Genomic DNA, 576,716 nt, shown 5'->3' on the forward strand with positions numbered 1-576,716 from the left:
CCAACCTTGGAGACCCAGCTCTAGCTTGAACATAGTCTGAGATATGCTATAAAACACCTTTTCTTTGCATTAGACAGAATGGCTCTTTTTTATCATTGTGTCACCCCCTGCTTGCCACTAGGTTCCAACTATGAGACATGTCAACTGCATGTCACAACTACAATAGGCAACAACCCGGAATTGTTTTACTCAAATCCAAGGGGAACTTCTTGAACAAAGGGGAAATTTTATTGCACAGGTTTTACAGAGTCTGATGTAGAAATTTTTGAATGGATTGTGCAGACTTAATAGATGTTAATTATCCCTGCAGTTTTGTGTTGACTGTGTTAAAATCAATGTCTGTGAGGCATTCATATATCAATGGTTTATATGATGATCTCATCAGGTTAGAGAGGCCAGCAGTCTGAGAAAAACACAGCATTGCACTAACATGGTACCTGATAAACTATAGGAAAATAATACCTTTTGGATCACTATTTAATAATGAATCAGGATTACAGGATAGAAGCAGATGTGGTTTGCAGCACCTTTCACTCTGAGAGCTATGACTGAAACAGAGTGTACCTATACGACAGCCATTTAAGGGTAACATTATCTCTTCATTTTGCTGGTACAATTATCCTATGGCCTGTATGTGAAAAGTTAGTGTCATATTACTCATCAAAGCATATTGTGGATGAATAATAACTGTGTGGCATGACCCCTGACCTTAATAAGGACCTTTAAAGAATTTTAGAGCAATTTGTGCCTTTTACATAGTGGCCTTTTAGGTACTGCAGTTTTTGAATGGTAACTTGATCCCTCCATTCGAATCTGTTTAGTACAGTTTTTGTTTCACTGTGATGAGTGGGCAAATATTTAGATGATCCAAATATTGAGGAAGCAAGTTGTACTATAATTAAATATACTAGTTCAATACAGCAGGTGTTTGAAAGCTTGGCAACATATTTATATAATGAAAGATTTGAAAACAGGCAAGTTATTATGCTGATTACAGCTTAATGGAATCTGCAGACACAAGACATTTAATTTCCTTTGTAATTATCAGTCTGTTGTACCAAAATCTGCATGTATATGTTATAATGTGTTATGCTTCTAAGCACTTTTTATACAATATGTAAAATTCACAAGGTAATGCTGATAACAAATCTGATGCTGCTTTATTCAATTGATTGGCTATTTATTTAAAATATAATGGTGCTGTTATTACCAGTTAATCTGTCATTTAATATTTAAACTGTATGAAGTTACTGTTAATTTGGTATTAGGTTTATTTATTCATAATATTTTGTATTCTTTAATAAATTTAACATATTTCTTTAATCCCACTACCATTTTATATCCAGATTTTTTTTCATCTGAAATCAACTGTGATTTTCTGAATAAATTTGATATGAATAAATTCCTATTAATTAACTACACTAGTTGCATTGTTTTTCCGGTATTATTTCAGATAAAATTGCCAAGTTATTGCCTGAGCAAAAGTGTGCCCTGAATTTTGTTACCGCATCACAAAATTAACATTGCTTTTAAAGTTTCTAAAAACACTTAAGAATTCTGTAAGATTACTTTCTTTCAACCAATGAGTTCAGCTGTTTATTTAAAGCAACACTTACAGCATGATTTTTTTTTCTGTCTCATCCAATTTTCTATTCCCTTTGGTATAATCTTGTGTCCAAGAGGGTCAACTGAGGCCATGCTCTTTCTTATTTGCTTTATTTCAACAATGAGGTTGTGGTCGTCTGAAACAATGAATCTACTGCCACTAATACTAGGTCTATTTCCCCCTTTATGCCTCTTTTATCTTGCACCTGTGACAATTGCCCTGTGTTAGTGAAGGTAACAGGAGTCAGGTTAAAGGTCAAGGGACAGGGCACTGTCAAGAGGAAGTTATTTTTTCAGGCCACTGACTTAGTTATCGTTTTCTTCTAATGTGGCATACATCTGTCAATCAAGTACATCAGGGCAGCTCGCCAGTGCTAACTGCTGTTTTTGTCCCAAAGAGACAACTCTTACGATTTCGCTCACTGGATAGCTCTAATTATGTTAATATAACTAAGACGAATGTATAAAACACATACATTTTTCTGGCACCAAAGATTCAGTACTGCAGAGGTTAAAACTATTGGGCTTTTATTGAGCATAATGTTGAAAATGTTTGTAAGTCCACGATCTCAGGAAAATGTCTTAATTCCTGAAAACATGAGGAGATGAAGCTTTGCTTTAGAAAACAGCTCATTAATTTCACCATCTTGTGGAACTCAGTTGATTTTTTTTTAAAAGCTTTTACCTTTTATGACGAGTTCCTTCTGAACTAAAAAAAAAATCTTTATTTAGGGAACTGTGGACGTGCGTCGATTTGATATTTGCACAAATGCAACTAGACTGCTCAAATCATCCTGGAAACCTTTATTGGCCCTGTAAAGACTTGCACAGCGTTACAACTTTTGGCTGAGTAACAATGAAATTTGAAACATTTGGGCAAAATATTTGCAATCTATTTTCAATTATTGCAATTTTACCTGCAACTTATCCTGAGCAAAATCTATAAACTATTATTGTTTAACGATTTATACTATGGCCAAGTGCACAGTCATTTATGGACAGTTCTATACAGTAAATTACATGTTGAAGATTGATTTTAAATTATATTCTCAAATGATAATTATGTAACATTAGTGTCCCTTACTTTGAGGATGGATAAATGCATTTGATTTCTAATGGTATGTAGGCTGAATACCATCTCCTACTACTATAAATAGAAGGCACCATTTAGTGTGGTGGCTAACTATATAATTTGCCTATAACATGTGGGATATGATTGTCATGCCTGACTTTTAGGAGGCAACTTCTGGTTGTGAAGTTTTTATGCATAATATAGAGATTTATCAGAAGAGTCCCTTGAGAAAATGCCAATTTTCATTCAGTTTCAATTCCTAACAATATGAAATGGTCACTCTAGGAAAAGAATAAGATGGAGAACTAAATTGAATTGAGCAGTGTAAAATAAAACCAAGTGCCTTTTGGGCAGAAAATCACTTTACTCCTTAAACACAGAACAATATTAAAACCCAGTGCTAGAGGAACTCGTCAGGTCTTGCAGCGTCCCTAGGAGGTGAAGATATATAATTGACATTTCGGGCCTGAGCCCTTCTTCAAGGTATGAGAAGAGCTCAGGCCCTAAACGTCAGTGATATATCTTTACCATCCATGGATGCTGCAAGACCCGCTGAGTTCCACCAGCATTTCTGTGTTTTTACTCCAATCACAGTGTCTACAGACTTTCGTGTTCCACCACAATATTAAAACCTGCTGTTCAGCCCTCTAAATATTTGACCCTTTTTCATCAGGCCACTCCACACAATAGGCAGTCAAGACTAATAATTTAATTGGACGTAAGAAAAAAAATTAACAGGTACAAGGCAGAGGCGTGTGTTTTACGCGTGGCGGGGAAGGCAGATATATTGCAGGTAAATCATCAAGGAATACACTGAGACTCTGAGCCAGCTGGCACACTCCTTCCATTGTGTCAGTGATAGTACTACATGTTGTATTAGGACTGTGTTCAGACAGTCTGTTGCACAGCTGTTCCTATTTTGAAACAAACAGGCTTGTGTTGGGAAATCCAGTCTGTCACTGGTATAAAGCAAATTTTATTCAGACAGGAAAGGAGTGTCTGTTCTTTCAGACAACATCGAGCATATAAGGTTGATAATCACAGCTCCAGTTAATAATAATTCATAATTATACATGTAATGCCTTTTACTGCAGTTTTGCCATCTGCCATGAAGCAAGATAACAGTTGGAAAGACAAAATTACAATGAATTGAAAATTAAAGTCTGTAATCTTTTGTGTGGCCATTTGAATTTGTGGCAAGACTTTCTGGAGTTGGATGGCTGCTGTGAATATCTCAGGCATCCTTAGTGCTGAACAACTATTTTCCTTACAGATTTCTGTTTGATACTAACTCAAAGCATGTAATAGCAGTATGTAAGCAGCAGCGATAATGTTGATACTCATCAATATTGAATCAAATATTTAATTTACATTGAATCTTTACATTTGCAAATGAACCAGCATGTTAAACATCCTACTACAAATTTCTTCACCAATAAAGTCATTACTTCCTGCACCAGTTTTGCACAATTTAAATTTAAATCAAATTCTTTGGAGGCAATGAAATTATTGAATTCTGAAAAAAATTTGAGTAAATCGGAAGTCTATAATGATTCATCATCTGAGCAGTGTGTGACTCTAAAAATGAGCATAATCTTCACCTTGCCTCATATATAACATCGCTGGTTTAGAATCCTATTCTAATAAAAACTCACTTTGATATTATGCAGATGACAAAACATGAGTGCAGTTGGTTAAGTGGATGTAAATTTGGATTAATTTCCATTGAACCAAATGATCTATTTGCCCATTGGAGCAAAGATTCTTTTCCATTTTAGACCTCAAAACTGCAGAATAAATGGCAGGTAAGAATACAATTTCACTTTCATGAAAGAATAATTAAAGAACATTCCATGGATCATATACAGTTGGAATCTTTTCTAACTATTCCCATTAGATTGGCATGTATTTTGTCTGAGGTTGAATATGTCCCAAAATATGGGTTGCAAATATGAATGAAATTTTCTTATCTTGATTTTGAATGAAAAAGTATGATGCTTTCTTTCAGCAAATGTATATCACATACCCATGAGGATATTTTCTTGACAATTTTTACATTTTTTAAATATTAAATTATGTCCCACATGAATTAAAAACCTCCACAATTAATTTTCTTATTGAACAACAATATCATACCCAATTTAAAACATTTATTTAAACAGGCAAATAAGATTACATGTTCTGAAAACTATTCTGTATGATAGACATCTACAATTAGGAATGCTTCATACTGGTGTTACCGAGATTTTTTTTTCCATTTGTGCAAAGTTTACACTACAGAATTTGTATTCATGCTCGCAGGGCTTGAAGAATTTTATATGAGTGTTATAATATGCAGGCATCTTCTTTGATAATTCACCAAAATGTGATATTACAGTTGATAATTATTATCTGTTACATATAATATTAATTTAACTCCTTGTGTATAGATGGATGCGAAGACATTCAATAACATGACCAATCAAATAAAAACTCCTCATTACACATTAACCTCAAATTTCAGTCTCTGTCCTGAAATTGGAAAGCTGCATTTTCACTCAATTTCCTTGCCATGTTTACATTTTTATTCTTAAATTGAGAAATGATGCGATCACAATATAAATTATTTCCCCAGTAAGATAAACACATGCATCCGATGAACTGTAGTAGGCAATATTTTTCTACTTAAGATAGGTATTTAGTGGAAAGTAGCATTTTAAAACAAAATGGTGAAAGACTATTCTCGAATCTCTCAACAGACAGACAACCTAAACATTATTATTCAGCAGAGAGACAGACAATGTTCCTTCAATCATATCAAGCAGGTTGAAGCTGCTGGTGGAAATGTGTTTGTACTTTGAGAAGGATATTTGATATTATTTAGTGTTGATCAATGTGAATAATTTGCACTTTATGTCTGGATGTTTTTGGCATTTGCCATTTTTTTGTTGCCCACATTGTGAGATTGTGCGATGAGCAGGAAACCGAGCAGAAAAGGAGCAAGAGCCTTGAATGTGTCTTAACAGAGAGTGTTACTGAGGCAGGGTGGCCATTCCAAAGGAGGACATGGCCATAAGTTACCAGCGTATTTGCATTTGTTGTTTTTGCAATACTGTTTAAATTAATATATGACCATGTCCTCCTTTGGAATGGCCACCCTAAGTTCCAGAGGCGGTGCAAGTGACATGATTTGTTCTTCACCTTCAAGATTTATGGTCAGAATTTAATGGTGGGTAACCATGAACACTACATCTGTAATAAGTTGCAACTTATTACAGCTCAAAAGTTATTTTCTACGTGCTTATAATGATAACTAACTGCTAAGATTCATTCCAGAGGAACTAACAGGGGTTTCACTTTTCGAACATCATCACCAGTGCACTGTATGCAGTTCTTATCTTTACAAATGTTTAGATTTAAATAGAGCCATTGACTCGTTTATCACGGAACAGGACCTTTGGCCTAACTCACCCATGCTGACCAAGATGGCTTTCTGGGTTAGTCCCATTTACCTGCATTTGGTTAATATCCTTTGCCATCATCATATTAAAACCTAGAAATCTCAGTTAGGAATATTAACATGTGAGTACTTTGTATGCTTCTTTACCACACATTTGTCCACTATTTTAAAAGGTGTAAATATATATATCTTAAACAGATTAATGCTTTGGTGTAAATAGGAGACTGTGGGACTTGTTAGTGCCCATATGCTGCCATGACAAACAGTAATTTTCAAGCCCAAATACTTCACATCACACCTAAATCTGAAAATAAGGTAATGAAGAAGCTTATATTTGCATTTATATAACTTCTTTTCTAAATGGTTGTTAATTTCTGCATTATATTGTTTGTCATTATTTTCTAAGAATCAGTAATTTTATTCATTATTATAGTGCAAAAGAAAATAGCAAAGCTGGGTGTTAAAATCAATTTAGAAGGTTTTAAAACTGCATCTCATTTTGTGATGTGAGTTTACTTTAAAATTGTTAGTTAGCACATTGAACTAAACACACAGCACTCTAATTCTTAGTATCATTCAGATTTTGTACTTCTCCGTGTCATATACCATGAAAGAAGGCCCTTCAGCCCACCAAGACTGTGTAAACCATCAAGCACCCCTAGAACTACTCCCACCCCATTTGATCTCCCCCCACATTTCCAAATATTCCACCCAGATTCTGTAACTCAGCCACACACTGGGGGAAAATTGTGGTGATCAATGAACCAATCAACTCATACCCGTTTGGCATGTATTGGACCACCCAGAGGAAACCCATGAGAGTACATGCTAACTCTGCACAGTCTATGGCACAGATAGTATAGAGGTTATCACTACACTATTACAGCACCAGCCTGTCTGTAAGTAGTTTGTATGTCCTCCCCATATTGTGTGCATTGGTACACTATTCATACGTACACTACACTGCTCCGTCATTATCAAAAGAAATAAAACAAATATAAATTACATCAACAACGTCTGTAGACGCACAGTAAAATAAGTTAACTATTTACAATAATACACAGAATAAATTCATTCTCTCATTCACTAAGCAATTTGATGCATAGTGTTCACTATGTGTAGGCAGATTAAAATTCCAGAAAGATGTTTCAGACATGAAAGAGGAGGTAAAAAGAGGTACAGCAGTTGCAGTACTGATTGGGGAGAATGTAATGGCTGCACAAAGGGAGGATTATTATTTTTAAGATGATATGGATATGCTAGCCCTCAAGTGAACATGCTAAATTGGAGGAAGAGGTTAATGATAACAGTATTAGCCAGAAACAGGAGAAAGTAGATTTGGAGCTGCTGTTTGATGGCAAATACACATCTGAAGTGAGAGTTTCGTGAATGTCTGTTGATGGGAGTGCAGGGCCAGCTTGCTCCTATGAAGAGGAGCGTAGCAAGATTTGGGAACCATGGATGACAAGAGATATGGTCATATTTATCAAAGATTAAAGGAAGTGTATTTAAGGTTTAGGAAACTGAAATCGGTTAAGGTTCTTGAACAATGCAAAGGAAGCAAGAAAAGACCCAACAGGAAATGAGGAGGGTTGAGAGCGGGGCATCAAATTTCCTTGGATTAAATCCATAGCTTTTTATATGTGTTAGAAACAGAAGTGTAGCTGGGAAAGGGTAGATGCACTCCAGGATAAAGACCCACATGTAAACTCCCTCCAAACAAATGGAAGCTTGACTGGCAATAATCTTCTATCAGCGGCACTTTGTAGCTCCAGTAGTCCCAACTACAAAATGCATCCCATTATCTCACTGATGCTTTGGTACGAGCATTTCTTGAATCAAAAGGACTAGGGAGCAATCACACAAGACATCCACCACTTACAAGTTCTCCTTCAACTTACACACTGTCTTGACTTGAAAATGCATTACCGATCTTTCACCATGACTGAGTCCAAATGTAGGAACTGACTTATCCTTTCTATCTCTAAACATATTGGGGAGTTCCTTCTACAATAACTGTGGCACACATATGGCTCATCAACATTTACTCAGTTATTTGTAACAACCTCTCCTGTGATATTCACATTCCTCAAATCAAAGAAGGAAAAATGTGTATATTAATCTGGTTGTGGTTTAGGTCAGGTTTTTCTCAGTTTTATATGTGGTATCTTGTGAATCAGCACAACTTGTTCCATGGACGAGTATCAGGGTCTCTATCACTGCTCATCATCCGGGCTTGCCTGAGTAAACAAATGCAACATGAAAGTTTGCAAACACTGTGATTGTAGTAAAAACACAGAATGCTGGAGAAACTCAGCCGTCTGGCAGCATACAAAGGAGGTAAAGATATACTCTATTACCAATATTTCAGACATGAGCTTCTTTTCAAGGTATAAGCAAAAACCAGGCAGGTGTCTGAATTAATGGCTGCAGAGAGCATGGGGGAAGAGTGGGAAGGGGTGGGGGGGGGGGAGTACAGACCAATAGTCAAAAGGTTTAAACGGGATATGATAAGAAGAAAGGTGAGAATTGATTTTGGCTCTGTGAAAGGAAGCAGGGAAAAGGGAATAGAGAGAGAGAGCTGGGGGAAAGGAGACGGGTTTGGGGGGGGAGAAAATGAGGAGGAGGTGGCTTTAACAGAAATTTGAGAGAAGTCGATGTTAATGCCATCAGGTCGGAGGGTGGCAGATGGAAGATGAGGTGTTGCTTCGCCACTTTGTGGGTGGTCTCAGTCTAGCAGTGCATGAGACCATTGGCAGACATGTCAACAAGGAAGTGGGACAGGAAATTTAAATAGGTGGCCACTGGGAGATCTATGCTATTGCGGACAGACACCTAACACTAAGCATAACTATGATGTCTTGATCTCAAAAGATAGGTTTGTTTCCTGGAGAGGAGATTGGCACTCTGGGTTACATTGCCCGAAAAATCACCTCAGATAGGATCAGCTGAGGTCTGGGTTAGTAGCACTAGTCAAACAGAGGGCAGAGGAGGATTGTTCCAGTAACTAAATTCTCCCCCCGCCCCCCCCAACAGCAGCAGGAGTGACTTGGCAAGATTTTAATTTGGAGCCTGGAGCAGAACTCCTTCTCCTTTCAACTCTATGATTTGGCAAGTCATATACTGTTGGTCATTTCTAGGACCACTGACTGGGTTATGAGCAAACCAAATAATCTAAAGTGTAAAAAGTTTCTTATCTGTTGTTTATCTATTTATTTACTTACTTACACATACAGCACAGTAACAATGCCCTTCCAGCCCTCGTGCCAGTGCCATCCAATTATACCCAATTAATCTACAACCCTTGAATATTTTGAAGGTGGGAGAAAACCGGAGCACCTAGAAAAAACCCACGCAGATAAAGGGACAACGTACAAACTCCTTACAGTGACAGATTTGAACTCCAGTTGCTGGCCCTTTTACTGCATTGCACTAACCTCTATGCTAACAGTTAAAATCAGGGCAAACCTGTGGCTTCTTGTAAACTAATGTCATTGACAGCATGACTGTATCCAAACTAACACAGTTTTATGCAAATTGCTATTCATTGACTCTTGTTGGCGTGAGGAATAATTTCAAGAGGATCCTGATATCTGGCAGGGCACATCATCACACAGGCTAGTCAGCCAATCACATTAAAGATGAGAAGCCAGAAAGGAAATTGTTGTTTTTTCAAATAATTAACTAAAACCTAAATTATCATGAATCAAGATTCCTTTCTTATCATGTAATAGTACAAAACACGTAATGTTACATTAAATTGCTTTCTGCCTGCCACGAGGCAGACAAAGAGTCACCATTAGTGTCGCCTGATGCTCCTTACAGAAAAAGGGAAACAAAAGCAAGTCCCTTCAGAGACCCTGAGTGTCCATGGATATGCCTCTAGCACTCCCACAGACTCTGCAGCCACACAAACCCCTGTTCAATTCATTGGTAACTCAAGCTGCAGATCAAAATGCGATCGGGAAGCTTTCAGCATGAGACCATTAGGGAGCCCTGCTTGCCCCCAGTACCCTTTTGAATTCCAGCTCTGATACCTGGCTCCTGTGAGCCAGTCTCCGTGCAGATCCCCCGACTGCAAATCACCCACAGCCCGTGCGGGTCCCTCAGCCACTGCCATGGTTACCATCCCGTCGGGTCGTCTCCTCTGCCTCTCGTTAAAAAGTTTAAAATAAAATAAGATTCATGGGAGGAAATTGGGAAAAAAAAACATCAAATTTGATTTTTAAGGTTAGATATTAGTTATCTGGTTGTCTATCAAGGATTCTTTGTGGGAGCACATTTTTGATTAAATGTCCATGTTCATAAACGGGACAGAAACATTGTTATCAAGCTCCAAGATATTGGCGCGTTGTACTACAGAGAAAGCACAAGACTTTCTTCATTCTTGATTTAATACTTCTATATTTCCTTAAATGTTTTTGCTCCTGCTGATGACGGATGCCAGTAAATAGATAAATACCTATTACAATCACTTAATGCCAAATCACATAGCACCCAGGCCTGGAGTGGAAGACTCAGATAAGTCACCCCTGGAAACGTGCTGGTGATGGCTTAGCTAAAAGGGCACAAGGCCACTTCCTATTGGCCAACTGTCACATTTTATCGCATTCCCAAAAACAGAATATTTTTTGTCGATTAACCAAAATCAGACAGTGCATCCGATCTGTTGTCATTTACACAACTTCCCATTCCTACATCATCAATCCTCAAATTTGCTCTGTTCTTTTCTGAATGAGCTTGGCATTTAGTGACCTGGCCTATACTAAGAATTGCACTAACTTCAGGTGTTAGTTGAGGACAATATATGAGTCAACACTCCAAAGATAACTCCTTTATTCTTTGTCAAAATAGTGTCATGGGGGTCTTACAATGAACTGAGGGGACAGCTTAAAAAATTCCCTCCAGCAGTTTTGCATTGACTCTATACGAGTGAAGAGTTAGTCATGAGTTTTGGGCTCAAATGTCTGAAGTAGAACTTGATTTCACAGCCTTCTGACTTAGAGATAAGGATTCGGCCCACTGTGCCACAGCTAACATCATATAAATAAGACTCTTACAGTCAGTTCTCTATCCAATTTAATCTTTTCTGAAGACTGCTCTTAGGTCTCTCATGTGGCAAAGCAGCCTGCAACCTGGGCCATTTATTCCTGCAGTCACACCCTTACCTCCTGATTGGGAAAGTAATTGTTTCCAGGTGAATTTGGTTTGATGTCCCATTTTCTGATTGCCTTCTGTGATAATGTAACTATTTAATGGCCCAAGGTTTGGTCTTGATGCAGCAATGATTATTTCTACTGATCTGGGTAATTTAAATCCTCTTGAGTGCATCAGGCGGAATGCAGTTAACCCAGTGAGTACTGTATTCTACACTTGTAAAATCTTTACTGCTCATCAATACTAAACTTCAGGCATAACTCCAAAAGCAAGGTTTAACCTAATTTAGAATGAATCTGACTAAAGCCTCCTGCTGGGTTTAATCTCTCTCAAATTTGGTTTTGCAGTGGAAGATAAATCAGTACAGCATCAAATTTGACTTAAAAAGGATGTGGCAATGTATTATACTTTCTGCAACTGTTTAAAATAATGACTTGGTTTTTTTTTCAAAATAACTTACTTTCATAAAACAAACAAAATCTTAATACATTGTCTTCAGCTTCTTGCTCCCATGGCTTCAAATGCAAAAGTAGATACACATGCTCCCTCTTCAGAAATAATGGCCACAAGTCCAGGTTCAGTAGAGGGATGATAATAAGGAAAGGTGGATTCCTTGATGACCAGGTGCCTGGAGTTGTGAATGACCATCTTGGTAAAGCCAGAAACAGCCAGAAATGAGACCCTCATTAGCCTTGTTTTATTTTATCTCCTGCGTTTTAATGCATTGACACATTGTGCTGGTTTTTATTTGTTCAAGACATCCTTGGTTACTATACAAGGGATACTATACACATGAAATTTGTATGCTCATTGAAAAGATCTCATTCCCCTATATTTGGATGAGGACAATATGACATTTCCTCCTTCAAAGTAGACTGACAATACATCAGTTTATTTTTACCAAATGGGTAGGCTTTCCAAATTTGACACACAGACTGAAATAGTGTGTACGTTCAGATGTGGTTATTGTAATAGAAGAACGGGAGGTGTAACATGAGAACATGATTCATCTCAGGGCAGATCTTGAGATCAAGGATGTTTTCTTCCACTGTAATTCAGTGGGCTCTCAGTATAGTTGTAAATTGATCAGATGGAAAGTTTAATCCTGACAAGTGAGAGGATGCATGAATACAGTAAATGGTAGGGAACCAAGGAATGTTGATTAAACAGAGAGGCTTTAGAGTCCAAATCTATAGTACTCTAAAAATGGCAACACTGACAACATATGACATGCTTGTATACATAGGTCAGGGCATAGAATATCAGTCAAGATATTATGTTACAACTTTACAAAGCACTGGCAAGGCATCACTTGAAGTTTTACATACAGTTCTGGTCACCACTCTATAGGAAGGTTGGGATTGCATTGGAGAGAATGAAAATGACATTCACCAGGATACTGTCTGGATTGGAGATAAATTGGATAGGCTGAGCTTGTTTTCCTGAGAGTAGAGGAGACTGGGGAATGACCTGATAGAGGTTTTTAAGATTATGATACGCATATATAGATAGTCATAATCTTTTTTTTTCCATGGTAAGGCTATCAAAAGCTAAAGAAGATAGGTTTAAGGTGGAAGAAAAGAGTTTTAAATGGGATTTGAGGAACACGTCTTTTTGAAACAAAGAATGGCTGATATTTGAACTCGCTGCTACAGTCATTACATTTAAGAGGCATTTAGACATACCTTTAAATAGGCAAGACATAGAAGGGCATGGTCCAAATACAGAAAATAGGATTAATGTAGAAAGGCAAAAGGGTCATCATTGAAATGGTCCACTGAAGGGTGCACTGCTGTGCTGTATAACTTTGTGTTTCCATGACGAATGAGCCTAGCACAGAACCAATGAACTCAAGCACCAATGAGGCAGGAGGTGCTGGAAGACTGGAGGGTGGGTAGTTTCTGAGGTATTTCCTACCTGCTGTTTCCTACAGAGAATGAAAAACCCAGGCTTATTTGCTTTACTAAACCTTCTTTCTTAAGATGGTTTTCCAACAATGATCAATGGAAGTTGTACGATTATCACTAATTAGAGACCTCCTGCTTAACTGGCTTCCAAGCCTCACACTTTATTTCCCTCTGTTTTCTCTCCTCTCTCCCTCCACAGCTATTCTTATTTCTGCTCTCTAAATCTCAAAAATTAACTCATCACTCTCCACCTTCCATTCCTGACTGATACTGTCAATGGAAAGCATTCCCCCGCAAGCAAAGAACCATTTTCTTTCAAAACTGCCATCATGTCAAATAGTGCTTTAATTCAGCTGTTCATGCTAGTTTCCTCCCTTTTCACTCCAGATACCTTGCTCATTATGTTCCTTATCAAATTCTGCTTTGTCTCACAATATCTCTGCAAAGTTAGAAATAAAATAAAAGCAGGAACAACCTAATGGAGAAGATTTGTGGAACTGACATTCCAACTAGTGCAATTTCCCTTTTGTGAAGACAAAACTGAAATATTTATGTTGCTCTTTGAATTCTTGGATGTGACCAGAGGTTATTTTCTTGTATCCTGTGAAGAACACTGAGAAGGTTGAATGCCATTTAATGCTTGGTTGGCTGCATGTATTTGAATATCCGCTTAAATTCAAGATGCTTGAATTCCCTCAACAGCTTAGCTGTCAAAATATTTTTGCTGTAGAAGATATATTGAAAATGTCAGTTTTTTTATTACTTCAGAGCAATGTATATTACAAACTTTTTAATGGAATATGAAACTAATCATACCCATTCTGGATTAGCTTTCAGAAAAATGATTTGTGTAATTCTGTGATAATCTCATCTAGTCCGTCATGTTATTCACACCCACATGGAGTGACATAAAGGCACACATCTTTATAGTTCTTGGTATATCCATTCATGTTATTTGGCATTTATCTGATTGATAAAAAGTTGTTGTTTAGTTTCTGCAAATGCATAAGATTTGACTTGATCAAGTAATTCAGATTTTTCAGCAAGTCCATTAAAGGTGCATGTTTATTAGTTGTCAACAAATCTCTCTTTATCTTGTATTTTCATTCTACCATTACATCACCAGGGTCTCCCTTCCCGCATCAACATGATTAACTGAGATCATTCTCTAAAGAGGGCTCGAAAATTCAGTGAGGACCCATACCACCCCAAAGACAGCATATTCCAGCTTTCCCGTTGGAAAAGAGATACAGGAGTATCAGATCTAGAACCACCAGGCTGAGAAACAGCATCTTCCAATGGACAGTGAGACTGCTGAACGACTGATGAACTGCTCATAGAAACCCTCTGTGTCTCTATATTTTATTGAATAATATTTATTTGGAGAGCTCGCCATATAACACGATCTTGGGAAGGCGATGGTCCTCTATTCTGGAGACGTGACCTCCACTGGCCACCGAGACAGAGGTGCACCAAAGAAGAGGTACAAGGACTGCCTAAAGAAAGCTCTTGGTGCCTGCCACATTGACCACCGCCAGTGGGCTGATATCGCCTCCAACCGTGCATCTTGGCGCCTCACAGTTCGACGGGCAGCAACCTCCTTTGAAGAAGACCGCAGAGCCCACCTCACTGACAAAAGACAAAGGAGGAAAAACCCATCCCCAACCCACCAATTTTCCCTTGCAACCGCTGCAACCGTGTCTGCCTGTCCCGCATTGGACTTGTCAGCCACAAACAAGCCTGCAGCTGACGTGGACAATACCCCTCCATTAATCTTCGTCCGTGAAGCCAAGCCAAAGAAAGAAGAGAATATTTATTTATTTTAATATTTATATATGCGTTCTGTGCATACTATCATTTGTTCGTATGCATGTTTGCAGTGTTTTGCAGGACATTGTTTCATTAGGTTGCACATATACAATTGGATGAGAAATGAACTCGAACAATATGTATAAATGACTGTAAAGTTACCTTGTTCCAGAAATGTGTGCCAAAATTATTGTGTTATGAGTACAGTACATCACAATATGATTATTTCTGAAATACAATCATGGGAATCAAAAATCTCAAGCCATTTTTTGCCATGTTAAAATCTCTATCATTTTTGGTATCAGGCAGTCTGATGAAAGTACATTACAGATGTTCTTCGTGTCATGGAAATATTGAACCCCTTTTGTGAATATTTGAACCATGTCCCTATTTTCTTATCTTGAAGGGCTAAAGTAGGACATACAGCAGCAGATCTGAAAATATTGCGAGTGAAACAGTATTGTCAGACAGACATAATAATGCATTGGATATATGTTTCTGAGTCGTTCGAGATGAAGCATACATAAATTATGTAACTTTCTTTTCACTGAGCTTGATGTTAATTGTCTGAACTTAAAAGGAAATATCAGATTAGTACTCGTATTCATATGAATCAATGTTTTCATGAAAGTGTTTGCCTTTAAATACAGTTCTTGTTATTTTTGAGAAAAGGTATATGGGATTTAAATTCAATAGTCTGTGCAGGGATGGTGATGACTGTAGTGCCAGTGCCTGGTACTCACATTGCAAGTACCTGGCCAACTCTGCACTAGCTGTTCAGTTACATGACTGCTACATGCAGAGAGCATTATCCTCCCTCTTCATTGGTTCCACATTGTCTCTTCAGACACCTCAGAATTCACCAGCCTGAAATGGAACCTCCAGGGTTCACTGAAGAAGAAAAATACAAAATAAGGAAGTTTAGCAATGTTCAAACCATGCAGTGAAATCTAATGATCTTTTTAAAGCACCATTATGGCAATGCTCAATACTGTTCAAATGCCAAGAAAATAGGACACAGAAATTTTTCAGCCATTATCTCTCCCAAAGTAACTAGTGGACATCTGTATAAACTCCTTAAAGGCATCGGATGCAGAAACCTTTAGAACTCAATGCCTTGATGAAATCCAGCCTCACACACGTCAAAGTCAGTGAGTGCATCTTACAACCTGCAACATCAGCCCTCAGGCAGAATGAATGCATCACAGTCCTATCACCAATAATCTCCAGCAACTTGGAATTAGTGTTAACATTCATGGGTTTGACTAGCCTTTGGGCGATAAGCACACATGCCCACTTCTTATGGCTTGAACAAACTGCCCTCTTTGAGACTTTGGATCAATGTTTCACCCAAAATGCAAAATCTGTGATGGTTTAGTACAGCTTTGGTGCCATATCAGAATTCCAACCCAATGGACTCCAAAGTTCATCCTTCTGAAATACTCTGTGTATGACAAGGGACAGATAGGGTATCTGCCTGTCAAGTACTGCAACCTGACTAGGCAGTGGCACTGGACTAAGATGGCAACAGAAATTAAGTCATTCTGTCATTTATAGCTACACAACATTGTGTGTCATTTGAAATGTTAGTTTAGAGTCAGAATGTGTACATAAGTCACTGAAGAAATGTAGCCAAGAACTTTAGAAGCAGCCCCAAGGGGAGGTCACTCTGGAGATTTTCTATGAATCACCCAGGCGAAGAAAGTCTGCTGCGAAATCATATACTTTATATTAACAAGCTTGTGATAAAAGCTGCGTTAAGGAGTGTAGAGCTCGTCGAAAGAACCAAAAACTTGTTGATCCAAACCAAGGCTTTTATTAGCAAAAGACAGGAGCTCTTCACAGGTAGCCGACCAGTCTGGAATGATCCGACCTGGCTAGGGACACAATCCTTTAAGGCCCAGACAGTAGGTGTGGCTAAGCTCTCAGCCAATCACTGTAAGCACAGTCATTACATACTCTAGATACTGTAACTATATACATTGGTGATAGGTCTGTACTATCTCAAGGAGAATTGAGAGGGGGTGGGGTTCCATTGAAAGGGTTTTCAAGCAGATACTGAAGTAGAATTATGCAGGAGACATATCCACGAGGAGAAGAGGAGAAAAAAGTCTTATGTCTCAGCCTCCATTGGTGCAGATGCCACCAAATATCCATATACATGGATTGACACAACCTACCCATTCTGCATCCTTCTGGTAGGTATAAGCAGTTGCTGGTACCCTTACTAATGCGATTTCTGGAACAACCTGTTTGGAACCAATTCAGCATCCACTTTGACCAAAAGATTAATGTGACAACATTGCAATTTGTGACCCTTGTTTCCTGCTAGTGATACAATCACTAAGTGCTCTTCATTCCAACAGAAATGACAAATTTAACGTCTATATTACATTAGTGCAGACATTTCTAACTACTTAACTCCTATTGTAGCAGTGGAGTGTGGGTGTCTGTACAAGGGAAAAAGGGTACATTCAGAGATAAAAGTACATGTTACACAAGACTGCCAACAATTTTTCACCTGTCAAATGCTGAGAAATAGGGTGTGTGCTGTTCCAGAGTCAGTGGCTTGGTCCACAATGAAAATGAATGCTTGCAGAGATTTAGCATGACATTGGAAACCCTGGCAAATTTCTACACATGTGGTGGAAAGTGTACTTACTGGCTGCATCAAGGTCAGGTATGGGACACCAATACACCTGAACATAAATCCAGCCCAGGTCATCACAGGTAAAAACCCTCCCACCATTGAGAACATCTACAGGGAACATTGTCGTCAGAGAGCTGCAGCGATCATCAAGGGTCCACATCAACCAGCACATGCTCTATTCTCACTGCTAACCGTGAAGAAAGAGATATAGGTGCCACAAGACTCACACCATCAGGGTTCAGGAACAGCTGCTACCCCTCCACCATCAGACTCCTCAACAACAAACTCAATCAGGGACTCATTTAAGGACTCTCACTTTTGCACGATTGATTTTTTTTCTCTCTGTATTGCACAGTCAGTTTGTTTACATGTGTACATTGAGTACAGTTTTATTTGCATTGCCAATAAGTGACAATTCTGCCTCACCCGCAGGAAAAAGAATCTCAGGGTTGTATGAGATGTCATGTATGTACTCTGACAATAAATCTGAAACCTGATTGGAAGCCACAGGAAGGCCATCATATCTCAGTGATCTGTAGCAATGGCATGTCTTCATCCCTGTGCATATCTGTAATTTTTCACTAAATATTCATTTATCTTCTTGAAGATAAAGTGACCTCCCTGAAATACTAGTCTTTTTTATTTGGTCTTTCTTTTGCTATATTCATTTTGCCAGATATTTTTTGGCATATTTACTTTCATTTATTGTGTTAATTTATTGTCCTTTGTTCTCTGTTGCCATTCAGATTTTTTTTACACTGTGAGATGTGTTTCCATCATTAGACTTTCTCTCAAGCCTTGCACATTCCAAAGTGCTTTTTATATCCTTTATTTTGTGGGCTGCCTTTGGGGTCTTTTGGAAACAACACCTGCACTTAGATTCAAAAGCCTAACATTTCCAAACACCCTCTGAAGTGGTCAATCATTGTTCTGAGGTGGATAGGTTTTTACCTGACTAACAGAAACATTCCAGCACCATCAGAGCTCTGAACACCCCATTATGGGTAATGAGCCTGCTGTCTTTATTCTATTAGACATTGAAAACCAACAGGGAAAATGTGGTTGGATATAAAAAGAGGGTTGGGATTTTTAATAAGTTTCCTATCCACAGATGCCATCAACCTTTTATACTATTCAGTTTATTTCTGTGGTTTTTACAAAGACTCTGAAAGCTGTGGTCACCACTTCTACAGCTATAATGCATGTAATTAGGCTGAAATCTGCTCTTCAGCAAATTAAATTCAGTTGATTTGCTGGAATATATGTAAGTGAATGAACACCTTACACTTGAAAAATCTTTGTTTATCCCTTTTTTATTTAAACTAGCAGAGGCAATTCTTTGATTATAATCTGTCGAACAACATTCCTTCAATATAATGCTTTTTAACACCTTCTACTTCAAATCAGATTTGTCAATGAAGTGGAGTCTGCTTTTAAGTTTGATACTAAAAGCAAATGCAAGTCCATTCTTTTTTTTTCTCAGGGAAGTGCTAGCCTATTAATTCTATAAGGCTCTTGAACCTGTTGATGTGTTCATCAGGATGAAATGTAACTAGAAAGCATGGCAGATTTTTCAACTTTATACTTGAAAGGCTATTCTCATTTGAACATTTTTACATGGGCTTCAAGCCGGATATATGTGATAATCAAGATAGGAGGCTGAAAAAGTGTAAGTTTAATATCCAAGGAGAACATATGAACTTCTACTGCGCTCATTGTAATTTGAGTGCAATGTCACATATGTCAACCCAGAAAGGGAACTTAATCAACCACGAAAAATGAAGGATAGAAGCCAAAAATACATTTCATCATGTGTATATCTGAACTTACAATGTCCAAATTCCATTTATTTTGCTCTCTTCAGTGTTGTCAAATATTTACACTTAAAATAAAGTCAAGGATATTCTTGCATTTCATCCCAATGCGTCCACTCAATGCATTTTTTGGGGGTCTAATTAATCAATAATTCCATGAAATTAAGTTCTTAATACTTAATCTTATTTGTATTGCACACACTTCTTTAACGTATTCTTGTCCTTTCAGCTTACTGAGTGGACATTGAATGGCAATCCCACGGTTAATTGATCCTGAGATTTCCAGCTGAGTCCACATCCCTCTTTTGGGTACCAAGTCTCCTCCAGCTGTTTCACAGAGAATAGGAAGATTAAGCCCAAATGGCAACCTTAAGCAGAAACTTCCTGCTCTGTAGTTTACATGAGGTCATTGATATGTCACTTCTAAAACCAATGTTGGACAAATACAGGCATCGCTTGTGAATGGGTTAATGAAGAACCACAGTTAGTGTGATATTTAAGAAATGTTGATGATTTTAACTGTAAACTTTAATGAAGGAAGGAACACAACCTTCACATTAAAACCTTTTAATTCATTTTTGTCTTTTTTCTAAGTATTGTCTAGACCAGATAATAAGATATAGAAAATCATACTCCTTCAAAGCAAATCACATATGATGTTCCTTTTCCCTTTAGGTAAAGGTACAATTATTATGTTTACATAAGACAGTTCAATTTGAGCATTAGTTTACAAAGGGTTTTCCACAAAATTCCCAGTGAATGGGGTTTCACCATTAGCAGAGTGAAAAAAACGTCTTAAATTCATTTCCAAATTAAATCTCAGCATCCAAACTGTGAGTTAATGATTTTAATATGCTGTTAACATCAACCAAATGCAAACTAAGCTGGTTCTTCTGCATTGCAAGGTTGTTTTATCAATAGAATTTGAGAATTGCTTGCATTTATTTCAAAGATGTTTACTCTATGTATGAATCTTGATATTTAATGCTGAGAGATGGGAAGTATTACATTTGTCAGGAAATATGAGAAGAGGCAATATATACTTTAGAGTAGAAATTTAAAGGGGGGGGTGGGGGACATGAACTGTGAAATCTCAGGAAATATGTTCATAGATTGTTGAAAGTGGTCAGGCTGGTTGAAAACATTATTTTAAACACTTTATAAATAGAGGCTTGGAGTATAAAAGCAAGGAAGTCATGATGAACATTTTAACCATATTGGTTTGGCCATATCTTAGGTATTTTGGGTCACTAAACTAAAGGAGAGATGTGAAGTTATTGGAAAGAGTGTACAAAACATTTAACAAATGATTCCATCACATGGGTCTATAGTTGGGTGGATAGAGAAGAGAATCTAAGGCTGTTCTTGCAACATTGGAAGTTGTAAGGCAGTCTGATTGCCGGATTTAAAACGGCAAAGTGAAGGGAGAGAATTGCTCGACATGAACTGAAGGAGAGATAAGAAATTAATTTCACTGGTAAATTGCATTGGGGAATAATATTTATGCTGCAAGTGGTTTGGGTCTTGAATGCACTGTGCTGGGCAGTAGTAGAGGAAGATTCAGTTGTTGCATTCCAAGACGATTTGAATAAGTATTGAAAAGGAACTAATTTGTAGGGCTAATCTGTGAGGCTTGAAGGGTTGCTGTAAAGTTGAGCAAGCACAGACTTAATGGACTGTATACCCCTTATCCATATTGTATGTACTCTCCTAACCCATCTATTGCAGGTTAGAGAGGAAGAGGTAGAGCTGGGTTCAGTGATGGGGAACAGATACAGACTGGCAAAATATTGCATTCTTCTCATCTTTCCTAACCATTACTGGCAGTAAGAACAAATGTGACACCGAAAGAGCCCTGGAAATGGAAGTGAAAAGACAAGCAGCAAAGTAACTGGGGGAAGGTTTACAGTCCCCTTCTGATTCTGCTCAAAGTTCATGGGTCCCTTCCAAACTTTTCTTCTACCACTACATAAAAACATTTAAAAAATTATTTCCGTGGCCCACGTTGAGAATGACTGGCACAAAAGGAATATTGAGAAGTGGAAACATTCATGCAACACTAATGCACGGGGGGGGGGGGGGGGGGAGATGGGGACGACTCCTTTAGAAAAGTTGAGGGGATAAAGCACATTCGAGTCGTCAAATATGAAGTAAAATGAAAGACGAGACAGTGAGTACCACTTCAGACAAGACTTCTAACCTACAGCATTGGAAAGCAGGTGGTGATCAGGGCAGAGCATTGTCCCTGAGAGTGTCTGCAGACCTTTCCTTAATAATCAGTGGGGAGGAAAATATCATGGTCATTGTGGCAAATAAAATGCAAACTTGGTTACACGAGCTCCGTACGGATCTGGCATTCTTATTTCACCCCAACCTCAGTGGACATGACGGGAAAGATGAACTGCCAAACTTGTAGCCAAGGTGCAGCGCTGACGGAGTGCGGGCGGGGAGCTGGGAGGGGGGGAGCTCGGGGGGGGGGAGGAGCTCGGGGGGGTGGGGAGCTCGGGGGGGGGAGCTCGGGGGGGGGAGCTCGGGGGGGGGAGCTCGGGGGGGGAGGAGCTCGGGGGGGGGAGCTCGGTGGGGGAGCTCGGGGGGAGAGCTCGGGAGGGGGAGAGCTCGGGAGGGGGGAGCTCGGGGGGGGGAGCTCGGGGGGGGAGCTCGGGAGGGGGGGAGCTCGGGAGGGGGGGGAGCTCGGGGGGGGAGCTCGGGGGGGGAGCTGTGGGGGCTGAGTGGGGGGGGGCTGAGCGGGGGGGGCTGAGCGGGGGGGGGCTGAGCGGGGGGGGCTGAGCGGGGGGGGCTGAGCGGGGGGGGCTGAGCGGGGGGGGGGGTTGAGCGGGGGCTGAGGCACCTGCTCGTTGAGGGGACCTGGCAGCGGCTCCTCCGACCATCACTGAGCACATCAAGGAGTTGGCGCTGCGAGGAAGGGGAGCAAAGGTCGGTTCCATTTCTGCTCAAGGTTTTAATTATTGCAACAACAAAAAAATCTTGTGGTTTTTTTCTTTATGGGGGTTTTCAATGAATCCGTTTTAAATTTCTAATAGTCTTTTACATATATGAAAAGACTTTGACGGTAAAGCTGGGACGGGGTGTCTGTGGGCGAGGTTGTGCTGACCCGGCCACATCATCCTCTCCTGCTGTGAGTGACCCGAGTTCCGCTCAAGGCTTCGGGACGGTCTGGCCAGAGACATGGACCTCTCAGCAAAGGTGAGGGCACGTTTCGGAGATCAGTGAGTGTGGGCAGCAAGTCCCCTTGGGAAAACCCATGCCCATCTCAGCAACCTGTGCTGGGAAAGAAATCACTGACCTTTGGTGGTTGCTGCCAGCTTGTGTGGAGCAGAGCTGTTTACTGGTCATTGGACAGAATGCCTTGGGTATCTGTCCTGACAACATTCTATATTTAAATCACATTGCCTCATTCAGATCAACCTCTCACTATGTGCAGGATGGAAATGTGTGATTTCTGCAGGGGGGGAGGGGAACTGCGATTTTTTAAAAAATGGATTGGGCCCTCTAGAATGAACAAATGGTAAATTGCAAATCATGTCTTCTCAATTTTAGCTACTGCACAATCATGACCTATACAAAGTGTATCAAGGAGTTAAGTGATGACAGCGTTTGACAAGTTAAATTTAGTTCTCTGTTGACAGCACAGTGTTTCAACCTCAAGATTCCAGTGGCCCAGGTTCTATCCTGATTTATGATGATATTTGTATGGAGTTTGCGTGTTCTCTCTGTGACCAGTTTCCTCAGGGTGTTCTGGTTTCTCTCACATCTCAAAAATGTGCAGATTTGTAGACTAATTAGCAGCTGTGAGTAGCTCGCAGTGTGTAGGTGAGCAGTTGAATCTGGGGTGTTAATAGAAATGCTGAGAGAATAAAGTGGAATGAGTGTCAGATTAGTGTAAAAGCGTGCTAGATAGTCATCGCAATCTTAAAGGCTTGAAGTGTCTATTTCCATGACTCAATGAGTATCATAATCTTAATGCTGAGGTGAGGTGGAAGATAATAAATTCAGGTGTAATGGAAATATGCAGGCTTGGAATTATCTGGTATCTGGAACATCTCAAAGTTTATCATTCTTCCTTTAAGGTTCTGTTTAGACTTAGTTAACCCAATATTATGTTTACTAAACTGAATCACATTTTCAAGTGGAAAATTTCCCTGAATAGAATACTCCTTGTGTTTTTTTATAATCGAACTGAACAAAACTGCAGCAGATATTAACCAGGACTTAAACATATGCAAAACTTACAAAAAAAAATGATCAGCTGGAAGACTATAAGCCAGCACATACAAAATTCATATTTGATTTGAACATCTTGGAGGATCACACCATTTAGTTCTCAAGCCATCATTCAGAGGTTCCAGCTCTTGCAAGAGTGGGATCCTGTGAGTGTGGTGGGGACCTTGCAGCGGACTGGCAGCACAAGGCTGGGCGGTTGCTTTTCCTTTCTCTGAGTTGTCGGGTTGGCTTGCGTTTTCGACCATGGATAATGACATCTAAATTGAACTGTTGAATTATTAAACTTAATGTTTGGAACAAATTGTTAAACAATTAAATTTAGCATTTGTACAACTCAAAAATGACTAACAATCCAAAACATCCTCTCTTGAATTGAAAAATGCTGGAAGAAGACAATTAATGTCCACAGAACGCAATTTCATTCAAACTGACTACTTTCTGGACATCACAACTGCAAGTATGGTTTGAAAAAGCCAAAGGCCAATTCCACATACGCCAAATAACTACTGATGCCACAAAGTGCTTCTACGTAGTTAGTGCGCTGGACCAGGAAGCTGCACATGGATGGCCTAGGCCACTGCAAACCATCCACACATGAACGAAATGCTTGCCCTGATGGATGAATGCAGGACCTGGCTCCCCTTCGAACAGGTTTTCCTTGAGCAAATGCCTCAGGACGTCTGCTTGCTCCTCTCCGATGATGACTTCACTGACCCCCAACGGCTGGCAGCACATACAGATGTACTTTGGCAAGCCAAAGAGCAGGGGGGAAGCAAGGTGATATGGATGGCCCCAGCCTCCATGGAAAGGGGGACAGCGACATCAGCCTCAAACAGCACCAGTAAGGACAAATAGTGCTATGACCACCAAAGATGGGGCTCCACAATCCACCATTCCTGACCACCCTGCACACATCTGGGAAATGTCTTGGCCAGCTGTCGGTAGTGGCAACAGTGGCTGATCAAAAAGATTGACTCCTCTACATCTGGGATGGTCATTTGGGGCAGCGATTTCTCACTGGCACAGGAGTGGAGGTCAGTGTGTGGCCTTCCCCCCCCCCCTCAAGCATCAACACTTGTTCAGGAAAGAAAGGCCCTTCCCTAACCACTGCCAACACCAGCAGCATTAGGAAATATGGGGTCTCTATGATCCCGCCAAACTTCAACTCCTACCATTTCAAGTGGACCTTTACCATCACCAACATGTCACAACCACTGCTGGGCACTGACTTTCTCCAGGTGCACTCCTCCTGGTTAATTTGAAAGGACAACACCTCATCAATTCCAAGATGTTCAAATCAATCGCCTTGAGCCACCTCGGCTCGGTGACCTTCTCTGACAACGAGTATGCCAGGATCATAGCCAATTTCCCAGACATCATAACTCCCCAGTTCACAACAGCCAGCCCCAAACATGGGGTGCAGCACCATATTCCCACCACTGGACCGCCACTCCATATATGTGCACCCAGGCTGCCCTGACAAGCTTCAACTGGCCAAAGATGAGTTCCACAGGATGGAGGAAATGGGCATAGTGCATCACTCAGACAGCCCATGAGCATCCCCACTTCACATGGTCCCCAAAATATCTGGGGGCTGATGACCCTGTGGGGACTACCACCATCTTAACAAGGTCACAACAGCTGACCGGTACCCTGTCCCTCACATTCAGGATTTCATGACAAACCTGGACGGTGGCGAGGTATTTTCCAAGATTGACCTGGTACGTCGCTATCATCAGATACAACTCCACCCAGACAATATCCCCAAGATGGCTCTCATCTCCCCATTTAGGCTCTTTGAGTTCCTGTGCATGATTTTTGGCCTCAAGAACACTGCCCTAGCTTTCGAAAGCCGTATGAACACGGCCGTGGGCTCGACTTCATGTTCGTCTGCATCAACGATATCCTCATCATGAACCACTCTCGCCAGGAACACCGCGCAACCTCCGACAGCTCTGCCAGAGGCTCGACGAGCATGGGCTGGTGATCAACTTTGCCATGGGTCAGTTTGGCCTCACTTCCATCAGATTCCTCAGACACCACTGTGATAGTACAGGTCTATCACCAATGTACATAGTGTATATAGTTACTGTATCTAGACTGTGCTTACAGCGATTGGCTGAGAGCTAAGCCACTCCTATTGTCTGGGCCTTAAAGGGTTGTGTCCCTAGCCAGGTCGGATCATTCCGGACTGGTCGGCCACCTGTGAAGAGCTCCGGTCTTTTGCTAATAAAAGCCTTGGTTTGGATCAACAAGTCTTTGGTTCTTTCGACGAGCTCTACAATTTTATTAGCAAAAGAATTTTTTTTGAAAGGGATGGAGCGTTTAACTCGGCCAGAAAAACTTGATATCGACCCACAGTCAGCTACAGCCTTCAAAGCCTTTAACTTCTGGCTGCCGAACTTTGAAAACTTCCTGAGATTCATTCAGGTAGAGGAGGATAACCAGCGTCTAACAGCATTGCTGTCTATGGTGTCCTTGAGAGTCTACGAGAACATCCAGGATGAGACCACTTACACCGCAGCCATAAAGGTACTGAAAGGACTGTATGATCAACCGGTGAACAGAGTTCATGCCCGGCTCTGAGTCCAGCAGGGCATATTTACAAGTATTAAAGGCATTGGGCAAGGACTGTAACTGTGTGGACAAAACTGCTGCCGAGATCACAAATGATCTCGTCCGGGATGCCTATGTGGCCGGGCTCCGATCGAATGAAGTGAGGCTGCGCTTGCTCGAACAAGGGGTAGAAAAACTAGAGGACGTGGCCCGGATTGCAATCACAATGGAGGATGCAGCCTTAAAGTCCACCGAGCTCTCTAGGGACTGGACCCCACGTTCTGATGTGAGTAGAGTGCCCTTCTACCCTACCCCTGACGGCCTGTCGGCTGCTGCTACCCTGCCCCGTGCGAACCCGAAATGTTATTTCTGCGGGAGGGACAAGCACAGCAGATCCCAGTGCCCAGCAAGAAAAGCCAGGTGCCAGAAGTGCCTTAAAAAGGGCCACTTTGCTGCAGTCTGTAGGTCTAAAATGGCCGCCAGCAAACACAGTGCCTCGTGTGAAGCCCAATCGCCGCTTTCCCATTCAAACTCTTCTTCCCCAGAGCTCTCGTCCAATGAGAGCGAGGGCTCCCCTGCACGGCAACGCCTGACGTCACGGAGACGCTGAACCCGGAAGGGGCAACCCACCGTCGCAACCATGGTGATGGCCCGCCTCTCGCCCCCGTGCGGAACACTTGACACTACCGCCGCTGCTGCCGCCGCCACCGCCACAGCCACCCCCGGGTCCGATGCTACCGCCGCTGCTGCCGCCGCCACAGCCACCCCCGGGGCCGACGCTACCGCCGCTGCTTCCGCCGCCACAGCCACCCCCGGGGCCGATGCTACCGCCGCTGCTGCCGCCGCCACAGACGCCCCCGGGGCCGACGCTGCTGCCGCCGCCACAGCCACCCCCGGGGCCGACGCTACCGCCGCTACTGCCTCCGCCACAGCCACCCCCGCGGCCAACCAGGTGCTCACCCTAGCGTCCATCGCTGACGACCGCCAGGGCCCGACCGCCGCGACCAACGACCTACCCACCGCCAATCGCGAGCAACTACAAACCCCAATACTTACTATTCACCCGCCAACGCCGCCACAACAGCACTTCCGGGAGGTCTTCCAACCTGCTCCTCGAGCGTTGACTACGTCATCCCGTTGCGTGACGTCATCCCGTTGCGTGACATCATCGCGCAAAACTCCCCTGTCAACTGCTTCAATAACACTGAACCAGCAATGCTCTCATCCCCTCACCAGAGCAATGGAACTGATTAAAGTGCATGGACACTACACCAATTGCTTATTTGACTCTGGTTCAACTGACAGTTTTATCCAGCCAGATCTGGCCCTCCGTTGGGGACTTGACATTATTCCCACTACCCAGAGGATTTCATTAGCGACGAGGTCGCACTCGACTGGGATAAAGGGGTATTGCATCGCCACGCTGGAAGTACAGGGTGTGACGGTCACCCACTTCAAATTATTCGTCCTTCCCCAATTGTGCGCCCCAGTGTTGCTGGGATTAGACTTCCAGTGTCAGTTCCAAACGGTGTCCCTACACTTTGGGGGACCCCACGCCCCCCCTCGGTCTGCCATCGCCCCACTCCCGAAGCACCCGAGCAACCCGCCCCCATGCCCCGGGGCCAATCCTGCGGCCTTTCCACACTCCGGATTGCCCCGCCAGCACTCTTCGCAAACCTCACCCCTGGCTGGAAGCCTGTGGCCACCAAAAGTCGGCAATATAGTTACAAAAACAGGCAATTCATTAGGAGTGAGGTGCGTAGATTGCTGGATGAGGGCATCATCGAACCCAGTTCAAGCCCCTGGAGAGCCCAGGTGGTGGTTGTCAAGAATGGGGAAAAACTACGGATGGTGGTCGACTATAGCCAGACCATTAACCGCTTCACGCTCCTGGATGCGTACCCCCTGCCACGCATCATGGATGTGGTGAACCAGATCGCCCAGTACCGCATTTTCTCCACTATTGACCTACGTTCGGCCTACCACCAGCTCCCGATCCGCTGCGAGGACCGACCATTCACGGCCTTTGAAGCGAATGGGCGGCTATACCAATTTCTCAGGGTACCATTCGGGGTCACGAATGGTGTCGCGGTCTTCCAGCGGGAAATGGACAGGATGGTGGACCAGAACGGGCTAACCGCGACCTTCCCGTATCTGGACAATATCACCATCTGCGGCCACGACGTGCAGGACCACGACGCCAACCTAGACAAATTTCTTCAAACTGCCCGTCAGCTAAACCTGACTTACACCTTGGACAAGTGTGTCTTCCGGACCACACGACTCGCTATTCTAGGTTGTGTGGTGGAGAACGGGATAGTCATGCCAGATCCTGACCGCATGCGTCCCCTAATGGACTTACCCACCCCACATACCCAGAAAGCTCTCAAACGTTGCCTGGGCCTTTTCTCGTATTACGCCCAATGGGTTCCAAACTACGCCGACAAGGCGCGTCCTCTTATCAAGACCACCTCTTTTCCCCTCTCGACCGAAGCCACAGCGGCTTTCGATCGAATCAAATCTGACATCGCTGCTGCGACGCTGCACGCGATCAATGAGACTGTCCCGTTTCAAGTCGAGAGCGATGCATCCGACTTCGCCCTGGCAGCCACCTTGAACCAGGCCGGTCGGCCTGTAGCCTTCTTCTCCAGAACCCTCCAGGGTCCGGAGAGTAGACACTCCTCGATCGAGAAGGAGGCCCAGGCCATAGTTGAAGCGGTGCGTCGTTGGAGACATTACCTCGCTGGGAGGCGCTTTACACTGTTGACTGATCAACGCGCGGTCTCCTTCATGTTCAGCAACACCCAGCGTGGTAAGATAAAAAAACGACAAAATCGCCAGATGGAGAATCGAACTCTCCACCTTTAACTATGACATCCTGTACCGGCCTGGTAAGCTCAACGACCCGCCTGACGCGCTCTCCAGGGGGACGTGCGCCAGCATACAGATGGACAGACTACGGAAACTCCATGAGGCGCTCTGTCATCCAGGGGTCACTAGGTTTGCTCACTTTGTCAAGGCGCGCAACTTACCCTACACAGTCGAGGAGATCCGCTCCATGACCCGAGCCTGTTCGGTGTGCGCTGAATGCAAGCCCCACTTCTTCCGTCCGGATAACTCCCACGTTATCAAAGCCACCCGCCCCTTCGAGCGTCTTAGTGTAGACTTTAAGGGGCCCCTACCGTCGACCAACCGTAATACCTACATCCTTACGGCCATCGACGAGTACTCCCGCTTCCCATTCGCTGTAGCCTGCCCAGACACCACTGCCACCTCAGTGATACAGGCCCTTCACATTATTTTCACCATCTTCGGGTACCCCAATTCCATCCACAGTGATAGGGGGTCCTCATTCATGAGTGCAGAGCTGCAACAGTACCTTCTGGAGTGTGGTATTGCTTCAAGCAGGACCACGAGCTATAACCCACGCGGTAATGGCCAGGTCGAGAGGGAGAATGCCACCATATGGAGAGCGGTTACACTGGCTCTCCGGTCTAAAGGTCTCCCCACCTCTCACTGGCAGGAGGTTCTCACTAGTGCTTTACACTCCATCCGCTCCCTCCTATGTACTGCAACAAATACCACCCCCCACGAAAGGGTGTTCCTTTTCCCGAGGAAATCCAAATCGGGAACCACTGTACCGGCATGGCTCACCGTCCCTGGCCCCGTCCTTTTGCGACGCCACGTCCGGCACTCAAAGAACGACCCCTTGGTCGACCGAGTGACTCTACTCCACGCGAACCCACATTACGCATACGTGGAGTTCCCAGACAGGCGGGAGGACACTGTTTTGGTGCGGGACCTAGCTCAGGACGCGGTAGACCCAGCAAACCCCCCAACTCCTTCTCCAGGCCCCGTGCCACAACAGAAGGACCAACAGCATCCCAATGACCCGGGCCACCCTGCCGACAAAACGACTGGGGAATTGAGCGACGGAGCAGTCGCTCCCGACGAGCCCGCTGGCAACACCACTCCAGTGACCCCAATCCCGGCACCACGGCGGTCACGCCGGATGGTCAGACCCCCTGACCGCTACAGTCCTTGACCTACCCCTTCCTTTCATTCTCTCCCTCGTTTTTGTTTTTTTTCCAGGGTCAATTCTCCAAGAAGGGGTGAATGTGATAGTACAGGTCTATCACCAATGTACATAGTGTATATAGTTACTGTATCTAGACTGTGCTTACAGCGATTGGCTGAGAGCTAAGCCACTCCTATTGTCTGGGCCTTAAAGGGTTGTGTCCCTAGCCAGGTCGGATCATTCCGGACTGGTCGGCCACCTGTGAAGAGCTCCGGTCTTTTGCTAATAAAAGCCTTGGTTTGGATCAACAAGTCTTTGGTTCTTTCGACGAGCTCTACAACCACATTAACCAGCACAGAGCGGTCTCGCTCTCATCCAAGGTCGAGGCCATTTGCAAGTTTTCCAAACCCTTTACTGTGAAGGGACTCCAAGAGTTTGTCGGCACGGTCAACTTCTATCACCGATCCGTGCCAGCAGCAGCCAGGGTAATGCAACCGCTTTTCATGGTCCTGACCAACAAGCATTTGGGATGATGCAGCCATGACTGTGTCCATTAATGCCAAAGGCAACAATCCTGGTACATCCACAGGTCAATGCACCATCCACTTTCATGATTGACACATCTGGCACAGCCGTGGGTGGGGTGTTGGAGCAACTGAACAATGGTAGATGGCAGCCCCTCACCTTTTACAGTCATTACCTGAGACTCCCCGAGCAGAAATACAGCGCTTTCGACCAGGAGCTCCTCGCTCTCTATCTCGCCATCCGGCATTTCCACTACTTTTACGGGGGAAGGGATTTCACAGCTTTCACAGACCAAAGTGACTGATTCTTGGTCAGCCCAACAGCAGCGCCACCTGACCTACATCTCGGAATACACAGGTCTGCAATTGGTCCAGAATCTGCTTCCTCTGTGAAACCTCCAAGATTCAGCAACACATCAGAATTTTTCCCCAACACATTGACGTTTCGACTACATCCATGTTGATATCAAGATGTCACCCATTGTGGACAGATCCACAAGATGGCCAGAGGCTGTGCCACTCTCAGACACCTCTACTGTGACCTGTGAATGTGCCCTCACTGCCCACTGGATAGCCCATTTTGGCTTGCCGGCAGACATCTTCTCCGACAATTCACCTCTACACTGTGGTCAGCAATGGTCTGGCTGCTTGGCACGAAGCTGCACCACACAAAGGCCTACACCCACAACGAAACAGCATAGTGGAACACTTTCACCGGCACTTGAAGGCATCCCTCAAGGCTCAGCTCACGGGCCCAGAATGGATGGAGAAATTGCCGTGGGTCATGCTAGGCATACGCACTTCCCCAAAGGAGGAACTGGTAATTTCCTCAGCCGAGCTGGTGTACGTTGCCCTGCTTACAGTCCCAGAGGACTTCACTCTGAAAGTGTGTGGACATCAAGAACTGCCTATGACTATGCTAATGTGGCTTTGTGCTTTCTCCAGTCCCAATGTCCCGACATGGTCTCACAACCATGCATGTCCCACCCAACCTCCAGGACTGCCAGTACATATTCCTTCACCAAGATTCCCACCATGCACCTCTGCAAAAGCCAGAGGAGGACCCTTTCAGAGTAGTTCAAAACAATGCCACGATTTTCATTATTGACATGGGCGGCAGACCCGAGATGGTCTCTGTGGACTCTCTCAAGCCAGCGCACTTGGACATTGACCAACCAGTGCAGGTGGCACAACCCCGCTGCAGAGGGCATCCACCATCATGACCAAAGCCCTCCATCAGCTCAACAACGTAACCACCTCCAGTTTTTGTGGGGGGGGTGGGGGGGAGTGTCATGTGGCAGATTGTGCCACAGTTCTTGAACCGTCGTTTGGAAGTTCGGGCTCTCGTGAGAGCAGGAGCCCATGAGCGTGATGGGGTCCTTGCAGCAGACTGGCAGCACGAGGCTGGTTGATTTATTTTCCTCTCTCTGAATCGGCGGGTTGGCTGACGTTTTTGACCGAGGATAACAACATCTGAACTGAACTGTTGAATAATTAAACTTGATGTTTGGACCGAATTGGTTAAACAATTAAACTTAGTGTTTGTACAACTCCCAAATGATTACACAACCTTCATTTCTATCCACAATGTGGTTCATGTACCATAATTAAGCCTCATACAATGAAATCCAACAACATCAGGAAGTTAAACCTACACTATTCTGTGTATCTTCCCTCCTTTGAGCTTGGCCCTTTGTCTCCTGGCACTGGCATTTTAATTGTGCAGCCACATAATGTTCCTGCTACAATATCCACTACTACATCTGAAGCAGTGCCAATGTGGTGTTAGTATCGCTTTATGGTTGCCCATGTAAAGGATTTGTAGTGCTTGCTTCACAAGAATTTTTAAACTAAAGAAAGTTCAGTCCTAAAGATTTGTTTACAACTATATCCATTGTTTGGATCTGCCTTGTTAGCCCTGCAGGTGTTCTGAGTAAATTAGTACTCATTCACCAATAAGCTGCTTAGCACCAAAAGTTAAAAGGCTGTGGTAAACATGTATTGTAGATAAACTATCTTTGAGATAGTAGGAAAGTGCAAGAGAAGACAAAAATGACCCTGTATGTGGCTGCTAGTGGATCCCCTTTCTATGTATGTGTTCACTTCTCAAGGACTGTCTGGGCTGAAAGTCTACATCTGTATGAAGATCAAAGAGACTACAGGTGCTGGTGTAACCTGCAGCACTCAGTGGGTCAAGCAGGAACCATGGAGGCAAAAGATGTAAGCAAATGTTTAGGAATGAGACTCTGCATCATGACTGAGAAGAATTTGCCAGTACACAGCAATAAGGGAAGAAGGCTAGTGCTATTGTGATGCCACCACCAGTCACATCTTTCCTTCTACTCCCCAACCACCCCGCACCATGCCCCCATTGTGTTCTTTCTCAGGGGACCACTCCCTGGTTTGCTCATGCTCCCCTCCCATCCTCCTCATCCCTTGGCAATTTTTTCCTGCAACCATATGAGATGTAATATTTGTTCTTTCACTTCTCTCACACCATTCAGGGACCTAAGCAGCCCTTCCCAGTCAGGCAGATTCACCTACACTTCTTCCTCTATAGCCTCCTCTACGTTGACAAAGCCAGGCATAATCCGGGCAATCGTTTTCTGGAGGTCCTGTGCAGTCTGCAATGACAATCTCAAGCTTCCAGGTGCATGTAATTTTTAATGCTCCTTTCCATTCCCACACCAATCTGATAGTACTCTGTTTCCACTGTTACTGCCAAACACATATTGGAAGAACAACCTATCATAATCTGCTGGGATAGCTTACAGCCCAATGGTATGGTATGAATATTGAATTGGAGAACTCCCCTACAGTGCTCCCCTACCCCACTCTCTCACCTCGCCACCTAATTTTTTCCCAGCTTTCATTTTTCATTTTTCCCATCTTCTTCCTCCACGTTTCCCCCCCCCCACCCCCCGCCCACCATCCACCTACCCACTCCAACCTAGCTCTATTTGATCATTTTCTCCACATCTAGCTCCACCTGTTACCTGCCAGCCTCTCCCCCCACCGCCCCCCCCCCCATCAATCCCATGTACTGCTATCTGCTATACACTGGCAATCTGTCCACTTCTCTCTATGGGTCTCGACCTGATATATTGACTCCTACCTTTTGCCTCCACAGGTGTCCTGTGACCTGCTGAGTTCTTCCAGGTTACTGCTTTTTTTAGTCCTATTTCTATTTAACGTGACTGTATGAAGACAGTGAAAGTTTGGTCATAAATACATTTTAGCACAAATATTTGGATTAATTTTATTCTGCATAAATGAGGAATGTTTGGCTGCTGAGAAGCTCCCATGCAAACCTATTCAGAAGGTTTTGATGGTGCTACAAGAGATGTGAACAAGGTCAGGAACCTGCTCCCATCCTTCAATTAATAAATTTGCAATAAGATTTTATTTCTATTGGATTGATTACAGAAAATTATATTTCCTGTTGGTATAATGAAAGGAGATTTCTACTAATATTGAAGCGTATGTCCAGTAATGAGAAATTATGACAAATAAGGGAATGGTGGTATTAAACACTTTGCTATTTATAGGAAATGATGTAGGATTTCAGTCACTCCTTTTCTCACAGGAACTGTTTTGGTAGTATGGATATCATTAAAATATGACATGTTTATGTAAAACTCTAAATCTGCTGATGTTTTATGGAAAAACTAGCCCTGCCAGTATTAACTGCTCTCATATAGCATTTTGCTTGGTAAAGGGAAAATGGCAGCACATGGAATTGAGTAGTGCAAATATTTTTAATATTTTTAGAAGTATCTCAAAACTGGCTTGGATATTGCTTGGTAAGCTTGTTCCACGTAATGGAGACTCTGTATTAGTTACTCCAGATTTGAATTTAACAAAGCCTTAAAAATAGGATTGGCATCTGGGCAGGAAGGGTGGTGGGGAAAGGGCAGGAAGGGTGGTGGAGTGGCCAGGATTGTGGTGGCAGCATCAGTGGTGATACTGGTGGATGAAGGGAGAGATGATGGTAGGGAAAGGATTGGCTTGGTGGAGGAGAAATGATGATGGTGGTGGTGGCGCTAGTGAAGTGACAAGGTTGGTGGTGCAAAAGTGGCAGTGATGCTAGTTGACAACTGAAGAGAATAGTGATGGAGAAGTTGTGGGCATGGTGATTAAGGCATGATGTTAGTGATGAACAAATGGAAGATGTTGGTGAAGGAATGATGGTGATCCTAGTGCAGGAGTGACATGGACATGTGTGGCAGAGTTATAGAGATAGAGTTTGAACTAGAATGAGAAAGAGAGGGTGATGGCGGAGGAGGGGTGAGGGGAATGGCGGAGGAGGGGTGGGAGGACGGCGGAGCAGGGGTGAGGGAGTTGGCAGAGGAGGAAGGGTGAGGGGGACGGCGGAGGTGGAAGGGTGAAGGGGACAGCAGAGGAGGAGGAGTGAGGGGGACAGTGGAGGAGGAAGGGTGAGGGGGACAGCAGAGGAGAGGTGAGGGGAATGGCAGAGGAAGAGGGATGAGAGGGACAACAGAGGAGGATGGGTGAGGGGGACGATGGAGGAGGAGGGGTAGTATGGTTAGCCAGTGATCTGGGTTCAAACCAGCATTGAATGTACATTCTCTCCATGTCTATGTGGGTTTCCTCCTGGTGCTCCAATTTCCTCCCACCCTTCAAAACATACTGGGGGTTGTAGTGTTATGAGCCCAGAGGACCCCAAAACAGAGCAGCAATAGATATTCACCAAGATAAATGGTTATTTAAACAAAACTTGCTTTTAATTATCTTTAAACATGAAAATAGAATCAAACTTTAACTTATCACTATTGACTTAACTAACCTAACTTAACCCCCTTCTAATTCTAAGTGTGTGTAAGTTCAGAAAAGTTATTTGGTTCACAGTCCAATCTTACTTCTCATTCCTCCAAGTTCACTGGTTGCAGGCAATTCCTATACTGTGCACAGAATTTAACATTTATAAAGTTCACCAGGCTTTGGTGCTTAAAAGGTAAATGGTTACCACTCAGGAAGGTTCTTGTTGGTTTTCAGAGAGAGATTTATTGTACGATGGATACCCAGCCACTTCAGTGTCTTGCTGACGAAATTTGCCCCTTCAGAGTTCTCCAAATGATAACCATTTTCTTTCAGGTCACCATAGAATTCTTTCTTGTTTCTCTTATTCCAAATGAAACATTAGGTAGCCAGTCCTCTCCTCTTGCATGAACCACAAGGGTTTTGACCAGGCTGAATTAAGAACCCATCTTCTAAATGGGGTTTTCCACAAGCTTGCCAGCTTGTCCTGTTCCAGTCCCAGCTACTGTTGCTGGCTGTAACACTGTAGAACTGATCTCTGTCTCTGTCTGTCTGTCTCTCTCTCTGAGAGAAAGTCTGTTTGATTCTCTCTGCTTGCAAAACGACATGACTCTCTTAGAACAGCACCAGACAATTTGTGGTTCCAACAAAGCTCTTGCAAAAGCTGTGGAGCCGATATGTCTAGCATTAGCAGAGCTCCAGTATTTCAAGTAAGATCTGTTTTAAAGTGTTTGTATGTAACCTACTCTAACAAACCTTTCCCATTTATCTCCCAAAAACATATCTCTATACTCTGTCACAGTCGGTTAATTGGATGTATTTGGGTGACATGGACTCATAGGCCAGAAGGGCCTGTTAGTGTGCTACAGTGCCCTCCATAATGTTTGGGGAAAAGACACATTTTTCCTTTATTTGCCCCTCTGCTCCACAATTTTAAATTTGTAATCAAACAATTACCATGTAATTAAAGTGCACATTCCAGGTTTTAGTCAAGGTTATTTGTATACATTTTGGTTTGACCATGTAGAAATTACAGCACTTTTTATACCTAGTTCCCTCATTTTGGGGCATCATAATGTTGGCAACATTTGGCTTCTTAGGTGTTTGTAATTACTCAGGTATGTTTAATTGCTTCATTGGTGCAGGTATAAGATAGCTAGAATTGCTTCTAAGCTTTTGATCACCTTTGGAGTCTGTAGTTGCCATTTTTCAACATGAGGACCAGAGTTGTGCCAATGAAAGTCAAAGAAGCCATTATGAGGCTGAAAAAGAAGAATAAAACAGTAAGGAACATTGCCAAACCTTGGGATTACTAAAATCAACAGTTTGAAATGTCATTAGGGTAGCATGGTTGACCTGGAGGGTGGCACAGTTGGCGCAGCAGTTAGCACAACGCCTTTACAGAACCAGCAATCAGGACTGGTGTTCGAATCCTGTGCAGTCTGTATGGAGTTTGTATGTTCTCCCCATGTCTGCATGGGTTTTCCCCGGGGGCTCTGATTTCCTCCCACTGTTTGAAACATTTCGGGGGTGTAGGTTAATTGGGTGTAAATTGGGTGGCATAAACTCATGGGCCAAAATGGTCTGTTACCGTGTTGTTGGTCTAATTTAAAAAAAATTAAATTAAGAAGAAAGAGTGTGATTTAAATATATCAATAGATCAGCAGACATGGCAAAATTTGTGTAAGGATATTATGATTAATACAATTAATGTAAGATACAGGTTGTTTCAATATATTTTTTACATTAATTAATTTGAGATGTAAATATTCTACTCTTTTACAGATTTTGTGCACTTATGCTCAAACATTAGAATTAAATTTATGAATAATTCCTTTCATTCTTCCGGATCCATGAATTTTCCCTCAATGAACTATGTTTTAATTTGTGAAAAGGTGTTTGAGTATTTCCAAGAACAATCTAATTCAATATATATATTTACTATTTTTTTTTCAATATATTAGTGTTTATTTTTGTAATTTCAGCTTTTTGGGGTAGGTAGGGGAGTTTGGGGAGGGGGTGGGGGTGTTAGAGGGTGTTTTTGTTAGTTTTTCTTTTTTTCTTTTCAAGTTTTTTCTTTCTCTATAAATTTAATCATTTATTTTACATAATAATTTGCAACATGAAAACTATTTATACATGTACTTATTATAAATAAGTCATCGACGTTGAAACTTTGGTTCCAACTTTGGCAAAAACAGTAAATGCTGGCAGGTGGCAGCAGGTCAAGGAAATGATTTTGGGCCTCAGGAGAATGAAGGTTGAGCACTCTCCACTGCACATCAATGAGAACACAGAGTTCCTTGGTGTGCAGATAATGGGTGGCTTATCCTGGACCCACAGAACTTTCTCATTAGTCAAAAAAGTGCCTACACTTCCAAAGGAGTTTGAGGAGGGCAAGGTAACAAACATAACAAAACACATTACTGAACCCAATCGTGAAAACATTTTATAGGAGCATTATTGACCCCAGCTTCTGCATCGTGGATTTTGGAGGCTCAGCTGCTGAGTATATTCAAGGAAGAGATAATTAGATATATGTGAATCAAAGAGTTGGTCCATAAAAGTGCCATTCAGGAAAACAACCAATCATTGAACAGCAGAAAAGACAATAGGGGTAGAATGACTTACCGTAAATTATTTGTGTATAATGCGACCCCCCCTCTTTTTTTAGGGGGAAAAAGGGAGAATAATTTTACTCCCTTGTATAATATGACCCCCCTTTTTATTGGCTCAAAATCATCATGGATGTGCCACTGACAGGTTGTTTCAAATGGCATCGTCATTACTGCGCTGCATTGTGGAAGAAAAGTGGTGTTGTGCTGAATGAAAATACAAAATCACCACAGTAAAACATAATCAATTTATTGTTCAAAATACATAGGTAAATAAAAAGAAAAACATTATTTATTTTAAAATCCATCAAAATCAGACTCATCGTCATCAGATGTTCCAAAAAGCACTTCCCCTTCTTCTCTGTTCATCTTCTCATCTGTGTCCCAGCCTGTTGTGTCTGTTATTTCATCTTCAGATTCATGTTCATAGTCTGAAGTAGTGATGTGTGGTGAATCTCTGCTAAGCTGCCTGTCTCCCCTCTGGAGAGCCTTGCTGTACTAACATTGGCTCTGCATTATCTCTACCATTAAAGACACTCCCCTTGGGTATAACTGTGTATGCACCCATTGTCTTTCATTATTTTACCATAAGTTTCTGCTAATAAAAGCCATGAATATTGTTTGACCGCATCGTCTTTATCTACTTCATCAACTGGCGCTACATGGTGGCACTTGCTTCGTCCCATAAAACATCATCTTCAGTCCCATCCATTTTGTTGCTGATTCCTGTCTTTTTTTCTGAGAGACCATATTACTTGGAAGTGAATCCCAGGCCTGTTTCACCCAGGAAGCAACAGTGGATAGGTCTGGTTTCTTGAGATTTCCCCCTGCTATTTTCTCCACTTTGTCTCAGGCAATCCAGGAAATCCAATTTTTTCAAACATGGTCCCTAAATGGCTTATTAAGCACGGCATCAAGGGGTTTCAGTACACTTGTCAAGCCACCAGGAATAACAGGTTGAATCGCTTGAGCTGCTTCTTTACCACTTCTGTCAGATGGGCTTGAAACTGGTCGCACACTAACATTGATGGTTTCTTTAAAAGAGATCCAGGTCTTCTATTCCACACTTTCTCTAACCACATTTTTATGCCCTCTTTGGGCATATCCATCCACCCTTTGGGATGGTAGTGTACAAGAACACCTGTGTGAACTTTCCTCCCTTTTCAATGGTCTTGCGCTTAAGATTACCATTGGCTGAAACTTGGACCCATCAGCTGAGCAGCACAAAACTATGGTGAAATGGATCCTTTCATGACCTGTCATCCTTACATAAACCATCTTACTATCCACTTTGTCAATAGTTCTGTTACCAGGCATAACAAAACACAAGGGAATTTCATCCATATTATTGATATTATTCATATTAAAGTCATGCTTTATCCTTAACTTAATCACAAGATCGTGAAAACTAATGATCTTGTCATCTAAGTCACTGGCAAGCTTCGGTGATACCTTGGTTCTCTATCGTGTGGCGAGGGAGAGCCTCTTCTTAAACCTCTGACACCAACCATTTGACACCTTCAATGTTGCACTCACTCCATATTTGCGATCTTTCTGCAGTTTCCTAGCTTGAAGCTGGATATGGAAACAGGTGACAAGGTAGCCATTCTATTCCGCCTTTCTACCCAGTCAACCAGTGCCTTCTCCAGATGTGGATACAGAGCCTGCTTTCCCCTACGAGCACATTTGGTCATGGGCAATTCGGCTATCTCTGATTTCTGCTTCCTCCAATACCTGACGTTACTCTCAGCAACGTCGAATTCTCTGGAGGCTGCACAGTCATTATTGCTTTCTGCATACCTGATCACTTTCAGCTTAAATGATGAATCATAAACATTGAGTTTTCTCTTCGTTCCAGGAGAAAACATTATGGATAGAAATTAGAACAGAAAAATACACATATCTAGAATAACTGTTATTTTCCTGTTTCTTTCTTTTCTTTGGCTTGGCTTCGTGGACGAAGATTTATGGAGGGGTAATGTCCACGTCAGCTGCAGGCTCGTTTGTGGCTGACAAGTCCGATGCGGGACAGGCAGACACGGTTGCAGTGGTTGCAAGGGAAAATTGGTTGGTTGGGGTTGGGTGTTGGGTTTTTCCTCCTTTGTCTTTTGTCAGTGAGGTGGGCTCTGCAGTCTTCTTCAAAGGAGGTTGCTGCCCACCGAACTGTGAGGCGCCAAGATGCACGGTTTTAGGTGATATCAGCCCACTGGCGGTGGTCAATGTGGCAGGCACCAAGAGCTTTCTTTAGGCAGTCCTTGAACCTCTTCTTTGGTGCAACTCTGTCTCGGTGGCCAGTGGAGAGCTCGCCATATAACACGATCTTGGGAAGGCGATGGTCCTCCATTCTGGAGATGTGACCTACCCAGCGCAGTTGGATCTTCAGCAGTGTGGATTCGATGCTGTCGGCCTCTGCCATCTTGAGTACTTCGATGTTGGAGATGAAGTCGCTCCAATGAATGTTGAGGATGGAGCGGAGACAACGCTGGTGGAAGCGTTCTAGGAGCCGTAGGTGATGCCGGTAGAGGACCCATGATTCGGAGCCGAACAGGAGTGTGGGTATGACAACGGCACTGTATACGCTAATCTTTGTGAGGTTTTTCAGTTGGTTGTTTTTCCACTCTTTTGTGTAGTCTTCCAAAGGCGCTATTGCCTTGGCGAGTCTGTTGTCTATCTCGTTGTCGATCCTTGCATCCGATGAAATGGTGCAGCTGAGATAGGTAAACTGGTTGACCGTTTTGAGTTTTGTATGCCCGATGGAGATGTGGGGGGTGCTGGTAGTCATGGTGGGGAGCTGGCTGATGGAGGACCTCAGTTTTCTTCAGGCTGACTTCCAGGCCAAACATTTTGGCATACTTTCCCATTTAACATCCGTTTATTTAAGCAAGTAATTGGTGTCTTTTTTTGAAAATCCTGGTTTCATGTGACCACCAATGTAAACAAAATCACGTGGCAAATCATTCAATGTATAGGCAACTGCTGATAATCTTACTGATTGTTAAACCTGGCAGAAATTTTTTTAAATTTTACGCCCGTGTATAATGTGACCCCCCCCCCCCCTACTTTGAGCTCAAATTTCGGTCCAAGATTTTTCGCGCTTTACTTGAATATTTGCGGTATTCCTTCTTATGTTTTTTGAGTGGTTATTCTCTCATCTTGGACAGTTATGAGAAGGATATTAACTGAGTTAGAAAGAGCCGAGACTAGAGAGGATGTAGAAACCAGAATGACAATTTTAAAACCGTCCTTTCTTAACTAGATATCACAGTAGTCAATAAGCTCAGGAGTAACGGATAAATGTACAGGGTAATAGTGAGGTCACAGGTAGGAAGGTTCTGGATGAACCTGAGTTAACAGATCTTTTCAGATGATTGCTTGAGATTAAGTGTAATTTCCTCCCACTCCTGGCTGTAGCTGATGAGGGTATCTATACTCTGCCACAGATGGAATAGGAGGTGCTTGACGGAACAAACATATTTGGTAGGTGGTGCACTGTAAATGCAGTTTATACTAGGCTTCTATGTCCTTCAGCCCTTCGGCCCACAATGTTGTTCCAAACTATATATATATCTACCAAACCCTCCTTATCTCATAAGCCTCTAATTTTTTTCCATCCATTTGCCTGTCAAAGAATCTCTTAAAGACCTCTAATGTTCCAACCTCCACCACCACCCCTAGCAGTACATTCCAGGTGTCAATAACTTTCTGTGTGGAAAAAAAAGCTACTCCCAATGCTTTCTTAAACTTTTCTCCCTTCATTTAGAACAGATGTTCTCTGGTGTTAGCTACCTCTGCCCTAGGGGAAAAAAAAGTGCTGCTGTACTTCAACTATTCCTCTTATAATCTTGTAGATCTCTATGAAGTCATCTCTTATCTTTTTTCACTCCAAAGAGTAAAGTCTCAGCTCTCCTAACCTTGCCTCAGAAGACATAAATTCCAATCCAGGCAACATTCTGGTAAATCTCCTCTGCACCCTCTCCATAGCTTCCACATCTGTCTTGTAATAAGGTGACCAGAACAGAACACAACATTCCAGGTGTGGTCTCACTAGAGATTTATAGAGCTGCAACATTACCTCATGGCTCCTGAACTCAATCCCCTGACTAATGAAGCCCAGCATATCATAGGCCTGAACTCTTCTTTCAACTTGTCTGGCAACCTTGAAAGATCTATGTCCTTGGACCCTAAGGTCCCTCTTCTTCCACATTGTTAAGGATCTGACCATTAACCATGTACTCTGCCTTCAGGTTTAACCTTCCAAAATGCATCATTTCACACTTATCTGGATTGAACACCATCTGCTACTTTTCTGCCCAACTCTGCATCCTGTCCATACCTTATTGTAACCTACAACAACCTTCAGCACCATCTACAGTACCTCCAACCTTCATATCATCTGTAAACTTACTGACCCATTGCTCTACTTATTTGTCCATGTCATTTATAAAAATTACAAAAAGCAGAGGTCCCAGAAAAGAATCTGCAGAACTTGACGATTGTCTATTGTCTATTGGGTGTCTGCCCACTTCTTCTCTGTTTTCTAGAGGTAAGATGATTCTGAATCCACACAGCCAAGGTTCCATGATTCCATGCCTTACGACTTTCTTTTAAAATATTTTTATTATTGGTTTATATTATGCAAAATTGAACAGTATAATTATATATTGTAATATACAATTCAAAAGATAAGAAAAATAAATGTAAAAACCTTAGAATTCAAATACCCGTCCACTAAGCAAGGTTAAAAGCTAACACGTTGGAATCAAGTGACAACCACCTGGAGATGGACAGGTTATGATAATAGTCCATAAATAGGCCCACGTCTTTTGAAAGTTAATATTTGTCTCTTTGATGGCATATCTTATTTCTTCTAAACTTAAACAAGACATAATATCACTTAACTATTGTGTGTGTGTGTGTGTGTGTGTGTGTGTGTAGGTGGAGTATTGTCTTTCCAGTAATCAGAATTGCGCGTTTGGATATGAATGAAGTAAAAGATAAAATTTGGTTTTGAGTTGGAGTGAGTAAAATGTCAACATCTTGAAATGGTCCAAATGGAGCAATTAAAGGGCAAGGTTCTAATTTGAACTTAAGAATCACTGATAATGTTTAAAAGACATCTTTCCAAAATTTTTCTAAATTAGGGCAAGTTGAAAACATGTGAAGTATCACCAATTTTACACTTGTTACCTAGAGGATTTTTATCCGGATAAAAACGCAACAATTTAACTTTGGACATATGTACTCTATGTACCACCTTAAAAGGCATCAGTGTCATGCACAAAAGAAGGTGGTATTAATCAAATTACAAACAGAGTCCCACACCTCATCTGAGAATGAAAGATTCAAATCCTGTTCCCAAACATTCTTGATTTTAACTAACCTTAAATTAAGCAAGTTATTATAAATAAGAGATATTAAACCTTTATGAGAAAGTTGCAAATCAAAAAATATATTTAGAATCTTTGCCTTGTCTTATGACTTTCTGAATGATTCTCCTGTGGGGGACCTTGTCAAATGGCTAACTAAAATCCATACACACCATATCTACAGCTGTACTTTCATCAATTTCTTTTGTTACCTCCTCAAAAAACTCAATAAGGCTTATGAGGCATCACCTTCCCCTCACAAAGCCATACAGACTATCCCTGAGAAGATTGTATTTCTCTAAATGCTCGTAAACCCTGTCCTTAAGAATCCTCTCCAAATGTTTGCACACAACTGATGTAGGACTCACTGCTCTATAAATCCCAGAATGCTCCTTATTACCTTTTTTAAACAGGAGGACCACATTTGCATTCTCCAATCCTCCGGCACCTCCCTGTGGCCAAGGAGGATGCAAATATAATTGCCAGTGCCCCAGAAATCTCTTGTCTCTTCTCCCATAGCAACCTGAGGTATATCTTGTCCAGTCCTGAAGACTTATCAATCCTAATGTTTTGAAGAAGATCCAGCACTTACTCTTTCTTAACCTCAATGTGGTCCAGCACATAAATTTGTTCTATTCTGACCTCACCTTGACCAAAGTCATTTTCTCTGGTGAATGCTAAAGCAAAGTATTCATTTAGAACCTCCCCAACCTCCTCCATCCCCAGGCACATATTGTTTCCTTTATCCTTAAGTGGCCCTATGTTCACTCTCATCATCCTTCTGTTCTTCATGTATGCCTAGAAAGCCTTAGGCTTTTCCTTAAATCCTATTTGCCATGCCCTTTTTCTAGCTCTCTTCACTACTTTTTTAAGTTCCTTCGTGGCTACCATCTAATTCTCATGAGCCTGTCCTGTTTTTTTGCTTTCTAAACCTAATGTATGCTTCCTTCTTCCTCTTAGCCAGCTGCCTCACCTGTTTTGTCAACCACAGTTCCCTTTTCCTATTATCTTTTCCCGCTCTCAGTGGGACAAATCTATCCAGAGACCCACACAAGTCCCATAACATCCTCCACATTGCATCTATGCTTTCTCCCAAGAACATCTGTTCCCAATTTATTCTCACTAGTTTTTGCCTCACCCCCTTCATAATTAGCTCTTTTCCAATTAAACACGTTACCATTTTGTCTGGTTTTATCCTTGTCCATAGCTAAAGCTCAAGCAGTTGTTGTCACTTCACTGAAATGCTCCCCCACCGAGCTGACCAGGTTCATTACCCAGTATTAGATCTAGTATAGCCTCTCCTCTAGTTGGCTGGCCCACATGCTGTGTTAAGAATTCTTCTTGGACATACCTGACAAATTCTGCCCCATCTTTTCCTCTTGCAGTAAGGAGGTACTAATCAGTATTTGAGAAGTTGAAGTCTCCCATAGTAACAGCCCTGTTATTTCTGCACCATTCCAAAATCTGCTCCTCTGTTCCTCAATGTCCCGAGAGCTATTCTGGGGCCTATAGACTACTCCCAATACAATGACTGATTCCTTCCTATTTCTGACTTCCATCCACACCAACTTAGTAGACACTCCCTCCACAGTGTCTTTCCTTTCTGCAGTTGCAATACTCTACCTGACCAATAATGCTATTCCCCACCCCTCTTTTACCTGCCATCCTAACCCTTTTAAAACATTTAAACCCTGGTAGCTACATCAGCTAATTCTGCCCTTCTGTCAGTCAAATCTCTGTAATGGCCGCAACATCATAATTCCATGTCCATTTTCTAAGTTCATCTCTTTTATTCCTAATACTCCTTGCATGAAAATAGACCAATTTCAAACCCTGCAACTGACTACATTTATGCTTTCTTCCCCCTGTCCTTCACAAACCCAAAACACATTGCATCATTCTTTCCACCTTCTGCTCTATTCTCTACGCTCCCATTCTGGTTTTCGTCCCCCTGCCAAACTAGTTTAAACTCTCTCCAACAGCTCTAATATATCTTCCTACTAAACCTGTCTTCCAAGATATTGGTCCCTCTCCAGTTCAGATGCCGCATCCTTTTTGTACAGGTCATACCTTCCCCAGAAGAGACCCCAATGATCCTCAAATCTGAACCCCTGCCCCCTACACCAACTCTTCAACCATGCATTCATCTATCACAAAGTCCTAATCTGACCATCTCTGGTGCGTGGCACAGGCAGTAGTCCTGAGATTACCACACAGAGGTCCTGCTTTTCAGCTTCCTTCCTAACTACTTGTATTTCCTCTTCAGGACCTCATCCCTACTCCTGTCTATGTCATTGGTACCAATGTGGACAACAACATCAAGCTGTTCACCCTCCCACTTCAGAATCTGTTTTTGGCATAGGCAGTGCCTCACAAATGCACTTTTTCATTGAGTCTTTGAAAACATTCTTGAAACTTTTCCCTCATCCATCAAGTTATCACTTGAGGGGCAGCGCTTGGAATAGAGCGCCTTTTTTTTTTCAGAAGTTTAATGATGAACATTCAAATGATGTGGATTGCTCTTTGGATCTAATTTGTGTAATGAGGGCTTCAGTGACGAGAAGAGGAAGACTCTGGTCAAGTGTGCATTGTATGACAAAGGCATGAATTAATTTCTCAACATTAATGTTTGTGATGTTCCACAGCTTTGAAACATGCTTTTTAAATTTTTTTTATTTTTCACACTATGAACCATACTGACCAAAATATTTCCCTCTTGAATATACACAGTGTCATTTTCTCCCCTTTCCCCCCTCCCTTCCCACTCTCCTTCACAACCCCCCCCCCCCTCTCACTCAACGTTCAACATATACAAGACATTAAACCCATTAAACAATGTCATCACACAATGAAAATAAACAAGAAATTTGTGTCTTCTACTTTTACATACTGGGTCAGTTCATTTCGTCTTCTCCTCCTTCTGTCATTTTAGGCGGTGGAGGTCCGCGGTAGGACTTCTCTGTTGTGTTCCATGTACGGTTCCCAAATTTGTTCGAATATTGTGATGTTATTTCTTAAATTATATGTTATTTCTTCCAATGGAATACATTTATTCATTTCTATGTACCATTGCTGTATTCTCAGGCATTCTTCTAATTTCCAGGTTGACATAATATATTTTTTTGCTACAACTAAGGCTATCATAATAAATCTATTTTGTGCTCCATCCAAATCGAGTCCAAGTTCTTTACTTCTTATATGACTTAGAAGAAAGATCTCTGGGTTTTTTTGGTATGTTGCTTTTTGTAATTTTATTTAATACCTGGTTTAGATCTTCCCAAAACTTTTCCACTTTCTTACATGCCCAAATTGCATGTATTGTTGTTCCCGTTTCCTTCTTACAGCAAAAACATCTGTCTGATACTGTTGGGTCCCATTTATTTAACTTTTGAGGCGTGGTGTATAGCCTATGTAACCAATTATATTGTATCATGCGTAACCTCGTGTTTATTGTATTTCTTATAGTTCCGGAGCATAGCTTTTCCCATGTAACATTCTTGATCTCTCTCTTGCTCCCTCTTTCTCCTCAATCTTTTGCCTTTACTCTTAATTTCCCACGTTTTCTTGCCTCTTACTCCAATTTCTATCCAGACATCTATAGTTTTATTGTTAAATGTACATCTTACAAATGATAAAATATGCTGGTCCATTCAACCTCCCTTTGTTATTTGATCAGACCATGCAACCCTCCATGGTCTAAGTTAAAACCACAAGGCTGGAGAAACTCAGCCGATCAAACAGTACTATATATAACAAAGATTAAGATACTTACCAACGTTTTGGGCTTAAGCCCTTAATCAAGCTATCTATGGCTCAACATCCTGTGGTATGGAATCCAAAGGACAAATTCAAAACGACCTCTCAAAATTTGCTTTTGAGCTCTCCTGTGCAAAAAATATTCCATTAATGTTTACTTTTTGTACCGTGAGGAGCTATCAACCAACCTCTGACAGATCTTGGAGAAAAGTATACAATTAGCCTAACTTCTTTGTACTTTGAAAGTCCGTTAAATGGTTCTTTCAAATGTACAGTATATTCAATTATTCACCAAGTTTTAGCTCCTTTCATGGCAAAGCATCACACTTATTTCCATGTGATGCATAGAATTGTTTCAAATTCATGAAATTAAGTTCAACCTTTTGAAGGAAAACTAATATATGTAATGGTTAATGTAGCAGTTAGTACAATCTTATTGCAGTACCATCAGCCTGGGTTCAAATCTGGGAGTTTGTACGTTTTCCCTTGACTGCATGGGTTTCCTCCGGGTGCTTTAGTTTCATCCCATAATCCAAAGATGTACAGGATTAGTAGGTTAAATGGTCACATGGGTGTATTTGGGCCTGTTACTGTGCTGTATCGCTAAATTAAAATGAAAAATTCAGCTAAATATGTGTATGGTCATGACTAATATGTTTGAAATGTTCTTGCATTGCTTCAATCAAACAATCCATCACCTTCTTTCATATCTAGCTGCATTCTTACGAATATTATCTCTTTTCACTGCCATTTGAGCCTCAACAAATAGAAAAACGTTAAAATTATTTTCCTTGAGGTTATTTCTCATAATCCACTCCCGATTAAAGCCACATTAAAGCTGCCATGGTAATTCAGTGGGAATGCTTCGTATTTAACTGCAACCAATTAACTGCAGGTAAATTAAAAAACAATTATAAAGTAAATGAGAACTCTGATGACTGTTGTTGCACATCTGCTTTCATTTATGTAGTTCACTGGAGTGTTTGCTTTGTAAATACTTACATTAAATCATTGTTGATAACTTTCAAGAGAAGTGCTCAAAATTCACAGCGAGACAGTGAAATTAATTATAACTATTGAAATGCGGAGCGATAATTCTCCAACATGTTGGAAGATGAAATGCATTTTACTTTTGGTACACTCCATTAAGTGATCTGATGAATGCATAATCATTCACAGATTTCAAAATGCTGAAAATTGATTACGTTTGATTAGCTTTGATCTAGGCAGAGTGCTGACAGAGTACATGTGAAACATTAGAACATTATAAAGTAACAAATGATTTAATTACCAGTGTGCTTGTTAATGTAAGATTCCCTACAGAGAGTCTGTCAAATCACGGTCCTGTAATAGACCTGTGGGTTTCACTTAATTCTGTTAAGGTTTAAATAATATTTCCCACTGTCCTCATGACTGTGGTGCAAAGTTCCATTATGCAACCTAATTGTTTTTAATGAGCATTGAATGGTTGTAAAATCTTCGCAAACGTTGAATTACACGCCTGCTGTTTGTAATTAAACTATGCATGATTCACTAAAATAATTACTTACATAAATGAAGTTTGAAGTATCATGGGCTGCAATATTTATTTGCATTGCACTGATTTTTGAGGATCAATATAGCATCCAATGTGCATGTAATCCTATTCATGCTTGCCACCATTTCCAGAAGAATACTAATGCGAGCAATGTTTCTTCAGGCCTGAAATGTACTGATTAGATTGATCATGGCACCAACCTGAATGGCATGTTGTTTTGATGTCTGTGATGGAAATCAACAGTGCTAAGGGTTCTGACACACGGCAACCAAATGTTCAGCAAAAGGAGGACTCCTGTACAATTTTTATTTAGACATACAGCATGGTAACAGCCCATTTCAGCCCGAGTCGATATCGTTCAATTTTCACCCAATTAACCGACGCCCCGGTTCATTTTGAATAGTGGGGGGAAACCTACACAGACAGGGGGAGAACGTACAAACTCCTTACAGACAGCATGGGATTTGAACACCAGTCCTGATCTCGAGGGCTGTAAAGGCACTGTGCTAACTGCTACACCAACCATGCTACCCATGGGTGATCTACTACTTGCAGATTAGTTCTGATTGCATCCTATGGAATTTTTATTTATTTATTTATACTTTGATGCTTCTAGAATTCTTGGATTTTTGTAAAGTTTAACAGGAGCTGATTGCTTTGTTTGATTTCAAAGCTTCTGTAATAAGCAGAGATCCCAGAAGTGAGTGTTTGATTTGTTATTACCCAGGATGTCAGCTTGTTGAGGAGCCCCTGGGGAAAACCCACACAGGGCAAAACAAGTTACTTCACCAGGGAGAATAACAAGAGTAAGAAAGAGAACTAGCAGGAAACCATGTCCAGGACATTTCTCCGTCATGCTCTGTTTCATGAAACAGCTCTGTCTCATCAGTGATGTCCTCACTGACATTTGTTACATGCAGTCGCATCCCATGTGCTTTGTTTGTGGTTGTGATGTCCGTGAACCTCCTTCAGGCTGGAGCAGCACTGGTGATCTTAGCTTTGAGGTATAAGTGAACAGGTTGGTTTAAAAAAAAGGAATAAACTGCAGATTGTGGAAAACTGAAATAAAGAAAATGCTGGGAATACTCAGCACCTCAGGCAACCCCCGTAGAGAGAGAAACAAGTAAATGTTTTGTCAATGACCATTCATCAGCTTGACCTGCTGCCACCTGCCAGCATTTAATGTTTTTGCTTTGGATAGTTTGAGGTAGTCTCCTATGGCACTCAGGAAACTGCGGCGAGAACGTAAGAAATAAAAGCAGGAGGAGGTCACCTGACTTGTTGAGCCTGCTCTGCCATTTAATAAGAACATTGCTGATCTGGTCACGGGCTCAGCTCCAGCTTCCTGCTTTATTCCCCTTAACCCCCAATTCCCCCACTTTTCAAAAATCTATCTAAGTGTGTTTTAAATATAGTATATTCAATGAGGTCACCTCCAATTCTTCCCTGGGCAAAGAATTCCACAGATTCATTACTTCTGGCAAAAGCAGTTCTTCCTCGTCTCTATCATAAATCTACTTCCTCACATCTTGATGGTCTTTCCCCTTATTTAAGTCTTAATTGAGGTGTATAAAATGGTAATGGAGCCCCCTACATGGTGAAGGTGTTTGCCAGTGGAGTCATAAAAATGTTGATGTACCTATTCGAGGAAAAACCTTTCATCCAGATGCTGGTAGGAATATGGAACTCACTGCCTGTAAGGTTTTTGTTAAGTTTTTTTATTTTTCACACTATGAACCATATTAACCAAAATACACACAAACATTTCCCTCTTGAATATGCACAGTGTCATTTTCTCCCCTTTTTCCCCCCTCCCTTCTTCCCACCCCCCTCCAAACCCATTAAACATTCAACATATACAATACATTAAACAATTTCATCACCCAATGAAAATAAACAAGGAAATGGTGTCATCTACTTTTACACAAGGGGTCAGTTCATTTCGTCTTCTTCTCGTTCTATCATTTTAGGGGGTGGAGGTCCACGGTAAGCCCTCTGTTGTGTTCCATGTACGGTTCCCAAATTTGTTCAAATAATGTGACTTTATTTTTTAAATTATATGTTATTTTTTCCAATGGAATACATTTATTCATTTCCATGTACCATTGATGTATTCTCAGGCTCTCTTCTGATTTCCAAGTTGACATTATACATTTTTTTGCTACAGCTAAGGCTATCATAATAAATCTTTTTTGTGCTTCATCCAGTTTGAGGCCCAATTCTTTACTACTTATGTTACTTAGAAGAAAGATCTCTGGATTTTTTGGTATGTTGCTTTTTGTGATTTTATTTAATACCTGATTTAGATCTTCCCAAAACTTTTTCACTTTCTCACATGCCCAAATTGCATGTACTGTTGTTCCCATTTCCTTCTTACAGCGAAAACATCTATCTGATAATGTTGGATCCCATTTATTTAACTTTTGGGGCGTGATACATAGCCTCTGTAACTAATTATATTGTATCATGCGTAACCTCGTGTTTATTATATTTCTCATTGTTCTGGAGCATAGCTTTTCCCCTATTTCATTTTTTATCTTTATGTTTAGATCTTGTTCCCACTTTTGTTTGGGTTTAAGGTTTATTTCATCATTTTCTTTCTCTTGCAGCTTGATGTACATGTTTGTTATAAATCTTTTGATTATCATTGTGTCTGTAATCACATATTCAAAGCTGCTGCTTTCTAATAATCTCAGTCTGCTTTCCAGTTTGTCCTTTAAGTAGGTTTTCAATTGGTGGTATGCAAACATTGTACCGTGAGTTATTCCATATTTGTACTTCATTTGTTCAAATGATAATAAATTATATCACAAAAAATAATTTTCTATTCTTTTAATCCTTTTTCTCTCCCCTTCTCTAAAGGAAAGGTTATCTATTGTGAAAGGGATTAGTTGATTTTGCATCAATAATAATTTTGATAGTTGGTAATTTGTTTTTTTCCTTTCTACGTGAATCTTCTTCCAAATGTTGAGCAGGTGGTGCAGTACTGGTGAACTTCTATATTGCACCAATTTTTCATCCCACTTATAAAGTATATGTTCTGGTACCTTCTTTCACTGATTCCGTATTTATTTCAAAGTACATTTTAATTTCGCGCTCAATAAATTCTCTAAAATCCTGTCTTTTAAATAGCATGAAGTTTAATCTCCATCTATATATTCTTGGTGGGATATCCTCCAGTTCTATTGCTAATAACAGGGGTGAATGATCAGATAACAATCTAGCTTTATGTTCCATATTCCTAACTTTTCCTTGGATATGGGCTGACAACAGGAACAGGACAATCCTTGAGTATGCTTTATGTCTACTTGAATAATATGAGTATTCCTTCTCCTTTGGATGTTGTCTCCTCCATATATCCAGAAGTTGCATTTCCTGCATTGATTTAACCATAAATTTGGCTACTTTGTTCTTTTTACTAGTCTTTTGTCCAGTTTTATCCATCTTTGAATCCAAATTAAGGTTAAAGTCCCCTCCTATCAATATATTCCCCTGCGTATGTACAATCTTCAAAATAATATCTTGCATAAACTTTTGATCCTCTTCATTAGATGCATATATATTGACTAAATTCCAGAGTTCTGAATATATCTGACATTTTAAAATTACATACCTCCCTGTTGGATCTATTATTTTCTCCTCTATTTTGATTGGTACATTTTTATTGATTAATATAGCTACACCTCTGGCTTTTGAGTTATATGATGCTGCCGTTACGTGCCCTACCCAGTCTCTCCTTAATTTATTATGTTCCACTTCAGTTAGATGCATTTCCTGCACGAATACTATCTCTATTTTTTTCTTTCTTCAGTAAATTTAATAGCCTCTTCCTTTTGATTTGGTTATGTATTCTGTTAATTTTATAGTCATAACATGGCCATCTCATACTTTGTTTACATGTCATTTCCGCTTCCTCACCATCACCTTTCCCCTTTTCCCCCATTTCCATTTCTCAGTTTTCTTTTTTTGAACGCACTGTATGACAACACTTCTAAAACAAAAATATTTCAACCATTTCCACATCTAAAATTCCCTTAGCCCCAAGAGTCTGTCCCCCCCCCCCCCCACTCAGAGTCGCCCCTTGTGCCGGGCAACCACAACTCCCCTCTCCATTCGGACTGCGAACACATTCGCAAGTGTCAACTGATTTTGGAGTGACTGTTATTCTCTCCCACCCAACCCCTCCAGAAAAGACTTTTATCTTCACATTACAAGAAAGCTTCCCCTCTTTTCTTCTCTTTTTCTTTTTTTTTAACCCCTCCTCTTTTTCCCCCCTTCTCCCTTACTTCCCTCCTTTAGTTCTTACTTATACATTATTTTTATTTCTTTATATGTAGTTTGTCATCGTTCTTTGTTCTTGTTACATCTCTTCATCTCTCTTTCTGTCTTACAGGTGTTCTGCAAATTCTCGTGCTTTCTCTGAATCCGAGAACAGTCTGTTTTGCTGCCCCGGGTAACTATTTTAAGCACCGCTGGATATATTAACATAAATTTATAGCCTTTCTTCCATAGGATCGATTTTGCTGCGTTAAAATCTTTCCTCTTCTTTAAGAACTCAAAACTTATGTGTGGGTAGAAAAAAAATTTTTGACCTTTGTATTCCAGTGGGTTTTTTTGTCTTCTCTAATTTTATTCATCGCCTTCTCCAATATATTTTCTCTTGTCGTATATCTCAGGAATTTTACTAAAATGAATCTTGGTTTTTGTTGTGACTGTTGTTTCTGGGCTAATATTCTGTGTGCCCTTTCTATTTCCATTCCTTCCTGCATTTCTGGCATTCCCAGGACTTTGGGATCCATTCTTTTATAAATTCTTTCATATTTTTGCCTTCTTCATCTTCCTTAAGGCCCACTATCTTCATAATGTTTTGCCTACTATAGTTTTCCATTATATCCATCTTCTGAGCTAACAACTCCTGTGTTTCTTTAACTTTTTTGTCACTTTCTTCCAATTTTCTTCTTAAGTCGTTCACTTCCATTTCTACAGCCATTACACGTTCTTCCACATTTTCTAATCCTTTCCCTACATCTGTTATGACCAGCTCTATTCTACTCACTTTTTCTTCTGTACTTTTCATTTTTCTTTTCATTTCACTGAATTCTAGTGTCAACCATTCTTTTAATGCTTTCATTTGTTCTTGAAATTTTTTTAAATCTATGTACTGTCCATTCATTTTACCTCCTATTCCTCTGTGCAGAGCTTGGTATTCTTCTTCTTCTTCTTCTGTGTCTGCTCTTGGGTTTGTGTCTTCTATTTATCTTCCTTGATTCTATGTCTCTTCTGACTTTCTTGCTGAGCTGCTTGTCTCAGTTTGTTGGGTTTTTTTTCCATGGTTTCTTGATGTTGGTCCTCTTCTTCTGGCTGGTTATCTGTTGTGTCTCTTGCTTCCTTTTTTCCTTCTCACCCCTCCCGATCCCGTTGCTTTCTTTATCTTTCAGCTGGGGGCCCTGCTGTTGGGCCTCTCTCAGCTGTTCATGCTGTGGAGTGAAACTCCACAGATGGTCCCCCCCTCCCGTCGGTGTTCTCCTTACCATGCGCAGTTGCGCACCCCTGTTTGGCTCCGTGAGCCATTTTTACAGTCCCGCGGTTGGTGGGTTGCAACCTTGCAGGGTCTCCACTAACCTCGGGGAGCGGGCTCCTCTTTCCACAGCAGGTCCCTGCTTTTTCATGCAGGTAAGGCCTTCACCTTTCTCTTCCGGCATCTTTCTTTCTTCTTTTCTTCCCGTTGTTTTTGGTTTTTCTTTCTTAGGTGCCATTTTCCCCATACCTTTATTTTTTATTTGTTGTGTCTGAGGCTTTGCTTTTTCTTCAATTTTTTCCTTCTTTTCTGGAGAGGGCTGGTATTCTCCTACCGGCCACTACTCCATTACGCGACTCTTCCCTGCCTGTAAGGTTAATGGCAGTGGAATCTCTCATTATATTTAGAAGGATTATGTTCTTTTTTTAATTTTTTTTATTTTTCACACAATAAACCATACTGACCTAAATACATACAGACATTTTTCTCTTGAATATATACAGTGTCATTTTCTCCCCTTTTTCCCCCTCCCTTCCCTCCCTCCTCCCCCTTCCCATTTATTCAAAGTTCAATCTATAAGATACATTAAATCCGTTAAACAATGTCGTCACTTAATAAAATAAACAAGAAATTTTTATCTTTTACTTTTATATACTGAGTCAGTTCATTTCGTTGTCTTCTCCTTCTGTCATTTTAGGTGGTGGAGGTTCATGGTAGGATTTCTCTATTGTATTTCATGTATGGTTCCCATATTTGTTCGAATATTGTGATGTTATTTCTTAAATTATATGTTATTCTTTTTAATAGAATACATTTATTTATTACTATGTACCATTGTTGTATTCTCAAGTTGTCTTCTAATTTCCAGGTTGACATAATACATTTTGTTTGCTATAGCCAGGGCTATCATAATAAATCTCTTTTGTGCTCCATCCAAATCGAGTCCAAATTCTTTTTTTCTTGTATTACTTAGAAGGAAGATCTCTGGGTTTTTTGGTATATTGCTTTTTGTGATTTTATTTAATATCTAGTTTAGATCTTTCCAAAATTTTTCCACTTTCTCACATATCCAAATTGCATGTACTGTTGTTCCCGTTTCCTTTATACAGTGATGGTGTTGGGTCCCATTTATTTAACTTTTGGGGTGTGATGTATAGCCTGTGTAACCAATTATATTATATCATGCGTAACCTCGTGTTTATTGTATTTCTCATAGTTCCGGAGCATAGCTTTTCCCATGTTTCAGTCTTTATCTTTATGTTTAGATCTTGTTCCCATTTTTGTTTAGGTTTACAATTTGTTTCCTCGTTCTCCTTTTCTTGCAGTTTGATGTATATGTTTGTTATAAATCTTTAAATTATCATTGTGTCTGAAATCACATATTCAAAATTGCTTCCTTCTGGTAACCTTAGACTGTTTCCCAATTTGTCCTTCAAGTAGGTTTTCAGTTGGTGGTATGCAAACCTTGTATCATGAGTTATATTATATTTGTCCTTCATTTGTTCAAAAGATAATAATTTATTTCCCGAAAAATAATTTTCTATTCTTTTGATCCCATTTCTCTCCCATTCTCTGAAGGAAAGGTTATTTATTGTGAAAGGGATTCGTTGATTTTGTGTCAATATTAATTTTGGTAGTTGATAATTTATTTTTTTCCTTTCTACGTGAATCTTTTTCCAAATGTTGAGCAGGTGGTGTAATACTGGTGAATTCCTACATTGCACCAATTTTTCATCCCACTTATAGAGTATATGCTCCAGGTATCTTCTCCCCTATTTTATCTAGCTCTAATCTGGTCCAATCTGGTTTTTCCCTTGTTTGATAAAAATCTGATAGGTATCTTAATTGTGCTGCTCAATAATAATTCTTAAAGTTTGGTAGTTGTAAGCCTCCTTGTTTGTTCCATTCTGTTAATTTATCTAGTGCTATCCTCAGTTTCCCCCCTTTCCATAAGAATTTCCTTATTATTTTCTTTAGCTCCTTGAAGAATTTCTCTGTTAGGTGAATTGGTAATGATTGAAATAGGTATTGTATCCTTGGGAAGATGTTCATTTTAATACAGTTTATCCTTCCTATCAGTGTTAGTGGTAAGTCTTTCCAGTGCTCTAAGTTGTCTTGTAATTTTTGCATTAATGGCTGATAATTTAGTTTTTTATAGATGGCCGAGATTATTATTTAGTTGTATACCTAGGTATCGAATTGCTTGTGTTTTCCATCTAAATGGTGATTCTTCCTTAAACTTTGTGAAATCCGCATTATTCATTGGTATTGCTTCACTTTTATTTGCATTGATCTTGTACCCCGATACTCCTCCATATTCCTTCAATTTCTTATGTAATTCTTTTATTGATATTTCTGGTTCTTTCTATTATAACGTCATCTGCAAATAGACTGATTTTATATTCTTTCTCTTTTATTTTTATCCCTCGTATTTTATTTTCTGTTCTTATCAGTTCTGCTAGTGGTTCTATAGCTAACGCGAACAGTGAGGGAGATAGTGGACATCCCTGCCTTGTTGATCTGCTTAATTTAAATTGGTTTGATATATATCCATTTACTGTCACTCTCGCCAATGGTCCCTTATATAATGCTTAAGGATTATGTTCTAGAGGAGCTATAACCTGCAGGGCTGTGGATAAAAATGCCAGTGGGTAAGATTAGGCTGGGAACCCTCTTTATTTTGACAAGTATAAACATGATGGCTTGACTGATCTCCCTTTGAGTTCTAAGTTTTTCATAGTTGTATGGGAAATATTTACTATGTACCCCACTACTGCACCAGTGCTCAATTTCAAGGGGATTTAAATTCTCCCTGCAAGAGAGTGGCCAGTGAACAATAGGTTTTGCAAGAATCACAGGCTTTCTGAAGGTGTAGGTCCCTTTGCTTCCAGGGCATAACATGTCAACTCAAAGATATATTGTAAATGGAAGAGATTTCACCTCCTCGATCTGGCTGATCTGACTGTATACAAAGTGTGACATTGGTCATTGTTTTGTAATCTGACTACAATCATTTTACTGTTACATGATAATAGTTTTCCACCCATTTATATTTGAACTTCTATAACAGACCTATTGTTGGCTTTTGGCATTTAAGTCTTATCATTCACCCTTGTGTCTCCTGAATGTGGTGGACAACCCATGCTTATATGGACAACATGTATACAGCAGTGACAGAAAAAACTAGGGCCATTCTGAAATAAAGATTCTGCTTTCTGTGCATCTTTGGAAGAGCTCAGCAGTATTCACCAGAGCACAGTGTGTGGTCTGCTTAACTTAACACCAAGAGATGCAGTACAGAAAAAGGTCATTTAGCCCATCCAAATCTGTGCCAATAATCAACTCTCTATTTATACTAATCCCACATCAATCCCAATTTTTTATTTTCACCATAATCTTACTAACATTCCCTTCCCCCACCCCATTCAGATCCAACTACTCACCTACACACTTGGAACAATTTATAGTAGTCCATTAGCCTGAGAACGCAGAGGTATTTGAGACGTAGAATAAACCTGTAATGCGAGTCGAAAGAACCAAAGACTTGTTGATCCAAATCAAGACTTTTATTATCTAAAAGACTGGAGCATATCGCAAGTAGGTCAACCAGTCCAGAATGACCTGGTCTGGCTAGAAGCAATCCTTTAAGCCCTGCCAGTAGGCTACAGTCTCAGCCAATCGCAGTCATCCTACACTACCATCTGGACATCTGTACATATACACATTGGTGATAGAATCTGTACTATCACAAAACCAATGCAACCCCATTCATTGGTGGGAAACAAGGAGTCTGCAGATTCTGGAAAACTGAAACGAAACAGAAAGTGCAGAATCCTGTCTGACCTGCTTGGTTCCTCCAGCACCTTGTGTCTTATTCTGGCTCTATTAGCTGTCCCACTGTGCTTGTTATATCATGAGGGCTCAGTCTGTATTGTTTGTCTGTATGTGTTACATCCAGCTGTGTGTCTGCATGTTTTGCATCGATGACCAGAGAACGCTGTTTTGTCAGGTTGTACTTGTACAATCAGAGGACAATAAACTTAACTCTATACCACAATTGAGGGGTAAGCAAAAGCAAGAGGATATCATTTTTCTTTATGGCTTGTGCATGACTAATAATCAACAACATTTTTTTCCAGAGAGGATCAGAGTTTAAAGTCTGAATGACTTCTGAGGGCTATTCATTTGAAATTCACTTTGTTTTAATTTTGCATAACCAAAAAAACTAATTTTTTTTCCATTACATTGACGCATTCAACATAATCATTACATTTCATCATATTATAGTTCATGGCTTACCTGTATCTATTGTCTGGGTGTCAGGAAATCCTCAAATGGCACTGTGGAAGCAAGGAATCTCTTGTGCTTTAAACTTTCACTGGATCGTTCAACGGAATGTTTGATAACAGTGGGGCCTCCTCTCTCTTGTATCGTGTCAGACTTGAAGGCTTCTTAAGTTGGTCTTGATTGCAGATTGCCTGCCAGCTCCTGCAGCAATCAGAATATGCTTTCTATTGTACAGGTTTCCTCCAAATGGTCCAGGCCTGTTTTATCTTATGCTAGCCATCCACAAAATTATGCCCACTGCTGAGTTGATAACAGCACATGTAGCACAGAGTTGGCTATGGTACATTCATCAGAATCAACCAATGAAGTTTAATTGTGCATCATGTTCACTCTTGCAGGCCAGTCAATTTAGCAGCAGGAATTAAATTTGTAATCTTTCTGAAGTGCAATGCCTCCATCAAATCATAATTTAAAGCTTTGAAAATGTCTATTGAGACAAGGTTAGGATGAGCACAGTCCACACATTCCATCTAATACTGGTCTTTCTACATACACGTTGCCTTTGTATTTGGCACAAATGTTCTCAAAAACCAAGTACCGTATAGTGGTGTTTTTTTTATTAAAATGGGAAATAGCAGAGGTTCTTTGCAACCATTTTTTTTTTACACTGGAAACAGACCAGATTCCTCTGTTTTGAGTTGACCGTGAACGGATTTTTTTTTCTCCGTTGTTTGACTCACAGACATTTGTATGATTGAGTTGTAGATGCAAAGGTGATGCAAGTGTACAGAAATTGCAAATGTATATTAAAATACTCAATTTGGGAAAGTAACTAAATTAATATTCAATGCGCGTCAAAAGAACCAAAGACTTGTTGATCCAAACCAAGGCTTTTATTAACTAAAAGACTGGAGCATATCACAAATAGGTCAACCAGTCCAGAATGACCTGGTCTGGCTCGGAGCAATCCTTTAAGACCTGTCAGTAGGTGTGGCTACACTCTCAGCCAATCACAGTCATCCTACTCTACCATCTGTACATATGTACATATACACATTGGTGATAGAATCTGTACTACCACACTATTTTCATGATGGCATAGAAGCATCACAATTGTAAAGAGTGAACTTCCTTTACTTTTATTGTACGGAAAGCAGATTTAAAACCCAAATCTTATTTTTTAGTGTCTTAATTTAAAAAAAAATTCATGTCCAATTAATTGCTGAGTACAAACATAAGAATTTAATTTCCAAATATAAAATTAATTACAGTCAGGCAGGCAATGGCAATAACAGATTTACTGGACTATGTGCTATCTGTCAGCATTGTATTAGAAGCCAGTGAGCCATTTGTAATATTGTGGCCCTGAATATAAAATCACCTGCAATGCAAAATTCATACATTTAAGGTACATCAGCATCTTTTCATATGTAGACATGTGGTATCATAGCAACGTAAATGATGGCCTAGGTGCTAGCAATGACAAATACCCAAGACATCAATGTGAATGTGTTAGTGCCATTTGGAGCACTGCCTATCAGTACAACTTGTCGATCTGTCGGTCTTATATTCCCTCTTGTCTCAAATGCAGCTTACTTTACACTTTTTCTATTGCTGCACTGTTTTAATGCCAGTCCTTAATAGGACCAAATAACATATTTTCTTCTGTTATGAGTTAAAAGGATGGGAATACAGAGAGAGGATACTGAGGTTAAAAGAACACTAATGAAGTATGAGAGATAGGAAATGCAGACAACTGAAAAAGTTTGGTGTTTTCCACATCAAGAAGATTTAAATCATATTGTTACCATGAAGAAAATCAACAAACATTTCAATTCTGGGCCACACTCCCAGATCCACACGTCTGTCCATTGCCTTATGTACGATCCCACCCTGACCACCCGCAGATTGAAGGAACAACACCTTATCTTCCATCTGGGATCTGGGCACTCTCCAGCCAGGTGGCATTAACATTGACTTCTCTATATAAACTTTCCAGTTCTCCCCTCCCTTTCCCCTTACCCACCCAGCCATCCCTCCTCCCCCTCGTTGCTGCTGTCCCCTCCCCCTTTCTTCACCTATCATCTCTTGCCTTTGCCAACCCCACCCCCCCCCCATATCTTTTTGTTCAGATACCTGCTGGCATTACCTTGATAAAGGGCTCAAGCCCGAAACATCAGTTACATATCTCTGCTTTTGCTACATAAAGGACCCTGATGGACGTGCGGACTCTCTCCAGCATTTTGTGTTTCCCTTCAACCACAGTATCTACAGATTTTCGTGACTTACTTCTGAGGAGAATCATGAAGGTTTGTCTTACTCGACATAAAGACTTGAACAAAGGCTGCAAACTATGAATGTAGGATAATAAGGTAGAGTTTCATAACTGAAAGGACTGAAATTAAGAAATTCCATGCAGAATTCAAACTCAAGGACAAGAAACAATGTCATGCAAGCAAAAACATTTGGAAATGTTTTAGAAAGGGTTCAATCTTAAAGTTGCAGTTCATATGATTTACTTCCAATTCACAATCAGTAAATAATCATTGACAAAAATGAATACTATTAGAAATATATCACAATCAAAATATGGCATCTTGTTTAACAGTGAAGCACGATGGTTTTGTACTAGAGGACTTGGGATGAAAACTGAAACTATAAATTATTACGTCAATGGGAGAAATAATTGTCACCAGCATTTACCTAAATCATAACATTTTTTTAGCACTTACAAAGTTAAGTCTTGACAATTTTTTTTCCTTCTAAAAATATTGCACATCGAGCAATAGAACTTTGTGGAATGTGTATGTTTATATCACCATATTGATATTCAGCATTTTCTTCCCATGGTAACATATAAAAGCTATGATGTTTCTGCATTAATTTGGCATCATTTTTTAGCCACCATGAAGAGAAAAAAATCCAGAAGGAAGCAAAGATTATTCGATCTAACTCATTATCACGATATCCTGCATTAGATATTTAACATGGTGTCTTCAGAATTATATATATATGCTTCCAAAAATGTAAAAAAATATTTGAACAGAGCTGTTTTTTCAAGATAATATTTTTATTTATGATTACAGTTTTTATTTATGAAACCTTTAACCTAATTTTAGGAAAGAGCTTGTCAGATACTATTTATTGTCATGTAATAAAACGGAAATGTAATTTTACACAAATGTGCTTTTAGTCCACCATAAGGCAGACAAAATTTCACCATTAGCATTGCCCAGATCCCCTTACAGTCAGAGAAGAAGAGAAAGATAAGCAAAAGAGAGTCTCCCCCGAGTCACAGAGTGTCTGCTATCGCATAAGACTCCAGTTCAAACCATTGGCAACCCGCGCCCAGATCCAAACCTCCACACAATGAGGGTCTTCAGAGTCCAGGGCCCTCTGCGAGCCCTCATTGCCCTCAGCAACCTCTTGAATCCTGGTTCTGATACCTGGTTCTCATGAGCCAGTCTCCAGCAGCCCACAGCCTGGTTTGAGTCTGTTAACCTCAAGTCGACAGCAGCCCGCCACCTGTATGGGTTACTCGCTCGCTAGTTGCCAACAGCTCTGCCCCTGTGATTGTCCTTCAGCCACAGAGCCCCTCGCTGGTCCACAATGGTGGAAATCATCCTTAGGGTTTGGGTTTTGTCAACCCTTCGCTTCCAACAATTTTTGTTTTGGAAGTGATATTAGCCAACTAATGTTCTGTTTGAATCCTGAGATCCCTGCTTAATGCCCTGATCTTGCCCTTCATTTAAAACTGCACAGACTCGCTCTACTTCAAAGATGTCTTAGACCACAGTTCAATTTTTTTGTTGTTGCATGAGAAGCTCTGATAAATGGCCTCCTTCATATTTTGATTGTGATATATTTCTAATAGTATTTATTTTTGTCAGTGATTATGTCTTGATTGTGAATTGGAAGTAAATCATATGAACTTCAACTGTTGCATGAGATGCTGCGATCAATGATATCTTTCAAGTGTCAAAGATTATGAACTTCATTAGCATTTGAACTTCAAATCCCATCTAACTTTTCACCTTTTCTCTCTCTGACCCCCATCCCTTACCTTGTTACTCACCTCCCATATTTTCCTCATCCTTTCTAATTTTCCACTCTCTGATTCCAAGCAATCACTCCTCAGCAGAGGGCTCTTCACACGGCATCCCCATCTCAATGTCTTCTAATCCTCACATCTTATTCAACTCTTCTGTTGCTTCTGTGTTTGTTCCTTTTGCCGAGAGTCATCATTTTAAGCTTTCTTTTTTTTCTTCCTTCTCTGGAATTGCGGGTCTGTCTGGCCTCTTCCCTTCATTTTTTATGCTCTTTAAATTTACTTATTGCTAATCACCATGACATTAACCATCTTGATTTTTCCATTCCATTTGTTCAGTCCAGTTTATCCTGCTGGACTCAGAACCAACTGTGATATCATCATTAAATCTGCTGACAAGGATGGTGCTGCTGTTGTCTGGCAAACACACAAGGCTCAATATCAGTTCTCAGACATATTCTCATATCTCTTGCTGGACGATGACCCATAGAGTTACAGACCTCATTTCAGTGGAAGTTCTTGCAACCTCACAACACTCACAGTGCACTTCCCCTTCTTGTCCCAGATCCACAAGTAGGACTGTTTGAGCAGATCCATTGTTTCAGCCTACTCCCGCACAGCCAAACTTGTTTCTTCTATATCGACTCCATCCTTTCTCACTGGTCTAGTCCCTTAATATGTGACATTATGAATGCCTTCTGCCAGTTTGAGTGTTTCCAATTCTCTGGTTTCAACCATTTCCTCTTGCACTCTATTTCACAGCGAGATGGTCCAAACGTGTTCTGCATTTTTCTTGAACGGGGGTCCAACCACTTACTTTCTGACAACATGCTCATTGTCTTGGCAAAACTCATTTTCTCATTGAATAACTTCTCCTTCAATCCCACTCATTTTCTTAAGATCAGCAATGGAGTTGCAGACATTTCATTGCCCCACTTAACGCATGTCTTTTTTGTGGGATTCATGAAACATTCTTTGTTCTAGTCCATTAGAAACCCCCTCCCTTAAGTCTTTTTTTTTCCAGTATGCAGTCCCAATGAAGGGTCTTTCGCTTGAAACTTTGTCTGTTTCTCTTTCTACAGATGCCACCTGACCTGTTGAGTATTCCCACCTTCTTCTGTTTTGACTTTGTCTTTACATTTTTTTGACCTTTGACATCTTTGGTATTCAGTTATCCAGCATGTACAATTCATACCAGTTTTTTTCAACAATGAATTTGCGATCTCCAAGATTTTAACAGCAACATCACTCACGTGATTGAAATTGAGGGCTGCTGCCAAAGGAAAATCACTCTGAAAATGGTGGAACGTGGAACGAAATAAACTACTTAAAGATTAAAGGATCACCTCTGCAACTAATCAACAGGTGCTTGTACTGTCTACATCTTATTCATGTTCTTATGCCTGGACATTGAAGGTCAACATCACATCATCTTTCATGTCTTTGCCATAGACTTTACCGAATGATTGAAGCAGATTTCGATCATCTTCCCCAATCTGTTGTTCACCACTACATCAGAGAGGTCACTTTGACATGGTGCTAATGAGCTAATCAATTCTGGTTTCAGTGAGGTGACACCTCAGGCATTGGAATTTGCCAGCATTGCTGGCTCCCCACAAGTTCCTGGCAGCCATTGGTTGCACATATGCTTAGTAGGGATCCAAGTAATAATCCAGAACTGACTCAACAAAAAAAGGTTTCCTCTTTCTGGGCATGTTGTTTAGGTGGACTATCCAAAGGTTTATCTGGTGGTAAATCCCACGAATCCCAGAACAACATGCACTCATGTTCTGGGAGACCAAAAGGCTGGGCATTTTCCACAACCAGTACTGCCTGAAGATTTGGACTTCTTTGGCTCCAGACATCAGTTCACAGTTCTGCCTTAGTTGCTGAAGGTTAGTTCAATAAAAGCACACAAGTATCAGAACAATTGGGGAAATTGCCATTGATCACCTGGAATTGAGAGCTTAATGCCTTTTCAATCCATAAGCAAACACTCCAAAGAAACAGCTCGAGTTTGAGGAGGAGCAGCAAGGTGACCTGGGGCTCGGAGGTGCAGGCTAGAGCAGGAAAAAAACAAAAATATTTTGGGAGATGTCTGAGAAGAACAATGGGGCAGCAAAACTGACTGCACAGACAATGATGGATTTGCTGATGGATACTTTTCATGTGTCCCCAGTCTGAACACAGTGGCCTTCTCCATACTCCAGTTCTTAACATCAGCATGCTAGTCAGTTATCAGCTAAAGTAGCTCAGATGATACATACTTTGAACAAATAGATCATGGATTCGTTCTCAGATGTGTGCAAAGTATTATCAGCAGATTGCATTTCACTATGCTAAGGACGAGAAATTTATTTTTGCATTCTTTGAAAGTGTGGAGATTCTTACCGCCTAAGGAGATGACAGGAACCAACTCCTACCAAGCACCTTCAATAGTGTTTGCAATGCACCCTTTGCCCTCATGATCCCAGTAAACGTTGCATCCCTCCAGTCATTTATCTCCAATGATGAGAATGTCCAAATCTCGTTTGCTAAATCTGGTGCTTGTCTCCTCTCCCCTGCAACCTCCCTCTCCTCCTCGAGTCAACAATGGCAAGGGAACCTCCAAAGAACGATGGCCTTCACAAATTGGTGAGCAGCAATGTGTCACATTCTAGCTGTAATGAGTGTGGCCCAATAATGAACTAACTGCACAAGTCTGATTTCAGCATGTGTTTCTGAGTGTTAAAAACCTGAATGCTGCTTCAAATAGGTTCTTTGACTATTTCACATTTTTGTTTCAGGGAAACCAAACACAGCATTAGCTTAATACACCAAAATTAAGTTATGGCAGTACAGTTAGCATTGCGGTTAGTGCCACACTTTTGCAGCACTGGCAATCAGGACCAAGGTTAAAATCCTATGCTATCTGTAAGGAGTTGGTATACTCTCTCCATGTCTGCCCAGGCTTCCTTTGGGGATTCTGCTTTCCTCCCACCATTCGAAATATATTGGGGAATGGCCTGTTACCATGCTGTATGTCTAAATTTAAATTCTAAAAATTAAAATTTAAAAATGCAGAGCAATCAAATTTCTGGGCAAACATTTTTTTTCAACTGTATGCTTGTCTTTACAAGCTACTGTGTGCTTCTGTTAATTAAATGTAGCCTATTTATTTTTGTAAGAAGCTTGCAAATTTCTCATTTATAATACAAATACATTGATCTTCTGTTTATTGCTGCTGCTCAGTGTGGAATATTGAAAATTATGGAACAAAAGTTAAATACAATTGTGGCAGTAAGTTTAAAAATATAGCTGAATTTAGTCCCACATGAAGATAAAAGTTTAAGGTGCCATCATCTTGATTCTTTTGTATTTAATTTTAAACACCTACCATCACTGTCACTCCTCAAAATAATGCAAGTTTTTAATCACATTTTGGTGATTATTGGGTTATTGAGAGTTAATCATAACTCTCATCAAATCATCTTTTCATATTTAGAGAATGGTGGTTACAGCCTCTTTTAGATGACTGAATAAACCAGTCTCTTTATTTCAGCTGGTTACAGAAGCCAAACAATGCTGTCATTGTTTAGTAAATAGCTTTTCATGAATCTTGCAAATAACCTTTCTTGGAGTGACAAATGAGTAACATTTGCCATGTTCTTGGCTCTGTGGTGGCCACAGTTGATTTTGCCCTCCTCAGAACATGCCTGGATGATCATGTTCCTGCAAAGTCTATCTGAGTGTATCCTAACCAAAAACCTATTGAAGGCCAGATCTGTGGTGATTCACAGACAAGCAGAAAGTGAAGGTATGAACTCTGGAAGGCTGTTAACAATGCAATTAAAAAAAACAATTCAGGACCAAGCTGGAGTCTCAGATGGATGATCGTCAGCTGAGGCGAGTCTTGCATGTCATCATGTCCTAGAAAGTGAAACAAAGTAGTATCATTAACTGCAAAACATCTCTTATGGGTAAGCTCGATGCTTTGTATGCTAACTTCCACAGGGAACGCAATAATATGACTTCATGAACCCCTGTAGTCCCCAGCTACTCTGTGCTCTCAGTTTCTGAGGAAGACATGAAAATAAGCTTCAGGAGGGTAAATCCTTGGAAAGCATCGAGCCCAAATGTTGTAGCCGTCCATATTCGTAAAACCAGGGTGGACCAGCAGTTTGGAGTTTTTCAAGACATATTTAACCTCTCACTGCTATGCTCTGAGATCCCTACTTGCATTAAGAGGACATCCATTACTGTATATTGGTGCCCAAGTAGAGCAAGGTGACCAGCCGGTGATACTGTCATTTACCATGATAAAATAATGTGAGAGGTTACTTACAAAGCAAATCAACTCCTCAGGAAGGAAGGAGCTGGACTCATTTCAATTTACCTTCTGCCACAGCAGATTTAAATCATCTGATGGTCCAAGTTCAACCTAATGAAACAACATTCTCTGGACCTCGGTGCAAAAACATGCAAGCATACAACCAAATAAATAATGCACATCCAAAGAAGTGATATAGATCCAGTACGTATGTACAAATAAATAAATATTGTTTAATCGATGATAGAGTCTCGGAGGGTTAGTATAAACAGATCTTTCAGTTATTCAGCAGTCTCACTGCCCATGGGATTCCCAACAGAAGTAGCTGAAAGATGCTGTGTAGTAGGGGTCCTCAATAATTTTGTGCACCTTCTTCAAACCACAATCCTGGTAGATCACATCGATGGGGGTGGGTAGGGTGCAGGGAGGGAGACCCCAGTGATACTCTGCAGCTCCAATGCTCTAGAGCAACCGTACCACACTGTAATGCAGTTGGCCAGGATGCTCTCTATAGAGCTCCTGTAGAAAGTTGACAGGATGGTGGCTGGTTGCCTTGTCTGCCTCAGTCTTCTCAGGAAGTGCAGTCAATGTTGCACCCTCTTGACAAATGAGATGATGTGTGTTCAGGATAGGTCACTTGTTAAGTGGACTCTGAGCAACTTGGTGCTCTCTGTTCTCTCCACTACCGAGTCATTGATATGTAGTGGAGGGTGGTCATTCCTGGTCCTCCTGAAGTCCATGATCATCTCCTTGGTTTTGCCCACGTTGTTCTTCTCACGTCATATTGTTAAAGTGGATCTGAGTATACTTGACAAATGAACACAAATACAGCTGCAAATTGCACCATGCTTTATTATTGCTTTGCAAAGTGAAAACCCATGATTTTCAATATCACAAGCTTTTCTATCTTTTCTCTGTAGTGCAATTATAATTTTTGTTAATGTGGTCATCTACTGTTGTGTCATCTGCAAACTTGATGTCTCTGTTGAAGGTGGATCTGGCATTGGATCTGGGTCAGCAGCGCATTTCATCTCACTGACCCTCCACTCTGCATTAGATCACCGGGACTCCTGATGTTTAACACCATGATACCAGCAAAACTAATAATCAGATTTGAGGATCTGGAACCCTGTTCATTTCTCTGCAATTCAGTCTTCTATTTTATCATTGAATCAGTGTGGATTGGCAATTTCACCTCCTCCTCACTAACCATGAGCACAGGGACACCTCAAGGCTGTATGCATCAGTTTCCTGCTCTTTTTCCTCTACAGTTATGATTATGTAACTAAGCTTTGCTGCAATGCAATCTATAAATTTGTCGATGATACCACCATTGTTGGTCAGATAACAGGAAATGACAGGTCAGAATACAATAAACAATTAAGATTTTGTTTCTTGAACACTTTGGGGTGTATTTTATAGACTTTAGGCTACTGGTCATAAAAATTTCCTGAAATTATTCCTTTCACGTACCATTTATTAGATATAACCTATTTTTGTGATTTCCTGCCATACAATGGCCTCCATAAGGACAAAGGCGCTTTTTTTTCCTTTATTTGCCCCTGTTCTTCACAGTTAGAATAATTAAACAATTCACATGTAATTAAAGTACACATTCCAGATTTCATTCAAGATTATTTGTACAGTATGCATTTTAGTTTGACCATGTAGAAATTACAGCACTTATTATATGTAGTATTCTCATTTCAGGGCACCATAATGTTTGGGACATTTGGCTCCACAGGTTTGGTGTGTACTCATGTCTGTTTAATTGCTTCATTGGTACAGGTATAAGAGAGCTAGTCTTGCTTTGAAGCTTTTGATCACTTTTGGAGTTTGCAGTTGCCCTTTTTTTAATATGAGGACCAAAGTTGTTCCAACAAAGGTCAAAGAAGCCACTATGAGGATAAAAAACAAGAATAAAACATTAAGAGACATTGCCCAAATGTTAGAATTACCAAAATCAATAGTTTGGAACATCATTGAGAAGAAAGAATTTACTGGTGAGCTCAGTAATCACAAAGGGACTAATATTCCAAAGAAGACTTCCACAGCTGATGACAGAAAAATTCTCATCTTAATAAAGAAAAATCCCTAAATGTATGTCCGTATTCATTGACATATCCACACCTACCTCCTGAAGAATGTTTCTGATCTGTCAGACATCAGTAGTGGGGTTCTTCCTTGAAGTACCAGTCTCTTTGCAATTACTCAGCTCACCAGTAAACTCTTTCTTCTCAATGATGTTCCAAACTGTTGATTTTCTTAACCCTAAGGTTTGGGTGAAATCTCTTATAGTTTTATTCTTGTTTTTCAGCCTCACAATGGCATCTTTGACTTTTGTTGGCTCAACTCTGGTCCTCATGTTGAAAAAATGGCAACCACAGATTCCAAAGGTGATTAAAAACTTAGAAGTAAGCCTAGCTCTCTTATTCCTGCACCAATGGAACATGCCTGAGTACTCACATACACCTGTTGAGCCAAATGTCCCAAACATTATGGTGCCCTGAAATGAGGGGAACATACATAAAAAGTGCTGAAATTTCTACATAGTCAAACCAAAATGTCTACAAATAACCTTGAATTAAAATCTGGAATGTGCATGTGAATTGTTTGATTACAATTTTAAAACTGTGGAACACAGGGGCAAATTTTAAAAAAAAAGTGTCTTTGTCCCAAACATTATGGAGGGCCTTGTATTTTAAGTCCATTTCAAGAATACAAAGCCATGAAATGCAACATGTCATTGAAAATTCATTTTCTGCATGAACATGGTGAAAGGTTTCACTAGAGCATCGCAACCATGGAAAAGCAGTATCAGGGCAAATGGAATCTCAATCCTGGCCGATTACTGCTGGACACTGACATGAGAGACATCAGATACTGAGACCATGTGAAAATCAGCTGCAAAACATTTCTAGGTCAGAACTAAAACATGAAAGTCTGCAGACACCGTGGTTGAAGTAAACCACATACAATACTGGAGAAACTCAGCAAGTCAAACAGTGTCCTTTATAGAGCAACGGTAAAAATGCATAACCGATGGTTCAGGCATGAGCCCTTCATGAAGCCTGAACCATTGGTTATATATTTTTACCATTGCTCTATAAAGGACACTGTTTGACTTGCTGAGTTTCTCCAGTATATGTATGTGTTTTTACTTCAACCATGCTGTCTCTTAAGCAGGTCAACGCGGCAGGGATGCCCACTATCACCGTTATTGTTTGCGCTAGCTATAGAACCACTAGCAGAATCGATAAGAATAGATAATAATATAAAAGGAATAAAAATAAAAGACAGGGAATATAAAATCAGTCTATTTGCAGATGATGTGATAGTGTACTTAACAGAACCAGAACTATCAATAAAAGAACTATATAAGAAATTGAAGGAATATGGAGAAGTGTCGGGATACAAGATAAACGTAAATAAAAGTGAAGCAATGCCTATGAATAACGCGGATTTCTCAAAATTTAAGAAGGAATCCCCATTCAGATGGCAAATGCAGGCAATAAGATACCTAGGTGTACAAATAAACAAAAATCTAGGCCAATTATATAAACTCAATTACAATCCACTAATGAAAAAATTACAGGACGATTTAGAGCATTGGAAAGAGCTACCACTAACACTGATAGGAAGGATAAACTGTATTAAAATGAACATTTTTCCAACGATACTATACTTATTTCAGGCATTGCCAATACAACTGACAGAAAAATTCTTCAAAGAGTTAAAGAAAATAATAAGGAAATTTTTATGGAGAGGGGGGAAACCGAGGATAGCACTAGATAAATTAACAGAATGGTATAAACAAGGAGGCTTACAATTTCCAAACTTCAAAAATTATTATAGAGCCGCACAATTAAGGTACCTATCAGATTTTTATCAAACAAGGGAAAAACCAGACTGGACGAGATTAGAATTAGATAAAATAGGGGAAAAGATACCTGAACACATATTATATAAATGGGACGAAAAATTGGTACAACATAGAACTTCTCCAGTATTACACCATCTCCTCAATATATGGAAGAAGAGTCATGTAGAAAGAAATAAAACAAATTATCAATTACCAAAACTAATATTGACGCAAAATAAGCTACTCCCTTTTACAATAGACAACCTTTCCTTTAGAAAATGGGAAAAAAAAGGGATTAAAAGAATAGAAAATTGTTTTTCAGGAAGTAGATTCTTATCCTTTGAACAAATGAGAGATAAGTACAATATAACTGGAGATACAGCGCTGGCATATTACCAACTGAGATCCTACTTGAAAGATAAATTAGGAAGCAATTTGAGTTTACCAGAGGGAAGTAACCTTGAATATGTGATTACAGATACAATGTTAATCAAAAGATTTATAACAAATATGTATATTAAACTGCAAGAAAAGGAGAATGAGGAAACAAATGGTAAAACTAAACAAAAATGGGAACAAGATTTAAATATAAAGATAAAAAAGGAAACATGGGAGAAATTATGTTCTGGAACGATGAGAAATACAATAAATACGAGGCTACGTATGATACAATATAATTGGTTACACAGACTATACATTACACCGCAAAAGTTAAATAAATGGGACCCAACAGTATCTGATAGATGTTTTCGATGTAAAAAAGAAAGGGGAACAACAATTCATGCAATCTGGACATGTGAGAGAGTAGAAAAATTTTGGGATGATCTCAATCAGATATTAAATAAAATAACAGAAAACAATATACCAAAGAATCCAGAGATCTTTCTCCTAAGTAACATAAAAAATAAAGAATTTGGAATTGACTTGGAAGATGCACAAAAAAGATTTGTTAAGATAGCCCTAGCCGTAGCAAAAAAATGTATTATGTCAACCTGGAAATTGGAAGATAATTTGAAAATACAACAATGGTATATAGAAATGAATAAATGTATTCCATTAGAAAAAATAACATATAGTTTAAGAAATAATATTGAAATATTCGAACAAGTATGGGAGCCTTACATTAAATACAATAGCGAAAACCTACCGGGAACAAACATTACCTAAGTTGATGGAAGGAGAAGAAAAGAAAAGAATGGACTCAGTAGAATTTCTGGTGTATTTTTGTTGAATGACAACATTGTCTGACTGGCTTAATGCAACCTAGATTGTATACCTAAAATGGATGAGAGGGGGGGGTGGGGGGGTGGCTTGGGAGGAGGGAGTGGGGGGGGGAGAAAAAGTCATTGTATATGTGTGAAAAAGAAAAAGTGTATATCATGGCTAACGTGATTTATGGTGTGAAAAATAAAAATTAAAAAAAAAAACAAAACCATGCTGTCTGCAGACTTTCATGTTTTACGATTACAGAACTGTAATCTGTTACTGCAAAATAACCGTGTTCAGAAAATGAGCAAATGTAAAAAGAATGACCCAGATCCATTTCATATTGTTAACACCTAAGGTGCAGATGCATTGAGGCTGAACTTCAGTAATTCCCCTGTTGTAAAGAGGGGAAGAAGGAGTGAGAGATGTTCTCAAGGATGTCTTCCTCCCTTGGAACAAGGCATACAGATTCCTTATTCAGAATATTCAGAGATTGCAGAAGGAAGAATTTCTTTTCAATGAAAGTACAGTGACAACATCATGGATAAATGGATGCTTTCATTTACACAATCCCTTAACCAAACTAGTAAATTTATGGACATGTTCCCAAACTGGCATGTGCAAATGAATCATAGAAGGTTAAAGGGTGAAAATGGTACTGAGAATTGTGAAAGAGCTTTGGAAACTTTGTTTGCTGTTATATTTGACATGTGTCGGCTGATGGCACCCTTTTCACTGAACTCATGTACCAGAATGTAAGGCATTTGGTTAATCCCTCCTTTGGAGAAAATAAGGCTACACAAAGCCTTTACTCCCTCATCCTCCCACAAGTAAGGGAAGCTGTTATGGATAAACATATTGAGGCAGCCGTAACCCAAATGCAGGCAGTTACTGAGCTTGGAAGAGTGATCCGAGACAGAAGACCCTTCCTGTTAAGTATCCTTTGAAAGAAGTTGTGGTTATTCACCAGGATTCAGGAGCATTGAAAGTAACCAGATCCCTGTAAAAATATATTCTGAAGAAATGTTTGTCAGCTGACATTATTCACAGACAAAAACAAGTATGGTATTTGGCTTAGAACCAGATCACATGGTGTTGGGAAAGGGCCTGAAAGGTGCTTTGAAGTCTGTTACCGCAGCTATCAAGGGACTTCAGAGTTTCCATTTCGAGGAGTTCCAAATGACAGGCACCATAGTTGTAGAGGGACATGAACTTTATGAGGAAGATCTGCATCTTATGTATAGATTTGATGCAAGTAGAAGCATAAATGCTCAATATGATGCCCATTCTGATGTCCAAGTTTTGGTTTTTTTAGATCTCATACCTGACCAATCAATGTTGGATGAAGGAGTTGCACAAGAGGAGATAAATTGTATCCAAAAGCTTAGAGAAAAGACCCATCTTGTGCCCTCAAATGAGATCACGATTTATTATAATTCCCAACCAACAGGTGCACATTTGGATAATGTTATTAAGAATCACACTGATTTTATCTTGGAGCAATAGAAGCCTCCCTGAAGCTCTATCTTGTAACAAATTCTGAAGTGATCATTCAAGAAAGAACAGAGTTGAAGGGCTTGGATCTCGATTTGACTCTTGTGAAAGGCAACTCAGATGCTGGTGGTTCACCCTTGGGCCCAATCTGTGCGTCTATCAATGTCAAGATTTCTGTGGATGGAAAAAGGTGTTTATATTATTAGAAAATCCAAAGGGACTTGTACATCATGTTGGGATCAAGACCAAAGTCGGCTTTCTGAACAGACCCACCAACAAAGTCTGCCTTCTACGGGAGACAGAAGAGCATTGGCAACCCCAAAACTGACTTTATTTTGTTGTTTGTTGGACTTTGCCCCTTGCCTACTACACAGACTACAGACTTTACTGGTCCAGAGTGGTGGTAAAGATAACTCTTTTCAAGGCTATGTGCTAGTAGCCTCTGACCTATGAAGAATGAAGAAATAAGATCTACATCATATTGGAATTTACAGTATTTGATTGTTATTTATAACTGTTTAATTATTATTTGAGAGATAGTAATTAAGAGCCAGTGTAAGAAACAAAGGCTCATTGTTTACTGTTGTCAGTTTGGCTGCAGGTGTCAGTGGTGTCCCGGGGTCCAGCGTTTGGTATCTTCCAGTGTGCATGCACTAAGGATTTGGGGGTTGGTGCATTTGCGGGAGTTTGGGTGGCCTTGGAGAGTCTTTCGCCTGCATTGAATGTAATGGAGGGAAAGACAGTGAGTGAGTGGAACTCTGAATAATTCTGTTTTCTGTTAGACATTAGGCATTGATTGTTATCGTTAGCAAGCACGTCACGATTTTATCAGGAATGTTACCGTTAACAAGTTCAAGAATGTTACCATGGATGTTACGAGTATTTTTGTATTAATTAATAAACCGTTTAAAACTCATCTGCACTTCGATATGAATTTGTTCTAACGCAGTAGAGTAAATAACCTACAGCCTCTGAGCAGCTTTTTTTTTATGGATGGTAGTGGCTATAGTATGTATATGTCAATAAACACACATTGGCATTAATATTGCAATAAGACCTCCAGTTCCGAAATGGCTTATGAAGCAGACTTGTGGATGAATTCACGGAAAGTCATCAACCCAAAGTATGAGCACTGATTTCCTCTGCACATATGCTGCCTGACGTGCTTCATGCTTCCAGCATTTATAGATTTTATTGTAAGTTTTCAGGATCTGCAGCTTTTCTGTTTTTGAGCTGCATACCCACTGGGTAGGATTTTAAATGAGATAAAACTGCTGTCCTATTTCTTAATTTAACATTTTGTAATGATGTTCATCAGTATGTGTTATCCTTTTCCACCTTGTTTAGAGTTAAATAAAATCCTATTTTTCCTTTCCTACTGAGATAAATAAAGAAACATTAACATCTGAGAGCTTCCATGGGGATGAAATCAAAAAGGCCAATTAGCTAAACTTCAAAAAATTCCTGCTTGCATAACTCTACCTGCTTGACTTCCAACCAACAATACACAGCAATAAACGGCATATGGCACTCATCAGATACTAAAACCACTCTCCACAAAATTACACCAGACCACACTAAAATAAAAAGACTCACGGATGGGTGTGCGACATTCCTTCCAGGCATATCTCCAAAGCCTGTAATTAGTCTATACATTGACAGACCCAAAAACATATTGTCTTCGCTGGTGTATGATTATGTGTTATAATGCCTTCTGATTCTGAGAGCTATTGTCTTTGGACCTGGACCTATATGTGGAGCAGTTGTCTGGCAGAGACCCAGGAGTGGACTTTACATTTCGACTCCACGGTTGAGTGATTTCTGCAGTCTCTTGCGGCTGGGTGAAATATAGAGTGTTTCTGCATGATTTCTTGAGTTGATGAGAAGCAATTATGCCTTAAATGAAGTCATTCATGTCTGCATTTTTGTTTGCATATTTTTCAATGTTCACCTGTTATTAAACCCGTCTTTAACTGTAAGCTACATTCAAACACATTTTGTCTCCAACACAGTTTTGCTATCAAAAGAAAACAATGTGCACTCACTGGATGTGGATGTTTTTGATAAAAGTTAGCCAACCAGAAATTTAAATATGAAAAAAAGTGTAATGTTTGTGCACAGGCTGATACAAGATGTTGCATGCCAAAAGAAAGCACCTTCTGAAGATGCAGGCATTAAAAAAAAATCTTTGTATTGACTGTCAATTTTGGAATATATTAACTCAACCTGTTTTGCTCTTTAAAGGAATACTTTCTCTTTAAGCATTTGATGAGGTGTTATACAATCTTTGATTCTCTGGTTATTTAATAACTTGAATTTATTGCCTCACATGCCAAAACCTGCCTAATTTTTATAAGCTTATAACTTGTGGCATTAAATGTGATAAGCAGGCTGTTGTTTAAAATGTCGATTTTTCATTGAAAAATACAAATGGCAACACAATACAGTAACTTAATTCAGTAGTATTTTAGTGAGGAGTGGTTTACCTCTAAAGCAATTTATTAAATAGAGACAGCAATTTATTTCCTTTAGAGTTTGGATGTTTAATAGGCTCTTTTATGACTGTGGTTTCCAAGGTGATGTTGAGCACATTGTACCTGGATAACATTGGTGACATGAAAATGGATAAAGAAGATTAAAGTGCACCAAGCCACTCAAATTTACATGCCATTAAGCCTAATATTTCTCATTAAATCCCCACATTCTGGTTGTAATCTCTTACAGACATAACTTTCTGAATATTGTTGTTCATACCATTCATAATAAATGTGATTTATTTGCCACCTCCAGGAAGAAATTAGTTTTTCTGTTTTAATAGAAAATTAGATTGGAACCTGATTTAGATGCTCTGAAGATTATCACTTCCAACATGTCATTAAATTTAAAAACTGTGACTTATTGAAATATATATGCTCCAATCTCCACAAAACTATCAAGTATTGAGTGCCCACAGCACCTGTGCACAAGAGAAGAAAATGAATCAAACGAAAGTTAAAGAAATAATTATTCTGATCGCTCTTGGTCAGGGAAGAAACAGCCCAAACTCTGAGCAATAATTTTGATTTGGCTCTTAAAGCTGCTGTTAAACATGAAAATAAATGAACTCTGAATGACAGATCATTGCATTATCTGCTACAGGTACCAGCAAGCAGGAGGTAGTGCATTAGAAGAGGACTGTGTTAAGGTGACCCCTGCTGTCCACTTAAGGAGCTGCAAACTGTGCAACAACATGATACAGCTAATACAGTACTGTCCTGCTATTGTTTTTTAAAAATATGCTCTTCTCCCCTGTGACACCAGGACCTCTAGCCCTCTGCATTCGGTGCTGTATTTTACTAAAGGCTTCTCTTGCTCTGCTGGTAATTTGCCTTGACATCCACTTACTGGAGGCAAGCTCCTCCACTTGCTCTGTGATGCCAAGCATGGATTTTTGTTACCCTCTCAACAAAGGTTTTCTTGTCTTCTTTCCTGCAAGGGCTTGAAAACAGCCCACATAGTCAAAATTGATTTCTGAATTCCTATGGCACGACTGGAAGAGTCAGGTTAAGCAGGATTATTTTTGACAGGTGATTCTTTGTTGTAGAATAAGACATCAATTAAAGCAATTGTTCTTTGCTGTAGGTCTAATAAATGAAATTCAAAATAATTGTCAAAGTTGCATTAATTTAAACATATGTGTCCACATTCCAATGAATAATTACTTTAAATCCTGTGTTGTAAGACTTTTTCTTATCCCGTTATTCCAGAAATTCTTCCAATCACATGTAAAAAAGGTTCCAGGCCCAAGTACCTCCTGATGACTTGAGATCATAGATCCCCTTTAGCTAACTCTCTGACATTTCCATGAACTACACGCCTGAAACGTTATACAGTAATTAATGTTGATCCTAGCACACATGCAGCCTGCAGTACAAATTAGGATGGAAAAGGTTATCATAATATTTTGCTAGTCCATTTGGCAGAGTTGAGCAGCTCCCTGTGGGAGATGAGTAGCAACTGCATTTTGAAATTTGTTTTGGGACTCTGCACTTTCAAGCTGACTGTTAGTTTTTGAAACACTTTAGCGAAAAAGAAACTTTAAGTGTAACTTTTGACATGGTCATCATTTTCAGGATATTGGGTTCCTCCAAGTTTGCTAGAATTGTAATGATGTTGACAGCAAATGTATCGTGTAATGGTCAGGTAAAGTGGCAGGAATTGGTTACTGCAAAACCGATTGAATTCCATCACTGTGGTTAAAAAAAAACACAACTCAAAAGAGTTCAATTCCAGGTACAACCAACAGCTGGAACCCCTCAGGCTATCAATGATGTCTGAGAAAACACTCAGAGACTAAATAATTTAGATTAAATATTTCTGACCTCTATAATTGTTTAAGAGTAGTATTCAGTCACTCGCTGAAAGAGGTCAACCAGCTGTAGAACAAAATTTAAGCCACAATTGTTTAGAAAGGTAATCCTGCAGTTTGAAAGTGGATGGATTATTTTGTGGCTGTTAAGGTCTTCTGTGATGACAAGAACATAAGAACCTTCCAATGAGGAGTGGTAGCTGTTCAGCCCTTCGTTCCTGCTTCACTGTTCAGCTAGATGAAGGCTGATCTTGTATATCACATTGTATCGCATTCCAGTACTGACCCCATTTCCATTCATTTCCTTAATATCTAACCATCCTGGTCATGAATAAACTCAGAGACTGAGCCGTCGCAGCCCTTTTTGGCAGAGAAATCCGAAGATTTACTTCCTTTTGGGTGAAAGAATTACTCCTCAAATCTCCCCTGCGTGCCTGACACTGTGACTGTCAGTTATAGATATCCCAGCCGGGGCAAACACCATCTCCGTGAGAATTTTGGATGATTCAATGAGATTGTATCACTCATTCTTCTAAATTCATGACAATGTAGGCCTCGTCTAGTTAAGCCTGATAAAAACATGGAGTCTAAGAACTCAAAATATAGTGGACATGATTAGAGCACATTATATGGTTGCAAGGTTTTCTTCTTATGTCTTATTTCTAAAGCCTCACTTTGAATTATAATAAAAGATGCCATTTAATAGGATGCCACAGTTCCAACTATGTTACCCAGCACAGGGCTTAAATGCACATAATATTCTTCAGAAATCAAATGAGAATGCTCTAAAAGTCTCCTCTCCGATTTCTATATTCTAAGTCTGATTGGCTTCATCTAAAACAAAAGTTTATAATGCTATCCAAGCAAGTCATTACACCTTTCAAAATCAGCATGTCGACAGCCAGAAGTGCCGTGCTTTAGTGTTCTCGACAATGCATATTTTGCTCAGGATAGCATTAATGGGCATACTTGTCAGAATGAAAATATACGGATGCAATAAAGTAGAAGAGCCCCTGCTGTTTCTCTTCAACAGTGATAGAAAGGTTTGACTTTACCCTAAAAATACCCACAATTCATCACTCTTCACTGGAAGAGTCACAACTTACAATCACAATAAAGAGAAAGCGAGTGATTCTGTTTGGAATATACTGAGATGGCCATCTTAGTCTCAAGTTACTGTTAATACGCATTCAGGATTTAATTTAATTTCTCTGAATTTTATAATAAATGCAAATTAATAAATAATACAAATTTGATATTACTTGTTTGATATTTCAAACATTCATTATCCCAAGGATGAGAATACTAATTGAATAGAATGACCTTGATCATGAAGCATTTCAGATGTTTTAGATTAATTGAATAAGACTTGGACTTTCATCTATATTGAGTTAATTCAGGTTCATCTATTCTGCTTCATAAACTGTTGACTTAACTAAACTTTCACAAGAAACACAGTATGAAAAATATCCCCTGACATCCAAAGGGCACATTTATTAGAGCAAAAAAAATGAAGTAAAATTTAGGACCAAAATCCAACCTGCTTCAAAACATTACACAATTGATTGGTTTAAATTATTACAAAATAAGAAAAAAATCTTTAATATCATCATATTTGTCACTACAGAATTTAGATTTTTAGATTTTAAATTAACAAAATGCAATTTTGGAAGCTGTGAACAATGTAGCGATCTAGAGAAACATAGCTTCTTTTTTATTGTGGATCTCAGCAAGGCGTTTCTTGAAGTCATTTAGAAAGTTAATACAATGCAGAGTTTCATCAATGGTAAAAGTAAATTTTGCATGTTTATTTAATCATTCCCTATAACTGAATTCACAGGGAAAAGCAGTTCCTTCTCAATGCCATCCTGAATATACTCCCTCAAATCTTGAGGCTTTGATCCCTGTTTCTCATCTCACCTACCAGAGGAAACAACCTCCATGCTCTATCATCATATTTCAGGATTTCCTGTGTTTCTATTACATCCCCTCATTGTTCTGTACTCCAACAACTATAGCTCCTCATAGACTAAACCCTCATCTCAGTCTCACCAATTGCAACAGAACCTCCCTACACTTAAATTCAACACCTGTAGCAATGAAGGCCAACCTTCTATTTTCTATGTAATCTACATGGTAGGGAATCTCCATTCATTTAAATGGGGTTACTTCTGCTGCTCCAAGCCTGGCCAGCATTGGAGGGTAGTGGAGGACTGGAGAGCAGAATGTTAGGAAAAGCAGGATTGGGCTCTGCCATTGGGTTCCGTGTCGAGACTGGCAATGTGGCAGAGCGGTAGCTGTGGTTATTCAGCACACTAAGACTTAAAGTTTGTAGTCACCAGGGAGCAGATGAATATCAACTGTTCCCTTCTGAACATTTGGCCAAGTCAGCTCACTTCAGTCCATAATTGTGCTGCACCAGGATGACCAATATTGAGCAATTCTTGTGGTTACAGGTTGTCAATGAATAATTAACATCTCCAGTTTTGTGATGGAAATAGTTAAGTGCTCAAATGGTTTATATGAAATGCTGGGCACTTAATTGTTGATTGACGAGCATCGATCTTCTTGGTCAGTGCCTGCCCCCTGGTGACTATATTAGAAAATGCAAGTGGTGAAAGTTCCCTCTGCTCTCCATTAATTCCTTTTTATTTTTCAAAGGCATTCATTAACCATAAATGGTTCTCCTATCTCTGCAATGCAGAGGATAATTTGATGTAAGATGTTAATAACAGCTGGAGCAATGTATTCAGTGTGTGTATATAATATGCACTTGCCATCTGTATTTTCCTGAACCTAAATCACTTCCCTGCAGATATTAAAATGGCATAGAAAAGAAATATCAATCACGCTATAGTAGACAAAGGAATTCTGTTAACAAAAGTCAAATGGTGGTACTGCAGTATTTGAAGGGCAATATTCAATTGTGTACTATTCCCCTCACTTTGTTTTTTGTCCCTGTTTCATTGATTGGGAAGAGTCATCGCTCAGATAAATAGATTGAATGAGGAAGATTATTACCTTTTAGATTTTTTTATAGATCTTTGCTACTTATTTACAGCCAATTGCTGGACTAAGATGGTATATTTCCAATGCTGTGACTTGATTTCTGCTCGCCTTTAACGTCTTTACATGGAAACTGGTTTGTACAATGTTGAGCCAGTGTGATTTTACTGGTCCAAATAACTACAAAAGATTTATTTGTATGAAACATAATATTATCTGCCTTTGAAACTAGTTTTTTTTTGCTTTTAATAAAAACTCATAAAGGGACAGTAAAAATCAATCACCGGATAAAGGAATTTCTTTGTCTGGAATTAACTTGCAACTCTGTACCAGAGACGATATAAAAAAGAACCATAACTACATTTTTATATAAAATATAAGAGTTCATATAGTTGCTGCATTTTTATTTTACATCTTATTCAATAGATTAATCAAAGTGTGTTTTGTAATTGTGTTAGTCAATTACGTGTATTCAGTTTTCATTGGAATGCACACAAACTGAGAAGCACTTGAAGGTTTCACAAACACCTTAAAATCACAAGGGAAGGGTCACTGCTCCTATTGGCTTAATGTTTGTTATTTAACGATAAAGAGATGGTTGGAATGCCATTTTTGTATACTTTGAGGACTATAGGTGTGTATCACAAATGTTAAATGTTTACTATGAAGAGCCCAGTGTTTGCAGGTGCGGAATTCCCTGAGGGCGAGCAGAAGTGATACCTCTGCAGGTGTCAGTTCCAATTTCAGGAACTTCCCTGTTCTCTAGACAAACATTTTGCTCTTTCATTGTGCTTTTGAATGAAGACCTTGAATTTCATTCCCATTTCTACCCTGATAAAAAAAAACATGGCAGATTTAAAATTGTGATTGCCAGTGATGTTTAATTGAAAATCCACTTGGTGTCGTTTTTTTGTTTCACTGGTTTTCTGTGCATATTGAATGAAAATATATCTTGCACCTTTGTTTTTAAGACAAGGAAAAGGAAAGATTTGCTAAATGTCACTGATAATGTCTCATTGAAACTCCATCCATTATTAAAAATGGCAAGAAAGAGATGTAATCTGAAGTTTGTTCCACTTTATATAAGTGATTTTATTTGGTACAAATACGGATGAATTAGAACCCTTGAAATACATAGAAAAAAATCTAGTTTGTAAACTTATGTGTGCTTGGCTAGAAGGTATATTTATATTTTAAATTAAAACCTTGTCCTGCTTTCAATTGGCAGGCGTGGGTTATGATGCACACCTCATCATTTCTCACTCAGATTCTCACATCCAGTGGACATTTAAAAGCAATCCATAGCACCCACCTGCTGCCAACGTAACTGTTCAAGCTGAAAGCAAATTTTTATTCCAAAATCACAAAAATCAATTGTTTTGTTAAAACCAACACATTAGCTGCCTCATGTCACATTTCACAATGGAACGGTCAGTCCGTTTACAATAGATTAACATCTAAATTAAAATAACAGAAGGAAGAGTTTGATTTAATACGTTGTTGTTGACAATTTCCCTGACATTTCTGTCTTTTGCATTGAAGTGAAAATGCAAGTTTCAAATCTTATTTTGCAAAAAGAAACTAAATCCAGGATTTTATCACCAAATGGAAGTTTGACCAAAACTTCTAAAATATCCATATGGAGCAGCTGATCAAATATTTCAGCTTATTTTTCTGCAGTCAACAAAATGCTGGACATGCTTGATTTGGTCCAAAGAATGTTCCAACATTACTGCTACCTTTATTAGAGCCAGCTGGAAATGTTATTACTCTGAGACAAGAGTTTTGAAATTAATTTAGTTGGCCTCAGCTGCTCAATGCTTTTCCTTGCCTTCTGTTTTACTTCAGGAAAAGTCTATCAATGTGCATAATTCCTTCAAGTTGATGATCGTAAAATCATTGAGCATAGCCTTTTTCATGAGCAGAATCCCATGAATGTGGGAAAAGTCCCTCAATATTTTCTGAAGGCCACTTAGGATATTTAGCTATCAGTGGTACCCAAATACCCAGAGTGAGGGGAAAAACGCTTAGTATTTCAGAGGTGCAGGTCAGTATTGATATATCGACCAATTAGATAGAGTGCAATCTTCATCTAGTCCTCCATAGTCTTTATTATTTAATTTATAAATATCCTCACTGCTGTGTTGGATTTCAAGACATGTTTCTTGAATAATGATCTGAAATGTTGGTGCTGGTCCATTGGCCTAACCACCATGCCCTCAAGTGGCCAAGTCCAAAAGGCTACTCATATTTTAAAATGTAAACTTGTGGTTTTGAGTTAAACACCATTCTATTACAGACAATTCACCCATGAAATATAAATCTAAATGGTGCCTTGGGATTTGCATAATGGATTCAAATATGTCACTTAACTAGATCACAAAAGATTTCCATAGCATGTTGTCACACGGGTATGTGATGAGAAAATGTAAAGTATATATGTTTTCATATATAACATAAATCAAGGTTTCTGCCCTAAAAGTAAACTGTGCAAAGTCTATTGACTAAATGTAGCCTGATAAAAATCTAATGCAGCAGACACTGAGATGAACACAATGGGATAATACTGTATCAACTTTGCACTGTAGAATTAGGTTGACATCCTGGAGCCCTGGTGTGTTCTGGCTTTTATTACCAATAGCGTGGTGACTATATCTCAGTTATCAGGCTCAGGGAAGAAAATAAAAATCTTGTTCTACTTGCTTCACTGAAATCTTATGTTCATACCAATTCAATTAAATAGGGATTTTTTTAAAGGCTGGTAAATGGAGATTAAGCCATGTTATGATGTCATGGCTTGTAACATTAAAACAATGAAAATGTGATTTGTTTTGCAACTGTTCTCTTCCATTATTCAAACAAATTTCAACCCCAATGAATGATATATTCTCATTTTGGCATGGTAATTATTATAATGGGAGACTAAAAAGTCAATCTGGAAAGAATTTGGAAGGTTTATGCATTGTTGTTGTTGTTGCTAGATCCAAAATGATAAACACTAAAATATTGGCCCAAAATTTATGATGGGAGAAAGGATGAAACTTTCAGCATTTACTGCGATAGCATGCCTAGTTGAGCAAAAATACAGCTGTTGTAGTTGATTCACCTCCATAAGATGAGCTATTACCACTTTCCCTGAGGCAGTTAGCATAGGAAATGAACCACCGTGCATATAACTTCTTCTCGTGCAGGTTTATACCTGCAAAAATCACTGGAAATCTTTTACATCAGTCTTCACTGTGGAAGACACCAGTGATGTGCCAGATATTCAAGAGAATCAGGGGCCTGAAGTGAGTTTTATTACTAGTGAGAGGGAAGCTCAGTGATTTGAATGTGAATAAGTCACCTGGACTGGATGGACTCCGCCCCAGGGTTTGATGATGAGATTGTGAAGGCATTACTTGTGATCTTTCAGGAATCATTAGGAGTCAGGAGGGTTCCAGAGGATGAAAAATATCGCAAATATGGCTGCACTCTTTGAGATGTGAGAGAGGTAAAAGACAGCAAACTATAATGTATTAGGTTGACTTTGGTGGTTGGCAAGATTTTAGAGTCCATAATTTAGGACGAGGTTTTGATGTTCTTGAAAGCACAAGGTAATATAGATTGAAGTCAGCATAGTTTCCCTCAGGGAAGATCCTACCTGACAAATCTGTTGGAATTCTTTGAGGAAGTAACAAGCAGTCAGATAAAGGAGAGTCATTAGATATTGTTTACTTGGATTTTCAGAAGGACTTGGGCAAGTTGTTTCACATAAGGCTGTTAAACATTTCAGGAACCCTTGATATTACAGGTTTGAATGGTAGAAAGCAAAGAATGGGAAATAAAGGTTTTTTTCTGCTAGGCTGTCAGTGACTGAGGCGTTCTGCAGAGGTTGTTGTTCAGTCCACGACTTTTTACCTTCTATGGGTGGGTGACAAAATCAATGGCTTTGCGGTCAGGTTTGCAGATGATGCAAAGATGAATGGAGGAGAAAAAAGTGTTGAGAAACATGGAGTCTGCAGAGGGGCTTGGACAAGTAGGGAGCAAGGGCAAAGAAGTGTCACATGGAGCCCAATGTAAGGAATGTATGCAATTGCACTTTGGTACAAAGAATAAAGAAGTAGACTATTTTCTAAATGGGGAGAATTCCCTGAAGGTTAACTTGCAGATTGAATCAGGAATAAGGAAGAAAAATGCAATGCTACTATCCATTTTGCATAAGGATGTAATGCTGAGGCTTTATAAGGCTGTGTTGGAGTATTATGAGCAATTTTGTGCTCATATCTAAGAAAGGATGTACTAGCATTAGAGGAGGTCCAGTGGAGGTTTATGACAAGGATGTCGGGAATGAGAGGGCTAACGAGTGAGGAGAGTTTGGTGGTTTTAGGCCTGTACTTTCTGGAGTTTTGGAGGATGTGGGAGATCTCTTCAAAACAAACCGAATATTGAAATGCCTTGATAGAGAGAAAGTGGAGAGGATGTTTCCAGTAGTGGGAGCGGTTTGGTCTAGAGGCCGCAGCCTCAGAATAAAAGGACGTCCCTCTAGAATAGAGATCAGGAGGAATTTCTTCCACCAGAGGGTGGTGAATCTGTGGAATTTGTGCCATAATAATTGGGTATATTGAAAGCAGAGATTGACATGTTCTTGATTGGGGGGGGGGGGGGGGGTGTCAAAGGTTACGAGGAAAAGGCAGAAGAATGGATTTGAGAGGGAAAAATAAATCAGCCATGATTGAATGGGAACACGGCCTGATTCTGCTCCTGTGTGTTATGGTCTTACAGACTTGTTGAATGAAAATTATTAGTAACTGAAACCTGCAGCTGGATAAGCATCTCTGCCTCTGGAAACTAAATTTATAATAGTGAATTTTGTTTTTAAATATATGATATTTCAAGTTCCATCTTAATCTATGCATTAAGATGTATCTATTAAACATTAAATATATTTTTTAAATCTATACATTTATTATGCTTTCCATAAAACATAGATAAATATTATTTTAAAATTAGAGTTTGCAGTCAGTGCAACTTTGTCAAGTTGTTAGGTGTTGTGTCAGCTTGAGTTCATTAGAGTTGCTGAATACCACAAACTACACTTTATCCCAACTTCTGGTTTCAACTCCTGATGGAAATGGAGAAAATGTACTGTAGATCCCTTTTAATCTTCACAGAGATTTTTTCAAGGTCAGATATTTCACTCCTAAATGGAAAATCAATGTATTTTAATACAAATATGAGAAATGAGAGTTTATTCTCATATATGTAAGTACAGATGTACTGAAATTCTTATCTGCTACAGGTATGGAGGGTGCACCAACCACAATAGTATACACTAAATCAGCCATTCTCAATGAGGGCCAGGAGTAGGGTGGGGGGGGGGGGGTGGTGTGCACACCAAATGTAAGGGGCCCATGGGCTGAAATCATAAAATCTTTTATGTTTTTTATGTAGTCGGTAGGAGAGAACTATGGAAGAAACCAAATGAACTTGACTGCTTCACAGGGAAGGGGGCCCATAAACTTTAAACAGAGTCCTAAGGTGGCCATAGCCAAAAAAGGTTGAGATTACCTGCACTAAACTACCACAATGTGCTAAGGGAGAACAAAATCATAACTATAAAAGCATAAATGGATAAATTATGATTTTGGTATGCCACACAAGAATAAAAACGAACAGAGCCGTGGACGATGAAAACACATCCAATCATCCAAGAGTATCTGTGACTTGTTATCAAGCTGATGGTTTATTTTTATCAGACCTGGTCCGTTGCGCTCTGTTATGGATATCTATTGGAGTCCACCGTTCAATGGAATATACTCATTCTTTGTTGATGAAGAGAACACTCTATTAAAACCCAATCTGCAGTCTAATATGTTAGTTATTTGCCTTCAAAGTATTTTAATCATACAACAAAGAACCTTATGTACATTTTGGTTTCAATAATTCAACAATGTCTGTTGTATTCATTATCATCTCAAGAAACCAACAACCGTGTGAATATTTAAAAGGGGAATGTTGCCATAGTAAAGTTTTCTTTTTAAAAGCAGAAAGAGTTCCAATGAAAGGATTGAAAATGCCACCTCGCAACTGATTCATGCTCAGAGCCACAACTGTTTCTAAACTGTAGCTTTTAGACATCCTGTGCAAATTCAATTTAACAAGTAGCTACGATTAATCTACAGATCTTTGAGTTTCATGTTATGAATAATCTTGAGTTTAATATTATTGGATAAGAAACTTTACAGAAGATTGAAAAGCACAGAAATTACAAAAAATTTCTAGATGAGATTTCAGGGATTTTCTTGACCCATTATAATGATATCATTTATGTCTCGATTTACATCACAAAGCAGGATGAAATTACAAAAAATTCCAGGGCCAAATATGTTTATTAGAGTGTGATCTTTTCACAGGCAATGATTCATGAAAATTCTCTCTTACATTTAAATAAACCTATCTGAATGTAATGAGAAGAACCAGCATCGAAATAACATTGTTACGTTCATTTTATTTTGGTTATAAAAACTTGACTAAACTCCTCAAACTGAATCTGCCCACTTAACCCTGATGATATAACCCTAAATCTACTTAAGAATTAATTATTGCCAAATACATCAATAAAGGTTTGTGTAATGATTACAGAATAAGTAGGAATAACTTGGTTCTGCTCCTGGACAAACACAGTGGGTCAGGCGGCATCTGTGGAAGCAAACTGAGAGTGGGCATTTCAGGATCTGAGAGTGTTGACTGAAAATAGCCTATAAAGAGATGGAAGAAGTTGGGTTGGGGGGGGAGGGGAAAGTTGCTGAGGCAGGAGCTGTCTGTATCCAGGAGAGGAGGGGTTGATGGACAGATGGAGACTCTATCGTTTTGCTTCCTCGGATGCTGCCTGACCTTTTGAGTTCCTCCAGCAATTTGTGTTTTTATCTCCAGATTTTACCATCTGTTGTCTCTTACTCTTTTTAACTCACTCTCCAGCTCTGGACATTTTTTTCTTGTAAATTTGCAAACACAGTTTCTCAGCATTTTGTTCAAACATTAATTCTGTGTTATCTGCTTTAACTCAAATTTAGAACTAATTCAATTCTGTGGTGTGATAGCAGGATTAACCACAAATCCTGCATGTGCAATCCTTTAAGATGCTCTAATCTTTAATCAGCTTCATTTCAACATTTTTATTTCATACAAGATTTTGTACACAATTGATGAGAACCTCTCACTGGTTGGAGCAAGTTGACCATTGTGATTTTAAGAAGCTTAATATAGGATGTTGCCCTGGAGAAAAAAAGTTGGCCGACCGAGAGAGCTTATTTCCTTATCATTTGATCATTTTTTGGACATAAGTGGTTCACACCTTTTTTTAACCAACAGCTTCCTTATACACCTGCTTGGTCACCTCATCAATTTCATTTTAGCAAAGTAGTTTCCTTTCAGTTTGTCTGCCAAAAGATTGCAATTGTGATAAGGAAGAGAAACAGATAAGTATTGCCAGTCTTTATCTTGGTGTCTCTGTTTGTTTTTGCATTGGTCTACGTAATGAAACAAAGAGGATTTAATCATGTTAAACAAAGGGCCATTGGTACCCAGGGGGATTTCATTTACTTTGCTCTTGGTATACTCGGTTCATATTGCACCTCTTCCCCCTTTGTGGATGCAGTACACTGAGTTTCCTACCTGAGGCTTAGAATTGGGAGGTGTGAAATTCAGCACTTGTTTTGACAGGTGCTCCTTCCCAAACAACCCAGGACAACCATTGCCTGTGCACATGAGCAATAACCTGTGATATGCTAATTACTGTATTTACCAAACTTTTCTCCTTAATGAGGTTTAGAAGCTCCAAACATCTTTGTGTCCATTGACATGATGTGATTTTCATGCTAAGATTTGAATTTAATCCACTATTCAGTGGTGCTCAATAAATTGACCCAGCAGTAATAAGGTCAAAATACCTGGAATGAGGAAGACAGCATTTGTCTCAAGTCAGATTACCTGCCACCTATGAGACTTTGGGTTAAACTATTTGTATTAGTTGAGTGTATTGGAATTGGGAAGGCTACTGGTGGTTCTTTCAAAATGACATTAACTTTTCTTCAGCTGAGGTTGGCTCACAGGTTGTGACTGAGGCTCTAAGTGGACTGTGAACACTGCAAATTGTTCGATTGTCAGGCAGTGTCCACAGAAAACTGGTAAGACTGTGACTGAACCATGGTTTAAAATTGAACAAATGTTCACCAGGGGGTGGAAATGGTTCAAGGTTCGTTCCAAAATGCAGATACTGTAAATAATGGCTTTAAATCACTGCTGGGATAATTACCACATCCATTTTGGACTAAGAAATGTGGAGCTGGCTCTTAAACAACATTGATAAACTTACTCATCATTGTTCAGTTCTGCGGCTCGAAATTGCTCCATTATCAGCTTCAGAATGAGTTCAGGTTTGCCACAGTCACATCTATTAAAGTGTCATTTGAATCTGTAATAGAATCTTAGGGTGGTGTTGGAATGAATGTATCGTGGCTTTGATATTATTCAAGAATAACAAAACTGCCCATGGGTGTTTTAGATCATGAATGTAAACATGATATTTTGAAGAACTCCAATTGTGATTTTTTAACTTGTTCCTGATGAGATTTGAATCTAAGGTGATATTTTAATTAATAACCATAAACACAATCCATCATATAAAGGTACATTAATAGTCATATTCAGTAAGGATTAGATGGGTTGAAGAGGTAAATTCAAGGAATAATTATATTATCTGAACTATCATCTTTCTCCCTGCACAAGCAATGCTCCTGCTTTTTAGCTGCAGGTCTTAAATGAATAGAAAATGTGTCAGCCACTACAGGTGTTCATTTAAACCTGAGGCATTTGGCAGGTATGAGAAACCTTAATTAACATTTTGTTTAATTACTGCCCTATGACCTCTTTACCTTTCCCATGTTGGTTCTCAGCTCCCCAAAACAAAAGCCAATCCCTGCAGCTATATTCCAATCAGAACCTTAACTTTGCTGTTTCAGGTTGCGTGGGCTCCTAACTCTGGCATTCCCATCAGCTAGATCTACTTCCTTTTCAGTTATCAGAGCAGCTTAAAGAAGTTTCACTCACAAGCTTTGTCTTTGTTTGTTATATTCTATTTCCTTCTTTCTCTACGATGACAAATTGCACTCTAAATGTTTACCAATGGCTACTTTAACATTCACTTCCAACCCAGCAATGACAGAGACTGGCTTTTCATATAAGTAATGTAACCAAGACACCCCGAAGGGCAATTGGCAGCTCTAGATGTTCTCGTTCGGTGAAAAGATTAAAATTAGGAGTATCACCTTTCATTAAGATAGCTTAAAAGAAAGGCTTTTGTAAGAAACTTGCAGTTTTGAAATGCACTCAGAAATCAGCTTCATCATACATATGGTGAATTGACATTTCTGTCACCATTCGTGATTATATTAAGTCAATGTGGGTGCTATAGTAACAGCTTTTGCCGTTGCCAGTATTGTCGTGTCTTCTCACTCTCCCTGCAGGATGGCTCAGTATCTGTGACATTTTATTCTCCTTACACATTACAGTTAATGATCATTGTACATAAGCATGTTTGGCACTTTTTTTAATGAACTAAAATGAACTTTGCAATATCCTTTAGATTCTGATTATCATTTTCACCTCCTTTGTTTGATTCAAAGATCATGTCAAAATGTCTGATTTCATTATTCGAAAGCAAAGGAAAACAGACAGTTTGATCTGTTTAGCACTTTGTGTGAGAGTCATTACTTGTACATGTTTTAATGTGCAACATTGTGTCTTTGTGGATGCCTCTAAATGAAGTATTTATCAATTAAAGAGGAACTGAAAGTAAGCTATGCATTTCCTTTCAAAAGAAATCTCTCATCTGCCTCATAATGAAAGACAATTATTCTGACAGGCAAATTCATTAGCTTCATTATGTCAGCGAACTAATGATTTTTGTCCTTGTTTCCAAATGACTTTCAGAGTGTAAATGTACATTTGTACCAATTTTCCAAGGATGCCAGCCTTATTGTTAAATACATTCAGTGAGAAGATAACGTAGGAAGAGACAAAGAAATTAACCTGACAAAAATGAAACTGCTGAAAATTGTTCAGGCGCAATTCCTTTTGTTCACACGTTCCATGAAATCACTGGCTATTACCAAGATTTAAATTATGTTCCTAAGTTGCTGAGAGAACAGAATTAAACTATTACTTGTCTGTCAATTTTGTTAACTCGCCTGTAATCTGTTCCACGTTTTTAGTGAACCACAGAGAGAGAGAAAAATCTTCCTCTAAACATGCATTTCCTGTGAATCAACATTTGAAATGTATGGTAAAGTGAGAGAGCTCTGAGAACACAGCTGTTAGTTTAGCAAAGACACTAAACAGGGAGCATTGGTTGAATCTTTCTTTTCTTTGGCTTGGCTTCGCGGATGAAGATTTATGGAGGGGGTAAAAGTCCACGTCAGCTGCAGGCTCGTTTGTGGCTGACCAGTCCGATGCGGGACAGGCAGACACGGTTGCAGCGGCTGCAGGGGAAAATTGGTGGGTTGGGGTTGGGTGTTGGGTTTTTCCTCCTTTGCCTTTTGTCAGTGAGGTGGGCTCTGCAGTCTTCTTCAAAGGAGGTTGCTGCCCGCCGAACTGTGAGGTGCCAAGATGCACGGTTTGAGGCGATATCAGCCCACTGGCGGTGGTCAATGTGGCAGGCACCAAGAGATTTCTTTAGGCAGTCCTTGTACCTTTTCTTTGGTGCACCTCTGTCACGGTGGCCAGTGGAGAGCTCGCCATAGAACACGATCTTGGGAAGGCGATGGTCCTCCATTCTGGAGACGTGACCCACCCAGCGCAGCTGGATCTTCAGCAGCGTGGACTCGATGCTGTCGGCCTCTGCCGTCTCGAGTACTTCGATGAACAACAATGAGCACCAGGCTTGAATGTAGGTGCAATTATTTCTATGTTGTCAGTACTGTGAGACTGCCCAGCGAACACAGAAATATTAATTTCAGCTCCTGGTTAGCTTTCTTTGCTCCAAGTGGAGATGGAAGGTGGTTGAAATGGTCTGTCGAAACAAATACTAAGATAATGATGCTGATCCATGGCACTTGTAAACCTACAATGCTTGGCGCTGTTCCTGTATTTGGTATGACTGTGGATGATGTGAATTGTTGGTGTTGAGCTTGTAATCTGTCAGCCTTGCTAAGCATACAAAATGAAGCAAAAACATTTTTAGCTTGCAATTAATATGCATCTACAATAGGTACTGTAAAGCAAAACTGATAGCCACGGCAAAACACTTCCACGTTCATTAAAAGATCTATATTTTGGCTCACACAAATGAGAACTGCAGTAAAATAGCATCTAATTATGTCTCATTAAAACTAGCAGAAATCAAAACAGCAGCTTAGTTTGCCTGCATGTACAACATCAGAGGATGATGTCTTTTAACTAAGCTTGCTGATTTATTTAGTTAATACAGAAGTAATTGGTTTTCGGACATAATGGTTTCAAATTCCCAAAGACACCGTCTGTCATCTGTGATCTCATGAGATGGAATGTTTAAATGCTCTGAGTGCCCTTAATCTACAAGCAGGATATGTCTGTCTTGCATGCTAATTTGTTATGTATTGCATAAGTGTTTTAATGCTGCATATCTCTGTAATGTTTTTGTCAAGGTTCCCGATTACACAATTTAAGCCAACTGTGACAACTTTAATTGGACAAGTTTATGGCAAATTAACTGATTTCCACTGTTCTCTAACAAGTTTTCATGGGTTTCATACACAGTGCCATGTCAGTCTGTATAGGGATTGGATTGGTTGCATTGTGTACGAAGCTGCCATGTAATACATCACTGTGTGTGTCCAGATTTCAGTTACACAACAACTTGTGATAATTACTAAATATCTAGTCTGGCTGACAAAAAAAACTGGCACAAAATGAAAAGTTAACAAATGAAAATCATGGCTGGGGAAAACAATGGTAAATTTTCTTCTGTAAATAAGAGTTTGAACTATGGCTCATTATAAAATGAACATGTTTAACTTCTTCAACAATTTATATTCCTGTGATCCTACATTCCTATAATTCTGACAGTTGAAACAATTTTCTTCAGAGGCTTAGAATAAAATCAGAGGCAGGAGAAAACAATGTTTGAATTTTTCAATGATATTCAGTTCATTTAATAATCGTATTTACATTTGGAAATTTTCAATAATTTAATTGTTATTGTTTAATATTTTATGAAACTTTCAGCATGAAGTACTCAGCAACAACAACTCACATTGAAAAGGATTTAAGAAACATGCCAAGATGCTTCATGGAGCGATAAATAGCCCAACATTTCATCCAGCCAAAGTACATTGACCTTCTTTCTTTTTCCCTGGACGCCACTCAACATGCAATGGGTTTTCAGCATCTTTTAGTATTTATTGCAGGTTTCCAGCACGTCGATAGCCTTAATTTGCATAAACAAGTTCTGAAACGTTGGTGGAATGTTGAAATCCATGCTTGTGAAAATTTTCTAGCTCTCGTACATACCCTGCACATATGAAATAGAAATGTGGTTTATCATCACCTGATTTAAGTTAATTATATTGAGGTTGATTGTTTCAGGTACAAAGAATCATGTAGATTTTAGAGGACACAATCTGCCCCACAAATTCATGTTGCTCAACACAGGGCCACATCCCATGCTTTTACAACTCAGCCCATAAGTATTCCTTCTTCCTGCTCACCCAACTCCTTCTAGGGTGTTCTTTGTAGTGACTAGTTCCATATTCTACCTAGCCTCCTGAACTAACCATTGGATTTGCTATTAACTTTAAAAAAAATCTTTGCAGCCTTCATTGAGCTTGCCCTGCTTCACTCGCAGTTCCACTCACTGAGTCTTAACACCTTCCCCCTTCTCGTCAACCACTTGCTTATCTCTTGCTATTCCATTAGCTGATCCACTCATAAGCCCTCTTGCCTCCTCATTGCTGCATTCACCATTTTGTTGCACTTGCTGCTGGAAAATTGTTCATTTTGCAGGGCCTTTTCTGTGGCCCCATCATCCCTCTGACTGTCCATTCATTATCCCCTTGTTGATCTCCTCACTGCCCTCTCCCCCTTCCATTCTATCTCAGGTCTATTTTGGTTGGAAGGGCTTCTGTTCCCAGGATGTCTTCACTTCTGCTCTAAGGGGTATCAAAGAATTTGCAGGGTGACATTGCCAAGCACGCTCATGACTGTCCACAGTTGGGTGGAACAGTCCAAACTTGGGGTTTGACCTACTTCATTAAAAATTGCTGAACCCTTCATATCCTGTGTGTTCAAAGCAAATATATGATGTTGTGCTGGGTAGTTAGTTGATGCTAAGGGCCTTAAACAAGCAGCATACCCTAGAGTAAAATGTAGGATTAGTTTCAGTGGGAATGTAGCTTTCAGAGGGTAAGGGAGTTAGTGGCACAACCACTTCTCCATGTCTGCAACCTGTCTTGGAAGCTGACCCACCACCCCCACCCCCCCCCCCCCACCCCCCCTCACCACCCTAGCACCATCTGTGCAGAGTTTGCTTGCGTTCCCTGTGACTGCATGGGTTCCCTCAAAGGTATGTGAGTTGGTGATCTTAACATCAGAAGGTGTTGTAGAATAGAGAGACCTAGGAGAAAAAGTAATTAGTTTCCTGGAAATGGCAATATAGGTAGAGAGTGTAGAGAAAAAGGTGATGGCATACTTACTTCACCAGCTGTGACATTGGGTATGAGTTGTGACATCTTGTAACAGGGTGACAAGATGGTTCGAATCCCATGTTGTCTGTAAGGAGTTGGTATGTTTTCCCCCTGCCTGTGTGGGATTTCATCTCATAATTCAAAATGTACGAGGGGTTGTAGGTTAATTGGATGTAATTTGGCATCACAGGCTCGTGAGCCGAAATGGCCTGTTACCATGCTGTATGTCTAAATTTAAATTAAAACTAAAAAAAATTAAATTTAAAAAGTTGTACCAAACATTGGTCAGACCACACTTGGAAGAATTGTATGTACATTATAAGAAGGATGTGATTAAACGAGAGAGATTGCAAAAAAGGATGATGATGTCTGGACTGAGGGTTTGAGTTATAAGGAGAGATTGGATAGACTGGGAATTTTTCTTGGAGAAAAGCTGGCCCAGGAGTGACCCACTGAAGGTTTATAAAATACTGAGGGGTCTAGACAGAGTGAATAGTCTTCCCAGAGTATAGGATGGGGCTCTTAAAGTCATTGGTTGAAGGTGAGATTTGAAGGGGATCTGAGGGGAAGGTTTTACACACAGCAGGTTGAGGTATGTTGAACAAACTGGCAGAATAGCTGGTAGAGGCAGATACAATTACAATGTATCTGCCTCTCTGGGAAAGCTACAGAGGGATATGCAACAGACGCAGGCAAATAGAATGAGCTGAGGTAGGCATTTTGGTCAACCTGGTCAAGTTGGGCCGAAGAGGCTTTATGCCTACTGAATAGCTTGATGGATATATAAAGAAACATGGCAAGTGTGCGTAATGTCAAGGTGGTCTGGAAAAGGACAGTTGTGACAATTTGCTACCCTCAAACTCATGTTTTGTGTCTTTCAAGGACAATGCCTGCAGATAGCACCCAGAAGTGTCCTGATCTCCGCAGATATTCTTATCTTAGAAATCAACCTTTCTCCGGAGCCAGAGTGAGCAGGGAATGTGTCCACAAAGTTGAGGGCCATCATCTCTGCCTTCCCTGACAGCTGGCTTATTGAAATACAGTATTAGTGCATAGCTGAAGGATCAAGGGGAGGAGGGCTCCAAGCAGCAGATTTTAAAGTAATGGTGCTCACTCTCAAACCTTTTCTGTCACAGATGAAATGGCTCGAGGAAGTCAAGCAGCCCTAAAAGCTCAATTTAATAAAATAATTTTGTAGCTTGAAATACTGCAGGGGAAGTTGGTTATTTCAGAATGCCACCCTCCAATAAAGGTCATTATTATGGCTTAGGGATGAATGAAGCAGAGATGGTGAAAGCAACGTCAGGTTTGGTGTAGGTCAAGGAGAAATCTATTTGTCTTGGAAAGGTTGCCGGGATAAGTGCTACCTCCATGTCGCTTCCTTTTGCAAATGTTGTTTTATACTCCATCTTAACAGCACTTTACTGTAAACTTGTTGCAGCATCACAGGGGATGATGCACAACACTCGCAAACGGTTTGTATGTTTTCCACAAGGAACAGTGCGCACATCCCTTTTGCAGGGATCCCTTCATTGTGGGTAGAGAGTGAAAAAAAAAACCCCTGCATGTAGATAATGCCATTCATGATCTTTCAGAATATCTCAATGGCTTTGAGAAATGAAATGTGGTCACTGTTATAATGTAGGAATTGTGGCGTTCACCGTGCTGAGACACTTGCACTCTACCCACTGTCAGGCAACGGCCGATTGCAAGCACACTGTCTGTCTCTGATGCGAAGTGGGGACTTTCTTGTATCAGTTGGCTTATGGCTAGTGTATTTTGATCAAGCATATCATTGTTATATTCCACAGAACTGCATGTGTTCCTGATCTGAAGATAAGGGGAGGTTTACTGAATTCCAATGTGGAAGTGGCATTGGAGACCACAGCATACCTAGACTTGGTGCTAAATCTCAGAATGAGATATGAATTCAGGGTCATACTTAAGAGTGAACAAAACCAACACCACAAATAACACTGGACAATGAAGATTTTGCTTCCTGAACATTTTTGGGTGTATTTTATGGATTTACCTTAGTTTTCCTATCACGTACCATTTTTAGATATAACCTATTTTTGTGATTTCCTGTCATATCTTAAGTTTACTTCTGTTGTGTTGGGAAGAATATCAGGTTCATTGGGTTCACAGAGAGATGAGACTTGACACAAGTGTTACAATCACTCGTCACTTTAATTCAGACCTAGGTTGGACTCTGACAATAGTCAACACGCTCACACACTGGAGAACACACACTACAATTAGGGACTCTTACACACTCCTGGTTCCCTTACCAACAGTAGTGACCCCTTAGCTCAGCTTCAGTGTAGTGCACGCCTTACCTGCGATACTTCCAACGATGTCAACAGTAACGACCTGATGTGGAACAATGTCCAGGACTTGGACAATAAGGCAGAGAGACAGATTGAGAGAGAGAGAGAGAGAGAGAGAGAGAGAGAGAGAGAATGTGCTGTATTATTTACAGTTCTAATCTGTGTTTCTAGCCAATAATGTCCCTAGGATATTTAAATTAGCCACTGGCAAGGTGTGCATTAATGGGTGGCTGAGGTCCAACTTGATTGACAGATAATGTGACTTTGGAATAAATTTCACAGAGAGGACACATGATCACTTACAATATACTCATTCCAGACAGGCAGGGAGGCCTCATTTCCTCCACACACAACTTCAAGCAGACAAAACCATGAATGCAACATACCATAGAAAATGCATTTTCTGCATTTGCACTTGTTCCCTGCTGATCTTGGTGCAGTCAGTATTGAACATTGCATGGTATTAGGACAGCTGGAATCCATTGATGCTGGCCATCTATTGTTGGACACTGACACAAAAGGCATCAGAAGCTGAGTACAAATGAAAATCAGCAGAAAAACATTTTAAAGTCAGTTTAACTAATACAATGTGTCAGCATCTTTAAGCAATTAAACATGCTAAATTCAATACTAATCTCTAATGTTTCTCCAACTTCCTACGTGATACAGCAAATCTGAAATTATCTGCATATTCAGCTTGAAGTTGTCTATCATAATCTCCAATATTTTTTCAGAAAGGAAACCATTTGAAAAAAATGTTGTCGAGTGTAAAGAATGTCATGATAAAGATGACTTTCTTGTCTTGATTCATTCTGTTGGTATGAGATATCTCTGGCCCCACATCTAATTTGAATCCCAGATTTCTCCTTTTGAATAAACCTGGCCTTGCAAAATGATGACAGAGCCTCCTGTGTGAAGATGGAATTTAATGCTGATAAGTGTGAGGTGCTTCATTTTGGTAAGAAGAATCAGAATAGGACATACGTGGTAAATGGGAGAGCATTGATGAATACAGAAGAGCAGAAAGATTTAGGAGTAACGGTACATCGTTCCCTGAAGGTAGAAACTCACGTGAATAGGGTGGTGAAGAAGGCTTTTAGTATGCTGGCCTTTATCAATCATTGCATGGAATATAGGAGTTGGGAGGTGATGTTGAGACTGTATAAGACATTGGTGCGGCCTAATTTGGAGTTCTGTGTGCAGTTCTGGTCGCCTAATTATAGGAAGGATATAAACAGAGTGGAGAGAGTGCAGAGAAGGTTTACCAGAATGTTACCTGGGTTTAAGCATCTAGAATATAGGGAGACACTGGACAGATTAGGTCTTTATTCTTTGGAGCGTAGAAGGTTGAGAGGGGATTTGATAGAAGTATTTAAGATTATGAAAGGGATAGACAGAGTGGATGTGGATAGACTATTTCCGTTAAAAGGAGGAAAGATTAAAACAAGAGGACATGAGTTAAGAATTAAGGGGCAGAGGTTCAGAGGTAACATGAGGGGGAACTTCATTACTCAGAGAGTGGTAGCCGTGTGGAATGAGCTTCCGGGAGAAATAGTGGCGGCGGAGTCAATTGTATTATTTAAGAAAAGGTTGGACAGGTCTATGGATGAGAAGAAGATGGAGGGTGATGGGCATTGTGCAGGGAGGTGGGACTAGAAAGGGGTGTTTGGTTCGGTGCGGACTAGAAGGGCCTAATGGCCTGTTTCCGTGCTGTAATTGTTATGTTATATATGTTAAGATTCCACATGCTTACCCATAAGCATACGATTTACATTTGCCAAGTCCTAAGAAGACTGCTGTAAACGCAATAGCAAGATAAATACTGCCTCTTGATTCATGTCAGGTAAGCACTGATCCCCTCCATTCCTTCCACCCAGCGATAATGGGAAGGAATATGTGAGATGGGGAAGGCTTGGACCAGAGAAAAGTGAACGCGACACATCATATGAAAAGTTTAGTTCGGATTGACTGTTACTCAAGCTCATTATAATAAATGGTTTGAACTTTTGCTTATTTCACCTGAGGCATGGATTAATCAACTACAAATATGTTCAAGCTCCCTACCACAGTCTGAAGACTTGACATGAGATGCATCCAGATAATTCCTTTTCACAGTGCAGGGCAGCACAGATCTTCTTTGGCTTGGCTTCGCGGACGAAGATTTATGGAGGGGGTAAAAAGTCCACGTCAGCTGCAGGCTCGTTTGTGGCTGACCAGTCCGATGCGGGACAGGCAGACACGATTGCAGTGGTTGCAAGGGAAAATTGGTTGGTTGGGGTTGGGTGTTGGGTTTTTCCTCCTTTGCCTTTTGTCAGTGAGGTGGGCTCTGCGGTCTTCTTCAAAGGAGGCTGCTGCCCGCCAAACTGTGAGGCGCCAAGATGCACGGTTTGAGGCGTTATCAGCCCACTGGCGGTGGTCAATGTGGCAGGCACCAAGAGATTTCTTTAGGCAGTCCTTGTACCTTTTCTTTGGTGCACCTCTGTCACGGTGGCCAGTGGAGAGCTCGCCATATAATACGGCCAGTGGAGAGCTCGCCATATAATACACAGATAGTGTAGTGGTTAACACAACACTATTACAGCAGCTGTCTATCAGGAGTTTGTACATTCTCCCCATGTCTGAGGGGGATTTTCCTGGGTGCTTCAGTTTCTTCCCACCTTCCATATAACCATATAACCGTTTACAGCACGGAAACAGGCCATGTCAGCCCTTCAAGTCCGTACCGGTTCACTTGAACAACTCCACTAACTCCTCCGCCCAAAAAACCTTTGGGCTTGAAGGTTAATTTCAGTGTAATTGGGTGCCCCAGGTTTAAATAGCCGGAATCGGCTTCGACCATGATGTAAATAAAATTTTTAAATTTAATTTAAATACAAGGTTGTATCAGGGATGACATGCTCCACCACAGCATTCAGCACAACATAAGGATGGACTTTATCTCCACCATCCACCTCCACTCTCACGTCTGAACTCCAACAGCTATCTTCAGCACATTCTCTCCAGGTCCATTTCCTGCAGAAACTTCATTCTGCTTCCCTTGCAGCCCTTCTCAGCTCATCTATTATCAATGGTTGCCCCATTATCTCCTTTTATCTCCCTAAAATGAACAGAATGCAACTCAAAGGTGAGCAATGGCAGGACCAGTACACTGAGAAAACATGAGCTTTAAAGAGAAGCGATGAAGACATCAGAAACTGATGGACTCAGAGGCTCGAAATCCATAGCGTGCTCAGTCCAGCTTCATTTGAGGTCCACCAGAACAATGTAGGAAGCAGGGAAGGGTAGAGACTGAACAAACAATGCCACAAGAGGGTCGGTGAGATGTTCCACAAGATGCTCACCTCATCTGCAATTGGTCTTCCCAGATGTGCAGCAGGAGAAAGCAATTTGGTGCAAGAGTGTGGTGGCAAAAGTATAGTAGCCTTTGTTGTGGACATGTCAAATGTAGGCATGTTAACACTTTTAGAACTATGATAGAAGCTGTAGACCTTGTGTCTCATACATTCTCCACTAGGGTCATTGGTTTGATGCATTAGGTTTGCTTTGTTTTGCAGTTGTTGTCTGAACTGCAGTATTTTCTCTTTCGATTTCAAATTTCCAGTAGTCACATTTTTAAAATTTTTAAGTAGTTAGGAAGATTGGAGTATTAATTTCCATTGTCTGCACTCTGTTGGCCAATTCAGGATTACGGGGACCTTTCTTCAGTTGATAAGGCACCACGGTCTTTTCAAGGTGGGGCGAGGGGTCAAAAATGACACAATAAGGTATATTGCAAGAAACATATTCCATTTGTCAGTGTGTGTTTAATGTGCAATAAGTGTTTGAATCCCAATCTTGACCTATGACAGATGGCCAAGCACAATGATCAATAATGAAATAATAACTAACCAATAATCAATGAGATCACTTTTGTACCATACATTCTTCTGGGTATCAATATGTAAATAATTATATTGTATAATCCACACATTATCGGTGGTAGACAGCGTAGAAATGTGTTTCTTCAGTCACCGATGGAAATCACTTTTACTTGGTATTGGTGGCATAATTTTTCAAAAGGAAAATATGCTTCTTTGCAGGTCTGGGACAAGTCTTGGCTTAGACTTGGTGAAAAATGTTAACCACTCTCCCCACCATCTCCCCCCCCCCCCCCCCTTCTGCAGTCTCATCTAACTGCAACATGCCCCGATGACTGGAACCTTTGTTCAGGCACTTGAACAGTGAGGAACAAATTTGAGGTGACAACTTCTTGCCCAGCATTATTGGTGCTGGATGTTCAAGGTGAAAGGTAGTAAATGTAGTGGGGTTAAAAAAATTTGAGGTAAGGAACAACATATAAACCATTCGAGAATCTTTGGTCAGCTTGTGCTCATCCAATTAATTAGGTAAGTGTGACTAATTAAATGTGAATTCATTCAAATGTACAGAACTGTAGAAACAAGTTTTAATGAGATTTCACAGAAGTATTTAATGTGCATTCAGTGACTGTTGTTATTGCTGCTTGATTTGTGTTTGTCATTGTTCATGTACTGCCCCAACTCTGTGGCTACCTGAACGACCCTGTGAGCTAGAAGTCAAAGGAGCACCAGTGCTGTTTTTTTTGTTCTGGTTTATTAAAAGTGTGATAAATATAAACTGCCTTAGCTGTTGTCAACAAATGTCTCCCAAGAGCATCAACAGTGTAGATTATATTTGGTCAGTAATTCTTCTCCTTCTGTGTAAACCTTCTCCTGAAATTGTGCAGAATGTTGTTGTGTGATTGGCTTGTTTGGATATATTTGTTTGTTAGTTTGCTTCACTTTGCTCTGGCACAGTTTGATGAACAGCATGTAACTTGTGTGCTCTCACCCAATAGCCATGCATAAATGTTGGGTAATTGACCATGGGGTAGGAAGTGACATTGGATAAAGACTGTTTTGTTCAATTCTCAGCTTCAATCTTGAAGTGCACATGCAAGAATGGTGGGTAGAGATCAGGGGTTCTGGCTCATTTTCTCACCCAATGATATTGAGGTTAATTGTACCACCCTTTGCTCCCTCAGCTGAGAGGCATTAAGGCCTGTGGTCCAGGGTTTATGAAACAATCTAGTTCAGTTGTGGCATTCAGACATCCTCTGGAAAAGTGCCCTGCCCCCTGGTGGAGTATGTTGCCTCTCCCCCCCCATGCAGCGCAGATTCCTGCTCAGTCACACTCGCACACGTGGTCCTGCACGATTCCAGCCTGCGGTCAAATGTGTCTCTATTCTGATGACATAATTTAAGCACACCCAGGGCCTTCACAAATGGTTGCATTCAACAACTAGAAGCCAAGGTCACATTATGTGATTGATTTAAAGTTTTTGGGGGGGGGGGGGAAGAATCAGTTAAAAGAAATGCATTAAAAAATGTGTGATATGACTGAATTTATGGGCACTTAATGTACCATTTCTCTGACCTTATTGTTCTCAGTTTATAAATATATTCTACTCCAAGAAATGCTCACATCCTAATCTGCAACGATGAACCGGCACTCTGAGGATAAACCTCTCTGTGGTGCCTGTTTTTAGGGTTGCCTGTGTTATAGCCCTGGAACCTTCAGATGACATTAACTCTGTGGATTTAGTTTATGCACTACTGAATCTTATTTTCTGAGACAGCTTTAGGGAACCAGTTTCCAAGCCTCTTGACCTGCCTGCTGATTGAAGTTATTAACACCAGTGACAGATATTCCAGTGTGCATCATTATGGCAGCAGATCTGCCTCCTTCATTTACCTTTATCTGTGACTTTGCACTTTCTGCATTACAATGTCCGCTCATTTCAGTTCTCTCTAAACACTGGCTGCTCGTTACTGTTGTTCTTCTGTCCTTATTGATGAGTAGCAAGGATATGCTGTTTGTACATAATTAGCCGCAGCAGTGCTTTGTGCTCCACACAGAATAATTACCTTCAATTCTTATCCATTTGACACAAGTAAACTGGCAATAATAACATTGCCTCGCAGATTTATCATCACTGATATTTATTGCAGCAATTAGTGGATTTGAGAAATGTATTGGAAATATTATTGAATAATTAAAAATGCCACATTTAAAAATTGTGATCTGGACTAAAGTCCATTCCGATATTAGATTCCTTTATTGTCATGCACATAAATACACAAAATTTGTCAACATTTGTTTGCTGTGAAAAAAAGCTCAAGAGGTGTCACTAGCTTGAAGCCCCCGCCAATAAGAGAAAGGGAATCAAAAGAGAGACCCTTCACAGACACCGAGTGTCCCTCGATTCGCTTCCTACGCTCCTGCAACCTCTGGAGCCACTTGGCCTCGTCCTCTCCATCTCCCAGTTCAGACCCAAGACAAAACCTAAGGCCCTTTGGGAGCCACTGGCTCCCTCACAAATCCAAGTCCAGGTAATTCCATATTTGGGAATCCTTGAGTTATGCAATATAAAAGAAAAAGGTTTATTATTTTTCCTGAATGATTAAAAACAGATAGCATTGATGCAACACTCAAATAAAAATGTAGCTGCAGATTGCTGTGATCTTGAACCTGGATGTTTTCAAAGTTCCTCTTTTTTGAATATGGTGAAGGATGGTCAGTAGCTTTTTTTTACGCTATAACTCATCAAATTTAGATTGTCTGGTATGATTTTTGACTTCTAAATTAATTATTTTATTTAATTCCACTCTGCAATTACAAAGACTCAATTATTCACTGAATTTCACTAACTTCAAAATATGTATTTTTTTTGTTGCAAACTTTGTTTATTAATCAAAATAAGTCATACAATAAAAATACAAGTAAATACTAGCTCCAAAATATGTAGTTAGTGTAATTGCCACAAGGTGGCAGCAGATGCTTGTTTTCCCAGATGTTTCTAGCAGGTGATCAGAAAGGAATGGCCTTTCACCTCATTTATATTGTGGAAAATTAAGTGGGATGAATTTATTTTAGTTGGTGCATAAAATACTGTTATCAAAATTCAAATAACCTTCTCATCGGTGACTTCTTTAATGGCGCAATTCAAAGCTTTTAGTGTACTTCTTATGCCTAGATAAGTCTTTAGACAAGAGAGGCAAAGTTGTTTGAGCTCAATATGTATTAACTCATGCATTGCTCATGTTTTCTAATATTTAGGGCCTTAACTAAATCATAAATGACGTCTCTGTTTTTGCCTGTATTGATGACCCAAGTTTGACGGCTCTGCGGAGAGTATTTTAAAGCTTGTTGTAGAAGTGCAAAAGGATCATGTGTGTTATAACATATTCTAGCAGAAAACTAAATGTTATTCTCATGTGACCTTTTAAGATAATGGTATCCATTACACCTACAATAATGTTGGCTCAATTGTTCAAGAAGGCTGATGTATTCCTGCAATGATGCATATAGCACCAGGGTTCGGATCGGAGTAAGTAAAGAGGCTGATGTTGGCAATATTATTGAAAACTGAAATTGTATTCAGTAGTATTATCTGGTAACTTGTCTGTTAGATTCTCCAGTAATGTACCTGCACTGTATTTCAGAAGTCACCTTTTAACAATTACAGGCTGTTGAAGCAGTCAATTTTGTTTTAAAGCAAAACCTTTCACAAAATTGACACTGGGATCATTCAAGCTATCTTCTGCACAAATCCCATCATCTCCATGTTATGTTGAGAAACAAATATCTTTGCGAGTGGCTCATTAAAGTGAGAAATATTTGTGCATGTAAATCAAACACTTTCCCCAAATCAGTCTCCAGAACTGAGATGAAGCAGTTTGAGGTCAAAATAGAAAATAGATTTTTGGCATTTGCTGCAAAGGCACATCTTGCTTCATTATGAGGGGAAAAAATCAACATTCCCTAAACAGGTAAAATTATTAAATTAGTTTTTGTCCATTTATGCCTCCTAGGATCCAAAGTAATTTAACCCAGATAATTTTAGAAAGGTTTTGTGTAAACAGAGAAAAGGTGTGGGGTTGAGTGGGGGAAGGGGGGGGGGGTGGTGGAATCTTCCACCCACCAGTGTAGATTGGATGGAAACACAAGTCCAAGAGGTAAAAGGGAAAGAGCTGATGAACTTTTGCATGTTGGACCTCAGAGGCCAGCCGGCAGCCAGTGGTCTAATGCATCAGCCAAGGGAAATAATACATTGTTCTAAGTCATAGAGGACACACTACAGTTGGATCCTGGTATTTCCTCAGATTCCTGAATTATACTGAATAGCATTATCAGTGGCTGCCACTTCCGTTGGCTTGAATGACTGAGGGATTTGGAGACACAGTTCCTTGTGCTTCTGTATAAAACCAGGACATGCATCACCTGTGCACTGACAAGGAACACTTCCCTTCCTCCCACAAAATAAATCTATTTTTCTCTGCAGTGTATGAACCATGTTCTTTCTCCCCAAGACTGCTGCATTATTTTAGTTTAGCCACACGTTAATGTGGTTGTAACTGGTATTATTAATGGTTTGGTTGTAGAAGATCGACAAAGCAATATTGCAAGAATAGAGGCTTGTCAATTTTCTTGATAACTGATGTTCATCCATCACAGCAACTAAGATATTTCTCTGCAATCCCTCTTTGTTATTTTCATTTATTGGTCTGTGTACCCATTTGACAGGCAAAACTCTGCAGTTACAATGACCATTTATATTTATAATTAGCTGGATTAATATGAGTGTGGTTTTTAAAAATGGACAATCTTTCTGTTACCATTTAGCATATTAATAGTGTGAATAGATCCAAGCAAGCAAGGTGCCTCATTAATCCCTGTTGTTTGGTCTTGGACAAGAGGATAGATGTTGGCCTGCACTTGGGCTCGGGACAGTGTTTATCTGGGAGCCTAATGCTGATTTTCCATCTGTATCCTTTGCTGGAAACATTTATGCATGTGTGACGAGGATAAGCCTGCTGTGATGTCTTAGTGATTTCAAGGCCTGTGCGTGCACTCATTGTCCATTTTCAGATGGTTATGGGAGTCTATTTTTAAAAAACATTTTCCTTCAAGGATGAAACTAATTGAGTTTCAGTGAACCAGCTTGAGATGTTTTAAAACTTTTTTAAAAAATTATGAAGAGAAGTTAACCCAAAAAATCAGCCAATTTGGGGGACGAGTGCAAAAAGAATAGTAGAAATATTTTTTTTAAGTATTTTGCATCTGATCCAAGGCTAGAGTTAAAAGATGCTCTCAAATGTAATGAGTATTTTTTATATACAATTCTTGAAACTAACACTGGTGATGTTGGATGTAGAAATATATTTTCCATCTTTTCTAAATATTTAAATAAAACCTTGATGATTTCCTGAGGCAATAAATTTGCATAACTGACATTTTATTGAAGTTAATTTTCAAGTATAGTTTTTGTTACTTTTGACTTGTGTAGTTGAGGCTAAGAATTTTTTTCTTCAGTTTGGGAAGAAAATTAGCTGCATGATGGCTCTGCCCACATTTCCTCTCTCACCAAGTGTAATTGTCTTATAAACACATCCAAGATCTCTTGTGGAGAACCATATTGTCCCTTGTGGCTCATCAATGCCAAATGAATCTGCGTACAGCAAAAGAATCCAAAGTTAGAGCTGGGAATTGGTGGAGGGGGGTGCATGGAATTAAGGGGAATGATGAGATGGGGGGGGGAGGGGAAGAAAGAATTTTAATACTTTAATTTGGGAACTATTTTGTTTTAAAATTGGTAAATATTTATTCTGACCCTCTTGAAATAAAGTCTGTTGGCAGTCAGATGGTGTTGCATAAGGGGAGGAGAAAATAAAACATATGTTTATTTTCATTAATTTTGCCTGAGAACTCGGTGAGGTGCAGTAAATGTTGGAGAGCAACTCTTCCGCTTCCTTTCCTGGCTGTCACATATAGCACACACATGCACACAGTTACATTGAAATCACACCCAACTGCACTGCCAGCAGGAATATTTGAATGAAATCAGTAGAAAATAAAATAAAAGTGTGTGTATATAATAATATTGCTGTTTGTTTTTCTTCAGGCTAACAGTAAACATTAAAGCGATCTTGTAATGCTGAAACACCCACATTTGTTCTGGCTTCGGGCTGTTTATTTTTAATCAAGATTGATCATATTTTCTGTTGACACTTAAAAAGTTTAAAAAAACAAAACAGACTTTCAACTTCCAAATTTTTAGAAGAGGGAAAAAAAAGCAACTGTGCAAATTCCTTTCTGATCTGAGATGACAAAGTAATCATAGCTGCAAATGTGAATGGGTCTGTAGTTCGCAGCATTTGAATTTGGCCACAATTTATAACTAGAGTATAGGGTTGCTATCCAGAAAAACGTATCTTCATTGTTGTCTGTTTAATTACACAAGTAAGGTTATCAAGGCTCAAGTCAAGTTTATTGCTCAAGTACAACCCGACAAACTGTGTTCTCGGGTCCTCCGTGCAAAACATACAGAAACTCAACCACACACATGGACAAACAATATATATGGTGTGCAGTATTCATGTATATAAATAAATATTGTTTCATAGATATGAGAGTCTCTGGTTATTATTGTGAGCAGTTCATTCAGTGATTCTGCATTCTCACTGCCTGTGGGAAGCTGTTCCTCAGCCTGGTGGCTCTGATACTCCTGTATCTCTTCCCGACATGAGCAGCTGAAAGATTCTGTGTGCAGGGTAGAAGGGGTCCTCACTGATTTAGGTGCCTGCTTTTGACAATGATCCAGGTAGATTTGGGGGATGAAGGACCACTACATTGATGCTGCCTCATGTATCCATGATGAGCTTGTTGACTTCACCCACTTTGCTGCCAACTTCCACCCCAACCTTAAATTCACTTGGTCCCTCTCTATCAATGCTCTCCCTTTCCTTGATCTTTCTGTCTCCATCTCTGGAGAAAGCTTTCAACAGACATCTTCTACAAACCCACCAACTCCCACAGCTATCTCGACTACAGCTTTACCCACCCTGTCCCCTGTAAAGATTCCATTCCATTCTCTCAATTTCTCTGACTCCATCATATTGGCACCCAGGATGAGGACTTCCATGCCAGAACATCAGAGATGTCCTCCTTCTTCAAACAACGTGGCTTTCACCATCGTCTCGATGTTCACCTGCATATTCTTCATTGCTCCAACCTGCAACAAGGATAGGATTCCTCTTGTCCTCACCTAGCACCCTACTGGTCTCTGCATCCAACATATCCTCCTCCGCCATTACCACCACCTGTTACATAATCCCACCTCAAGACACATATTTCCCTCTCCGTCTTCCACAGGGACTACTCCCTCCATGACTCTCTTGTCCATTCCTCCCTCCCCACCAATTGTCCCCTTGAGACCTACCCTTGTGACCACAGGAGATGCTCCCCTTGGCCCACACCTCCTCCCTCACCACTATTCGATGCCCCAAACAGTCCTTAAAAGTGAAGTAACATTTCACTTGTGAGTCTACAGAGGTCATCTGCTGCATCTGGTGCTCCTGTTGTGGTCTCCTCTACATCAGAGAGACTGATGCAGACTAGGAGATCACTTTGTTGAGCACCTCTGCCGGTTGTTATTCATTTCAGTTCCCCATCCCATTCCCTTGTTGACATGTCTGTCCATGGACTCATGCCAATCCAGACGGAGACCACCCGCAAATTGAAGGAAAAACACCTCATTTTCCAACTGGACACCCTCCAACTTTCATTAAACCTCCCCCTTCCCTGTCACCTCTCCATTCCCTTTCTTCTTTTGAACAGACAGACATAAATTCTTACCTGGTCCCTTTTGTTGGTCTGGATTCTTCCCCTCCCCCCACCCCCCAATTCTTAGAATTCTGAGAATTCCTGCATCTGGCTTATTCCGCTTATTCTTTGAAGAAGGGCTCAGGCCCGAAAAGTCAGCAATGTATCTTTGTCTCCTATAGATGCTGAAAAGACCGGCCGAGTTCCTCCAGCATTCTGGTGTGTTTTCCTGAACTTAATCCCCTGAATCACAAAGCCAGTGAACCATATCTTCTAAACTATTCTATTAAGCTATGCAGCACCCTTGAGATGTGTAAGAATTTGGACCTCGATGTCCCTCTTTTCCTCCACACTGTTAAGAATCCTGCCATTAACCATGTACTTCCCCTTTGTTTGTCCTCTAAAATGCATCACTTCACCCTTATTTGGATTGAACTCCATCTGCCACTCTTCCACCCAACTCTGCATCCTTTCTATATCCTGATGTAACCTATGACAACCTTCTACAATATCCCCAACAGCTCCAACTTTCATCTCATCTACAAACTTACCCATCCTTCGACTTCAGTTGTCATTTATAAAAATCACCAAGACCAGAGGTCCCAGAACAAATCCCTGCAGAATTCTACTAGTCACTGACCTCCAGGCAGAATTTGCTTGACCTATTACTGCCCTTTGCTTTCTGCAGAGAAAGGTAACTGCTCTGTTGTGTACCCTAGGAAATGTCGTCTTCAGCAGCAATCGCAAATCAGTGCTGCCAACTGGTCATTTTCAGAAATGATGCAACATGTATGCAGCTCAGAACCATTTCATGGCAACAAGGAGTGAGCTGATAAGAAATGTGAAATGTTTAAAATATTTTCTGAGTTCTAAAAAAAATTAAATTATTGAATATTCCATTGCTAACTGAGCATAATGCAGAACATATCATTTGGTGGGTAGAAGTAAACTATTAGCCCAGAATCACTGCTCAGCATCTTCCCATAGTCCCACTCATCTTGCCTTAGTGGGTGGCCATTCTTGTTGGCTGTCCCATCCCAGAGTCTAACAGAGTAGTCTTGATAATGATGAGGCCAGAAACATTTCAAACTTCTGGAAAAGCTGGGGTCAGCATTTGCCTGTCATTGATTTTAAGCATTTGGAATGTCTCTGATATTTAAATACATTTAAAGCAATTGCATTTGAAATAACTAAAAAGAAACCAAGTACTTTTGGAAAAATAAGTTGGCTGAAAGCATCCAAACTAAACAATCAATTAAAATGAAGCAAAATAATTTGGAAAAGTTTGCCCTGTTGACATTGATGCAGGTCTCCAATCCTATTGAGAGTCCAATCTGGCACAGGACTGACTTTGCAAAGTTAGGGATGCGGTGTCTCAGTAGAATGGGCTCTACTACTGAATGCCAGGGGTTGGTAGTAAACCAAACTTACAGGTGTACTGGAACTAGCTGCAGGAGCCAGAAAGGCCCAGCCCACAACGTGGTGTTACCTTTGGGATTGTATAAACAGCACTCCTCCAGTTTCAAAGGTTTTCTGATGCCCTGAATTTCCACTTGGAAACTTAAATATTTAGAAAATAGAAGTAGGTGTAGTCAAAGTTGCAGTCTCTCTTTGGCTTGGCTTCGTGGACAAAGATTAATGGAGGGGTAATGTCCACGTCAGCTGCAGGCTCGTTTGTGGCTGACAAGTCCAATGCGGGACAGGCAGACACGGTTGCAGCGGTTGCAAGGGAAAATTGGTGGGTTGGGGTTGGGTGTTGGGTTTTTCCTCCTTTGTCTTTTGTCAGTGAGGTGGGCTCTGCGGTCTTCTTCAAAGGAGGTTGCTGCCCGCCGAACTGTGAGGCACCAAGATGCACGGTTTGAGGCGATATCAGTAAGACATGACTAAATTGATCCAGGCCTCATTTTTCTTTCCTCAGTTCGCTGATCTTTCAAAAATTTACTTTTTCCACTTTACCTCCAGTGATTGAGCCTCCATGACTGCAGGTCAGAAAGTTTGAAAGATTCACCAATCTCCCAGAATCCAATGCAGTTCAATTTTAGAAGCCCACTCTCTAAGCTTGTAATCTCCTTTGAGATTTTCCCAAAAGTGGAAACATCTTCACATCTAATTGCAACATGCCCTATCACCTAGTTTTGGTCATTGGCAAAAATTCAATACATTATACTCTGCCCCCTCTTCTAGAATTTCAGAATAAACCATAACTAATTGAGGGCAGTGGACTGATGATTAGGGAACATTATATGATACATTCTTCCACCTGAGGAAAACCCCGTTTGTTTTTTTTAAATATAAAGACACAATAGGAATAATCTTCAGTCCACATTTCCCCCAGTATCATGAACTCTTTATCTTGTGCACCAGTCTTTAATGTGGCCTTTTGTCAAATGTCCTCTATAATCCAAACAAATTACACCAACAGGTTCTCCTCAATTGACTATGCTTGTTTACATCCTTGAAGAACTTTGACAAATTTAAAGTTGGAAATGATTCAAAAACTATTCACCAGAATGTTTCTGGAACTTGAGGGGTTTAATAATGGACAGATTTTGTATAACCTGAGTCTTCATAGGAGGGGTAAGCTTGTAGACATATATAAAATAATGAGGGCATGAATAAAGTGAATATTACATTTTTTATTCCCAGGAGAGACAATTCTAGAACTAGAATGCAGAGATTTAATGTGAGTGGGGAGAGATTTAAGAGGGGCCTCAGTGCAACATTTTCACTCCATTTTCACTCTGTATCTAGAATGAGCTGCCAGAAGAAATGGTAGAAATGGATACAATTACAATGTTCAAAAGACATGTGGACAGATGAATGGATAGGAGGGGTTTAGAAGGATATGGACCCAATGCAGAACCAGCCCAGAATGCTGTATGGCTCAATTACTCTAAATTTGTCAAACATAATTTCCCATTCATAAAAACCATATTGATTTAGTTTGGTGAAATAACATTCTCCACATGACCAGCTTCTTGCCAACGACAGAAAACAGGTCAATAGTTTTCCACTTTCATGTCTTTCTCCTATTTCAACTAATGGAATCACATCAATGGTTTTTCAGTCTGTTTGTACCTTCCCAGATCTCGGAGAATATTACAAAACTTCAATTTATAGCTCCACTATCTCTGTAGCTGCCTCCTTTAAGACTTCCCTTAAGATGTGCAGGTTGGCAGGTTAACTGACTACTGAGTTAGTGGAGAGTTGATGGTTGGTTGGTAAATACTCTCCACAGTTCCCACCCTCATCCATACTGAACGAAAATCATTTACCGAGGACAAAGTTAAGGGCCAAATCTCCTATGGAACAATTCTCTGATTTTTCTCCACTTGGCTCTACTGCTCTCACACTACTTTATCCTTGATAAAGTAAAATAAAAAAATAAAACAGTAAATGAAAGGGAAGTGACTACCTCTTGGAGCACCATATCCAGGTAAGGTTCCCCCTTCATAATGTCCTTTTTAAAAAATTTTATATTTTTCACACTGTGAACCACATCAACCAAAATATGTATAAACGTTTCTCATTAAATTTACACAGTGGTCTTTTCTCCCTTTTTTTCCCTCCCTCCCCTTTACCACCCCCCTCCAAAACCCATAAATATTCAACATATACAATACAATAAAACCATAAAGCAATATTTTCACACAAAGGAAAATAAACAAAAAAATACATCATCTATTGCACAAATACACAAATACATCATCAGTGAGGCTGTTTGGGTGGAATTGAGGGGTGTAGGAGGCATGAGGGTGCTAAAAGGGGTGTATTACAGACCACCAAATGGGCCAAGAAAATTAGAGGAACAAATTTATAGGGAGGTAACGTATATGTGTGAGAATCATAAGGTAGTGATCATGGGAGATTTTAACTTCCCTCACATTGATTGGGATACCCATACAGTTAGAGGGCTGGTTGGGCTAGAGTTCGTTAAATGTGTTCAAGATTGTTTTCTAAATCAATTAGTAGAAGAACCGACTCGGGATGATCTAGTATTAACTAGATCTCCTGTTAGGGAATGAGCTAGGTCAGGTATCGGACATTAATGTTGGAGAACAAATTGGGTCTAGTGATCATAACTCTGTTAGTTTTCGGGTAGTTTTAGGGAAGAGCAAGGAGGGGCCTAAAGTTGAGGTTCTGGATTGAAGAAGAGCAAATTTAGAAGGAATAAGAAGGGATTTGGGGAGTATTGAGTCGGACAGGATATTTTCAGGTAAGGATGTAAATGAAAAATGGAGGATATTCAAAAAAGAAATTTTGCAGGTACAGAGTAGATATGTCCCACTGAGGATCAAAGGAAAGGCTGGAAGTCATAGGGAGGCTTGGTTTCGAGGAATATTGGAAATTTGGTTTGGAGAAAAAGGGAGGTGTACAAGAGGTATAAAGAGCAGGGAGCTGAGAATTTGAAGGAGGATTACAAGGAGTGTAGAAGGAATCTTAAGAAAGAAATTAGAAAGGCCAAAAAAAGGCACGAAGAGGCTTTGGCAGACAGAGTAAAAATAAATCCAAAGGGTTTCTATAGGTACACTAAAAGTAAAAGATTAGTGAAGGATAAAATTGGACCCCTTGTAGATAGCGAGGGTAGGCTGAGTGAGAAGTCAGAGGAAATGGGGGAAATTTTGAATGATTTCACTAGGGAAAAAAAATATTGAACCAGTTGAAGTAAAAAAAAATAGTGGGGAGGTCATGAAGCATATAAGGATAACCGAGGAGGTAGTGATGAAAAAGATAAAGGTGGATAAATCTCCGGGACCAGACAAAATATTCCCAAGGACACTCAGGGAGGCTTGTGGACAGATAGTGGGGCCATTAACAGAGATATTTAGGATGTCACTAGTCACGGGGGTAGTGCCAAAGGATTGGAGGGTGGCGCATGTGGTTCCGCTGTTTAAGAAAGGGTCCAAATGTAAACCTGGGAATTATAGGCCCGTGAGTCTGACGTCTGTGGTGGGTAAGTTGATGGAAAGTGTTCTGAGGGATGGTATTTACAAATATTTGGAGGTACAGGGATTGATAGGGAGTAATCAGCATGGTTTAGTCAGGGGTAGATCATGCTTGACAAGCCTGATTGAGTTTTTCGAAGGGGTTACAAAAAAGGTTGATGAAGGGAAAGCTGTGGATGTTGTCTATTTAGACTTTAGTAGAGCTTTTGACAAAGTTCCCCACAGGAGGTTAGGAAAAAAGGTGGAGGCATTAGGTATAAATAAGGAGGTAGTGCAATGGATTCAGCAATGGTTGGATGGGAGGTGTCAGAGAGTAGTGGTAGAAAATTGTTTGTCCAATTGGAGGCCGGTGATTAGTGGAGTTCCTCAGGGATCGGTCCTCGGTCCACTATTGTTTGTTATATATATTAACGATCTGGAAGTAGGGGTGGAGAATTGGATAAGCAAGTTTGCGGATGATACAAAGATTGGTGCTGTTGTGGACAATGAGGAAGATTTCCATAGATTAAAAGGTGATTTAGGAAGGCTGGAGGTGTGGGCTGAGAAATGGCTGATGGAATTTAATACAGATAAGTGTGAGGTGTTACATTTTGAAAAGGCAAATCTAAATAGGTCATATGCATTAAATGGTATACCCACACTCCCGTTCGGCTCTGAATCATGGGTCCTCTACCGGCATCACCTACGGCTCCTAGAACGCTTCCACCAGCGTTGTCTCCGCTCCATCCTCAACATTCATTGGAGCGCTTTCATCCCTAACGTCGAAGTACTCGAGATGGCAGAGGTTGACAGCATCGAGTCCACGCTGCTGAAGATCTAGCTGCGCTGGGTGGGTCACGTCTCCAGAATGGAGGACCATCGCCTTCCCAAGATCGTGTTATATGGCGAGCTCTCCACTGGCCACCATGACAGAGTTGCACCAAAGAAAAGGTACAAGGACTGCCTAAAGAAATCTCTTGGTGCCTGCCACATTGACCACCGCCAGTGGGCTGATATCGCCTCAAACCGTGCATCTTGGCGCCTCACAGTTCGGCGGGCAGCAACCTCCTTTGAAGAAGACCGCAGAGCCCACCTCACTGACAAAAGGCAAAGGAGGAAAAACCCAACACCCAACCCCAACCAACCAATTTTCCCCTGCAACCGCTGCAACCGTGTCTGCCTGTCCCGCATCGGACTTGTCAGCCACAAATGAGCCTGTAGCTGACGTGGACATTTACCCCCTCCATAAATCTTTGTCCGCGAAGCCAAGCCAAAAGAAAGAAAGATTGTGATGTGCAGAGCAACAAAGGGATTTAGGAGTGATGGTAAATAGTACCCTCAAGGCTGATACTCAGGTAGATGGTGTGGTGAAGAAGGCATTTGGAATGTTGGCCTTCATAAATCGGAGTATTGAATTCAAGAGTAGGGAGGTTATGATGAAATTGTACAAGGCATTGGTGAGGCCAAATTTGGAGTACTGTGTACAGTTTTGGTCACCAAATTATAGGAAAGATATAAACAAAATAGAGAGAGTACAGAGAAGGTTCACAAGAATGTTGACAGGATTTCAAGGTTTGAGTTACAGGGAAAGGTTGTGCAGACTGGGGCTTTTTTCTCTGGAGTGTAGAAGATTGAGAGGGGACTTGATAGAGGTGTTTAAGATTTTAAAAGGGACAGACAGAGTAAACGTGGATAGGCTTTTTCAATTAAGAGTGGGGGAGATTCAAATTAGAGGGCATGGTTTAAGATTGAAGGGGGAAAATTATAAAGGGAACATGAGGGGAAATTTCTTTACGCAAAGGGTGGTAGGGATGTGGAATGAGCTTCCGGCAGACGTGGTCGAGGCGGGATCATTGGTTACATTTAAGGATAAACTGGATAGTTACATGGAGTGGAGAGGACTGGAGGGGTACGGACCGGGTGCTGGTCATTGGGACTAGGAGGGTGGGGATTTGTTACGGCATGGATTAGTAGGGCCGAACTGGCACTGGCCTGTTCTGTGCTGTAAGTGGTTATATGGTTATATATGGTTATTTATTACACACTGAATCTAGTCATTTTGTCTTCTTATCATTTTCATTCTCATTTTAGGGGATGGAGGTCGTAGGCAAGCTCTCTCTGATATGTTCCATGTATGGTTCCAAAATTTGTTCAAGCATTGTGACTTTATTTTTTAAATTATATGTTATTTTTTCCAATAGAATACATTTATTCATTTCCATGTACCATTGCTCGAGACTCATGCTCTCTTCCATTTTCCAAGTTGACATTATACATTTTTTTGCTATCGCTAAAGCTATCATAATAAATTTTTTTTGCACTTTATTCAATTTGAGGCCTAATTCTCTACTTCTTATGTTACTTAAAAGAAATATCTCTGGGTTTTTTGGTTTTTTTTTTTGTAATTTTATTTAGTATCTGATTTAATTCTTCCCAAAACGTATTTAATTTCGTACATGCCCAAATTGCATATAATGTTGTTCCCATTTCCTTCTTACAGCGAAAATATCTATCTGATAATGTTAGATCCCATTCTTTTAATTTTTGAGGAGTGATATATACCTTGTGTAACCAATTATACTGTATCATGTGTAACCTTGTGTTTATTGTATTCTTCATAGTTCCAGAACATAACTTTTCCCATGCTTCATTTTTTATCTTTATGTTTAGATCCTTTTCCCACTTCTGCTTAGGTTTATAGTTTATTTCATTTTCCTTATCTTGCAGCTTAATGTACATGTTGGTTATAAATCTTTTGATTAGCATTGTGTCTGTAATCACATATTCAAAGCTGCTTCCTTCAGATAATTTCAAGCTGTTTCCCAATTTATCCTTTAAATAAGCATTCAATTGATGATATGCAAACATTGTACCATGAGTTATTCCATATTTGTACTTCAACTGTTAATAAATTATTTCCCAAAAAACAGTTTTATATTCTTTTGATTCCTTTTCTCTCCCATTCTCTAAAGGAAAGGTTGTCTATTGTAAAAGGGATTAGCAGATTTTGCATCAATAGTAAATTTGGTATTTGGTAATTCATTGTTTTCCTTTCTAAGTGGATCTTCTTCCATGATTTAAGTAAATGATGCAGTACTGGTGAGTTTTTATATTGCACCAGCTTTTCATCCCACTTATAAAGTATATGTTCCGGTACCTTTTCCTCTATTTTATCTAGTTCTATCTTAGTCCGGTCTGGTTTTTCCCTTGTCTGGTAAAAATCTGATAAATACCTTAATTGTGCAGTTCTATAATAATTTCTAAAGTTTGGTAACTATAAAACACCTTGATTATACCTCTCTGCGAATTTATCTAACACTACCCTTGGATTCCTCCCTTTCCACAAGAATTTCCTTATTATTCTCTTTAGTTCCTTAAAGAATTTTTCTGTTAAGGGAATTGGTAATGTTTGAAATAAATATTGTATCCTTGGGAGCATGTACATTTTAATGCCGTTTACCCTCCCTGTCAATGTTAGTGGTAATTCTTTCCAATGTTCTAAGTCTTCCAGCAATTTCTTTATTAATGGCTGATAATTTAGTTTGTACAAGTGGCTTAAGTTATTATCTAACCTGATCCCTAGGTATCGGATTTAAATGTTGATTCTTTTTAAAATTCTGTATAGTCTGCTCTACTCATTAGCATCACTTCACTTTTATTTGCATTTATCTTGTACCCCGATATTTCTCCATCTTTCTTCAATTTTTTATGTAATTCTTTTACTGATTACTCTGGTTCTGTTGGGTATACTATGATGTCATCTGCAAATAAGCTGATTTTATACTCCTTCTCCTTTATTTTTATCCCTTTTATTTTATTTTCTATTCTTATCAGTTCTACCAAAGGTTCTATTGCTAAGGTGAACAATGAGGGGGATAGTGGACATCCCTATCTAGTTAACCTACTTAATTTAAAGTGACTCGATACATATCCATTTACTCTTACCTTCACCAACGGTCCATTATACAATGCTTTAATCCAATTTATATATTTTTCTGGTAGATTATGTAATACTTTAAATAAGTAATTCCACTCTACTCTGTCAAAGGCTTTTTCTGTGCTAAAGCAACAGCCACTGTTGGTTTCTTATTTCCTGAACTTCGTGGATTAGATTAATAAGTTGCAGACATTGTCCGCTGTTTGTCTTTTCTTATTAAATCCATTTTGATCTTGTTTTACTATTTTAGGTACACAATCGGCCAATCTGTTTGCTAATAATTTCGCTATTATCTTATAGTCTAACTTAAGTAGAGATATTGGTCTATATGATGCTGGTGTTAATGGATCCTTCCCCGTCTTTGGTATTACTGTAATTATTGCCATCTTACATGAATCTGGCAAGTTTTGTGTTTCTTCTATCTGGTTCATTACTTCCAGGAGAGGAGGAATTAATAACTCTTCAAATGTTTTATAAAATTCTATTGGAAATCCATCCTCTCCTGGTGTTTTATTGTTGGGCAGCTTTTTAAATATATCCTGTACTTCCTCTATTTCAAATGGTTATATTAATTTGTTTTGTTCCTCTTCTTGCAATTTCAGCATTCAATTTTAGCTAAAAATTCCTCTATTTTATCATCCTTCCCTCGTTCTCAGTTTGATACAATTGTTCATAAAATTCCTTAAAATTTTCATTAATCACTGTTGGATTATATGTAATTTGTTTGTCCTTTTTCCTTGATGCCAGTATCGTTCTTTTAGCTTGTTCTGTTTTAAGTTGCCAGGCTAATATTTTATGTGTTTTTTTTTTTCTCCCAGTTCGTAATACTTTTGCTTTGTTTTCATTATGTTCTTCTCCACCTTGTACGTTTGTAATGTTTCGTATTTTTTTTTGTCTGTCACTTCTCTCTTTTTCGTTATATCATCCCTTTTTACTAATTCCTTTTCTGTACTTACTATCTCCCTTTCCAACTGCTCTATTTCCCGATTGTAATCCTTTTTCATCTTCTTTGGCTTGGCTTCGCGGACGAAGATTTATGGAGGGGGTAAAAAGTCCACGTCAGCTGCAGGCTCGTTTGTGGCTGACAAGTCCGATGCGGGACAGGCAGACACGATTGCAGCGGTTGCAAGGGAAAATTTGTTGGTTGGGGTTGGGTGTTGGGTTTTTCCTCCTTTGCCTTTTGTCAGTGAGGTGGGCTCTGCGGTCTTCTTCAAAGGAGGTTGCAGCCCGCCAAACTGTGAGGCGCCAAGATGCACGGTTTGAGGCGTTATCAGCCCACTGGCGGTGGTCAATGTGGCAGGCACCAAGAGATTTCTTTAGGCAGTCCTTGTACCTTTTCTTTGGTGCACCTCTGTCACGGTGGCCAGTGGAGAGCTCGCCATATAACACGATCTTGGGAAGGCGATGGTCCTCCATTCTGGAGACGTGACCCATCCAGCGCAGCTGGATCTTCAGCAGCGTGGACTCGATGCTGTCGACCTCTGCCATCTCGAGAACTTCGACGTTAGGGGTGTAAGCGCTCCAATGGATGTTGAGGATGGAGCGGAGACAACGCTGGTGGAAGCGTTCTAGGAGCCGTAGGTGGTGCCGGTAGAGGACCCATGATTCGGAGCCGAACAGGAGTGTGGGTATGACAACGGCTCTGTATACGCTTATCTTTGTAAGGTTTTTCAGTTGGTTGTTTTTCCAGACTCTTTTGTGTAGTCTTCCAAAGGCGCTATTTGCCTTGGCGAGTCTGTTGTCTATCTCATTGTCGATCCTTGCATCTGATGAAATGGTGCAGCCGAGATAGGTAAACTGGTTGACCGTTTTGAGTTTTGTGTGCCCGATGGAGATGTGGGGGGGCTGGTAGTCATGGTGGGGAGCTGGCTGATGGAGGACCTCAGTTTTCTTCAGGCTGACTTCCAGGCCAAACATTTTGGCAGTTCTCCCTTTCCAACTGCTCTATTTCCCGATTGTAATCCTTTTTCATCTTAGTCACATAACTTATTACCTGCCCTCTAATGAAGGCTTTCATTTCGTCCCATAATATAAATTTGTCTTTCACTGATCCTGTGTTTATTTCAAAATATGTTTTAATTTGGCGTTCAATAAATTCCAAAAATTCCTGTATTTTAAGTAGCATGGAGCTCTTGGTGGGATGTCCTCCAGTTCTATTGCTAATAATAGGGGTGAATGATCTGATAGTAGTCTAGCTTTATACTCTGTTTTCCTATCTCTCCCTTGAATATGGGCTGACAACAAAAACATAACAATCTTTGAGTAAGTTTTGTGCCTAATAGAATAATATGAAAATTCCTTCTCTCTGGGGTGTTGCCTCCTCCATATATCCATAAATTTCATTTCCTCAATTGATTTAACCATAAATTTGGTTACTTTATTCTTTATACTTGTCTTTTGTCCAGTTTTATCCAACATTAGGTCCAAATTAAGGTTAAAAATCCCCTCCAATCAATATATTTCCTTGTGTGTCCGCAATCTTCAAAAAAATATCCTGCATAAACTTTTGATCCTCCTCGTTAGGTCCATATATATTGAGCAAATTCCAAAATTCTGAGTATATCTGACACTTTATCATTGCATACCTCCCTACTGGATCTATTATTTCCTCCTCTATTTTGATTGGTACATTTTTGTTAACTAGTATGGCTACACCTCTAGCTTTTGAAATATAGGATGCTGCTGTTACGTGTCCTACCCAGTCTCTCTTTAGTTTGTTATGTTCCGCTTGAGTTAGATGCGTTTCCTGCACAAATGGTATATCTATTTTTTCCTTCTTTAATCAATTTAGTAGCCTCTTCCTTTTAATTTGGTTATGTATTCCATTAATGTTTATAGTCCTATAGTTCAACATGGCCATCTTATATCTTGCATACACCTCTTTCCCGCCTCTTCGCCACCTCCATCCCCCTTTTCCCGATTTTTACCTCTTAGTTTTCTTATTACACTTAATGTACGACAACACATTTAAGACATAAAGTACCTCCGCAGTTCCCACATCCACTAATACCTTAACCCCAAAAGTCCCCCCGCCTCTGAGTTGCCCCATACCCCTTGCTGGGCAATCACAGCTCCCCTTTTCATTTGGATTGCGATCTTGTTCACAGCATCAACTGATTTTGCAGTGACTGTTTTTCCCCCTCCACCCAGCCCTCTCCAGAAAACATTTTTTTAACACATATAACAAAGCTCTCTCTTTTTCCCCCCTTACTCCCTTCCTTCCCTTCTCTTTTCCCTCTTTAGTTCTTTACATATACATTGTTTTTACATCTTTATAAATACTTTATCACCATTCTTCATTCTTGTTACATCTCTTCATATCTTCTCCTGTCCTGCAAACATTCTGTGAATTCTTGCGCTTTCTCTGGATCCGAGAACAGTCTGTTTTGCTCCCCGGGTTAAATATTTTAAGCACAGCTGGATGTCTTAATATGAATTTGTAACCTTTTTTTCCATAAAGTTGATTTTGCTGTATTAAATTCCTTCCTCCTCTTTAAGAGTTCAAAACTTATGTCTGGGTAAAAAAAAATACTTTTTGACCCATGTATTCCAATGGTTTATTATCTTCTCTAATTTTATTACTTGCCCGTTCCACTGTATTTTCTCTTGTCATGTATCTCAAAAATTTTACTAAGATGGATCTTGGTTTTTGATGTGTCTGTGGTTTCGGAGCTAATGCTTTGTGTGCCCTTTCTATTTCCATTTCTTCCTGCATTTCTGTCATTCCCAAGACCTTCGGGATCCATCCTTTTATAAATTCCTTCATATCTGCACCTTCTTCACCCTCCTTCAGGCCCACTATTTTGATGTTGTTTTGCCTACTATAATTTTCCAACTTATCAATTTTCTGAGATAACAACTCTTGTGTCTCTTTAATTTGTTTGTCACTTTCTTCCAATTTTTCTCTTAAGTCATTCACTTCCATTTCTACAGCCATTTCCTGCTCTTCCACATTCTCTACTCTTTTCCCTATTTCTATCATTACCAGTTCTAACCTTTGCATTTTATTTTATTTTCATTTTCCTTTTAATTGCATTAAACTCTATCATGGAAAAACATAATTGCTATGGATGCTGGAATCTCGAACAAACAAAGAATTGCTGGAGGCAGTCAGCAGGTTAGAGAGTATCCATGGGAAGATATGGTCAGTCAACATTTTAGGTGTAAATCTATTATCAAGACTAATAGAATAATGTAATACATATTCTCACATTTCAGATTTCAGATTTATTGAACAGGTGAGGCAGAATTACTGGTACACTATATACAGATCTGAGCTGGGTGTCTAGCCAATAACGATCTTAGGTAATTTAAACAAGCCAACAACACATGTACACATGTAAACAAATAAATAACTGTAAACAAACTGTAATACAGAATGAATAAGAAAATCAATAAAGTGCACAAGTAAGAGTCCTTGATTGAGTTTGTTGTTGAGAAGTCTGATGGTTCAGGAACAGCTGCTACCTTTTTTTCCTGATGGTAGCATTGAGAACAGAGCATGTGCTGGGTGGTGTGGATTGTTGATGACTACTGCTACTCTCCAATGGCAGCGTTCCCTGTAGATGTTTTCAACGGTGGGGAGGGACTTACCTGTGATGTTCTGGGCTATATTCACTAACTTTTGCAGGGATTTACACTGAAGGATATTGGTGTCCCCATACCAGACCTTGATGCAGCCGGTCAGCACACTTTCCACCATGCATCTGTAGAAATTTGCCAAGATTTCTGATATCGTACCAAACCTTTGCAAACTCCTCAGGAAGAAAAGGCACTGAAACACTCTCTTCATGATGCCATTAGTGTGTTGGGTCCAGGAAAGATTATCCAAGACAGTGACTCCCAAGAATTTAAATTAGCTTTCCGCCTCCGATCACCTCCAGTGATCATTGGATTGTATACTTCTGGTTTTCCCTTCCTGAAGTCAACAATCAGCTCCTTGACTTTGGTGACACAGTGCACGGTTGTTGTTGGTGCACCATTCCACCAAGTTTTCAATCTCCATCCTGTAGGCTGACTCATCCCCTTCCTTTATACAACCCACCACCATGGGATCATCAGTGCATTTGTAGATGCGATCCTTGTCATACTGAGCCACACAGTCATAGATAAAGCGAAAAGAGCAGGGGCTACGAACGCAGCCCTTTGGTGCTCCTGTACTGATGGAGATTGTGGAGGAGATATTCTTACCAGTCCTCACTGATTGTGGTCTGGAGCTGAAGAAATCCAGGATCCAATTACACAGCGGGGTGTTGAGTTCCACGACTTGGATCTTGCTGATCAGTTCTGAGTGGATGATGGTATTAAATGCCAAACTAGTTGATAAAGAGCATCCTGATAAATGCATCTTTACTGTCCAGGTGTTCTAAGACTTGGTGTAGAGGCAGTGAGATGGCAATCCCCACAGATCTGTTGCTATGACAGGCGAACTGGAACGTATTCATGTCACCGCTCAGTCAGGAGCTGATCTGCTTCAGCATCAGCCTTTCAAAACACTTCATCATAATTGATGCTTCTGTTGAGTGCTACTGATCGATAGTTTAGAATAAACTTCTCATGTTTAGAATGAAATTAGAAGATCTAGTTTCTAATTGATTTGAAAACTGGAACATGCTAAAATTTTTTGGCGTGGACATCAGCAGCAGGACCAGAGAATGGATATGGTACTGCAGGTTAATCAGAATTGTTGTACGAGTGAACAAGATGAATGCCTCTTTAACTACCATCTTATTCCAATTGCTCCTCCAACCTTAACCATGAACAATCCACCCACTTAACCACCATGTTTAGTGTAACAGTTAGTGTAACGATGTTACCGCAGCAGCGACCAGGGTTTGAATCTGGCACAGTCTGTAAGGAGTTTGTACCTTCTCCCATGTCTGTATGGGTTTCCTCCAGGTGCTCCAGTTTCTTCCCACCTTTCAATAAAAAAGACATAGGGGCCATGGGTAGTTTAGGTGGATTTGGTGACATGGCCTTGTGGGTAAGAAGGGCCTGTTACCATGCTGCATGTCTGTTTTATGTGGATTGTGGAGAAACGTGGGCTCCCTGCCTGTCTGGAATATTGTGGATGGTCATGTGTCCTCCCTGTCTGAAACTTACTCAGAAGTCATATCACTGTCAATCAAGGTTGGACTCCAGCCACCCATGAGTGCACACCATGCTGTTAGCTTGTTTAAATTACCTTGGATCATTATTGGCTAGATGCTCAGATCTGTATATAACATCACGCATAGCACATTCTTTCTCTCTCCCTCATGGTCCAAGCTCTGGACATCGCTCCATGCCAGGTCGCTACTGTGGACATTGCTGGAAGTGTTGGAGGTCAGGTGGGCACTACACTTAAGCTGAGCCATAGTGTACTGCGATAAATCAGTGCTTGCAGAGAGCCACATCTCTGTCGGTACAGGAACCAGGAGTGTATGAAAGTCCCTGTCTGAAGAGTTTTTACATGTGTGTGACCATGTAGGGTATAGGCAGCCACTGGTATCGGGTCCAATGTGAATATATATGTAATTGTTTAGTAATATAGTAATTGAGCATTGTTTGACATTTTCCTCTATTTGTGTCCTGTGTATTCATTAAAGTTACCTCTGATTGTAACACTTGTGTCCAGAAACGTCTCACTGAACCCGATACCTTCCAAACACAACAATGTTTAAATTTAAAATTTAAATATATTTAAAAACCAACCAACCTTTTGCACTTTGCAGGACCCATGCTTCCCATCCACATGGTCCATCACATCCTCATTCACATACCACTTCCCAATGCAGGAGAATATTGTCCATTGTTGGGTACTGTGGTATTGTGGTACTGCTATCCACTCTTCTATAAGACATTATTTGAGGTTGTGGTCACAGATGAGGTCCACACCATGAAGATATCAGTATCTTTGTATCATGTATTCCTCGTATTCCACCACCCTTTCAATCCTGATTCTAATACCCCTTCAGATTTTCCTTCCTGATTTGTCAGCCATATTTTGGTATAAGAATTCTCCTTCGACTTTGTCCCTTCCCCGCACTGCTAGCCTGAATTTGACTCCTTTTCATTTCAAATCGGGCAATAACATTTCCACCTTCTTGCTAAGCATTGGCAATAAAAGTAAATATTCCGATAGACTGTCAACATTTGAAAAACATCAGACTCATTGGATTGAAAGGGCTTAATTCCAGTTTTGCCTGTGAAAAGTATAAAATTCAAAATCGCAGTAATTGCCAGACAGATAATGTGGAGCTTTATTTCAGCCAAACTGGATTTTTACTGTGAGGGAGAATCCATTTGGATCTGTTGTCGGGTAGTATCTCCCTGGTAACTGTGGGTTTCTATTTTTTAATGTGCTGAATATGTCATTGCCTGAATATGTTCCCTAAAGTCAATAATGTCGATAGAAGAGAAAATCACACTCTAAATGTTATAATATTTTGATGTTTTAGAAGATATTACCACACAAATAATGTCCAACAATCAACTATTTGTGTTTTGAAGAATGATCTCAAGTTCATTATCATCCTATTATGTAAGTACAAAATGTTCTCTGGTCTTTAGTGCAAAAATATGCAGAGACTCAACTAGACATAATACACAGACAGACAAATGATGTGTGTAGTGTACATATATAAAAAATAATAAATATTGTTTCATGTAGTAGGTAAATTAATGGAGAAAGTTCTTAGAGATAGTACTTATAAATATCTGGATAGACAGGGTCTGATCAGGAGCACTCAACACGGATTTGTGGGCGGAAGGTCCTGTTTGACCAATCTGATTGAATTTTTTGAAGAGGTGACTAGGAATGTGGATGAGGGTAGCGTGGTGGATGTTGTCTATATGGACTTCAGTAAGGCCTTCGATAAGGTACCACATGGAAGGTTAGTTAGGAAGGTGCAGTCTTTAGGTATAAATTTTGAGATAGTCAAATGGATTGAACATTGGCTGAAGGGGAGAGGCCAGAGAGTGGTAGTGGATAATTGTCTGTCAGGTTGGAGGCCGGTGACCAGTGGTGTGCCTCAGGGATCTGTATTGGGCCCATTGTTGTTCGTTATATACATTAACGATCTAGATCAGGGGTGTCAAACTCAAATTCACGGAGGGCCAAAATTAAAAACTTGGACTAAGTCAAGGGCCGAACTAAATATTTATTGAAAATTTTCAGCAATATCTGCATGTTTTCTCTTCTTTCAACATATGTAATGTTAAACTTTTTCTTATTAAAATAAATGTTTAATAATAGTTTTGGATAAACTCTTTCCAGAAGCATTAACAAATGAGAAATAAAATATTCAATAAATAATATTTCTCTATAGAGGATTTGTCAAATGTTGCTAATGTGCTGTCGAATAGTAAAATCTAAGGGCTATTGAGAATGTGGGAGAATAACATGATTCCTGAAACAATCAAATGGGTGACTGATTGTGGGCATGGACTCTAGCAGGGTTATTTGCCATGCCCTTTTTCCATTGGTACAGATATCCTTTGATTTACACACTTTTCAAGTTTTATGCCTAATGAGCTTATATCCAGGTGCAGGACCATTTTTAACCAGGAATATATTTATCACTGTGACATGAAACTATTGGAAGATCGTTTTATCCTGAGATTAAAGTTCATAATACTTACTCAGGCCTGTGTGCGGGAGGGCAGGGTTTGCGGGCGATCGGGTTGGACAATGACAGTGCGGGGGCATCGGCTCTCGTTGCAGGGTGGCATCTTGGCGGATCAGCGGCCCCGTCACCGTGAGTCGCGGGTTGGCCTGTGGCAGGGAGGGGGAGTGGGCAACGGTCCTGGTGAGGTCAGGCCTGAGGCCTTCGGTTCCGGGCGCTGGGAAGCGACCTTGGCTTCCCATGACACCGGCCAGGCCCCAAAACCAGAGTCCACGGTGAGACCCTGCAACATAAACAGAGGAGGTGGGGGCGATTAGCAGGCTGACGCCAATGCATTCTGGGATTTGTTGTATTACTGTGCATGCGCTATACTGGCGCGGCGGCCAGCGGGCCAACTCTAATACATTTTTGAAATGATCTTGCGGGCCAAATATAATTATATCACGGGCCAAATTTGGCCCGCGGGCCAGAGTTTGACATGTGTGCCCTATGCCATCAGAACTCTGTAATTAGTAAGGGATTGCTTAAGGTGGATGTGAGTGGGAAGGAAAGGGTGAGAATCACTGCTCTAGACCCAATTGTCACTGAAATATTTTGCTTGAGAAAAATTGTCATTGGCCCATTTCCTTTAGCGTTCTGAAACCGTGCACATGACGAGTCAGTGAGGGATGATTAAAGCAGTGGTCTTCAAACTTTTTCTTCCCACCCACAGACCACCTTAAGCAATCCCTTACTAATCACAGAGCACCAATGGCACAGGGACGTGAGTGGAAAGAAAAAGGTTGAGAACTCTTGTATTGTGGTAACTCCACATCTGATTAGGTTAATTGTTAGGCAAGTGGTCAGAGAAGGACCCCCACCACCCCAAGAAAGGCTTAAATCACAGGAACAAAATAAGTTTCCGTCTCACTGCTCCCAATCTTACACACAGTCCTGATGTGGAATGTTGGGTCGCAGCTCCACGTTCACCCGAGTTCAGGTGCTGTCTGTGTGGAGTTTGTACGCTCTCCCCTTGTCTTGGACCAACAGGTCGGTCGCCTGACGAAGGCACCTGAACCCCCCGTTGAAATGCCGGCGTCCGGGGCGGTGGAGGAATTGGCTGAGAAGAGCGCGTTGCTCCCACCCCCCTCCCATGGTTGGAGAGGGATTAAACTGCGATCTCACGGCGCCGGGCTCGTCTCCAACAAAAGGAGTAGGAGGCAGGGTCCGCCGCACACGGAGTGAGGGGGAAGGCATCGCCAACAAGACGTTCGGTCTGGCGTCGCCGCTGAAGCGCAGACCCAGCGAGGATGGTCCCCAACTCCAGCCGCGTCTGTGTGTCCGGGAGCCGTGCGGGCTGAGTGCGGCGCTCCGTTCCCTGGGATCCAGGACTCTGAGATCCCTCCACACCTCCGGCGTCTTTATTTTCACCTTCAGTGTGCATGCGCTATACTGGCGCGGCGGCCAGCGGGCCAACTCTAATATATATTTAATATGATCTTGCGGGCCAAATATAATTATATCGCGGGCCAAATTTGGTCCACGGGCCAAAGTTTGACATGTGTGATCTACATGATGGGGTGGTGAATTGGATTAGTAAATATGCAGACGATACTAAGATAGGTGGAATAGTGGATAATGAAGAAGGTTTTCAAGGATTGCAGAGGGATTTCGGCTGCTTAGAAAAGTGGGCTGAAAAATGGCAGATGGAATTTAATGATGATAAGTGTGAGGTGCTTCATTTTGGTAAGAAGAATCAGAACAAGACATACGTAGTAAATGGGAGAGCATTAATGAATACAGAAGAACAGAAAGATTTAGGAGTAACGGTACATCGTTCCCCGAAGGTAGAAACTCATGTGAATAGGATGGTGAAGAAGGCTTTTAGTATGCTGGCCTTTATCAATCATTGCATGGAACATAGAAGTTGGGAAGTGATGTTGAGATTGTATAAGGCGTTGATGCGGCCTAATTTAGAGTTCTGTGTGCAGTTCTGGTTGCCTAATTATAGGAAGGATATAAACAGAGTGGAGAGAGTGCAGAGAAGGTTTACCAGAATGTTACCTGGGTTTAAGCATCTAAAGTACAGGGAGAGATTGGGCAGATTAGGTCTTTATTCTTTGGAGCGTAGAAGGTTGAGAGGGGATTTGATAGAGGTATTTAAGATTATGAAAGGGATAGACAGAGTGGATGTGGATAGACTATTTCCGTTAAGAGTTGGAGAGATTGAAACAAGAGGACATGAGTTAAGAGTTAAGGGGCAGAGGTTTAGAGGTAACATGAGGGGGAACTTCTTTACTCAGAGAGTGGTAGCGGTATGGAATGAGCTTCCAGGAGAAATAGTGGCAGCAGAGTCAATTTTATTATTTAAGAAAAAGTTAGACAGGTATATGGATGAGAAGAAGGTGGAGGGTTATGGTCATTGTGCAGGTAGGTGGGTCTAGAGAGGAGTGTTTGGTTCGGTGCGGACTAGAAGGGCCTAATGGCCTGTTTCCGTGCTGTAATTGTTATATATGTTATTATATATGTTATAAACATGGGATCCAAGGAGAGGTAACAAAATGGATAGATAGTTGGCTTCATGGAAGAAAGGAGAGGATGGCTGTGTAAGGTTTTTTGGACTGGAGACCTGTGACTAGTGGTGTGTCCCAAGGTCCAGGGCATTGCTGTTTGACAGCCTTATCGATGAGTTAAATGAAAACTTACTTGACATGATTAGGATGTTTGCGAATGACACTAAAGTATCTGGTGTTATAGACAGTGAAGAGTTGCCAAGGATTACAGCAGGATCTTGATCATTTTGCGGAGGAATACTTGATAGAATTTAATAAAGAGAAATGTGAGGTGTTGCATTTTGGGAGGTCAAACATGGGTAGGACCAGCAGACTGAATAATAGGAATCTGCTGGAGCAGTAGTATCTCGGAGTACAGATCCATAGGACCTTTGAAGGTGCAAGACGGTGATCAAAAAGGCTTTTGGCACATTGGCCTTAATCAATCAGTGTTGAGTATAGAAATTGGGAGGTCATGTTGCATGGGTGAGGGGCCATTTTGAGGATTGTGCTCAGTTTTGGTCACTGTGCTCTAGGAAAGAGGTCAAGCTGGAGAGTGTGAAGAGATGATTTACAAAAATTTTGTCAAGACTCAGAGGTGGGAGAGCTGATCTTATTGAGAGAGTTTGAGCAGGCTTTGGCTTTATTCCTTGGAGCACAGGAGGCATAGATTTAAGGTGGGGAGTGGGGGGAGAGATTTAACTGGAACCTGAGAGGTAACCTTATTTCCAGAGGGTGATGGGTCTATGGAATGGGCAGGTACTATTGCAAATTTTAAGAAAAAATTGGACTGTTATAGAAAGAATGTGTTGACAGGGGTATGGGCCAAATGCAGGCAGGTGGGACATTTTGGTCAGTTTGGGCAAGATGGACTGAAGAGTCTGTTTTGCTACTGCGTTGCTCAATGACTCTATCACATAAACTACTGGATAAAGGTTCAGGAATTTATGCAATCAATATCTTTAAGGTATTCTCTGTCACTTTGCAAGGAGGGAAGATTACATTAGGTTAGTAAACAGTGCAAATTCCTTATATAACAGGTATATCAGAATATTGTTCATTGAAAATTTCAGTTAATATTTCCTTTATTTAAGGTCAGCAGATAACTACAGGCCAATGAGCCTTATGTTGGTGGTAGAGGAATCATGAGAGAAAATTTCAAGGGACAGGATTAACCTTCCCTTGAAAAGGCAAGGACTTATTAGTGATCATCGGTTTGTCTCTGTGAGCTGGGCATCCTGAGTCATTTAATTTGAATTTAATTTAAATTACACAATCAGCCCATGTGCCTGTGCCACTCAAATACATCCATGTGACCTATTAATCTATTAACTCCATATGTCTTCACAACCTGAGAGGAAACGAACACCTGGGGAAATCCACATCGACATGGGGAGAACTTACAAACTTCATACAGACAGCGGTGCATTCCAACCTGTGTTGTTGGTGCTGTTATAGTGTGCAACTCATGCGTCATTAATTTGAGTTTTTTGAGGAGATAACAACAGAGATTGAAGAAGGTAGGGTGGTAGACATTATCTCCTGTATATACTCATGTAATTGTCAATACTGTTAATAATCAGACCCCCTCCCTCCTTTTTTTGCCCAAAATTCGGGAGTTTTTGTATATCCTGTGTAAAAGTTGACCATTCCCCCTATTTTTCGCCATGACCGCCAACCCACCCAAGCTCATGAGGCACTGGAAAAGTTAGGCAGAGCATTCACAGATGGAACTTCTCACTGACCGCTCGCACACTGGAGCTCCTGACGTCCCAACAGAGGACTCTCACTCAGCCGCCCACCCATCTCGCCTCCTGACTGTGGATCCTTGCCCTGGCCACCCACCCATCCAAATTCCTACTGCTCCCCCATTCAAACTCCCAATGCTTCGGCCACCACCACCTGAGCTCCTGACAGTGGATCCTCGCCCCGGCCACCTGCACATCTGAACTCATGACGGCATGAATGACACAAGGTCAAAAGTTCGACCCAAGTAAAAGTTAACGCCCATCCTCCTTTATTTGGACCAAAAAATTCAATGATAACGTGAGTATATATGGTATATTCACTTTGGGAATGTATTTGAGAAGGTCCTGCATGGTAGGTTGGTCCAGAAGGCAAATGGCATCCAGGGCAAGGTGGTGAATTGGAAGGAAAATTGGCTTGGTGATAGGGAAGTAATGGAGGAAGTTTTGCTGGTTGGAAGTTTGTGACTCGTGGTTTCTGCAGACAGTGGTGCTGGGACCTTTACTGTTTGCTATTACATAATAACAATCTGGATGTGAGTGCAGGAAGTATGATTAGTAAGTTTGGTGGTGTGCATAATGGGGAAGGTTATCTATGGCCGTAGCAGAACATCAATCAATTGAAAAGTTAGGCAGAGCATTCACAGATGGAACTTAATCAATACAAGATGATGCATTTCTGCGAATTGAGGTAGCAGTTGGACTTGTACACAGGGCAGCACTACCATTAGGCAGCCGCCTAAGGCACAGACTGCAGAGGGGCGCCATTGAAGAGAGATTCCAATTGGCATGGGAAAAAAATTAAAAGTTGCTGTTGCCTAGATGTACAACATGGCAATTCCATCTCCATCAGGTCAGAGATGCGCCCTCTTGCCGATCGGAAGCGTTTAGACAAAACCGCACATGGCTGCGTGAGGAAGTAAGTGTTGAGTGGTTCAGGCAGGGATCAGAGCAGCCAGAGCAGAGAGGAGGCTCACAGCAGCTGCTGGGTTTGAAATGAAATCCACCACATCAGAGGCAAACCATCTAACCATTTACGGAGCGGAAACAGGCCATGTTGGCCTTTCGAGTCCGCACCGGTTCACTGATTTTGTGCGCCCTCTTCAGGCATTGGTCCCAGTAGATCTTCATTCAATAACGATGGACGAATTCCATGCAGGTGGAATCAGTCGTAGAAATGTTTGAAGATTGTAGATGAAGGGCTTATTCCTGTAATGCATTTCCTGTAATTTTAAGCAATTCAATGCATAGCTGTAAACTCAAATTTGTATGACTTACTACAAAAGAAATGAATAAGTCTTCTATTCCTCATGACCCCTCCAAATGAGTTATAGCACCCAAGTTCAGTATTGCATAATTGATATCTTTGAGGAAGCAAAGACAAAATTCACGCACCAATGCCACTTTACATTTCCAAACAATACTCAAAAAAAGTGTGTTCTTTTCCATTAATTACCTAGGATAAACTGACTAAACCAGTTTTATTAAATTGGGCTGTCATGAAGTGAAATCTGGTAGATCAAGTGCAATGCAATTTTGTAAAATGTGCAGGCAGTGTTTCAGTCGAAATCTAGTTCCTCAGAAGCATGTGAGTTTCGTAAATATGTGCAGGCAGTATATGAAGTGAAGTCCAGCACATCAGTGACAAGCCAGTTTTGGTAAATTGCGCGGGCAGTGTTGGAAGTGAAATGCTGCACACTGGAGATGATCCAGTTTTGGAAAAATGCAAGCAGCCTTTAAAGTGAAATCCACCACGTCAGAGACAAGCAAGTTGTGTACAAAATATGCAGTCTGTGTTTGAAGTGAAATCCAGTACATCAAAGACAAGCCAGTTTTGTGAAAATGTGTGGGAAATATTTGAAGTGAGACCCAGAACTTCAGAGGCAATCCATTTCAGGAACAATGTTCGGGCAATGCTTGAAGTGAAGTCAAGCACATTAGAGCCAAGCCAGTTGTGTTTTAAGAAAAAAAATGTGGGCAGTGTTTGAAGTGAAATCCAATATATCAGAGCTGTGGCTGCCAATCTGAGAGGGAGAGAGAGAGAGAGAGACTGCATGTTGCAAAACGTCTGTGCAGGTGCACAGCTATGGTTGTGGTGCATTTTTTTAATGTGCTCTTGCTCCCCTAGCGTTAAAACCTCTTGCCCCGTGCTCAGCCTGGCCTAGGCCGCAAAATAGTCTGACAGCGGCCCTGCAGGTACAGTAAGTGGTAGGGCACTAAGGAATGTTGATAAGCAGAGAAGAAGAGATCTTATAGTTCTCTGAAAGTGACGACACAGGCCTTTGAGGTGGTATTTATACATCAAGGCATGGAATATAAAGGTTGTAAGATCACTGCTCAAAAGAAGAATGTAGAGGAGGTTAACAGGGATGTTAGCTGGTTTGGAGGATGTTGTGTATGGACTCACACAGTGATGCTTTCTCATCCTTCTATTGGACTAACATGGCTACTGAAGCACAGGGTTATATATATATATGGAAGGGTGACACCATGACGTGGGTGTCATGATGTCCAGCAGAGGGCAGACTTACACCTAACACTTCCCTCCCCCCCCACCCCTTCCCGTGCAGTAAATGTTGACTGGGCCCCTTCGAACTAATGAGATTATGTCAAGCCCAGGACTACAAGTGAGAATTAGAATACATCTCATGAGTAATTATAATTATAAAAGGGAAAGTATTTAATAATAATCAGGGCACATAGTCCTTAAAGCATTCAGGTGGTCTTCTTTCTCTTTTGGACTGCCTCGGCGTGGTTTGCTGTGTTGGTCTTTGCTCTGGACCCATAGATAGTCGAGTCAGCAGCGACTGCCAGTCTTCACTGCCCTCCTGGCTGCGTCTCAGTTACTGGGCTCCTCAATTGACTCCTTGGCTCTGCACCCATCTCTGCCCCCCCTCACTCAGCCTGAGAGGTAGGATGGTTGGTACAGGCCATGAAAGGCCTGGTTTCACCTCCTCCAGTTCAATGTGTCACCTCCACAATCTGTCCCTCACTAGAACAGAGTATGAGCAGGGGCTCAATTTTTATAAGATTACTCCGACTACCCATGGGTCTTTATATTGTCTACAATCTTGTACCAGAATTCTCCACTTCCAACGTTCTAGGTGAGGTTTGTGGCGATGCTGTCTTTTGCAATCGGAGACCCAGATCTGGACAGCCTGGTCCACAGTTGTGTTTTGTGGTAGAATGTGGTGTGTTTCTGTACCCCAATAGGAAATCTGCGATTTTGTGTGTCCAGAAGGCATTTAGAAATTTCATGGTTTTCTTTGCTTTTTTGAATGCTTGTACAACACGTTCTGCCTCCCCATTAGGTGATAAGGTACGGACAAAATATGTCTGATATTGTTGTCGCACGTAAATTAAAAAAAATGTTCTGATGTAAATTGAGGCATATTGTCCGTAACTAATTAATGAGGCAATCCATAAGTGACAAAGATATCTCATAGACAGTCAATCGTGGGATCTGCTTTTGTGTTTTTCACCTATGAAACTACTGGCCAATTGGAGTATGCGTTCACAGCTATTAGGAAAGTCTCACTCATGAATGGTCCAGTGAAGTCGACATGAATGTGATGCCAGGGTTTTGATGGCCATTTCCATGGGTTAGCTTTGGCTTTTGGCATTTTTAGCTGCATTAACTGACATACTTTGCATTGTCTCACTGTTGTTTCAATGTCTGTCTATAGAGGGCCACCAGACATGCCTCCGGGCCAGTGCCTTCATTCAAACCATTCCTGGATAGTTGTGGTGTAGTTCTGATAACATGGTAGTTTGCCATTTAGCTGGAATAATTGTACAAGCACTGCATAGTAAACATCCTTCTTCGACTGATAGTTCATGGCATCGTGTGTGGCAGGGTTTTAGATTTTCTGGAATGAATTCAGATTCTTGCCACCCATTAATGGTGAAGTATAGGATCTTGCTTAATGTTGCCTCTTTTCGGGTTTCCTTTCCGATCATCTGGGCTGAAATGGGCAGTTGTTGAAGTTGTTTTTTGGATGAAAGCTGCTGCCTCTGCTCTCCATTTAATAATTTATTCTCGTTGTTCTGTCTCAGTTAACAGTATGCGTGATAAGCCATCTGCATGGCTGTTGAGTGTTCCTGGTTTGTTTTATATCATAGTTATACACCACTAGTAGCATGGCCCATCTTTAAATTCTGGCCGCAGCCAATACTAGTAAACCTTTGTGTGGCCCCAGGATTAAACGAAGAGGCTTGTTGTTTGTAATCAGGGTGAATTTTCTTCCGTAAAGATATTAGTGGAATTTTTTTACACCAAATATTATTGCCAATCCTTCTTTTTCTAATTGGGTGTAATTGCGTTTGCTTGTGGTTAATGTTCGTGAAGCATTTGCTATTGGTTGCTCACCTTTTTCTGTAATTTGTACTGTTCCTAGTCCCACTGGTGAAGCATCCATGGCTAGTGTAACTTCTTTACTAGGGTCATAGTGGATCAGCACCTTATTTGCTGATGTTAGTATTTATTTTAGTTGATGGACTGTGCTTTTGGTGTCTGTGTTCCAATACCATGTTTGATCTTTCTTGAGTAATTGGTTCAGCGGGCTGCATAGTGTAGACATATTAGGGATATGTTTTCAGTCGTGATTAACAAGTCTGAGGAAGGACTGTAATTCCGCTTTGTTGGTTGGGTATGGGGCTTTGCAAACGGCTTCTGTTCCGTTTCATTTGCACCCCCTTGTCGATTGTAAACCCAAGATACATTACTGAGGGGCGTACGAAGACACATTTGTCCTTCCTTAATCATATTGTAGCCTGGTTAAAATCTTTTCAAGGTTTTATAAGTGTTCACTGTCGTTTCAGCCCGTGATGATGATGTCATCTAGGTGACCCCCCAACTGAGAGTCCATGTAGTAATTTGACCTTTGTTGCTTGAAAAATTACAGGAGCTGCTGAATTTCCATAAGGTGAACAGTCCCAGATGGGGATTGATTGTCACATATTCCCTTGTTTTTGTCCAATTCTATCTGTTGATATGCTTGTGAAAAATCTAGTTTTCTGAATTTTTGCCCTCCATTTACTGCTTGGAACAATTCTTCTGCCTTGGGCATTTTGAGTGATGGATTGATGGTGATTTTGTAATTGCCACAAATGTGAATTTCAGTGTTTGCTTTATGTATGATGGGCGCTGTATTGGTCTGTTTAATTCAGCCTCAATTTTCCCTTTCATAGTAACTGGGGCTGTTCTGACTTTGAAGAATTTTGATTCTGCATTATCTTTTAATTGCAGTTTGGCTTGAACACCTTGGATTTTCCACAGTTCTTGTTGAAAACCAACTGCATGGTTGCTGAGGATTCAGTCGAGTTCTGGCTGGGAGGTGTTTGTGCGGTTTACATTTAGTATCGAACTGATTTCCAGCCAGTCTAGGGGAATGTGTTCTGAAAAGTGCTGGTCCCTGGGTATCTATGATATAGAGAGAGTGTTTTTGGTTGCTGTTGTCTGGAAAATGTACGGTCCAAGTACAATACATACACTGATTCTGTCACAGATCTTAGAGTTGTTTTTACCGGGAGGCATGGTATTCCTTTACATGTAACGGTATTAGGGACACTCTGCCCCTGTATCTAACTCCATCTTCGCGGGGGGGGGGGGGGTGGTGTCCATTTATTTTTAGCTGTATAAAGATTGGATTGCTGTGTTTCCTCCATATATTCCTTGGATGTGTGATACCACACGAACCAATTCCCGCCAAAAGGGGAAAGTGCGTCAAGATGGCAGAGGGAAAGTTTGGGGAATTCAACGAAATAGAAGAAAGTTGGGATAACTACTGCGTAGTCCACAATATTGTGGAAAGTCCAGTAAACTGAAATGGTTCCTTTAGGGCTGTGCATAATTCGTTGAATGTTTTCATCCCTGGATCCTCCAGGGCCAGCAAGGTCTTAAGGAGGTCAAATGTTTTGCTGCCCATTATACTGAGGAAGAGGGCACGTTTTCAGTTTACTGGATTTATGTGGGCATCATGATGTCCAGCAGAAGGTGGGTTTATACCCAACTGAGGACTTTACTTAGGCTGTACTTGTTTTACATGGAGTGAAAGAGGCAGAGGAGTGAACTGTATGAAATATACAAGATTATAAAAGACTTTGATGGAGTAGGTAGCCAAAAATTTTTCCGTAGGGTAATCAAAAACAAGGCTGCATAGGTTTAAGGCAAGAAGTTTTAAAAGGAATCTAAGGAGCAAGTTTATTTAAATAGGAACACACTGTCAGGAGTTGGTGTGATCTGATACAATCATACAGCAAAAAGTAATGCCTCTTCCCACCTTATTGATCGTATCTGTACCAATACCATTTGCAACACCCAACCCCAACCAACCAATTTTCCCTTGCAACCGCTGCAATCGTGTCTGCCTGTCCCGCATCGGACTGGTCAGCCACAAACGAGCCTGCAGCTGACGTGGACTTTTTACCCCCTCCATAAATCTTCGTCCGCGAAGCCAAGCCAAAGAGAACTTGGCCAGTCTTGACGAAAATTCTGACCCAAAACATCAACAATTCTTTTTTCTTCCATTAATGCATCCGGCTGACTGATTTTTTTTTGCTCCAGATCCCAACATCTGCTGTCTGTTGTATTGGTAAATTTTTATAATTACAGGTTTTTCATATGAAATTTCATATTGATAAGTGTTAATGCCATATTTTAAAAGTGGATTTTGATCTCGACAAAATGCTTCTGAAGTTGCACCTGAAACATGAAGACTGGTCTTTTTTTTCCAAAAGAGTGAGCATGTGAGGCAAATTCTTCAGAAGAAAATTGGATGAATCATTGAATTAGCTGGTTCGGGGGAAGAGGAGAGTGTTTAGTTGGACAGCATGTGAAAATAAACAAATTGAAAGAGTTTTGAAATTAAGAGAGCCTACAGGTGGAAAGGACAAGTTTAAAAAAACATTCTACAACAAAAAAAGCTGAAGGAATTGGACTTCAAATGTTAATATATTGAGTCTTGACAGAGTTGTTCTAAGGTCAGGTCTTGGTGAGAAAGTCCATTGTTTCTGGCACTGGCTGGTTATGTGCATTTATTAACAGTGGCAGATGTTGCAAATCTTCCACATTAGAATATCATTTCAAAACTGAATATTGAAAACCAAAAATATTAGTTAGATTCATGGAAAGTAGGTGGTATGCTCAATTAAGAGAGAAGAATTTGCAGAAAACACCAGAAATGATACAAAGGTTTGAGCCCGTTTTCTCTCCAAGTTGTAGCTGACATTCTTAAGCCGTATTGCAATTTCCTGAAAGCCACATTTTGACATCAACTTCAATTTTATTCAAACATTTTAGACAGAAGCCACATCATATCAAGCATTTTTTTTTTGTTAAAATGCTCTGACATAAAGGTGAATTCAACCTGATCCATGCCTTTGTTACGGCATTTATTAGAGTACATTTGTACATGAGTGTTGACACTACAAATTTGGAATTTTGTTTCCTCATTCTAGCTTGTTGCAGATTAAGTTATACTTTTTGGTCATGGTTAGCCCAAAAACTCACGTTTTTAAAAAATCCCTTTGTTCTTTAAAACAAACCAAAAATTGTTCACAGAACAGCCAAAATGTTATACTCTTCCAAGAATTGCCATACATAACTGAAAGAGGTTAAAAATGTTATAAAGCGCAATTTACAAAAGTTCTCACCCATCTGGAGGTGTATTACAGATACAGTTCATCGAAATTTTCATCAGTAAAGGAATGCTGAAAACTTGCAATTCTATATTTAGTGCTTGCATTATCACATAGGATGTACAAGAACATAGTTGCACTCACAAAAATATATACACAAAGCTGTTTTAAATGCATTAAGTGAACATGTCCTTTTTGAAGTCTCTCAGCTACAATACCTATTGCCATCATCGGCATTTGAATGGCAATTGCTTTTGATGCTTGCATTTATTTGTAGAGATTAAGCTTTGACCTTTTTTCCCCCACCCCCTTCTTTTTGTGGTTGGGACAGAAATTGCAGTTATTTGATAGATTCTTTCCTCCCTTCCACCCTTTCAGAGAATACTGACCCGCTCATTCAAAGCTTTCAATTCTGCCTCTTCCTTCTCAGTGTTTCCACTGCAGTCAGATTTATGATCAACTAAATGCACTGGGTATTTCAAGCCACGCTGTCCAGCAAACTCTTCCCAACGAGAATCATCACTCTCGTGAGTGATGTAGCGTTCTCCAAATTTACACTCGAGCTCTCGTAAATTCAGCCATGTTTGGTAGTCCTTCAAAATCAGAGGGAAAAAGAGAGAATGATTAAGTTGCACTTTCAAATTCTAGCACAAACTCTTTCAGCCACAACCGCTTCTAGGAATTGTTTGACCATGGGTTTTGAAAGATTACATTTTAATGTTAATATATGCACTCATACAATAATATGAAGCAAACTATTCATGAGTTAGGGACTAATATTGGAATTAGTGTTACCCTGTCTCAGTCATTGATATAAACTTTGCAACCAATTTGTTGTGTTTGGAAGAATCTTGTTTTATATTTAACAGGGATTATCATAGCATGGGCTGCCTCTCCTTGCAAACAAATGGGTTCTAAAAAATTGAGGGAAACAGATACTATTCTTAAATAGTTTATTTTACTTAAAGCAGATGATCGTCAATGTTAGTAGGATTATAGGCATCTTGGTGAGATTAAGTGGGATAAATTGTAACCAATATTTATGTGTGTGCGAAAAGAGCTTGATGATCCATTCTGGCACTATCTCTTCAGCTACTGACTGGAAATGCACAGATGTTGGGGAGCGACAGCATCTTTTTTTTTGTCGGGCCCTAACATAAAATGAGCAGCAGCTTTGCCAGAAATGAATTATATCAGCCCAAATATTCTTTACTGTTGAAATCCAGTGAATTGTTATTTCACCACCTACTGATATGCCTTAAACTTGAGTTCTCAAATTTCAAAGAAATTTAAATTGCATGTAAGTAACTTACACAGTTAAAGTAAATTATTTGTAAAACCAGATTAGACTTGAGATTGCTAACAATGTACTTCCAATCCAAAAACAAGATTGTGGGCAGAATTTGGTATTGTGGGTGGCCCTTTTCTGTCTTGCTTCAAGGGTTGTTCCAGGCTATGTTTCAATGTGGGTAGTGTTCACTGAAAAACCTTTTAACTTGCTCTAAATCAGCCATTCTCAACAGGGGCCCAGACTACATAGAATGCTACAGCACAGAAAATAGGCCATTCGGACCTTCTAGTCTATGCCGACCATTATTCCCAATAACCTGCTCCCATTCCAGACCTCTCCCATCCATGTATCTATCCAATTTATTCTTAAAACTTAAAATCAAGCTCACATTTACCACGTCATACTACCGTGTAGCATGTTCCACACTCCCACCACTCTCTGAGTGAAGAATTTCTCCCTAAAGCCATGTCCTCTCATACTTGTCTACCCCAATCTAAGTGGAAAAACGCCTAGTCACATCTACTCTGTCTATACCTCTCATAACCTCCAACAAATCTCACCTCATTCTTCTTCGTTCCAAGGAATAAAGTCCTAACCTGTTTAGGAGTTGAGTTACAGGGAAAGATTAAAGACCTGGCATCATCTTAGTAAATCTTCTCGATATCCTTCCTGTAGCTAGGCGACCAGAACTGCACACAATACTCCAAATTTGGACTCAGTAATGTCTTTAACAACTTCAAGACAAGATCCCAACTCCTATAGTCAATACTTTGATTTATAAAGGCTAAGATGCCAAAAGTTTTCTTTACAACCCTGTCCACCTGCAGCGCCACCTTCAGGGAGCAATGTATCTGTATTCCCATATCTCTGACATGAGAACATTTCTATCATGTAGAAACCTCTGATTTCTGTCTATACATGCAGTCCTCGCTTGACCCTTACCCTCCCCCTCACTATCTGCATTAACACTCTGCACATTTAAGTAAAAGCCTTCATTTCTTTTTACCTCCTGTAATCATTTTTTTTAAACTTTTTTTATATATAGTTGGTAGGGGAAAAGTAGGGAAGGGGGGCCCATTGATCCAAAGCCCAAAAAAAAGGTTGCGAATGTTCCAGATCAACTAATTGGGTCTTGACCCTTCTACAACAGGTGTCCAGATTGTAAAATATATTTGGGCATCCCATCCTGTAAAGTAACTGTTGTAAAACCTTGCTACTTCCTCGGCACTCCAAGTAATGTAAAACCAAAGCTATTGTTTCCTTGTTGACAACACCACTATAATAACATGCCTGGAGTAAAGTATGTTATTCAAATATCTGTCCATTAGGGAGTATGCAAAAAAAATCACAAGAAAAACACCTGAACTACATGGGTGATAGATATCAAAAAGTCATGGAAAGAAAATGTCAAGGGATCTTTACAATGGGTTTTACTATTAGTGAAATCAAAACTGGACACTACCTATGTAAGAAAGTAGCCAAGAAATTAGGAGGCGTTGAAGAAAATTATGTACATGGGTTCTAAGGGGAGTTGAAGAAAATTATGTAGATGGGTTCTAAGGGGAAAGTGTAAGCAGAAAATTCCCATGTAAATTACTGGGAATCTAGTAACATGGAGAATGTCCCTTAACCTGTTCAAGTGTTAGGTACTTCCAACAACCTGTTTTTTAATCACCATGGAACTCCAGTCTGTTCTACATTGCAGAACAAATTTGATTTTATTCCCCAAGAGGTCACCTGTAACTTGAGCCAAGTGAAGCTGTTGTATAGATTCCATATTCAGTCAGGACGACAAAACCAAGCGAGTGTCCTTTTCAAAGAGCAAAGCCTGACAGTGTGGCGAATAAATGCCAACGAGTATTGTTGAGCCAAGTAGTCTGTTTCCGAGAAAATATTCAAGTAAATTATTCTGCTGGCAAAGCACAAGAGTTTTGCCTCCATCTTCTGTCACCATATGACTGCATGTCCTTGATCAAAAAAAAATCCCTGCGAAGTGTTATTGACAAGTTTGAAATAAAACTCTCACTTGTGAGTTCTCTGCCACTTTAAAAAAAAAAGTTGAACCAGCTTTAGCTGGCAAAATAACAAAGAGCCTAGTGGTACGTGCCATTTTATGTGGTGTTGCAACTTCAGGTGCGGGAGACATTCTGTTTGAGGTGAACATCTGAGAATCATAGATCTGCTCTCTGGTGGCTTTGCAAATGTACATTTTGTTGTCTGCTTTATAGCCAATGGCTGAGATGATATAGCAGTAGGTAAAAATAAAAATCGAATCCACCATTTATATTTATGAACCTGGAAAAGACTGGATTTGTCCAGTGGCCTAAAAAATAAATCATGTAAATTGCAGAAGAGTGATGATTTAAAAAAAAGTTTCTTCAACAACTGGGAGAAGAGTCACAACAGACTGGCATTTAAATCACTCTCTGGAGTGTCTCTCATGTCCCTCAACCTCCACTTTTACTTCTCCATTTTTGTTTTCTCTACTCTGAAACTATATTATAGCAGTTGCTAAATAATTATTTTAACCTGTGATTTATTTTTCAAAATAACTCAACATCTTGTGACAGAATTTTGACCCAGAATCTCAGCTTCCACAAAATATACACTGCTTTTCAATTATCCAAACTAACCTATGACTGAAAAAAAAGATAAAATTACCTTTTTCTTTAACACCTTTAATTTTAGTCAATTCAATAGATTGAAAATCTCAAATAATAATTTGGATCAGAAGCTTATTATTCCAGTTTGATCTCACTTTAATAGGGCAGTGTTTCAGAAGGAGTTCAACCAGATGATATGCTCTCTCCCTCCACTTGACGGAGATCTTTGTGCCCTCATTAACAACAAGGGTTGTCTTGGAGAATGGGAGAGTAGCCAATATTGTTCCTTTATTCAAGAATGGAAATGGGGATAATCAGGAATATTATAGGCTGCTGACCTTCCCATTAGTGGTCGGGAAAATATTGGAGAGGCTACTGAGGGATATTTGGAAAGACATGTTTGGGGTCAAGTCAACATGGCTTTGTGTGGGACATGTCTGAGGAGATGATAAAGGTGGTTGACAAGGGTAAGAAATTGTCCACATGGATTTTAGTCAGACATTTGACAGGTCCTGATCCGGAGGTAAAGTTGCATTGGATCCTTGGTGAATTAATAGTTTGGATTCCGAATTGGCTAGCCCTTAGAAGATGGAGGGTAGTGTTAGAAGGTTATTCTTCTGACTGGGACCCATGACCAGTGGTGTTCCACAGGGATTAGTGATAGGACTTCCATTTAGATTTATATCAATGACTTAGATGAAAAAGTAAATGGGTGGGTTTGTCAGTTCGCAAATGACATTCAGATTGGTGGAATTGTGGTCAGCATAAAGGGCTGTTAAAGACTACATTAGGATGTCAATTGGTTACAGATATGGGCAGAGAAAGTTTAATTGAACAAGTGTAAAATATTTCAATTTTGGGAGGTCAAATGCAAACAGAAGGTATACAGTTTATGGCTGGGCTGTTAAAAGTATTGATGTGCAGAGGGCTTTGGCAGTGGTGTCGGGTCCAAAGATTCATGAAAGTGGTCACACTGGGCGATTGTGTTGCAGAGGAGACATGGTCCAATTGCCTTCATTGGTGGGCTGTTGACTACAAAAGGAAGTCATGTTGCAGCTATATAAAACCTTGGTTAGAATATCATGTACAGTTCTAATTGCTCCTATACATAAATGATGTGGAGGATTTCAAAAGGGCACAGAAAATATTTAGAGAGCGGAAATGATCATAGAGCTTGAGAACAGCAGGGATTAAAGAAAAGATTTACTTGGATATTGCCTAGTTTAGAATGAAGGAATGAGCTAGAAGGAGAGGTTTGACAAATCTGAGTGTTTTTTTTTCCTCTGGAATGTTGGTGGCTGAGAAGTGACCTGATAGGTCAACACATTTAATTGGGTAGGTGGATTCTTTTATGCAAGTAATAATGTCATATACAAGAGGTTGCGAGTTAAGTAATAAGTAAGTTTACAGGAGACATGAATGTGAGGAGAATAATGGGCTGCATATTATGTGCAGGCAGCAGAATCTTGATATAACTTGGTGTCCTATTTGGTTCATACACGTAGTCCAAAGGACCTGTTCCTGTGCTGTATTGTTTTGCAGAGTCATTGAGTCTTGCAGCATGGAAACAGGCCCAGCTTGTCTGTGCTGAACCACGTTTACTTCTCCATATGACGGGGAGGGACAGGATGAGGCACAATTTACAGAAAAAAATGTGTCCTAGGTCTGGAGGTTAAAAGATCATGCAATAGGTACAGGAGGATTGATCTACAGATGCATTTAGAGGTCTCATTGCACATATGTTTCCTTTCGCCAATCACATAGAACATAATGAATCCACAGTCATGCTTTCCTTTAAGCAGCTAAATATAAAATGTGTTAGAACATGGTCTATTTAGTTCATTTCAAGACGATGATGTTTTACTGACTCCAACTCAAAACTGAATTTTTTTCTTTATTTCATTGATAGCTAGACGTGTAATTTTCATTGAATGGAAAGACAAAGGTTAAATGATATTGCGTCTTGGTTAAGTTTAGATATGCTATCAAAGACCAACTTTTAAAAGACATGGGGCCCTTTTATGGAGTATTCTAATCTTCAGAATTGGGGTTGTTCTGCAATTTTGGTGCTGTTCTGCCCATTTCCAAGTAGTTGTCACTTGATTCCTATATGTTAACGTTTAACCTTACTTAGTGGTAGGGGGTTTTGTGGAATTGTGATGAAAGACTTAGACGAAGGATGGTTACATGGGTTAAATGGCTACAATATTCTACATTACTGATACCACCTAACCAAAAAAAATTGTAACAATTCATGTAAATATTTTAAACAACCCATTTTATTACAAATACTAATGTAACAGGGTGATCAGTAGGCAAGAATGTTTTTGAGAGGACACTTGATTGGACTGACCAACATTGTATTTTCTATACGATACACTTGCTGTCAATTCCACAGCAGCTGGGTGTTGACGTCATTCTGAGTTTAATTTTCAAGAATGACACAAAACCTAGTAGAGTCGACAAGATCACATCGCCAGTTAAATACACGGTTGAATTTTAAAAGAATGCGTTGTTGAACTATATTTGATTCTTAAATCTTTGTTTTATGCCAGCAGATATTAATCTGGATTTAATATAGGACCATCTTCCAAGATTTGATAAAAAAACAACAAATTTTTAACTGAGTACTTTACAAAGAATCATGAATCTTACCTGCAACCAGGGATGACTTAGAGACTTGTCCACACTAAAACGCTTTCTCATTTTTACTTGCAAGAGGTTGTTGATGACATCAATAGCTGAAACACAAAGTGCACAAGATATTAGTGTTTTTAAATTGAGCACAATTTAGATTCTAAATCTAGGTTTCTTAATCTAAACAAGTGCATGCAGACAAGACTAAAGCTCATCAAACAGGTCAACTGCTGGCTCTCTGAACTCTGCCCCAGAGCTACAGATTTCAAAAGCTATCCATCAATATAATTTGGCTGAATGAACAATCACAAAAAATGTGTGCATGTTTGACATGAATTGTAAAGGCTTTTTACAAGTGCTTTGGCAGACATGAAAAGTTCTGTTCAGTGTTTGATTGCTACTTAAAGAAGTAGTTTGTTCTCAAGATTAACTGAAATACTATAAAACAAAAAATGCTGATCAGAAAGTTCAGAAGCTCTGGAAAAAAAAAGAAATATTAGGGCCCAGAGAATTAAACCCAGTTTTTTTTGGACTCTTCAGATAATATTTATACCTAAACAGTTTTTTTTTGGAACCTGGTGATTTATTTTTCAGCAAAAATAATTGAATTGTGTACCAGAATACTTCTTTGGCTTGGCTTCGCGGACGAAGATTTATGGAGGGGGTAAAAAGTCCACGTCAGCTGCAGGCTCGTTTGTGGCTGACAAGTCCGATGCGGGACAGGCAGACACGGTTGCAGTGGTTGCAGGGGAAAATTGGTTGGTTGGGGTTGGGTGTTGGGTTTTTCCTCCCTTGCCTTTTGTCAGTGAGGTGGGCTCTGCGGTCTTCTTCAAAGGAGGTTGCTGCCCGCCAAACTGTGAGGCGCCAAGATGCACGGTTTGAGGCGTTATCAGCCCACTGGCGGTGGTCAATGTGGCAGGCACCAAGAGATTTCCTTAGGCAGTCCCTGTACCTTCTCTTTGGTGCACCTCTGTCATGGTGGCCAGTGGAGAGCTCGCCATATAACACGATCTTGGGAAGGCGATGGTCCTCCATTCTGGAGACGTGACCCATCCAGCGCAGCTGGATCTTCAGCAGCGTGGACTCGACGCTGTCGACCTCTGCCATCTCGAGTACTTCGACGTTAGGGGTGTAAGCGCTCCAATGGATGTTGAGGATGGAGCGGAGACAACGCTGGTGGAAGCGTTCTAGGAGCTGTAGGTGGTGCCGGTAGAGGACCCATGACTCGGAGCCGAACAGGAGTGTGGGTATGACAACTGCTCTGTATACGCTTATCTCTGTGAGGCTTCCCAGCCGGCCGTTTCCCCAGACTCTTGGCTCTTCAGGCCACAATATCTGTGCCGACCATGATGTCAATTTAAATTGCACATCTGCTGAACATGGCCTATATCCTTTGATCCTGTTTATGTGCCTGCCTAATTGCTGCTATTTTATCATCTTTAAACTCTCCCCCCTCTCATTTTAAAGCTATGTCATCTAATATTTTATATTTCCACCACCTTTGGAAAAGACTCTATCTAACCCAGCTTTATCTCCCAAAATTTCAAATACTTCTATCAAGTCACCTTTCACAAAGCAGAACCACTCTTTTGTTTTTTAATCATCTAATCTAACTGAAAAAAAACCACGAAATTATATTTTTGCCCCACAGCATCTTTTATTATAAATTTTCAATATAACAAAACCTGCTCCAGATGAAGTCTAGCCATAGTAAATGTATAAAGACAAGTAACCACTGACTGAAATGCTCTGGAATTCTCCGCGTCCATCTCCTCCACCTCCTTTGGGTCACACTTCCTTGTATGGCTAGGTGTCCCGCTTTGCTTATGTAGTGCCCTACCAGTAACCACAAAGACTACGCTGAGGCTTTAATGTACAGAAGAACCTTGCTGGCCTGGATCCAGGTATAGGAATGGCGGGAAGGGAGAGGTGGCTTGACCTTTATGGCCCAGGACAACGGGGGGAGGAGTCATATGGGGTATGAGTCATCAGTAGGCGGGCCAGCTCCATATTTACAGTAGCCAACCACAACTATATACAATGGACGAAACATTTCACCACAGCTTGAAACTGATGTTTTGCTTCATTAAAGGCTCTGCATAATAAAAGTTCCTGTTTTTATTGATTAATATCCAGTAACTCCACTAGAAGTGGAGGTAAATAATGAGCCACCTATACAATTGAACAGCTTGCCAATGTTCACAATTTAAATTAGCAAACAAAAACAACTCTGTGTGTGTGTTCTTGAAAGGCTGAAAGGGAAAAAAATCTTATTATGAAGGAATAATATAATTTAAGATTAAAAATGTGATTAAGAAGAAAAAGGACGAGGAAGGTCAGTTTGTGACCGGCGTAACCCAAACTCCACACAGACTGCTTTGATACATAATCAGTGCTTAATTGACAACATAATATTTTTCTTTTGGAGTCTAATTCTCTTGCAAGACATCAGAAGAATTGGGAGAGCCAGCTCTCCTAATTCTATTTTGAAAATTTTGGGCATTGCTATTGCTGTGTTAACTATGTATTTTTGCTTCCTATGTGAAGGACCCCAAGCAAGAGGCTGCCTTGTCCTGGATGATGTCAAACCTATTGAGTCTTATTATGTCACTGCTGTCAAGGTAGGTGAAGAGTATTCTCTCTTACTCCTGCCTTTTGGCTTTTAGTTGTGGAAACTTATTGGGAAGTTAACCTCACCTGGTCCAGGCAGACATCTTGTCAAGGGAATCTTCCCAAAACATTGATGGGGCATAAATTGAAGCTTGTAAAGGGTATCAGCTCAAGCTAACTTCACGAATAACAAAGAAGAGGAACAGGAGGAGGCCATCTGGTCAATTTAACTGCCTGTTACCCATAATACTTAATTCCCCTACTATTCAAAAATCTACAAACTGTCCTTCCAAGTGAAGCGATAGCGTGGATCTCCCAGTAGCCACCCATTTCAGTTTCCCATCCCATTCCTTTACTGACATGTCTCCCCATGGTCTCAGTACACTGCCAAACTGAGACCACCCACAAATTGGAGGAACAACTGTCCGACTGGGCACCCTCCCACCAGATGGCATCAATATTGACCTCTCTGGCTTTCGTTTTGCCTTCCCACAGTTCTGTCTCTCTCCTTCTTCTCTGTCTCCTTTCACACAGACATAATCAATTCTCACCTCTCTCCTTATCATATCCAATTAACACCTTTATTGGTCTGCATTCATCCCCTCCAGCCAATTTACTGTTTATTTTTTGCTTATTCTGTTTATTCTTTGAAGACGGGCTCAGGCCCAAAACATTGGCAATACATCTTTGTCTCCTATGGACGTTGAAAGACCGGCTGACTTCCTCCAGCATATCAGTGTGTCTGCAGACTTTCATGTTTCACTCAATATATTTAATGAGTCTGTTTTGCCCACTGAGAATTCCAAATTCACTCTGATCTGGGAGAAGCCGTTCCTCCAACTATCTTGAGGCTGTGTCTTTCACCTGCCTTTGGAAACGAGCTCCCAAGTTCTCCGATGCATCACAATTTTATGGATTTGTATAAAATCCGCCCCCCGCCCCCATCTTTTGCAACTCCAAAAAGTAAAATCCCGGTCTACTCAATCTCTCTTCATAAGCTAACCTGCTTACTGACAGAATAAAACAGATGCACCTCCTCTGGACAGCCTCCAGTATATCCTTTCAGAAGTAAGGAGGCTAGAATTGTTCTCCAGGAATGATTTCACTAGCATTCTGGACAAGTGCAACAGCATCTCTCTGCTTTTAAATTCAATCCTTCGAGCAATGAAGCCTCACATCCCATTTGCCTTCTTTAATACCCACTACATCTGCAAACCAACCCTTTGTTAATCATTTACAACTACCCTGTCTCTTTGAACAAAAGCATGCTGCCATATTTCAAAATTTAAATACTCCGATTTACTTCCAATGGGGATGACCTTGCATTTACCAATATGTTACACTTGATCCTCTCCTCAATATGATTTCTGCATGTTGTAAACATTGTGGGTCAGCACCATCCAATTAACCACTGATTGCCATCCAGAGTAACACCCATTTGTCTCATAACTCTGCCTTCTTTTGGTAAATCAGTCCTCGATCCATGCTAATACATTACCATCAACTCCATGCATCCTTCTCTTGTATAGAAGCATTTTGTACAGTACCATTTTGTAAGCCTTTTGGAAATCCAAGTAAACCACATCCACTTGTTCCCTTCTATCTAAAGCACTAATTTTCTAGAATCATAGAATGTTACAGTATAGATACAGGCCAGTTTGACCCTTCTAGTCTGTGCCAAACCATTTTTATGCCTAGTCCCATCGACTTGCATCCAGTCATAGACCTTCATACCTTTCCCATCCATGTACCTGTCCACATTCACCACTTCAGCTGGTAGCTCGTTCCATACTCCCACCATTCTCTGTGTGAAGAAGTTCCACCTTGTTCCCTAAACTTTTCCCCTTTTGCCCTTAACACCTCCTCTGGTTTGTATCACACCTACCCTCAGTGGAAAAAAGCCTATCTATATTTAGAACACTGCAGCACAGAAAACAGGCCATTCAGCCCTTCTAGTTCCCCTCATTCTTCTACACCAGGGAATAAACTCTTAACCTGTTTAACCTTTCCCTGTAACTCAATTCCTGAATGGGAGGCAACATCCTAGTAAATCTTCCCTGCAATCTTTCTACCTTATTGATATAGTTAGGTTACCAAAAGTCCAATACTCCAAATTTGGCCTCAAATTTCTTCTCAGAGAGCCCCAATAAATTAATAAAACATAACCTGCTCTTCCTGAATATATGTTGTGTCTGCCTCTTGGAACAATTTCTATTTAGATGTCCCTCTATTTCTTCCTCAATTATAGCTTCCAGCATTTTCCTAACAAAACTAGCGAGTCCATCGTGTCCTCTCTCCCTCCTCCACCTATAACTTCTGGCCTGTGTTCCTCCTCCTGCCCCTCCCTCCCATCACCATTTTTTTCAAGCTCAAGTCTGCAATGTTGGCTATGTATATTTATCTTTGCTATATAAAGTACACTGATTGACCTGCTGAGTTTCTCCAGCATTGTGTTTTTACTTAACCTATAGTTACCTGCTTTTGTCTTCCTTTTTTAAACTGTTAGATAAGATCATAACTTCAGCTTTCCATTTTTATCAACAGTCAAAGACTTTTCTTCCACTGCCCTTTGAGTAAGAAAGTTCCAAAAACACACAAAAAATATTTAGCTTCATTTAACTTAAATGGCCACTTCTTTTTAAACAGTGACCTCTCATCCTGGCTCGCACATCCAACATGTTGACACCCTACAAAATCTTGAGGTTCAGTCTAGTGCCTTTGGGCTTTAAATTCCAGTGAATACAAGCCTAGTCTGTCCACCCTTTTCTCATAAGACTGCCTGCTTAAACTAGTAAACTTTATATCAGCTGCATCCAATGCACTAGCATGAAGGAGAATTACAGTAAGGACAGCACACAACAGAATCATGAATGGCCTATGTAACTGAAGTATCACCTCTGTTCTTCAATATTTAATTTCAGTAAGAAACAATAACATTATTCATTTTCTTAATTACTTACTGTACCTAAATACTTGCCTTTTACAAATCAAGTACTACGACATCCGGATCCCTCTGCAACTTTTAGCTCTACAGTCTCTCACCATTTGCTAGAACTTTGCCTCACTCTCCCTACCAATCCATACGGTTTTGTTGCCTCTTTATGTCCTTCCTCTTCACAACTAACTTTTCTACCTATCTTTGTGGCATTAGCACATTTAGTAACCAAATATTCGTAGCCTTCATCTATTTATATGACTTGCAAAAAACTGAGGGTCGTACTGATCCCTGGAGCACAATCAGGAGAAAAGGCTACTTCATGCCAAAGTGACTTCTTGTCTTAATTTCCCTCTTGCACTTCCTGATCTCTACCTGTTGTGCTGCAATGATTGCTAATTTCCAGCCCCCACGAGGTCAACTTTTTCTTGTTCAAGATCACACAGTGGACAGAGAGAAATCTAGAGTCTTACAGCACAGGAACAGTGTTCCCATGGCAACCATTAAGCACTCATCAATACTAATTCCACTTCCCAGTACTTGGACTGCAATTACCTTCTGGATGAAAGGAGTTCTTTCACGTAACCTTTAGCCTCTACTGTCTGGAGTAAAAAATAGTCACTATCCATTCGATACCTAACTCTAATCATTTTATGTACTTTGCCCGGATCCCCCTCAGTCTCCTCTGCTTCAAGTAAACCGCCCATCCACTAAAATATGCCATCCCAGGCAACATCATGGACAAACTCCACTGCATCTTCCATAGAACACTACATTACAGTACAGAAAACAGACCCTTCGGCCTTCTAGTTTGTGCCAAACTTTTATTCTGCATGTCCCACTAACCTGTACCCATATCCCTCCAGAGCCCTCTCATCCATGGACCTGTTCAAATATTTTTAATGTTAAAATTGAGCCCACATTAACCACGTCAACTTCCAGCTCATTCACATCCCTACCACTCTCTGTGTGAAGAAATTCCTCCCCCCTCCCCCCCCATGTTCCCCTTAAACTTCTCCCCTTTCATCCTTAATCCATGTCCTCTGGTTTGTATTTCACGTAATCTCAGTGGAAAAAGCCTATTTGCATTTTCCCTATCAAGATCCATCATAATTTTGTATACCTCTATCAAATCTCCCCTCATTCTTCTACCTTTCAGGGAATAATTTAACCTTACCCTGTAATTTGGTTCCTGAATGCCAGCCAACATCCTAGTAAATATTCTCTGCACTCTTTCAATTTTATTGATTTAACTTTTGTAGATAAGTGCCAAAACTGCACACAATACACCAAATTTGGACTCCCCAATGTCATACACAACTTGACCATAACATCCCAATTCCTGTACTCAATATATGAAAGCCAATAGGACAAAAGCTGTCTTTTCATCCCTATCTTCCTGTAATGACACTTTCATAGAAATATGTATGTAGAAACCAAAACCCCTCTATTCTACTGCACTTCTCGGGCCCTCACCCCCACCCCCCCAATTTACTGTGAATGTCCTACCTTGGTTTGTCCTTCCAAAATGCATCACCTCTCGCTTGTCTGCATTAAACTCCTTCTGCTATTTTGCAGCTCACTTTTCCAGCTGGCACCTCCAGTCTTTGCATCATCTGCAAACTTGTCCAATTTCCCATGTAATCATCTAGATCAGCTCTACCTCGAGGCCATGGACTGAAATCATAATTTTTTTAAATTATGTAGTCAGTAGGAGAGAAGCACAGAAGAAACCTACTAAACTTGACTGTTTCCCAGGGAAAATGGCCCATAAACTTTGAGCAGAGTCTTAAGGGGGTTAGCCAAAAATGTTGAGAATGGCTGATCTAGATCATTGATATAAATGAAAAACAACAATGAACCCAGCGCTGATCCGTGAGGCACACCACTAATCACAGGCTTCCAGTCAGACAGGCGAGAACCCACTACCACTCCCTCACTTCTCTCATAAATCCAATGTCGAATCCAGTTTACCACCTCACCATGAATCCCAAGTTACTGAACCTTCCTGACTAACCTCCCATGTGGGACTTTGTCCAAGGCCTCACTGACATCCTTGTAGGCAATATCCACAGCCTTTCCTTCATCAACATTCCTGCTTTCCTCCTCAGAAAATTCTAAGATTGATTAAACATGATCTACCACACAAAAAGCCATTGTTGATTATCCCTCATCAGTCCCTGCCTATCCAAATACTTGTATATATCCAGTCTCTTACAATACATTCCAATAACTTATCCATTACTGATGTCAGGCTCACAGGCCTAATATTTCCTAGGTATTTTTGGAGCCTTTTTTTAAACAATATTAGCTACCCTCCAATCCTCTGACACCTCACCTGTGGCTAAGGACGTTTTAAATATATTTGCCAGGGTCCCTTCAATTTCTTCACTTGCCTTCCTCAAGGTCAAAGGGGATACCTTGTCAGGCCCTGGGAATTTATCAACCTTTTATTCAATTTAAGTACCTCCTCCTCTTTAAACTGTAATAGGTTCCATGACCTCACTGCTTGTTTGCCTCATTTCCCTAGACTCTGTGTCAGTTTCCTGAGCAAATAAAGCCTATTTAATATTTTCCCCATCTTTTCTGGCTTCATGCAAAGCCGGCCATTCTGATCTTCAAGGGGACCAAGTTCGTCCCTTATTATCCTTTTTCTCTTAATGTTGAAACCCTTCGAACTTTTCTTCACATGAGGTCTGCTGAAGCAACCTTGTCTTCTTTCAGCCTTCCTGATTTCTTTTTTGATTTTTCTTGCATTTTTAAAATTCCCCTCAAGTACCTTATTTGTTCCACATTGCCTATACCTGTCATACACCTCTCACTTCGTCTAAACCAGATCCTCAATGTCCCTCAAAAACCAATGTTCCCTATGCCTGTTAACTTTGCCTTTAATCCTGACAGGAACATATAAACTCTGTACTCTCAAAATTTCACATTTGAAAGTCCTCCACTTACTTTGCACATCCTTGCCCGAAAACAACTTACCCCAATCGATGCATTCTAGATCCTTTCTCATTTCCTCAAAAATTGTTTTTTTTCCAATTTAGAATCCCAGCCCGAGGCCCAGACCTTTCCTTCTCCACAATTAACTTGAAACTCATGGCATTATTATCATTGAACTCAAAATGCTCCCCGATGAATACTTCTGTTACCTGTCCTGCCTAATTCCCTAATAGGATATCCAGTGTTGCACTCGCTCTAGTTGGTTCCTCAATATATTGATTTTCAAAATGTTGCTGAGCATATTGGACTAACTCCAAGCCATCCACCCCTTTTACAGTATGGGAGTCCCAATCAATATGTGGAAAGTTAAAATCTCCTATTATCACAACTTTGTTTCCTGCAGCAGTCTGCTGTCTCTCTACAGATTTGCTCCTCCAATTCTCGTTGACTATTGGACAGTCCATAATACAGCCTCATATCCCGTTCCTCAGCTCAGCTCTACCAATATAGTCTCAGTACAGGATCTCTCTGGTCCATCCTGCCTGAGCACAGCTGAGATAAATTCCATGACGAGCAATGCCTCTTATGCCCCTCCACTCTATTATGTCTGAAACAATGGAACCCCAGAACATTGAGCTGCCAGTCCTGTCCCTTCTGCATCTAAGCTTCACTAATGAAAACCATGTCTTAATTCCATGTGCCAATCCACACTCTTGTATCATCTCTCTTTCCTACTCCTTGCATTGAAATAGAGCAACCTGAGAATATTATTTTCACCACACGCAACCCTTTGTCTCCATCTTAAATCATCTTTTCCCTTTTCCACTCCTCTATCTACTCTAGTTCCGAGCCCTCAACAAATTAGTTTAAACCTCAGAGAGCACCACAAGCTAACCTTCCCACAAAGATGCTAGTCCTCTTCCAGTTCAGATGCAAACTGTCCCATTAGTACAGGTCCCACCTTCCCTGGAAGAGAGCCCAATGATCCAGAAATGTTAAGCCGTCCATCCTGCACCATCTCTTTAGCCACATGTTAAAATGCATTAACCTCCTAATTCTAACCTCACTAGCATGTGGAAGGGGTAGCAATCCTGAGGTCACAATCGTGGAGTGCAATCAGGCCATTCATGTACTCCATCTTTAATCTAGTGATTCACCTTCAATTTTGGAATGGTGACTCCTGGATTTTTGACAAAGGAAACAACCTCTGTGAATTGAATTTGTCAGAAAGAAATAGTCTCTTCAATGCAATCACCTCTCTTTGGAAGCTCCACAAAATTCAGGCTTGGCCTGCTTAATCCGTGCTCAAACCTGTCATCCCAGGAATCAACGAGATGAACCTTCACTGTACTTCTACAAGTATGTCATTGCTCGGGAGGTGGTCATTGGGTCTCACATTTTTGTTGAATGCACATTAATCTTGCTACCGGCATGCCAGGACTGTTTCATTCCTAAGCATTGGCGAGTTGGGTCAGGCCACAAGACAATGAAATGCATTGTGGTTTTTATATACATCTGTGATGGATGCTTATGCCAACACAGAGGTTCAATCATAACAATGCCTCCCCTTCCTCCACCCCCACCCACTAAACCCCCAGTCACATACCATATGCTGCAGTCCCAGGCTACAGCATGCTACCTTCAGCATGCAGAAGTTTCTCATATCTGGAGCACCAATCAAGGTCAGGCAAAAAGTGAGAGAATATTCATCCCAAGATAGAGCTCGGTGGCAGCAACACTGAGCAGGTTTCTTTTCGGCCCTCTTAGTAAAATGTCAAAACCCATTTCTTCCCCCTTAGACTCTTAATGGATTTTCCTTCTTAATCACTGCCACTCTTCCTTCCTTTGCTTGGTTACCCTGCATTTTGCTGGGGATTTGGTTTGGGAAGAAGGTGGGTACAGAGTGGCAAGCAGTTGCCCCATTTGTGTCAACCAGACAGCTGATGATCCCAAGCTCTGTAATAATCTCTCCACTTCAACCAAAACACACTTAGAACAAACTGAATACCAATTCAATCACTAACAAATCTGCATGGCCTTTTAAGACTTGACAAAACAAAGACTGGGTGGAATGAGTGGGGGTTGTGCTTCTTAATGCCAAAAAACAGGTTTTCTGTGTGTGATTAACACCTACTTTAGTTGGATAGATACAGGACAATTTGGCAGAGGTGACAGCAAATCAACATTGCACAGGGTTTGACATTGCCACCTGCCTACTCTACTTATCTCTGGCACGTACATGTGATGTAACCGACGCACACACTTCCGCGTTACCCAGTTTGCTGAGGAGCGTAAAAGTGCATATGTGAGATTCAGCGTTGTGACTAAAGTTGGAAGCAAATCGTTAGCCATAGCAGTGAAAAAAATGGTGGCATGCAGAATAACTTTACTGTAACTGTATTTATAATTGCTTTGGTAAAAACCTCAATGTAAATTTGATCAACAAACATTGCAGATTGGAAATTAGCTAGGCAAAAACAGTTAGAGGTTTTTTTTTTGCTTTCACGAAGACAGAAAAATAACAGTTACAGACCATCCATCCTCTCAAGCTTGCTCCACTATTTGGTATGAAGAAATAAAGGTGTCACATTAAACCATGTTAAAGTAGTTCAAATGTTTGTATTTAAAAAAAAGGTAAAAATATTAGTCTCTCCTTCAAACAAAAACAAAATCTGCTTTTGGATGGATTGAAAAATGTGAAACTGGAATGGGATTCCAATACCAACAGAGGCTCCAATAGCTCAGTGGTTAGAGCACTGGTCTGGCAAACCAGGGGTTGTGTGTTCATTTCTTGTTGAGGCTTCATTTCTGTGAGGGGCACTTGTCAAAGTGGTGACTCTCTGTCTTCCTTACAGAAGACAAAGTTAAAGAATTTCATGTTTTTTACATTCCAAATATAGTATAATGTGAACTTTTACCTTTACATTTCTTTGGTTTACAATCTACTTATTAGTTACCTTCCACTGAGATCTCCTTCCAAGGATTAGGAGGATACATGAAATCAGCATTCTGAATTTGATCATGAATGTCTTCATCCTCATTGAATGGAAAGGTACCACTAAGACTGACGTAGACAATAACGCCTACCGACCACATATCCAAAGATCGATTATATCCTTTGTTCCGAAGCACTTCTGGAGCCAAATATGCTGGTGTTCCCACCACAGAACGCCTGAAAGACTTTTCCCCAATTATACGTGCAAAACCAAAGTCACAAAGCTTGACCTACGTTTGGGGAAAAAAAGATATGATTACATGTAATAGGAATGTATATGAATGTAATGATATTATAAAATCTAAAGCAAATGTGTTCGCGTACTGATATATAATTGCTCTTACCTGTGGCAAGGGATCAGCTGAAGCTAGGAGGACATTTTCAGGTTTTAAGTCACAGTGAACTATGTTCTTAAAATGAAGATGTCGCAAGGCAACAAGTATCTGTTTTAAAGAAAATCATATCACCAAAAGAATTAAGCAAGAATTGTTATCTACTGTTTATTCGACATATGATTTGGAAATTAAGTGCATTTTGCTTACAGAATATGTCTGAGTGGGCAATAATAGAACAATCCCAGGCAAATAACATGAGAGGTAACATGAACCTGTGTTTTATGGTGTACTTTTTACAATTCTGAGCAAGTTGAGACAACAGTTCTGCGGAGTTCAGTTTCCTCAATGTAATAACTCATGAAAATCAACCGGATTGCATACATGACTAACCTCTATATAATGCAAGATTAATTTTGAAATTTTACAACTTCAAACCAATGTTTAAAGCTGAATTCTATTTAAAAAGAATTCTACTTCAAGCCAATTTTGGTATCATCAAACTATTGACTAGAAATCTTAAAGTCTCCAGAACTGTACAATGAGGAAAACTGCTACTGATAAAAATTTGTCCCTCGCACCTCAACTCTTTGTTGCTAAAGATTTAATTGAAAAAAATTCTAATTCTGTTTGTTATCTCATCCCTAATTTAATCTTCTCTATCTGAAATTCCATGCCCATTTATCTTGCCTTGATTGCTCTTTTATTTCACCATTAATATGTCGGGAACTACTTTCAAATAAGAGGCCAAGAGGTTTCCTGGAGGGGGCAGCTTTTCAGGGTCACTTCAGTGTTTGAACTAATTAGTTTAAACTCAAGAAACAGCAACACACAAGTATCCTTTTATATCACGTGAGAATTTTGACATATTTTAGAAAAATTAGTTTCATGGGTGAGTCCAGTTAAAATTGAAGTAAAAGGGCTGCAATACTGAGATAAACTTCCATCAGCTGAAAGGAATTGCAGATGAGACAACTAGAAATTACTATAAATACGCGTGGACAATCCTGCAGAGTAATTTATGCTTGACTGATAATCCAAGCAATACTTCTCATCATTCTGACTCTGGCCCAAAAGTCACACTGAAGGTCATTTCATTTCAATCATGGACAAGAAAACACAAACCCGCATGGACGGAAAGGGGATTTCATTAGTATTGCACTTCCTTTCAAGTTAGAGGAGATGCTTAATTTCAGTTGCATGTTATGCCAATGCCTGTAAGAAATATAGTTGAAGTACTCCTTTTGATGATCCTATTTACCTTCGATTGGAGAATTGTAATAACTGTCACATACCTGTGTAATAAGAAACTTGGTTATATGTTCTGGCAGACGTCCTTTCTCACTTGACAGGATCATTTCCAGCATGTCTCCATGGAGCTTTTCCATGACAACAAACACTCTTTCAGGAGTCTCAAACATGCATTCCAAGTTCACTACTCCAGGGTGATGCAGATTCTGGGCAAAGAAATGGTACCTATAAAAAGATGTTCTTCCCCATATCTCATCGAAGTTTTAAATGTGATAATATATGTAAACATTTTAGAGGAAAGCAATACATGGTGATAATTACATGACATGGGACTGTCCATTTAATGGTCATGGTCATAGTCTGTGCCTGGACGGCTCACTGAGGTAAACCTGACTTTTGCCAGACCTGCCCAAAGAGTCCAGATCTGATGAAGCAGCAGGATTGTCCAATGTACCCCATCAGACAAACCAAATTTGACTACCAATCCTGTCCAATATTTGAATATAGGTAGACCTCGATTTACGACTATAATTGGGACTGAAGGATTGGTCATAACTTGGATTGGTCGTCAATTGGATTCACATGTCTTAATGAGGTATTAAAGCAATTTTTCAAACTATTTTCAACAAATGAACCTTTAATGACAAATCTCAGCAAATGAACAGTTTTTAAGAAAAAATTCAGTTGTATGTGCGGGTGGACGTAACTCACGTAGGTCGTAAGTTGAGGACCACCTGATACTTAATAATTTTAAAATTTAAACTTTAAAAAAATCAAGTTTTGTTTTGTTAAAGTAAATGCCAATTAAAAAATTTAAATGAGTTTGTATGGGTTCTCCTGGGAAAATGTATCCAGTTCTTGGCCTGCTACTGAATATTGCACAAAATCCAACACTGGTGGCCAGTTAGCAAGCTGTTTGGGATCACAGCGTCTGGGTGTGAATCCCAAACTCAACACTACTCGGGCTGTGAAATGCCAGTGCTTTTTAGCAAGCTGGAGCCCATAAAAGAAGACTGTATCTTCAAAATTTGTCTTAATTTTTTTTCCATTCCAATTTAGGTTTGAAAAAATGACTGATACTTCTTCCAACCTGCCCCACATTATCAAACTGTCCTATTTATATTGGGAATAAACAGAGAGAGAGGTTTTTAACAATTCAGATCTAGATGTTGCCATTCAAAAGTGATACTGACGTTAATTGACTCCAACTCTCCTCCAAATGTTTAAAGTCGATAATCAGACGTTATGTCCTACTTACCTGTAAAATTGCAACTTCATTTCGCAGCTGACTTTCTTGTTTTGTTGGAAATCGTAGTTTATCAATCACCTTGATTGCTACGTCTCTTCCTGTCTTGCGATGCTTTCCTAGCAAACAAGCAAAACCGATGAGAGTTTTAGCCACTGACAGTACTGGTGGCACAGTTTATCTTGTGGAGTTTAAACTAATTAATTGCATTTCCTGTGTTCTCCAGATCTCTGCAGTTAGCATTCAGTAGTCACCCTGCTTCTTGGCCAAGTGGATGTCGGACTCTTGACAGAGCATGAAATGTGCTAATTGCTACTTAAATGAAATAAAACCATCACTGTTGCCTCTCCTTCAATGAGAATAGAAAGGAAAATAAGCAGTCACAATCAATAGCTGAACAGGGCAAGTACGTAACTCTCTGCATGGTGCATAGGGATTGCACAGCATTGTGGATATCATAGCAGCAATGTCAGTTTCATGCCACTAACCCCAACGACTTTGCTCGAGGCTAGATATTCTTAAAAGTGAAAGCTTCAAATTTAGAAAGATAGAATGGGTCCTGCGGTGAAACAATTCCATAGGTAAGTGTCCTGTATGACAAAGTGTATGGTGAAGAAATGATCACAAATAGAGGTATTAATAGTACTTTTCAGATATGAAATAAAAGCCAATTGTAAGATATTGTCTGCAACTATTCACAATTACTTCATGGTGAGCATGCTTTTTAAGCTGATCCAAGGATATATAAATTATACAATGATTTTTTTAATCCTCGAGCCAACCCATGTATTTCCTTAAATCCCATAACCCTCTATTTTTCTTGCATCCATGTGCATGTCTAAGAGTCTCTTACATTTCCCTATTGTTTCAGCCCCCATCACCATACCCGGCAAGGCATTCCAGGCACCCACAACTCTCCGTAAAATAAAAAAAACTCACCCCTAAAGTCTTGCCTAAACTTCCCCCTTCACTTTGTGTACATGTCCTCTGGTGTTTGCTATTGTGATAGAGATGTAGACACACACACACATACAGAATGCAGATTTTATATGGTGAATTGGTAATCTGAAATAAAGCAATTGATCACCCATTTGATTTTCTTGGCTTTCTGATATCAACAATGAAGATCAAAAAGAAAATTTTATCCAATTACTCTGCAAGGTCTGCCAGAATGATCAATTATTTGGCTGGAAAAAAAAGATGTAGCACAGCAAGAAAATTTAGAAGAGTTTTCTGATTTTGTGCTTTGCTGTAGGTAAATACTTAATTATAGTATTTAAATAAATTTACTTTAAATATAACTGATACTTCCAGTAAAAATTTCATGGTGTGAAAGGCAATGCCATCTGGCCAGCGTGTGAGACAGGAATCACTCACTTGCATGCTGCAGGCAACTTTAAAGCCTTTTCTCCCACACTTCTTGGATGATTTGGCACGGTTGTCAAGCTCTTCACACAAACAGAATTGGTACATCAAAGCAAGCAATTGTCCAGGTTAAAGATCTACTTGGTTGTTCTGTTTTTACTACCCCCCATATCTTAGAGACCATAAACTGTCATTTATTAAAATACTACCAATTATCTTTCACTATTTGCTCATAAAGATTATTTGTAAAAATTGATTCCTTTTACAAAATGACTACTTGCCGATCACTACATGTCAGAAATGTAGCAAGTTATCATCCACAGTAATATTTTGTTCCCTGAATGAAGAAATTCATCTTTACATTAATAATAATAGATAGGTAATTGATCAACATAAATTTGGATAAATTTCTTTAAGACAAATATACATTTATATATAGAGAGTTAGGTAGGGAGCTTCTTCACTCAGAGAGTGGAATGACCTTCTGGAAGAGGTGGTTGCAGCAGGGTCAATTTTGTCATTTAAGAGAAGGTTGGATACGAGCATGGATGGGAGGGGATTGGAGGGTTATGGACAGGGAGCTGGTAGGTGGGACTAGAGGAGATCACTTAAATCAATGCGGACTAGAGGGGCCGAGATGGCCTGTTTCCACACCGTAAATGTTATATGGTAATATACAATTACTGGAATCTACTTCTGACACTCACACTTGTTCCATCATTCTATGAGATTGTGGTAAATCTGACCCTGCATCACTTCGATTTTTGATGGCCGAGATGACAGTGGGAACATATTAAACAAGTGTAAGATATGTCAGTTAGCCCCTCAAGCTGGCTTTACTGAGTCGATCCTATCTTGCTCTTAACATCACTTTCCTATTCTCTTTCACCTTCTCCTTGAGTCCTCTATATTTTGCAGGTCCACCAATCTCCATCTTCAATGATTCCCCTCACCTGGGGTATTGAATACCAAAGATTTGCTTCACTACTCCATTTTTCTAAAACTCTATTCCTCATTCCAGATAACCACATGAAGATGAACATCCTATCAGTACCTCACAGAATCTTCTCCCAGTGAAGTATAGAAGAATGAGTATTGGCACAACTAACTCCATAATTGTTCATATGAAATCCTTTATTCAATGAATCCATCTTACTGGCGTTCTCTGTGCTGCCTCCAATGCAAATCTATAATCTGGGAGGTGGCTAATATCCTGGTGGGCAAGTATGCGCGAGCCGTTCGGGAAGGTTTAAATTGTTCTGCAGGGGGATGGGAATCTGAATAGGAAAGTGAATAGGGTAGAAGACACACAAGTAGATGCATTGTGCAGTGAGATTATGAAGAAGGATACGCAGTCAATAGGGCAAAATTGCAAGCATAAAATTATGGATCTAACCTGTGGTACTTTGGAAACAAAGTTGAAGAGCAGGTTGAAGTCAGCACTGAAGGCCTTGTATTTAAATACCAGAAGTATAAGAAATAAGGTTGTTGTGTAGCTGGAAGTTGGCAGGTTTGACATTGTGGCCGTAGCTGAGTCGTAGCTGAAAGAAGATCACAGCTGACAACTAAATATCCAGGACAGGAAGATAGGCAGAGGGAGTGGGGTGGTTCTGCTGGTTAAAAATTGAATTAAATCTTTGGAGAGAGGAGACAGTGGATCAGAAAATATAGAACTCCCTCATGGGAGTTGTATACAGGCCTCCAAAGGGAAACTAGGATCTGGCATTGTGTCTTGCAAACTCAAGGGAGATGGAGAAGGCATGCAATAAGGACAATGTTACAATATTCATGAGGGAATTTCAATGTGCAGGTTGATTGGGAAAACCTGATTGGTTCTGGATCCAAAGAGAAGGAATTTACCAAATTCCTTCAGGATGTAGTCTTAGAACAGTTTGTGGGTGAATCAACCAGGGAAATGGCAATTCTGGTTGGATATTGTCAATGAACCAAAGTTGATAGGGATAAGAGTTGATAAGGTAAGGGAACCCTTAGGAGGAAGTGGTAAAGAAAGTGTAGGATAGATATATTCCAAGAAAAAAGAATGAATGGAAAAATTGCACAAATGTGGCTAATACGGGAGTTTAAGGCTAAGATAAAAGCAAAAGGAAGGGCATACAAGGAAGCTAAAAAAAAAAAGGGGAAAACAGAAAAATGGGAAACTTATAAAAACTTACAGAAAGAAACCAACAAAATAATCAGGAAAGTAAAGGTGAATTATGAAAGGAATTTGGCAAATAACATACAAAAGTATACTGAGTTTTTAAAAGGGTAGGTATAGGACGAATTGAAAATGATGCTGGAGAAATTATAATGGGTAACAAAGAGATGGCAGAGGAACTAAATTAATATTTTGCATCAGTCTTCACTGAGGAAGACAATAGTCAGATGTCTCAGGGAATAGAATTAAGTAGTCAGGATTACTAGAGATGGATAAGTCTCCTGGACCAGATGAGGTGCACCCACCGGTTCTGAAGGAGGTGACTTTGGAGATTGTGGATGCATTGGAATTAATTTTTCACAAATCAATAGTCTCTGGCATGGTTCCAGAGGACTGGAAGGTCATAAATGTAGTTCCGCTGTTTAAGAAAGGAGGGAGGCAGAAAAAAAGGAAATTATAGGCCTATTAGACTGACGTCAGTAGTCTTTGATTCTCAAAGATGAGGTTATGAAATACCTTGAGGTACATGACATGTTAAGTCTAAGCCATTATGGTTTCATGAAGGGAAGATCCTTCCTGACCAACCTAATCGAATATTTTGAGGTAATCTCAAGTAGGATGGACAAGGGAGAGGCTGTGGATGTCGTGTATTTGGATTTTCAAAAGGCCTTTGATAAGATGCCGCATAAGGGGTTACTTAATAAAATGAGAGCCCATGGAATTACAGCAAAGATATTAGATTGGATGGAGGATTGGCTGATAGGAAGAAAGCAAAGGGTGGGAATAAAGGGATCCAGTTCTGGATGGTTGCTGATTACTAGTGGTGTTGCGCAGGGGTCAGTGTTGGGACCACTTCTTTTTACAATCTATATTGATGATTTAGATTATGGATTGAATGGTTTTGTGGCTAAGTTTGCAAATGACATCAAGATAGATGGTGGAGTAGGAAGTGATAAAGAAATCGAAAGGTTGCAGAGAGACTTGGACAGGTTAGGAGAGTGGGCAATGAAATGGGAGTTGAGATACAATGTTGATAAATACACAATTTTACATTTTGGAAGAGGAAATAAACATGCAGATTATTATTTGGATGGGGATAAAATTCAAAATTCGAAAGTGCAAAGGGACTTGGGGGTCATCATGCAGGATGACCTTAAGGCTAATCACCAGGTTGGATCAGTAGTAAAGAAAGCGAATCCAATATTGGTATTCATTTCAAAAGGAATAGTGTGTAAGAGTAAAGAGGTGTTGATGAGGCTCTATGGGGACTGGTGAGGCCTCATTTGGAGTGCTGCATGCAGTTTTGGGCCCCTTATCTTCGAAGGGATGTAATGATGTTGGAGTGAGTACAGAGAAGATTTACCAGGATGATTCCTGGAATGCAGGGGCTAACATATGAGGAAAGTTTATCAGCTCTTGGACCGTATTCATTGGAGTATAGAAGAATGAGAAGGGATCTCATAGAAACATTTTAAATGTTAAAAGGACTGGACAGAGTAGATATGAATAAGGTGTTTCCCTTGGTGTGTGAATCCAGGACAAGAGGGCACAGTCTTAGAATTAGAAGGTACCCATTTAAAACAGAGAAGAGGTGAAATTTCTTTAGCCAGAGGTCGTGGATCTGTGGAATTCATTGCCACATACAGCTGTGGAGAAGAGATCATTGGGGAGTTTAAGGGGAAGATTGACAAGTATCTAATTAGTCAGGGTATTAAGGAATATGGGGAAAGGCCAGAACTTGGAACTGGATGTGAAAACAGTTTAGCTCAGGGTGGTTATGGGGAGCAGATCAGATGGGCCAAATGGCCTTCTTCTGTTCTTTCATCTTGTGATCATATGATAGAATTCACCCTGCAGTCCGAGAGCGAGAAATGAAAATCAGATGTGTCAGTATACCAGTGGAATAAAGGGGACTTCAAAGGTATGAGAGAGGAGTTGGCTAAAGTTGATTGCAAAGGCACACTAGCAGGGAGGACAGCAGAGCAGAAACCACTGCAGTTTCTGCAAGAAATAAGGAAGGTGGAGAAGAGAAGAAATATTTGAATGGAAAGTGATACAACTGTGGCTGACAAGAGAAGTCAAAGTAAAAAGAAAAGGGCATACAAGGAAGCAAAAATTAGTGGAAACGTAGAGGACTGGGAAGCTTTTAAAAGCTTACAGAAGGCATCCAAGAAGTTCATTATGAAAGAAAACATGAACTTTAAAAGGAAGCTAGCGAATTACATCAAAAAAGATACTGAAAGCTTTTTTAAGTAAATTAAGAATAAGAAGAGTCAAGAGTAGATATTGCAATGACAGAAAATGACACTAAATAAATTGTAACGGGAGTCAAGTAGATTGCAGAGGAAATTAATGAGTATTTTGTGTTTTGTCACTGAGGAAGACATTAACAGGATGTCAGGAAAGAGAGGTGTGTGCAGTAATGATCACCAGAGAAAAGGTGCTTGGGAAGATGAATGGTCTAAAGGTAGATAAGTCTCCTGGACCAGATGGAATGCAGCCTTGGGTTCTGAAATAAGTATCTATAGAGACCGTGGAGGCATTGGTAATGATCTACCAAGAATCAATAGATTCTGGCATGGTTCCGGAGGACTGGAAAATTGCCAAGGTCACTCCGCTATTTGAAAAGGAAGGGAAGCAGCAAAAATGTTAGTGGTTGGGAAGTTGTCGGAGTTGATTGCCAAGGATGAGGTTACGGAGTACCTGGAGGTGCACGTCAAGATAGAACAAAGTCAGCATGGTTTAGTTAAGAGAAAATCCTAACAAAGCTACTGCAGTTTTTGAAGAAACCACAAGTTCGCTACACAAAGGAGATGCAGAAGATGTTGCATATTTGGATTTTCAAACGACCTTTGACAAGATGACGCACATGATGCTGTTTAGCAAGGTGAGAGCCCATGGAATTACAGGAAAAATACTAGCAGGAGTAGAGCATTGGCAGATTATCAGCAAACAGAGAGGGAAAATAAAAAGATATTCTTCAACATGGCTACCAGTTACCAGTGCCATTCTGCAGGGGTCAATATTGGGGCTGCTTCTTTATACATTGTATATTAATAATTTGGATTGCAGAATAAATGGCTTTATGGCTAAGTTTGCAAAGATAGGAGGAGGAACAGATAGTGAGGCGGAAAGGGAGAGGCTGCAGAATGAGCTTGGGAGAATGGGCAAAGAAGTACAAATAAAATATAATGTTGGAAAATATATGGTCATGCACTTTGGTAGAAGGAATATCAGGGCAGACTATTATTTGCATGGGAGAAAATTCAAAATTCAGAAGAGCATTTGGGAGTCTTTGTTAACATATTCAACAATATGGATATGGGAAACTGGATGCATCAGGAAGGACCAAACAAATCATACTTATGGTATATACTTCTAAGCATCAATGCACTTAAAACCAAATATGAAACTTTTGAAAAGGACATAGAAGGATTATGATAATTTTACCCATATATTCAGCAAGAAAAGCTCAAGCTACTGTTTTTGAACTATAGACATGGCATAGTACATATCAGATAACACCAATATGTACCGAATGTACTGAAAACACAAAGACTGTATGTACAGAAAACACTGTATGTACTGAAAACACAAAGATGTGCATTATATTGCAGGATATCAAATAAAGCTTTCACCTGATTTTAAAATTAGATACATTAAACAGAGTCCTGCAAAATAATTATGTTAAAATATAATGATTTATACATTTTACAACATAAGTATTACCTCCATATACTATTCCAAATTGTCCTGAACCCAGCACTTCATCTGGAAATATTTGATATATAGTACTGATATCCTGTTGGGGGAGAGTCATGTTACTCAACCATGGTTCAAACTCATCAAAAACACAACCACTTCTCAATTGCAGATTCTGCATTTTATCTTTAAATTCCAAATATTAAATTCAAATCCTATGCATTGCTGTCATATTTTACTATATATTTGTAAATATAATATATAATCGAATCCACGCTGCTGAAGATCCAACTGCACTGGGTAGGTCATGTCTCCAGAATGGAGGACCATCGCCTTCCCAAGATCGTGTTATATGGCGAGCTCTCCACTGGCCACCGAGACAGAGGTGTACCAAAGAAGAGGTACAAGGACTGCCTAAAGAAAGCTCTTGGTGCCTGCCACATTGACCATCGCCAGTGGGCTGATATCGCCTCAAACCATGCATCTTGGCGCCTCACAATTCGGCGGGCAGCAACCTCCTTTGAAGAAGACCGCAGAGCCTACCTCACTGTCAAAAGACAAAGGAGGAAAAACCCAACACTCAACCCCAACCAACCAATTTTCCCTTGCAACCGCTGCAACCGTGTCTGCCTGTCCCGCATCGGACTTGTCAGCCACAAATGAGCCTGCAGCTGACGTGGACATTACCCCTCCATAAATCTTCATCCGCGAAGCCAAGCCAAAGAAAGAAGAAGAGATTACAGCATTTAGGGACAAATTTCACAAATTCTAGTGTAGAAGAGCATCTATTTATCATAGTCAGAGATTATCTTTAGAGTTGAAGGACTTAAGGTAGAATTTCAAAATCTCTAAATGACACAAAGGGCAAACAGTAGAACAGAGAATGAGATGGAAATAGATCAAGAAATCAGACAGGTGCATAGAATGATGGACAAAGTACAGGAGAAATTCAATGCAGAAAATTGTGAGATGATACATTTTAGTAAAATAAGATCAAGCCAAATTATATAAATGGAAAAGGGTAACAAGAATAGAGATGTATGAGTGTGATGATGTGACTATCTTTGGAGATATACTTTTAAAAATATCTATGAGATTTTGGGTCTGGGAGATATAAAGCAGATAAGTTGTGACTTTAAATCTACCTGAAATACTCATTTTCTAGAGAACTGCCATTGGGGACAACTCTTAAGAAGGATTTCAAAACCTTGGAGAGGATACACATGATTTTTATGTTTATTTGCTTCTCATCTCCTGAAACGTATCTGTGAAACAGTCCATGAGGATCAATCTTGTGATTTAAAAAAAAATTTTAATCCCAAATTTTGAACAATCAGTGCAGACAAGATGGGGTTAGAGGGTTGTAGATTTTGAGGAATTGGTCATCATTTCAAGTTTTAATGGATTTGATCAAAGGTTCACTTCTATTTTTTTTTCAATATTCTGCAGGTGGCTTTTAATGATCTTTCCTGAATTGTCTCATTTGATGCTAGACAAACTAAATTGTCAGCACGGAAAATAAATAAAACTACGCAATGTCTCGTCATCAAGAGTTTCTGTATGAATGGTAACGTTTTTTTCTCTTCTGCAAACACAACTCACCACATTCTCCTGGATCTGGCTGTTTGACACTGAGATACTGATAGATGCATCTCCTGACAAAAGAGAACAAAACTGAGTTTACTGCCATGAAATGATTTGAGTACTTGTGTCTTTTACAATCATTTAACAATGGAGGTGCAGACTCTCTGTGGAAGGACAATCAATGATTCAACATTAACTTTGTTTATCTCTCTCCAGAGCTACTGCTTTATTGTCAAATTTAGACATCTGCAATGGTTTTCAAATGTAATACATTAGGTCAGCTTGTTCCACTTATTTGTAACAAAGAGAGAAGCTAAGTGGTGATATAACAATTTCAAAATAGATACATGCCAATTAGTAACATTCAACTTATTATTTCCAATGAATGCTAGGCATTGAGGAAGTTTGCCATTGCATAGGTAAAAGCCAAATCTTAGGAATCCTGTCAGACTATGCTCTGGACATTTTAATCGTCTTGGCACATCAATGCTGAAGCTCAATACAGCTTTTAACTAAAGCTTTCACCACATTATAATACACACAAATTTTCCAATATCGTAACAAAATGAAGGCTACTGAAACTGCTTTACGCACCTTTAGAAATAGAAACATAGGAAGTAGGAACAGGAGTAGGCCAAAAATGGCCCATCGAGCCTGCTCCGCCATTCAATAAGATCATGGCTGATCTAAATAATGCAAATAACAAACGTCCAAATCATTAACATTTCTATTTTGTATGAATAATATTAAGGATAAGGATACATTTTGGAGAGAACTGTTTTCCATTTGATAAACTCTTGACATTTAACTTACTGTGTAGGCTGTGCACTGATCCTGCAGATGAACCTTTTGGAATGACAGGCATTAAGGCATGCTGGATGGCTAATTCCCATGTCTGGGCTACATCCAACCTCGTGTCACTTGATAGAACACTATTGTCTTTTTGTGTACTCAAATGATTGGTCAAATTTTCTCCAACAAAATAGACCACACTTGCAGTTGTAATTTTAAAGCAATGAGCACTGGCTCCAGCAGGTAGTAAATTGAAGTTCTTTCCTGGTTCCAGAGATAAAATTTCAGACAGTGGAATTTCCTGAAATTAAAAATAGATTTTTCTTATTTTGCCTATATATTTTTTAAGAATCACCCTTAATCACTAGCATTGCGAATTAAGTAAGTTGTTATCTTGGTTTCACAATTCTTCATATAAGGATTGAGAGGAGACAAAAATTCTATTACTAGGTTGCATTTTATTAAAAGATATTTCCTGCCTTGTTATTTTTTTCCCCCTGAACCCTTTCCAGAAACTAATGTTGTGATCCAGTTCCAGAGGTGTGGGAACCCCCCCTGGAATGTATGAGTGTTCACACATTTAACTGGGCCCATACCCAGCCCGATATTCCATTCTAATGTGAATGCACAGTTTGCATTAGGATTTGCCATGGAGTAAGTTGAAGGTTGAACACAGACAAGCTTTTTTTTTTGGCCATCGCAAGGATACAGAGGCCAGCTGTTGCAGCCCTCTTGACAACCCAGCTTATGAAGGTCACTTGGCCCAGAGCTGTTAGAAGCAGAACCAATCTTCATTTATGTGGCTAAATTGTGCAATTGGTGCCATCGGGTAACATCCATAACGCAGATTGCTAAAACCTGAAAAATTAACATTGAATTTTTTTCCCCCACTTAACAGAGCCCTTTTCAAGTTGTTATCTCCCTGAGGCAAGATTACTTGGCCACCTCCCGTAACTTTGTCATTTGAATGACACAGGTGGACATATTGGAATACAACATTTTCATCCAAATATTTATTTTACAATTTTATATCACCATATTGATGTAGTATTACTATAGGGTTTAAAATAAAGGATCATTTTTATTCACGCAACAATATTTAATTACAAAAGAATTGTGAAACTAATCTTAAAGATGTAACTGGTTAACCTTGAACTCTGACAAATTGGTGCTTCCCGTATGTTAGCACAAGGTCTACAAAGCCACCTGTCAATCATCAACAGCCACAATACATGTCAGAGTGATTTAATATATGAGTCACAGCATGTTGCCCTATGAGATTGACAGGAACTACTACAAGAACAGTGTAAATTGGGGATAGCACATCTGTTGACAAAAATAAATGTTTTGAATGTGTTATAGCCTTCATGTTAATTAAACATTTTTAGGGCATTTATTTACTGATATACCAAACAGTACAGCTCTTAAATGTTTCAGACAGTAGATGAATAAAGTCGCAATATGTCATTCTGTTAATCTTCAATGTTTTGTTCAGTAACATATTCCTGTCCTTATGAAAACAAGATGGATCAGTATGGAATTTGCATATTTTACTCATGCTTTAAAAAACAAATTAATTAATTCATTATACCTGACTGATTCAATGTAAACGCAAAAGCAAGATCGATTTACTTATTGTCTGTATAAGATCATTTTATTTTAAAATATAATCCTTTCTAAAAATACCCCAAACTCCTTTCAATAATGATTTACTATAAAAGGAAATAAAAACAAGAGTTCAACCGGAACTTTTTCACTGACATTTAGCTTGCATCATTTTGGATTATTTATTCAGTGTTAATGTCTGACTGAGAAAATCAAGTAACGAAACCTTTACCTTGTAATATTTGCTTCCTGTATCATTCTGAAAGAGGGTGATACATTTACTGTCTAGTCTCCAATAGTGTCTTTTTCTCTATAGGATAAAACACATACTTCAATGTTAGAAAATTCTTAAAAGAACAGTGAATAGCACATTTAAATGGTGGCATCGTTTATGTACTGGTATTAGGCAATAAAAGCCTTCTGTGCTGAATAATGTCAGTGTCACAGGCGGAGGTGTTTATACAGTACTGCGGAGGTTTTTATGCTAAGTGCCGAGAAAGGTTTTATCGATATTATGGAAAATCTTTTGAGACAATATAATACCAGAACAGATGCAAATTGGACAATATCATGCAGAGGAGTCACATAATAATAAAAATATCTTAAATATAGTATTTCTCTTTCCTCTCTTCTCAAAGTTTGCTTGTTTATAGTCTCCAATACCCAGTTTTTGTTGTATTTTATACATACTCTTAAAGTTTTCTTTTTTCTGCGGGTCCCTCCATCATTTTAACCCCATTTCCCATCTTTATCTTTTTGTTACAATCCATACAGATTATTAATGTCATACTATTAAATATCTTGTTGACAAAAGACTCAGGTTAAAATAGGTATTTTGAGAAAATGGTCATTATTTGATGAATAATATTCCGTACATTAATTATATTTCCAGGACACTATGAGCTCGGGTTAACCGTGTAGAAATTCATACGTTTCCTATGTTTAAGTACCAATGGAGAGAATTATTTTAGTGTTTTTCTTAATCTGAACAGTGAGATAGTATAAAGTGTTTCTCTCAGTTACAAGTGCAATGAAAAGTCACCCTAATGTAACTAGGCAGTCATGGATATACTGCATAATTGGTTTTGTATCTGAACAGACAGCTTAGAAAGTTAATAAAGAAAATAACACATTCGGCAAATGACAGCTCACAGCACCATCTTCTGGAATGATAACTGCATAAACTGGGTTGTTCAAGTTTCACGTGCAGTGGGTAGTTGTAATTATTTGCTGAATTACTCGTGCACACTTTCTGATAAGCTTTGTAAAATCAGAGATATCAGGGTAAATAATAAGAGACAATATAATTTATACTGAATACAATATTCAGACTCGTCAGCTCCAGTTCCAAAACAGAAATAGTCCAGTTAGATATAGAACTAAAGAGCAAAAGTGCAAGTCATTTCCTGCCTCAAGAGGTAAACCAATCCTTAAATGAGGTGGTTTAAAATATGAAGTGCAAAAAAGCAAATGGCTCAGACTGTAGCCAAGTCTCAGTGACATATCAAAGAGAGCAATTTTTACGTGGTTGTTTCCATGTAGGTTGAGGAGAAATTCTTTTCAATCTGATGTCATAGTTATTAACTGCACAAGAGGCAGAGATCCAAATTCCTTGCTTGTATCCAAACTCACATCATTTTGATGCAGAGACTGTAAGAAAGTTTGCCTTGGGACAGGATCGAATGTACCTCCTGTTTCGAACTTTCTTCCAATTGAAGGTTTCTACCCCTGTCTTTTGCAGGTTAGTGAATTGAATTGTTTGCCTCAGTGGTGAGAATTGCAGTCTAACTGACAGTCGCACCAAAGTGGAATGTTGGAATTATGTCTTCTGAAGTCCACAATGGTTTTCAGTTTCTGCTTAAAAATATCACTGCATTTTTGGTGACTCTACTGAGTGCACTGTCAGTGAAAAGAAGCTTGTTTGAATTAAGAAAACTATGACGTATCCAACCCTTTTCTGATGCAGGACTTTGACTCAAAATATCAACCATTCCGTTCCTCCAAAGATACTATTTGACCAACTGAGTCCTTACAGCAGTTTTTCTTTCCTCCAGATTCCAGCATCTTCACTCTTCCCTGTGGCTGGATGGTTTACGTGTGAAGCGAAGAGCAGGATGGCATCGATCTACCAGCAAGTTATGCAAATACCCATTCACTGAGTCTTCCTCATTAAAAACAGTTTGTCACTCACAATCATGTCATGATCTAACAAAAGTAGTCCCAAATCAGTGAATAAAACTGGTGCATGTACTTGGAACTTACATTTGCAAGTCATCCAAGGTGCTGAGGAATTCTGACCAGACTAGTCACTGTTTGGTTCACAGTCCTGTTGTGTATTCTTTCTTTAAAAAATAAACTTGCACAAGGAGAAATGTTATGCCTTGTTTGTTCTTTATTCAAATACCTCTAGTAATATAAAAAAAACCTTACCCAGCCAGACTATGCTTTAAGTCATAATCACCTTTGAATTTTTGTTATAGCTGGTACCAGAATGCACTTTTTAGGGCCTAAAATTAACCTCAGTTGTCTGTCACTAAAGTGAACTTCCTATCATATAGTTATTGGTCAAATTGCTTAAGACCAAATATTACGGCAAGTCCTTCTTTTCCCAGTTGTGCATAATTACGTTCACAAGCTGTCAAAGAGCGGGAAGCATAAGCCACAGGTTGTTCTCCCTTTTCTGTGACTTGCGACAATACAGCACCCAAACCTACTGACGAAGCATGAACAGCTAGGGTTACTTCTTTATCTGGGTCATGGTAGACAAGAACCTTCTCACTTGAGGTCAGCAGTTCCTTCAAATGATTGAATGCTTTATTCATCTCTGCATTCCAGCACCATTTCTGATCTTTCAACAATTGGTTAAGCGGGTTGCACAGAGTTGACATATTGGGGATGTGCTTTTGGTAATGGTTAACCAAACCAAGAATGATTGTAATTTGGCTCAATTTGCTAGGCAGGGTGCCCTGCGGCCAGCTTTGGTGCCAGCCATATCCATTCAGACTCCTTCACTGTTGATTGTAATTCCCAAATATGTTACTGAGGGTACCATAAATACACATTTATCTTTGGCGCAGTCGGGTTAGGATCTTTTTCAGGTTTGTTAGATGTTTTGTGTCATGACGACTGTAATGATGACGACGGTTGGGAAGGTATTAGAGTCAATCCTCAAGGATGAAGTTATGAAATACCTGGAAATGCATGACAGGATAGGTCCAAGTCAGCATTGTTTTTTTTTTAAAGGGTAGTTCCTGCCTGACCAACCTATTTATAGTTTTTTGAAGAAACCTCTGGTAGGTTAGACAAAGGGGAGGCTATGGATGTTATATATTTGGATTTTCAAAAGGCTTTTGATAAAGTACTGTATGTTAGGTTGCTAAATAAGATGAGGGCCCTTGGAATTACAGGGAAGCTATTAGACTGGATAGAAAATTGGCTGATAGGCAGAAAGCAAAGGGTTGAAATTAAGGGATCCTGTTCAAGATGGCTGCCTGTAACAAGTGATGTTCCGCAGGGGTCGGTCTTGGGGCCGCTGCTGCTTACAATTTATATTAATGATTTGGATTGTGGAATGAATTGTTTTGTGGCCAAATATGTGGATGACACCAAGATAGGTGGTGGAGCAGGAGGTGTTGAAGAAACTGTAACATTGCAGAGGGATATAGACAGATCGGGAGACTGAGCAAAAATATGGCAGATGAAGTACAGTGTTGAGAAGTGTTCGGTTCTACATTTTGGCAGTGGAAATAAACAACCAGAGTATTATTTGGATGAGGAGAAAATTCAGTCCTCGGAGGTGCAAAGAGACCTGGGTGTCCTCGTGCAGAGAAATCTAAAAGTTAATGCCGAGGTGTGATTGGTAGCGACATTCATTTCAAGAAGAATAGTGTATAAGAGTAGAGAGGTGTTAATGAGACTCTATGGGGCACTAGTGAGACCCCATTTGGAATATTGTGTACAGTTTTGGGCCTCCTATCTTAGAAAGGATGTGACGTTGTTGGAGAATGAGCAGAGGAGAGTTACTAGGATGATTCCTGGAATGCAAGGGCTAGTACATGAAGAGCATTTGGCAGCTCTTGGGTTGTATTCGTTGGAGTATAGGAGAATGAGGGGGGATCTCAGAGACATTTCGAATATTGAAAGGCTTTGACAGAGTGAATGCAGATAAGATGTTTCCCTTGATGGGTCATAGTCTTAAAACTAGAAGTTATCCAACTAAAACAGAGAGGAGGAAGAACTTCTTTAGTCAGAAGGTCGTGGATCTGTGGAACTCACTTCCACACAAGGCAGTGGAGGCCAGATCACTGGGAGTATTTAAACAGGAAATGGATAAGTATCTCATTAGTAAGGGTATCAAGGGATATGGGGAAAAGGCTGGAAATTAGAACTAGGTGTGAGCATAGTTCAGCTTAGTGTAGAGTCACGGAACAGACACGATGGGCCTAGTGGTCTGCTTCTGTTCCTTTATCTTGTGATCAAGTGTGAGGTGCTTCATTTTGGTAAGAAGAATCAGAACAGGACATACGTGGTAAATGGGAGAGCATTGATGAATACAGAAGAGCAGAAAGATTTAGGAGTAACGGTACATCGTTCCCTGAAGGTAGAAACTCACGTGAATAGGGTGGTGAAGAAGGCTTTTAGTATGCTGGCCTTTATCAATCATTGCATGGAATATAGGAGTTGGGAGGTGATGTTGAGACTGTATAAGACGTTGGTGCGGCCTAATTTGGAGTTCTGTGTGCAGTTCTGGTCGCCTAATTATAGGAAGGATATAAACAGAGTGGAGAGAGTGCAGAGAAGGTTTACCAGAATGTTACCTGGGTTTAAGCATCTAGAGTATAGGGAGAGATTGGACAGATTAGGTCTTTATTCTTTGGAGCGTAGAAGGTTGAGAGGGGATTTGATAGAAGTATTTAAGATTATGAAAGGGATAGACAGAGTGGATGTGGATAGACTATTTCCGTTAAGAGGAGGAAAGATTAAAACAAGAGGACATGAGTTAAGAATTAAGGGGCAGAGGTTTAGAGGTAACATGAGGGGGAACTTCTTTACTCAGAGAGTGGTAGACGTGTGGAATGAGCTTCCGGGAGAAATAGTGGCGGCGGAGTCAATTGTATTATTTAAGAAAAGGTTGGACAGGTATATGGATGAGAAGAAGATGGAGGGTTATGGGCATTGTGCAGGGAGGTGGGACTAGAGAGGGGTGTTTGGTTCGGTGCGGACTAGAAGGGCCTAATGGCCTGTTTCCGTGCTGTAAATTGTTATGTTATGTTAAGGAAGCATCCAACATTCATTCTGTTCAATAATTTGCCCATAACCACTTGAAACATCACTGGTGCTCTAATGATATTCCATGTGACATTCTAGTGTAAGTGACCAATCCCAAGTGAGTATTGTTTGCCACATACATTTTTGATTCAGAATCCAATTTGACTTGCTGGTATGCTTGTGATAAATCCAATTTTGTGAACTTTTTTCCACCATTCAGAGCTTGAAATAACTCCTCTGATTTGGGCACTTGAAGAGCGAGATTAATGACAACTTTATAATCACCACAAATGTGAATTTCACCGTTGGGTTTCTGACTGGCACAATAGGAGCTACCCAATTGCTAATCATTTTCAATGATTTCTTCATTTTCCAATCTGTGTCATTCTGACCCGGTCTTTTTTTTTTAAATAGCAAAAGGTACCATACTTGGCTTGTACAAATGGGTTCAGCATCAGGTTTCAATTGCATTTTGACCTGGACTCCTTGGATTTTTCCTAGACCGTTTCCAAGAACTGTTTGATACTTTTAAAGCATTTGCTCCAGCTTTAATTTTGGCTCACCCTCAAAATATACACTCTTCACTGCCCCAATTTCCTTCCGATCCAGATAAACGTGCAATATCCAAACACGGGAGTTGCTTTGTGACAACAGTGTAGAGGGGAATTCTTTCTGTATCTGTTAATTATATTTGATGTTTACTTTACATTTCTCCGGCACTTTGACTTTCTCCCTGTGACTGTCTTCAACCCCATGTCAGACTGTTTCATTTTAAGATTGTGTAATAGTTTTACTTTTAGATCTTTCGGCATTCAGGACACAGGGACAATTTATGACATTTATGACCCCTGTGTCCACCTCCATCCAAACAAGTTTGTTGTTAATTTTAACATGAAGCAAAATTTCCAATTTCTGATCCATTGCTTTACCAATATACATTATTTCCATTGTAAAGTCCTCCTCGGAGCCAATGCTAGGATTTTCCTCATTCTCCATGATGCTTTTCACTTTGGGTGACTATTTTGTGTATTTCAGTTTGACTTTTCTTCCTTGGGAAAGCCTCCTTTTCATTACCTTTTCTTTTCCTTGGGCATTTGGACTTGATGTGTCCCTCTTTATCACATAGATGACACTTGGCCCTTTTGAAATAATAGTTATCAGGACTCTTGTTACTCCTCTCACAGTGGAAGCATTCTTGGTGGTTTACCTTTTCCACCACGTGCTGCTCCCCTTGTATAACATCCCTGTTTTGGTTGTCCATTTCAAAACTCATTGCTATATCATACGCAGCCTTAATGTCTAAATTTTTTCTGCTAAGCATTCATTGTTGGGCGTTGTGGTCAGCCAAATCGATGTGGTCAGCCAAATCGATGACCAACCTATCTCTTAAAGCCTCATCCAAGAAATCTCCAAAATTACGTTTCTGACAGTCTACACAATTCGGCCCAATATTGACTCATGGTTTTCCCTGATTTTTGCTTTCTGGTATAAAATTTGTATCTTTTTCCAAACACTACTGGTTTTGGAGATAGATGTTTTTGACGACAGCACACAATTCTTCATAAGACTTGGTACTTAGTCTTCCCGATGCTGAGAGAAATTTCATCAGGCTGTATGTCCTGTTCCCCACCTCACTTAGACCACATCAAAAACATTGGTCAGACATATTCTATTTCAATTTATGTAACTTTTGTGGAGTAAGATATAGCAGATGCAAGACATTGCACCAGCCAATACCTTACATTAATCGTGTTAATCATGTTGTCTTGACATAAGTCAGACTAGCAAATGTCTACACCCAAATCTGATTCCCACCTTTGTCTTGATTTATCAAGCCCTTGTTTAGGGCTGAAGTAAGGAACACATTTTCAATTTTATTTTGTGTTCCCTTTTCGAACCAGAGTCTCTATTTTGCTACACTGTGGTAAGGTTAGTGCTGAACCTAATTTGTTCATTAAATAAGATCTTAACTGAAGATAGCAGAAAAAATATGTATTTAAAACTTCATATTTATTCTTAATTTGTTCAAATGTCATAAATTGTCCATACTCATAACAATCCTCAATGCCCTAGACACCCCTCTGGGACCAAGTGTCCAGGATTTTATTATCAGTCATTAATGGAGTTAACATATTTTGAGCCAGGGATGTTTTAGATGAAAGAATCCCCCCCCTCCACACTTGCCTCTAATTTGACCATTAATTTTATTCCATATTGTAATTAATAGGGGGGCTTCTTTAGGGCCAGATAATAATTTAGAATTCCATTTATATACAAGGTTTTCTGCTATCCTCTCACCAACCTTATGCGACTCCAATTTTACTCATGAAGACTTGTCTCCTCCATCAAAGAGGGAGGTGATATACTTCATTTAGGTTGCCCAAAAATATTTTATTTGAAATCTGGGTGCATTACTCCTTCCAATTCATAATTCCAAGTTAATTTATCAACAGTGACTCTGGAAGGCTTACCCTTCCACAAAAACCTCCTGATGCATTTATTAGGGTTTTGAAAAAAAAACTGAGGTATAGAAACAGGCAAACTTTGAAAAAAATATTGTACTCAAGGCAACACATTCATTTGAATACAGTTGACTTTTCCAACTGAAGTTATTGGGCGGGTCACCCACTTATTAAGATCGTCCTCAATTTTTCGAAGCAAGGGAAGATAATTCAATGTATAAATTCTGCAGGCTGTTACCTACTTAATATCCAAATATTTAATCCCATTGAGCAGCCACTTAAATTGGGAATTTCTCTTAATTTGTTCATAATTCCCACCATAAGTGGCATAACTTTGCTTTTGTCCAAATTGACTTTATAACCCAATATAATCCCAAAATCTTCCAATTTTGACTGCAATTTTATAACAAGTTAACCGGTTCTATCAGATATATCAGAACATCATCAGCAAATAAATTGATTGTATGTTTTTTCCTGATTGATCCTGAAGGATTGATTCCGGTAACAGATCAAAAGACAGGAGGAAAAGAGCTAGAGATAATGGACAACCTTGTCTGGACAGTGGGAATAATGATGAAATTTGAGCATTAGTTATTACTTTAGCTTTAGACTTAGAATATGGAGCTTTAACCCTATTAATAAATGATTGTCCTAATCCAAATTTTTCCAGCACTTTAAGTAAAACGTCCCTCTCCAGTCTGTCAAAGGCTTTCTCCGCAGATTGCTTCCCCTGCACAGTGTTTATTAATTTAGGCAAATAAGCTTTCAATCTATTTGCCAAGGCTTTGGCAATAATCTTATAGTCCGTATACAAAAGTGATATGGGCCTATAAGATGACAGTTTCAATGGATTTCTGTCTTTTTTTGGGAATCACCATAATAACTGATGTTGAAAAGGACTCCGGGAGGGAGTGGGTCACCACTGCCTGATTTAATACCTCCAGAAACAGAGGTATCAATAAATCTTTATAAAATTCCATTGGAAATTCCAGGGCTTTATTAATTTTGCAAGGCCAACATTTCCCCTATCTCAATTTGAGTAAAGGGAGCACTTAACCCCCCTCCCTTCTTTCTAAATTCAAATTTTGGAGCTACAAGTGTTGACAGGAAACTCTCATTTTTATTCAAATACCCCACTGGTTGAGATTTATATAAATTAATATAAAATTGCTTAAAAGCTTCATTTATATCCTCTGATTTGTAAGAGATCCTGTCCAAGACTAGCTTAATCGCATTTATTGTTCTGGAGGCTTGTTCTGTTTTCAACTGCCAGGGCTCTTTCTGGTTCATAGTATTTCTGTTTAGATCTTGTTATAATTTTTTTCCATTTTATATGTATTGTTACGAACCCAAAGGACCCCAAAACCCAACAGCAATAGACATTCACCAAGACAAGTAGTTTTTAAAACAAAAGTTGTTTTTAATCAACTTTAAACATGAAAACAGAATCAAACTATAACTTATCTCTATACTTAACTAACCCAAATTAACCCCCTTCTAATTCTAAGCACATGTGCATATAATGTGTGTGTGCAAATTTAAGAAAAGTTAGTTGGCTCACAGTTCAATCTCACTTCTCCTTCTTCCAAGTTCTCTGGATGCTGGCAATTCTTATACTGTACACAGAATTTAACATGTATAAAATTCGCCAGGCTTTGGTGCTCGAAAGGTAAATGTTTACCACTCAGGATGATTCTTGTCGGGTTTGCAGAGAGAGATTTGTTGTTCCAGGATTTCCACAACTGAGGTACCACCATTAGTCATCCCAATATCTCGCTGATGAAACTTGCCCCATCAGGGTTTTCCAGATTGTAACCTCTTTCTTCAGGCTACCAGAGTTCCTTTCTGTTCCACTTATTCCAAGAGAAACATCAGACAGATAGCACTTCCAGCCATCCACTGTTCTGGAATTTTCTGTTTTCAACCAGCTCTTCCTGGGTTGTTTCAGCCGTGACTATTCAATCTCTTTTCAGTGTCACACACAGTAGCTGAGAGGGCTTGTCTTCTCTCCCTCTCTCTCTCTCTCTCTCCCTCCAACTGAGACTGCCAGAAAGCCCATGTGACTCTCTCACTTGCAAAACCCCTGTCTTCTTCAGCAAACAACACAGGAGTTCTTCTCCTTGGTCAAGCTGTTGTCTTAAATAAACAAAACCCAGGTGTGACCTTTCTGTGAGCACTTTGCAGAAAGGTCAAAAGTCTTGTAGTTATCCAACCATCCAGCCTGTCTCCAATTCCAAACAATGGTCTATGCATTTCATAACTCCATTTCAATTAGCACCTACTTGTGATGTGCATAAAAGTCTCCAAGATCCTGCAATGTTACTGAATATGAATTCTTGTCTTTCAAATAAGATCTGTTTTAAAATGTGTGTATGTATGTAACCCACTAATCTTACCAAATTCTCCCAATATTTATCCATTACAGTATATATTGTATCATATTTCAGCTTTTCATTAATTAACCATCCATATTTATCCTCATACCCCACTCTTTGAAGATCCTTTTCCAAAACTGTAATCTCCTTTTCCAATTCTTCAACCTCCCTTGAACACTCTTTTTTAATCCTAGAGGTACAGCTAATTTTTTGACCTCTCAAATATGCTTTTAACGTGTCCCATAGAAGAAGTTTATTCACAGTGGAATTACAGTTGGTCTCACAGAACATAGTTATTTTGCTCCAAATAAAGTTACAAAAATCTGCCCTTTTTAAACAGCAATATATTAAGGCATCATCTATAGTCTGTCTCCTTCTTCTCTGGCATATCAATAATCAATACAAGAGGTGAGTGGTCTGATAAGAGTTTCGCCTTATATTCAATTTCCATGATCCTACCCTGTAAATCGGCTGAAACCAAAAATAAATCTATCCTCGAGTAGGAGTCATGTTGTCTTGAATAGAAGAAATAATCCCTCTCTCTAGGTTGAACCCTTCTTCCAGATATTCATTAATTTCAGCTCCTCCATTAACCCCAATGTAGCTTTAGCTGCCTGTGTCTGGTATATTTCCTTCCTGATATATCCAGAACTTATGGACAACTTGTACGTTCAAACAGACTACGTGCAGCTTCCAGTGAGTCGGCCATTGCCGTTAACACTGTGCTGACTGTGCCTATTTCAAGAAATAGAGTCCAGTAGTCTTTTATGCATAGAAAGGCAAAAATATATACTGTATACTAAGGCAAACATTTGACTAAGTGATGCTAAATAAGAACCCTATGTACTGTACCTGTTCTGACTTAGACAGACTAAGGAATGGATTTCGTTCGTAACCCAGGGACTACCTGTACATGTTTCTGATCTTGGATTGAATCTTTTCAAGAAACTTATGCAGAAACATCACATTTAACAGTAAGCAGGATACAGAATCACTTAAATTGTAATCCATTGCAACCTGTCCAGGAATATAGACATGTTGCTGTTTGGGTCCTTGACAAAAGTGTAAAGACCAAATATCCAGTATGTGGCAGGTCTGTCAATAATGTTCTTACCAGAGTGTCCTTGCTGGTGAAGTGAACCATCCAGCCCTCCTTCAGTACAGTGCTACTTCTCCTCTTTGTGTGTTTAATAGACTGGACCACTCTCATTAAAGGAATGTTATTGCTTGTAGAAGGGCTTAAAAAGAAAAAAAAAAGTAATTTAGATTTTGAAACAATTTTCTGAGAGCAAAGTTATGTCATATATTTCGAAAGCTTATCAATTCCCATTGGACTTTCTTTAAACTTTATTACCTTTTACTTTATAATGATACCTTTCAGCTATCTGCTTAAAAAACCCAGATGAAGCTTAAACTATGAATTCTCTGATGGCTCAGTAGTCAGTAAGTGTCGAGCACCATCACACTGACCACTGGCGCACCTCAGGGCTGTATGCTCAGTCTGCTCCTGGTCACACTACTGATTCAAGACCGCAACACCAGATCCAGCTCTAATAGAGCCAACAAGTTTGCAGATGGCATGATGGTAGTTGGGCCTCATCAGCAACAATGATGAGTTGAGAACAGGTGGAAAATCTCATGAAAAGGTACAAGAATAACAACCGGAATCTCAACATAGACAAGACAAAGGAAATTATTGTGGAATTCAGAAGGACCAGGGACGACCACCATCCACTACATATTCATAGTGCGGTAGTGGAGAGAGTGGAAAGGACCAAGTTCCTCAGAGTCCACTTAACATCTCCTCACTTGTCAGAAAGGCACAACAGCCACTGCACTTCCTTAGAAGACTGAGGCAAGCAAGGCCACTGTTCACTACCCTGTCAACTTTCTACAGGAGGTCAAACCAGAGTATTCTGGCCGGCTGCATCACAGTGTGGTAAGGTTACTGAGATCATCGGGTTGGCAGTCAATCTATAGGACCATAAGAGCAGCAGAGAAGATCACTGGGGTTGCCCTCCCCACCCCCCATCAATGTGATTTTGATCAGATCATTGTTTAAGGGGTTCACAAAATCAGTGAGACCCCTACCACCCCACACACAGCATCTTCCAGCTACTCCCGTTAGAAAAATTATGCAGAATTTCAGAACTACCAGGGTGAGGAACAGCTTCTTCCCACAAAAACAACTCTCCATGATTCTACTATTTATTAAGAATACAGTAAAACCCCCAGTATCCATGTCCTCTGGGGATTGGAAGATGCTGGATAAGTGAATTTTCTGGTTGCTTGAGATTGCGTGTTGCGTGATTGGCAAACTAACTGCTGGGGGCGCCAATATTAAACTTTCATATTCTTTACCTATTTATTTTACGTGATTTTTTTTTGCCATTTACTTAAATTCTGGATATATGGATTTTACTGTATTTATTTTAATATATGTACATGTGTATTGTTTGTCTCTGTGTTATGTCAGTGAACGTTTTGCACTGTTCTACACCATGGACCGGAGAATGTTGTTTCATCTGGTTGTACTGGTACAATCGGATGACAAATGAACTTGAAATTGGGCTGCTCCTTATGGTGAAAGTTCAGATGTTTAACATCAATGCATGGTACGGGAACTGCTCTGTCCAAGGCCACAAAAAACTGCGGAGAGTTGTGAACACAATTCAGGCCATCAAACAAACCACCTACCCATGGGTCTATTAGTATGTTATTTGTTGCCTCAGCTAATAAGGCACTCTTGTTTCCACTTCCATTGGGTAGAAAATACACGAACCTTGTGATGCTGATATCAGGCTCTTACTTGGACCTCTCATTAGTAAAATATGCCCTTGCACGTTACATTACTCTACATCTTGCACTTTCTCTTTGTAATACCACATGGTGCAGTCTTTGACACTTCATCCTCCACTTTCGTTTCACTATTGCATCACCTGCCATATGGGTTAGATTTTCTGGATAGCACATGAAGCAAAGCTTTTCACTGTGTCACTGTCACATGTGACAATAAAAGAACAAGACAAATGTAAGCAAGTATTCATGGTGAAGCCTGGGGTGAAATAAAAATAGTTTCTGATGGCTGAGGCTCTTCATGCCTTTTCCCCAGCTGTCGAAATGTTCATTGTATTAGGAATATTTCCAATTGTTCTTTTGGCAAATGATCCAAACATTTCTTTGGTAAGAAAAGTGTTCCTAATATTTCATCCAAGTGCACTTTTCGCTAGATTTACATGTGTCTTGCATATGGTTCTGTTAACAGAGCCTAAACATTCAAAATACTGACTTTCCTAGTCAAAGCAGACACTCAATGAATTTCCCCTCCAAGAGCCTAGATCTGGGATTGTACTGCTTTAAATTATAGGAACATTCATTGTTGCTCATTCTCTTCCAAATTTTCATATTGTTACTTCCCCAATGCTTTTGTCCAGGGGGAGTGCTTAATCTAAAGATATATTATAGAATGTCTTGCACATAGCTCAGTATGAAATAACCTAGAAATTGGAAAGTTTGCCTCTATTAGGTTTAGCATAAGGATGGGTGCCAAAACCCCCAAAGGAAGTACTCCATAGTCCAAAGGGGATCTGATTATATTTTTCCCCATTGAAAGTTTGAGTTTTTTTCCTCAGATCTCTTGGACAAATTTGAAGACTGCAACATGTAACATTGGAAAGGAAGAATAAAGAATAAAAACTTATTCTCTGGGATGCATATGCTAGTGTTCACAAGGCAGCCACTGAAGCATCACACTGAATGTTGCAAGATCTCCAACACAATAATAAATGAATGAGGGGTATTATTTTTATGTGGGCTGGAGATTTTCATTAAATATTATCAATAATTTTACTAAGTACTAAAGGCTGCATAAAAGCATATTTGAAAAAATGTTAAACACACTTGAAAACCTAGCTGTCAACATATTTGACAGATAATTTATCTGCAAGAGACTCTCCTTCAAACTTATTCAAATTAGGAGATGGGGAAAATATATACTAATACTTAGCAGGATGATTTAAAATCACGTGCAGAATTGTCACATTCCTTCAAGTTCTTTTCCCAAAAGTCACTCAAAATTTACCACTCGTTACATGAAAGAACAAATTTGGCACCCAAGAAGAGACAATACAAACTATGAAGTGAAGACTTACTTTCAAAGCTTCCCACACAATCTGCACAATACAAATATACACAACCTGTATAACATAAATATTGTCAATGTGACAGGCAACCTGTACAATACAAATATTGATGGTGTGACAGATCAGCGATGAGGCTGTACCCTTTCAGACATCTCTCATGTTCCCCCACACCTTGATGAAGGGCTCAAGTCTGAAACATTGGTGATGTATCTTCACCTTTGCTACATAAAGGCACTGTTTGATCCGCTGAGTTTCTCAGCACTTGTGTGTTTTTTTTCCCACTTTAACCACGGTGACAACAGAATCCTGCGTTTTACCCCTGTACCCTTTTATTGTTTGAAGTTGAAATTCTTGAAGATCATCAATAGTAGATGGGCAATAAACAGGACCTCGCCAAGTATCAGCCTAGGTGCAAGTTGGAAAACTTGCATTGATGGTATGTACTGTGGAACCATGTTACAAGTGGAGTGTTTCAGCAATTGCTCAGTTATTCTATGTGGTGTTAGGATTCTCAGCCACCTTTCTGAGAACTGAGAGAATCAATGGAAGAAACCTTTATTCTGTAATTTAATTGGATGATAGCTCTGATTTGGCCTGTGTTGTTCATGATATCTTTCATTTCTAAATAAGACAATCTTCTGCAGCATGAAGAAATTAAAGTTTAACATTCAAATGACTGAAAAATTGCAGATTTTATGGTGTGCCCTGTAATTGTAAGTTCAATAGGCAGAGTTAACCATGATCTTGAGTTTCAATAATGGGTGTGTTGCAATTTAAGTAACATGGCTATAGCTTCATTACTATGACTACCATGAGGGGCATCTTTATCTTATGTGCCAGATATGCTTTATATAAAGGTATGCCCCACTTTATGAAACTAGAGTGTTCCTAGGAAACCTTTCGTAAGCCAAAATAGCGTAAAGCCAAGCCCCAATCACTACTATTGGAGGCTATTTTCATAAAAGCAAAAACCCAGACAAAACCCATTCAAATCCTTTCGTTACAGCAAACATGGCTTTCTTCATCAAAGCAATTTTTTGTCATTCGAATATTCGTAAAGTGTATTGAAATCGATGTACAATTTTATGCCATTGATGGAATTAGGAATATTGCTCAAAATAAGAAACAAAGAAGTCATTTTCTATCATAGAGATATTTGTAATCTTCCCAGTTTTAATTAATAATAAGATACAATATTTTTAGAATGCAGAGAAAAGACATATTAGTACCTAACATATCACTTCCACTAAAACTGACGGTTCATGGAAAAAATTAAGCTACTGTGGTTATGGTTGGTAGTTTTGCTTTATTGTGTCAAGATTTGGATGAAACAATATTGAGGCATCCTTTAACGAAAAGTGTCAATCAGATCAGAATTCTGGAAATTCTATGTTGCCATTGCAAAATGTAATAATCTACACATTGAGTTAAAATAGGTTATTTTTACAGAATTAATGGTTTGGCGGAAATGTTAAGCCAAGCTGTAATTCTTTTCTCTTGCAAATTAATTAGATATGGTTCATCAAAATGATCAGCAGCTAGGGGGGGGAGTCACGTGATGGAGTAGTGACTGGTAAGAAAATACCAGCCCTCTCCAGAAAAGTAAAGAAAAAGCAAAGCCACAAACACAGAAACCATAACAAATTAAAAATAAAGGTGTGGAGAAAATGGCGGCAAAGAAAGGAAAACCAAAAACAATGGGAAGAAAAGAAGAAGGAAAGATGTCAGAAGGGAAAGGTGAAGGCCTTACCTGTACGAGGAGGCCCGCCGTGGAGAGAGAAGCCCGCCCCCTGAGGTCAGTGGAAACCCTGAATGCAGGACTACAAAGATGGCTCACGGAGCCAAACAAAAGAGCGAATCCTCGCGCATGCGCAATGCACACGACAAAAACAACACCGATGGGAGGGGGGACCAGCTGAGGAGTAGATCTCCACAGCTTGAACAGACAAGAATAACCTGACAGCAAGGCTCCCAACAGGAAAACATAGAAAATAACGGGAACAAGAAAGAAGAGAGTAAAAAAAGGAAATCAGAGAAACAACAGATGACCAACCCAGAGGAAGAAGACCAACACCAAGACACCTTTAATAAAAATAATAAAAACAAAAATACCCAACAAAATAAAATAAACAACCCAACAAGAAAATCAGAAGAGACAGAGGTGAAGGACACAGATCCTGGAGTGGACTCAGAAGAAGAGGAGGGAGAACGTCAAGCTCTACACAGAGAAATGGAAGATGAAGGGAAGGGACAGTACGTGGATAAAAATAATTTTAAAGAATGGCTAACACAAGAATTCAGTGAAATAAAAAGAAGAATAAAAGGTACAGAAGAAAAAGTGAATAGATTAGAGATGGTCATGACAGATATAGGAAAAAGAGTGGACAAGGTGGAAGAACGAGAAACAGCCATAGAAATGGAGGTAGATGACTTAAAAAAGAAATTAGAAGAATCTGATAAAAATGTTAAAGAAACACAGCAGCTGTTAGCTCAGAAGATGGATATAATGGAAAACTATAATAGGAGAAACAATATAAAGATAGTGGGCCTTAAGGAAGATGAAGAAGGCAAAGATATGAAAGAATTTATTTTAAAAAATGGATCCCCAGGGTCCGAGGAATGCCAGAATTACAGGAAGGAATGGAAATAGAAAGGGCACACAGAACAATAGACCCTAAACCACAGCCACAACAAAAAACAAGATCCATTCTAGTAAAATTCCTAAGATATACAACAAGAGAAAATATATTGGAGAAGGCAATGAAAAAAATAAGAGAAGACAAAAAACCACTGGAATACAAAGGTCAAAATTTTTTTTTCTACCCAGACATAAGTTTTGAACTCCTGAAGAAGAGGAAGGAGTTTAACGCAGCAAAATCGACCCTATAGAAAAAAGGTTATAAATTTATGTTAAAATATTCGGCGGTGCTTAAAATAGTTATCCTGGGGCAGCAAAGCAAACTGTTCTCGGATCCGGAAAACGCAAGAGAATTTGCATAACACCTACAAAACAGACAGAGAGATGAGATGTAACAAGAACAAAAATGACAACAAGCTATATATAAAGAAGAAGAATAAAGTATAAGTAAGAACCAAGAAGGGAAAGCAAGGGAAGAAAGGAAGTAAGGAGGGAATTAAGAGAGTGAGCTTTGTTATATGTGAAGATTAAAATCGTTTCTGGGGGGGGGCTGGGTGGGGAAGAATAACAGTCACTGCGAAATCAGTTGATGCTTGCGAGCAGGTTCGCAATCCAAATGGAGAGGGGAGATGTGGTTGCCCGACAAGGGACAAAGGGCAACTCAGAGAGGGGAGGGACTATTGGGGTTAAAGTAATTTTAGATATGGGAATAGTGGAAATATTTTATCTTTTAGAAGTGTTGTCTTATAATGTGTTCAAAAAAAAAAGCAGAAATGGATAAGAAGGGAAGGTGGTGATGAAGAAACAGAAAGGAAAGGTAAACAAAGTATGAAATGGCCATGTTGAACTATATGACTTTAAATATTAATGGAATACATAACCAAATCAAAAGAAAGAAGCTGTTAAATTTACTGAAAAAAGAAAAAATTGATATAGCATTCATACAAGAAACACATCTAACTGAAGTGGAACAAATTAAAGAGAGATTGGATAGGGCATGTAATAGCAGCATCATATAATTCAAAAGCCAGAGGAGTAGCTATATTAATCAATAAAAATGTACCAATCAAAATAGAAGAGGAAATAATAGATCCAGCAGGGAGGTATGTAATGATAAAATGTCAGATATATTCAGAATTTTGGAATTTACTCAATGTATACGCACCTAATGAAGAAGATCAAAAATTTATGCAAGATATCTTTTTGAAGATCGCAGATACGCAGGGGAATATACTAATAGGAGGGGATTTTAACCTTAATTTGGACTCAAAGATGGATAAAATTGGAAAAAAGACTAACAGAAAGGACAAAGTAACCAAATTTATAATTAAATCGATGCAGGAAATACAACTTTTGGATATATGGAGAAAACAACACCCAAAGGAAAAGGAATATTCATATTATTCGGAAAGACTTAAAACATACTCAAGGATAGACCTATTCCTGTTATCAGCCCACATTCAAGGAAGAGTTAGGAAAACGGAATATAAAGCTAGATTGTTATCAGATGACTCACCCCTGTTATTGACAATAGAGCTGGAGGACATCCCACTGAGAATGTATAGATGGAGATTAAACTCCATGCTACTTAAAAGACAGGATTTTAGAGAATTCATTGAGCGACAAATTAAAATGTACTTTGAAATAAATACGGAATCAGTGAAAGATAAGTTTATACTATGGGATGCAATGAAAGCGTTTATCAGAGGGCAGATAATAAGTTATGTAACTAAGAGGAAGAAGGACTACAATCGGGAAATAGAACAGTTGGAAAGGGAAATAACAAATACAGAAAAATAATTAGCAATAAAGGAAGATACAACTAAAAGAAGAGAATTGGCAGACAAAAAAATAAAATATGGAACACTACAAACATATGAAGTGGAGAAGAAAATAATGAAGACAAAACAGAAGTATTATGAACTAGGAGAAAAAAAACGCACAAAATACTAGCGTGGCAACTTAAAACAGAACAAACTAAAAGAACAGTATTGGCATCAAGAAAAAAGGACAAACAAATTACATACAACCCAATGGAGATCAACGAAAACTTCAGGGAATTCTATGAGTAACTATATCAAACTGAAAATGAAGGGAAAGAAGACAAAATAGATGAATTTCTAACTAAAATTGAACTACCGAAATTGCAAACAGAGGAGCAAAATAAATTAATAAAACCATTTGAAATAGAAAAAATACAGAAGATATTAAAAAAACTACCAACAATAAAATGCCGGGAGAAGATGGATTCCCAATAGAATTCTATAAAACATTTAAAAACTTATTAATTCCTCCTCTCCTGGAAGTAATGAACCAGATTGAAAAAACACAAAACATGCCAGATTCATGCAAAACAGCAATAATTACAGTAATATCAAAGACGGGGAAAGATCCACTAACACCAGCATCATATAGACCAATATCTCTACTTAACACAGATTATAAGATAATAGCTAAACTATTAGCAAACAGATTGGCCGACTGTGTACCAAAAATAGTAAAACTAGATCAAACTGGATTTATTAAAAAAAGACAAACAACGGACAATATCTGTAAGTTCATTAACTTAATCCATGCAGTACAAGGAAACAAAACTCCAACAGTGGAGGTTGCTTTAGATGCAGAGAAAGCCTTTGACAGAGTAGAATGGAATTATTTATTCAAAGTACTACAAAAATTCAATCTATCAGAGAAATATATTAATTGGATTAAAGCATTATATAAGGGACCATTGGTGACAGTAAATGGATATATATCAAACCAATTTAAATTAAGCAGATCAACAAGGTAGGGATGTCCACTATCTCCCTCACTGTTCACGTTAGCTATAGAACCACTAGCAGAACATAAGAACAGAAAATAAAATAAGAGGGATAAAAATAAAAGAGAAGGAATATAAAATCAGTCTATTTGCAGATGATTTTATAATATACTTAACAGAACCAGAAATATCAATAAAAGAATTACATAAGAAATTGAAGGAATATGGAGAAGTATCGGGGTACAAGATCAACACAAATAAAAGTGAAGCAATGCCAATGAATAATGCGGATTTCATAAAGTTTAAGCTAGAATCACCATTTAAATGGCAAACACAAGCAAATCGATACCTAGGTATACAACTAGATAATAATCTAGGCCATCTATACAAACTAAATTATCAGCCATTAATGAAAAAATTACAAGACAACTTAGAGCACTGGAAAGACTTACCACTAACACTGATAGGAAGGATAAACTGTATTAAAATAAACATCTTCCTAACGATACAATACCTATTTCAATCATTACCAATTCACCTAACAGAGAAATTCTTCAAGGACCTAAAGAAAATAATAAGGAAATTCTTATGGAAAGGGGGGAAACTGAGGATATCACTAGATAAATTAACAGAATGGTACAAACAAGGAGGCTTACAGCTACCAAACTTTAAGAATTATTATAGAGCAGCACAATTAAGATACCTATCAGATTTTTATCAAACAAGGGAAAAACCAGATTGGACCAGATTAGAGCTAGATAAAATAGGGGAGAAGATACCTGAACATATACTATATAAGTGGGATGAAAAGTTGGTGCAACATAGGAATTCATCAGTATTGCATCATCTGCTCAACATTTGGAAGAAGATTCACGTAGAAAGGAATAAAGTAAATTATCAACTAGCAAAATTAATATTGACACAAAATCAACTAATCCCTTTCACAATAGATAACCTTTCCTTTAGAGAATGGGAGAGAAAAGTGATGAAAAGAATAGAAAATTGTTTTTCGGGATATAAATTATTATGTTTGCATACCACCAACTGAAAGCCTACTTGAAGGACAAATTGGGAAACAGTCTGAGGTTACCAGAAGGAAGAAATTTTGAATATGTGATTACAGACACAATGATAATTTAAAAAATTATAACAAACATGTACATCAAACTGCAAGAAAAGGAGAACGAGAAACAAGCTGTAAACCTAAACAAAAATGGGAACAAGATCTAAACATAAAGATAAAGAATGAAACATGGGAAAAGCTATGCTCCGGAACTATGAGAAATACAATAAACACGAGGTTACGCATGATACAATATAATTGGTTACACAGGCTATACACCACGCCCCAAAAGTTAAATAAATGGGACCCAACAGTATCAGACAGATGTTTACGCTGTAAGAAGGAAACGGGAACAACAATACATGCAATTAGGGCATGTGAGAAAGTGAAAAAATGTTGAGAAGATCTAAACCAGGTATTAAATAAATTCACAAAAAGAAACATACCAAAAAAACCCAGAGATCTTCCATTAAGTAATATAAGAAATAAAGAACTCAGACTCGATATGGATGGAGCACAAAAAAGATTTATTATGATAGCCATAGTTGTAGCAAAAAAATGTATTATGTCAACCTGGAAATTAGAAGACAGCGTGAGAATACAGCAATGGTACATAGAAATAAATAAATGTATTCCATTGGTAAAAATAACATATAATTAAAGAAATAATATCACAATATTCGAACAAATATGGGAACCATACATGAAACACAATAGAGAAATCCTACCATGGACCTCCACCCCTTAAAATGACAGAAGGAGAAGACAACGAAATGAACTGACCCAGTACGCAAAAGTAAAAGACGCAAATTTCTTGTTTATTTTTATTAAGTGATGACATTGTTTAACAGGTTTAATGTATCATATAGATTGAACTTTGAATAAATGGGGAGGGAGGGAGGGAAGGGAGGGGAAAAGGGGAGAAAATGACACTGTATATATTCAAGAGAAAAATGTCTGTATATATTTTGGTCAGTATGGTTCATAGTGTGAAAAATAAAAAATAAAAAAAAATGATCAGCAGCTTGAGTTTCTGTTTGACTAAGGAGATGATAGCTGGAAGCCATGTTGCTTTTCAAGATAGAACTGTGTGACTTGTAAACTCAATCTATAAATAATCCTGCTATGCCATCATAGCTTGATTTTTACACATACAATTTGTTAAGGGTCTACTGCTCATGCATTCAAACTGTGTTTGCTATCAACTTTGTCATTTTATTTTAAACTAGATCTTTAATCCAGCAAAATTTAATCAGTTAAGAATGTTGACATAATTCCCAATTGCAAGGTATATGTCAAAGCTTTGACTCCCTGGTGTTTTGCTTTCTGCCACGCAATAAGCTCAAGGCATTCTTTCTCAACTTACTGCAGTTAATTTGTATAATCAAATCAAGGAAAGCACGACGACTGTACATCATCAATTCCCAGGAAATATGCTGAAGTTGTCTATAAAGAACATTTAAAAACAATTTGACAAAATTCAAATCCCATACTTTCTAAAGTAGAATCAATGTTATGCCTGGTATTTGGTAAACTTTGTAAGTTACACCATTTAAATCATAAAATGTTCTTGGAGCACATACTACAGTTTCAACAATCATTTGAACATTTTAAAACTGATTTAAAATAATGTTGTTGGTTTAGCTGCAGCAAGCACGAAGATTTGGATATTAGAAAATAAAAACAAATTGAATGCTTTCTGTAACTTGAGAAAATATGGAAAGTGAAAAACTCCCCTGTAATAGGCCATTTATAAGGAAGAAATCTGAGGTACGAGTGAGATATCTACAAAACCTAATCTTCAATATCTGCACTGTTGCAAACAAAGAAGGAGCTCCCAAGGACCTGGTCGCGTTAATATCTCATGATGCAACTACACATTCAGCTCAATTGACCACTGGAGTTTCAGTACCTGCCTCATTAAGATGACGAATTTAATGAAAAAAGAATGACACAATCTGCACTGCAGTCCAAAAAAACAGGTACTTTATACTGGTAGGATCTATACACCTTTTGGTAAAGGGTTTGTATTGCATTATAATTTCATGTTGTCTCACCTGATGTGATAAATTGATTTTGTACAATTATCAATTTTATATCTCTGTCTTTTGGTCATACTAAAAACAATTAGGTACACTTTCAAAAAATAATGAACTAGGAAGCACAACATGAAAATATATATGGCTGTCTGCTTCCTACAATCTGATTTGACCTGGAGACCAATTATTACCAATTATAATGGGCTATAAGATAGAGATGTGAATTTTATTTTTTATAATTTCATGATTGTTGCAAATGAACTCAATCAGGTACTTATTTAAGGACTCTTAATTTTGCACTTTATTGTTTTTCTCTCTCTTTGCATTGCAGTCAGTTTGATTACATTTCTTGATTTGTTTACATTGGGTCAGTTTTTTTCCCAATGCACGTCAATAAGTGGTCATTCTGCCTTGACCACAGGAAAAGAATCTCAGGGTTGTGTGAGATGTCATGTATGTTTTCTGACAATAAATCCGAAATCTGAATCTGAATCGAAATAGAAAAGATACTCTTGAGACAGGTGTGTAAGATTTTAGTTGTTAAATAATCTTATGTCGCTTTATTTTTTTGCTCTAAGAAATTTTCTTTCTTTAATTGTAATAGTGCCTGACAATAAGACCAATCTCACTCTGATGAAGAGTGAAGGGTTTGCTTAGGCAAACAGAGGGCCCCTTTGTACAATGACAAACTTTCCAAAGTAATTAGCAGGGCTTGTCCAGGTTAATCTTTAAATACATCCTCCCAATATTCTACAGTAGGAAAGAACAGATTGCAAAGGAAGGAGCAGTTTTACACTTGTGTCTGACGAGAGCAGAGTCAAGCTGTGACCTGTTTATCAGTCTGGAAAACAGAAGTGCTCTGCTCAGTAAAACCGGATAAAGTAAATCTTTCTAAAAATTATGATTTTGACTCTCTCTGATGTAGCCATTCTGAACTGTTGACGGTTGCTGGTGGTCTTTATGTGTAAGCTGTAGTTAACTGCATGTGGGAATTTATCTTTACTTTTACTAAGGAATAATATTTAACTCAAAACATAATTTTTTTTAAAAATCATGTGTACCTTTATTTGCTGTACCATATGTGGAAAACCTTTAAAGGCATGAACAAAATTAATCTCTGAACATTCACTACAGCAGATTAAACAAAAAGTTTGAAACAGATAATTCTGTGCCTCCCGAATAAAGCCAAATAACATGGCATTTCTAGTTCTTTAAAGACTGAACCAACAGGTGAATTAGTCATTAAGAAACAATTTACCATGAATAGTTTATCATTGTATTATCTATTTATGTTATCCATTTCACATCACAAATCAAAGTACAGTATTAATTTCAATAAAGTTGATCATGGTTAATTTATCTTTACTTTCAAAAATTGACAATGATATGAGCTAATTTCTTCAGTGTCCTAACATTGGATGTTATATGTCATAACATATCAATATTCATTTAATTATGAACATGACTCTTATTGATACGCTAAAGCTTTTTAAATTAGATATGTTTTTTTGTTAACAATTAAATCAGTGTTATATCTTAGTAGTTGATAAACTGCTAGGTAAACTTTTTGTGTCTGCCTTTATACAATGTATAAAGTATTCAGAAATATATCCATTCACATTAAAAATTTAACGAATGTAGGAAAATCTAGAATCACAGCATTTACCAAAGGTACATAACCTTCAGCTACGAACACGATGAAATGGCGACACTAGCCAACAATACATCAAGTTAAAGGAGAAGACTGCTCATCTGAATTAACATCCAAAATGATTTTAAAGAAGCAATGACCTCGGAGTTCTCCACATAGTTTCAATATTTGTATGCAACATAATGGGATTCTACATTACTACGCACAAAGGATGCAACAACTGATGGATCTGGGGTCTGCGTTACCTGCCTCAGACCATACATGCACACACTCACACACACACACACACACACACACACACACACACACACACACATAATATATATATTATACAATGATCTCAAAAGCAGCACAATATACAAGTAATGTTAATTGTGCATAATTGTTTTCACATTTGCAAGACTCAAATATAGTTTGAGGACAGTTTGACCCTTGAAAAATGAAGTGACACTAACCTGGAGGGTTGAGGCCAGCAGTAATTACAGGACACAGATTACATTGACCCTTCTTATAGAGTTCCTCCTCACTCATAATTATGAAATCTCACATCTCTCCCAGAACCTCCCCAGCCCTAATCCCTTCCATCATCACTTCTTCTGAACTCTCCAGTGATCTTCTCCCTCCTACAGACCAATGTACAATCTTGGCAGATCATAGCAAAAAGTGCAAAAATGAGTTCAATTTGCATTTCACCTTTGGCTTTATACATGGTGTAATTGACCTCTGTCAATTGGTCTGCGCAGTCTTTCCGAACCCTATCAGGTATGTTTTCTGGTCCCGCCACCTTGTGTGGGGTCACCTTGAATAGGGTTCTTCTCACCTTGGCTGCATCCATACAGGGGGAACATTCATCAGGGGGATACTGAGCTCTCATTTGCACCATCCTGTTATTCTCATTAAACCATGCAGTCAACCTTCATGACAGGGTGAAAAGGTTCACTTGTGATCCATTATAATCTTGATCCCTGGCCACATGCGCCTCGTGTCGCCTGTGTTGTGCAGCAGTTTGTGTAACTAGGAACTGGCTTCCAAAATTCAGGGTATTTTCCCTCTCATTAGTCCATGAGTTTTGTGACCAAACCTGCTCAAGATTCTTATTTATTTATAATTTTTCACTCTTTATTCTAACATACATGCAGTTTCTCATGCTTGCACTTGGTGTTACCCAATTCTCTTTTACTGTATATACTGTATCTATATGCGCTGAGAAATAAAACATTTAAAGGAATATTAATTGCCCATGTGACGAACAACATTCTTACCTAGTCAATGATTAGGTATCTTGGAGTCAAACATAGCAAGAATATATTCTTCAATCACCATCTTTCTGCCAATCTACAAACCTCATTACCCAACATCAGTACTGTATCCTTCTTCATTTTGCCTATTTCAGTGCCTAAGGGTTGCTAACATAAGCACCAGGGACCTACCACTCTGCGTAAAAAAATTTGATTGCTCTATTCCTTAGATAACTGTGGCAATTCTACGGTTAATACATTCAAAATAGCGCTGAGCCAATCGGATGTGATGAATGCATTAATCAGACCACCATTAACGTGGGACCACCTGGCACCTATGGCGACTTGAGATAATAAAATCCTGAATGATTCCTTTTATTGATCATATGCTATGGTAATCTTTTTTTTATAATGAAGTAGCCGTTGGGCTGCAGCAAGTAAGAATTTCAGTGCATATGTACATTATACAATGTAATTGACAATAAACTCATTATTGTTTAGTGGATTTCTCAAAACATTTTGCAAACATGATGCCCCTGCACTGTTTTTAACTGTACTTTTCTCTATACCTTTATGTTTTTGTACTTTATGCTATATCCTTAAAAACACAACACCCAACCCCAACCAACCAATTTTCCCCTGCAGCCGCTGCAACCATGTCTGCCTGTCCCACATCGGACTTGTCAGCCACAAACGAGCCTGCAGCTGACGTGGACTTTTACCCCCTCCATAAATCTTCGTCTGCGAAGCCAAGCCAAAGATATTAGAGTTTTTGGGTTTGTGCAAAGCAGACTTTAGTGGATGTTTCTATGCAGTGAAAAAAAAATTAACCATATGTGTCTATCTTGACAAACACCAGAGTAAAAATTGTGGAGACATTTTTGTTTGCCTCTTCCCAGTTCTGACTAAGGGTCTTTGACCTGAAACATTAGCTCTGTTTTTCTTCCTACAGCAGTGGCCTAACCTACTGGGTATTTCCAGCCTGCTTTTTATTTCAGATTTCCTGCATCTGCAGCTTTTGTGATTTTCAAAATGCTGGATTCACTTTTTGCCTTTCACTCCTGACTTCACAGCTCTTTGCTAATTAACCAGTCTGGTTCTATATCTTCAGAATGCTCATCCTCCTAATTCATATCTCCCCTCATGATGCATTATTGAGACCAAAACCCATTTGAGGATGTATTTTTTTTCTATGTAACATTACTTCAACCATGGTATCTGCAGATTTTCATGTTTTTCTTCCAATTAAAACTTCACATTATTTCTTCTGCTGTCTGACTAACATGTTGCACGTGACCTTTTTTAACCACATCATGTGATCACAAAGTTTCAGAAACTTTCATCAGAATATATGTATCTCTCCTGAAGCACTTCTACCTTGCTAATTCTACATCAGATTTTAAAATGTTTCTTAAAACTTCATTCTTTTGGTCATTTACATGAGCTCTCATCCCTATGAAACAACCTCAAACATTTCAAGTCACAAATAAATGCAAGCAATCATTACTCATGAGAGATTCTGACGCTGGTGTTGAAGCTTATCATCTCCTGTCTGAGAGGCAACATGGAGCAACAGGCTCAAGGCAGATGCCATCTCCTGGAACACCTGAATGGCAAAGATGCATACATCAGGAGGTTCTTTATCAACTACGGTTCACCATCTAACACCATCCCCTCAAAACTGATCAGCAAACTCCAGGACCTATTACTCAACACCTGATTGAGTAAATGGATCCTTGATTTTCTCACCTACAGACCACAATCAGTGAGGACTGGTAAGAACATCTCCTCCATAATTCCCATTGGTACTGGAGCACCACAGGACTGTGTTCATAGCCCATGGTCTACTCGCTTTACACCTACGACTGTGTGGTTCAGTACAACAAATCCATCATCTACAAATTTACTGACGATACCACAGTAGTGAATTGTATAAAAAGAGGCAATAAGTCACCACAGAGGAAGGAGATTGAAAACTTGGCTGAATGGTGCACCAACAAAAACGTCGCACTCAGTGTCACCAAAACCAAGATTCTGATCGTTGACTTCAGGAAGGGAAAACCAGATGTATATGATCCAGTGATCGTTGGGGGAAATCAGAGTTGGAGATGGCAAGCAAATTTAAGTTCTTTGGAGTCACTATCTCAGAGGATCTTTCCTGGAGCCCACATACAAATGGAATCATGAAAAAGCACAACAGCACCTCTATTTTCTCAGAGTTTGTGTAGGTTTGGTGTGACATCGGAAACCTTGGCAAATTTCTACAGATGTGTGGTGGAAAGTGTGCTGACTGGCTGCATCACAGTCTGGTATGGGGACACCAATACTCCTGAGTGTAAAGCCCTGCAAAAGGTAGTGGCCACAGCCCAGGACATCCTATTCCAACCATCAAGAACATCTACAGGGAACACTGCTGTCAGAGAACAGCAGCAATCATCAAGGATGCACACCACCCAGCACATACTCAGTTCTCATTGCTGCCATAAGGAAAGAGGTCCAGGTCCCACAAGACTCACCACCACCAGGTTCAGGAACAGATGCTACCCCTCCTCTATCGGACTCCTCAACAATAAATTCAATCAGGGACTCATTTAAGGATTCTTGCACTTTATTGTTTTTTTTTCCCTGTTTTGCAGTTAGTTTACATATATTTTTGGTTTACGTGTGCACATTGTGTACAGTTTTTCTTTTGCACTAGCAATAAGTAGTAATTCTGCCTGGCCCACAGGAAAAAGAATCTCATGTTTATATGTGATGTCATTTATGAGGCAGTTTAAGATACAGTAAGCCCATTAATTGTTTTTCAATAAACTAGGACAAGTCTGCAGATGCTGCGGTCGAGTATAATACACAAACATGCTGGAGAAATTCAGCAGGCCATGCCTGTTGAGTTTCTCCAACACATTTGTGTATTTCAACGTTTTCCATAAGCTTTGCCTGAATTATTGCATTATGGAATGTAACTGGCAGCTTTAAACATCTCATTCAATGGCTTCCATTAATTGATGAAATATTGAATAATTGCAGTAAAACGAAATGTATTTATTTACCTGGAATCCTTGATTTAATTCATTAGAAGTACAGACTAACCTTATTGCACGGTTTGCCTCATCATGTTCCAGCTCCGGCATGTCACCACTGTCGCAGTGGCTCACTGGGATTAACATTTCAGAGTCGTGACACATGGACTCTTCCATATCATCAATCATCACACTGTTTCTTTCACCGTCATTGTCATCACTTCCTTCTTCCATTACCACATCTGACTCTGCACCAGGACTAAGCAATTCTATTCAATGAACAAAACACACAACCCAATCACAAATTCCAACTGGGGTGCTTGAAGCCAAGTTCTAATTAAACACAAAATCTCTGGGAATCCACAGACTGCAATGTACTTGACGTGATTAAATATATTGAGGGAACATTTCATATATTTAATTTAAATAATGAAGCTAACTTGAATAGATTCAACGCACAAGCTCTCACAATATTTTTGCATGGATTATTCAAATTCATTATTGAGAATAAATATTTTCGATCACCAATAATCTTCAAAATTTACAAAAACCCAAGAATGTTTAATTTGAGATATGGAAATGGAAGTTCCAACTTACCACCATCAACAGCCACTTCACCAAGGCAATTATTTGGTACTTTAGGAGCACAACGCTTATGACAGTTGAACTTGCAATCTAAGACAGGAGAAAATACAATATATGGCTCCAATTATTTAAATAGAAAGTTATATGTTTTACTTTAAGAGCCAATAGAAAGCAATTCTGCAAAGATAAACTCAAACAAAATTTTATAAGCCTTTTGTCAACCGCTTTTTTTGTCTTGCACTGTGAAAATTGAAGCACCCAGTAAGTAGCCTGCAATTTCAGTGGTATTCTAGTTTCGCTTATGATACTATTATTGGACCATTAAGATTTGATAGAAGTATTTAAAGATATGAGGGGGAGAGACTTTTTCCACTGAGGGTAGGTGAGATATAAACCAGAGGACATGCATTGAGGGTGAAAAGGATAAAGTTTAGAGCAGTGGTTCTCATCCTTTCTCTTCCCACTCACTATAAGTAATCCCTATGCCATCGATGCTCTGTGATTAGTAAGGGATTGCTTAAGGTAGTATGTGAGTGGGAAGGGAAGGTTGAGAATCACTGCTCTAGACCGAATTGTTACTGAAATATTTTGCTTGAGAAAAATTGTCATTGGCCCATTTCCTTTGGAGTTATGAAATCATACACATAACAAGTCAATTAGGTACAATTAAAGCAGTGGTTTTCAAACTTTTTCTTTCCAGCCACATACCACCTTAAGCAATCCCTTACTAATCACAGAGCACCTATGGCAAAGGGAATACTTAAAGAGGTATGTAAGTGGAAAGGAAAAGGGTTGAGATCCATTGGTTTAGGGGGAACTTCTTCAGACAGAGAATGGTGGAAATGTGGAATGAGCTTCCAGCTGAAGTGATAAATGCAGGCTCAATTTTAACATTTAAGAAGAATTTGGACAGATACATTGATAGAAGAGATGTGGAGGGCAATGGGCTGGGTTCAGGTCAGTTGGACTAGGCAAAAAAAAATGGCTTGCCAAAGACTATGGTTCTATAAATCGCTACAGTTTCACCAAGTGGTTATGTTGCAAGTTCTGGAACTGTCTCAGAAATATTCAATGAACTGCTCCAAAGGAATGTAGATTTAGGTCACATGTATCTGTTTCTTATTTTTGATGGTAGAAGAAACAGATTTTGGAGTTGCTGGAATAAGTTTGATTACTTCTTGTGTATTGATGATGAAATTCAATCCAAACATGATACATCGCTCGTCAAGGAACTGAAAATTTATGCTGGAAGATCCTTAAATGAGTCAAGAGTTATGGGGATTGCTTGTATTTCATGGCGCTGACTTCCTGAGTACTATTCCAGATGCACCTATATTAGAAATGAGTGCTCCTAATCCATACCTTGCAGGTGGTGTGAAAGTGTTGGAGGAGTCGGAGCTGAGGCACTAGCAGAGAGCGCACTGCCTCAGACCTGTAAGCACCGTATTTCTCTGCCTGTAATCTGGTCAACATCGAGATTGGACAATGGCAATGCCATTGCTTTTTTTTTTAACTATTTAAGGTTTAAAATGTTCCTTGGTCATTGCCGCAGGCCTAGATGTTTTCCAATATAGTATCTATGCATGGATGTGGCTCCGCTATCCAAGAACTTATGAACACAATGGAACAATGTACAGACACTGACAAATATCCCCATTTGTAAACTTATGTTTGATGGGAAATTAAAAATAGTTGAGACAAGAATACTGCATTAATTTTGTTTAGTAATCCCTGCATGATCTTCCCCAAATTAGCATTTATGATGATCATCCTTGGGACATCCTGAAATCTTTGACTATTTCTGTCAATCCCTGTGGGATGATAGTTATGGCAGGAACGAGCCGTTTTCTCCAAGTTCAAGTTAAGGCTCAGTTTGTGTGTAATTTTCTGCAAGTATTTCTGCTGGTTCTCAGGGAATCATGAGTTAGTTCATAAAAAGCATCATCAAATTTGAAAAATTGTAAACTGAGATAATCATACAACAAAACTGTTTCCTTGAACCTCACTTCATATTGATATGAGGATCTGGAATTCTTTGCTTACTGGCTCAGTGGCTCAACAACATGATTCCTTTTTGTTCCATGTGCTCTTTTTTTCATGATGGAAATTCTTGTCACAGCAGTGCTTGGCATTTATGAACATGTTGGAATTTTTGTTCTCTACTGCTGAGAGAACACAACGAGCTTGCAGTTAGACTTCCACTTCTCATTTAACTAAAAGGTGTTGAAAGTATGTTTGCTTCAAAAGAGGAAACAAAATCTAACTGCAGTGCATTAAATATCAGTGATGAAACCCATTTGGGGAAATCATCTCGCACCACTTGAACTTGGCACAATGCAGAGCGTGACGTCAATGGAGTATGAAGCCTGGTTAAAGAATTCAGCCTTGTTAATGGCATAAGAAAGTAGACCTTGCAGAAGGCTCTCAAAATATATACTGTCGCAGATATGGAATTCTTCAGATATTAGTAATATGAGTGCACTTTTCAACCCTTGCTTCTACGATGACAATAGCTTTAGTTTTGGATTAAAATTTCCAACGGGTATACTTCCAGACATGAAAACTGGGAACTTTTTTTAAGGAAAACAAAGTTTAAAAAGTCATGGATAACATGGGGCATCCTTACCACCACCCCCCCCTCCCCACCCCATGTTAACCCAGCAGAGCAAGCAAAAGTATACATTACAAAACTGCACAGTCCCAAATGTTTTGATATTTTGTCTGAAGTAACTTGCTTCTATGAAAATCTAAAATAAATTAGGCAAAAGCCTCTTGGACATTCATTAGTACATCCAGAATGCTACAATTGGTTATATTGTAAATGAGTGATTATTTTTTTATAAATTGCATGGTTTAAAGACAAGTGAAGGATGTTAAATAGTTCTTCAAGCAGGAGAGTTTGAATAATATTAAAATATATCCTTAACAGAGATTTTGTCATTATTGAACTAGTTTAGTGATTTGAATTCATTTACTGCACCAAAACTACAAGAAAACTTTGAACACAATTTTATCCAAACATTGTTTCCAGAAAATTGCAAGAGTTTTCACTGTTTAAAGCAAAAGTACATGCAAACTGATGACAGTACTCACCTTTACACTGAACTCCCTGTCTAAAAAGACCTTTCAAAAGCTTCTTGCAGTACTGGCAAACAGTGGGTCGAGTATAGGAATGAATGACAAATGTGTGAGGCACCTTAACCTTGGAAAGGTAAATCTTATCCAGTTTAATGGGGCGGCCAATGTATGGTTGTGAGTTTGAACGTCTTTCTCTTCCAATAAAAGACTCAGATGGTGTCTTCTGCTACATGAACATAAAACAAAGTGTTATTTTATTTTCAGTTACTTTTCAGTAACATTTGGGGGAAAAAAAACATGATAATATGGCAAAGTATATGCAGGGCTTAGCTATTACCTGTTCACTTCTGAATGGTACATTTTAAGAAGCACATTCCTATCCTTCACTATTTTTTCTTGCACAGTTAAACAGCAATTTGCACTTTGATTGGCTTAAATTTCTACACCAATTGGTTCACACTTAGCTATCAGAGAACATTACACAGGGTGAAAAGACATATGTTGAATCCGTTTTAAAGTGCTTTGGAAAGTGAGAGGGTTAAGCAAGTGTACATCAAACTAACAATTACATTTTAGTCAAACACTTAATGAATATACAATTTTCACATTAAGTGACTACATCAGAAATATGATTGCTACTTTCAATTAATGATTCAACTTGTACATGGGTTTTAAAATACTGTTTTATCTGACATTTTCTTTGAATTCTAAAACACTTGCACTCTGTTTCCCAGTTTCCGGCAGATGCTACAAGTACACCTATTATGCAACTTAAATACTAATGTATTGAACTCACAGTATGTTGGTATTTATACTACAAGTGCGAGGCTAGATTACTGAATAACAAATGCAGTCATTTACATAATTTATTCTACTCTTGGCTGTGGGATTTTACTTATCCTGTCGCTCTTTTCTTTCGACTTTCCCCAGAACCAATTCTATTGCCGTATCTTTAAATGCAACATTTCAGCAATATAATGAAGGAATAGCTTGCTTCTAATTTAAATATTGATTTATTGAATCAAATGAAACATAACTAAGTTAAAGATGAGATGTGTATAATTTATCCAAAAATACCTCTGAATTAACAGCAGCAGATTTTCTGTGTGACTCATTCCGATTTAAATATTAAGAAGCAAATACACACACACACACACACACACACACACACACACACTCACCTTGCATCATTCTTGCTTAGATCTAGTGGAGGGATTCTTTTTGTCCCTTCAGCTTTGCATTTGTCAACCTTAGGCCAATATCCAAATCTGCCATAAGATTTTAAATCGGCAAACTCATCTGAAGTCAGTCAAATGTTTAAACTATTTGTGAGGCTTCGTTCTGAACTTGTGACTTTATTTCCATTTTATAGTTTTACAACACTCTGGCAGAAATACTTTTAGTGTTAACAATGAAAAACTGACCAAGATTACATGGATACACTGAAAATATTGTCACTCTAAAGGTATTGCCTACGACTAACAAATGCACATTATTTTTGCAAATTTTATTTTATTGGCACATGTAACAAAATTGTATACAGAGTCAAAAAAATTACATCTCTATATCAAAGTCAATACATGCTGTTTTCATTTTCTCTCTCCCACCCTCACCCTCCCAACCATCCACTCCCTCCCACACAGAAACCCCTCCCCCACAAGGAAAGCAAAAGAGGAAAAAGAAAAAAGAAAAGAACAAGGAGAGAAAAAAGAATAGATATTTTAAAACAATACTGGATATTACCTTATAGATAAATTATTACCTAATTATTCTAACACAACTATCATTATACAATATAGTAAAAATAGTTAAGTACATAACATTTAAATCAAAATCTAAGTATATATAAGGAAAAAAAAAGACACATACAACATCTAAAATAAAGTGATAAAATAAACTACATTAAGGTGAGGCCAGGGAGTGACAAAGTTCGGACCAAATTCTACCAATTGACATAATGTAATTACTTATAAACTTATAACACCAATCTTTTGCATACATGGAAACCAAATTTTCAAAAAATTATCATATTTGTTCTTTAAATTATATGTAATCTTTTCCAAAGGTATACAACTTCACATTTCACCATGCCAGCTATCTAATACTAAATCCATATCCAATTTCCATGAAACTGCTATACATTTCCTGCCAACGCGATCTTTAAAAATTCTTTTTGAAACCAATCCAATCTTAAATCTGGACTAATCCTTGATATATCCCCCAAAAGAAACAACATAGCATTTCTCAGGAGCTTAACACCTATTATCTGGTGAAGAAAATCTATTAAATTAGTCCAAAAATAATTCGATTTGGAACAAATCCATGCAGAGTGTCTATGTCCTGTTTACATCAAAAACACTTATCTGAAATATCTAACTTCAATGAATTAAGCATTTGTGGTGTAATATATAACTGATGTATTAAATTATATTACACTATTCTAGATCTAACATTTACTGTATTTTTTCATACTATCATAACATATTGTGTCCAATTTTTATCATTTATATTGTGACAGGTTATATTACATTTTATATGATATAATATGTCTTTAAAAGAGATAGATTGTGGGGGGTTAGTGTAGCTCGCCACAAAGTCAGTAATATTTCACAACAGAGATCTCATTTAAAATGCAAGAGTTTTGCTCAAGCTGGATATTCGGGCACCAGTACGTCTGCAAAGACAATCAAACTGCTCTGCTGAAGAATTTCACAAGCAGGTGCAAACGGAAGAGTCTGAGCTCAAGAGGCTGATAAGATCTTTCAAAGACTGGGTCTGGAGTCTTGGGGGTCATGTGGTTTTACAAGCAGAAAGAGAGAAAAACATGATTCTTTGGAGAGAGAGAATTCAGTTCTGCAGTGGCTTTTGAGGCTGCAACATGACAAGCTAACAGTCTTGTTGAAAACCCCATTTTGAAGATGGGCTGTGAGTTCCGAGTTCTGCCTGTTGAAAAACCCCTGTGGTCCGTACAAGAGGAAATGGCTGGCTAGAGTGTTTCACCTGAAATAAGGGACACAAGAGGAACTCTATGGTGACCTGGAAGAAGAGGTTATCATTTGGAAAACCCTGATGGGGAAAGTTTGTTCGGCAAGACACTGAAGTGACTGATTGTGGGAAATCAGCTTGTGTGTCTCCAACGAGCATCAAATCTCTATCTGAAATCAACTGGAACCTTCCTGAATGGTAATCAACGAGAGCCTGGTGAAAATTCATAAATGTTGAATTCTGTGCACAGTATAAGAATTGCCTGATACTTGGAGGAGTGAGAAGTGAGATTGGACTGTGAATCAAAGAAGTTTCCTGAACATATACACATTACATACACATGCTCTTAGAATTAAAATGGGATTAAGTTAAGTTAATAGTAATAAGTTAAAGTTTTTATGTTTAAAGAAAATTAAAAGCAACTTTTGTTGAGGTAACCATTTGTCTTGGTGAATTTCTATTGCTGCTGGGTTTTCAGGTCCTCTCGGCTCATAACAATATCTACACACAGGTCCCTTTCCCACCTTTGCTCTCCTCAAAGGTAACACATATATGATTTTTTTTGTATTTGGATTTGATATTATTTTCTATTTCATCATCTAACAGTAAATAAAATATAGTTAATCTTTCTCATAGATAAGTCTTTAATTGGTAATATCTGAATATTGCATTATTTTGTATTCCATATTTAGCTTTCAACTGGTCAAATGTCATTAAATACCTGCCTTGATGATAACAAATTCACATTATATTTTTTTCCCTCATAGGAGGAGAGCCTGAAATCAATTTAGATAAGACCATAAGATATTGGAGTGGAATTAGGCCACTTTGGCCCATTGAGTCTGCCCCACTATTCCATCTTGGCTGATTCACTGGCCTTTTCAAGCCCATTCCCTGTAACCCTTCATTTCCTCTATCTTGCATATACTCATTGACTTGCCTCTACAGCAACAAATTCCATAGCTTCACCACTTGGGATGCTTGGTCATAAGATAACCATATTCAATGATTTGATGTTGATTATTCTTGTCGCATTTTACCTGACCACCTAGCAGGAAGCTATGGATGATGGCAACTCAACTTGGTTATCTCCTGTAAATCAATGTTTGCAGGATGAATGTTTATTTAAATAGTAAAACTTCTGTTATCTGGAATTCAAGTACCTGGCAACCTCAAGCAATACACAAAAAAAAAATCAAGGAAAATAAATAAGTGAAAAAGATATGGAAATTTAAAATCTCAAGCAACCAGAAAATTCACTTATCTGGCAGTTAACAATCCCCTTGGTGACAGATAGCAGGAATTTTACTGTACATTCTTCAGAAATGGAGCCAAAGAGGATAAAACAGAGTGGAATGGAAAACTCAGAGTAAAAAATACACAAAAAAAAGTAAGAAATTTGGAAACATTTGGTTGCAGGTCTGCAAAATGCTGACAAACTAAGGATGAATTTCTAATCACGTTTTAACAACCTACTGAATATAAGTCTTCATGGTTTAACATTGACTTACATTATTTTCTTCAAAGGGGTTAACAACTTGGTTGTCTGATGGAATATTTTGCAAGAGAGTTACTAAGTAAGGTATAATCTAAATGAAAGATTGCAAAGTAGTAAAACAATTGCATCTCCTGGCTACTCTGCAACTTGAAAGTTACTTGCTACTGCAGTGGACAATGTGGAACTGTTTTAGGTTTTTTGAGGTACAGGTCTCCCTGGAAGTTTATCAAGATGTAGTCACTATAGTAGCTATTATCTTCACCATGTTTTGCACCCACTTGCTTACTTTAAAGGCAAACCACATGTAGCAGGCAGAGAAAGAAAGACTTGGACTTAGAAAGCACCATTCACAATCTCAAATGTTCCAAAGAGTTTTAAAACCAATAAATTGCTTCCTGAAGTGCAATCCTAGTGTTAATGGAAGAAAAGTGCCAGCTAATTTCTGCACAGTGAAATCTAACAAATTGTAAGTCAAGTTTATTGTTATCTGATTGTACAAGTACAACCCGACGAAACACCATTATCTGGTCCTCAGTGCAAATCATGCAGACATACAACCAGACATAACACACACACACACAGACAAATAATACACATGCAGGACAAGAATATTATCTGTAGAAATACATAAATAATTATTGTTTTGCTCAATTGAGAGTCTCAGATGGTCAGTGTGAGCAGTTCCTTTGGTCGTTCAGCATTCTCATTGCTTATGGGAAGAAGCTGTTCCTCAGCTTGGTGGTGTTGGCTCTGATACTCCTGCATCTCTTTCCCAATGGGAGCAGCTGAAAGATGCTACGTGCAAGGTGGAAGGGGTCCTCAATACTAATGAGCTAAACTACTACAGAACCTGCTTCAGAGATACAAGATGTAGGATAACTATTGATCAGGATGCTAGGGATAAAATCTTGCTTCTATTTTGAATTAACGTGCGAGAACAGTTAAACATACTGAAGAGGTATGCGAATAAGTAAAATGTTTTGATGCTCTGTCCCTCTGCATCAGATCATTATTGAGTCAACTGGAAGCCAACATGCTGAATATATTTTCTGAACATCTGACTAAATTTTCCTGTCATCTCTTTCAGCAGTTAGGGAGGAAATCAAAAAGAGATTATTTCTAGCATATATATACCCAAATCAGGGGTAGCCCACCTTTTAATTTTTAATTTAGGCATACTGCAGGATACAGGCCATTTCAGCACACGTATCTGAGCCGCCAAATTAACCTAGATCCCCGGTATGTACTTCTGGGCCGAAATGGCCTGTTATTGTGCTGTATGTCTAAATTAAAAATTAAAAGGTGGGCCACCCCTGAATGGGGTTCAGGACTTCTAAAAGTCATGAGTAAGAACGGTTTGAAGATTTGCTGAAGCATTTTGTATGATGCACCACAATCATACCAAGGCACTCATCTTCTCTAACAGAATGTTGATAGCATTCAATAACACCTTGATGAGGTACAGAAAGTTTATTGAATAACCCATAGTCAATGTGCCAATTGTGGTGCAGGTGGTATTATGTTAAATTGGATTTGGTGGGAAGGATAAATGGGTAATCTCTGTTTTTCAGATATAGGCCGATGGTCTGGATGGTGTAGCATGTCTGGCCTATTTTTGCTTTGACCTATACAGTTTTAATAGTTTGGTCACCTTAAACCAATAACACATTTTTAAGAAGTGAGATGAAAATAATCCTGGATGACTCCTGGATGTGTGTGAATATAGGAACCCAGTGCCAAATTACATTCATTACTCAAGGACTTTCTTGCCAGCTATTTCGTTTGGAAGCGGATCCCCCGTCAATATCAAGAGAGCCTTGGGTAAATGGTCATATTCTCAGCTAAATAAAAAAAATTCAGTGTGTCAAGTAGCATCCATGGAGGCAAAGAGATGGTCAACAATTTGGGTCAAGCCCATGGATCAGGATTGTACAGGAAAGAGATCATATAGTGTATAGAAGTGAGAGGAAGAGATGAGACAGGAATTGGAACTAGATGAAAGAGCAAAGGAAGAGAATGGTGAGCTGGATGGGGAAGGGGGAGAGGAGCATGTTTAGATTAATCAGCTCTATGGTCATATTTTCAATTGATTAATGGAAGTAATGTGTGAATTGGAATCTGTAGAGTGGAGCACATTTACATCTCGATGCATTATTGAATGCAGCATTTACAGTATGTGGGGAAATGGCGAATTTCCACTAATCTATAAGCAGCTCAGCACATGGTCAAAAATCATCCCATTTGTCATCAGGCAAACAAGTTTGAAAATGTGGTGTTTATAATCAATAAATTATAAGCCCCAATGTCCTATGAGATAAAAATGAAAAAAAAACCTACAAACAAATAAAAACAAGGTGCTGGAGTCATTTGGGTCTATGAGAGGAGAAATCATTAATTCTCCAATGAGGACATCTACGAGGCTGTGTCTTAAGAAAGCGGCCTCTATTCTCAAGGACCCCCACCACCCAGGCCATGCCTTCTTCACTCTGCTAGCATTGGGGAAAAGGTACAGGAGCCTATAAACAAGCACCCAGCGGCACAAGGACAGCTTCTTCCCTGCTGCCATCAGATTCCTAAATATCAATGAACCAAAGACATGACCTTACTTTGACTTTTCGTGCACTATTTTTATTGATTTTTGTAAGGTAGGTTATGTGAATGTTTGCACTGTGATACTACAGCAAAAACAATGAATTCCACAAAACAACAAATTTCATGACGTTCATAACAATAAATTCTGATTCTGAAGATCCTTCATCAGAACTAGAAAGGAGAGAAGACAATTTAGTTTAAGCTGCAAAGAGGGTGAGCGGGATGGATAAGACAAAGGCAATATAACTGCTAGTTCCACAATTACTCTGACCTGACCCTAACTTCGGTCCACAGGGCTGACACTGAGCTTCCAATTGTCTGGTACAATAATTCTCCACCCCACTATAACCTCTCTGTGGCGTACTGCAGTGTTACAACAAAGCCCAACCTACTCACCCTGCCACAGAAGTGCTTTAATCTTGAGGACTGCAATTTCAACTAACTCATTCGGTGTCTGTATTAACAATGTTTTATTCTGCTTTACAGGCACTCCCCTACTTATGTTGGTCTGACTTGTGATTTTTTGAAGTTAAAATGGTACAATAGCATGACTGTCATTACATATTTTATATAATACGTTAAAGTAAGGTAATGCAAGCATCATTGATTTTTCCAATAAACATTGATAATTCCTCTAAGGTGAATTCTTTGTAGTGTCCTTGGTCAACCATTTAGTTCAGTCAGAAAGCTTGCAGGGACTGATACAGCACTGTCAGGAGAGAACAGAGCAAAGAGATCAGTGTGGAGGTTGATAAGAGAACAGAGCAAAGGGATCAGTGTGGAGGTTGATACAGTGCTGTCATGGGAGAGCGGGGCAGTGGGATCTGTGTGGCGACTGATACAGTGTTGTCGGTGTTAGACAAAGTACACCTGTATCATTTTTTTCAACTTACGATCTTTTCGACTTACGATGGGTTTGCTAGAACGTAACCCCATCATAAGTTGATGAGCACCTGTAGATACACATTTGTATTATTAGCCATTTTGTTCTCTTGCCAGTGATATTGCCTTATCAGCTGGGTATTTACTACTGCATTTCACACCGAATATTTGAGAGAGAAAAACATCCCAGAGACCACTCTCTTCCTCCCCACCAACTCCCACACATACAAGCTGCCCACATTAATCTAACAAGAAGATGCTAGATTAACAACTTAGCACCCAAAGCATTTTCTACTTTTATTTATGTAATATGAAATCCACCAATCGAAGCACCAAGATGAACGTGAAATACTTCAACTAACCAATAGGATTCATACTTAACTTTCTTTACAGAATCTGATGGGTTAAAATTCATGTATTTAAGTTAGGAATACTACCCTGAGCAATAAAACTATTTATCAGATGGGAATATGCAAAGGAACGTCTTGAGCAAGCGATGACAAGAAGCAACAAATGCCTGGAATTATCAAAATGTTTGTGTTTGCTTGTGAGATTAAGGCAAAGCTCTACATACCAAAACTTGCAAAATGAGAGATTTTCTGGAGCCTATTATATTTTCAACTTAATGTTGCAGTTGGCTATCATGGAAGGAAGGAGCCCCAGACATTGTAAGTACACAGCCACAGTTCTGTTCTGTATTGACTGCCACTGTGCAAGTCTGAGAAATACAATTAAAATCCAGCAGTGATGTTTATGCAGCCAAACAGGGAGAAGAAACCATCCAATATGACCAGCAAGTCATTTACAAAGCAAAAAAAAAATTCCACAATCTGAATCCATTTTTCTCTCAATGTATCATAAGTAGATAAGAAATGGGAAGGAGCAGGAGTGTGGTGTCCGACACATTGAGCCTGCTCTGCCATTCAATGAGATCATGGTTGATCTGATAGTAGGTTGAGATGAGCCTATCTGCCTTTTCCCCATATCCCTTTATTCCCCTACTACAGTATTTAAAAATCTATCCAACATTGTCTTAAATATATTTACTGAGGTAGCCTCCAATGCTGGGCAGCAAATTCCACAGATTCACCACTCTTGGTGCAAAGCAGTTCTTCCTCGTCCCCATCCTAAATCTACTACCTTGAGCCTATGTCCCCTAGTTGTAGTCTCCCCACCAATGGAGACAACTTACCTACCTATATCTTATCTATGCCTTTCATAATTTTATTTGTTTCTGTAAGATACCCGCACATTCTTCTAAATTCCAGCAAGTACAATCCCAGATGACTCAATCTCTCCTCATAGACTAACCCCCACAACTCTGAAATCAATCTGGTGAACCTCCTCTGCACTGTCTCCAAAGCCAGTATCAGTAACAGCATAACACACATCAACCCAATATGATAAGACAATATATTATATTTACAAGTGGAAAAATAAATATTTTCATGGTGTCACAGGAAGGGTGGAGATATCTTTCAAATCTACTCAAGCCAAGATGTCACTTGAAACCATTGCACCTCAAGTCAAATTATACACTTTGGTGTGCAGGAATATCCAGAAAAAAATTGTTCACATGTGCTCCTAAGGTACAGTCCTAAACAAAGGATTAAAATATAAATAATTAGAGAAATGTTGCGCTTGCATTAATCTTCACAAAAAAATAACCTAAACTATTAATGTTTAATTAAAACCACAGTAATGGTTCAACAGAAAACAGTGATTGATGAATGTTCTCCATTCAGGTAGTTAGACCATATCGTGTGGAAGCTCCACTTTGAATGATTATGTATATGCTATGTTCACGTCCTCTCCTGAGATATAAAACACAATGCACTCTCATTAGATCACAATATTTTGAAAAAGATATTTCATCTACAAGGCAACAGGATGAGCCATCAATTTTATTTTTATTGCTTGAAGATTTTGTTTGAAAATGATTTGACAAATTAAGTTTACTGAACCATCTGGCATTGTAGCTCGTCCTGTATAGAAAGCTGTAACAAGAATTCAATAAATTAAAATAAAATCAGTAGAAAAGATCCCTCAGCCTGCTAACTTTTCAGAATGGGGCATGCTTGACTTAACTGATACGAACAGACTTGCTTTGCTTTGATCCAGCAACATGTTCAAAGATAGCTTCTGATTGCAAAGTGGACACATTGTGCTTCAACACAACATTCTCTGTGGTCGGGCAGATGAAAGTCATAAAAAATTAAGTCATAACATTTGCGGTCACTCACCGGTGGCCCATTATTTGTCCACAGACCACTACTCACGAGACACAATAATCTATGCAAAACGGGCCACTGTACTCAACTGAAGTAAAAACACAATGCTGGAGAAACTCAGCAGGTCAAACAGTGACCATAACCGACGTTTTGGGCATGAGCCCTTCATCAAGGAATGGAAAAATGCCAGCAGGTGAGGTAGGTGAGGATAAGGGCGGACTCTATGCTTGTTGTGTCTGACTGCAGAGGGGGTCAGGTCACCACCATCAACTCAGCTCTCACCCAAATCTCCTCCATTTCCCACTCATCTGCCCTGGTCCCTTCTGGCCCCAGATGCAACAAACATAGAATCCCCCTTATCCTCATCTACCACCCCACCAGCCTCAATATCCAATGCATTATGCTCTGGAATTTCTGGCCTCTTACAACGGGATCCCACTTCCAGACATCTTCCCCTCTTCCTTCCACAGAGACGATTTCCTCTGTTACTCCCTTGTTCACTCGTCCCTCCCCACCAATCCCCCTCCGGCACCCTCCCCTGTGGCCACAGGAGGTGCAATACTTGCACCCACACCTCCTCCCTCACCACAGACCAGGGCCCCAAATAGGCCTTTCAAGTGAAGCAAAACTTCACGTGTATCCGCAGGACTGATTTACTGCATCCAGTGCTCCCTTTGTGGCCTTGTCTACATCGGAGAGACTGGGTGCAGATTGAGAGATCGCTTCAGACCTCCCAGTCGCCAACCATTTCAGTTCTGTGTCGCACTCCCAATCTCACATGTCTGTCCATGGCCTTATATTATCCCATCGAGACCACCTGCAAATTGGAGGAACGACACCTGATTTTCCGTCTGTGTACTCTCCAACCAAATGGCATTAACGTCGACTTTTCTGGTTTCTGCTAACCTTCCCTCCTTTGCTTCCCCTTTCCAGTTCTCCTCCCTCCCTTCCCCCCACCATCCCTCCCTTACTTTTTTGCTCGGACACCTGCCTTGATGAAGGGATTATGCCCAAAACGTCAGTTTTGCTATATAAGGGACTCTGACCTGCTGAAACCTCCAGCATTGTATGTTTTTTCTTCAACTACTGTGTCGACAGATATTTGTGTTTTACTTCTTGTACTCAACTGAACATTACTTCATTGCTCAACATTAATTCAACCTTATTCATAATCTTAAGCAATAGATTTTTAAGTCTATGTCACATCTCTGAATCCTTTTCCATACCATTAGCAGTTATTTACCTATTTTTTATTAGCTGTCAGCGCATTCCTGTTCAGTTCCGCTGTCACTGCTGTTTGATTTTGTTTTAACCAATTATCACTCTTGTATTCTCTATATGTTTGCTTGTGTTTTGAGGATATTTGCCTTTTGAATGAATTTGCAACAAAATAGACAAAGATGAGTTCGTGTATCCTCACAACAAAATCCACCACACATTACTCTCAGCATCCACTTTACCAAGATATTTCAAAAATTGTTCTGCCATGATATACAGATTCAATTTGAGATTGGCTATGCAATTCATTTTCTGATAATAGTTCCATCTATTTTATGGTAAAGCACAATTAATCATTTCTTTTATTCCAAACAAACAAATGAGGGGGAGGTTTTTGGGAGACATGGAACAATGAAGGTAAGGTTGAGAAAAGCACTTTGAGAAATGACATAGGGGACATTCTGGCCTTCTCATTCGAGAGCATATCAAGATTATACGAGGTTTTGATATTACATAGTTTCTCTAGATGCCAGAGTGACATGGTGATGGCATCTTACCAAGTGGTTTCCCTAGTGACGACATATTCATTGTTTTTCCTGGTTACTTCAGCAAAGTGTGCAGTATTGTCACTGTTTAGAGGTAAGATTTACTTTTAATAAGCTATTTATAATTGTAATGCTAAGGCACTTCTTATTTAAATGTGATCCCTTCAAGTTTGAAACAAGAAATATGCTATCCATTTGGATACGGTATTCCTTAAACTTGGAATGATGAATTCATGGAATCCATGAATTTTAAATTTGATATCTGGGTTTAGATTTTTCTCTTTTTATATAATAAAACATTTGTATAATATAACCTGTCATTTGAGAATGCAGGGGGTACCATTGATCCTGCTATTGAATCGCACAAGAAGATGAGCCTTCAATCAAAATCTAAATAGTAAGAGCCCTCTACCAACCTGACCCTGTTGTACCATCTTTTAATAATAAAGAATCAGTGAGATCCTGGAAAATATTGGCCATTTTACATATCACAGGTGCCACCTCTCATTAAAATCACCCCCACCTTCATTGAGGATTGATTGAGGAAAACACCATCTGCCACAAAACACATGGGCTCTGGCGATCCCTGGCTTCCAAAATGGTCTGAGAATCTGAACTGCCAACAGCAAGCATCGCAAGGCACTGGGAAAATTATCCCAATGCTGTCTGCATAAAGCCCACTAAATTATCTGGAAATAGAAGTGATCAGTGCCTATTTCCAAGCCAGCATCTCCAACATTGAGGCCCTAACTACACTAGACAGATCTTTGAGGTAGACCCAATTCTCAAATCAGTACCCTATGCTCCATCACTGGAGGATATTACCAAGTGGATATGGCAACAAGTTTAAACGTGCTCCTGGAAGAAATGCAACATCACCACCAAGTCGTGTGAATATCTGGCCCGTGGCCATTTAACGTAATGAATAGTATTTAAGATAAGATGGGGAAATCTCATGGCAATGTATTGGGAGCACACAGAAGCCCTGCATAAGCATTGTTATTAGTAGACCACCTTGCAAACCACCCACCTACCTCGTCTGCTACATCATACCTCCCATAACCTTCTCAAATCTGCCAAAGGGAGAATGGAAGTAAATCCTAAAGGACTGTCTAATAATAAGAGGTAACAATGATTAATTGTGATGCTGTTTAATGTATTAAATCAACCTGTATACGAGGTTTTCTAGATCCCAGTTGGTCATTATCATTTAACACAATGCAGTTGCATATTAATTTCAATTACTTTTACTCAATGTTTAAAAGGTCATTGTGTGGCAGCACTTCAGATTATGTTGGATTCCTCAGAGGAGAAATAGTGGCTAATAATATCTCTGCAGTACAAATGGAAACACACATGCAAAATCTATGCGTTGAAAGATCAGAACTCAGAAACATGTTTTTTTTATTTTTCAAGGTGAAAGGATTTAAAAGCAGAAAATGTCACACTGCACCTGCTGCCCTTATTCCACATTGGATAATGAACAGATCCACAATGCTGCAGGTTGCAACCCATGTATTTGGTAAAACACCTGAAGTACTTTCGTCCTTGACACCCTGCTATGAAAATACTCAGTCCTTCTGTTCATTTTATTTGTAAATGTTATTTTTCATTTGCATCAATACAAGTGCAGTATTTATCCATATCATAAAATAAAAAACGAAGCAAAAAAATACATAATTTCATATTTTAACCATATAACCACTTACAGCACAGAACAGGCCAGTTCGGCCCTACTAGTCCATGCCGTAGCAAATCCCCACCCTCCTAGTCCCACTGACCAGCACCCGGTCCATACCCCTCTAGTCATCTCCTATCCATGTAACGATCCAGTCTTTCCTTAAATATAACCAATGATCCCGCCTCGACCACGTCAGCCGGAAGCTCATTCCACATCCCCACCACCCTCTGCGTAAAGAAATTTCCCCTCATGTTCCCCTTATAATTTTCCCCCTTCAATCTTAAACCATGTCCTCTAGTTTGAATCTCCCCCTTTCTTAATTGAAAAAGCCTATCCACATTTACTCTGTCTGTCCCTTTTAAAATCTTAAACACCTCTATCAAGTCCCCTCTCAATCTTCTACGCTCCAGAGAAAAAAGCCCCAGTCTGCACAACCTTTCCCTGTAACTCAGACCCTGAAATCCTGTCAACATTCCCGTGAACCTTCTCTGCACTCTCTCTATTTTGTTTATATCTTTCCTATAATTTGGTGACCAAAACTGTACACAGTACTCCAAATTTGGCCTCACCAATGCCTTGTACAATTTCATCATAACCTCCCTACTCTTGAATTGAATACTCCGATTTATGAAGGCCAACATTCCAAATGCCTTCTTCACCACACCATCTACCTGAGTATCAGCCTTGAGGGTACAATTTACGATCACTCCTAAATCCCTTTGTTGCTCTGCACATCTCAATAGCCTACCATTTAATGCATATGACCTATTTAAATTTGCCTTTCCAAAATGTAACACTTCACACTTATCTGTATTAAATTCCATCAGCCATTTCTCAGCCCACACCTCCAGCCTTCCTAAATCACCTTTTAATCTACGGTAATCTTCCTCACTGTCCACAACACCGCCAATCTTTGTGTCATCCGCAAACTTGCTTATCTAATTCTCCACCCCTACATCCAGATCGTTAATATATATAACAAATAATAGTGGACCCAGGACCGAACCCTGAGGAACTCCACTAGTCACCGGCCTCCAATTGGACAAACAATTTTCTACCACTACTCTCTGACACCTCCCATCCAACCACTGCTGAATCCATTTCACTACCTCCTTATTTATACCTAATGCCTCCACCTTTTTTCCTAACCTCCTGTGGGGAACTTTGTCAAAAGCTTTACTAAAGTCCAAATAGACAACATCCACAACTTTCCCTTCATCAACCTTTTTTTGTAACCCCCTCGAAGAACTCAATCAGGTTTGTCAAGCATGATCTACCCCTGACAAAACCATGCTGATTATTCCCCATCAATCCCCGTACCTCCAAAAATTTGTAAATAGCATCCCTCAGAACACTTTCCATCAACTTGCCCACCACAGACATCAGACTTACAGGCCTATAATTCCCAGGTTTGCATTTCGACCCTTTCTTAAACAGAGGAACCACATGCGCCACCCTCCATACCTTTGGCACCACCCCGTGGCCAGTGACATCCTAAATATCTCTGTTAACGGCCCCACTAACTGTCCACTAGCCTCCTTGAGTGTCCTAGGGAATATTTTGTCTGGTCCGGGAGATTTATCCACCTTTATCTTTTTTAACACAGCCATCACTACCTCCTCGGTTATCCTTGTATGCTTCATGACCTCCCCACTATTTTTCTTTACTTCAACTGGTTCAACAATTTTTTCCCTAGTGAATACCGAGGCAAAGAAATCATTCAAAATTTCCCCCATTTCCTCAGACTTCTCACTCAGCCTACCATCGCTATCTACAATTTTATCTCTCACTAATCTTTTACTTTTAAGGTACTTATAGAAACCCTTTGGATTTATTTTTACTCTGTCAGCCAAAGCCTCTTCATGCCTTTTTTTGGCCTTTCTAATTTCTTTCTTAAGATTCCTTCTACACTCCTTGAAGTCCTCCTTCAACTTCTCAGCTCCCTGCTCTTTATACCTCTTGTACACCTCCCTTTTTCTCCTAACCAAATTTCCAATATTCCTCGAAAACCAAGCCTCCCTATGACTTCCAGCCTTTCCTTTCATCCACACTGGGACATAACTACTCTGTACCCTCAAAATTTCTTTTTTGAATATCCTCCATTTTTCATTAACATCCTTACCTGAAAATATCCTGTCCCACTCAGTACTCCCCAAATCCCTTCTTATTCCTTCGAAATTTGCTCTTTTCCAATCCAGAACCTCAACTTTAGGCCTCTCCTTGCTCTTCCCTAAAACTACCCTAAAACTAACAGAATTATGATCACTAGACTCAATTGGTTCTCCAACATTAATGTCCGCTACCTGACCTAGCTCGTTCCCTAACAGGAGATCCAGTATTACACCATCCCGAGTCGGTTCTTCTACTAACTGATTTAGAAAACAATCCTGAACACATTTAACGAACTCCAGCCCAACCAGCCCTCTAACCGTATGGATATCCCAATCAATGTGTGGGAAGTTAAAATCTCCCATGATCACTACCTTATGATTTTCACACATATACATTATCTCCCTACAAATTTGTTCCTCTAATTTTCTTGGCCCATTTGGTGGTCTGTAAAACACCCCTATTAGCACCCTCTTGCCTCCTCCACCCCTCAATTCCACCCAAACAGCCTCACTGGTCGATCCATCCATACCTCACGGCAGTAATGTCCTCCTTAACAAGCAGAGCAACTCCTCCTCCTTTTTTACCCCCTGATCTATCACATCTAAAGCAAATGTATCCTGGAATATTAAGTTGCCAGTCCTGCCCCTCCTGAGGCCAGGTCTCACTAATTGCCACAATATCGTGACCTCAAGTATCTATCCATGCTCTCAGCTCATCTACCTTGTTCACTATGCTTCTTGCATTAAAATATATGCATCTCAGAGAATGACCCTCACATATATTCTCTTTTTTACCTTCTACCCTAATCTCCATCCTACCTTTGTTATCTTTTTTATTCCTAGCTAGGTGGCCATACTCCCTGGACACTGCTCTCACACTCTGTTCCCCACCCCCCTGCCAAACTAGTTTAAACCTTCCCCCACAGCTCTAGCAAATCTGCTTGCCAGCACATTGGTCCCATCCAGTTCAAGTGGAGTCTGTCCCTCTTGTATAGGTCCTCCCCCCTCCCCCCAAAAAAGTAGGAAAGATAGGAGAAATAAAAGTCTGGCTGATAATCATATAACTCTTGATTAATCAAATTTAAATTTACGTAGTGATCTTGAACTTTGAATGAGATGAGATGGAGCGGGAATGGCGGATGCAGTAGATGAAGTCATAGCAATAAAATGCATATAAGGTTTCCAAATCTTATCAAATTTTTCTGGTTGATTCCGCAAATTATACATTATTTTCTCTAATGGTACTCAATTTAATAGTTCCATTTGTCATTTATTCAACCCCACATTATTGTCTAGTTTCCAGTCCCTCTATTCATGATTCCATAACAGTATAATGAATGTCTCATGGACCAGGATTCAGTCTGGATTTGGTGTTTGTAGATGAAATATCCTTTAACTTTGCCATCAATTTTAAAATTCTATTTAAATTTTAAACATAGCCTTGACATTCTGGCCTTCTCATACGATAGCATATCAAGGCTATATGAGGTCCTGATATAACGGAGTTTCTCTAGATGGCGGAGTGATATGGTGATGGCACCTTACCAAATGGTTTACTGGTAATGCAAGACCTGCTGGGTGTGGATGAGGGTTAAGTCAGCAGATAGTAGTCGCAATACTTCTCAGGCATTCATTTTAAATTACCATCATATGTCCCTCTTCAGAACACTTCTGGATGACTTTGCGAATAAAGCTCAAATGCACCTGCATGGGTCTAATGATCTTGGTAGAGTTAAATAGAAAAACAGAATAAAATTTGAATGTTTTTGACAAAGAATTTGGATAAGTTCTACATTTGTTGTAAAAGAACTTCTTGAAACATTGTCAGTAAATGTATTCTTCTCAGCATCAATTCAATGGTTCAGTTTCTCCAGTCATTTTTAACATGACTATTTCCTTTCATCCTTCAATAGATCATAAAATGATTTTTTGACAGATAGGCCCTTTTTGGACTTTAATCAGAATATTGCAAAAAGGGAAACAACTTAGATAAATAACTTAGGTAAACAACTTAGGTAAAACCCCAATGCCCGGCATCTATGGGGATGGATAGATGCCAGATAAGTATATTCTTTGGTTACTTGAGACTTACTCATAATACGTAACTAATATATCTGCATTAAGAATAAACAATTTAAAAGAGAAAAGACATGATTACATAAACCTTAAAACATTTTACTTTATTTTCAGTCACATCCTTTGAAAACATTTAACCGTCGCTGCATCTACAGGTTCCTCCTCCTCCACAAAGCTGCCCAAAAGACAAACCATAACATTATAGATAATTAACCCCCTCCTCCCCAAAGTTTATAGATAAAGCCTCTGACCAGGGTGACTCTTACTAAGCAGGGATAAGGAAACACTATAAGAAAGTCATTCCAACAGCATTAACCAGCTCTTCATCCTGGGTGACACCATTTTAATCAAACACAACTTTATCTCAATAGCTGCTATGAGCAAAGCACGAACAAGGCACTCTGTTGACTGAACATTTGCTCCCTTCTTTGCCAAAGGTTTGTGTTACTTCAGAAAACATGTATTTTTTACCTATTAATTTTCTTTTAATTCCTCCTGATTTTTTTTGCTGATTGCTTGAATTCCAGACACCATGTTTCTCTGTGTAGTATGCCAAGTATGTGCTTTCTATTCATTAATATTCCTCCAGCTTAAATGCACTGTTGAGAGCAGATAAGCACCAGTTAAAGTTACCATGCACTGCTTAAAACTAACACAGCTCTTGGACAGGAGGAAAATGGGCTCAGAAAGCCTACTGGTGATAGTCGCCCATCCTCTTCCACCAGATTACAAATGAACTATTTGACCACCTCCCACTCACCCAATTGCATTGTAGTTCAAGGAGAATGTCATTTCATGTATCCACGTCTGGAGGCATCTTATTTATGCAGAAGTTTGAAGTCAGCAATAAGAACCTGCAATTCCCATGGCATTTCCTATAAATGACTACAATTCAAATAATAGCCACCAACCAAAATATCCAACATTCAACTTTAAGTAAGGATGAAGCATTTCATCTGTTCTACTGTGCTAGATTAAGATATGCTGTTGGTTGGAATATGTAGCTCCAAAAGAGCAGTAAAGGCTTTGAATCAACATTGCATCCTGATAGATATCATCGCAGGCATTTCTGTCCAATGTACAGTGCATACACACCAATTTACTAAATGATACTGAATGCACCTTGACCAATGCCACATTGACTTGTGCATTCCAGAGATATTCTTTCAGTACATACAGAAACAGCCCCAAACAACATTACTGTACACACAGATTTTTAGATGAAAACTTGACAGTTTGAAATCATTTTCCAACTCTTCATATTTTCCCCAAAGACCACCAACATGAGTTTTCACTCAAGTTCAATAAGGCACAGTGGGTTAAACAGAATGGACTTCTTAGCAGGAGAAGCCAGATGTCTTTTTGCAGTAATTTTACATCCCCCCCCCCCACCCACACCCCCGACTAAATTTGTTAATGAATAAGCAGCTTATGACAAGACTTTCTGGGAGAAGACTCACTTTCCTTGGAGAATGTATTTTTTGGCAATGAACATATGAAAGTTCAGGTGCAGTTAACAAAAGATTTGCACAAACAGAAAAGGAGCACAAACAGGAGAAAAAATGTCCACAAATATTTTTCATGGTCAAAATATCACAAACTGGGTAAATGAAGATTTTCCACACAAAAAAAACTAGGGTAATGAGATCATTAACAGTTTATTCCATAAATTTCTTGTTTCCTCCATGTTTGTAAGCCATTGTGATTTTCTTGATGAACTGGGTTGTACCTATTCAGATTACGCTATTTGCTATTTCTTAGATACCATGGATACTTTCTAGTAGGAAATATATCACTTGCTAATGTACTTGCTAATACTTATCTGGATTACTTTGTTTACCACATAACATTATACCATTTAACAATATCACCTCAGGACTGGGATGGTGATTATACAGAGTTCTAAGAGGCATGTCTGCTTGTTATCAGTCAAAAGCCTCCCTCAGTACCACTCAGGAAGGATATGAAGTTTTATTAAATCAATTTGCTGAATTAGCCATTATAATTTACCAAGTAACCAACCAGAAGAATTTAAATGCCTGAAAGTTTCAGATGCAACAATTTTTAGCATTACGAACTTAATACAAAGTTCAAATTTACCTTTTGGGTTTCCATCTATCTGTGATTTATGACAGCATTTCCTTAGTGTTGAGGTCATTTATAGTGGATTGTCCTTTGTATTCTATTTATCTTTGTAAATAGTCTGCCTGTTGTATGAATAAAGGGAGACCTCTAAAAATTTTTAATATTCCACGTTTGAACATCAAAATCTGTGCACGTGGCACAATAGGGTAGTTTTCTTTTTTTTTAATGAATGTGTGAACAAAAGAAAATTAAAGAAATACCAGGTCCGACCAAAGTTGTTGATAAGAACTGCAGTGAGTTTAATGATCTTTTAGAAAACATTATTTACATATGATAAATATATTGAAGATTTTAAAATATTTAAGTTTAAATTCATGTAAATATTTTATTTTTCCATTAAATTTAAAATACTGCATCAACATGAGATCACTTGCCTAAAGTACCCAACAGCATTCAAATAACCTTCAATTAAGATTGCTGCAAGTCCTTTATAGGAATAGCTAACTGCCTACCTGAGATTAAAATCTGTCAATCATTAAGCTGAATTACATAATTATTTCAGTGAACTAATTTAATTAAAATTAACAGTTGAGTGACATCAACATTCTAGTCATTAATATTTAGTTATTATTAATTCAGTGACAACCATTGAATCTGATTCCAGTGTTTCAATAACATCTTGGAGATTTAAAAAAAATACCTTAATAACATCTATGGGGAGGGGGGAATATTTCAAAGAGAATCATCTAGCTAATGGTTATATTTCTATGGCACCCTGTGTTGTTAATGACACTGTGTGCTATTAGCAGCTCTATGAGAATCCCATATTAAAAAAAGGTTAGCGTCGATTTTACTGACATTGAGCCGATGTTATGTTTCAGTTAAATTTGCACAATTAATGGTGTTACAGTGGAATTTAAAAGAGGAGTAATATTTCAATAAAATTCAGCTTACTCAGAATGCTTCTAATGTGGCTCTACTTGAGAGATTAGTTTGCAAAGCTAAAGCACATTGGATTGGTCTTGATAATGGATAGAGAATTGGTTGGCAGACAGTAACTAGTGGCATACCACAGGATGAGTATGCAGACCTCAGCTCATCATAATATATACTAGTAATTTAGATGAGGGAACTAAATGCCGTATCTCCAAGTGTGGGATGGTGAGAGATGAAGTTGAGCATGCGATTAGGTGCTTGGCAGATATGTTATATTGAAGATAAATGTAAGGTTATCCATTTGCACCAAAAGCAGATCATTATTGACACATTAGATGAAGAGAAGCATAGGTGCAACAAGACTTGGGCATCTTTGAATACCTGTGGATAAGCATGCAGATGCAGTTGGTGGGTGGAAAAGCAAATGGTACGTAGGACTTGATTATGAGAGAGTTCAAGTAAGGGTGTCTTGCTGCAATTTGACAGGGCCTTGGTGAGATAACTCCTTCAACATTGTGCTCAGTTTTGGTCTCCTTATCAGAGGAAGGATACTCTTACAGTGGAAAGTGTAAAGAGAATGTTCACAGATGATTCTTGTCAAGGAAGAACTGACATATGGAAGGAAGATTGAGTTAATCGTGTACTCAATGGAGTTTAAAAGAATGAGGGGATCTCATGGAATCCTAACAGGGCTAGACAACTAGATGCAGGGAAGATGTTCCTGGTGGCAGGAAAGTCCAGAAGCAGGGGTGACATTAAGAGATAAGCCAATGTAGGTCTGAGATGAGGAAAAATTACTTCTCCCAGTGATTAGTGAACCATTGGCAGGCAGTGAATGACACAAAGGAGTTGAATATTCTTCTTGGGGCTCAGAGGATCAAGGGCCAAGGGAAGAATGAGGGAACAGGGAAGTGAGTTGAGAATGATTAGTCACAATCATGTTGAATGGTGAAGCAGGCTTAGAAAGGTAACTCTTGATCATAATTTCTCTGTTCTTGCATATCTTTGGGAACTGCTGTTGCCATTTGAATAACTTTCATACAGTAGAAAGTGCGTAAACATTACAATTTTTAAGACACTCATTAGGGTTGCAAAAATATATCAATTAATTCAGTTGTGAGATGATTATATTTCTGTGGCATTTGTGACTTCACTGATTGATTTGGAAATATTTGTAATTCTCTGGAGCAGACTTGTGCTTCTGTAACTTCTTCCCCATAATGCTGGTCTTGACCTTCACACTCGTGTTTCACTGAACTTGCTTTAGGGTTAGCATTTTAGTGCCGTACATCAAACTAACATTAGTGAGGTGATACTTAACCAGCTTCAGAAATAATAGCTTTCACAGATATCATGCATTAACATTATACTATTTCAGTGCCACTTACAGAGAAATAAGGAAATAGTGATTAGGACCATTGACTAAAAGACTTACTAAAGTGAGAGGAGAGCAGCTGAAGATGTGTCATTGTTGATGAATGAGAGTGGACACACACAATGATCCAGACTCCCAAGGCTAAAGAGCATAAAAAAGCTGGCAGTGCTTTTGTTGGAGTGATATGAAGATGCAGATGAGTTCAAATGTTAAAGATTTCCCATTGATCCAAAGATAAATTAGCTATGTGACAGATGTCATAATGGGGTTGCTTCCGTATTTCATATGTTTTGGTCTGTTCAGCATTAGCTCACTATTGGAAGGAAAATTTTAAGGCATTTTCCTGTATTTTCTTGGTTACTATTCAACCTCCTCCCATTACAGCTTTATTTGGTGTGGTGATAGAGAACAGTCGATTATTGGTGTCGGATTGCCATGTGATAGCTTTTGCCACTTTAATGGCTAGAAGATCTATTTTACTATGATGGAAGGACTCTAATCCTCCCAGTTATCCTCAATGGACGACCCAAGCCTTATCATGCTTGAACCTTGAGAAGATTAGATGCAATGTTTTGAAAACTGAAATTACCAGTATTTAATAAAACGTGGCACACCTTTATGGAATAATTTAATGTTTAATGAACAATACAGCAGTTTACTATATTGTATATAACATACGAGGCTTTCGTAATCTCTTCCTGAACTTACTCATTTATATACAAGGCGATTCACTAATGTACCATTACTGTTACCCTTTTGTTGGTTTAACGTGTCCCAGTGGCTTTTTCTCACTTCGTTTAGTTTAGGGGGTATAGTTAGTTCCAGTTTTTATTTGTTTTATTTCTGCAGAAACATGAGATACAATACTGAATTCTGTCTATTTATTATTAGTTGCAACATTCATTTTTATTCTAGGATACATTGTAATTACTCTTTACCTGTGCACCATATTTTTCTTGTTCTTACACTTTTTGCTTTGTATATATGTAAAAAATTCAATAATTAAAAAAAAAGATTTTCAGAAAAGTGAAGGGGGACTTCATGAAGCATTTTGAATGTTGGAAGGCCTGGACTGAGTAGAAGTGGCAAACTTGTTTCCCATGACAGAGGAGTCAAGGACAAGAGGCTCAACTTCAGGTTGAAGGGTGCCCATTTAAAACAGAGATGCGGAGAAATTTCTTTAGCCAGAGGGTGGTGAACATCTGGAATATGCTGCAATGTTATTATGTTGCTTCAAGACATGTACTTCCCTCAATAATTGCAGGCAGGGAGCAGGCCAGCATACCACTGGGATGAGAGGTGAGGGACAGGCAGAGTTATAAGGGTCATCAGTGTGTAGCCCCTTTTCCACTGGCATCCCAGTTAATTGACTGCGCAGTGTTCCGGAATAAGAAGTCCTTTGTGCTGTTTCCACTGGGCCACCCTTAACTGGGACACAACTCATCCCTGGGGATCGGAGTGTTCTACCTTCAACTGGAGACAGGTGAGTTTCTGCTGTCCCTTTTCCACTGATTTTATTAGCACGTTGCCGTCGGCTGTGGGTATGGGTTGAGGTGGTTAAAGCCCAGCATGAAATGACGTCATTTGACATGGGCATGCTGACAGTTTTCTTTTTCCACTGGTCCCTGTCCCAGTTAATTCCTGGAAAAGGGATTTGTATCTGAAAATATCAATGCCGTGGCATTCACTCAGTTAATATTATCTCATTGGTATGCATCAAATAGGGATAATACTGTGATGGCATTCGCTATGTTAACTTAGAACTTTGTTCACATTCATCAGTGTTATACCACCCAGTTTTTACTGGATTAGTATTGTATTTTGTTAGTGACCATTTCAAATTGAGGGGAATCTTCTGATGTTTTTCCTCCATTAATGTCTTGAAATGGGAAGCATTTCATTTCACACCGAATGCTGGAACAGATGGAAAACTTTGAGCAAATATACCATGTGTTGATCAAGGATGCAAACAGTTCTAAGGCTTTGTTTCTCTCCTGTGATAACTGATAAAAATAAATGGCTAAGGGGATAACAGGACAGTGTGCTTTTTTTTAATAACTGAACTGTCCATCATTGCACAAGAAAGATAAAACAAAGAGAAAAACAAAGCCAACAATTGAAGGGAGGGAAGTATTAGGGCTGGATGGAAATCAGGGAGAGATTAAAGAAAGTGATTCACAAGTCAAGAGCAGTGAGTCGATCAAAATTTATGGTTACAGATTAAGACCATGCTTCAATCACAACCAATATCCAATTTCATTCGCTGCAGATGCAATTCACATCAATATCAATGTCAAGAAATATGAACAAATCATTAATATTTTCTTCAACTTCAGAGTTTTAGTGCTGCCTTCTCTTTTTGTTTTTACCAACTTAATGAACTGTAAAAGAAACATTATGTAACCTGTGCTTCATAGAAACAGCATCCAGGATGTGGCATAAAACAATTTCCCAACCAGGGATATCACTGAATTATTACCTGTTTAAATATCAGCACTCATTCATCATTAAACTCTGCACTATTTAATACTACAGAATTCAAATTATGCAGTGTTTTTAAAAGCTGAATAAATTGCTTTAAAAAAGTCAAAAATAGATTGTGTACTATTTCTCCAAATCCTATGGCGGATATAAGATTGCACAAGGTGGATTTGCTGATATATTGTATTCATTAACGATATAAAGCTTTGTGCATTGCTCCAGTTTTCCAGCATCAGCAGGACATCTTGTTTACCAACTACTGTATTAATTAAGTGATTTTGTGTAGCTGTAAAGGAAGGTACAAGGACTGCTTAAAGAAATCTCTTGGTGCCTGCCACATTGACCACCGCCAGTGGGCTGATCTCGCCTCCAACCGTGCATCATGGCGCCTCACAGTTCGGCGGGCTGCAACTTCCTTTGAAGAAGACCGCAGAGCCCACCTCACTGACAAAAGGCAAAGGAGGAAAAACCCAACACCCAACCCCAACCCACCAATTTTCCCTTGCAACCGCTGCCACCGTGCCTGCCTGTCCCGCATCGGACTTGTCAGTCACCAACGAGCGTGCAGCAGACGTGGACATACCCCTTCATAAATCTTTGATGGCGAAGCCAAGCCAAAGAAGAAAGAAAGAAAGGAAGTGGCAATCCTAGGTCATTGTAAATGATGAAGAGTAAACTGTGGTCTTTTGTTTCACACAGGAGCAGATGACAGTGAATGACTGTAAAGTGCCTGGCCTTCTGAAGACAACCACATTGGATTCCATGAAAATATTGCCTGGTAAATTTATTAACAATATAACCATATAACCACTTACAGCACAGAACAGGCCAGTTCGGCCCTACTAGTCCATGCCGTAGCAAATCCCCACCCTCCTAGTCCCACTGACCAGCACCCGGTCCATACCCCTCTAGTCCCCTCCTATCCATGTAACGATCCAGTCTTTCCTTAAATGTAACCAATGATCCCGCCTCGACTACGTCTGCCGGAAGCTCATTCCACATCCCCACCACCCTCTGCGTAAAGAAATTTCCCCTCATGTTCCCCTTATAATTTTCCCCCTTCAATCTTAAACCATGTCCTCTAGTTTGAATCTCCCCCTTTCTTAATTGAAAAAGCCTATCCACATTTACTCTGTCTGTCCCTTTTAAAATCTTAAACACCTCTATCAAGTCCCCTCTCAATCTTCTACGCTCCAGAGAAAAAAGCCCCAGTCTGCACAACCTTTCCCTGTAACTCAGACCCTGAAATCCTGTCAACATTCTCGTGAACCTTCTCTGCACTCTCTCTATTTTGTTTATATCTTTCCTATAATTTGGTGACCAAAACTGTACACAGTACTCCAAATTTGGCCTCACCAATGCCTTGTACAATTTCATCATAACCTCCCTACTCTTGAATTCAATACTCCGATTTATGAAGGCCAACATTCCAAATGCCTTCTTCACCACACCATCTACTTGAGTATCAGCCTTGAGGGTACTATTTACCATAACTCCTAAATCCCTTTGTTGCTCTGCACTCCTCAATTGTCTACCATTCAATGTATATGACCTATTTAAATTTGCCTTTCCAAAATGCAGCACCTCACATTTATCTGTATTAAATTCCATCAGCCATTTCTCAGCCCACACCTCCAGCCTTCCTAAATCACCTTTTAATCTACGGTAATCTACCTCACTGTCCACAACACCACCAATCTTTGTGTCATCCGCAAACTTGCTTTCCAATTTTCTACCCCTACATCCAGATCGTTAATATATATAACAAATAATAGTGGACCCAGGACCGAACCCTGAGGAACTCCACTAGTCACCGGCCTCCAATTGGACAAACAATTTTCTACCACTACTCTCTGACACCTTCCATCCAACCACTGCTGAATCCATTTCACTACCTCCTTATTTATACCTAATGCTTCCACCTTTTTTCCTAACCTCATGTGGGGAACTTTGTCAAAAGCTTTACTAAAGTCCAAATAGACAACATCCACAGCTTTCCCTTCATCAACCTTTTTTGTAACCCCCTCGAAGAACTCAATCAGGTTTGTCAAGCATGATCTACCCCTGACAAAACCATGCTGATTACTCCCTATCAATCCCTGTACCTCCAAAAATTTGTAAATAGCATCCCTCAGAACACTTTCCATCAACTTGCCCACCACAGACATCAGACTTACAGGCCTATAATTCCCAGGTTTGCATTTCGACCCTTTCTTAAACAGAGGAACTACATACGCCACCCTCCAATCCTTTGGTACCACCCCCGTGGCCAGTGACATCCTAAATATCTCTGTTAATGACCCCACTAACTGTCCACTAGCCTCCCTGAGTGTCCTAGGGAATATTTTGTCCGGTCCGGGAGATTTATCCACCTTTATCTTTTTTAACACAGCCATCACTACCTCCTCGGTTATCCTTATATGCTTCATGACCTCCCCACTATTTTTCTTTACTTCAACTGGTTCAACATTTTTTTCCCTAGTGAATACCAAGGCAAAGAAATCATTCAAAATTTCCCCCATTTCCTCAGACTTCTCACTCAGCCTACCCTCGCTATCTACAATTTTATCTCTCACTAATCTTTTACTTTTAAGGTACTTATAGAAACCCTTTGGATTTATTTTTACTCTGTCAGCCAAAGCCTCTTCATGCCTTTTTTTGGCCTTTCTAATTTCTTTCTTAAGATTCCTTCTACACTCCTTGAAGTCCTCCTTCAACTTCTCAGCTCCCTGCTCTTTATACCTCTTGTACACCTCCCTTTTTCTCCTAACCAAATTTCCAATATTCCTCGAAAACCAAGCCTCCCTATGACTTCCAGCCTTTCCTTTCATCCACACTGGGACATAACTACTCTGTACCCTCAAAATTTCTTTTTTGAATATCCTCCATTTTTCATTTACATCCTTACTTGAAAATATCCTGTCCCACTCAATACTCACCAAATCCCTTCTTATTCCTTCGAAATTTGCTCTTCTCCAATCCAGAACCTCAACTTTAGGCCCCTCCTTGCTCCTCCCTAAAACTACCCTAAAATTAACAGAATTATGGTCACTAGACCCAATTGGTTCTCCAACATTAATGTCCGCTACCTGATCTAGCTCGTTCCCTAACAGGAGATCCAGTATTACACCATCCTGAGTCGGTTCTTCTACTAACTGATTTAGAAAACAATCCTGAACACATTTAACGAACTCCAGCCCAACCAGCCCTCTAACCGTATGGGTATCCCAATCAATGTGTGGGAAGTTCAAATCTCCCATGATCACTACCCTATGATTTTTAACCATATACGTTATCTCCCTACAAATTTGTTCCTCTAATTCCCTTGGCCCATTTGGTGGTCTGTAATACACCCCTATTAGCACCCTCTTGCCTCTCCACCCCTCAATTCCACCCAAACAGCCTCACTGGTCGATCCCTCCAGACCATCCTGCCACCTCACGGCAGTAATGTCCACCCTAACAAGCAGAGCAACTCCTCCTCCTTTTTTACCCCCTGATCTATCACATCTAAAACAAATGTATCCCGGAACATTAAGTTGCCAGTCCTGCCCCTCCTGTAGCCAGGTCTCACTAATTGCCACAATATCGTGACCCCAAGTATCTATCCATGCTCTCAGCTCATCTACCTTGTTCACTATGCTTCTTGCATTAAAATATATGCATCTCAGAGAATGACCCTCACATATATTCTCTTTTTTACCTTCTACCCTAATCTCCATCCTACCTTTGTTATCTTTTTTATTCCTAGCTAGGTGGCCATACTCCCTGGACACTGCTCTAACCCTCTGTTCCCCACCCCCCTGCCAAACTAGTTTAAACCTACCCCCACCGCTCTAGCAAATCTACTTGCCAAATTAAACCTGCCTGTTCCAATACACTATGAAATCACAAACTGTCTATTAGTACATAACAATAAAGGAATCTTAATTTTCTTTCTCACAGACTGTCATAGGCCCCTGCATCAATGCTGACTATTTTGCTAATCTACGCTAATCCCATTTGCCTGCATTCATTCCACGTCCATCTGCCTCTGCTCTGCTCAGCCAGTACCTGCCACAATGCCTCTTTAATGTTGTTTCTATTTTTGCTCCTCGTCTCTGGCTCCACATACTAACTACTCTTCAGTTGAAGAATTTAATGTTCCCATCTTCTTTAAACCTCCTTTCTCTCTCCTGATAACTCAAGCCTTCCAATCCAGATATTATTCTTGTGAATAATTTCTTCTTCATCTCCATTTTAAATACATCCTTCCTATAGTGTGGTGACCAAAACTGTGCACAATACCTCAAGTATGGCATAACCAATGTTTTGCACAATTGTAACACAGCATCCCGACTCTGATACTCAATGAATTGGCCATTGAAGACATACATGTCATATACCATTATCACCACCACATCTACCTGTGTTCCCACTTTTAGGAAACTATGTACTTTTACCCTGTGTGTGTGTGTGTGTGTGTGTGTGTGTGTGTGTGTGTGTGTGTGTGTTGTGTGTCTCTCTCTCTCTTCTCTCTGTGCAGCAGCACTTCCCAGATCATTGCCAATCACTGTATATATCTTGCCCTGGTTTAACTTCCAAAAATGCAGCACCATACTTATCCAAGTAAATTTCAGCTCCTATCACCAATCCCACTTTCCCAGTTGATCTATATCCTGATGTCACTTTGGATAACCTTCCTCACTCTCCACTATATCACCACTTTTTGTGTCATCTGCAAATACTAATCCCCATCCAAATCATTAAAAGGTTTGACAAACAACAGAGGACACAGTACTCAAGAATCTAACTTGAAAAACAACTCCCCACCCTCTGCCTTCTACCACCAGGACAATTTTATATCCAGTTTGCTAACTCACCCTGGATCCCATTCGTTTGCTTAGGATGCCTTGCTTCCATGCCGTTTAGTGGATTCTGGGGTGATTGATGAACCAGATACAAGAACTGCAGACTGGAGCAGAAGGTAGCTGATGGGGAAGTTTATGAGATGGTTACTTCTACCGACTCCAAGCCTAAATTTTCTCCTTTGTCCTTGAGTGGTCCTATCATTTCCCTAATCTTGATTTTAATGCCAGTGTAAAATTCCTTGGGGTTCTCTTTAATCCTGTATATCAAGAACATTTCATGGTCCCCTTTGACCTACCTAATGCTTTGTTTGAGCTCCTATCAACCACCCTTGTATTCTTCTGTGGCCTGCTCTGATTTTAGTCGCCCCACCATTACATATGCTTCCTTTCTCTTTTTGACGAGATGCATGATTTCTCTCATCATTCAGGGTTCTTTTACCTTGTCACCCCGTCCTTCCTCCTTACTGGAACTTCTGAGCTCTTGGCCTCTAATAAGCTGTGCTTGAAACAACCACATGTCAATTGTAGACTTGCCTGTTAACAGCCTGCTCCCTAAAAACCACACCCCCCCTGTAAGGTAAAAACATCATGAGATGGGACCGGAGAAGGAATCACCCAGTACTAAGGAGTAACAGGATGCAGGTGTGACCTTGTACGCTCAAGATAAGTGTGGCAATAACAAGATGATGTGCAGCAGACTAACAGAGAAGGGTAGCAACAGCTTATTCATTGGACAATGTAATTTACTAAGTACGTATCCTGAGGTATAAAAAAAACACCACTTGCTGATAACGGCAGAATGCGCCTTCTCCAACTAACACTGTTAGTTGCAAGTGTTACAATCCGGTAATAAGGAACCTTGATTTCGACTCAGTCTGGTGTCTGACTCACTCATTCATGAACAAAGCAGACCTAACACTCCCATCAAATAATGCCCTCATTTGTTCTCCCCCAATTTCAAATTTTCCCACAAGGTCCAGGCTTACCCTTATTCTTAACTTCCTTTGATCACTATTCCAAAAATGCTCTCCCTTGGAAACTCAAAGCACATGGTCAGGCTCATTTCCCAGTACAGTATGATCCCTTCCTTGGTTAGACTATCTAGCTGCTACTTCAAGAGAATCTCCTGGATCCACTTAATAAATTCTGCCCCATCTAAGCCTCAGACACTAAGGATGACCCAGCTAACAGTAGAGAAAGTGAAGTCTCCCATTATGACAACTAGCTTGTTTTCTAAAATCTGTCTACATATCTGTTCCTCTATCTCTTGGTGGCTATTGGAAGGCCTATAGTACAAGCCTTTCAGAGTAGCATAACATAACATAACAATTACAGCACGGAAACAGGCCATTAGGCCCTTCTAGTCCGCACCGAACTAAACACCCCTTTCTAGTCCCACCTCCCTGCACAATGCCCATAACCCTCCATCTTCTTCTCATCCATTTTCCTGTCCAACCTTTTCTTAAATAATACAATTGACTCCGCCGCCACTATTTCTCCCGGAAGATCATTCCACACGGCTACCACTCTCTGAGTGAAGAAGTTCCCCCTCATGTTACCTCTAAACCTCTGCCCCTTAATTCTTAACTCATGTCCTCTTGTTTTAATCTTTCCACCTCTTAACGGAAATAGTCTATCCACATCCACTCTGTCTATCCCTTTCATAATCTTAAATACTTCTATCAAATCCCCTCTCAACCTTCTACGCTCCAAAGAGTAAAGACCCAATCTGTCCAATCTCTCCCTATACTCTAGATGCTTAAACGCAGGTAACATTCTGGTAAACCTTCTCTGCACTCTCTCCACTCTGTTTATATCCTTCCTATAATTAGGCGACCAGAACTGCACACAGAACTCCAAATTAGGCCGCACCAACGTCTTATACAATCTCAACATCACCTCCCAACTCCTATATTCCATGCAATGATTGATAAAGGCCAGCATACTAAAAGCCTTCTTCACCACCCTATTCACGTGAGTTTCTACCTTCAGGGAACGATGTACCGTTACTCCTAAATCTTTCTGCTCTTCTGTATTCCTCAATGCTCTCTCATTTACTACGTATGTCCTATTCTGATTCTTCTTACCAAAATGAAGCACCTCACACTTATCAGCATTAAATTCCATCTGCCATTTTTCAGCCCACTTTTCTAAGCAGCCGAAATCCCTCTGCAATCCTTGAAAACCTTCTTCATTATCCACTATTCCACCTATCTTAGTATCGTCTGCATATTTACTAATCCAATTCACCACCCCATCATCTAGATCATTAATGTATATAACGAACAACAATGGGCCCAATACAGATCCTTGAGGCACACCACTGATCACCGGCCTCCAACCTGACAGACAATTATCCACTACCACCATCTGGCCTCTCCCTTTCAGCCAATGTTTAATCCATTTGACTATCTTAAAATTTATACCTAAAGACTGCACCTTCCTAACTAACCTTCCATGTGGTACCTTATCGAAGGCCTTACTGAAGTCCATATAGACAACATCCACTGCGCTACCCTCATCCACATTCCTAGTCACCTCTTCAAAAAATTCAAGCAGATTGGTTAAACATGACCTTCCTCCCACAAATCCATGTTGAGTGCTCCTGATCAGACCCTGTCTATCCAGATGTTTATAAGTACTATCTCTAAGAATTTTCTCCATTAATTTACCTACCACAGACGTCAAACATACAGGCCGATAGTTGCCAGGCTTCCTCCTTGAACCCTTTTTAAATAACGGAACCACATGCGCAATGCGCCAATCCTCCGGCACTATCCCCATATCTAATGACATTTGGAAAATTACCGCCAGAGCCTCTGCTATTTCCTCCTTCACTTCTCTCAATGTCCTGGGAAAGATCCCGTCTGGTCCCGGAGACTTATCCACCTTTATATTCTTCAAAAGCCTTAAAACTACACCTTTTGTAATCTCTATATTCCCCATATTTACCCAATTTGCTTTTTTTATCTCACATCTCCCAATATCCTTCTCCTCAGTGAATACCGAAGAAAAGAAACTGTTCAATATCTCCCCCATTTCTCTAGGCTCCACACACAGTTTTCCGCTCTGATTTTCTAAGGGACCAATTTTGTCTCTAGCTTTCCTCTTACCATTAACATATTTGTAGAACTCTTTTGGATTAGTTTTCACCCTGCTTGCCATAGTTTTCTCGTACCTTCTTTTAGCTTTCCTAATTCCTCTCTTAAGATTCCTCTTACATTCAATGTATCTTTCAAACATCTCCTTAACTCCATGCTTCTTATATCTAATGTATGCCTCCCTTTTTCTTCGAACCAAGTTTCCAATATTCCTTGAAAACCACGGCTCTCTCAAACCTTTTGCCCCTCCTTTTAACCTAACAGGAACATAAAGCTTTTGCACTCTCAAAATCTGATCTTTAAAAGACTTCCATCTCTCTACTACATCCTGCCCATAAAACAAATTGTCCCAATGCACACCCTGCAAGTCCTTTCGCATCTCCTCAAATCTAGCTTTTCCCCAATCAAAAACCTCAATCCTTGGCCCTGATTTCTCTCTTTCCATAATGACATTGAAGCTGATGGCATTATGATCACTGGACCCGAAGTGCTCGCCAACACTAACCTCCGTCACTTGACCCATCCCATTTGCCAACAGTAGATCTAACACTGCTCCTTCTCTGGTCGGCACCTCTACATATTGTTGTAAAAAACTATCTTGCACACATTTCACAAACTCTAACCCATCCAGTCCTTTCATAGAATGTGTTTCCCAATTTATATGTGGAAAATTAAAATCTCCCATAATTACAACCCTGTGCTTATCACAAATATCTACTATCTCCCTACAGATTTGCTCCTCTAGGTCTCGGTCCCCTCCGGGTGGTCTATAATACACCCCTACAAGTGTAACCTCTCCTTTCCTACTCCTCAGTTCCACCCAAATAGCCTCCGTGGATGTGCCCTCTAATCTATCCTTCCTAGGCACCGCTGTAATATTTTCCCTGACAAGCAATGCAACCCCACCTCCTCTTGCCCCTCCGACTCTATCACACCTAAAACAACGAAACCCAGGGATATTCAGTTGGCAATCACATCCCTCCTGATTTTTTAAATCTTATTTTTGATGCCATCTCAATTGCTGAGCCCTCTCCAATTGTACTTCCTCTCCAAATGCAGCTCACCAATTAGTGAGGCAAACCCTCCACTTATTTCACCTTATTTCACCTTCCTCTCTAACCCATCTCCAATTGTACTTCCTCTCCAAATGCAGCTCACCAATTAGTGAGGCAAACCCTCCACTTATTTCACCTTCCTCTCTAACCCATCTACAATTTTGAAACCCAGGAACATTGAGCTGCCAGTCCCGTCCTCTTGGAGCCAAGTATCTGTAACGAGAGATGGTTTGGGAAATAATTCACATTTTTCAGGAATTTGTGATCCTGTAAAATCAGGGAGCCGTGTTGTGCAGTAAGGCCAGTTCAAGAGAGGTCCTTTGTCTTGAGGACTCTGAGTACAGGGTACTTTGATTGAATTTTTACATTTTGATTGAATTTTTACATTTTGATTCTGTTTTATGTTGTTTCCAGTTTAAGTTTATTGTCACATGTACCAAGGTGAAATAAGAAAGTTTGTTTTAGAAGTTGCACAGAACTATTGAGGAGACTCCTAAATATGTGGACCTTAAACCTTAAAATCTGCTGTGCTCAATGTGCAGGAGTGATGGCCAAATAAGTTGAACATAAAGAAGAAACATACAGTGTGATTTGGCTGGAAAGAATGCAGACAAGATTCACAAGAATGTTACTGGGACTGGTGAGATTGAATTATAGAGAGTATAATCGGCTATATTTTTCTTCCTGGTGTTGGAGTAGGAGGCTAGGGGTGGAAGGGGTGGGCTTATCGAAGTTTATTAAATCATGACCATCACAGGTAAGGTCAATGAAAACACATCCAAATACTGGAGAAACTCCGCAGGTCAAGGTGAAGATACATCACCCACGCTCCAGCCCAAAACATTGATGATGTATCTTCACTTTTTCTACCTAAAGGCACTGTTTGACCTGCTGAGTTTCTCTGACATTTGTATGTTTTTTCACTTAACCACAGTGTCAACAAAATCCTGTGTTTTACCACAGGTAAGGTAAATAGTCATTGGTTTTTTTTCCCCCCAGGGTAGAAGAACCTAAAATCAGATGACACAGATTTAAGGTGGAAATGGGTGATGGGTATATGGAAGTGGTAGAAGCAAGGATAAATGAACCATTCAAAAGACATTAGGCAGGTACTTGAGTTGGATAGTACACAGATGTGCTGGAGAAATTTAGCAGGTCATGCGGGCCATGTTTCGTGCCTGGACCCTTCTTCCAGAATGCAAAGATTCAAACAGACATCAAGGTTTCCAGGAATTTGGGCCAAATGCAGGCAAATGGCTCTAGCTTCTTTGGCATGGACAGGTTGGGTCTGTTTCCACAATGTAGATCTCAATGACTTTATGACAATATGTAATCATAGTTTCCAATTTATTAAATGTTAAAAATTATGTCACAGATTAAATCAACAGCTGTTGATTGTTCTACATTGGAGTTGATTGGTAGCCATCCTGTTAAAAATATGATTACAGCACAACATGGAGATTACTAAACACTCTACATCTTTGACCATTTTCAGCAAAAGTTGATAGTGTGCCAGATTTATAATGATGTGTAAGACAACCTACCAGTGCCATTTCATCTAGTGTGCTCGGTGATAGATCATTGGAGACGGACCGTGGAGTACTCAATCCCGTCAGTGAAACATTGGAAAGGCGCCTTTTACGTACACCACTGCAGTTGTTTGGGATTTTGAATGCACATCGCTTGTGATAGTTGAGACCACATCCTGTAAATGGTTAAATTCACAGATGCAATCAGCAATAGAATTAGACAAACCTTTTATATAAAATCTTCATTTTTGTATTCTCTAGAAAACAGATCCAGAATAAGTAAATCCTAATGTCCATAATTTAGGTCAGCAATTACCCTGCACAAAACATAGTCAAAATTCAGTAGTGAGAGCATGACCAGATTAGAGCACGAGATTCCAGTAGCAACTCAATGACAAACTGCACTTTAAAATTACAGTCCTCTAAAATAACAACTTCACTTCACCTCACACTTTCATCTACACTTCTCCATACAGTTTTAGGAGTAGATTGAACTTAACAACTTTGCCCAGATATGTGTAGTGGATTTCTCAGATGAAATTGGAAATGCATTCCCAGTTTCTGGGAGATTAAAACAACCCTATCACCAGAGGTGAATGTTACTTTGGAGCTTCATGAATGCCCAATCTCCTTCAGCAATGAGAGAAAGGTACAGGGAATGAACTAATCCCAGTGATGGAAGAAGTTAGTTGAAGTTCAAATTTAGATATACAGCATAGTAACAGGCCATTCGATCCTCAAGTCTGTGCTGCCCAAATACACCCAATTAACCTACAAACCCCAGTACATTTTGAAAGATGGGAGGAAACCGCAGCCCCCAGGAGAAACCCAGGCAGACACGGGAAGAACATACAAACTCCATGCAGACCGTACAGGATTCGAACAATAGTCCCAATTACTGATGCTGTTATAGCGTTGTACTAACCGCTACGCTAATCATTCTGCCCACTGAGGGTAATAACAAACAAGAAAGAGATTAAGCTAAAGAGAAATAAAAAGAAGATAGAAAGTGAGGAAGTAATGAAAACACAAGAGTTTGCACAATACTATAACAGTGGTAGCAGCCCAGGTTCGGATCTGATGTCAGGAGTCTGTATGTTTTCCCTGTGTCTGTGTGTATTTCCTCTGGGTGCTCTGGTTTCCTCCTGCCCTCCAAAAATGTACAAGTTTGTTTGGTTAATTGATGACATGAGTGTATTTGGGTAGCACGGGCTTGTGGGCTAGACAGACCCATTACCATGCTGTATCTCTAAATTTTTTTTAAAATGAAAGCAATATCAAGGAAAAGAAGAGAGCACTGTAATTCTCACATTTGGGAATTATTATCCTGGAGTTTGAGGTATTCCTGAATGGAAGTTAGTAGAAGTTCAAATTTAGATATACAGCATAGTAACAGGCCATTCGATCCTCAAGTCTGTGCTGCCCAAATACACCCAATTAACCTACAAACTAGAAGGGCCTAATGGCCTGTTTCCGTGCTGTAATTGTTATGTTATGTTAAATTATAAAGTGAGCAATGAGACAGATAATAAAACCAGATTCTCTAGTAGGAGAATTTGGAACAAATGTCATGGTGTCAAGGCATCCAGCACAGAGCAGGCCCTTCAGCTCATGTCGATCATTGATCACTCCTACATTAATCCATTTTGTTATTCCCCCTACATTCTCATGAACTTCCTTTAGATTACAGCCTCACATATACACTTATTTCATGCACTACATTTGGTCAGAAAGGCACTCATCGGAGCTCTCAATTATAAATATATTGTGACAGTGTGAGGCCAGCTCTGAAAGTGTGCAGAGACGGGAGTGGGATTGAAGGTAGTTATAAATATAGGAAGAGGCAAAAATTGACAAACACCATGAATTCAAAACTAGCTTTTGTCATTTTTGCTCCTTAATCAGCATTCTTGTCATTAGAATTTGTGCCCAGAGAACTACCATGTCACTGTTAACTTGTGCGAGTTTAAAAATGCTGCAAGTTTTCTGATCTCTTTTAAGGCAATCTATGTTTGTTCTTGAGTATCTTACACTGATATTCTTTCTCTTTCACTGATTACAGCTTCCTACAAGTTATCTAAGCATATTTGGAACACAAAAATAATGACATGGGTGGTTATTTTCCATTTACAGTTTGTGATAGTACAGATTCTATCACCAATGTGTATATGTACATATGTACAGATGATGGTATAGGATGACTGTGATTGGCTGAAAGTGTAGCCACACCTACTGGCAGGTCTTAAAGGATTGCTCCTAGCCAGACCAGGTCATTCTGGACTGGTCAACCTACTTGTGATATGCTCCAGTCTCTTAGTTAATAAAAGCCTTGGCTCGGATCAACAAGTCTTTCGACGCGCATTACACAGTTGGATCAGAAAAAATGCATGAGTTACACAAATCAGCAAATAAGTTATGTACAAGGATAAATTTCAGACTCACACTGCAGCAGTTACACTGAAATGAATGAGTCGATGACAAACAGAAATCGTGACAATGTGGGAAACTAATCTGACATTGGTTATCTGATCCATCGTCAGAGAAATTAAGACACTCAAAGACTGCACATTCCACTATCTTAGTCCTTCAATTATTATGTTGTGGGCATCACTACAAAGGTGCAATTTATTGTCCATTCCTAGTTGGCCTTGAGAAGGTGATGCTGAAGCAGACTGTTAAATTTTCCACTCATGATTATAATGCTATTCTCAATTTTTCGGGGTGAGAAGTTCAAGTATTTTGACTCTGAAACATCAAAATAAATAGGTATATGGGACAGACCACCTGTTGCTCGATTTTGCTCTATATTTCCCCTCACATTCTTCTACTGGGAGCTACATTCTGTGTGGTGCAGTGTAACACAGGTCCATCTTAATGCAGGCAGCCCTCACAGAATGGCTTCCATGGCTGTCAAAGTCTTGCTTCCCAAGAAAATAACAGACATAAGCGTAACTTCTTACCATATACTCTCCGGCCAACATCATCCATTCATTTGGCTGGGAGTAGTTCATTGGACCAGTTTACCTTGGCACAACTACAGGGCTGATTTCTGCCTGACAGCTGAGACCACACTGACCCCATGGACTCCATGAGGAATTTGCCAGGGCAGCCATGGTCTATTGTGACTGGACAAAAAGGCGAGACTGCCGGTATTGGTCACACGAAGCTGAGACTTGGACCTTACTAAGTGTACTTTTTTGTGTTGGATATCAATGTTCAATCATCAAAATTCACCCCTTGGAGTGTATGCCAAAAAATGTGAAGTTACTTGTTACTGAGTGGAAACTGATTAACCATGCATCAGACTGAAGGGATTTGCTATCTTAGGGTTTCTTTGCTCAAATTAAAAATTAGCTCACAATTATTCATTTTATTAAGTCACTTCAGAGTAAAACAAAAGAAATAGGAACAGGGTGAGGAGGATATCTGTCCCACCAAACCAGTTCTGCCATTCAATAAGATCACGGCTGATCTGGGCATGGACTCAACATTACCTACCCATCTTTTCTCCATCACCCTTAATTCCCCTGCTAAGTGAAAAATATATCCAATTCTGTTTTAAATACATTTAATGAGGCAACCTCAACTGCTTCTTTGGCAGAGAATTCCACAGATCCCTGTTCCCTGTGGAAAAGAAGTTCCTCCTCATCTTCCTCTTCCATCAACTCCCCCAAATCTCGACTAGGTCTAGTCTCACCTACTAATGCAAACCACTTTGTGTATCTTATTTACTCCTTTCAAATTCTATAGGTTTCTCCCTTTCATTCTTCTGAATTCCTGTGAGTATAGTCCTGGATGACTCAAGCTCTTCTCATAGGCTAACCCCTTCATTTCTGGAATCAACCTGGTGAACCTCCTCTGCACTGCCTCTAAAACCAGAATACATTTTCTCAAGTGAGGAGACCAGAACTGTATTCAATACACACGATACAGCTTCACTAGTACCACATACAGTTCCTGCAGAACCTCCCTGCTCTTGCTCAATCCCTCTAGCAATGAAGGCTAACATTCCATTTGCCTTCTTGATTACCTTTTGCACTTGCAAACCAACCTTTTGAGATTCATGCCCAAGCACTCCAAGTCCCTCTGCATGGCAGCCTGCTGCAAACATTGATCATTTAAGTAGTAATTTGATCTCTATTTTTCCTTCCAAAATGGATGATCTTGCATTTACTAACACTGTACTCCATCTACCAGACCCTTGCCCACTCACTTAACCTATCTGAATCTCTCTGAAGACTTTCTGTATCCTCTGCACAATTTTCTTTTCCACTCAGTTTAGTGTCATCAGAAAACTTGGATATCCTATACTCTGTCCCCTCTTCCAGAGGGTTAATGTATATTGTGAATAGTTACGGGCCAAGCACCAATGTCTGTAGCATTTCACTCACCACTGATCGCCAACCAGAGAAACACCCAAGCTCTGCCTTCTATTAGCTAACCAATCCTTTATCCATGGTAATGCATTACCCCAACTCTGTGCATCATTATCTTATGGATATCTCTTTGATGAGTGCCCACTGGAAATCCAAGAACAGAACATACATCTGTTCCCTTCAGGCCATTACACTGGTAATCTCCTCAAAGAACTCCAATGAATTTGTCAAACAAGGCTGCCCTTCCTGAATCCATGCTGCTTCTGCCTGATGGAAAAATTTCCATCCAGATGTCTCACTATTTCTTCCTTCATGATAGCTTCAAGTATTTTCAGATAGACATTAAGCTAACTGGTCTATAGTTGCCTTTTACCTGAGTAGCAGACTTCAACAGGGATTTTATCTGAAGGATGCACCTGACAATTGGAGTCAGGTGACTCAGGCAGTTGGATTTGAAAAGCTCAGATCAGCAGGAAGCTGATTGGGCAATAGAGATCAAGTGATCCAGGGAACTTGTGTTAAATGGCAGTCTGTTTTTTCTAGTCCTGCATCCTTTTTAATAGTGATGTGACATTCACCTGGGATGTGAATTTCACAGCATGGATTAAAGAAGGATATAGAATAATTTATGTCACACAATTGATTATTTCTTTAAATCTATCCCTGCTCATCTCCTCCCAATATTTATTTTACTCACAAACCCAATAACTTTTAAATTAAAGCTTATTATCATCTGATCGTACAAGTTCAACCCAATGGAACATCCGGTCCTTGATGCAAAAACAGCCAAACACACAACCAGACAAGAGCACACATACAGACAAGCGATATCATGCATATATAAAAATGAATAAATATTGTCTAATATACAGTAGTGTCTCGGAGGGTTAGTGTCAGCAGTTCATTCAGTTGTTCAGCATTCTCACTGCCTGCGGGAAGATGCTGTTCCTCCCTCCGCTGGTTCTGGGTCCTCATACTCCTGGATCTCTTTCCTGATGGGAGTAGCTGAAAGATGCTGTGTGCCAGGTGTTAAGGGGTCCTCAATGATTTTGCATCCCCTCTTCAGACAATGATTCTGGTAGATCATGTCAATGGTGGGGAGACAGACTCCACTCTTATGGTCATTTGGATTGACCTCAGAACCAATTCTCTACAGCAGCCACACCACACTCTGATGCAGCCAGGGAGGGCACTCTCAATAGAGCTTGTGAAGAAAGTTAATACGATGGTGGCTAGTAATCTTGCTCACCTCAGGAAATGCAGTCACTGTTGCGCCTTCCTGTCTTCAATAAAGAAAGGGACTCATTTTTATCACAAGTATATGTTTTGAAAACTAGTTCCAGTCTCTTGACATCCACTTCTAAACAAAGTGATGGTACTCCACCTGTTGGCATAGAAAGTTATTTCATGCTGCTGTGAGTACGCCTTACATTAACCTCACCTTTCCAGCTGTAAATATGCATTTGCATTCAAATTTCAGAGCCTTTTTGTAAAATTATTACTTTGAATTTAATGCAATAACCTTAAGGAAGGAATGCTTGTTATAAAGAATGAAGTAATTATATTTGGCATCAATATTGTTTTAAGGAAATATTTTGGAATAGAGAACCTGCACCATGGAGTAGAAATTCTCTTTCAGGCATTGCAGCTCCTGCTATGGTGCAATACTATTTGTTCCTGAACCATAATCATAATATTACCATGCAAAACTTATGACAATGTAGTAATGGAGCTCAGTAATAGGCTCATGAGACTACATAAGAGACTCAGGAATTGATATAAATCAAATTTTCCAACACTGCCTCCATATACCCTCAAGCAATGACTTCCAGATGAAAACAGCCTTTCTCAAGTTCCTTCCATACCTCCAAACTATGACCTTAGTCTTAAACTTTCTGATCAGAAGTATATCCACTGAAAGGAAAATGTTCTCACCTTCTGTCCTACTTATCACCTTCATAATATTGAATCAGATTCCTACTTCAAAGGAAAACATGCCCAACCTATCCAGTCTCTAACAAGTGATGCACTCCAGCCCAGGTAATCTCCCAGTAAATCTCATCTGAATGCTCTCCAGCATGTGGATGACGACAGCAAAGGTCTCAGCATCAATCCGTGCAGTACACCACTTAAAACACACTCAATTACAAAGCAGCCCTGTGGTGATATGTATGTATGACTGTATAGGGTAGCTGGCCCGCTCACTGATGACTCACTCCCTCGTAACTCCTCCCCTTGTGACCCAACCACAAAAGTCGACCCTCCCATCCTTCATTCAAGCACATAGATTCAGGCCAGCTACAATCTAAAGTGTATTAAAGCCTATCGTTTCTCACTCACTGACTTTGGAGTCATTGATAGAGCATATCAATTTAATGCATTTTAATTTCCACATAGGATGGACAAATTGCTGTGACCTGACAGGCCAGACATCGATCTACAGACGCCTGGAGCTGATGAACAGTATGAGCAGTGGATCGAGTACTTCACAAACTTTCTGGAAGTCGCCGTGGACATTGTGGACTCGGATGAGAAGAGGCTCAAGGCCCTGCGAGCGAGAGTTGGCCACTGAGCATACCACACGATCAGAAGCTGCACGACCTACCCAGTTGCAATGAGGGAAGTTCACAACCTCTATCAACCCCGGGTGAATGAAGTTTACTCATTACACCTTCTGGCCTCGAGGAAACACAGCCTGGTGAGTCCATAGACAAGTTCTTTTGAGCCCTGCATTACCTGGGGAGAGACTGCAGGGGCAATATCTTGACCCCGGTCCCTGCAGACCAGTGTGTGGAGGAGTTGATGTGGGATGCCTGTGTATCTGGGGTGAGGTCCAACTACATCCGTCAACAACTGTTTGAGGAGGACAGGCTGCCTCTGAAGAGAGCCCTCCAGTTTGCTAAGACCCTTGATTCAGCCCAATACAACGCTGAGTCAATCATTGCTAATAAATGCAGGCCACAGGCACCACTATTTTGGGATTCGGCGTCATAGACTGCTTCCATGTAAGGAGGCCCTGACCCTACCACCGCCACCACCATGATTGAGCACCCGAAATGCTACTTCTTGGCCAGCTGAAGCACCCCTGACGACTGCCCGGCAAAGGAGGCCACCTGCTCGGGATGTGGGAAAAGAGGACATTAGCAGTGAGTTTGTAAGTCCAAACCCACCTGATCGAGCAGTGCATGTGCGACCCGCGATTTTCTATCTTACCGGATGTCATTTCCACCTTCCTGGGTGAAGTCACTTCCGCCTTCTTCCTCATCCTCACCCAGTATGGTCGCATAATCAACATGGGGGTCACCATCTCATTAATCAGGTCCTCCCTCCAACAGTGACGACGATCGAGTTCTGGCATCTGTCAAATTGAACTAAGGCAGCCCTCACCCGCTCGCCCACTCGATGATGGAGATTGAGGTAAACGGGAAAAGAACTAACTGCCTGTTTGACAGTGGGAGCACAGAGAGCTTCATCCATCTGGACACTGTCAACAAACTCGCTCTCTCTGTGAGACCAACGAGCAATACGATCTCAATGACCACAAAGGTCAAATCCGCTGAGATCTGTGGGTATTGTATTGCATTTTTAATGGTGGGGGTGGGGGCGAACGTTATGATAACTTTCATTTACTTGTAATCCCACAGCTCTGCACGTTGATGCTTCTGGGCCTTGACTTCCAAAGCCAGTTCAGGAGTGTGACAATGGCGTTCAGAGGACCACAACCACCCATAATGGTGTACAACCCCCACCTTAAGGATGCCCACCCCCCACCAGCCAGCCCCCTCCTGTGGCCTCTCCACCCTTCACATACTTTCTCCATCGTTATTTGAGAACCTGACCCTGGACTGCAAGCCCATTGCGACAAAGAACAGGCATTATAAGCACTGAAGACAGGGCATTTATAAAGTCCGAGGTGCAGCGACACCTGATGGAGGGGGTCATAGCCCACAGTTGCAGCCCATAGAGACCCCAAGTCATGGTAGTCAGGGGCGGGAGTAAACCCTGTATGGTGATCGACTACAGCCAGACGATCAACTGCTTCACCCAGCTAGATGCTTACCTCCTCCCCCGGATTGGTGACATGCTCAATAAGATCGCCCAGTATAGGGTGTTCTCCCACATTGATCTGAAGTCATCGTACCACAAACTCCCCCTTCACCCAGGAGACCGCCAGTATACTGCATTCAAAACAGATGGCAGGCTCTTCCACTTCCTCCGGGTACCCTTTGGAGTCACTAATGGTGTCTCCATGTCCAAAGAGAAATGGATCAGATAGTAGACAAACACAAACTGATGGGCACGTTCCCCTACCTAGACAATGTCATTATCTGCGACTATGACCAGTAGGACCACAACACGAATCTTGTGAAATTCCTCCACACCGCTAAATCCCTCCATTTTACCTACGATAAGAACTTGCCTGGCCCTTCTCGGATGCGTCGTGGCACATGGTGTCATTGCCCCTGATCCCTCATGCATCCTTTCATGGAGCACCCAATCCCGCACAACCTCATGGCGCTAGATTATTTTCCTACTACGCCCAATGGATGCCCAACTGTGCCAATAAAGATCCACAACCTTCCCCTTATCGGCAGAAGCCTGGGCTGCATTCACCAAAATCAAGGAAGTCATCGCCAAACCCATGATGCATGCCGTGGATGAATCCACCCCATTCCAAATGGAAAGCAATGCCTCTGACTTTGCGCTGGCCACTACTCTCAACCAGGTGGGGAGGCCAGTGACTTTTTTTTCCAGCACCCTCCATGGCCCTGAGGCACAGCACTCCTCTATCAAGAAGGAGACACAGGCCATCGTTGAGGCTGTATGCCACAGGCATAATTACCTAGCCAGAAAAAGATTTACCCTGCTATTGGGCCAATGAGCCGTGACCTTTATGGTCAACACCAAGTTGCGGGATAAAATCAAGAATGACAAAATCCTGAGGTGGAGAATTGAAATGACATCCTATACCAGCCAGGCAAGCTCAATGATCCTGCCCAGATGCCCTATCCCAGGGGACGTGCGCTAGGGCATATCTCGGCCACCTCCAGTCCCTCCACAATGACATTTGCCACCCTGGAGTTACGAGACTGTTCAACTTCATAAAAGCTCAGAACCTCCTCGGACTTTATCCATCAAGGATATCAAGTCTCTGATCAAACACTCTCATGTCTGGACAGAATGTAAACCGCAGTTCTTCTAGCCCGACAAGTCGCACATCATCAAAGCCAGGCACCACTTTGAACAACTCAGTATCGATTTCAAGGGGCCCCTGCCCTCATCCAACAGGAATGTCTATTTCCTCAACGTCAACTACGAGTACTCTAGGTTCCCTTTTGCCATCCCCTGTCCCATACCCGACCTCAGCCACTGTCATCAAGGCAGTCTGCAGCATATTCACCCTCTTTGGGAACCAAAACTATATCCACAGTGATCGGGCGTCCTCTTTCATGAGCAACGAGCTGTGGCAGTACCTGTTGGCTAGAGGCATAGCTAGTAGTACCACAAGTTACAACCCCAGGGGGAATGGGCAGGTAGAGAGAGAAAACACCACTGTTTGGAAGGCAGTCTTCCTTGCCCTTGTTAAAAGGCCTGGCCCTGTCCAATTGGCAGGAAATTCTGCCAGAAGCACTCTGTGTCACCCGATCCCTCCTATGCACCACTACAGAGACTGCTCTCCCTCCCCAGCCTCAGGACACACGGCTGGCAATGGAACTGACCAGTACACCTCTGGCAGAACTGCGCAGGTCATAGAGGCAGAGGAGACTACCTGACCGGCTGAGCATCTAGAATTTTAACCTGACAGGGTTTTGTTTTAAAAAAGAGGGTCAATATGGTGATATGTATGTATGACCGTGTAGGGTAGCTGGTCCGCCCACTGATGACTTGTTCCCTAGCAACTCCTCCCCTTGTGACCCAGCCATAAAGGTTGACCCCTGTCCTTCATTCAAGCACATGGAATCAGGCCAGCTACAATCTAAAGTGTATTAAAGCCTATAGCTTCTCACTCACTGACTTGGAGTCATTGATGGAGCGTATCACCAATTTATAATTCAACTTGTAAAATTCCCCTGGACCCAATGCACCTGTATTTCTCAACACTTTACACTCCTTTGCACCATCATCCCTAACTGCTGCCTTAGCCTCATGGCAACTCAAGCACCACCCAATCACAGATATTCTCTTTGTCTTGTCATTTGCCCACTTTCTTCAACTGAAAAGTAGCTAGTTTTTCCTCTCTTTCTCAGTTCTGACATAGCATCTTCATCCTGGAACATTAACTTGGTTTCTTTCCACAGATGAGACTAGACCCAAGTGTTTCCCACTTGTTTTGTTTAAATTTCAATCAAAATTTGATTCCTGAGCCTTGAATAAGTATTGCAGTTCCATGTAACCACGTTGTTCCTAAATCTGTTACTAATCCCTTTTAAATACTTACCTCACTCGCTATGATATTATGTTCACATTCCAAATTTGACAAACGTTACTCAAGGTCGAAGGGTGAGGATTTGAATCAGCAATACAATTAAGCACAGTTTACTAAAGCTGAAGAGCAGTGCTGTTCTCTTCTCTGTGGCACAAACACATGTTCTCTGCCTTAGAGAATCATTTAATATAAAGTGCTTGAATGTAGCATTTAAAATCTATCATCTACCTTGAAGAAAATAATTTTGAAACTCCATCACAATCTATTAGCAGAGAATGAATAGTGGCATTGTGTCCATTAGATATAATTAGATGTTATCCCAGGAAAATGTACATACTGTTCATGTTTAAACAGCAGAATATAATTTCAATCAAGTCACAGCATGACAAAAGATGAAGCCTTACCCCATGCTTTTGGGAAAGGCTAAGGCCTTTGTATATAAAAAAATTAACAAAGGTGTCCAAAGACATGGATGACAGATGAATGGATGAATGTAATCATTTCATTGTGAATTATATCACTGTCAATAACGTTTTTCGACTTAAAATTTTTCTACATTTCAATTATTGAGGAAAAATAGCAGTAAATTTTCCAAAATGTACTGAGAAAATCAATGATTTAGATATCCAAGTATGACATTAATAATAGCACAAAATAGTCAGTAAGAAACAGAATCATAATTTGTCATGAACATCAGAAAATTTGTTGTTTTGTGGCAACATTACTACAAGTGTAAATATTGCTGTAAATTACATGAAAAAATCTTTAGTGCATCAAGAGGAGGTGAGGTCATTGTCCATTCAGTGATCTGATGGGGAAGGGGAAAGAAGCTGTTTCTGGACTGTTGGGTTTCATTTTCAGGATCCTGTACCTTCTTCCTGATGGTAGCAGTGTAAAGAGAACATGGCCTGGGTGGTGGGGGTCCTTGAGGATAGAGGCTCTTTTCTTTAGACACTGCATCTTGTAGATGTCCTCGATAGAGTGAAGGCTGATCCTCATGATGGCACTGGCCGAGTTCACTATTCTCTCTAGTCTTCTCCTGTCCTTGCACTGGCCCCTCCATACCAGACAGTGATGCAACCAGTCAGAATGCTTTCCACAGTGCCCTGTAGAAATTTGCAAGTCTTTTGTGACATACCAAATCTCCTCAAACTCCTAAGTATAGCGCCTGGCGAGCCTTCTTCGTGATTGCATCGACATCTTCAGAGATGTTGACATCCAGCAATTTGAAGTACTTAACCTTTGCCACTGCTGCCCACTCCTCAAGGATTGATTCCTGTTCTCCTGATTTCCCCCTCCTGAAGAATGCAATCAGTTCCTTAATTTTGCTCATGTTGAGTAGAACGTTGTTGTTATGACACCACTCAGTTAATTGATCTATCTCCTTACTGTACGCTTCTTCAGTGCCATCTGTGATTGTGCCCAATGACTGTGATGTCATTGGCAAATTTGTAGATGGCATTTGAGTTATGCCTAGCCACATGGTCAAGAGTATAGATTGAGAAGAGAAGTGAGCTAAGCACGCATCCTTGAGGTGCACCTATATTGACTGTCAGTTAGGAGGAGACATTGTTTCAGATTTGTACTGACTATGATCTTCCTATGAGGAAGTCAAGGATCCAGTTGCAGAGGGCGATGTTTTGCAGCTTGTTGATCAGTACTGAGGGGATGATGGTGTTGAAAGCAGAGCTCCAATCGATGAAAAGTAGTCTGATGAACAAGTTGCTGTAATCTAGGTGATGCATGGCTGACGGGTGAGCCAGTGAGATTGCATGTGCTGTGGAGTGATTGTGACAGTAGGTGAATTGCAATTAAACCATATAACCACTTACAGCACAGAACAGGCCAGTTCGGCCCTACTAGTCCATGCCGTAGCAAAACCCCACCCTCCTAGTCCCACTGACCAGCACCCGGTCCATACCCCTCTAGTCCCCTCCTATCCATGTAACGATCCAGTCTTTCCTTAAATGTAACCAATGATCCCGTCTCGACCACGTCTGCCGGAAGCTCATTCCACATCCCCACCACCCTCTGCGTAAAGAAATTTCCCCTCATGTTCCCCTTATAATTTTCCCCCTTCAATCTTAAACCATGTCCTCTAGTTTGAATCTCCCCCTTTCTTAATTGAAAAAGCCTATCCACATTTACTCTGTCTGTCCCTTTTAAAATCTTAAACACCTCTATCAAGTCCCCTCTCAATCTTCTACGCTCCAGAGAAAAAAGCCCCAGTCTGCACAACCTTTCCCTGTAACTCAGTCCCTGAAATCCTGTCAACATTCTCGTGAACCTTCTCTGCACTCTCTCTATTTTGTTTATATCTTTCCTATAATTTGGTGACCAAACCTGTACACAGTACTCCAAATTTGGCCTCACCAATGCCTTGTATAATTTCATCATAACCTCCCTACTCTTGAATTCAATACTCCGATTTATGAAGGCCAACATTCCAAATGCCTTCTTCACCACACCATCTACCTGAGTATCAGCCTTGAGGGTACTATTTACCATCACTCCTAAATCCCTTTGTTGCTCCAGATCTTTACTTAGGTACTGTTACAAGCCCAGAGGACCCCAAAACCCAGCAGCAATAGATATTCAACAAGACAAATGTTTACTTAAACAAAAGTTGCTTTTAATTATCTTTAAAAATGAAAACAGAATCACACTTTAACTCATCACTATTGACTTAACTAACCTAACTTAACCCCCTTCTAATTCTAAGTGCACGTGTATGTAATGTGTATATAAGTTCAGAAAAGTTCTTTGGTTCACATTCCAATCTCACCTCTCATTCCTCCAAATTCACTGGTTGCAGGCAATTCTTATACTGTGCACAGAATTTAACATTTATAAAGTTCACCAGGCTTTGGTGCTGGAAAGGTAAATGGTTACCACTCAGGAAGGTTCTTGTTGGTTTTCAGAGAGAGATTTGTTGTTTGCTGATTCCTTTTCAATCAGCCACTTCAGTGTCTTGCCGAAGAAACTTGCCCCCTCCAGGTTCTCCAGATGATAACCTCTTTCTTTCAGGTCACCACAGAATTCATTTTTGTTTTTCTTATTTCAAATGAAACATTAGACAGCCAGTCCTCTCCTCTTGTATGAACCACAACGGATTTGACCAGGCTGAACTGTATTCACCACCTGTCTTCCAAATGGGGTTTTCCACAAGCTTGCCAGCTCATCCTGTTCCAATCCCAGCTGCTGCTGCTGACTGTAAAATTGTACAACTGAAATTTCTCTCTCTGAGAGAAAGCCTGTTTGACTCTCCCTGCTTGCAAAACCACATGACCCTCCTAGAACAGCATGTTCCACTCCAGGCAATCTGCAGCTCCGACAAGTACTTTCATCTATTGGCTTTTGTAAACAACAATCCATTAGTGAAGTCTCTTGGGCACTCTCCAAAGCTTTTGCAAAGGCTGTTGGAGCCATCCTGTCTAGCATGAGCAGAGCTCCAGTATTTTAAATAAGATCTGTTTTAAAGTGTTTGTATGTGACCTACTCTAAAAAACCTGCCCCAATTTATCTCCCAAAAACATATCTATATACAATACAAACAAATCTGTCACAGTACGAATTAATTCTGGCCTTGACCAATCTCTCAAAGCATTTCATCAAAGGACGTGTGAGTGCGACTGGGTAATTGTCATTGTAGCAACTCACTCTGCTCTTTTTGAAGCAGATGGGAACTTTTGACTGAAGCAATGAGAAATTGAAAATGTCCCTGAACAATCCAGCTAGTTGGTTGGTACAGTTATTTAGTAGCCTGCCAAGTATGCCATCAGGGCCTAATGCCTTATGATAGTTCACCCTCTTGAAGGATATTCTGATGTTAGTCCCAAAGACAGATATCAAAGGATCGTCAGCTTCTGCAGGGGTTCTCATTGGTTCTGTTGAGTTCTCCTGTTCACTCGTCAGGTATTGAAGCATCACTGCCATTTATGGTGTTTGACCTTGCCTCATAGAATGCCTTCGTGTACAATCCCTGCCATAGCTGGCAAGTATCTGAAGTTGTCAGCCAGCAAAGAGAAAAGCATTTATTACAATGTTATCAGCCTTGATATAGACACAGAACATGTGACCTGGTGTCATGACATCTAAAGTGCTAACGACCTCATGATGTGGCCAGGGCTTCTCAGTAGACCTACGGGTGCTGCTGAGTCACTATATCTCGTGGCTGTAGTGGCTAGTTGCTAGTAGATAGCAGGCTGTTGTGTCTAGCTGTCACAAGACAGGAGCTGTTAGCACTGGTTCTGCCCACTCCCTCCAAGCGTACTGCTATACAGCTTCCCCCCCACCCCCAGAACCAGCACTAAACAACCAACTGGCTCAGTAGTTCCGAATTAGTGCAGTCATTCTGCAGTAGAACCGAGCAGGGAGAGCGAAACCGATTTACCATTCGTGGCGCCGCGCTGGAGTATCATGTATGAAGGCTGTTGGGGGAGGAAGTGATATGTACTGTGCATCCTAAAAGGGTTCAATCAAGTTGAAAGCCACAAACAATTATTGACAACATGAATAAATACAGTAGGAATCATGTAATGTACTTACAGTTAAGGCACATCAGAAATCCAGAACAGTATCGAACATTTGAGACGAATTACCAAAACTGAAAGTTCGTACTGTAAGCAGTTGTTGGTAATTGTGGTAAGTGCTAATCCCAAAGTCTGGTAGGAAAGAGTTAACTGTAGAAAGTCAAATAGCTGCTAAAGTCTGCAATGACACACAGAAGCTGATAGGTGACGCTCTGCCGAGCGACTATCCGTTGCTGCTTAATGTCTGCAGTGTCATACAGGAGTTGACAGAGGGCGCTGTGATGAGTGACTGTCCATTGTTGCTGGAAGTTTGCTGGCTAGCCACTGGGGCCGGTAAGCTGTGCTGTGCTGAGCAATGCTGCGCTAGGACTGAAAAATCTGTACTGTCTACCTGGTCAGCAGGAAAAGGTCACAGTGGCATCATTGACAGCTGACTTTTTTTAATACTTTAGTTTGCAGTTTAATACCTGGGTCAGAGAATCTTCCATCAGGGGGTGGCTGGCTACCCCCTGGGTCGCGTTATCTTGCCTCGGGGGAGTAATTGGTTGTCCCCCAGATTGCGGGCTTCTTCTCTCAAGGAGGGGTACCTGGTCATTCCCGGGTCGGGTGGTCTTCTTTGTGGGAGGCTGGTGAAACATGAGGGATGTTCCCTTTGATCACAGCTGCTGAGATGCAAATCTCCAGAAGTTTGAACAGGCAAGTTTTAAATGTCTGTGCTGCTGGCTGCAGACAACTTGCTGATAAACAACTACTTCAGCATAATGTGGTAACATTCTGGAGAAACTGAGGTGCTAATGCTATACTATGTCCAGCAAAAATATGTAGTCTTTTGATGTCTGAAGGCAGTTTAAAATGTTGCTGATAAGCATTCCCCTGACCTTGCAACTGATTGGCCAGACTTGTTGCACAGTTCATGAGGCACACAAGACATCAGCTTGACCCACTCCAAGTCACTGAAGTGGGTGAGTAGGTTGTAAAATAGTCTTTCAAACGTCCAAACGGTTACCTTCTATAATGCCCCTTGCTGTTCGTTCAGTTGACCACGGAGGGAAGAGCAAGTGTTCTGGTAATTTATTTGCTAAACTGTGATGTGACACTGCAAATGATTTGAGCTTGGGCTTACAGAGTGTCTATCGAGCATGTCTGTTATTTATTGTTGGCTCATTGATGTGTTGCTGTAGCAAATTAATTTGAGCTTGGCTGTTGAGCATGTCCATTATTTATGACTGGTTCATTGGCACGTTGCCATTGAGTGTGTCCATTGTAGGGTCTAGCTACCGGCTAGACCCATTGAGTTCACCAATGTGGAGGATGATGCTTGTGCTCATACGACATCATGTTAAAATAACAAGACCCCACCTGAAGTTGTCAGCCAGTGAAGAGAAAACTGTTTACTACAGTGTTATCAGGCTTGATATAAACACACAACATGTGACCTGGGGTCATGACATCTGAAGTGCTAATGACCTCATGATGTAGCCAGGGCTTCTCAGTAGACCTACGGGTGCTGCTGAGTCACTCTACCTTCTTGGCTGTAGTGGCTAGTTGCCAGTAGATAGGAGGCTGTTGTGTCTAGCTGTCATAAGACAGGAGCTGTTAGCACTGGTTCTGCCCGCTCCCTCCAAGCATACTGCTATACAGCCAAAATTGAGGACTTAGGCAAGCCTAAGATAAACTTTGGTGTCATTGAGACCTGCAATTATTGTCCTTAACACTAAATATCAAGTAACTAATTTATTTTACATGAATGTTAACAAATTGGAATCTTGCATTCTAATTACCAGATATATAAAAATTAATTTAAAATGGGTTAGAGAAATACATGGAAACCTATTTAAAGCATTCACAGAAAAATGTATTAGAGTTCAATGCCATTTAACAACCAGGACATTTTTCTTATTCTTTGATTCCCCTCCCACAGAAGATCTGCAAATATGTGAAAAGATACGATCATTATATCCATGATTGAATTGCTAGTTGTTGATGGCATTTTTGGTGGAATTGTTCAGTAAAGGTTAAAAAAAAGCTGTCTGGAAGAGCAGAATATCCATGCCTGCAAGGACAGGAATAAATGAGATAGAAGGGAAGAGGAAATGGCATAATACTCATCACAGTTTCTTTGTTCTGCTTATCAGAAGTTCAAAAGTATGGAGCACACTGTGAGTCAGTCTTACTCTTTGTTCATGGTCCCCTTACATCAGTGGATTTGAAATAAATTCTCTTCCACAAGGTCTGTGCATGGACTGTGGGAGAAGAAATACACCTGGCCAATTAATGGGTTTCTTCCAAAAATATTCTGAATCTGCTGGAGGCCGTAGGTATGACCATAGACGGATCTCCACCAGACAAGTGTAACAATTGGTTTAAAGTTGTGAAATAAAACTGCAGACAGGTTTGAGTCAAGAAATTTATACATAAATTCACCCAGTGGGGAGTGAATGGGCTGAGTGGAAACTATCCCTTTGGGTAACAGAAGGTTTGGTCAAATTACTCACATGAAAATAGGCGACTGGTATCAATAGAGTTTGATTCAGTGGGATGCAGATGAAAATAAGGACATTTGAGTTTGGATTTGATTAAGTCCTCCATACTTTGTTTCAGATAGCTTCCTGGGAAAGTAAATGTTCAAAAAATTGATGATCCTATACACATTTTTTGTTTGGTCTGGCATTCAATTTCTTCAAGTACAGCTTACCTTCACATTTGAGACCCTGTCGTACTAATCCCCAAAGCATTTCTCCACAGTGATCACAGAAAGCAGGAGCTCTGTATGAATGGACAAACAATGAATGTGGTCGAATCTGGAAATCTTCAAACGTGGCAGCAGCTGCATTAAAAAAAAAGAGCAAGTTAGGAGCCCATACAGTTGGAACTGCACCTGTACACAGGACATTAATTTGTCAATAGGGGCTTCAGTATTGTTTCTGCCCTCAAAACAAAAAGGATGACAGTACATTTTCTTCAAGGTCAACACTTAAAAATGTTGGATTGGCACATTTTTCCTTAATAAACACTAATTTAATCAAAACACAAATTGAACAGGATTTCAGGTAATGAAATAAGAAAACTGTGACATTTCAGGGTCAGGAAACCATTTCACTTTGAAGCGACAAGATTCCTGCTGCACTGAGTTTCTGGTTGGAGGAGATGTCACAGCGATACTGCCAAATACCTAAAGGACAGAAGTGCGCAATGTGTAGAGTGGTAGGCATGGTGCTGGACATGGAAACTAGTTTGATCCTGGAGGAATGTTCTCTCGTCTTTATCGTGCAGACATAAATAAAGGTGACGACTTCGTCTGAAGGGTGTCAAACGTTTTGGGTGTTTTTAGAGCCTCATTCATCTAGGCAGTTTTAAGGTTAACATTTAAAATTTAGACATACACCATAATAAAAGAACCTTCTGACCCTGAACTCATGCCACCCAAATATCCCAATTAACCTACAACCCCTGTACAGTTTGAAGGATGGGAGGAAACCCACGCTGACACGGGGAGAATGTACAAACTGGTTACCGAGAGTGCGGGATTCAAATTTGGGTCACTGGCGCTGTCGTAGCACTGCTACGCTAACCTTGCTGCAAATTCTTTCCGCAGCTTTTTGATTTGTATGTTGCATGTGTCTGTACAGGATGGAATGGTTTTGGGAAGTAAAGGAGAAGACCTGTCACTACTAATGATCTAGTCTTTGATGTGCTCTAGAAACTATGAATCAGTGTGGTCATATCAGTTGAGTTTATGGTCATTGGTAAACATCTATGCTCCCTGACCATATGTTAATGTCCTGCTGCATATATTAAAAAAAATACTTAACAGAATTTGACAAAACAATAGCACTAACTAATTTTGAAACTAGTTTGGCTGGCTTAATTTGTTTAACTCTATCTCATTTATATACCTCAATCTCTATGCAATGTCACTGAAAATGCACTAACATTTGGAATATATGGAATGAAACTATTTCGAAGGCCAGGTTTATGGTTAATTATAGCCCTTCTCTTGCCACTATTTTTTTTATGGATTCAAAATTATATGCTGATCATCTCTTCTTCTCACCAGGAAGGGAAAGAATAAAAAATTCTCAAAACAACACACTACTTCTTCTGAAGTTATATATACTTTCATTATGTTGAAGTCTTAAACGTGATCATTTCCCAAGTGAAACTTTTCAGCTGCATATATAAGTGGTGAGAAATGTGCACAGAGTAAAATATTGGCATTTATTTGTTAAAGGCCATTTGATAATACAGTACCTCAAAAGAAAATCAATATCCCGATCTTTCAAAGAAAATGGTAGGTTTGATTTGAATAAAACATAAGTGCAGAGATTTGATTTAACCTTATTTTCTAATATAATAGCAGCAATGGAGGAATGGAATTTACTCAACCAAGCATCTTGCAGGACAAATGGCATTCACTTCTTCTGGGCACATTTTACAAGGTCACATCATACTTGACACAACAATTTGTAAAGTGTACTATTTTGCAAAAGCAAGGTGCTTTCAATATGAATCACTTTATTTGAATAATAGTTTGCAGGTATTTGAATAAAAGAGCACAGAAGAGGCAGAAAACCACATAATGAAGACCATAAGTACTCCTTGCACGGGGCTCTTTGTAACATTCCAAGATTGCAGACTTTTCAATATTTTGCTTTCCTCTACATTGGCACAAAATTCCACAACATTTTGTCGGTTTTGCAGTTCATTCGTAGAACAAAGATTCAAGGCATCCATGTTAATTTTCACCACTCCTCCAAATTAAGTTGGTGTTGGCATAATGGACCTCTATTCTTGACAAGGTATTTCACCCATCTCTCCCCACCCCATCCCTACCATTCCCATGCAGCATTAGTACCCCAGTAAAGTGATTATAACACCATGAACCGCAACCCCTCTTTCCCAGGTTGCAATGTATAGTTGGGGGTCAAATAGCAAAATAAGTTATTTGTGCTTCAGTACCCCACCCATACCCCATGATTTCTAATAAGTTGGTTTAATATAAAAAAGGAACTGATTACTTTTTGATCCTGGCCTTCTTGTACTGCACTCTCACCTTAGGAGAATGGCCAGCATAAATGCAATTCTGGTAAAAATTCTGCCAGTTATTTTTACCCAAAGGCGAATGACGCCTACTCAGATGATGGGGAATCTTTGTTCTACATTGCTAATATCCAGGAATCAAGAGTAAATTATCTCAGAGAGTTGTTCCACTATCCCACCAGATTTAGGTTGAGCAACACCAGTCGTCTCACATGTACATCAACAGATTACCAGAATTATAGGTATGGACACTGTGGTTCATGGATAGTTGTCTCCTCTGGCAGCCAAATTCCAGAGATTCTAATGTTCAACCTAGAATAGAAATTACTCGGGAAGGACTTGGGAGTGTTTGTGCATGAATCGCTAAAAACTGGATTGACTTAATTCAGGCTGTCCAGGGTATGGCAGAAGCTGTGGGCTCTTTGACAAAAGGTTTTGAGAAATTTCAAGGTCATCTGGACAGGTTTGATAACAGACTGGAAACTATTGCTCTAGGAATGGAGGATTTTAAACATACTGTTAGGTCACTGAATACACGGATAACGAATATGGAGGACAATATAGAGGGCATAGAGTTCATAGTCAAGAACTTAGAAAAAATAAAGAAACTTGGAGAGAAGAAAAGGAGAGATTATTAGAGAAAATAGACCTACTTGAAAATTATATTAGGAGATATAATCTCAAGATAGTAGGTTTAAAAGAGGGCGTGGAGGGAAAAGATTCAATTGCTTTGCTTATGGATTGGATCCCAAAAGTCCTGGGTCAACATTATTCTACAGAACCTCTAACTAGAGAGAGAGCTCACAGGATTTTGATACCCCAATCATCCACGTAGAAAAATCCCCGCTCTATTTTATTTTATTTCTTGAATATCAGGACAATGAAAAAGTGTTAAAAGCTGTGGCTTCTGAAGCCAGAAAGAATATGGGTCCCTTGGAACGTTAAGGTCGCAAAATATTATTTTTTCCTGAAGAAGAAAGGAATTTGACTTGGCAAAACTACACTCAGAAATAAGGATGTACAATTTTTCTTGTCATATCCGGCCAAACTTAAAGTTATTTTATTGGATGGAGAAAGGAAATTTTTTAATCAACTCTCAGGAAGCTTTGAACTTTGCTCATAAATTACCAGACGTGTACTATTTGCTGTTATTTAAATCATTTGAAACAAGTAGTGAGTTATTATAATAAAGTTTTAATAAATAATTTAAATGTTATTATATTTTTGATGTTCAAATGCAATGCTATTTTTTCCTTGGATATTACTAGTAATTAATGATAACTTTAATAGTGGTTAGTGTTAAGATTAGAAGGATTGTTTAATATTTTTTTCTATATTATAAATAGATTAAGTTTGATTAGATATAGTTTTTTCTCTCTTTCTTAGTATATTAATTATTAGAAGTCAAGATTTTTTTCATGTATTTTTTAATTTGTCTAGTTAATTATAAGTATTAGATATAATTTTATATAGAATACTAAGTTACTAAATATTAAGTTACTAAAAGATTACTAGTAAATGTTTGATTATTAAGGAAGAATGTATATATATTATTCCTTAATAATCAAACATCCACATACATGTGTGTGACTATAAATATGTATGTGCATGTACATTTATGAGCATGTATATATATATATGTGTGCGTGTATATATGTGTGCGTGTATGTATATGTATGTATGTGTATGTATATATGTGTGTGTGTATATATGTACGTGTGTGTGTGTGTGTGTGTGTGTATTCTTCCTTAATAATCAAACATTTACCATAATCTTTTAGTATCTTAATATAAGAAACTATATAGATATAGATATATTAGTTTCTTATTATTTCTCTTATTGTAATAGATAAAATTAGATTTAATAATAACAGGTTAAATATGTATTAAGGATAACAAGTTAAGGAGCTATTGGGAGAGTGGGATTGAATCAACTATGTTACTCAATGAATTTTCTTTTGGTGGATTGCTCAATGAACCTTGTAGTAAGAGGGGTTAAGTTGCCAGTTTCCCCTCTTTGTTTTTTCTAATTTTTTAATCTCTTTCTCTCTAGGATGCTCTCTATTCTATTTTCCTCCTTGTTTTTCTTTTTTTAAAATATTCACATTCTCAGAGGCATGTCAAAGATTGGGACTAATTAATAGTTTTATGGGCAAGATTTATATAATAATGAAATCTAATAATTTTGAAGATATCAATTACATTTGTAAGTCTTAACGTTAATGAGATAAATTGAAAAATAAAAAATAAAAAAAATATTGGCACATCTTAAAAAAAGTAAATGCTGATATTATCTTCCTCCAAGAAACTCACCTTTCAGTGATAGAACATGACAAATTGAAAGAGAGGGTGGGTAGTGCTATTAATAGCATCCTTCTTTACTGCTAAAGCAAGGGAAGTGGCAATGTTGATAGCGAAGAACTTACCAGTAAGAGTGGAAATTACAAGCATAGACCCGGCTAGATTTGTTATGATAAATTGTCAAATATATTCCAATTCCTGTATGCTTTTGAATTTATATGCCCCCAATTATGAAGATGAGAAATTTATTCAAAATATCGTTTTGAAACTGACTCAAGGACATGGAAATGTCTTAATTTGAGGGAATTTTAATTTTTCTCTGGATGAGTGGTCCTCAACCTTTTTCTTTCCACTCACATACCACCTTAAGTATTCTCTATGCCATCGGTGTTCTGTGATTAGTAAGGGATTACTTAAGGTGGTATGTGAGTGGAAAGGAAAAGGTTGAAAACCACTGTTTTAATCGTACCTGATTGACTTGTTATGTACACAGTTTCATAACTCCAAAGGAAATGGGCTAATGACAATTTTTCTTAAGCAAAATTAAATTTGTCAGTAACAATTGGGTCTAGAGCTGTAATTCTCAACCTTCCTTTCCCACTCACATACCACCTTAAGCAATCCCTTACTAATCACAGAGCACCAGTGGCATAGAGATTATTTAAAGTGGTATGTGAGTGGAAAAAAAGGTTGAGAAACACTGGTCTGGGTCCAGTCCCAGATAGTATCAGTTAAAAAAAAAGGCCAAGGAAGCAAAGAATTTAATAGATGCTTGGAGATGGCAGTATTCAAGAGGACAAGATTACTCTTTCTATTCTAAGAAATATGATTCTTATTCTAGGATTGATTTATTCTTATTATCAGCTAAACTGGAAAGTAAGATCATCCAAACAGAATACGGTGCTAGACTGCTTTTGGATCGTTAACCTTTAATTATTTTAATTGAAATACCTGATAAGTAAAAAGACATTATATAGATGGTGTTTCAATCTAATGCTGTTAAAAATACCAGAGTTCTATAGTTTTGTTGGAGCTCATATTGATTTGTTCTGTGAGATGACCTCCCCCTCGACTGACAAAAACTTTCTACTCTGGGATATGTTAAAAGCATATGAGAGGTCAAATAATTAGTTACGTTAAAGGTATCAAGAATAAATATATAAGAAAATTAAATAAATTGGAGAAAAAAAACAAAATTGGAAAAAGAATGTTAAATTTCATCTTGGGAGGAAAATTATTGGAAATTAACAAATGAAAAATTAGAATATAACACAAAACAAACATACAAAATTGAAAAAATGGTATTTAGAACTAAACAACAGCAAAAAATATCTGAAAAAGATTGGATACCTAATTTTAACCACTGATGACAACCATCATCTTGAACCAAAGGTACAAAAAAAGGAATGACCTAAAATAGGACTATGTGGCGGTGTGAGCAGTGGAAGAAACACAGCCACCACTTTGAGGGTCATTAACGACTGTTTTTTTTTCAAATTCAGGGCAGCTTGAGCTCAGTCGCCTGGTGCATTGTGACGTCATAATCGCTGCCCAGGATGCGCGCTGGAAGGGATGCTGGAGTCAGAGAGAAACCTCTGACAATGCCATTTTCCCATGGCTGCCCCGCCACGTGGCAATACAAGCGGGGCCGGTTCGCCATGAGGATGTGTGTCGCCACAACTAATTAATAAAAATCTTTGGTACCAAAAATGTTGCCTAAATTGAAACCGGATTCTCAATGTATGTCTAACAACAAAATTATCAGTTAATTTGGATGCCAAAAAAGGTAAAGGTGCTCCAAGTATCAAAAGAAGAGAATAAGTTTTTAGCAGATTTAATTTCTAAATTTAATGCACCTAAATTTTCCTTATAATGAATCAAAAAAGTAATGTATCTAATATTAGCTGCCTGATAATAAAATCTAAAGTTAGGTAATGCCAAGCCCCTGTTTTTTTTTATATTTTGAAGGAAGACTTTCCTAAGATGGAGGAATTTATTTTTACATATAAAAGAAGATATGATAAAATCCAATGAATCAAACAAAGGATTTGGAAACAAAAAGAGGTACAACTTGAAAAATATATCAGAATTTAGGAAGGATATTCATCTTAATGATATTATTAATCACATGTTTTGGTTATGTTATTCTCTTTCCAATTTTTGGGAAGGAGTATTTTGTACCTTGTCTTTAGTTCTTAATATTCATTTGATTCCAAATCCTTTTATTGGTCTCTTTGGAATAACTGGGCCAAGAGGTTTAAATATGACTATATGACAATCCCACATAATGGCCCTCACCTCCCTTATCGCAAGAAGGGCCATTTTAATGAGAGGGAAAGATCCTGTCCCTCCCACTCATAATCAATGGTTGTCCGATATGACGGCATGTCTGACTTTGGAAAAAATTAGATGTTTCATTATTTAAATTAATCTTTACTTTGTATATTGATGGGGATTTTTTTCTCAATTATTTTCAAAATTTGTAAGATTAACTTTTTTTTAACCCAATGTTTACCTTCCTTTATATTATTATTAGTAGTGGACTGTTTGTGTTAGTCAGTAGCTTCTGAAGGGAGGGGATTGAATTAGATAATTAGTATAGTGTTTTTCTTTTTAAAGTCAAATAAGTCTCAGTACTATTTGTATTGCTACACAAGATTTGTGAATACTTTATTTATGTTATGTATGTATGGAACAGTTATTTGCTCAAAACAAAAAAAATACTGAAAATGAAAAAAATAAACAACAATAATATGAATTAGAAGAGAGATCTCCTGAAGTATTATCCTTGCAGTTGAGGGCAGAGGAAACCTCCAGGACAATAAATGCAATTCAAAGGGAAGGCAAGGTTTCGTATAAACCAGATGAAATCAATGAGATTTTTAAACAATTTTATTCTGAACTTTATAAGTCGAAATCATTGGGTGATCCACTCAAAATAGATGATTTCTTGTCTAATTTACAGCTTCTGATTGAAACATCAAGATCATGGAAAATTGGGTGCCCCTTTTTCTAGAGATGAAATTGAGAAAGCTCCAAGTTCTCTACAGATTAATAAAACCAGGAGATGATGGATTTCCTCCTGAATTTTATAACGAATTTAAGGATAAATTAATAACCCTTTTTATGAGGGTACAGACTCAGGCTTGGGGAGACCCAGACTTTCCTGGAATCTTTTTCAACACCAATTATTATTACATTTGATTTTGGAAAAAAGAGGAAGATCTGTTAAAACCAGCATCCTATAGACCAATATTGCTTTTAAATGTGGACAATAAAGCAAAAGCATTAGTTAACAGATTTGCCAAAATTGGTTAAGTTTGATCAATCAGGATTAATTAAAAATAGACAATCATCAGATAATATTGGCAGATTATTTACTATATTACATTGAGCCAAAGCAAAGGTGAACCCGAGCATTTAGATGCTGAAAAGGCTTTTTGCTAGGCTTGAATGGGATTTTTAATTTAAAATAATGGAGATATTCAGTTTAGGCCAAATATTTATTAATTGGGTAAAAGCACCTTACCTTCAGTCAAAACCTAATATAATTACTAATTGACAGATTTCATCAGTCTTTTCATTATATAGATCGAGTAAACAACATAAATAAAGTATTAACAAATCTCGTGTAGCAATACAAATAGTACTGAGATCTATGTAACACTAAAAAGAAAGATAAAATGAAAAACACTATACTAATTATCTAATTCAATGCCCTTCCTTCAGAGGCTAGTGACTATCTCCATTTGTTATGGCAATAGAGCCATTATCATAAGCTGTCAAACAGGATCTAGACATAAAGGGGTTTAAAGTGGACCAGGAAGAATACAAAATAAATTTATTTGTTGATGATATATTAATATATTTGACTGACTTGGCCGGCTCTTTGGTTAGACTTAAGACCATACTGGATAATTATGGGAAAGTCTTCAGATACAAAATAAACTGGGTCAGGAGTTAGATATTACCATTAGGCAAAGGAGACTATACCCAATATCAATATCAGCTTAATTTGGCTAAATCTGATATGAAATATTTGGGATTAAATTTAACAGCAATCTGAATGATCTATATAAGCTTAATTATCTCACCTTGCTGCGGAAAATTGAGGAGGCCCTACATAGATGGGTAAACCTGCTCGTCACATTATTGGGCAAAGTAAATTGTGTAAAAATGAAGGTAATTCTGATTTCAATACTTATTTCAATCCTTACCTATCCCACTACCTAATAATTTTTTAAAAATTCTTAATGGACATATTCATTCATTCTTTTGTTCAGGTAAAGATTTGAGAATATTCATGAATAAATTGACCTGGGATTATAAATTGAGAGGGTTAAAATGACTGGATTTTCAAAAATATTATTTAGCCGCACAAATTTGTTTTGTTGCTACTTTTTTTTAAAAAAATTAACAATTCTTTCCTGGGCTATAATTACCTTACACGTGCTAGGAGAGGAGATGGCAAAAGAATTTATTTATAAATGGAATTTTAAATTAATTAAAAGGAAAACAAATACCCTATTATTGAAACATGTAATTTACATTTGGGATAAAATTAAACAATTTGTGAGATTAAGAGGGATTATCCTCAAGTACGCTTCTATCTCAAAACAGTTTAATACCCATGGCTTTGGGTAATAGAATTTTGGTTACCTGGTACCAACATGATACCAGGTGCATTGAAGATTGTTATGATCAATAGAGGCAATTAATATCTTCTGAGTGACTTAAAAATAAATAAATAAACAACATATTCTTCTGCTATCTCCAATTATGATTTTTTTAGGAAAAACTTGGGACTGCTAATATAAACCAGAATTTTGTGATAGGTGTTTTAGGTGTGATATTGATGTTGGTATCTTTTTTATATTCCACTGGGTTATCCATGAAATTAAGACCCTTTTGGATAGAATTGGTGGAAGTGTTGACAAAAATTGTGGGGGTGAACTTCCCTCTAGACCCAGAGTTGTTTCTTCTGGGGAATTTGACAGTTATTAAAGTTAATATCTCCTGAAGTAAATCTAAATTTATTAAAATTGCGTTGTCAATAGCCAGGAAATGTATAGCGATAACATGGAAATCCGATTCCCTACTTCACATTGATCGTTGGAACATGGAAATGCAAAGGTGTATTCCCCTTGAGAAGATTACTTATAGTCTTAGGAATAGATATAGTATGTTCGTCAAAATTTGGCAACCTTATTTAGATTATTTAAATGTCCAGAATGTAGAATTTATTTTGATATTTGTCAATTAGTTTACTCCTTATTAGAAATTTAATACTTTTAAAATGATGCGACTCTGAGTTGTTGAACCTTCCCCTGTTGATTTTTCTTTTCTATATTTTTTTTCTTTTTATCTCCCTCTATTCCCTGCTATCTTGCCCCTTTTCTTTTGAATCTTGGAAGGAGGCACTGGGAGAAGAGAGACTCTCTTTTCCTTTCTTTTGGACCTTATTAATGTTTTTCTATGATTTTATATTCAATATATTATTGTTATATTATTTGAGTGCTATATTTTGTATTTTCTTAAAACAAATAAAATATTTCAAAAAAGGGTGGGTTGCAGGTGCAGCAGGTTATCAAGAAGCCAAATGGAATGTTGGCCTTCATTGCTAGAAGGATTAAATTTTGTAGCAGGAAGGTTATGCTACAACTATACAAAGTACTGGTAAGGCCCACTGGAGTATTATGTACAGCTCTGGTCTCCTTACTTGAGGTAGGGTATACTTTCTTTGGCAATGGTCCAGAGAAGGTTAACTAGGTTGATTTCAGAGATGAGGGAATTAGTCTATGAGGAGAGATTGAGTCATTGCTTGAATTTAGAAGAATGAGAGGGGATCTTATTGAAACAAGTAAAATTATGGAAGCCCTAGATGAGAGGTAGTAGGCAAGTTGTTCCATTGATGGGGGAGTGTTGAACTAGGGAACATAGCTCAAGATCCAGGTTAGTAGATTTGGGTCAGAGATGAGGAAGAACTGTTTTTTTTCCCCCCAGAGGGTGGTGAATCTAAGGAATTTGCTGCCCATTGAAGCACTGGAAGCTACCTCAGTAAATATATTTAAGACAAGGTTGGATAGATTTTTTTTTTACAAAGTAGGGTAATTAAAGGATATGAGGAAAAAGCAGGTAGATGAAGAGCCTATCATCAGGTAAGCCATGATCTCATTGAATGGCGGAGCAGGTTCAACGGTCCGGATGGCCTACTCCTGCTCCTATTTCTTATGTTCTTACAGCACAAGAATACCACTGGCTGGTGTAGCAAACTGAGCACATGGATTGCGAGCAGCCCATACATTCTGCTCCTCATTAGAACAGTGACAGGCAGAAATCCAAAAGGTACAGTTTCAGGAGCTGGCGTAAAATTAAAGAACAGGATATGAAAGATGTTAAGATCTGGATTAGTTCAATGTCACGTGCTGATTGAGGACAGAAATAGGAAGATAGCATAGTTACCTGTCTGGAATGTAGACAATAATGGTCCAGGGCTGAGGACTTCAGATTCCTGAGGTACTGGGACCAGTTCTGGAGCAAGAAGAACAGTACAAGCTGAAAAGGGTGTTTCTGAACAGAGCTGGGAGCCAGTGTCCCCTCAGAAAGATTAATAAAGAGATTTAGAAGTGGGTTTAAAGTTGTCATCAGAGTGCAAACACCTTGTGCACAGAAAACTAGGAGGGTCAACATCAAAAAAGAAAATAAAATAGAAAGAATAACATACAGAAGGGGGAAAAAGCAATTGACCAATGAGATGTCACAGTACATATCAATGAAATGAGTATTACAGTTTGACAAGTTACAGGAGCAGACAGCCGCAATGAACATGAAATAGAAGCTGCAGTGGAAATGTGCCTGAAGTATGGCAGAGTAAAGGGAGAGAAGGGGGATGAATTGTAAAATGTGGACTGGAGAGATTCTTTAAATCAAAATACTTCATGCACCTGTCAATCATGCTTTTGACCAGTGACATTCATGAAAAATATGGCTCTAAAACTTTTTGTGTATATAGATAAAACTGGCAAGGCCAACTTTCATTCTTTGTTTGGTTACACTAGTCCAAAGTCAGCAGACCACTTCGGAGGACATTTGAAGTTCAAAATAATTGTTGGATTGCAATCATGTGCACAGCCTTACTGGTTTCTCCTCAAAAGTGTACACTTGGGCATCCATTTTGCTGCAGATGCATTTACAAATACCAAATAGAAGCATGGACACTGAGTCAGAGATTGGTAACAGAAATGCAGCTTTTACTCTGGAAGAGGAGGTCACAGCCACTACGTCACACATGACCTACTGCTGGAAGATACTTAAAACTAATTCCACAACCTGGAAATTTCTCAATTCTTTGTAGCACCACCAACAAAAAAATGAAGTTCTTTGTTCCCAATTAAGCATATAATCAATTAATGAAACAGAGTTAGAACCATGTCATTTTTCTACATGTTGCAGACTAACCCGATTCAGACACAGAAGGCGTGCTAGGCTGACACACAGTCCTCAATAGCACTCTCATGTAACCCAGCAGCCCACAAGATGCCACTGATGCCATCCACATCAAACCTCATGCCCAGAACAGTGCTCAATTATTAGCACAATTTGAAATATTTTAAACTCTTCTAATAATTAGATGAAGTAAAATAAAGAAAATAAACTACAATAAAACCCTGGTATCCAGCACCTATGGGGATTGGTAGATGCCAGATAAGTGAATTTTCCGGTTGCTTGAGACTGTGTGTTGCGTGATTGGCGAACTGACCACTGGGGGGGCACCAATTTTTAACTTTTGCATTTTTTAACCTACTTATTTTCTGCAATTTTCTTGCCAGTTGCTTGAATTCTAGATATCAGGGATTTTACTGTATACACTTACACTTAGATACTTGCTTCAGATCAATATTCTCATTCAAATGAATTGAGTCACATATTTACATCAGAGGCGATGGATAGGAAATAACAGACAAACTTCTGGAGGAACTTAGCAGGTCAAAGCAGCATTAGTGGGAGAAAAGGAATGGTCAATGTTTCCGGCTGAAACCTTTCATCAAGACTTGACAAAGGTTCCAAACTGAAGTACTAACCATTCTCCTTCTCCAACTATGCCACTTGATTTTCTGAGATCCTCCAGCAGGTTGTTGGTTGCTCCAGATTCAGCATCTTCTGCCTTCAGAGTGTCTCCAGTGGATATGAAATACTTTATCAAATACCTGGACATAGTAGGTTGAAACTGCTGCTGGGGAGGCACAGTTGGTGTAGCAGTTAGTGCAACGCTGTTCTAGCACCAGCAACTGGGACTGGGATTCAAATACACATCTCCCTGTGTATGTGTGAGTTTTCCCTTGGGGGCTTCGGTTTCCGCTCACCATTTGAAATGTACCGGGGATATAGGTTAATTGGGTGTAAATTTGGCAACATGGACTTATGGGCCAAAATGGCCTGTAACCTACCGTGCTTATGTCTAAATTTGTAAAGCAGAATAGTTCAACTGGAATGGTCTGAGATTCTAAATCAGATAAAGAATAACATCTCAACAATCAACAAGATGGCATTAAGATCAGCAAGGGCTAAACTCTCCCAGGCAAGCAGGAAGGTAAAGCACGGGTACACACAAGGAAACCACAGGCATGTGTGTAACACCAGCAACATGAGGCACATGTGGCAGGGTATTCAAACCATAACTGGCCACGTCAACCTTATGGGTCAGCCATAATAATGATTCCCTTTCTGACAGGTTGAATACCTTCCACACACGGTTTGATGAGAAATAATGTGACACCAAAGAAATCTTTGCTTCTCCTTGAAGAACAGGCGCCCTGCATAGACACGCCTGAGATAAGGAGGATCCTATCCAGGGTGAACCCATGCTAACCAGCAGAACCAGATAACATATCTGATCGGATGCTGAAGGTCTTTGCGCCCAGCTGACATGGGTCCCAATGTAGATCTTCAACATCTCACTGCAGCAATCCACTGTCGCCACAGGTTTCAAGGAAGCAGTCATCATCCTGATGCCCAAGAGAGTGTCAATAATTGGACTAAATGTCAACCATACAGTGGCACTGACTTCTAGATCATGAAGTGCTTTGAGTGACTGGTAATGCATTGCATCAAATTTCACTTTCAGCGACATTAGACATGTTCAGGTTTACCTACCATCCAAACTGGTCCACAGATGATGCAATAGCCTTGACCCTTCATTCTGTCCCGACCCACCTAGAGAACGATGCCTTGTTGACTTCAGCTTGGTGTTCAACATGATCAAAGGCTAGCGAATAAAGTGTCTTCACTGGGACTCAACTCGCCTTTCTGCAACTGGATGATGGACTTCTTGAAGAAAAGACCACAGTCTCTCTGGGTTGACAGCAAAGCCTCGAGCCCCATCACCCTGAGCACTGGCATGCCTCAGGGCTGTGTGCTCAGCCTGCTACTGTTCACATTAATGACTGATGACTCTACTACCACATTCAGTTCAAGCAGAATCATCAAGTTTGCCGACAATACAACAGTAGTTGGTCTATCGGCAACAATAAAGAGGATATTGGGAAGCTCAAAAAATGAACAACAACCCAAGTCTCAACACGGACAAGACAAAAAAGAAGATTGTGAACTTCAGGAGGATGAAGGTTGTCCACTCTCCACTGCACATCAATAGTTCTGTCGTGGAGAGCACAAAGTTCCTTGGTGTGCATATAAAGGACAACCTATCCTAGACAAACAATACCTCATAAGTCAGGAAGGTGTCTGCACTTCCCAAGGACAATGACGAGGGCAAGGGTACCAGCCCCCATCTTAACAACATTTTACTGGTGTGTGTGTGTGAAGAAAACTTTGCCTCCCTGTCTATCTGGAATGTGTGCTGCGAGTGGTCACGTGCCCTCCCTGTCTAAAATTTATTCAGAAGTCACATCACCTGTCAATCAAGGTTGGACTCCAGCCATCCATTAGCGCACACCTTGCCATTGGCTAATTTAAATCACCTAGGGTCATTATTGGCTAGAAGCACAGATTAGCACTGTATATAACTCTAATGAACAGCACATTCTTTCTCTCTGTCTTGTGGTCCAAGCCCCAGACATCACTCCACACCAGATCTCTACTGTGGACATTGCTGGATGTGTCATAGGTAGTGCGCATAAGAGTCCCTGTTTGTAGTGTGTGTACTCAAGTGTGTGAACGTGTCGAGTATAGGTTCATTAGATCTGAGGTGAATGTCTCTATCATTGCTTAAGTGAAATAGTAAATGAGTACAGATACCATTTAATGTTCTCCCCTGTTTGTCTCCTGTGTGTTAATTAGAGTTGCTGGTGATTGTAACCCTTGTGTCCAGACTTGTCTCTCTGTGAACCTACCAAACCTGATACTCTTCCCTACACGACAAGTGGAGCACAATTGAGATGTCCGGTCTGGTTGCAGTATTGCAGATACAAAACATCTGACTGGAAGTCAATGTAGAGGATCATCAAAACACCCCGAAAGACCATTTCCATCAAGAACACAGTATCTTTCACCCACTACCTTCAAGACAGAGAGCAGGAGCATTAAAATTAGGTCTGTTAGGCAGGGGAATAGCTTCTTCAGGCAGGCTGTGAGCTTGAAGAACAGCATTTTGTAACTGAGTAAACCATTCCAAAATATTTATATATATTTATTTTATCTTATATCTTTATGAATATATATGTGATTATTATGTGTGTGCACACTGGCCCAGAGAAAAGCTGCTTCACTGGCTGTACATGTAGAGTGAGATGATAATAAACTTGAACTTCCCCTCCCCTTCACCTAACCTGATGTTCCTTCTAATTCTAACAGCACCATTGATATGGAATCCCATTTGTTTTTTCCATAAAGCTGCCAGATCGCAGATGGTCAGTCACTTTCAGTGCTCTCCATGACAACAATTTTCTTGGGAAATTAAATCCATGAACAATAGAATTGTACATATACAAGCATTGCCAACCAAGTATTTTCCTGCCTACACCATACTGTTTCCTCTCGATGGTTAAACCCTCTTGATTGAGGTAACCAAGGATACCAAGAAAAAATTCAACTCTGTATTTTTTCCTTCAACTCCTGTTGCAAATCTCATCCTCACAAAATGAAAGGGTAACATCAGTCATCCCACATCTATCCCCATGGCAACACCTTCAAACTCCTTTTGACCAACTCCCTGAACCAGCCCCTGTCCTTTTGCATATCATCCACCTCACACCATCCTGTTTAAGTTTGCCTGGCATGTTCAAATCGACCATCAGCACCCCCACACTCTCTAATTGCCCCTCAAATGCAGCCCCTCACACCCTTTGCACATGTGGCCACTGAATAATGAATGATCAAGAACTTCTGATGTTCTTTAAATACCCTACAACAGTCCTGGGGCCAGCCTTGCAATGATTTTGACTGGGACTCTGTAATTCCCCACCCCCACCTCATGCTGCAGGTCAGTTGATTCTCTTTCAAAGTTGCCCATTAAGGGCATGAGCATTAGTAGCCTACTGGTTTTCAAACTGCCCCACTAAACTCATATTCCACCTATTCCATTGATGCTCTGTGGGATTCCTTAAGGTAGTATGTGGGTAGAAAGAAAAGGTTGGAAAGCCACTGTTTTAATCGTACCTAATTGACTCGTTATGTGCACGATTTTATAACTCCAAATGAAATGGAGCAATTTTTCTCAATATTTCAGTAACAATGGAGTCTAGAGCAGTGGTTCTCAACATTCCCTTCCCACTCACATACCACCTTAAGCAGTCCTTTACCAATCAGAGCACTTAAGGCATAAGGATTGCTTAAAGTGGAATGTGAGTTTAGGGGGTGGTTTGAAAACCACTGCTCTATGCTACCACAATTTCTACATCACCTCACTTCATTGACTCTTTTCTGGTCATCTTTATGTTGTTCCTCAACAATGATATATTCTAAGATGACACCCAATTGTGCTTCCACTCCATGGAGATTTTTATGTTTCTGTGCCTGATATCACATTTTGGTGAATCAAAATGTCATCCTGCTAAACAATAACAACATAAAAAAGGCCACACCAGAATTCCCCCTCTTCTTTACTTGATCAGCTGGATTCTCAGGTTAAATTCTGGGCTGCACTTCCTTGACACATTTGATCGGTTGATTCTACCTCATTTCTAGACCATGACCAAGGTACAGGCAACACTGTCCATGTCCATTCTTACACTTAAATAGTTTATCTCCTTTATTACAAGATTGGAGAGTACATTTCAAACATGAGATCACTGCCCCAGAGAACACCATTACCTCGCCACTTCTCTTGCATTCAAAAGCACTCCAAAAATGATTCAATGCACATCTCTTAATCTCCTTTTATTCCTGTGCTGAATCCACCTCTCCCAGTTCCAATGCTCTGAATAGTTATGCTTAATCTGCATAAGTTGGCACATTTTTATTTGATAATTGTGATATTTTGATTTGATATTTGGACAGGGTTGACTGTTATATATTCGTACCATTATGTACATAATTTATTTTTCTGATAAACAAATTTGCTATTATTTGTGATGGAAAATGAAAGACAAAATGTACTCACATTTTTTCAGTTTGTTGTTCCTTAGATTGATATTACCTTCTTTTGAGTCTGCCTAATGATGTGTGGAGACAGCGAATGTTTATATGTGTATGCCAGTTCAAATATAACACCTCAAAGAAAATGCTCAGCACTTATAAAGACTTTTATCTTGTATGTTTAGTGTAAATGGAGTAAGCTGTTTGTTGATGAAAGCAGTCAGAACCAGAGAAAACAGATGTGTTGACATGCATGGAAATTGGATATTCTGGAAAAACACAAAAGGGTCTTCATGCGTTTTCTGAATGATTGAGCAAATACAAAGGGAGCCGTGAAATATGGTATATTCAAATCCACGTGGCAATAATATTTACCAAGAAGCAAGAAGGATCATATGACAATCTAAATCATCAGATTCCATTGCAAAATGATTTTACATGCATAACATTGCAATTACGTTAATGAAGTTAATAAATAATGGTTCCAAAATTTTTTCAAAAGGAAACTGCCATTCATATTTTTATACTATATTCATGTTTGATGTACTGTCATTCTGACAGCTGAGATTTTGATTCACCTTAAATATTTTATCAGTAATTTACACAAGAGTACAATTTACAATCGAATCATTTTTCTGATTAATTTTGTGTCAGTGAATCATTAATTAAGGTTATATGAACATTCGTAAATCTCAACTAAGATTGCAGTACAAAAAATAAATTAGCTCATATTATCTGCAAGCGCCAAAACAAATATGCAATTTGATTTACAATTTTTGTAGATTACAAGGCTTTTGTCCTACGGATGGAAAACTTATTGTTACCAAACATACAAACTCCATATAAACTATTAAACTTATTTTTTTTGAAAATTCTGCAGAATGATTTCATCTCATTCATTTCCTGGTTTTAAACTCTCCCAGCCAAATGCTTGACAGTACACAGTAATTATTATGTCCTTTAAAATAAATTTTAATTGACCTGGATTCAGATCACATTAATTCAACATGAAGCCAAGCTTTTACTTCATAATGTCTTTTGAAATAATAACTGAATCTTTGTTGATTTAATTACAAAGGAAGCAGACAGATAAATACGTCAAAGGGAGAATTGCTTGTCAATGGAAAACATACAAGCTAAATCTCGTATCAGGGTTGCTATTGCAAACTGTAGCAACCATGTGTGTACATTTTATATTTAAATGCAGCCGTGCATTCAACTCAGAGGAATATTTCATGACAGAACATGTTTGATTATTATCCACTTCATTCATTAGGTCTCACTGTGCTAGTTTTAAAGCGTAAGAGAAAAAGACCACCACCCGAAAAATAAATCCCTCTCCCAGCAGAAACTGCCTCATTCAAACAAAAAGGTGTGTGCAGAAATCAGATGTCCTTAGCATGCCTTAGAAATAGAAATTGTGCATTTTAAATCGTTCTTTTTTCCATTCACATCATTCCTATCCCAAATTTTCTAATGTCAATTGATGTATGTATTATTTTTCAAGGAAAAAAAAATTCAGGAAGAGTATATTGAGAAAAAAAATCTTAAATAAAAAAATTAAACTGATCCTTTTAATTCTTATTAAATTTTTTTCATGCAGTGACTCTCCAGCAAAGCAGAGAACAGCACTCAAATCTGCAAAAGTGGTCCAGACAGTCAGCATCAAGTTGCGCATCAATTTTCAAATTCATATGAGAAAGTACAAAATTTAATGGTCGTGACATTCCTGGGGTAAATGAATTTGAGTAATTAATGTCACTATCTGACAAGGAGTTGAGAAAGCAAGATAAATTATAATAGGAGTTGACTGACAGTCACCCCAAACGATTACGAAATTCCTTAAGATTATAGACCCAAATGCCTAGACATTCTTCTGAAAATATATCAAATCAATACTATAATATAATGTAGTATATTACATGCTCCCATTTTCAGTTCATTTTCATTTGAATGGGACTGTCACTTTAAAATCAAGTTGCAAGCTACTGGAGATTGACTGTGAGCTGACAGCAGGCTGAGGACAGTGTGTACTCAAATTTGATACTTCTGAGGAGAGAGGAAGTGCCTCAAGGCACAGGTGAGGAGACCATGTGACCAACATGTTAAAACAACAGTACACTGTTTGATCAGGGGCCATTTTAAGGAGCCAGCACTTGGAGAAGCATCCTTTGAAGGGCTACTCTGCTGAATTGGCCTCTTGTAGTAATAGACAATTTGTCTGATTTCCCCGTGTTATGGGAGAAGGAGTTTGCCACACTGTGACAAAATGGTCACTTGGAATAGCTGACCCACAAAAGAGTTCTGGAAGCAGAAGAAATACTGCATTCCGGCTGACCCACGAAAGAGTTCTGGAAGCAGAAGAAATACTGCATTCCGGCTGACCCATGAAAAGGATTCTGGAAGCAGAAGAAATACTGCATTCCGGCTGACCCACGAAAAGGCTTCTGGAAGCAGAAGAAACACTGCATTCCGGCTGGCCCACGAAAAGGGTTCTGGAAGCAGAAGAAACACTGCATTCCGGCTGACCCAAGAAAAGGGCTCTGGAAGCAGAAGAAATACTGCATTCTGGCTGACCCAAGAAAAGGGTTCTGGAAGCAGAAGAAATACTGCATTCCGGCTGGCCCACGAAAAGGCTTCTGGAAGCAGAAGAAACACTGCATTCCGGCTGGCCCACGAAAAGGCTTCTGGAAGCAGAAGAAACACTGCATTCCGGCTGACCCAAGAAAAGGGCTCTGGAAGCAGAAGAAATACTGCATTCTGGCTGACCCAAGAAAAGGGTTCTGGAAGCAGAAGAAATACTGCATTCCAGCTGACCCATGAAAAGGGTTCTGGAAGCAGAAGAAATTCTGCATTCCGGCTGACCCATGAAAAGGGTTCTGGAAGAAGAAGAAATATTGCATTCTGGCTGGCCCATGAAAAGGGTTCTGGAAGCTTTGTGAGCATCACTCACTTTGTGTCCCCTACGCAGAGAGAATGGAAATTTGGATTGCAGATTTTGTGAGTTTACAATAGTTTGTCACTCCAGTCTTTCCTACCTAATTCGTGAACTTCTTCGCTTCAATTTTAAAGTCTGTGTGACAATGTTGGATTTTGAAACTGAACTGCCTTTTCAGAAATCTTCCGGAGCTGTAGTGGTTTGGGATATTCCGCACGCACGCACGCACGCACGCACGCACGCACCTATTCATGCAGAGTTGGGGGTTAAGTAGATAAGTTTAGATAAATTAGATAAGATGCTCTATTATTGTTAATTAATTAAAAATATTACTTTAATAATAATACAGTCTTGGCTAATTTATATTGCTGCTGTCTTAGTGTGTAACAAGTATAAACAATAAATATAGCATCACAATCCCATTGCCAATCCATGCAATCGGTTCATCTGCCTTACTTGTGAGATTTCTTGCATAATGTTTACGGTTTAGCCCATCAGACATTCCATGCACCCCATCCTTCTGACTTGACTTGCTTGTTTTCATCTTTATATTTTATTCAACGATCTCATCTCCACATGGTAATTTAATATATATTACAAGAGTTTTCCTCCCCACCCCCCCACAAAGCACCTTTTGGCCACAGCAAGTCAGAAGTTTGGATATATGTACTTGCATGTATATCAATAAACCCATTCTCATATACTACTATTTTGCAGACTAGTTTAAATCTCCCCTCAAATGACATTGGCTCTCTTCCAATTCAAAAGCAGCCATCCCTCTTGTACAAGCCACAGAAGAATCCCACATGGCCCATATAGCTGATGCCCTTTCACATGTACCAGCTCTTAAGCTACACGCTAACTTGCCTTACCTTCCTATTCTTCCCTTCAGTAGCATGTGACACAGGGAGTAATCCTGAGATCACAACCTTAGAAGCCTTCCTTTCTAACCTTCTGCCTCAACTGACTACATTCACTTGTCAGGACCTCATCTCTCTTCCTGCCTGTCTACCACCTCTGGCTGCTCACCCCTCTCAGATCAGAAGGCCCCAAGACTACTTTGAGACACCCTTATCCCTGGCACAGGGAGGGAACACAACACCTTGCACCACAGAAATACCTATTGGTGCCCCTCCTACCTCCCATTCCCCCGCTCCCCCCGCCCATGGCTCCAGTGAAGATACTTGCAAAGGAGAGGTGCCGATGGAAATGGAACAGTGAATTATGAAGAAAAGGGCCTCTTCCGAAAGATGAAAGGCAATGGAGTTGAAAAGTGCCTGTTGATGGCATTACCTTGAAGGAGATGGATATTACAGAGGAAAAGCCATTAAATGTGGGAAATAAAAGATTTTGACCTGCCACCTAATTTGAGACGTGTTTTTTTTTGACACAAGAAGACTCAAACATGCAAGTTTATTTCACGAGAGTCTTGGTTAAGACTATTTAGTCTGTTTCCAAGAAAATTCATATTCCTCCTGGCTTTTGTTAAGCATTTGGGGAGCCTAATGAAATTGTATAATCTTTACTGGGATCTTTTGCTCCAAACAAAAACTACTTTGTTTCTTGCCTTAAATTTGCCAGTGATTAGGAACTGGACTCATTCACCTTGCACCAAACACCCATGTCTCAATGAATGGATTCTTTAGGAGCTCTTCACTCTCAGTGGATATTAAAGGAAGAATAAGTTCGTTTATAAAATCAAATGGAACCCCCAAGGCAAATCCAAATCTGATCATACAATCCTATATGTTTGCATTAACCTTGTATGCCCTTCTTTGACAAGAAATTATCAACTTCTCTTTAAATGCACATTTGGTCTGCTTGCAGAATTCCATATTCACTGTATAAGAGTTTTATATGAATTTTCCTTTAATTCCTCTTGCCAAAAACTTGGTATGGAAAATGAACTAGCACTTCCAAATTAAATCATTGATCCCATATGGTTACTTTTAAAAAAAATCATTATAAATTTCAGTCCTTATGCCAGTAACCCAATCACATCTTTCAGATGTGTATCATGCAATTCAACATTTGCCACAATAAATGTTTAATGTGAGCCAACATCAGTTAAAAAAAAACCTAGAGTTCTGTTCTTTGCATTCATGTATGGCAGAAAACCTCATAGATATTGGAACAAAAGTTATTTTAAATAATATTTATCAGCTTCAGAAACGATCCATGACTTTCTGATCATTTAACCAAATGTAACTAAAAATGTACAAAAGGAAACCCAGCCTCATACAATGTTTATACATAGTAGGCTTTAGTTACAGCTTTTTGTCCATAAATGGGAAACTCATATATAGTGTCTTACTTCCTTCGACTCCACGTTGTTCCCAATTCTGAATTCAGTTCAGATCATTAATTTCAAATATTCTGTATTTGTAAACAAAGAAAGTTATTCTGTTGCTTGATATGGGAATAACTTCATTGGCAGATCCTCACAGCTGACGAATATCAATGACATGCTTTCAGTATGGTATTTACTGTAGCAAGAAACCAATTTTGGGAGAAACTCAGCTTTCTGCAACCACTGCCGGGCGGTCATGGCAGGGGGTAGGGGTGTGTGAGGGGAAGCAGTTCCTGAAGTTTTGGGTCAAGAACCTGCTTCCAGGAGACTGGTCAGGAATGTTGAAAGTTATCAATCCAAAACATTGACAATTCACCCCCACCACCCAGTAAAGCCATTCATCTGAAATATTAATTGCTTTGCTCTGCCTTAAATTCTTCCAGATCTTCCATGACTTTCCTGTCCAATCGCCACAGACACTGACCCCCTGAATTATAAATATCTAAATTCCAACAACCTGAGTTCCTGGACAAGACAAAGGAGATGATTGCAGACTTCAGGAGGATGGCAGTCACTACACAACAATGGCTCCATCATGGAAGAAGTTTAGAGCACAAAGTTCTTCACTGTGTACATAATGGATAACCTCACTTGGACCCATAACACATACTTATGGGTCAGGAAGGTGCAGCAACGGTTACACCTCATAAGGAGGTTGAGGGGAACAAAGTTACTGGCCCCCATCTTGTCAACATTTTACAGGAACACAATCTGACTGCATCATTGTGTGGTACGGTAGCTATAAAGCACCAGATGGGAAGTCAATACAGAGGATCATTAAAAAGCCTGACAGGGGTCTCCCTTTCGTCCACTGACAACATTCATCAGGAACATTGCTTAAATAGGGCTCAAAGAATTATTGAGAATTCCTACCATCAATTACACTGCATCCCTGACCAACTACCATCAAGGTGGTGGTTCAGGAGTGATAAAAGCAGCAGTGCCAGGCTGGGAATTAGCTTCTTCCTATAGGCTATAAGATTGATGAATGGTATCCTGTAATCTTGGGTCTCTTATAAATGAAATTGAGTACATTATTTGTTCATATTCATTTTATATATTTTTATGCATGTATGTGATTAAGATGTGCTGAATTTGTGAGAAATGTATGATGTGTGCACCATGATCCGGAAAAACGCTGTTTTGTCTGGTTGTATATGTACAGATAGATGATAATAAATTTGAACTTGAAATGAAAGGCAGTTTATCATTGTCGTGCTAAATCAATGTAAAATTAATCCCATAAGTCTGATGCTGTCAAAAGTCTGTCTTCTTTAGTTGCAATCTTTCCTTTAAAAAATTAACCATGCTCTGGCAGCTCATCATAATTAGTGCTCTAGTGTTTAGTTAATTAAAAATTGATTGCTGTTTAAAGGCTCAGCAAATATTTGAGATTTTCACCGGCATCCTTTTGCCTACTAGCAAGTATTTCGAGAAAAGAACAAAAGTAGTTTCTCTTGAATTTGCATCAGTATTGCATCAAATTCATGGATATCTTTGGAAAAACTTGTGGAAGTTTTTTTTTCCCCCAATCTGTTTTAGATACAAAACTGTAAGCAAAATTGTCTCTTCTCACAGTAATCCATTTTTCCTTCTCCATTCCCCTAGGCTAGGTTTTAGGTAATTACTGCCTTCCTAAATTTCAGGCTGGAGAAACTCAGCAAGTCAAACGGGGTAAAACACAAAAGTCTGCAGACACTGTGATTGAAGTAAAAATCACAATTGCTGGTAGACGAACCATCTACTTTCCATAGCAAAGATAAAGATACATAACCAATGTTTTGGGATTGAGCCCTTCATCAAGGTATGAGCCAATATGTCCATATTGAACCCTTCATCAAGCTATCAGCTCACTCAGTTCACAGTGAGATGGGTTGTTTAGACAGTTTATTGGCGGAAAGAATGGAATTTTGTACACATTGTGGGGACTAGTGTTTTACAGTAAGTTCAGCTGGATCGCAAATTATTCCTGTTCAGCACCCCATGATGGCAGGGAAAATTAGAGCATCTTTCTTTTGAAAGAGTTTGGCTGAACTCTTAAGAGTTAGATTGTGCGATTATGTCACCAAAGAACAGAGTAGCCTCAAGCAGTTTTCTTGTAATGCCTCAAGTTTTATTATTTGAACCAAGATGATCAACTGCGCTGTCCTTGCTTTGGCAGCTGGCTGATCAATCTCCTGTCCTGATTCCACTTTTTCCTGGCACTCTCCCCAGGTTGTGAGGGTGCAGGTGTTTCCTTCCCCTCATTGGCTTGGACTTGGGTGCCAGAAGCAGCCTGTCTTCCCTACTGGCAGTGAAATGAACCACACCACACACAACAGTCATCCTGGAGGACTTGCACAGCCTGGCTTCTCCAGGTATCTGAACCATGACTTCAGAATCCTGCCAGCTATTCTTTCACTCTTCCGGATACCATCACTGAAGGTCACCACCTGATATTATGAGTGGCCTTGAATTTTGAGATGGAGAAATGATTGCTGAACAATAACAAGTTATTAGAACTCACTGGATGTCTGCCATTAACATGTAGTGTGACAAATCAAGCTATTAAAATACAGAAGTAGGCCATTTAGCCCACAGGGTCCATGCTACTCCCAGAGAAACAAAACCATGAATTCTGCTCCCCTTTCCTTCTTTCCTTGTGTCTCTACAAGTTATTCCATTGCACACATGCCCATGAATTCCCCTTTGATTCCTTTTGCATTAAAATACACTGAAAAGTACTTTAGAGTGACCATTGACTTATCAACATAATTTTGGTACATGGGAGAAAAATGGAGCACATAGGAAAAACACACAGAGTGATGGGGAGAAAATGGGCAAACTCCACACACGTAAACGAGAGGGACTGCCAATGCTAGAAAACAAAAGCGACACACAAAACACTGGGGAACCCAGCGGGTCAGGCAGCATGCATGAAAGTCAACGTTTTGAGTTGTGACACCTCATCTGGAATACTTCCCGAAGGGTTACACCCTGAAACAGCAACAGTCTGTTACCTTCCATGGTTGCTGAGTTCCTCCAGTTTTGTGTGTCACTCCACAAAGACAGCATTGGAGGTCAGAATTGAACCCAGGTTCGTGGAGCAATGGGCCAGAATAAACTAGGAGCACTAACTGTTGGGACTGTAAGGTAGATGAATATTGATACGATAAATTCATTTTCACAAAATGCAACCCTTTGGGGCTCAAGTAGCAAGATGGTTCCTTGGGGTCTCAGTGGTGCAGATCATGGAACTGCTGCTCACAACATCAGAGACCCAGGTTCAATCCTGACCTCCATGGTTACCACATTGCTTAGACATGGTCTTGCTGTACTGTGCGAGTTTCCCCTGTCTGCTCCAGCTTCTTCCCATATCCCAAAGTCAAGCAGAGGCCACTGTACATTGCCTTTAGTCTATAGGTGAATGGCAGAATCTGGGAAGTTGATAGAAATGTGTAAAAAAAAAAGACTAAGTTGGCCAAAGGACAGATTTACATCCCGCATGCCAATGTGGGGTCATGTATTCCAAAGAATCAATCAGTTCTATTCTTTCTTTGCACTGTTGATTTTATTGCAAAGGTAAGAGAGTGACGATACCATCCTTCTCCCCAGGTGTCCCTCTTCCACCCAACAGCAGACACACTAAAGTCGGCTCCCACCAATGACCAATCCACACTTATTTTGCTGAGGTATGATCTCGATGCATCACCAAAGAGACATGGAAATAGATGCTGGGAAATAACTTTTCCCGGGACAGCCCATTAACACTAAATACAGATTTTTGTCACAAGTGTTGAGATATAGTTCACCAAAAGTCACCAAACTCAGGTGCTATTTTGACTGCTTCACCATGACAAAGCTAAAACTCGCTGTTCAGCCTCTCACCTGTTGTTCTCAGATATTTTCATCAGCTTTCTTTTTAAATGTGTTATCAACAGACTTCAACAAAAGTAATTACAAGAGTTTTGACCTAATTTCGAAAACACACCTTCAAGGTGAAAACTTTACTGAAGTCAGAGAATCTGTTGCAATCTCCACTCGAGAAGTTTGGGGGGGGGGGGTGTGGGGGGTGGGGGGTGGGGGGGGGGGCAGGGTTGTATAAAAGCATGAGGTCAGATGAGGTGACCGTGAACTTTGACCACAGTGCACCCACCACCAGTGAACTTCAGTTCAGTACTTTTGACCAGAAAGTGCAAATATAGTTTGGGGGGGTATGTTCAAGATAGTAGATTTATGGTACTCATTCTATTTATTCATTGGTCCAAATACATCCTAGTATGTCAATCCTAGTTTAATATATTTTCCCTGAAACGATGTGCAAATAATCCTAACACGTTTTAATGCACGGGAAGAAATTAGACATAAATTTAGGCATACATACAACATAGTAAAAGGCCATTTCGGCCTATGAGCCCATTTCCCCTAACACGTTTTAATGCACGGGAAGAAATTAGACATAAATTTAGGCATACATACAACATAGTAAAAGGCCATTTTGGCCTATGAGCCCATTTCCCCGAATTAGACCCAATTAACCTACAACCCCCAGTATGTATTGAAAGGTGGGAGGAAACCGGAGCCCCCGGAGAAAACCCATGCAGCCACTTCTTACATGCAGCGTGAGATTCAAACCCAAGTCCCGATTCCTGGTGCTGTAACAAAATGTTGTACTAATCACTTCGCGAACCATGCTTCCTGCAAAGGGGTAGCCTCATTCGATAGTGCAAACACAGAAAGAATTTTGCAACACAGTTGACTGGCTTTGCCCTTGTTGCTGTGAGACAGCCAGGTACTTCATGCACTGGAGAAACAGCACAAATGCCTGCTACATACACAGATCAAAGTGATTTTCAGCCTCAAAAGCAAGTTCCACAAAAATTGCCAGATCCATTCTTATTCAAATTCAAGCTTATTATCATCTAATTGCACGTACAACCCAACAAAACAGCGACCTCCAATTCTGTGTGTGGGATAGTAGGTGTCCTCCACGGTTTTGTGTGCCTTTTCAGACAATGATCCTGGTAGATCACATTGATTGTTTGGGGGGGGGGGGTGACCCCAGCAACTCTCTCTGCCAATCTTACAGTCATGTGGATTGACCTCCAATCAAATTCTCTACAACAACTGTACCACACTGTGATGCATCTGGCCAGGATGTTCTCAATAGAGCTCCTCAGGAAGGTTGACATAATGGTGGCTGGTAGCCATGCCCACTTCATTCTTCTGAGTAAGTGCAGTCGCTGTTGCACATTCCAGACAAGTATAGAAATGTTGAGTGTCCCCAGTAGGTCATTTGTTAAGTGCACTCCAAGGATCTTGATGCTCTCTATTCTCTCCACTACCGAGTCATTGATGTGTAGCAAAGGGTGGTCATTCCTGGTCCTCCTCAGGTCCACGATGATCTCTTTAATCTTGCCCCTGCTGAGACTCAGGTTGCTACTCTCACATTATATCACGAGATTTTCCATCTCTTCTCTATAGTGCGACTCATCATTGTTCCCGATGAGACCACCTGCTTTTGTATCATCTACAAACTTAATGACTCTGTTGGAACTGGATCTGGCATTGCAATTGTAGGTCCAAAGCATGAACAAGAGCGGGCTGAGCACATAGCCCTGTGGTGTGCCTGTGGTCAGCGTGACAGGGCTCGATGGTGAATGATCATATTAGGCAGCAAGCTGAAGTTGATGAACAGCAGTCTGAAGTATGAGGTGTCGTTTTCCAGATGGGTCTGAACAGAGTGGAGGGACAGTGGAAGCCGTTCTTCTATAGGCGAATTCATGTGGGCCCGGCGTCTCTGGAAGGTGCACTTTGGTGCATTCTATCCCAGGTACTTTAAGCATTTCATAATGGTGGAGCTCAGTGCCACGGGGCAGTAGTCAATAGGCCATTTCATGGCAGGCCCCAGCCTGGAGGCTGGCTACAAGCGTGGAGGGAAAACCTATCTTTCATAGAGCATCCCTAAAAGGCTGCTCCTGCATCACATTGCAGCACCTCGTAGCGCCCACGGGGGTCAATGGAGGTGAGGTGACTGGTGGCATAGTGGCACCCATCATAAATAAGTGCCAGAACAATGGCTATCTTCCCTACCCATAATCCCCCGCACAACTGGAACTGCTCTGTGTTTCCAAGAACAGTTCCAGCTTTGTGGGGGATTATGGGTAGGGAAGACAGCCATTGCACTGCCGCGTTTTGAGCCACAGAGAGCGGCACCAAAGGCCGAAGTGGCCTAGTGAGGCTTCGCAGCCCGCACTAGCCACCCCAACATCCCCCGCTGCCCTTACAGCTCCCGCCCGCCACCACTGCCTTGAAGGGGTCATGGACAGAGAGGGGTGAGTGGGGACATGGGTCGTGGGCTAACTGCATCATCAGCCTGCCCCCAACCTGATGCTTACAGCACTCTGCCGATGATCCTTTCCCGAAAAGGTTTGGATTCGGCGTCTCGGAGCTGGCCATGGCACATTAGATTGAAAGGGCCCATTGAGGCCTTTTTGGCCTCTCTGGTACTGGGATGGTGGTGGTTGAATTGAAACCCACAGGGTCAATGGACTGCTTCAGTGAGGTGTTGAAGACGTTCAGGTTATGTTTACAGCCTTTAACGACATTCCAGTCTCACTGGAAACGGATATAAAACAGCTGGTGACTTCTCTTTGCCTGGAACAATTTCACAGCATTCAAGTGTAATGAAAAAACTGATTAAGAAATCTCCACATCATTGCAGAAGAATATTCACCCTTGCTTTTGAGTGCACAATCCCTCTATCAATTCTTACATCAACGACTTGAAGTAACTAAATACAGTCCTCAAATTGGTGGATGCAGCACATAGTCAAGAAGGAAGGAGAGTGCTCAAGCCTCAAAGCCTCATTTTGTTACCCTCCCTGATCCTGAGAAAGTACTTTTTCTTATTAAAGGTCACTCCCAACAGTTCTGCCACACTATTCACCCATGTAATCTTTCAAACCAATGAAGCCTTGCAGGGGTTAATTGAAGATGGTTCCACAGCAGCATCAGAATCCATTCTGGTTAAGGATGGTTGATGGAGTTCTGCAAATACTCAAACAGGAAGGCAGAAGCATTCCAGAATTCCTGAGGCTTTTCAAAAGCCCGTGAATGAGAGTGGACATCATCTCTCATCACAAACATCATCTCTGTAAAAATTCCAAAGGCTTAGCAGTACACAAAGATTGCTAGTGTCTTCAAAACTGGGAAACCAAGAGATGGTCAGGAAATGCTTTGCCCAACATCCCTCTTATGCTCGGTCTTTGATTCTATTTAACCAGCCAAAAACAAATCAGTTTCTGAAGTAAAGAAAGCGATGGGGCCACGTGCTATTATTTCATTCACGCGTGAACTGAGACACAAAAAACAATACAGCATTTGTGGATCTTTTATCAATCTGTGATATCAATTGTTGGAAAGTTCTTGGTTTGAAATGTTTAAATGCAATCAGGAGTAAACCTTTCAAGACATTACAAGGTCCAGCAGATCAAGATCAGAGCAGCTCAGAAGGTGGCATAGTGAGTAGAGCTGCTGCCCACAGTTTCAGCAACTTAGGTTCGATCCTGACCTTGACCTCTGCCTTTGTTTACTTGGTTTCTATTCTCCCTCAGTGACCATGCATTTCCTCAGAGTGCTTTCGTCTCTTCCCACGTCCCAAAAATGTAGATGATCAGAAATTGCCTGTGGTGTGTGAATGAGTGCAGCATTTGGGAGAAATTGACAGGAATAACATGGGTTAGAGCAGGATTAGAGTAAAAATAAAATGGGTGATTGCTGTCTGGCACAAACTTGACCATACCTCTACGGCAATGATTGTGATGGTTCAGCGCTCCTTCCAAAGTTGTTCTTGGCCTGATTTAGCTATATGATGATGACATGTCACCATAACCAAATATTTGCTTATGCATGCAATCCAATTTTATCAGCTAAGTGTAGACCTCAAGAACATTTCTAATTTCCAAAATGGCAGATTAAGGCTCATTTTATTTCTTCATTGGACAAATCCCTTATGGTTGAAGATGTCATGCTTTCATTCAGGTTCTGAAGAGTCAAAGCATGCATGCCTTGTTTTAATGTGGAACAGCCATGGGACACCAGCTACCAAATGAGCTTGACAAAGTGAGGTCATAGTCCGAAGCTAAGGAGATCCAGGATAACTGGAGATCAGTTTCTGCTGGTCTGGACCTGCAGATTTTCAGAATTACTGGAAATTACTCCTGTTGCTACCCAAACACAATTTAATTCCTTTTTTTAATTAAATGTTGCAGAACATTATAATATAGTAAAAATCCTAAACTCCAGACTGCTCGGAGATAGGGTCAGTCTGGATTTTTGGACAGTACTTTTAAAATTCAAATTTAAGGAGGAAAAAGAAAAGATGAGCAGGTCAACTTTGATATTTTATTCATTAGTAAATACAGCATGCTTCATTTATCAAAATGTGTAGTTTTAAAGAAAAATAAAGTCAACACTTCACAAAAATGTAAACATAAAAAATTTCATTACAAAAAAAAGAGCATTTGACGCTTGAAAATATGTTTAACAATAAACATTGTAAAAGGAAAATACACTACAGTACATTTCCAATTTTCCAAAATACTCAGAACTGGACGTATATCGGTTAACTGCATTTTCTGAATATCTGATCTACAGCCCAGTTTAAGCAGCAGAATATCTGTATCGGCCATCACTGATTCCGACACCTCCCCACTACCATCGCCAATCCCGTCCAGGCACCAGAGATCCCCATTTGGATCCCCAACACCTCCCCAGGACCATCACAGAGCCTTCCCGGGAGCTCAAGATCCCCACTCAGATCCCCGACACCTCCCAACCATCACTGCAGAGGCACCTGATGTCCCCTCTTGGATCCCCGACACCTCCCCATCGCAGAGCCTGCCTTGGTGCCCAAGGTCCCTGCTCAGATCCCTGACACCTCCCCACTGCTGTTGTAGTACCTGCCCAGGCACCCAAGATCCCCTCCCCACCTCCATGGCGGAACCTGGCCAGGAGCCTGAGGTCCCCACTCAGATCCCCGACTCCTCCCCACCACTGTGGCGGAACCTGCCGGGTGCCCGAGGTCCCTGATCTGAGCCCTGCCCAGTAGCACCAGCATCCAGCAGTTAAAGCAACAACAAAGAATAGGGAAGGTTTTAAAGGATGAAATAAAGTTTAATTCTTCCCTTGAGTACATGAGAGCTCCGTTGGATTCAAAATGACCCTAACAGTGCGTCAGAGTTGCACTTGAGCACAGCAAGTTTAAAAAAATCAACTCTTTTTCAAGTTGTTACATCATGTCACAACCAACAATTTTCGTAGATAATTGGTAATTTCAGTAAGGTGGCTTTTGGATAATCGGAAGCGTTCTGTATACAAATTAATTTCTTTGTGTTAAGATTACCTGCATTAAGCATCATTGTTTGCTACCACTGTGCATCATAACACTTGCACACAAACAAAAAGCCACTAAATCCAAAAGGTTTTAGTGCCCAGATTCTCAAAGTGATCTGGATCTCTGGCATCTGGATTTTTGGACTTTTACTGTACACTTTTCCAGTGAACCCAGGGTGTTAAAGGGATCAACATACAGAAATGCTAAATGATCAGGATTCTTGAAAATTCAGATTTTATCAGAGTTTTACTATAAACAGACATTCTATGTGTGAATGTAAGATGGAATAAGGCAGAGTAGAATTTTAAACAGCCCACCACATGCTCCTAGAGTCTGCATTTGCTGGGCCAACAGCTACATGCCTACTATTACAGGCATTCGTAAAACATCCCTGGAAACCACAAATGAATCTCTCAAACTACAATATTTAAATTGCAACATCATACAACTCCTAAAAAGTATACAATTGGATTACCACTTAGATTCCCATTTGAGCTCATTTCCATGAATTTTGTGTTATTTGACAGATTAAAGTTTGTGAGGAATTGCTACAATGGGTAAGAGAGTCTTGGACAGGCTGCATAGGAGATCTAGCATTAAATCACAAGAAAGGTGTAGAAAAGCTGCGGCATCAACTAACCACCTACACCAAGCCCTAAAGAATTATATGTGAAGGAAAGCAGCTTGGCTTGTAGGTCCTCTTTGATGAGGCTACAGTTTATTATGAGCAAAAATCTTTAAAATAAATATGAACTTTGATTGATTCAAGAATTTGGAGCAGGAAGACATAATTTTCAAGTAAAGCCATTTAAGGGTGAAACTAAGCACCATTTTCCACTAAATATGTTGTAAAATCTGACATTGGCCTCCTAAAGTGCTGTGTGTTCTTGGTCAATTGAAACTTTCAAGATTAAAATGAATAGATATTTGCTTCATAAATGTTATCAAGGCATGCAGAAAAAGAAGTATAAATAAGAGTTGAAATCAGCGTGATCTAATTAAAAGGCTGAATTGGCTGAAGGATGTGAGGAAACTGTGTTGCTGTGCAACGTACAGAGTCTACTCAGTGTCTAATAGATTTTGAACTTTAATTTGTTTTTGCCTATTTTATTCCCGTCCTTTTTTTTTAAATAAAGAATAATGGACAAATCTGTTTGTTGTAATACCCAAACAGAATCAGACCATTCTTAGATGAGTTGTGGTTACGCTCCACTTTACTGGTGTTTTTTGATGTAAACAGAGACTCATTGAACAGAATTATTTCTTGCATTCCTAACCCTGAAAACCTCAATTACACAAAATGATAGCCAACAATGTGTTGATTAATCGGGACAGCTCTCATCCCAGGAGCTACAGTGCCAGTGTTTGTAATTACTTCAACAACACTAACAAGCAAATTCTCTTCATGTGAAGGCTTTCACTTAATTGCATGTTTTAAGAGTCATCGTTGCATTTGGAAAAAAAAATCACACCACAGTATACCTATTTTTCACAACTTAAAACAGTCTGTAAAGCATTTATTTGTTAAGTTCCCCAATCACACTGGGATCTTTCACTTTAGATTTCACTTTTAGTCAAACATACACTTGAAAATGACTGAAAACCCAAATTTAATACAGAAAACTTAAAATCCCCAGTTTAAATGAAACAATGACTTCAAGTTGCATCTTAAATTTTGTGAAGTTATTTTAAATACCATTTTTTTTTTTCTTTGGCTTGGCTTCGCGGACGAAGATTTATGGAGGGGGTAAAAGTCCACGTCAGCTGCAGGCTCGTTTGTGGCTGACAAGTCCGATGCGGGACAGGCAGACACGGTTGCAGCGGCTGCAGGGGAAAATTGGTTTGTTGGGGTTTTTCCTCCTTTGCCTTTTGTCAGTGAGGTGGGCTCTGCGGTCTTCTTCAAAGGAGGTTGCTGCCCGCCAAACTGTGAGGCGCCAAGATGCACGGTTTGAGGCGATATCAGCCCACTGGCGGTGGTCAATGTGGCAGGCACCAAGAGATTTCTTTAGGCAGTCCTTGTACCTTTTCTTTGGTGCACCTCTGTCACGGTGGCCAGTGGAGAGCTCGCCATATAACACGATCTTGGGAAGGCGATGGTCCTCCATTCTGGAGATGTGACCCACCCAGCGCAGCTGGATCTTCAGCAGCGTGGACTCGATGCTGTCGATCTCTGCCATCTCGAGTACTTCGACGTTAGGGATGAAAGCGCTCCAATGGATGTTGAGGATGGAGCGGAGACAACGCTGGTGGAAGCGTTCTAGGAGCCGTAGGTGATGCCGGTAGAGGACCCATAATTCGGAGCTGAACAGGAGCGTGGGTATGACAATGGCTCTGTATACGCTTATCTTTGTGAGGTTTTTCAATTGGTTGTTTTTCCAGACTCTTTTGTGTAGTCTTCCAAAGGCGCTATTTGCCTTGGCGAGTCTGTTGTCTATCTCATTGTCGATCCTTGCATCTGATGAAATGGTGCAGTCGAGATAGGTAAACTGGTTGACCGTTTTGAGTTTTGTGTGCCCGATGGAGATGTGGGGGGGCTGGCAGTCATGGTGGGGAGCTGGCTGATGGAGGACCTCAGTTTTCTTCAGGCTGACTTCCAGGCCAAACATTTTGGCAGTTTCCACAAAACAGGACATCAAGCGCTGAAGAGCTGGCTCTGAATGGGCAACTAAAGCGGCATCGTCTGCAAAGAGTAGTTCACGGACAAGTTTCTCTTGTGTCTTGGTGTGAGCTTGCAGGCGCCTCAGATTGAAGAGACTGCCATCTGTGAGGTTCTGGATGTAAACAGCATCTTCATTATTGAGGTCTTTCATGGCTTGGTTCAGCATCATGCTGAAGAAGATTGAAAAGAGGGTTGGTGCGAGAACACAGCCTTGCTTCACGCCATTGTTAATGGAGAAGGGTTCAGAGAGCTCATTGCTGTATCTGACCCGACCTTGTTGGTTTTCGTGCAGTTGGATAATCATGTTGAGGAACTTTGGGGGACATCCGATGCGCTCTAGTATTTGCCAAAGCCCTTTCCTGCTCACGGTGTCGAAGGCTTTGGTGAGGTCAACAAAAGTGATGTAGAGTCCTTTGTTTTGTTCTCTGCACTTTTCTTACCATTACTGACCAAGTTAAATACTTACCCTAGCTACAGTTAAAAAAAATATTTTCAGGGTCATAATTTCAAATTGAATCCTGAGTAACAAGACCATAAAAAGAAACAGAATGAGGCAATTCAGCCCGTCGAGTCTGCTCGGCTATTCAAATCATGGCAAATGTATTTTCCCTCTTAACCTCTTTCGCCCTCTTAACCTCTTTCGCCCTCTTAACCTCTTTCGCCCTCTTAACCTCTTTCGCCCTCTTAACCTCTTTCGCCCTCTTAACCTCTTTCGCCCTCTTAACCTCTTTCGCCCTCTTAACCTCTTTCGCCCTCTTAACCTCTTTCGCCCTCTTAACCTCTTTCGCCCTCTTAACCTCTTTCGCCCTCTTAACCTCTTTCGCCCTCTTAACCTCTTTCGCCCTCTTAACCTCTTTCGCCCTCTTAACCTCTTTCGCCCTCTTAACCTCTTTCGCCCTCTTAACCTCTTTCGCCCTCTTAACCTCTTTCGCCCTCTTAACCTCTTTCGACCTCTTAACCTCTTTCGCCCTCTTAACCTCTTTCGCCCTCTTAACCTCTTTCGACCTCTTAACCTCTTTCGCCCTCTAAACTTTGAAACTCTTACTGATCAAGAACCTATCAAACTCTGCTTTAAATCTACCCAATGACTTGGCCTCCACAGACATCACAGATTTACAGATTCACCACCTCTCTGGCTGAAGAAATCTCTCATTGAAAGGGACATCTTTTTATTCTGAGGCTGTGCCCTCTGGTCCTAGACTCCCCGCTATTGGAAACCTCTGCTACACGTCTACTCCATCTAGCTCCTTCAACATTCAGAATGTTTTAATGATATCCCTCCCACCCCTTCCCGCATCCATCCTTGTATTAAACTGCACCATCGTTAATCTCAGAGTTCACAAAATTGCAAGTGTGGTACTAGCAAACCATGCACAGGAATTCCTGACTATATTTTGAGCTAAACTGTTTTAGCATTAAAATCAGCACAGCAGAATATAACCACATTACAAAAAGATAAGATTAATTTCTGACAGAAGCCTGTAGTACAGAGACCGCAGTTCTCAGTGACATATCTTACCACATTCCCTGGACTGAGCAAACAGTCTCTTGATATCTGCTCAAACAAAACAATTCCATGGTGTCCATTTCAGAGTTTGATGAATCTTGGTCAGTGGTGCTAGTCACTTTTTTAATACTTGGTGGTTTCTTAAATCAACTTCTTCTAGACTCAAGTGAAAATGGGGCAATCTCCTCCTAGAATAAACTATTCACTCCATGAATTAACCTGGTGAATCCATGCTGTACTAACTTCAGAGGAAATGTGTCCATCCTCAAACAAGGAGACTATCCTGTCAAAACAGCTAGTCAAGTGCTCACTACTATCATCTTAAGGACGGTAAAGTGCTGATCTTGGCAGCAACATTTACACCCCACATGAAAAGATAAAGAACAAAGCAAAAAAGCTCGAGTAGGCTGTTCGGGCCGGGACATCTAGTCCGCCATTCAATAACGCCACAGATGATCTTTTAATACAGTTCCATTTCTCTGCCCCAACACCATATCAAATGATTCTCTACAAAAGTGAGAAATTTCTTCATCCCAGGGGTAAAGACTCAAAGAAATTCTGTGTCCAAGAGAGGTGTGGAGTCGAGGTAACTGGGTGTATTCATGAGAAATATTATTTTGAGATTGTGATCCTGGTTCTATGTACCACAGCCAATGGAAATAAAATTCAGGTGTTCAGATATTTTTCAAGTCCCATAAAATGGTGTTTGCTTCAGTGAGATCATTTCATATTCTTGTGAATTCCAGACAGTATCAGCTCAGTCTGCTTAATCTTTCCTCTTAGGTCACATCCATTGCTTCAGGAATCAGTGCAGTCCAGTGAACTTCTCTTGTATTTCCTCCATCATTAGCACATTTTTCTCTTTAGGAAGACTAAATCTGCACACAATATTCTAAATGGGATCTCGCCAGATCATGTCTATGCTTCTGAGACCTAACTACCTTCAGCGTGCACCTAAAAGGCACTGGAAAGGTAGCATTAATGTCATTTCTGCAAGATCTTACAAAATTCATTTGTAAGATTTCAAAATGTCAGTGAGCTCTTCCAGGCCCCAGTTACTCTCATGGGAAGAGATTACCGGATGAACAAAGAGAAAGATGAAAGGAGGTGCTTAAAGACTTCCTTGAAGAAATACAACACATACACAGTCTTCAAACAACATGGCTTTCCCTCTCCCACCATCAACTTGTCACTCACACACATATCTTCCATTACCCGCACATTTGCCCTTGCCCCAAACGCCCTCACACACAAGGACTGGATTCCTCTTGTCCTCACCGACCATCCCACCATCCTCCACCTGCAACACATACTTGTTATGTGAAGGTTCGCATAGATCCCACACGTTAAAACCAGACCGAGATCGAAGTACAAAGTTTATTCTCAGGAGATGCAAAAGAAACAATGGAATCTAAAGCTAAATTAACTTAAACAAACAGTTCACAAGGGGGTGAATATGTACTGTGGGTAATGAAAGAAAACCGACAAAGCTTAGGAATGGCACAAGCACACATACAGTAAACAATCAGATCAAGGTAACGCTTCGTGGCCCCCACCCTTTGACCTGTATGGAAACAGCTCTAACTAACTGGCCTCGGGACTCACCCCAACCCAATACAGAAGGTGATACTCAAGGGCCACGAGGAGTCAAGAGAGAGAGAGCAAAGGAAAGCATGGTCCTTTATAATGCTAGAGGATCCAGCCCAGATCATTTAAAAGGGTCAAACAGCTCGGTGCCAGCAGAGTTAATCTAATTACAACAGCCAATGGCCCAAAACCAAGTACAGGTAGGCTGGAGAGTGCTGTCCAGGTAATTTACACGGCACCAACAGCAAGGTGTGGATTAATGGGTGGGGTGGAACTAAACACTGATTGACAGCTGGTGTGTCCTCTGACTAGGTAGGGGACAGTGCTGTCACATGACAGCCACAACCCTTTCCAATTCAATCCTCCTCTGCCATTTCCATCACTAAACACCTATTTCCCTCTCCTCCTCTCTCTGCCATTTTCAGGGACTGCTCCCTCCATGACCCTTGTTCATTTCTCCCTCCCCAAGGAGTACCTACTCCTTGACCACAGGAGATGCTCACATGCACCCACACCTCCTCCCTCATCAGCATTCGGGGCCCCAATCTGTCCTTCCAAGTAAAGCAACATTTCATTTGTGAATCTGCAGGGGTCAGCTACTACATCTGAGGCTCCTGTTGTGTTCTTCTCTGCATCGGAGAAACTGGTTGCAGACATGGAGATTGCTTTGGTGAGCAGCTCGACTCTGTCCACTGCTATAGGGTGGATCTCCCACTGGCCACCCACTTCAATTTCCCATCCCATTCCTTTGCTGACATGTTTTCCCATGTTGTCTCATGCACATCCAGACCAAAACCACCCACAAATTGGAAGAACACCACCTCAACTTCTGACGGAGCACTTCCAACCAGATGGCATTAATATCGATCTTTGACTTTTATTAAAAACCACCCCCCTCCCCCCAGCTCTTCCCCTGTCACCTTCCTCCAGCTCTGTTTCTCTCTCTTTTTTACTTGTCTCCTTTCACACAGACAATCAATTCTCACCTCTCCCCTCATCATATCTAATTAACACCTTTTGTTGGTCTGGATTTCTCCCCCAGCCGGCACTGTCTGTATTCTGAGATTTCCTGTCTTTGGCTCATACTGCTTATTCCTTGAAAAAGGGGAGCATCGGTAATATGCTGCATCTTGGCCTCCTCTATTCGCTGAAAGACTGCCGAGTTCCTCCAGCACTTCGGTGTGTTTTTGCATACACAGTTGCGCCCAGCTGCCTACAGTCTCCTGGTCCATGCCTATTTAAAATTGGAGAAGGTACAGTTGAGACAGTGTTGAGGAGCACACAGAAGTCCCCTGCATAAGCACACACCCCATTTACCACCTCTTTCCCCATCCGTGGGAGCCTGCTGGTTTCCTACACTGACCTCATTAGACACTTACAACACAAAAACAAGTGAAAGCAAGTTATCCTGAAACTTACTTAAAAATGAATGAAAATATAATTACAGAATGCATCTTCACTATTTGTCCATTATTAATGACACAACTTAACTTGCTTGGGCCTGCAATATAGTCCTGAGAAACTCCTGCAAGAGTCCTGGGAACAACATCACAACCATCTTCACTTGCACAATGTATGACTCCAACCACTGGAATGTTTTCCCTTCAATATTTATCAGTTTTATCAGATCCCCATGATATCACACTTGATATGCTGGATTCTGACAATAGCACTTGTTCTCATCAAAAGTACAGCTCTTATATCCATGTTTGGACCAAGGCTGTTCTCCAAATGCAAATTCCTGATTGTCTGCCCATTCTCCTCCTTGGTTCTGTGACAGTGACATTCTCTGTCTATTGCCAAAACAAACTTTTTTTGTTTCCCCAAATCAAGCATTAATGCTGGAAGCACAGAGGCAATACTTACGTCCAATCATCCTGCATCTCCTGATAAATTATTGGATGCATATTCTATTAGACAATCAAAAATTTCAAAACTGAGGTTTGATTTTTTTGGGGAAAATTTTATTTATTGATCATATTAAATCATACAATAAAAATATGAGTAAATACATAATATTTTATCCAATATAACCCCCCCCCAACCTCCCCCCCCTCTAAACTACTCCAAAGAAAGAAAGAAGAAAATAGAGTAGAGGAGGAGATCAACTAACATAACAACCTACAATTATTGCCATGGTTTGGGGCAACTCTATCAATTTGTGGGGGGAAATAACCTATTACAAATTCAATCTCATATATCTCATATACGAGCTCCAAATTTTAACAAACAAAGAATAATTATTACATAAATTATAAGTCATCTTTTCCAATGCAATGCAAGACCTCATTTCCAAATGCTATCGTTGAATACTCAAATCAGTTTCATTTTTCCAAGTAATTGCCAAACATTTTCTAGCCACAGCTAAAGCCAATCTCAAAAAAGCAATTTGAGACTTTATCTAATTTTAATTCCAAACTCAATTTCTTAATATAACCCAGTAAAAATACCATAGGATCAAGTGAGGTTTGATGATTTTTGACAAGGACGTATAGGAAGGTAAGTAACATAGTAAAATTTAAATATCAAGAAAATCCCCATTCTCAGTGATGGCTGGGCCCAGCATATAGCATTTTTGCTCATACCTGATGAAAGGCTCAGACCCAAAATGTTGCTCATGTATCTTTGCCTTCAATGGACACCAGGATCTGCTGGGTTTCTCCAGCACTTTTGTGTATTTTCTACAATCACAGGATCTGCAGACTTTCTTGTTTCACATCAATGTTGACCTTCAATTTATGTGAACACCTTCCCCAATCTCTCTTTCCCTACTCCCTCTGTCACCCTTCCTCTAACTCCTCAGCCCTTCTCCTAACAGACAGCTATCTCTCTTCACCCTGTGCCTTCTTGCCCATCACTTCTCAAGCTCCTTCCACCTTCAACCTGTATCCACCTATCACCTGTTAGCTGTGCACCACCTTCTCCATGCACACCCCTCCCCACCTCATCCAGGGGTCTGCCTGACTTTCAACTGACTTTTGCTTCTTATAGACGCTCTGTGACCTATTGTTTCTTCTGCACATTTCACTGCTGGTCTAGACCCCAGGATCAGCAGATTTCTTGTCTATACCAAAGCCCACGCATGGTTGAAAAAAAAGTTACAACTTTATGATTGCCTGAGATATAGAATGAAGTTGAAGAACATTACAGTCTTCTAAGAAGATACAGATTATTAGTAAAAGTAGAATATTTTCATACTCCTCAAAAAAATTGTCAGTAGGAAATCAGTATTTCTTATCAGTATAAAATTATATAAAATGCATGCATGTCATATTTGCTATTGTAGCGGCACTATGGCAGCACTACAACTCACAGAAGGCATCAAACCGGCCAGCGTGTGTAGGGTGTGTGATTCGGGCTTTTAAAAGGTTGCACGGGTTATGAAGAATGAATCTGCTTGATTCACTCTAAAAACGCCTTGTGTGGTTATTTCATCACGTCCACTATGATTCCATAGCCACACTATCTTAAATAAGCATGGCCCTTTAATATTTGAGGCTTCATTGCTCTTGAGAGTGCAAAAGCAAATATGAACAGAAGAGAAGATTTGCCACTATTTATTGCAGGCATGGTCTGATAGCTCAGGAGATATTTGCACAGGCCATTAAGCAATTTAACTACATCAGATTCAACTGCACAGATGTTGAATTCACTAATTTAAATGAATGAAAATTTGCAAGGCTGTGTGTGTGTTATTCTCTCTACCCAATGCAAGTTCCATACCCAAGAAATTGCAGAGGACACTGCTCTTTTGTATTTTCTCTTTAATGAATTCTGATAAAATGCCAGTCTTCAGATTATTAACAGGAGATTATTAACAGGCATCATTTGAAACATTGTTATCCAAATTAATGTTGACGATATCTTCAACATTCAAGTCATTATACACCCAAAGAAAATGCACTACATTTGTAAACATTATTTTGTGTCAAAAATATTAATGGCAGATAAAATAATAGATATTCAATGTCTAATTTTGATGTAAAAATTAATCACTGCTTAAGTTTTGCTTAGATCACAGCATGTCATTCATCAAAGACTTCAAAAATCTAAATCTCGAAGGTTCAACATTGAATGTATTGCAGAACTCAGCAGCTTAGATATATAAAATTCAAATGAAACATGAAAGTCTGCAGACACTGTGATTGCAGTGATTGTATCTTGAAGAAGGGCTCAGGCCTAAAACATCAGTTACATGTTGATGCAATCACAAAGAAGGCTCACCAGCAGCTATAATTTGTGAGGTGTCTGAGGAGATTCAGTATGTCACCAAAAACTTTCGTAAACTTCTACAGGTGTATTGTGGAGAGCATTCTGGCTGGCTGCATCAGTGCCTGGAATGGAGGTGGCAACTCACAGGACAAGAAACTCCAGAGTATTATTAACTCAGTCTGCAACATCACAGCCACCACACTTCACTCCACCGAGGACATCTACACGAGGCAGTGTCTTAAAAAAAGTAGCCTCTATCCTCCAAGACCCCCATGACTCAGGCCATGCCCTCTTCACTCTGCTACCATAGGGAAAAAGGTACAGGAGCCTATAGATGAGCACTAAAGGACAGCTTCTTCCGCAATGCCATCAGATTCCTGAATAATCAATGAACCAAAGACAATACCTTACTTTTAATGCACTTTTTTTTATAGTTATGTCGTAAGATGGTTATAATATGAATGTTTGCATTATAATTCTGCCACAAAACATCAAATTTCATGACTTGTTCATAACAATAAATTCTGATTCTGATACATCTTTACCTCTTATGGTCACTACAAGACCTGTTGAGTTCCTCCAGTTTTTTTGTATAAAATTCAAGGCCTATTTTTCAGATATAAATTCTTCACTCAATAAGTAAGGGAAATTAATTTCCTTTATACTTCCAGCCTGTTAGCTAAACAATTTAAAGGATGCAGGTTCAAGTCAGAAGTTCTAATTTCGTGCCTAATGAGCAATTGCAGAGCCAAGCTTGGCAGCTACTCAAATGGCTTGACAACACTGAAAAACATCTTACAGGCTCAAAGTTAGTTGCTCCTGTTTACATCCTGTATGACCTCTTCCATTCAACTGTGCATTCTGTTAGAAATCCACCTCACCATTTGGAAAACATTGTCAGTTTGATGCAAGAACAAGAATGCCTGTGGTGTGCATGTAGCAACCATACCTTGTCAGTCTGCAGTACAACCGTCCCCATGACAAAAATTCTCACTGAGAATTCTATTAAAGAGAACAAAGGTGAAAATGAACAGCTTCAATCCCTTAATGACAATTATCGAAGCAACAGTAAGACTTTGGCCAAAGGGAAGGGTTCTCTGCAAATGACTGTTCAACATGAATCCGTGTTCCCAAGAGAGAGACAAATACAATTGGATTCTACAATCGGCCTCAAAGGAGTCCTTACTTACACTATGAGGCAGCTATAATTTCATCCATTAAGATAATTGTTGTGGGCATGTTTCAATGCATTAACCTCATGACCTGGCAAGAACCAGATGATAGGAGGAACAGATAGCAACAACAAAAGTAATAAATATCAATGAAGAAAAGAGAAACCAAGGAAATACAGTAAATAGGAAACAGAAATGAATAACAATGAAAACGACAATGTGAGCATTCATCGTGGAAAATGAATATTCTAGACGTAACACAAACAGAAGTCAGCCTGGATTCAGAAAGGAAAGATTCCGCCCGATCAATCTCCCTTCACTTCTTTGAAGAAATGGCTTCTGGAAATGCTGTACTTCCAAAATTAGTTTAATAATTTTTCAATCCAATTGCTGTTTCTTGTCGCATGTAGTGAGATACAGTGAAAAATGTTGGTTTTGCGTGTTTTCCAGGCAAGTCAACTCACACTTTGGCATGACATGTAGAACAAATAAAACAACAGTGCAAAGTTTACGCTCCAGAGGAAAAGTTCAAATTCAAGCGGTGCAAGGGCAACATCATTTTACTCACGAGAGGCCCATTCACGAGTCCGATAACAACAGGGAAGAAACTTCAAATTAAAATAAATCTAAAATGCTGCAGGGATTCAGTAAAATAACCCAGGAATGATTCAAAAATTGGCCGAAGAGTTGGAAACAATGAGTAAACATAAGGAGATACGAGAAAAAGTTTGTAGGGAAAACCCTTTACAAAAGAGTTGGATTCTACCAAAGAGGGAACTTGGATCTATCCAGAGGGTTTTCCTTTTGTAAATAATTTATTGTGAATAAAGTTTAATTTTGGTTTAAAAAAAAATTGATGAAGGAATGTGAAGCAACCAACATCATAAAGGATCACATTCACCCTGGTCACAATTTCATCAGGTAAAGTCTTGAAGTCTTTTACCTCCAGGTTCAAGAACAATTTTTTAATCCAACAGCCATCAGTCTCCTGAACTTCCCCATACTACTCTATCTGTTTCACACTGCCAGATGAATGTGGATTGAACCTGGGAATTTAGCAGTTCACCTGCTAGTGCAAACACACCATACCCAACAGGGGTGGGGTACAAATCAACCTGGGACTGATACACCCCAGGAGGTTGAATAAGAGTCGAGTTGTTTTGACACTGCTCCAATGTGAATGGGCTCACTGCAGTAGATTTTCCTATGCTTTGTAAACATTGTTCGCGTATGTCTTACCAAATTGTGCGCTTTTTTCCCCCATGCTCCTTTATACATTGTGTACATGTGTGCTTTATTCTCACTGCCCTGCGCATACGTAATACATCACTCAGGACATCACCACTGGAGGTTGGGCCCCCCCTTAGCTCCGCATTGTTAAAGAACGCATGAACCCAGGATTTCATGATCCAGTGTGAATACCCCATCTGGTATTTCAATACGGATCATTCACTCACCTACTTAGTGGGTTGGCAGTATAAAAGGGGCTAAAAGTCACTACTCCAAATGAACCAAAGATCCATCAGCATTATTGAAACAGCACTTTTTTTGCACTCCTGCTACTGTGAACATTTATCCTTTTATATGTTATCTTTTTTCCCCAGAGTGCATTGTGTTAATTTAATTTATCCTTGTTTGTTGGTGTGTTTTATGTGCCTATATTTGTGTAGCTGAATCAAGCAAGAACTTCATTACATCTATGCCTTGTATTTATGTAAATGACAATAACCTCGGAATGAGACTAAACTGAATTATAATTACCATGATCTTGTGAAGTTATGCAGATTTCAATTGCATTTCCTCAAAAACAATTTATCCACTAATGCCACCTGATCATTAATGCGGAGCCCTTCCATTGCATCTTTCAATAAGGTAACTTCCACCAACACTGGCATTAAAATAAAAGTTGTGAGTAAAGATCATGAATCGATGCATGTTGATCAGATTCAAATCAAGTTGTATTGACATTATATTATGACAAAGAAAAGATGAATCCATGTTATAGGTTACCTGACAGGACAACTTCAATTAAATCTCCTTCTTGAATATCAGAAGCAGCCTTCACTAACTGTAAGATGTTTTCTGAGTTAGGTTCATGACGGAACAAGAGAATTTTGTCATACATCCCATAGAAGCCACATTCAGGAAACTGAAACAACAGAGATCAAAAAATAAAGCATTAGTAAAAATCTAACAGTGCAAAAGAACATAAAATTGGCACAAAAAGTTATGCTTCAAATTTCTCAGGAAAAAATAAGTATTAATGTAGTATTTTTGCAATTTATTAATTTATAGAACATTACACATTACTCCTCAACTCAGGGATATTCATCTACTGGAGTCACATTACTGAACACCCTCCATTCTCACAGTCCACCCCTGGTGCTAAGATTTGGTCAAGCCAATCAGTGGACTGATCCTAAAATGCACAATCCATGCCAGCTTCCAGGCTCTCTGGCTGTTTCACCAGAGAATACTGGCCAACTCAGCATGGGTGGAAAGAATAACGATCCTTCATCTGCAAAGCGGAAAACAAAAGAGAGTTTTAAGTTGGAGGGAATGACAGAAGGGCAAAAGGGACTTTTGTGATAGATTGGGGTTGGGTTGTTCCTGGGGAATTGAAGGATGACAAAAATACGTGGCAAATACCTGCTCAATCAGTGGGGAAAAAAACCCAATACCAAAGATAAAAGACTTACAACAAACATGCCTAGTTCTGACAGAGACAGGGAAAACGAGTTATGGAAGGTCAGAAAATGTGATAGAGTCCAAAAATGACAGAAATGAGGTGCAATTCCTTAACCTTGCCTCTTTATAGCAGTTCAGCAGGTCAGGATGGGAATGCGGTAGCAAATTAAAGTGGCAGGGATCAGAGAGCTCAGGGTTGTCCTTGAAGATTGTGCACAGGTGTTCCCCAAAGCTGCCAGCCAAGCTGCAATGGTTTCTTCATTGTTAAGGTGTGCGCATTTAAAACACCAAATAGATTGGAAGTCGAGCAAGTGAAGCCGCCACACACCTATCTGATGAACCTGAAAAATCTTTAACTGCCCTCAACTTTAAGGCTTCAGTTGGGCAGTAGCCTGTAAGTTGCTGGATCTGTTGAAATGAAGGAAGAGGAGATATCCCTCAGCAGGGAGGGCAAGGAGATCTCTCCCCTCCTCATTTCAATGACTCCTTTTGACCCCACCTTTTACAGATTAGACATTATGTTGACTGCTCAGAAATTCCAAAGCATCAAGACCAAGAACCAGCTGCCTGTATGCAAGATCATACTTTTCTGACTTTAAATTACAGGAAAACTGGCCCCATTCTCTTCATGCTACACTTAATACTCACAGTTTGGCCATTAACTTGCTTCACATTGTGTCTGTGAACCTTTAGGGGTATAACATCTGTTCTATCTGGCATATATGAAAACTTTTTGAGTCTTCTTAAGGAATTTTGATGCTTAGCAGAAATTCTACAAACAAATGCACAGACCTAGATGATATGCAAAATATATCTCAATTGTAATACATGCACTGCAGAGGTATTTTATAGATTTTTAAACAATTGAAAGTGAAATATATCATCTCTCTTACAAATTGCTTTGCCGCAATTGTAAACTTCAAATTCCTGGGTGTCAACATCTCTGAGGATCTGTCCTGGAGCCTCCATGTTGATGCAATCACGAAGAAGGCCCGTCAACGGCTATACTTTGTGAGGTGTCTGAGGAGATTCAGTATGTCACCGAAGACTCCAAAAACCTCTACACGCTGGTTGCATCACAGCTCTCAGGACAAGAAAAAACTCCAGTGTTATTAGCTCGCCCTGTGAAATCACAGACCCACCCTTCACTCCATCAAGGACATTTACAAGAGGCGGTATCTTAAAAAAAGTAGCCTCTATCCTCAAAGACCCCCAAAACCCAGGCCATTCCCTCTTCACTCTGCTACCATCGAGAAAAAGGACAGGAGCCTAAAGACGAGCCCTCAGTGGCACAAGGACAGCTTCTTCCCCGCTGCCATCAGATTCCTGAATAATCGATGAACCAAAGACACTGCCTTACTTTCCGTGCTTTTTATTAATTGTTGTAAGGTGGTTATAATATGAATGTTTGCGCTATGATGCTGCCATAAAACACCAAATTTCGTGACAATAAATTCTGATTCTGAACTATCATTATCATCAACTTAGCAACCACTAAAGTTTTAATACAGTGGTTGTAGAATTAGTTTCAGAAATATCTGTGTTCAATGCACAGAATACTATAACTTTGTTTTCTGTTGGCATCTGTTTTTGTGGTCCAGTTCGAAATAAGCCCTTCAAGAAGTATGCCAACTGCAATGTGAAGCCAAGCTATCTGGTGCCAACCATTATTGTCAAACGTGGGTTCTTAAAAATAGGGTTGTACACTGTTCTTGAAATTAGAACCATTTATTACAAGCTCCCATTTCATGTGGTGTAAGTATCACTTTAAGGACTAGTACAGGCTACAACCATTCACAGCTTTGGAGAGACTGGGTGGCAACAACTTGTACAGGCTGTAACCAAATTTGCTACTTTGGAGAAGAGAAGGGACATTGGGTGTTTTTTTCCAGGGACACAAGTGGTGAGAGAATCCTGTTTGCAGAACACTGAAGGAACCACACTTTATGACCAGCGACCATCAGAGCTGGAATGACTCTGTAATAATGGACAATTCAGCTGATTCTCCCTGTCAGGGGAATTATTGAACCCCACTGTGACCCAAGGAAAGGTCATTTTGATTGACCCGTACCTGGGTTTTTGAAACATCATGAAGTCACACATTTTGTTTCCCCTATGCAAGGAAAAATGGAGTTCATACGAAAGGATATTTCTCTGGAAGAAACTTGACAAGGATTTGTGAGTTTTCAGCTGTCCAGGCCAGTCTCTCCCATCTCCTTCATGATTCCTTCTGTGCATCAGTTTTAAAGTCTGCGTTTCGACAATGGATTTCCAACACTGAACTTTGAAATAACTTTTCAGAATTGTGCCCAAGCTATAATGGTTTGGGTATCTCACACACACACACACATAGTTGGTCTTGATTTGGCTAATGTGTTATATTATTAGTAGTTACTAATAAATATAAATGTTTTAAAATAAAAATATAACATTGCCTTAGTAAATTTCCATTGCTGGTGGAAATTTACTTCACAGAGCTGGTGTTAAATTGTAGCTCTGAGACTCAACACAAACAGATAATATTAAGTATTCATTCGTCCATTTATAATCAATGTGCAGCACTGTACTAAATTAAATCCTACAGCTTGAAGCATGGATTCACCCAGCATCTGATACTTACTTCCCTACAGCCATGACCTGCTGAAACATTTTAGTCTCATGCCAGGGTAATAAAAACTAACATTGACCTATTACTGATAATCTCCTTGCTTTACGCTTCAATGATGCTGTGGCCAAGCCATGTAGTGTTGGAAGCATTTTGTCGAGCAGAAGCAGCCTCTAAATTTGAACACCACTCAGACTGCTGCTGAGTGGTAAAATTGAGCTATCCACAGTAATTCAAAGTACTGGTAATGCAAGGAGATTCCACCAGCCTCAAGATTAAAATAATGTTGAAGAATGGAGATTGATGCAGATGGAGAAGAAATAATGGCAGAACATGCAATATAGCTTTGCTGCTTTATTCAGCAATTCAATTAATAAAATTTAGTTTCCTATTCCAGCTACATAGTCACAAGCTGAACTTGGATAACAAAGACAGTCAAATGCCATGTGTACTTTCAAGTGAATCACGATTGGTAATGGGAGGTTATTTATGTCAGATTCTTGTGTATTATCGGTCCCAATTAATAAGACAGAGGAGCAGAAATAGGCTATTCAGCTCATCGAGTTTGCCCCACCATTTTCCCACTCAGCCCCACTCCCTGGCCTTCTCCTCATAACCTTTGATGCCTTACCTAATCAAGAACCTATGCCTGAAATAAACCAAATGACTTGGCCTCCACAACCAACTGTGGCCACAAATTCACCACCTTCTGGCTAAGGAAATTCCTCCGCATCTGTTCTCAATGGACACCCTTCAGTCCTGAAATTGTGGCCTCTTGTCCTTGACTCTCCCACCATGGGAAACAACCTTTTTACCTCTACACTGTCCACAACTTTCAATATTCAAAATGTTTCAATGAGGCTCTCCTTCATTCTCCAAAATTCCATCAAATGCAGGCCAAGAGCTGTTAACCATTCTTCTTATGGAGATATTTTCATTATGAATTTCTACGTCCACTTCACAAATTCTTATTGTGTAACAATATCATTCATTTGTAATTTCAGGTTCTACTTCCTTAATAAAAAAAAATGCACCATGTAAATACACCATGTTACACAGACCAAGATGACCCTTTGTTTAGAGTGCCCTTGCATGCAATACACTGCTTTTATTTTTTATGGCTCACCAAGAAATCAAAATATATTTTATGCTTTCTTAGCCACCCAACATTCCTTCCCACCACTTCCAGTGACCCTCAGACAGGCATTACCTGTTTTTCCATATGATTCAGACTTCCTTTAACTGGTATTCTTTTGCTTTTGATTTGCAATCACCAATCCAGAACACTATTAGTAGTGGGAAATAAAAAAATCAAGCTGGTTTTAAGTTGGAGAGGTTGGTGAGTGATGTGCAGTGGTGAATAATGCAGATAATATTTCAGATATGGTGGAGCAAGGTTGTCCAGGCAATGCTGATGTTTACAGAGCTGTCTGGTTAACAGTAATCAGAGTGGTTTGACAGAAAACAAAGGCACATGCAGAGCTGCGAGATGCATGTGAAAAATGTTACTGAACCCAAAACCAAGAGAGAAATGTTGGAACAACCCAGAAGATTAGAGAGAAAACTAAATTAAAATGCAATGCAAATCAGACTCCTAAACACAAACTCAATCAGAGACTCATTTGAGGATTAAATTTAAATAAATCTATGGCTCCCTCGTGCACTCATCCCTCCCCACAATTCCCCCACCTTGGCACTTTCTCCTGTGGCCACAGGAGGTGCCACATATTCATCCATACCTCCTCACTCACCACAGTCCGGGGCCCTAAACAGGCCTTTTAAATGAAGCAATACTTCACTTGTGTATCTGCAGGACTGATTGACTGCATCCAGTGCTCCCTTTGTGGCTTTCTCGACATTGAAGAGATTGGGTGCAGATTGGGAGATCACTTCACTGAGCACCTTTGCTCTGTCTGCAACAGTGACAGAGACCTCCCAGTAGCCAACCATTTCAGTTCTGTGTCACACTCCCATACTCACATTTCTATCCATGGCCTTATGTACTACCCACCCCAGACCACCTGCAAATTGGAGGCACATCACCTGATTTTCTATCTGGGCCTCTCCAGTCAGATGGCATTAACATCAATTTTTCCAGTTTCTGCTAACCTGCTCTCCTCCCCCCCCCCCCCCCTATTCACCTCGCCATCCCTCCTCCCTTTGATCACTGCTGTCCTCTCCCTCCTTTCTCCACATCACCTCCTGCTTTTGTGATCACACCTTACCCCACCCCACTCTTTTGTTCAGACGTCTGTCGACATTTTTCCATATCCGATGAAGGGCTCAAGCCCGAAATGTCGTTATATTCTTTTTAATTTTTGCTATATATAAAGTATACTGTTTGACCTGCTGAGTTTCTCCATCATTTTGTTTTTACTTCAACCACATTGTCTGCAGACTTTCGTGTTTTAATTCTTACTCATTTAAAGGACTCTTACTTTGCTTATTATTTATTATTGAATATTTATTATCTGTATTGCAGAGATTATTTGCTCTTTTTTGGTTTGCATTTCTCTCTTTTGTCAATGTATCTTTTGAGTAGAGTTTTTGCATGACTGATGAGTGGTAATTCTGCCTTGCTTGCGGGAAAAAGGATTTCAGGGTTGTATCTGATGTCACGTTTGTACTCTGACCATAAATCTGAACTTTGAACACAAGAGCAGGGATATGATGTTGAGGCTTTATATAAGGCAGAGGTGAGACCGCACTTGGAGTATTGTGAGCAGTTTTAAATTTAAATTTAGACATACAGCAAAGTAACAGGCCATTTCGCCCACAAGTCCGAGCTCCCAATCACACCCAATTGATCTACAACCCCCAGTACATTTTGAACGTTGACGGAAACTGGGGCCCTGGGGAAAACTCACACAGACACAGGAAGAACGTACAAACTCCTTACAGACAATGCAAGATTCATCATTGATCAGTGGTGCTGTAACAGCATTGAGCTAACCTCGATGCAAACCATGCCACCTCGATTCAATTTTGGGTTCCTTATTTCAGAAAAGATGTGCTGGTATTAGAGAAATTCAGAGGAGATTCACAAGGATGGTTCCGGGAATGAAAGAGTTATCATATGAGGAATGTTTGATGGCACTAGGCCTATAACCTTTGAAATTTAGGAGAAGGAAGGAGGTGCTCATTGAAACATTTTGAATGTTGAAAGGCATGGGGAAAAATAGATGAAGAAAGGTTGTTTCCCATAGTGGGAGAGTCTAGGACACAAAAGCACAACTTCGGGATTGATGGGAGTCCACTTAGAAGATACGGAGAAATTCTTAGTAGAGTGTGGTGAATCATTGGAACCTGATGCCACAGGCGGTTGTGGAGACCAAGCTTTTAGGTGTATTTAAGGCAGAGATTGAAAGGTTCTTGATTAGCCAGGGCACCACAGGATATAAGGAGAGTGGGGCTGAGTGGGGAAAATGGATCAGCTCATGACTGAATGGTGGGGCAGACTCGATGAGCTGAATGGCCTATTTCTGATCCTGCCTTATGGTCTTGAGTATTATCTCACAGTTCTTTCGAATGAATCCCATTTCCCATATTTACCCATTTGACAAATCCATAGATGTCATCCTGCACGTTTAAATCATTGAGATACTTTTGGGCCCTACAGAACCCTGGTGTGTTCTTCTGTAAAGTATTTGCTAACCTTGCTGCTTTCTACAATTGTTTTATCCAACTTGTCAGCAACCCAGGTTCGAATCCAATGCTGACTGTACAGTTTGTACGTTCTCCCTGTGTTTGGCATGGGTTTCCTCCGGGATTTTCAGTTTTATCCCACCCTTCAAAGTGTATCGGGGTCATAGGTTAATTGGGGTATTTGGACAGTTCAGGCTTGTGGGCCAGAAGGGCCTGTTTCTGTGCTCTATGTCTGTATGTCTAAATCAAACCGATCCTTTAGAATAATATTTGTAATATAGTTTTACACATTGCTATAATCTATGTCAACAACATCAATTTTGTCTACCTTGCTGATCCTTCTCGCTAGATTCTCAAAAATTAAAATGTTAATCAGACACGTTACCTTAAATAACAAACATTCACCCTTGTAATCTGTGGCTTTTTGAACAATAATTTATACTGCTCCAAAACTATATCCCAGTGGTTTGACACCCATTCAACCACTTCAATTCATTGAATTTATCCGCTTAAAATAATTGTACCACTGGCAACCATCCGGGCTTCTGGTATCACACCTATAGTTTGGAGGACTAGATAAGGATGATTGACCTCTCCTCTGCTTTATCCCTGACTTCAATTAACAACTTGGGATACTTTTTAAAATCTGCAATGACAATGTATCGACTTCTGAAGATTCTTTAAATATCTAATGCTTCAAACATTTCTTCATTGAATAAGTGGCATCTTGCAAAGTATTTATCAAGAACCAGATGCACGGGTTAATTTTTGATCATTAACACATATTCCTTTGTTATTTATTACATGTGTAATTATAAAACATCTTTGGATTTTACTTGATTTGACTGTCCAGCATTTTCATGTACTCTCTTAATTTCCTATTCAAATTTTTCTTTCTTTGGCTTGCCTTCACAGACGAAGATTTATGGAGGGGTAATGTCCACGTCAGCTGCAGGCTCGTTTGTGGCTGACAAGTCTAATGCGGGACAGGCAGACACGGTTGCAGCGGTTGCAAGGGAAAATTGGTTGGTTGGGGTTGGGTGTTGGGTTTTTCCTCCTTTGTCTTTTGTCAGTGAGGTGGGCTCTGCGGTCTTCTTCAAAGGAGGTTGCTGCCCACCGAACTGAGAGGCGCCAAGATGCACGGTTTGAGGCGATATCAGCCCACTGGCGGTGGTCAATGTGGCAGGCACCAAGAGATTTCTTTAGGCAGTACTTGTACCTCTTCTTTGGTGCACCTCTGTCTCGGTGGCCAGTGGAGAGCTCGCCATATAGCACAATCTTGGGAAGGCGATGGTCCTCCATTCTGGAGACGTGACCTACCCAGCGCAGTTGGATCTTCAGCAGCGTGGATTCGATGCTGTCGGCCTCTGCCATCTCGAGTACTTCGATGTTGGTGATGAAGTCGCTCCAATGAATGTTGAGGATGGAGCGGAGACAACGCTGGTGGAAGCGTTCTAGGAGCCGTAGGTGATGCTGGTAGAGGACCCATGATTCGGAGCCGAACAGGAGTGTGGGTATGACAACAGCTCTGTATACGCTAATCTTTGTGAGGTTTTTCAGTTGGTTGTTTTTCCAGACTCTTTTGTGTAGTCTTCCAAAGGCGCTATTTGCCTTGGCGAGTCTGTTGTCTATCTCGTTGTCGATCCTTTCATCCGATGAAATGGTGCAGCCGAAATAGGTAAACTGGTTGACCGTTTTGAGTTTTGTGTGCCCGATGGAGATGTGGGGGGGCTGGTAGTCATGGTGGGGAGCTGGCTGATGGAGGACCTCAGTTTTCGACAGGCTGACTTCCAGGCCATTTTGGCAGTTTCCGCAAAACAGGACGTCAAGCGCTGAAGAGCTGGCTCTGAATGGGCAACTAAAGCGGCATCATTTGCAAAGAGTAGTTCACGGACAAGTTGCTCTTGTGTCTTGGTGTGAGCTTGCAGGCGCCTCAGATTGAAGAGACTGCCATCTGTGAGGTTCTGGATGTAAACAGCATCTTCATTATTGAGATCTTTCATGGCTTGTTTCAGCATCATGGTGAAGAAGATTGAAATGAGGGTTGGTGCAAGAACGCAGCCTTGCTTCACGCCATTATTAATGGAGAAGGGTTCGGAGAGCTCATTGCTGTATCTGACCCGACCTTGTTGTTTTTCGTGCAGTTGGATAATTTATACCTGCATTTTCAAACTTTCTCCAGGTTCTGGGCAGCACTGAGTTCTGTATTTATCTAAACCTTCCCTTTCTGCATTATCAGACCCTACGCACTTCTCAATATCCTGGAAGCGAGATGTTCAGTTAAATACTTATTTGGGTGTCCTGACCTTTTCCTGACTGGGAAGATATTTGGTCTAAATTTTTGCCATCTCCCCTTTGAATGCCCATATGCCTTTTCTCATTTTGCTGGGACAAGAAATGGCAAAGGAGATCAATGTTAAAGCTGTTGCTGAGGCCTGATAGTCAGTTAGATGGGATGCTTTAATCCATCCATAAAATGACAGCTCAGGGCAGGAGTTTACAAGATGATCCACTGACAGCACCTCAAAGCAGATAGTTCAGCAAGTCCCCAATGCCCAATTTACTCAGTAAGTAGGAATAACTTACATCAACATGACATAACGTAGTCCAATATTAATGCTGTAAGTGAAAATCTAACAGCTCATTGACATATCCATGACCACACACTTGAAAATCAAAACCCAGCTGCTCATAATTTTCACCAATTACAAAAGAAAACACCATCATTCCAATAGTCTTGAAATTCATGGCCACAAAAGCATCAGGGGACAATCATCTGGTACAGATTTTCAAATAAATGTTTCCAGTGCATTTCTGCTGAATTATATATTACCCTAGTAGAGAGATTCTATTCCTATTTTACCAGCCCATTTACATGAATGTTTACCTAATAGAATTGTGATCGCCACCACCATAAAGGTCTTCCAGAGATGCCCTCCTACCTACCCATCTTCCTTTCCTCAAGCAAAGTCCTTAATTTCCCCCCTTTCTATTGGGGGCTCCTAATTACTAAATGTTTAAAAATCTCAAACTTTTTTCCATAGCTCCCAACTTAGCAAAGCTTTTGGGGAAAACATTAGCATGCAGGGGTGAACTTCGTCGCAGTCAAGACAGGACAAAATAGTGTGAAATTTCTGCTGTTCCACTTGTAATTCCCCACATTAAGAAAGGGTTGGAACGTGGCTGTACAATTCAAGCATCCAGAGTTCAGGTGCTGTTTATTTGCATTTTATACACTTTCCCTGTGATTGCACAAGTCTCCTTCTGGTGTTCAAAGGTTCCTTTTATTGTCACGTAATGATACATTAAAAATATACGATACATGATATACTTCAGCTTTTCTCTGCTATAAGGCAAAGAGTCACTCTAAGCTTGACCAGCACCCCTAACAATAGGAGAAAGAGCAAGTCCTTTCAGAGCGTCCATGGATTTGCCTCCAGCGCTTCTGCTGCCGCACAGGCACTTGTTCAAAAGATCAGCCTCCCAAGGTCCAGAGCCAAATCTTCAACATTCAAGAAGCCTTCAATGTCTGAAGCCCTTCGGGAATCTTTTTTATGCCCTCAGCACCCTTTCGAATCCTGGTTCCCATGAGCCATACCACGAGGACTTGCAGATTCTGGGTGAGCAGTGGACCAGCGTGGGGTCTCTCATGGGCCCTCTGCATTTCCAATTGAAGGCACTCCCTCTCCACATCCTCACGGTCCAATGGCAGTAACAAAACCTTCATTTCCTTAGTCACCATCTGGGCTTTGGCTGGTTTCTGCCTTTCCTGCTGCAGCAGGCATCTTACAGAACAATAGAACACAAGCGACATTATCGAGGGGGCTCTTTATGAGCAAACATATTCAGAAAAACACACGAAACAAAATGTTAATCACAAAAAAAATAAGTTTTTACCTGGTCAATATTCATTGTTTTTATGGTTGGACCTCCAGTTGCTAGCAGTCTGCAAACTGTGGGGGTTCTTCAACCGCAAGTCACCAACCGCCCACGGCCTGAGTGGGTCCTTCAGCCGCTGAGCCTCTCACTGGTTCGCTTCCATGGTCACTATCCTGTAGCGTCTTCTCCTCTGATTCTTTTTCCTAGCAGTGGGTGTTCTCCCCATTTCTGGTGCCCCGCGCTGGTCTGCTGCTCACCCAGATTCTGCAAGTCCTCATGGTATGCTGCCTGGCAAAGGCACCACCATCAAGTGCTGTGGGCTCCTTTAACAGGTACAGAGTTGTCAGCATTCCGACCGGGCGGTGAGACTCTGTGGAGCAGCAGGTGTCTCCACTCCCTGCTCACCTGGGTCATCACAGCAGCAGCACTGCCTTTACAGAACTTCTGGCAGTCCCACCATTTCTTTGTTCATCTTTGTTCCCAAATCCCAAAGACATTCTAGCAGGTTAATTAGGCAGTGTCAAGTGTAAATGAGTGGCAGGAAAATTGGGTTGCAAAAAATGCCCAGTGGGGATGGTTTAGAGTCAGTTTTACAGCACAGAAACAATCCTTCAACTATATTGTCCATGCTGACCATTGAAGATCTAAGCAATCTCATTTTCCGACATTTAGCCGATAACCCTCTAAACGTTTTCTATCCATGTTCCTGTCAAAATGTCGTTTAAACACTGTGGCTGTACCGGCAACTATCAGTTCATTCCACATACCTACCACCATCTGTGTGGAAAAGTTGCTCTGGGACGGAGGAGCATGGAACTGTCGTGTGTGAGTTTGGTGCAGGCGAGCTGGAGCAGGGTGCTGCCATGAATACAATTAGATCTCACATAAGTGGAGCCTGATTCTGCATCTTGCACTAAATGTCTCTGAACATGTTGCCAAACCCATTCATTTCATCTGCCCACTCCTGTCTATCGGCCTCCCATGTTGCCATCTCTGCTTCTTGCACCTCTCTCATGGGCCCTTTGCATTTCCAATTGAAGGCACTCCCTCTCCACATCCTCACAGTCCAATGGCAGTAACAAAACCTTCATTTCCTTAGTCACCACCTGGGCTTTGGCTGGTTTTTGCCTTTCCTGCTGCAGCGGGCATCCTACAAAACAATAGAACACAAGCGACATTAGCGAGGGGGCTCTTTATGAGCAAACATACTCGAAAAACACACAAAACAAAATGTTAATCACAAACAAAAGTTTTTACCTGGTCAATCGTGAGGTGCAGATTCATTGTTTTTACGGTTGGCCTGTGTCCATGCCGCGAGGGACTCTGGCATCAGCACCGCTGCTGGAGGAGGGAGATGTAGCTGGAACAGTCTCAGGAAAGAAACCAGGTTTGCAGAGTGGCTTGTGCCCCAAATGGAATAACACAGATTGAAATATCGCCAGCCTTTCTAATATCGGGCCATCCTTTATCTTCCTCATTATACGTTGCCTTATTTTGTCCTCTGCTCAGAGGATAAGGAGCTCACGAACCTGTTTGTCTCCCCAACTCGCAGATGCCGTAACCATTAGCCGCTGCTTTTAAATTTCCTACTAATAGGTCACACACATTACACATCATCAAAACGTCACACTTCTTTCCCGACCTGCTCCTGGGATGCTGAATTACCCTTTTTACACAGACATTGATTCGGTGCTGTGACTACTTCTGCTGCCGGCTTCAAGGCAGGACTGGAATGAACCCCCCATTCTGTGTTCATACCTTTTACACAGAAGGTGTGGCGCAATAAAGGTGCAATATTCCTGCATTGAAGTGGTTGTGTAAAAGGGGTTCATGTATAATTGCTCTGTATTAACAAAGTAACAAGCAGCAACAAAACAGCAGATTCAAATCATAATTGGCCACCTAATTTTTCCAAGTAAATGTATGACAGATTACTGCCGTTGCCTTATATATTTTGGAACAAAGAATCTCTTCCTCCTCTTGTAACTGCTTTAGCTTTACACTTCCAATAAGGACAAGTCCTTGCAGATTGGAATAATGAAGAGAGGATCAAAGTCACCATAACATCAAGTGCTACTGTGCAGTTGTCATGACAGCGATACCCAAAGCTCTTTCCTGATTAAATACTGTTTTCCCCCTTGGCAGGATAAATGCACAGAAGCTACGCGCCTTTGTCAGCAACAACAAAAAATATGTAAATGTTCACCTTGCTGCCTGATTCAATGCATATTCAATCTGAGCATTTTTTTTTAAAAAGTGGGTAGGGAAGTGGAATCAATTCAACCACGTGCTACGGAGCAGTTTCCCCATCCTAGAAGTTCAACAAATAAATCCATGATATGCAAGGAACCTGCCACTCTCAGCAGTCAAAGTAAAGGTTCCAATTCTTGGAATAAATTTCTGGTTCTCAAAGCAATTTACATTTCTGTTCTTCAATCCTATCTGAGAAACTTCGTTAATGACGAAAGCAGGGAGATGGTGTCATCCTGTCCAAATGCAACTCAGGGCATTATTTGTCAGGATGAAGAACTACCATAAGATTTGACAGCAGCAAAATTTACTGCTTCAGAAAATTTATGCTGTGCTGAAGGCTTTTTAATAGTACTTATTAGTTGCAATCATTAACACTCAAAGTCTGAAATAACTCTTTGGAGTAATGTATTGAACTGAGGATATTAATTAGATAGACAGTTATGCAGTGGTAAGTGCACTCACTTACCATGTAAGCAGGAGCATTGCAATTTTCAGTAAACATCAGTTCAATTTGCCAACAGATTACTTTTCAGTTCCCAATCTGGAAACACTGGTGTCACTAGGGGGGGTGCAGACTGCACTGGGTAACACCGCCTATGAAATTTTTGTGCAGTGTTTCAGCACAAATTTATTATTTTTATAAAAATAACCCTTTAATTAATTCGAACAACAAAAACATTTTTCAAAAACCCAGGTTAAAACTCTATGCCAATTTACTTTTTGAACCTTCTAATGCACTCCAGTCAGAGCGGTTGTTATTAACCATTTACAATGACGCTTTGAATCATGAGCTTTCGTCTGCACGCACTACAAGCATGTACTGTTGTTTTCGTTGCCTTTGGCATTTTCATAGTCGTTGCATTTGTCAAATTTTCTGGCGTTTTAACTACAATATTGTGGTAATTAGTGTATCAATAATCTTTTTGAGAATGAAGTAGTATGATATTGTAATTTAAAGGTGTAATTTTAATTTTGCTAGTTGTTTATCTCACTACTATTCCAATTACAATCAGTGATATTTGGGAATTATGATTTACAAGTAACATTGATACAAAAAAAATGACTAAGGATTCTGTATCATCTGGTACGGTAGGGGGTCCATTGGGGGGGAGCAAGGGTGACACCATGAGTTACTGCACTAGGTGGCACCAACCATAGGGACGCCTCTTTCTGGAAAGTATTTAAGCTTCTCACTTCAACACACAGGTCAGGACATGGTTTCCAAAGACTGGAAGGGAGCAACTATTACCCACACTTAGGATAGAAAATAGGAAAGTGTTGACCAATGACCCTGATCGCAGTCCCATAAAATTCCCAGAATCCAGCACCTTTTCAACTTTGGTGGTGCGGGACAATCAGATTTTCCAAACTACTAGTTGTCAAACCTACCAATAATCCAAAACACTTATTTCATTGTGTTTTTTTAAAAATGTTACACAGTAATTTAATAAATGTTCCAATCAACCCTGTGAATTTAAAGGGAAAATGAAATGTAAAGCACTCCAGATCCTGACTCCAGATACCTGGTCTCTCATTTGGATAGTGGCCCTGACCTCACTTCAAAGCCTCAACTCTGGCCCATAGTCCACTTTCACCTCAGACCCTGACACATATACAGGACCAGATTTCCCGCTCTGGCCCATAGCTCATACCCTGGTCCCCTGATATACATACTGGTCCAACCAGTGAACCGGATGTTAAACCATCAGGATTTCTTAACAGAGTAAAATATAAAAGTCTGTTTTGATTGAGGCAAATTGTAGACACCTATATGAAGGGCTCAAGCCCATCTTTGCCATATAAAATACACTGTTTGACCTGCTGAGTTTCTCCAGCCTTGTGATTTTACAAGGGGTTCTGAATATTTAGATACTGGAAAAATTCTGGTAACTATCAGTGAGGAAGTGACAACAAGTACATTTATAAAATTACAGCAGGTCTGTGTAGACTCAAGATCGATTTATGAAAGGGATATTAATGTTTGCATAACACATTAGAATTTTTTGAGATTGTGACCACTGGAATAGAAAATGGAAACTAGCTGCAGTAATGGATGTAGACTTGCACAAGATTTACAATAAGGTTGTGAAACACATTAATCATGGGATTATTAAACAAAACTAGAAAATACAGAATTGGGGTAATGGACTGGGGGCAGGTAAACGGGAAGTGTACAGGGAGTAGAAACATTCCGGCTGGTTGCATCACAGTCTGGTATTGAGGCGCCAACTCTCATGACAAGAATAAACTCCAGAGGGCAGTTAACTCAGCCTGGAACATTACAGGTACCAGACTACACTTCATATAGGACATCTACATAAGGCAGTGTCTTAAAAAGCAGCATCTCTCTTCAAAGACCCCCACCATCCAGGCCATGCCCTCTTCGCTCTGCTACCATCAGGGAAAAGGTACAGGAGCCTAAGGATGAGCACTCAGCGGCACAAGGACAGCTTCTTCGCCGCTGCCATCAGATTCGTGAATGATCAATGAACCAAAGACACGGCCTCACTTTTTGTCCACTGTTATGGTTATTAATATTTTATTTTTTATCGTAATGTCGTAAGATGGTTATAATATGTATGTTTGCACTACGATGCTGCCACAAAACACCAAATTCCATCACTCGTCCGTGACAATATAATGCTAATTCTGATCCTCAGTAATCACCTGTGAAAACCAACAATCATGACCCACCCGATTAGTGACAGAGCTTGCCGATTCAACATGGGCCTCATCAGCCAATCCCCAGAATCCAGAGAACTCGAATGTTAGTCACCTTGATCCAGAGGGAAAGCTTAAGAAGAGGAGCCAACAGACTTTTGCTCGGGGGAACCTTCATGAAGTAAAGAAGTATTTAATGACATGCCAGCCTTTGATGCTACAGTAAAAATATTGCACCTTCACATCTCTAAATTACAATGAATCAGCATTTTGTAATGCATTTCACAAGGCAGCAACTGTAATAGATTAATCATCAAATAAATCAACATATTATTTCCTATGCCATTATATATGCTTCATCCTATACTTAATTCTAATTTAATATTTTTTTGTGCACATTTCTGTGCTACCATCATTATGCTGAGGTAGATTACTTTGTATTAATGCAACAAAATTTTACCCTCCAATAATATTTCAGATTTAAATAGATTGCAATTAGAGTGGCATTAAATTGACTAAATTTAGCCATCAAGGGTTTTGTTGAGGAAAGCTCAACATACAGCTAACTAAATAAAATACTGGATGCAAAAGTGATCACAAAAGGCCATAGCAATTGTGGAAATAAATTGCTCAAGAGGTCAAGTAAAACTCTATACATTATGTTATCTTTATATCTGGCATCTTTATGAATTAATTATTAAGAGATAACTATAACAAAAAGACAAGTAAGAGAAAAGTTCTTCAAATTGAAAAACTAATATTGGAACTGCCCTACATAAGAACAGAAATTTACAAAATCAAAGTCACTGCACATACTAAGGCTGCAAAATTAAACTAATAGATATATTGGACAATTCAGAACAGAGGTGGAAAAGGTTAGCAGAATAAGAACCATGTGTTGGAAATGGACAAAAAGAACAAGCTGCATTCTTGGTACTGGAAAGAGTTAATACCTCTTCAAATCCAAGACAGCACAGCTCCTACTTCACAGCTCTGATCCCAGTGTTCTCGTCAGTGAAAGGAACTCCCACAGCCCAATCATTCTATGATGTTAGTTTCATTTTGCCTAATGTCTTTAATTTATATAGCTTTCATTAGATTGTCATTGTGTTTCTCAGAATGAAGAAATCTGGTTCCAAAGTGTCACTATCTGCCCAAATCAGAGAGAATGATGAGGCCTGATTCTTCAGGCAATTTTCTTTCCAATAATCCAAGCTCCCTAAGAGTGTAACTATTGCAATTTGATTTAAATTTGATTAAATGGCAAAAATAACATGAAAATCTCATTTAAAAAATTCAGAAACAAGAAAGTTATATCAAATTGAAGGGGAGAGTTGAAGAATCAAGCAATAGCCGAATCTGGCAAGGTACTCTTAGCTTGCATGCCTACCAAAGTGGCAGATCGAGACTGATAGATTCACTCAGAGGAATGTCTGTATCTTCACTCAGAGGGAGATCTGCACCTTCACTCAGAGGGAGATCTGCACCTTCACTCAGAGGGAGATCTGCACCTTCACTCAGAGGGAGATCTGCACCTTCACTCAGAGGGAGATCTGCACCTTCACTCAGAGGGAGATCTGCACCTTCACTCAGAGGGAGATCTGCACCTTCACTCAGAGGGAAGTCCATATCTAGAAAGAGCAGCCAGAGGAAACTGTAGAAGCAGGCACAATTTTGACATTCCAAAGACATTTGGACAGGTTTATAGATATGGGCCAAATACAGCCAAATGGGACTAGCCCAGAATGCCAATTTGGTCATCATGCACGAGTTGGGATGACTGGCACTTCCATGCTGTAAAACTCTATTATTCTATATATTGAGGTACTGAGGAAAGTGCAAGAAAGTTCTCCATGGAGACAACCTACATTTAAAGGGTGTAACCATTTGAAAGTTTATGCAGACTGGAATACTTTAACTGGAAAAGGGAACGCAGAGGAAATCTGATTGAGCTTTGAATATGTTTGATGGGTGAAATGGGCGTCGAAAGAACCAAAGACTTGTTGATCCAAACCAAGGCTTTTATTAACTAAAAGACTGGAGCATATCACAAGTAGGTCGACCAGTCCAAAATGACCTGGTCTGGCTAGGACCAATCCTTTAAGGCCTGCCAGTAGGTGTGGCTACAATCTCAGCCAATCACAGTCATCCTACACTACCATCTGTACATTTCCATATTGGTGATAGAATCTGCACTATCACAATGGGAAAAATTGCTTAATTCAAAGGGGTTCAAATGGAGGATGGACATCATGTTAAGTGAATAATAATTCACTGTAATTGATGAATCATGCAGGAACTGAGGATATTGGAAGATAAAGGGTTGAAGTTCTACAGTCAAGTGTAATAGGTACCAGGACCTCAAATTAAAACACAGAAATGCAAAATGTGATAGGTTCCAGAGTATTCTTAGTGCTTTGTAGTGAAGTATACAGATGTAGCAGGAACTATCAGGTTAAGTTTTGTTTAGACAATTGATACAGGAAGACGACCTTCAGAATCCTGGGCCACTGAAGCCAGTTCTGGGTAAGGTGGGACTTGCTTGACATGTATAACCTGCATCCATAGAGTTGGAGCCAACATCCTCATCAGAATATTAACTAGCACCTCAAGAGAAAGTTTAATGTGTTTCAGCAGATAGATGGTTATCAGATTGAACTTAGTGAGGGCAAAGCAGGTTAAAAAAAAGACTGAAAGGAAAATGGCCTTTGAAACCAAAATCAACCAGAGGTAGGATGATAAACACATCTAAAGAGAGTTTGGATTATGGCAAATTAAGATGATAACTCGCAGGGAAACTGCCACATGTGATGTGTAGATTGTATCAATGACAAGGACCTGGTTCAACGAGGAGGAGGATTTGGAATTCCAGGCTACACAGCATTTGAGGGAAAACCAGGAGTGAGTAGCAGCCCAAATAAAGAATCTATTAGAACAGTGAAGAATAATAACACCATCGTCAGTTCAAAGAAGACCTCCTTCTAATGAAGCAAGCTAAAGAAACATTAGTGAAAATATCTTTTTAGTGAGTGTAAACTACAGGCCACCATGAAGTTAGCACTCGTGGTCAGCACTTGTTCCAAGGTAAAGTGAATTCATTAATTGCCAATGAAGTGCTGGGCCTGAGTCTGTGGAGAAATGCCAAAATTTGGTGTAACAATCCTTCTGTTGCTCCACACGAGTGACCCTGACTCTGAAATTCCCAGGTGACTGCAGATGTCCCAAAATGTGCAACTGGTCTTTGCCAGCCATTTCTTATGCACTTTAACGATGGACGATGGAGTCCAGCAGCAAGGTGTGAGCTCAACACTCTATGCCTGAGCAAGGTCAATCTGATCTGTGGTAGGAAGACCTGGGTAAAGCTGATGTCAAGAAACTGAATTGCAACCTTTCTTTACTTTCCACACATTTGAATGTATTTCAGTGGTAATCCTTGGCTCAAAATCTGCAGGTTTCTCACTTATCAGAAAGAGGTCAATTGTAGTTGTAAATGTTCATGATTGATTTAACTTTGTTTTCATTAGAATCTACTCGACATTAGCGGCATCTATTTTCACACTGGAAATATACGATTAGCATAGTGGTTTAGTGCCACACTATGAAAGACCCACTGACCTGGGTTCAAATTCAGTACTTTTTGTCAGGAGTTTGTACATTCTGCGTAGGTTTCCTTACACCCTTCAAAATGTATGGGGGTTGTAGGTTAATTGGGGAATTTGGGCAGAAAGGGTCGAAATTAAATTAAATGTGCCCAGTTGAATAGCTGTTTGATACTTTGGTCCATCATTTATTTCACTGAACAAAATTTGAATCAGTGATGTGAAAAACAGATCTCTGCAGTAATTATTTTGTTCTTTTTTTTCTCTAATGTCCCTCACTTCCCTCTTTTACTATTCTTATTTGTCAGAATCACTCAAAGGTTCCTTTCACTGTCACATAATAATACATTAAAAATGTAATATACATAATGTACTTCAAATTTTGTCTGTCATAAGGCAAACAAAGAGTCATCACAAGCATTGCCCAGCATCCCTAACAATAGGAGAAAGAGTTGCCAACAGTCCGCAGCCTGTATGGGTCCAAAAGCCACTGAGCCCCTCGTTTGGTCCACTGTTATGGCCCCTTTCTCTGAAGGGTCGTCTCCTATGCTTCTCCTTCTCAATGGAGGGGGGGCTGGTGTTTGCCCCATTTCTAGTGCCTTCGCCAGTCCACTGCAACCCCGTTATCCAAGAAGATGCTGTCATCTTGGACACAAGGTTGCAGTATGTTTAAAAATAACAACGTTGGTTCTTTTAACAGGCTGCTTAATGCTAATACGGAGCAGTCATCATTAAGACTGGCCAGTAGGACCCTGCAGAGCAGCACACTATCTCTCCCGGGTCCACACCAGATGCAGCAATGCCATTGCAGCAGCTTTGGTAATGTGGCTTTTTTTTTAAATGTAGCTTTACAAGGTGCATAGGTGCATTAAAAGCAGATGGACACTAGCGGTTTGCTAATGTGCCTTTTAACCGTGCTCATCACGTGAAAGTCCTGTGTAATTTACACAATGGAAAATGTTCAAACCACAAAATAGTCATTCCCCCAGTAATGATTTGCCTATATAATGTGGAGTTTCACTAGGGAACAAAAGACAATGTTTATTTATAATTTTAATTCTTATTTGAGCAATTAGAACTCTGCTAATAAATCAACAATGCAAGGCACATTCAGATGGTTCACCATTAAGCGTTCTCTGCCATCCTGGAAAAAAGATGATCCATTTGTATACCATGATCACCTACCTAAACATCTTGAAGCCCGCAGTGAAGAGCTCCAATCCTCCCCTCTCAAAATTACAAAGGCCATCCCTTAATTGTCACATCTATTCATCCTAAATACAAAATCTAACCTTCACCAATCACCAACCCACACTTCAAATGCTCAACTCATCACTCAACACCAACTTCCTCTTCCAGCCTTTGATTCCCCAACCTATACTGCATCAATCTTCAGAGTCCATTTGACTTTATTTAGAACGTAGAAGTTGACGGCACAGTGTAGCGTGATCGATAATACTTGGAGACTTCTGAGGAGCATAAACACGCTTTCATTAACTGACAACGAATGCCGGATATTTACAGAGGTCTTAAGGTGAATCTGGGATAAGGCAGGATAACAGGGTTTATATCGGGGCCAATAGGGGCAGAGCCAAGAGGAGGGGTCAGCCGTCTACACACAGACAGCAAATTCCATTTCATTGCACAGTACAGGGCCTTCGTCCCACAGTATTGTGCCAACCTAATAACCTACTCTAATCACTACCTAGAATTTCCCAACTGTTTCACTCTCCTTTTAACTCAGTTCCATGTACTTATCTAATAGCCTCTTAAAGGATCCTATTGTACCTGCCTCCACGATTGCTACTGCTAGCACATTCCATATATCCAGCAGTCTGTGTGGAAAAACCTGCCTCTTACAGCCCCCTCCCTTCTGCCATTTCTGCCCTGGGAAAAAGCTCTGGTTATCTACATAATCAAAGCCTCTCCTTACATCCTGTCAGGTACCCTTAATACTGAATTTCCCAATGGCAGCTCACAAGCTAAATACGTTGTGTCTATTGTGAACTACCATATTTGATGACATACAAGACTCTTGAGCATATAATCCCCCCCTCCCCAATCCCATTTCACCAGGGAATATTAAGAATATTTTTGAGTGGATTTTCGGGTAAGCAATTAATGTTACTGAAAATTGTAGCTACAGCACAATGGCTTCACCATTTCATCTGATGCAAGGATCGACAAAGAGATAGACAACAGACTCGCCAAGGCAAATAGCGCCTTTGGAAGACTACACAAAAGAGTCTGGAAAAATAACCACCTGAAGAAACACACAAAGATCAGCATGTACAGAGCCGTTGTCATAACCACGCTCCTGTTCGACTCCGAATCATGGGTCCTCTACCGGCATCACCTACGGCTCCTAGAACGCTTCCATCAGCGCTATCTCCGCTCCATCCTCAACATTCATTGGAATGACTTCATCACCAACATCAAAGTACTCGAGCTGGCAGAGTCCGCAAGCATCGAATCCATGCTGCTGAAGACCCAACTGCGCTGGGTAGGTCACGTCTCCAGAATGGAGGACCATCGCCTTCCCAAGATCGTGTTCTATGGCAAGCTCTCCACTAGCCACCGAGACAGAGGTGCACCAAAGAAGAGGTACAAGGACTGCTTAAAGAAATCTCTTGGTGCCTGCCACATTGACCACCGCCAGTGGGCTGATATCGCCTCCAACTGTGCATCTTGGCGCCTCACAGTTCGGCGGGCAGCAACCTCCTTGGAAGAAGACCACAGAGCCCACCTCACTGACAAAAGACAAAGGAGGAAAAACCCAACACCCAACCCCAACCCACCAATTTTCCCTTGCAACCGCTGCAACCGTGTCTGCCTATCCCGCATCGGACTTGTCAGTCACCAACGAGCCTGCAGCAGACATGGACATACCCCTCCATAAATCTTCGTCCGCGAAGCCAAGCCAAAGAAGACAGCAGAATAAACCTTGGTCAAAACATGTAACTAGGACAATAGCACAAATCTTTTTAATAATAATACTGGTGTAGTTTACAAGGGAAAACAAAAGCAGCTTAGTTATAGCAGAAAATCTTACATTAAAACAAGTTTCCGCTATCGGTCCCTGTGCTGGTCCCGCTGCCCTGCTTAATCCCGGTGGCACAACTGTCAAGTCTCCAACATGGTCCCGCTGCTCCACTCTCTCACGGGGATGGTTGGGGGGGGGGGGTGGAAAATCACTGTGAAGACTGGCGGTGGGGGAGCAGAATGGAGGGATCAGCGTGGGGACAGATGGCGTGCTGTCGGGGGATCAGGGCAGTGGGATCAGTGCAGGGACCAACATCAGGCTGCTGGGAGAGCTTCCCGACAGCCCACCACTCGCCCCCAACAATAGAGGGCAATGATGCCAGTGAGACGTGGAGCGGCGATGATCACATTCTAATTCCAACTTTGCATACAAGACCCGGGGGGATATTTTTCAGCCATTTCTGGGGGGGGGGGGGGGGGGGGAGTGGGTCTTCTCTGCCATTAAATACAATATCTAATGTGCCTTTAGAGAAGTCAATCAATTTTGAAGCAGTTTTAGTTTAATTCTTTCATTTATATTTTAAAGTAACATCTCCACACCACAGGCTATATCTTGCAGCGAGAGTTACCAGGTCACAAGAGGTGATTTGTTCCTTCTGCAACTCTCCATTAAAAAGTCAGCTTGGAGCTTTATGTCGGCAATGTAACTCAGCTTCTGCTGGGTACAGCCCATTATTTATTCTGCATCAAGTAATTCCTCCAAATAGTGCCAAATTTTAACTGTTCTGGTCACAGTTGAAATCCACAAGGAAAATCACTGACCCTTTATTACTTTTTATGATTTTATTTTAAACAGGTAACTTCAATCTTATAGTTTGTCACACAAATACTTCCAGTAATAATGTTTATTTTTAATTTTCGCTAAAATACAATTTCAGCTCTGGATTCTCTACAATATTATGCATGAAACATAAAACAGTACAGCAGTAGCAGGTGTAACCTGCAGGAAGCTATCTCCTGCACGAAGTGGAGAAAATGAAGTGGAAACAAGGGGACACCCGACAGCTGTGCCAGGGCCCAAATGCCATTACCTGTTACAAAACCAAATCCTGTAAATCCGGGAAAGTTTCTCTCCCAGAGGAACTCAATGCCTTCTACGTCCCATTTGATGACAGTAACAGCGAGAACTACCCCTCCGCAGCCCCGGGTCCCCCGACGATCCCATCCTGTTCGCATCTGAGGATTATGTATGTGAATCAGAGAAAAAGCATCCAGCCGGGATGGAGAACCTGGCCAAGTATTAAAAATCTGTGCTGACCAACTTACCAAGGTATTCACAGATATCTTCAATATCTCACTCCAGCAGGGCATGGTACCCACCCTTTTCAAACAGGCGTCAGCAGGTGCTTTTAAGCTGCAGAACCTGGGTAGCCCTCCTGGGACCCAAATATGATTAGTGGAGCAAAGGTGCTTCCAGCACCTTTTAAGCTACAGGGGTGAGATGGACCCATTAAATCGCCAACCCAGCGATTTAAGGGGGATCCCGCCCCAGTGATGACACGGTAAGTGATGCAACAGGCACTCATGGGAACTATCAAAAAGACTCCCCCACACCCCCAACCCCCCCACCCCCCCCCCCCCACTGGCCGTCAGTCGCCAGTGGATGCGTCCTGGGTAAGTTTAACTGGGTTCCCTGATTACCTCGGAGGTAGGGCAGGGACCTGGTTGAGTTTGGACAACACTGACTGGGTCGGACCCTTTCAAGCTGCCTTGTGAGTGGGGCACTAATTGGGCAAATTGCCCGGTTAACCCCATTTTACAAGGCAGCTTGAAAGCGCCTACTCATACCAGTGCCCAAAAAGAGTGCAGTAACCTGTCTTAATAACTATCGACCAGAGACACTTGCATCAACAATGATGAAGTGTTTTGAAAGGTTGGTGATGAAGTATATCAGCTCCTATCTTAACAGTGACCTGGATTCATTCCAGTTTGTCTACCGTAGTAACAGGTCTACGGCAGATGCCAGCGCAATGGCGGTACACAAAGCCCTGGAACACCTGGACAGCAAAGATCAGGATGCTCTTTATCAACTACAGTTTGGCATTTAACTCCATCATCCCCTCAAAACTAATCAGCAAACTCCAATGCCAGGGAGTTAACACCCCACTGTGTAATTGGATCATGGATTTCCTCACCTCCATACCACAATCAGTGAAGATTGGCAAGAACTTCTCCACAATCTCCATCAGTACCGGAGCACCACAGGGCTGCGTTCTTAGCTCCCTGCTCTACTCACTTTACACCCACAATTGTGTAGCTCAGTACGACAATAACACTATCTACAAATTTGGCAACAATACCATGGTAGTGGGTTTTATAAAGGAAGGGGATGAGTCAGCGTATAGTAGGGAGATTGAAAACTTGGCAGAATGGTGCACCAACAACAACCTTGCACTCAATGTCACCAAAACTAAGGAGCTGATTGCTGAATTCAGGAAGGGAAAGCCAGAGGTGTACAATCCAGTAAATATTGGGGGATCAGAGTGGATGAGCAAAATTAAGTTCTTGGAAGTCACCATCTTGGAGGATCTTTCCTGAACCCAACACACTAAAGGCATTGTGAAGAAAGCATGTCAGCATCTCTACTTCCTCAGGAGACTGCAGAGGTTTGGAATGACACCAGAAACTCTGGCAAATTTCTACAGAGGTGTGCAGAAGTGTGCTTACCGGCTGTATGACAATCTGTTATGGGAACACCAACACCCCTGAGTGTATAGCCCTCTAAAAAGTAGTGGGCACAGCCCAAGATATACAGGCAAAACCCTCCCTACTGTTGAGTACATCTACAGGGAATGCTGCCATCAGAAGGCAGTGGCAATCATCAAGGACCCACATCACCCAGCACATGCTCTGTTCTCGCTGTTACCATCTGGAAAGTACAGGTGCCACAAGACTCTCACCACCAGGTTCAGGAACAGCTGCTACCCCTCCACCATCAAACTCCTCAACAACAAACTCAATCAGAAACTCATTTAAGGACTCTTTCTTTTATTGATCTTCTTGTTCTCTCTGTATTGCAGAGTTTATTTACATTCATTATCAGTTTACAGTTCTTTTATTTGTTTACATGTTTACACTGTGTACAGTTCATTGTTTGCACTACCAATTAGTGGTAATTCTGCCACACCCACAGGAGAATGAAAATCTCAGGGTTGTATGTGATATCATGGATGTACTCTTGGACAATAAATCTAAACCACAAAACACTCACAGCATGTACAGGTGAATGCGCACTGGAACCACGTAAAAATGTACTCTACAACTTGTTTGGCAGATAGATGTTTGCTCGGTTCACAAGAAATTAATGGATACTATTTAACACATTTTGTCAATTTGCATTTTTGACACACACACACCACACCTATGACTGATTATGTGGGAACTCACAGAATGACTAATTACTTGTTATTTACAGAGTTATTGTTGAATTCTGTTTACTTCTATTTTCCAAGTAGTTTTGCAAAAGAAAAGGTGCAAAAACTAAATAAACAAATCTCACTTACTTGCTGCCAGGATCTTCTGTGTTTTAAATCTGCCGTGGACTCACTCAGAACAAGATACAATTGTACTTTTAATACTCAGCAGGCCATGCTGTGTCCATAGAAAGCAAAGATACAAAGCCAATTGGCATTTTTATACAGAAACTTCGGAATTATTCTGAAAAAAATTAGCATATTTACCTCCTGATGTGGTTGTTTGCACAGAGGCACTTTTACGCAGTCTTCCTGTGTTGCAGAGTTTGTCGGAGGGGGAATGTCGTATTCGTTAGGCCAGTTCTAACAGAGTGGCTGCGGTCATTTTACACTGCAGCTGCTCCGTAAAAATGTGTAGGGGTCCCAGTGTGAAAATTGCAGGATGGGATGTCTCGACATTTTTAAACTGCTGCCGGATCATTTTCTGCTCCAACTGCTGTGTAAAAGTGTCTAATGTTTGTCAACTCAACAATCACAGCGTCTGCAGACTCTCCTTTTTAACCACAATATTTGTTCTACTTTGTGAGCCAAATCAAAAAAAATTTTAAAATACAAGAGTACAGAAAAACAGGTCATACAACTGTGTAGAGAATGAGGCTAAGGTCATTTCTAATTCATTGCTGCTTATTGAGGAACTCGTACAGAAAACACAATTTAGACTAGAGATTAAAATTTCAGAACAAAGGCAGCAAACATTCAGTGAATCTTTTACGGGCCTTCCTCGATTATAGTCCCTTGCTTACAAACAAATGTTTGGGAGACCTGGTGGGATGGATTTGGTAGCTGCAGGATTGCATGTTTTCTGCCAGACAATAATGGGACAATTCTGCATCTATTCTTAGCACAGCGCCACCATCCCCCCTCCCCTCCTCCTCCCCCCCCTCCTCCCCACCCCCCACCACCTTGAAACTACAACACTGGGGGCTGATGAGCTGAGCAGAGCTGGGAGCAATCCTGTTAGCATCCACTCTTCCTGTGTATGCTCACTCTCCCATCCATTTTCAAAAACAAAATTCTGATGTGACATGGGGTATTCCTGTGTACGAGTCATAATGAGCGACATCTCTGAATATTGAGACACCATTTTAATAGATCGATTCCTCTCCATAATAATGTTCACAACAGATAGGACAACTGAACTTATAGCAGTTACGTGAGTGAAACGTGTTATCACTCTAATACGCAACTAAATTCCTTTACATCAATACATTCTCAATCTTTGTCAAGGAAACTCAGAGTTTAAATGTGAATTAGTCAAGGAATTCGAAAGTCATACATTTTGGCTTCAGGTGGTAAGAGTCAAATGTGATTTAACTTTCATTTTTAGAGCCATCGAGTTGAACAGCTGGCAGACATATTGTTTGGCTCACCACAAGAATATGTATGAGCAGGAGTCGGCCAACTGGCCATTGAGCCTGCTCTGCCATTCAATGAGATCATGGCTGATCTGATGATAAGCTCATTTCTACCTACCTGCTTTTTCCACCATAACCCTTAATTCTCCTGTTATGTAAAAATCTATCCAACCTAGTCTTAAATATATTTTCTGAGGTCGCCTCCACTGTTTCAATGAGCAGCGAATTCTACAGATTCACCACCCCCTGAGAAAACCAGTTCCTTCTAATCTTCATCATGTCTACTACCCTGAATCTTAAGGCTATGACCCCTGGTTCTGGTCTGCCCCACCAATGGAAACCACTTATCTACCTCCACCTTATCCATGCCTTTCATAATTTTATATGTTTCTATAACATCCCCTCTCATTCTTCTAAATTCCAGCGAGTACAGTCCCAGATGACTCAATCTCTCCTCATAGGCTAACCCACTCAATTTCTGGAATCAATCTGGTGAACCTCCTTTGCACCATCTCCAAAGCCAGTACATCTTTCCTCAGAGACCAGTTAAGGAGACCAGAACTGCACACATTACTCCAGATGCGGTCTCATCAGTACCTTGTACAGTTGCAGTATAACCTCCCTGCTCCAAAACTCAATCCCTCTAGCAATAAAAGCCAACATTCCATTTGACTTCTTGATAGCCTACTGCACCTGCAAACTAACCTTTTGCAATTCATGCACCAGCGCTCCCAAGTCCATCTGCACAGCAGCATGTTGCAATTACTTTCCATTTAAATAATCATCTGATCTTCCATTCATCCTTCCAAAGTGAATAACTTCACATTTACCAACATTGTATTCCATCTGCCAGACCCTTGGCCCCTCACTTAACCTATCTATATCTCTCTGCAGACTCTCTGTATCCTCTGCACAATTTATTTTCCCACTTAATTTAGTGTAATCAGCAAACTTAGATACACTACATGATCTCCTCTTCCAGATCGTCGTTTTTATATTTTGATCAGTTACGAGACCTGTACTGACCCTTGCGGCACCCTGCTCACCACTGCCAACTAGAGAAACAGTCCTGTGTTCCAACTCTCTGCTTTCTATTGGTTAACCAATCCTCTATCCATGCTAATACATATCCCCCAACTCTATGCATCATTTATGTGGCACCCACTGGAACTCCAGGTAAACAACATCCACCTGCTCTCCTCTATCTACCATGCTCGTTATATCATCAAAGAACAGTAAATTTCTCACACAGAACCTTTGCTGAATCCACGTCGACTATACTAATCCCATTTTCAAGCATTGATCTGTAGCCTTCCATCTATTCGTGATTCAAGTGCTCATGCAGATCTTTCTTAAAAGTTGAGAGTTTCTGTCTCCTTTAGGCCTTCCAGATTTCAACCACCTCATTTGTTTCTTGAATCCTTTTGATACCTTCTGTCCTAATCTTAAACCCCATGCTCTCTGATTTACTGTATGGAAATTCTCTTTTTTTTTTACTTTTACTTTTCAATTGTTCAATGCCCCTTATAATTCTGTACATCTCAATCAGGTCCCCTTCAATTTACTCCACCCCAAGGAAAATTAATCCCGCCTATCCCATTCCTTCTAAAAAACTGATAAGCTCGATTCTAAACAACATCCTGCTGACTCTCCTCAGCATCGTCTCCACTGCAATCTCATCTTTCCTGTGCTAAGGCAAACATAGTACTCTTGCTGTGGACAAACTAATGTTTTATAAAACTGTACTTCGTTACAACCTATCTGCTCCAACTGCTCCAGCTAACAAAGTCAAGTACCCTGTATGCCTTCCTCATCTACCAGTACTATCTTGAGAAATCCTTGTACTTCTATATCAAGAACCATATGTCCCTAGACCTCCAAAGAACCCTATAATTTTGTATACCAAGGTCCATCTCCCCCTCAAACTTTGAAGAACCCTTTTAAATTTCTTTGTATGAAAGAATACTTCAAAAAAAATGCACCGTCTCTCTTATCAGAAATAAATTCGACCTCTCACTTTTGACTGTGTAACTAACTCATTGACAATATCCTGTAGCCAAGACTATCTTCCTCAAACACATCAATAATTGCAGTTGCTGCATACTTACTAATTGCAACTCATACATTCATTTCAAGATGGTTAATATCAATAACAAACACAAAGGGTTTCCAATTTCTGCAGGGCACCTCTGGACATAGATTTGCAATCACAAGAACACCCTCCATTATCACCTTCCATCTTCTTTTGCCAAGCCAGTTTTGGATCCAATTTCTCCTGGATCCCACAGGGTCTATCCCATTGGACAAATCTCACTTGGAAACCCCCTCACCAAATATGCTTATGTCATTTATTGTCACTATTTCAACTCAACTCACACTCAAACAGAATTTAAAAATCCAAGCCTGTTTCCCCACCACTCACTCTGAAACAAAATAAAGATTGAACAGCAAAACATTAAAGCTCAAAATAAATTATGATTTGCAAACATCACTCAAATGACAATAATGTCAAAAATCAGGTTTTCAAAAATTTGCAGTTTATGCAAGATAAAACAAAGAATTTCCTGAGAAACAAATGCACAATTTGTAATTTTGAACTTGAAATACAGTTTGTGCAGTTCCACAGCTGAAATCAGATGGTTACCGCTTTTGATTTTGTCTTCATTATGAAAAATGTTTAATATGCTTAAAATATTTCAGTGTCAATATACAGACCGCCTGATTAGTTGCATTTTTTATTTTGTGTCATCAGTTAGAATTAGGGTGTTCTTTGGCTTGGCTTCGCAGACGAAGATTTATGGAGGGGTATGTCCACGTCTGCTGCAGGCTCGTTGGTGACTGACATGTCCGATGCGGGACAGGCAGGCATGGTTGCAGCGGTTGCAAGGGAAAATTGGTTGGTTGGGGTTGGGTGTTGGGTTTTTCCTCCTTTGTCTTTTGTCAGTGAGGTGGGCTCTGCGGTCTTCTTCAAAGGAGGTTGCTGCCCGCCGAACTGTGAGGCGCCAAGATGCATGCTTGGAGGCGATATCAGCCCACTGGTGGTGGTCAATGTGGCAGGTACCAAGAGATTTCTTTAGGCAGTCCTTGTACCTCTTCTTTGGTTCACCTCTGTCTCGGTGGCTAGTGGAGAGCTCGCCATAGAACACGATCTTGGGAAGGCGATGGTCCTCCATTCTGGAGACGTGACCCACCCAGCGCAGTTGGGTCTTCAGCAGCATGGATTCGATGCTTGCGGACTCTGCCAGCTCGAGTACTTCGATGTTGGTGATGAAGTTATTTCAATGAATGTTGAGGATGGAGCGGAGACAGCGCTGATGGAAGCGTCTAGGAGCCGTAGGTAATGCCGGTAGAGGACCCATGATTCGGAGCCGAACAGGAGCATGGGTATGACAACGGCTCTGTACACACTGATCTTTGTGTGTTTTTTCAGGTGGTTGTTTTTCCAGACTCTTTTGTGTAGTCTTCCAAAGGCGCTATTTGCCTTGGCGAGTCTGTTGTCTATCTCTCAGATGGTTACCGTTTTTGATTGTCTTCATTATGAAAAATGTTTAATATGCTTAAAATATTTCATGGTCAAGATACAGGCCACCTGATTTGTTGCATTTTTGATTTTTGTGTCATCAATTAGAATTAGGGTGTTACCTATTAATTAAAGTCCATCATGGTATTTGCTTGAAATTATTTCTATGTTAATTTTCTTTTGATGGTCACGAAGGTTGAGACCATTGGTGCGATTTCTCAGATCTAGCTCTGGGTTCAGAATATCTGCTTTCCATTTTTAATTACCTTAATTTGCTTTTGCAAATTCAAGAAAGTGGCCAAAGCAGCCCAAACAATGTGCAAAGAAAGTTGTGGTTCAATGACATTGGCAGTAATTAAAACCCCATGAAATACAGGTCCACATTTTGTGCCACATCCCATAAATTTGAGTTCCTTAAATTTTTAGATAAATCATGTTTTTTTCTTGGAGTGATAGAGGATAATGACAGAGCAAAGTCAATGATAACTGTGACATCGCTGAACAACTAGAATAATCAACTCCTGAACCAATTCAGGGAATCAAATGACAGAGGAAATAAGGAAGAATAAGAATCAAATTTGGAAAGAACAAAAAAGAAAAAGTAAATAAAAGGACTGGGTTGAGACAGAGGACCTGTTAATGCCACTATTTATGGATGTGTTGGAACAGGCGGCTGAATCCCATACTCTCCCGGATCCTTTTTCGATAGCAATAATTCCTAAAAAGTATAGGAACCCACTAAAGCTGTACTCCTGCTGGCTCCGCCCCCCCACCTTTTTTTTTAAATCTTTTCTCTTCCCTTAAAAATCAATTATTAAAAATAATAATACGAATATATATGTCTTTGCTTGGGTTGAATGGGAGGAAGGGTGAACAATGTGGGGGGAAGGGAGAGGAGGGGGGAGGAAAAAGAAGGACTTGGCAAACAATGATCCGTAAAGGGGGAGGAATGTTCCCCTATAACACTTGGTTAATACACGTCTGTAAACTATAAATAAAATTTTCAAAAAAAGGTGTGTGTGAAGTCCCTCACAATGTTATTTGCCTTCCACATGCATCATGTCTTGCAAATGTCCGTCATGGAAGGAAGAAAGACCCCAATGACCTTCTCCACTGACTCCACTATCCTCTGCAGGGTCTTATGGTCTGAGGTGGTACAGCCTCCAAACCAGGCAGTGATAGAATTGCACAGGATGCCCTCAATGCATGCTCTGTAGAATATAGTGAGGATGAAGGGTGGGAGATGAACTTTCCTCACCCTTCGCAGGAATTAGAGGCACTGCTGGGCTTTCTTGGCTATAGAGCTGGTGTTGAGCGACCAGGTGAGATTCTCCGCCAAGGGCACACCAGGAAACTTGGTACTTTTGTCGACCTCAATGGTAGAGTCATCAACGGTCAGTGGAGGGTGATCCCACCTTGGGCTTTCCTGAAGTTGACAGCTATCTCTTTTGTTTTATTATCATTCAGATGCAGGTTGTTGGCTCTGCACCAGTCTATTAGCGACTGCATTGCATCTATGTATGCTGACTCATCGTTCTTGCTGATAAGGCCCACCACAGTCATGATTTATTTAGTTTGGCACAACATCATAGGCCAAAGGGCCTGTATTGTGCTGCGATGTTCTATGATGTTGGTGACACTGCACTTGGAGTACTGTACACAGCTTTGGTCACCCAGCAACAAAAAAAAAACATCAACAAGGTGAAAAGGGTGCAGAAAAGATTCACATGAGTGATACATGGTCAGTTTAAATGATAAGAGACTTTTCTCCATGGAGCCTAGGTGACTAAGCAGGGACCTTCTAGGTTTATATCTGAGGGCTACCTTCTACATGCAGAGGGTGCTGGATACATGCAATAAGCTGCCATACAAAATGATAGAAACACAGACAATCCTAACATTCAAAAGACATTTAAACAAGTACCAGGGTAAGAAAGGTTGAGAGGGATATGGGTTGAATGCAGGCAATGGGATCAGCTTTTATCAGCAAGGAGAACTCAACAGTGCTGACGAGAATCCCTGCAAAGTCTGAAAGCCCAGTGATATTTGTCTCTGAGGCCGACGTCAGAACATCATTCAAGAGGGTGAACCCTTGCAATATGTCACACCCTGGTGGCATAACTGGCAAGGTACTGAAAATCTGTGACAACCAACTCGCTGGAACGTTCACGAACATTTTCAAACTCTCACTGCTGTCGTCAGAGGTTCCCACCTGGTTCAAAAGAGCATCTATCATCCCGGTACCCAAGAAGAGTAGTGTGAGCTGCCTCCACGACTGTTGCCCAGTAGCACTAACATCTTCTATGATTAAATGCTTTGAGAAGCTGGTCATGGCCAGAATTAACACGTACCTAAGTAAAAGACTGGATCCCCTGCAATTTGTCTATTGTCACAATCGCTCCACGGCAGATGCAACATCACTGGCTCTCCACTCAGCTCTGGATCATCTCGAAAACAGCAACTCATACATATGGTTGATCTTCATCAAATACAACTCAGCCTTCAACATCATTATTCCCACAGTGCTGATCAATAAGCTCCAAATCCTGGGCCTCTGCACCATGCTTTGTAACTGGATCCTTGACTTACTAATCAAAAGACCAGTCAGTACAAATTGGAAACAACACCATCTGCCTCCACATGATCAACCCATGTGCACCTCAAGGATGCGTACATAGCCCACTCACTATAGACCCATGACTGTCTGGCCAGGCACAATTACAATACTATCTATAAATTTGCCACGATACAATTGTTGTTGGCAGAATCACAAATGACAATGAGAAAGTGTACAGGAGGGAGATAGATCAGCTCATTGAGTGGTGTCACACCAGCAACCTTGTACTTAACATTGGCAAAACCAAGGAGATGAATATGACTTCAGGAGGAAGTCAGGAGAACATCAACCAGTCCTCATAGAGGGCTCAGCAGTTGAGAGGATCAAGAACTTCAAATTACTGGGTGTCAACATCTCTGAGACTCTTTCCTGGGGCCTTCATGTCAATACAAATCATGATAAAGGCTCACCAGTGGCTAGACTTCGTGAGGAGTTTGAGAGATTTGGTATGTCATCAAAAACTCTCAAAAATGACTGCAGGTGTGCCATGGGGAATATTTTGGCTGGTTGCATCATTGTCTGGTACAGAGGTGCCAACGCTCAGGACAAGAAAAAAATCCAGAGGGTTGTTAACTCAGCCTGCGACATTACAGACACTAGTTTTCACTCCATCGAGGACATCTACAAGCAGCCACTATCCTCAAGGATCCACACCACCACTGGATATCAAAATTTATGAAGTGAAGCGGATTGTCATTAAGAACGAGAACAACTGCAGGTCAGTGACTTCCAGAAGATTGGGATCAAAAAACCATAGATTTTCACAGCTTCATCACCAATGAAATTTGCGAACTTATAATCACACATGCGGACGTCATTAATATGGACAAAGTCCAAATGGCCTTTGGCATCCCCACCACAAGAAATGTGGCTGTTTCTGGAACATAAACTGTGACCATAACCATGAAAAGTCATACTTTACTGTAGTCCTTGGCTGCACTACAAGTGCCACTAAATTGAAGCCAATTATCATATTTAAAAGAGTAGCATTGCCATGAGAAAAAATGCCCAATACTGTGATTGTGCATTGTAACAAGAAAGGTTGGATGGACTTGTGGGCGGAAAGGTGTTACGGGTCTAGACCAGGCAGTTTTTTTTCCGCCAAAGAAATCAAATTTGATTCCATGGCAGCTCACAAAGAGGATTCAACACAAAAGACAATAAATTCTGTGGGCACCCACATTGCAGTAATTCTGGATGAGTTGACATGTAAACTGCAGACACTCGATATTCCCGTTAATCATCCATTCAAGATGTTCATCAGATCAGAATGGGGAAGTGGATGCAGAACTGCACTCATGAATTCACCCCAGCCATACAGTTGAAAAGAGCAACCTGTACTGAAGTGTGTGACTGGGTTGCCAGAGCATGGGATAAGATAACACCTGAAAATCTAGGCAGTGGATTCAGAAAACCAGCATAGTATATAATGTTGGTGATTCCACCACTGATAATGAAAGCAGTGACAGCGATGACATTTCAGTATCGAGTTGCAGGCTGTCCTGACATATTTTAATGAAGAGAATGAACAATCCGACTTTGAAGGATTCAAAGGAGTTACAGATGATAATGAAAACTAATAAACAACATCCTTATTTTAGCTTTTTTTTGCTTTAACACATTGTTCAATATTTTTACTTGTTATTTAAGATATTGTTATTTTAAATTCAAGCAATTAAAAAAATTAATTTAGAACCAATTGCTTCTAAATTAAGTTCACTTTTATATTCAACTTGTAAAAACAATTCTTGTATAGTGTGCACATACATAATAACGCACAGTGCGTTACCTGGTTTGTAAAAAAACGCAGACGATATATGCAAAAAAAATACGGTACAGAGGACTCGATCAATTAATGGTTGTCAAGAATTAATAAGGCATTTTTTTTATTGGTTTGTTCAAGGGCTACATGAGCATAAACAGCAGTAATGATAGTTTTTACAGAAAGGCAGATCAAAATTCAGTGTAATGGTGCTTCTTTATAGACTCAATGCACAAGGAAACTTCAATTAATAACATTTGAATTAACATGTTTAGTATAATGAATCACGATTTCAGAGATATGAGTTGTTCAAAAAAGCATCTAAACGTTCTTTTTTGAAAGAAAGGAAGATTAATTGTTAATTTTCAAAAAAAACTAACTAAAAATGTCAGCACATCAGCTTATAATTAATTCAAGCAATAGCGAGAGATATAATATTTTCAAAACTAAATCATAATCTAGAAATATTCACAAGAAGTTTGTGGAAAGTTTATGTCCTCCAATGCCTTGTATCCCATGATAAACTTCAATTTTGAGAAAGGATATTCTGTAATGGGAATACATTACAAAGAACATTTTTGAAAGTGGAACAAATATGTGTTATCTAGAGACGTCCAATCAATTTCAAAATATTATTTCAACTTGTGTATTGTGTTTAAATAATTAGCCCACATTTAAGCATTCATGTTCGCTTGAGAAAGTGATATGGAATGGTTGATTCATCAATTATATATTATCATTGTGCCCAATGTATTATTGCAGATACTTTCTTAATGGTGTCAGCTTTCTTCGCTGAGCATGCGAGTTGTCTGATATATCTGTTCATGTTGAAGCATAATCCAATGACATTAGACTAAGCTTGACTGAACTGGAATGATAATGATCAATCATGAGACTGAGTTAATTGTCATCCATCAAAATTCTGGTTTGCTGCCAGCTGAACAGAAATTTTGTGGAAAAACTACAAAAATTACTATAATACAATAGAATTAAAAAGAGACAATAAATACATTTAAAAAAGATGGATAGTAAATAATCAATTATCCTCGTCCAAAAAGGGCGAGTTAGCGAAAGTGCAGATGGTCCTCTGTGGAATTAGAGCAGTGGAGGTGCTCATCATCGAGGTTCTGTACCTTCTGCTCAAAGATAGCTGCGAGAAGAGGTAGTGACCAGGCTGAAGGGGAACGGAACATACTGCAAAATTAACATATTGCACAGATTTTTCTCAATCTCTCAAAAGGCAATGCTGCCACATTTGAGGAAGAAAGAATTTTTTGGGAAGACTTTGCAGGACAGAGAGCAACTGTGAAGTAGGAGATTTAACATCTTGTGTTGAATACTTTTCATCAGCTCAGCTTGGGATTTTCTCTCAACAGATGCTACTTAACCAATAGCATCTCCAGCAATATTTCTGGTTTATTTTGTATTTCTAACATCTACTGTATTTGCTTTTCAATGAATATTTGAGGCAGTGTTTTCACTTTTCATTGCAGGTTGCCTTATTTCACAATTAGATGAAATATAATAGAAGGTACGATGGGAATCATTTAGTTCAATGAACAGGTTCTCCAAGATTCCATAACATCAGGTAACAGTACAGAACATTAATATTCACGGCATTGCCTTTTGCAGCCTTAAGGCAGACAAGTGGTTGCCTAGAGTGTCGTACAGCACCCTTTACAGTAAGAGAGAAAGAGAAGCAAAAGAGAGCCCCTTCAGAGTCATTGAGTATCTGTGGATTCACCTCCAGCCTCTGCAGCCACTCAGACTCCTCTTTCATTCTTTAGCAACCTGAAATGCCAACCCAAACCTCCCACCTGATCAGGAAGCTATCAATACCTGAAGCCCTTCTGGAGCCCTGTTTACTTATCAATATAATAGAAATGGCAAACATCCAACTCTTGGATAGATCATTGAACTTTATGTAAACAGAATAACCCTATCACCATCACTTTGCAGCCCTGGATGAATGTTTTCATCTCTGCCATCTCTTTTGACCCATCTACATTCACAATTGATTCACAAAGGATGAACTGCCCTTTACTTGGTGTTCCTCTTCTTTTCAAAGCCTGTCTCAGCCCCTGTCACAGTTGCCCATCCCTTTGCATTAGGAGCAGAACCACTCACTCCATCTGACAAGTTGAAATGGATTGTTGCAGCACCAATGAAGGTGACATTCATTCGAAATTGTCATTCGTCACCTTCGGGAAATTCTATTGCACTGCCCAACCTGAAATTTAACAGCCAACCTGCGTTCTCTGCTCTCTTGTCAATCCAACCCATAACACTTAAAATATCAAGATCAAATTCCTTTTTTATTTGAAAATGGTAAACATATCCAGGAGAGAAAAATAATTATTCCATAAATAATTCCAAATATATTGTAACAATGAGAGTATATACAAATCTTGAAAATTAAAAGTTCTGCTGGTTGTTTTTAATATCGTCTCTAATTGGGTCAGCAACTCACTGCAAGAACTTTTACTGTTGATAGGAATGTTCCCAACAATAAAAACAACTCGAATAATCGCTGAAGGAGCTACAAGAAAAGATGTGGATCTAGACTTAGTACGTGTGATTGAGCGGAACATCGGATGCAATGGGCTGAATGGCCTCCTGTGGTGTTACTTTCAAAGAGGCACAAGTGCAGAGAATATGGCAAAGGTGCAGTATAAAATCAAAAAGCATTTTAGACGAATAGTTAAAGAACCAAGAGGAGAACAAAGCATTAGAGTTCTAGGTTTCAGGAAGTCTGTTCTTGGGTTTATCTCAGTGAAACTTGATTTGACTGGATATGTTACTTATCACTTCCACCCAACGACACAGCAAATATTGATCACAGGGCTGAGAGTGATACCACAGATTAAACTACAAACTATCGACATAGGGTTCCAATGTCCATCATTAAGAAGTGCTTTGAAAGGCTGGTCAAGGCTCACATTTATACCAGTCTACCAGCCAGCCTTGTCCCACTAAAACTTGTCTCAGTCCAAACAGAAAACAGCTCCCTTGGTCTCCATAGAACACTACAGCACAGAAAACAGGCCACCTTGTTCTTCTGGTCTGTGCCAAAACATTTTTCCGCTAGTCCCATTGACCTCTGCACCCATTTCATAACCCTCTAGACTTTCCCATCCATGTATCTACCCAATTTATTCTCAAAATTTAAGAGTGAGCCTGCATTTACCACATCAGATGGCAGCTCGATCCACACTCCCACCATTCTCTGTGTGAAGACATTCCCCCTAATGTTCCCCCATACCTTTCCCCTTTCACTAAACCCATGACCTCTTGTACTTATCTCTCCTAATCAAAGTGGAAAGAACCTACTCATATTTACTCTGTCTATACCCCTCATAATTTTGTAAACCTCCATCATATCTCTCCTCATTCTTCTACACTCCAAGGAATAAATTCTTAATCTGTTTAATCTTTCCCTGTAACTCAACTCCTGAAGACCCAACAACATCCTAGTAAATCTTCTCTGCACTCTTTCAATCTTTCTGATATCCTTCCTGTAGTTTGATGACCAGAACTGCATACAATACTCCAAATTCGGTCTTTTAAAACCTCACTGTAACATCCCAACTCCAATACTCAATACTTTAATTTATGAAGGCCAAGATACCAAAAGTTTTATTTACAACCCTGTCTACCTGTGATGCCACTGTCAGGGAATTATGTATCTGTATTCCTAAATCACTCTGTTACTCCGCATTCTTCAGTGCCCTACCATGTATGTCCTACCTTGGTTTGTCCTTCTAAAATGCAGCAGCCAACATTTGTCTGCATTAAATTCTATCTGCCATTTTCTGGCCCATTTATTGCACAGTCATTTTGTTTGCATTTTTTATCTGTTTACAGTTCTTTGATTGTTTACATGATCATGCTGTGATGTGTTAATTTTTGCACTACCAAATAGTGGTAATTCTGCCCGGTGCACAGGAAAAAGGAATCTCAGAGTTGTATGTGATGTCACGTATGTACTCTGACCATAAATTGAAATCGGAAATCTGAAACTTACTGATCCAATTTACCACATTATCATCCAACAACAGTGGTCCCAGCACTGATCCCTGAGACACACCAATGATTACAGGCCTCCATTCTGAGAAGCCATCATCCACTACCACTCTCTATCTTCTCCCATTCAACCAGTTTCAAATCCAGTTTACAACTTCTCAATGGATACCTAGCATCTGAACCTTCTGAACTAACCTCCCATGTGGGACCTTGTCAAAGGCCTCACTAAAGTCTAGGTAGGCAACATCCACAGCCCTTCCCTCATCTACCTTTTTGGTAACTTCCTCGAAAAACTCTATAAGATTCGTTAAACGTGACCTACCACACAGAAAGCCTTGCTGACTAACCTTAATCAGCCCCTAGCTGTCCAAATACTTGTACATCCACTCTATCAGAACACCCTCCAATAATTTACCCACTACTGACATCAGGCTCAGTGGTCTGTAATTTTCTGGTTTAATTTTGGAGCCTTTTTTAAAACAACAGAACAACATGAGCTACCCTCAAATCCTCCGGCACTTCACCTGCGGCTAAGGACATTTTAAATATTTCTTCGAGGGCCCCTGCAATTTTTACACTAATCTCCCTAAAGAATATCATGTCAGGACCAGGGGATTTATCTACCTTTTATTTGCTGCAAGGCAGCAAGAACCTCCTCCTCTAACCTCTCTATGTTCTATGCCACTGCTGCTTGTTTCCCTTCCTTCCTTATACACGATGCCAGTTTCCTGAATAAATACTGATGCAAAAAAAAAACTGTTTAAGATCTCCCCCATCTCATGAGGTTCAATGCACAAACAACCATTCTGATCATCAAAGAGATCAATTTAGTCTGTTAATATCCTTTTATTCTTAACGTACTTGTAGAAAACCTTCGGGTTTACCTTCACAGTACAGGTACACAATCCTTTATCCAGACATCTAAAATCCGGAAAGCTCCAAAATCTGACAAGTGAGGAGAGAGACCGGCAGCGCGCGTCGGGCGGGCGAGAGACCGGCAGCGCGCGTCGGGCGGGCGAGAGACCGGCAGCGCGCGTCGGGCGGGCGAGAGACCGGCAGCGCGCGTCGGGCGGGCGAGAGACCGGCAGCGCGCGTCGGGCGGGCGAGAGACCGGCAGCGCGCGTCGGGCGGGCGAGAGACCGGCAGCGCGCGTCGGGCGGGCGAGAGACCGGCAGCGCGCGTCGGGCGGGCGAGAGACCGGCAGCGCGCGTCGGGCGGGCGAGAGACCGGCAGCGCGCGTCGGGCGGGCGAGAGACCGGCAGCGCGCGTCGGGCGGGCGAGAGACCGGCAGCGCGCGTCGGGCGGGCGAGAGACCGGCAGCGCGCGTCGGGCGGGCGAGAGACCGGCAGCGCGCGTCGGGCGGGCGAGAGACCGGCAGCGCGCGTCGGGCGGGCGAGAGACCGGCAGCGCGCGTCGGGCGGGCGAGAGACCGGCAGCGCGCGTCGGGCGGGCGAGAGACCGGCAGCGCGCGTCGGGCGGGCGAGAGACCGGCAGCGCGCGTCGGGCGGGCGAGAGACCGGCAGCGCGCGTCGGGCGGGCGAGAGACCGGCAGCGCGCGTCGGGCGGGCGAGAGACCGGCAGCGCGCGTCGGGCGGGCGAGAGACCGGCAGCGCGCGTCGGGCGGGCGAGAGACCGGCAGCGCGCGTCGGGCGGGCGAGAGACCGGCAGCGCGCGTCGGGCGGGCGAGAGACCGGCAGCGCGCGTCGGGCGGGCGAGAGACCGGCAGCGCGCGTCGGGCGGGCGAGAGACCGGCAGCGCGCGTCGGGCGGGCGAGAGACCGGCAGCGCGCGTCGGGCGGGCGAGAGACCGGCAGCGCGCGTCGGGCGGGCGAGAGACCGGCAGCGCGCGTCGGGCGGGCGAGAGACCGGCAGCGCGCGTCGGGCGGGCGAGAGACCGGCAGCGCGCGTCGGGCGGGCGAGAGACCGGCAGCGCGCGTCGGGCGGGCGAGAGACCGGCAGCGCGCGTCGGGCGGGCGAGAGACCGGCAGCGCGCGTCGGGCGGGCGAGAGACCGGCAGCGCGCGTCGGGCGGGCGAGAGACCGGCAGCGCGCGTCGGGCGGGCGAGAGACCGGCAGCGCGCGTCGGGCGGGCGAGAGACCGGCAGCGCGCGTCGGGCGGGCGAGAGACCGGCAGCGCGAGTCGGGCGGGCGAGAGACCGGCAGCGCGAGTCGGGCGGGCGAGAGACCGGCAGCGCGAGTCGGGCGGGCGAGAGACCGGCAGCGCGAGTCGGGCGGGCGAGAGACCGGCAGCGCGAGTCGGGCGGGCGAGAGACCGGCAGCGCGAGTCGGGCGGGCGAGAGACCGGCAGCGCGAGTCGGGCGGGCGAGAGACCGGCAGCGCGAGTCGGGCGGGCGAGAGACCGGCAGCGCGAGTCGGGCGGGCGAGAGACCGGCAGCGCGAGTCGGGCGGGCGAGAGACCGGCAGCGCGAGTCGGGCGGGCGAGAGACCGGCAGCGCGAGTCGGGCGGGCGAGAGACCGGCAGCGCGAGTCGGGCGGGCGAGAGACCGGCAGCGCGAGTCGGGCGGGCGAGAGACCGGCAGCGCGAGTCGGGCGGGCGAGAGACCGGCAGCGCGAGTCGGGCGGGCGAGAGACCGGCAGCGCGAGTCGGGCGGGCGAGAGACCGGCAGCGCGAGTCGGGCGGGCGAGAGACCGGCAGCGCGAGTCGGGCGGGCGAGAGACCGGCAGCGCGAGTCGGGCGGGCGAGAGACCGGCAGCGCGAGTCGGGCGGGCGAGAGACCGGCAGCGCGAGTCGGGCGGGCGAGAGACCGGCAGCGCGAGTCGGGCGGGCGAGAGACCGGCAGCGCGAGTCGGGCGGGCGAGTGGGGGGAGACAGCAGCGTGACTGGAAGGGGGTGGGAGTGGATATGACAGCGCGACTGGAAGGGGGTGGGAGTGGATTTGGCAGCGCGACTGGAAGGGGGTGGGAGTGGATACGGCAGCACAATTCGGGTGGGCTTAAATCTGGCTTTCCGAAATCCGGAAAAATCCAAAATTCAGAACACACTGACCCCCAACGGTTCCAGATAAAGGATTGTGTACCAAAACAACCTCTTTTTTTTTAAAACTTCCTGATTTCTTTCTTAAGTATTTTCTTACATTTTCTATACTCTTCGAGTACCTTATTTTCTCCATGTTGTCTATATCTGCTATACACCTCTCTCTTCTTCATCAGATCACTAATATCCCTTAAAAACCAAGGTTCCCTATGCCTGTTAATTCTATCTTTAATCCAGACAGGAACTTGCAAACTTTGCACTGTCAAAATGTTGCCTTTGAAGGCCTTCCACTTACTGAACACATCCTTGCCAGAAAACAACTTATCCTAATCGACTCTTCCTAGATCCTCTCATTTCCACAAAATTGGCCTTTCTCCAATTTAGAATCTCATCTTGAAGACCAGACCTATCCTTATCCATAATTAACTTAAAACTAATGACATTATGGTCATTGGACCCAAAATGTTCACCTGCACAAGCTTCTGTCACCTGACCTGTCTGGTTCCCTAATCAGAGATCCAGTATTGCATCTTTTTCCGTTGGTACTTCTATAGAAAACTTTCCTGAACACATTTGACAAACTCCAAGCCATCCAGCCCTTTTACAGTATGGGAGTCCCAGTCAATATGTGAAAAGTTAAAATCTCCTAGCGTCATAACTTTCTGTTTCTTAAATAGGCCTATTATCTCTCAACAGATTTGCTCCTCTCTGACTATTGAGCAGTCTACAATACAACCCTATCAGTGTGGTCACACCTTTCCGTTCCTCAGCTCCATGCATATGGCCTCTGTAGACGAGCCCTCTGGGCTGTCCTGTCTAAGCACAGCTGTCATATTTTCCATGACTAGCAAATGCCACTCCTCCACCTTTCATTCCTCCTCCTCTATCACATCTGAAACAATGGAACCCCAGAATTGCCAGTCCTGCCCCTCCTGCAACCATAATGTTGTAATCCCATGAGCCAATCCACACCTTAAACTCGTCTGCCTTTCCGACAAAACTCCTTGCATTGAAATAAATACACCTGAGAACATTTCTATCATGTATAAACCTTTGATTTCTGTCTATACATGCAGTCCTCCTCCACCTCACCATCTGAATCCCATCCGTCTGCAAATCTAGTTTAAACTGCCCAGAGTATCACAAGCAAAGCTACCTGCAAGGATGATAGTCCCCCTCCAGTTCAGGTGCAAACTATCCTGTCAGAACAGGTCCAACCTTCCCTGGAACAGAGCCCAACTGTCCGGAAACATGAAGCCCTTCCACCTAAACCATCACTTTAGGCACGTATTTAGCTGCATTGACTTCCTATTTCTAGCCTGGAGGTCCTGTCCTTCAACTTTGCACCCAACTCCCTAAACTCTCTTTGCAGGACCTCCTCATCCTTTCTACCCACATCATTGGTCCCCACATGGTCCACAACATCTAGCCACTCACCATTCCTCCTGAGAATACAGAGAACTCGATCCGAGATATCGCAGACCCTGGCACCAGGGAGGCCACAGACCATCCAGGATTCTTGGTCTCTCCCACAGAACCTCCTATGTGTCCCTCTTACTATCAAACTCCCTATCACTACTTCTCTCTTCTTTTCCCTCCTACCTTTCTGAGATGAGGGTCTAGTCTTGACACCAGACACATGACCACTACAACTTGTCCCTGCTAGGTCGTACCAAAACACTATCCACTTAGCTCTGGAACACCTGCATGCCAAGAACACAAATGTTAGACTACTACTCATGGACTATAGCTCCACCTTCAATTCCTTAGTCCCCAGCAAACTGATTCCCAACTTTGGGACATGCTTCAATGCTACCCTCCACTACTGAATCCTAGACATCCTGTCTCAAAGACTGCAATCTGTGCAGATGGGGATCACTATCTCCTCTGTGATCATACCAGAACTGCTCAAGAATGTGATTTCAGTCCCCTATTATAATCCTTCTACACCCACAAATGTACAGCCAAATACCATTCCAATTTAATCCAAATTCACTGAAAATGCAGGCAGTGTGCTTATGGAGAAGACTTAAGATTGATGGTGGGGGCTTTTCAGGTGATGGTGGACAGGGATGGGAAATGAACAAGTTATACAGAAGTATAGGAGCTGAAGACATTGGTTATAATTTTCCAAATGTTTCAGCAAATAACTCAGCAGTGGAGAGAGTAGAGTGTACCAACTTTGTCAGAGTCCACTTAGCAAGTGATTTATCCTGGACATGTCACATCTCCTCACTTGTCAGGAAGGCACAAGAGCGACTACACTTCTAGAGAAGAATGAGGCAGGCAAGGCTACTCGCCACCATTCTTTCAACTTTCGAGAGGGTCCTGGCCAGCTCAGTCACAATGTGGTATGGTTGCTGTAGACCATGGGATCATATGTCAATCCAAAGGACCATAAGAACACAGAGAGGATCACTGGGGTCTCTCTCACCCTCATTGACATGATCTATCGGGATTGTTGTTTGAAGAGGGTATGCAAAATCATTGAGGATCCCTTCCACCCTGCATTCAGCATCTTTCAGCTATTCCCATCAGGAAAGAAATACAGGAGGCTGAGAATCAGTTTCCTCCCATGGGCAGTGAGACCACTGAATGACTGAATGAATTGCTCATACAAACCTTCCAAGACTCTACTGTTTATTAAACAATATTTATTTTTATTCTGTATATATGCACACATATGCATCGTCTGTCTGTTTTGGCTGGTTATGCGTTTATGCACCAAGAACTGGAGAACGCTGTTTCATTGGGTTATACTTGTACAATAGGATAATAATAAATGAACTTGGTACAATAAGGCATTTAAAAGACTTGAATGGACACTTGAACACAAGAGAAATTGAGGGTCATGGGGTGTGAGGTTGGGAAGGATTAGATTGTTATGGAGATGGTTTACGTAGGTTGACAGAATACCATGGGCTAAAGGGCTGTACTGTGCTGTAATGTTCTAAATAAACACCAGAAACTCAATGCACCTATCTAATGTCATTTGGAAATTTTCCACACACCCTCCTTAGGCAAGGTATGCACTGGGGGGACCATTATTAATGTTCTTCAATAAGCTACTACAGTTGTTATCCCTGTGGTAATATTCAAACACAAATACATGCTCAACAAACAGGTGGAGATCAGAAATGGCGGCCCTTCACCATAGGCGAAAGATGAAGGGCCTGACCCTACATGAGATACTGCTGGAGTGTGCAAGAGAAAAGCAATGCCGCTACTCTGAGGATTCTCATCATCCATCTTCTAAGGACTTCTTTGCTGAATCTTCTCCTCCATGTACTCCTTTCTGATGGCCAAAAATATACGTCTCCATATCCAATACTATTCAAGGATAAATCCAGCCCAAGGAAGCCCACAACTTGGAACAATGATTTCCATTGGGAACTTTCAAGTCTTTGTGGTTCAGCAGGAGATTCCACACTGGACTAATCAGTCCATTCTTTTCAATGCCAACATGCATTTCACAATATTGTTGGCCTGTAGTGTCTCATAAAACCAACATGAATCCCAAGTACTTGGCCACTCTATCGTGCATTTTAACAGACAGAAAACTCCTTGCCTTCTGATTCATTATTCATTAGAGAGTGTAGAGAAGGCCATGTAACAGGATGTACTGAGGTTGGGAGATTATAAGGGAGGTTACAATGTTTAAACAGCTGGCCAACCTCAGAGCTTAAGTAATCTAACACATTCCAAGTCCATCCATCAATCTGCTCTTTGTTTTTTGTGGCCCACGTACCAAATTCTTTTTCTGCCATCGTCCTTGCAAATACACCTTGATTGACGTCCATTAAGCCTCAAATTTAAGAATAGTCATCCTGGACTTCAGAACCCTCCGCAGCCAAACCCAATCTGCCAGCTCCATAACATCTTTTATTCCCATGCCACTGTTTCTTTCCCATACAACTTTCATGTTGAGCAAACATTAAGCCATCTCTTCTCCCTCTCCCTGCCCTACTCAAAACAAGGTGGCACAACCAGCAAAGCTGCTGCCTCGTAGCTCCAGGGATCCAGGTATAATCCTGTCCTCCAATGTGTCCAAGTGGAGTTTGTATGCTCTCTTTCAGATTTCATCTGGGTGCTCTGGTCCCTCCACATCGCAAAGACTTGTGGGTTACTTAGTCAAATGGCCACTCTAAATTGCCCCCAATTGTGCATAGAATCCTGGGAGGGTTGAATGTAATGTAGAGAGAATAAAATAGAATGAATGTTAAGGGTGGCATGGTTAGCGCAACGCCTTTACAGTGCCAGCGATTGGGACCGGGGCTCAAATCCCACACCATCTGTAAGGAGTTGGTACATTCTCCTGTGTCTGTCTGGGTTTTCCCTGGGAGCTCTGGTTTCCTCTCAATGTCCATAACATTCTGAGAGTGTAGTTTAATTGTGTGTTAATTGGGCGGCATGGATTCATGGCCCAAAATGATTTGTTATTGTGCTGTATGTCTAAATTTAACTTTTTATTTAAATTTAAATGGATGGTTGAAAGCCATCAATGGACTCAGTGGGGAGAAGGGCCTGTTGTATGTTCTATGAAATCCTGAAATCTTACTTCATAGTATAGTTATACTATATCCTTGTGACAGATAGCACTTCTATAAAATGCCTTGAGACATTTACAATGAAGTTCCAATTATTCACTCTCTGATCACTGGAAATATCAAGTTCACCTTCAAACATTCCGATCCACTTTTTGGGACCTCAGTTCCCTCACCCCTTCCACTCCCCAGGTCCTTGGCTACTGTGCTGTCTTTCACTCACAGGGACTCCGATTCCCTTGTCCCCTTTAAACACACCTGTATTTGTTCACATTATTGAAACAAAGGCTTTTATTCCCCCATTCCCCCATACTGCCTTTGACTTTACGTGTTTACCGGAAAATTTATTATCTTGTTGTGCGACATCCCAAAAGAGATAACACCCGATAGTCCAGCAAACGTGTTCATCCAGCAGCACTCAAGTCCTGACCATGCGGAAATCAGAGGAGTTTACGAAACGGTATTATGATAAAAAGGACAAAAAAAATTTGTTGAAGAAAGAGCATCAAGGGATGAAGCACAAAGTTTGTTCCTGCTCTATCATGATAACGTGGAATTCACATCAATAAATGCAGTTACTTATGACTTCAATGTTCACATTGCCAAGCAAGTGTGTCGATGTAATGTTCTCCTATTACTGAGCTGAATATTTTCTCTCAACCATTTCCTCATCTTTTTTTCAAGAAAGAAAGTATCACGGTAAACGTAATTTTATTATTAAACACAGACTTTTGTCCATCTGGATTCCAAGAGGTAACAAAACATTTGAAGATTTTATGCAAACAAAATAAAACTTAAATCAATTAAAAATGGCACTTCTCAATGCAAGGTTTCGTATGGCTGCAATTTTGCTGAAAACAAATGGGACCTTCATACTTATCCATGTAACTGAAGCCTACAGTGGATAGAAAATGGTGGAAATTTAAACTGGTTCATGACCTGGTTCAACAATGAAAATGTCATGCAAATGAAAGACTGATCAACCTTGGATATGTTATCTGATTACAATAGTTCGCTACTCATATTAATAACACAATGTCACTGAATTCAGAGAAAGGCTGCACACTCTCAAATGGACCATGACTTTTTCATCTCTGATTGACAAACGGAAAGATCTTCCCATTCATTTCAATGGACAACCTACAGGAAAGGAAAATGTCAAGGTTTTCTACTTTGTTCACCGCACCAGCAAATACTTTCCACATTACGACAATGGTGTACAAAAGCACATCACTTTTATGCAACAATGGACTTTAGCCAAATTCTATCACAATTCTCAACTCTGGAATGGACCCTAAACATGTAAAATACTTGCAAAGTCCTTTCCTCCATTCCACCTGCAGTGGGGAAATTCATATCCAAAGTGGGAACAGCGGGTTTAGGTTTTGAACGGAGGGATTAAGGATGGGGCAGTCGATAGCTTGTGAGGAGACCAAATGACTTCAGCAGGAGGGTGGGTGCAAGAGTGAATGACAAGAAACATGCTTCATGAGGTATCAGCTTGCAAGGACACAGGAATCTCCCACTTCACCAACTTTGACAGGTAGGTTTGGTCCACTTTAACTAAACATGAAACAGGCCCAGTCAAGGGTTACAGTGTGCAAGACCTATACTGCTTGTGCAGCCTAATAACATTATTCATTAGTGTTCCTTCTCTTATTGAATGGCATTTCAATTGGGAACATTCACAATATGTCTAGTTGCTCTGTGATTAGTAAGGGATTGATTAAGGTGGTATGTGAGTGGGAAGAAAAAGTTTGAAAACCACTGTTTTAATTGTACCTAATCGACTCGTTATGTATACGGTTTCATGACTCCAAAGGAAATGGGCCAATTACAATTTTTCTCAAGCAAAATATTTCAGTAACAATTGGGTCTAGAGCAGTGATTCTCAACCTTCCCTTCCCACTTACATATCACCTTAAACAATCCCTTACCAATCACAGAGCACTTATGGCATAGGGATTACTTAAAGAGGAATGTGAGTTTGGGGGGCAGTTTGAAAACCACTGCAGTAGAGGCTCTCTTGTACTTGTGAACATGACAATGTAGCTGAATGAGTTACATTTACAGTAAAAAAAACTCAAATACCACTACTCATCACCGTTGTGTCTCAATGATTTACCAACATTTCTTTCATGATCCTGTGGAATATCAGAAGTAAAGATCACTTCTGTTAGTCCACTGCTTTGCATTGCCCCTGTCACATTGACTTCAGTCAGTAGCCTCCACTAAGCAGATGCTTGGAGTGTGGCTTCAAGTAATCTTGTGCTTAAATTACTAGACTAACATCCAGAGGCCCGGGCTATTGATCTAGTTCAGAGACTGTAGTTTAAATTTCATTGAGGGAGCTGTGGTTTGTTTTGTTTGGAACAAAAGAAACTGAGGGGATTTTTTTTAGGTAATGAGAGGCCAAGACAGAATAAACAGGAAGGGCCTAATCAGGTGATGTAGATTTAAATGAACAGTTCAAGGAATAGATGGGTCACTGGAAAAAAATGTTTTCACCGAGTGGGTTTGTGGAAGTCTCGTCCATGAAAGGGTGATGGAGAGCCAGAAACCAAACTACATGTAGAAGTCCCTCTGCACAAGCAGCCAAAACCTACAAAGCTGGGATTTGGGAGTAAGCCAGTCAGCATAAACCTTGCTGACATGATACATTCGGTTGGATGTCTTCCTTCAGTTCCACACATTTTGTTTTATTTCAAAAAAAGCATGATAAGATCAGAGTGAGTTTGCTCCTTCAACTGAACAAAGCTTTTCATGTGTGGGGTCTGGTGCCCCCACAGTATGACTGTTAACTGAGGAACTGGCCCTCATCCTTCTGAAAAGCCCCATCTAGGAGGGATCTATGTTGGTTTGGATGCCCAGAGACAGGGCTCAGGCTTAATGTTGTTGAGGGTCTACGAGAGCCTGGAAGCTGTGAATGTCACTTGCATATCGCCAATGGTCTTCATGTGTGCCACCACACACACACACACACACACACACAGACACATGACACAAACATCAAATTTCTGGAAGAGTCACACGTTTACACAAAGGTCTTGATTGTGTTGAGCTCTTAGGCTTTGGATGAAATTCATTTGAATGGCTTAAAAAATACAGTACTACTCCAAAATACTCTGGCTCATCATCTTTTACGCAAAATGTTTCCTTTGATTTGGCAGCTCCTGAATATGCTAATTCAGCTAAGCCCCATTTTGGTGGTGTTCTCAGTGAAAACAGATTCAATCATAAATATGAAATACTGTACTTGGAGCCAAGCAATTAATGAATCACATTATCTAAAAATTATCATAATAAGCAAGCAGTTTGATGCTTGTCCTACCCAATCATTTAGGCTTCAACTCAATTGTCCAAAGAGCACAGATTTTTCTAAAATTTTCAAAAAATAATGTACCTCTGAGAATTAACTCCTCACAAACTGTTTCCAGCCTTCACAGCAATATAATGAAGCAAGGTGAAGGGAGCAAATGGTCATTTCTCTCTAAATTATTAAGTTCTAGACACCATTGTCTGTATACCATGGATATTCTCATGTGAAGTCACACGTTGAATAATAAAAGATGAATCACAAATAAACAACATTATCACCACAAAACAAGGAAGATCCAGCGTGCACAACCATGTCCTCTACTGGAAGTATCTGAAGACAACATGCCAACTACCTTCAGGAGACTACATCTAAGAAAGGCATCAGGTCCGTATGGAGTACCCGACAGAGTACTGAAAACCTGTGTTGACCAACTGGCCGACGTATTCACATAAATCTTCTTCATCTCACTCTGACAGGGCGAGGTACCCTCTGGTTTCAAACAGGCTCCAAGAAGAATGCGATAACCTGCCTAAATGAGTACTGTCCAGTGGCACTCACATCCATAGTAATGAAGTGTTTTGAGAGATTGGTATTGAAGCACATCAACAAATGTCTGAGCGGCAGACGGAATCAGTTCCAATTTGCCTCCTGCAGCAACAGGTCTACAGCAGATGCCATCTCAATGCCTCTACACAAAACTGTGGAACACCTGGAGAGCAAAAAATGCATACATCAAGTTACTCTTTATTTACTACAGTTCAGCACTCAACACCATCATCCTCTCAAAACTGATCAGCAAACACCAAGACCTGGGCCTCAAAACCAGACTATGTAATTGGATCCTAGATTTCCTCACCTGCAGGCTCCAATCAGTGTGGATTGGCAAGAACATCTTCTCCACCATCTCCATCAGCACTGGATTTAACCCCCTACTCTACTCTATTCGCTTTACATCTATGATCGTGCAGCTCAATCCGACATCAACACCATTTACAAATTTGCTGATGGTTCCACAGTAATAAAAAGGGGCAATGAGTCAGCATATAGGAGGGAGATTGAAAATTTGGCTGAATAGTGTACTGACAACAACCTCTTACTTGATGTCACCAAAACTAATGAGTGGATTGTAGACTTTAGGAAAGGAAAATTAGAGGTGTTCAATACAGTAATCAATACAGTAAGCATCTCCTCCACAATCTCCATCAGTACCAGAGCACCATAGGGCTGTGTTCTTAGCCAACTGATCGACTCACTTTACACCTACGATTGTGTGGCTCGGTAGACAGCACACTATCTACGTTCGCTCACGATACCATGGTCGTGGGCTGTACAGAAATGGGTGATGAGTCAGCATACAGGAGGGAGATTGAAAACTTGGCTGAATGGTGCACCAACAACAACCTCACACTCAATGTTACCAAAACCAAGGAGCTGATTATTGACTTCAGGAACGGAAAACTAGAGGTGTAAAATCCAGTGCTCATTTGGGGAGATCAAAGGTGGAGAGGGTGAGCAAATGTTAATCTATGGGAGTCACCATCTCAGAGGACCTTTCCTGAATCTATCACACAAATGCCAGAATGAAGAAAGCATATTAGTGCCTCTACTTTATCAGGAATTTGCAGAGATTCAATATGACATCAGAAACCTTGCCAAACTTCTATAGACATGTAGTGGAAAATGTGCTGATCGGCTGCATCACTGCCTGGTTTGGGGGGCACCAATATCTTGGAGAGGAAAGTCCTGCAAAAGGTAGTGAACACAGTTTAGTAAATCACAGGCAAAATTCTCTCCACCGTCAAGAACATCTGCGTGTAATACTGACATTGGAGAGCAGCCACAATCATCATGGATCCACACCATAAAGTTCTCGCTGCTGCCATTAGCAAAGAGGTACAGGTTCTATAGGACTTGTACCACCATGTTCAGACACAGTTGGTGCACCTCAACCATCAGGCTCCTAAACAATTGACTCAGACTCATTTCAGGACTCTTTGCACATTATTTATTAATTATTTTTTTCTGTATTTGCAGTTTATTTACATTTCTTGAGTACATATCTTTCTTCTTGAGCAGTTTGCAGTTACTGATGAATAGAAATTCTGCCTGGCCCGCAGGAAATAGAATCTTAGTGTTATAAGTGATGTCATGTATGTACCACGACAACAAATTTGAACTTCGACTTTGAACTTTATTACTAAGCTTCAAACCCTCACCTGCCTAACTGACTTATTGACCAGCGACAATCACATCATCAATGATGAAATGATTTTAAAGGCTGGTGTTAAAACACATCAGCTTTAGTTATCATAGCAACAGGTCTACAGTGGATGCCATCTCATAGGCTCTACACAAAGCTTCTGGAATACTGGGACAGCAAAGATGTTCTTTATCGACTACAGTTCGGCATTTAAACCATCATCCCCTCAAAACTGATCAGCAAACTCCAAGCCCTGAGAGTTAACACCCCACTGTTAATTGTGGAGTAATTGGATCATGGATTTCCTCCCCTCCAGACCACAATCAGTGAGGATTGGTAAGAGCATCTCCTCCACAATCTCCATCAGTACCAGAGCACCACAGGGCTGTGTTCTTAGCCAACTGATCGACTCACTTTACACCTACAATTGTGTGGCTCGGTAGACAGCACACTATCCACGTTCGCTCACGATATCATGGTCGTGGGCTGTACAGAAATGGGTGATGAGTCAGCATACAGGAGGGAGATTGAAAACTTGGCTGAATGATGCACCAACAACAACCTCACACTCAATGTTACCAAAACCAAGGAGCTGATTATTGACTTCAGGAACGGAAAACTAGAGGTGTAAAATCCAGTGCTCATTTGGGGAAATCAAAGGTGGAGAGGGAGAGCAAATTTAAGTTCTTGGGAGTCACTATCTCAGAGATTCTTTCCTGGACCCAACACACAAATGGCATCGTGAAGAAAGCACAACAGCATCTCTACTTCCTCAGGAGTTTGTGGAAGTTTGGCATGACATCAGAAACCCTGGCAAAGTTCTACAGATGTGTGGTGGAAAATGTGCTGACTGGCTATAATCGATGCCCCCGAGTGAAAAGCCCTGCAAAAGGTAATGGACACAGCCCAGGACATGACAGGCAAAACCTTCCCCACCGTCAAGAACATCTACAGGGAACGCTGCCATCAGAGATCAGCAGCGACCATCAAGGATCCACTCAGCACCCAGCACACGCTACTATAGGTAGCATATAGGTATAGGTCCCATAAGACTCACACCACCAGGTTCAGGAACAGCTGCTACCCCTCCACTATTAGATTCCTCAACAATAAACTCAATCAGGGACTTATTTAAGGACTCTTACTTTTGCATTTTATTGATCTTTTTCTCTGTATTGCACAGTTTGTTTGCATTTCTTTATTTGTTTACATGATTCTGTTGAGTCAGTTTTTTTTGCACCGTCAGTAAGTGGTAATTTTCCTTCGCCCACAGGAAAAAGGATCTCAGGGTTGTATGTGATTCACGTATGTACTCGAACAATAAAACAATCAAATCTGAATCTGTTCAATAGATAGCTACAAGGTATAAATACCTTGTTTCTGTTGCTGCTTTGACTTGACAGATTTCAGATAGCTGATTGGCATTAATTTTATAAAGTGCATCACCTTGACTTTGCTTTGCCTCATTCAGGTCAATCAGAACCAGAATGGTTTTAGTAAAGGCATTTTTGTAACCCGCTCACTAGTCAGTCTTGGGTTTAAAATAAATTTTCTCACAAAGCTAAATGAATTTCTACTGGAGCAGGGATCTTGGGAAATCTATTGGATAAATAACTAAGAGTCATCAATTTTTCCAACATTTACCTCCTTAAATCTCGTATACTACCCTAACCATAATCTACACCGATATCAACAAAAGTGTTTTCTGCATTATTAAAACAATTTTTTTGCATCTGTGAATATTTATTTATCTATCATTTTATATATTATTTCGTCTACTGGAAGATTGTGGTAATTTAAGTTACATGATTGCTGTTGGTTATGTACCTGTGTAACTGCAGCAAGTGAGAATTTTAAGCATCAGTATATAGTATATTTCTGATAAACCAAAAACCAATCAACGAAAATTCTGAATCTCCTAAAGTTTTTTTGTTTTTCGGGTGAGACACAACACCACAATTTGAAAAAAAAAGTTGAAAACAGATTTACCCACTGTGCTCAAGTGGGGCTACCGGGAATCAGTTTTAGTTTCAGTTTCTCGCTGCATAAACTCACCGAGCCATTGCTACTTTTTCAATTCCTATTGTCGTTGAAGGAAAATTGTGTCCAACTGCAAAATCATTTGGTCCTTCAGATAAGCCCTCAATAGTCAAATCTCAATCTCTCTTACGATTTCTACAACATATTGCAAATAGTGTGTTGAATTTATGACTTCCCACAATAAAATATACAGTAACATGGCCTGTTTCTTTGTTAGGCTCCACAGAGAAAACATTATTGCACTTGTGCAGTGATGTGTAGTGTTCATCTTTCCCAAACCAAAGTAGTAAGGGCGTTTCAATCTATCACACATGTGCAAAATGAAAACAGTTATACGCAGAATACAATCCCTTCATTGTGCTGGTCCAACTTACATTATTTATACTTGCAAACCATGTATTTGTAAAGCTGAAAACTCATTTATTTGGTTTCCTTTGCTTTGGGGTTTAGTTTCTGTTAACCCCTCAAAGATTACCAACACATTTATCTCGCATATCTTTGTGGAGAGAGTGTTCTTTTGAAACACCAAAAAAAATTCAAATTGATGCCGCATGTCACTAGTAATTCTAACTGAAAAGGTATTGGATTCGAGTTTTGCAAACCAATTGTATTACAAGACTAATTCAGTATCACATTAACAAAGTGCCATAAAAAGTTTGAAACAATGAAGGCAATTGTTTGGCGTCCAGATACAGTGAGCAGTCCAATTCACACATCTTTCCTCTATCTCCTGTTTTCAATCACATTTTTTGTAACTTGACCTACCCTTACCCAGCCCCCATATGGAAAATCTGAATCACCCATTACTTCACCATTACGTTGAAAGTCTTTACTTACAGTATGCATTTGTCCACTACTGGAAAATAGGAGGGAGGAAGTGCCCATGTCTGCTATAACTACTAATCAAGTAAATATTCAGGATGACCACTTCAAATTTTTTCCTCTGCGAATTGCTTTTTTTTAAAAAAAAAGCAAAAACATTTTTGATTTCCAGATACATCACAATTTTTTTTTTTAAAACCTACATTCACCCACAGGGCAAAAGTTGAAATTTTATTGGCATTTTGACCATCCACACAGCAAGAAATCTCACAAATTTTATGAAGTGCAGTACTTTGCAGTTGCTCTGCGGTACACCTCAGAAGCAAGAGGTAAAAGGATAAACATGCAGAGTGACACATAATGCAGCCATGAAAACATCAGTGGCCAACCTACACATTCCCTCCCTAATGAAGGCAGCAGAACAACATTGACAAGTAACGTGGGCCACCCAAGGCAAAAGCAGAGAAAAATTGCTTCATTTATTTAAAGTGGGTGGTGTATCTTGATGAAATCATTCAAATTGATTCCTTGATTCTAAGTTCTGTTGCGCAGGGTTTTGCCTTTTGAGAACTTGCATAAAAAATCTATTGGAGTCCCTTTTCTGAAAAAAAAATCTATGTAAAATATTTTTTTACTAATGACTAAGTTCTGATAGTCTACACACACAAAGGAACTTAACACATTTCAACCACCTGGTGAGAATTTATATTTTGGCTGTTCCAAAGAGGGCAACCCAGTGAAATAATTAGCACAGCTACAGCCTCACGGCCTGAGCAACTCTGATTCAATCCTAACCTGTGGTGCCATCCATGTGGACTTTCTCGTTGCACATTCTCCCTGGGAGAACATTGTTTTTCCTTCTGATGTCCTGGTTTCCTTCCACATTTCAAAAAGGTGAAGTTGAAAGGTCGAATGCTCATTGCCATTACTGTGCAGGTGAGAGGTACACTGAGTTTATTGTAAAGTGTAGAGATTTGTGTGGTTGCGCAGATTTGCTGGGCCAAAGCGCTCATTTCTCTGCTAGATCTCTCAAAGATGCTAATGGTAAGCCATGGCAGGTTGGCAGTGACCAGACACCAAGCTTACAACTTCCCATTGAGAATAGTTTTCATTTACAAAGTTTGGCTTTTAAAATGTGCATCTTACAAATGTCATCATGCCACATTCACAAAATTAAACTACACTCACAAACTCTACATTATATATTGAAGGTTAAGCTGTTGGATACATGGAAGATTATACTATCAAACCCCTGACTTATGCCTTGGTCTTTGAGGTACCCTGAGGATACCCAGCCTCTGTTGCCACAGTGTTTATGTGGCTGATCCAATTAAGTTTCTGGTCCAAGGATTTTATTCAGTTTTATTTTGATATTTAGAAATATTTCAGTCAATTAAATTCATCTTATTTATCAAATTTAAGAAAACAGTCCAATTATTGTTTTACATCACTTTTTTTGTTTAAATCTATTATCCCATTAATCATTATACAGTAAAACTCCTGGTATTCAGAAATCAAGCAACCAGCAGCCTCAAGCAATAGGCAAAAAAAAGAGGAAAATAAATTTAAAAAATTAAAATAAATAAGGACAAAATAATAGGTTAAAAATACACAACTTTAAAATTGTAAAAGTAAATGTTTCAGAAGTGACACAAACACATGGTGAAGTTGGAAACAAATATTCAGCCTTGGTTGTACTTTGTTCAAAGCAGTTGATTGAATAAAGTTGTGTTTGAATAAAATGGCCTCGCCCAGAATGAAGAGCTGGTTGATGCCACTCATCGTTGGCGTGACTCTCTTGAAGTGCCTCCTTAAGTCCTGCTTAGTCAGAGTGGCCCTGGTCAGAGGCTTTATCTGTAAACTTGGCAGGGGGTTAATTATCTATAATGCTCTTGTTTGTCTTTCAGATGATTCCATGGAGGTGGAGGAACCTTCAGATGCAGCGACGTTTAAATGTTTTCAAAGGATATGACTGAAAATAAAGTAAAATGCCTTAAGGTTTATATATTCATGCAAGTGATATTTGTTCAGTGTAAGTACAGTATACTATGTTTTTTCTTTTGTCTTTTAAACTGTTTATTCTTATATTAGTTAGGCATTGAAAGAGCAAGTCTTAATCAACCGGAAAATAGACTTATCTGGCATCTACCAATTCCCTGTAGGTGCTGGATACCCATCCATGTTGACTAATAGTTGATGTTCAGATTAGTCTTGAACCAAACCTAATATTTCACAGATTAATGGATACATTTGAACTCTAAATTTTGATATGTATTTTGATGATAATAATTAAAATGCCTATAAGCAACTTCACTTGTGATGCCACTTAATGTTGTATTGATTACAGAAAAGTCTTCATGACAATATTTAAAATAATATTTCAAATCAGCACAGTGGTTGAAGGACTCACACAGGTAGTAGGCTGCTGGAGACTGGCTCGTGGGAAGTGGGTATCAGGACCGGAATTCAACCGGATTCCAAGGGCAAGAAAGAACCCCCCCCCCCCGCCCCAAAGGGGTCTTGAGTACTGACAACTTCCTGATCATATCAGAGGTTTGGATCTTGGAACTCAGGTTTGCCAATGGAGGGACAGGGGCCTTTGCAGCTGCCGAGGCTGTGGGAGAATTTGAGGCAAAAACCACCAGCACTGTCTCTGAAGGAACTTTATTTTTGTTTCTCTTTCTTTTGTTGCTGTTGGGGGGGGGGGGTACTGGGCAATGGTGATGCCTCTTTGTGTGCCTTTACAGATTTTGTGTATTAGCATGCGACAGTAGAGGAACCATGAAAATAATTAATAAGCACCACCTTACAAAAATCATTATTCTACCGCATGTTGCTCTTCCAATTATGTTCAACACCACGGCAAATTCTCAATACTGGTTTTTATTTGATAGAGAAGTGGTTAAGAAACGTGACATGGCCTAGAGCCAGAAGTTGATTTAATTCCACCCTAACTACTAGTTTCAATCATTATCCCTTCCAGCACCAAAGAACCCTCGCTGGAGCATTTACTCTCTGTTGCACCTCATCTGATTACATCCACAATATATCTTTTTTGTTGGATATTTTATTTAAGTTTTAAGAAAATACAGAATATAGGACTCAGTTAATAGAATAACAATAATACATTGAATATAAAATCATAGAAAAACATTCAAAAGGTCTGAAAAAAAGGAGAGTGAGTCCCTCTTCTCCCAGTGCCCCCTTCCCAGATTCAAAAGTAAAAGGGGACAGATAGCAGGGAATAGAGGGAGATAAAAAGAAAGAAAATTGAAAAGAAAAAGCAACAGGAGAAGGTTCAACATCTCAGAGTCACATCATTTTAAAAGTATTAAGTTTCTAATAAGGAGTATACAAATTGACAAATATCAAAATAAATTCTACAATCTGGACATTTAAGTAATCTAAATAAGATTGCCAAATTTCAACGCACATACTATATCTATTCCTTGACTATAAGTCATCTTCTCAAGGGGAATACAACTTTGCACTTCCATGTTCCATGTAGGGAATCGGATTTCCACGTTCCTGCTATTCATTTCCTGGCTATTGACAATGCAATTTTAATAAATTTATATTTACTTCTGGAGCAGTTAACTTTAATAACTGTCAAATTCCCCAGAACAAACAATTCCGGATCTCGAGGGAAGTTCACCCCCACAATTTTTATCAACACTTCCCAAAATTCTATCCAAAATGGTCTGAATTTTGTGCATAACCAGGTGAAATGTAAAAAAGTACCAACATTGATACCACACCTAAAACACCTATCACAAAGTTCTAGTTTATTTTTATGTATCTTTTGACGTGTGAGATATAATTGGTATAGAAAATTATAATGAATCAGTGTATATCTAAAATTAATTAAGGTAGTCATACTATCAACACATTGATCTGACCAGCACTGTGGATCGATTACAATGCCAAATCTGATTCTCATTTCTCCCTAAATCTATGTAGTCCAGATTTTGGGCTTTGTACAATTTGTCTCAATTCCTGTAACTTCAATCTCAAGGAACAGCAACACTGTTGAAATACCAACAAACAAGACTGAAGATGCTGAAATCTGACATTCCAACGTCGCAATCCTACTGCCTCCAAGTTACACCCAATCTGGGTAGGAACTTCAGTTCATCTTTTTTATTGTTTATAGCAAAAAATTTTAAACTTTTCAATCTAAGATTGCTGTACAAGAAAGAACGCCACAGAAACTGCAGATGAATGAAAAGATAGGCAAAACAAAGGTTAATCCAGCATGAAATGAACAAGGCCCAAGAATGCAACTGGGCTTTAATCTCTGTTCAATTCAACAAGCACTTTCTAAAACATAATTCGGCCCATGCATTAGAGAGGTAAATTAATGACTGGTGGTAGACACCTTGTCAAGTAACATTCAGCATTTAATAATCCAGTGCCAGTATGCAAAATATATTTACAGGTCTGAGAATGGATCTTGCTTTCTTAATATTACTGGTATTATTTGAAGCGCAATTTAAATGGCAATTTGCTCAAGGGAAGAAAAAAATTGAGTTACTCTAAGAACAATATTTTTTATCAAACAAGAAAGTCTGCAGACACTAGGGGTGAGTGCAATACAGTAATATGCTGGAGAAACTCAGCATGTCACACAGCAACCAAAGGGTAACCAATGTTTCAGGCCCGAAGCATTGTTTGTCCTTTGCTTCCTGGGAATGCTGCGTGACCTGCTGATTTTCTCCAGCACTTTTGTGTGCTGCAGCAATATTTTTGTACTTCCATGGACAGCAAAGCAAAGGAGGCATTTATGACGACCAGCCTTCACTCAGAGATACTGAAAATTTGAACTTTGAGGCCGGCTCCCTTCGCGGAGAAAAATCTAAACTTACCTTTTTATAAAGCAGCCCTAAAAGGCCACTCCAGCATCGCTTTTGTGCGAAGCGGCGCCTTGGTGCATCCTCCAGAGCCACTATAGGCGGGGCAACTGTTGCTGTGACACCACCCATCAATTGATTGCATAAATACACGGCGAGCAATGGCCATCTGTGTTAACCATAATCTCCAATGGGTTCTGGGAAACACAGAGCAGTTCCAGCTGCATGTGAGATTATGGTTAACAAAATTGGCCATTGATCATTCTTAGAGACCAGGACTGTGGGAGAGGAAAACCAGTGAACTAGTGCATTTTTTACTGACCCCGACTGCGGAGCTCGCTCGTGGACAGGGTGACTGGTGGGGGAGGAATTAAGATGGTTGGTTGGAGGTGGGGGGGAATTTATCCATAAACATGAGGTTTACTGTACCCAAGCCGACAGGTAAAATGTTGCAGATGGAAGTGATGAATCCTGACCACATGATTTAGGTTGGTTGGAGGAAGGAGAGGAAGCAAGTTCATAGTTCAACCACCACCATCCAGAGCAGAGCCATGGGAGCAAAGACCTCAGAGGAGGCTCATTAGACAATTACCCAGGGCTCTTCCTGACACAAGCTGTTTAGCGCAGATTCACTAAACGTCTTTGTTAGGCCCTGGATCACGGGCTGACGGTGTCATCGTGATATCATCAGCTCGCCCCTAGCCAGCCACTTCTAGCAGTTGTACATTTATGATGTGTGGTGGAGCGCTCCACTCCACCAGACACTGGGTTGAAGTGGGATTGGTGTTGACGCCTTGGAGCCGCTCGCGGAGCATATATAATGGTAAATTCTGTGATGTAAAGGTGGAGAATCTCTATAAATGAGCCTAAGAGCTGACCAGTACCCAGAAATGCAAGAATATTTCCAACCTACAAGATTTCCAAGCTACAAAGATTATCGATTACACTTTCCAAGTTCTATTATTTCCCAATTTCAAAATGTGTTATCTTCAAAGAAACGTAAGAGATGATATTCTGAATTACTATCTTATTAATTCAATAAATCAAACTTTGTAGTTGCAGCTGTAGTAGCTTTAATTCATTGATAAAATATTTTGCTTAACTTCGCACTGAGATTTTCATATGATGAGTAACAAAGCAGAGCGTATAATGATAATGATGTTCAACTTTAAACAGATATAAAAGAAATAAACAAAATAAGATGAAATTAGGTTGAATTCAAAGAAAAGTATCTTGATCTTACACCTCTGTCATGATTTTTCGAAGAATGAGATACAAACTCTTGGTCCACTTGGATATTACGACATATGACATCATAGTAACTATGGTGACACTACAAACAACAATTTTCCTTAAAGGGATAGTCAAAAAAATTAACTACAAATCAAAAACAAGGTTTTAACCTTTACAAAGATTCCTTAAACATCTTTGTCTCAGTCTGACATTCATGCAGATGAATTGCATAATGACTCAATCATCTCCTGCCGTTTTGATCATCCTCACCATTTTAACTGATCACCCTCAAGCTAATTATCCAAATTCAAGGTATCATGAATGCAAGAGGTGTGCCAACAGTGCCACATGAGGCCCTTTCAAACAGTCAAAAAGCCCAAGAGTAAAGGCAGAAATTCTCTGCCCTTATGTCAGGAGACTTACCTCCATGAATATGTCCTGGCCAGCTCAAAGGCACCGACTGCCATCCTTCTCGGGGCAAGGGTCAGTAGTGGAGCACTGCACTCCGCCACCCTGCAAGCAGCGGATGTCATAAGCCCATGGCCCATCTCACTCACCCCTCTCCCTCCACGACCCCCTCAGGGAGGGGGCAGTCAGGCCGGGACAGCCGACAGGTGTAGTCAGGGCAGGGGTGGCTGGCGGGAGCCATCAGGGCAGGGGTGACCAGGGGTGGCTGGCAGGAGCCATCAGGGCAGGGGTGACCAGCGGTGGCTGTCAGGAAGCGGCCAGTGCGGGGGCTGTGACACCTCAGCCGGCTGCTCCGGCACCTCAGCCGGCTGCTCCGGCACCTCAGCCGGCTGCTCCGGCACCTCAGCCGGCTGCTCCGGCACCTCAGCCGGCTGCTCCGGCACCTCAGCCGGCTGCTCCGGCACCTCAGCCGGCTGCTCCGGCACCTCAGCCGGCTGCTCCGGCACCTCAGCCGGCTGCTCCGGCACCTCAGCCGGCTGCTCCGGCACCTCAGCCGGCTGCTCCGGCACCTCAGCCGGCTGCTCCGGCACCTCAGCCGGCTGCTCCGGCACCTCAGCCGGCTGCTCCGGCACCTCAGCCGGCTGCTCCGGCACCTCAGCCGGCTGCTCCGGCACCTCAGCCGGCTGCTCCGGCACCTCAGCCGGCTGCTTCGGCCTTCAGGGCCACTCATCATCACCAGCGGCTCAAAATGCAGCAGATCAATGGCCGTCTTTCCTACCCATAATCCCCCACAAGGCTGGAACCGTTCTGGGAAACACAGCACAGTTCCAGCTGCATGGCGGATGATGGGTGGGGAAGACAGCCATTGCTCGGCAACATATTTATGACTGGCAGCGCCATGGCAACAGTCCCCCCACCCCCCTATAGCAGCTCCGGATGATGCACCGAGGCGCCGCTCTGCATAAAAGCTGCTCTGTGAACAGGTAAGTTAAAAATTTTATCCACCTCTGCAGCTAGTCTCGAAGCGAAGGCCCAGCACTTCAGGCTTAAAGGATGAAAGAAGCAGGAATCAGAGACAGGAGATCAGTTTCATCCTGCTGCATTCTCTATCAGATTTATTAAGCAGAATGAAAATTTAATGTACAGACAATGCTGTAAAGTTGAAACCTTTGTAATCCAATGTTTATGATGTTTGCCTTTCTTTGCTAGATTCAGACACGAGAGGCAACATCACAATCAAGTCACACATTGCTGGACATAATGTGGTTATACATAAATATCAAGTTCATTGTTTTAAACAAAAAGCAAAAAAATATTAAAATTAAAAGTTTACAAAGCTACCATGTGCCAAAGAAACAGTGACTACAAGATCCCACTTAAATCTTATATAATTCAACTGTACTGCATATTAATTTATTTTGCACAACATCATTATTGGGAGTTTGTAGAAAAAGTAATCTCAACCTCAATTACAAGAAATGAACAATAAAGCTAAAATGAAAATAGATACACAGTGAAATTGCAAGACCTGAGACAATTTTTGGTCTCCTAAAGCTGAGAGTGTCATTTGTAAATTCCCACACAACTGCTGTTTAAAAGCTCTTCATGTTTTGAACTAATCTACCAATTTGTATTTTTTTTTTTTTACAAACTGAAAGACAAATGTATCTCTGACCTTAGAATCGTAAAGGATCAAGACCAACATTTTATTATGGATTTTAGGAGGGGGAGGCGGAGGAACCACACCCCTGTCTGCATTGATGGAACAGAGCAGGAGAGGGTCGGTACCTACAAGTTCCTGGGAGTCCACATATTGGAGGGTGTCTCTAGAAGCCCGGAAATCAAGGCCACGTGAAGAAGGCACACCAACACCTCTAGTTTCTAAGTGAGGAGATTTGGCATGTCGACAAATACTCTACAGGTGTATTGTGGAAAGTGTACTGACTGGTTGCAACTCCAGCACTCCTGCAACCTCTACAACTGTACAAAAATCCAGTTCAGTTCAAACCATTGGCAATTCGATCCCAGACCCAAACCTCCAACATGATGAGGAAGCCTTCAGCGCCCAGGGCGCTTCAGGAGCCATCAGCATCCTCTCGAATCCCGGTCCCGATATCTGGTTCTCATGAGCCAGTCTTCAGCAGTCCACAGCCTGGTGTGAGTCCTTTGACCTCGAGATGACAGCAGTCCACAGCCTGTGTAGGTTCCTCGCATGTAAGTTGCCAGAAACTCACCGTCTCAGTGTGTCCTTCAGCCACAGAGCTCCTTGCTGGTCCACTGCCATGGTTACTATCCTCAGGGTTGTCTCCTTTGCTTCTTCTTCTCAATTTGGGGGGGGCGGGGATTCTTCTAGTTCTGATGCCCTGCACTAGCCTGCTGTTCTCTTGGAGTCTGCAATCCTTGTTGCCGCTGCCGAACACAGGCATCACCAACTTGAGTTCAGATCCTGCTGTTGCAGAATTTTAAATAAAACCCCATCAACTCCTTTAACAGGCCATTTAAAGTCTAGGCGGAGGTGTCAGCAGTAGTACTGGGCGGTAGGAACGTGTGGGGGTGGGCTGTGTCTCCACTCCCTGCTCTCCCTGTGTCCGCACCAGCGTTGCAATAGATCAGCTCACACAGCACTGACATCACAAGCTCCAACCTCCCACCCATTGAAGACATCTCGTGAGGGCATTTCCTCAAGAAGGCAGCAAACTTTATAAAGTTCCTATCACCCTATTCACATCCGCTCTCACTGCTACCTTCAGCCAGAAGGTGCAGAAACGTGCAGGCCACCACCTTGAGGTTCAAGCATGGATTTTTTTCAATGGCCATCAAGCTTTTGAACCTCCCTACCTACCCTGATCACAAAGTAATTCAGCGCCACAAAAAGACCTGACTGCACTATTGAAGCACCTTTTTTTTTTCTTGCACTGCCTTAACTATTAATATTTATTATCTATCCTTTAAATTTATAATCTCTTTCTATACGATAGTTTAATGTATACTAGTGGAGTTGGGTTTGTTTTAAAAATCAAGGTACCCGTTTGGTGAAATGTACATTTTACAATGTCTCTGACAATAAACTCATCGTCTTTGAAAGATCTTTACCATCCAAATTGGGATAAAAATTTGGCATTATGTGCATTTTCAACACATCATGGCTTTTTGTTTGTGACTTTCAAGTGCTTCACAATTTGTGTGTGTTACGAGCCCAGAGGACCCATAAGCCCAGCAGCGATAGATATTCACCAAAGCAAATGGTCATTTAAACAAAAGTTGCTTTTAATTATCTTTAAACATGAAAACAGAATCAAACTTTAACTTATCATTATTAGCTTAACCCCCTTCTAATTCTAAGTGCATGTGTGTGTAAGGTGTCTGTAAGTTCACAGTCCAATCTCACTTTTCATTCCTCTAAGTTCACTCAATGCAGGCAATTCTTATACTGTGCACAGAACTTAACATTTATAAAGTTCACCAGGCTTTGGTGCTCAAAAGGTAAATGGTTATCACTCAGGAAGGTCCTTGTTGGTTTTCAGAGAGATATTTGTTGATCCAGGACATCCACAACTTCACTCCAGTGTCTTGCTGACAAAATTTTCCCCTTCAAGGGTCTCCCGATGATAACCTCTTTCTTTCAGGTCACCAAAGAGTTCCTTTTCCAAGTGAAACATTAGACAGCCAGTCCTTTCCTCTTGCATGAACCACAAGGGCTATGACTAGGCCATCTTCCAAACTGGGGCTTCTTGCCAGCTTGTCTTTTCCAGTCCCTAGCTGCTCTTGCTGGCTGAAACACTGCCATCTCTGCTTCTCTCTCTCTCTCTCTCACACACAAAGACTGAGAGAAAGCCTGTTTGATTCTCTCTGCTTACAAAACCACATGACCTTCTTACAACAGCAAATTTTCCTTTCAGACAGCAGCGGCTCCAGCCTGCTCTTTCATCTGTTGCCTTTGATAAACAATAATCCATTAGTGACGGTTCCTGAACACTCTTCAAAGCTCTTGCAAAAAGGTGTGAGAAGCCACTATGTCTCCAGTATTTCAAATAAAATCTGTTTTAAAGTGTTTGCATGTAACATTTCCCAATTTATCTCCCAAAAACATTTCTATACACTCTGTCACAGTATGTGCATGCCTCCATGCCAGACGAAAAGAGCACACATGCCGATGTGCACCTCTATGTGAAGATAAAAGCTTTGCAACTATTAACACTCTGGAGATCCAGGATCTTGTACTGACTGCAAATCTGATTAACTGCACAAAATATTGCATGCTTCAAAAACACTCTTGTAACAAATTCAGATATCTTATCATGAAGGTAAAATCTGATGTCATCACAGGCTCTACGGATTGACACATTGTACGGAGTTTATTAATCCACAAGGAATTACAAGTCACCTCTTGCTCTCATTATGCCTTCCCAGTTTCATGTTTCCCTTACTCCACCATTTTATCTTGTTTTCTCACTGCGACACTTTACAAGTCGTCCATTCATTCATGTGTGTGCTTCTGATTTATCACCTCCTCAGTGCTATTCATTTGCAATATATTCCACTTCTTACCAATAGCCCATTTTTGTGCTCTCCAGAATGGCTGCTTGGTGTTTTGCACAGAAATAGCTTTTCCTGTTTTGACCAATTCGCTGCTGTGAACTCCTTTCCATGGCCAAATGTAGAGCAGCCAAACCAAACCTATGAACGTCTCTTAATCACATGGAAACAGGCCCTTCAACCTTCAGTGTCCCTGCCAACCATTTTCCTCATGCTTTCCCATCAACTACTTTCCCCACCTGGTTCTCCTCAGGGTATTTTACAGCAACAATTAACTTAACAACCTGGTTGTCAAGATGTAGTATTTAGGTTTATTGAATCTATGAACTATAATATGTAAAGTTAGGAAACAAAAGGAAATTAATACAACCAATCCCTGCTCCGGAAAGTAACCCCAATGATAAAAAGATATCTTGCATCAAAGGTGAACAGAATTACACAGCTGGCCAAGGAAAATTCATGGCTACACAATAACCGAGTCATAAGAGCTGTGCAGGGACGTGAAGTTTAGTCCAACAAGCCGCAGAGTATCACAGATCCTGTGATCATTACAGTCCAGATTTTGAAGCCACACCATTCACATCACCGAGACCTGAATGACATCACTACACTTCACAAATTTATAGTTCTCAGAAATCCTCTCTGCGGCTAAAATTGTAGTTACGCTGCCAGTTCTGTCATCTTTTGGGCTGTGCATTCACATGTTATTTTTCAATACAATGCCAAAAATGCATTCAGTTTTATGATAGAGTAGACTCTTGATACTGGATGATAGGGAATTTTAAAAAAAGTCAATGTGGAATAATTAAAGACTCATGAAAGAAGAGGCACATCTGCATCTCTCCCCCAGTGCCTAATCCAAGAGTAACCCTTGGTGGTTGAACTAGCATTATTCAAGGATACAGATTGCATATAATCATTTTCATATCTTCCCCAAGACAAGGATGTTGTTCCTTAAGTCCTCATCTCAGCAGTTCCTAACTACTTCCTCAGGCCATATTCACAACTTCTTTGAAGTCATGCTGGCTAACTGGGAAACGGCACAAGGAAATCTCTAGTAATATTTTCTCAAAGGCAAGATACTTGTAATAATATCCACATGGTATTCTAGTACTGAGTCACACAGTTAAAATATTTTTTAAATATACATTTAAACAGGAACATTTAATGCACAATGAAAATAACAACATGTTGCTACTTTCGCAAAATAAAAGTGCAGACAATTGCTCTTGTAATTCCTTAGCTCTGTAACATTAGATAGAAGCCTTATACATAAGTCAGTATGGTCAAATTAATGTTCCAGCATCTTACCAATTGAGAATTAAACCTCCTTTGGTATTTGGCAAAATTGAATGAATTAAGAAGAGGCAAGGATGGATAAAGTGCTAAGCTTTATATTTTCACTACCATCCTTCTTTCTAACTTCAATTGAGTACATTATTATTACCTGCCAAAAATACTTCTCTTTTAATTAAGTTAAATTAAAATGCTGCTCTTGTGCAAAACATGTCACTAGTTTCAGCTGTGTAAATGACTTACTATTTTCTGCTCAAGTTTGTTCTTTCACACCATGCTGCCCAATGTGGAAGAAAGGATAACAAACCGCAATAACTCGTCTTAGTCGCTGTGGTGATGTTTCCTCCATTGTATATAGTTATGGTTGGCTACTGTATATATGGAGCTGGCCTGCCCACTGACAACTCATACCCTATGATTCCTCCCCCGTGGTCTTGGGCCACAAAGGTCGAGGCACCTCTCCCTTCCCTCCATTCCTATACCTGGATCCAGGCCAGCAAGGTTCTTCTGTATATTAAGGCCTATTGTTCCTTCAGCCTGGTTACTGAAAATGCACTACAACGGCGGAATAGACTCACTGGGCCAAGTGGCCTACTTCTGTTCCTTTATCTTGTGATCTTCCTATCATCAAACTGCAATAACAGTACAAGATCATGAGAGGCATTGATCATGTGGAAGGCCAGAGACTTTTTACCCCCAAGGCTGAAATGACAAACATGAAGCAGGGGGAGGGGGGGGGGAGGGGAGCATGGTGCTTGAGTGCAAGTCCAGGGGAGATGCAAATCTTTCCACACAGAGAGTGGTGGGTGCATGACAATAATGGTGGTGGGGAGAAGGTACAGCAGGAACTTTTAAGAGCCTACCAGATAGGTACATGGAACTGTGAAAAATGGAAATGGAGAAAGGGAAATTCTTAGCAGTAGATTACTAGGTTGCCATAACATCATGGGCCAAAGGGCCTGTACTGTGCTGTAGATTTCTTTATGTTCCAACTCATCAGCATGTCTTAATATCAGCTTGTATTTCTTAATAAGGGGCCTCGGCATGATTTTTTTTTCATACTTCAGGCCATGTGTGAGGCCCAAGGGAAGTTAATTTGACATTAATACCTGTATAAAGAGCAAAACAATAGTTATTATGCTAATCTCTTAAATAAATAAATAGATGAAGGCAACATTTAAATTTTTAATGAAGAAACATTGTAAATAAGAACATAAAGTGCACTGGCACATAATTACTTCATCCAAGTTAAAAAGACTACCGTCCAAGATTATGAATTAAAATACAGTAAACGCTTTCTAGCTAATAACAATTTCACTCTTGAAAACACAAGATAACCATCATAGTCATTCCCTACACTCGCTAGCAGCTTCAACAGATGTTATTTTGTGACTTGCCTGTCCGGAGCCTCTTATCAACAGCAAAATAAAACAGAAGGGTTTCACTGATACAGCTAACATATCTCTTCCTGAGTATGCAGTTCTCAGAGGTAGTGCCAACCATGACAGTTTATAGTGATTCAATCTTCGTAAACTTTGGGTAAAAGAATGCAATCAAAATTGTTTAGGCCATAAAGTTGGCACTTGAAAGTGTCCATTTTTTCCAGCTCATTTGGTGGAAAAAATGTCCACAAAATTTGCATCAACTTCTGGCACTGGACACAAGCTTTAAATTTGGAGCCATTTTCAATACATCTGCTATTTGGTACAAATTCAATGAATTTAGTAACTTTCCTCCACCTTTGATAATGAAGTGCAGGAAGGAGAAACTAGATCATTTAAAGTGGTCGAAGATGAGTGCATCCTCAATCAGATTTTTATTAGGATCAAAATATCTTTCAATAATAGCAGTGTATTTAGTAAGAATTAGCTATGCATTTGTATATAATTACATTCATTTTTTCCAAACAAACGTGCCACACATTCCACGGACCAAAGCAAAAAAATCAGATTATTATAGCTCCCAGTGCAATACACAAAAGTGCCTTGATGAAGGGCTCAGGTCTAAAATGGTGGGTCATATCCCTTTGCTTCCAATAGATGCTGCATGACATGCGGAGTTTCTCCTGCACTTTTGTGTATTTCACTACTATCAAACATCTGCACACTCCCCTGTTTGACTCAGCGCTTGAGTCAGTGTGGCTGCTTGCAGTCAGTTTACTGAAATTTTAATTTCTTAAGAACTGGAGAAAAAGGATGCATTGATGATCATTAACAGACAAGTTCTGATTTACAATATAGATTAACACATCCCAGAGCCATTAATTAAAGGTATCAGGTTTGCCTCCAGGCTGAGAAAATCTGAACATGAACCGAACTTGGATAACGATGTTGATTTAATTCTTTTCTCAGTACTTCATAGGTCTTGCCAAAACAGCATTCACCAACCTTCAGCTCAATAAATATTAACATTATGTGAATTGTGCCACATATTCTACACTAGAAAGATACTGCACAACCAGATAAAACAATTTACTAATATTTTCTCCTAGCTTGGCTACTCCTTCAGAAATTCAATGTGACAACATATTGCGTGAGTTTTCATGCTTTAAAATATAATATTGTTTTTGGAGCAACTTTAAAATACTCCTGTGTGTTGAAAAGTGGGCGACTTGAAAGGTTTTGCATATCTGATGACAATTATGTATTTTGCATGACAAGCAACATGAACACCACCCTTTACTGCTTGGATGAGATTAGTACTGTTTAAGATAGTTGACCAATCACAATCCTGACACAACCAAAGTTCATAATGCCCTGAAATGGAAATAGAACTTATGGGAGAGAGGAGTCACGCGATGGAGTAGTGGCCGGACGGTGAACTCCAGCCCTCTCCAGAAAAGTCGGGAAAAACAAGAGAAAACACAAAGGCACAGAAATAAAAGTTACAAAAAAGTGAGTATAAAGGTGGAAAGAAGATGGCGACAAAAAAAGAAAAGTCGAAAGCAACGGTAAGAAGAGAGGAAGAGAAGACAAAGGAGGAAAAAGGTGAAGGCCTTACCTGTCCGAAGAGGCCCGCTGCGGAGAGAGAAACCCGCTCCCTCAGGTCGGTAAATAATGGACTACAAAAATGGCTCGCAGAGCCGAACAAAAGTGCGCAACCGCGCATGCGCGAAGTTTCGCGCATGCGCGATGCGAATGAAAAAAAACACACCGACGGGAGGGGGGACCAGCTGGGGAGTCGATCTCCACAGCCGGCAACGACAGCTGCAGAACACCTGCAGCAAGAAGAGACCACAGAAGACAATAGAAACAAGATAGAAGAGGAGGAAAGGGCAACAAAGAAACAACAGATGGTCAACCCAGAGGAAGAAGAAGAGGAAGAGTATGGTGAAATAGAAGAAGAAAAGAGAGGCAAGGTAAAGGATATACTTGCTCTTATTAGAGGATACATGGAATCATTTAAAGAATGGCAAACACAGGAATTTAAGGATTTAAGAAAAAGAATAAACAACACAGAGGAGAAAATAATTAAAATGGAGATGACCTTAACAGAAATGGGAAAAAAAATGGACAAGATGGAAGAGCGGGCAGTAGCAGCAGAAATGGAGGTAGAAGACTTAAAAAAGAAATTGGAGAAATCTAATAAAAAAACTAAAGAGACACAAGAACTACTAGCTCAAAAAATAGATACAATGGAAAACCATAACAGAAGAAATAACATAAAGATAGTGGGCCTTAAGGAAGATGAAGAAGGCAAGAATATGAGGGAGTTTATAAAAGAGTGGATCCCTAAGACCCTAGGATGTCCAGAACTACAGCATGAAATGGAAATAGAAAGGGCACATAGAGTATTGGCCTCTAAACCACAACCACAACAAAAACCAAGATCTATTGTAGTAAAATTCCTAAGATATACTACAAGAGAAAAGGTACTGGAGAAGACAATGGAAAAAGTAAGAGAGGGCAACAAACCACTGGAGTATAAAGGGCAAAAAATCTTCATTTATCCAGATATAAGTTTTGAACTCCTAAAGAAGAGAAAAGAGTTCAATACAGCAAAGGCGATTTTATGGAAGAAAGGGTATAAATTTATACTAAAGCATCCAGCGGTATTGAAAATATTTATTCCAGGACAGCAAAACAGACTATTCTCGGATCCAGAAGAAGCACGAAAATTTGCAGAACAATTACAAAAATAGACTGAGGGAGGAAGACGGGTAATGAGAGTTAAAATGATCACGACTGATATGTATGTGGGTAAAGACAAAAATAGACTGAGGGATGAAGACGGGTAATGAGAGTAAAAATGATCACGATTGATATGTATGCAGGTAAAGAGGTATAAGAGTGAATAGAGACAATGAGCATACATGAATGTATCTGTACTTAGAAGAAAATATAGATAGTATAGACAAGAATTAATAAGGGAAGGTAATGGAATAGAGAGAATAAGGAGGGAATTAAAAGAGGGACCTTTGTGACATATGAAAAGTGAAATCTTTTCTGGGGGAGGCGGGGTGGGGGGAAATAGCGGTCACTGCACAATCAGTTGACGCTTGCGAGTGGATTCGCAAATCCAAATGGAGAGGGGAGATGTGGTTGTCCGACAAGGGATAAAGGACAACTCAGGAGGTGAAGGGGAGATTGGGGATAAATAAGATAGAAATAGGAGAATAAGGAAAATGTTAGATGTTGTAGGAATGTTGTCTTATAAAGAGTTGAAAATAAGAAAACAGAAATGGAAAAGGAGGAAAGGTAATGATGGAAAAACGGAAAGAGAAGATAAACAAAATATAAAAGGGCTACGCTGAACTATATGTCTTTAAATATTAATGGAATACATAACCAAATTAAAAGGAAGAAACTACCAAATTTAAATGAATAAATGTATTCCATTAGAAAAAAAATAACATATTGGTTAAGAAATAATATTGAAATATTCGAACAAGTATAGGAGCCTTACATTAAATACAATAGCGAAAACCTACCGGGGACAAACATTACCTAAGTTGATGGAAGGAGAAGGAAAGAAAAGAATGGACTCAGTAGAATTTCTGGTGTAATTTTGTTGAATGACAACATTGTCTGACTGGATTAATGCAACCTAGATTGTATACCTAAAATGGATGAGAGGGGGGGGTGGGGGGTGGTTTGGGAGGAAAGGGGGGGGGGAGAAAAAGTCACTGTATATGTGTGAAAAGAAATAGTGTATATCATGGCTAATGTGATTTATGGTGTGAAAAATAAAAAAATTTAAAAAAAAAAAAAAAAAATAAAAAAAAAAAAGAACTTATGGGATGAGAGGAAGAAGTATGCTTATCCCATAATATCATTTTTTAATTATCTTGATCCTGCACAAAATTATGATCAATAAGAAGGGTGTTTTTTAATTTGGAATTAATCTAATCTTGCAACAACAATTCTGCTTTAAATTACTATTTGGGTTTCTCTTTTGACAAAAACAGGATTTTAACTATTATGTGTCAATATAAAGGAATATATCCTGAAATATGAACTCGACAATTTGTATTGGTAAAAATTCCGACTCTTTTTGAGAATATTATTTGATTGCTGGCCTCTATAAAAACACCTCCCAACTAACACTGAGAAGTAACAGGTTGTGCCAATGTTTAAACTATGATAAATTGAAAACCTGTGAAAAAAGTGGAATAGTAGAAAATATGTGCGAACACTGGTTACAAATTGGAAAAATATCTACTTTTCAAAGACAGTTTACAGAGGTTTGGTAATGACATCAAAAATCTTGGCAAACTTCAACAAACATGTAGTGGAAAGTATGCTGACCAGCTGCATGATGCTCAGGTAATGGGGGTACCAATACCTCATAGTGGAAAGCCCTGTAAAATGTAGTCGACTCAGCCCAGTACATCACAGGCAAAACTCTCCTCACCATCAAGAAAACCTACATGGAATGCTGCCATTGGAGAGCAGCAACAATCATCAAGGATCCACACCATCCAGGACATGCTCTGTTCTCGCAGCTGCCATCAGGAAAGAGATATCGATGCCACAAGACTCGCACCACCAGGTTCAGGAACAATTGCTAACTCATTTAAGGAATCTTTGCACATTATGTATTACTGAATATAGTAAAACCCCTGGCATCCAGCATCTATGGAGATTGGTAAATGCCGCATTAATGTATTTTCCAGTTGCTTGATGCTTACTCAGCCTATCCCCTGCCTCATGATTCACTGATTTCTGCTCACCAGTTAAGTCTAATGTACGGATTATTTTGCTGATTGCTTGAGGCTGCCAGTTGCTTGAATTCTGGACACCAGAGGCATAACTGTATTTATTTTTTCCCCTCTATTGCAGTTTTCTCTCTTTTTTGTTTATTTTTTTCTTGAGTGCAGTTTTTTTAAACTACCACTAAGTGGAATTCTGCCTAGCCCATAGGAAAAAGAATCTCAGGGCTGTATGATGTCATTTATGTACTCTGCCAATAAATATGAACTTTGAACTTTAGATACATTAAAACTCCTGGTATCCAGCACCTATGGGGTTTGGTATACACATACATACAGTGTGTTTGCATTTGTTGTTCTTCCAATATTATTTCAATTAAATGGTATTGCAAAAACAAATGCAAACATTGTGTGTGTGTGTGTGTGTGTGTGTGTGTGTGTGTGTGTGTGTGTGTGTGTGTGTGTGTGTGTGTGTGTGTGTGTACACACATATAGCCACCCTACCCGCAAGAGTCTTTCTCTTACATTGCTTAACTAATACACGTCCAATAAAAATAAACAATTATTCTTCAGATAAAAATACAAAACTGTACTTGCACTGAACAAACTTCACTTTCATGAATATATAAGCTTAAAGCATTTTAATTTATTATCAGTCACATTCTTTGAAAACATCAAATCATCGCTGCATCTTTAAGTTCCTCCCCCTCCACGGAGCCACCCAAAAGATGAACAATAACTTTATAGATAACTAACCACCCTCCCCCCACCCCCCAAGTTTACAGATAAAGCCTCTGACCAGGGCGACTCTTACCAAGCACGGATAAGGAAACACTTGAAGAGAGTCATTCCAATGGCAAGTGGTATCAACCAGCTCTTCATCCTGGGTGACAACATTGCTGTTTCACACAACTTTATTCAAACAGCTGCAATGAGCAAAGCACGACCAAGGCACTCCGCTGACTGAATATATATGCGCTCATCTTCACCACAGGTTCATGTGTTACTTCAGAGAACATTTATTTTTACAATTTTAAACTTACATATTTTTTTGCCTATTATTTTTATTTACTTTAATTTTTTAAATTTATTTTCCTCAATTTTTTTTGCTGGTTGCTTGAATTCTGGATACCAGGGGCTTTACTGTACATATGTGCATGCACACACACCCCTATTCTTATATATACACACATGTATACATATACATGCTCATCTTTCTTTGGCTTGGCTTCGCGGATGAAGATTTATGGAGGGGGTAAAAGTCCACGTCAGCTGCAGGCTCGTTTGTGGCTGACAAGTCCGATGCGGGACAGGCAGACACGGTTGCAGCGGCTGCAGGGGAAAATTGGTGGGTTGGGGTTGGGTGTTGGGTTTTTCCTCCTTTGCCTTTTGTCAGTGAGGTGGGCTCTGCGGTCTTCTTCAAAGGAGGTTGCTGCCCGCCAAACTGTGAGGTGCCAAGATGCACGGTTTGAGGCGATATCAGCCCACTGGCGGTGGTCAATGTGGCAGGCACCAAGAGACTGCCTAAAGACATGCTCATACATACACACAAATACATATATCTGTCTATATAGACAGTCAGACACCAAGGCTTCAGGACATGGTTGAAGAAAAAATGTAAAATACTTATGTTTACATTTTGCCTTGCTCTGCACGAGTGTTCAAGGGTGAATGTGAAGTACTAATTTACATGAAAAAGTAGTGCATGGAATTACTGTAACATTCTGAATGTTGGTTGAGTTGTATTGATGTGCAGAAAACATTCAGAGTAAGTCAAATAAAGCTACAGTACATGACGTAAAACAGCCAAGAATAACCATGACCTCAGTTCTGCCATCTCAATGCGCGCAATTAACGTGCATTTAAATAATTTTTGACAAATTAACCAGATATTCTAAACATACTTTTTGTGAGCTTGCCTGATTCTTGGGAAAATATGTGTCTTTAAACGTGATTGTTTATTCAAAATATGGCTTTTCATTGTGCCTGCAGCTCATTAGGTAGTGAGGGAAATCATAAAACTTAGATATTGAGGGAAAGCACGTACATACTCCTGAAGTCATTTCAAACTACTTCCTAGAATTTGTCAGCATCCAAAGGATACTAGATGCTAAAAATACACTTGTAGCAGAACCAAAACAGTCCTTGAAAGTGTTGATTTGAGTCTCCACCTATTCCTGTCTCCTACTGAAAATTAGGACTGATAATCAGGCCTCCATTGCCATGGGAACAAGAGCTATTAGAATGAAATATCACAAAGCAGAACATAGTAATAGTTCTGTGTCACGGTAGCAAGCATTGACTGGAACTCATCTTACAATAGAGCTGATTGCTGAAATATTACAGGAGACCAGCTAGGAAATGGGTGCTTTGTCTCCCTCTGTGTCAAACCACATTTGAAGTTTTAAAACTCCTGGCTCACATCCTGTACACCGTTAGTTCCAGAATAATTCATTGGAGCTTCCGTAAGTATTTTTGTGTGCCAAATTAAAGATCAATATCTACTATAAGTCCTCAGTAGATTTCCAATGCTGGCAGGGCTATTAATATCTCTATTTTCTCCAGCAATACAAACAGAACATAAAACATATCCAATTATATTTTAACATAAATTAATAACTGAATCTTAGATCAATCACAAAACCAGATATCGGAACTTCATTACAATAGAATGCCTAGGTACACATCAAGTTATCATGCAGTTTCACTTGTTTTTAACCGAATTATACTATAAGCATTTAAAGCCACAACAAACCAGGATTTGATCTCTAGATGACTATTTTAGGGGAACGTTTCTGGAGTACAGGCATAACTTCAAAAGTTATTCATAGAATATACTTGCTGCAATGCCACTTGCTCCTGTTCCAGCAAGAGTTAAGGTTGCAGGCATACCCTGACTCAACAAAACCGTTTGTGCCATCACTCCCTCACCACCACCCACAACCTCCCCCTTCCCCAACATAACAAATCAATTCCAGTGGAGTATTCAAATTAGAGAGAGTGGGCCACTTTATCCTCAAGTCACTGAGCCATTTAATGATATCATGGCCAATTTGGAATGGGCTTTTGAATGTGCTCATTCGAAGACAACATTCAGGAACAGGGCAAGCCAATTAAGAAGCTTGGCATTTTTGCTCAATCTATAAATATATGAGAAAGACATTGCAGCCTGGGTGGCATTTATTTAAACCCATGGAAAAGCCTGCTGAATGGGGAGTTTCCAACCCATCCAAGATTGACAGCACAGAGAAGGGAGTAACAGGAGCTCAAGGCTGGCAACTAAATGGAAATGTCTTCAGCACAAGATGGAAAATGGTCTTCCAGTCCCAAAAACCTAGTTTAAAATGCATTTTCCTCCAACCTCTTCCAGGATTGGCTGCTGTACCATTCTTTCTTCATTTGGTGGAGAAATAGGAATAATTCCCTACTTAAACAGGCATAGAGAGGTTCAGCACAGTTGCAGGCCCAATGTCCATGCTGACCATCAATCCCACACCACAATCCCATTTAGACCCACCTCATATTTTATTCTCTCCCCATTCTCAATAACTCCTCCGATTCCACATTTCACTTTCACATTGGAAACAATTCTCAGTTGCCAGTTGACCTCCTATTCCACACATCTTTGGGGTGAAGGAACACCCAGAGAAAACCCACATGACCATAGGCAAAAGGTACAAAGTCCAAGCAGGCTGTTGCCAAGGTTGGGATGGAACCTGGGTATCTAGGACAAGGCGACAGCAGTTCTAGAGACTGTGCCGCAATGCTGCCACTTCTTTACAATGCTAGCTGTTGCGGATACGCACATCTTAAGAAGGTGATGGGAATGTGTCTGATGTCCCAACTATCTGAAATTGCAGGAGCGAAATTTTCTTACTTCTTTTTCATTTGCCTCCAGAGAACTGTTAACTACACCATATCCTCCTTTGGGTCAGGAGGATCAAAAAATCAGCTTCATATTTAATCTGGACCAGCTGCTTTCTGCCTCATCCAAAATGGCTAGTTGAAGACTGAGAATGATAAACAGAAACGCTGCTGGATATACTATAGATGCCACTGATGAGGACCCGAGGGACCAGGGGCACAGCACTGCTCCGAAGGGTCCTGATGCCAAAGACTCCATCCAGGCTTGAAACCTCCTGTTGAAAAAGCTGACAGTGTTATATTTTTAAATCTTGCAACTGTGGGGTCTGTGCCCAAGATGCCAGGACCTGTGCGTGGTTGCACACTCTAGGGGAGCAGCAGACTAGCACAGGGCAACAGAAACATGGAGAACATCCCCTGTTGGGAAGGAGAAGTAGAGGAGACCAACCTACAGAGAAGTAGAGAAGTCAGAGATTCTGCAGGGAAGACCTACAGACAACAGCGACAGATCAGCGAGGGCTCAGCAGCTGAGGGATCCACACTGGCTACAGTGGCTTGCCGTCAGGGGACCTCCACTAGCTCCTGGAAACCAGGAATCAGAGTCAGAATTCAAGAGGGGGCTCAGAGCTCCCAAAGGGGCTTGGCACAGAAGGCTTCCTGATCACGTCGGAGCTCGGATTGCCGATGGATCAAACAGGAGTCTGTGCAGCTGCGGGAGTGCTGGAAGCAAATCCATGAACACTCAGTGACTCTGAAGGGACTCTCTTTTGATTCTCTTTCTCTCCTACTGTAAGGGGTATATGGCAACACTTAAGGCACTACAGCAGGCAAGAGGCAATTTTGTGTAATATTACGTTCTGTACTATTACATGATAGTAAAGGAATCTTTAAAAGGACTCTGTTAATAGGCCTCCATAGATTTCCAGGTGAATAGTAGAATATTAATTACTGGAATTGGTCAATATTTCATATATAATTGTCTTGGGAGCTGGCAAATCAAGGTATCAGTAAAAACGTGTTCTCCCACTAAATGGGAGAAACAATTAAAAATATTAGAAAGAGAACTAAATGACACATTTCTCAAACCAGAGCTTTTATGTTACAAAATATATTTTATGTGCCAAGCCTTATTTTGTACAGAACCAGGAAACAAGTTCTTCCTGTCCAAAATCAACTGAGAGCTTGGATGGGCAGGCAACTTGGGTCAAAAATAGCAGGGGAGGGCCGACTTTTACATGATATCAACTATTACACACATATCTAGGGTATACATACCAAATATTTTCAATCGCAAGCCATGCCCACTAATATTACCATTGCGAGATCCAGCTCATACAATTCCTGACTTAACCAACGTATTTCCACGAGCTACACGTTACAGTATATGTCCAAGAACCACGTGTGGCTCATGAGCCATGGTTTGGCCACCCCTAGTTTAGAAGAATGAGAGGTGATTTGTCAAATACCTGTAAACAAATTCTTCAAAGCCTCAAAAACCTGAACAGAGGTAAAAATCTAATCGTGAAAAACCAAGAAACTATCTAAGAATAAGCAGTCAGTTACTTAGGATGGATTTGAGGAGAAATTTCTTTTGGAATTCTCTACTGTAGAGAGCTGTACAGGTATGGTCACCAAGATCATTCAACTCGGAAATCTGTAGATCTCTGGATATTGCAGGAATTCAGATTAAAGGGGAATGTGCAGGAAAATCAGACGTTATCTTGAAGAATGGCTGAACAGGCTGGAACCAGAGAACATGACAACAGAGAAACAAGCCCTTCAGCATTTCAAGTCTGTGCCAAAATACTATTCTGCCTAGTCCCGCTGACCTGTAATAATCCATATCTTTCCATACCCCCCCCATCCAAGTACCCATCCAAACATTGCTTAAATATTAAAACTGAGCCTGCATTCACCACTTCAGCTGGCAGCTCATTCCACACCACTCTCTGAGTGCAGAAGGTCCCCCTCATGTCCCCCCCCCCCAAACTTTTCCCTTTACACCCTCGACCCATGTCCTTTCACCTGACATCAGTGGAAAAAGTCTACTTGCATTTGCTCTATCTCTACCCCTCATAATTTTGTATACCTCTATCAAATCTCCCGTCATTCTTCTATGCTCCAGAGAATAACATCTTAACTTGTTTAACTCCATTCCTCAAGTCCCAGCAACATCCTAGTAAATCTTCTCTACATCCTTTCAATCTTATTGTCATCTTTCCTGATGAAGCAATGTGTTAAAAGGCCTCCCAAACCAATGTCTACAAGCTCCATTGAAGATCAACCAGCACTTTGGGACACAAGCTGATAGTTCCCCTCTAAGTCATACATTATCAGTGTTTGGAACTAACTATCCCACTATTTTTTCATTGTCATTAGAACTAATCAAATGAGATTAAGAGTGGATAATTGCCAGTGATTCACTCACCTTGTAAATTAACTTGCATAAATCTGGGAAGAAATATAAATCTCACTTTTATTAATTAGTCCCTTTTTCAGTTGCATGTACAAATGCATGTTCCTTCCAAGTTGTCTAATTGCCCATTTTTAAACATGACTATCTTTCTTGACATAGAAAAAAATGACAATTAACATATTTAACTCTAAAAGAAGTGGAACTGTTATTTCAGTCTTTGATATTTTCCTGCCCCAATTACATATAAACATTGCTAGAATTACAACTTCAATTGGAATTAATGTATGTAAAAGCCAACAGTTTGAGTTCTCTTCACATGCTATCTAAATTCTAATCTAATAAATACTTTGACAACTTTCCCATTGCAAACTGCCTTAAATAACAAATAACTTTAGTGATACTGAGTGTGAAATGTTGACCAGAAGAACCAACAAGGTCGGGTCAGATACAGCAATGAGCTCTCTGAACCCTTCTCCATTAACAATGGCGTGAAGCAAGGCTGCGTTCTCACACCAACCCTCTTTTCAATCTTCTTCAGCATGATGCTGAAACAAGCCATGAAAGACCTCAACAATGAAGACGCTGTTTACATCTGGTACCGCATGGATGGCAGTCTCTTCAATCTGAGGCACCTGCAAGCTCACACGAAGACACAAGAGCAACTTGTCCGTGAACTACTCTTTGCAGACGATGCCGTTTTAGTTGCCCATTCAGAGCCAGCTCTTCAGCGCTTGACGTCCTGTTTTGCGGAAACTGCCAAAATGTTTGGCCTGGAAGTCAGCCTGAAGAAACTGATGTCTTCCATCAGCCAGCTCCCCACCATGACTACCAGCCCCCCCACAACTCCATCGGGCACACAAAACTCAAAACGGTCAACCAGTTTACCTATCTCGGCTGCACCATTTCATCAGATGCAAGGATCGACAACGAGATAGACAACAGACTCGCCAAAGAAAATAGCGCCATTGGAAGACTACACAAAAGAGTGTGGAAAAACAACCAACTGAAAAACCTCACAAAGATGAGCGTATACAGAGCCGTTGTCATACCCACACTCCTGTTCGGCTCCGAATCATGGGTCCTCTACCGGCATCACCTATGGCTCCAAGAATGCTTCCACCAGCGTTGTCTCCGCTCCATCCTCAACATTCATTGGAGCGACTTCAGCCCTAACATCGAAGTACTCGAGATGGCAGAGGCCGACAGCATCGAATCCACACTGCTGAAGATCCAACTGCGCTGGGTAGGTCACGTCTCCAGAATGGAGGACCATCGCCTTCCCAAGATCGTGTTATATGGCGAGCTCTCCACTGGCCATCGTGACAGAGGTGCACCAAAGAAGAGGTACAAGGACTGCCTAAAGAAATCTCTTGGTGCCTGCCACATTGACCACCGCCAGTGGGCTGATATCGCCTCAAACCGTGCATCTTGGCGCCTCACAGTTCGGCAGGCAGCAACCTCCTTTGAAGAAGACCGCAGAGCCCACCTCACTGACAAAAGACAAAGGAAGAAAAACCCAACACCCAACCCCAACCCACTAATTTTCCCCTGCAACCACTGCAACCGTGTCTGCCTGTCCCACATCGGACTTGTTAGCCACAAACGACCCTGCAGCTGACGTGGACATTTACCCCCTCCTTAAATCTTCGTCCACGAAGCCAAGCCAAAGAAAACCCCTCATAATTTTGTATATCTCTATCAAATCTCCCGTCATTCTTCTATGCTCCAGAGAATAACATCTTAACTTGTTTAACTCCATTCCTCAAGTCCCAGCAACATCCTAGTAAATCTTCTCTACATCCTTTCAATCTTATTGTCATCTTTCCTGAAGAAGCAATGTGTTAAAAGGCCTCCCAAACCAATGTCTACAAGCTCCATTGAAGATTAACCAGCACTTTGGGACACAAGCTGATAGTTCCCCTCTAAGTCATACATTATCAGTGTTTGGAACTAACTATCCCACTGTTATTTCATTGTCATTAGAACTAATCAAATGAGATTAAGAGTGGATAATTGCCAGCGATTCACTCACCTTGTAAATTAACTTGCATAAATCTGGGAAGAAATATAAATCTCACTTTTATTAATTAGTCCCTTTTTCATTTGCATGTACAAATGCATGTTCCTTCCAAGTTGTCTAATTGCCCATTTTTAAACATGACTATCTTTCTTGACATAGAAAAAAATGACAATTAACATATTTAACTCTAAAAGAAGTGGAACTGTCATTTCAGTCTTTGATATTCTCCTGCCCCAACTACATATAAACATTGCTAGAATTACAACTTCAATTGGAATTAATGTATGTAAAAGCCAACAGTTTGAGTTCTCTTCACATGCTATCTAAATTCTAATCTAATAAATACTTTGACAACTTTCCCACTGCAAACTGCCTTAAATAACAAATAACTTTAGTGATACTGAGTGTGAAATGTTGACCAGAAGAACCATCATTTCTTCAACAGTACAACATGACATCAAAGAGCAGAAAGGACCTACATTTAATATCACCTCTGACAGTATAGGGTTCCTTCAGTAGACTGGAATGTGTATTGAAATTTTAGTAGGTCCAGTCTCTCTAAAACTCAAACCAAGAACCTTCTGACTCAGAGGAATGAGTGCGACCCACTGAGCCACAGCTGACACTAGAGGAATAGATAAATACTGGAGATTTAAAACAGAAAATAACAACACTGTAAATCAACCAATAATTTTATTGGACCAACTGCAGTGCTAAATGTAGCCCATACCCATCAACTTTAAATAGTCTACATTTTTCATTTTATTTCCAACTTGGTTTTATTATCTGATTATAAAAACATGCCTGGCAAACCAGTAACAGCAAAATATATTTTGGTACACATTCTTTGCAGCGTAATGAGTAATTTAAACTACAAAGGAAAATGGTTATACTAGTACGAAGCAGTTCATTCCAATGATTTCATTTTGGAGTTGGAAATATTGGGAACTGAAGGTCAAGAAAATATGAAAACTGCCTATTCCTCCCGATTTATGCCAAAAGACAAAAGCACAACATTATACTGACAATGATAGAGAAAGAAAACCAAAGAAATGATTATTTTGTTCACAACACAAACTATGTTGAAAAGTGAAGAGTAACGCTGAGCACGAATTATCATTAATTTCTTTCAGAATTTACTGTCAGAGTATAAACATGACATCACATGCAACACTGAGGTTCTTTTTTTTCCCATGGGCAAGGCAGAATTACCATTTCCCGGTAGTGCAGGAAAAAGTTGTACTCAACGTTCACAGGTAAACAAATAAAGAAATGTAAACAAGCATTGTGCAATACAGAGAGAAAGAAAAATTCAAAAGTGCAACGTAAGAGCCTAAAATGAGTCCTTGATTGAGTTTGAGGAGTCTCATGGTGGAGGGGTAGCAGCTGTTTCTGAACCTGGTGGTGAGAGTTTTATGGCACCTGTACTTCTTTCCAGATAGTAGCAGTGAGAGCAGATCGTACGTTGGGTGACGTGGATCCTTGATGATTGCCGTCTGATGGCAAGTGTTCCCTGTAGATGTTGTCAACGATGGAGAGTGTTTTGCCCATGATGACCTGGGCTGTGTCCACTACCTTTTGCAGGGCTTTATGCTCAGGGATATTGGTATCTCCATACCAGACTGTGATGCAGCCAGTCAGCTCATTTTCCACCATATATATGTAGAAACTTGCAGGGTTTCCAATGTCATACCAAAGCTCTGTAAAATTCTAAGGAAGTAGAGATGCTGACATGCTTGCTACATGATGCAATTAGTGTGTTGGGTCCAGAAAAAATCCTGAGTTTGTGACTCCGAAGAACTCTAATTTGCTCATCCTCTCCACCACTGATCCCCCAATGGCAAGTGGTTTTCCAGTCCTGACGTCAACAATCAGCTCCTTAGTTTTGGTGATGTTAAGTGCAAGGTTGTAGATGCATCATTTAGCCAAGTTTCAATCTCCCTCCCATATGCTGACTTATCACACTGTAGTTTGTGATAGGTGTATAGCGAGTAGAGGAGGGGGCTAAGAACACAGCCCTGGGTGCTCCAGTACTGAAGGAGATTCTCGAGAAGATGTTCTTACCAATCAGCACTGATTGCAGTCTGGAGGTGAGGAAATCCATGATCCAATTATACACTGGGTTGTTGAACCCCAGGTCTTGGAGTTGACTGATCAATTCTGAGGGTATGAGGGTGTTAAATGCCAAACTGTAGTCAATAAGCAGCATCCTGATGAAGGCATCTTTGCTGTCCACGAGTTCCGGGGCTTTGTGCAGACCCAGTGAGATGGCATCCGCCGTAGACCTTTTGCTACCATAGGCAAATTGGAACAGATCCATTTCACCGCTCAGACAGGAGCTGATATGCTTTAACACCAGCCTCTCAAAACATTTCATCTCTGTTGATGTGACTGCTACTGGTCAAGTCATTTAAGCAGGTTACCACACTCTTCTCGAGCACCAGTCCAATTGATGCCTGTTTAAAACAGGTGGGTGTCATGCCCTGCCAGAGTGAGATGTTGAAAATATCTGAATACATTGATCAGCACAGATATTTAATACTTGGCCGGGTACTACATTCAGGCCAGATGCTTTCCTTGGATTCAGTTTCCTGAAGGCAGTCTGCACGTCATCCTCAGGATCAGCAGGGAACATTGGGGGTGTAGTGATTGAATCAGGCATAGAAGGCATTGAGTTCATCTGGGAGTGAAGCTTTGCCATCTCCTACTGCACCAGATTTGGTTTTGTTGCAGGCCCCTCCAACAGCTGTTGTAACCTTCGTGGTTTTCATTTTCATCCGGAAACTCCATTTTGCACAGAAGATGGCTTTCTGTCAGTCATACCTGCTCCTTCTGCAGTAATCTGGATCTCCAGACTTAAATGGATCTCAGAATTCCTTCACCTAAAATTTCTACACTTTTGATTTATTACTATTTTTGCCCACTATAATTTTGCTATTCTAGTAAGTATCAGAAGGCATCAAATAAATATCCAAGATGCTCCTTTTTGTAATGTGTTGTGTTCAGTAATGTCTTTTTTCAGAAGCTTTAGTTTCCACTCTAGGTTTGTGGCTTCTATGGTGACTGACAAAACAATGTTTAAATGCTTATTCCTTCATGGATGAGGCAAGATATGGGCAGGTGGGATGCAACTTCTGCCATTTACACAGGGATTCAGTGTGCTCCTGATGCTTAGATTCAAAGTTCTCAGTACCAGAACAGACCCCCCCCCCTCTCCACTTTGAGTGGTCGTGGGATAGGAATTCCTACCTTTCAATTGGGGGGGGAGGAGGTTTCATTTGTTTTCTAGCAGGCTTTGAATATATCCTTCAAACTTTTCCTTTGTCCATGTGACAAATTGAGTATTAGAAAGTTGGATTTTGACAACTGAATGCGATAGTCTTCATCCACGGGCACAACTGTCTATAATTTGGGCCTCAATATTGGGATATGGGCCTGGGAGAGGAATCTGAAGTTGGTCCATTTGCCCTTCTGGAGAATTTGGAGGGGTGTGTTGGTGTTATCTTTCCAAAGACTCAGGCTTCTTCTTTACGAAGTCCATGTCTCATAAGCAGATAAGAGATCAGGGGTCATTGCTGACTGGAAAACCATGAATTTTATTTAAGATCTGAGAAGGTAGTCCATGTTTTCTAGGTGATGCAGTGGGGAAATGTTAGCAGAGAACTTTTGTAGATGCTGAATTTTAAGACCATTTCTCCTATACTTCAATGAGTCATTGATGCCTGGAGCTCAACTACTACTGATGCACAGAGACAATCCTCCTCTGCTTACTGCAAGTCATCAACTTAGTTTACTTGATCTTGGATACTTGTAAAGTGGGAAAGACTAGTTCTCCTCCCACTGGAAATTTGCTGGAGGTGAGGTGCAATAATCCAGCAAGAAAGATTAACAACATTGTGGCAATAAGGCAGCATTTTTTGACGTTCGTCCTGTTTTAGACCAACTAACGAGGATCACAACTTGCATGTTATCATTGATCTAACAGAGAATACTAATGAACTTCTGTGAGAAGCCAAATGGGAGGTTGTATTACAGTCCTTTCTGATTGATGGCAGCTGAAGCAAAATCAAAGAAGGTCACGCCTTCTGGATGCTGCTGCTCCCTGTATCTCCCTTGGAATTGTAGTGCAGTGAAGGTCATCTTTACTGAATCACTGGATGAAGGGAAACACAAAGTGCACCTTTTTGACCAAGGAGACCCTGGAAAAATGCTCCCTTGTGCAGATAGCAGTGAGGCCACTCTGTTATCACAACAGACAGACCTAGCTTTTTCTTCAGAATGGGCATGATTAATGAAATCTTTTGGAATAACTTTTCTTCTTCCCAGCTGTAGAAAATTAGATGTGGATTTGAACAAAATCCCTTCACCGCCAAGTTCAAGAATCTCAGTGAACAGCAAAGATGCATTTATCAGCATGCCCTTTATCGACTACAATTTGGCATTTAACACCATCATCCACTCAAACCTGATCAGCAAACTCCAAGACCTGGGACTCAACACCCCCACTGCGTAATTGGATCATGGATTTCCTCACCCCCCCCCCCCCAGACCACAATCAGTGAGAATTGATAAGAACCTTTCTCCACCATCTCCATCAGTTCTGTAGCACCACAGGTCTGCCTTATTAGTCTCCTGCTGTACTCACTTTACACCTACAACTGTATAGCTTGGTACAATAACACCATCTACAAATGTGCTGTAGAGGGTTGTATAAAGAAAGATGATGAGTTAGCATACAGGATGAAAATTGAGATCTTGACCAAACAATGCCACCAAAACTAAGGAGCTGATAGTTGACTTCAGAAAGAGAAAATCAGAGGTATACAATCTAGTGAGCATTAAGGGATCAGAGGTGGAGAGGATGAGTAAATTTAAGTTCTAAAAAGTCACTATCTTAGAGGATCTTTCCTGGACCCCACACACCAATGGCATCGTGAAGAAAGCACATCAGCACCGGTACTTCAAGAGTCTGTGGAGGTTTGGTACGACAACAGAAACCCTGGTAAATTTCTGCAGATGTGTGGTGGAAAGTGTACTGACTGGCTGTGTATGGGATGCCAATACCCCTGAGCATAATGCCCTGCCATAGGTAGTGGACACAGCCCAGGACATCAAAGGCAAAACCCTCCCCGCCATCGAGAACATCCACAGCGAACACTGCCGTCGGGGAGCAGCAGCAATCATCAAGGATCCACACCACCCAGCACATGCTCTGTTCTCGCTGCTACCATCAGGAAAGAGGTATAGGTGCCATAAGACTTGCACCACCAGGTTCAGAAACAGCTGCTTCTCCTCCACCTTCAGACTCCTCAACGCAAACTCAATCAGGGACTCATTTATGGACTCTTACTTGTGAATGTTATTGATTTTTTAAAATTCTCTCTGTATTGACAGTTTGTTTACATTCGTTATCTGTTGATATTTTTTTATTTACATGTGTTCATAATGGGCAGATTATTTTGCACTACCAGTAAATGGTAATTCTGCCTCGTCCGCAGAAAAAGAATCTCAGGGTTGTTTGTGATGTCATGTATGTACTCTGACAATAAATCTAAAATGCTGCCTGCTCCCAGGGACTGATTAGTTTTTTTTAAATATATAGCTGGGATCAGGCCTTTTCAACATTTTGTTGGAGAAGTAACAGCATTTGAGGAAGTCTTCAAAGTTTTCTCTTCAGTGGAAATGAGGAGTTGACCTCCATTCTTGGGTAACATTGTGAGTGAGGAAACAGGTTTGGTAGGTCTCAAAGGCAAGGACTCTGGACACACAGTTTGCAAGTGTGGGAACTGGTAACAGATGCAATGCACATACAGTTTACACCAGCTGTAGGAGAGTAATAGCAGAGAATTAATAACAAACATAGTGAAAACAGCATGGGGACAAAATACACACACACAATATGAACTGGTACACGCAATGATCAAGGAAAAAAAATCACTACGACCCCCCACCACCCATTGACAGGTCTATGCTACAAGGGACACTAATTAAATGCTCCCAACCCTTTTATCAGTGCACATCTTACCAGCAGTTTCTCCAGTGCCCTTCTACATTTCTAGACCTGGAGTGAAGCAGAGTAGTCCCAAACTGGCAAAGAGAGAACAAAGAACACATGGCACCTTTATAGTGCTAGATGGTCCAGCCCAGGTCATTAGTCAGACCCAATGGCTTAGTGCCAGGTGGATCAATCCAATTCCAACAGCCAATGGCCCAAGGCCAAGTACAGGCAGGCTGGAGTCCAATTTACTTGGGGCCAACGGCAAGGTGTGCACAAATGGGTGGGGCAGAACCAAACCTTGATTGGCAGCTGGTGGGTCCTCCAACTAGGTAGGGGGCAGTGCTGTCACATGACGGTCACAACCCTTCCCAATACAGGTTATCGTAGAATGGAACCTTGAATGTTTGGGCCATAACTGGTCTCCACATCACTGAAGCACCTGCTCAACCTGGTTCTCAACCAGTTGCTGGACCTCCTGCATTCTCTCCATTAACTACCCTATTTCGAAGGCCACAAATTTCCTGCAGACCTGGAAAGTTATGACTAGGCCATGCTCCAAGAATTGTGACAGAAGGACCGCAATAAAATTAGTCTTCTCATCTCCTTACTTGCTGATCACACTTCACCAGGGAATTGAATCGTAGGTGTAAAATTGACATGAAGTGCAATTGAGCATTTCAGTTCTAGATTACTTGTACGTGTAACTGGGTTTTCAAAACCTACTACTCAGAGGGTGTGTTGTCAAGGCAACAGCTATACAAATCATTCAATGAACCCTATTTTCATGACAATCAATTGACATTTATATTGTCATGCTGGATTAACATTAGTTTACACAACCTTGATTTACCAAGGATGTTACCAATGGATCCAATTAGTAACTTACATTTTAATGCCCATAGATGCATCATAATCAGTTGAGTCAATAAAAGGATGAAAACTGATAAATTTTGTCCTACATTTGCAATGCAGACCAGAAGTTGATTTTACAGTGCTAAAGGAACACAGATTGTTCTGTTGGACTTGAGCTCTGAGGTGGGATGGTATACTTGTGAACATGAAATGAGGTTAATGACTCATTTCGTGCTCATGGCATTTCCTTGCAGGTTGTCATTTTTGCAAATATGTTCCAAACAGTGAAATCTATTTGCTGCACAAACATTGTCATCTCCCTACGTTAAATGTTCAATGTTAAATTGATAGCTCTCTCTTACATATTGAAAAATGTTTGTGAATTATAGCTTATCTGTAAACTGAACCAGCTGAAATATTGTTAGAAGTTTTTAATTCATCATTTTTGTCAATAATAATGGTAGATTTATTCATCACCATTGAAAACTTTGAAAACACTCCAGTCTCTCCTTTAAATACACTGAACCTTCTGTCAATTGGGAGGATTTTATTCTCTCTACAAATTGCTTCACCTTGAGGAAACAAGGATCATCCTAAAATGCTGATGTTGAGAATATTTATTGGATCAAAAATAATGAGCTAATGTCTGGTCTGTTCCAGAACAGAACAAGCATTTCATTTCTCATATTCCACAGTGTAGTCGCCAAAACATGACTAACGTGCTGGGATTAAATTCTTATCCACGTTCATATAGCAAGTGGATTGGAAATGCAGCTTAATTCCACAACACGCTGATGAGTTAACTTGAAATATCTCACTTAAATCGTGACCCAGATTTGCCGTAATTGAGAAATTGTTTGTACCTTCATGCAATTTTCTCTAAAAGCAAACATTTCCCAGAAAAAAAGAGGATATAATAACAATCGAATAAAGATGATGCTAAGAACAGTTTAATGACTCAGCACACTGACCTTGGAGGCACATGAGACTGCAAATGCTGGAATCGGTAGCATCAGATGCTGCTCAACCCACTGAGATTTTTTTAAATTACCATTTATATATATATATATATACACATATACACACACACACTCTGATCTTGGAGTCTTAGATTTCATTCTTAGCTTTGGAAGAAGTTTGCATCCTGGCATTCTCCTTCCTATTCCCAATGCCCACATGTCTGCAAGAAGGAGGTAGAACAAACACTTTTTTCCCCCCCCAAAGGATCTATCCAACTCGCAGTATACAAACTATTGTGTACAACACAAATGTTGCATGGCATTCATTACTCCTCTCCCCAACATACCCCATCCCCAAGTCCAAAGGGGAAGCAAATACTCATTAGTCTTGGCAATAAAGACATATTATTTAAACTATTTGTTTTGTTGAATAGATTTAGCTCTCTGCAGGCTTATAAACACATTCAGGTTTGTTGACATGCAGATTTCACTAGAATTTCCTCCTGACACATGATAAAATTAAAATTTATACCATAGCCTTTTAAGCTGATATGAAAAATATAAAACTCCACAAATTAGGTAATATCAAATGCCAAGTGTCAGCATGAATGTGCTAAGAAGTTAAAAAAGAAAAAAAAACTGTTGATCAGAGGGGTTTTTTTTTGGTTAAATAACCCACAAACTGATAATCAACAATCCATTTGTAGAAATTTTAGAAATAAAACAAGACGAAGATGCAACTCCAAACGGCTTTGAAAATATTTGACTGATTTATCTGATATGAAAACATTGGTATATGTGTGAATTTCTTCCGACAAGGTCCCACATGGGAGACTAGTCCAGAGGCAAGATCACAGACTAAGCTCGCCAAATGGATACAGAATTACCTTGATGGAAGGAGACAAGGGATGGTCGGGGAGACCTGTGACTAGAGGTGTGCCACATGGACTTGTGCTGGGTCCACCGTTGTTTGATGTCTAAAGTCAGATTTGAATGGGAACTTAGGCACTATGTTAGTGGTTTGTGGATGACGCTGAAATTGTATAGTGGACAGTGAAGATTGTGATTGGATTTTGATAACTGTGCAAGGGGGCAAAGGAAAGGTAAATGGAGTTTAATTCAGGCTTAGAATGAGGAGTTGGATTTTGGTTACTCAAACCAAAGCAGCAAATAGTGGGACTCTGGAGAGGGTGTAGAACAGAGATGCCTAGTAATACAGGTACATAGTTCCATGAAAGTGGGGATACAGGTAGACTGGCTGGGGAAGAAGGCATCTGCAATCTTGCTTTCATGGAATTAAGTACAAAAGTTGAAATGTCGTGTTATAAACACGCAAAACGTTGGCAATACCACATTTGAAGCATTGTGTCCAGTTTTGGTCATCCAGTTATATGAAAGATGTCATTAAGATGGAAAGGGTGCAGAAAAGATTCATAAAAATGTGACTGAGACTTGCAGGCTCACGTTAAAAAGAGAGGTTGAATAGGTTGGAACTTTGCTTCCTGAAGTATGCCGAAAGGAAATCTTTTAGATGTATATAAATTCATCAATTGTACAATCAGATGACAATAAACAGGACAATATTAAAATAATGAGACAAAGCAATGAAGTCTTTCTCCAGTGTAGCTATGTCTGAAACTAGAAGACAGTCTTCAGGCGAGAGGGGCAAGATTTTAAAAGTGGCATAAGGGCTCCTTTTTCACACATCATAGGTAGAAAGGGCTGCCAGAGGAAGTGTTAGAGTTAGGTACAGTAACAATGTCGAAGAGGATTCGGATAGGTACATTGGTAGAAATAAGCTTGGAGGCATAGGGGCAAACACAGACAAATACAACTAGCTTTAGATACACAACCAGGTTAACATGGACAAGTTAGACTGAAGGGTCCATTTCCATGCTGTAAAACTAGATCACTCCACTGACTAAATATACCATCATTTATTTTCTGATTAGTTTCAACCCAGTTTTATTTTGGCTGTATTGGAGCTCCTAATACCCAACCTGTCTCATTGCCTGATATTGTCACAACAAGAGCTGGACTGGTAAAAGATTAAGATTCATGGAATAATATTGATTCACATCAATCTTTCAAGATCTAAATGCCTTTATTCCTCTTTCACTTTCTTATACATGCAGAAAATTAATGAGGAAAAGCACCAAGAGAGTCTGATATTTTTAGACAATAACCATGGAGAACTAGCCATGCATACTAGTATAAAGTACCCAGGAATCCAAGGCAAAACCAGATAGTTTTACATAACATACATAACAACAAGAGATGTGATGATAATCCCAGAGTATTAGTTGACAGGAGATGTAAAGATTTTAAAAGATTTTCAGTATATGGGTGATTTCATATGATCAACTTCACTCAAGCAAGGATCATCCTAAAGAGATCAGATTTAACTGCTGCTCTTTTAAGAAGACCTTTTCAAACCTGTGCTGAGATACAAATCACTAGATTCTAGATAGAATCTAGGAGAAAACGTGGACCCAAAAATAAGCAGAGATAGATGGGTGTGTATAAAATTTGCAACTTTAAATTTCAGTTACTCCACATATACCATTCACGCAGCACAATCTCTTCTCCAATGGCCAGCAAAGTAAACTTATTTAAATAAAGTGGAATTGTTACATTCCCTGACAACATGACTGCCATTTACAAATACAAATCTCAAAAATTTAATCTTAGCTCTTTGTAACATAAAGCTTTAACTAGAATGAGTTCTGAAGACATTTAAAAGCAACAATAGCTTCAAATTATCCAGTGTGATGTCGAGAAAGCAGTCAAGGTTTAATGGTGCACAATATTATGCATTAATCCTATTTGAAATTACCGAATGCTTAATGCATATAATGAAAACTAAAATTTCACAGAACACGTCTTCAAACATATAATCAACAACTCCACATCGAGGCTATGGCAATTCCCTCAGTGACTTTGTTACAAGTTTGACATGTGGAATAATAGACAAAAAAAACCCATACTATTTCACCTGAAAATGACACAAAAGGAAATTATCTGGATAGACTTGCATAACTTGTGCCATTTTTCTTGCACATCTTCAAATATCGAAGCTACCTCTATATATTTCTTTGATCCAAATCCAGTTCTTCATCCATTCCTCTTGGATTTGCTCCTTTATAATTTGCTGTAATTCAGAAAGATTCATTCCAGTTGATGTTTCAGCAGCGATTTATTATTAAAGTAAAATCTGAGGGAAAACTATTCAACTATACATCTGCATCACTGTGGACTAAACATATAGGATGGAAAAGTTCTGAAAGAATACTCATTGGCTTTCTAAAATCAATTAACCAAAACTCTTATATGCCTACTACCAAATCCTGCAACCAAATTATTCCATTGCACACAGTTGTTCTCTGCAGATTTGCCCAAGGATGACACAGTCTCCCAGTGGTTATTATTTACAGTGCTCTTCATGGCCACAACTTTGAATACTAAATATTTTCATTCCAGTCAAAAAGTAGTATCCACTTTTCATCAATGGATGAAAAGAGATTTAAAGGTGAGTTGACAGTATAATGTAGTCTGAAAGTTACCATTTGGGTGAGCAAACCAGACTACTAATCAGGACATACCTTCAATAAAATTTATTATTTTAAAGTGCACCATATGGAATTAAATCATCACCTTAATGAAAAGAGTCAATTTAGTAACTACCACATGAAATTTTACTAATCTGAATGTTGTTTGAATGTGATCTTCTAATGCACACATGTCAAACTCAGGCCCGCGGGCCAAATTTGGCCCGTGATATAATTATATTTGGCCCGCAAGATCATATCAAATATGTATTAGAGCTGGCCCGCTGGCCGCCGCGCCAGTATAGCGCATGCACAGCCAATACTACAAATCCCAGAATGCTTTGCAAATGCATTGGCGCCGGACCCTCAGCCCGCTAATCGCCCCCACCTCCTCTCTTTACTTTCATTAGCATCTGCGACCTGTCGCCGAACTCACACGTAATAAACCCCTCACGAAAAATGGCCAAACGAAAGACAGAAAACAGGACCTTTCAAGACAGGTGGGAGGCAAACTCTGACCCCACAGTTTGATGAACTTGCATCTAAGAAGAGATGCCAAGTATCTGCTTTAGACCCAGGTGCATCAGAGTAAATCACAGTGTAGCAAGCGAAGCTTGGATTAATACTTTCTTTGGTTAACTTGGGACTGTTCATAGTTGAAAGATTGGATTTTCATTGAAGCAAGTTGTTATTTTTTTGACTTGTTGGCTTATGGAAAAAAATACATTTAAAAGGAGCTTAAAGGCTATAGAGAAATATTATTTATTGAATATTTTATTTCTCATTTGTTAATGCTTGTTCTGGAAAGAGTTTAACCAAAACTATTATTAAACATTTATTTTAATAAGAAAAAGTTTAACATTACATATGTTGAAAGAAGAGAAAACATGCAGATGTTGTTGAAAATTTTCAATAAATATTTAGTTTGGCCCACAACTTAGTCCAAGTTTTTAATTTTGGCCCTCTGTGAATTTGTGTTTGACACCCCTGTTCTAATGTAAGAAATGGTATGTACATCACCTACACATGGGCTCTTTATCATTCTGTTTGTACCTGGCAGAAGTTGCCATCCATTGATTCAGCATGTATAAACTATTCAAATCAGGACCTCATTACATATCAGATCTAGACATGAACAGAAGATTTAGTTCCAGAGACAAGGTGACAAAGGATAGTCTTAATGTCAATACAGCATATGATAAAGTGTGGCCTCAAAGAGCATTGGTAAAATTTATACTGGTGGATGTCAATGACTACAAGCATATCAGAATGACACTAGCCAATAAGTACCCTTCCATGTCATACACTATCCAGTCTCCAACGCACCAAAAGTGACCACATGGACTGCAATTGGCCAAGCTGGCAGCTTATAATCATGTTTGCAACTGCAATGGGTGTTAAATCCCAGAAATAAATAAAAACTCGTTCTTTAAGCTAAAAACAATTCATAAAGCTATGCCCTTTGTTCTTTCTAGTTTACATTCTTTCTTTGGCTTGGCTTCGCGGACGAAGATTTATGGAGGGGGTAAAAGTCCACGTCAGCTGCAGGCTCGTTTGTGGCTGACCAGTCCGATGTGGGACAGGCAGACACGGTTGCAGCGGCTGCAGGGGAAAATTGGTGGGTTGGGGTTGAGTGTTGGGTTTTTCCTCCTTTGCCTTTTGTCAGTGAGGTGGGCTCTGCGGTCTTCTTCAAAGGAGGTTGCTGCCCGCCAAATTGTGAGGCGCCAAGATGCACGGTTTGAGACGATATCAGCCCACTGGCGGTGGTCAAAGTGGCAGGCACCAAGAGATTTTACTGCTTTCGTTAAATACTGGGGTGACCCACGGAAATATTTTAAGTATGAAATAAATACACATCAAGATTTTCCCATGTAACAAATAAACATCCAAAAGATGCTACATTTATCATGACAGACTAATTAAATAAATTGTAATTAGCAATGCAAGTAACAAATACAGCAATCCTTTTGATGGTGGCTAAGGATTGTTGTCAGTAAAATTCCCTGCAAAATGAGACTGAATGCAGTAATTAGGTTTAAAATCTGAAGGATATTATTTGTCTTACTAATTTGATCAAGAAACCACTTGCAACCATTGCTACATCAGCATTAAGCAATTACTGGAGTTTTAAGCTCAGTTAAATAAGGGATCTCAAGATGAGAAAATGTTCCCTCAGGACACCCAATATATATCGATCTGTTTTCCATGTTCTGTTCCTTGACTAACAACAAAAGCGGAAGCTAATGACAACATCTCAACACTCCATCCTACACGAGAGTCTCCACAAAGAAAGCCATTACATTCAACACCTGTTTGGACCTTAGTTGCTGAAGGTGTTTTGTGATTTTGCACATTTACTGTGTAGCTGTTTAATAGCCTTAGAATTACAATCAGAAATGAAGCAACACTCAGTTATGTTGAGCTTGAAAAATATTCCCATAAAGACAAAGCAAAATCTGTGGAGAGACTGGCCAATGTTCTGACACCTGTTGTTAAGCATCAGCTCAAAGAAATCCTCAACCCCCAACCTGCATGGGCCATGACATGACCAAGCTGGCAGAAGTAACAAGCACCTCAGAAATTCTCACATACCACATACCAGGAAATAATGATCATCATTTTCATTCACATTATTTAGCTTCCTGTGTATTATTTATAAAGATTGTAGCTGAGAACAATATTAGGTACAAAGCAAGTAAATGTTCATTTTTATTTTTTGATTCCTCAAACTTCAAAAGTTGCACAAAAGGAGGCCAGATAATAAGGCCCACATAATTACTTTTCTGGATCTGACAAATTAATTCCAAAACTGCATCATTTAAATGGTCAATTTGCATTGGCTGGATATGGTCCATCTCAGCCATTCTTCAACGGGGGCGGTATGGCCACCTTAGCAGCCACATCAGATTAATTTTGTTTAATGCTTTTATGTTGTTGGTAAGTATGGAAGAAACCAACTAAACATAACTGCTTCATAGCGAAGGAGGCCTATAAACTTTGAGCAGAGTTGCAAGGGGACCAAAGGCGGCCATAGTCAAAAAAAGGCTTGAGAATTGCTGATCTATCTTACCTGTCAACTCACTGCACCCACAACTCCAACTACTTTTTAAGATCCCACAGGAGTGATGGAGCTGGAGACCTAGGCTGTCTCTATTATGTGAAAACTGATCAGCTTTAGTGATGTAGAGAGCAAGACCAAATGGTCCTTTATATTGTTCTAACAAGCCTGGTGAAGGTAGCTAAACAGTCTCTTTCCAAAGATGCTCAAATTTATGTCCCTTGAGCTGAAGCAAAGAGAAATATAAAGGGAAATGATGACAGTGAGAGAGAATAACCACTATAATGAGGGCAAGGCATGAAAGCTATTTGGGAGGCTGTGTGATAAAGAAACAGATAGATAGTAAGGCAGACATTATAGAGTTGGGAACTTCAAAGTTTAGCAGAAAGGGATAAAAGAAAAAGCTCCCACCGCCGAGGCAAAGTCTAAAAGGAAAGGGATGTGGAATGGGTTGTGAAATACAAAAAATATCAGAAATGTAGCTACAACCACTTGAATAATCAAAAGAGTTCCCATGGATATTGGGAGGAGTGAGTTTTCTGTATGGTGGAAAGAGAAGACAATGAAAAAGGTTGAAATTACTGAGGATAAGATGTGATTCAGTGCAGGATGCAAGGGAAGAAAACCAAGAAGAAATAGAATTGAAAAACTACGAGTGATCACGAGAGGATGATTAAGAAAAAAATGTTTTTCATTAAATGCATAAGGAATGAGTCAAAGTGAGATAGTCAGAACAGAAGTTCCCATTACAAATATGACGAAAGAGTTCTTAGGAACAAGGGCTACACATTTGACAATTCTACAGTATAATGATCAATCACAGCCAAACAGCACAATTTCATTGAGGGAAATGACATTATCAGCCCTTAACCAAGTCTCTGTCTTAACCCAGATACCAAACTCATCAGCCATTGGATGTTCATATTTGGTTGGGGGGGGGGGGGGGGGGGGGAAACCTGTTCAAAATAGAATAAACCATCTGAACCAGATGGTACCAGAGGAAAGAGTTTGGTGTGCACCACATGCAAGGAAGGAAACATTAATAGAAGGTGATGGAGGTTGACAGTTTTGCCTCCAGGACACTTGCAAGCTGGGAGGAGTGGACAGTGAATAGGTCACTGTTCATTTGGAAACAGCTACCAATGCATAGTGAGCTTTGAAGAGCAGTACAAGCAAGGCAAGGGGGAAGCCATAGGGTGATTCAAGAGGAAGCTGAGCTGGTGATAACAGCTGAAGAATAACAGTACATCTGATCTGTGCATTTAAGTGAGAAAAGGAAAAAGAAATTTAGAAGCAGAAACAAAGGATGCAGCCTACAATGGAAGGCGAAATACAGATAAATGAGCAATTACGATTGATAAGAGTAACTGAGTATTGGAGAGGAGACAAAAATGAAATTCAAAATCCAAGGTTTTTTAAAAAACAATACATCTAATGTTTTTACAACTACCTTTCATTGACTAAAACTGACAATTTCAATTGTGCTCTCACAATGTTTTCCTGTAAAACAAGGCCAGAGAAATGAACATGCTATCAAACAAGGTACCCCTGTCAATTCTTCATTTTAGTTACATTACTCTCAATCCACACACTGCATCTCTTTCACAGTTCAGCGACATGATCAAATTTGGATGCACTTGATTTTCATTTGTTCAATTTTAGCTTGATTTTCTTCACATAATTTGTTGAAACAGCATATTTATTAACAACCTGGGGCCTGTACAATGATGGAACTGTTGTGTGCCTTGTTTTACCATTGTACTAAGGGCAGATGGTAGTTAAAATGTCTAATTCAGTCATTGTCCATGATAGGCAGAACATCATGCACAAGTTGAAGGTGACAGACTCTAGATAAGACATCAAGCCTAAAAAAATTGTTCCTTAAACTGTACTACATTTAAATATTCTCGACTTATGTTCAATAAAACACTGTACAAAGTCTGCAGAAAGTAGCCACATTTGTTTTGAAGACATGATTTCCTCTCATTGATATCAGTGGTTTATAAGTTGTATTAATCAAATTTGATTTTACTCTGTTCTTTTAGCGCATGTATCTTGTAAAATATAATGAAGTGTAACAGCCTGAGTTATCCAGTTAGATAACTACAACAGTTTTTATATCTTCAGAAATGGGGAATGGATAAATATACATAATAGAAGTATGCCATTCAGCCTCTTAAGTTTGGTTCACCATTCCACAAAATTGTGGCTGATCGGATTTTAACCTGACCTCTGCATGTTTGTCTTCCTGCTGCAACCTTCCACCCCTTTGTTTGTCAAGAGCCTAACTACGTGTGCCTTCAAACTATTCAATTACATTAAATAAGTGTTGGAAAAAAAATATTACCGAACGTGTGACTTAGATGAGTAAATACATGCTTTCAAATGGTAACTACTAGTTCTGGGTTAGGGTTGTGGAGAGAGTATCCTCTCCCTGTCAAGACACCTCTGGATCTTATTTGTTCCAATTCAAGTCCCATCCCCCTCAACCTTCCAAACACAAATAGATTCAAGCCTGGCCTACTCAACATTGTATCATATGACAATCTATCCATTCAATGCATTAATCTAGAAAACATCTGAACTGTTGACAACACATTAACATACTTCAATATGTTTGGAGATTAATACTATACAAAGTACTTCAGGTCTCACCAATCTCATATATCACTGAAGAATGACCTTCCTAATTTTTAATTATATTCTCCCATTATAAATAACACTTTTCTCATAGCAGACAATGCCCAGGTTATGCATACCTGAGAACTACTCATAAGCTGATTTCTCTGCAAGACATAAATGTTAGTTTTCTACAGTAAACCATACCATAATCACTCGACACACAATCTTGATTTAATTCTTTAATTTCATGGAATAACCACCCTTACACTGCCTTTAATTAAACTAATTCAATTTAAGTTGTATCCTGTCATTAATGAACAGCATGACACATTTTATTATCACTAACTTGAAAATGCTTTAAAAATGTATGGGAGAATGCAAGTAAATTTGGATTTCTGTATGTCATAACCCAGGAAGCACCTGCACTTACAGACCAGGCTCTTGTGAATCAAACACAAGGACCACCCAGTCACCCCACTGGCCTCCGTGTCCAACATATCCTTCTCCACCTCCTATGTGATCCCACCACCATATACATCTGTATTTCCCTCTCTGTCTTCTGCTGGGACTGCTCCCTCCATGACTCCCTCTTCCACTCCTCCCTCCCCACCAATCGTCCCCTTGGCACCTACCCTGTCACTGCAGGAGATACTCCATTTGTGCCCACGCATCCTCCCTCACCACCATTTGGGGCCCCACTCGGTCCTTCCAAGTGGAGAAGCACTTCACTTGTGAATCAGCAGTGGTCATCTACTACATCTGATGTTCCTGTTGTGGCCTCCTCTACAGACTTGGAGATCGTTTTGTTGAGCACCTCGGCTCTGTCCGCCACAATAGTGGATCTCCCAGTTGTCATCCATTTCAATTTCCTATCCCATTCCCTTGCTAACATGTCTCTCCATAGTCTCGTGCACTGCCTGACTGAGACTACCTGCAAATTGGAGGAACTACACCTCATCTTCCATCTGAGCCCCCTCCAAATGAATAGCATTAATATCAACTTTTCCAATTTCCATTAAAACTCACCTCATCTTCATCCCCCGTCTCCTTCTCTCTAGTTCTGTCTGTCTCCCTCTTCCCTTTTCCCTCTGACTCCTTTCTCAGAGCCAAAATTGATTCTCACCTTTTATATCAATTGACACCTTTTGTTTGATGGTCTGAATGCGTCTCCCTCCCATTTTTCCCCCTTTCTCTCCAAGTCTTTATTCAGACGCCTGCTTGCTTTTTGCTTATATCTTGAAGAAGGACTTAGGCCCGAATCGTCAGTAATATATCTTTACCCCCTATGGACGCTGCGAGACTGGCGGAGTTCCCACTACAATCACAGCGTCTACAGACACCCGTGTTTCACTCAACCCACATCTCGGAGCGCTGCAAATATTCATCTTGTAGATTATACCATTTTTTTAAGCTGCGACCAAAATGCACCATTTCAACCCTCTTGCCAGATCTTTGTCCACTTCATCAGATACTATTATTCATGTCATCCTCAAACTTTACTTTCTGACCATATTGATTGTGGAGAAAAACAAACTTCAAACAAAACCTGTTTTTGAAATTATTGCTCACAAATGGACCATAAACTGGAAATTTGCCCTAAAGTTGAGCCCATGGAGTTTACAGAAGATATATCATTGCATTTCCCCAAACCAAATTCTAAGAATTATGCATTTTCTATATGGGGATAGAGTTCAACTTCATCAAGCAGTTCATCCTGGGATACAACTCACAAAAAGATCAGGTTTTATGAATGTTATTATAGATTTTGCTTTGCATTTCACATTGGAATTTAAAACTAGTAAACCACGCAGGACATCAAACAATGACAAGAGATTCAAAATGCAACTGTAGCTTCCCAACTCTTCAAAAAAAAACAAAGACTCTTCTGTTGTCCTGAGTCACAGGAGTGAGTTGCACAACTGACATCACACGAATGGCCAGAGTTTATATTATCAGCACCATACAACTGTTCTCAAACATGCAAGAGACGTAATCTTAAAGTGTAATCTCCACACGGCCAGCCTTTTGACAGCTGCCTCTTTTCAATGACACTCACCATGGGCCTGTTACACTGTTCTAAAATCATCATCTCATGTTCTCTTATTGCACCTGTCTTCCCACTCACCTTGTCTTTCTCCCTGGCCTCAGTCCATTTACACTCACAATCACCCTCACTCTCTTGCTTGCTGTTCCATCATCCTGTCTCCCGGTAACTCCAACTATCTCCTCTGTCAGTCTCCCATTCCTTCTGTCCATCTTATCCTCCTGTCTTTGACCATCTTTATCCAGTCTCCCCCTCTCCAATCTTTTCCCCTCTCCATCTGTTTCTCCTTTCCCATTCACTCCCCTTGTTCCCCATCTCCCTACATCAGATTCCACTTCACCTCCTACCTTCCCTGCTCTCCCTTTTCATTCCCCATCTCTTTCCAAACCATTGTCTCTCCAACCTGCCATCCATCCTGGCCCATCCAGCCACTTCCCTTCCCTTCCCTTGCACTGCTTCCCATGCATTCTCCTCTGCTCCCAACCTCACTCTCCCTCATCCTGATTTTCTTTCATTCTCCCACTGCCTCCATTCCTACCCAACAATCCCAATTCTCCCTCCTCTCCTCCAAATTGCCTTGCTTCCCCTCCCTCCTTCCAACTCTCTTCAACTCTACTATCAAAATGCCCCATGCCACCCCCTGCATCCTTTCCATGTTCTTCTCAGTCTTGCCCTTCCACCCCTCCCTCAAATCTCCTCATTCCTCCCCCACACCTCCTCATACCCTGCTGGCCAATCTATCAAACCCAGTCAGCTCCTTCCCATTTCCTCCCACCACCTTCTCTAATTTTTCCTCTCCTCCCCCCCCCCTCCGCACTCTCCCTCCCTCCCCCCCTCCCCTCTCCCCCCTCCCCTCTCCCCCCTCCCCTCTCCCCCCTCCCCCCTCCCCTCTCCCCCCTCCCCCCCTCTCCCCCCTCCCCCCCTCTCCCCCCTCCCCCCCTCTCCCCCCTCCCCCTCCTCCACCGCACTCTCTCCCTTCTCCTCCTCCCTCCCTCTCTCTCCCCCCTCCCCTCCCTCCCTCTCTCTCCCCCCTCTCCTCCTCCGCACTCTCTCCCCTCCCTCCTTCCTCACTTTCTTTATATCTCTCCTTCCTTCCCTCCTCCCTTCGCTCTCCGCGCCAAGTTTGTTGGGTTACCTTTTGGTCCACGATGGAACAGGCCATTTCCCGGACATGTGCGAGGGAGAAGTCGCTGCCGTCGAGGATGACGGGCTCCCTGCTCAGGCCAATCTGGATGTGGAAAGGGATGCCCTGGCCGGAGAGCCGCGGCGCTCCCGGGGTTGGCGACGGGGGCGAGCCGGGACTCGGCGGCCGCACAGCAGGGGCCGCGTTCATCAGCCCGTCCCGTACGAGCGGCCACCAGACGCTCGTCTTCTCTCGTTGAACTTTATCCCGCACTCTGCGGCCGGCCAAGAACACGGAAGATGGCGACACGGGGGGGCTGGTCTGGGTGAGAAGCAGACAGGAAACGGGTGTGGGAGAGGGTGCCGAGCCCCCGGGCGAAGACCCGAGCACCGGGCAGCGGACACTGGCGGCGCCCCGTCGCTTTCTCCTGCTTTCCTTGAGTGTTCGCAGAGGACGGAGGTGAATTCCGCCCTCCCCTTCACTTTCTCTCTCTCTCCCCCTCCCCCGGTCTCCTTCTCCTGAACTATCGGACTTTGAAAGCGGGGGGCGGGGGTGTTCCTCTTTCTCTGTGATGTCTTCGTGTTCCCTCCACCTTCCTTTCACCTTCGGTTAAGTTCTATACCTGTCTCTATCTGTCCGGCTCTCTGACTCTCCATCTCCGCTTCTCCCTTTTAGACTCAATCTCTCTCTCTCCCTCTGTTTTTCACTCCCTCCCTCAAGTTCACACTCTCAGTTTCTCTCTCCTCTCAATGTTTCACTCCCTCTCTCGATTTCTCTCTCTCTCAAGTTCTCTCAATTTCACACTCAGTTTCTCCCTCTCTCAATGTTTCACTCCCTCCTTCAATTTCTCTCAATGTTTCACTCCCTCTCTCGATTTCTCTCTCTCTCAAGTTCTCTCAATTTCATACTCTGTTTCTCCCTCTCTCAATGTTTCACTCCCTCCTTCAATTTCTCTCAATGTTTCACTCCCTCTCTCAATTTCTCTCTCTCTCTCAAGTTCTCTCAATTTCACACGCTCTCTCCATTTTCTCACTATCGCTCTCTCCGTCTCTCACTTCTGGGGACAATCAGATTGGAGGGCGAACAGTTCGGGCTCAGAACAGCCTGGGCATCAGATCTTTGTCACTAGGACGGGCGGGGATCGGTAATGACGGGAGCTCCCCCTCTTAATGATCGCTTTTTCACAGTGTGCCCCTTTTAGCATTGCAAATCTAGGGGCAGGGCTGGGCAAGGCTATAATCAGCCTTGCTCGCCTGCATGCTGTCAACTTGTCACTCGGAGACCACTGTCGAAGGCAGTTCCTCCCCTTCTACTTTAATTGAAAAGAATAATTATCTCAATTGTTTCTCTTTTATTACATTCCCGAATGATTTTATTAAGAAATAAAAGCTCCCACCCAATGTATCTTGGAAAACTTAAATCCAGACACTGAAGTGTGTGAATGACTGCTCCACTCCTGCAGCAAATGCTCGGTGTGTTTGCTGTCGGGGCGGTTTGTGGGACAGGGCATGATTGATTTCAGCCGGACAGCCTCTGCCTCGGTGTCCAAATCGGTGACTTGGATCTGGTGAATTGCAGGCGGTCTCGGCAAGTTCGGCGTTATCAGACTGGCGCCGACCACACCAGAAAATCGTCTCACTTGCGGTCGCTGTCAGAGTTTCGCCAGGTGTAACTTCTAGGAACTTTTGGGGTTTTTTTTTGTCGAAAAACGCGAACTTGGCGTGTTTCCGTCATCAGTCTTAAATTTAAAAGTGAGCGAAATTTCTAATGTCCCTTTATCTTGACGCCAGCTTAATTAAAATAAATGGGACACCCTGTGTCACCCGTGGATGCCACGGCCGCGCTCTCTCACCTCAAACCATCTCGGCTTCCGACTTTCCAGCCTTGAGTGGCTGTTCCTAGCTCTGTTCCTTTCCACAACAATGGTAATGTTCAGCCAAGCATGGACATTAAGGGCTGTAGTTAAACAATAGTGAAGCACATAAAAGGATGTTCTGATTTTGGCTTTTATTTTATTTTGAGTCCACAATACCAGCATATTGCAAATAATATGGGCAATGTGCCAAATTCAACCGATTAGGTTTCTGAAATCAAGGGATCTATTACAAAGTGCGAACATAATGCGATCGTTTTCGAATCAGGTTCCAGACCAAGTCCTTCCCATTGACAATTATTAGACCTGTTTCCTCCTCAAAACAAATGGACTTCTGTTAATTTGCTGTATGTAATGAAATAATAGGAAGTTCAAGTGAAATTAAATGGCAGTATTTCCAGTATCGGTTCAGGTTTTCTGCTCTGTTGCCCTTGGGTTCCAGCGTTCAGTGCGCACCGATCCCACCGCCTAAGATTCAGGCGCCCTGGGTAAAAGGTCTGAGGCTTCACTCTCTTCCAGTCCTTACTTTCCCGAATTTAAACTTGCCCTTTAAAGGTGGTCGTGTCGCCTTTTTGAATAGACTGATGAAGGGTACTTTCATAGTTGGTGTGGGTGTGGATCTCCTGTAATTAAATTCAGATATTTCCCTATGAATATAAATTCAGACGTGAACTAATTTCTGTTGATTGTGTCACCAAGAGTGAACTTATCCATGGATATATTGCAGAAGAATTTAAATCAAATAATTACAGAATGTTTGGATTTGCACCATTTGGGGATGGGAATTCACCTAAAGCATACAATCATTATGCCACAGAACTACAGCCAGATTTGGTGACAACATGTGAATTGGTCAAAATTGATAACGAGCCAAGGAGAGGCAACTGCTGGGAACCTTAACTACTCAACAATCCTCTCCCATTCCATTGTGCACTTGGCTATTTCACTAGAAACTGCTGAAAAGCAAATCCAGTGACAACTTAAGGACTTTAGTGACATCTTACTGTGCATTGCTATACTTTGACATTTATGCCATTGAGGTCCTTCCAAGTGTAGAGGCAATGAGGTTGATTGGCATGTTTGGGTATAAGGCCTGAGCTGCAGTTTTAGGTACATCTAAACTAATCAGGAAAAGGGAAAAAGAAAGAAGCGGAGAGAAGGAAATAGAGAAAGAAATACAATGGAAAACTTAAGGGATGAAAGCGATTGGATTCAGCCAGTGAAAGTAAAAATTAGTGAAAATTGTAACACAGCTTGTTCCAGAATTCCTGTATAATTCATTGAGAAAGGCATAATTCTGTAGGTGGGTGGGTTGTCAACCTATCCATCATGATCAGAAACAGTGAAATTCCCTGGAGGCTCATTACTACATTCCATTCTTGTGCACATAGAAATTGCAATTGCTAGACATTTTTTAATCTTTTAATTCATCTCTGCTGTCTTTGTGATCATAATATACATTCATTCTCCATTTTAGCCAGTGTATAAGAGTTGTTGCGCAATTTCTGCAGTTCTGAGGGGATGCTGTTAGGACCATAGAACTCCACAGCACAGAAACCAGCCTTTGTCACATCTAGACTGTGCTGCATAGTCCAATGACTTGCACCCAGACCATAGCCCTCCATACTCCTCCCATCCTTGAAACTAACCAAATTTTTCTTAAATGTCAAAATTAAGCTCACATTCACACTTCTGCTGGCTGCTTGTCCCATTCACTCACCACTCTCTGTATGAAAAGTTCCCCCTTATGTTCCCTTTAAACTTTTCACCTTTCACCCCTAACTACGTCCTCTAGTTCTTGTCTTCGTCACCTCAGTGGAAAAGGATAATGTGCAAACTGCAGATTTTGCCAAAGTAAAGCACAAGGAGCTTGGTGATTTGGACTTTTGGATGATTTGTGAAGTGTTCAGTCAACTTTTGTGTCCTTCTACCAAGATGACAAGTTTTTTTTTTGCATTTTGAGCAGTCATGAGTAAATGATTCCTGGGAATCAGATGGAGAGAGAGAGACAATACTTGCATATGCAAGCATTAGGAGGCTGAGCTCCCACATTTGAGAAGATGGGCCTTGCCCTCAATACTCTTCTACCAACCTAATCCACAGCCCTGTACTGTCATTGAACAATAAAGGTCTAAGATGAGACTGAAAAAAAAGTACTTCCATATCTCAGGAGTCACGTCTCAGCAAAGACTGGACAGTAGTGATTCTTGCAATCCTAGGTACTCCTGAGAATAGGATTACCTACAGGAGGAACCATAAAGCATTAGAAAGAAACCACCAATTCAACATCCACAAACAGAAGAAACAATCCAATGACCATATCCTCTCCCAGATCAACATCCCCAAAAATTGACACCCAAATTTCAGTCAGTTGGTCACATTTAGACAGGTCACATTGATTTTATGGGTGACACCAGAATTTCATGGCAGACATTCAGTTCAATTTCCATCAGAGGAAAAGAATACCAGGAAAACAGAGAAGAAAAAGCACGAAAGGTGGATACGGCATCTCAACTATTGAGGATGTGGTGTCCTTGGCTCTGGACCCAAGGTAACAGAGCAAGAACAATAGTTTGAATGGTTTTCCAGAAGTCATCATCTAATAATTTTTTTGAATTAATACCTGATGATAGCTATTAATCTCGATCAATTATTTTGCAATCATTCAGGAAAAATTTTAACCTTTACCACACTGATAAGCAGACAAGCAATTTTATCGAAATGAAAAGATGATTCTTCATCTACCCATACAGAGTGGTTACATGATGTAATGTCCTTTTAATGGCTTGGAGAAAATTAGATACAACATCAAAGATAGAAAGTTTCAATTTGTAACGATGTGGGGCCCATTCATAGAATATTATCATGACTGGAAGAATTACAAATTTTGAATATTCCAAAGATTCTCTGTCTGATTTCTGGAGGTCTCCATCCAATCCATAATTTCCCTTTTCTTTCACAAAGGTTACCTTCATTAGACGGTGTGAGTAGATTAGATTTAGTTTTTAAGTTTTCTTTCTTTTTTTTTCAATTTTTATTTGGATTAATTTGGCAAAAATATGTATAACCTGGTTATCATAGATTAATTCAATGACTTGTTTCTCATGTGGATTAAGGAACTGCAGTTCCATCCATTTTTTTTTGTGCTTGTATGTTTATGAGATGACTTGTTAAGCGTTTTCCTTAAATTTTGTACGTAACTTTACATGTTAAACTCAATAAAAATAGTTTAAAAATAAAAGGAAATTGTGAGAGGTTTCCAGCAGCTAAGAGCTTTGGAAACCATGGTCAATGTTTTCCTCATAACCATACAACATTTGTTACATGTTGTGTATCCCAAAATTTTGTTTGAAAAACTACATCTAATTTGCATTACAATGAGTCTCTCTTCTGAGTGATAAAGCAGTGATGTGTTCTGAAAACGATTGCCTTCCGACAGGGATGTAAATGATAAGGCAGTCATAATCAAAGTAGCCAAGTGAAAGAGAACAGGCATGATTCATTAAAATCTAAAGAGAGAGAGAAACAACTTCACTGCGCCATTTGTGCACTTCCAAATCCGAATGTAATATTTCGGATAGAAGGCACATTTTATGGGAATAATGGGTCAGGCCACATAGTTGTGACAGCAGTAATAGTCCTTGTGACACACACAGTTGTTCAACAGGTAAGGAAGAATTTAGCTTTTGACAAAGTGCTTCCAAGTCAGCCTTGTGTACTAGGATGAAATCCTGTGCAGCGTCAGAGGCTTCTCTGATGTAACATCATGCAATATATCTACAATGGAATGAGCTTCATATGGAGCTGCTTTCCTTTTCATGTGGGTATTAGTTAAATCCAGCAATTTCACTGTCATTAAATCATTTGGGGAGACTGCCCTGGCAAGAGGACACTTTTCTCACTTCTGACAAAGCTAGTCTTACAAGAATATGCAGAAATTAGCAACATAACATTTTTTAATCTTCAAATTACAAATGAATAAATCCACTGAGGTATCAAATTGCTACCACTACATTTGAGCAACTTCTGAGTCATCTGAATTCCTACTTACACTTGTCACAATGAAGACCTGACAGTAATTTTAATTCTTAAAACATGTCCTCTGATACTAATACTGAATCTTTAGTAGAGTAACCTATAGAAGATGTAGTATCCTTATTGTGCAGCACTGAAAATGTAGAGGAAGCAGTCTTAAATCCTGACTGGAAATTTCCTTAGAAATGGTCTTTCTGAGAAAGTAAATAGATTTTTTTGTGTGTCTAAACATAGATTCTGCCATTTTTCTAGTAAAGTTAAAATTCATTTTGTGAGAGCACTCCGGGGAATCTTTTAATCTTGGATGTAAAAAGTTTAGTGCCATTTTCATTTATTATATTTTCTCTCAGTTTAAAAATATAAACGAGTTGCATCCCTTTCGGTGTCTTCAAGATTTTTTTGGATCTTTTAGTTTCCATAAGGGAAACTTAATGTCATCTGGATTTACCAAACCCTAAAGTAAATTGTTAGAAATATGAATGCATTCGCTAAGGAGGAGAGGACTTTGGATACATTTGCAGTCACAACATTGGTAACTTTGTGAAATATAATTTCCAGCATTTCTGTTTGAGATACCAAACTTGCATTTTACCAAGCAATACATTTTCCTTCCACTTTTTTTCCATTCTGAATTTAGAAAATTAATAATACCACCATTGATCTCTTTTATATGCTTTTCCAGAGCCAGTGGAAAGTATCACATTTTACATTAAATAAAAATAAATGTAGCCATATTCAAAATACAGGAGTCCCCGGGTTACGAACGAGATCCATTCCTACATCTGTCTTTAAGTTGAATTTGTAGGTAAGTCAGAACAGGTACAGACGGTTCTTATTTAGCGTCAGTTAGTCAAATGTTTGTCTTAGTGTATATTTTACCTTTCAATGCATATAAAACTGCTGGACTTAATTTCTTGAAGCAGGATTCAAGGGAGGTTCGTAAAGAGTTTTTTTTTCATCATAAATGGCCTTTTATCAGCTGAGGCTCTAGGTAACTGTACAGTAAACATTGGTGAACCTCTCTGTATTAGGATCTTGCTCCTCTAACTTTACCATCTCTGCTTCAACAAGATGAAAGGCTTCAGCTAACTCTTTCATCAAAAACCTTTTTCAGTTCTGGAGTTTTTAAGTCCCAGTCATCTTCCTCAAATGCTATCATCTGCTGCTCTAGTTGTGTAAGGTCTTCATTGGTCAGTTCTTTGGCTTGGGAGTTGAGTACGACATCATTTTCACAGATGTCTAACTGCAGTTGATTACCAATATCAACCACAGCTTGCCTGGCTTCTAAGCAAAGCATAAGTGAATTGGAGGCACAATTTGTTCCACACTCCTTTTATATTTGAAATCAACAATATTTTTGATGGCATCACATCCTCTTGGGTAGCTCTGACTGCTTATGAGAAGGTCTGCCATAAATAATAACCTTAAAGGAAGCTGAAATTCCATGATCCATTGGCTAAAGTGGTGATGTGGTGTTGGGGGTGAAAATACAACCTTTTCATTGGGGTGAAGGTTATCTAAAGTGCTTGGATGTCCAAATGTGTGGTCAAGCACAAGGAGAAACTTGAAAGGAATTTTCTTGACCAAGCAGTTATGTTCAACAGTAGGGACAAAATGGTTCAAAAACCAATCTTCAAAGAAAGCAATTGTAACCCAAGCCTTTGCATTCGCCTCCCATATAATGGGAAAAGATGCCTTAATGATAGGGTGAGGTGCCCTCAGGTTTAGGAAGTAATACACAAGAAAAGGCTTGAGTTTGAGATCCCCGAATGCATTACCCCAAATCAATAATGTTAGCCTATCCTTCGATGCCTTATACCCTGGTGCACTTTTTTTCCTCTTTGGAAATAGACGTCTTTTCAGGCATTTTTTTTTTCCAAAATCAGCCAGTCTTTTCTACAGTAAATATTTGGTCTGGCAAATAACCTTCCTCTTCCACAATTTTTTTCAGCATTTCAGTAAAATCACTCGCAGCACTTAAATCGGCCCTCACTGCTTCACCTTGCCCATTAATATTATGTAAATTTGCCCTCACTTTGAAACGATTGAACCAACCCCGACTGGTAACAAATTCTTCATCACAATCACCATCACTTGCTGCACGTGAAGCTTTTCAATCATTAAAAAGTCTTTGAGCCTTTTTTTGCACTAAAGTAAGGTTAACAGACATATTAGGCTGGTTTTGATCCTCTAACCAAATTTTCAATATCCTTTCCATTTCAATAATTAATCCACTGCATGGCTTAATAATAATTGTAGCTTTCATCGGAGCATGACCTTTTACATGCTCCATTATTCTCCCTTTATCCTTAAAAGTTGTTCCGATTAATGACCGACCGTAGTCTAATGCTTTTCCAATGACCTCTTTCCGATTGCTTTATTATTTCCACTTTATTTTCAACCATGATCGTTTTCCTTTTCTTTGATGAATCTCCAGGGCTTGCATTTGGATTTACACTTTGGAAGCATGGATACAAGTGTAAATAAGAGAAAATCTAAGCCAAGCACAAAGTTACACTCAATACAGTGTTAATGGCAACATGATCCGACTTAAAATGGGGGATTGCGTAGTCCATTCGTAAATATGAGTTGTCCGTAAGTCCGACGTTCTTAACTGTCTCAATTTCAAAATAAATGACTTGGCCATTGGTTTAACTTTCTTTAAAAGAAAAGTAGATTGCTCTGGAATATTATCAGTCATGTTTGAATTGAAATTAAAGAAGTTATCACAGTACTCAGCAATCTGGTCCACTGTCGAGTGCTGCCTGACCTATGTACTGTCTATGCACATTTTATAAATCACAGCAACATAACAACTTGGATTATTGATCGAAAGACATGTTCAGATCTCACCATTTTAACTGGTAAATTTAAATTCAAATAATGACTACAAGCCTAGAATCAATCATTATTTAAAGGCAGAAAATTAACAGATTTTCATTAAATCCACCTGGTTTATTTTGTTCTTTGAGAAAGGAATCTCCCAACCTTCCCCAGTCTGTCCTGAATGTGATCCCAAACCCACCAAATTACTTGACTCTTAATTGCCCAATTTATTAGGGATGAATTATAAATCCTGGCCTTGCTAATGACGCCTACTTCCTGATAATGAATGAAGTATTTACATTTGGACGGTTGCAAGTTACACATCTGGCCCAATTACTATCATTAAAGCAAGAAGATTGCCACTTCCTCAAAACTACATGAACAGAAACCCTCCCATTCATGGTGTCATATCCTCAATTCAAAGGATAGCTCTCTTTCTCTCTCACTCTCTCATTCTTTCTCTCTCTCCCTCTTCCTCTTATTCTCTTTCCATCTCAAAACTCTGGCTTAGAAAAACTATTTTTCACTTTCCCTACATTTGTCTTTCTCCTGTTCAGAGCAAAAAGTGCATTCTGAAGTTCTGATACAGAGTCAGTTGTGACTAATTTGTTGGTACTCCTGCCTCTGAGACAGACAGTTATAAATTCCAGTCCCACTCCAGTTCATTGAATACAAGGCTGGCAGAATCTACAAGCTCCATCTCACTGCTGTGGGAGTGATGATCGGACCTGGGTCACCAGTTCTCGAACCTTACTGGAGGAAGATTTTTTTGTGTTTTCTCAATAATATTACATGCTAATTTTGAACTCAATCCTTTAATGGTTTTGTATGGAGTGTTAGATTATATTAATGAGCTATTTTCTTCATCTAATCATCAAATCATGCTATTTACAACTCTTATGGCACGTAGAGCTATCCTACTGAGATGGAAAGATCCTGTTCCACCCATAAGTACCCAGTGGTTATGTCATGTTACATCTTGTCTTAATTTAGAAAAGATCAGGTATTCCGGGTATTCTTTTTTTCTTTGGCTTGGCTTCGCGGACGAAGATTTATGGAGGGGGTAAAAATGTCCACGTCAGCTGCAGGCTCGTTGGTGGCTGACAAGTCCGATGCGGGACAGGCAGACACGGTTGCAGCGGTTGCAGGGGAAAATTGGTTGGTTGGGGTTGGGTGTTGGGTTTTTCCTCCTTTGCCTTTTGTCAGTGAGGTGGGCTCTGCGGTCTTCTTCAAAGGCGGTTGCTGCCCGCCAAACTGTGAGGCGCCAAGATGCACGGTTTGAGGCAATATCAGCCCACTGGCGGTGGTCAATGTGGCAGGCACCAAGAGATTTCTTTAGGCAGTCCTTGTACCTTTTCTTTGGTGCACCTCTGTCACGGTGGCCAGTGGAGAGCTCGCCATATAACACGATTTTGGGAAGGCGATGGTCCTCCATTCTGGAGACGTGACCCACCCAGCGCAGCTGGATCTTCAGCAGCGTGGACTCGATGCTGTCGACCTCTGCCATCTCGAGTACTTCAACGTTAGGGATGAAAGCGCTCCAATGAATGTTGAGGATGGAGCGGAGACAACGCTGGTGGAAGCGTTCTAGGAGCCGTAGGTGATGCCGGTAGAGGACCCATGATTCGGAGCCGAACAGGAGTGTGGGTATGACAACGGCTCTGTATACGCTTATCTTTGTGAGGTTTTTCAGTTGGTTGTTTTTCCAGACTCTTTTGTGTAGTCTTCCAAAGGCGCTATTTGCCTTGGTGAGTCTGTTGTCTATCTCGTTGTCGATCCTTGCATCTGATGAAATGGTGCAGCCGAGATAGGTAAACTGGTTGACCGTTTTGAGTTTTGTGTGGCCGATGGAGATGTGGGGGGGCTGGTAGTCATGGTGGGAAGCTGGCTGATGGAGGACCTCTGTTTTCTTCAGGCTGACTTCCAGGCCAAACATTTTGGCAGTTTCCGCAAAACAGGACGCCAAGCGCTGAAGAGCTGGCTCCGAATGGGCAACTAAAGCGGCATTGTCTACAAAAAGTAGTTCACGGACAAGTTTCTCTTGTGTCTTGGTGTGAACTTGCAGGTGCCTCAGATTGAAGAGACTGCCATCCGTGCGGTACCGGATGTAAACAGCGTCTTCATTGTTGAGGTCTTTCATGGCTTGGTTCAGCATCATGCTGAAGAAGATTGAAAAGAGGGTTGGTGCGAGAACACAGCCTTGCTTCACGCCATTGTTAATGAAGAAGGGTTCAGAGAGCTCATTGCTGTATCTGACCCGACCTTGTTGGTTTTCGTGCAGTTGGATAATTATGTTGTGGAACTTTGGGGGGCATCCGATGCGCTCTAGTATTTGCCAAAGCCCTTTCCTGCTCACGGTGTCAAAGGCTTTGGTGAGGTCAACAAAGGTGATGTAGAGTCCTTTGTTTTGTTCTCTGCACTTTTCTTGGAGCTGTCTGAGGGCAAAGACCATGTCAGTAGTTCCTCTGTTTGCACGGAAGCCGCACTGTGATTCTGGGAGAATATTCTCGGCGACACTAGGTATTAGTCCGCTTGCAGATGCAGGCAGCCTCCAAGAACGCGGCGCAGGCTACACACTCTACTGGTCTGGCAAGCCTATGGATGAACAACGCCTATCTGGTGTAGGCTTCATGGTCAAGAACTCCATTGCCTCCAAATTCGAAAACCTCCCGACAGGCCACTCGGACCGGATCATGTCCATGCGACTCCCCCTTCAAAACAAGCGTCACATCACCCTCATCAGTGTCTATGCTCCAACCCTCCAGGCGGAACCAGCAGAAAAGGACAAGTTCTACACTGATCTGCGCAACCTCATTCAACGCACCCCTACAGCCGACAAGGTTGTCATCCTTGGCGACTTCAACGCTCGCGTCGGCAAAGACTCAGAAACCTGGCCAGGAATCCTGGGCAAGAATGGCGTCGGCAAGTGCAACGACAATGGGCGCCTCCTGTTGGAGCTCTGCGCAGAACAGCGGCTTGTCATTACAAACACCCTTTTTCAGCAGAGGGACAGCCTTAAGACTACCTGGATGCATCCCCGATCCAAACACTGGCACCTCCTGGACTACATCCTGGTGCGAGAAAGTGACAAACGAGATGTGCTCCACACCAGGGTCATGCCCAGCGCGGAATGCCACACTGACCACCGGCTGGTTCGCTGCAAGCTCAACCTTCACTTCAAGCCAAAACCCAGGAACAGTAAAGCCCCCAGAAAGAGGTTCAATGTTGGAAACCTGCAGTCAGACGAAGCGAGAGGAAACTTCCAGGCAAACCTCAAAGCAAAGCTCGATGATGCAATCCACCTCACGGACCCGTCCCCTGAAACCTTCTGGGATCAGTTGAAGACTACCATACTGCAATCCACTGAAGAGGTACTGGGCTTCTCCTCCAGGAAAAACAAGGACTGGTTCGACGAAAACAGCCAGGAAATCCAGGAGCTGCTGGCAAAGAAGCGAGCTGCCCACCAGGCTCACCTTACAAAGCCGTCCTGTCCAGAGAAGAAACAAGCCTTCCGTCACGCATGCAGCCATCTTCAGCGCAAACTCCGGGAGATCCAAAATGAGTGGTGGACTAGCCTCGCCAAGCGAACCCAGCTCAGCGCGGACATTGGCGACTTCAGGGGTTTCTACGAGGCTCTAAAGGCTGTGTACGGCCCCTCACCCCAAGTCCAAAGCCCGCTGCGCAGCTCAGACGGCAAAGTCCTCCTCAGCGACAAGATCTCCATCCTCAACCGATGGTCAGAACACTTCCAATCTCTTTTCAGTGCCAACCGCTCAGTCCAAGATTCCGCCCTGCTCCAGCTCCCTCAACAGCCCCTAAGGCTAGAGCTGGATGAGGTCCTCACCCAAGATGAAACATATAAGGCAATCGAACAACTGAAAAGTGGCAAAGCAGCAGGTATGGATGGAATCCCCCCAGAGGTCTGGAAGGCTGGCGGCAAAACTCTGAATGTCAAACTGCATGAGCTTTTCAAGCTTTGTTGGGACCAAGGAAAACTGCCTCAGGACCTTCGTGATGCCACCATCATCACCCTGTACAAAAACAAAGGTGAGAAATCAGACTGCTCAAACTACAGGGGAATCACACTGCTCTCCATTGCAGGCAAAATTCCGTGTATTATACTAACACTAATTTTTGTAAAATTTGGAGTCCTTTTATGGACTATATTCATGCTCATTAAATCTGTTTGTCTTGATCATTGAATGTATTTATTTATGTGTATGGTTTTTCCTCAGGTAGTAATGATTTATAGATTAAGCAGAACTATCCGACCTTTAATTTTATGTCAAAACATCAGAGTTTTTTTTTCAGTGGGGGTTAAAGTTCTTTGGTTTCTCTTTTGTCATTCCAACAACATTGTATGGGGAAGGGATATATTGTTGTTTTATTTTTGGAAATGTTCTTATATTCTTCATATCTACTAACCTTGTGTTCTCTATGTATATGTTCTTGTTCTATCAAACTCAATCAAAAGATTGAAAGAGACCTGGGTCACCACAGGTAAAAGGATACAGTTCTGTACTAACTGTGCCACTGTCCAACTGTCTCCCTTTTAAGTGAAATATTGAACAGCATTTGCAGAAATTCATATCAACATATTAAATCTCAGTGGTTGTAAAATTTGCAAGAAAAATAAAGTAAACTATCACTGATCTGTTGGCCAATGTTCCCACAAACATTTGCATGTTCGTATTCCGATTGAAGTTTGTGGGAAATTGCTGTGTGCAAATTGGCTGCATTGATTCCTACATTCATTAAACTAAATTCCTAAAATGCTGAATTGATTGTAAACTTAATTATGATCTGCTAAAAGGAGCTGAAAGGCATCTTGCACTTCTAACATGGAGCCAACCCAGTATTTTAATTATGGGTTATTTGTGACCGTAGTCAGGAGAATAGCAGACATAAAGGCAAATATGTATATTGGAGCAGGGGCTCACTTTTATGTAAGTATAAAGGAAAGCCATTGAGCTTATTGGTGTTGGATGGAAGACTGTAGTAAAACATCACATAAAATCTCAGTGGTGCTGCAGCTGTGGTAATAGCAGCTTAGTTGCTGCTGCAAACCTAGGATGAGTGGGGAGTGGAGACGTGTCTTCCAGCACTCCTCCATGGGGTCCCTCTCACCAGGAGTTATGCTGATGGCCCGCCTGCACTCAGCAGCCCCAACCTTGAGGATTGCAGCTCTGATGGAGCACTGAACTGGCACTGCGCACAGAGCTGGAGAATAACTCCATTCGAAGAAGCCTGGGAGATGACCCTACAAGGTAGGAGACTACAGCAGCAGATCAGCAAGAGCTTCACACCAAGCTGAAGACTGGGATTCACAAGGGTGCCAAAGGCAAGCAGAGCTGCTGAAGGACTTTAGGCATTAACAGCTTGCTAATTGTATCGAGGGTTCAGAATCAGGGAACAAGGAGGAGGACCTGAATGTCTAATGTGGCTATGGAGATTAGGGGAACACAGGAGGTGGCAACATTGGAGACAATGGTGGGATCCATGGACACTCGATGTCTCTGAAGGGGACACTCTTTGCTTGATGGTGAAGATTGAGGTAAACGGGAAAAGAACTAACTGCCTGTTTGACAGTGGGAGCATAGAGCTTCATCCATCTGGACACTGCCAACAAACCCTCCATCTCTGTTAGACCAATGAGCAGCACGATCTCAATGGCCACATAGGTCCAATCCACTGAGATCCACGAGTATTGTATCATTAACAGTGGGGGAGGGGGCGAACGTTATGATAACTTTCATTTATTTGTAATCCCACAGCTCTGCTCGCCAATGCTCCTGGGCCTCAACTTCCAAAGCCATTTCAGGAGTGTGACAATGGCATTCGGAGGACCACAACTGCCCATAATGGTATACAACCCGCACCTTATGGACCCCACCCCGGCAGCCATCCCCCACCTGTGGCCTCTCCACCCTCTGCATACCCCTTCCATCATTATTTGAGGACCTGACATAGGAACATAGGAACAGGAGTAGGCCAAAAATGGCCCTTTGAGCCTGCTCCACCATTCAATACGATCGTGGCTGATCTAATTTATGACCTAACTCCACCAAACTCCAGCCTTCTCCTAATTCCTCTATCATGTAAAAATTTATCTAACCGAATTTTAAATATGTTTAATGAGGCAGCCTCAACCACTTCCCTGGTTAGAGAATTCCAAACATTCACTACTCTCTGGGAAAAACTATTTTTCCTTATCTCTGTCCTAAATCTACTCCCCTGAATCTTGAGACTGTGTCCTCTCATTTTAGTTTCCCCAGCCAGCTCAAAAAATCTTCCTACATCTATCCTATCCATACCCTTCATAATCCTATATGTTTCTATAAGATCTCCTCTCATTCTTCTGAACTCGAGCGAATACAATCCTAGACAATAATCCTAGGATCTATAATCCTAGATCCTGACCCTGGACTGCAAGCTCATTGTGACAAAGAACAGGCGCTATAGTACTAAGGACAGGGCATTTATAAAATTTGAGGTGCAGCGACTCCTGATGGAGGGGGTCATCCCACAGTTCCAGCCCATGGAAACCCCAAGTCGTGGTGGTCAGGGGCAGGAGTAAACCCCGTATGTTGATCGATAACAGCCAGATGATCAATCGCTTCACGCAACTGGGAGCTTCCCCCTCACCCAGATCACAATATGATCAATAAGATCACCCAGTACAGGGTGTTCTCCACCATTGACCTAAAGCCGGTGTACTACCAACTCCCCCTTCACTCAGGAGACCGCCAGTATACTGTATTCAAAGCAGATGGCAAGCTCTTCCACTTCCTCCAGGCACCCCTTGGAGTCACTTCTGGCATCTCTGTGTTCCAAAGGGAAATGGATCAGATGGTAGACAAACACAAATTGATGGCCATGTTCCCCTACCAAGATAATGTAACCATCTGCGACCACGACCAGCAGGACCATGACGCAAACCTTGTGAAATTCCTCCACACCGCTAAGTCCCTCAATCTGACCGAAAATAAGCACAACTTGTCTAGGCCTCCTCGGATGCATCATGGCACATGGTGTCATTGCCTTGATACCAACCATATGTGTCTCCTTATGGAACTCCTGATCTTGCACAACGTCAAGGTGCTAAAAGGTGCCTGTTGTTCTTTTCCTACTACACCCAATGGATGCCAAACTATGCCAATAAAGCCTACCCCCTGGTAAGATCCACAACCTTCCCCTTATTGGCAGAAGCCTGGGCTGCATTCAACCAAATCAAAGGAGACATCGCCAAAGCCACGATGAATCCACCCCATTCCAAGTGGAAAGCAATGCCTCTGACTTTGCATTGGCCACCACTCTCAATGAGGCGAGGAGGCCAGTGGCATTTTTTTCCTGCACCCTCCATGCCCCCGAGACATGGCACTCCTCTGTCGAGAAGGAGCCACAGGCAAACACGTTGAGACTGTACGCCACTGGCATCATTACCTGGCCAGGAAAAGATTTACCCTGCTAACCGACCAACGAGCTGTGACCTTTATGTTCAACACCAAATTGTGGGGTAAAATCAGGAACAACAAAATCCTGATGTGGAGAACTGAATTCCCCACCTATAACTACAGGATTAGTTGACCTTGTCTTTCATCATCTTACATGCCCCATCAATCCAGAATTCAGTTTGATGAATCTTCCATGGAAAGTATATCTTGCATAGGTAAGGGTACCAAAATGTACACATAACTCCTGATGTTGTCTTACCAAGGTTCTGTATAATTTTAGCAAGACGTCTTTGCTCATGTGTTCAAAGCTTCGTACTTCAATGTTTCCCAATTTATCGTTAATTAAATACTGCATTGAATTTCTGTTTTTCCCAACAAAGTGCATGACCATATTAAGTCTGTAAGGAGTTTGTACGTTCTCCCCATGCCTGAATGGGGTTTCCCCAGGGACACCTCCCACCATTCGAAACATACCAGGGGTGTAGGTTAACTGGGTGTAAATTGGGCGGCATGGACCCGTGGGCCGAAATGGCTAAATTATTAAAAAGCTATTAAATATGGGATACTGTATCTGCCAAATATGGGATACTGTATCTGCCATGCATTTTCCACTCACTCAACTTTGTGTGAATCATCATGTAGTTCCTTTGCCTTCTCCTCAAGCCACAATCCCATTGAGTTTCATTAGCAAATGTTACAAATACTGTGAATAGGTGGAATCCAAGTAGGAATCACTTCTGTACCCCACTTTTCATTGCTAAGGAACAGCTGCTTTTTCCTTCTTTCTGTTTCCTGTCAATCCATGCCTGTATATAATCCCCAATCATATGTGAGCAGTGTAGCAGAGAGGATCTCTGGAGTTTCCCCCCCCACTCCACAATATTGACATGATTGTCTGAAGAGGACATGCAAAACCACTGAGGATCCATTCCTCCCTGCACACAGTATCTTTCAGTGGCTCTGTCAGGGAAGAGATACAGGAGTATCAAAGCCAGCTCCACCAGGCTGAGGAACAGCTTCTTCCCATGGGCAGTGAGAATGCTGAATGACCACTGGAACTGCTCACACTTGCCATCGGAGACTCTCATATTTACTAAATAATATTGATTTACTTATTTGTATATATGAATACTTGTCCTGCATATGCATTATCTGTCTATATGTGTGTTATGTCTGGTTGTGTGTCTGCATATTTTACACCAAGAACCAGAGAATGGTGTCTTGTCGGATTGTACTTGTACAATCAGATGAGAATAAACTTAACAAGATTCTAACATTTTCTCCACCTCTGATATTAGGTTAACCAATACAGTTTTACATCTCTACCCAGTTTTAAATAGTGAAGTCCAATTTGACATCTTCCAAACTGCAGACAATGTAGATCATCTAAGTTATAGCCCCGTTATGATTCTGCTGAAGGTGTATGGGGACCCCTTTCCTGTGGAGGAATCAAGTTTAGTTGGTTTCTTCCATATTTCTCTCCTACTGAATCCATTAAAAAAATTAAAACATACTTTATGATATCAATCTGTGGCCCCCCCTTAAATGCGCGGTGTGCCGCAGAGGTGGGGGTGTTGGCGGGGGGGGGGTTATTGCTCCCACTGAAAATGTCAGATCGATAGCATCTAAGGAATCTTTTATTTTTATTTTTTATACAATGCTTCAGCTTTTATCATTTGTTTTCATTTTCCTTGCAGACTTGCTCTCATAATCTACTTTGGCTCTCCTCATCAATCTCTTACTCTTTTATTGCTGAATTCCAAACTGCTCTCAATTCTCAGACAACTTTATATGACTCCTTTTTGGATTCAATACTCTACTTAACTCCTTTTGTTAGGTAATCTTTCCTCTACTGCCAAGAATGCAGGCATAACTGTTCTGCATTTGTTTCTTGCCCGGCAATCATCATGGCTTTCAGTGAAGCTGCCTATTATATCAAAACCATCCCACTGTTCATACAGTTGTATTATCCTTTGTTGAGCTAGTGCTCTATTCAGCTTAATAAAGGATTTTCTGATGTTTTGTATCATAACACATAAATGTACTGAAGTGAGAACTCAGCACTCCACGTCCAAACCCTCTCTGAGCCAACACGAAAAATGTGCCACTCTTTGTCTCTCATCCAAAGCTGAAGGTCAGGATTTACCTTGACCAATCTGTTCAAAGTGTAGATTGCACTGTGCATTCTCTCTTTTCTTTATAGTCTCTGATGGAGACATTTAGGCAGATGCATGGATAGGAAAGGAACTTTAGAGGGATATAGGCCAAATACTGGAAAATGGGACTAGTTTGGGGAGACAATGGGACAAGTTGGCCTGAAAGGCTGTTTCTGTGCTGTAGTATTACATGGGTATTTTTCACACATTCAAAGACTCTCCTCCAACAGATATACAGTAGTTTCCTGATAACCAAGAAGAGTACATGCATGGGTGAACAGAACCCACTCATACAAACACACACTCAGGCATGCATGCATACTCACATGCACACACACACACACACACTTACAGACACGCACACACATAAGCACACACGTACCCACAGACACACACAAACAGGCACACACCCACAGACATGCACACATGCATACAAACACATGCACATATGTGGACACATGTTCACACACATACACACATGCATGTATGTGTACACTTGCACATGCACACAAACATGAACACGTGCACACACACGCGCACACATGCATATACAAACACACCCATGCATGTATGCATACATTTGCACTTGCGCTCATGCACACAGTCACACACGATCATGGACACATGAACACGCATCACATCCCACACACTCACGCACATACAAACACACGCACATAGACATAGCGCGTGCATGTACACACCTTATATATATATATATATATATATATATATATATATATGCATACATACGCACACAAACAGATATGCATGCATAGATGCACATTGCAGAACCATTATTCAAATTCCTGCTTGGCCCAATGATTTGGTTGGCTGGCTATTATTTTCCTTACACTTATATTTCATTTTCCAATTTATCTTTTGCAGCCATATATTCAAAACATTTATCCCCCTTTTATTTCTAATGCCATGTTCTTTCAATATCATTTGTCTCTGCTGTCTTCTATTCTGCTCTCACCTTACCAACTGTTTAATTGTCATCAGATACTGATCTTTCACAATATCAAATGTTGTATCAACCATATCAAGCCATCTACTATTCCACCTGCACAGAATCTCACAAAAGCATAAGTCTTAAAGAAACATCAATGGCTAATCATTATTCGCGTATATGAAACAAACAATTGTACTGCAAGCCTTTAAACATTTAAACTGCAGTTCCTCTCAGAGTTCTAGGAAGAGTTCTTCTATGAAGCCCAGACTTACAATGATTCTCCAGCACTTTGCTGTGAAATCAACACTTAGGTAAGGCCTGGCACAAAAGCTGCAACCCTATCCATTTCAATGAGGACTGTAAACAAAAGATCAGGAAGAAAAACAGGGGTAAGTTAATGTTAAAGATTATTTCACCCCTGATTTTTGTATATTTTATTGGTGTTTTATTTACATAATTCACTGTTTATTTTCTTCAATATTAAATATTAAAATACTGTTGAATTTAGTATCTTTTTTAAAATCATCAGTGGTTTTAAAGCCACAAAGTACTTTCACTGGCCCATAGCTTCCAAATGCTGTCAAGATGTTTTGGGGTCAATTTCCCCACTGCAACATTTTGCTCTAAATGCAGCTCCACAATGCACTGGGCTGGTGAGATTGCCCTTTGTATCCAGGACAGTTAAGTAAGGTATGAGGGAACTGCAAGTTGCAATTCTCAGTAGTTTAACAAGGCACCACCTACGGCTCCTAGAACGCTTCCACCAGCGTTGTCTCCGCTCCATCCTCAACATCCATTGGAGCGCTTTCATCCCTAACGTCGAAGTACTCGAGATGGCAGAGGTCGACAGCATCAAGTCCACGCTGCTGAAGATCCAGCTGTGCTGGATGGGTCACGTCTCCAGAATGGAGGACCATCGCCTTCCCAAGATCGTGTTATATGGCGAGCTCTCCACTGGCCACCGTGACAGAGGTGCACCAAAGAAAAGGTACAAGGACTGCCTAAAGAAATCTCTTGGTGCCTGCCACATTGACCACCGCCAGTGGGCTGATAACGCCTCAAACCGTGCATCTTGGCGCCTCACAGTTTGGCGGGCAGCAACCTCCTTTGAAGAAGACCGCAGAGCCCACCTCACTGACAAAAGGCAAAGGAGGAAAAACCCAACACCCAACCCCAACCAACCAATTTTCCCCTGCAACAGCTGCAACCGTGTCTGCCTGTCCCGCATCGGACTGGTCAGCCACAAACGAGCCTGCAGCTGACGTGGACTTTTTACCCCCTCCATAAATCTTCGTCCGCGAAGCCAAGCCAAAGAAGGCCTGACCCAATTATATATATAGATATATATATATATATATTATCTGTGGCTGTGATCATTGGAAAATATGCCACGTGATCCTAAAACAGCTTCTTTTGCCCACGTCTTCATGGTTCACATACCCTGCCGAACTCTGTATTTCCTTTCAGAGTTAATATTTCTTAATATGCATCACTTTTATAATTGAAGAGTTTAATATGTTGCTATTTTTTAAAGAGATACTATATACGGAACAATATCTTCAAGCAATTCATTATTATATTGGTAAATGCATTCCTAAAGTAAACAAAAAATTCTGACAGATACCAATCGTCATTTGTTTAATGTCTGATTCAGTGGTGATATCATTGGACAGAGTTCTGCTATTGTCTCTGGTTATTTGGTACTTGTACTTCAGTGATATCAGACCACCTGGATGCATCCCCGATCCAAACACTGGCACCTCCTGGACTACATCCTGGTGCGAGAAAGTGACAAACAAGATGTGCTCCACACCAGGGTCATGCCTAGCGCGGAATGCCACACTGACCACCGGCTGGTTCGCTGCAAGCTCAACCTTCACTTCAAGCCAAAGCCCAGGAACAATAAAGCCCCCAGAAAGAGGTTCAATGTTGGAAAACTGCAGTCAGACGAAGCGAGAGGAAACTTCCAGGCAAACCTCAAAGCAAAGCTCGACGTTGCAACCCGCCTCACGGACCCGTCCCCTGAAACCCTCTGGGATCAGTTGAAGACTACCATACTGCAATCCACTGAAGAGGTACTGGGCTTCTCCTCCAGGAAAAACAAGGACTGGTTTGACGAAAACAGCCAGGAAATCCAGGAGCTGCTGGCAAAGAAGCGAGCTGCCCACCAGGCTCACCTTACAAAGCCGTCCTGTCCAGAGAAGAAACAAGCCTTCCGTCGCGCATGCAGCCATCTTCAGCGCAAACTCCGGGAGATCCAAAATGAGTGGTGGACTAGCCTCGCCAAACGAACACAGCTCAGCGCGGACATTGGCGACTTCAGGGGTTTCTACGAGGCTCTAAAGGCTGTGTACGGCCCCTCACCCCAAGTCCAAAGCCCGCTGCGCAGCTCAGACGGCAAAGTCCTCCTCAGCAACAAGATCTCCATCCTCAACCGATGGTCAGAACACTTCCAATCTCTTTTCAGTACCAACCGCTCAGTCCAAGATTCCGCCCTGCTCCAGCTCCCTCAACAGCCCCTAAGGCTAGAGCTGGATGAGGTTCCCACCCTGGATGAGACATATAAGGCAATCGAACAACTGAAAAGTGGCAAAGCAGCAGGTATGGATGGAATCCCCCCAGAAGTCTGGAAGGCTGGCGGCAAAACTCTGCATGCCAAACTGCATGAGTTTTTCAAGCTTTGTTGGGACCAAGGTAAACTGCCTCAGGATCTTCGTGATGCCACCATCATCACCCTGTACAAAAACAAAGGCGAGAAATCAGACTGCTCAAACTACAGGGGAATCACGTTGCTCTCCATTGCAGGCAAAATCTTCGCTAGGATTCTACTAAATAGAATAATACCTAGTGTCGCTGAGAATATTCTCCCAGAATCACAGTGCGGCTTTCGCGCTAACAGAGGAACCACTGACATGGTCTTTGCCCTCAGACAGCTCCAGGAAAAGTGTAGAGAACAAAACAAAGGACTCTACATCACCTTTGTTGACCTCACCAAAGCCTTCGACACCGTGAGCAGGAAAGGGCTTTGGCAAATACTAGAGCGCATCGGATGTCCCCCAAAGTTCCTCAACATGATTATCCAACTGCACGAAAACCAACAAGGTCGGGTCAGATACAGCAATGAGCTCTCTGAACCCTTCTCCATTAACAATGGCGTGAAGCAAGGCTGTGTTCTCGCACCAACCCTCTTTTCAATCTTCTTCAGCATGATGCTGAACCAAGCCATGAAAGACCCCAACAATGAAGACGCTGTTTACATCCGGTACCGCACGGATGGCAGTCTCTTCAATCTGAGGCGCCTGCAAGCTCACACCAAGACACAAGAGAAACTTGTCCGTGAACTACTCTTTGCAGATGATGCCGCTTTAGTTGCCCATTCAGAGCCAGCTCTTCAGCGCTTGACGTCCTGCTTTGCGGAAACTGCCAAAATGTTTGGCCTGGAAGTCAGCCTGAAGAAAACTGAGGTCCTCCATCAGCCAGCTCCCCACCATGACTACCAGCCCCCCCCACATCTCCATCGGGCACACAAAACTCAAAACGGTCAACCAGTTTACCTATCTCGGCTGCACCATTTCATCAGATGCAAGGATCGACAATGAGATAGACAACAGACTCGCCAAGGCAAATAGCGCCTTTGGAAGACTACACAAAAGAGTCTGGAAAAACAACCAACTGAAAAACCTCACAAAGATAAGCGTATACAGAGCCGTTGTCATACCCACGCTCCTGTTCGGCTCCGAATCATGGGTCCTCTACCGGCACCACCTACGGCTCCTAGAACGCTTCCACCAGCGTTGTCTCCGCTCCATCCTCAACATCCATTGGAGCGCTCACACCCATAACGTCGAGGTACTCGAGATGGCAGAGGTCGACAGCATCGAGTCCACGCTGCTGAAGATCCAGCTGCGCTGGATGGGTCACGTCTCCAGAATGGAGGACCATCGCCTTCCCAAGATCGTATTATATGGCGAGCTCTCCACTGGCCACCGTGACAGAGGTGCACCAAAGAAAAGGTACAAGGACTGCCTAAAGAAATCTCTTGGTGCCTGCCACATTGACCACCGCCAGTGGGCTGATAACGCCTCAAACCGTGCATCTTGGCGCCTCACAGTTTGGCGGGCAGCAGCCTCCTTTGAAGAAGACCGCAGAGCCCACCTCACTGACAAAAGGGAAAGGAGGAAAAACCCAACACCCAACCCCAACCAACCAATTTTCCCTTGCAACCGCTGCAATCGTGTCTGCCTGTCCCGCATCGGACTGGTCAGCCATAAACGAGCCTGCAGCTGACGTGGACTTTTTACCCCCTCCATAAATCTTCGTCCGCGAAGCCAAGCCAAAGAAAAGAAAGAAAGAAAAAAAAAGAAGCTAACAATGTTTAACCCCTGTTTCATTTTGAAAGGATCTTTGACCTGAAATGTAACTTTATTTTTCTGTTCCATGTATACAGTTTGGCCAGTTGAGAATTTCCAGCATTCTCAGTGTTTATTATTAACAGCAGAGATGACTCTCATTGGTGATGATTGTTGCAGCTATCTTCCTTTATAATCACTTGAAGAGAGTAAAATGCTGTGTTGTTTATGACTCGTTCAAAAAGATCTGTACCGATGTTGAGTTGAGTTTTCCAAGGTTTTTAAACATTAAAATAGGTTACTACATTATTACAACTTTGTTATATGATTAAATAATGCTTAAAATTATACTTAAAAATGTCAATAAAATTTTTCAGACTATTTAAAAACCCTCCATCTTCACTGAACAAAGGGAATTCAAAACTGACCATATAGCTTAAAACATGCAGAGAGAGACCTTGGCTAAGAATAGATTTCTTTGGAGACACTCAAAGAATGCAAACAACGTCTTCACAGACTTCTTACAGAATCTACATTTTAACCCATAAGTATTACGTGACAATAATGGAATCTTCACCTTTATCTTTTTACACTACCAGCCCCTAATTATTATATTGTAGTGTGTGCACTACTGCAAAGTGTGGAGAGAATGGCACACACTCAAGAAGCTATTGAAGACTAGTTTATTGCACTGAAAACTCGGCTTATATTCTCTCCCTACCGCTGATGACAGGACTGACATCACGGCAGTGCTGGCCTCAGATTGGTCGGCATTCCCGCCATTGCTCATTGCTTCCCACCATGCGGGTTATCACCTGGTCATTGGCCCCTATGAGGTCTGCGTGGTCACCATGTTCATCGGCTATCTTACATATCAGATCGTATCTCAGTTAGCGGACCACTACATGACCTGTCTGCTGCTTTTGGTGGCCTACCTCTACATTGTGGGGGCTGTGTGGAGACCAGTTGTGCTAGTTTGAGGTGGTCAATGGTGAAAGTCTCTTCCTTACCACTGATATCCAACATACATGTTGACCCGTTGTGTCTGACTACTTTGTATGGTCCCTCGTATGGCCATTACAGCAGGGCGTGGTGTGCCCCCCCCCCCCCCGAATGGAAACGTACTCACAGATCACTAAGTTTTTGGGGACATAGGACTTGGTCTGGCCGTTTGGCAGAAGCTGCGGAGGAGCTAGAATACCCAGTCTTTCTCTCAGCTTTGTAAATGAGGTTGTCAGAGTCCTCTAGGTTCTCAGTGGCAGCTAAGCACTACCTTGGCATTACCAAAGGCACGCTATACACCATTGCAACTGCTAAAGCATTGAAATCTTCTTTCTGTGTGGTGCGAATCCTCAGGAGGACCAAGGGTAGTTCATCTGCCCAGTTTGGCCCCTTGAGCCGAGCCATCAAGGCCATCTTTAGATGCTTGGGGAACTGCTCCACCAACCTGTTGGCTTGAGGATGGTAAGCTGTGGTATGGTGGAGTTGGGATCCCAGCAAGTTGGCCATCACCACCCAGAGTCCCAAAGTGAACTGTATACCTCTACCGGAGGTCATGTGCTCTTGGGCACCAAATCTCGATACCCAGGTGTTAATCAGTGCCCTGTCCCCAATCCGTCTGCAAGCAAAAATCAGGTGGCATAGTCACACCGTGAGAGCCTAAAGATGCAAATTAATAGCCTCTTGACAGCATCATATTTGCCTTGCTCTGGAGGCTGCTGCAAGAAATCAACGACTCTTGCTGCCATGTCCTGGTCAAGTGAGCTCACCACATAGTAGTAACGTGTGGCATCAGTGGTGATCTGTTGGAAGTGGAACTGGGCCTCAGCCTGTTTGAACCACACGAGTGGCTATGACGCCCAGAACATTGGCAGCTTCAAGAAACTCTGTGAAGAGCCATCTGGTTGGACCTGCCAGGGTCACCAATTTAGTCCACAAAGTGTGGAAAGGATGACACATACCCAAGAAGTTGAAGTCGAAGACTAGTTTATTGCACCTGGAACTTGGCTTATATTCTCTCCCTCCTGCGGCACGGTAGTGCCAGCTTAGGATTGGTTGCTGTTCCCACCGATGCTCATTGCTTCCGACCATGCAGATTGTCACCTGGAACAAGGTCACTGGCCCCTGTGGGGTCTCTGTGGTCGCATCGTTCATCATACATCTTGTGTACTAGATCATGTCCCAGTTAGCAGGCTGTTGTAATATCTGAAAAATAATAATTACCATTACAAAGAAAAAAATCAAACACAGCAATATATAGTGGTTAAATATTCAAAATAAAGTGAAAGTCAATTATCAAAACTTTCTGCTTCTTGTAAAATACAAGTTTTGGTAATTAGTCTGTTTAGAAAGCCAGTTTTAGATTTAATCTGAACGGTATACAGGTTCCTTTTTGATCTGGATGGTATCAACAATCTTCCTTATCAACCAGGAAATTTGAGGCACTGAATGTTCCATGACATTCGTTCCCTGTTCCTTCCACCTTATCTTTTTAAACAATTCCAGGATGAGAAGTAATGGATTAAGCAGGTAACTGAATTGATTTGTTCAAATATTATCTGAACAGCATTTGTAGCCTTACTTTTGATTTCAGGGTCTTCTGGTAAAATTTATTTTATTGGGATTTTGAGGCCAATCCTTTTAAGTCTGTAGAAGAAATTGAGGCCCTGACACCCACATTTCATTTTTCAGAAAAGATCTGACTTTCAAATCTTGGGAAGCCAGATTGGCAGGTTTGTTAACTGCGTTAACTGGATTGGACGTGAGACTTTATCAATTTCAGTGATTCTGTTAGCCTCGAAATTTCGAAACCCTGTGGTTTTATTGTTGACATATTTGAGCATAGAGATCCTATTAGTCCAAAACATGGAATCTGTTAGTTTCATCTGCAACTCTTTTTTTCATCATTGTATCCATTCTGCTCACCATGGTAGCAGCCGTTAACTCCATTCGTGGGATAGTGGCTGGTTTCAATTGAGCCACTCTGGCTTTACCTATTGCAAATCCACAATGCACCGTAACCATCTGCATCTGCAAAGTGATGCAATTGAGCAGATGTCACAGTTCTGAAATTTCTGGATTTGAAGCTTCTGTCAATCTTGAAATCTTCCAGCTTACGAAGATCCTGCATCCAACACATTCATTTTTATATTTGTATTGATTCTGGTATCTCATCATCCCGACCAATCTTCTTCCTACACAAAGCTTGCAGCATCTTCTTGGCAATTGTGACTCTGGTGCCAATATTCCTAGAGGATCATATATTGAACTGACTGTTGATAGAATCCCCCTTCTTTTAAGAGGTTGGTCCTTCAAAATGATTTTGAACTTAAAAACGTCACATTGAACACACCATTGTTCACCTAACACCTTCTCCACAGGAAGGATGTCGTGGTCTAGGTCCAGATTCTTCATTTCTTTCACCCTCTCTCTTTCAGGTGTGGCAGCTAATACCTGGCGACTGTTACTTGTCTATTTGGTAAGTTAAAGAAAATTCCTTTATTGCAGATCACTTTGAACTCGAGATAAAGAGCTATTGCTTCTTGAACTGTAGCTGTAGAAGTGAGACAGTCATCCACATGTTATTCCTGATGGTGCTTGTAGCTTGTGAGCTAAACTGCTCCATATTGTCCTCAGCACACTTCTTAAGGGCAACATTTGTACAATTTGGTGATGAAGTCGCTCCAAATAGATGCCCTGACATTCTGTATTCCACCACCTTCTGACTGTTGTCTCCATCAGGCCACCAAAGGAATCATAACAATTCAAAGTTGTCATTCAGTATTTTCACATGTGGAACATTGCTTCAGTGTCTGTTGTAATGAAGACAGGTTCTTTAAGGAATCTAGTTAAGACTCTTCACAATGTATTAAATCAGGATCCTGTAAAAGTTGAAAATTCAGTGAAACTCCCTGAAAGATTGCTCCACAATCAAACACCACAAAAGATTTTTTTTCTATGGATGCAAAACTCCATGGTGTGGTAAGTACAGTACAATTTTGATTATTGAAAATGGTCGGGACTGGGCCTATTTTGGATAAATGTTTTTTTTTTGGAGAATCGGTTATTTTTTTAAAAACAGCCCAGTAGCAACAGCAAATCACTTATAACCATGTATATACAACAACAAACAACAAGGGAAGGGTTTTTAAGCATTAAATTTAAGTTTAATTCTCACCAAAATAATGCTGGCTACTGCTGATCATCGACACTTCTCCACCGAGGCCCCGTTCATGCCTAGGAGCTTGAAGTCCCCGCTGCCACCACCAGGGGCCCGAAGTCCACTGCTGCTGGAGCCAGGGGCCTGAGGTCCATTGCTGCTGGTGTCAGGTGTCCGAGGTCCACTGCTGCAGCCACTTGGAGCACAACATCCCCGGTCACTTAAGAAAAATGAGGATTTCAGATATCCTTGTTTATCTTAATTTTTTTTTAAATTGTGTAACTGAGGATTTCAGAGAATCCAATTTCAGATAATCGGAGTTATATTGTTTGCCATCACTACATTCCAAAATATTATCTGGTACTTTTTCTGCATATCTTTTGGACATCATGTCAGACATGCATTTGGTGTAGTCTGAATGAAAGGAAGAATCTTTCTTGAATCTTCTCTTTAAATTCAGTATCTGTTGCCGATTACAGGCACACATATTTCCATTTTCCTCAAAGGTAATCCAATGCAATAATGATCAGTAACCAGCTTGGCAGATTTTGACATCGATTCCAAGAACTGCTGTTCTTCCTTTGAAGGTTCTTGGTTGTCCCTGATACAGTCAGGAAAGTCATTGTTGAACTGCTGCTTCTACAGCTTAACAAGATTAACAATCAGTATCTTGCTGAAACTTACAACCAACTGATTTTTAACCTATTCTTTCTCCTAATGGTCCATTAATCATCAACCAAGTATAGTTTTATCTGCGAAAGGTCTTTTTCCCACATCCTTTATCAAATCTAGTGCTCCCAGAGCCTGAACCAATCAGCAACTCAATCTTAGAGTTGATTTTGCGTAAATTAACATTTTTCAAATGCTTCGATGGTTCAATGTTGTTTTGATGTGGGATGTTTCCACAAGCATAGTTTTCTGAGTGTGTACGCCTGGGAGAAAACAAAAATCATTACTATCCAGTCCAGCAATTTCTAAGCCTCAAACAATGTGTTTAACTTGAGCTATAGTTCTCAATAGAATTTTTGACCTTTTTTGAAGATTAAGCTTATTCATTAGCCCCACTGTGCAAAATGATGCAGTGATTCCTGGGTCAAGAAATGCATAAGTATGCACTATTGCACTTCCTTTCTTGGCCTTGACCTGCACAGGTATTATCAAAAGGTTGCAGTTATTTTCACCAGCCCTGTAAGACCATTTGTCAATACTAAGGCTTCAGCACGGTTTTCAGTTGCTTCTTGTTGCTTGTTTCTTTTCTGTTTTCTTCTTTTCCTGGAAGATGTGTAACATTTTAGGATACTTGCAACTATATATGTTGCAGCTGAGTCGCTTTCTGCAGTTTTTGCTGGTGTCCTTTACACAGACAGCCAAAACATACTCCATTTTCGTTCAAGAAAGCAATTTTCTCACTATGCGTCTTCTTTTCCATCTATACATACTTTTCCAAATCGCACTTATTATTACAAAACAAACATTTCTTCACAACAGGCAAACTTTCATTTTCCTTAATTTCTTTATCTGCCACTGTCAGAGAGGTGGCAAATGTACTTTTAAAAAAATGTTGGTTGAGGATACAATTTGGACTTCTCAACTTCTTTTATTTACTGTTTGAATGCCTTTGATAATGCAATACATTGGATGTGTAACAACATCCAGCAAATCCTTAAGCTGTCACATCATTTCTTTTCTGATATTCAACAACTTGACTTCTCCACATCCATAAGAGTAATTTATTTGCAATGTTAGCATATTATTAGGTATGTCAAACTCTAAAAGGTGGCCAATCTCTGTCAGGACATTGTAACAACTTCTTAGAAAGGGGGCATATAAACCCTTCACATCATCCAGTCTTATTGACGACCATGAAAGAGCATTCTGTACATAAGCTGTAGAAATTTTATACTTGTTGCCAAAATGCTTCTTTAGTAACAACATAGCCTGTTTGAATCCTTCACTAGGAGCCATATGTTGGTAACTCTTTACAAGATCTTGTGGTTGTCCACTCGTGAGTTGCTGCAAATAAGATAAACAATCCTCCGAGCTTTGACACTTAATTTTAATACTGCATTCAAAGCTTTTCAAAAAGCGCTTGGAATTCATGTGGGTCACCTTAAAAAACTGGAATCTTTCTCTTGGGCAGAGAAGAAAGTCTATAACTGAATTAACAATGCAGCTGTCTCATCTTGTCTTGTCATGCCTGGGTGTACATTACTTTGTTCACCCAGTTTTCTATTACCTGCCAGGAGTGGGTGGTATTTTGTTTCACAAGATAGCAATAAACTCACATCTCCATCCATTGGGGTTATCATTGGGGTTTGAGATCTGGCACAAGCATGTCTTAAGCTCATCTTGTGACCGTAGCTCTGGCTCAGCTTCGTGCCTTAACCTGTCTAGTTCATGACCATACATGTCTTGTGATCTTAGTACTGGCTCAGCCTTGGTAGTAAATATTTTCCTTTTCTGTTGTCCTTCCTCAAATTGTGACACTTTAGGTAATTTACTTTGAGCACTAGATACCACTGAGCCTTCTGGTGCCTTGGTCCTGGCCTGATTAACAATAATTCATTTGTCCAGTTCAGTAGCTCCTTCTACCTTTTCACCTCCTCCCTTCTTAGCTGCTCCTCCTCCAGCTCTTTTTCCTTCCGCATCTGCCACCATTTCTGCTCCTCTTCTTTTCTCTTCGTAGCTGCACCTGTGTTATTTTTATCTGCTCCTCCTGCTCTTCTGTCTAATTTAATTTGAATCTTTTTTTTTCACCGAGGTGCCATTTCTGTCTGAATCTTTAGTTGTATAGATTCAGTACGAAGCTCTGGAGCCTGATCTGGAACTCCAATTACTTCTTCTGCTTCCTTAGTCCTAGTTCATCCTTTAAGTCAGATGTTGCCTTAATATCTGACTCTTGTCTCCATTTTGATAGCCCATCCTCCTCACCACCATCTTGTGGCTGATCTTAGTTTCTATTAATGTTTTTTTGCAGTAATTCTGTGGGATCTGTATCCCCAGCAGCTGAAACCTTCTGCTTTTCTATTTCCTCCTTCAGTCTTGCTTGAAAAGTCGCTTTGTTTCCACTTGTATCTAATTGCCGCCATTGCAATTCTCCTTCATGTTCTGTGATCTTCATCTTCTCAACACAGGGGCAGCTGCCACCTTATCCATTCAACCAACTGCCGCACTCAGACATCAAACAATCACAGCAATAAGTCCAAAATCAAAATAGTTCTCAAAGGATAGGCAGCAGTTTGTCCAAACTGTGTTCTAACTTGCAATAAACACACAGAAGGAATCCTTTAGTACGGCTATTGGCCCTTCAATGACCTTGGTGCCGCTGTTGATGATCATGCCTCCTTGTTCGAAATGTTTTCAACAGAGCCCAATCGATCCAATCCGAATTCCAAATCCAATTTCCAACTTCCTATTGTCTTCAATTTTGTCTTTTATTGACTATCAAGTCAATAGTTCCTCTTTTATTGACTAAATGTCACGACTATCTTGCACCATAATCACCTGGAGAGACTTGAATGTCGTGTTGTTTATGACTCATTCAAAAAAAATCCATTCCAAAGTTGAGTCGAGTTTTCCAGGATTTATTAAACTTTATATAGGTCACTACATTATTACAACTTTGTTATACAATTAAATGAAGCTTTAAAACAATATTTAAAAGTCAATAAAAGTTTTTGGACCATTTCAAAACCTTCGCAGAACAAAGGGAATTCAAAACTGACCATTTATCTTAGAGAGAGAGAGAGAGAGAGAGAGAGAGAGAGAGAGAGAGAGAGAAAGAGAGAGAGAGAGCTTGGCTAAGAATATGTTTCTATGAGTTACTCAAAGAATGTAAAAAACATCTATACAGACTTTTTGTAGAATCAGCAACTTAAACATTACTATAATGTTACATTCCAATTTCACTGATTTTTTTTGGAAAAATTGCAATTAAATTGTTAAAAATCTTCACATTGATGTGATGTTTCTGATGAGAAATTATGCCAAATTCATTCTGCTTTATATTGCTATGTCCCAAGCATGAAAATGGAACAGAGCACTTTGAGAATATACTTTGACTACAGTAAAATCTATATTTCACTCATCAAATTGCTAAAACACTTATCACTTCTTTACAGCTATGCTATTATAAACAATCCTTTCACGAGGGGCTAATCAGCTTCACAGATTTTTTTTTTGCTTTGACAATCACGGCTAGTACGATAATATCCCAGAATTGTTTGTACATGCATTAAAGATAACTGATCTGCCTGTGACTCCTAGGCTTTATAACCAATGAGTCCTTCCTATTTCAAGGAATGAATATATAAAATAAAAAAAATGAGAATGACTCTTGTTAATATTTCAATGAAATTATTTTACCAAAAATTGGATTGATAGATAATGAAAAAAATTGATGTTATTTTTATCTTAACTCATTGAATAACTTATTCTGCAAGCAAATCTATATATTAATGTGGAAAGATTAGATTCTCACAAACATTATATATTTTTTTCTGAGAATATGTTATAGTCGGAGATCACAAAAATGATAGATAATTGACTCAAAGCCTTACAGTACAGTTCATCATTTTGGTGAAATCACTATATAAAGATAAAGACCACTTGATAATTAACAATAAAAAGGGCATTTTGCAAATAATTGAATGATTCTCTTTATATTCTGGCATTTAGTCATCATTCATCCATTGATCTTAATCACAATAAATATAATGCAGCAATTCTAAGCTGATTTCTTCATTTGCACATGGACTGCAGTCTCTGTTGTTCAATGAACTGATAGTTTCATTAAAATCTTTCTGCAAGATAGCACTGTTTTAAGTCTATTTATTCATTTTTCAATCTGTGGACATCTTTGACAAGCCCAGCATTTGTTGCCTATCCCCAAGACCCTGGAGAGAATGGTGATGGGCCTCCTCCGGAAACCATTACACTGCATCTGATACTGTAAAACACTAGTACCCAGCATCTACAGGGATTAGTAGGTGCTGGATAAGCAAGTTTTCTGGTTGCTTGGGACTCATTCTTACAATGCCTAACTAATACACCTGTATTAAGAAAAAACAATTTAAAAAACAAAAACACTACACTGTATTTACACTGAACAAACTTCTCTTATGTGAATATGTAAACCTAAAAAATTTTTACTTTATTTCAATCGCTTTCTTTGAAAACCTTTTAAGGATCGCTGCCTCTGCAGATTCCTTCTCCTCCATAGAACCGCCCGAATGACAAATGATAACATTATAGATAATTAATGCCCCCTCTCCCAAGTTTACAGATAATGCCTTACTAATATACTTAATAATATACTAATAAAGAAAAAGACTTACTAAGTAGAGATAAGGAGACACTTTAAAAGAGTCACCCCAACAGCAGGCAGCATCAACCTGCATCAACCAGCATCAACCATTCAATGAGCTCTTCATCCTGGGTGACACCATTGATTTCCCACAACTTTACTCAAACAATTGCTATGAGGAAAGCACAACCCAAAGCATTCTGCTGGCTGAATATTTGCTCCCATCTTCAAATATTTATGTGTTAACTCAGAGAATATTTACTTTCACAATTTAAAACTTTTATTTAAATTTTTATTTATTTTAATTTAAAAATTTTTTTATGAATTCCATATAACCGTATTATTGGGCAGAGCTTTTCCAGGATTCGACCCAGCAATGATAAAGGAATGATAACTTTATACGGAAGAACAGCTCTGACCACAAATCAATCAGACAATTGTCTGCACAAAATATCCCCAGGACCATATGGGAAAATGAGATAATAGATCCTGTTAAATTGCTTCCCAAGTAACTTGATCAAATGCTTTGTCAGCTGAACTTCCAAGCAAGCACCAAGGCCCTGTTTTCTGGTATTGAGAAGTGATCTCCTATTCAGATCTTTTTTACATAGTTGATATCTCAACACATCTCATGCTGCTCTCAAGGTGGGGATGACTCTGTCATCCATCTATTCCTGGAATTTCCATTGACAAGAGGGTTTTTTAAAGAGACAGTTGAAAGCATTTTGTTGCTCCTGTCACTAGAGATGCACCTCATGCATAAATTAACTGTTACTGGAAGAGATGTCATCTGGTCCACTTGAAACTGCCCATGACCAAGTACTGCAGACTGGCATATTCCATGGTCCAGGATTGCATGTTCAACCATTCAGTGAGGGTTGGTGTGATGGCCACAAAGTTTATAGAAAAGGGCCACAGAGTAAGACTCCTGCCATTTAGCACCGAAAGGCTGGAGCTCTTCTTAAAAACTTAAAAAAAAAACTCCTGGACTATCTATGAAAGAAAAAATGATGTCTTCCTGCTTTAATGTAAGTCTTGAAAATTCATATTCTATCTTCTTCTGTGAATGGCAGTCGAATTTTTGAACAGTGTATTTTTGAATTGAAGAAAAGGTCAAAGGAGAGTGAATCCCATTACTTTCTCCATGAGCACAGAGTAACTGAATAATTTCAGGAGTTCTGAGCACCAGTTGAATTGAAGCTAAACTCATTAATATTTTTCCTGTATAGACATAAATCAGCTTCACAGCAGCAGTGTCAAATGGACATTGCAAGACAATTGATATTTCCTGTGTTCTATATGCGATAGACATGTGCCTGGTGAACGCTATAAAATGAAATTGAGTGTCTCATTACGAACACAGCATGATGCAAGATAGCCATCAGAATTTGCAACTGATTTTACATTACTGTTAAGTCCTGAGTTGTTTAAATAACATAAGCTATGTGACTGGATTACTGGACTATAGAAGAAATTTCTGTTAAACTACCTTTTAAGTGGGTTTTTTTGAAGGAAAAGCCTTTCCTTCTTTCAGGTTTTCAGTAAATGTACCTGAAGAATGTTGGAAAAAGAAATGAGTGTTGCTGTTATAAATTTGTTGTAGGAATACCAACAACTGAATAGTTTTCTCTATTTATTTTCATCTGTAATTCAGATACATCAAGGTTTTTCTTCTTCCTAATAATGAAATGTTATTTGATGAATACAGTTTTGAACTGGATGCAACAAATGACATCACAGCACATTCAAGCATATCTGAAAAGAAGAAGAGAAACAAGAGATATAAAATTGCATCTTGGTTTCTTGAAAATGTATGCTTTCCAAAATGACAGTGTTTATAATTGTCAATGTCAACAGACATTGGACTCAAAGGCCAGAAAGAAATATAAAAATGAACAAAAAGATAACTTCTATGGATCAGACATGAATTCCACAAAGTGGTAATAAAACAATTCCAGGCAGCAAGCACTAAGGTCAGATTTGGTACAAGGTCCAGACCCAAAACATTGATTAACCATTTCTATCCCTGGATGCTGTCTGACCCGCAGAGACCCTCTAGAAGTTCATTGTTTGTCAAGGTCAGAGGATAGCTGTGACAAAAATTGACCGTATTGCAGGCACGTAAGCAGATCAAAGACATCTTTCAATGACTCACTAAACCACAGAATATGACATCGTGTTGAGTAGCATTTATAAGAAATCTCTGATGGTGAAGGAAGGAATGGATTAGTCTCAAAGAAGACAGATTATGAATGCATTTGTCAGAACTGAATACTCATGGCATGTTGAATACCAGAGGGCTCTAACCTGATGAGACTGGGACACAGTGGATGTGCAGCTGAAGGACTAGAGAAATCTACTAGATAGTACAACATTGACCTGTGATTTAGAGAAAGGAGCAGGTAAAGCCAGGTCAGAGACCAATTTTAAGGTAAGTAGTTTACCAAATGAGTGACAGCAAGGGAAGAAAGAATTTTATATTTTCATCAAGATATACTTCAGTTAATACAAGGATTACATAAAAGTGAAGATATTATTTCTGGTTGGTAACATAGCTGGTGAGGTCTATCAAACAGTCAGAGAGACACTGGAAGGGGTTCCCAAAGCCTTTGAGAATTACATCAATCTTCCAATGTATTGGGATGATGGACAGACACAATTTTTTCAAGAAACATGGAACAATTCAACAGATTCTTGTCCATATTGAAGTTATTTCTGCAAGTGTAACTTTGGAAATTTGTGGAGGCAGGCTGGGGGGTGGAGTCAGGGTGGATGAGGGTGGGTGGGGGATACAACTTGATCTGCAGCAAATTACATATGGAGTTCAAAGTGTAGAATTGGGAGACAATCTTTTGACAAAACCCGATGTAGATCTTTCAACAATCCTGTAGGGTCTTGATACTGTTGAAAACTAGAGATGAATAAATGTTCTCACGACTGGAGGGAGAACAAACACTTTTATTAGCTTATAACTAAGGGTAGGGTTCAACAGTGATCTTCAGAAGGGTTCTGGGTTTAGGCAGGAAACCAGGGTTATATGTGGGCAGATGGGGTGGAGCCAGGAGATGGGGGCAGCCATCAGCACAACATCCTACCAGTGAATCCCAGAAAACAGAAATTGTTGCCCTCAGAGACTTTCCTGCCCCTTGGCTATGTATGAAATCTAAACATATTAAGGATCTGATTAGATCCAATGATGTGAACAATGTCTGAAGAGAAATCATTATATAATAAAAACAGTCAGTGAAGATATTGTGACAGATTATATTGTGTTTGTATTGTATATTTTTGGGAGATAAATTGGGGCAGGTTTTTTAGTGTAAGTCACATACAAACATATCTCATTAAAAATACTGGATCTCTGGTCATGCTAGACACATCAGCCACAGAGCCTTTGCAAAAGCTTTGGAGAGGGCTCAAGAGAACAGAGTGTGAGAGCAGTGTCAAGGGAGCATGGCCACCTAGATAGGAATAATAACGATAACAAAGGTAGGATGGAGATTAGGGTAAAAGGTAGAAAAGAGAATATAGGTGAAGGTCATTCTCTGAAATGCATATATTTTAATGCAAGAAGCATAGTGAACAAGGTAGATGAGCTTAGAGCATGGACAGATACTTTGGGTCATGATATTGTGGCAATTAGTGAGACCTGGCTACAGGAGGGGCAGGACTGGCAACTTAATATTCCAGGATACATTTGTTTTAGATGTGATAGATCAGGAGGTAAAAAAAAAGGGGGAGGAGTTGCTCTGCTTGTTAAGGAGGACATTACTGCCGTGAGGTAGCAGGATGGTCTGGAGGGATCGTCCAGTGAGGCTGTTTGGGTGGAATTGAGGGGTGAAGGAGGCATGAGGGTGCTAATGGGGTGTATTACAGACCACCAAATGGGCCAAGAAAATTAGAGGAACAAATTTGTAGGGAGATAATGTATATGTGTGAGAATCATAAGCTAGTGATCATGGGAGATTTTAACTTCCCTCACATTGATTGGGATACCCATACAGTTAGAGGGCTGGATGGGCTAGAGTTCATTAAATGTGTTCAAGATTGTTTCCTAAATCAATTAGTAGAAGAACCGACTCAGGACGGTGTAATACTAGATCTCATGTTAGGGAACGAGCTAGGTCAGGTATCGAACATTAATGTTGGAGAACCAATTGGGTCTAGTGATCATAATTCTGTTAATTTTAGGGTAGTTTTAGGGAGGAGCAAGGAGGGGCCTAAAGTTGAGGTTCTGGATTGGAGAAGAGCAAATTTCGAAGGAATAAGAAGGGATTTGGGGAGTATTGAGTGGGACAGGATATTTTCAAGTAAGGATGTAAATGAAAAATGGAGGATATTCAAAAAAGAAATTTTGAGGGTACAGAGTAGATATGTCCCAGTGAGGATCAAAGGAAAGGCTGGAAGTCATAGGGAGGCTTGGTTTTCAAGGAATATTGGAAATTTGGTTAGGAGAAAAAGGGAGGTGTACAAGAGGTATAAAGAACAGAGAGCTGACAATTTGAAGGAGGACTTCAAGGAGTGTAGAAGGATCTTAAGAAAGAAATTAGAAAGGCCAAAAAAAGGCACGAAGAGGCTTTGGCAGACAGAGTAAAAATAAATCCAAAGGGTTTCTATAGGCACATTAAAAGTAAAAGATTAGTGAGGGATAAAATTGGACCCCTTGTAGATAGCGAGGGTAGGCTGAGTGAGAAGTCAGAGGAAATGGGGGAAATTTTGAATGATTTCTTTGCCTCGGTATTCACTAAGGAAAGAAAAATATTGAACCAGTTGAAGTAAAGAAACATAGTGGGGAGGTCATGAAGCATATAAGGATAACTGAGGAGGTATTGATGGCTGTGTTGAAAAAGATAAAGGTGGATAAATCTCTGGGCCTGGACAAAATATTCCCAAGGACACTCAGGGAGGCTTGTGGACAGATAGTGGGGCCACTAACAGAGATATTTAGGATGTCACTGGCCACAAAGGATTGGAGGGTTGCGCATGTGGTTCCGCTGTTTAAGAAAGGGTACAAATGTAAACCTGGGAATTATAGGCCCATGAGTCTGACGTCTGTGGTGGGCAAGTTGATGGAAAGTGTTCTGAGGGATGCTATTTACAAATATTTGGAGGTACAGGGATTGATAGGGAGTAATTAGCATGGTTTTGTCAGGGGTAGATCATGCTTGACAAACCTGATTGAGTTTTTCGAGGGGGTTACAAAAAAGGTTGATGAAGGGAAAGCTGTGGATGTTGTCTATTTGGACTTTAGTAAAGCTTTTGACAAAGTTCCCCACAGGAGGTTAGGAAAAAAGGTGGAGGCATTAGGTATAAATAAAGAGGTAGTGAAATGGATTCAGCAATGGTTGGATGGGAGGTGTCAGAAAGTAGTGGTGGAAAATTGTTTGTCCAATTGGAGGCTAGTGACTAGTGGAGTTCCTCAGGGATCGGTCCTGGGTCCACTATTGTTTGTTATATATATTAACGATCTGGAAGTAGGGGTGGAGAATTGGATAAGCAAGTTTGCGGATGATACAAAGATTGGTGGTGTTGTGGACAGTGAGGAAGATTACCGTAGATTAAAAGGTGATTTAGGAAGGCTGGAGGTGTGGGCTTAGAAATGGCTGATGGGAATTTAATACAGATAAGTGTGAAGTGTTACATTTTGGAAAGGCAAATCTAAATAGGTCAGATGCATTAAATGGTAGGCTTTTGAGATGTGCAGAGCAACAAAGGGATTTAGGAGTGATGGTAAATAGTACCCTCAAGGCAGATACTCAGGTAGATGGTGTGGTGAAGAAGGCATTTGGAATGTTGGCCTTCATAAATCGGAGTATTGAATTCAAGATTAGGGAGGTTATGATGAAATTGTACAAGGCATTGGTGAGGAAAAATTTGGAGTACTGTGTACAGTTTTGGTCACCAAATTATAAGAAAGATATAAACAAAATAGAGAGAGTGCAGAGAAGGTTCATGAGAATGTTGACAGGATTTCAAGGTTTGAGTTACAGGGAAAGGTTGTGCAGACTAGGGCTTTTTTCTCTGGAGCATAGAAGATTGAGAGGGGACTTGATAGAGGTGTTTAAGATTTTAAAAGAGACAGACAGAGTAAATGTGGATAGGCTTTTTCAATTAAGAGTGGGGGAGATTCAAACTAGAGGGCATGGTTTAAGATTGAAGGGGGAAAATTATAAGGGGAACATGAGGGGAAATTTCTTTACACAAAGGGTGGTAGGGATGTGGAATGTGCTTCCGGAAGACATAGTTGAGGTGGGATCATTGGTTACATTTAAAGAAAGACTGGATAGTTACATGTATAGGAGAGGACTGGAGGGGTATGGACCGGGTGCTGGTCAGTGGGACTAGGAGGGTGGGAATTTGTTATGACATGGACTAGTAGGGCTGAACTGGCCTGTTCTGTGCTGTAAGTGGTTATATGGTTATATATGGTTAACTTGTCGGAGCCGCAGATTGTTTGGAGTGGAACTTGCTGTTCTAAGAGGGTCATGTGGTTTTGCAAGCACATAGAGTAAAACAGTCTTTCTATCAGAGAAAGAGAGAGAAAATTCAGTTCTGCATTTTTACAGTCAGCAGCAGCAGCTGGGATTGGAATAGGACAAGCTGGAAACCTTGCGGAAAACCCCATTTGGAAGACAGGTTGTGAGTGCTTGGTTCAGCCTGGTCAAAGCCCTTGTGGTTCATGCAAGAGGAGAGGACTGGGTGCCTAATGTTTCACTTAAATTAAGAAAAACAAAAAGGAACTCTGTGGTGACCTGAAAGAAAAAGGTTATCATCTGGTGAACCCTGAAGGGGGCAAGTTTAATCAGCAAGACACTGGGGTGGCTGATTAAAAAGGAACCAATTGTGGATGTCCTGGAACAACAAATCTCTTTCTGAAAACTGACAAGAACCTTCCTCAGCAGTAACCATTTACCTTACAAGCACCAAAGCCTAGTGAATTTTATAACTGTTAAATCCTGTGCACAGTATAAGAATTGCCTGCAATCAGTGAACTTGGAGGAATGAGAAGTGAGATTGGACTGTGAATCAAATAACTTTTCTGAACTTACACACACATTACATACACGTGCGCTTAGAATTAGAAGGGGGTTAAGTTAGGTTAGTTAAGTCAAGAATGATAAGTTAAAGTGTGATTCTGTTTTCATGTTTAAAGATAATTAAAAGCACCTTTTGCTTAAGTCACCATCTGTCGGTGAATGTCTATTGCTGCTGGGTTTATGGGTCCTCTGAGCTTGTAACAATATCCTTCCAGATCTAAGTGACATGGGTGGAGGCCACAGTGAGAATTTGTTTTCAATGACCATCAGTAAATCTTTTAGGCAATATCAATGACTGTAGATGTCTTTTGGGAACAGCACCATTCTGAAGAGTTTCAACAAATATTGGCTAAGATGTTTGAAAGACACGGTGTAAAGATCATGATGGTTCACTCTTTGCTGAAAGATGGAGAGTGGGGAGGTCTGCTGCATACTTGCACAGCTGCAAGTTCAAACCCAACCAGGCCGTATAAGTTTCTTTGTGGGTCATTGTACAGTGACTTCAATAAAATCCATCTGCAATGTGGGCACTCATGGAAATGCCAAGGGATCCTGAATTTCCCAGGATTTACAGATCATGCACCAGCGCATCGAAATCCCTCTGCACAACAGTATACTGCATAGTTGTAGTAAACTTTGCTCTCAGGTCAGCTCTGGAGATTTAGTATTGAGGAATTTGGGAGTAATCCCATTCAAAACAGCTTGAAGTATCTTCATAACTTTGAATGGTATTTGCCAAGAACCAACTAACTGAGCAATTATCTACTACATGTGAATGAATTAGGGTATTTGACCAAAACATCTAGATTGTTTTGTGTAATTTGAACACGGCGAATCACATTGTTGCAACAGATAAAAGATAATTACTCCCAGTACCCTGGGAATATTTTTGCAATTCCTAATTGATGCTGTATGACCAATTGAAAATGAATAAATAGTATTATTAGAATGAGACCAAAATTTTCATGTCATATAAAAATTGAAAGATATGTTCACATTAATTGCCACAGCAAAACACTTTGAGGTCTGACATTCCAAAATACAGTAAAATCCCTGTATTCAAGCAACTGGCAGTCTCAAGCAACCAGAAAAAAATTTTGCAGAAAATAAATACTATAGGTAAAAAATACAGAAGTTTAAAATTGGCGAGCCTCACTGCTAGTTCCCATATTAAGTAACAGTCAACCTCAAGCAACCAGAAAATTCACTTATCTGGCATCTACCAATCACCATAGATGCCGGACACTAGATGCAATAACAGTCTCAGCATCATTCTCATTGAATCATCAAATCTAAATGTAGCAGGCAGGCATCTGTATCTTTGCTCCTTTTGGAATTTCTACGGAAGTTCCTTGTCGAATCTACATCTATGGACAATTATGTAACTGAGTAGGTTTTGAACCAACTATTTTGTTTACAAATTCATATGAACAAAGTGCTTTCCTTTTTCATGTATCAGAAACTTAACCAAAAGTAGTAATTATAAAGTAATTGAGCCAGCATTTGGTAAGATACTGAATAAACAGTCACACCTTGTTTAAGATCCCAAATCTCTGCATATTGTGTTGGCACAGCTTACTTTAGTTTTAGCTGGAATCCAGACTAAACATCTCCACATAAAAGAGTACATTGACCAGAAACAGCCTGGGAGGGCTTCCTTTGCACTGAGAATGCCATTGATTTTTAATTGATTGAGTTGTTCATTAATTTTAACCTGATGAATTATGCCATTCACTTGGTACCTGTGCATTAAGTTCTTATGCCAGAAAAATGTAAATTTTGATGGCATCATGTATCACAATTACACGACTAGCTGCAGACCTAATTAAGAGTTATTGTTCCAAAGAGTTAAAAACAGTAGATTCCTTTTCCTGGTCAGGTACTTTTACTTCACCTATGTTTCACTTCCATTTTGTAAAAAATATCTTTGTTGAAATAAACATTTAATTTTGTAGACTCTTTTAGGATAATTTCTTTCATTTGGTTGAACTTCATTGCTATTTCATGGAAATTTAATAATGTTACAAACTAAAACTATTCCTTGGCATAGGAATAAGGAAAGAAACAAAAACGGGAACCAGAACTTTTGTCACTTTATTGATGAGGTAAAATGTGCTGAGGAAAGAAGAAATCTAGCTAGATAGTGAAGAAGGTTATCCAAGATTACAGCAGGATCTAGGTGAACTGGAAAAGTGGGCAAGGAATGGCAGATGGAATTTAACTGAGACATGTGTGAGCATTGCACTTCGGTAGGTTAAACCAGGGCAGGACCTGTGTGGTGAATGGCAGGGATCTGGCGAGCATTGGGAGTACATGTACCTAGTTCCTTGAAAGCAGAGGCACAGATAGACAGCATGGTAAAGAAGGCACTTGGCACATTTGCTTTCATTGGTCAAGTCAATGAGTACAGGAGCAAGGAGGATACGACGAAACAATGATGAAACCACATTTGGTCACCCAGTTATATGAAAAATGTCATTAAGCTTGAAAAGGTGTAGAAAAGAATCAAGAGAATATTCCCACAACTTTTTGTTTGGGGGGTGGTGTCTTGGATTCTAAGGAGAGACTGGATGGGGTGGTCTTTTCTTCCTGGAGAGTAAGAGGTAGAACCTAATAAAGGTTTATAAATCATGAGGAGTACAGGTAACATTAAATAGTCATGGGATTTATCCCAGAATCACAAACTAGAGGGCATAGATTTAAGGCAAGAGAGGAAAGATTTAAAGGAAACATTCTTTGAAGGTTAGCACAGTGAACGTAGGAGTTAGCAGGATGCTGTTACAGCACCAGGTTTTGAATCTGGCACTGTCTGTAAGGAGTTTGAATGTTCTCCCCATGTCCTGCATGGGTTTTCCACGGGTGCTCCGGTTTCCTCCCACCCTCCAAAATGTACAGGAGAAATTGAGTGGCACAAGTTTAAATTTCCAGAATCAGTTTCTACCATGTTGTAGATAAAATTTAAATTAAACATTTCAGGCAGTAGTGGGTGTATGGAACGCACTGTCAGAGGACGTGGTAGAGCCAGGGACAATGGTTGCATTCAAAAGGCACCTGGCACATTCATGGATAGGAAAGGTTTAGAGGGAGAGCGGCTGAATGCAGGTAAATTGGACTTCCTTGGTGTGTGTAGACAATTGTCCAAAAGGTCTTTTTCTGTGCTGTAGACCTCTACCATTCTATGACTCCATAAATAATTAACTAATAAGAACAATTCATGACGTTACAATCGGTAAGCTGAGATGCAATAATAGTCTCAGCTTGATTGTATCGTCAGATCTAAATGTTGCAGGCAGTCACAGAGCCTAAAGATTCACAATACTGACAAAGCTGCTTACCCCATTTTCACATTACAGACTGACTGATGTAGACATGCACCACGAATGGAACAGCATTCATCCACACCAGAGCCATCAAGCAGAGTGTTCTCATTTTTCCATGCAAAACTTATTCTGCGATGCTTCATCCATCCTCATTTTCTCATTAGATTTCTTTTATACTCCAGGGAAAATTTCACATCTTTCTCAATTTCTCAGCAGCTATTTAAACCATTATAAAAATGGAAAATCTAACTGGAGCTTCCATGACACTTGCTCAATTTTTATTGCCTTTTCCAGCAAGGTCATGAAACAGCATCTTACCATTTTAAAGACAATCCAACCCAGAGTTTAGAGGCAGCAATTGCTTTCTTAATATAACATTGAGCAAACTTGATCCAATATAGTGTTGGAAAGAAAATATATAGAACTTAGTGCAGTTTACACCTAATCTATTTTCGTGTCAGAGGTGCACCAAAGAAGAGGTACAAGGACTGCCTAAAGAAATCTCTTGGTGCCTGCCACATTGACCACCGCCAGTGGGCTGATATCGCGTCAAAACGTGCATCTTGGCGCCTCACAGTTCGGCGGGCAGCAACCTCCTTTGAAGAAGACCGCAGAGCCCACCTCACTGACAAAAGACAAAGGAGGAAAAACCCAACACCCAACCCCAACCAACAAATTTTCTCCTGCAACCGCTGCCACCGTGTCTGCCTGTCCCGCAACGGACTGTCAGCCGCAAACGAGCCTGCAGCTGACGTGGACATTTACCCCTCCATAAATCTTCGTCCGCGAAGCCAAGCCAAAGAAGAAGAAGATTTATTCAAAAGAGCGACAAAACATTTCTCAATCTCTACTCCAAATAAGCTTTGCCAAATATGACCCATAATAAGTCTCTGAATGTTGGACTAAGCCCTCCATGTTAACGAAGTTTGTCATCCATATATGTCCTAAGTAGTGCTATTTCTGGTTAGTATGAAGCTGTGGCCAAAACTGAATTCATTATTTGAAGAGAAAGTGGCTGTGTAGGGTGAACAGCTGCCACCTTATTAAACTGTAAAAGCTGCAATCATAACTGCCGAACAACTTCTGGCATCTTGCAACCAACTAGCGTGATAAATCATTACTCTAAACTTCATTTATTTCATCATATTTTGCCATTGGGTTTATTTTAAATTGGGATTAATAAAAGCGTGTAGCAGCGGCTACACTGCTAACTGAAGGAGCGCACAACCAGACAGGTTGAGTTCAGTGAGAAAAAACTGATTTATTGCAGGCTGCCTGGCTGGTCTTATACTCCCATCCCGGACCTGGCTGAGAACCGCCCTGGGGGGGGCTGCAACGTCACCGAGGCATCATGTGGGTCCCCAAGCGCGGGCTTCTGAGCCTGGTGCCGAGGTCGGGAGGAAACCCCCGACGGTGCCATTTTGGCTGGCTGCCCCGCCGTGTGCGTGACAAGCGGGGCCGGTTCACCTGCCTAATGGCATACCACCACAAGCGCTCCAAAGTATTATTAAATTTAAAAAGATGTTAGAAATTCACAACTGATGCACCCTCTTGTAATCGGTCTGAAGTGCAACGCAGAACATTCTAGGTCACAACTTAAAACTTGTAATCCACAATTTTCCTTGTTAACGCTACTCCAGGAACACTAATTACTGCGTGGCAAACACACCTCTTAGCATGTCTCCATTTCATTATTTTTTTAAGATAAACTGCAATATTTAAAAAAAAATTTCCAGCCACAATTTTACTAGCAACATTGTCAAGTTCTATCTTTCAGTAGATACTACATTTTCTCCTCAAGTTCCTCAAATAATATTCAACCATGTAATACAGTGATCAATCACTAGAAAGGAAATAATTTCCTATTTTCATTTAACTGCTTCTGTTGACTTATTTTTTTAAAAGGATTATATGCTGTTATGAAAGTAATATTTCATTAAACTCAAATTTGTGGTCTCTACAGATTTTAGTAAGGCATTTGACAAGGTCCCCCTTGAGAGACTCCTTCAGAAAGTCATGAGGCATGGGATTGGTGGAACCTTAGCTTGCATGTAGAAGCCAGAGAGTAGTAATGGATAGAAAGTATTCTGCCTGGAGGTCAGTGACTAGTAGACAGTGAGACACACTACAGAGAACATGAAGAAAATCTCGTGAGATTAACAACCTAAGTCTCAATATGGACAAGATAAAGGAGATGATCGTGCACTTCAGAAGGATCAGGAATGGCCACCCTCCACTACACATCAACAACTCTGTAGTAGAGAGTAGAGAATCTAGTTCCTTGGAATTCGCTTAACTAGTGACCTATCGTGGACACGCATCATCTCCTCACTTATCAGGAAGGCAAAACAGCCACCATTACGTCAACCTTCTATGGGAGCTCTATCAAGGGTTCCTGGCCGTCTGCATCAAAGTGTCTGACAGTTGCTGCAGAGAAATGGATTGGAGGTCAATCCACAGGACCATAAGAGTGGCAGAGAGGATCACTAGAGTCTCCCTCACCCCCATTGACGTGATCTGCAGGGATCATTGTCTGAAGTGGGTGCGCAAAATCATTGAGGATCATAGGAACATAGGAAGTAGGAACAGGAGTAGGCCAAAAATGGCCCATCGAGCCTGCTCCGTCATTCAATACGATCATGGCTGATCTAATTTATGACCTAACTCCACCTATCTGCCTTCTCCCCATATCCCCTAATTCCTCTATCATGTAAAAATTTATCTAACCGAATTTTAAATATGTTTAATGAAGCAGCCTCAACCACTTCCCTGGTTAGAGAATTCCAAACATTCACTACTCTCTGGGAAAAACTATTTTTCCTCATCTCTGTCCTAAATCTACTCCCCCGAATCTTGAGACTGTGTCCTCTCATTTTAGTTTCCCCAGCCAGCTCAAAAAACCTTCCTACATCTCTCCTATCCATACCCTTCATAATCCTATATGTTTCTATAAGATCTCCTCTCATTCTTCTGAACTCAAGCGAATACAATCCTAGACGATTTAACCTTTCATCATAAGTCAACCCCTTCATCCCAGGAATCAACCTAGTAAACCTCCTCTGGACCGTCTCCAAAGCCAGTATATCCTTCCTCAAATATGGAGACCAGAACTGGACACAGTACTCCAGGTGCAGTCTCACCAGTACCTTATACAGTTGCAACATTACCTCCCTACTCCTGAATTCAATTCCTCTTGCGATGAAGATCAACATTCCATTTGCCTTCTTAATAACCTGCTGTACCTGCAACCTAACTTTTTGTGATTCATGCACAAACACTCCCAAGTCCCTCTGCACAACAGCATGCTGTAGTTTTTCATCCTTTAAATAATATTCAGCTCTTTTATTTTTCTTGCCAAAGTGGATAACCTCACACTTACTAACATTGTACTCCATCTGCCAGACCTTTGCCCACTCATCCAGCTTAACTCATCTGCAGACTCTCCACATCCTCATTACAATTTGCTCTTCCACTCAATTTGGTGTCATCTGCAAACTTGGCTACACCACATTTTTTCCCCTCCTCCAAGTCATCAATGTAAATGATGAACAGTTGTGGGCCTAACACTGACCCCTGCGGCACCCCACTTACCACTCTCTGCCAACCTGAAAAACTCCCATTTATCCCAACTCTCTGCCTCCTGTCAGACAACCAATTTTCAATCCAGGCCAATATCCTTCCCCGGACTCCACTTTCCTGTAACTTACTGATAAGTCGCTTGTGCGGCACCTTATCAAACGCTTTCTGGAAATCTAAATATGCAACATCAACCTGTTCCCCTCTATCCACCGCACCCATTATATCCTCAAAGAATCCTAACAAGTTTACCATATAACCATATAACCATTTACGGAGCGGAAACAGGCCATGTTGGCCTTTCGAGTCCGCACCGGTTCACTGATTTTGTGCGCCATCTTCAGGCATTGGACCCGGTAGATCTTCATTCAATAACGATGGACGAATTCCATCTTCAGCTCCCTGAGCAGCGCTCTCTCCTGCTCCAGATTAACTAATATTTTTAGTGGTCAGTCATGATATATACCAATGTAACACACCAGGGTGCAATGCTGGATGGTGACAACAGTTTAATATTTTCTGGATTGCTAGTTATGCAAAATCCATGTGTCATATTTGTGCTGAGGTCAGCAAAGTTTTGGGATAAGAGAACTGGTATATAGAATCATGTCACTTATTGGGAACCAGCATGTTAGTAGTTTGTCAAACAAGATCTTCCCTTTCTAAAACCATGCTGCATCTGCCTGATTGAACCCTTACGTTCCAAAAGTTTCACTATTTCATCTTTAATGACAGCTTCAAGCATTTTTCCAACTACAAACGTCAAGCTAATTGGCCGATAATTTCCAGTATTCTGCCTACATCCCTTCTTAAAAAGTGGCGTGACATTTGCTGTCTTCCAGTCTGCCGGGACCTGCCCAGAATCCAAGGAATTTTGGATCCTTTCCACCCTGCACACAGCTTCTTTCAGCTGCTCCCATCAGAGAAGAGATACAGGAGGATCAGAGCCAGCACCACCAGGCTGAGGAACAGCTTCTTCCCACGGCAGTGAGAATGCTGAGTGACCAAAAGAACTGCTCACACTAACCAACCGAGACTCTCATTTGTACAAAGTAATATTTATTTATTTGTTTGTATAGATAAAATACTTGCCTGTGTATGTATTGTTTGTCTCTGTGTGTGTTATGTCTGGTGGTGTGTCTATGTGTTTTGCACTGAGGACAGGAGAATGCTGTTTTGTTGGGTTGTACTTGTACAATCAGATGACAATAAACTTGACTTGACTTCACTTGACTTGAGTTCTGTAGGGATCTGTTCTGGGATCCCTGCTCTTTGCGATTTTTTTATTAATGACCTAGATGAAGAGGCAGAAGGATTGGTCAGTAAGTTTGGCGGAGTTGTGGATAATGCTGAAAGTTGCCATAGGTTACAAAAGGATATAGGCAGAATGCAGAGTTGGGCAGAAATGTGGCAGATGGAGCTCAATCTGGATATGTGTGAGATGATGCATTTTGGAAGATCAAACCAGAGGCTGAGTTAATGCTGGATATTAACAGTGTGGAGGAACAGAGAACCCTTGGAGTTCAAATCCATGCATCTCTCAAGGTCGCTGTGCATGTTGATTGGATAGTTAAGAAGGCTTATGGGATGTTGGGCTTCATTGATGGGAGATTGAGTTCTGAGAGACATAGAGAGGGTAGACAGCTAGTGCCTTTTTCGTAGGGCAGGAATACCAAACACCAGGGGATATCTATAAAAGGTGAAGGGAGGGAAGTTTAGGAGAGACAACAGGGTGAGTTTTTTTTAATGCAGTGAGTTACGGGTGCCTGGAATTCCTTGCCAGGGATGGTGGTAGAGACTGGAACAATACGGGCATTTAAAAGACTCAGGCAAGGCACATGGATGGATGAAAAATAGAGCGTTATGAGGAAGGTAGGGCTTAGTACTTTTTTTGAAGGAATTTGTTCTTGTCCATTTGATGTGAACCAGATGGTTTTGCACACTTCTTCACAACCATTGTATTGATTTGATTGCTCACAATATTCTATGGCTACTCCACCAGCCTCACCCTATGAGAAACATTCCTAATCCATCCACCCATCACCCACCTTTCTACACCTTGAAACTAAACTTGTTTCTCATTTTCCACTTCTGATGAAACAAGTCTAAAATATTAACCCTGTTTCTCTATTCTGCCTGATTTGATGGACATTTCCAGCATTTTCCAGTAGGATTAGAATATGTTGGATATGAGTCTAGTCTGAAAATTCACCTATCGACACAATTGCTCCACAGCTGATGAAATATCACTGGCTCTCCACTCCGCTCTGCATCACATCGAAAACAGTAACTCAAACATAAGGTTGCATAAGGCTTCATCGATACAGCTCAGCCTTCAACAATATTATTCTCTCAGTGCTGGTCAAGAAGCTCCAAACTCTGGACCTCTGCACCCCCCTGTGCAACTGGATCCTTGACTTCCTCATCGGAAGCCCAGCTCAGTATGAATTGGAAACAACATCTCCTCTTCACTGATAATCAACACAAATGCACCTCAAGGACATGTAATTAACCCACTGCTGTACTCACTATAGACCCATGACTGTGTGGCGAGGCACAATTCCAATGCTATCTACAAGTTTGCCGAAGTTACCATTGTTGTCTGCAGAATTATGAACAGTAATGAGGAAGCGTAGAGGAGGGAGATAGATCAGCTCGTTGAGTGGTGTCACACCAACAACCTTGTACTCAATGTTAACAATACCAAGGAGCTGACTGTGGACTTCAGAAGAAAATCATGAGAACATGATCCAGTCCTCATTGAGGGCTCAGTAGTGGATAAGGTCAAGAACCTCAAATTCCTGGGTGTCAACATCTCCGAGGATCTGTCCTTGAGCCTCCATATTGATGCAATCACAAAGAAGGTTTGCCAGCAGCTATACTGTGTGAAGTGTTTGAGGAGGTTCAGTATGTCACCAAAGATTCTCAAAAACATCCACAGGTGTATCATGGAGAGCATTCTGGCTGGTTGCATCACTGTCTTGTATGGAGGTGCCAACTCTCAGGACAAGAAAAAAACTCAAGATGATTCTTAACTCAGCCTGCAACATCATGGGAACCAGACTTCACTCCATCAAGGACATCTACAAGAGGCGGTGTCTTAAGAAACCAACCTCTATCCTCAAGGACCCCCACCACTCTTTGCTCTGCTACCATCAAGAAAAAGGTACAGGAGCCTGAAGATGAGCACTCAGCGGCCCAAGGACAGCTTCTTCCCCGCTGCCATCAGATTCCTGAATGATGAACGAACCAAAGACACTGCCTTACTTTGACTTTTTAGGCACTATTTTTATTTATTTTTATAAGGTGGTTTATATGAATGTTTGCTGTGTGATGCTGTCGCAAAACAACGAATTTTGTGACTTGTTCATCACAATAAATTCTGATTCTGAAAAAGTGAACACTAGCCACAGTTAAATGCTCCAGAACATAATAGTCAGGTAGATCTCCGCTCCACCACAAATGTCCTTTGTAAGTACTACAGGCTGCTGTTACATTTCGCTGTGCTGCTGGTGTGTGCTGCCAGTAAACAGAGTGAAGAGAGGCAGCAGCATGACGTTGGTCAGAGAGCATGAAGTCAGCAACCTGCCCAATAATGGGTGCATGGTAAAATTTTATCTGTTGCTAACAGATATTATACAGTCTAATTCTTTTTTAAAGTTAAATTTCAATTTTATTGATAACAAGGTAGGTCAATTCTGTGTCACCCAATTATATCCAAATTAATCCTCAATCCTATGCTTCTTTGGAATGTCAGAGGAAACTGGCATTTCCAGAGGAAACCCATGCAGACACGGGGAGAGCGTACAAACTCCTTACAAGTAGTGCCGCATTTGAATCTGGATCACTGTAATAGCATTGGGCTAACTGCTTTGCTAACCAAGCTGCCTCTAAATCATAAAACCCCTAATGCCATATTTTTTTAATATCTTTGCCTCTATTACAATTTCTTTCCATGATCAGTCCAACTTTGCAAAAACTGCCTCCAGCATCTGCATAATTACCGCTGGACAAAGTGGCGACTCTCTTACGGCAGACAAAAGTTAAAGAATTTCATGTGTTACATTCTAAATGTAAACGTGACAATAATGGAACCGTTGCCTTTACCCAAAGGAATATTCAGATAAAATATATCCCAATGATTTTCCCAATCAACTTGTGGCATAGACTGCCACCTACTGAATTGCAAAGTGATTTGCTAAAATGCATGATCCACACAGCAAAGTGTAGATAAGGAAAGATTCTTGTTCAAAGTCTAATGGGATCTGAATGGGTCTAACTGATCGGCAATTGAATGAAAAGCTTTTTGCAAGTCTCTAAAAACAAATCGCAGTTAAGCAATTGGAATGTCAGTGCAGCTGAATATAGATTAATTTGTACTCAACAAATTAGAAATACAAATGAAGATTTGTAATCAGCTGAAATAAACTATTTTCAGATATTTACAGTATATTACCGGCCATCCAGCATCTGTGGATTGGTGGGTAGGGGAGGGGTAATGAGGGGAGAGGGGGGCAGCTGCACGAATGTGCCAGTTGCAAGAGAATTGCTAAAAACTGACTGTACATCACACAGAATCAGTCTATGCTTAGACTTTAAAATAAATTGTCAAAATATCTGTCATATTTAAAGGATAAGGATATTGAGACGGATAATGAAACTTTATACTGTAAGTTTATGCCGTATTAATGTAAACTGTGGCAAAAATAAATCAAATGAATGAATGTGGTCACAATGAGGTGAACTGCCAAATTTTCAAAAAGGATTTTGCTGCTGTCTGCCGATAATTCCATTGTATTTATCCCTGTCTGTGTGTAAACTAAAAGTGACTTTCACACTTAATTTGCAAAAGGTTTTCAATTAAATTTACTTTGAGTTTATTTTCAAAAACTTATTTTCTTGTATAGGTATTGTATAGACTCTGAGTCATAGCCAAGCCTGGCCAGGCTAACACTTAAATTAGAATCATTCACAATGTCAAAATAGTACAGTAGTTTATTCACTATGTTCTAGATACTCTGATGGCATTTTAAGGTCAACAGAACTTTTATGAATTACAGTCAAAGGCCAAGGATATTTCAGCTTACGAGATTCTTTTGGCATTTGCAGGGTGCACAGGCCATTACAGCATACAAAGCGAGGGCAAATACTGTCGACAGATGTGATGCTTCACTTCCCGATGAGCTGAACTCCTATGCTCACTTTGAGAAAAAGAACTAAACAGTGCTGACTAGAATCCATGCAAAGGCTGAGAACCCTGTGATATCTGTCTCTGAGAGCGATGTTAGAACATCATTCAAGAGGGTGAACCCTCTCAGGGTGTCAAGCCCTGATGGTGTGCCTGGCAGGGTACTGAAAATCTGCACCAACCAACTAGACAGAGTGTTCACAGATATTTTCAACATCTCATTGCTTAAAAAAGGGGATCAATCATCCCAAAATAGTAGTATGAGCTGCCTCAACGACTACCGCCCAGTAAAGCTAACTTCTACTGTGATGAAATGCTTCAGGAGGCTGGTCAAGGTCAGAATTCTTTCTTTTCTTTTTCTTTTTCTTTTGGCTTGGCTTCGCGGACGAAGATTTATGGAGGGGGTAAAAAGTCCACGTCAGCTGCAGGCTCGTTTGTGGCTGACCAGTCCGATGCGGGACAGGCAGACACGATTGCAGCGGTTGCAAGGGAAAATTGGTTGGTTGGGGTTGGGTGTTGGGTTTTTCCTCCTTTGCCTTTTGTCAGTGAGGTGGGCTCTGCGGTCTTCTTCAAAGGAGGCTGCTGCCCACCAAACTGTGAGGCGCCAAGATGCACGGTTTGAGGCGTTATCAGCCCACTGGCGGTGGTCAATGTGGCAGACACCAAGAGATTTCTTTAGGCAGTCCTTGTACCTTTTCTTTGGTGCACCTCTGTCACGGTGGCCAGTGGAGAGCTCGCCATATAATACGATCTTGGGAAGGCGATGGTCCTCCATTCTGGAGACGTGACCCATCCAGCGCAGCTGGATCTTCAGCAGCGTGGACTCGATGCTGTCGACCTCTGCCATCTCGAGTACCTCGACGTTAGGGGTGTGAGCGCTCCAATGGATGTTGAGGATGGAGCGGAGACAACGCTGGTGGAAGCGTTCTAGGAGCCGTAGGTGGTGCCGGTAGAGGACCCATGATTCGGAGCCGAACAGGAGTGTGGGTATGACAACGGCTCTGTATACGCTTATCTTTGTGAGGTTTTTCAGTTGGTTGTTTTTCCAGACTCTTTTGTGTAGTCTTCCAAAGGCGCTATTTGCCTTGGCGAGTCAGAATTAACACCTAAGGAAAGATCTGGATCCCTTACAATTCACTTATCGTTACAATCTCTCCGCAGCAGGTGCAATATCGTTGGCTCTCCACTCAGCTCTAGAACACCTCTAGAACAGCAACTCATACATACGGCTGCTCTTCATAGACCATAGCTCAGCCTTCAACAACATTATTCTCTTAGTCCTGGTCAAGAAGCTACAAACTCTGGGTCTCTTTCCTCCTCACTGATTATCAACATAGGTGCACATTTGCTCTACTCATTTTACACCCATGACTGTGTGGCCAGACACAATTCCAATGCCATCTACAAGTTTACCGATGGCACCACAGTTGTCTACAGAATCAAAAACGCAAAGAGGAAGGGTACAGGAGAGAGATAGGTCAGTTGTTGAATCAGCTCATGGACTTCAGAAGAGAGTTGGGAATGCAACCCAGTCCTCATCAAGGGCTCAGTATTGGAGAGGGACAAGAACTTCAAATTCCTGGATGTCAACATCTCTGAGGATCTGTCCTGGAGCCTCTATTTTGATGCAATCACAAAGAAGGCCCACCAGCGGCTATACTTTGTGAGGTGTTTGAGGAGATTCAGTATGTCACTGAAGAATCTTGAAAACTTCTATAGGTGTTTCATTGAGAGCATTCTGGCTGGTTGCATCACTGTCTGGTATGGAGGTACCAAATCTCAGGACAAGGAAAAACTCCAGAGGTTGTTAACTCAGCCTGTGACATCACGGGCACCAGAGTCCATTCCATCGAGGACATTTACATGAGGTGGTGTCTTAAAAAAGCAGCCTCTATCCTCAAAGACCCCCATTACCCAGGCCATGCCCTCTTCACTCTACTACCATCGGGGAAAATATCCAGGAGCCTAAAGACAAGCGCTTAGCAGCACAGGGACAGCTTCTTTCCCTCTGCCATTAAATTCCTGAATAATCAATGAACAAAAGACACTGCCTTACCTTTTGTGAATTATTATTTGTATTTTTTATAATAATGTAAGATGGTTATAATATGAATGTCTGCACTATAATGCTACCCCAAAACACTGAATTTCATAACTTGTCCCTGAAAGTAAATTCTGATTCTGATTCTAATGTACCCGATGTATAAATACCAGGTAAACAAGAGTTTACTACATTTCTTTTCCCACTATTTTTTGGTCTGCTGTATGCTAAATCCTACCCAACAGTGGACAGATAAACCACCAGCAGAAATCAAACCATTCAAGAAACATGGTTTCTGAAGGTGAGGAGTTCTGATATGTTGCTAATTTCAGGAATGCAGCATAAGCTCAATTTCTGAAGGTCAGTAGCATGTTGCATTTGAGCTCAGCTTAATTTTAAAAATCCTAATCATATACATATATATTTATGAAAACAGAGATCAGCCAATAGTATATATAACCTTAAAGATTTTGCAATGTAAAACCAGAATTTCTGATTCTAATCAGCCATGAACTCAGAAGCAGATTAAAATATTATTTGTTGCTCATGGTTTCTTGTTCCATACTGAAAACTGATGAGATTTTGCTGAATGATTGCATCTCTATTCTGATGCAATTAACTATTAAGTAGAAATTGTCCATGGATTTACAGCGTCAGACACAAGCACCGACAGCTTCAGGGAACTGATAAAATGAAGCAGATGTTGAAAATGCAGCACGAGAAAATAATAATCTGAAATTAACTGTATATCTGGTGATCTATTTCCAATAATGTTGGTAGAAATGAGCAGTTCTTGGCAGTGTTACAAAACAAAGTAACATTCAAAACAAACCCCAGAGAAAATGAAATTGTCATATTCAAACTAATGTTCCATTTCTAACAATAGGAAATACCTTGGTCTTCCTGCAAAAAATGTTGCCTTTTACTTTTGTAAAAACATACTGAGTACTGAGACCAAATATTTCATCCTGATCTCATTAAATATGAAAAAGCTTCAGCCGAACTCATTGCCCTGGTTAGTGAACAATGGCTGTTTGAAAATTCTAGAGGGAAGGAACCGTAATCACACAACATGCACAATTGTGATTATACATTAAATGTGAGGAAAATATTGCAAAAGGAGGTTAAAATGTAGTTAATTAGTTTTCATCCAGAAACAAAATAGTATCCTGTTCACATAAATTTCTGCAACAATATCACGAAGAAAACATGATGTAGATAATCATATGGTACATATTTAATTATTTAGTCCACATTGTAAACAACTTTAATTAGTATTAAATAACAGGAACAATCAAGTGGAGTGTTAAGGCAAGTCTGGCTCATGAAAAAAAAACACAAAAAAGGCCCTCTGTAGATTTGTGATATCTTGGTAATGGGAAGACAAAGAAAATAGCACAATCTGCTAATTGCTAAGTAAAAGAAATTGTCATGGTGTGGGATTAAAATAGTGTTGGGATTAAAACCAGTTAGTGCCATCGAACAGTCATTATTTTTACAAGTTTCATGTTTGCATGTCTTTGGTTAGCAGAGAAAGATAAAGGCCTTAGGATCATAGCTGGGCATCAGCAGTAAGAATAATTACAGCCTTCTTAACAGTAATCTCATTAGTTATTACTGGATATTTTAATCACTGAGAGCTGAGGTCTAGATGTAAACAAACGTCTAACACAGGACTGGATAATTTTATACATTCAACAACTGATCTTAAAAACCTTATTTGAATGGAAAGTGTGTAGATTCCTTTTGCCAGGTTTGATCCATTTGACTGATTAGAGAAGGTATGTCCGATACACAAGGAAGTAATTTTTATGCACAGAAAATAAAATTTTACACCAAGTTGGAAAAATATTAAAAATCTGAGATAATCTTAAAATCTTAGGGTGGACGCTTAGTGGAGTCGTTAGTGCAAAGCTGTTACAGTGGCAGGATCCAGAGTTCAAATCCGGCACTGTCTGTAAGGAGTTTGCATGTTCTCTCCATGTCTGTTTATTTAAATTTCTTTAAAAAAAAATCAGTGGTCTAAACATCTACAAAATGTTACACGTGTGAGTTTGAGATTAGTTTGGGTTAACCTTACTTTGTTCAGCTGATATTATAACAAATGCATTGCAGAGTTGATGGAAGAGAAAGGAAGTTGTCTCCATTTGCCATTGAAGATCATTAACAGATTCACTGCACCAATCATCAAACTGTAAAAATAATTTCAGCATCTCATCGTGTTGTATCCATGAATCAAAGCAGAATTCTAAATCATCTTAGTTATGCCAAACAAAATATCAAAAAAAAAGAACTTGCTTTTCCCAACTGAGACATATCCTAAGGCATAACCTGCTCCTGAATGGTGGTCATGAAACATACCATCTACTTTGCACTTTGCAAACATCCCCAGACATCATTGTTTACCACAGTGGATGTCTTGACCTTATGTGTTACATGTACTGCCACAGGTGCTTTTGAACAAATACGATGACACTTTGAGAGGCAACAGTATCTGTTGTGCTTTCTACAGTCATATCCCCTGAAGGTGAGCACATAATCAGAACAGGCCCATGCTTAACAGAATGTCCTCAAAATGTTCATTAACTGAAGTGAGAAGTGGGATTAATTTTTCAAGTCGATTACTTTCTGTCAGATCTGAGTTTCTGCATAATGTGGTAGTGTTGTGAGCCCTGCTTCTCGGTTGCTGACACAGTGATCTGACCTATTAAAGTCAATTAAGAGAGCTGGCAGGATAACAAACATGTACAAACAAACCTTTTGTTACTCAGCAGCTAATAGCAGAGTGACCTTTCATGAGTGATTCAAATTGATCTGAACAAACCCATTCAAACAAGGCACTGTTGGCTCTGATTTTCTCTTGTTGCACTGTGTCCAAGTAAGATATTCTTGCTGTTTTGCACAATAAAGGGTCAAATTAATAGCAGATTGTCTGTGTACTGGAACCCGAATTAGCTCACACCAGTCCAGCCAGTTCCAGAGCAGGGAATATTTGCGATTTGGAGACATCCTCTTGCAGCTCTGGAACCTGCAGCATGGATATGACAATGGAAACATCCTGACAACAGCTCAGAAAGCAATGACTAATGAGAAAAAAAATGTCCCTGAAGGCTTCAAGACAGATCATTGTAAAATTTTAATAATGTTTGCTATCTGGGTCCTTAACAAGTGAAGTAAATGCAGTAGGTGACCAGAAACCTAGCTGGATCATAATGCAAATAAATAAGCAGGCAGTTAAGAATATTGAGGAAATGAACACCTCTAATCCTTAACTCCACAGCAATTGATTTAATATGCAAAAGCATCCATATTTTTTTAATTGAAAAGGTTAAAAAAAAATTAAACCATTTACCTAAATATTGCATTAATATTTATTGCAAGGAATATCAGGAATGAAATAATGTGTAAGAATTAGTTAAGTTTTAAATCAGTATTAAATTGTTTAATTTTTCTGTTATTTACACTATAAATGGCATTTCTAATACTGGTACAAATGATGAATATTTAATCATCTTGTTGATGGCTCCCATTGAATGTCAATAAAACTGTGTCATTAACTTAATTAATTGGAAAATATTTCAAAGTAGGAGGTGGTGGGGCATGAGGTCAGAATGCAATTAGTTTGCATATGATTTATTGCATCATGTGGATAGTTGTATCTTTTAAAATGTGTCATCATTTCCAATTTAAACTCCTTCATTTCAACATCAAATGCAAGGAAACAAAGGTTTTGTTGTGCCTGTGACATCAAGGTATAATAAACAACTTCTCTTTAGGTAGCACGATTAGCATAGCGCAACGCTATTACAATGTGACGACTCGGGTTCATATACGGCACTGTCTGTAAGGAGTTTCTGCGTTGGTTTTCCCCTGGTGCTCCGGTTTCTTCTCACCCTCCAAAACATACAGGGTTGTCGGTTAATTTGGATGTAATTGGGCAACACGCGTTAAACTAGATGGAATTGTCTTCTACCATGCAGTAAATAAAATGTGCATTCCTCTCTTTTGTGTGAGGGTGCGTTATATAAATGAACACCTGGTGTTTTGATGGGGCAGCAGAGACTTAAGCACTGAGGAAACTCACACATAGGAATGAGATAGTGTAGCGGTAGCTACAAATAGCGAAGTCGGAAAGAACCACACGCTGAGGTGAGTTTCAGTTTTAACTGTTTTTTTTTAAAGCTTGCACGCTGCTCTTTAAGGGCGAACTCACACCACGTCGGCTGCGACGTCATGACGCAGCCAAAGGGGCCCCCACGATGGCCGAGGACATGAGGAATCCGCAAACCTGACGGCGCCATCTTAACATGGCTGCTCTGCTACCGCAGCCGTCACATACGGAGCCAGTTTCTCTGCGTTGGGATGTGCACTGCCACAATTGCTACATTAGAAGACGAGATAATGAACAGGGAGACCAGGAAGATTGTTTGGTCAGACATCCAGACATGTGTCAGGCATTACCAGCAGCTGATTTGAGAACAGTATTTGATGACCCAGCACCAAGTAACCACTAGGCTTTTCTGTTAAGATATAAAAGCCTTTGTTCAATATAGGACAGTGGAATTTAATCAAAATTGTACTTGTTCAACCTCAGTATGACTACTTTAATCAATTGTTATCCATCTATTGGTGTGGACTAGAAGGGTCGATATGGCCTGTTTCCATACTGTAATTGTTATATGGTTATATGGTTATTTAAGAAACAATTGCACAATGAACAATAAAGAATTTGATGATCATCAGAAAGATCATGAAAGGATATTTGTTATCTCCTCCTCTTGAGGCAGAAACAACTGGTGGCTTTGTGTTGTTGTAGTGATGGAATGGTTACATTCCATCCATGGTTACATTCCATCAATGGTTACATTCCATTCACATTTGTGTTGTTGTAGTCATGGAATAATTGCATTCCATCAATGGTAACATTCCATTCACATTTGTGTGGTTTTAGTCATGGAATAGTTACATTCCATTCACATTTGTGTTGTTGGAGTCATGGAATAGTTACATTCCATCAATGGTTACATTCCATTCACATTTGTGTGGTTTTAGTCATGGAATAGTTACACTCCATCAATGGTTACATTCCATTCACATTTGTGTGGTTTTAGTCATGGAATAGTTACATTCCATCAATGGTTACATTCCATTCACATTTGTGTGGTTTTAGTCATGGAATAGTTACATTCCATCAATGGTTACATTCCATTCACATTTGTGTGGTTTTAGTCATGGAATAGTTACACTCCATCAATGGTTACATTCCATTCACATTTGTGTGGTTTTAGTCATGGAATAGTTACATTCCAGGCCAAACATTTTGGCAGTTTCCGCAAAGCAGGACGTCAAGCGCTGAAGAGCTGGCTCTGAATGGGCAACTAAAGCGGCATCATCTGCAAAGAGTAGTTCACGGACAAGTTTCTCTTGTGTCTTGGTGTGAGCTTGCAGGCGCCTCAGATTGAAGAGACTGCCATCGTGCGGTACCGGATGTAAACAGCGTCTTCATTGTTGGGGTCTTTCATGGCTTGGCCTGGAAGTCAGCCTGAAGAAAACTGAGGTCCTCCATCAGCCAGCTCCCCACCATGACTACCAGCCCCCCCACATCTCCATCGGGCACACAAAACTCAAAACGGTCAACCAGTTTACCTATCTCGGCTGCACCATTTCATCAGATGCAAGGATCGACAATGAGATAGACAACAGACTCGCCAAGGCAAATAGCGCATTTGGAAGACTACACAAAAGAGTCTGGAAAAACAACCAACTGAAAAACCTCACAAAGATAAGCGTATACAGAGCCGTTGTCATACCCACACTCCTGTTCGGCTCCGAATCATGGGTCCTCTACCGGCACCACCTACGGCTCCTAGAACGCTTCCACCAGCGTTGTCTCCGCTCCATCCTCAACATCCATTGGAGCGCTCACACCCCTAACGTCGAGGTACTCGAGATGGCAGAGGTCGACAGCATCGAGTCCATGCTGCTGAAGATCCAGCTGCGCTGGATGGGTCACGTCTCCAGAATGGAGGACCATCGCCTTCCCAAGATCGTATTATATGGCGAGCTCTCCACTGGCCACCGTGACAGAGGTGCACCAAAGAAAAGGTACAAGGACTGCCTAAAGAAATCTCTTGGTGCCTGCCACATTGACCACCGCCAGTGGGCTGATGACGCCTCAAACCGTGCATCTTGGCGCCTCACAGTTTGGCGGGCAGCAGCCTCCTTTGAAGAAGACCGCAGAGCCCACCTCACTGACAAAAGGCAAAGGAGGAAAAACCCAACACCCAACCCCAACCAACCAATTTTCCCTTGCAACCGCTGCAATCGTGTCTGCCTGTCCCGCATCGGACTGGTCAGCCACAAACGAGCCTGCAGCTGACGTGGACTTTTTACCCCCTCCATAAATCTTCGTCCGCGAAGCCAAGCCAAAGAAAAGAAGTTACATTCCATCAATGGTTACATTCCATTTACATTTGTGTGGTTTTAGTCATGGAATAGTTACACTCCATCAATGGTTACATTCCATTCACATTTGTGTGGTTTTAGTCATGGAATAGTTACATTCCATCAATGGTTACATTCCATTCACATTTGTGTGGTTTTAGTCATGGAATAGTTACACTCCATCAATGGTTACATTCCATTCACATTTGTGTGGTTTTAGTCATGGAATAGTTACACTCCATCAATGGTTACATTCCATTCACATTTGTGTGGTTTTAGTCATGGAATAGTTACATTCCATCAATGGTTACATTCCATTCACATTTGTGTGGTTTTAGTCATGGAATAGTTACATTCCATCAATGGTTACATTCCATTCACATTTGTGTGGTTTTAGTCATGGAATAGTTACATTCCATCAGTGGTTACATTCCATTCACATTTGTGTGGTTTTAGTCATGGAATAGTTACATTCCATCAGTGGTTACATTCCATTCACATTTGTGTGGTTTTAGTCATGGAATAGTTACATTCCATCAGTGGTTACATTCCATTCACATTTGTGTGGTTTTAGTCATGGAATAGTTACATTCCATCAGTGGTTACATTCCATTCACATTTGTGTGGTTTTAGTCATGGAATAGTTACATTCCATCAGTGGTTACATTCCATTCACATTTGTGTGGTTTTAGTCATGGAATAGTTACATTCCATCAGTGGTTACATTCCATTCACATTTGTGTGGTTTTAGTCATGGAATAGTTACATTCCATCAGTGGTTACATTCCATTCACATTTGTGTTGTTGTAGTCATGGAATGGTTACATTCCATCAATGTGATAATCAGATATTAATATTCAGCACACCATCACATTGCATAAATGTTATGCATAAAGGTCATCATTGCAGAGAAATTGTGATTTTATTTTGCTAAAAAAAGTTACTGGGCAGTACTCTTTTATCTTAAATCTGGAAATGCTTCATTCAGTAACATAATGTTATGTCAAGTTCACCACAGGAACCATTGAGGAGATGCTTTCAATTTCCATTTATTCTGCAGCAGTTTTGAATCTTTTTCTATCCTTTGTTGTTAGTCTTTGTAGAGCTCACCAGTTTACAGTGTTTTGTAAGTTTTGTTTATAGGCAGAACAGTGAATATCCTCAATAATGTCAGAATGAAACTATGCATTGGAAAATATTTCATTTAAATTTTGAGGAATGGTATAAGTAGAACATTTCTAAATAAAAGGGGATGGATCATTCATCGGTCAACCCTGTAGATGTGATGACCCCTTGCAAGCTGCTACATCTGCCTTTGTACATTTTCAATCTTTTCATCTACTCTTAACATAAAACCTGAAAGCTCTACTTGAAAATCTCCTGATGTGAAGAACTATGGTGATTATTGCTTCAGTAGCCCCCAAACATAGGTTCAGGGATTACAATGGATGATCAATCACCATTCATTGAGTGGAGCACAAGCAGCATGCCAACTTTCTACACTCTTCTCATTGAAATGACTGCAGCAGGTGTCCAGCCCTATTAATCCTGTGTATTGCCTGGACAAGTGTGGGTCAATATCACACTTGATTAACTCCAGTTAAAATTGGTAGAATGTAACTATTCCATGACTAAAACCACACAAATGTGAATGGAATGTAACCATTGATGGAATGTAACTATTCCATGACTAAAACCACACAAATGTGAATGGAATGTAACCATTGATGGAATGTAACTATTCCATGACTAAAACCACACAAATGTGAATGGAATGTAACATTTGATGGAGTGTAACTATTCCATGACTAAAACCACACAAATGTGAATGGAATGTAACCATTGATGGAATGTAACTATTCCATGACTCCAACAACACAAATGTGAATGGAATGTAACTATTCTATGACTAAAACCACACAAATGTGAATGGAATGTTACCATTGATGGAATGCCAGGCATTCTACAAGAGGAGATGACTTTACATGGGAGAGTGAGCACCATCTTTTTCTGACATGGTATCAGAGGCTTTGGTGAAGGAGATGCCTTGTATGTGCAGGAGGCTTTATAAACACACACAGCATAGGCTAATAAGGCCTGGGGAGCAAGCGAAGAAGGCAATCCTCAGGATCTGGATGCAAGAAGTTCAATCATCTCAAATGCATAATGAGTGTTAAGAAATGCTGTACCCACACACCCTTGGCACCATTACAAGGCATTAATTCCAGGAGTTAATTGATTAATCCCAGACTCAATTTTTCCTATCACAATTAAATTAAATGTATTTATTTATAGCACAGTAGAAACAGATTCCGGCCCTTTAACCCCATGCTGCCCAATTTCACCCAAATTAACCTACGACCCCATACATTCTAATTACATCTGAACAATTTTTTGAAGGTCATTGGGCAGCACTTTTAGTGTAGAGGTTAGTGCAATGCTCTTTCTGCGCCAGCGATTGGAACTAGGATTTGAATCCCATGCTGTCTGCAAGGAGTTTGTATATCTTCCCTGTGTCTGCATGGGTTTTCCCCAGGGGTTCCAGTTTCCTCACACTGTTCAAAACATACCGTGGATGTAGGTTAATTGGGTGCAATTGGGCGACATGGGCTTGTGGGCCAAAAGGGCCCGTAATCGTGCTGTCTGTCTGTATGTCTAAGTCATTCCATAATTTAGGTAGGACTTTTATCAATAGGATAATAGTTCCAGATAACATGCATATCAAAATCTCATGGGCTATATTATAGGCATGACACGAGGGTGCTAAGAGCAGCTAAATATTTGATCCCAGGTTTAATTTGAACCAGTTGTGGATTTATACCCAAATGTTCACAGAAGCAGCAATTGAATAATAAAAGACCTTTATATTATCAAAGGAATATTAAAGTATAGTTGTGAACTTTCTACTCTGGGAGAAATGAAAGCATTATGGTGCAGTGATGGATTGGTGCCCCCAACCAACAGCAATTTTCCACACAGTAAAATACTTGAAGTTTAATTTGAGCCCTTGATATATGAAGTTAGGCCCTCAACCATGATGTACAAGGCAAAGCCTGTAGATACTATTATGTACTCTCATTTTTCAGTTCATTTTCATTTGTGTGGGGCTATCACTTTAAGAGAACAATTTTAACAAAGCCCTGCAGGCTTTGGAGAGTGACCATGAATTGACAGCAGGCTGAAGACAGCATGTTCCTACATTGGATGCACTTGAAGAACAGCACAGCAGTGTCCCTAGAACACAGGTGCAGAGACCATGCGACCAGCATGTTGAAGACACGGTGCACTGTTTTGCTCATGGGCCATTTTTCTAAAGAAGCAGCACTTGAAGAAGCATCTTTTGAAGGGATGCTGTGCTGCAGTGGCCTCGTGTGATAATGGACAATCTGTCTGATTTCCTCATGTTATAGGGGAATGAGTGTGGCCATTTTGAGGAGTCAGTACTTGGAGAAGCATCCTTTGAAGGGATACTGCGCTGACTGTGGCCTCATGTGTGGTTATAGACAAACTGTCTGATTTCCCAGGATATAGGGGAATGAGAATACCACTCTGTGACCAAAAGGTGAAGGTCACTTTGATTGGTGACCCACGAATGGGTTCTGGAAGCAGAAGAAATACTGTGTTTGGATTGTGAGCATTATGAGGGTTACTTGAATTTGGCTGACCCACGAAAAGGGTTTTGGAAGCTTTGTGAGCATCACACCCTTCGTGTCCCCTGCGCCAAAGAGGAGTTTTGATTGTCTCTCGTCTAAAAAGGACATTTCGCGGAAACACCTCGACAAGACAAGGGTTTCATGAGTTTATAAATAAACTGTCACTCCATCTCTCTCACCTACTTTGTGAACTGCTTCACATCCATCCAAAGCCTGCGGGTCGCAGCCATCCAAAGCCTGCATATCAACATTGGATGCTCTGAGACTGAGCTTTGAATTGCCTCTCGAAAATTGTGCCTCGAGCTGTGGTGGCTTGGGGTATTCCACACACACGCAAGTATATTCGCGCATAGTTGAGGAATAAATTGAGTTAAGTTTAAATAAGGTTAGATGAGTTTTAATAAGTTTAGATACATTTAGATACATTAGATAAATTAGATAAAGTGCTATATTATTGTTTATTAATAATTAAAAACATTATTTTAAATATAACACTGTCTGGGGTCATTTCTATTGCTTCATAATTGGGTGCAATTGGGCGACATGGGCATGTGGGCCTAAAGGGCCCGTAATAATGCTGTCTGCCTGTATGTCTAAGTCATTCCATAATTTAGGTAGGACTTTTATCAATAGGTTAATAGTTCCAGATAACATGCATATCAAAATCTCATGGGCTTATATTATACTACTTACATCACAACAATTATCCTGTCTTTTACTTAACAATTCCTATAGTTATAGGGGAAAGTTTTCTAATAGTCCGCTCATTGAACTGTCATGCTCCTAGTTTTGAATATCACTGGGAGACAGACCACTTACTGGATTATAAATGTATGTGGCATGAAGTGCCTTCCAGAAGGAAGAGGTGAAACAATATGTTTCTTAAATTAAGTTTTATGTCTTTTTGTAAGATTTGTGGTTCAAGAACAATCACAGTAGCCATGCAGATTTGGTCTTAATTTCTGAAAATTTCCAGAACTCAAATTTAGGACAAAACTCTGAGTCAATTGGGGAAGAATAATTGTTCACCAGAGCTACATATGCACACCTAATACCACAGCTGCACATGTACCAAATTGAATCCCACAGACTTCACAGAAGTTTGCAGAGCAGATAATTGCAAAATATTACGACGCAAATTACAGACATTCAGACCTGAGGATTGAATACATTTAAACCTTTGCCGGATAAAGGAATAGACCCTTTAATGTTTCATCAGAAAGGAGTGCTAAGCAAAGTACCCTATCAAGGTGCAATATCCCACTTTAAATTCAAAACCATTTACCCCCTGGGCAGATACTGTCTCTCTTCTAGTCACCGATTAAATGACACTACTTACATCACTAATGCTGGCAGAACTTGCAATTGGTTTGCTTACCGTTCTAGCAGATGAATGGGTAAAACCAAGAAGCTCCAAACTGTCAGGGGACTTTGAGTGACAGCAGCCCAGAACTTGAACTGACAATAGTCCAATTGAGAGTCAAGCACTCAATCACTTGAGCTACTGAGCCACCCTCAAAGCAACCATTTGAAAGCTGCTATTTGCATCAAGATTACCAGCCACATGCAGAGCATTAATGCATTTTTTAAAACTTCAGGATGTAGCTGGTGAAATCTTTCAGAACCATGAGCATTCATCATTCAAGTACAAAATATTATATTTGGTTGCTTGACAAAGCCATGTGACAAATAAATGCAATAATCTCATTGAAGGGTAATTTCATGCAATTGTTCCAAAACTAATGGACTGTCAGTGAACCCAAAACTTTTGCTTTACTGGTCCCAATTCACCACATGATACGTATTTGTATATTTCATGGAAATTTTTACAAACAGAAAATGCTCTTTTCCAGATGAAAGCATTTATTGTAGTATGCAACAACTCGATCGGAAATGAAAAATAAAATCAGTTTAATGATATTTGTACTTAATATGATAAATTTATCAATTGTTTGAATTTAAGGGAACTACTTAAACAATTCTTAATGATTTACCTGCAACGGTATCATGTCTATACATTCCTTTGTTGCAAAATATTTTAAAGGGATTTAATGATGAGAGAAGGGCTGAAAAATGTGAATTTTACTTCATATCTGTTCTTATCTTGTTTTATAACTAGGATTTATAATGTTCTCTTCACCACTATGGTGAAGTAGTTTGATCCTGAGTTTGGATGCAATCCACGTGGAGTTCGTATGCTTATCTTTCAACCTTTGTCGGTTTGTTTCTCCAAGGTGCTCTGGTCTTTCTCTATTTGCCAAAGATGTGCAGGTTCGTGGATGAAATAGTGCGTGCAAATTGCCCTTATTTTAAGTATATGGCAGAGAATTGGGAATGAGTTATTAATGGGAATATGAGGAGGAAATAGGATCATTGTAAATGGATGGTAATAGTCGAGATGGATGTGGTGGGCAAAAGGGACGGTTTCCAATCCGATGACTCTATTATCTCTCTCCCTCTTTGATGATTCTAAATGTTTTCTTCGGTAATCCTCCTGAACTAATCAATTTGGGTAGGAATGCATTCTAACATCCATTGTCCACTTGCCCTTTCCCAAAATGTGTCCTCTCCAATGGAAGCTTTATATAATGCAGTTCAGAGAAATAACATTGGGATTAAACACATTCCCTAGACAGAGGCAATCAACTCTTTTAGTCACTAATTGGGTCTTTGTATCGAATCTTTTGCTGTATTGCGGCTTTGACAAAATGAACAAATAGTTTCAGCATGGGGGCCTATGATTCATTGCTGTTAAATAAAAATATTAAAAACTTGGCTTCAGTTATGTCACGATAAAATCCCATCTGTCACTGAAATAGTTGAGGAAAGGAAATCTGCATTCAAACCCAGTCTGCCCTGAACCTGGCTCCAGATTCTCAGCAAAGTGGTTGACCTCTGTGGTCGGGAACAATCGGGGTGGACAATAAATGTCAGCATTTACAGCTTCACTTGCACCAAGAACAAGTTGGAAAAGGATATGATGTTTTGTTTACTTTAACTCTGGACATGACCAACTTTAAATTTAGAATCATTCAGCCCCTTTAAAAATGTCAATACCATTCACGTTTCTGTTTTTCTTCCACTTTGCATATAATGGGATTTCAAATGTTCCAGATCCTGGAAAACATGTTGTAAATCTGACCAATTTACTTTGAGATTCAGAATCTAAGACTATTAAGTCACCTAGAATCAGTCAGATCACTTCCACTAATGCTTTGCTTCATCATTATCTCCAGACTCTGACACAATCTGCTTCCTCCCTCAATCAATCATTGGTCTCGGATATCCAACAGTTTAAAATGTCCAGACAAAGAAGTGCTGGAGGAACTCAGCAGTTTAAATGTGAAGTTTTCCTTCATATGGAACGTCATTGAAGGGATAATGCTGGAAATGCCAGTAACTTCCCGTAGAGTTACTTCGAGAGTTTTGGTGAAATGAACAAAGCCTGTAATTTCTGGTCTGATCTAAACAACGTCAATGAAGCTGCTGTTTGTCATTATATAGGCAAGCAGAATTAACTAATCTTCATTATTGCAGATAGACAGCAGGGGTTAGAGTATTTACAATCTTATGTCAATTTTAAAATAAACTGAAGGATAATTTATTTGGATTAGTCTGAAATTCAGCCATCTGCTGACCAATATTTTCTCAACTCACCCAAATTGTATTCAATTGGAAATGATCATCAAATATAATGTAGATGGATTGTTTGCAGGTTGTATTTCTACTCCTCTTTTTTTAAGCAGTACCTTTGCTTGTTATCATCTAAAGCTAAGGCAGGGAATATGTGCATTTATTATTTTGCATAAGATTGGTGGACATAAGAGATAATAGACAGAAAAATTTTGCTCCACCTCTATTTCCTCACAGACAATCCATTCTGCTTCTAACATGTCCACTAACCCAGTTCCCATTTTATCTCCCTCACCATCTCACCTTCCCCAAATTCAACCCTTGTCTCTCTCCTATTTAATTCCACTCCACTCCATTCTCCCAGAGATATTACACCCCTCTCACTTAGAGCTCCCATTCATTCTCACCATAATCATACCCCTCTCATTTTTCCCCACTCAGAGCTGCTCCTTACCACTACCAATCTTCACCGCCCACCTCTCTCCATCTCACACTCCGCCCTCTCGCCCCATTCAGCACTCCCCATCCCACACCTGAACATGTGGGAGTTAAATGATAGGAAGTGGGAGAGAAACAAGCTTATCACCAGTTCACCATCTGCCATGTGCATCAAGCTGAATTATCACATTAACTGAGGCAGGTGAACACTTCCTGGAGTAAGCCCTGCCTCTAATCATGATATCTCCATTGACATCTTATTGTCAGACATTTTCCTAAACTGCAGATGATTGAAGTTTTGAAATTATTCTTCAAATCTTTGCAGCTCAAAATGATTTGTCTTAATTTTACTTGCTGTAAATCATCTGTGAGTCACCATTGTTCCATTAATTACCAAAAGAAACTGTGCTCATTAAATGTTCTCATCTGGCCTACCACACAATTCAAACAAATTTTAAATGAGCAGGCAATTGCTGGCATGTTATGTATGTATGTTCTGCACACATCAAAATATCTTGACAAATATCTGGAGAAGTATCGAGTAAACGCAGCTTCTAGGTGGATTATCTAGAGTATGGAACACAAGGGGCTTAAAAAACAGAGATGCACTACATATAATTTGTCAAACAAAGATTTGATACATTTGTTAATCTGAGCGACAGGTATCCCATACGAGCTGACCCTTCCTGGAATAATATGGGAGTAGTGTTGGTGAGCATTGCTACCTGTGGCTCCGTATGGCCTTGGTCCTTTGTCCTTCCATGATGTCCATTGTGTTGAACAACATGAAAGCTAAGTAATAGGAATGGGAATGTTGTTCTGGTTTAACACGTGGAAGTAGTCATCCTTTAAATTGGATACCTCTGATTTATCCCCACTCAGTAGGATTTAAGACAAAGTGTTAATTAAGACTCGTTGAGCCCAGTTTATTGCTTTTAAAGATTCACTATAGTTTTAGCAAAAGCATATTAAATTTGGTTTTCCAGCAAGAACCTAAGTTATATGCCATATGTATCTGTTGAGTTTGTTTTGTTCTGCTCAAAGTGTAAATATTGGATCCAGGTCAGTGTTATCAGGAAGATTTCAAACATTGTCTTATCTTTGTGAACTGGGTGCATCTTCTAGTTGAGTTGGGGAGAGAATATAAGATATGCGTGGTGTATGAATGCAATTTTGTCAGGCAGTTCTCAGAATATATGCTCAATATAATGAATTTGAATGTGTACTATTAAATTAATGTATGTAATTCAATAATAGATTTGTTTAGTTCCTACATATGTTGCTAAAATTACAACCGCTATCAATGATCTTGACAATTGCTTCGTCAGTTTTCTAGCCAGATGATTTTCTTTATAAATACTTAGTTTTTATTCATTACATTAACCAGTCTTCTGTGAATCTTTCTGCTTTCAGCATGTTAACTTGGTCAGTTAACCGTCTGTTCCCAATGTTATTGGTGTTAGGTATCAATTGTTTCTGTGAAGATTATCTGGATACTTTAAAACAATCAGAATCACATTTGATATAATAATAGTTCTATTTAAATAAAGGAAAACGATGACTTCTCAGTTTCTGAATAGACCAACATGAGAGAAATGTTCAGAAAAAATGGACAAAATGGCAAAATCTTGATTAAGCATTTTGGTGAAGCCTTTTGGTGAAATGGCTAAGTCTTGTGTGCTGGACAATGCTAAGATTAAGGAAGAGGAAGTGTTGGATCTTCTTAAAAACATGTTGTTCCTGGGGACAGAAGCAATATACCCCTGGTTGCTGTGGGAAGAGAGAGATTTAGCTATGACCTGGGGATTTGGCTATGATCTTTGATCTTGGGCCACGAGGGAGATTGGAGAATGGCAAATGTGATCCCTTTGTTTAAAAGAGGTAATATGGAGAATCCTGGGAATTGCAGATTGTGTACATCATTGGTGTGAAAACTAATGGAGAGTATTCCTAAGGATAGGATCTATGATAATTTGGAGAAGTACAGTCTGCTCAAGGATAGTCAGCATGGATTTGTGAAGCGAAGGTCATGTCTCATGAGCCTAATTCAGTTTTCTGAGGAAGTACAAAAGAAATTGATGAAAGTAGGGTGGTAGATATGGTGTATATGGATTTTACTAAGGCATTTGACGAGGTCCCCCATGAGAGGCTCATTCAGAATGTTATGAGGCATTGGCTCTGTGGACTAAAAATTGGCTTGCATGTAGAAAGCAGAATAGTAGTGGAAGGAAAGTATTCTGCCTGGAGGTCAGTGACTAGAGGAGTCTCACAGGGATCTGTTCTTGGACCCCTGATTTTTTTGATCTTTATAAGTGTCTAGATGAAGAAGTGGAAGGATGGGTCCACAGATGATATGAAGTTGAAGGAGTTGTGGATAGTGCTAAAAGTTGTCGTCACTTACAAAAGGATATAGAAAGGATGCAGGGTTTGGGGGGATAGTGGCAGATGAAGTTCAATCCAGATATGTGTGAGGTGATCCATTTTGGAAGGACAAACCAGAAGGTTGAGTATAGGGTTGATGGTCAGACATTAACAGCGTGGAGGAACAGTAGGACCTTAGGGTCCAAATCCATGCATCTCTCAAGATTGCTGTGCAGGTTGATAGGATAGTTAAGAAGGCCTCTGGAATATTTGGCTTCATGAATAGGGGGAATGAGTTCAAGAGTTGAAATGTCATGTTGCAACTCTACAAATCTCTGGTGAGACCATGCAGAGCATTATGTTCAGTTCTGGTCACCTCATTATAGAAAGGACATAGAAGCTATAGAGAGTGAGCAGAGGAGATTTACCAGGATATTGCTTGGATTGGAAAATAAGTCTTATGAGCCAAGGTTAGCAGAGCAGGGACTTTTCTCTTTGGAGTGCAAAAGAATGAGAGGATACTTAATAGAGGTCTACAAGATTATGAGAGATGTAGATAAAGTAGACAGCCAGCACCTTTTTCCCAGGGCAAGAATAAAAAAACACTAGAGAACACTGCTACAAAGTGGAGGGAGGAAAGTTCAGGGGAGACATCTTTGTTTTATACAAAGAGTTGTGGTACCTGGAATGTGTTTCTGGGGGTGGTGGTTGAGGCTGAAACATTAGGGGCATTTAAAAAACTCAGACTGACACAAGGATAAATAGAGGATTATGAGGTAGGGAAGGTTTGGTACTTTTTAAAAATAGGAATATACAAGACGGCATGACATCAAGGGCCAAAGGGCCTGTACTGTACTGTTATGTTTTATGTTCTCTATTGGTCTATAGTTGCTCATGGTCCAGTGGTCCACTTTTATATTTCAAGTCAATGATCCTATTCATATACACATCTCAATTTGCTGTGGTTAACCTAGCTTGAAGTTCTTATTTAGAGATTATTCAGTACTATTCAGTTTAAGCAGTACTTAAACCACTTTTGTCTAAACCAGTGGTTTTCAAACTGACCCTTCAACTCACATTCCACCTTAAGCAATCCCTAGACCACAAGTGCTCTGTGATTAGTAAGGAATTGGTTAAGGTGGTATGTAAGTGGAAAGAAAAAGGTTTGAAAACTACTGTTTTAATTGTACCTAATTGACTTGTTATGTGCATGATTTCACAACTCCAATGGAAATGCGCCAATAACAATTTTTCTCAAGCACAGTATTTCAGTAGCAATTGGATCTAGAGCAGTGATTCTCAGCCTTCCCTTCCCACCCACATAGCACTGTTGTGAGTGAGGAATCAGGTTTGGTAGGTCTCAAAGTCAAGGACTCTGTACACAGTTTTGATGGGGAAGGATTTTATTTACAGAAGGAAAGTGTGGGAAATGGTAACAGATGCAGCACATGCGCGCACACAAACACAGTTTACAGCAGCTGTGGGAAAGTAAAAATAGACCATTAATAATGAACATGGGGAAAATAGTGTGGGAACAAAATACACATATACACACATACAATAAACTGGTACATACAATGATCAATGAAAAAAAATCTCCACAATGCCACACCACCTCTTGCCTCAGTGCAGGCATGGCTCTATACTACAAGGGACATTAATTAAACATTCCCCACCCTTTTTAATAGTGTACATCTTTCCAGGTTTCTCCAGCACCTTTCTACATTTTTAGGCCTGGAATGAAGCAGGGTAGTCCCAAGCTGGCAAAGAGAGAGAAAAAAGGTACATGGCACCTTTATAGTGCTGGAGCGTCCAGCCCAGGTCATTAGCAGGAAAAAATTGCTTGGTGCCAGGAGGGTTCATCTAAATACAACAGCCAATGACCTAAGGCCAAGTACAGGCAGGCTGGAGAGCCCAGTTCAGGTAATTCACATGGACCCAACTGCAAGGTGTGCACTAATGGGTGGGGTGGAACCAAACCTTGATTGGCAGTTGGTGTTCTCTGACTAGGTAGGGGATAGCCACAATCTTTCCCAATATAACCCCCTTAATCAATCCCTTACCAGTCACAGAGCACTTATGGTATAGGGATTGCTTAAGGTGGAATGTGAGTTTAGGGGGTAGTTTGAAAACTACTGGTCTAAACCTTTCTGAAATTAACAATAAGACATTCAGTGCTGGTGGTATTGCTTGAGGGTTCCTTGACCAGAAATCTGAGATTGAATGTGTCCATCTGTAGTCTGGACATTTCTGGACTGCACAATGTCTTCATGAGCAAAGAATTTGGAATATCACACTCAGCAATATGTTGTAGGGTATTAAGCCAATATGACAGACTTCCAGGAACTCTGATAAGAAAGTGAAGCTTGATACAATGTCACCAACTGCTCACTTTACATTAATTAACACCAAAGCAATTGAACCTTATTTCCTCTAAGTTAAGCCAAGTATTTTTTTCAAATACCTTGCAGGAAACTATTTTTTATCAAAAGTATATGAGGATATGAGGAAATTTAGTAACCAATGTTATACAGGAGAAGCAATTGACTCACCTTTACTCAGTCAATTCTTTGTAATTAGCCCTAAAATTATCAATAGATAAAGTTATGGTTATTACCCGAGCACAATTCTTCATTAACTTTATTTTTCATGATTGGGAGTCTATGTAGCTTCTTTCATTGTTCTGGATTCCTCAAGTTTTCATCAGTAATATTTAGTCCTACATTTTGGAACTGAAAGCAGGATTTTGTGGACCAGCAGACATCAGATGTAAACGGACGTGAGATTGCATCTGTTTGAAACCCACAGGCTGGTGGATATTGATGGCCAGATTGCAAGTTGAAACACAATCTAAAATTTAAGACGGAAAAAACGTTGGAAATCTGAGATAAAGCAGAGCGTTCTGAGGAGAGCCAAACTTATTGAACATTTCAGCTTAACCATCTTTCATCAGAACTGGAAAAGGGAGAATACAAGCATCCCAATTATGTAAATAAAAATGATAATGAGTTTATTGTCACAAACATTATACAACGTACATATGCACTGAAATTCTTACATGATGCAACTGAACAGGTACATTGTAAAGAAAAAATTATGAAAACAACTAAAATAAAACAACTGCTATAGTATACTGAATTGAATGAAAATAGACAACATTTACAAAAAAACATAGATGATGACACTGGAGCACAATTTTTTTCCAAAAGGTTTGCTTCCTGAAATTGATAATTATGATAGACAATTTCAAATGAGTGCAAAGATAATTTCAGATTTCCTATATCATGTAGGAAGTTGGACAAACATCAAATTAACTTATATTGAATTTAGCATGTTAATTGACACATTGGGTTAGTTCAGCTGACCTAAAAATGTTTGGCCAGTGATTTTCATTTGTACTCAGCATCTGCTGCCTCTCATGTCACTGACCAACAATAATCGGTCAACATTGATGGATTCCAGTTGCCCTGATTCTGCTTTTCCATGTCCTGGTGAAATCTTTCACCATGTTCGTCACTGACTGCACGAAGATCAGCAGGAAAGAGGTCCAAGTGCAAATGCAGAAAATTAGTTTTCCATGACATGTTGCACATTCATGGTTTTGTCTGCTTGAAATAGACTTAAAATATGACAGGAAATCACAAAAATAGGTTATATCTAAAAATGGTACGTGATATAAAAACTAAGGTAATTTTCGTGACCAGCAGCCCCAAATCCATAAAATACACCCAAAAGTGTTAAGGAAGCAAAATCTTCATGGTCCTGTGTTATTATTGACAGTTTTAGAAAAAAAATGACTTAGCAATAGTGCAGTTAGCAATTTCTGATTGGTGTCACAAGTGGAGGTTCAAGAGCCCGAAAGAGAAGCATTGGAAAGAAACTGTTCTTGAACCTGAAGGCATTGGTCTTCAGGCTTCTGCGTTTTAATTTGCAGAGATGGTTAATAAAAGAAAGAGAAGTGAATGGATGGAGCCCAAAGTTATCAGGTGACGCATGATTGGATAATGTTGAGAAGTGGGGTATGGACGCTGGCTCACCATTAGCTGATCTGCTTGGAGAAGTGTACGTCGAAGATGATGAAGCAGTCTGACAAGGAAACATGCTGAAACTGTGAGATATAAAACACAGCAGTTTATGGAAATTAAAGAGAATTCTGGAAACACTCAGCAGGTCAGGTAGACCTCAGCGATGATCTAAGTATGTTCTATTTTCATTTCCAACAGGGATCTAGCTTGGAGGTGACATCCACTTTAACCATTACAAGTGTTGTTGTGCCCATAGACCTGCAGGTCGATGAACCTATGGAAAGTGATTGACCCAGACAGATTGTCTGTCTGTCTGCAGAGATCAACTGGCTGGCATATTCAAAGCCGGCTTTAATTTCTTCCTGCAACAGACAACAGCTCTCACTTCCTTCAAGAATGCCAATATCAAACCTGTACCAAAGAAAAGCACAATATTAACCCTAAATGGCTGTTGACCAGTGGCTCTAGCATCCACCATCATGAGCTTTAAGAGGCTAGTCATCTCACACATCAATTCTAGCCCACAAGCCAGTCTTGACCCACTTCAATTTACCTTCTAGCAAAACAGATCCATGGCAGATGCCATCTCCCTGGCTTTCCACTCAGCCCTGGAACACCAGGATGCCAAGATCACCCATGGTGGACTACTGCTCAGAGACAAATGCTCCGCCTTCAATACCATAATCCCTGGCAAACTCATTCCCAAACTTCAGGATCTAGACCTCAGTATTCCTGCAACTGGATTCTTGCCTTCCTGTGTAATCAGTGAAGGTTCGTTAACAACATCGCCTCCATGATCACACTCAACACTGGCACTCCTCAAGGATGTATACAAAATCCCCTACTATATTTCATTTCTAACCACAAATGTACAGCCAAACACTGTACCAATTCAATCTTCACATTTGCTGATGACACCACAATAGTGGTGACAAGACAGAAGACAGAAAGGAGATTGAAAGTCCAGTTGCATGATGCAAAGATAATAATCTCTCTCTCAATGTCAATAAGATGAAGAAGATGATCATAGTCTCCAGGAGTCGAGGCAAAGACCACACCCCTGTCCACATTAATGGTGCAAGAGTGGAAAGAGTCGAGAGCTTCAGGTTCTGAGGAAAAAGGATCTCTAATGACCTGATCTGGGACAAACACATTGACGTAATGGTTAAGAAAGCACAGCAACTTCTATTTTCAAAGAAGCAAAGAAATTTGGCATTTCTCCCTTGTCCCTCAACAACTATAGCTGGTAGTAAAACACCAAAGTCTGCAGACACCATGGTTGAAGTAAAAACACAATGCTGGAGAAACTCAGCAGGTTAAACAGTGTACTTTATATAGCAAAGATAAAGATACATAGCCAACTTCACTGAGCATCTTTGCTCGGTCCACATCAGTGACATGGATCTCCCAGTGGCCTACCATTTCAATTCTGCGGCCCTCTCCCACATAGACATGTCTGTCCATGGCCTCATGTACTGGCCTACTGGTAAATTTGAGGAGCAATTTAGTAACCTAATTTTCAGTCTGGGCACTCTCCAACCAGATGGCATTAACATCGACTTCTCTGGTTTCTGCTAGCCTACTCCATTCTCCCTCCCTTCCCTTTCCCTTTGTCTTTTTTCCTCCAACTCTCCACCTCTTCCCTCTCCATTCACAGAGCCAACCCTCCTACCCCTCATTGCTGGTGTGTCCTCTCTCCCTTATTCACCTATTACCTCCTGCCTTTGGGACTGTGCTCCTCCCCCTACCCTTCCCCACATCATTTTGTTCAAGTCCCTGTTTACGTTTTGTCATACCTTGTCCTACCAGGCTCAAGCCTGAAACATTGGTTATGTATCTTCATCTTTGCTATATTAAGTATACTGTTTGACCTGCTGAGTTTCCAGCATTGTGTGTTAACTATAAGTGGACCATTGAAAATGCACTTATGGGATACATCACAGCCTAATATGGGAGCTGCTCTGCTCAAGGGTAGAAGCAGCTACAGAAGGTAATAAGTGCAGGTCAGAACAGCATGCAAACTTCCCTCCCCTCCATGGTCTCCATATACATCTCTCACTGCCTCAGAAAGGCAAACCATTGCTCCCCAGTCGCTCTCTCCTCTCCTTCCCCTTTTAGGGAGAAAGATCGACCGTGTGAAATCATGCACCAATGGACAGTTCCTTCCCCTCAGTCATCAGATTCCTGACTGAACCACACAACAGTAGTATTATGCTGTCCTTGCTTGGTGCCAATTGATCTTTTTTTCTGCATTGTAGCCTGGTACTCAATGGTGCTCTTCAAGTTTATCCTGCTCAATGTTGTTAGAGCTAACCAGTAATACTGCTCGCAGAAGAACACCTCTCACTGCATTTGGTATAAAGTAGTAAATAAACTAACAAATCTAGCATCAGACCTACCCAATTCTGTCACAAACAAGAAATGTGTGTTCCTGAAATTGCTGAATTTACTGTTCCTGAGGATTGCAAGATATCTGGGCAGAGATTGAGGTGATGTTCCCTTCTTTAGCACATTTGTAGGAGGCCAAGATAAAGGGGTGACCATGGGAGTGGGATGAAGAATTGGAGGGACTGCTCACTCCTGATGCATCTTTTTATGTAGCAGAATAAAGAACCAGTGGCAGGATCTGCCAAAGAGGCCCCCACCCACACTCATGTGTGCAGAAATAGTCTAGGTATGAGAAGAGATAAATTCATTTTAATTGCAAAAGTCTCTTTTACTTTCACAGATGAATAAAGTGAAGCAATTAACCTCTACATGATGCTCATTATCCTTTGTAAAGAGACATTAAGTTGAAGGGTGTTTTAGAGGAAATGAACCCTCATGATGATCAAATGTTGATGTGCTTTGCTCGCTGCTGTTTTTTGACAACCTCCGTTTTTGAATATGGTTGAAAAAGTTAAAAATAGTTTAGATCTATTGATGTTGCTGTCTGGAGTTGGTCTCCCATTTATAAAATTGATCAGTTTAAAGCCAATATTTAAAATATATTGATTTGAGATTTGAATATAAATGCAGCAATGAATCTAAATGCCATGTAGATCTTTAGATAGGTAAATCAGATGTAGCTATAAGTCTTGCAGGGTAATAACTTTAACAGATTGGGGAAAGTGATCAGTAAGGTGTTCATAAAGTAAATATTTTTGATCAAGTGGATGGGAAAAAGGAAGATTAGTAAACGCATGGCACTGATACATAATAATATGCAAAGAAGCAAAAGAAGTGAGCAGAAAAAGTATATTATATTTGGCAGAGAATTAATATATTACTGGATATTAATATCATCAACTGGAAAGCACAGTCTGAAAGAGTATTGGAAGATGATTCACTTAAAATGAATTGGATGCATGCTTGAAAAAGGGAAAAATGAAGTGGTGTAGGGGATAAAGTTGGAGAGCGGCAGGAAATAGATATCTCCTTCGTGCCACAACAGCAGCTTGCCTGTAGTGTGTAAATCAACACCACTTTCCATTTTAATAGAATCAACAGGGCAAAATTCTCTATAACACTTGGAAGGTGTATACAAATTGCCTTCTTGTCTTTGCAAAATTGACTTTTCTTTACATATGTTTCTAGAACTTCTATTCTTTTCATCCCTTCAAGCAGTGTAAACAGTATAGATTGAAAAAGTGCTGATGCTCTAACAATTTGATGATGTTGTGCAAATTTATGGTTGTAAATACTGCTGCGAAACTCTAGAGGCAAAATGTGATAAAATAATACATCTCTGTACCTATTTAAGCTGAACATGACAGCCAGAAGCTGAAACAGATAATTTATGACAAACAGCCTCAGTGTAATTAGTAGTGTCCCACAGGCTAACACAGTCATCTTAACATTTTATTACATATGTCAAATGGTGCCTCAATTAAAATGTTGCAACTTTTTGCTTATAAAATAAAAGGAATCTTTTACTTCACAAAAAGCAAAGAAAATATTTTACAAACACTTAGGACCAAATACTCTTTCTAGTGCTGTTATTTTTCTTGGATGGTGATAGCCATTAAAATATTGCAGATTTTCATATTCAGCAAGTTAGGTTTATTTATGCCTTCCATCAAACTGAATTTATTGTAAGGCAATTATAAATCAAAGAAAAAAAATCTGTACTTTCCAGTGCATCTTTTATTTATTTTCAAGGTCCAGTCACAACCTAAATGCATATGTCATATGGAACTAAAGGGTGGAAATATTTTTTGAAAGTCAATACTCTTAGGGCAGCATGGTTGGTATAGCAGTTAGCGCAATGCTGTTACAGCGCCAGTGACGATGGTTCAAATCCAGCACTGTCTGTAAGAAGTATGTATGTTCTCCCCATATCTGCATGTGTTTCTTCTCACCATTCAAATCGTACCAGGGGTTGTAGGTCAATTGGGCTCATGGACCAAAAGAGCCTGTTACCATGCTGTATGTCTAAATTTTAATTTAAATGCTAGGCTTTCAAAATAAAGAGTCGGTCTCCTAGGGGCCAGAGTAAAGTTAGACAAGGATTTGCAATGTTGAAAAGGAGTTCTTTTTAAGCTATTTCCGATAATTAGAATGACAGAGTGGAAATCAATCAAAATCACATCTGTCTAAAGTAGACTGCAGCAAAAATGCAAGTTCTGGGAATTTAAAAAAAATGTTGGGTTTTGCTAGAGGATATCTGGGTAATTCTGTGCTGATCAATAACGTTTTCAGCAGTTGAGATGTCTTTTGCAACCCATTCCAATAGCAATATTTTGTTAAGTAAAATGTACTTTGATTAACCTTCATTTAACAGCTACATATTATAAATGCCATCCACAAATTTGCAATGACACTGCGGTTGTTGGCACAGTCATAGACGGCAGTGAGGTAGTTGAGTGGTGCCCCAACTCCAACTTTGCACTTAATGTTAGCAAAAGCAAGGAGCTGACTTTGGTCTTCAGGAAGGGAAAATGAGGAGATCATGAACCAATCCTCAGCAGTGGAAAGGGTTAAGAGCTTCAAGTTCCTGGGTATCAAAGTCTCTGAGGATCTGTCCTGGGTCTTCAATATCGATGCAATCATGAAGAAGGCCCACCAGCGGTTAAACTTTGTGAGGAGTTTGAGGAGATTTGGTGTGTTTGACAAAGACTCTTGCAAATTTCTACAAGGCCCGTGGAGAGCATTTTGACTGGTGGCATCACTGCATGGTATGAAAATGCCAATGCACAAGACAAAACTACAGGGAACTGTGAACTCAGCCACCACCATCACAGGCATCAATCTCACTTCATCAAGGATATCTACTTATTGGTATCAATGACATAGGAAAAAGCAGTATGGATGTCCTGAAGGGAGAATTCAAGGAATTATGAAGGAAGCTAAGAAGCAGGATCTTCAGCATGGTAAACTCAGGATTACTGTCTGTGCCTCATATGAGTGAGGGCAAAAATAGCGACATCAGGCAGATAAATGTGAGACTGTTACAGAGGTCAGGGATTTAGATTCTTGGATCACTGGGATCTCTTTTGGGGAAGGTACAACCTGTACAGAAAGGATTGAATGCACCTAAACCCAAAGGGGTCCAATACCCTGGCAGGCAAGTTTAATATGGCTGTTAAGGAAGATTTAAACTAATTTTGCAGGGAGATGGGAATCAGAGAGTCAGAACTGATGAAGGGCGAAATAGAAATAAATGAAGAATAATATGCAACAAGGATGACAAGCAGGTGATGGGGCCAAATTAAACCAGAGGGATGACAGAGACACTATGCATTAGAAACAAGGTGAATGATCTTGCAGTACAGTTGCAGATTGGAAGGTATGATGTTGTGGTCATTACTGAGTCGTGGCTAAAGGATGGTATATTTGGGAGGCCAATGTCCAAGAATACATGATGTATCTGAAGGAGGCAGAAGATGTGGCATGGCTCTGCTGGTAAACAACAATATCAAATCATTGGAAAGAAGTGACATTGGATCAGAAGAAGTAGAATCTTACAGGTTGAATTGAGGAATGGTAAAGGTAAAAGGACCCTAATGGCAGTTATGTACAGGCCTCTAAACAGCAGCTGGGATGTGGACTACAAAATACAACAGGAAATTTTTAAAAAAGCATGTCAGAAGGACAATGTTACAATAATCATGGGGGATTTTAACGTGAAAGTAGACTAGGAAAACCAGGTTGGTACAGGATCCCAGGTACAGGATAGCCTCTTGGAGCAGCTTGTTAATGAGCCCACCAGAGGATTGGCTGCTTTGGATTGGGTGCTGTCAAATGAACAAGAATTGAATAGGGAGCTTAAGGTAAAGGGACCCTTAGGAGACAGTGATCATTAATATGATTGAGTTCACTGTGAAATTTGAAAAGTAAAGGCCAAAATTAGATGTGTCTACATTTCAGTCGCATGAGAGAGGATCTGGTCAAAGTTGATTGGAAAAGCACACTATTAGGGAAAACAGCAGATCAGCAATGGCTGGAGTTTCTGCAAGAAATGAGGTGAATACAAAAAGGAAAGAAAGTTGTGAATGGGGAAAAATGAGGCAATTATGGCTGCTGAAGGAAGTTCAAGCCAAAGTAAAAGTGAAAGAGACGATAAACAAGGTAGCAAAAATTAATGGGAAGACAGAGGTCTGGGAAACTTAAAAACTTGGAGAAGGCAAGTAAAAAAAGGTTATTAGGAAGGAAAAGGGAAATGACAAAATGAGGTTAGCAAATAATAACAAAGAGGGTTCTAAAAGCTTTTTTAATTATATAAAGAGCAAAAGAGACAAGAGTAGACATAGGACCATTGAAAATGGCACTGGAGAGATTGTAATGGGAGCCAAGCAGATGGCAGAGGAACTGAATGAACATTTTCGATCAATCTTCACAATAGAAGAAATTAGTAGCTTACCAGACTCTCAAGGGTCTTTGGGAATTGAAGTGAGTGCTGTCAGGATCACAAGAGAGAAGGTACTTGAAATGTTACATGGTCTAAGTGTAGATAAACCTCCCAGATTGGAGGGAATGCAACCTTGGGTTCTGAAGGAGGTTTGCTGCTGAGATTGTGGAGATATTGGTAACTATTTTCCAGGAATTAATGGATTCTGGCATGGTTCCAGAAGACTAGAAAATCATGAATGTCACTCCACTGTTTAAGAAGGGAAGGAGGCAGCTGAAATGAAACTATTAGTCTGACATCAGTGGTTGGGAAGATGTTGGAAGGAATTGTCAAAGATGAGGTTACAGAGGACTTGGAGGAGCATCACAAGATAGGTATAAGTCAGCATGGTTTTCTTAAAGGAAAATCATGCCTGACAAACCTACTACAATATTTTGAGGAGATGACAACCAAAATCGATGGGAAGAAGCAGTGGGTGTTGTGAAATTGGACTTTCAAAAGGCCTTTGACAAGGTGCCACATATGAAGCTGCTTAACAAGATGAGAGGTCATGGATAGACCATTGGTTAATAGGCAGGTAACAGAGTGGCAATAAGGAGATCCTCTTTGGGTTGGTTATCTGTTACTAGTGGTGTTCCACAGAGGTCAGTGTGGGGGCCATTTTTTTTAAACGTTGTATATAAATTATTTGGATAATGGAATAAGATAACTTTGTGGATAAATTTGCAGATGACACCAAAATAGGTGGTTGAGCTCATGGTGCTGAGGACACAGAAAGGCTGGAGAGAGACTTGGATAGATTAGGAAGATGGGCAGATGAAATACAATGTTGAAAAGTGTGCAGTCATTCACTTTGTTACAAGATATAGCTGTGCACACTATTATTTAAATGGGGAGAAAATTCAAAATTCGGAGGTAAAAAGGGACTTGGGAGATCTCATGCAGGTTATCTCCAAGTTGAGTCTGCAGTGAAGAAAGGGAATACAATGTTGGCATTCATTTCTAGAGGAAGAGCATACAAGAGCAGAAATGTAATGTTGAAACCCTATAAAACACTAGTGAGACTTCACTTGGAGTACCATGTACAGTTTTGGGCACCTTATTTGAGAAAGGATGTGCTAGCATAGGAAAGAGCTCAGAGAATATTTACTAGAATGATACCAAGAATGAAAGGGTTAGCATTGAGGAACATTTGTCAGCTCTTGGGCTGTAATTGTTGGAGTACAGAAGGAGGAGGGAGGATCTCATGGAGACATTTCGAATGCTGAAAGGCCTGGCCAGAGTAGATGTGACAAAGTTGTTTCTCATGGTGGGGGATTCTAGGACAAGAGGCCACAATTTCAAGATAAAAGGGTATCAATTTAAAACAGAAATGCAGAGAAATTTCCTTAGCCAGAGGGTTGCGAGTCTGTGGAACTTGTTGCCAAAGGCAGCAGTGGAAGCAAGGTCGTCGGGTGTATTTAAGACAGAAATTGACAGGTATTTGATTAGTCAGGGCATCTGGAGTTATGGGGAGAAGGCTAGCAGTGGAGCTGAAAGACAAGAATCAGCTCATATTTAAAAGAAAGAGCAGACCCGATGGGATGATTGGCCTGCTTTTGTTCTTATATCTTGTAATCTACAAGAAGCAGTGTCTTAAGAAACCATTCTCTATCCTCAAGGGCTCACTCCACCCAGGCAATGCCCTCTTCACACTGCGATCATCAGGAAGGAGGTTCAAGAGCATGAAGACAAACACCCAACAGCACAAGGACAGCTTCTTCCCTGCTGCCATCAGATTTTTGAATGGACAATGATCCACAGACACTACCTCACATTCTCTTAGTTTTGCACAAATTTATATATTATTAAAATGTAATTTTATACCAATATTTGTATTGTAAAGCTGCCACAAAACAACAAATTATGTGACATGTTCATGACAATAAATTCTGATTCTAACAAATGATTCTGCTGTGTTAACACTTTAAGCAGTTCTCTGTCAGTTCCTGGCCAGAAAGAAGCTGAAAAAGTTTGGCTTTTATGGTACACCAGAATCAGAATAAGAATCAGGATTTATTGTCATGAACAAGTCATGAAATTCGGTGTTTCCAACAGCGTCATAGAGCAAACATACATATTATAACCATCTTACAGCATTATTATAAAAATAAAATAATAATAATATTAGTGCATGAAAAGTAAGGCCGTGTCTTTGGTTCATTAATTATTCAGGAATCTGCTGGCAGTGGGGATGAAGCTGTCCTTGTGCCACTGAGAGCTCGTCTTGAGGCTCCTGTATCTTTTTCCCAATGGTAGCAGAGTGAAGAGGGCAAGGCCTAGGTGGTGGGGATCTTTGAGGATAGAGGCTGCTTTTTTAAGATACCACCTCATGTAAATGTCCTCATATCACAGGCACCAGATGTTGCAGGCCGAGTTAACAATCCTCTGGAGTTCATTCTTATCCTGAGAGCTGGCACCTCTAAACCAGGCAGTGATGCAATGAGCCAGAATGCTCTCCACGGTACACCTGTGGAAGTTTACAAGAGTTTTTGGTAGCATACCGAACCACCTCAGATACCTCACAAAGTATAGCTGCTGATGAGCCTTCTTTGGAGGCTCCAGGACAGATCCTCTGAGATGTTGACACCCAGGAGCTTGAAGTTCTTGACCCTCTCCATTACTGAGCCCTTGACAAGGACTGGGTCATGTTCCCCTGACTTCCTCCTGAAGTCCACAATAATTTCCACTATTAGTCACTGCTCACAGAAATTTGTCTTCTTTCTTCTCCTCCTCCTCAATGCCTTATAGGCTATGAAATTAACCAATGGGTCAGAAGCAGAACCATTTTCAGTGAAGACTATTATCAAACAAAGCTGTGTTATGGCCTTGACATAATGTTTCATTTTGCCTCCAACTAATTTTGTGTGAGTGTGCAACTAATATTTAGAAGCAAGGGGAAGTTATTTACCCTACAAACGTCATCCCCTTCAATGTTCCACTGCAGCCTTTGATCAATTGAAGACCAGTGCATTTGAAGATCATGATCTCAGACCAACACAAAAGGCACCAGTGATCATTGGCCTCCAATATGTTCCTAAGATCTGGATCATCTACAGCTGGCATCTCAAGGAACTGCAGAGATAGTGCCAGTGACACATCAGCAAAATGCTACAAATTGACGAAGGGGAAGCAAACCAATGTCAATATCCTCTTCCAGCTCACACCCCAATATATGAACCCTAATTACATTCATTCATGTACAACAATGTTTGCTTGCCCTATCCAGGACTCCCGAAACAGATGCTCACTTCCAAGTTCCGTCACATGGGAGAAGATTACTCAGTGAGCAGAGGTAAATATTCAAGGATGTGCACAAAGCCTCCTTCAAGAAATTTATTAACTCATTAAATCCAGGGGATCTTCAACCCATGATCATTCAAAGTCAAAAAAGAGCATTTGTGTTGGCACTGAGATCCTTGTCCATATATTAGGAGTATATAGTGGCAGTAGTAGGAGCAAACCACTTCACAATTTACCCACCCACCCATTCCATCAGCCACCTCAGAACCAACAAATAACAATCATTCATGCTTGGTCTGGAGGGACTGCTTTTGAAGAACTTGTTTTGAGTGAACTGGGTACATGAGGATGTGTAATCATTTCCTTGAATTAATGTCCAGTAGTCTTTTTATAGGATTCTAGTGCATTTCAAGTCAAATTGCATAGCATTTTGACCATTTGGAAAATTGTTTTGCACAAGCTGTAAGATTGTGGAACAACAAATGTGGAAAAGATGGGGATTTTCCTGGGAGTGTAACATTTATGCAACCTGCATTTATTCCCCACTCCTGCTTCCAATGAAACAATTGGTTTATTTTCAGGCACTGGTTTTACTTTGTGAACAGGGCTGACATCTAGTGATAGCTTGCAAAAACTGGAAATTGAAGCATTGTGCAACTAATTGTGCTCCACACGAGTACAGTGCAGAGATGCGCTAAATGTTCCTAACTGAGCAATCAGGGACCCCATCCTATTACTGGGGACAATTCAGGGAGAAATATTCAACCAATGAACCCTCCATTCAGAAAATAAATAATTATACTTTTATGTCCTTTTTGTTATTATATTTCTCTTCATATAAAAATAATTTCCCTTTAATAATTGGGAAAAACAACACGAGTGCAAATGATGCATTGTCTGGAAAAAGAGATCACGAGGAATATTCACCTTGGTGATCAATTCATGTTATGTGTGGGTCCATTTGAATCAAACATTAACATACTGAATATCATTTGCTTTTGCATTTTTGTGCAGCACCTTTTTCTTTGAATTAATTTATTTCATCTTCAATCATTTGACTTGCTGAGAAGTGTTTTCGATCTGTCTTTTTCTATTTTACTTTAGAAAATAGTTCTGCCATTTGGAATATAAATTGTTATGATAATTGATTTGTCCAGTATTGATTGATTGACTAGTGGATCACAAGATTTTATTCTGTGAGCCACCATAACCCACAATGTGTGCACACCAGCTGGCCAGAATTACTGCTACAAGTCATTCAGGCACTGAAATAATAAATGCTCACTCTGTTCATGGATTTTAATGAAATGTTCAAACTTGAAATTGCTAGTCCCATTATTTCTTTTGTCCAGGTGAGCATTAGCATCTCTGCATCAGAACCAGAATTCTGAGTAGAGCACTGTTTAATTGTTTGTGGAGATGTAGTTTCTGCCTGTGGCTGCCCAGGGTGATTCTCTACTGATGCGGCCTTATAGATGTTTTATTGGAAAGTGACAAGGGCTTTTGTCTACACTTTAATTGACCACCACATTTAGTTGTTGTGTCGAATGAGTATCCGAAAGGTAAATGTTCTGCAGAATTGCAATGTGACATAAACATCTTCCAGCAGGAACGAATCACAATTATGACATTGGTCATAGCGCCATGTATGTACAACAATTTTCAAGGCTTTTTTTCCCCCTTTTATCAGGCTACAGTTTTTCATTTTTTTAAATTTTCTTTCAGATTTTCATTTTGCCACAACAGCAACTCTAAATTTGCAATCATCGCCCCAATAGACATAAAATTATTTGGGGAGCCTTTCCCCTCCTCAATCAGAGAATATATTTGTTTCTTGAAGTGAAGATGATTTGAGAAAATATGAAGTGAGCAATAGCAATCTCCATATAACTCCAAATCTTAAAATAATGAGAAAGTCCTCTAAATCTCTACATGATTTCAAAATAGATGGCAAAACAGATTGGTGGCACCAGCAGGGGGAGACCTGCTAGAGTTCATACCAGTCGAATTTTCAATAATTTTATTGTCGTTCACGAGCCCCACATCCAGACCTTTACCTGGATAGGCAGTCAGCTTCTGAGAATGTATGGCTGCTGTGTGGACTACTGGTGCAAGGGTTTGCAGAGAAATGCTTACATGTATTCAGGATCTGAAAACAAATGTCATGTTCTCTTGCATGACTTTCTGCATTTGAAGGAGTCCAAAAGTCAATTCAATCTATCTAGCTAAATCAAGACTTTTCTAAATTTGGAGTTTTGAATGCAAATTCTAAATCTGGCCTGTAAATGATAGAGGAACTCCTAAACAGGCATCAAGATTTAATTGGGACCCTTATCTCCACCAAGATATCTGCTTAAAGATATCATAGAAACATAGAAGATAGGAGCAGGAGTAGGTCATTCGACCCTTCGAGCCTGCTCCGCCATTCAACGAGATCATGGCTGATCTTAAAGTTCAGTACCCCGCCCCCGCCTTCTCTCCGTAACCTTTAATACCCTTATACTGAAGAAATAGATCTAATTCCCTCTTAAATAGATTTAATGAACCTGCCTCTACTGCCCTCTGTGGCAATGAATTCCACAGATTCACCACCCTCTGGGTCAAGAAATTCCTCCTCATCTCGGTCCTAAATGGTTTGCCTATTATCCTCAAACCATGGCCCCGGGTTCTTGATTTTCCCATCATTGGAAACATCCCATCTGCATCCATTCTGTCCAGTCCTGCCAGAATTTTATAGGTCTCTATGATCCCCTCTCAATTTTCTAAACTCCAGCAAGTACAATCCCAATTTGCGCAATCTTTCCTCATAAGTCATTCCTGCCATTCCAGGTATCAGCCTCTGCACTCCCTCCATTGCAAGAACATCCTTCCTTAGATAAGGTGACCAAAACTGCACACAATACTCAGGTGGGGTCTCACCAAGGCCCTGTACAGCTGCAATAAGGTATCCTTGTTCCTATACTCAAACCTTCTTGATATGAAGGCCAACATACCATTTTCCTTTTTAACCGCCTGCTGTATCTGCATGCTCGCCTTCAGAGACTGACGTACAAGTACCCCTAGGTCTCTCTGCACTTCCCCATCTCTTAATCTATTGCCATTCAAATGAAGGTGGCTAGGTGAGACAAACAATCAGGGATCTTGCCACCTTGAGTGGATTCTGAGTGCCCAGGGCACTATCAACTGCAGGCACTGAAAATGGCATCAAAGTAGCATTGTGACAGCAAAGGGTTTCCATTTCCTGAATATTCAACGTGTTTGTACCATAGGCAAGGGTGGAGGTATTTCTCATATTTATATTTTAATATCTCCTTTTGATATTGAAGGAGGTTGTTTGTCCCAGTGTAGCTCTGGGGCCTCTCATTCATCCAAACCTGCGTGTGGCTTCCTAATGATTAATCATGATCCTCTCATTCTGGGAGAATATTAATGACTCCTTTGCATCCAGAGCTTCTGTGAATAGACTGTCTGTTTGGAGTAAGGCCTTTCCCTCTCCCTTCTGGAATCTGCATAAGCAATGAAATAACAAGAGCCAAGAGATTCAGAATTAATATGTCATTGGTCTCCTGAAACAGTAGATTCACTGTCTGATTGGGATAGGCCTGCTCTGCAGATCAGAACATTTGTCAACAATCTTTATCTGTTGTTCTATAATTATGCTGCTATTAAAACAAGGTGATATTAAAGAAAGCTTCATCTCCCCCTGAAGAGCAGCCACCCTTCATTGCCATGGCTGAGGTGAGGAGGATCCTATCCAGGGTGAGCCAACACCAAGCAGCAGGTCCAGATAATATACCTGGTCAGTAACTGAAGGTCTGTGCTGTCCAGCTGATGGAGGTCCGAATAAATATCTTCAACAGATTACTGCTGCAATCCACTGTCACTGCAGGTTTCAAGATATCCACCATACCATACCAGTGCTCAAGAAATTGATGGTAACTGGTAAATAACTACCAACCAGAGGCATGGACATCTATGATCATCAAATGCTTTGAGCGGCTGGTGATGGAATGCAGCAACATTTGGCCCCTTCCAGTTTTCCACCTGTCGAAACCAATCCACAGATGATGCAATAATGTTGACCTTCCGTTCCCTGTTGACCCAACTAGAGAAATGATGTCTCATATCCCAGGCTGTTCATACTGTTCATTGACTTCAGCTCAATGCTCAACTGTCAGACTGAATTGGCAGCAAAACCTCAAGCACCATCACACTGATTCAGTTCCAAAAGAATTATCAGATTTGTGGATGATAGAAAAGTAGTTGGCTTCATCAGTACCAATGATGAGTAGAACTTCAGAGAGGAGGTTGAAAGGCTTATAAAATTGTGTGAGAAAAACAATCTGAGTCTCATCGAAGACAAGACAAAGGAAATGAGTGTGGGCTTCATGAGGATGAAGGTGGACTGTTCTCCACTTCACATCAATGGTTCTGCCATGGAGAGAGAAGTGAGCATAAAGTTCCTTGGTGTGCATGGAAGGGAAAACCTATCCTGGACTCAAAACACTTCCTCATTAGCCAGGAAGGAGCAACAGCACCTGTACTTCATAAGGAGGTTGAGGAGGACAAGGCTGTTGATCCCATCTTGACAACCATTTACAGAATGACAATTGAGAATGTTTGGCTGCATCATTATTTGATAAAAGTATAGACTGGAAGTCTATTATAGAGGACCATTAAAACAGCTGAGAGGATCACTGGCATCTTCCTTTCCCCTCTAGATGACATTTACTGGGAACATTGTCTAAACAGGGCTCAAGGAATTATAGAAGACTCTTTCCACCTAGCACAGAGCATCTTCAACCCACTACCATCATGAATGGTACTGGAACATCGAAATCAGGACTGCCATGTTGGGGAAATCATTTCTTTCCATAGGCTGTGAGACTGATGAACAGTATTCTATGACCATGAAAGTTATCCTAAAGATTAAAATATATTTATTTTGATTATTTATGTGATCTTTATGTCCTGCATATTGTGTCTTGATGTGCACCATGTCTGCAGAGCTGCAGTTCCATTGAATTACATACAGTATATCCTTTCAGATGATAATAAAATTGAACTTGAATTTGAACTTGAGGGTACTTGTGAGCACTTCAGAGATAGTGACTGCAACTCCCTGATCTTTAGCATAACCACAAACAAGAATAGAGCAATGATAGAGTGCCAGTGATAATCCTGACCACTAGAGGAGTCAGAGACTAGCTATTACAGCCAGAAGTAGATTCAAAATGGATTCCTCCACCAGGTCGTGAGTGCCTTAGCTAATAAAGTATAGCTGTTATAAAAGAACCTGTGATAGTATGGATTCTATCACTGATGTATATATGTGCATATTGTAGTATAGAATAGCTGTGATTGGTTGAGAGAGAAGCCACGCCTACTAGCAGGTCTTAAAGGGTTGCTCCTAGCCAGACCCAGATCATTCTGGACTGGTTGATCTACATGTGATACGCTCCAGTCTTTTGGTTAATAAAAGCCTTGGTTTGGATCAACAAGCCTTTGATTCTTTTGATGTGCACTACAGAACACAAGTTTCTTTATTAATATCACAAATAGGAACAGACAATATGGGAAAGTATTTAATGAATGAAGGGTTCATAGGAATATGTATTAGGAATATGTATTTTGGAGCATAAATGGGAACAGATTTCTTGAGAAAATGCAGGGCAGAAATGTGGGTCCACTTGCTTAGAGTTCTGAATTGATTTGTCCTTCTGGGAGAAGGAAAGGATGGTAGAGTAAAGCAACTATGGTTGAAAAGTGAGGTAGAATATTTGGTCACAAGAAAAAAGGAAGCATACATAAGATTTAGGAAGCAAAAAAACAGGCAGGGCTCAAGAAAGAACTGAGGGGAAGTGAAAGAAATATTGAGAGGGCAATGACAAGTATGACAAATAATTCTACATGTACCTGAAGACTAAGGATAAGACCACACAAGGACAAAGAGGGAAACATGTCTGGAGGCGGAGGATGGAGGAGAAGCCTTTAATGGTTACTTTGCAAATGACAACTGAATATAATCTATCCAGTGACCCAACTCGAAATTTATAAATTGGTCTGTTTATGATAGCAATTTAAATGTCAAGAAAATACCTTTTGAATAAGCAGTCTATCATAAACTTCAAATGTAAGGATGCAATGAACTAACTTCAGAGCTGTTCTGAGTGGTGTGGATGACTCAGCAAGCACTGAACTTAAAGTAGAACTCAATATAATTCAAGCATCTGCCTTCAGCAGATCGCAAATGAATCTGTAACTTCAGAGGATGGGATCAGACATTTAATGAATAATGTTGGAACTCCAATACATGGTGTAATGGACGATAAATATTTGGGAGAATTTGGTAAAATTAGAGTAGGTTACATACATACACATTTTAAAACTGATCTTATTTGAAAGACTGAAGAATTCATATTCAGTAACTTTGCAGGAACTTTGGAGACTTTTATGCACATTTCACAAGTAGGTGCTAATTGAAATGATGTCATGAAATGAATGACCATTGTTTGGAATTGGAGATAGGCTGGATGGTTGGATAACTACAATGTTTCTGGCCTTTCTGCAAAGTGCTCACAGAAGGGTCACCCCTGGATTTTGTTCATCTAAGACAACAGCTTGACCAAGAGAGGAGAACTTCGGTTGTTTGCTGAAGAAGGTGAGGTTTTTTTGCAAGTGAGAGAGTCACATGGGCTTTGTGGCAGTTGGGGGGGGGGGGGGGGGGAGAGAGAGAGAGAGAGAGGTGAGACCAATCTCAATAAGCACTCTCAGCTTGTGTGTGTGACACTTAAAGGAGCTGAACAGTGCAAGCCAGGAAGAGCTGGTTGGAAACAGAAAGTTCCAGAGCAGTGGATGGCAAGAAGTGCTATCTGTCTGATGTTTCTCTTGGAATAAGTGGAACAGAAAGGAACCCTGTGATAGCCTGAAAGAAAGAGGTTACCATTTGGAGAATATTTAATCAATGTTTAACTTCAGTCAGTTTTAATGCCTTAGAAATAACCATCAGCTCCTCTTTTCTCTTGCTCTTCAGCTCTGCAGGTGATGGTTCTGACAAAAACTTATCAGCATCCATTGCTGTTATTTTAAACACTCAAGCTTTAAATTAGCTTGGAAAAAAACCAATTGACTAATAACCCACAAAACCCATGTTCAATCGACTGGATGAGCCCACTTAAAATGTTACGAGCCCAAAAGACCCCAAAACCCAACAGCAATAGACATTCACCAAGACAAGTAGTTACTTAAACAAAAGTTGTTTTTAATTAACTTTAAACATGAAAACAGAATCAAACTTTAACTTATCTCTATACTTAACTAACTCAAATTCACCCCCTTCTAATTCTAAGCGCATGTGTATGTGATGTGGGTGTAAATTTAAGAAAAATTCTTTGGTTCAGTCCAATCTCACTTCTCCTTCTTCCAAGTTCTATGGTTGCAGGCAATTCTTATACTGTGCACAGAATTTAATATATATAAAGTTCACCAGGCTTTGGTGCTCGAAAAATAAATGTTTACCACTCAGGATGGTTCTTGTAGGGCTTGCAATGGGAGATTTGTTCTTCCAGGATTTCCACAAACAAGGAACCACCATTAGTCACCTCAAGGACTCGCTGATGAAACTTGCCCCATCAGGGTTCTCCAAATGGTAACCTCTTTCTTCAGGCTACCACAGGGTTCCTTTCTGTTCCACTTATTCCAAGAGAAATATCAGACAGATAGCATTTCCAGCCATCTACTGCTCTGGAACTTTCTGTTTCCAACCAGCTCTTCCTGGCTTGCATTGTTCAGCTCCTTTCAGTGTTACACACACAAGCTGAGAGAGCTTATTGAGATTGGTCTCACCTCTCTCTCTCTCTCTCTCCCCCCCCCCCAACTGCCACAAAGCCCATGTGACTCTCTCACTTGCAAAAAACCCCCACCTTCTTCAGCAAACAACAGGAGTTCTCCTCTCCTGGTCAAGCTGTTGTCTTAAATAAACAAAACCCAGGGGTGACCCTTCTGTGAGTACTTTGCAGAAAGGTCAGAAGCCTTGTAGTTATCCAACCATCCAGCCTATCTCCAATTCCAAACAATGGTCATTCATTTCATGACATCATTTCAATTAGCACCTACTTGTGAAATGTGCATAAAAGTCTCCAAAGATCCTGCAAAGTTACTGAATATGAATTCTTCAGTCTTTCAAATAAGATCAGTTTTAAAATGTGTATGTATGTAACCTACTCTAATTTTACCAAATTCTCCCAAATATTTACCCTCCATTACAATGGAAAGAAATCAAAGGATTTTCCCCAGTCTGTGAAGTGTATTTCTGTAGACACTGATGGCCATCACAAACCCTGAGCATACCCTCAGAAAATTCCCAACATAATGTATCAAACCATGTTCAAAGTTTTTCAAGACAGGAATATGAGAGGCGGAGAAGAGGGAATGTTTTTATTTTTAAAATCTCAAATATGCAATTTTCTCACATTCCATAACACTTACCTCAATGAATGGGTTAAAGATTATCCCTTAACCTCCATCCAAGACTTTCTCAAAATGCTTGTGATAAGATGTGCACTATTGAGTGCCATCATGTTTTACTCATTCCTGGGATCTGGTTCACAAGTTCGAAACAGTAGGAGTTGATTGTTATGAATCTACCGCAATACTTTTCAGTGAACATAAAGAATGACTAAAAATATCGTACAATAATTGAAGGATGTAAAGCTGGACTGTTTGAGATTCTAATTTTACTGCCACAAAGCCAAGAGAAGCTTTGATTATATGGCACTTACAACCTGTCTGATCCCAGATGTCACTAGTTACAAGATGTGTTGCGCATCTCTCTTGGAAGTTTTATATTTCAAGAAAAACCAGTTGTTCTATAGTCAGTTAGAGTGTTAAGGATTAATGACCAGACAGAAGGGCGCTACCTCTCCACTGGACCTTTGCTGCTGTATCAAAAGCTCTGGAGCAATCCAAAGAGAGATCTCATCCACTGGTTGTGGTACACCAGTGTTCAATAATGTCTTTTCAGGCAATTTCATTGGGCATCATCGGCATGGTTAAGGCAAGCCACATTGATCAAGAATCAAGAAAGTACTTTTTTCCCCCGTGGAGAGTATAAAAATGAGGGGAGATTTGACAGAGGTATTTAAAATTATGAGTGGGATAGGCAGAGTAAATGTAGATAGACTTTGTCCACTGACGGTAGGTGAGATTAAAAACCAGAGGACATGGGTTAAAGGTGAAAGGTTTAGGGGAACCTCTTCACACAGAGAGTGATGAGGAGTGGGATGAGCTTCCAGCTGAAGTGGTGAATGTGGGCTGAATATTACTATTTAAGAAGAATTTGCCAGGTACATGGATGGGAAGGGCATGGAAGGCTTTGGATTGGGTGTAGATCAGTGGGACTAGAGATAAAAGGCATTTGGCACAAACTAGAAGGGCCAAAAGGCCTGTTTCTGTGCTGTAACGCTCTATAGTTCTAAGGTTCGATGATGTAATGGTTGCAATAACATGGAAAGCTGTACAGGCAGTCTACTCCATGGTTTTCATTTTTCATTTTGTGCAAACAGCCTTGTTATGCAGAATTTCTCGCTTCACTTTTAAATAACAGCAAAATGCAAGAGGAAAAAAAAAATCAAAATTTCAATTTGCCTACAAGTTCATACTTGAGGAACACCTTCATACATTAAACACATATGGGCCTAAATGTACTGGACATCCTTCATACTTTCATGACTAAACATTGATGATGGAAATCAGTACATGGAGTCCTCGAAGAGACAAGCTTGGCAAACTTATGTTAGAACATCATGCTTTATGGTACTTAAACCAAGATCAGACTTGTTGGAACCCATAGATGTCAATAAAATATCTCTTCTTTCTAAAAAGCAGTTTGGTGCAGTTTGATTCTATTGCTATGGTTACAGTGGTTTATTCAGTGATACAGTATCCTGTATATTCAGAGTAATTTAATTTTATTCCAGCAGAACTTTCATTTGAGAATCGGTGAGGTTTCCTTGCAAATTAGGGTGCTATTGACAGACATGAGAGAGAGATGGCAGTCTCTTGTGAGGAGCTTGGTTTCTTCTTTCTTTGGCTTGGCTTCGCGGACGAAGATTGATGGAGGGGGTAAAAGTCCACGTCAGCTGCAGGCTCGTTATTACTGATATATGTCATTTGGTTCAGTCTAAGAATGACAGGAAGGGATCTCACCTACCTTCTAACTCCCAGCCAACTCATGGAGACAAGGTTTCACTCTATTTTTGTTGTGCACAAAGAATGATTAATTACAAAACATTTTTGCTTTCATCACCTCTTTAATCTATTTGAGATATCTTGAGGCTATTCAAAGGGCATATCAGTAATAAACAGCCATGGAGAAACGAGAACATCTGGGATGAGGCAAGGGTCAATGGCTTTGATTTGAGAATATTAATAAAGAATTATGAGGCATTAAGAAGGAATAGATAAGTTAAAATTATCATTGTCCAAAGTTCCATGCAAATTAAATTTAATTTTGGAATTGTAATCAAGCCTTTAAATTTATAAACCTGTTCTGTTAAAAAAATCTCCTGTTCCTGCAAAAATGTTTTAAAGGCAACATGACTAACTCAGGAGGTCCTCCAATTGCTTACAAAAGGTATTTTGACAATGTCAACATTTGAAGTTTTCTAACATATACAAGTGAAAAATCACTGTAGCCATGGCAATACAGCCAATAGCACAAAACCAGATAGTATGCATATAGTATACACTACTCTGACCTGCAGTTGTTTCAAGATTCAAGTATTGTCATGTAATAGTTCAGAACATGTAAAATTGCCTTCTGCCTGCCATAAAGCAGCATTACCATTAGTGTTCCCTGACACCCCCTCAGTAAGAGAGAAAGAGAAGCAAGAGGGTCCCTTCAGAGCCACTGAGTGTCCGTGTTTTTGCCTACAGTGCTCCTGCAACCTTTGCACTGCACAGTCTCCTATTCAATCCATCTACAACCCGAGCTCCAAATCTCTGACACGATCGGGAAGCCTTCAGTGCCCAAAGCCCTTTGGGACACATTCTTGCCCTCTGTACCCTCTCAAATCCTGATTCTGATTCCCATGAGCCAGTCTCCAGCAGCCTGCAACCTGTGCAAGTCCCCTGACTGCAAGACGCTCAGCTCCTCAGCCACTGAGCACCTTGCTAGTTGGCCACTGTGGTTACTGTCTTGTCTTGGATGTATTGTACACTCCAATGGTTTAGCCACTTTTGATATGTATCCATGAGAGAGTGAAACTCTTGGTGTTTTGTCTGCTTTCATCTATGTACAGTATAATCTCAGGATATTCTGCTCACTGTCAGTGAAAATGTACCATTGTATCTGCACTGGCTATCCCAAAGCTCTAAGCTCCTTCAGTCACAGGGAATTGGTATGGAGGCTGAATACATGTTCACTGCCCATAGCTCTACATAGTCTTTAAACATCAATTTTCTGATAGGCATAAATATTTGCTGTAGTCAGTCTCACCAACTGATTTTCAAACTCCTGCCAAAGTCTATTTTTAGAGCAGAGTGCCCTAAATTGCTTATTCTGAGTGAGTCCTCAAATAATCACTGGCTTTGAATCCTCATACCAGTGAAGAAATTCAGAATAAGTCTAAGAGTTTCTCACTTCCACATTGCACAATTCTTTCCAGCCTCTGTCTATCTCCACGATCAACAATAAAATGGCTCCAATTAAGAATGAGGCAACCAGACCCATACTGCACACCACTCCATCCGTCTCTCTCTCTCTCTCTCTCACAACTGAATGAACAGAAGCCACGTTACTCAATAGATTCTACCAGAGTCACATACTCGATGTAGTCAACTTGCAAAAGCTATTCTAAGGCAAATGTGTGCCTGATAAAGCTAAGCAATGGTGATGCTGTAATTAAAAATAAATAAATAAATGGCAGACTCGCAGATTCTTGATATGAGGAAAAATATAGTTATTAAAAAGGAAGGAAATATTTCAATAAGAAGTGGATCATGTCAAATCACACACGATTCCAAGATCCAATTATTTCCCTCAGTACAGAAAGAAAGGAAAGAGATTGCAAATGCCTTGCTCATAATTTTACAAAAGTTAACTGGTACAGCAATTGAACCTCTGGAGGTCACACCATTAATTAAGAAAGTCAGTAAATAAACGAATAAACTGAGACAGCTGGCAGAGTTGTGCAGATGTTTGCAACTCCAGGGACACCAGTTCGATCCTGATCTTGACTATTGTCTGTGTAGAAATTTGCATCTTCCTGTGACCTCATAGATTCCTGGATCCCTTCCATACCCTGGGGAAGGTTAATTGTGGCGTGACCTTGTAGATGTACCTGTGAATTATGTTGTCAGGGACAGGTAAACAGCAAGAGGAACTAGGACTGATGCGTTTGATCTTCTTGAAATCCATATCAACTTTATGGGCTGAATGGCCTTCTGTTTTTTGTGGCAGGTAATTCTAACAAACTAGAATAAAGATTTTTTTTATATATAGCATGGTAATAGGCCATTTCTTCCCCCGAGTTTGTGATACCCAATTAACCTATCCACCTTAAATTTTGAAAAGTGGGAGGTAACCGGAGCCCCCAGAGAAAACCCACGCAGACACAGGAAGAACATACAAACTCCTTACAGATAGCGTGGATTTGAACCCTGGTCCCAATCACGAGCGCTATGCCAACTGTTCTGCCATTAAGCTAATGTGACAAATGTCAGCTGATTAGAGAAAGCCATCAGAGATTTGTAAAGGGTGGACTACTTTAAAAAGATTACCTCAATTCTTGAGAAACTAATTAACAATAACAAAATTTGTGGAAAATGGTCATCAGAGTGATTATAAACAAAAATGAAAGTGCATAGAAGAGCTTGGAACTTAGAACATCACAACACAGTACAGGCCCTTCAGTCCATGTGGTTGTGGCAACAGATGCAAATCTACTCATGACAACCTAATTTTTCCCAACCTCACACCTGTAACCACCCCCCCCCCCAATTTTTCATGTGTCTATCTCAGTCCTTTGACCAATGTCCCTATTGTACCAACCTCCGCCATCACCCACTACTGTAAAAAAAATTACTTCTGATGTCTTCTCTAAACTTTCCTTCACTCAATTTAAGCAGATGTGCAGAGAAAGAAAGAGCTTCATCCATCATGGCCCTTGAGCTATCTAAGCTCCTCATATATACACCTATTAAGTCACTTCTCATCTTTTGTCACATCAAAAGTGAAAAGCCTGATCTCTGTCATCGTTGCAATGTAGATAAATGTGGTTATGCACTTTGATACCAATGATAGGCAGGCAAATTATCTGAATCGTGAGAAATTAAGAAAAGGGGAGGTGCAGCAAGAACTGGGTGTCGTGGTACATCAGTTGTTGAAGAGGTGAAGAAAGCTAACATATAATCTTTGTAGTGAGAGGTTGTGAATATAGAAGCAGGGATGGCTTCTATATAGGGTCTTGCTGAGATATTGTGCGCATCCTTGCTCTTCTAATGTGAAGGATGGCATTCTTGTCATTGAGGAGGTGCAGTAAAGATTCAGATTTCAGATTTTTTTGTCAGAGTACATGCATGACATACTACCCCGAGCTTCTTTTTCTGCAGTTGAGGCAGAATTACCTCTTATTGGTAGAGCAAAAAAGAGCTGTACACAATGTATACATGTAAGAACTGGACTGTGTCCACTACATTTTCCAGGGCTTTACACAACCATACCAGACTGTGATACAGCCAATCAGCACACTGTCCACCACACATCTGTAGAAATTTGCCAGGCTTTCTGGTGTCATACCAAACCTTCACAAATTCCTGAGGAATTAGAGCTAATGCGCTTTCTTCACGATGCCATAAGTGTGTTTGAACCAGTAAAGTTCCTCTGATATAGTGACTCACAAGACTTAAATTTGCTCATCCTCTCCTCCTCTGATCCCCCAATGATCACTGGATTGTATACCTCTGGCTTTCCTTTCCTGAAGTCAACAATCAGCTCCTTAGTTTTGATGACATTGAGTGCAAGGTTGTTGTTGGTGCATCATTCAGCCAAGTTTTCAATCTCCATCCTAGATGTTGAATCATTGCCTTTCTTCATACAATCCACTTCTGTGGTATCATCGGCAAATTTGTAGATGGTGTTATTGTCTTACCAAGCCACACAGTCGTAGATGTAAAGTGAGTAGAGTGGGGGCTAAGAAAGCAGCCCCGTGGTGCTCTGGTACTGATGGAGATTATGGAGGAGAATGATTCTTGGGATGGTAAATCTGACGTATGAAGAAAGACTACATGGTGGAGAGTTATAGAACTGTAGAACGCAACAACACAGAAACAGGCCCCTCAACCCGTCTAGTCTATGCCAAGCTATTCTTCCATTTGGTCCCAATGACCTGCATCTGGACCATTGCTTCCACCCCTTCCATTCACATACCCAACCAAATTTCTCTTAAAAGTCGAAATCGAACCCGCGACCATTACTTCTGCTGACAGCTCATTCCATATTCTTATTACCCACTGAGAGAAAATGTTCCCCTTAAACATTTCATCTTTCACCCTTAATCCACTTCCTCTCAATCTTGTCTCACCTAACCTCAGTGGAAAAAGTCTGCTTGAATTTACTCTATACCCCCCTAATCCTGCAGACCTCCACCAAATTTCGCCTTGTTCTCTGATGCTCCATGGAAGAAAAAATAATGTATTCACTTGGAAGCAATTGATGAGAAAAGAGATACAAGATAGTATAAGTCAGTCATGACCCATGATGTCCTCTGAGCATTCATGGGGAACCTCAAAAATAGAATAGTGATCAGTTTATCTGGTTTTCACATGTTACTTGAGGGATAACTATCAAGATATTGAACTATTGGAGAAGCAGACATTCAAGCTTTCTGACTGGATCCAGTGGCAAAACAAATCATGCAAACAGAAGGAAGAAGTTGCCAAGGGCCACGATGGATAAAGTAGATTAACCATTTTTGTCGGCAATATATCTTTGTCTCCTATAGATGCTGAAAAGACCGGTTGAGTTCCTCCACCATTTCGGTGCATTTAAAACATTTTCAATGTAAGGAAACGCACATTGAGATTAATAAATATAAACCTGTTTTCCTAAGCAAAAAGCTGAATAAAAATGGAGTGGAATGGAGGATCAGAGGACAAATGTCCTCCTTCATAGTTCTGTCCCAAGGTCATGCATCAATACAGCACAGAAGCACACTTCTGCCCATCAACCATCCTTTTACATTATTCCTTCATTTGTGCCTTTTTTAAAAATCATCTCCACATTCTCATCAACTCCCCCTCGATACTAACACTCATCTATGCACTCTGGAAATTGACGGTTATCACTAAATGCCAGTGGGTACCTAGGAAATAAATAACATGTAAAATTCATTGAACACTGTTCTTAGCTTCAAGATGGTTGGTATAATCATCACCCTGATCCTCTTCCTCTTCCTTCTGGTCTGCCTGTTCCTAATTTCATAACATCATTGAGAACGCCCCCCCCACCCCCAACCCACCCCGGTCACTCTTTTTTCTTACTGCTGCCTTGGGGCAGAAGGTACATAAGCCTGAAAACCAGCTCCTCCAGGATCAGGAACAGTTTCTTTATAATAGCTGTCATCCTCTTGAACTGTTCCTTGGCACACTAATTGTAGACTACTCTGGCACCATGAAAGGACAGACTGCACTATTGCAAGTCACACTTTTTTTTTGCACTAGGATTAATATGAATACGTCTGATCTATCTTAGATCTATCTTACAAGGAGGAGAAGCTCGGAGAGAGTGACGTGGAGGTAAGCAGTTAAATAAAAGGACTTACTGGGGCTTGGGCCTACTCAAATCGGGCTGGCAGTCTGAGGAGGTAGCAGCTGGAGTTTGAGCTGTGAGTCAGAGGAGTAGGAGCTTGGAGAGAGTGACTGGGTTAATTGGTCAAGGTTAATTGGTCGAGGGGCCAGTAAAAGGAGTAAAAGGGGAGGGAGCGGCCAGCGAGGAGCGGCGCACTGAGTGAGTGGGCACTGAGGGAGTGGGACTTCCAGCCTTTGGCAAAAGCAGGCGAGGAGAAAGGTAAGTGGCATTATTTTAGCTCAGTCATGCCTATGGGGTTAGTGCCTTGTACTGGATATCAGATGTGGGAACCATGGGTGAGTCCCACCCTCCCAAATAGCCACATCTGCGTCAGGTGCACCGAGATGCAGTTCCTTAAGGACCGAGTTGGGAAACTGGAGCTGCAACTTGAGGACCTACGGCTGGTAAGGGAGAGTGAGGAGTTGATAGATTCAACTTTCAGGGACATAGTTACCCCAAGACCAGATGTGTCAGGTAAGTGGGTAACTGTCAGAGGAGGGAAAAAAAATACCAGGAAAATGGAGAGCACACCTGTGAATATCCCTCTCAGTAACAGGTATATTTTGTTGGATGCTGTTGAGGGAGATGACCTGACAGAAGCTGGCAGCAGTGACCAGGTTGCTGGCACTGAGCCTGGCATGGTGGACAAAAAGGTAAAGAGGAATGCAGTGGTCATTGGGGACTCCATTGTCAGAAATACAGACAGGAGATTCTGTGAGCCAGATAGGTATGCCCACATGGTGTGCTGCCTCCCTGGTGCAAGGGTGCGGGATATCTCAAATCGGGTCCAGGGTATTCTAAAAGGGGAAGGTGAACAGCCTGATGTCTTGGTACATGTGGGTACCAATGACATAGATAAAAAGAAGGAGGAAGATCTGAAAAAGGATTACAGAGAGCTAGGACAGAAACTAAGAAATAGGACAGCTAGGGTGGTGATCTCTGGTTTGCTACCTGTGCCAAGTGCAACTGAGGACAAAAATGGAAGGTTAAGAAAAATGAATGTGTGGCTGAGGGGCTGGTGTAAAGGACAGGGTTTTGGCTTCTTGGATTATTTGGGATCTCTTTTGGGGAAGGCAAGACCTCTACACCTAAACCCAAAAGGGGTCAATATATTGGCAGCTAGGTTTGGTACAACCGTCGGGTGCGGTTTAAACTAATTTGGCAGGGGGATGGGAACCTGTATGATAGGGCAAAGGACAGAAAAGATAAAACAGGAAAAGTTAGGTTAGGCAGCGAAAGTAAAAAATCAGAAAGAGCAAGGAGGGTGAAAAAAATCAAATCTGAAGGCTTTATATCTTAATGCAAGAAGCATTTGGAACAAGGTAGATGAATTAGCTGTGGAAATTGAGATAAACAAATATGATTTGATTGGGATTACAGAAACATGGCTGCAGGGTGGGCAAGCCTGGGAACTTAACATCCTGGGGTATACGATATTTAGGAGGGATCGGCAAGAAAGAAAAGGGGGTGGGGTAGAATTGATGGTGAGAGAAGGGACCGACCACGATTGACAGAAAGGATATCAACTCGGAAGATGCGGAATCTATATGGGTAGAACTGAGGAATAGCAAGGGGCGGAAAACGTTAGTGGGGGTGGTATATAGGCCTCCAAAGAGTAGTGTAGAGGTGAGGGAAGGCAATAAAAGAGAAATTAGAAAAGCGTGCAATAAGGGAACAGCTGTCATCATGGGAGACTTTAATTTGCATATAGATTGCACTAGTCAAATTGGTAAAAATACTGAGGAGGAGGAATTCCTTGAATGTTTACGGGACGGTTATCTAGACCAATATGTCGAGGAACCAACTCGGGGGCAGGCCATTTTAGATTGGGTATTATGCAATGATAAGGGGCTAATCAACAATCTTGTTGTAGGAGGCCCTTTGGGTAGGAGCGATCACAATATGATCGAATTCTCACTCGACATGGAGAGTGATGAAATTAAAACCGAGACTAAGGTCCTGAATTTAAATAAAGGGAATTATGATGGTATGAGACGGGAGTTGAGTAAGATTGATTGGGTGGTGTTTATGGGGGAGTTGACTGTGGATAGACAATGGAAAGCATTCACAGATCTAATGGAAAAATTGCAAAAATCGTTTATACCGGTTTGGCATAAAAATAAACCAAAAAAGGTGACTCAACCGTGGATAACAAGGGAAATTAGAGACAGCATTAGGTCCAAAGAGAGAGCATATCAATTGGCCAAAAAAAGTACCACAACCGAAGACTGGGAGCAGTTCAAGATGCACCAAAGGAGGACAAAGGGATTAATCAAGAGAGCAAAAATAAATTACAAAAGTAAGCTTGCGGCAAATATAAAAACCAACTGCAAAAGCTTTTATAAATATGTCAAGAGGAAAAGATTGGTGAAATCCAGAGTAGGTCCCTTGCAGTCGGATTCAGGGGAATATATAATGGGAAATAAGGAAATGGCAGACCAATTAAATTCTTACTTTAGTTCTGTTTTTACAAGAGAGGATACAAATAACCTCCCAAGAATGTTGGGAAACATAGAGACTAATGCAAGGGAGGAACTGAAAGAAATCAGTATCTCTAAGGACATGGTCTTGGGGAAATTGATGGGATTGAAGGCAGATAAATCCCAAGGGCCTGATAATCTACATCCTAGGGTACTTAAGGAAGTGGCCATTCAGATAGCAGATGCTTTAAGAATTATTTTCCAGAACTCGATAGACTCAGGATCAGTACCCATGGATTGGAGGGTAGCTAATGTTACCCCACTATTTAAAAAGGGGGGTAGAGAAAAAGTGGGGAATTATAGGCCGGTGAGCCTTACATCAGTAGTGGGCAAAATGATGGAATCCATTATTAAGGATGTAATAGCGGAGCATATGACTAGCAGAGAAGGGATCGGACGGAGTCAACATGGATTTACAAAAGGTAAATCGTGCTTGACAAATCTATTGGAATTCTTTGAGATGGTGACAGGTAAAATAGATGGGGGAGAGCCAGTGGATGTGGTGTACCTGGACTTCCAAAAGGCCTTCAATAAGGTCCCGCATAAACGACTGGCTTACAAAATCAAGGCTCAAGGGATTGGGGGCAAAGTATTGATGTGGATTGAGAACTGGCTGGCAGATAGAAGACAGAGAGTTGGGATAAACGGCTCATTTTCTGAGTGGCAGGCGGTGACCAGTGGGGTGCCACAGGGATCTGTTTGGGACCCCAGCTGTTCACAATTTACATTAATGATCTAGATGAGGGGATTGGATGTAATATCTCCAAATTTGCAGATGACACTAAGCTAGGAGGGGTTGTGTGCACAGAAGAGGGGATCAGGAAGCTCCAGTGTGATTTGGATAAATTGAGGGTCTGGGTAGATACATGGCAAATGCACTACAATGTGGATAAATGTGAGGTTATCCACTTTGGTAATACAAACCGGAGGGCAGATTACTATTTGAATGGCAATAGATTAAGAGATGGGGAAGTGCAGAGGGACCTAGGGGTACTTGTACACCAGACTCTGAAGGCGAACATGCAGGTACAGCAGGCGGTTAAAAAGGCAAATGGTATGTTGGCCTTCATATCAAGAGGGTTTGAGTATAGGAACAAGGATACCTTACTGCAGCTGTACAGGGCCTTGGTGAGACCACACCTGGAGTATTGTGTGCAGTTTTGGTCACCTTATCTAAGGAAGGATGTTCTTGCAATGGAGGGTGTGCAGTGGCGATTCACCAGGCTGATACCTGGAATGGCAGGAATGACTTATGAGGAAAGATTGCGCAAATTGGGATTGTACTCGCTGGAGTTTAGAAGATTGAGAGGGGATCTCATAGAGACATATAAAATTCTGGCAGGACTGGACAGAATGGATGCAGATGGGATGTTTCCAATGATGGGAAAATCAAGAACCCGGGGCCATGGTTTGAGGATAATAGGCAAACCATTTAGGACCGAGATGAGGAGGAATTTCTTGACCCAGAGGGTGGTGAATCTGTGGAATTCATTACCACAGAGGGCAGTGGAGGCAGGTTCATTAAATATATTTAAGAGGGAATTAGATCTATTTCTTCAGTATAAGGGTATTAAAGGTTACGGAGAGAAGGCGGGGACAGGGTACTGAACTTTAAGATCAGCCATGATCTCGTTGAATGGCGGAGCAGGCTCGAAGGGTCGAATGACCTACTCCTGCTCCTATCTTCCATGTTTCTATGTTCATTGTCTCTTCTATTGTTGTCTAATTCAATCAAATAACTATTATATTTTTTCTTTACAAGAACCTGGTCGGAATTTCAGTGCATATGTATATTGTACAATTTATATGACAATAAACTCATCACCATCTTTCTCATTCCCTTCCTCTTCTTCTACCTCCTTCTTGTCCACCTCTTCATAAAACAAGCCAGTCCCAGGACCCATCCATTCCATAATTATTAGGTCTCGCATTTTGATTATGGCACCCCTCATAAATCACTCATACTTACCAAACTATATTCCAATCATACTGGATGAGGGAGCTTCTTATGCAAGTTATATAAAACACATGTGTGAATTATCTTCAGTGTTTCACTGAGAATTCATTTGATCTGGGTCCTTTGGATCTGAGAGGGAATTGGAGGAAGAAGCTGAGTATCACTATAAAAGTGAGGGACTGTGTAGTGGAGCGGCCATCGTCTGAGTGGTAAGGCTTTGGCACAACAGGTAAGAGGTGAGAGGTAGTAAGAGCTAAAGTGAGGAAGGGCCACCCTATTCAAGGAACAAAAAGGATTCAGCAGGTAGGCACAGGTAAGGTCAGGTTTTAATATATATTTTTCTCCTCTAGTCATAAACAGTGGAAATGGCAGTCAAGGCAGGAGAATGCTCCTCTTGCAGAATGTGGGTTGTCAGGGAAGCCAGGAGTATCCCTGAGACTTCATCTACGAGAAGTGCATCCAGCTGCAGCTCCTGAGCAGCCAAGTTAAGGAATTGGAGCTGGAGTTGGATGAACTCTGGATCATACAAGAGGCAGAGGGGATGGTGGAAGAGTAGGGACCTAAAAGGCAGGAGGAGGGTAGATGGGTGACAGTCAGGAGAGGGAAAGGGGTCAGGCAGGCAGTGCAGGGCACCACTGTGGCCATTCCGCTCAGATAACAAGAATACCATTATGAATACCGTTGGGGGGGATCGAGCTGCCAGGGACAAGCCATGGTGATCGGGTCTCGGCACAGAGTCTGGTCCCATGGCTAAGGGAAGGGAGGAGAATAGGCAAGTTGTAGTGATGGGATTCCATAGTTAGGGGAACCGATAAGAGGTTCTATGGAAAAAAAAAATCGAGCATCGCAGATGGTATTTTGCCTTCTTGGTGCCAGGGTCTGAAATATCTCAAATCGAGTTCTCAGGAGGGAGAGTGAGCAGTCAGATGCCATGGTTCATATAGGGACCAATTACATGGGTAAGAAGGCTGAGGAGGTCCTGCAAATAGAGTTCAGGGAGTTAGGCGCGAGGTTGAAGGACAGGACCTCCAAGATTATTACCCATGCCACGTGCTAGAGAGGATAGAAATAAGAGGATAATGCAGCTTAAGATGTGGCTAAAAACATGGTGCAGGAGGAAGGCATGCACCATTAGAAGTCAATGGGTTTTACATGGTGGAAATTTTCTCAGATGCATCTATTTCAATGCAAGGAGTATTGTAGGAAAGGCAAACAGGCATAGAGTGTGGAATTATGATATTGTGGTCATTAGTTAAACTTGGTTGCAAGTAAGGCAAGAGTGGCAGCTCAATATTCCAGGCTTCCATTGCTTCAGATGCGATAGAATGGGGGTGGGGGTGGGAGGGGGTAATGAAAGGGAGAGGAGTATGAAAAGGGAGGAGGCATTGCTTATCAGGAAAAATATCACAGCTGTACTTAGTCTATATGTGTGGAGCTGAGGAATGGGATAGGTATGACCACAGACATGGGGTTGTATTATAGACTGGACAATGGTCAATGTGAATTGGAGGAACAAATCTTTACAGAGATAGCAGACAGCTGCAGAAAACACAAGGTTGTGACAGTAGGAGATTTAAATTTTCCACATATTGAATGGGACTCCCATACTGGAAAAGGGCTGGATGGCTTGGAGTTTGTGTTTCGGAAAGTTTTATAAATCAATATAGATAGATAATTTCCTGAAAGTGGTGACACATGTACATAAGTGTTGCAAAGAAAGCTTTTTGGCATATTGGACTTCATAAATCAAAGTATTGAGTATATGATTTGGGATGTTATGGTAAAGTTGTACATGACATTGGTGAAGCCAGATTTGGAGTATTGTGTGCAGTTTTGGACAACTAACTACAGGAAAGATGTTCAATAAGATAGAAAGAGTTCAAAGAAGATTTAGTGGGATGTTGCCTGCACTTCAGGAACTGAGTTACAGGGAAAGATTAAACAGGTTATGATTTTATTCCCTGGAGCATAGAAGAATAAGGGCAGATTTGATAGAAGAATTTAAAATTATTAGGGAGGATAGACCGAGTAAATGTAGATAGTCTTTTTCCACTGAAGAGTAGACGAGATACAAACCAGAGGATATGGATTAAGAGTGAAAGGGGAAAAGTTTAGGGGAGCATGAGGGGGAACCTTTTCACACAGAGAGTGGTGGGTGTGGGAACAAGCTCAGTGCAGGCTCAATTTTAACATTTAAGAAGAATTTGGACAGGTACATGGATGGGGAGGTACAGAGGGCTATGGACTAGATGCAGTTCAGTGTGACGAGGAAAAATGGTTTGGCACAGACTAGAAGGGGCAAAGGGGCCTGTTTCTGTACTGTAGTGTTCTATGCATATTTGCCATTTTAGTTAAACTTGCTTATCATTTTAAAGTCTATGTTCTTTGAAGCTGAAAATGATTTGACAGAGTAAGGTAGAGCTACATAATTTCATGTAATGTATTTCTCATGAACATATAAAACAAAATAAAAATCTAAAACTGTAGGTGTAAGTATTGTCACCTAAACAACTTCTAACATTGTATGGAAAGGAGATGGAGTATAATTGAGAATTCCTGCATACTCATCAACGTGATCTGGAGTGTGGAGTGAAATTGCAGACATTAGAAGCACATTAGTGCAATTTACTGATTACAAAATATTTGCAGTGTGAATACATTTAGATATTTAGTTTTACAGTCTGTATATGGCAATGGCATCCCTGGAGATACAAGCTTCAACAGCAGCTTTAAGCATTGCTTCATTAGCATTCCACATGTGTATCTGTGCCTCCTTAACTCTCAACCACCCACCTGTCTGCAATCCAATTTTGTATTTTAGGGAAGGTGACCGGAATGTTTATTTTTCAATAATATCTAATACTTAGCTATGTGATCCCCATTCTCCAAAATTTCTGATTGTCCTGAATATCTTGTATTGAGGCTTGAAGCACCTAAAAAAAGTAACAGTTGCTATGGTAACACTGTTCCCTAGCATTTCACACGTATGCTTTATGATCATTGGTTGTAGCAAGAAGCTCAACTACGCTCAATGTTGAAGCTCATTTATTTGTCAGCTTTATATATGCTATCATTATTAACCCTGGGCAGATATGAAGGGAATGATCACACAACAGGATTGCATTAACTCCCTAAAGTCTGTGGTAACAGAGATTTAGTGAATCTCAAATTATTTTATGAGGTATTTGTTATATTTTTAGCCATTTATAAATTATATTAGAGTTATCATTTAATTTTTTTTAAAAGATGACAAAAAAATTGGTGTAAACATTTTCAAAATACAGCTGTTATTTTCTTGTTAACCTTCTTGACTGGAAAGTGCTGGTTGTCAGTTCTTTTTGCTTGACCAAAAGCAAAATGAATTTTGTACTACCTGCTGGGAGCATGCCCTCCCCTCCTATTGCTTAGAGGATTTGAGTATACCAAATAAATTCATTGAACAGTGACCATTTGCAGAACTTAACAGGTTATGAAATGCAGGCCTTTCCCCAGTTTTGGAATTTTTCCCGAGACTAGAAAAAAATTCTCAACCCAATCAGTGAAATGCACCTCCCCCTTGATGGTCCTGCAGTTCAAGTTACTCTTCAAGTACTTGATGCAGGAAGATAGGACAGATCCACCCACTCAAGCTGTAAACCTCTCCATGCATACCTATGTCTCTCTGCCTTCATTAATCTCCAAGCAATTCCATTGTGTCCATCATCTCCAAAGAGAGTACCTCTTCATTCTGTTTTAACCCCTGAATCTTCTTCTAACCCCCTGAGAGATACCAGTTTCAAAGAAAACACACATCAGGTCAATTGCAGTTAACATTTCAAGTCAAAGTACAGGAGCAGTTGTTAAACTTTCATGCACGATTGTCAAGCCTGGCTTTTAAAACAATATTTCCCTCGCCCTCAGGTGGTTGAGGGGAGTTGCAAACATTTACAGCTGTAGAAATCCAACTTGGTTACCTCAATTCTCTGATCTTGTTACAGGCTTACTCTCAGCTATGGTCTCTAATAGCATCACACAAGTATCAGGAAGGTTGTTCTGCTTGGACCTTATGGGAGGGCTGTAACTGACATGTGTGGCCAGTAGCCAATTTGCAAGCTATTTCATCTTATGAGAACCAATAGAAGCTTAGGAGAGGAATTAAAATACATTTTAATAACTAAAATACATTTTAGTTACATCAGCTGTGAATGCTATAAAATTTACATTAACTGCATCACTCCTAAAATCATTTCAATATTAAAAATACCAGTGATTGATTGTTGCAACCACCTTCAATTTATAAACAAATTAAGAAGCAAATTAAATCCAGAGCAATGATTGTGCAGCTTTTTCATTATTTTAACCATGTTTGTTTCTTTCATTAATTGTGAATTGGTATGGATTAGTACAAATGTCATATTGTAACTTAAAATGTTAGTGCTTTTGTCCAGATGAATTAGTCCATAATTTATGCATAGAAAAGTGGCAAGTGTTAAAAATCATTCACCAGTGAATGGACTATTGAGCAGACAGCAGATCGTCTTCTTTGAGACCAGCTGGTTATGTGTTTGTAACTCAGAACTGCCTTCTCTTTGCAACTCCCTCTGGATCAGTGAGTGAGTTGCAGCTGTTCTCAGTCAGGAGATTGTGAAGAATCTTGCTGTGTGAAATCCTGTAGAGCATCAGAAAAATCCAATGCTTAAAAAAAGTCTTAAGCCTGAGATAAGAAAGTACTATTTGAATAAATAGGGCTTCATTTATCATATCTAACAAGAGCTGAAGTTCCCATTTATAAAACTGAAGAGGATAGAATTTAAATGTAAAAATATTACATTTTGGTGCAGTGGCATGAGCAATATTGCATTGTATTTTCAAATATTTGACAACAAAGTTAAGACTTTTCTTTCACTTCCATTGCTTTCAAATTTCCAGAGATATATTTTCCAGTCCCAAGATGCTGTAAGACTATTGAGGAATTCCTAGTAGGGTCAGGGTGACTTCTGGCAGAGCAATTAATTTTCCATTAGCCATTCTTTTGCAGTACAATTTCTACTTCTTAGACTTTTTAGCCCCTTCTTTAATCTTGAATGAAACAAGAGAGATGTTTAAAATTGTGTTTGCAAAATATGCCAAAATCACAATCAGCTGTTGAGTTTACAACTCCCAATTGGTGAAAGGTTATTTGTGCATATCACATCACTCACTATTACTTATGTGGAGGGGAGGGGTGACGTTAGAGAGCATTCATGAGGCAGTAGGCAGTAGATGATAATTAGACTCCCCGAATCAAGGAGCAAAAAAAAATCCTTTCCATGTGCCAGGAGTTACACTCTGTCCACAGATCTTTCCATCAACAAAATACTGAACTATAATTATTTGTTTGATCAAAACTACTTTTTTCAATATTTGTAAAACTTTGTGTTACATTGAGTTGTCTCAGATTTGGCGTTATGGATTCAACAAGTATTCTTTTTGATGGACATCAAAATGCATGCTGGAATATCAGGAAGAATACTTATTAGGATGAACTCTACAAAAATGGGGAAACCAGATGAAAATGAATGGAGCACAGGAAAAGAAAGATGGGGTCTTTTCATTTCATAAGGGAATGGAAAAGAATGTATTCCATTGGAAAGTTGTGTAACATGTATCCATGTCAGACAAAAAGAAGAGAAATGTTATTATCTCGTTATATCATAGAGTAAATGGAAAAAGCAATGAACTTTTTCCATCTGTTTGTATTTCTAAATCATCTGAACTTTTGAACTTAGTTGAATAAAACAGAGCGGGGGTTTGAAGCACAGGGATTTTGTATTGTGTTTTTCTGGTAAGCTCCATGAGAGCTTAGGATGAATAGTGACAGGATGAATAAGGGTTTGTTGAAAGATCCAGAGTTTAAAATCAGTACACAGTAATTTATGTACGGTACATATTGAGAAAATTAACAACAGCCTAAATAACAACAAAACAGCCACGCAATAGGATATATCTCATTGACCCTGCACCAGGTTCATGGCTGACAACATAATCTCTGCAAAGCATAAGATCTCCGAGAGTCCTCATCGATCTGCCAATCACAGCAACATTGCAATTACATAATCAATAAAAATGATAAACAAAAAAAATGGCAGAAAGACAGCAAGGGTATGACATGTAAGAGGCCACTTTGTACCACATTTGTAGAATAATTTATTTCTATGGCTTTGAATGTACTGATGTAGCCATGTGGTCAGTGACATTATATTGCAGGAGTGTTGAGTTTTGCCCGAGGCAGGTGAAGTGGTCTGACAGAATCTGGTCCACCTCCTGTCAGATCTGTGACCTTAGCACCCTACAGACATTTAAGGTCTACTTGCACTCTTTTCAAGGAAAGGCTGACCATTGAGTGCCTTCAGGGAAGGAAGGTAAATGAAAGATATTCTGCTCTAATCAAAGCCAATTAGTATTTGATAAACATTCCAAACAAAATATTCTCAGAGCAATCTTGACAGTGCCTTTTATTTTTGTCAAAAATGGGAACATTTCAGTAGGAATGGAACTAATAGTGATGAGTTGCAAGGCTTCAAAGGTTAAACTAAACTGCTTCATCATCACATGGAATTTACAATAATGGTTAATGTCATGTCTCCTATACTGACTCACTGCACAGTCAAGTGGTTGTCACGGTAAATCAAAAACAGAAAACTTAATAAAAATACTTTAATGCAACATTTTAAATGTCGTATATCTGAAAAAGAAACAGAGGGATGAGGAAAAGAGAGAGAGACTGGGGGAAGGGGTGTTGTATGTGTGGAGGAAACGTGGCCTCCCTGCCTATCTGGAATATGTGTATTGCAGGTGGTCATGTGTCCTCCCTGTCTGAAACTTATTTGGAAGTCACATCACTTGTCAAGCAAGATTGGACTTCGGTCACCCTTTAGTGCACACCTTGCCATTGGCTAATTTAAATCACCTAGAGTCATTATTGGCTAGAAGCACAGATTAGCACTGTATATAACACCAATGCACATCATATTCCATATCTCTGCCTTGTAGTCTAAGCCACAGACATTACTCCATGCCAGATTGCTACTGTGGACATTGCTGGCAGTGTCGCAGGTAAGATGTGCTCTATACTGAAGCTGAGCCATAGTATTGCGATAGATCAATACTTCTAGAGAGCTGAACCCAGTTTAATGTTCAACTGTTTGTCTCCCATGTGTTAATTAAAGTTATATGTGAATGTAACACTTGTGTTCAGACTCATCTCTCTGTGAACCCACCAAACCTGATCATCTTCCCAACACAACCAGGGGTTAATGAAAATTGCAGAAGTCAATATTGATGCCATCTGGTTGGAGATTGGAGAGACTGAATATATGGTGTTGTTCCTCCAATTTATGAGAGACTTCAACTTGGCAATACATGTCACTGTGGCAGCGGGCTGTGAAATTAAAGTAGGAGGCCGCTGGGAGGTCCTTGCAGTTCTAGAGGATAGAATGAAGGAGCTCAACAAAGCGATCTTGCAGGCTGCATCATTCTTCCCCGATGTAGTGGAGGCTGCACTGGAAGCACTAGATGCTGTAATTAACCCCTATGGAGTCACAGGTGGAGCTATAGAAGGTAGTAATGCAGCTCAGAACATAATGCAAACCATATGTCACACTGCCTCAGAAAGGAAGCTAACATACTGAAGGACCCTGGACACGCTCTCCTCTCCCTCCTCCCATGGGAGGTGGGATGGCTTAAGTGTGTGAAAGCATGCATCAACAGTCTTACAGATAATTCTTCATTGCAGCCACCAGGCTCTGGAATTTAACCCATAACAGTGCTCAAATGCTGCCCATGCTTTGAGCTAATTGATCTTCCTCTTCAATGTAATCCCATACTCTATGCAGTCTTCTCTATACACAGCTGCATATACTTTTATTTTTTCATACAGCTCGATAACAGACCCTTTTGGCCCATGGGTCCATGCCACTCAATGACACCCAATTGATCTACAATCTTTGTATGTTTTGGAAGGTGGGAGGAAACTGGATCACCTGGAAGAAACCCAGGCAGATACAGGGAGTACGAATAAAATGAAACTCAAAACTTGATTGTGACCATCTCCGCAAATGGAGATACTTCTGATTGGTAAATTCACCTGCACCTTCAATGACCAGCATAGGCTTTGACTAATTGGGGAAGTAGCTGTTTGCAGATCAAGACCTCAAACCTGGTATAAAACTCATGATCTAGTCAGCAGCAGTGATCCTGTCCTCCTATAGGCTACTGAGACCAAGGGTAGAAAATGGCTCTTGCTCTCACAGCCAAATTACTTTTAGTAAGTGCATTAAACCTCAAAGTATTTCAATTACTATTATGAAAAATTTTAATATTGGTTAAGTAATTTGGATTTTCTGATTCTTGGCATATACCAAACATATGAAATATCTAAGAGCCACACAAGGGACTGCATTGCTGCGATCTGGAGCAAAACAAACAATCTTTTGAAGGAGCTCCTCCCTATGTAGGGTTAGCCCTGAAACTTTAATATTTATTTTCCTGTGATGCTGCTCGACCTATTAAGTTCCTCCAGCAGATGGTTTTCTGATATTAAGTATCCAAAATGTTTTCCTTAATTCTTTTCCTTTGGGAAATAATTTCAATTTTTAGAAAACACATTGAAATTGAGATGTGTTAAAATATTAAAATGTGAGATATTGTGTAAACATTGTATTTACCAACTAAGCACATAGGTAAACTTTGTTCAGTATTATGTGAGCCTAATATTATGTATGGAGAATTAGATATTATTTTACTATTTATTGTCATGTAATAAAAAAGAAATGTAATATTACATGAAATTGCCTTTAGTCTGCCATAAGGCAGATAAAGGTTCACCATTAGAATTGACTGGCAACCCCCCTTATAATCACAGGACGAGAAGCACTGAGTGTCTGTGGATTCACTTCTTGCATTCCCACAGCCTCTACAGCTGTACAAGACTATAGTTTAGTTCAAATCTGAGTCTGGATCCAAGCCTCTGATGCAATGAAGAAGTGTTCAGTGCCCAGGGTCCTTCAGCACCCTCTCGAATCCCATTTCTGATACCTGGATCCCATGAGCCAATTCCTAGTGCCGGTAGTTTGGTGTGAGTCCTTTGACCTCAAATGGCCAGCTGCCTGCACCCTGTGTGGGTTGCTCGACCTGCAAATCACCAACAGCCCACAGCCCTCTGCCACTGAGCTCCTCATGTAGGGTTGTCTCCTATTCTTTTCTTTCTCAAACCAGGGGTGGGGGGGGGCGGGGGGGGGGGGGCGAGGTGTTCTCCCCAATTCTGGTCCTCTGCTCTCCTAGAAGCAAACACTCATGGCTACTGCTGAACGTAGGCGCAGCCACCTTGAACCCAGTCACCCTAGTTGCTTGGCTGCGGGATTTTAAATAAAACACGGTCAGCTCCTTAAACAGGCCATTTAAAGCCTATACAGAGCTGTGGGCAGTAGAACCAGGAGGTGGGTCCTTTTGGGAGAGTACTTTGTCTCCGCTCTCCCCTCTCCCAGGTCTGCACCAGCAGCCTCACTGCAATTACAGCAGCTGCTGCATTATCACCATTTACAAATTCTACAGGTGCACCATGGAGAGCATTCTGGCTGGTTGCATCACTGTCTGGTATGGAGGCGCCAACTCTCAGGACAAGAATAAACTCCAGAGGGTTGTTAACTCGGCCTGCGACACCACAGGCACTAGACTTCACTCCAACAAAGACATTTACATAAAAACAGCCTCTATCTTCAAAGACCCCCACCACCCAGTCCTCACCCACTTCACTCTGCTACCATCGGGAAAAAGGTACAGGAGCCTAAAGACGAGGACTCAGCGGCACAAGGACAGCTTCTACCCCGCTGCCATCAGATTCCTGAATAATCAATGAACCAAAGACACGGCCTTACTTTTCATGCACTGTGACTTGTAATGTTGCAAGGTGGTTATAATATGAATGTTTGCACCATGATGCTGCCACAAAACATCAAATTTCATGACTTGTTCTTGACAATAAATTCTGATTCTAAGTGTGACTGGAACTGTGTAGCAGTTATTGTGGAATTATCAGTGCTGATTACGTCTTAATGACATGCTCTAAAGGAATTTCAAAATAGTTTTTTACTCTCTTAATATTTGAAAAGCAATAATAAATTTATGTTCCATGCTTCTCAATCACAGTGTATTAACCTTATCTAGTTTTCTGCATTAACTCTTACTGGTGTCTTGCTCAAACACATTTGTCCCTAGTTACATATCTTCCAGCTACACAAGCAGCAATTTGTCATGTTTAATATCTCCATGTCTGCTGTGCCTATTGCGTGCCAGTGTTTTATATGCATCAAATGTCAGTTGGACCAACTGCTAATATTTCTTTCCCCTTTGACAGTTAAGTGGCTGTTTATAGAACTTGCAATGTCACAACCTATTAAGTCCCCAAGCTGGAGCTGCAGTAAGAAGTCTTACTCATGCATTTTATGTTTCAGTGAACCATGTAGTGATTTTTAAAAAAAATCATTTTGTAGCAGAGCCCATTCTGGACAAGCTACGTTACATTATTCCTTTTTATTGCATTTACTGACTAAATTCAGGAACCAGATGGCAGACCTGATTCAGTTCCTTCCCTGCAACCAATTATAACATCCAGGTAGCTCTTTGTGTGGTGAGGTAAATGCAGAAAGGGGAAACAATTATCTTGGAGCTCTTGTTGAGAGGCAACACTATTACCTGAACCAATTAAACGCCAATGGATTCTGCCTTCTTGTTCGTTATTTTCTGTCACACTGGTGCCTGATTTGAAATGTATTATCAGATTTGAACACTGAATGGAATGGAACAAATAGCCTATTTTAGCAATAGACTAGTCGCATATGGTGCCATATTACTATATTACTATCCAGTTGATTTATGTACTGCTACCAATTTCCACTCTGAGTAAAGTACTAGGTGTTCCTTAATCTTTTGGACCAGCAGCAACATCTCCTCAATTATATATGAAGAAATGAAGTGTTCCGATACGCAAGCTGACAAACAACCCAGTAGCTGAAGCATCACCAAAGGTACAGTTTACCTGTGGGAAGAATTGTTGTTGTGAAATTATCTGAATTATTCACACTCTGATTTATCTCATGAAGTTTGGAATTTATTTTCCAGGCTTTCCTATTTTCACCACAGTTGGGAACTGTAGAATGTCCAGGCAATGTAAAATAATTTTAAATTATGTTGTTCTTGTGAATTGATGACCACAGAAAAATAATGGCAGGGATTAATTAATACTGGCTTATCTATCTCCACCGCATTGGGAATGGGCCGTCCAAAGGAAGTTTGTCCAAACCAGGCAGGAACATTATTATGTGCCAATGGCATGAAATAACATCGTCATAACTTCTGCATCATTTTTCAGGCTTTTAAATCCTGGGATTGATAATTCCATCCACTTCATCTGGAGAGTCAGAATGATTAGGCTCCAATCCTCCAAACAAAATATTTAAAGCAGCGAGCCGACAGATTTGGGAAAAAAGAGAACATTTTTAAAAAAACCACAGATGCTGGGAATCCGAAATTGAAGCAGAAAGTGCTGGAAACACTTAGCCCCACTGAAGTTTCCTTGAGATTAGGCTTCATTTGTGGAAAGGGAAACAGAGTGACTGCTTCAGATCCTTTGCCAGAACTGGGAATGAGATCCCAGCAGCAATTGGATGGTTTGTGGAATCTATCAGTATTTCCTGAGGAAAAACCTTTCCCAATTCTTTTTTTTTTGGTTAATGAAGTGTTTTGTTGGGATGGTTTTGGGTTAGTCATCATTATGCACCTTGACTTAATGCAGAAAAAAATGGGATTGTAGTGATGGAGGGGATGATTGAATAATCTTGTAGAATTAGAGCATATATGAATGGAAGGTGGACAAGGCACAGCAGGCATTCAGAAATAGGGGCTTTTGCTGCAGTTGCTTCTACCGTATGTTCCACCATTAATGAGCAGTGAGGCCGTGTTTATATACATCCTTCATCATATAATGAACATGATAAATGGACCTGTTTAACTTATATTCTAGCATTGTGACACTGAAGGAGGCCTTTCAGCTCATTGGGTTCATGCTATCTACCAGCACTTCAATTACATTAGTTCAATATCCCTCTCTTTTATTCCCTTGTAGCCCTGCACATCCCTCTCAGCTTCTCCTTTTCATTCTTTTTCTTTTACCTATGCTAAGAAGCAACTACAACAATCAGTTAACTCACCAGCTTGTCTTGGGATGTGGGAGGAAGCTGATACATCTTAAAAAATCCACCCAATTACAAGGAGAATTCACAAACTCCACACAAAGAACATCATGGTGCCTGTGACCAAAGATGACTTTCTGCGGGCTGCAGAACCCCTGTGACATAAACTTTTGAAATACTCACCTTCCCAGATAGTTCTTTTATTTGCTTACATGTTTACGCTGTGTACAGTTTATTTTTGGACTACCAATTAATGGTAATTCTGCCGCACCCACAGGAAAAAGGAATCTCAGGGTTGTATGTGATGTCATCAATGTACTCTGACAATATATCTGAAATCTGAAATCCCAGTTAACAATTGAACCTGCTAACCTGGAGGCACCAGTGCTAACTGCAGTGCGCCATATGAGGCCATTCATAGATCCTAGTTGATGGTCAGGCTTTCAATGAGTGTGCGTTCATCCTAACTATCTCCATTGTGGTGGGTAAAAAGTGCTGCAATGAAAGGAGTGGAATTTTCTCAGGCTGCTGTCCCAAGGAGGTTGCCTAGACCAAACAAAGCAGTGAGAGCTTTGTTATAGATGCTGAATTTTAAATAGACAAAGTACTTCTAGAAGAGGAAGGCCGAATGTACACCTGTAGAAGTTTTAAATGGTGATGATACAAGGATATTATGTTCAAATGGAGAAAATAATGAGATTTTGCTGCAGGCTGATCTTTGAGCAATTTATTGAACAGTTACAGAGTATCAGGAGAAGGGGGAAGACAAAGCTTTTGCCATTCGCTTCCACATTGTTCAGCGAGCAATGAAGAGGAGGACACAGAATGTGAATGTGCCCTGCTTCACTTTAGAAGTAAAAGGGCCCAGAGGTGATTGGGGATTGCTTAGAGAGATAACCACTGCAGAATAAATTGCAGAGACATTCACATTATCGCATTGTAGTTCTGCTGCAGTCATGAAAAAACTATGTTCCTTTCTGTGGTTCAGTCAGTCGTTTTAATTAAAGGTGGGGGATGGGGTTGACTCCAGAATTCACTGAAGATTCTTGAGAACAAGTCAACCTTTAATGAAAACTTGGAAAACCACAGCTGTATACAAAGGACAACTCTGCCAATGCAATTTGTTCACTCACTGAGTCTCCTGAAAGGCTACTGTTGTGATATCCTATCACTTGGACAGATCATGACACTTGAAAACACTTCACTTCATGTTACAGAATATGACTGTTCAATAAAATGCAATATTTTAGCAGCAAATCATTTCAGAACATTGCAAATATCCGCTGAAGGTTGAATTTGAAAATTATTTTCAAATTTACATGCCCATATTTGCATGGCATATTTTTTAAAATTAGTTTGCACAGTAAACAAGCAACTCAACACATTTGAGTAAACATTTGGTGTTAATGCAGTGCTTTGCACAGTTAATATTTTAACAACCTTGCATTTTAAAATTGTTTAGCTCCTTTGCATAGATGTGTAATCATGTTTCTGTTTCTTTGCATGAATGCTTTTTCTATTCAAAGTTCAAGTGTCATAACAAAAATGACAAGGGATGGTAAACAGCATGAATAGAAAAAGCACAACAATGCAGGCAGCTAGTGCAAAAATTGGAGCATTAGGTATCACTCATATTTTACAACTTGGTCAGGAAAGGAAAATCAGTAGTGAGGACTTCAGGGTGAGTCAATGAAAAGTTTCCATGCTGGGGGAGAATCCAACTGTGAATGATATGGGGGAAGTTACTCTGAGTACACTATATAAATCCACCCAAATGAAAGAGAAAGGAGGTGAGTGCACCGAGAACAAAGGTCATTAAAGTTCTTTTCCTGTCATTCTGGCTTATTTTATTTTTTAAAAAAAAGAAAATATTTGGAGTTCAATTAATTCTACAATGTCCTTTTTAATTTCTATTGTAAAAAAATATATTTGCTACAAATTTTAAATTGACACATTTTTGCTGGGAAGCCACAGTCTTTTTTGATATGGAGGCTTGAACCATAATTTTTCTTTATTTATTCATGTTTTGGGATTGGGCGCCACTGGGAAGACTGGCACTTCCAACTCACTGAGATAAGTTGGAGAGCCCTTTCTTGGTGCTGCTGTCCCTGTGATGTCTCAATACATTTCCACGTCCAGGTGGTGTCTGACTTGGAGCGGAGCCTGTTGGCAGTTTCCATACAAGTGAGTTTGAGAAGTGCTGTTAGTATTGTCAAGGTCAGCCATTGTCGTGCATTTTGTAGACAGCACAAATGGCAGTCACAGTGTTACCTGCATTGCAAGTATAAATATACTCCTGTTTTACCTGTCCTGACACCGTAACTGAAAAAAAGGAAGATCTGAGGAAATACTGAAGCCATTTGCATGAAAATAGATAATTGGATTTGAAAACCGTCTAGAAATAAATGGTGTCTTGAAAGTAAACTACAAAAATCTGCATTTTGTTTCTAAAATCTGAATGGAGAAAAGGGGCTGTTCCACAAGAACATTCAAAATCTAATTTAAGAAGTGTCTATTCTGCAATATTATTGTTTAATATCTCTGTATTAATTCATTATTTACTATGTATTTTTCATATCTCTTTGAACTGTATGTGTTTATAAATTATAATAATAATAAGATTGGAAAAGAAAGAAAGAAAGAAGTGTCTGAGAATGAAAAGAGTGACAGATTCTGAGCAAAATAACAAAACATTCCCATCAAATGTGAAAAGGCTGAAGGCTGCTGGCAGGAGCAGGCTAAGAATGAACAACAACAGAACTAAATATATGTAGGCTCTGATCGTATCAACTGGATAAGACTGAAGAAGATAAAGCAAAGTGCTTAAAGATATTAAAAACACAAGAAGGCTGGAGGAACTCAGCAGGTCTCACAGTGTCTTAGGAGGTAAAGATATAAACTGTAATCGACGTTTCAGGCCTGAGACTTCTTGCGTTTTTACTACAGTCACAGCATCTGCAATCATTTGTGCTTCACTGTGCTTAAAGGTCGTAATAAGATTGCATCTATTGACGGCCTAAAGGGCTTAAAGCAAACAACTCCAGATTCAGAAAGCTTATTCATTGTGTTCTCATATTTGAGTTATTATAGGGTAGTAGAGATATGTATATGTAAACAAGCATGTTTCTCCGTGTGAAGTTAAATTGAAATGAATAGGTAAACAGAACAATGGCAGGAAAGAGTGCAGTTAAATGTAAAACACTATACATTTGAAAAATAAATAAAAGGCATAATTTTCAATAAGTAATACAGAATTGGAAATCAATGAGTCTTTGAAAATTATACATCGAACGGCTCAAATTACTCTAGGGCAGAAATAAATGTAGAATTCAAGTAAAAACACAAAATTGCTGGAGGAACTCAGGAGATCTTGTTGCATCCATAGGAGATGAAGATATAGAACCAACATTTTGGGTGTGAGTTCTTCAAGGTTTGAGCAAAAAGCAGGCAGTTTCCTGAATAAAAAAGCAGGGCGAGAAGGGAAGAAAAGGAACAGGCCCACAGGCAAAAGGTGATCATTGGAAATTGATAGGAAAATAGGAGATGAAAGGTGAGAATTGATCAGAATTCAAGTAGCTTCTTTGACTAAATCAGTAGGATTTGAATGAAAACGTGTTACAATAAATCTGAAAATTGCTCTGATCAGATGGTCTCTGTGTATCGGGACAAGTTTTGTTTGTCAAAGCCCTGGGTTCTTTGTGACAGTGTAGAAATGAACCAGAATATTTGTGTTGCAATGGATAAGGTGATTTTGGACAGCATGAGAAACAGGCATCTTAAAACAGAAGTATGCAGGCAGAGAGCTGTTCACATAGTATACAACATCAAGGATGGAGGTAGCACAAATCTGAAGCATCATTTCAAGGCAAACTTGATCATAGCAGATGATGAGGGTTTATTGTCCTATACCCAAGGACAATGTACAGATATCAAAATTTGTACTTGTTGCAGCTGCTCATCTATATAAGATACATCAAGTACAATAGTATAAATTAAATTACCACAACATGCCAGAAAAAGATATAATAAATAAAAATATCATAAAAATAAACCAAAAAAGGTGACTCAATCGTGGATAACAAGGGAAATTAGAGACAACATTAGGTCAATTGGCCAAAAAAAGTACCAAATCCGAAGATTGGGAACGGTTCAAGATGCACCAAAGGAGGACAAAGGGATTAATCAAGAGAGCAAAAATAAATTACGAAAGTAAGCTTGCGGCAAACATAAAAACCAGCTGCAAAAGCTTTTATAGATATGTCAAGAGGAAAAGATTGGTGAAATCCAGAGTAGGTCCTTTGCAGTCGGAATCAGGGGAATATATAATGGGGAATAAGGAAATGGCAGACCAATTAAATTCTTACTTTAGTTCTGTTTTTACAAGAGAGGATACAAATAACCTCCCAAGGATGTTGGGAAACATAGAGACTAATGCAAGGGAGGAGCTGAAAGAAATCAGTATCTCTAAGGACATGGTCTTGGGGAAATTGAAGGGATTGAAGGCCGATAAATCCCAAGAGCCTGATAATCTACATCCTAGGGTACTTAAAGAAGTGAACATTCAGATAGCAGATGCTTTAAGATTATTTTCCAGAACTCGATAGACTCAGGATCAGTACCCATGGATCGGAGGGTAGCTAATGTTACCCCACTATTTAAAAAGGGGGGTAGAGAAAAAGCGTGGAATTATAGGCCAGTGAGTCTTACATCAGTTGTGGGCAAAATGATGGAATCCATTATTAAGGATGTAATAGCGGAGCATATGACTAGCAGAGAAGGGATCGGACGGAGTCAACATGGATTTACAAAAGGTAAATCGTGCTTGACAAATCTATTGGAATTCTTTGAGATGGTGACAGGTAAAATAGATGGGGGAGAGCCAGTGGATGTGGTGTACCTGGATTTCCCAAAGGCCTTCGATAAGGTCCCACATAAACGACTGGCATGCAAAATCAAGGCTCATGGGCTTGGGGGCAAGGTATTGATGTGGATTGAGAACTGGCTGGCAGATAGAAAACAGAGAGTTGGGATAAACAGCTCATTTTCTGAGTGGCAGGCGGTGACCAGTGGGGTGCCACAGGGATCTGTACTGGGACCCCAGCTGTTCACAATTTACATTAATGATCTAGATGAGGGGATTGGATGTAATATCTCCAAATTTGCAGATGACACTAAGCTAGGAGAGGTTGTGTGCACTGAAGAGGGGGTCAGGAAGCTCCAGTGTGATTTGCATAAATTGGGGTACTGGGCAGATACATGGCAAATGCACTACAATGTGGATAAATGTGAGGTTATCCACTTTGGTAATACAAACCGGAGAGCAGATTACTATTTGAATGGCAATAGATTGGGAGATGGGGAAGTGCAGAGAGACCTAGGGGTTCTTGTGCACCAGTCACTGAAGGTGAGCATTCAGGTACAGCAGGCGGTTAAAAAGGCAAATGGTATGTTGGCCTTCATATCAAGAGGGTTTGAGTATAGGAATAAGGTACCTTACTGCAGCTGTACAGAGCCTTGGTGAGAGCACACCTGGAGTATTGTGTGCAGTTTTGGTCGCCTTATCTAAGGAAGGATGTTCTTGCAATGGAGGGAGTGCAGAGGCGATTCACCAGGCTGATACCTGGAATGGCAGGAATGACTTATGAGGAAAGATTGTGCAATTTAGGATTGTTCTCACTGGAGTTTAGAACATTGAGAGGGGATCTCATAGAGACATATAAAATTCTGGCAGGACTGGACAGAGTGGATGCGGAAGTGATGTTTCCAATGGTGGGGGAGTCCAGAACCCGGGGCCATGATTCAAGAATAATAAGCAAACCATTTAGAACCAAGATGAGGAGGAATTTCTTTACCCAGAGGGTGGTGAATCTGTGGAATTCATTGCCACAGATAGCAGTAAAGGCAGGTTCATTGAATATATTTAAGAGGTAATTAGTTATATTTCTTCAGTATAAGGGAATTAGGGGTTACGGAGAGAAGGCGGGGTTAGGGTTCTGAACTTTAAGATCAGCCATGATCTCATTGAATGGCGGAGCAGGCTCGAAGGGCTGAATGACCTACTCCTGCTCCTATCTTCTATGTTTCTATAAGAGGACAGATAAATTAAATATCCTTGGAGTTAGAGCAAGAATAAAAGTGATGCTTCAATAGCACAAATAAATCTTTTAGTAGTCCCAAAGTAGGATTAGGGTAGTACCTTCTGACTGAAGATAACAACAAGAAGATATTGTGACCAGGGTGATGGGGTTCATTTCTGATCTTGGAGCAGCATATCACAATGGACAGGAGGTCGGTGCCCATGATGGCTAAGTTTGCCACTTTCTGCAGCCTTCAGCATTCCTGACACTTGTTTTCAAACCAGTGCATGATGCAGCCAGTTGGTATTCTTTCCACAGTACCCCTAGAGACGCTCAATAAAGTTTTTGATGACATGCCAGATCTCCTTGGGCTTCATTGAGAATAGAGCCATTGGTGTGGCTTCTTCATGGTTACTTCGATGTGCTGGCTCCAGGTGAGGTCTTCTGATCTGTGGACTCGCAGGAACATGAAGGTTCTCACTACCTCCATCAATAAGGCAGGTGCATTGGAAAAGAACGTTAAACACACAACTGTCTGTTAGGGTATGTTGGCTTGGTGGTAAAGGAAACTTCATTATCAAGAAAAAAAATGTTGTCTGTTGAAAAATTACCAGAGTTTTGTCGGAATTTTCTATTTCAATTTGATATTTAGAGAAAAAACTGCTAATATCTGTTCAATTGAATCCTTCTCAATTTAATTGCATCAGCTATGTTGTGTGTTTATTTTACGAAGACAGCAACCATGCTTTTATAGACTTTTGTGCTGGTGGATTGAGGGATTATTTTCACACAGACAATGGCACTGGTGAAAAGAGATGAATCAATATGCCATGGGTTGTCTCAGAGGTAAACACAAAACCTCAAGCTGAAGCTGATGTGAGGATTCCCATCAGCTGAAACCTTGTTTAAAACATAGGTCTGAAAAGTGACCATCATTAAACAGACCCAATCAATGACCAGTGGAGAATCGACACATTTCTCTGGACAATGAATTTTAAACTGTTCTAAAGTAAAATATCAGCGAGGAAAAAGTAAAATAACTGAATATTTTGAAAATATTATTAAATATCAAAAGAAAATGACAGAATGAACAGTGGAGATAATTTGACAGTATGTGTTGGGGAGGTGCAAGTCGGAGAGAGGATTTACAATTGAAGAGTGAAAGGCTGGGAAGGTGAGTTAGGACATGAGTAAGAGAAAGACGTCTTGGAGATGATTAAAGGGTGTGGTGGTACACCGCCGGCCTACTGCAGGGGGCAACCTCTGGACCTGCAGGAGTGTAAGGGGACAGGATAACACCTGGCTGGCTGTCAATCAGTTGGCCTGAAGGGATCAAGCCCCACCCGGTCGGGTGTCTATCACCCTCCGGGATTTAAGCCTGTCCTGGCCTCCCGAGGCCTCACTCGAGTTGCTGCAGCCACAGCCAGCCTGGCTCTGTGGAAGTCTTTGTGGATTAAAGCCTGTTGTACAGTCTTTACCTTGTGTGTGTCTGATTCTGGCTAACATCGCACCACAAAGGGTAAGTGGGATGATGAGCAAACAATGAGCTACTGGAAGAACTTAACAGGTCAGGTGGCGTCCATGTTCAGTCAAAGTTTCAGGTCAGGACCCTTTGTCAAGACTTAAGTAAAATGGAGGTGGTGTGATATGGATGAAAGCAGCAGGGTAAGGTCAGGGGTGGAAGAGATGGGGAGTTAGGTTGAGGGATAGAAAGATAAGGACAATTCTAGGGATCAAAGTGATGGAAACAGTTCTTACTTCTCACTCTCTAACTTTTCGCCACTTTCCAAGGGTCTTTCCCTTCACCTATCTCTCCCACCTTCTGGCAAGCACACTTCATCCCTTAGCCTCTCCCCAGGTTCTTAACCCCTTTTTACTTTAATTTCAATTTAGGGCACTGACCCAAAACATTGACTGACCATTTCTACCCATAGATACTGCCTGACTGTAGCTTTTGTGGTTCTCTTCAGAGCTGGATGATGGTGGTGGGTGAGGAGATAATTGAGCTAAGGTCCCATCAGATAGATCAGAGTGGAGTATGCGATGAGGTTGAGAATTGAGTCATGGTTAGCTTTTTGCTGAAAATAGACCATAGTAATGAAAACTTTAAGCAGAAGGATGGATATCAAATGCCAAGGTGGGGTCAGTCCTCCATCTAACACAGAACCAATTAAAGATTGCCTCATTGTCTGAGGCTTGTGCGACTCATTGAAGCACCTTGGCCCAAAATGTCAGTTTCATAGATGGGTGCTGCCATCAGCATTTGCAAATGATTTGAACATACTGTCTGCGCTGGATTGGAGATGTCAACAGGTACTGAAGCCATCAGCTGCTTAAAGGGAGCAAGAAAAATCCTGCTGGAGAAACTCAATGGGTGAAGCCATATCCATCGGAGAAAATGCATGGTCAATGGGCCAATTCTCTCCCATTGATAATGCCTGGCCTACTGAGTTCTTCTAGAGATAGCTTCTTGCACCAGAATCCAGCATCTACCATCCCTTCTACTTAAAGGGAAACGGTGTTGAATTACAGCTGCAAGAAATGGCATGTCTTTTCTGAAGTCTGTCTAGGCTGAGCACCAAGAATTTCAAACAGAGCTCCAGAGGCTTAGTGAATGAACTTGAAAGAACAGTGGAGGGTAGTGGCTATACTTGACTGGTCAGGACGTAATGGAACCAGTTGTGGTTGAGGTACTGAGGTTGATGCCAAGAATGTTTCTGTAACATCATCTTGAAGTACAGGTAGATTAGTGATATGCTGTGGTTTGTCAAAATCAGGGAGATTATACCCTAATGGCACTGCCAATCATTTTGCCCACAATTCAGTTCACAATCTACAAGATACCAGAATTCATATAATTTAGTGCTGCACACCCACATCTTACAACTTGCACCTGCTGGCAACTATTTAATCAGGGTCAGCTGCATGAAACCTGTAGGTGCCCCACCAGCATCCTTTTCTCAATTTTGCCTTTGATGCAGATCATGAGAAATTACATGGTGAGGTCAATGGAACAGCAATGGCAAACAACAACTAGTGCATCAAATCATACCCTCTTGTCCAGTACCTGTTCCTATGGTGCAGGAAAATTATTGGCCCAGATAAGAAAACTCCATCACTCTGCTTCAAAGTTCCAAAGAATCATTGACCTCCAAACAAGGCCAACGTAAATCTTTCCTTTAATATTTTATCAGAAAATGGCATCACTCACTCTGCAACACTCCCTTAGTATCAACCCAAACTACCTGCAGACTCTCTGGGGTAGAAGAGCTCACAATCTTCTAACACAAGGGCAAGAGTATTAACCTGAGTCATAGCTGCATCCTATATCATTTTGTTTACTGATTACTAAAATTTATTTCTACTAATTAGAACTAAGCTTCTATTAAAAGCTGTTTCAAATTTGTATTCCGAATAGTTTGTTTAGTTTTAATTTCCACAAAATTTTAAAGTTGTGCAATTCCATATTGTGACAGTAGCTCGATCTACCTAAACCTTTTCACACCCACCCTGAGTGGCAATGTGATAACTCCATGAAGATTGTTATAAACACATTAAATCAAGAACAGACCTGACCTTTTCATAAATGATTTAATCCTTTCTCACCTAGTTTTCCAGTCTATTTGCCACCCTTCCTCTTTCCTTATCATGAATGGGTTTTTTTTTTCCTCTTAGCTAATTGCCTTGTTGCTTTGTGTCATCTTCCCTCCCCTCTCACCAACACCAACCCCCACAACTTCCCAACCCTTAATCCATTTTAGTAAAAGTCTTGATATCTTGTTTCATTTCATAAATGTGTTGGCAAATGTGTTCTTGTGGTACTGCAATCCCACTGTGAATTTATGTTCAATAACATTGACAAAAGCTCTTAGCACTTTGGTGGCCTGAGCTTTTTGCAAGTTATTAGTGATCTGATTCTCTTTAATGTCCTATTGCCATTTGTTCTTTCATACCAGTGAACACGGTTTTCTGAATTCAGAGGTGGAAAGAGAGTTAGGTGAGAGTCCTTGTGAAGTGGCGTGTTTGTCAAAGGGATGGTGTTTGGTGGTGGGATGAAATAGGGACATTCTTTATTGTGTTTGGGAATCTGCAATGAATGATCCTCTGAAGTTCTTCAACCTCAGAGATATTCTCACATATTTCCTGAGCCAGGAGCTTGACTTTCCACCCTTATTCACTGAGGGATGGATCGGGTGGCAAAGACAAATTGAGTTGCAGATTGATGTTTTATTCACCTGTCTTCCCACTCAGTTGGGGAATGGTACACAACATCTGAAGCAACAGAGGAAATTAATAATGAAGAAGGAACGCTATTCTCAAAATGCAAATGAAAGGCAGCCTCACAAGCACCAACAAATTGCACTGGCGGACATATGACATGGAATGATTACCTGACCTTTACAGTGATGAAAGGTGGTAGGGAAAAGAAACTCTGGCAATCAGTTCTCCTTCATTGATGATATGTCTCTGCTGGTGCCAGCTCATTATTCTGTCCCATCTGTGAATCAAGTCTTTGTGGACCAGACAGTGAACCAGCAGGATGTGGGCCAATTTAACACATTCCTAAAGTGTAGAAACTTAATAAGAGTTCCAAATGGCTGCTTGATTACTGTTATACAGTTTATTCTTAGGTGTAATCTCTTCCAAATTTCCTGTACATTTGTTCATTTTTCGTAAAGCTAATGACAGGTTTTATAGACTTGTTCTGTAGTTTGATTGGCTTCTGGTCAAAACTGATGGAGGCCAATTTTTAAAAAAAAGTAATGATTCTGATTTTCCATTTTTTGTCTCACTCGCTCATTCCCAGAAATCTACAGAATTATCTGAATTTATCCATTTGGGTGGAAGAGCAAGAAACAGGTGGGATGAATAAGAAAGGCTGCAATTATACAGCACCTTCTACTTCCTTTTTCTCGCAGCTTATAGAGCTTCATAGACAAGTACTTTGGAAAAGTCATCACTCTTGCTACTTTGAAAACATAGCAGTTAATATGTGGATAAACAGCACCCACACTCAATGTGTGTATGGACAGCTCCCACACTCAATGTGTGCATAGACAGCTCCCACACTCAATGTGTGTATAGACAGCTCCCACACTCAATATGTGCATGGAGAGCTCCCACACTCAATGTGCGTATGGACAGCTCCCACACTCAATGTGTGTATAGACAGCTCCCACACTCAATATGTGCATGGAGAGCTCCCACACTCAATGTGCATATGGACAGCTCCCGCACTCAATGTGTGCATGGACAGCTCCCACACTCAATGTGTGTATGGACAGCTCCCACACTCAATATGTGCATGGAGAGCTCCCACACTCAATGTGCGTATGGACAGCTCCCGCACTCAATGTGTGCATGGACAGCTCCCACACTCAATGTGTGTATGGACAGCTCCCACACTCAATATGTGCATGGAGAGCTCCCACACTCAATGTGCGTATGGACAGCTCCCGCACTCAATGTGTGCATGGACAGCTCCCACACTCAATGTATATATGGACTGCTCCCACACTCAATGTATGTATCGACAGCTCCCATAACACCTGTATGGTGTTGATCAGATCTTTTTAGTGATGATAATGGTTAAAAATAAATATGCCAAGATTCTGGGTGGAATTCAGTGCTCTCCACTGAAAGTGATGCAGTGAGATATTTTATGTCAACCTGAAAGAGATAGAGCCTTAGTTCAAAATAGGCAACATATTTATTCACACTTATATTTCCCTGCTTATATCTCTGGAGTAGGATTGAAACTCCTATCTTTCTCACTGATTCACATGAGAGTGCACCTCACACAAAAGTCTGAGCTGGGTGAGAATAAGGAACACACAGTGCACAGTGCGTTACCAGAGAACTTTGGTCAGATATTTGTTATTTATGCACTGGAAGTGCAGGTCGTATAGAATACTTGCTGCATGCATGTTAACAAAGAGGATGCTGAAAATTCTGCTTCATATGAATCTTAATACAAATTAACAAGAGGTAAGAGAAGCAATGAGTATGGCCCAACCTGTATGATTTATCTTCCTCACTCCTTTGCTTCTCTTATTTCTCACTCCCTCTATCTGCTGTCTGCCAAGTCTGTCATCCTTTATCTCTTCCTGGTCCACCAATCCCCCACTGGTCCCCAAACCTACCCCTCACAACCTGTCCTCATTACACCAGCTATCCCTCTTCCACTCCTTCAGTTCTGATCAAGTGTTCCAGCCCACAACTTTGATTATTCTTTTCTCGCCAACTGAGCACCTCCAGCAGATTTTGTGTTGCTGAGGAAATGGGTTCCATGGAGCTTTTGTATGATACAGCTGTGGAGGAAGGGAATGAGAGAATAGATTGAGAAAGTAACACAGTAATTTGGTGGGCAATCATGCAAGCGTTGGCACAATACAGTACGTTTCCGATTAACCGAAAACTGATCAACCGAAATTCCAAATAACCAAAAGTTTTTTCAGGTGAGACATGATGTCATCATTTGAAAAAAAGTTGAAAAACATTTACCCACCATGCTCAAGTGGGGATACAAGAAATCAATTTTGCAAAGGAGACATTTGTCCACAGGTTAAACATTGAAGGAAAGGATAGCACTGATTATTCATGAATTGTCATTTTTTTTTCCATGAATTACTGCAACTTTGTGATAAATTTCATTGTGGCATTCTCCCTGTTCACCCACCCAAGTCGCGCTCTCTCCCCACTCGCCCAGAGCTGCTCCCTCTGTCCAATACCCTTTCAGCAGGGTCGCTGAAATTCTGCTGGAGGACAATCCCTGCACAATCTCCTACCACTTACAGGTGAGGTGAGACCTCGGGCTCCTGGGCAGGAGCAGGGGCCTCGGGCTTCCGGGCAGGATTGGCAACGGTGGTGGGGAGTGTCAGGGATCGGCAACAGCTGATAGAAGGTATTCTCCTGATGCTACTGGGATGCTTTAGAGAAAATACCTGAATATCAAAAAAATCTGCTTGTCCGAGATAGGTCCAGTCTCAAGCATTTTGAATAATCGGAAACGTACTGTATAATAATGCTGTTGGTGTTTTTGCAAGCAACTGATCTTGGAGGCATGAAATCAATGATTCCCACCAGGATTTCCAAGGCATGGTAATGATCCTGCGTTTTGTCCTGTCTGCACAGCCAGTCAAAACTCTTATTCTTTCCTCTTCATTATTCAACCTAATTGCCATGGCTAACCATAAGTCAGAGGACCTCCTGATGACTTGCACCAAAATTCTAAAGCAGTAACTCGTATTCTGTAATGGCCCTTGAACTTTATCAGCCTCAGTTATTGTGATTGCTTGTCATCGTGGGCACAAAGACAAACTGGCCCATAGAGCCTTTTCTCAGAGCAACGTCAGTAATCTGGTATCTGGGTTATTTATTTCTCTTCCTACAGGAGGAAATGACGCAGGCCATAGGAAGAGCAGGCAACAAAGATCTTGCCTTTATCCAAACACTGGCATCATTTAAAGATGCAGCAATCAACGTCATGGGCTACCACAATGATAACAACGTTAGAACCTTGGATAAACAGCACGTTCTAGCATTTCTCCTGCCTCACACCTGCTATTCTGGAGGTTTTAGGCATGTAACATAGTAACAGGCCCTTTCAACCATAAGTCCATGCCACCCAATTACACCCAATTGTCCTACAACCCCAGTACATTTTTGAAGGGTGGATGGAGACTGGAACACCCGGAGGAAACCCACGAATTCACAGGGAGAACATGCAAACTCTTTACAGGCAGCGCTAGATTCGAACCCCAGTCACAGGCATTGTAACAGTGATGCACTAACCCCGAGCTAACCATGTTGGGGAGACTGTGTAGAGAGAATGTTCAGCGGCTTAATTTTACATCGGTGTTTTAGTTAGCACAATTATTTGAGAGTGACAGGACCGATGAGATGTTGAGTGCTACAGTTGTTGGTAATAGCTTCCTCACCATCCTCTATACATCCCCTAAACTCACATTCCACCTTAACTATTCCCTATCCCATAGGCGCTCTGTGATTAGTAAGGGATTGCTTAAGGTGGTGTGTGAGTTGAAAGAAAAAGGTTGAAAACCACGGTTTTAATCGTACCTCATTGACTCGTTATGTGCATGGTTTCATAACTCCAAAGGACATGGGCCAATGACAATTTTTCTCAACCAAAACATTTTAGAAACAATTGGGTCTAGTGCAGTGATTCTCAATGTTCCTTTCCCACTCACATCCCACCTTAAGCAATTGCTCACCATGGTTTATATCCCTCCTGATGGCAATTACAAACAGGCACTTGCGCAGCTGCAAGATGCAGACAGTAAACAAGAGACACCTCATTCTGGCACACTACAAATCATAGTTGGTGACTTTATCCAGGCCTGTCTCAAGAAAACCTTGCCCAATTACTACCAGCATGTAACCTGCTGTACCAGAGCTTCAAGCACATTTGATCACTGCTACACTATGATAACCAAGGCTTAACTTTTCTTTCCTGAGACCATATTTTGGCAAATCACCTGGCTGTGCTCCTTCTGCCTTCATATAGACAGAGCTTAAAACAAGAGGCTCCAGAGATCAGCACAGCCAGAAGGTGGTCGTGGGAGGCTGAAGAATGGTAAGAAGGCTGCCTCGAGTCAGTTGATTGGGTGGCATTCAAGAACTCAGCTGAGGATCTGAATGATTACACCAGGGTCGTTGCAGACTTTATTAAATCAGCTGTGTCCCCACCAAATCATTTAGGTTTTCCCCAACCAGAAGCCCTGGTGAACAATGACATCCACACCCTGCTGAGAGCCAGATCACAGGTATTTAAGTTTGGAATATTATACAAGGAGCATGAGTTACCGCAACTTTGTGATAAACTTCATTGTGGCATTCTCAGAATTTGAATTGAATACCGTACTCTCTCCTCACTCGCCCACCCGATCCACACCCTCTCCCCACTCACCCACCTGAGCTGCGCTGCCGTTCTCTCCCCACTCACCCACCTGAGCCACATTCTCTTCCTGCTCACCTGCCCGAGTCGAGCTCTCTCCTCACTCACTCAGACCGCTTCCTCTGTCCAATACTCTTTCAGCAGGGTCTCTGAAATTCTGCTGGAGGAAAATCCCTGTGCAATCTCCTACCACTTAGAGGTGAGGTGAGACCTTGGGGTCTCGGGCACCACAGCGTGGTACTGTTGCTGCAGAGAAATGGATTGGCGGTTAATGCACAGGGCCATAGGAGAGGCAGAGAGGATCACTGGAGTCTCCCTCCCCCATCAATATGATCTATTGGGATTATTGTCTGAAGGGGGCATACAAAATTATTGAGAACCTCTTGCATGCTGCACACAGCATCTTTCAGCTGCTCCTGTCAGGAAAGAGATACAGGAGTATTAGAACCAGTGCCCAGCAGGCTGAGGAACTGCTTCTTCCCACGGGCAGTGAGAATGCTGCACGACCAAAGAAACTGCTGACACTAACCACCTGAGAGTCTCATATTCATGAAACAATATTTGTACTATATACATATATATCTATGTATGAAAACTTGTCCTACATATATATTGTTTGTCTGGCTGTGTGTCTATGGTTTTGTACCGAGGACTGGAGAAAGCTGTTTCATCAGGTTGCATGTGTTTAATCACAATAAGCTTGTCTTGACTTGACATTCTCTCAAAACTGATCAGCAAATTCCAAGACCTGGGCCTCAATACCCCACCGTGAAGTTGAATCCTGGATTTCCTCACCTCAAGACCACAATCAGTGAGGATTGGCAAAAGCATCTCCTCCACAATCTCCATCAGTACCAGAGCACCACAGAGCTGCATTCTTAGCCCCCTGCTCTATTCACTTTACATCTATGAATCAATACGACAACGACACCATCTACAAATTTGCTGATGATGCCACAGTAGGTGGATGGTGTAAAATGGGAGAATGAGTTTGCGTACAGGAGGGAGATTGCAAACTTGGCTGAATGGTGCGTTAAAAACATTGTGGACTTTAGGAGGGGAAAACCAGGTGCACCAGTGATCATTGGGGGATCAAACTTGGAGAGGGGAAGCAAATTTAAATTCCAAGGAGTCATTATCTCAGAGGACCTTTCCTGGACCCAACACCCAAATGTCATCATGAAGAAAGCATGTCAGTGCCTGTAGTTTCTCAGGAGCTTGAAGAGGTTTGGTGTGACATCGAAACTTCTACAGATGTGTAGTAGAAAGTGTGCTGACTGGCTGTTTCATGGTTCCCCAATTCCCTTGAGTGGAAAGCCCAGTCAATAGCAATGGACATAACCCAGTATATCACAGGAAAAACTCTCTGCACCGTTGAGAAAATCTACATGGAACGTAACCAATGGAGAGCAGCAGCAATTATCAAGGATCCACACCGCCCAGGACATGCCCTGTTCTCGCTGCTGCCATGAGGAATGAGACATAGATGCCACAAGACTCATACACCAGATTCAGGGCCAGTTGCATTCCCTCCACCATCAGACTCCTTAACGATAAACTCAATCAGAGACTCTGACTTTGCACATTATTTATTATTGAATATTTATTTTCTGAATTGCAGTTTGTTTGCACTTTTTTCTTTGTTTACATTTCTCTATTTTGCATGCGTATTTTTTCTTAAGTACAGTTTTTGAACTACTGTTCAGTAGAAATTCTGCCTGGTCCACAGGATGAATAATCTCAGCATTGTATATGATGTCATGTATGTACTCTGACAATTAATCTAAATTTTGAACTTTAACTTTGAGAATTTGAATAGAATCTGATTTCCATCAATCAGGTCATCTGTATCCTGGGGTGGGGGGGGGGGGGGGGTGTACAGCATCATCAGTGCTTTTCAAATTAACTCCTGGTTTTTAAAACAAAGCTAGATACATTTAGAAAGATGAGTAAAGGATTTAGAAGGGATCTAAGGAAGAATGTTTTCACCCAGAAGATGGATGGAATGTGGATTGCACTGCTTGAGTGGGTGGTGGAGGCAGAGTCTCTGACTGCATTTAAGAAGTATCCATTCAAGTACTTGAACCAGCAAGGCATGCAATGCAATGAACTGAGTGCTAATACATGGCAAGTATGATGCTTGATGACCAATACTGATGAAGTGGGCCAAATAGACCCCTTCTGTACTGTTGGGCACTATGACTCCATGACTATATTATTCTTTGAAAGGCTGCTATCAATTTGGTGGTTCAAGAGGAATCATTTCAATTGTACAATCTGTGATTCTATTTTATGGGTTTCCAATCATTTAGGATACATCTTCCGACTGTGACCACCCAGAGACAGAAATGTTTTCTTTGAGCCCTTTGATTTGTATCGAAGGTGGGAAACAGGGTTGTTTGACCGAGAGTCATCCAACCCAGAAGCAGAATAACATCAAATAATATAAAGGGTGAGTGGTTAAATTCAAGAAATTTGTCTACCAGTGTTAGCAAACAAGGGAATGGGGTATGTTGGCAGGATAGGTAATTGATGCATTATGATAATTGTACAGAATAACTGCAATGATTTACTGGTCAATACACATTGGGTGCACATTAACCAAATGGAAGACTTTGCAATCCACAAAGAGAATCTGTGTTGGAGGAGGAAGCCATAGAATGACCTGGACGAGACCATGAGACACTGGACTTGGATGAATCCTGTAACCTATATCAATCCTATCTACTTATGCTGCTACTTCCAGCAGTCAAAAAGATAAAGACTTTTGCTCCTTCAAATAAAATAAAGCTAGGATGGACTGCAGAGAGACATGTAGACTGGAAGGAGGTGGGATCAAAGTAACTGAGGCTTGTGGTGATCTTAGCAAGTTAAGCAGAGCTGGCCGCTGACCAACATCTTTAAAGATTGTGCAATCTCGACCTGGAGAAATGCTTGATGTGATCACCTCTAGTTTGATGGCTAGAAATATGACATGGTATAGGTTGGAAGTGAGGAAGTAAGAGCAGTGCATTGCTGCATTGCCATGGGACCACTTTCACCCTGGTTGCTGACCTGAAGCCAGTTCAATTATGGGTTAGGTGAGATCAGACTAATCTTAGCCTCTCATTGCTTTATCATTTACAATCCTTGCCTTCCAAATTTTAATCATTATTAATTTTATTTGAAATATATGCTTCAGAAATTCAGTCTCATGAATTATACAGAAATAGACAAAGTCTATTTTATTAAATGTTAAAAAAATAATTTCCTCCGTCAAATCTAAGTACTTCAATAAATGAACCTTATGGGGTATAAAAGGATTAAATTAAATACCCATTGAGTGTTTTACTCAGCATTTTCAATCTATGCTGTATTGTAAAGAATGTAGAAAAGGTCACATAGGAACAACAAATATCAAGGAAAGGAGCCACTGCCTTGTGTAGACTGATAAACATTTGTTAGCCTTACAGATATACCATTACCATTAATATAAACTCACAAAGACACATGCTAATGAGAAACAGGAATAATCTACCTCAAAACAACCTGTGTAAGAAACTTGTGAAAAATTAACCACCAAAAAGGACCATATAAGGTGTGCCAAAATGCTGTATACTTTGAGTAAGGGTTGGTGCAAGGAACAAGTGACTTTTCTTTGCATCCCTTGCTCCTGCTAGCATAATATAATAAAGTTGCTTCTGCTGTTTGTTCTGATGTTACAGTTGTGGGCTGACTATCACATTGGTGGAGTCGGCAGGATCCCACTGAAATGATTGCCGCAGATGAACTAAGAGGCCACAAGGAATCTGGGACTTCAGACAGAGTTGACAGCATGCCTCCAGGACCCTTGAGCCTGGACACCATAGCCAACTCCAGAGAACACTGTTGTCCCTCATCCAAGGTTGCTTTTATTCCTTACCGAGATCCAATAAAGAACCCGAGAGTGAGAAGAAGTAAGAAGAATAGAATTTTTGATTGTTGTTGCATAGATTTGTTAGCCTGGGTAAATTTTAATTGTGAGAATCATTTCAGAAATCAGACTAGGGAAATAGGACAGACTATAGATAGACAAAAGTGATGGGAGCGCCCTGGTACATGATAAGGATTACGATCATTTGTCAGTGTTTTTGACTATGAGGTTAGGAAATGAGGTATGGCCTATAGGAGGTACATGGAACATGGGCACTGTAGCAGAGGCAAAACAATTTATTTGGGAAAAAGCTGCAGCAAAAAAGTGGATAAAAAGAATTAAAGAAATGGAAATAAGAGGTCCACAAAACATGGGAAGGGGAAAAATAAAGGTAGAGGGATAATGTAAGCTGTAGGGGGATAGCGTTGTGAAACCAGAAAACCTGGAAGGTATTGCAATCAGAGTGTGACTGATACAATAAACAACAAGAGAGAAAAGAAAGGGAAGAGAAACAAACGGAGGAACTTAGGATATTGAATCATGCAATCGCAGGGACAAATAAATGTAGACAAAAGATGCAGCAAAGAAATGGAAAAAAATAATGAACGAATGGAATGATGAGGTAACTCAGAGGAGAGATAAAACTATGCGGGCCAGCAGGAAGAACAACACGTGAGAGATAAAAGCACAAAACACTGAAAAAGAAAGAAAAAATGAATAGAGAAAACGAACATATTTTGGGATCCCAATTGCATGTCTGGTATATCGACTTTGTTCGGTAACCATATTGAAGCTGATAATGATTGGCAGGTCCTGCCTTTTGTGCACTATTTTTTTAAGATTCTGAAATTAAATTTTGTCCTGGAGTTATACTCTCTATGTAACTATATTTTTTTCAACATTCAACAAATGTCTGTTTGAAATTATATTTTGATCTTTAATTATACCAATAATGTAAATTTAGGAAATTCAAGGGGTCCAATTAAAATTAAAATTAAATTAAAAATACCCAGCTAAGTTATTTGGATAAGCTGGATATCAAACAAGAAGATGCTAAGTGGATGCTTGCAAGTGGCACAACTGGAGTCCTGTAGTATGCATTAATCAATAGTGATTAATACAGAATTGAAATAAAAATTAAGTGGGATACTTAAAAACCACAAATGGTTAAAATTGAAATAAGAAACATGGTATTCTATAATATTCATCAATACAGCAGCATCTACAGAATGTGAAACTGAATTAGTATTTCAGATTAAAGACCTGGTATTTACTACAAAAATTGAGAAAACATTTGAGGCAATATAAAAATAATTGATTTACCACTGCCCATGTTTTTTTTTCTTTAGAAGGTGAACACCATTGTCTGATCATCAGGTTTGCAACCATTTTTCCCCTTAAAATAGTAGGCATTTATTGTTTTCAGTAGGTTCGCTACTTTGGAATTCTTCTTCAAGTGACAAGAGTAAGTAGAGTCTTTGAGTATTGAAGACAGAGGTGGTTGAATATTTGTTAAAGGGATGAGAAGTTTCATCTTAATTATTTGGAGCAGTACAATGTTGATATCAGTTGACCTGTGGGAATCATTCGAAATGCAATGTGACAACTTTGCAAATTTTTTTTTGAAGCCTTTAAAAATTTTATAAAATGAATACAATGGAGAATTACATTTAAAGAAAAAAAAATTAAAATGGTATGATTACAATATTACATCAGAAAACTACACAAAATAACCCCACCCCCATTAATTGTAACACAATATTAGTAATCTAACTTAAAATTAGTCCAGCCCTCCCCCCAATAAAGAGTGAAGAGTTAGTAAAATTAACAATATTATATATGGAAAAAAATACCCACTTACAAAAAAAAGAGATAAAACTTAACCTAAAAACAATTCTAACAACAAAATTTTTTTTATCAATACTAAAATATCACGCTTTAACATATATTTAAATCAAACTTAAATGCATATAATTAGCAAACGGAGTCCACTTTAACTTATAAAAAGACATCCTATCCTGAATTGAAAAAGATATCCTTTCCATAGTCAAACAAAATTTCATCTCCAAATACCACTTATCTAAAGTTAATATATTTTTATCTTTCCAAGTAAGTGCTATACATTTCTTAGCCACGACTAAAGCTAAATAGATAAATGAAATCTGATAATCCTCTAAACCTAAATCAATGATTGCATGTTCCCTAATAAAAATATATCAGGATCTAATACAAGATGGATATTATATAAACTGTTAAAAATAGATTGAATTCCTTTCCAAAACTGTTGCAATCGATCACAAAGCCAAACAGTATGAAAAAAAGTATTGGCTGTCCGATCACATCGAAAACAAGAATCCAACTTACTAAGACCAAATTTTTTAAATTTCTCCGGTGTTAAATTAACTGATGAATAAAATTATAATTAATCATCGCTAGTCTAGCATTAATTAATTTCCGAATACTATTCTGATAAATTTCTATCCAAGCTTCTTCAGCTATTTTATGTCCTAAATCTTTTTCCCATTTCAACTTATCTTTATCCCAGTCTTTTTTACTATCAATTTCTTGTAAAATACAATACAAATCAGATATATATCCCTTTTTTGGTATTGAAAGTACATATTCTTCAAAACTAGATTCAAGTAATAAAATCATATGTTGACCACATAACTGTTTTACAAAAGATCTTAATTGATAATATACAAATATAGAATTTCCACTAATACCATATTTCCTTTGTAATTTGTCAAAAGAACAAAAACAACCCTCAGAAAAACAATCAGATAAATTTTTTATTCCCTTCTTTTCCCATTGTTTCAAAGTGGCATTGGAGACCGTAAAAGGAATAAGTTGATTATTATATAATGGCAATCTTCCAGAATATATATTTTTAAGTCCCAATTTTTTAAGTTTACTTGTCCATAAATTCAATAAATGTTTCAATATTGGCACATCGTAAGTTTGTAGTAAATTTTTATTCCATCGAAACAAAAACTCATGAGGAAATTTTTCTAAAATAACCACCATTTCTATCTTTACCCAACTAGGTGGGTCATCCATATTCATTAATGCACTAAGAAATTTAAATTGAGCTGCTTCGTAATAATGCTGAAAATTCGGTAATCTTAAACCTCCAAATTGAAAATCCCACATCAATTTTCTCATTGCTACTCTCGGAAATTTTGCTTTCCATAAGAATTCTCTAATCGCTTTATATAAGTCCTTAAAAAAACTTTTAAAAAAAAAGGAATTGATTGCAACAGATATTGTATTCTAGGAAAAATATTCATTTTTATGGAATTAATCCTCCCTAGTAAACCCAAAGGTAGATCCCTCCACCTAATCAAATCTAATTTAATCCTTTTTATTAAAGGAAGATAATTAATTGAGTATAATTCTTGAAATTTCATATTAACATTAATTCCTAAATATTTAATTTGTGTAGTCCACTTCAAATTTGTAATATTTTTATACACTGAATAATCATCTTTACAAATTGGCAAAATTTCACTTTTAGCCCAATTTACTTTATAACCAGATAATTGGCCATAAATTTCTAAACATTCTTGAATTGCAGGTAAAGAAGTATCCGGATCCACCAAATAAAATAAAACATCATCAGCAAATAAATTAATCTTGTATTCCTCATTCAGAACTCTCATACCTTTAACATTTTCATTTTGACGTATTAATTGTGTTAAAGGTTCAATAACTATAGCAAATAAAGCAGGTGACAACGGACATTCTTGTCTAGTAGATCTTGTCAAACTAAAAGATTCTGAAATTTGGCCATTAACAGCAATTCTAGCCTTCGGGCTATTATATAAAGCCTTTATCAATCCAATAAATGAAGAACCAAAACTAAATTTCTCAAGTACTTTGAACAGAAACTTCCATTCCACTCTATCAAAAGCCTTTTCTGCATCCAATGAAACCACTATTGGATAATTCAACTGAAATTTAGATTTATTTATCAAGGTTATTAACCGTAAAATATTATCTGACGCATACCTATTTTTTATAAATCCCGTTTGATCACCATGTATAATTTTAGGCAGATATTGAGCTAATCTATTAGCCATAATTTTAGCTACAATTTTATAATCTACATTTAACAACGATTTTGGTCTATAAGAAGAAACCTGTAAAGGGTCTTTATCTTTTTTTGGTATAACTGTAATTATTGCGTTAGAACAAGACTCAGGTAATTGAAAAGTATTATAAGTTTGTTGTAATACATCCTTATAAATAGAAGATACATCAGCATAAAAAACTTTATAAAACTCTATAGAAAACCCATCTTCACCAGGTGCCTTTCCATTCGGCATATCTCTTATTGTCCTTTCTATTTCATCATCTATAAAAGGTTTATCTAACTCTTGTCTATCTTCTTGATTCAATTGTGGCAAGTTAATATTTTTCAAGAAAGAATCTATTGCGTCTCCAGTTACATCTTTACATTCTGAAGTATACAATTGTTTATAGAAATTACAAAATTCCTCATTAATCTCCTTTTGATTAAAAGTAATACCTGATTTCTTTCTAATCGCTGGTACAATCCTAGATAATTGTTCCTTTTTTAATTGCCATGACAAAACTTTATGAGCTTTCTCACCCCATTCATAAAACTTATGCTTAGTTCGATTCATTAAACATTCAAACCGATATGTTTGTAATTCATTATATTTAAATTTTAAATTAATTAACTGATTCTTTTGCGTTTCCGTAGCATGTTTTTGAAATTCTTTTTCAGTAGCAGTTATCTTTTTCTCTAAGTCTTCAATCAATTTAATTCTCTCCTTCTTTACTTTAGAGGCATAACTAATAATTTGGCCTCGCAAAAAAAAGCTTTCATTGCATCCCATAAAACAAAATGACTAGAAACAGAATTACAGTTAATACCAATAAAAATTTTAATTTGCTGTTTTAAAAAACTAATAAACTTTGCAAATTTAGAGTTTGTATTCTTTTTCATTATAAGCTTAACTGCTTTGCAGGGAAATGCCCTTGGATTTTAAAAAAAATCTCTTTTTGGTTGTTTTGATCTAGACTGCCCAAAATGAAGTTTGGATTGAGACATAGATGTGTGGACACAAACTTAGCGAGAAACACTATTTCAAAATGCTTCCAGATTTGGACTGTTTTTTTGTTTCATTTCAGAATGTTCACTTTTAAACCACCTTTGGTTTTGTTAAAGATGATGACCATTTCAGCTCTAAGCTATTCTCCTTTGAAGCATAAAACTAGTCCAGAATCAGAATCAAAATTTATTGTCTTGAACAAGTCATGAAATTTGGTGTTTGCAGCAGCGTCATAGAGCAAACTTTCATATTATAACCATCTTACAACATTACCATTAAAAAAAAGCACAAAAATTAAGTTGGCCTGGCTGGTGGGATCTTTGAGGATAGGGACTGCTTTTTTAAGACACCACCTCATGTAGATATCTGTTGCCTGTGATGTTGCAGGCCAAGTTAGCAACCCTCTGGAGTTTATTCTTGTCCTGAGAGTTGGCGCCTCCTTACCAGCCAGAATGCTCTCCATGGTACACCTGTAGAAACTTACACAGATTTCAAATAGCGCTTCAAACATTCAGTCATAACCTGTAGTTCCTGCAAACCTTCAAAAGTAATCCTATCATAATTAGTTAAGTGGAACATTCCTGCTACTTTAACAAGGTCATACTATTTCTGACAGGCTGAATATTTGCATGTCATTAAAATGCAGCAGTTGGCAGTGGAGTTTTGAGATAAATAGTTGCAATGAAAGAGGATGAGAAATTGAGGAACTGTAGTTTTGTCAGTGAGAAACTTTGCTCATGTTAACAATATGGATAAAGTGATCATAATAGTGTATGAGAAAGTTCAATGTATGCAGAAAATTGGTTAAATTGATACTAATATGTTACTTGTTGACATAAACTTGAGAATCTAGGGACAGTTTCAAGTTCAGAAATGGGAAGATGGACAAAGTGATACAGCAAAGTGACTCGTGGGTGAATGATGGTTCAGAGGTCCAAAAGTATTTACAATTTCAGGGACTGCACAAGTGCATATGCATTGCATAATCCTGAGTTTTCTTATATTCCCAAAGTTCTGCACAGAGCTTCCCATTTTTCAGTCTGCATTCTTTTGCCTGTAAACAGCAGAAAACCCTGAGTGGGAGGTCCCGGTGGGGGATAAACAAGCTGCTTTACGGATAGTCGAAAGGCCAGATTTGTCATACATGTAACAAGTACACAATCAGCAGAGGGACAACTCTGCCGCTGAGAAACAACAATGGGAATAGATGGGTTGTTCCCCACATCCCGATACTCACTTATGGGATGTTTGGCCTGCAGCCAAACATGTATACCTGTTATCTTTTTACCCTTGTTACTTGATTATGGGGACACTGGTATCCACCTGCACAAGGAGGGAATGATAAATACTTTACTGCAGACACGGAGGCATCCAAATTTTACTGCTTTATGCCCATAACTCAATGTCAGCAAAAGGATGCCATGGCTGCAGGGAAGTACCCCTTGTTTAGGATTAGATTTTATTGTATTATTGCCAGTGCATTTCTGTAAATATTGCTTGGTGATAGTAGATGTTTTTACTCAGTGGATGGAGGCTATCCCAACCATCAACAATACAGCTTTGATTGTTAATTAAGATGCTATTAAGATATTATTAATTTTGTGCTGTGGACTGCTTTAAACATTAAGATCAGATATTGGTCCTCACTTTGTAGTCAAAATAAATGAAGAATTATGTAAGGAATAGGTGATCCAGCAGCTGTTCCACCTTAAAAACTAAGTTGGAAACGTTAACTGAGGAAACAGGGCTGAATTGGCTGAAAGTGCAAACTCTAGCATTGTTTAATATGCAGGTAACACCGCAGTCTAAATCCAGCCTATATGCTGCAGAGATAGTCTATGGATGACCAACATGGACACCTTGGGGAGCAAAGCCTGCACCGCCAGTAGGGATGGATTTATTATCGCTAGGCAATGACATGAGCAAATAATTGAGTGATCTAACGAAAACTTTTCGAGCTGTGCATTCACAGGTACACCGAGCCCACTTAAAGGAGGGTGATCCCACAAATCGAAGTGGTGAATATCCTTTACCAGCATCACCTACGGCTCCTAGAATGCTTCCACCAGCGTTGTCTCCGCTCCATCCTCAACATTCATTGGAGTGACTTCATCTCCAACATCGAAGTACTCGAGCTGGCAGAGGCCGACAGCATCGAATCCATGCTGCTGAAGATCAGACTGCGCTGGGTAGGTCACGTCTCCAGAATGGAGGACCATCACCTTCCCAAGATCGTGTTATATGGCGAGCTCTCCACTGGCCACCGTGACAGAGGTGCACCAAAGAAGAAGTACAAGGACTGCCTAAAGAAATCTCTTGGTGCCTGCCACATTGACCACCGCCAGTGGGCTGATATCGCCTCAAACCGTGCATCTTGGTGCCTCACAGTGCGGCGGGCAGCAACCTCCTTTGAAGAAGACCGCAGAACCCACCTCACTGACAAAAGACAAAGGAGGAAAAACCCAACACCCAACCCCAACCAACCAATTTTCCCTTGCAACCGCTGCAAACGTGTCTGCCTGTCCCGCATCGGACTTGCCAGCCACAAACGAGCCTGCAGCTGACGTGGACATTACCCCTCCATAAATCTTCGTCCGCGAAGCCAAGCCAAAGAAAAAAAAAGCTTGAAAGACAGCCTCACTGAATACACTGAACAGACTGAAAACTTTATTGTCACACCTTTTTTGTCACCTTGACATTTGAACAAAATGCCAGAGTCATGAATGAAAAGAGGAATTTTGGCCGGCTGATAAGATGAATGTTTCTAGCTGTTAGATCTGTTCCCATATTCCAACCAACTCAATGGGAGGTATACCCTTAATACCCAGCCCCTATCCTACAGGAAGTGATAGGATGGATTTTGAGACAGAACTGATCACAGACAACTGAAAGTGAGGATATAAATATGTGGAGGTCAGCAGGGTATAAGATGACATTTTTCATTAAATGGTACCTGCTAATATATAACCATACCAAGGTGGGAGAAAATTGATGTAAAACCTTTACTGTATTCAATGAAACATTTTATTTTTGACATCAGGCATATCCATGGCTAACTGCTAATTGGATTATTTGGGTTATGTAGTTCCATCTAAACATTATGTACAGAAGCTACACCAGTACCCTAATTGGCCAGATGTAGCTAGGTTCAGGATAGAGAGGCATCTCTAAGATGGAGCAGGTCTTTTTGATCCTGTTCCCATTTTATGGTACAAGAAAGGCATCCATCGAACTGATTCACCCAGCCTCAGCATTGGAGCTATTGGTTAATGGCACAACAAAAGATCTGCAAGAAGCTGGGGAAGCACTTTCAAAACTATCAGTGGAGATGGTTGCCATCTGTACTGTGGCCTTTACTTATTCTGACTGATCGTGGAGAGACGTAAGATTATAGGTCAAGGCTGCTGTATGTATATTCCTGATCGCTCTGACAACATCACTGATTTGGTGAGCCACATGCAAAAATAGATGCAGGATTCACGAGAAATAGGTGCAAATGTGCACGACTATTACTCCTACCCCTTTGCAGAATGAGTGGTTCCAGTGGCTGGGAAAATGTTTAATTATACTCGTATCTATCCTTGTAGATGTACTGTTTTTATGCTGTCATTGTAAAAGTGTGCTGCAACAAGTATCTTCCACAGTCCTTTCATTCATGATAAAAAGAGGGAATGCAAAGAATGTCATAAGTCATACAGGAACGACAAACATTAAGGAACCAATACTTTGTGTAGACTGAAAAACATTTGTTAGCCTCACAGATAGACAATTACCACTAATGCAAAGAAATATCACACAGGAATGTCAAACGCTAATTGGGAGTGAAGAAATCTTCCTCTGCTTAGTGTGTGTTAAAGATTTGTTTAACCCTGCAGAAAAAGAATTAGTATTAAACAGTAAGACTGAAACCAAGGCTGCATTAACACAAAGGTGCCACCTCAAGACATCACCTGAAATATGTAAGGAGTGAAACTTAAATGTGATTAACTATTTTTGACATAATTAATTTGCATTCCTAAGAAAAAAAAAGACAGATGCTAATGAGAAACAGGCACAATCCACCTCAAAACAACCTGTGTAAGAACATGTACCAGAAAAAGGACCATATAAGGTACGCCAAAATGTTGCATTCTTTGAGTAAGGCTCAGGGCAGGGAATGAGTGATACCATCTCCTCTTCTTTGCATCCCTTGCTCCTGCTAGTGTAATATATTAAAGTTGGTTGTATGCTCCATGGTTCTGTTTTTTGTTCCGTTGTTATAGTGTGGGCTGACTATCACAGTATGAGTTTGCATGCAGTTTTTTTAATGTTTTCATTGATGTTATGATCCTGGTATAAAATATGATTAGCTCTACTCTAATTTACTTCAGAGTCCCCAGTGCCTTCTTCAGCTGAATGCTCAAGCTACTGACATAGCTTTAGGACTATTTACTCCATGCCTTATTTCACTTTTATCTTAGCTGAACCAGGATGTCAAAGGCTGTGAATTTAATATTGATTTGATAAAGTACTTTTACTGTAACACGTCAGTTGGGATTATCCTCAACCACAAGGAAGCCAGATCACTGAGCTGGATTTGCACGCAATGTGGCTATACAGCTCTCCAAAACCCCTCTGCCTGAATGAATGCTTTATTTATTAGAATGACAGTCTGCTGTGAAAGCAAGGACAGCACACAGCCCGCAGCTATCCTTGTGCCTTGTATACACAGGGCAATGCTTCGTGTATACATTAGGCTTGAAGATGTAAGTGGATCAGCGAGACATATCATTTGCTGGTATGTAAACAGACAGATGAGTTTATAGATCGCATTAAACCCCAGTGGCTGTAAATAGAGGAAAGGGAGACATGTCTCTCTGTGATCTCTCAGTTCCTCCCCCACCTATTTTTGTCTGTCTAACGAGTTGAAAAGTCAGCACAGAGTCAGTAGCACAAAGTTGAGATGAGGTAACCAACATCTGCATCCATTATGGAATAGAGAGAATAGAGCAGAAGCAGAAAAAACATGACATTGCAGCTCTGTTATTCAGCATCTCCACTACAATCAGAGCCATTGAGAACAACCTTGCCTGCCCACTTTCCCAAAGCTAGATCTGCCTTCAACCAATGTCACCCGAACGTTTGTACATGTTAGCCATCCAGAATTTTATGTCAAATCATTTCCAAGTCTGGCTTCTTTACACACCCAGTCAGCAAACTCACTGGCAAAAAAAGTGACCTTGCTCTCAATTATGACTTGCATTTGAACTGTTTTTATTAGAACTTTAGGAATGCATAAACCTACTTGTGAGATACAGAGGAGAGAATACAACAAGATGGGAGTTAAACTATAAATGGAAAATGTTTATCAATTTGTTTGAAAGGTTTACAATTTATATCAATATTAATGATTTGGATTGTGGTATGAATGGTTTTGTGACCATATTTGCGGATGACACCAAGATAGGTGGCGGAGTAGGATGTGTAGTAGAAACCGTAAAGTTGCAGAAGGATATCGACAGATTCGGAGACTGGGCAAAATTATGGCAGATGAGATTTAACATAGAGAAAGGTACATTTGTACATTTTGGCAGTGGAAATAAACAGGCAGAATACTATTTAGATGGGGTGAAAATTCAGACCTTGGATGTGCAAAGGGTCCTGGGTGTGACCAGGTGAAATTGGGAGTGAAGAAAGCGAATGCGATGTTGGCTTCATTTCAAGAGGAATAGTGTACAAGAGTAAAGAGGTGTTGATGAAGCTCTATGGGGCACTGGTGAGGCCTCATTTGACTGTGTGTGCAGTTTTGGGCGCCCTATCTTAGAAAGGATGTGGTGTTGTTGGAGAGGGTGCAGAGGAGATTTACTAGGAATGCAAGGGGTAACGCACGAGGAGTGCTTGGCAGCTCTTGGGTCGTATTCATTGGAGGATAGGAGAATGAGAGAAGATCTCGTATTTTGTATTTTGAAAGATTTAGATAGGGTGGATGTAGGAAAGATATTTCCCTCGGTGGGTGAATCGAGGACAAGGGGTCATAGTCTGAAATTAGAGGTTATCCATATAAAACAGAGATAAGGAAGAACTTCTTTAGCCAGAGGATTGTGGATCTATGGAACTCTCTGCTGCATACAGCAGTGGAAGCCAGATCACTGGGAGTATTTAAACAAGAAATAGACAAGTATCTCATTAGTGAGGGCATCAAGGGATATGGGGAAAAGGCTGGAAACTGGAACTAGTGTAGAGTAGCTTAGTGTAGATTTACGGAACAGATTCAATGGCCCTAGTGACCTGCTTCTGTTCCTTTGTTTTGTGTCTTGTGATCTTGTGAACATTTCAAACAGTTCATTGGAGGCAAAATAAAAATGCACTTTCAATTAACAGTTGCTTTTGACATCAATAATTTCTAAAAAGCTCATTTTCTTTAAAAGTTTGACAAGAATATTTCAAAAGTAAACTTCCTTCAATGTTCAAAATGTTGTTTGCAACTTGTGAGCGGGACCAATTAGAGAGCTGTTAATTTTAATTAGATTACTTCCGCAGACCATACTGAAGCATAAAAATCCTCATTAATGTGAGCAGGATGTGGTAGTACAGATTCTATCACCAATGTGTATATGTACATATGTATAGATGGTAGTGTAGGATGACTGTGATTGGCTGAGAGTGTAGCTACACCTACTGGCAGGTCTTAAAGGATTGTTCCTTGCCAGACCAGGTCATTCTGGACTGGTCGACCTACTTGTGATATGCTCCAGTCTTTTAGTTAATAAAAGCCTTGGTTTGGATCAACAAGTCTTTGGTTCTTTCAACGCGCATTACACAGGATAGTTAAGCAAGATATGTAACAGTACGTTGGGTGGGGAAAATGGCCAGATCGCTCTCAAACAACTGCTCCCTCTAAGCTCTGCAGCTGTGCACACGCACAAAAGTTTTGCAACCAGTGCACCAAGGAAATTATTTTAGGTGCTCATCTCTTGAGCGCACATTAATGCAGTAATTAATAATTAGACTTACTGAAAATAATTTTAACTAAATATGTTATTTCATAGAATGCAATCATACTTGTATTATATTTAAACATGCTAATACATTTGACGTGCAAATATTTTTCCTGTGCCAAAATTATCTTGAAACAAATTCAAGTTTACATTTGCACAAGCAGTCAGTCTGCACATAATTTTGGCACAGGAAAAATATTTGCACGTCATAAGATTTTTGCACACACGGACTGCTAAAAATTAGAGGGAACATTGCTCTCAAATCCTTATCTGCTCCCCTTAGCAAATCGGAAGGGCACTTATTTAAATCAGAATATTATGATATCACCAGATACCATTTAAGTGTGCAAATTATGGAATTATGACATCATAAGATGTCACTGAACTATGCAGATCAAGGAATCATAACATTATTAGTTATGTTAGGAGACCATTGTGGCATCAGGCCAGTTAAAGGCTGTGAATTGAACAACTGGAAGAAGGAACAGGACACTCAGGAACCTTTCTTTGGTGCTGCGGCCTGAGGTTTCCATGCCTAGCTGCAATTAATGTGGCTCTGGCCATGTGCAATGTGAACCTGGAGAGATGGAAGAATCAATCGCTCTCCTTCATTGTAGATCACTCTTCAACAGCTAGAACAGTGTATTATGTGGGTGATTTTTCTCTCATCTCAAAACATCACCTCAGTGCTGAAGAGAGCAAAAATATAAATACTGGTTAGAATGTAGAAAGTCTTGTTCTGGATCTCAAAACAACGCAAAGAGCTCATAGGTTGGGGATGTCCAGGTTCAGAATTCAGCTGCATACCCTTCATCAACTGTACAGTTTCTGCTTTAATTTGAAATGGAGATAATTACAGTTAACAATAGAAGAAGACTCCAGGGCCCTTTAGCAGTCGAATGCAAATATATTCATTGCTCAAAATTCTGAATGAGCTCTTAAGCCTTGCAGTTGGGTAAGAGTATGATTCTTGGCTGTCTGCTCTGGATAATGGCCCTGTATCTTTGGCTTGCTTCGCGGAAGAAGATTTATGGAGGGGTAATGTCCACGTCAGCTGCAGGCTCGTTTGTGGCTGACAAGTCCGATGTGGAACAGGCAGACACGGTTGCAGCAGTTGCAAGGGAAAATTGGTTGGTTGGGGTTGGGTGTTGGATTTTTCCTCCTTTGTCTTTTGTCAGTGAGGTGGGCTCTGCGGTCTTCTTCAAAGGAGGTCCTGTATAGTGAAGGAATAAATGACCAAACAAACAAGACACTCGTGACTGTAGCTACAATTGAGAGCTTATAGAGATTGTAATGTACTGAAGAATTCAAGCAACCTATTTCTGCTCTGTTTTCCTAATAATATGTAGTAAATTACAGACTGCCTTTAAATTCATCATTGAAAAGCCTGATTGTAATATTTTGGTATATTAAATATGTAATCAAGTAATGCCTTGTAAATAAATAGTGAAATTGACCAAAGTGATGTATGAAATGGAATAAGTGCGATTTATACCCACAAACACATGTATCTCTCCTGACACTTTATAGCAATGTGGAATGAAGGTCATCAGCCCTTAAAGGTAACACTCCTCATTGCAGCTGCTCAACAATACACATATTGGCTACCACATAGAGGGGGCGGAGGCCTTAGGGAAATGACAGAGCATTCCAAAATTCACGGTGTCACTCTATCATGGGCCAATAATTCAGAAGACCTGCCAGTTACGCAATAAAAGGAACATAGTTAGAAGGGGACTGCAGATGTCTACTCCAGGAGTGAGAATCCCAGACCATGGAGTAATGCTAAAACAATTGTTGAGATCTCATAGGAAACCTCAAGTGGTCTATAGACCCATCTTTCAGAATTGAGATCTTCACAGAAAATGTTTTTTTAGGCAGTTTTATTTTAGTAAGGCATCATTCATCATGATATACAAATATACAGGAAGAGATTCATTTATTTATGTGTTCAGCACCTTTAGGTCTCCCAATTGATTTTTGGTGTTGTAAGATGCTGTTAAGGATTGTAGTGTGAAGAGGATTTTATTTTCCAAGTTATATCTAAAAAGTTGTTTCCATTAAGGAGATGTTTTTACCTTGTGCAAACAGTATAGTAAACTGCTTCTTCTGCTCAGCTGTGAGGGAGGTGAGTCTATTAGACATGTAGCCCTGTGTAGAGCTCGTCGAAAGAACCAAAGACTTGTTGATCCAAACCAAGGCTTTTATTAGCAAAAGACCGGAGCTCTTCACAGGTGGCCGACCAGTCCGGAATGATCCGACCTGGCTAGGGACACAACCCTTTAAGGCCCAAACAATAGGTGTGGCTTAGCTCTCAGCCAATCGCTGTAAGCACAGTCTAGATACAGTAACTATATACACTATGTACATTGGTGATAGATCTGTACTATCACATTCACCCCTTCTTGGAGAATTGACCCTGGAAAAAAAAACAAAAACGAGGGAGAGAATGAAAAGGAAGGGGTAGGTCAAGGACTGTAGCGATCAGGGGGTCTGACCATCCGGCGTGACCGCCGTGGTGCCGGGATTGGGGTCGCTGGAGTGGTGTCGCCAGCGGGCTCATCGGGTGCGACTGCTCCATCGCTCAATTCCCCAGTCGTTTTGTCGGCAGGGTGGCCCGAGTCATTGGGGTGCTGTTGGTCCTTCTGTTGCGGCACGGGGCCTGGAGCATAAGGAGTTGGGGGGTTTGCTGGGTCTACCGCGTCCTGAGCTAGGTCCCGCACCGAAACAGTGTCCTCCCGCCCGTCTGGGAACTCCACGTATGCGTAATGTGGGTTCGCGTGGAGTAGAGTCACTCGGTCGACCAAGGGGTCGTTCTTTGAGTGCCGGACGTGGCGTCGCAAAAGGACAGGGCCAGGGACGGTGAGCCATGCCGGTACAGTGGTTCCCGATTCGGATTTCCTCGGGAAAAGGAACATCCTTTCGTGGGGGGTGGCATTTGTTGCAGTACATAGGAGGGAGCGGATGGAGTGTAAGGCACTAGTGAGAACCTCCTGCCAGTGAGAGGTGGGGAGACCTTTAGACCGGAGAGCCAGTGTAACCGCTCTCCATATGGTGGCATTCTCCCTCTCGACCTGGCCATTACCGCGTGGGTTATAGCTCGTGGTCCTGCTTGAAGCAATACCACACTCCAGAAGGTACTGTTGCAGCTCTGCACTCATGAATGAGGATCCCCTATCACTGTGGATGGAATTGGGGTACCCGAAGATGGTGAAAATACTGTGAAGGGCCTGTATCACTGAGGTGGCAGTGGTGTCTGGGCAGGCCACAGCGAATGGGAAGCGGGAGTATTCGTCGATGGCCGTAAGGATGTAGGTATTACGGTTGGTCGACGGTAGGGGTCCCTTAAAGTCTACGCTAAGACGCTCGAAGGGGCGGGTGGCTTTGATGACGTGGGAGTTACCCGGACGGAAGAAGTGGGGCTTGCATTCGGCGCACACCGAACAGGCTCGGGTCATGGAGCGGATCTCCTCAACTGTGTAGGGTAAGTTGCGCGCCTTGACAAAGTGAGCAAACCTAGTGACCCCTGGATGACAGAGCGCCTCATGGAGTTTCCGTAGTCTGTCCATCTGTATGCTGGCGCACGTCCCCCTGGAGAGCGCGTCAGGCGGGTCGTTGAGCTTACCAGGCCGGTACAGGATGTCATAGTTAAAGGTGGAGAGTTCGATTCTCCATCTGGCGATTTTGTCGTTTTTTATCTTACCACGCTGGGTGTTGCTGAACATGAAGGAGACCGCGCGTTGATCAGTCAACAGTGTAAAGCGCCTCCCAGCGAGGTAATGTCTCCAACGACGTACCGCTTCAACTATGGCCTGGGCCTCCTTCTCGATCGAGGAGTGTCTACTCTCCGGACCCTGGAGGGTTCTGGAGAAGAAGGCTACAGGCCGACCGGCCTGGTTCAAGGTGGCTGCCAGGGCGAAGTCGGATGCATCGCTCTCGACTTGAAAAGGTCTTACCATCTCATGCCCTCAGATCAAATCTCTTTCCTATTCTTCCTCTAGCCCTGGTTGCCTACCATTTCCTAAGATGTAGAGTAACAATGAAATCTCCATGTATTTAGTAGGTACTCCAGACTGCTGCAAGCAATGTAATCTCTGCTTGAGGAGACTGAAATCTTCCACCACTGTTGTGGTATTGGCACTGCATTCAGCTGCATTGGTTGGAGAATAGTATAAGAGCTCTGTCTCCCAGAGTCCATCCCCATGGGCAGTGCTGACCATGAATTATATCTGAAACCATGAATTCCCTCAGGTGGAAAGAGTCATATGTGCTTCCCAGAAACAGGGCACTCACCCTAAAGAAATTGTCATTATCCATAGATACCCAAGGGAGTGGAAATGTCTTTTGTACAAAGAATACACTTGTCATACGAATGTGAACAGTACCTATCAATTTTTACATCCATCATCATTTAATCCAGGTTAATCTATAGTCCAAAAATTTGGTGTCATATGATTAAGTTTCTAGGATCAAATCTTGATTTAAGTGGTGTTGCAAAATATTTTCATTAACTTGTTGGAGCAAATTTATTGGAAACAGTCCTTCTTAAGACCACAGTGGCTTTGATTCTGTGACTCATTAGCCATTTACAGGAAATTGTCCACATTTTCATTCAGGAAGCTTATGGGAACTTGATATATTTTCATAGTTTGCATTATTTGCAATAGATCTGTCCTATACAGGCCTTACATTTTTAAAGATATTAATAAAATTTGTGGGTCACTAGCAAATATCTCAATAATTGTCCATCCTTTATCATTTAGAAGTGAGCTGTCACTTCACACTGTAAGCGGAAGGTTGAAGTCCTTCACTCATCCAGACAAGGGAAAGTACTCCAACATGTTCCTATTTTGTATCTTATAATGATAAAAGGGGTTTGAAATGTAAGTAGATGCACAACACTCAGTCCCTGACTTGTTTTTGTGGATGCAGCATTTAGGTCTAGTTGAAGTTCATGGTGACTTCCAAAATGTTGTTAGTAGAAGATTCAGAAAAGGTAATGGTTTTGAATATTAAGGGTAGATAGATAAGATTTTCTTTGTGTTGTAGATGACTATTGCTTGGTACTTGTTTCATGAAAATGTTATGCCACTTATCTGTCCATTGTTGTATGTTGTCAAAGTTTTGTTGATGTATGTTTGAACTGCTCCATTTGCCGAGGAGTTGAAAATTACATTCAACATTGTGCAATCATGAGCGAGCATCCCTACTGTTGACCTTATGTAAAGAGGAAACATTTGTAGCAGCTGGACCTAACACATGAATGGACATTGGAAGTGGTGAACTGGGGCTGGGATCATTGACCCCAAACAACCACAACATCTTCCTTCCATGAGATAAAAAGCCTTTGGTCTGTTTTTCCTTTGATTGTCAGTATTATTAGGGGACTTTGAGCCACACTCAAGTCAAATGCCATTTTGATGCTGTTACATCACAGAGCAAAAGCAATAGAAATTCAACAAGACAATGTTATTTTTAAAACAATATTTTTATTACTAATGAAATAACATCTCACTTAAATCTAAACCTAACTCCAACTATACGGAAATATACATGTGCATGTGCGTGTGCACATGTGTGTTTGGATTACATAAACCATTGCATCTTAGGCACAATTCTGGAAAGTCAATTCAAAGTTCAGTCTTAGAAATCCTATGTTGAAACTCAGAACCTTTAAATTGATGTTCAGAAATAATTATGAAGTAGATAAGACACTGAGGGATCAGACTGCTCAAAACTCATAAATCTTTGTTGAATTGCTTCCAGAGAAATGTTCTTTCAGACGAATGATTGTCACAACTCCCCTCTTCATTGCATAGGGGAAATGAAACATGTGACTTCCAAAATGCTTCCAAAGATCCAGGCAAGGATCAGACGAAATGACCATCAGAATGGTCACAATCCAATTAAGCAATTCTCCTGCACCTTTTACCCAGATATTGGTCAATCAAAATCACTATTACAATGATCACGGTGGTTCACTGTTTTCCCTGACAAAGAGAAGCAGCAGAAGTGTCCAATTTACAGAGCCTTCCAACTTTGTGTTTTTAGATCACTTGCTTGATCAATACTGGTTTCTGTTTAATGTGCCAAAAACATGACTCATAATCGGATGACTTCTCTCTCAACTGATGTCTTTTCCTTGGGTAATCAGTCCATTGTTCTGGCTTTTAATTGAGAGCATTAACTCTGTTATGGTTTTGACTTGGGTGACTTTGAGACTTTAAAAATGTTTTTGTGGAATCTTTCAGTGTTTTTCACCCTGTTCCAGCCCCCAAAGTAACAGAAGCTTGCAATACCTCCCACAACAGAAAAAATTATGAGCTTTTAAGTGCAATCAACAATTTTTTAAAATACTACATCTATTGTTATATGATATAACTTTTTTTCAGCAATGTTGTAAACTTAACATCTTGAAATGCAATCAGCAATTGCATTATCCTCACATTTAATATGAGTTATTATTAAATAATATTCTTGCAGAATTTAATTCCAGTTTAACATCATCTATTTTTGTTTTTCATTTTACTCAAATACACTAAAGATTATGGTCAGTATACATAACAAGCAGTTCCCAAGCAGTGCAGATGTAAACATCAAAATGCTGCAAAGCCAATACAAGTGACAATAATTCTTTATCTATGGTAGAATAATTATTTTGATGTTCATTGAATATCTTGGATAAGCCACTGGGTGGCCAATATTATCACAACCATTCTTTTGTAATAACACTGCTCCTGCGGCTTCATCATTATCATCGACTGCTAAAGAAAATAGCTTTTCAAAGTCAGGTAACTTCAGCGCAAGCTGGTGACATAAAATGGCTTTCAGTTTGTCAAATGCTTCCTGACAAAGTTCTGTCCAAACAAACTAATCTTCAGAAGAAGGGTCAAAGATTAGTTAAAGGAAGAGCGATATAAGCAATTTTTAATTTTTTTAAAATAATTTTCTATAATACCCTACCATTTCCAAAACCCTCCTTACAACTTTCTTACCCATGAGAACGGTAAAGTCAGAAATGACTTGAACAGGCGCCAACTTGCCTTGGCCAACAACATAACCAAGATAAGTCACAGTAGTGTGGCCAAATTCACTTTTAGATAAATTGGCTTTTGAAAGTTTGTCAAACAATTTCTCTAACTCAGAGATGTGTGCTTCCCAGGTGTCAATCCCCATAATCAAATCATCAATAAAAGCATCCATATGCTCTAAACCTTGAATCACAGAATTAATCATTCTTTGGAATGTCCCTGAAGCATTTTTTGTTCCAAATGGTAAAACATTGTATTCATATAACCCTATTGAAGTTAAGAATGCAGAAATTTCCCTACATCTGTCTGTTAAGGGAACACACCAGTTACCTTTCAATAACTCCATCTTCATAAGAAACTTAGCCTTTCCAACCTTGTCCACACTATCTTCCACCCTAGGAATAGGATAAAACTCTGTCTTTGTTACAGCATTAACTTAGCTATAATTAGCTAAAATCTAACTCTCTCATTTGATCTGGACACCAGAACACAGGGTGAACTCCATCTTGAGGTAGAATGTCTAATAATATCATTCTTTAACATGTATTCAATCTTTTAATCTACCAGTTTACACTTTACAACATTCATTCATATGGATGTTGTTTGATAGGATTGACATCTCCAACATCAACATCATAAATTGTTGGGGTTCCCTAAGGCATGTCTGGAAACAGGTTCCTAATTTTAAAAGTAGCTGTTTCATATGTTCATTTTCCTAGGGCTGAAGATGAGCAAATTATTCTCCAAATTCTGCAAAATACTTGAATTAGACAGATGAACTGGGGCAATGTTTTGTTTGAAGTGACCATCACAAGAGTCAGCTTGTACGACCTCATGATTCCTAAACTCCTCAGTTTTATCAATAAATAAGACATCTGGGGGGGGTGTGGCCATGTGTAGGACTTAGACAGACATGTTTAGGTTGAGCTCTCCATGAAGAGTATAAAAAAGATGCTTAAAACCTCAAAACCAAGAATCTTTCCATTAAAAATGGATAAAGCAAGTACCAAGAGACCAAGGCAGAAAAAAAACAATGAAGTTTCTACTCAGCCAAGAACATAGAGTGAAAGCCTGAAAGGGAGTGGCATAAGAGTGGCCTTGGGACCAGGGGATCACAGCAGAGCTGGGGAGTCAGGAAAAGACCTGAATATTACCTTGGAGAAAATGGAAAATTTGAGTAACTGTTTTACGGGTGTCGAATTTCAATGAGAGACAAGTGAGAAAAGCTGACTGAATTTAAAGACGTTGTTGAAGATTTAATGCAAAGAATGACCCACGTGGAAATTGATTTAGCAAAAACACAAGGAAAGTTCAAAGATGTGAAATAAGATGCGAGGAAATGGGATTTGGACAGACAAGGTATGCTGGAAAAGATCGACCATATGAAGAATTTTAGCAGATGTAACAATATCCAAAATATTGGGTTGAAAGAGAGGATTGAAGGGAGAGACCCAGTGAACTTCTTTGAAACATGGATCTCACAAATGCCAGGAGAAAATAAATTCAAAGAAAAATTACAGATATAAAGGGCTCACTGCAACCTTGGACCCAGAAGAGTCGGTGATCAACAACCATGACCGGTCCTTCTGAGTTACTGGAACAGGAGGCAATTCTTGGAGCAGCATTTAAAATAAATAAAACAATGTTCCACCTGAGATTTACCATGAAAAAGTGCTATTCTATCAAGATTTTAGTCCTACTTTGATTAAACAAAGGAGGGAGTTTGACAATGTAAAAAGCCAATTGTGTTCTAAAAATTTGAAACACTCATTGATGTACCCTGTGACTCTAAGGATCAAAGTAGCGAAAGATAATTGGCTATTTTTAAGATTAAGAACGAGGTGGAAGATTTTTTTATGAAGATTGTGAAAAGATTAAGATGACCAAATAAGAAAACTAAGGAAAATATTTACAATGAGTCTAAGTAAAAGTTATATTTTTGAACCATCTTGTATTTATTGTTAAAAAAGGAAATATTACCAAAATATTCACAGAGAGCTCAACAAAAAGAGTGAAAACTTAGTAAAAGTAGCAGCAGGGTGGAGTCTCTGGTCTAAAGGAGACAATGGCGCCAGGAGAGGAGTATTTTTACAAGATAATGGTAAAGGGGGGATTGTTCTTCTCAGAAGATTCTGTGGGCTTTTTTCACAGGCTTTTGAGATTTTCTGTTTATGTCACCGTCAGGGCTGCGATATTGTATGCATTTCTTAAAGGGGAAAGTTCACTATATTATTTAAACAACCAAAAGGTTTGCATTGCCAAACAATATTTGCTTAAAATTGGTATGGATAGAATGTTAAAGTTTATTCGTCTTAATGTTAACGGGCTAAACAAACAGGTGAAAAGGAAGCGGGTGTTGGCACATTTAAAAATAACTAAAACTAGATATAGTCTTCTTACAAAAAAATGTATCTTACCAAATCAGAATATGCTAAATTAAAAAGAGGATGGGTGGGACAAGTAGTATCGTCTTTATTTGGCTCAAAGGCAAGAAGAGTAGTGATTTTAATCAATAAGACAATACCAGTAATATTAGACATGGACCGAGCATCCCAGAAGATTGTAAAATTTATGCCAAGAATCTTGGATGTTTATGAATACTTATGCACTAAATTATAATGATGAAGCCTTTATGAAGGATATCTTATCAAAAGTAACAGAGGGAAGACAAAATATATTGGTTGGGGGAGGTTTTAATTTCTGCTTGGACCCAGTATTGGATAAATCAGCAAGAACAGTAACAAGGGCAAAAGCTCCAAAAACTACACTATCATTTATGAAGGATTTAAATTTGATTGATATATGGAGGCAACTTTACCCTGTTAAAAGAGACTATTTGTTCTACTTAAGGATTCATGATTCACATACAAGGACTGATTTTTTAAATGTCTACCTAATTAAAAAGTAGCGCGATAAAAATTGAATATTTGACAAGACTTCTATCAGATCACTCACCATTAATTTTAACTATTGTGATAATGGAAAACAAGAAAATATGTATAGATGGCGTCTCAATGCCTTATTGTTAGGAAGGAAAGACTTTTGTGAGCTCATTAAGAGACAGATAGAACTTTTTTGTGAATCTAATCTCCCTTCCACCGATGATAGCTTTTTTAAATATGAGACTCACTTAAAGCTTACTTAAAAACAAAGTATTTCTTATAGAAAAAAATCTCAAAAGAGAATATACTACAGAATTGGATGGTCTGGAGAAAGATATAACAAAACTGGAAAAGAATATCAAAGAAAGGGGTTGCTATGAATTAGGAGAATGGGCACACAAAGTCTTATCTTGGCAAGTAAAGGCAGAGGAGTCATTAAGGATGATAAATGCAATAAAAAGAGAGGCTGATATTTTAATATACAATCAAAAAGAAATAAATAATATTTTAGACAATACTAATCAAAATTATACAAATCAGAATTACTAGGAGATGAAAATGAGATGGACAAATTTTTAGTGAATGTTGAACTTCCAAAACTAGAAAATTAGAGGATAGAGAACAGACTGATTTAGATGCCCCTTTCATAAGAGAAGAAATTAAGGTGGCTTTGGTCACTTTAAAACCTAATAGGTCCTGGGGGAGGATGGGTTTCTGCCCAAGTTCTATAAGCAATTTAAAGATTTGTTGATGCGTCTTATGATGGATGTACTGGACCAGGTAGTGGAGCCCAAACACTCCCAGAATCTTTTTCAATTGCTATCATTACCATGTTACCAAAGAAAAATAAAGACCCATTAAAAACCTCATCAGATAGACCTATATCACTTTTGAATGCTGACTATTAGCAAAGGCACTAGCCAATAGACTGGGACAATATCTGCCAAAAAAATTTTTTTTGGAATATAATAGTTACATTACATTCAATTCTAAATTATTTCAAAAAAAATTATACATGTGGCTTATATAATCCCACCACCACCACCCCAACCCACACTTGAACCTCCCATCCACCAACCCCTGAAGGAAAAGAAAGAAAAGAAAGAAAGAAAAACCGAGAATACCAAGAAAATAAAACATTTATGCAATAAAGTCTATTGGAGGTTACCAAGAAGTGAGGTCTTCAGACAGCCAATCACACATGGAAACCAACATTTTGTAAATATGGACTCGATATTTTCCAGAAAATTTGATATTTATCTCATAGATTATCAGTAATTTTCTCTAATGGTATACAACTATGAAGTTCAGCACACCATCTTTCCATGCCTAAATCTATTTCTGATTTCTATGATATTGTTATAGATTTCCCAGAAACTACTAAAGCAATTAGCACAAATTCAATTTGATAAATATTTAATTTTAATTTTGGCCTTATAGCCAAAATAAAAATAACATCGGGGCATGTGGGAACTTGACCCCAGTAATTTGTTCCAAACATTACCTACCGCTAACCAAAATTGTCAAGTTGAATGAAAAAATGTTCCAATCTCAGATCTACATCTAAAGTATAAATCTGATACACAGGATTTAATCCACTTAATTTTGTGGAGTCAAATATAATTGATGTAAAAATTATATTGAACTAACCCATATCTTACATTTATAAGTTTAGTCATATTATTCTTACACAACTCTATCCAATCCTTTTCACTTATTTGTGTATTTAAATCTATTTCCCATCTTCATCTTGATTTATAAACCTCAATTTTGGGGGCCTTAGTTTGAAGTAAGTTATACATTACTAAAATAAATTTATTTACAGTCGTGTTACAAATCAATAATTCTAATTCACATTGATTACGTAACATCAAAGTAGGACCTGTTTTCCCAGAAAAAAAAAGCTTTAACTTGATATTAAAAAGAAATAAAGTAAATTTTTCCCTCATTCTTTCAAATGTTATATATCTCCCATCCTCAAAACAATCTTCAATCCTCTTAATTTCCTTCCATCTCCAAATCCTCAAGAATTGGTTATCCGTTGAAAAAGGAATAAGCCTATTTTGACATAAAGGCATTTCCCTAGATATTAAACCTTTCATACCAATTTCATTATCAATATTATTTCACAACTTAATTAAATGTTTCAAAATAGATAATTCCTTACTTTCAAATAACAGTTTAGAATTCCATTTATAAATAGAATCCTGGGGATTCATATTCCAATTGCATTAAATTTAATACAAGCCCAAGATGGAATGCTATCTAAATTTAACAATACATTTATGTCTAAATTGAGCTGCTTTATAATAATAATTCTTAAAATAAGGAAAATGTAAACACTTTAATTCATATTTCCAAGTCAATTTTTCCAAAGAGACCCTTGGAATTTTATCTTTCCATAAAAAATTCCTATCGCCATATCTAAATCCTTAAAATTTTTGAAGGAATTGATTGAAAAAACTATTGAATTCTAGCAAAAACATTAATTTTACTCTACCAATTAGTAATAGGTAAATTATTCCAATTTTTAGAATCTACAACAATTCTATTAAGCAAAGGTAAATAATTCAACGTATATAATTTTTTCAAATCATCATCAATTCTAATACCTAAATATTTAATATCTAAATCTGGCCATGTAAATGTAGTGACTATTTCATAATCTGTATAATCACCCACAGCTAAGGGCATAATCTTGCTTTTTTCCCCAATTAACTTTATAACCAGAGGCTTCCCATATTCCTTCAGTCTAATCTGTCGTTGTGGTAAAGAATTTTTAGGATCAGTTAAATAAACCAAAACATCATCAGCAATTGAATTAATTTTATATTCTTCCTGATTCACTTTATTTCCCTTAATCTTAGAACCTTGTCTAATAAATTCAAGGTTCAATTGCTAAAATAAAAAAAGATGGGGACAAATGACAATTTTGTCAACTTGATCTAGTTAATTGAAAAGAAGTAGATATTTGGCCATTAGTAATAAGTTTTGCAAAAGGATTTTTATATAAAGCTTTAACCCAATTTTTAAACATGGAACCAATACCAAACTTCTCCAATACTTTAAACAAAAAATTCCATTCTAATATATCAAAGGTTTTTTCCGCACCATAAGTTGCTGCTACACTATGATCACTTCTTTTCTAAACTAAATTAATTAAACTAATTAATCTTGCAATATTGTCTGCAGTGACTAGACTGCTCAAAACTCAAGAATTTTTGTTGAGTTATTTCCAGAGAAATGTTCTTTCATATGAATGATTGCCACAACTCTTCCATGATGCTTCCAAAGACCCAGGCAAGGATCAGACAAAATGACCATCAGAATGGTTACGATCCAATGAAGCAATTCCTTTTACCCAGATATGGATCAATCAATGTGACTATTACAATGGTCATGGTGGTTCACTGTTTTCCCTGACAAAGAGAAATAGCAGAAGAGTCCATTTCACAGTCATTCCAATGCTTTTTGATCATTTGCTTGATCAATACTAGTTTCTGTTTAAATTTCCAAAAAAAAATGACCCATAATCAGATAACTTCTCTCACAACAGATGTATTTTCCTTGGTTAAACAGTCCATTGTTCTGATTCTTAATGGAAAGCATTAACTCTGTTAATGGTTTCAACTCAGGTGCCTAGACTGTAAAAATGTTGTGGAATCTGTGAGTGTTTTGCACCCTGTTCCAGCCCCCAAAGTAACACTCACTTAAAAGGAAACCGAGTCTTGCAACAATGCTAAGAACTGTCACTCTCACATACTGTAATAGCTTCGAGAATTTGGACCAAGACTGCCACAATGTCTGGTGAAATTTCAGCGAGCATGAATGAATTGATTAATGGTAAGTAAATGTGACTCAATGGCACTATTACCTGCAACCGTTTAATGACGATTGAGAGTGGACTGTAATTAGCTGGATTCACTTTGTCCTGCTTTTTATGTGCACATGACATACTTGGGCAATTTTGCAGATAGTCAGGTACAAGGCAGCACCAGTACATGATAAAGTAGAGCTAGTTGGCTTGGTGAACAGTGCATCATCGACAGACCTGGAGAGGTTTATCGACTTCCCCAATTATCAAGTTTTTTGCACCAAGCATTTGCTGGGTCATAATCAATTTTAAACTGTTTCATTCATTTAGCTTCAAAAACTATAATTTCTGTTGGTTTAATTGGGAAAAAAATCTTTTTGATTTATGTTATTTTGTATGATATGAACATGAAAAATATTTTTATTGGGCAACCTCTGAATTTGTTGTTCTGCCTCTTGAAAACAATATTCCTAGTTACTTATCTAAACTAACATAAACTAAAGCTCACTGATTTTAATCCATGTGGGTGGATAACAGATGCCCTTTCCATCTTATCTGCTTTGGGAGTTTCACGTTAATTTTTAATTGTGAATATTAATATTTAGTTGTTTCAAGATGTGAATTCTGATCTGTGTTGAAGAAAAATCAATTGTGTTTGAAATACTGTATCCAAAAATCAGCAAATTGCAACAGGAGCAATTGTTCAATCCATAGATCCTCATTACCCTTGGCAAAAGTCCACATTGAGAGTGCACAATGCCTTTTAATGGAAACAGTTGTTAGAAATATAGCTTAAAAACTGTAATTCAGAAAACTGTCCACCCTGATCAAGGGAAAAGGACAGTGTCTTTTGACCGAAATTGACCTGCTTCATTTGGCTATTTCTAGTGTACTGACCCTTATCACTATTTATAGATATCACAGCATCTGCAATAATACCAAGGCAGCTGATTCATTTTTATTCATTGTCCCTCTGTCTCATACTCTTAATCACACCCATTTGATTTACACAACCTCTTTTTTCCTTCTTTGAAATTATGGGCTTGTATCTTTAAATAACTTCACTCATTAAAATATTCCTTGCATTTGTTGTGAGTTTGTTTTAGCTTCAGAAAGAGTGACTCAAAAACCTGACTAGAAAATTGTTATTTTCTGTATGTAATCTTTGGATTTATAAACTGTGCATTAACTCAAACTGAAGTATTCAACATTTTATTGTGGTTACAAGCTCTATGAAGTAGAACATGTGGTTATAATTGTGAACTCCAATGGAATCTGTGTTCAAGTATGGCATAAATATTCACTGGAGTTGTATGGAAATGGGACTTGAATGTCAATAAACATGCCTTTGATTTTCATAAGGCAGCTGTTCCTTCATGGGTAAAACATTCAGCAGAATTTTTGCATATAATTAGGACCCAGTTTAAATTTCTTGCACTCTATTTGTAACTTGCTCATTTTAAATCTGTCCTTCAAACTTGTTAACTGTAAATATTTTTACAAAAACAGCCAGTTTTCTTAGCATCCAAGAAATGTCCACATAAAATGGCATCTCTGGCAGGGCTGTGTAATGACAATCCCGCCACTGATGTGGACCCATGAGAACAGGGAGTGTTGATCTGTAGGGTCCTTCCACCTGGTCCTAATGCCATTTGCTTATACAGGCTTTAAACAGACTATTAAAGGAGCTGACAGTGTTTTTTTTATAAATCCTGCCACCACAGCACCTGTGCTGGGAACTGAATCACGAGGCTGCAGACATTGAGGCAGCAGCAGACCAGCACAAGGTGCCAGAAATGGGGAGACCCCTCCACCAAGGAGGGGAAGCATTGGAAATGACCCTACAGAAAAGTGACCATGCCAGCAGACCACCAAGATGCTCGACAGATGAAGGATCCATACAGACTGTGGTCAGAGGACCCGCACAGACCGAGGTTGGACCGCACAGGCCGTGGACTGCTGGCAACTGGCTCCTGGGAACCAGGATTTAAGAGGGTGCTGAGGACAAGAAAGGCTCCCAAAGGGCCTTGGGTACTGAAGGATTCCTCATCATATCAAAGGTTTGGATCAGGACCTTGGGTTGCCAATGGATTGATCAGGAGTCTGTGCCACTGCAGAGGTTGCAGGAGCGCTGTAGACAAATTCACGGGCACTCTTGACTCGGAAGGGACTCTTTTTTGCTTGTCTTTCTCTAACTGTGAGGGGTACAATTCTAATGGTGAATCTTTGTCTGTTTTTGGCAGACTAAAGGCAATTTCATGTAATATTACATTTCTGTGTTACAACAAATAGTGAAATAAAATCTCTAAAGCAACTCTCTTATTTCTCCTTCTCCTATTATAGGGGAACCAGATAATATTAATGGAAACTTACAGTAGACAAAGGTTGAAGTATATCATGTATATTACATTTTTAATGTATTATAACACAACAATAAAAGGAATCTTTGAATCTTTGATCGCAGAAGACTCCAGAAGGGTAACAAACAGAGCCATGACCATCATAGGCTGACCTCCCATTCATTGAATGCTTCAAGAAGGCAGCCAACATTATAAAGGACCCACATTATGCTGGTCACAACCTCTTCCCAGTGCAACCTTCAGAAAGAAGGTACAGATGCCTGAGGACCAGACGACCAAGATCAAGAACAGTTAATTTCAATAAGTTGTCAGGCTCTTGAACCTCCCCTTGTTACACTAATCAGGGTCAGTCACACTAGAGTAAAAGAATTGTCATGCCATTGCTCAGTCATTTTTCTTCTACTGGGATAAGTGTGCAGCTCTCCTTCCCACTCCCACACTAACCTGTTCATCCTCGGCCTTCTCGGCCACTTGGGTTAAGCCAAAAGCAAAGCAGAAGACCCACACCTCATATTCCACCTAAGGACATCTCCAACTTAATGGTATTAACATTGGAGTTTCTAACTTAAGGTAAGCAAGGCCCCCTTTTTTTCTTTTTCTCCACCCCTCTCCTTCTCCTCTTCCCTTTATGTTCTCTTTCCTATACCCTGCCATTATTCATTTTTATCCCACTTCAATTGAATTCACTTTCTAACAACTCACATCATCCATTCCTTCCATCCTCCCCATCCCCCCCACCCCCCCACCCAGCCTTGTTTCTTGCTGCCTTTCATCTGTCCTTAAAATGGTTCTTTATTTATTAGATACCATCCTTTGTCTCTCCAATTATTCATTCTACAGTCCTGATTCTGGCTTCACCCTCCCCTCCCACACCTGACCTTCTTCCATCTTCCCTCCTTTCCTCACCCAACCACAGTCCAACTCCAATGATCTGAAATCGGATTCTCCAAATTCCTCAGTTATTCAAATTCTTTTTAAAATTTCAGATTAACAAGGGCATCTGAAATCCTCATTTATCCAAAATGTTTTTGAAGCCGAACTGACCAAGGATGTCAGGCCCCTGGCACTGGCAGCAGCGCAGCAGACCTCGGGCCCCCAGCAGCAGCGGGGTCCTCAAGCTCCCGAGCAAGTGCAGGACCCTCAGGCTCCCAGCACAAGCGAGGTCTCGGTGGAGAAGTGTCAATGATCAGTGGCGGCCAGCATACTTTTGGTGAGAATTAAACTTTATTTTAATGCTTAAAAAACCTTCCCTTGTTGTTTAAACACTGTTACAAGTGATTTGCTGTTGCTACTGGGTTGTTTTAAAAAATGACCCGTTCTCCAAAAAGAAATATTTATCTGAAATGGGCCCGGTCCTGACCATTTTGGCTAATTGGGGTTGTACTGTATTACCTACCATCCCGTGTCATCCCTTCCCTTCTTTTTATATCTGCCAGCTTTGGTCTCAATTGTGATGCAAGGTCTGGACCTAATACATCAATAATTTCTTTCTTTGCTCCACCCTACCCCGGGTGCTGCTGTGTCCTTCCAACTGTTTGCTGCAGATTCCAGCACATGGAGTATTTTTGCTTCCATACAAAAAAAAATATTCCAGCCCTTTAGGAGATAAATGACATCTTTGCCAAAGCTTCATTAATGTAGTAAACAATAACTAGAGACTTAAATTAAAATATATCCTCACATTTAGTATGTGCCCACACTCTGTAACAGTCCTCTTTTCCAGTGCCCTGAACACATCTATTAAACATTTACTTCACCTGGGCATCTCTATTAAACTCTGTGAAGCTGTTCTTCATAACTGTTTTTCAATAGTACATCATCCTACAAATGCAATACTGAACTTATGGTTGAATGAAAGCATGTAGATTACAGGAATACCATTGATAACTTACAGGACAAGTTGTATTAATATGGTCCCTCTGTGCCATTGACTGGCACAGATTTGCTGCCACTCCAATGGAGAAATTAATTACACTGCTGTGGTTAACATAAAATTGTTGCAATGCGAATGATGCCATAAATTACAGGTCATCAAAGCGAGCTCTATGAACATGGCCATTTGCTGGCAACCTTTCTATGAAATTCATAGATATGTGGCAATTTTATAATGAATCCCAATTAAATTCAGCTGAAGTTAAAGCTGAAAACATGTTTTAGATAAGATGGGTCTTGTTCCTTTATTGTTACTTAACCCCTCTGCTTAACAATATTTTAAAAATGCTCAAATCTTAGAGGTTGTAAATTATGAGTTCTATTCAGTTTTCTTCATTTGCTTTCTTTTTTATTTCATTGTTTCTTAATTCTTTTAGTCTAAACATTCTCCTCTTGCAGTTGTTTTTCTATATCTGATTCATCGTACACTTCCATTTGTGTTTCCCTACAGTTCATGAGCTTCCATGGAAGAATTTGCTGCCCATAATCAGTTTCCACTTCCAGAGTGAGGAAGCATCCATGGAGAGAAATGATCAGTCAACGTCTCAGGTCAGTAAAGACCCCCGACCCAAAGAATTGACTGACTATTTCTCACCATGGATTGAATCCCTCCATTTTCTTTGTTCACAGACGATTTCAGCATTTGCAGATTGTGTTTTTCTTATGTACATCTACTCAATTCCTCTGTCCAGCATTTGTTATAGTCCCTATACCCTGCTGTAATTCAAAGGATGTTTTAAAAATCCTCCAAGATCCATTCATTCTCCATGAAAGTTTCTCTTTATAAATCTGGAATGTCAGTTAATCCATGTTCTCTGCTTCTAATGTGTACAGCATTAATGAGTACACTAGCTTTGTACTGCCTTTATATGTGATTGATTGCAGTGTGCATCTGGCACCAACCATGCTGTTCATTGGCTGCACACCACAGCTGGGAATCCACTTCTTTGAGTAGTTAGTGCCACTTAATCTTAACCACCACTACATAAAGGAAGGTGCATTGCCCCAGTAGCAGATTGTGGGACTGAGAATAGCAGGTTTTATTTATTAGTATCACAACTAAACAAGATATTCAGACAAAGTGCATCTTTCTGAATTTTAACTCATTTCTCTGTATCCTCATCCTTGGTTCAAGCCTACTAGCTTTGATAATGGATACAAATTTTTCCCCTGACTGCCCTTAGCTTTGTAATCTTGTTTCTCTATCTCATTCTCCTCATTTCAGGGATCCTGTGGCCAATACCCCCCCCTCCCCCCACCCCCCCACAAACCATTATATCTTGAATGAGAATAGCACTCCCTATCCCTGCTCTAAAATGCTGTTGCCATCTTCAGGTCATTTCTCCTCATTTTCTTTAATGACTCCCTTTTCTTGCTCTCCTTCACCTCTGCTTCCAGTTCGCTTCCATTTATTTTCTTCCAACCACAAATCATTACATGCGTTCTTGATTCCTCTTTTGCAATACATTCACCCAGACCTGAATCTAATGACTAATAAATGAGCACAGCCTGCTCCACTTCATCACATGATGCTGTATGATTGGGGTACTAGCCACCAGAATGATTGGGATACCTCCAACAGTAGGATCAGCTTAAATTTCTGATTGTGTCAAAAAAAATGATTCACATGCACGATGAATGTAGGCAGTGCTAGACCAGCCTTTGAGGAAACATTGATCCTTTCTCCTAATACCCAATGATTTATTCTACCTGTCAACAAAACAAAGTTGGACAGTTATCAGGAATGTTTGGGGAAAACATTCTTCAGCATTTCTTCCAATTATTAACTTACAGAAATGGAAAACTTAAATATCAAATCTATGTTTATTTATAATAATCCCAAGTTATTTACTACTGCACTGTGCGTGTTATGTTAAGCTGAGAAATTGGTTTTGAAGTAATCAATACATCAGAATTGTATCTCTCATAACTCCTCTTTAAGTATTGGCAATGCAATTTATTTGCAAAAGATTCGATCTAGAAATTAAGTGAACCAAGTATTTATAAGCAGCTTCATCAGTAGATTATTGATGATAATATGTAATTAAGATTTCATTTTGTGGACCAGGAGCAATAGCAACAACTTTCATTAACATGATGTCTTTTAATATTGAAATAATGCATCCCAAATGTGGGCTTGGAATGCATTTTGTTTTGACCCAAAGAGGAAAAGGCAAAGAACTTTGGACTTTGCTTGCAGTTTGGTGGTTATGGAGGAACTTAAATAAGAACAAAGGAGTGAAGAGATGGAGAGATAGGACAAGAAATTCAGAGCAAATAGCGTGGACGCCTTCAAACCAAGACAGTAATAGTGGGGAGGAGTGAAATAAAGAAAAGGCTAGAAGCAGTAGAATGAAGAGATTGGGAAAGTACATGGTGACGCAAAAGGAGATTCTGAAGATTAAAAGGGTGTACGCAGTGGGACCCAAGCCACGTTTTGGATTATGACCCCTGTTTGAATGCCACTGCTGGCCTAAGAAATTCCTCAGAAATTCTAATAGCAACTCTGATATTTTTACAGTAAAGCCCCTGTTATCTGGAATTCAAGCATCCAGCAAAAATAAAAATTGAGGGAAATAAATAAATAGATAGATTAATAAATAAATAAATAGATAGATAGATTTTAATTAAAAAGTAAATGTTCTCTTAAGTAACACAACCCTCTGATGAAGTATTCAGCCAGTGGAGTGTTTTGGTCATGTTTTGCTTGTAGCAGTTGTCTGAATAAAATTTAAATAAAGTTGTGTTTGAATAAAATAGTGTCACCCAGGATGAAGAGCTGGTTGATGTCGCTTATCATTGGGGATGACTCTTTTAAAGTGTCTCCTTATCTCTGCTTAGTAAGAGTCTTTATCTTTATTTATATTTTATTAAGTATATTAGTAAGGCTTATTTTGTAAATTTTTGGGGCGGGGGCGGGAGGGGGTGTTAATTTTCTAAAATGTTGTTGTTCATCTTTTGGCCAGCTCTGTGGAGGGGAGGATGCAGCAACGGTTAAATGTTTTCAAAGAAGGTGACTGAAAAAGCCACCTTTAAGGTTTACATATTCATGCAAGTAACTTTTTTTAAAATCTTTCAAACTGTATATTCTTAATGCAGGTGCAGGCATTGTGAGAGTGAGTCTCAAGCAACCAGAAAACTTGCTTATCCTGCATCTTCCAATCCCCGTAGTTGCCAGATACTAGGGGTTTTACTATATATAAAAAACAATATTTGGAAATTTCCAGGGCCTTCTTTGAAATGATTTTGTGGTTCCATTATAGGCAGTTTGGCCTGATGCAGTCACCAAAGCAAGTCTCGCTACAAGCTTCGTCTTTCTGTTTCCTCTTTGGGATTTGAGAATTGGCATTGGCCTGTAATTTGCATATTTAAGAACCCCAGCACCTGTTTCACACACATATTCTGGAGAATTAAAAGTTGATGAAGCCAATGTGGCATCTGGTATGATCAGTCTAATTTAGGGAGATCTTGACGAGACACAACACAAAAGTTATACTAAAGCAGGCTGTTCTGCTAAATTCCACCTCTTCCAAATCAGAACAAAGTGTCTTCTGTCATTTGTAGAGAAATTTTTTTTTTTAAATGTATCTGTTGCAATAATATTTATTAGCCTGATAGTTTATTTTCCATGAAACCATCCAAAACATACAAGTGCACATTTCAATTTACATGCAATTTAATTCCATATGGAATTGTAAAATATCAACAATCTTTGCACTAGGTACTTCGGCTCTGAATAAAGAAGTAGCTTGAACGTACTTGCTTCTACTTATTAAATGAATCAAAATCCTCTTGTTCGTGTTAACACTGTCAAAAATAGGGTTCTCAGCAGAGCGGTGGATGAAACAAATTCTTGAAATTAGTCCAATCAAACTCTGAATATCGAAACCTTCTTGAACCATATTTTTCAGTTTTCTGATGACTGTTCGTCACCATGAAGGGACCAAGAAGGCATAATATAGCTTTTATAATATTAATGAACCCAGATGTTCATGGGGCTGAGTATTCAGATACATTAGAGGTAATCAAATGTTACTCAAAGGAAAATAAACACACTCATAAACCTTGCATTAGAATATGATTCGTCTTCTGGAGGTAAACCTCAGGGTAAAGGCATCAGGCTAATCAATATTCTGGTTTCATTTATTGAAATTGCATTAAAGGAAAATACCCACAAATCACATTATGTGTGTTATGTATCATTGTTTCCAAGAGTATCAATAAAAAATGAATTAAACATGAATTAGCAAGATGAAGCTAAATGTGGCTGATTAACAAATAATATTCCAAACCTGCATCAAAAGGATATTGTGCCAAAAAAAACGTAAAACCAAGAAAGTGCTGAATAGAGTGGACATGGAGAAGATGTTTCCATCAGTGGGAGAGTCGAGGACCGGAGGGTAGAGCCTCCAAATAAAGAGAGGTCCCTTTAGAAAAAGCAATGAGGAGAAATATCTTCAGCCAAGGGATGGTGAATCTGTGGAAAGTGTTGCCTTAGATGGCTGTGGAGGCCAAATCACTGGGTATATTTAAAGCTGAGGTTGATGGGATCTTGATTAGTAGGACATCAACAGCTGTGATTCAAATGACGAAGCAGGCTCAATGGTCCAAATGGCCTAAATCTGGTCCAGCACCTTATGGTCTCATGGTCTAAGCATCATTAATTAATCCATGTTTCAAATGGTTGAATTTAAATATGTGAAACTGTCAACACCTTTGTTTAAAAAATTAACCATTATTGTGCTGAAGTTAAAAAAAGGATCCTCACACATTTAGACAACAAACATCTTGATGAGTATTTAAAAGATTGATAAATCAATGTTTGCATGCTTTTTAATGCCAATACTTATGTTCATGATAACAATTTAACAATTGATAGGGTGCAATTTAAGAGGCAGAGAAATGAGGCATTTAGCTTTGAAGTCTGAAACACTGATGTAGTAATCGTATTATTTAAACCTCTGTAGCATGACAGGGAGAGGCGAGGAAATTCTTCCACTTGGTTGAGTTATCTTCAATTAAAGAAGACATTTGAATGCTTCACACTGTTATGAGGTGGTTTTGACTGAAGCCTTAGTCTAACAACCATCATTTATTTAATGATGTCTTTGTATAGAGGTCTTGTGGGGCTTTTTTAGCCCCATAGAAATAACTTTAAAAACAAATGGCAAGAAGCTGTATTAGTCACATGGGGAAATGAAACGATTAGTTACAGGCTAAAGCACAGAGATATCATCATAATTATTCCTGGTTTGTGGTGGCACAATTGCATAATCTTCACGACGCTGCATTCATTAATAAATCTCAGTCTCCCTGTTGTGCACATAAGCTTTCATTGCTTTCTTTCTATTTAAATCTTCTCTTTGCACTGGACACCATGATCCAGAAAAGGATCTATGCCATTAAAAGCACATAAAAGACAGAAGGGGTGTAGGAACGGTGAGATAGAGGCCTTGGCTCAAGAGACTGAGGACGTGCGACAGATGCAGGTAAGGTCAAGTAAGATCTTTTCATTGTAACCCAGCGAAGGTAGTGGAGATGGCAGCTTGGCAGTGGTGTGCTCTAATTGCACGATGTTGGAAATCTGCGATAGTACAAGTGTGACTGGTGACTATACCTGCAGAGGTAACCTTAGAGACAGTGTTAGGGAGCTGGATGAACTCCAGGTCATTCAGGAGACAGAGGAGGTGATAGATAGAAGCAAGAAAATAGTCAAACCCAAGAGGCAGGTAACAGGGTATGCCATTAGTCTGCCTGCCATTAGCCTGGGTATGCCATTAGATTGGGTATGCCATTAGTCTGGGCCTGCCATTAGTCTGGGTATGCCATTAGTCTGGTATGCCTTTAGTCTCCCTGCCATTAGTCTGGTATGCCATTAGTCTGGTATCCCATTAGTCTGGTATGCCATTAGTCTGGGTATGCCATTAGTCTGCGCCTGCCATTAGTCTGGGTATGCCATTAGTCTGGTATGCCATTAGACTGTGTATGCCAAATCCAGGTTTATCATCTAACCACCCCAGGATTCTACCTCCTCTGTAAGTTCCATTTCAAATTCCAGTTTATTAATATCACATAATTGTATAAGTCTTTTCTTCTTTGGCTTGGCTTCGCGGACGAAGATTTATGGAGGGGTAAATGTCCACGTCAGCTGCAGGCTCGTTTGTGGCTGACAAGTCCAATGCGGGACAGGCAGACATGGTTGCAGCGGTTGCAGGGGAAAATTGGTTGGTTGGGGTTGGGTGTTGGGTTTTTCCTCCTTTGCCTTTTGTCAGTGAGGTGGGCTCTGCGGTCTTCTTCAAAGGAGGTTGCTGCCCGCCAAACTGTGAGGCGCCAAGATGCACGGTTTGAGGCGATATCAGCCCACTGGCAGTGGTCAATGTGGCAGGCACCAAGAGATTTCTTTAGGCAGTCCTTGTACCTTTTCTTTGGTGCACCTCTGTCACGGTGGCCAGTGGAGAGCTTGCCATATAACACGATCTTGGGAAGGCGATGGTCCTCCATTCTGGAGACATGACCCACTTCTTCAGCAGCGTGGACTGAACGAAATGGCATTCTTTGGTCCTCGGTGTCAAAAAACATGCAAACACTTATATAAACATAGCTCACATAGTTACAAGCGATACACAGTATATTTTGTACATATATAAAAATAAATATTGATAAATAATAGTCTGGTCTCTGAGGGCAGTTCAGCAGTCCTTCAACAGTCTGCTGCCCATGAGAAGAAGTTGTTTTTCAACCTGTGGGTTCTGGCTCTGATACTTCTGTATCTCTTTTGTGATGGGACTAGCTGGAAGATGCTACATGGAGCCCTTCCTGTTGGTCCTGTTCTCAAGAGCATATAACAGATCATTTCCATATGCTGATTAACATTATGAAAAGCATCGTGACCACGTGTGTCCAATCAACACATATTGAACCTTGCTTGCAGTGCCAATTGTAATAAGGAGAATAGGTTCGATGGGTTCAAAGAGTAACAAATCCTGGACATGAATTAGGAGAAACCAATGATCTTTATTTACACACGGGGAAATTCACAACAGGGAACACACTCACACACACATACTCAACAGTAGCACACAAATCATACACATTGGACATTGGTCAGACAGAGATGCTCACAACTCCTGATAGTACGCTAGCATTATGCAACAATACCTGCCGCTGCTTGGCAATGTGCAAGCATGATTCACTAATCAATAGAGAAACACTAATCTAATTACATGCACAACCATAACGGCTGTATGCCTCTTTAGCCTCCATCCTGTCCCAGCATACACCACACAACTGGTCTTCCTTGACACTCACGGCTCACAACTTGGAGTAGAGCTTAGGAATGGCTCAAGGGAACAAGAGAATGAACTGCTCCACGTGGTGGGCTGTATACTGCATCTGGCTAGAGGGGGCCAGCCCAGGTGCATCCATGTGGCCTGGTGTCTGGATGGGTCAGCCCAACCTTTGCTCTGTCTGCATCAGTGACAGGAATTTCCTAGTGGCCAACCATTTCAATTCTGCGCCCCACACCTGTGCTGACATGTCTCTCCATGGCCAAATCAAGACCACCTGTAAATTGGAGAAGCAACATTCAACTTTTCCAGATTCTACCTACCTACTTCCCATTCTCTCTCTCTTCCCCATCTCTCTGTCTTCTTTCGTCCAGCTTGCCACTCCCTTCCCTCTCCATTCACAAAACCATCCCTCTTCCCC

At 40.3% G+C, this 576,716-nt stretch overlaps 1 protein-coding gene, 2 long non-coding RNA genes and 1 pseudogene across 5 annotated transcripts; 3 read left to right on the forward strand and 1 right to left on the reverse strand.

Moving 5' to 3' along the window:
- Positions 1 to 72,304: 72,304 nt before the first annotated feature.
- Positions 72,305 to 73,776, forward strand: LOC138752867 (isoleucine--tRNA ligase, cytoplasmic pseudogene; annotated as a pseudogene).
- A 27,439-nt stretch (positions 73,777 to 101,215) lies between these two features.
- On the forward strand, positions 101,216 to 172,418 carry LOC138753551 (uncharacterized). The gene is made up of 3 exons (XR_011351250.1): positions 101,216 to 101,339; positions 147,076 to 147,149; positions 172,101 to 172,418. It is a non-coding gene; the product is annotated as an uncharacterized lncRNA (long non-coding RNA).
- On the reverse strand, positions 137,623 to 403,401 carry prkd1 (protein kinase D1). Of its 3 annotated transcripts, none has more exons than XM_069916697.1 (18): positions 402,633 to 403,372; positions 300,613 to 300,751; positions 255,627 to 255,758; positions 237,612 to 237,772; positions 202,382 to 202,592; positions 199,301 to 199,378; positions 198,774 to 198,972; positions 181,266 to 181,389; positions 170,279 to 170,356; positions 168,463 to 168,742; positions 167,668 to 167,720; positions 166,093 to 166,165; positions 158,853 to 158,959; positions 157,639 to 157,800; positions 156,356 to 156,454; positions 155,974 to 156,241; positions 144,547 to 144,632; positions 137,623 to 138,590 (listed from the first exon to the last, which is right to left on the reverse strand). In XM_069916697.1, the coding sequence occupies exons 1-18, from the start codon at positions 402,828 to 402,830 to the stop codon at positions 138,372 to 138,374; spliced, it is 2,667 nt and encodes an 888-aa protein (XP_069772798.1). In that variant the 5' UTR covers positions 402,831 to 403,372; the 3' UTR covers positions 137,623 to 138,371. The 3 variants fall into 3 exon arrangements, 2 of the variants coding, with proteins under 2 accessions (XP_069772798.1, XP_069772799.1); XM_069916698.1 differs by lacking the exon at positions 137,623 to 138,590 and adding an exon at positions 140,689 to 141,165 and having other exon boundaries at positions 402,633 to 403,400; XR_011351249.1 differs by lacking the exon at positions 137,623 to 138,590 and adding an exon at positions 151,583 to 151,750 and having other exon boundaries at positions 144,554 to 144,632; positions 402,633 to 403,401.
- Positions 253,215 to 261,981, forward strand: LOC138753552 (uncharacterized). The gene is made up of 2 exons (XR_011351251.1): positions 253,215 to 253,264; positions 261,774 to 261,981. It is a non-coding gene; the product is annotated as an uncharacterized lncRNA (long non-coding RNA).
- Positions 403,402 to 576,716: the final 173,315 nt, after the last annotated feature.

Source organism: Narcine bancroftii, chromosome 2 (assembly GCF_036971445.1).
Source record: "Narcine bancroftii isolate sNarBan1 chromosome 2, sNarBan1.hap1, whole genome shotgun sequence".
Classification (NCBI taxonomy): Eukaryota; Metazoa; Chordata; class Chondrichthyes; order Torpediniformes; family Narcinidae; genus Narcine; species Narcine bancroftii.

Coding starts and splice junctions, on each gene's coding strand:
- prkd1 (XM_069916697.1), bottom strand. CDS start 402,830: ATGAACGCGGCCCCTGCTGTGCGGCCGCCGAGTCCCGGCTCGCCCCCG. Junction 237,773..255,626: donor ACAGGGTCTCAAATGTGAAG/GTAAGCTGTACT, acceptor AACCATTTACAG/GATGTGGTCTCAACTATCAC. Junction 138,591..144,546: donor TAAGTCATCCCTGGTTGCAG/GTAAGATTCATG, acceptor CTGATTTTGAAG/GACTACCAAACATGGCTGAA.